Genomic DNA, 576,716 nt, shown 5'->3' on the forward strand with positions numbered 1-576,716 from the left:
TATTTTCATGTCAGTCTTAGTATCTGAAGTAACTACAGAAGAGTCAAGTTTTAAATAGGAAAAATATTGATCTTTGGTCATTTTTGAGTGTGATGCTATATGGTCTAATCAGAATCTAATATATTATGCTAAGATATGCTAAAAGTGCTAGTGCCAGACCCGGAGATCGGCTGAATGGATTCCAAAACTGTAAAAATAACATGTTTAACTTTAGGGGAGCTGGAAAATAAGCATATTTGCAAAAAAAGTGGAGTGTACCTTTAAACTGACAATGTTCATGTTCAGTGAGGGCAATGAAAGCGCATTTAGATAAAACACAAAAAGCTTAGAAAGTCTGAACAGTTTTTCATGTTTTGCCACTCCAGCACAGGGAAAAGTGTTATTTAATCAATGACTCTCTCAGTGGATCATAGAAGTTATTAAGTTGGCTTATTCTGGCCAGCTATTACCAGAAGGCTGGTGAGCTCATTTTACTGGAGAAATTACCTTTATTCAGGTGTATCTCTGTTGAGGATGTTCATCTACATCAAAGAGTATAGAAGTACAAGAAAGGAAACTCAATAGAACGTTTCATTGCAACACCAGCGCCCAGCAGCAGCCCCACGAATCCACCATTTTGGAATGAAAGCGAATCGGGAGTCAACTAGAAGTAATGGCAATATCAGCTACTTTGTACATTAAAAGATCAAATTCAAACTGAATGATTATTACACAGAATAACATACAATCAGACCAGTGATCACTAATCCCTTTTTACAGCTTGTTTTTATATAGGCAAATTTTACATAGATACATACCGACATAAACTCATCCACACATAATATTTTGGCTCCATATACATACACATATACACACATATACATCTGAATTGCTCGAAATGGATTAAGTAAAAAAAAAACACAGCCACTGTCCCAAAGTGGCAATTATACTGTAGGATAACAGACAGAACAATGCATCATGTTCTATAAGATTATAATGTTTGTAGCGGGATCCAGGGGATTAATATGTACAAAATATATTTCATACCTAGTGGAGTTGGTAACTAATAATAGTAGTAAATGTGTAAAGTAGCATAAAATAGATTTACATAATAAAGCAAGTAAATGTGTGTCTATTTAATGATTGGATTCCACAACTGATAACAACAACAAATCAACACATACATACAAGACAATACAGCGTTTGCAAGTGAACAAAATTTTAATTTAAGAAACGCACTATTGCGCTTCTGATTTGGCTGTGAGATTGGCTGAGAATGAATTGAGAATGAATTGGCTGTGAGATTTTTCATTCCAAAATGGCGGCCGTGCTACTGAAGCGCCACCTAGTGACTGTTGCCAAAAACGAATGAGAGTTTCCCCTCTTGTAATTCTATACTCTTTGTCTACATTTTTAAGATTTTAAAAAATTTCTCCAAACTACTGTAGTACACACAATGCAAGAATGTCTCTTGGAACCAAAGGATTCAAGGTGTCATGAATATTGGCTTATTTCAAGTGAATAAAAAGTTGAGTGCTACTCAACTGCCATAGTAAGAGGTCAAGCAGGTGAACCGAAAGAGAAATGTAGGTTACAGCTGTAATACCGGTTCTCTGAAGTAGATCAGAGAGAAATCTTGCCAGAGGGCCTACTGTTCTTCTGCTTTGAAGAGCCCATTATGAATTTAAAACATTAACACATATAGAGTTTCAATGCATGCAAGCAGGTGCATCTATATATGCAGATACACTGATGTTATGATGTATTTGTTTGACATGTATTGCATTGATAGGTCTAACATGGGAAAAAACTGATTTGGATAAATTAACATGGTAATAAAAGCTCTGTGATTGCCCAGAGCGTGCATGAACCTCAAGGGAATGTACTAGAGCTCTACGCTTTGTGAAGAAAGTAATGGCACACAGGCGTGAAATGCAATCTACCGTTTACACATTAACTGTTGCTAAGTCAGTGATTACTGAGGCCAGATGTGGCTTGAAAATATATCTGAGGAATTCACATGCTCTGGAAATATTTCACGCTCTGTGCCTCTCTGACTATATCACTTCTAGATCAGGTGCTTTGAGATTAAAGCCCATCTATTAATAAGAAAAAAGACATGGTCAACTCCCTGAAGCTTTGTAAATTTGTATAATTTCTCTATGATGCGACACAAAACGTGCAAAATAAAACACCTCTGATACATTGCAATACTTAGAAATTAAATGCATTAATATAAAAGTCAACATGAAACATGGTTTGCAACACATTTTCTCTGTAATACGACATATAAATGGATAAAACTAAATTTCTAAAGACAAAAATGTGGCGCTCGACTTGTAAAAGTGCCAATTGTATACAAGAAGGGTGCCAAGTGGTTGAAGATGATTGGTTGAAAATATGAATAATTAGTGACACAGCCAAAATGTAATATTGTAGAGCAGTGTTTCCCAACCAGGGGGCCGGGGCCTCGCAGATTTCAAGGGGGCCTCAAAATGACTTATAATGGTAAAAATTGGACAAAACAAGAATTAAAATAAGGTAAAACAAGCAAAAATCAATATGTTTCTTTTTTTGGCCATTTTAGTAGCGAATGTACATCTGTCTAGTCATTCCAAGCTCTAGTTAATTTTATTTGGAAAAAAATTGAGTGAGGGGCCTTCAAATATTGTTGTGGGCAACTAGGGGGACTTGAAGTGAAAAGGGTTGGGAAACCACTTTTGTAGAGCACTGTCTACTGCAGGGGTGGGCATTCCTGGTCCTGGAGGGCCACTGTCCTGCAAGGCTTCAGTATGACTTGGAAATGACATTCAGGTGTGTTTGATTAGGGTTGGATCTAAACTCTGCAGGACTATGGCCCCTTCAGGACCAGAATTGCCCACCCCTGGTCTACTGTATACGCCATAGTGAGACATCGAGCAGAACCAAAAAATAAACAAACAAATATAAACAAATTGCATATTTCGTATTTAACCCTGTAGAACCCATGGGTCAAATTTGGCCAATGTTAATTGATGCTAAGAGAAGGGTTCTTGGGTTCTCCAGGGTTAAATAAACGTTTCCAAACTAACATTTTGGTCCAGATTTGATTCCATCCTTAAATATTATTTTAATTATTTTAAAGTATAAGGGAAACAAGTGTTATCAATTTAGTCCTGGAAGTCAGTTTCCTATACAATATATGACCCTGTGTGTGAAATACAGGCTAATAAAGTCTCCTAAACTATAATCATTATGAGATAAAGAGCACAAAGTTTAATTTCAATCATTGATTTCACTTTAATTTCAATCTGTGACCTGGCCTTACTCGGTCAGTATTAAAAATATCAAGGTTATATTTTCACAGAATGGTTTATAGGAGTTTCTAGGATAGAAAGATGATTTTATGTAAAAAACAGAATCACAAAAAAGACTAGCTGGGTTTTCACATGCAGGGTCACAAATGCTCAGCTATTCTGAACCATGAAGAAAGTAGGTGATGTTTCAGCAGTACAGAGATTAATATGATTGTTTTTGTACAATTAAATATTAAATAAACATAAAACTACAATACAATGACACCTTCATACAATAACTTCCCCTAGAGTTGTGCAGAATTTGGAGGTTTAAAGGCCTGAGCAATGTGGTTACACACGTGTAACTTTTTAGTAATATTACTGAAGAAATTTAAAACCATGATCCCCCCAGACAGATTACACAGCTCAAAAAAAAAAGAATCTACCGTAATCCTACTCATTTATGTTTTAACTGAGTGGAAAATTCCTGAACTGAGTTTAGTTTTTTTTACACCAAGTATCGAGCACTGAGTAGGATTTAGGAGGCAGATATAGAAGCTCAATTTAGAAAGGATTATGAATGTGGCTGGGTCAGAAGAGTCCTTTTTGAAGGATTACTCTAATTTTGTGGGAAGGTAATATATTTGAGGAGTTGTGTAAGTACGCTGTAGTGGGTTGAAATCGTTTTAAGGTGTGCTCATGTACATCTGCAGAGCTGGAGTGAAGATGAGGATGGTCCCAAGCACAGAGACTGTAAGAAAGACCCATAAGAAGATCCGATCCAACACCTGAGCCACAAACTTCCAGTCCTGAACCACCTGAGAAACAAAAAGGAGACAAACACATGAAGAAAGCATAATGACATTGTCAATTATTTGCTTTTTTTACCCTAAAACAATAAAACATGGGTTAAATATGCTTTACATTTGTGACCCTGTCTGTGAAATTCAGGCTTAAAGGGACACTCCACTTTTTTGAAAATATGCTCATTTTCCAGCTTCCATAGAGTTAAACATTTGATTTTTACCATTTTTGAATCCATTCAGCCGATCTCCGAGTCTGACGCTACCACTTTTAGCATAGCTTAGCATAATCCATTGAATCTGATTAGACCATTAGCATGCGCTCAAAAATAAAAAGTTACATTGTGTACTAAGACCGACGGAAAATTTAAAGTTGTGATTTTCTAGGCAGATATGGCTAGGAACCATACTCTCATTCCGGCGTAATAATCAAGGACTTTGCTGCCGTACCATGTCTGCAGCAGGCACAGTGATATTAAGTATGCAGTGCCCGAAAATAGCCCCCCTGCTATTGAAAGTTACCAAGGGGACTACTTTCGGCATAGAAAAACGTAACTTTTAATTTTCCGTCTGTCTTTGTACAAAATGTAACTGCAGAAGAATCAAGTTTTAAATAGGAAAAATATTGAAATTCTTTGGTTATCTTTGAGCACGATGCTAATGGTCTAATCAGATTCAATGGATTGTGCTAAGCTATGCTAAAAGTGGTACCGCCAGACCCGGAGATCAGCTGAATGGATTCCAAAACAGTAAAAATCAAAAGTTTTACTCTGGGGGACCTGGAAAATAAACCTATTTTCAAAAAAAGTGAAGTGTCCATTTAAGTCTCTAAATTATTTATAAAGAGCATCAAAGTTTGATTTAAATAATTGATCTCACATTAATGTTGGACATTACCCTTACGCAGTGGATATCTAATTCATGTATTTTGTTTATAAAAAAACTGCAAATCACAAAAATGACTTCAGTTTTCACACGCTGGGTCACATTTAAATTTGATTTACAATTTTGTGAAACAAAAATGCCTCATCACCTCTCTGATAAAGTGTTCCTTTCTGATGTGTCTGGAAATGTAGTGGACTGAACGAGTGGCTTTCTCCAACAAAGCAATCCAGGCTTGGTTCTCATCTTCTTTTAACCCTCCTCTTCCTCCTCCAGCAGGCTTCTGTTGCCCCTTTTTCATCCCTCGTTTCAGCTCTGGGCTTCGCAGCTCTATGTCTGGATATCGATAGTGATCCGCGTGTCCCCTCATGCAAAGCAGTATGGGTAACCTCTCGAGGAAAAGGCTCTTTACCCACGGTGCCATGGGGTGGTAGGTGGCAGAGGATCGGTGATGGACATTGATGACGAAGACAGTGACGATGATGGAGAAAGTGACGAAGATCATGATAAAAAGAAGATACTCTCCTATCAAAGGGATGACTTTAGAAGAAGATGGGATGATCTCTTCAATAACAAGGAGAAACACGGTAAGAGACACAAGTACGGAGGTGGAAAGGGAAAGTTTTTCTCCTTCATCAGAGGGGAGGTAAAAGACCAACACAGTAAGGAACGACAATCCAAGACATGGGATAATAAGAAAAAGCGTGTAGAAAAGAGGAAGACGTTTCAATATGAATGAATATGTAACGTATGGATAGGAATAAATGCCGTCTCGCCGACTGCCCCTCTGTCCGGTGGCGTTGAGTATTTCCCATTCGCCGTTGTCAAAGAACTCTTTACGGTCTACATAGGGGTCTAACAGTGTCAGGTCCACCATAGTGCCATCATATGTCCAAGAGCCAAACTTCATGGAACAGTTTTGTCTGTCGAACGGAAAAAAGGTGACATCCATGGTACAGGAGGATTTATAGCTGGCCGGAGGAGTCCAAATGATGGTACCATTAAATCTTACAATGGCTTTGGTCATAAGAGAGCCTTCAAAGCGGCCATCGGCACTGATGATAGAGAGAGACACACAGAGAGAGAGATTATTTCAGCAACTACAATGTTCTGCATGGTTGTGAGGAGAGTGTTATGTAGATGCTAGGGTTTTTTTTATTTATGTGTGTGGTTACTAAGATATTCTGGTTGGGTTTTTTATGATGTCTTTCTATGAAAATTCTATCATCTGGTCTTTTCTTTAAAGGTCCAGTGTGTAATTTTTAGCAGCATCTAGCAGTGGATTGTGAATCGCCACCAATGTCCCAGTCTCAGAAATGCATAGAGAAGCTACGGTTGCCGCAACAGGTAAACTTAGTAAAAAGTTGGTTCGTTAAGGGCTTCTGTAGAAATATGGCAGCACAAAATGGCGACTTCCATGTAAGGGAATGTACTTGGTCTTGGTGTATGTAGATAAAAACATCTCATTCTAAGGTAATAAAAACATAACGGTTTATTATGAAAGGTCTTTATACACCCCTGATAATATAGTTTTGTATATTATATTGCATTTCTGTCAAGAGATCCTCTACAAGTTACACACTGCACCTTTAAGGCAGCATAGACGTATATTTATCTGAAAATATCCCAGAATACTGTGCACTTACTTCTCATACAGGACAATGTCTGGTAGCCAGATAGTTTCTGAGGGAACCCTGATAGATGTGATGCCACCATAATCTTCTGGGTTCCACCGAAGCTTATAGTCTGTCCACTCCTACAGGAATAAAACAAACAATCTGGAAGTTGAAACAGGTATTTCTGTTCACGCTTAAACTTCAAAGCATCAAGTGTTTTTTTATTTACCTGCCACAACCAGACATTAGTAGTCATCAGCTGATTCTTTTCATCCTGAAAATCCAGAACCGTAAATTGATTAATAATCATAGTTGGTTAAAATGATGCTTACATTACTTACTTTCAAATTAATTGTGTGTGATATTTCACCATATATTACAAAAACAAGTATTTTTATATAACTCTTAAAGTCTTTCACCATTAATCTACCTTCTTCATCCAGAATTCTCGTAATTGGTCTATTAATCTATGCAGCTTAAAAGATAGTATCTTATTCCCTTTGTTTTAAATAAATTGGAGTTCAGATCTTGAATAGGAACTGATATACTGGGACACATCTGTTAAAGCAGAATGTGTGAAAATCGGTTGTTCCCACAGTACCAGCCAGAAAATTCATACTGGCATATTATGCCAAAAAAGCTGCGCATTAACATGTAGTGCAACACTAGGTATGACCATAAGGTGGCTCTACAAGACAACAACATTCAGGACATGTTCTACCTTGCTCTCATTGTTAATTATTACACAGACAGCAATTGTTTTATTAATTTCCTTCTACAGTAACTGTGTGTAAACTGTCTAACGCAAATAAAACTATGAGAGCTTTAGACATCTTAATTTTTCCACTAACTTTTAAACCATACACAGAACATTTTTGGGCTACTGCTGCCTTCTTTGGAGTTCTCAACCTTTTATTAATAGCTTAAAAGCTTATAGACCCCTTTCATTAGGTCTTTATTGAAAAGTTTACATAAAATTACAAATCACCTGTTCACCTGTCATTCCAAACCCATACTAACACTAATAGTGTTAAAATACAGTGTATTAATTATTACATGGCTCGTTGGAATGCTTGATTGTGATTGGCCAGTCGCAACATTAGCAGTTAACAACCGCTCCCAGATAACAAACGCTAAAAACTAGTAACACACGGTAACCTGGATGCTGCAAATCATTTTGACAGGTACAGTTTAATATTATAAAAAAAATGAAATATAAATATGTCTTCTGTCAAGGGCTGCACAAGATGTTAAAATTTTTATAACATATATGACATTATATTAACAAATGATTAAACCAAATAGTGTGTTTGTGACATCTGAATGTCTTGTCTCATCTTAAAAATGAAAATAAACGGGTTTTCCATGCAGAAGGTCTGCATTCATTAAAAGGAGCAAATAAAATGTTTCAAATCAATATTCCACTTTCATAAAAAAATTCTGATAATTTACTCAACCTCATATCATCTCAGATGTTTGTCTTTCTTTGTTCAGTCGAGAAGAAATAACATTTTTTTGAGGAAAACTTTCCAGAATTTTTCTCCATATAGTGGACTTTATTAATAATAATAATAATAATTCCTTACATTTATATAGCGCTTTTCTCAGTACTCAAAGCGCTTTACATATGAACGGGGGAATCTCCTCAACCACCACCAATGTGCATCATCCACCTGGATGATGCGACGGCAGCCATATTGCGCCAGAACGCCCACCACACACCAGCTTATTAGTGGAGAGGAGACAGAGTGATATAGCTAATTAGTATGAGGGATGATTAGTAGGCCAACGGGCAAGTTTGGCCAGGATGCCAGGGCACACCCCTACTCTTTTTCGAAGGACATCCTGGGATTTTTAATGACCACGGCGAGTCAGGACCTCAGTTTAACGTCTCATCCGAAGGACGGTGCTTTTTGACAGTATAGTGTCCCCGTCACTATACTGGGGTGTTAGGACCCACACAGACCACAGGGTGAGCACCCCCTGCTGGTCTCACTAACACCACTACCAGCAGCAACCCATCCAAGTACTGACCAGGCTCAGCCCTGCTTAGCTTCAGTGGGCAAGCTGTCTTGGGCTACAGGGTGATATGGCTGCTGGATGGCTGCTATGATGTTATTGGACATCAACAGTTCACAGTTTCAATGCAGCAGGTTCTATGCGGCTTCAAATGGCTCTAAACAATCCCAAACAAGGCATAAGTGTTATACAAAATAAATAAAAAAGTACTTTTTAACCACAACTTCTCATCTTGCACTAGCCTGGTAATGCGCCAGCGTGACCTTACGTATTATGTAATCACGTTGAAAGATCATGCATGACGTATGCAAAACTACTGCTCCTGTGTTTACAAGTGAGGAGAAAGTTGTTGTATGTGGAATAATATGAATTAATGTCTTTGAGGCTGTTTACACTTGGCATTAACATGCGTTTTCATCGATCGGATCACAAGTGGACGACGTTAATGCCAGGTGTAAGCGGTGTTCAAAACGTTTTGAACGCGTCCACTTTCGACCACTTTCAACCACATTCAGAGGTACTGTAGGCGAAACCCCTTTCGATCGGATTGCTTTTGCTTGTGTAAACGCACATGTGGTTGAATGTGTTCGAACAGCCACAGGCGACCGCCTTCTCTCGGCCCATTTATCTAATCTGAGGTACTGAACACAAGTTTTACATATTTTCTGACTTCTGGCTTGAAGATACGGTGAAGAGCGCTATTTTTAGCCTTTCATTGATACTAATAAAGCGGCTGATCTCCGTAGTTTCGTTTTGAAAGCGTGTGAAAGTTGCACAATCTTATTTCATCAATTGCGCTGAAAATTCAGAGAAAGCTCTAACATATACATGTAAAAAACACTGTGCAGTATGTTTACTTGCTAGACATACACGTGGACTGCGACATAATATTAGTTTGCGTCCATATGAACTCATAATTACTCCCGCTCGCGTTGGAATGACAGCAGAGAGACTCGCCCACCGTCTCATGGACCGTCCCCTTACAGTATTCAGGACAGAAGCGGTCGAAAGTGGACAAAAGAGACGGATTTAAATACCAGGTGTAAACGTGATGTGTCTCTCTCCTCCACTTGTGATCCGATCGATGAAAACACATCTTTATACCAAGTGTAAACAGCCCAATGTTTCCTTTTATTGTTTAAAATGGTCCACAAGTGCGCGTTTCACATATATAATGTGTGACCTTTCGACGTGATTAGGTAATAGGTAAGGTCGTGCTGGCGCTTCACACGGCTAGTGCAAGACGAGAAGTTGTGGTTACAACTACAAGTACTCTTTTTTTTTTGCCAAAATTACGATTGTTTTGCTAGATGATGAGACCCTTCAGCCGCCTTTACACTGCATACGACAAATAACGGCCAATAATCCAGAAGTCATTTATTTCCTATGGAGAGACGCAAAGGGGCTGCGTGAGGTGCTGACCATCTGTGGATGCATACTTTTCTGATCCGTTTTGAGCGCTGGATCCGTAAAATACATTGAATTTGTGCAACAACACTGCACGCCCAAACTGTCTGGGCTTATTTCTGCGATAACAACCTGCTGCCTATACATAATTCCTTACATAATATAGGGAATAATGTGGGAGGAAATACTGAACCTTGGGTACTGTGTATTTAAGCAGCACATTTGAATGTAGATTAATGTGTTGTAAAACTAAACTGTTAGAAAATGTATTTAAAAGGTCCATAAGGTACAGATATGTACAGTATACATTTGGTATCAATATGTACCTCTGAGGTCTAACACAAACCCTAAACCTTTGACTGGTAGTGTACATTATCTCTGGTTTGGTGCAATAACTTTGAATAACAATGCAAGTGGACCTCTGGAAAATGAATGGCAAAGAATGAACCTTTAAAAATGGTGACAAAATGTAAATATAATGTGTCACCCCACTGTAGTAAATATTTTTCATATTAAACATTTATCAAAACAACTATACTGTAATGTGATAGATGTATAGAGCTATTAGTTGCATATCAATTTTGTATGTTATTAATACACTCAGATATTACTTTTATGGTGTTTTACAATAACGTTTTCTAACCATATAAAGTAACAGCAAGTGGCATGCAAATATGTCCATGCAGTCAGGAAATATTCCTCCTTTACAGTCTACATGCTTCCTGCATTATTGCATTATTCATGGATTGTTGCGGCTCTGACTCAGACGCCATGATTTGATTTGACTTGATTTGACATGTGCTTCTGTAGCTTCCGTAACTTCCATTTTAGTTTGTACAAAGCCATAACAAGATTACTTTCAGAGTGCAAAACATAAATAAACAATATGTATAGAATTTAACATTCTTTAAAAATAAAAAAATGAAGCATTTAACACATTTTATGAGCCTCTGCAGTGCTTTAAATATGTTGTACACACTTATGCATGCACACACATGCATGAGTGTGTTTCTATTCAAATCTGCATATTTTTCACACTCCATTTGCTAATCATAATGCATTATGCTTAGCTATATTAGTAAACGGTACTGTTATTGTGTCAATTAACTCTTTCCCCGCCAGCATTTTTTTTAAGTTGCCAGCGGTAGCATTTTTATGATTTTAACAACCTCTTAATTCCTTCCAGAAACATTTCTTCTTTAAAGGGGCAATAAGTAGGATTTTCCCCCATCTAGTGGTGGAATTGTATTTTGCATTCAAACGAACAGTGCTTTCTAGCACCTCCCCTTTCCAAATGTGTGTTGCAACTACGGTAGCCGTTATGTAATCACTGATCTCCTTGTCCGTTGCAGCTGGTTCACGTGTTCTGAATGAAAACGCGTTGTGGAAACGCATTGGTAGGCAAGTGCTTTTTGTCCCTCTCTGCTATTATAGTTTATCAATACGGCGGAACGACATGGAATCCTTCTTGGACTTACCCGTTCAATGTAAGTAAAGAGGAGAAATTCTAAGCTTACAAAGAAAAGTCAGATCACTGGCAGAGGTCATTTGACACCAACGACGACATATTTATGAATAAAGAGATTGAGTTTGATTAATAAAACACTTAAAATCCTACTTATTGCCCCTTTAAATATATATAAACATACAATATATCAAATGAAAGAACAGACCCTCTGTTTAAAAAAAACCCTCAGTTTTATCATATCTTTTTTAATAATTTTTATAAGGTAGGAAAGAGCGCCACCTAGTGAATTATTGCTGAAATATGGATTACCATTAAAAATGGTAAAAACTCGTCTTTGGCAGGGAAGCGTTTTCTCTTAATGACTAAATAACTTGTCAATGGCGGGAAAGACATAATCATTATTTTTGCCCAACTCCACTTATACCTCTGTTAGGACAAATGTGTTTATTTACGTCATCATTTTTGAAAGAGCACATCACCTACTAAACAATATACTATACAATATATACTATATAAAGGATTGGAGATTAATGGATTACATATAAGGGTATAATCAGGATACAGAAAACTAGTAACTGTAATCTGTTACAGTTACAGTTACGTAAAAAACCATAGTAATCAGAACTGGGAAAAATGGGAATATTTTAGGATTAAAATGGTTTCACTTTAAATAACTTTTTGGAATAATAGCACTTATTTTCAAGCACTGCTTGAATGTACCGTATTTTCTGTTTCTATTGTCAGTAATGACTCGTGAACTGGTGCATGCGCAAATTAACACACTACATTCTCTCCATTCTCTGGTCCATTTAGATTTAGAAAAAGCAAGTGTTTTTGGAAAAAAGACTTACAGTACTATCTGTTAAAATACCATGCATATATGTATCTTTAAATAACAGTGTATGCGCGTCTTTGTGCCTCACCACATCCACCAGCTGTGATATCTTCAGTCCAAAGCGAACAGTAATAGTGTCATTGGCATGCAGGATGGGTCTCACCCACTTCTGATAGCCTCGGAAAAGATTCCTCAACAACGTGTCTTCCATCTCAGCTAATGAGACAAACTCTTCAGGAGCTAGAGAGGGGGTAAATGCATAGGAGAGGATTTTTAGCAGAAACTAAGATTAAAAATTACAATCTGATGTGGCTTTTCGTATTCAGGTATAGAATAGTCTAAAGCAGCCACTGATTATGAAAATAACCATGTTGACATGTACACGTACAAACATAAGTGGGAAGCATGTCAATTTGATTGGCTATGTTGAAAAAACACAAATTAAATTCAGACACTCTCTCCCATAAGTGTTAGATGAGCACAGTCATGGAGCAACAGCTGTCCCAGGCTCCTCAGACTCAAGAGTTTCCCTTACTGACGCAACCAACCATGATTTGATAACCTTAAACAAGAACACTGCAGAGAATGGCAGGAGAATGAGACAAGCACAGAATCACACACAAACCCACATCATTAATGCTTATACACACACACACACACACACACACACGCACACACACACACACACACACATGTTTTGTGGGGACATTCCATAGATGTAATGCATTTTATACCATACAAACTGTATATTCTATTCCCCTTACCTACCCCATTCCCTAACCCCAACCATCACAAAAACCTTTCTGCTACTTCACATTTTCAAGAAACATCATCCTGTTTGATTTATAATCTTGTTTCCTCATAGGGACATCAAAATGTCCCCACAAGGTCACAAAAACACTGGTATTCCTATCTTTGTGGGGACAATTGGTCCCCACAACGTGATAATTACCAGGTACACACACACACACACACACACACACACACACACACACACACACACACACACACACACACACACACTGAGTACACTTTGTGGTCATTCGAATATTGTCTTGCCTCTAGTGCAGTCACGATTATGAAATTTTGCTGACGGTTAATTGTCTAATACATTGTGACAATTATGACAATGAATTGCCTGTTTTATTGCTTTGACATTTAATTCTCACATTTTTTAAATACATTTTTAAATTGTTGTGATTATTTAAATTAAATATTTTGTAATACACATAACAATAATTTAAAAGTAATTATTTAATGAATATATTTTTGAAAAATCTGAGAATTCTTTGTAAGAAATAAACACAATCAAGTGTCTGAAAAATAACTGACCAAATCAAAATAAACTGACTATACCTTAAACTACAGTCCTTAAACCTACTAAGGTCATATTAGTACTGGACGACATGTCTGCACTGCAGTGGCTGCAAAAAAAAATCAGTTCCTTATCGATCCTTAAGAATAGCACCCTTCACTTCCCTTGTTTTGGAAATTTATATTTTGCCTTGCAGTTCATACTACTTTTGTTTTGCGGCATTTCTTTAAATACTGTTTTTCCACTGTATTGAATGGCTAGCAGCTCCCCCTTGTGTTTTTTAAAGAGATGTGCAATCATTACTGTGATCTGAAATCATTGCGATGATGTCAAAAAATATATATGGCGGGCCCGCTGACGTATCTGTCATGGTTCTGCCATCTTATCCTGTGTTAATCTAGTCTTGTGGCAGAATCATGACATGCCATGTTCTGTGTGGGATCACGTGGTCTGAGTATTGGTTTTACTGGACCACGTGTTCCCGGTGTCTTGTCACTTTTACCTCGCTCCCTTGTCACCCTCATTGTTTAATTCATGTCACCTGTTGTCTTCATTAGTTCTCCCTTATTTAAGGTCCTTGTGTTTGTTAGTCTGTGCCTGTTCATTGTTGTTTCATGTATTGTTCCATGCCGTGTTCCATTGCCTTGTTATATCCGTGTGTATACTTTGTTAGTTTAGTTATTTCCCAGTTTATGTTATTTTGCCCCCTCGTGGGTTGTTTATTTTGTGTGTTTGTACTACAATAAATTCCCAGTTTTTGTACACCGTGTCTGCACTTGAGTTCTGTCTAGTTATCGTGACAGTATCGAAGGAGCAGACCAAAGCATCCAATACGCAATCTAGTTATTTCTTTAATGTCTATGATTTTCAAGCTTTGCCTTTGTTATTGTGTTATTGTGTAATAGTGACTTCTATTGGACTACATATGGTGCCTTTAATGTTTTTTAGCATCATCTAGCGGTGAGATTGTGAATTGCAACCAAGCTCAATTTAAAAATGCAAAGAGAAGCTATGGTAGCTGCCAAGTGACAAACATGTCGTAGTCTGAAACATAGGGACATAACGCGCTCTGTAGAATAGTTTGTCCATTTAGGGCTACTGTAGAAACATGACAGCGACTTGCATGTAAGGAAAACCACAGTGTATTTAGATAAAAATGGCACATCCCACATTGCACCTTTAATATTTCAGTGTATATGAAAATTAAATGTTAAAATAATATAAATAAACTGTATATAATATGTAAACTTTAAAGCAGCTTTACAAAGAGTAGAATAAACCTTATACAAACTTCAATAACTGATATGATTCTGAATATTATAAATAAAAAAGATGAGAATTTTAAATTATAGCTAAAATCAACAATATCATGCAATGCCACATCATAATACAGAAAAGATTAAGAACTGTTAGTACTTAAACTTAAACAAAACCTAATATATTACTAAATATATATAATAATATATTTTTGTATATGATTCCAACAGTATTTGTAATTGGTAGGCAGCAATTATACAACGATATGCTACATAAAGTGCTTGCACTTATAAATTGCTGCTTCATTATGGGCAAATACAGACTCTCATTGGACGCTATCCTTGTTAATAAATATGTTTATAAACCTACTTTCATTCTTCTCCATGTTAGTTGCTTTTCTCACATTACTCTCCATTTATTTCCTCTCTTTCTTTCAATCTGTCTTTACTTGCAATACTGTATTCCTCACTTCCCATAATAGTCATTAAAAGTTGAGAAAAGCAAAGAGAGAGATTTATTGTAAGTAAATAAAAAGTAAAGTGAAAGAGGTCCTTCATAAATGTCTAGTTCTCACCATTACTGGCAGAGCATTTGGTATTTTGCCAAGCCAGTAAAATTTTTACAGGATGCTAAGCCCATTGTTGCTGCATTATCTACTTGCTCATTCCTATTTTCTTTTTTTCTTTGGGAAATGTTCTGTCATATTGTCTAATATATATATATATATATATATATATATATATATATATATATATATATATATATATATATATATATATATATATATATATATATATATATATATATATATATATATATATATATATATATATTACGTATGCAAGTATTATAACAACTGACATAAAACCTGCTCTTCACCAGGCTGTTGGTCTCACAACAGCAAGTATATAAAATTACATAATAAATCAAGACTGTGTGCAGGCCATCTCTCCAGGTTTACGATCTAACCAATCAGAGGGAGAGGAAGGGGATGTGTAAATCAAAAGAAAGGGGAGGAGGGTGAGCAAGAGAGAGTGAGGAAAGCACATGCATCTGTGTATACATTAATGCAGGGATCTCCATCCTCCAACAAGGGAACTCTACCACAATGGATCTGGAGGGCTACTTGATATAGCCAACTCAAAACGTTCTTGTTTAACTTGTTGCATTTATGTTAACTTGCATTAATATAAGCACCTGTTCAACCTATTTATTTTGGAATAGGATTTAGTTTTAAGGGGCCTGCAATGAGGGGTATTGTTTGCTGTGGCTCTTTGTGTTAACTCCCTCTAACTATATGAAAGTGAGTAAATTATGCTCTTCATTTTTTGAGTGAACTATCCCTTTAAGTTACTATGATTGCAAATGTAAAGTAAAATCCACAGAGTTGTTTGCATATAAAGGTGGACAAGGTTCACAGAGATGCAATGACCTCATTAGTCATTGGCCACAAATGGGAACAGACAAAACCTTGCATGTCCTCCCCTACAGCAAAGCATGCGGTCAAAGCATGCTTTCAAGATAAAAAGGTACATTTGGGGGTGATGGTCGGGAACATTTTGAGTCAAAAGCTGGGAGATATAGCAAAACAGAAATTACACAACTCATCGAGACAGGACTTTGTGATGATGACAATAAGTTATAAGTGATGCTTTACTGAAATAAGAAATTAAAGTACACAGTAAACATTATCACAGATGTCTGTGATTATTAATAATCTCAACATGTGTCTACTACTACTGTATGTTGGTATGTAGTGGTCACCTAATTTTGTTGTCTAATGTGTTATTATGAGTACTTGAATACTCCTGCTAAAATAAACTATATCTTTTTTTAACAAACACATTACATATTTTTATGGCAAAGTAGAAGTAGGATAACTGGGACACAGCAAAATATGTTTGCTCTAGAGTGCTGAAAGGACATCCCATCCAATGACTCAATTTTCAGATTAGCTTTAATTTAGAATGATACAATTCTTCATCTCATTGCTTTCACACTCTGCCAAACCCAGATTTTTTCATCCACAAACAACACTCTGTGTTGAATTTTTGCTTATTTGTTTTCCAGTTTCAGACATATCGCAATAAAGCAGAAGGCTTTAGAAGCAACGTCAAAATGTATGGTTCAATAATTCATGTGACGCACAGGTCACGCGACATTTAGAGACAGGCGCTACATGTCAAGCAATAAGGATGATTTGAACGCTACAAATTTATTTTGTATCATTCTGGTTGAAACGGCAGAAGACGCTTAGATCCACAAGATACATCAATAGGCGAATTTATTTAAGTGAACCCATATTTATATGAATACAATAGCACGCGTGATTAATTTACTGCGTGAATGACTGATTAAAGAAATACAACGGTGCATCGTAGACAGCAGAGATGCAAACTCTGTAGCGAGATTGTACGGGAATGCATTAGTAGCGCAAAATGTCAGGGGTTCGACCCAGGTAGCACACATACTGATAAAAATGTATAGATTGTATGCAATGTTTGTCGCTTTGGATAAAGCTTCTGACAAATGCATACATGTAAAGCTCGCAGTATACTCACCCTCTATCGTTGCATTGGCTACTGCAATTACGAGCAAAAGACCGAAGATGTGTAACTTCATCCTGTCTTTCCAGATGTAATGAAATTATTTCATGCTGTTTGAATACTGAGTCCCTGTCATTGATAAAAATGGGTATACATAAATATAGTGTTCAATATGATTCCGAAATCAGACCGGTTTGCAAAAAAGAAAGCATCCTGATGTGTTATAAATTAATAATCAGCATTAAATGAGTTGTTACCCTGCTTCATCCGAGGCGATCACAGACACGCGATTGTCTCGCTCCCCCTCGCCGTTCACGTGTGGTGTTATGGAGAAAGATGCCATTCATTCGCCGAGCGGTGAACGGTGAACAGACCGGTGGAGAGCGCAAGGGGAGGGGATCGGATGAACAACAAGCGTTTCCATAACAGGAAGTGTGTACATTACAATACATACAGACTTTAAAGAACTCTAATTTAAAATCTTATAATTCTAGATTTTACAGAAATGATTAAGATCTTAAGCACGTGATAACGACTGTTAGGATCAAGTAAAACGGAGCATTTTTACATGATGGCACTAATTTGGTTCACTAACGCTGCTTCCTGATTGGCCACTATTTGTAAAGTGCAAAACAAAATAAAAAATAATAAAAAATCTGAAACACAATTAATGCCAAATCTAAAACCAAATTGAGAAAACACAAATAGCAATTCAGAAAGACATAACACAATGGAAAAATGTAGGTGTAGGGAATGTTAATGTACGTCACCGCAGTGTTGCATTATGGGACGTGGGCGCCATGTTAAGAGGCACCGCCAACCGCTATACCATTTAATTGTGGCTGTGTTAAGCTAAAACTAGGTAAAATTGAAGAAGAACGGAAGAAATCGAGAAGTTGAAAGAAAAAGAGAAGGGACCCTATCGAGAGAAACTAAATGCTACTGCCACAAAACTTTATTTGGACAAATAAACAACATAGATCCATATGATTCAGCAGTCCAAGACTGGATTACAGATCCAGACGCACTACCTCCGCTTACATCTGGTCAATTACCTTGTTTTTGCAGGACTTTATTTACACTTTGCAGGAGTTTAAGAGCTATAAATCCCTTCAAGCTTATAGTAGGATGACACTTCTTCTTTTGGAGTCTTATGACGGTTGGCAAACCAGCTGACAGTGACAGTGTGTTAATACCTACGTATCTTAATGATTCTATAAAAAAATGTATCCGTTGTATTCTGTGCGATGAATCAACACATGTTCATAAGATGGCACTTCTGTTTTGGCCAAGTTATTTAAACAAACAAAATGCTAAATATTTAGCTAACGTTATGTTATTTAAAGAGTCACAAGCAGTGGGTTTGAGCAGTTGCATTTAATAAAAATTATTTGTTACAATCGTCAAAATTGTCTAATTATTTATTTTTATAACTCACGTGGTTAGGGTGATCATAAATGAATGAATGAATCAATCAATAACTTACATTTACAAGTTAGTTTGACAGTGTTAGCATAAAACAAGACAATTTAAGTGGTTCTGCTTTTATTTATTCTCAATTTACTGAATGACTGAAAATGCAGCGAACACACTCTCGCTGGTGCAGGGATTTTTTTGAAAAGTACGTTGTTCTCCTGATTGCAGCAGGCAAACCACGCGATCCGGTGTCTTTTCGTCAGCTCCTGCACCGGCTTCCCTTGTTTTTTCCACGAATAAAAGCTGAAAAAACGTATTCCGTTGTTCCTCTCTGAACGATCATGTGACCTGCTTGATCGAGCAGTACTGACCAAACATATCGAAGTTTATTAAAATCGCGACAGAAAATACAAAAACAACCTCCAACACATGAACTCAAATACAGCGGGATAGGACGCGATCCTGCAAATATGGCAGATTACCCATAATGCAACACCATGTGACGTCAACTCCACATTCCCTATATTAACTCCTGTCAGCATGGCATTGAGAGCTAATCTTCAAAACATGGTAAGGAGCGTCACATTTCCGGCTGACGGCAGAGGTATTCAGGCCAGTCACGTACTGGTAAGCTGTCCAATCGGAGGACACTGCACATTTTAGAACGATGAGCTTTATACAATCCTTTATGGACCAACAATAATGTACAGTATACAGTATGTGGAAAATAATGTGTTTATGAACCATAAACCATCACATTGTATTATACCAAATACACAAAATAACATTATAGAAATAATAGGTGCTCTTTAAAACAACAAAATACATGTTTACTATAGTTAAACCAAGGTTATTATGAAATAAAACCAGGGTTATGGTAGTTAACTATGGTTTGCCAGTGAAAAATCAATACACCAAAACAAAAATGGTTACGACAAAAACATTGTTAATTCCAAAATGGGACAGAAAAAAGTCATCACACTTGGTGGCCCTATTTGCAACACCTTTGGGCAGCTATAAGTCCTATCTGTATGTGAATTGAGGAAGACCGATATCTTTCAGATTGCTTGCTCAGTTTACAATTAAACATTTGACCAACAATTAAACCTGATATAAAATTAACCAAATATTTAGTTATATGGGTTAAAATTGTGCTAAACACTTTTCTTTGTTGCTCCAGCTCCTCTGCACGCTACAGTACACTCCGTACAGAGGTCCTCCCTCCCCCATAAAATCATTAGTCAATAATGATTGGTTCTATTTACTATTAGTTGGGACTTCGGGTATTAGAGCAGCTATATTGAGCATTGCACTTTTCCAAATTCACACTAATAGAACTGTGCTGTGTTAGTAATATAGTCTTTGTGCAGAAGACACACAGCTTTGTATATTATTTAATTAGTTCAGTACATTTCTTTGTAATCCCCCATCTGGCCACCATATTAAAAATGAGGAGGGGCCACTGTGAAGGTGCCATCAAAACAAATACAGCCAAGATCTCAGTCTCTTCCCCAGACATCGATTTTCAATTAACTGTATCATCTCATGTTCACTTTTGGCAAAATACTTCCTACCGGCCGAGACTCAATGTTCCCAAAAAAATGTTCCCATTTCTGTGTAAAAATCGTGCAAAATTGTCTTTGATAACTTACCTGTACTGAAGATTTAAATAAAATTCTGGACTTTACTGTAGTGTAGTCGCACACAGCCTCTCTGTTAGGCTTTATGTATATTTTTTGCAACCGATTGCTACATTGTTCCTGTTGGTCTTTGGCAAAAATGTTGCTTTCTGACTAGTGATCAGTCTCCAAGAGTTCTTACATAATGCCTTTAGCCATGTTTCCTATTGATCATCATTAGAAACCATTAGTCAAATTTACAACCCTGTTACTTGATCTACTGTGTAGACAACAACCTCAGCAAACTTAGTGTCTGTGGTCGCCTGTTACCTGAGTGAATAAATAAGGTAAAATAATTAACTACATTTTCATAAATAATCTTTACTCAGTACTTTTTGCTCAGTCATTGTTCTCAAAAAACAAAACAAGAATAAAAGAGGCCAAACAGACACGTGGTGCTGTAAAATATGCATTAGTTAAATCTCCCATAGCTAATTAAGACTTTGCTAAACAGCTCAATAGAGACCAGCAGGGGTTCTGTTACGCACTTACACCTTTATGCATCATGCATGCATGTGTAAGAGTGAGCAGATTTGCATGGGTTTCTCCGCAGGGCCACGAGGGAGCCCCATGCTGATAGGCACTGGCAAACCAAAACACACAGACAAGTCAGCATCACTCAAAAGAGGACGTTCTGATTTCGATGTGTGAAATGTGTCTGTAATTAAGCACGAAAAGCTCATCAAACAGCGTGAGAATCCAGCACCTGATCTCTTCAACCCACTCTGCCAAGCTGTTCTTCATTTTCATAGACAGAACAATAGCAGCGGTACCGATGCTGGAAGCAATATCTACGTATATTTCATTGTTTAACCACAGGTATAATTTGTCCTATCAAAACTCGCTGAAGTGAAAGAAAATAAGAGAGTGTAAGAGTTTAATCTACAATATTCTGCTCCAGTCGAATCCATCACTTCAATTAATGGGCCCCGGGATAGAATTATAAGGGAGACCCCTAACCTCCATGCATCCAGTATTGTAAAGATGTGATTAGTGGGCGCTCCCTGTCACAGAGCCTAAAACAATGTTCCTGGTTCTCCGTCCGATTCATTAGTTGAAAATATTTATAGTGTGCTGGACAGCACCACAAACTGTTGCACACAGACAGACTGACCAGCGCTCCAGCTGAGACAGCAGTTCAGCATCTCTTCTGGAAAATGCTGACACACAGTTAAGAGAAGTGCAGCATGGTGAGGGAGAGAAAGATAATAGAGACACAAATGTGTAAGCTGCTAATAGTTCACGTTTTCTCTCACATTTCCTAGCATTCAGATTTGTAGCATCAGTATATAGAAGTTGATCAGCACAATGCTGTAATGAAAGCTCTTAGTAGAATATTTATATATTTATGACTTTTCAGGGATGTTTAGTTTGCAGACCTAAATGCAAAAAAGAATGAGTATTTTCATGGGCAATCTCTCTGGAGCAGGACTGTTTCTAACCATTTTGACGGCCTATAGGCAAAACCCCTATTGGCACCCCCAAAAACAAGATCATACAATTATACATGCAATATTACATACAAAAACACAAATCATGTAAAAATCATGTGATCATGTTATATAACACTCAAATCTTAAATGCAAATGATTTTTGGCATAATATATGAGTGTGTGCTGTGTGATTATTATGCATATATAAATACACACACATTCATGTATGTATTTAAGAAATATTTACATGTGTGTATATATATTTCTTTTTTAATATTCTATATGGATTTAATATTTTAAATATAATATTAATATATATTTAATATATATTTAATATATATATATATATATATATATATATATATATATATATATATAGCATAATCCATTGAATCTGATTAGACCAATTTTTTAATGATATTACGCAGTGCCCGAAAATAGTCCCCTGCTATTAAAAGTTACCAAAGGGACTCATTTTGTGCGCTGCGTAATATCATTGCACTTGTTGCAGCCATGGTACGGCAGCAAAGTCCGATTACTACGCCAGAATGAGAGCATAGTTCCTAGCCATATCGGCCTAGAAAATCCCAAGTTTTAATTTTCTGTCAATCTTAGTACACGATGTAACTACTAATGGTCTAATCGGATTCAATGGATTATGCTAAGCTATGCTAAAAGTGGTACCACAAGACCCGATGATCGGCTGAATGGATTCCAAAATGGTAAAAATCAGGTGTTTAAAAATGAGCCATTTTCAAAAAAAAGTGGAGTGTCCCTTTTACAAAAAGTGTAAAGCGTCATCGAAAATCCTAGAGGAAACAAGTTATCCGGCAAATTGATGTCATGATTAAACAACCCAGTTATTACATAATTATAAGTTTTTTTGCCTATGTTTCAAGCCTAATGATGCTTTCCAAAAAATGTAGTTAGTGCACAACTCGGCAAGTTGTTCTCTAAGCACATTATCTAATTTCTGCACGGCCAATTAAACATAATATTATCAAAGTTGGGTTTTTTATAATTTCGGTCTGCAGGGCAGCAGATGTTTGCTTTCAAGACAACCTTGTGTGAACTTGCACAACAAGATTAGAAGCGAGAAGAGACACCAAAACGAGAGTAGCAAGTAAAGCTTATGTTTGCATCCAAAATAGATGTTTATGCGACGTTTCAATGAAAACTCAACTGTTGGAGGCCGGTTGATGGAAAACGGAGGTCATGAGAATTGATGCGAGAAACCCTGTCATAATGCATTAGATATCCTAGAGTGAGCATGTGTGCATGCATCTGCTGCAGCAGCGTGATGCAGCAAGTGGACATAAACAGTCACACACACACACACACACACACACACACACACACACACACACATTCTGGTTTCCATGTTTTGTGGGGACATTCCATAGACGTAATGCATTTTATACCATACAAACTGTATATTCTATTCCCCTTACCTGCCCCATTCCCTAACCCCAACCATCACAAAAACCTTTCTTGTACCTTAGATTTTCAATAAACATCATCTTGTTAGATTTATAAGCTTGTTTCCTCATGGGGACATCAAAATGTCCCCACAAGGTCACAAAAACACTGGTATTCCTATCTTTGTGGGGACAATTGGTCCCCACAACGTGATAATTACCAGGTACACACACACACACACACACACACACACACACACACACACACACACACACACACACACACACACACACACACACACACACACACCCACACACAGTGGTTGTGTTGTGTATGAGCATGTTATGGCAGAATAATGATGGACCCCAAAGCCCTGAGTCAAAACACAAACTTTAAAAGATAAACATGCAATTTGGTTAAATCATTTGTAAATATAACCTCATATTAATTATGCATATTTATATTGAATTTCTTTGTAATAAACTGTACCTGTCAAGATGACTCGCATTACCTGGATGAGCATCAGTTTCAGGCAGTTGTTATCTGAAAATAAAAAACCTCTGAACCCCACCATGGCCAATCAGAATTAATATATTACTTTACACTGAATATTGATGCAATAGATCACATTCTTACTGCAGAAATGTACATTATAAAAAGGGACCAACATTAAAAGATTTAAGAAATGCATTTTTTTGTCGTGAAGAGAATACCTGGGTTTTAGCAGCATGCATGTGTGTTTATTTCTGTTTATGTGCAGCAGGTGTTTGGATGCTAAGCCAACTGTGTGTGTGTTTGTATGTGTGTTTATACAAAGGCCAGGTGGGATGGGGGGATATCAGTTTGTGAGTGTGTATTCTGACAAGATAAATATTATCTCTGGCTGGTGTCATGCTGGTGTTTCTAGATTCTGCTACACATATTATATATTCGTATATTTTTATAAGTGGCGGCTCGTGACTGCTTTTCCGAGTGGCTCAAATTCAAAATATGTGTTTGTTGCGTCATGTGAACCATGTGCATCACATGTTTTTTCAAAATAGGTGCCTGCTGCACACGCGTCAAAACTGTTTATGATAGAGTTTACTGTTAAGGGAGTGTCTTGCAGGTATTTTTGTGAACGTCATAAACTCTTTAGACGCGTCTGCAGCAGGCACTTATTTTGACAAGACACGTGATGCACATAGGATCAACGTGCCAAAAACATATTTAAAAATTACGAACCACACACATGACGAGCTACATACATGATGTGACGAACTTCACATTGTGTGCCCTCGAAAAAAGAAGTCACCGGCTGCCACTGATTTTTATTGATGTTCATGGAAACCTTAGTTATGTTTATTATGTTGCCACATATTTATTGCGAATGATTCATAAACACGTACTTTAAGCAAGGTCACATCTTTCAACAAATTTCAACTTTGATAGGGGTTTATGTAAGTATTTTAAATAAAACCTTTATGTAAGAGAAAAGTATCTGCTTTTTACTCTGTTCTCAAGGGAGGATGAGTAAGCAGTAAGCAAGCACACTAGCACCTATACCTTGTAGGATCAAAGACAAGTGTTGAGTGTGTGCATGTGTTTGTGTGAGATTTCTGGAAACATCTAACTGTTGGATGTGGAGTGAAACTGCTGTTTAAGTAAAAAACTGCAAAATCACAAATTAAAAGGGTTTAACAATGCCAACTAACAAAAAGCATTCTTAAAACACAGTATTTCACATTTTTGTTACTTAAAGGTGTTTAAGATGCCAAAAGAGTTAAGAGAAAATATGTGTATTGGGGGGAGGGTATGTAGTTTAATTTATTTGATTTTATTTTGGTGATTTGCTAATTTTAATTTAAAGTTACAAATTTAAAGAGAGGAAGTAAAGCAGGTACAACTGAATTCATGCCCTCACCCATCTGACCTGTTTTTTTGAGGATATTACAGTTTGGCACTGAAAACAACATTTCAATTATTAAACACATTCTGCTGGGTTATTTTGCTGGCCCAGCAATGCTGGGTAAATATTGGACTGAACACATCATACAAAAATTACTTTTTTTTTATTATTAAACTTTTTAATATTATACAATCAGCAAGACTAAAGTTGTCCTATAGGTTGTTTTTCAGCATACACGCATAAAAAGTGAAATAAAAATACAGACTGTTTGCTTACCATGTACAATCACAGTCTATGGAGAGTCTTATAATCTGTATTGTGTGATGAGGATGATTTTCTGCTCTAGTTGCTGGAAGGCACATAGCACAGCGGTTTGGTGTATTAATGAGACACCACACCACGAGTAGTGTCCTGTGTAGCGGACACTCACGTATGGCCTTTCACCAGGGTGCATAGACATAAAGGTGCTCTTACTCAGAGATTAAAACTGCGTTGGTGCAAGAACAGGCCAGTATTTAGAATAATAGTGTTTGCTGAATTTGTCTCATTGATGTGTTTTTTTGACAGGAAGCAGCTGTAGGCAAAATGCAGCCTCACAGTGCATCTATAATTGTTGCTTTATCCACTGAGGATATCTACTGATGTAACAAGTCAGACACTAAATATGTCTAGCAGAACACTATAGGATTATGTAAGTAATAGTTTGAGGTCACTGAATGAGTTTGAAGTATGTTACACTTTATAGTAATAAAATTTACTTAATCTGTATCTTTACAAAACTACAGATACTTCATTTAAACTTAGGTTTAGTATTTCAAAGCTCTGAAACTAATAAATTATTCATGATGAAATAAACGCATTACTTGCATTAGTATTTGCTATTCATTCAACTGGGGTAGTAAAGAAGACACAAAGCTAGATGTCAAGGCAATTCAAAGCAAAAACCAATTTTAAAGACATATAGAGAGAGAAAAAGTACAACTATGCATGAACTGATAAAAGGGGTACAAACGATTTCCAAGTGTATGGAAGTCCCAACGAGACAGTTGATGCAACTGTTGGAAATCGTTTGTGCAACCAAACAAACCCTGTCTGGAAGGTCATTCTTTAAACTATCAAATAAAAAATTTGAGAAACAAGATACTACAAACCTCAATGATTGTTTTAAAGGAGCTACATTTCGTAGCAGAGATCAGGGAACAGGTGCAGCAGTAAATCATATTAAATGCTCTGTATATGTCACTTTGGATCAAATTGTCTGCTAAATGATAAATGTAAATATAGGTTGTCACAAGAGAAGCCATAATTCTGAAAAAACCACACAACCGATCATCTGTTCTTTGGTCACAAGGTTTAATAATAACCTTGCAGTTGCACATTATGTTTCGTGCTTAGACAAAGGCTTGTTAAAGTTTTAATATAAGATGTTGTTTCAAATGTTCATCTACACTCTCAGAATTAAGGTACAAGAAGGTACAAAAGATGTCACTGGGGTGGTACCTTTTCAAAAAGTACACTTTTGTTCCTAAATGGTGCATGGATCCTTAAGGATACACACTGGTACCTCAAAGTTACATATCTGTTCCAAAATTTTGTACCTTTTTCTGATGTGCATATGTCTGAGAAAGCCATACGTGCAGCAAAGTGTGAAGGTTGAAGCATCATACTGTACTGAATTATTTTATCATCAGAGAGTCTATTAAAGTCTATTAACAAGCTGTCCAAGAGAAAAGGCAAATGTCCAACCATGACAAAGTCAATGCCCTGATCTCAATATAATTAAGTACTGAAGCATTATTAAATGCCTTATTGCCATTTATTGCCATAGCAATGATCAAGGGAGGAATTTAACTAATGATCTCAGTGAAGAGGAAAAATCACCTTTAAACTGCATTGGTGTGCAAAACTAGTACATATTTAAAAGACTGTCATTGATGTAAAATGATACTTCACAAAATATTACAGCAAAGACAACATACACTGTCAGGAAATAAATGTCAAAAATGGTCCCTAGCCATCACTGCGACAGTATCCTTTAAAAGCCCTTTAAAATGTTTTGCTGTAGTTACGCAGCTGTTTGCCAGTAACTTACTGAAGATTTAAATGTTTGTACTTACCTGAAACAATTTGTTCAAAGTTAAATGAACATTAAACATTAACAAGTCTTAATCTTTACAGAATAAAACCATAAAATAGCAGCCTCATGCAAAGCATTTTGAGAACCAGAAATCCCTTATCAACCTTTTAAAAACATTTTCCCCTTCAAATGTTGGTTCCCAGAATGCTTTGCGTGAGGCTGTTATTTTATATTTTTATTCTGTAAAGATTAAAGACTTGTTCATTTAACTTGAACCATTTGTTAATGTTTAATGGTCTAATCAGATGCAATGTATTGTGCTAAGCTATGCTAAAAATGCTACTGCCAGACCCGAAGATCGGCTGAATGAATTCCAAAACAGTAAGAATCAAATGTTTAGGAAGCTGGAAAATGAGAATATTTTCCAAAAAAGTGGAAAAAAGTTTGAAAAAAAACTTTACAGGTCAGGTCAGCCGCATCACTACAGTCATGTGACATCAGGCCATTTACAACAGAACCGGAAGAGAAGACAATGCTAAATAAAGATTTCAATGCTTCAACACAATTCTTTGCATCCAAAGGTATACGTTTTGAAAAGGTACCACCCATGTGACAGCTAGGGATGATTTTTTACCACAGGACCATTTTCTGACAGTGTAATTTCACAGTAGTAGTTTTCGACTACATCTTGTTTCAAGTGCTAATACTGAATAACAAATTTGAGTGACTTTCTTTCCCATGCAGAACAAAAGAGAATATTTTTGAGAAAGGCCTGAACTAATGATGCATTAAAACATCTTGTTTTCCACAGAAGGAAAAGGTTATATGAGTTTGGTAAGTCATAAAGGTAAATAATGACCAACATTTTAGCATAGAATTTGTAATTCATAAAAATAAGAATTGTAATAGTTTACTTTTGCCGTAACTTGTGCGTGCACACACACACACACACACACGCACGCACGCACGCACGCACGCACACACACACACACACACACACACACACACACACGCGCGCGCGCACGCACACGGTTTACAGGGACAATTCCATGCAATGCATTTTATACTGTACAAACTGTATATATTTTATTCCCCTAACCTACCCCAGTCCCCTACCCCAACATCACAAAACCTGTTGGTAGCCTTTAATGGAAAAAGTACCATTTTGTATGTTTTAAGCACTTCAGTTTACGGGACACTTCCTGTGTTCCCATAAACCATGTTTAAGTAAACATGACATTATACACTATTCATGTCTCCATAAACCACTTACAAACCAACACACACACAGCTGACGTGTAATGTGTGAGGTAAAGGGTTAGAAAGTTTTCATTACATGTGGGCAAGAAGGAAATCTGCATAACGTCTCTAAGGAGATTTGTGTATATGAGTATGTGAGGGGGAGCTGAGCTGAACTTCACTAAACGTCAATAATTCTTTGATTCAACCATCAATAGCAGTAGGACTGTTTAGTATATATAGACATGAGCTGTATGATTTGCAGGAACTCCTCAGACAATTTAACTCAGATCTTGTATGTGCCAACAAATAAATTATTTGTTTACATAATGAACTTAATCCCATTTGTTCATTTTGCCTTTATGTGTCTCTGTTAGAATAGAAATGCAAAGAATTCATTCTTTCACTTAGCATTAGCATACCGACCACAGCGTACCCAGTCCTGATTTTGTTTGACTGTTTGAGGGCACAGGTAAGACAGATAAATATGCTTACATTTGTTTTATTTCTTGGTATGTACAGTACGTCTAGAGCTCTTTGATACAAAGCTTCAGGCATTTACATTAAAGATCCACAAAATAAAGGCATGTTCATGTATCATTATCCATTGATGTTAGTTTATCTTCTTTTATACAGTGGTATACATTCTTGAATCTGGCTACTTAAATATCTCAATCATAAATATTATTTTTTTGCAGCACAAATTTTTCCACAATGTTTCACAACTCCCAAAGCTCCTTTCCAAGGTCAGTCATCAACCCATTCACGTTTTTGGGCATCCCTGTTTTGTCATCTAAATGTGCATGACAGCTTTAACATTAACGTCTCTCTGTTGTCTCTCTAATGTCTTTGGCATGCCAAAATTATGGCTCTATTACTCAGGCTTTTATGACACATTTAGTACAATACCAATCACACATACAACGGAACCATTAAACAGACTGACCTGCAGTACTGCAGTCATATAATAAAGCACTAGAGAAGCTCTTTCTCCAATCAAAGGTAATTTAGATGCATTCATATATGAACACATAGTAAGCAGTAACGTTAAGGCTGTATAATTATAAGAGCACCATACTGAGCCTCTGTAACTGCATAAGTGCCATTTAAAAAGCTGTTAGTTTGTCAGAGGGCACACAAGGTCGATGTGACTCATCGCTAGCGTGCTGTTAATGAACGAAACGCTCAATGGCCAGATAAAAGCACTCCGACTGTGGAGGAGCATTACACAGCTTACTGCCTGAGCAGAGCTAAACTGATTTAACAGTAGGCAGAGGATCAGATAAATACAGAAAGAATGATAGATGGCACATTTATAGACAAACATGATCTCATGCAAAGTCGTGTTAGATTCATGCAAAATTTGATTAATTTATTCTTGTCCATGGCACAAAATTTAGCTTTCTTCTTACGTGCCTTAAGCATGAATGCCTTTTCGTGACACTTGCACAAATTTCTATAAATAGTTTCTCGTGTCCGTGGCACAACTTTCTTTTTTTGTGTCATTTTATGTATTGTTTTCTCTTTTTTTTCCTATTTTTAAATCATTGTCGCTTGGGTTGGTGTTAGATTTGGGGTTTGGGTTAGGATGTACTTTTATGTATTGGTTTCTACATGTTTTTCTTCTGCTTTTAAAACTATTCTCACCTGGAGTTAGGGTTAGAGTTGGGGTTTAGGTTAGGATGTCTAAAAATTTAAAAGAAAGTGATTCTAACCCCAACCCCAAGCAACAATGGTAAGAAAATAGGAAAAAAACTATGAGAAAACAATACATAAAATGCCACGAAAAAGAAAGTCGTGCCACGGACATGAAAAACTATTCCTATAAATTTGGACACAAAAAAGTGACACAAAAAAGACATTCGTGCTCAAGGCACGGAAAAATGAATTTACATAACATAAACATAAACAAAAGTCATGAGATTGATTTTAACGTTCAATACTAATAAAATTTTTCATATAAAACTATTAGAGGAGGGCATTTTTGCACTTAATTTGACCTCATATGTGAGCATGTGATTTCGTGCCCCTGTGAACTCTGGCGAACTTTTTTAGCGAATGTATTAAGATAAATAAAAAATATACTAATATTATTACGTCGAGTCACATTTTAAACCATTCATTTTCTAAACAATGGAGGTTTACTGCATATTACTGTAAAATATATTTTATAAACTCAATGTTTTTTTATTTTATATATATATATATATATATATATATATATATATATATATAAAACATTGAGTTTAGATTTACACCTGATGCAGCACTCATTGATTCTAATGCACAAATTGAAAAATGAAAAGGCTGCTGATTATAATGACAGCATATCAAGTCACTGATGACATATCATTAATTCACAATTAAACAGGGCCTAAAATTAACACTCACCAAGTGCCAAAATAAAGTAAACATCAGCATTGGTGACATGGTGAGTATATAAAACTGTGTCCATCTCCATGTGGCCAGGGACATTTTTATTAATTAGGCATGTGTGTTCGACAGAGTATGACATTAAAGTATCCAGAACAGTGCTTATAAATCACTCTCACGGTACTTATGCCATAATCCGATTGGTTTACCTGAGCAGATACTGCATTCTTTCTGAAGAATAACTTTCCTTTCTCTATTTGTATAATCTCCAAATATTGCCTTTGGTAGGTGTGGCAAAAAAGTTAGTTTTGGGCCCTTCTATTTTAACGATCTAAGCACATGGTCTAAATCGCATGGCACAAGTGCACTTCGGGCGTGTCCAAATCCACTTTTGCTAATTTAATGACGGCACACTGTCTTATAGGGTTGTTCCTATTCTCGTAATGAGTAATAGGTGTGTTTTGGGCTTAACGTGCAATAAACCAATGAGAGTTTCATCTCTCATCCCCTTTAAAAGCCAGTTGCGCTCACGCCATACCGATTCCCTATTTAGATGTTGGAATTTGTAAACTGAAAACTAAGTGGAGGAAGAAGACCACTAGTTTAACGTTGATGTTTTTTATTTGTATAGAAATTATTATTTTTATATTAAAACCTTTAGTTTTCTTTTAATGTCGTTTTATTTCAGTCATGGAAGTAAAATTAGCAGGCCTTTTAATTGTTTTAAAGGTATGGATAGCCTACATGATCAGTGTAATCTCAAAAAATAATTTACAAATATGCAAGAAAAATACTTTATTTGTAACAAACATGAGATAAAGAATTTACAAACATGTGGAGAGCCAAAATGTTTCAGCACTCGGACAGCGCCGCGAGTATTTTGAAAAGAATAACTTAAAAAAGGTTCTCATCTTCCCATATCCAGAGGTACAAAGTCATCATATACACTAAATCAGTGGGTTAGCATTTAAAAAGTTTTTAAAAATAAATGCATTATTTGCATTTGTTTAAAGCAAAACATTTAATTTCTTACCTGGCTACAGGTGAAGCAGTTATTACACCTTCTAACGTCTCGTAATCAGTCCTCATTAATGTCCAAGAGACTCAATAATAATCTTTTACATTTTAATCCTTTAATATTTTATATTTAAAAGCGTTTGTGTGCTGTCGATGTGTGTAATAAGCAACTGCGCTGGGCTGAAACTAGCAAGATACATGTATGTCACGCATTGCGCCGGGTGTATGATAGAGCCCATATAGTTCTAGGTCAAGAGTGAGGTACTTAAATAAAAGATTTCATAAATATTGGGTTTCATTTACATGACCCTGTAGCTCAGCTGATCAAGCAGCACCACCAGTCATGGGTTTGAATCACGGAAAATACAATTACTGATTAAAAAATAATAATCTACACCCTCACTGTATTGTAAGTTGCCTTAGGATAAATGTGCAGATCAATACAGGGTGCAAATTAAAGGTGGTTTGGGGGGTCTTACCTCGTAAAGAAGGCTTGATCCCCCTCTGAAAAGTGTCAATACAAACTGTAAGGGTTCTTTTTTACATCAAGTAATCTTAGTGAAAAATACTTTGCATTGCCCTGTATCTGTATATATATATATATATATATATATATATATATATATATATATATATATATATATATATATATATATATATATATATATATATATATATATATATATATATATATATGAGCACCCCTAAAATAGGTCATAATATTGTCACTGCATGAGTCCGCCCTGGAGGCTAAATACACATTTGCGCACTACATCGGCTGATTGAGATAAAGAGGAAGACACTGTAAGTGTTTGCAGGAGACTTTGTCTTAACTTTTAATCTAAATTTAACTGTTTCCTATGCATACATTTTTCACACAGTACATCATAATGAAATGTTGAAAGTGAAATAATTATATACTGTCCTGGGGTGACTTGGGTGTAAATGAATCAAGCTGCTATAAAACTAATTATAATGTCAGGGAGTTGAAGAAGCCAGATTATATAAGTGAGGGAGAACAGAGATAAAATCCACGATGAACATTACCTACTGTATTTTAACACCTGAAATGAAAGCTGAATGAATAAAATAATGCATGCAAGTTTGGGCTAATTATTTATAATATTTCAAAGGAAAACACCACCATTTTTCAATATTTTCCTATGTTCTTACCTCAACTTAGACAAATTAATACATCCCGTTCTTTTATCAATGCGTGCACTTAATCTTTATACAGCGCATCGTGAATGTGTTAGCATTTAGCCTAGCCCCATTCATTCCTTAGGATCCAAACACGGATGAATTAAAAAAAAACAGGCACAAAATAAAACATGGCGATATTTTAAGTGGATAAAAATGAGAACTATATTGTATGGCGGAAGAGAACTTAGTTTACAGCACTTCGACTTCGGGCGCAGTAATATTGCCGTAAGTATGTGCCAGGGGGGTAGTAGTCAAGAGTGGTGATATTCCTGCTCATCGAAGTCGAAATGTTGCAAACTAAGTGCCCCTCGTTATACAATATAGTCCTCATTTTTATCCGCTTTAAAAAAATTGTTTCCCGCCACACACGTTCAGCTTTTCTGCATGTTCATTTCATGCGTTGTCCTGCTGTTGTGTTTCTTCAGGTGCTTTACGTCTGCCAGTGATCACCCTGACCTTTACTGGAGCTATAACATCAATAGCATCTTTAATAGCAATAGCAATTAAGTTTTAACTTGGTTCACTGAAGCACACATCTGCATGACATAAACTAGAAAATCTTGGTCAGCTAAAAATCTGATCCCCCTAGACAATTGGGGTGGGTCAATGTATAGTCAATGTATAGTTCGCACACTTCTAATATATGATAGCAAACTCAATGGAAAATGTTACCATCCAAAGTTAACATCTACAGCACCTTTCTGGTGCACAAAAGGTTCTTTGTAGTGAGGCTCTACAGACTGTAAAAAGGTAAGAAAGAAATAATTTTTTAATTAAGAACCTTTGACTTAAAAGTTTCTTTGTGGAACCAAAAATAGTTATTTTATGGCATAACTGTGAAAACCCTTTATTATTAAGAGTGTACTGTAAGTAACATAAAAGCTTCTGTGTGGCTCTGAGTCTCTGACAAGTACAGTCTAACCGAAGCTCTACACACTAGAATGAATTATTAAGTGAAAGCCTCTACGTTTTACTTCCAGTTGGCTTGACTGCCTTGACTATTGTGTGAGAATGTATACATAAGTTTGCATCATGTATATGTAAGATTGAAAATATAGGAATCTATTATTCCGTCACAACCCCCATTTCTATCCAGTACCATTTGTATTCCTGTGCTCATTGACTATTGGCAAAGTCGTTCATACAGTGGGGGTTAAAGGTGGTCTTCTGTTGGTCAGTTTGAATGTATCATCTTAGGTTTAGTCACATGGTCAAGAGGATAAAGGTCTTGGTTTTCATGAGCTCTGGGCTTTTTGCATTTTGCATTGGCCTTTTTCCCTTTGCTTTTCTTCTTCACCTGAGTTCTTGGGTTTAGGCCATTAGGCCGAGATTCCAGTTCTCAAGTGTGAATCTCTTTCTTCTAAACTTTCTTTCTTTCTTTCTCTGTTCTCTATACTATCAGGTAATATCTCACATACATTGGAAACAGTTAAGTGTACATGTACTATTTACCATTTTAATGCATTTATAGTGTAACTATTTCAATTGTTGCTTTACAGTAAGTCAGTACTGTTATTAAACATTTTCATTTACATATCTGTTGTTTAGTTTTGATTTAGTGTTAATACTTAAACGCGACATATTGCAATTCAATATATTCGTACTCTAGCAACACTCTCAGAGATATTGTGTCCGAAACCCGGAAACAATTGCAGTTTTGTTCTCCTTCCAAAACCTGAGATTCCTTACATATAGATCCTCTGTTTCTGACTGCAGCTATTTAATTTAGATATAAACATTTATTAAAAAAAATGTAATAATACACTTAATAAAATATTTATCTTGTCCACTGCTTCCCCAAATAGCCCTTACAGAGGGCATTTAGCTTAATGAGATTTGATTATACAGGTCACGTTCTTGCAGAGGTCTCAAGACAAGCTTTTGAAAATGTAACTTCCACTTGGCACGCCATCTTCAGCAAAACAAAATACATAAAAGATTGTAAATAAAAGACTGATAATTTTGACAAATTAATATCTATTCGTATTTTACTTGACAGCCCTAATTTTCTCTTAAACTGTTTGTCCATTAGAGCTTATAAACAGTTTCTTTCTAACCTAAACAGTGGGTGACGCGGCTTATTCAGTGGCGTAATGCATGACATATGTGACTGATATTTGTTTGTTTGTGTGTGCATGTGCGTGTGTGTGTGTGTGTGTGTGCTAGAGTGTGAAACCATTACACAGAGCAAACAAGAGGCTCCAACAGATGAAACCTCCCTCCAAAATCACACCTGGGTCCTTGTATATTGTTTCAACATCATATTCCTTTTTTGTGTTTTTAAAATATTATTTATATATATACAATATGCGATATATACCTTGCACTCTGCTTTCAGGATAAGCACTATTGATTTATCTGGAAAACATTCCCCTTCTGAGAAATCCATTAGACATTCAAAAGCTTACTACTCCTTCATTTTATTACAGCCATATGTGAATTTGGAAACAACAAACACTCATGCAGCTTTGGTTATTATGGCTTGTAGAAAATAGAAAAGAAACAACAGCAAAAGACAAAGTCAGTGCAAAAAGCTCCCTTGGGCAGTGAATAGGTGACATTCAAATGTTTGGGTTTTATGCATTCTTTATACTGGATGTGGACCAACACACACGCACGCACGCACGCGCGCGCACACACACACACACACACATTCTGGTTTCCATGTTTTGTGGGGACATTCCATAGACGTAATGCATTTTATACCATACAAACTGTATATTCTATTCCCCTTACCTGCCCCATTCCCTAACCCCAACCATCACAAAAACATTTCTTGTACCTTAGATTTTCAATAAACATCATCTTGTTTGATTTATAAGCTTGTTTCCTCATGGGGACATCAAAATGTCCCCACAAGGTCACAAAAACACTGGTATTCCTATCTTTGTGGGGACAATTGGTCCCCACAACGTGATAATTACCAGTTACACACACACACACACACACACACACACACACACACACACACACACACACACACACACACACACACACACACACACACACACACACACACACACACACACATTCTGGTTTCCATGTTTTGTGGGGACATTCCATAGACATAATGCATTTTATACCATACAAACTGTATATTCTATTCCCCTTACCTGCCCCATTACCTAACCCCAACCATCACAGAAAACTTTCTTGTATCTTAGATTTTCAATAAACATCATCTTGTTTGATTTATAAGCTTGTTTCCTCATGGGGACATCAAAATGTCCCCACAAGGTCACAAAAACACTGGTATTCCTATCTTTGTGGGGACAATTGGTCCCCACAACGTGATAATTACCAGGTACACACACACACACACACAAACACACACACAGAAATAGATCTGTGTACAGTGTTGTCAAGTTTGAAATGAAGTGATGTGCTTGAAAGTTCAGCTGTAGCAAGATAAAACCCAAGTCAGTCAGTAAAGCTTAGGAAACCGCATGCCGGATCAAAACAGGCAAAACAGTTTGTTGAAAACAGAATAAGAACTGAGAAGAAAATGCCTACCTGCTAATTTTAAACTCTTAAAATTTGCGAATTACCACATGTTATTGGAATACATCATATACGTCCAATTCGCAGTTCAGTTAAAATGCAATGTACATTTTTATTTAGCAAAAAAATTTTCAGCAATGCTTGCAAGCAACAGTATTACAAGTAATGTCAACCCACAGAGAACCAGACTTTATTTGATGTTATCATACCCTTGAGTTTGACATTAATAAAAAAGATTATGAATAGCCGGGATTACTCAACAAAAGTGTTTTGGTTTACTAGCTGCTGTCCTTGGTCCTGAATGCCTACCCAGACTTACATGACACATGTTTCAGTGTCAAAGCAAACAAAGTAAATCGTTTCTAAAACAACACTCACAAAGGCAATAAAACCCTAGTTCAATATGGGTCACATGTCAAGGACAAACTCAGAATGAACCCTGGAGCTTATCTAAACAAATTTTGTATCCTGGTAGCTGGTTGAGGTGTTACAGCTAAGCTTGTTTCCTTTTAAACCAGCGTCTGTGTTTTTGAAAACACTAGATAAAAAGCACAGAATACAGACTGGAGAAGGAGGCTTTAGTATTAAATTACAGGTTGCTCTTGGTGTGGCAAAAGCTTTAGATTCCACATACAGTGACATGGGGGCACCGTAGAGACCTCACCACACAGAAACAAAGAGCTTATAAACAATCACTACGATAATAAATTGGATAATATCAACAGCACAATATCACCCAACTAATACAGATATGATAAAGACTTGGTGCTCTGAGGTAACCATGACCAGTTTTAAATTTAAAATGTAAAAAGCAAAATAGGATGGCAATATAAAGACTATAGAAAGGATTGCAAGAAAGGTAAATGCATGTCTTTTGAAGCTGATTTTTATGCACAAATCTTACAGCACACACATTTCATTTGATAAACATGCAAACTGAAAAAAGAACAAAGCAGGAGTAATACAAATGCAAAAACATGCAAATGCACAAACAAATGTCAATTATAGATATGGAACAACATCCACACAATTCCCATCCACACATTTCAAAAGGATTTACAGGGTAAGGAAGAGATTGCAAATAAGCTCCAAGAAAATGAACCTCTTGTTCATCCAGTTGACTGAATATACACAAACCGAAAACTCATAGATAACAAAGATAATCCATGTTACCTTTCTAATGATAAAGCAATCTGAGTATTAAACAAATAAACATGCTGAGCATCTATAAAGTATATTCCACTTTTATGTGGTTTGTTTGTCAGCACTTCATTATATATGCCAGGTATGAGCATCATTCAGTTGGCATAGGATGTAAACAGTCCGCTTTAACGTGTAATCAAGGGAATATTCTGAGTGGTCCCATCTCATCCACAAGAGCTGACTTCCCCTCTATTTGTTCATCTTATGCACATCCATACGCTAATGCAAACACTTCCACAGTCATTTTCTTTATTTTATTTAGCTGATTATTTTTTTAAAAGGTAATTTCACTTTTTTAAGATGTCAAATACATTTTTTCTGTCCCCAGAGTGCGTATGTGAAGTTTTGGCTAAAACCATATACATAGATAATTTATTATAGCATGTTAAAATTGCCACTTTGTAGGTGAGCAATAATGTGCCGTGTTTGGGTATGTCCTTTAAAATGCAAATGAGCTGATCTCTGCACTAAATAGCAGTGCTGTGGTTGGATAGTGCAGACTAAGGGGCGGTATTATCCCCTTCTGACATCACAAGGGAAGCCATATTTCAATGACCTATTTTTTTAGGCTTGCAGAGAATGGTTTATCAAAACAAAGTTACTAGGTTTTACTTTTTCACATTTTCTAGGTTGATAGAAGCACTGGGCACCCAATTATAGCACTTAAACATGGAAAAAGTCAGACTTTCATGATATTTCCCCTTTAAATTGCCCTTTTTTGTAACTTTCATAAAAACTGATATCTTTAAAACCAGCCCAGTCTAACAAAATTTCGTTATATAGTCACATATTTTTTTATTCTTTTTTTCAAGATATTATCACAAATTTCCGCGTTTTTTTTTTTTGATCGTATAACAAATTCCTGTTTTCATGTGATTATCACGTACTGGTTACTCAACTGTTTTGTCCTATTTTCTTACCGATGTCGCTTCGGTTTAGGGTTAGATTTACATAAAGTGACATCCCTACCCAAACCCAACTCTAACTCTAACGCCAGGCGACATATAGACCCCTTCACGGTTCACGTCACAGGCGGTTCCCACTGCGCATGTCGGGGTCAGAAAAGTCATTACAGCAGATTGAGTTGCGTATTATTCGGTATCGTCAAAAATGCCTACTTACGTCGTGGGCTGTGAAAATCGCACCAGGTCTTCCGTTAAGTTTTCGCAATTCATGCAGAATCTCAAAAACAAAAAAATACAACATCTGCATCTGCAAGCAACTAACGTGCAAACTGGGACAATGCAAATATCAAAGAGGCTTGTGTTTGTAGTGCTCACTTCATTTCAGGTAAGTCATCATTTTTCAGCCCTGTTGGATTAAATTATAAAGCCTGGATGGTATGAACAGTTTGACCCCATGCTGCGCGTGCACCCGATAGTCATTCAATGTTTACAAACCTTGAAGGGGTCTATAAAAAAATTTATCAGAAAAAATTGTATAAAGTGACATTCTAATGCAAGCACCAAACCGAAGCGACAATGGTTTAAAAATAGGAAAAAGCAGTTGAGTAACCAATACGTGATAATCACACGAAAACAGGAATTTGTGAAAATTCAAAAGTGTAGGCAAACCCCTTTTTTTTCTATTTAAATGCATACATAGGAGCCACATTCAAATGAAAGTTCATATCAAAGATGCTACAACAATCTGTATTATTATAAGTAAGGCAATATCCAGAAAATAAATAACTTTATCTGCTCTGTCACAACCAATGTTTTGAAAGCTCAGAGCTTATCAGTTGGTTAACAGCTGTACTCGAGTTTAACTGTATTACACAATTTCCCTCTCCAGATTGACCTGCAATACATTACATGTGGCATTTACTGTCAAAAGTACTGGCATTCACATAAAAAGTGGCACACCATTCTGACTCTGTTGGAATTAAGTCACAAAACATTTACTTTTACATTTAGGAAATGATAATCAAAAGCTGTTACTAATACCACTAAAACCAAAGACGTTTTCAACCCCTGCTAGAAGAGTCAAGCCATGATAAGCACACAAGCACGACACATACACACCGAGTACTTGCCGAGTTAAACACACAGGCAGTAAGACAGAGAGATCAACAACAGAGAAACATTTTTATTTGAAGGACATCTGTTAAAAAACGTGTTACAAAAGGGCCTCAAGCTGACAAGTTGAAGTGGGAAAAAATTGAAATGGTGATATTACGGGAAATGGGATTATGTGTCTGATGGAGCCAGAGAAAGTGTGACAGAAAGTGAGTCATTTTAATAGCATGCACTAAAACTGTTAAGGATTTAGACTCAAATAATACATCTGCTTTAAAATAATAATTAAAATTGTAAAATATTCTCCATGTATATCAGGGGATGAAACTGATTGAAAAAACAGATGAATTAAACGCAAATTATTTGGCATATATGAAACCTGATTAGTCATCTTTGTCCTGGAACGTAGCCATGCTACAACTCAATGTTTTTATAGTTCACCCACAATCTAGACTATTTTTATTGCGATAATAACCAATAGCTGTTTATCCTCCACAAATTTGGTAAACAAGGTCCATACAATACATTTTTATCTTAAGCTTGATTTCCACTGGGGGAAAACACCATCAATAGTCCCTTTCACACATACAGTCTTTACTGGTAATTTACTGGTAAATTGCAGTTAACATGTTATGTGTGAACAGAACCTTTCCGGTAAATCAGTGCTCCCAATTTACCAGTAAGACAGGTTGTAAGATTACCAGTAATTTACCGGTAAGCGCCATGTGTGAATGAAAAATGTAGAATTACCGGCATTTAGAACGGACGACGTGAGACCGCTCTGACAAATCGGGCCAATCAAAACGTTTTTATACTGTTTACGGCCGTTTACACACACATGCTGCTTAAAAGTCGAGCACACCTGAAGTTAACATCCACATTCCTTCAAAGTTGTTTAAAACAGCTTACCATCTATTTGCCAAATTGCCGACATCCTTAGCACACCCTCTTTGAAGCCGTATGTGCAAACGCAGGTTCCGTTTGATGCCGCCTAACGCAATGTTGTTTGGTCACGAGCAACTTTGCGACCGTTTGCCACAGATGCGAAAACAACAAAATACGGACCGACGATATAGACCCCTTCAAGGTTTGTAAACATTGAATGACGATCGGGTGCGCGCGCAGCATGGGGTCAAACTGTTCATACCATTTAGGCGTTATAATTTAATCTAACACGGCTGAAAAATTATGACTTACCTCAAATGAAGTGAGCACTACAAACACAAGCCTCTTTGATATTTGCATTGTCCCAGTCTGCACGTTAATTGCTTGCAGACGCAGATATGTTGTATTTTTTTGTTTTTGAGATTGTGCATGAATCGCGAAAACTTAACGGAAGACCTGGTGCGATTTTCACAGCCCACAACGTAAGTAGGCATTTTTGACGATACCGAATAATACCCAACTCAATCTGCTGTAATGACTTTTCTGACCCCAACATGCGCAGTGGAAACTGCCTGTGACGTGAACCGTGAAGGGGTCTATTAAGTCATAACCCGCCATTGTTTACAAATACGACACGGAGCTCGCCGGCCGCGTCCCACAGGTAACTTCCGCTTTCTCTCCGAGTTTACCAGTATTTTGATACTGATGTGTGAATGATGTCTTACTGGTAAAAAGAAGCAACGTCATTGCGTGTGTGAAAAGCACATTTTTGTATTTACTGGTAAATTCATTCTGGTAAATTCATGGTAATTTACCAGAATTAATGTGTGAAAGAGGCTACTGTCTGACACAGACACAGAGTGCATGTTGTACCATTTTTTTGTGGTAAAATATGTTAAGTATCACACCATTATAATCAAACCAGAACACCAATCAGTCTGATTTGTCACTCAATAGACTATTGATGGAAATTGTGCTCTATACTGGATGGTGATTAGAAACTTCAAAGTCACTGCTTGTTAAGAAGCAGAGAGTGACTTCTCTTAGTCTCTATAGACGGTTTCATCAGGCGTCGTATACATTTATTTTACACACTAACAGTAGCGCAGTGTAGTTTTTGATAAGCTTTAGCTATGATTTGAACTAAGATATATACTTGTTATTTATTTAGCTTGTTATCAGAAATAAAATACTCTAAAAGGGCCGTTTGTTTATGTTGTTACTGCTGAAACCGTCTTTAATGGGTTATTTGGAAAGAGAACAGAACATCTGATTGGCATTTACACAAGGACACCGGTATACAGCATTTCCGTGATGACAGAACACACGTGATGTTAAATAAATATGACACAGTATGCCAGTGACTGTAAAAACAGATATTCAGTGCCTCTAATTGATTGCAGCTTAAGTTTCTGTGACAATTAAGAGAAAAAGCCAATGAGAGGTTGCAGGAAAAGACCCATGGTTCCCAGCACACACACCAGCACAAAGACCCAAAGGAAGATGCGGTCAATCACCATGGCAACATACTTCCAATCATCCTCCACCTAAGAGAGAAAGAGCACACAATAAACAGAAGAAAGAGGAGAGAGGAAAGGTTAATAAGTGATGAAAAGAAAGGTCAGATGTAACAAGAAAGAAAATAAGACATGAAATCAAGGTAAATGAAGGGGAAAATGACGAATACAGATGAACAATGAGTGACGTGAAAAGCAAAACTGCAGTCTTTCCAGAAAGCGTTGCGAAAGCGACGTTGGGAGAATCTAAATTAAGGCTGTGCTACAAAAAGTGGAGCTATACAAAACATTCTCTCCTCACATATTTGGATACATTACAATGCTAATGTGATTTGGTAGCAAGGCTCTGAGCCACACAGTAAAGATGAAAGATGAAATGGTGAGACTTTCCATATCAAAGTAGGATGCCTCCGCTGAGGGATCTGAAGCACTTATTGTCAGTGAAGCACTCAAACGCTTCCACTGAGTGAAGCTGAGTTCTTCCTGTAAGCTGCACAAGCTTGCAGTCTCTGATCAATGACCTGACTTGTGAGGACATAAGTCAACCATTAGCATGGCATGATGGTGGAATCTGAGAAGGTTTTTGAGGTTTTCAGCATTCTCATTTCAAAGGAAAACACCACGTTTTTTCATATTTTACTAGTTTTTACCTCAACTTAGACATATTAATACATACATATCTTTATTCAATGCGTGCACTTAAGCTTTGTACAGCACGTCGTGAATGTGTTAGCATTTAGTCTAGCACCATTCATTCCTTAGGATCCAAACAGGGATGAATTTAGAAGCCACCAAACACTTTCACGTTTTCTCTAATTAAAGAGTGTTATGTGAGTAGTTACGAGTAAGTATGGTGGCACAAAATAAAACATGGCGATTTTTTTAAGCGGATAAAAAATGAGAACTATATTGTATGGTGGAAGAGCACTTGACCCCGGGCGCAGTAATATCGACGGAAGTTTGAGCAAGAGGGGAAGTATTCAGGAATGACGATGTACTGCGCAGCAAGGTCAAAGTGCTGCAAACTAAGTGCTCTTCCATCATAAAATATAATTCTCATTTTTTTTTGCTTAAAAAATCGGCACATTTTATTTTGTGCCACCATACTTACTTGTGTAACTCATGCAACAGTCTCTAAATAGGGAAAACATGGAAGTGTTTGGTGATTTGTAATTTCATCCCTGTTTGGATTCTTAGGAATGATTGGGGCTAGGTTAAATGCTAACGCATTCACAACGCGCTGTACAAAGATTAAGTTCACGCATTGAAAAAAAGATAGGTATGTATTAATTCATCTAAGTTAAGGTAAGATCATACTAAAATATTAAAAAACAGTGGTGTTTTCCTTTAACTGTCCATTAATAAATAAGCACATAAACCCTATCAAACAGTGGCCATAAATGAGCCATTCAATGAGTTGTGTGTGTGCTCTTTCGAGCCGTTACACACCCCTGCTGTAAAATTGCTAAAACCTCTACAATCCAGTGAGAGAATCCATTTTACAGCCTCACAGGAGTTACAATTAGACCCTTTCAGGGTCCAAATGACCACCACCCTTTAATGAACAACTGGGTAAAGACGATAAATGAAACTATCAAATATTTCGATAATTTTTACGGTTAATTCTTTTTTTTTCAGTCATAGAAATATGAATTAACATAAATGTAACTATATGAATAGCAATGTGACTTAAGGTAATAAACAACCTTTTATGTTTTCTACAACCCCAAATCAGAAAAAGTTGGGACACTGTAGAAATTGTGAGTAAAAAAGGAATGGAATAATTTACTAATCTCATAAACTTATATTGTACTTACAATAGAATATAAATAACATATCAAATGTTGAAAGTAAGATATTTTGAAATGTCATGCCAAATATTGGCTCATTTTGGATTTCATGAGAGTTACACATTCGAAAAAAAGTTGGGACAGGTAGCAATAAGAGACCAGAAAATTTAAATGTACATATAAGGAACAGCGTATGGACTTATTTGCAACTTATTAGGTCAATTGGTAACATGATTGGGTATAAAAAAGCCTGTAAGAGTGGCAGTGTCTCTCAGAAGTCAAGATGGGCAGAGAATCACCAATTCCCCCAATGCTGCGGCGAAAAATAGTTTTCTGAGTTTCTCATAGAAAAATTGCAAAGAGTTTGAAGTTATCATCCTCTACAGTGCATAAAATCATCCAAAGATTCAGAGAATCTGGAACAATCTCTGTGCGAAAGGGTCAAGGCTGGAAAACCATACTTGATGCCTGTGATCTTCGGGCCCTTAGATGGCACTGCATCACATACAGGAATTCTACTGTAATGGAAATCATAACATGGGCTCTGGAATACTTCCAGAAAACATTGTCGGTGAACACAATCCACCGTGTCATTAGCCGTTGCCAGCTAAAACTCTATAGGTCAAAAAAGAAGCCATATCTAAACATGACCCAGAAGCGCAGGCGTTTTCTCCGGGCCAAGGCTCATTTAAAATGGACTTTGGCAAAGTGGAAAACTGTTCTGGGGTCAGACGAATCAAAATTTGAAGTTCTCTTTGGAAAACTGGGACGCCATTTCAACCGGACTAAAGAGGACAAGGATATCCCAAGTTGTTATTAGCACTCATTTCAGAAACCTGCATCTCTGATGGTTTGGGGTGGCATGAGTGCGTGTGGCATGGGCAGCTTACACATCTGGAAAGGCACCATCAATGCTGAAAGGTTTATCCAAGTTTTAGAGCAACATATGATCCCATTCAGACGTCGTCTCTTTCAGGGAAGACCTTGCATTTTCCAACATGACAATGCCAGACCACATACAGCATCAATTACAACATCATGGCTGCGTAGAAGAAGGATCTGAGTACTGAAATGGCCAGCCTACAGTCCAGATCTATCACCCACAGAAAACATTCGCCGCATCATAAAGAGGAAGATGCGACAAAGAAGATCTAAGACAGTTGAGCAACTAGAAGCCTGTTTTAGACAAGAATGGGACAACATTCCTATTCCTTAACATTGGTCCTCCTCCAGCTGTTCCTTATATGTACATTTAACTTTTCCGGCCTCTTATTGCTACCTATCCCAACTTTTTTTTGGAATGTGTAGCTCTCATGAAATCCAAAATAAGACAATATTTGGCATGACATTTCAAAATGTCTGACTTTCTACATTTAATATGTTATAGATATTCTATTGTGAATAAAATATTCGTTTTTGAGATTTGTAAATTATTCCATTCCTCTTTTACTCACAATTTCTGCAGTGTCCCAACTTTTTCTGATTTGGGGTTGTACATAAAATCTACATCGGAGTAGATTCAAGTAGGACTGGAAACAATAACGGAGAACAAATATCCACAGAAACCCCTTTAAACAGTGCCCATTGAGCAGCCATGCCATGAGCTAAATGTGCATACATCTCTCCTGTTATGATAGCTAGGAGCCTCCACAATCCAGATGGTGCTGACCCACAAGCCAGATCAAACAAACTGATGCTATTCTACACAAGGCCACAAAGTGTATCCAAAATAACCAGCTGTTAATCTGTAGTTCAACTGGCAGAGCATTGTGTTAGCACAGCAAAGGTTTTGGATTTGTAACCCAGAGAGCACACATACTGATTACATGTATAGCTTGACTGCATGTATGTTGTTCTGAATAAAAACGCCAGTCAGATGTATAAATGCAGTCAATGCACATTGAAGGGAAAGCACCACTGAATGCTTCCTGACACAAAGGATAAGTGTCCTTGATGGAACAGTGTTTGTGTTAATATGTTGGAATATGCAAAATGCCATATCCTCTGATGACAGTATTCAAATAAACACTTTTAAATTAATAACACTTCTCATAGAGAGGGCTTTGGCTCTCTCAACTGCAGAAACATCATTGCATAGCAATTACATTACAAGTGTCAGGACTCTGCCTTGAAGTCTTGTTATATTTGCATTTTGTCATGGTGGCAGAGTTCTGACAGTCCCTGGCCTTGTGTGGAGGTTCATGCCTTGTTTTTGTGTTTGGCATGTGCCTCCGGTGTCTTGTCTTGTGACCCCGCCCCCTCGTTCTCCTGCTTATTAGTAATCATTGGTTTTCTCCCATCACCTGTTCCCGCTCGTTATCTTGTTTGATTTCTTCTATTTTATGTCAGTGTATCTTTAGTTCTGTGCAGGATCATTTTGTATTGTGTTGTGTTCTGTTCCTCGTGTAGGCTCAAGTCTTGTTACCTAGTCAAAGTTTAGTGCAGGGATTCCCAAAGTGTGGTACGCGCACCCCCAGGGGTACGCGAGCTGCCACCAGGGGGTGCGCGAGAGGAAAAATTTAATGGCGGTCTGTTTCTTTAAGTGGGATTTTTCCATACAATAAATAAATAAAAAAATGAACAGTAAACATTTCCTTTGTAATCGCTTTTATTTTAAATAAAAAACTATAATTTATTAGTTTTTGATAGAAACGTAGAAGACAGCTGCTGTCTTTTTCTACGCACTGCTCTTCTGTTATGCACTGCAGCCGCTATATGCGTGCCAACTCGTTTCATTCATTCCATATATATTATAAATATGCTTAACTGGCTGAAATCAGAGAAACTGTCAAGTGTGGGACGTCTTATGATAAAGTTGTTAGTCACGAAGGAGGAGAGGGACCAAGAGAGAGAGACATTTTTTATGGCAAAAATAGAAATAACGAAATGTGACGAGACATGGGCACAGGATACGCGAGCAATGTGTTTTCATGCATGGTAAAGAGACCGCCAATGAATTATATAATAAAATACATAAATACTTACTGTAGAGAACTTATTAAAAGCTTTCATTTAATTTTGTTTGAAACTTGAGCTGTTATAATGAATCTGCAAACTATTATACACCTTTTGTGCGAACAGTAAAGGCTTTCGTCAATGTGTTTGATGGGTCTGCACGTGACGCACTGGTAAACATGAGGAAACCTCTCATATGTCATCTATTAGCTGACGGCAGTAAGTGTACGTTTTTTTACCATAGTAAACTCGAATGGCGTCTAAATATCACAGTGGTTAAACACATACACGGGGGCGCGCATCATCTCTGCTGAGCGTAGTTTCAGATGGTGCAATAGGCGTAAATATTTTTCACAATGTTGGACGTAGCTAAGCCCGACGTAGGACTATTACACCCAACTTCTTAACGTCCGGCTAGTGCAACTGGCCCTTGGTTATTTGCGCATGATTAAACATGAGTATTTATGGTGAGAAAATAAAGCTTTTTTGGATTTTTTTTTAAATGGGGATTGGGGGTGCGCCAACCCGTTTGGGACATAGAAGGGGGTGCGCAGGAAAAAAAGTTTGGGAACCCCTGGTTTAGTGTAATCTGTCAGAGTTTCATGTTTCATGTTTTGTACCCCCTTGTGGGTTTTTGTTTTTTGTAAAAATAAAGTGTTTTCTGTTTTCCCCCGACATCGTTTGCGTTTGGGTTCATCTGTTCCTGCTAATCCTCACAACAAGTGGATTCTGCAGCAGGTTGCTGCGGCATGTAAAATAAAAACTCTTCAGACCCTCTGAGAACTTGAGAGACATTAGCTGTGTTTACATGGAAAATTGTAATCAGTTTAAATGTTCAGTCCTCCATGTAAACACCTCAATCGGAATAAAAGAGCCAAACCGATTAAAATATAATCGGTTTACAGGGTGGTTTATACCTTTTGTTATCCGGATTGATAACTGAAACTGGGATGCTCTGTTCATGTGCATTCTTCTTTTTAATGGCGGTTGGCAAACCCACTTACAGGTGCATTTCCGCCACCTACTGGACTGGAGGGTGGAGCATATGCGCATGTGCGATGACATAGATTTGGCGTAAATTACGTATGCCGCAAAGAACGCAGGCTTGTGCTATTGTAGCAGATCACATGAAGTGATTGTCTTGTCATTCTTTAAGTTTCCTAATCTCCTTCCAATACTCTATAAAGTTATACGAGACAGCGTTGTCCGGTCAGTTCATGATTAATACTCTGACACGTGTGTTTGGACTCGCTCTCGCCGACGGTCTAGGCAGCACTGCATGAAGTCAAACAAGCTTTTTACGTACACGTGAATGGGTGTTTATGCTGCTGCTTAAAAAAATCAGCATGACACAAAGCTCTGTGTGCTTGTCATTTAATAATTATGACCTGAAATAGATGTACAATGATTTTAGGAGGATGGCATGTTATGTATATATTGAAACTGCAGGAAACTATTTGTGAAATGGGCGCATGTCAAATGATGAAATCTTATTTGAAGCTTGTGCCATAAAACACACACACACATCAATCCTATCACATTATTAAATGTTCATGTTAACTCTATGATAGGATTTATCACACAGAATGATTTCAAAAGGTTTTCATGTAAACGTAACTAGAGATATTAGTCACTCGTGGCCAATTCAATGACTTTTCACAAACGTCATTGTTTATTCTTTTCTATCATCTTCCAGCCGAAATTAAGCCCTTTATATCTATAAACTCATTCAAAATCGCAATTTACACATTTGTGACATATTGCCTGAATTATTGCAACTTATTGTATGCAGGGTTAGGACAGAATGCCGCCGCTAAACTTTTAACAGGGAAGTGCAAATATGAGCATGCTTCAGCCATTTTGTGCTCACTGCACTTGCTCCTTATCAAATATAGGATTGATTGAAGCACTTAATAGCCTAGCTTCCCGGTATTTGACTGAACTCTTGTTGCCATATACTCCCTCAAGAACCCGACGAGCTGGATGGCGCCTTGCATGGCTGACACCGCCGTCGGTGAATGAATGAGTGAGTGAATGGGTGAATGTGAGGCAAACTTTAAAGCACTTTGGATGGCCATGGGTCTATAAAAGCGCTATATAAATGCAGTCCATTTACCATTTACCATAAAATCTTGCATTACTTAGGGCGCGCTCACATTATCCCAACCAAACCGCGCCCGAGCACATTTGACCCCCAAAGCCTGGTTCGTTTGACTAGTGTGATCAGTCTGTACCGTTCCCGGTTTGGTTAGTCGAGCCCTGGCCAGCTTGCATAGGTGGAATCGGGCGCACTACACTTAAAAAAACAGAGACTTAACATTATGGTGGGCTTCAATGTTAAGAGAGTGCTTTACTTCCTGTTTTCTTCAAAACAATCACATCCTAAGGACGAAAGTTTGCCCGGGCTCGGATCGCTCAAAGTACAGTGTGAGTGCATGAATCTGGGGAAGTAGTGAGGGGGACAATCGCGCTTGGACATGGTTTGGTTGGGTAAAGGGCTCGTTGTAGGTGTGCGTAGGTCTTACGGCGTAGCCGTGATGGCGTAGGATCCGCGTCGGTTTTCATTTATACTTTTGCGTCGTCCTCCGCGTCGGCGTGCAAACACACGCGCAGACCGCTGGTAGGCAGTAACCACTCGTGTAACCACAGTAGCAGCGCGAACGCAAAGAAGAAGAAGCTTAGCAAGTTAACCCACAAACGAAGAAGAAACAGCAACTTGTTGTGTATAATTTGAGAAGACCAGCAATGATGGAAGTAAATAAACAACGACTTTTGTTGCAGTTTGAGTTAAATCACTCCTCAACTTGGCTCATCTTTGTTTTCACCGTCACAAACGGAAATACCTATGACGCAGTTTTTTTTACCTGACGGGAGGGATTCTGGTGGACCAATCACAGCGCTTGCGGTCTGCGTAGATCTGACGCGCTGTTAAAATGTTTGCGAGGTGCACGTCAGCCTACGCAGAGCTACAGCGTACAACCTACGCACGACTATAAATCGGGCTTTAGGTATAATATGAGTGCGCCCTTACAGTCCCCAGGTCTAGGTTCAAGTATCGTGGTGATCATGCCTTTGCCATTTTTGCCATCTATTTTCATTTTTTAAAACCAGACTTAAAGGTGCAGTATGTAAATTTTAGCGGCATCTACTGCTAAGGTTGCAAATTGCAACCAACAGCTCAGTCCACTGCTCACCCTTCACTTCTGAAAAGCATAGAGAAGCTATGGTAGCTGCCACCGGAAAAACATGTCATCGTCTGAGACAACTTAGTAAATAAATTTATCTGTAAAGTGCTTGAGTAGAAACATGGCGGCACAAAATGGCGACTTCCACGTAAGGGGACCCTCGGTGTATGTAGATAAAAACGTCTCATTCTAAGGTAATAAAAACATAACAGTTCATTATGAAAGGTCTTTATACACCCCTGATAATATAGTTTTGTATATAATTTTGCATTTCTGTCGAGAGATCCTTCTAAAAGTTACACACTGCACCTTTAAAACACACTGGCTTTTAATATTCCTTCTTTTTTTTTATCTCTGACTTTTTGCAGATTTCCTGTTAATGTGTTTTGTATACGGCTATTTTATAGGATGCATATATATATATTTATTTACCTCTTTGCATAAACCTAATCCTGTTCAAACAAGGCTCATGACATTCATTGTGTTGCTTTTGATCAGAACAAGATGATGTCTTACTGTAGAGCTGACATGAAAGACCACCAGCAATTCTAGATAATTGTTGTGGATTGCAGCCTGCACCTCAATTGCACAAAGCTCCCCATCCCAGTTATGACGTGTATGTCATCACCATTGACAAGAGAGAATCCTGCCCATCTTGACTCCCTATATGTGATGAATGAGATGCCGAGAGGCATTTTGAATTGACACCGTCAATCCCTGTGAGCTTGCCAGGGTATACACATACAGCTGGACAAAATCCAGCACTAAAAAGCACAGGAAGAAATAGAATTTTGGCAGCATGCTTACTGTATGTATAAATGCAAAAGTCCATGGGTTGTACTGACTGTACAGAAATTCTTTACCTCTTTTGCTTTGTTGCGGCTCCTCATGTTTTCAGCGATGTATTTCACACTCTCAATAGCCTGTTTGATCTCTGGTGAGACCACTGAAAAAGCCACAACTGTGTTAATGGCCTGCGGGCTCAACTGACGGCTCACTTTCCCACAATCCCCCTCGGGTGCCTCTTTCATTGGGTGACATGGACATCCTCCTTTCTTTCCCTCTATTGCAGCTTTGCCCTCTCCAAACTCCAAAGAGTTCATCGCTCCCTGTTGGGATCCACTATTTTTCCTCTTCTTTCCATCTCCTCCTTTTCCTGTTCCACTCCCAGTTGTGCCCCCACTTTCTAGTCCTCCTTTTCCAGAAAACTCTGACAGGTCAAGAGGCCGGCGCATAAACATTATACGTGGTAAAGCATGAAGGAAGACAGATCGGACCCAAACGGGCATGGTGTGAGTCATTGGGGTGCGATAGTGGACGTTTAGCACAAATACGGTGATGACGATAGAGAGAGTAACGAAAATCATGGTGAAGAGAAGGTACTCGCCAATCAGAGGGATCACAAGTGAGGTCGATGGAATGGTTTCCGTAATGACAAGGAGAAACACAGTAAGAGACAGCAGCACAGATATGCACAACGTCACTTTCTCGCCACAGTCTGATGGAAGGTAGAAGACGAGCACGGTCAGGAATGAGATGAGGAGGCAGGGGATGATAAGGTTAATGGTGTAGAATAGGGGCAATCTGCGAATGTAGAAGCTGTAGGTTATGTCTGGGTAGATCTCCTCGCAGCAGTTGTACTTGATGTCATGTTTATAACCGGGTGCATCTATGATCTCCCACTCCCCACTTTCCCAGAAGTCTTTCAGATTGACCTTTGAGCCAATGAGCACCAGGTCAATCTTGGCCTTGTCGTAAGTCCAGGAACCGAACTTCATAGAGCAGTTCTGATAGTCAAACGGGAAGTATGTGATATCCATAGGGCAGGATGATTTAAAGATTGCCGGAGGGACCCAAGTGATCGTTCCATCAAATTTCAAAAGGGCTTTTGTTTTGTCTTCCACTAAGAAATCTCCAACAGCGCTGTGTCAGGAAAAATGCATGCGTGGATGTTAAAACCTGTGATGCATTCATAAGTTCTATTTATATATTTTCATATCTTAAATTCACAGTTGAAGATTAAGTCTTGACTCACTTGTTGTAAAGTACAATGTCTGGCCTCCAGATTTTATTTGATGGGACTCTGATGAACTCAATTCCATCGAATTCCGGTGGTGACCACTTCAGCTTGTAGTCATTCCATATCTACAACAATTAAACCAACTCATATCATCATATACAATTTTAAATGATTTAAAAATAATTCAATGTCTATTTATAATGATTGCACTCTTAAATATCTTTGATCTAGAAGTTACTACACATGCTCCAGCAACCCCTTTTCTTTCTTTTTTCTTTCAAATCAGCAACTGATGTATTTATCAACGTTAATAAAAGTCATCCAAAAGGTTTGGCCTGACACAACAATAATACTAGGGGCAGGGCAAAAACTAAACCGGGGTAAGTTGTAACACGGACTGTTTACATTGTTGCACAAGGTTGACAATTTTGTTTTTCAGGTATTTTTTTCACGCTGCCAAAAGACGATCTCCCGCAAATTATTGGAAATGTATAATGATTTTCCTAAGAGTTATTGATAAACGAGTGTTTTGGTGGCATGTAAGTACATTTTTTCATTGTATGTTTTTTTGGTTTCTTAGTTGGGTGTGTAAGATACCAAATCCAATGCGTTGTCATATTAATCAGTGTCTTGTTGACTAAAACATAGAATCAGTTTTAAATATGTCTGCAGCTCTTAGCAAATATTTTGACCCAGCCGGGTTAATTGTAACGCTGTGTAAACCGCTAACGTTAGCATTATTATATATGCAATAATATATATTATTATATATTATTATATGCCGTTGTTTTAAATAGGCTACACATGAATGATTGCTGGCTGCCAACAAAATAAATGTGCCTGTCTTATCAAAAATCGTGTGTCAAATTTATTTTTTTGTTCATATCTTTAATATTGATTGAATAAGGTCACGTCAAAGATTGAAATCATTAGAAATGAATGGCTAAAATCAGACTTTGATGCTGATTATCTCAGAATTTGATATTGAAACTGTAGTATGGTTATTACAGACTGGGTCACATATTAAAAAACGTTTTGTCATAATTGTGCTGCTTTTTCTCACATATTTAGACATTTGTATCTACTAATTGAACTATTGTTAGAAAAGGGCTGAATGAATAAATACAGTGTGGATACCTGTCTATTATAGATATATCTTATCCACTTCAGGTACAGTATATAGACAAAATAGTATTGAAATGTTTGCCTGCAAACTTAATTTTTAACAAGCGTTACAACTATCCCCCTGCCTGTTACAATTAACCCCACCTATGGGGTAAGTTGTAACGTTTGCACTTCTGTCACGTTTGGTGTAATTGTCCAAGAATGGTAAGGACTAGAAACAAACTTCAAATGGTCATTTGTAGCAGAGATGTGTGTGTTGCTTGTGTAAAAATAGAATTAATCAAACTCAAATATTTTTTGAATGATTGAGCCAAAACCAAAAAGCGTTAGGTTGTGCCCCACTCTCCCCTATACACCAAAAACATGTACATCATACTAATATCAAATCCTAAACATTTTTCTAACAGCCTTTAAGATGAAAATATATAAATACACATCAGACTTGAGTGATATTCACTAGTATACTGACGCACTGAAAACATCTGCATGCATGAAATTTTGTGATTCGTCATCAGCTCTGTTTAAAAATATCTTAGTGTAATTATTCAGCTGGCTCCCACAACATTCTGCCTCCTTCAAGGAACGAAAAACATGTGTGTACATGTGGCACTGTGTTAAAGTGACTTATGATTTAAAGTGTGTATTGATTGTCATTTGTATCCCGTCAATCTTTACCCAGCCAGCATTAGTTGTCATTTCACTGTCTAGGTTAACTACAGGTCCGATATAATCCGGCTATGAGTAACCCACTTCTATCCAAAATGGATTTTTATGTCGTTTTTGTTTAAAATAACTTGCGGGATGTATTATATTTTATCATGTAAGCAAAGTCAACAGTAATTAAAAGAGTTTGGTTTCATTTATTTATTTATTTGCTTTTAAATTTTTACCGACAGTTTTAGGCTAGATGTCTGGGCTGTGTTTGGACAATTATTAGACATTGTTTTGTTTGTTTTTTTGTTTGCTGGGAACTGTTAAAAGTAAAAAGTAAAATATGCATATATTAGACTTGCTTGTTCACATTTAAATGACAAAAACAATAAACAAATAATATAAAGAAAATCTTAAATCTCTGTTCAGAAAAAAACTATTATCATATTCTGATTTTAACTGCAAATCAAAAAAGCTAATTGATACCAATCTCTTTCACATCTCTTTTCATTTTTTTCTTAAATAACTCTTGTGCTATCTTTTTGTTTTTATTTTACATAACATTTTTCTTCCATCATTTCCAGTTTCCACCTACTCCATTCTGCTGTATCAACTGTCCTGCTGTATGTATACACATTTTCTTGTTAGGATGAGATGTGTCAACTGTTCGACTGTTCACAAGTACTGTACACATGCACAAAGTCTCTGTGCTGCATACTCACATGTCTTAGCCATAAATTGGTCTCCATGATCTGATTGACTTCATCCTGTAGAGAGGAAGAGATTGGGATAATCACAGAAACAGAGAGAGAAAATCAGAAAGGAAGACAAACATCCTCTGTTAGTCTGAATGGAGCTCCAACAATAAAATCTATTCTGTTTTTGTCTGAAGACAAAGTGATGTTCGAATTGTGCCGTGAAGTTAAAAACATGGAGTGGATTAAAGTCCTATATCAAAAATGTAATCGGTTATCAGCTTGTTTCTAATTTATAGTATATTCAACTATATAAACAGAAAGAAAAGTGATCAATTGAGAGTGAGTATAATCTATTATCTTGGATTCTGTTCTTTCGAGTGATGTGTTATGGTTTGTTAATCTCTCAGGTGAAGAATGAATAAAGGTGCGGTGATAATAAAGCTTTCCCTTGGTAAAGTGGAAACTTAATCCGAGTTTTAAAAAGAGAAGTGCTGATTCGACTGACGCCCAGAAAAACATAGAGTCTGTTTGGCTTCCTGCAAAGGCTTTTAACTCTAATTGCTCTTTGTGACCACAATAAATGAATCAAAACCCCAAACAAACAACAACAGCATAGAATGGTCGGTAACACTTTCTATGAAGCCTGTTTTTAACATGTATTGTAAAGGCTTTCTTAATGCATTTTAAGGCAAACATTCACTTAAAGGCGCAAAAGAGGATTTTCTTTCGCCGACTGAGAATCCAAAAACGGTTACTGAGTTTTTTAAATGAGCACATGCGTAAGAACAGCCTCCCTCCTGCATAGCTCATTTCTAGGGAACGCCTTCCAAAACTCGTGCACGAATATTTGAACACGAGTTTACCACCGGCATATATGCTGTGTCGCGTCAGTGGATTCATTATGTGAAATTATTTGATAATAAACACATAAGGCGTTAAAACGTTAGATCAGTCGACGCTACTCCCATTTCAACTAGCATGTAGCAGACTGGTCACTGCCTTACAACTACAGTACAAGAACAACGTCAATATACCTGAATAACAGTACAACAATAATTATTCCACAAAGAAAGAATAATCACTGTCAGAGGCATCATGCCCATACAAACTGAGGGGGCACGTGCCCCCTCGGTTTTTTGAGCCAAATGGCTTTTGCATGCAACCTTAAAATCAAAGAAGCATCCATTAATCTGTTACTTATCTTTTAATCTGTTTAATATGCAAAATATTATTCATTCTGTGCTGCATCCTTGTCACTTTTCAGAGATTTTTGCCATTTTGATAGTGTTTTGATCGTGTTACATTACTTTATTCTGGCGGCAGGGCTGCAGTCAGCGCAGTCGCAGATGTTATCAGCGTCTGAGCGCGCTCACAATCTCTTTGCTGTTACATTTTGCTTTCTGAGGAATTCAAACGTGTAAGAAACGCTCACAAGTCATCATTTCCAGTACGGTAATGTGCAGTTAACCTCCTCTGTGTAGAAAATGTAGGGTTTAAAATGTGACCGTCTCGACATTATATTAGTAGAGATTTCTAGATTCATCTTGGTACAACGCAAAAGTTTGCCAGAGTTCACGGGGGCGCGGAATCACACATACTCACATATGAGGTAAAATTTTATGCAAAAATCCGTTCCTCTAATAATTTTATCTAAACATTTTTTTTAATCATTATGAACATTAAACTTAATCACGTGGCTATAGCTTATGTCATTTTTGTTGTTTATATACTTTATGGATTTAAAATGACATTAATTTTATAGGATGCAGTTGTTGTGCACAACAACACAATTAAACAAGTCATTAAACAAAACGTAAATAAACAAAACATGCCGTTTCAGATGTAAATATGATGCCAATATGTCATTATTCCGATTGAATAGTATTTGATATGAAAGTTAGTCAACACTTTTATTTTGGAGGTTTTTGCTTGAAGGCTGGGGCACTCAAATTGTTAGAAAATTTAAGTCAAATAGTGTAAGAAAAAGACAGCACTCACAGTTCAAATTGCAAAATAGCGTTTAATCGCCAACAACGAACGTTTCGGGCGTTTAGCAATGTTCCTTCATTGCTCTCCAGCGTTTAAATGTTTCTCCAATAACGACTCTGGTTACATTCTTCTGACAATTTTCTCCTATTCCCAGCGCCTTTAAACAAGTCTTTCTTTTGCGTCCTCCTTCAGGTTTTTTCTCTTCCATGGTGCAAATTCGAGGAGGAAAGCAGGATCGACAATGAAAACAAACCGAAACTTAAGATGGAGTTTTATGCGCTATGCGCATGCATCGCCTGTGTAAAGTTACTGGCAGTGATTGACAAGCCAGAGGGCCAATCGCTGATGCGATGACCGCATGAGCAATTGGCTGATTTTTTGATCTTGTGCACAGATGATGTATATTAATATTATTACTTTCAGTGCACCTAATAAATAGTCTTTTATCGTTAAGTAAAGACAGTTTCAAGTAATATTGCAAAAATGTATAAAACAAACATCCTCTTTTGCACCTTTAAGATATAACAGGTTAAATCTATACTTGTCAAAACAGATATATTTAAAACTGTTATTCTGTGTGTATATATATATATATATATATATATATATATATATATATATATATATATATATATATATATATATATATATATATATATATATCGTGGTTGCATTCTTGCGCATCTGTGTGCATTTTCGTCTTAATGCTCTTAATAACTTCTTTCGACCAAAATCAACATTTTAAAGGTCACGTTTAAACCCTAGTTAATGTGTAATATTGCTATAATAGCATAAATAATACCTGTAGAATGATAAAGCTCAAAGTTCACTGCCAGACGATATCTTTTCTTTAACAGAATTCGCCTTTCAAAGCCTACAGAGAACGGCCGGTTTGGACTACAGCCCTCTACTTCCTGCTTTAATGACGTCAGTAGAACAGTTTTTTGATTAACCTCCACCCACAGGAATACATCAGTCACCAGCTAAGCTAACGGCAAGCTAAGCTAACGGCAAGATAAGCTGCTATCGAATCACACACACTAAACAAACTACACAATCAGAACTCATTACATTATAAATATGGACTTCATAGAAAGTGTTGCAACATTTTTCTCATCAGACACATCCAGCAAAGCTATTTTTCTTTTTCCATTTTAACAAAATTTGACCGATACAAAGCTGTAAGCAATTTCAGAATGGATTATAATGCAGAAAATGTCCCCACGATATCAAAGTAACAAAGTAATCAGAACACTTTATGCCATTAATGCCAATAATTTTGTGTTCACGGTGCAACCCATATATATGAGTCAGGCAGCTAAAAAAGTTGAAGCAGATTAAATTAATTATATATTTACCTTTATATACAGTGGTCAATAAACAATTCTATAAACTATTAACAGTATAATGATATCTTTATAGGATGCAGGACTGTAAAATTCAGAAGCCTAGCAAGAATTGCTTGTATCAGTCACAGCCCTATAGCTATAATTGTTTGATATAGACATTCCAGCTGTGTTTGGAACTTTAGTCTATTATAAAATTACACAGTTTACAGAGTATCTTCTTTCGATAAACACTGATCTTAAATCAGAATGATAATCGTTTTAATAAGGGATTGCACCACTGTTTAAACACAATTTGTGGAAAAATCAGGTCATGTGTTTCTGAGGTATTGGTTTATCTTACCACTTTAACAAGCTGCGAGATGGAGACCTCAAACTCCACAGTGACAGGATCGGACACATTTTCCACCGGCCGAATGAACTGGTTATACCTTCTGAATAAGCGACGAAACAGCCTGTCTTCTCCCTTAGATGAGAAACAATCTACACAAACACACAAAAACAAAGACAGATGCACACACAAGAGTATAGATAGCATAGAAATCTATTTTGGTATGCACTGGGAGAGACCAATTATACAATGGATGCCCAAGTAAGAACTGTGCAGTGACAGAGGCACATACAAGCATATTACATAAAGTACATAGTGTAAAGGCTATGTGTCAGCGATCTGGCATTATTAACAAGTGTTATTATACTCTTTTAGCTAATAGTCTTCATTTTAATTATAATAAAGTAAAGTTATGTTTTAAAATAAATAAAGTTGTATTTTGAGTGTGTGTTTCTTTAAGAATGCGAGTGTACTCCATTGCTTTTAGCAAGTTCCTCAGGGTAAGTGCAAATGTCCTGCCAGGCACTGTAAGTGCACAAAGCATAGCTTTTAAGGTTAGAGGTCATTATCAACTATTACCAAGGAGACCAGATGTAGCCAAGTGTAAAATGGAGCCACTTTAAAATGATGCACTAAAGAACATTAAGGCAAGAAGTCAAGAACAGGTGCATGGCTACAAACTATTATAGAAGGCACATACTGAAATCTATATTTCTATGCATTCCTTTGAACATCATCTAATTGTCGTGTTCATGTAAGAAAATTTCAGAAATACCATTTCTTTTAAAATGCTATTTTTAAGTCTCATACTTTAGCTTTAAATTACATCTACATTCATGTATTAAGCAGATCATTTTATCCAAAGAAACCTACAAATGAGTGAGCAAAGACGTGTGCAGTTATGTCATATGTTATGTATTATATATTAAGTGTAACATACCAGAATTAAAAAAGTTGGAATCTTACACTGTATCACATTTATAGCTGTCTATGGCCTGGTTTCACAGACAAGACTTATGTAAAGCCTGGACTAGACCTTAGATGAATTAAGATCATTAAGCATATTTTATAAACACAGGCCTTAGATAAAAAGTTACTGGTGTATAGACGGTTTCAGCAGTAACAACATAAACAAGCGGCTGTGGTGGTCCGCACGTAACTTCCGGTAAACTCTGCTAAGAATAAATAACAACTAAGTTCTTTAAACGTAGCTTATTTATATAACAAGCAAAAAATCAACACATAGGTTACCTAGGAAACCAAAACATTTGTTATTTTCGACGAGGCATTTGTTCAAGAGATCAGTTTAGCAACTACCGGAAATATTGTGTATAGATCCACAAATGTGAAACATGTCTTAAAGGGATAGTTCGGCCAAAAATTATATTAAACCCATGATTTACTTACCCCCAAGCTGTCCGAGTTGCATATGTCCATCGGATATTTTATAAAATGTTTTAGATCTTTCAGTTGATTAAATGTAATGTTATGGGGTCCACGACCTTCAAGTCCAAAAAATGTGCGTCCATCCTTCACAAATTAAATCCAAACGGCTCCAGGATGATAAACAAAGGTCTTCTGAGGGTAATCCGTGTGGTGTTGTTGTAGAAATATCCATATTTAAAACTTTAATAACGAAAATAAATACCTTCCGGTAGCGCCGCCATCTTAGTCGCATCCGCATTCAGGATGAGAGCTTACGCAGCCTATGGAGGCTACTCTGCTGCTGCTCTGTGCCCCCGCCCTCTGAATTTGTCATACGTCACTAAGAAAAGTGCGTACACTACGCTAATACTCTCTCCTGAATGCGGACGTGAATAAGATGGCGGCGCTACCAGACGCTATTTATTTTCGTTAATAAAGTTTTAAATATGGATATTTCTACAACAACACCGCGCGGATTACCCTCAGAAGACCTTTGTTTATCATCCTGGAGCCGTTTGGATTTATTTTGTGAAGGATGGATGCACTTTTTTTGGACTTGAAGGTCGTGGACCCCGTAACATTACATTTAATCAACTGAAAGATCTAAAACATTTTATAAAATATCAGAAAATGTGTTTGTCCGAAAAACGATGGACATATGCAACTCGGACAGCTTGGGGGTGAGTAAATCATGGGTTTAATATCATTTTTGGCCGAACTATCCCTTTAAGGGGGTCGCACACTGGAAGCGCAGCTCAGCGCTCTACCATTCTTAAAGAATGGAACACATTGTTTTCTATGAATATACGCACACCAGCGCGGACAGGCGCTACCCAGCTACGACTCAGGAAGTTGCTCTAAACCCTGTCGTGCCACAGAGCGCCACTCCCATAGTTTAACATTAAATAACATCTTATATATCCCAAATCATTAACGATAAACATTGGCTGCTAACGTATATTTCGCATTTTGCGATAGATGCTATCTGACTAATCTTGTGCTATTTAATGTGCACCCCTGGTTTTCGATATCTCTGAGTTGTCCTAGACACAACGCGGCATTGCGCGGCGATGAGCTGCGCATGCCGTGTGCGACCCTCTTAACACTGTAAACAATTTGCAGCATTTTTGTCAAATTAACATATATTTCTATGTTACTCTAACTTAAAAATTAAGTTAAACAATTTCAACTTGATTTTATAAGTTATGTCAAATTTTTTAAGCCAAAATTTAAAATAGTAGGTTGAATTGACTTGCAAAACCATGTTATTTTAACTTCATGCTGCATATTTTTTACAGAGTAGCTTTCATATTAAAGTTTTGTTAACCTTTGCAGTGATCGCTATTGTAAAAGAGAACATAGCAAGCCTTACAATTAGTACGTTTAACTGCTGTAAACTGGAAACACTGGTGGTTTCAGTGTTTCATGTCCCATGTGTGCATGTCCATTGTTTTAATTTCCCTTACTAATTGCTTCAAGTAGTTAACTCTCCAATGGCCTCTCCTCTTAATAGGATTAGCCAAGGATAACAAGGCCCTACTTCCAGTAATTAAATGGACTTTAAATACAGATATAAAGCATAGTATTTAAGTTTAGTTACTTTTGAAACCCCATCAAGCTTAAGATAACCCTTTTAAATTAAATTGGCACACCGTTCACACGGACCATAAAACTTTTAGGCCATGGCCCTGATGAAAAAAATTATCTTCCACAACTAGAAAGGTTTTTTAACAAAGTCCAGCATCCTTGGTGATTTCTAATAATTCACAGATTGTATAATCAGACAATGTGATGAATATTTAAAATACAACTATATTTGCAAGTCTTTTTTCCTACATTCTTGCTAAATACGTATCAAGGTGAGTGCCATGTTCAATTAAAATACCAGTGGTTAGAGAATATTAAAAAAATCTCACCAAAGCATTACTTTTATAGTTCCACTCCTGAACCATTTGCATAATTGCAAGGGGAAACGTCAGCGGACACGATGACAACTGAGCCTGAAACTGAGGGTTTGATCAAAAATAGCTGCAGCTCTTAGGTTGAAATTACAGTTCATAATGGTTAAGCCCAACACATTTGACTTGCTCCAATGGATTCAGCACTGAAGCCCATTAAAATTGCAATTACATGCAAAAAAAATTGTGATGGAATTTATTCCCTCTTTACCAAAATTAGTTTCCTAGAAATAAAAACGTTGAGATTACGTGTGTACTTAATGCACACTTCATCATCTATTAGAGACTTTATACAGTGGGGGCCCATAAAATGCCCATAAAGCATGTTCAAAGAAAACAAATCAACCTCTACAAATCAGCTTTGAGGGTTTGGTTAAAAGCACCAGCACCGTGAAATGTTATTAAAAATATATTAACACTGCATGAAAATGAGACAAAATCCTATCCTGCCTCTTGCTAAACATTTCCAGAAAAGATGGTTGTAAGATCAATAAAATCCTCTGCAGTGAGGTAGCAATGATAATGAACACAGATCAATTCGATGGAATATGTTATTTTAAAGCCATATGATAGTCACTCTTGCTTTTAAGTACACATGCCCTTGTCTAAAACCAATAAGATTGAGAAAGTGTCAACTCCTCGTTGCTCTTGCTCAACGTGAGAGGGACACTAAGAGTGTTTCTCCGTCAGTGGAGGAAAAGCATTACAGATAGAATCAGACAGGTGAGCTGTTTCAGTTGCCCAGAGAATTCACCCTGCAGCAAGAGACACACACATCTGTTCCCCACAGCAGACTGTGTGTGTATGAGACATTTTCAGGACATGCGTCATCATGCATGTCGTGTGTATGTGTGTGTAGGTTCTATCTGGAACAAAGAGTACAGAGGACATGCGGGTATGCATCTTTGTGTGTGACCAATGTCACAAACGCCAGAAGCAGTAACATTCGGCCACCTGGAAGATGGCAAATTTCCAGCCTTGCCAACTGATTTGTAAGCAGTGCATTTTCTGATGGTCTCAAGGGACACTTGGGGCAATCATCTTGTATCATGATTTCATCATCTGCCAAATCCTCCTGCATATGAATTGGAGCATTACTTCATATCACACTGGAACATATCGAATTGAGCAACTGCTTGGGCTCGCAGACCCTTGACACACATAGTCAGCCTGAGGAAGGCATGAGAAATAGAGGTAGCATATACGGGATACGAAAGAAAAGAGGAAAAGAATAGGTAACACACTGAAGTGTATTTACACCCATGTTCAAGGTAAAGAAAGTTCAGTTTCTTTTTATTCTTCTTCTTGTCTTTTGGGGCAGAGAGGTTTACCTCCTACTTCTTTCTCTCTGCTGGAACTTCATTGATTTCTCTCCAAAACACAGATGTGAAGCAGTAAAAAGAGCACTTGAGCGGATACGAGTGCAATCCAATGTTTCTCTGCAGAGATCTGAGAATCTGCCCGATCTAACATCAGTGGTTATCCTTACACAAGGGATTTTTTTTGTTTCATGCATGTCACATTTCAATACGTGATATGGACAAAACATTCCAGCATCTTACAATTAATTTTACTGTTTTAAAAGTTTTTGTAAGTATTGTGTTGGTAGAAGAAAATTAAATGAAGAGATCCTGAAATGCAACATTTGTGACTCTAAAAATCTTGGCTAACGTTTCATAATCTAATTATGAGATTAAGAGCATCAAAGTTTGATTTCGCTCACTGATTTCAATCTTTGACATGGTCTTAAACAATATTAAAGTTATCAAGATTATATTTTCACAGAATGTTCTTTGCATAATGTAGGATGATTTTATGTAGAAAACAGCTAATCTTTAAAAAAAAAACTAGCTTTTCATAGACTAGATCACTTTTTTTTTTATAAAAAATAAGAGTTTAATACCTACACACTATGAAAGGATGTGTTAATTTTTAACACATTGTTTTGTGTTATCCTATTTAACACATTGTGTGTTATTTTGTGTTGATTCTGTGTTCAAATAAAAAAAGTTCACAAGTTACACATCTGTATACTGTACCATTAAAGGTTATAAATTAAGCAAAAGGCAATGTGTACACTATTAAAATGAATGTGTTAAAACAACACATTTTGGTTGTGTCCTTTAATGCAAATGAGCTAATCTCTGCATTAAATGGCAGTGCCATGGATGGATAGTGCAGGTTAAAGGGGTGTTATTATCCCCTTCTGACATCACAAAGGGAGCAAAATGTCAATGAGCTATTTTTAACATGCTTGCAGAAAATGGTTTACCAAAACAAAGTTACTGGGTTGTTCATTTTCACATTTTCTAGAAGCACTTGGGACCCAATTACTGTATAGCACTTAAACATGGAAAAAGTCTGATTTTCCTGATATGTACCCAATAAGTTGAAGATTGTGCTATTTAATAATTGGTGTTAACAAAGGTATTGTTCACTAAAAAACGTCTTAAAAGTGTCTCATCTGGATGGATACATGCATGTATCCATACCCTAAATTTATTCTCTTTAGTTCATACGCTAGGTTTATGATCAGTCAGCATTCGAAGCATGTTGCAGGCAATAATGGCATCCTGCTGAAATGGAACACAAGTTTGCTACGAGACAGCTTTTCTTTTCTAAAACTCTAATACTATGGGCTCATGATGGCAGAAAAGAATTAAAGTATAGGAAGAATCAACAGAAGAATACCCACTTGTGTCCTACTGTAAAAAAAAATAAGTCCCCATCTGTGTGTGACTCACTAGTGACTTGATTGAAATAGCATGTGAACCTTTTATTTATTATTTAAATGCATACACTCTAAAAAATGCTGGGTTATTTTCAACCCAGCGTTGGGTCAAATAGGGATGAGTCCAGCAGCTGGGTTGAAATTAACCCTCAAAATGTTTATATTTGACCCTACAATGGGTTAAAGAAAACAGTATTTTGGGTTGAAACAACCCAGCATGGGTTATATTATAACCCATATTCGTCCCTTTTTGACCAAATGAAAATAAAAAAATCCCAGCATTTTTTTTTAGAGTGTATGCATTTCAATTTACTGTATACATTTTAAAAGACACTTTTATCCAAAGTGACTTAAACTGGTATACATTTTATCAGTATGTGTGTTCTCTGGGAATAAACCCCTTGACCTGCGGTATGCTAATCTAATGCTCTACCAATTGAGGTATGGGAACACTAAATAGCAGGAACTCTTAAGTCTCAAAGTGCATATTTTGTCCTAAATAGAATTCAAAATTAAAATTAGTACAGTATGTCCCATGTTGAAATTATTTGTTTTAAAGTGGATGGTCTTGTTTTTTTTTTTTGTTTTTTTTTTAATTCTTTTTTTTTTTGTTTTTTTTATTGAAAATATCAAAATTTACAAACAAACATGGCTGCATGAGATTCGTTTCTTCAACATTTGTATACAAGTGGATGGTCTTGTGTACTATTTCCGGTCAAATTTTGTGGCGCAGACTCAAATAGCACAACTCGCTGAGAGAGGGAGGAGTTTAGTGACGCTACACTAAATTATATAATAAACAAACCTGAGAAATAATGAATAAAGAAAAGCTTGAATAAAATGAGTTGTAGTTGATCTAAAGTACATAGGCAAATTTTAGGGCAAATATTAATATGCGTATAGGACGCAGCACATGTTTATCAGAGATAAGCCAACAAGCTGCAAAGTTGGTAAACTTTGCGGTCTTGCTAAAATGAAGTGTTCATATAGGTCAAATGACTGCTGTAATATTTCAACAATATGACGCAAAAGCGTAATTTTGACGAACCCGCATTACGACAACGTACAGTGCTACAACTCACTTTCGGTCGATTAAAGTCCTTGTAGAACAATTAAACATCTTTCTGATGTTATTTTAAATAGTGTCTATATAGCAACACAGTGTACAAACGCCCGAAATTTCGCGTTCCATGTGCAAATATTAATTTAACCACGCAAAAATATGGGTGCATATATAACTATTAAAATAATGAGGGTATTAGAACTGGCAGTAACATACATTCATTGGATTTACAAAATAAAATAACTCCAGCTTACAAATCAAAACACTATTTAACGTTAAATGTACGAATACCCCACTTACAAGATTGCACAACCAAAACCACGAAGTCAAATGTATGCCTAAAAACTTTGACAGCTTTTTGTGAGTAAAAATGTATAAAATACATTTAATTTCGTACGGCACGAGAGACACAAGCAAGTAAATGAAATCCGAAGTTACTGCAATGACTGACCTACCTTGCGTTACTATGACAATAACAAAAAGATAGAAAGTGACTCTGCCAGCAGAATGCATCGAGCGTCGCAGGATCAGGAGTTCGTCTCCCCCGGAAAAGGTACAAATTCTTGAAAGAGTTGAGAAAAATCGGGAAGAGCTTGTTTGTGGATCCCGGTTGTGAGTTGTGCTTCAGCGAACGGAGAGGCGCGCGTGGTAGAGTTGACTTTGTCCCTCCCCCTGGGCTCGTGCATCTTTTCCCAACACGCGCGTCTTTAAGTGAGTGTCATAAACACACAATTACCAACCATATAGGTCGTTTTCGTTCATAATACTCTAATGTACTCTGCTATACACCAACCTTAGCACTTTACATAAGGCAACTATGTTAAACACATGTAAATAAATTAATAAAAATACAAAACACTAAGTATACTCTAATTTTTTTAAATTAACCATGTTTTATTTAAAAAAAAAAAAAAGTAGTAACCATGTTTTATGGTTAATGCATTGGTCCTCCATCACAAAATAATTATTTCAACATGTTACCAAATAACCTTTGAAACTACAGATAATGAAACATAATGAAAATGTAGCATCATTTGCATATTTACTTAATTTAATTTTGAACAAGTATATAACAAGTACATACATTTTAGTGTGGAGTTTTGAAAGCATAGAGTTTAGGTGAATTTTTAGATTAAATTTAGCCTCAATTATAAACTTGTCTGATGTCATTAAACAGTATTTATGAATGAGAATAGCAGAAATTAACATCACTTTTATATTAATGAAAGGACAAACAAATTTAAGAAAGCTGAAAAAGCAAGGTCTTTTTTATTTGTGTGAAATCCCATTCAAACATATGCACACATGTGCATGCCAGAGGGAGACAAGTGTTTCAGCAGCTGTTGTTGTGATAATGGGGACATTTTGATGTTTCACATGTATATGACCAAAGAGGCAAAAAACAGACAACTCATAATGTAATAACTGCACATAATGTAATAACTAATGTAATTATTACATTATTATTGTAATAAAATGTTCATAGTGTAATAATTTTCTCAAAGCGTAAAAAAACCTTGAGTAATAATTTTATTACATTATGAGAAATGTATTACATTATAACCTCACCGAAATATTGTCATCATCGTAAATGTAACAGGTTTTTTAAACATCGCATATTTATTAGTGGTGCTTGCATTTATGCACTATTATTACATCATAGAAACATGGGGGTGGGCTTGTTTCACTTAGCATAATCATTGATGGATGACAATTCTCTCCCTAGCAACCAAACAGAGTACCCCAGCAACCATTTAGCAAGACCGATATCTATGTTTTAGAACATCTTAAAGACCTGTAGATGTTCTTGTTTCCTTCGTTGTTTGAACTGTAATCATTGGTGCATACCAATTCACTCAGCCTAGTAACCACATAGCAACACCCTGTCAACAACCCCAGGTACCCTAGCAAATGCATAGCAATAGCCTAGCAACCACCCCATGTACCCTAGCAAAAAAATGTGAAAGCAGGAAACAAAAATTAATAACATTAAAAATAAACCTACAAAATGAAAGGGTGAGACTGTAAGGATTTGGGAAATTTTTTAAAAGTATTTTTTAAGTTTGTGGAAATTCGTAACTGGCAAAATAACGTCACGTATGGCTTTAAATGTATGGACTCTAATGGCATGAATCGAAAAACATGGTCACGGTGGAACATTCGTCTTTTTATATTGAAAAGTAATAATTATATTGTAAAGTTTGTTTAAAATTATTTTCTAAAATAATCTGTGTTTACATTATAAGTTGTAATTTATTAACAATTTTATTACATTATGAGCTTAAGATTTTATTAAGTTTTGAGAAAATGATTACATTATGAACATCTAATTATAATAATAATATAATACTTACTAGTTTTTACATTATGAGTTACACCTGGGTTTATTCAACCTGTCTGTATTTGCCTGCATGCATGTGTACACTAGGTGGAGCAGGTGCTGCAATTTGGAGACATTTGGAGTCAGACTTTATGCAACTTCTAGGGTTTGGTTACTTGGTAATTTCCACTAGGTAACTTTTAATGAATTCAATTTGTGTTAAGGAGTTCCTATTATGTCCTTATCTTGTCTTTATTTAGTTTTTCGGGGTGCACATAGAATACTCATTTCTTATATTCATCTGTCATGGTGAGGTGGAACAAAGGGGGTTTAGAACGGGTGGAAAAACAGTGTGTCCTTCGACATGGCAAAAGCGCAGTACTAAAGCAACTCTTCTTCATCTTCTCTAAGGCAACCCCACCAGGCCTCCCCCCTTTTGTGTATGCCTTTGGCAGGAATTATTTAAATGAGGGAAATGGTGACATCTGACTTCACAGAAGTAATAGTTTTAGAAGTGTTATCCGGTACAGAGAATATGAGGAGCTCAGATGCAAAAGCAGCTAAACGCAACCTCGGTCAAAGATAAGATAATGATATTACTGAATGCTCTCAGCACATATGTTTTATCAAATACTTTTGGTTCAGATCCACTTAATCCGGGCCTCAGGCCACTCAGAAATGGAAAAAAAATTCCAGAGATGGTTTTACATGTTTTGTCCTCAGAATGAAATTGTCTATTACAACTTATTTGAAAGGATCATGAATAATAATGTTGAGGTCCGCAGTGATTGGCTGTCTCTCAGAGTGGCATATTTCAGTAGCTTTGTGTGTGTGCAAACAGACCTTATGTTTGAGCCCGTATTAGATGAATATATAGATTTTGAGGAACAAATAACTATTCAGAGATTGGAAATTGACGTTTCTGAGTGGTAAGTTTGTGTTTTTCAGCATGGACCTGCAAACCACAACTGTAACGTCAATAGTACAACTTTAGCCTAAACGCTAGCATATAGCACTAACTAGCATACAGCCCTAATTCAGCAGTCACAACTTTGTTTTAGCAACATTTTACACATTATAACTAATTTAATGTGTAACTTAATTTTGGGGCGTATAACATCACAGACAGTGTTATGTTGAGATTTGCTGTTTTCCAGTGATCTTTTGCATGCACGAGGTCTACATAAGAAGAGGAAACTATGTGTTTGAGGCTCACGATACAGTATGTCATTACCATATAGAGAACTCTTATTATCCATGTATGCCTAGGTAAATAGTTTTACATTCTACGGCACCTTTAATAAAAGTGCCCTTATAATATAAATAGATACACTGTTAAAACGATAGCCTATTTGTCTGCAGCATATTTGGCAATATACCATATATAACATCATAGAAAGTCCCCAAAAGTCTCAAACGTCTTAACAGCAAAGGGTCTCTGACGCTGTCCATGGTTCTGAAACAGAATTTATGTGATCAGTATGTGTACCCATTCAGACCATTCAATATTTCTACAATATTTTGGGCTAAAAAAAGGTGTATCCATTCAGGCTAGTCAATATTGCTACAATATTTTGGGCTAAAAAAAGGAACTTTTTATGGCTGTGATACTGCCGCTGTCCATGGTGCTAAAGCATTACTTGATTTGTGCCCAACGTGTGGAATATGGTGCTTTCTCTGTTCTTGCTTTTTAATATTTATGCCCATGTTTAGATTTAAATGTAACTATTTGGCAGGTTTTATACAAAACCACTTACAGTGCATTCAAGGCAAACAATATCATCACATCAGTTTATGCTGTCCCTGGGATTCAAACCAGACATTTCAAATGCCATGCCCTAACAGTTATGGTACAGCTTTGTAAACACAAATTTGGTCTGTAAATGTGGCACCTATCGCTTTTATTAAACAGGTAAGTGGGTAACGTAAGTGAAGAAGTGTGTGCGTGTAGCAGCAGTTTTGCCATTTGAAATTTTGCACTACCACGTTTTGTCATGACTAAAAATATTTTTTTTTATGGATTCTTATTACAACAGATAACCGAAGGAATGCTCTTGAGGAACATGTCACATTGTGCTTTTTTATAGGTTTACACTGTAAAAAATGAAAGCTCCTCTACTTAAAAAACTATAAAAATGTAGTTTTATAAACTTACATTTTCAACTTTTAGGAAAAAATGACTTCAATTGTAACACCTAAAATAATTAAATGTTCTTAACTTAAATCTTTCACTTAAAGTGAGAAAAGTTAAGTTGAAAAAACTTAATCATCAAACTTGTTCTACTTTTTACAGTGTAGTTACAGTGTAGTTATTCTGTCCAATTAGCCTAATTGTACTATTCTAAAACGGCATGTGGCATATCAAAATAGGTCAGACCTTTAGTCTTAAACTGAGTTGTGGCTGAGCAGACCTTCCCAGAGGCCTTTTTTCACATATAAAAAATAGTATAAATGCAACACTTTGAAAATAAATGGTACTTGTGGTTTGCTATTAATGCATTAATAAATGAGGAAAACCTGGGTATTTAATGTTGATTTAAGACACTTTCTGGTTTCTCTGTTCAGTTCAAGATAAGACTTTAAGAAGCTGGTCACAAATCTCCATAAAAAAGCCAGTTGCTTGTGGCTGCAAGGGCCCTGCAGGCCACCTGTCTGCATAAGATAAATATAACTTTTCTTAATTAAACTGATCTGCCACAGTATTTTTAAGTCTTTTAATGCAGGTTCTGTAGGAGGCATGTAAAATATCTACAGCAGGGATGAATGGGACAATGTGTTTTCTTCTCATTTGAATGCACAAGCATTCACACATCATCAGTGTAACTTCATTTCCACACCTGCAAACCAGTAGATGAACTTTGTGAAATAACAAAGACAAAATAACAAAAACTCTCAGATCTGCATTACATGCAAAGTAAATTTAACATTTTCTTGGTTTAAGAGTAAAATGAAGGTAAAAGAACACACAGTCCATCTGCTCTGTTATGACGCAGGAAACGGAGTGAATAGGTCAAGGGAGATATGTCCGTCGTAAATCAGCATTGGAACGTTAATATTGCACTATGATTTCTCACTGTCCTCTTTTCCTCTCTTCTCTTCCATCTTTAATTCATGGGTGCCTAAAAGCAAGACGTAGTGACTCACAGATCCATTAATGTTTCACTCTTTTCTCTCTCTTTCTCAAATCTCAGTGTGTTCTGCTTTCGACTTCCACCATCCCATCTCCCAAACACTTCCTTAAAAGCTTTTCCTCTCTTTAAAACACGAATGCCATCTTTCTGTGCATATTAAAAATAGGAATAAAGGTTGCATCCCCAAATAGTACTTTTATGGCCTTGTTAATAATTTAAACCACATTTCTACTATACCTATTCATACCTGAGTGCTTTTATTCATCGGCTGGAAAATCTGGAAGCATGCTCGTCCATTATAAATATATGCCACAAGCCGTGTTGGGTAGAAAACCATAACACACAAGGCAAAGACCACCATAACAGATAAGCATCTTTGATCCAAAAATCCAAGTGGTAAAAATAATGATTTGTTTTGTGTGGCTCAAAACATGCACCAGGTACTGGCTGTTTCTGTTCTGTTTTATTTGGGTTTTAAAGTTATTGGTTCAAAGCATTTCCCTCCACAAAGAGACAATTTAGAAAATTGCCTCAAAAAATGTTTTCATGGTTTTCATGGTTTGGGTTTGCTCAAAGAACCCTTCAGAGGAGAGGGGTTGGGGGCTGGATGGTAAGAGTTAGCCCCTCAAATCCCATTAGTTTAAGATGCTTACAGGAACATGTAAAGTTTAGTCCCCTCACCACCTCAAGACCTAAAACCCAAACTATTTTTGAATAACAAATCACTTATGAAAGTAGTGCACTTACAGTAGTAGCAATAGTGGGTAACAACATTTATTGAGACACACAGAGAGAGCACACAATCTAGCAGACACATAATAAAAGGACTCAGAGTCTATGGCCTGAAGTCTCACCATCCCTTAACCTAACACGATGTGCACCAGGCAAGGAGAATGTTACTGGCAGTGACAGTAAGGAAATAAATGTTTACTTCCCTCTAGCCTACATCTATTTTTGCCAATAGCTATTGGAGAGAGCATATTTACCATAAAGATTTATGGGTGGTACAGAATATTTAAAGTAAAGCCTCTTCCTCCACACACTGACTGGGTTGCCTGGCTTTATCAACAGCTTTTCAAAAACATGCCCAGAATCCAATAATGGTTTATTTAGCAGAGATCAGCATATCTTCTTAGCAATCTGTTCCCTCATACCTCACATTTAGTGTTTTCATATAGCCTTGTACAATTTCTATAATGTTATACTCACATGACTCAAATTTTGATTACCAAGCTTTAATATTTCTTAAATTTGCAATATTCATTTTGTATCATTTTCTCTGGACGTGCCGAACCTAAAAGTGAACTGGTCAACTCAGGTCATGATGAATTCTCCTTCTTTTATCCTTACAAAGTGTCTACCCTTTCTATAAACCTCTGACCAGTGTGACTGCTCATCCAAGGGGGGCAAATTAAAAATTTGTGTTTGGTGTGTGTTGCTTGTGTGTGTTTGATGCGTCATGTGAACTATGTGCATCACGTGTTTTGTCAAAATAAGTGCCTGCTGCACAAGCGTCAAAACAGTTTATGATAAAAGATACGCTCACGTTCACAAAATACACGCAAGACACTCCCTTAACAGTAAACTCTGATTACGCATGAGCTTATGCGAGTATCTGGCAAACGCGAGCGTCTCTTTTATCATAAACCCTTTAGATGCATCTGCAGCAGGCACTTATTTTGAAAAGACACTTGATGCACACAGAATCTCTCGATGCACAGAACACATATTTTGAAACTACGAACCACACACATGACGGACTACATACATGTTGTGAATTCTAACCCCAACTGCAAACGACAATGGTTTAAAAATAGAAAAAACGTGGAGAAACGTCTCGGTTACGTATGTAACCCTCGTTCCCTGAAGGAAGGGAACGGAGACGTCACGTCGTGACCGACGAATTGGGAACCGCTCCGCGGGTGACCTATCTACTTCGAGAAACTATAAAAACGCCAATGAACTTGGCATGCAGGTATTTGCATAATGCCGGCGCCGCCCCGCCAGGTGCGTATATAAGCCGCAGGTGCACAATACCAAATTAGCTATATTATTGCTGAGAAGCCGAGCAACAGTGCCCGGCCTGAAAAACAGCAATGGAACAGCAAACTGTGGCGACGGGACGTGACGTCTCCGTTCCCTTCCTTCAGGGAACGAGGGTTACATACGTAACCGAGACGTTCCCTTTCAGTCGGTCACTACGACGTCACGTCGTGACCGACGAATTGGGAATCCCTACCAAAACGCCACTGCAGCTGAACCCTTCCAGTGTCTGTAAAAGCCCTCCGCCCTCCACATAGGGGGCGGAACCTAAGGCGAAATGCAGAAGGCCGGTCACTACCTGTTCCTTAACCCACGATAGTGAAGCAGCGAACTGGGGAAGCGTCTAAACTGAGCGGAGCTAGAACACTGCGGAAGCCATCCCCTAAGAAGGTTGAATGGATGACATAAAAATATGAAACAACCGATAGGTTGCTCATAAAAAGTCTCTGAACAAAACATAGTATGCAGAGAGATGCAGAGCAGGCTCTGCTAAGGAAAACGTGGAGGATTAGTACCCCACGGAGTATACACACAAATGAACCCCACGTAGGGGACAAATGTGGACGCCTAGCCTACACAGGTTTACAGAGAATACATCAGTGATAGGTTGACAGCGGATGCTCCGCAACACCAGCTATCAGGGCGGTGGAGGAGAGGCAAAAACAGTTTTTTTGACGTTTTTGCCCCATTGGCCTTCCATATTGGTGCAGATGTGCAGCACCAAAATAGAGGCTCCAAGCCGACACACGAGCCGACCCTCGGCATTCTTAACTAGTTAGTAGAAAGAACCCGAGTGGAAACCGGTTCGACACGAACACTATAGAATCTTGTGAACGTATTAGGTGTCGCCCAGCCTGCAGCTCTACAAATATCTGTTAGCGAGGAACCGCGAGCCAGTGCCCAAGATGATGCCACACTGCGTGTAGAGTGGGCACGTAAATTAAACGGACAAGGCACATTCTGCTTTTGATATGCAAGGGCTATAGTATCCACAATCCAATGGGACATCCTCTGCTTGGTGACAGCTTTTCCTTTCTGCTGACCACCGTAACAAACAAAGAGCTGATCTGAGGTCCTAAAGCTTTGCGTCCTGTCTATATACACACGTAGTGCACGAACAGGGCATAACAAAGCCGTGGCTGGGTCTGCCTCCTCCAAAGGCAGCGCTTGGAGGTTCACCACTTGATCTCTGAAAGGAGTGGTGGGAACTTTGGGCACAAAGCCGGGCCGGGGTCTCAGTGTTACGCTGGATGCAGCCGGCCCGAACTGAAGGCACGATTCGTCGACCGAAAATGCATGAATATCCCCTATCCTCTTAACAGAAGCCAAAGCAAGGAGAGTTAATGTTTTCATTGTAAGAAATTTAACACTCACACTATGCAGAGGCTCAAATGGGGCTTCCTGGAGTGATTTCAGCACCAAGGACAGGTCCCACGGAGGAATAGAGGGAGGACGCGAAGGATTCAGTCTTCGAGCGCCTCTGAGAAATCTAATGACCAGGTCGTGCTGACCCACTGTTCTACCGTTTACGGGTGAATGGTGAGCTGATATCGCAGCGATATCGACCTTAATAGTGGATGGTGACAGCCTATTCTCCAAACGACGCTGGAGATATAAAAGCACAACACTAATCGGGCATTCTCGGGGGTTTTCACTTTGGGAAGAACACCAGTCGACAAACAGGTTCCATTTAAGCGCGTAAGCCTGTCTCGTAGACGGCGCTCGCGCTGCAGCAATAGTGTTAGATACCTCTTGCGGTAAATCACTCAAATCCTCCGTGCCCCGTCCAGAGACCACACATGGAGGTTCCACAGGTCGGGGCGCGGGTGCCATAATGTGCCCTCTTGTTGAGAAAGAAGGTCCTTCCTCAGGGGAATCTTCCACGGAGGGGCTGTCGCGAGGAGAGAGAGTTCTGGAAACCAACTCCTGGTTGTCCAATACGGTGCCACCAACAGCACGCTCTCCTCGTCCTCCCGGATTTTGCATAGGGTTTGCGCAATGAGGCTCACCGGAGGGAACGCGTATTTGCGCATGTTTCGCGGCCAGCTGTGTGCCAATGCATCCACGCCGAGCGAGTCGTCGGCTAGTTAATAGAACAGGCGACAATGGGTCGTCTCTGGGGAAGCAAACAGATCTATCTGCGCTTTGCCGAAACGTCTCCAAATCTGCTGAACCGCAATGGGGTGGAGTCGCCATTCGCCGGGACGCGCAGCCCGAGAGAGCGCATCCGCCTCTACATTGAGCGCGCCCGGGATGTAAATGGCACGAAGAGACCTCAAATTCTTCTGACTCCAAGTGAGGAGATGACGGGCGAGATGCGACAGGTGACGCGAGCGTAAACCGCCTTGACGATTGATGTACGCCACGGTCGCAGTGTTGTCTGTGCGAACTAATACATCTTTGCCCTGTAACTCGTTGCTGAAACGGACGAGCGCAAGATATACAGCCCACATTTCTCGGCAATTTATGTGCCAATGCAGCTGGGGTGCCGTCCAGACCCCCGAAGCCGCAAGCCCATCGTACGTGGCCCCCCACCCCGTGTCCGAAGCATCTGTGCATACTATTGCATGCCTGGAGACCTGTCTCAGAGGCACACCGGCTCGGAGAAACGCACGGTCTGACCACGGAGTGAAAGTGCGACGACACGCAGGTGTAATGATAACACGGTGAATGCCGCGCAGCCACGCTCTCCTCGGGACTCGATCGTGAAGCCAATGCTGAAGCGGTCGCATATGAAGCAGTCCGAGCGGAGTTACAGCTGCGGCTGCTGCCATATGCCCCAGGAGCTTCTGAAATTGTTTCAGCGGGACCGCGCTCTTGCTCTTGAATGTATTCAGGCAAGTCAGAATCGACTGTACACGCGCTTCTGTTAGACGAGCTGTCAAATCGATCGAGTCCAGTTCCATCCCGAGAAAAGAGATTCTCTGCACGGGGCAAAGCTTGCTCTTTTCCCAGTTGACCCGAAGACCCAAACGAGCGAGGTGTTTTAGAGTTAAATCTCTGTGATCGCACAGCGTCTGACGTGTTTGAGCTATTATGAGCCAATCGTCTAAATACGCGAGAATGCGCACACCTTTCTCTCTCAGGGGTTTTAAAGCCCCCTCCACTACTTTGGTGAATACACGGGGAGACAGAGAGAGCCCGAATGGGAGGACTTTGTACTGGTATGCTCGCCCCTCGAACGCAAAGCGGAGAAACGGCCTGTGCCGGGGGAGAATCGATACGTGGAAGTACGCGTCCTTCAGGTCGATGGATGCGAACCAATCGTTTGGACGAATGCATGGAAATATGCGCTTGGGCGTCAGCATCTTGAACGGCATTCTGTGAAGTGCACGGTTCAGCGAACGCAGGTCCAGGATCGGTCGCAAGCCGCCGCTTTTCTTGGGTACAATAAAGTAAGGGCTGTAAAACCCCGACCTCATCTCGGCTGGAGGGACCGGCTCGATCGCGTCTTTCGCCAATAAGACAGCGATCTCCGCACGGAGGACGTGCGCATCGGCAGCTCTCACCGTAGTGAAACGAACGCCGGAGAATTTGGGGGGACGCCGGGCAAATTGGATCGCATAGCCGAGACGAATCGTGCGTAAAAGCCAACGCGACGGGCTGGGAAGCTGTTCCCACGCCCCCAGACACCGTGCGAGAGGGACTAAAGGCACGATCGGTGTACCCGCGGCGGGCGCAACGGAGGTGATCGCCGGTGTGTGCGTATTGGCCGCACCGACAGCAGTGTTGTGCATGATAACACTCACCTGAGTCCGCTGCTGGGTGGGTGAGTAAGGGAGGCTCTGCTGAAGACACCTCACGCCACTCGATGCACCCTCTGGCGAAGGGGGAGGAAGATGATGGGTTATGAGCCCATGATTGTCTTCTCTCCCCTGAGAAGACAGAGAGCGCGGAGGGGTTATGAGCCCGTGCGTTGCTCTCGTACTCCTCTGATGAGTCGGAGAACGAGGGGGGGTTATGAGCCCGCTCGTGTCTCCGGCGCTCATCTGAAGACCTAGAGATGGAAGTGGAATTCGCTCTTTTTGTGGAATTGTGGGTGCCGACTGAAAAGTCGGCGGAACAGAAAAATGAAACAAAAGATTCCCCAACCGGCCCTCCTCCGGTGGGGGGAGTGGTGCCTTCACCATCTCCCGAAGAGCGATCCCCTCCATCTCTAGGTCGCCCGTCTCAGGGCCGCTTCGAATTTCTTTTTCCACCCTTTGAAGCGGGCTGAGCGGGCTGCTGACGACCGGTTCCTCGCTTCTTAGAAGAGCCCCGGGGAGGAACGGAGGCGGCCGCCGCAGGACGCCCTCGGCGAGGAGCAGGCTGAGGTGCCGACGTGGACGGGGCAGGCGCAGGACGCTTCCGACGTGGCATGATCTGAGCGATGGCCTCAGTCTGCTTCTTGGCCGCGGAGAATTGCTGGGCAAACTCCTCGACCGTCTCGCCGAACAGGCCGGCCTGGGAAACCGGAGCATTCAGGAGCCGGGTTTTGTCAGCATCCTTCATGTCCGCCAGGCACAGCCAGAGATGGCGTTCCTGGACCACCAGGGTGGACATCGCACGACCGACGGCACGTGCGGTGACCTTGGTCGCACGAAGCGCCAGGTCAGTAGCCGCACGGAGCTCGGAGAACTCCGCCGAATCGTGACCCCCCGCGTGCAGGTCCCTCAGAGCCTTAGCCTGGTGAACCTGCAGCAATGCCATGGCATGCAGGGCTGAAGCTGCCTCCCCACAGGCTTTGTAAGCAGCGCCGGTTAGAGCGGACGAATGCTTACAGGCCCGTGAGGGGAGAGTAGGCTGGTCCCGCCAGGAGGAAGCGACACCGGCCGGACACAACTGGATCGCGACCGGCCGCTCCACTGACGGGATACCAGTGTACCCCCTGGCATCTCCACCCTCGAGGGAGGTGAGAGGTGAAGGCTGAAACGGCCGGTTCCGGGAGGAAAACGGGGTTTTCCACGACCGCGTCAGCTCTTCATGGACCTCGGGGAAGAAAGGCACCGGGGGCGAGGGCTGGGAAGCCCTGGCACCCCCGAAGTACCAATCGTCGAGGCGGGACGGTTCGGGTGGGGGAGGTTCAGTCCACTCCAAGCCGACCGCCGCCGCCGCCCGAGCGAGCATGGCTGCCATCTCGGGGTCGAACGCAGGGCCCGCAACCCTTCCCGAAGGAGGGAGTGGGTCTGGATCGGCGTCCGAGATTGACAGCCCCCCCTCCGATGCTACGGTGGACAAAGTCTCCGGTGGAGGCTCGACAGAGCGCGAGGACACCGTAGAACACGGGCCACTCGTCTCCATCGGGACCTCCGCTGGCAACGGATCAGGGCGCTGGGAGCCACTGGACGAACCAGCAGACCGACCCAGCACCGTTATACGGAGATCATCCTTCGCAAGCCTAGCAACTGCGCTCTTAGCAGTACCAGGCTTGGAAGGCGGGGGCCGTTCCCGGAGAAACGACACCCGTCTCCGCAAATCCGCCATAGTCATGCCCTCGCAGATGGAGCATGAACTATCACGCAACGCTGCCTCAGCGTGCTGGAGCCCCAGACACGAAACACAGCGCTCGTGGCCATCCCGGGGAGCGATGAACACACCGCATCCAGAAACGGAGCACGGGCGGAATGCCATCTTTAAAAAGACGCACCCAACCGTGACACGAATGAGTGGCTGTCTTTAAAAAGACACAAAGCTCAAACGTGCTGCTCTTTTAGGGAAATCACTCTTTTGTGCGAGCTGGTGAAACACACAGGGAGAGGCAAACGCACTCACTCGAACTCAAGTCCTAAATTAAAGAGACAGAGAGAGAGAGAAGGGTGGAGAAAACACTGCGAGCCTCCGCTGAGGTGTCTTTGCCCAACCAGCTTCAGCAAGCTGAGATTTTTCTTTTCCCTCTTTAGAGACAGGATCTACGAAGATCAGTTTAAACAGCTTCTCGAGAGCAGATGTCTGCCGGCTTCGAAGCAATAAAGCTAATTTGGTATTGTGCACCTGCGGCTTATATACGCACCTGGCGGGGCGGCGCCGGCATTATGCAAATACCTGCATGCCAAGTTCATTGGCGTTTTTATAGTTTCTCGAAGTAGATAGGTCACCCGCGGAGCGGTTCCCAATTCGTCGGTCACGACGTGACGTCGTAGTGACCGACTGAAAGGGAACCTACATATTAAATGACATCCTAAAGCATATCCCAAATCTAACCCCAAACCCAAGCGACAATGGTTTAAAAAACAGAAAAAAATTAGAAACCAATACATAAAATGAAACAAAAAGATGCGCTGTATTAATTGAAGAAGAAGGAATGGTGTATCATTATGCAACCAAAATTGGAATTTGGCGTATGTATTGCACAACTTTTTTACACTGCGTGCAATTCATACGCATTTCATAAGAATAGGTTAAATCAAATGTATACTGTACATTGAATGCACTAGCTTTGAAAGAGAAATAAAACAAACATTCTCAGAACATAAGGAACAGAAAGGATCTTATAGGATATAAAATGTAGATCGATCAGTGTTTACCTTGAATAAGGTTAAGGAATGTGCTGGGGAGAATTAATAGTGCATACCTTGATTCTGATACAAGCAATACACTGGTGATGAATAGTGAAAATGTAAATGAAGAGAGTACATGAATAGTGAAATAAACCATTTTACTGTTTCTTAAGTTAAGTGTCATTTTCATTCTGACTAACAATTTGTCCTCTAGTTTAAACGTGTGTGGACTTGGTTACTATGGAGACAACAGCGTCAGTGAAGAAAATGCTTGAGATTAAACTGAGATGTGATGTGTAAAGTGAAGAAATATTACAGAATTTTTCCATGTGCGTCACTCCCAAACAAGCTGTCACTTTGTTAAATTACATGTGTAAATATTTTGCATGCTTTAGTAAGCTTAAAAACTGTGTTTTCTACGGAACGCATTTGTTCTAGAATAAAATAAAAGTTTTGACATGAACTCAAATTTAGCAAAAAATTCAGAAATTATACTAAACCTGACATTATTTGACCTTTTGAATTTTAACTATAGAACAGACAGAGTTTGAGAGAGTGTGCTACATACATCTGGAATAAAATGACTGCTGTGTTTGGTTAGTGTTTGCAATAACTGTTATTTTAATCTTCAGTGGCAGCAAGAATGATCAAAGGCAAGCACAGCTAGCCTCTTCATAAGCCTTTGGGGACGTGCGACCTTAAGACAATATTTAATGAGCGATATCTGAGAGAGGTTCCCAAGCTAATGAAATTATGTGTGTGGCTTGTATTCAAACAACAGTTATTCTACCTCTGTGTAGCTATTGTATTTTCAGTTTTCTTTATTTGCATGTTCTCTGTTTTTTGTTCTCTCTCAGTTTAAGATAGAAGGTGTTCCAGCAAAACAACAGACAGAGGGCTGTGTGGTTATGTTGTAGAAGACTGGTTTGGTTGACTGAGGTGGAGTCCAAATCAAGTCTCAAGTCTTTTAGGGCCATGTCTAAGTCTCAAGCTATTCAATTACATGTATAAGTATCAAGTCTTTTGGGGCCAGGTTTAGGTCAAGTCACAAGGCTTTTGGGATCAGGTCTAAGTCACGTCTCAAGTCTTTTGGGGACAGGTCTAGGTCAAGTCTCAAATTTTTTAATGCCATGTCTAAGTCAAGTCTTAAGTCTTTCAGGGCCATGCCTAGGTAAAGTCTCACATTTTTTAATGCCATGTCTAAATCAAGTCTCAAATCTTTTAATGCCGTGTCTAATTCTCAAGTCTTTCAGAGCCATGTCTAAGTCAAGTCACAAGTCTTTTGGGATCAGGTCTAAGTCAAGTCACAAGTCTTTTGGGGCCATGTCTAAGTAACGTCTCAAATTTTTAATGCCACACTGCAAAAAATGATGTGTTCATTTTTTACACATTGTGTGTGTCATGCCATTTAAGGTGTTATTTCATGTTAAAATAAATGAAAGGGACAACACAAGTTAAAAACAATTTTGGAAGTAACGCGTTACAAAGTAATTCCATTACTGTAATTCCACTACTTTTAGTGGTAGTGAGCATGTAACAAATTTTTTTTTTAAATCAAGTAACACAGTTACAATTGCTGAAATTTAAATGAGTTTGTTGGTTTAAAAAAATACTTCGTTACATGCTCATTACCGCTAAAAGGGTAACACTTTATTTTACGACCCGCAAAGTACCGCGTAATTAAACCGAATTTACAGCGTACCTATTTGTAACAACAGAGTACCTCTACAGTACGTACTTGTAGTTATAAGGGAACAATATTTTAAGTTTGGGGTAATAAGGGGGTAAGAATATATGGAAAATTATTCTCTAAGTATTTCATAACTACAGGGTACCTATTGTAATATTACGTGGTATGTATGACTTACGTCTATGGGTAATATGGTCTATGTGTAATATTTTTTTTTTTTTTCATATTTGCTACTTACCTGATGAAGTGTTTTGTATAGCCTACAGTTGATGTCTACAAGCCACGTCGGCAAATAAAATATAACACACAATAAAAATAATAGCACCTTGTACCTCTTTGATCTGTATATGTATACAGGAGTTACCAGGTAACTCTTATATTTGCGGGCTGTAAATTGAAGTGGGGCTTATTCCCCGATTGTTCTGTGTATGTACCAGGTAACTCTCATATTTGCGGGCTGTAAACTAAAGTGGGGCTTATTCCCCGATTGTTCTGTGTATGTACCAGGTAACTCACATATTTGCGGGCTGTAAACTAAAGTGGTGCTTTGTTCACCTCTTGTTATAGGGTAAATACCATAAACATACAGAATATTGTTATCTTTATTTTAAAACAACATATTTCAAAACATCTTTAAAACACTATAATTAAGCCAACACTTAATGTTTATTATCACATAACTTGACAATTTTTCATTGTTTTTGCGGCTTGGCTTCCTCTGTTGGTGTTCTTGTCCACTCGGATGATGAGTTGATGTCGTCTCACAAATGCTGTTCTGCATTACATATAAAAAACATAAATGAAAGCCTTCAGTAAATGTTTCTTCACTGTGCCTTGACAGAAACAGAGTTTTCTGAGCCAGTTACGTAAATAACTTTAGGCTTACTTATGTGCTAGCTAACCTGCTACCGTTAGCTAGCAACTTTCTTGAAAAACATTGTTTGAAATGCAGGGGTCATGTATTAACAAAACCAGTCACCTTATCCAGCATGCGGATCCTGCTAACATCACTCGCAGCCGTACTCCACAGTGTAGAACGTTTTTAAAACCTCTTAAAGAAATTTCACCTCAGGATCGCGTTCCAGCAAACCTCCTGCAGACAGCCGCGCGCTCTACACCTGCCCAGTAGCCTACGCATGTAGTCCGTCTTTTGCTTTAGCGGGAGCTGATATCTGCTGTTGTTTCATTCTGGTTTGCCATTGCATAAATTATATTTGGCTAAAATACTTGTGTTTACAGTAAATAAATTGCAAAGCACCACTTCAAATATGTCCGCAAATGTAGGAGTTTCCTGGTAAATAGGGAATAAGTTGCTATTTGTATTGTACTTACCTTAAAAAAAGATAACCACATTAAATCAGCTGGACTTTTGTTATTAAAAGCAAGTAATATAGGCTACTAAAATAAAAGTGATGTGCTGTTATATTTATTTGCCGATGTGGCTCGTAGACATTGACTGTATACAACATTCAGTAGTCAATATGAAAAATTCACAATAAAAAATAAATAAAACATAATTTCCCCATAAACTTAAGTCATACATACCACGTAATATTACAATAGGTACCCTGTTGTTATAAAATACTTAAGAGTATAAATAATTTATAATTCTTCATATTCTTACCCCCTTATTACCCCAAACTTAAAATATTATTCCCTTATACCTACAGGTTACCTACCCTGTTGTTACAAATAGGTACGCTGTAAATTCGGTTTAATTACGCTGTACTTTGCGGGTCGTAAAATAAAGTGTTACCCACAACTTGTGTTGTCCTTTTCATTTATTTTAACATGAAATAACGCCTTAAATGGCATGACACACACAATGTGTAAAAAATTGACACATCATTTTTTACAGTGCATGTCTAAATCAACTATCAAATCTTTTAAGGCCATGTCTAAGTCAAGTCTTAAAGCAACACTACGTAGTTTTTTTTACCTTTAAATAATGTCTCTAAAATTATTTCAGTGATAGAACAACTTTTAACTGGACAAATTGTACTGTTGCTGCAACCTGAGCAGCCTCCTAGCTGCTACAAGCACACTCTGAAAGTGGGGGTGGAGGGTAGAGCACACAGCCCCGCCCCTCCCCCTGCCTGCAGAAGAGTGTCTGATACCAGGCACTGTTGTGCTTTTCAACCACATGGGGGAGCTGTAAGTAATTTTTACATGGAAACTACATAGTGTTGCTTTAATTCTTTCACGGCCATGTCTAACTCGAGTCTTCAGTCTACCAGGGCCATGGCTAAGTCTCAAGCTTTTCAATGGCATGTATAAGTATGAAGTCTTTGAGGCCATGTTAATGTCAAGTCTTTTGGGATCAGGTCTAGGTCAAGTCTTTTGGGGCCAGGTCTCAGTCAGGCCTCAAGTCTTTTGGGGCTAGGTCTAGGTCAGGTCTCAAGTCTTTTGGGGCAATGTATATGTCAACTCTCAAGTATTTTGGGGCCAGGTCTAGATCAAGTCACAAGTTTTTTTGGGGTCAGGTCTAAGTCTCCAGTCTTTCAAGGCAAGGTCTAGGTCAGGTCTGTAGTCTTTCAGGGGCCATGTCTAAGTCTCAAGCTTTTCAATTGCATGTATAGGTCTCAAGTCTTTGAAGCCATGTCTACGTCAAGTCTCAAATCTTTTGGGGCCAGGACTAAAGCCCGGGATACACTGCACGATTTTCATTGTCATTGTGAAACAATCTTTGCAATTTTTCCCGGTCTTGCGACCAAACCAAAGATAGCCTACGATAGTTTTCTGACAGTGACAATTCAGCATTTTTAAGGTCATGTCTAAGTCAAGTTTCTAGTCTTTTTTAAGGCTAGGTCTAAATTAAATCAGATTTTTATCAAAGCAATGTCTTAGCCTCAAGTCTTTTAAGGCCATGTCTAAGTCAAGTCTCAAGCCTTTTAATGCCAGGGTTTCTGCTTTATAGTTGTCACGGTTAGTCCGTGTCATGTTTTGTGTCTGTTCAAATTATTATCACCTAGACATTCATTAATTAATTACCTGATTCATCCCACCTGTTTGTTATCACTTAGTCTGTGTATTTATACCACTCACTGCCGGATCATTGTCATAACTTCCATGTCTGTTCCTGTGCAGGGACGGATTGGCAATCTGTGCGTTCTGGAAAAGTCCAGAACGGCCGTTTAACGGAGGGCCGTCGCCCGGCCGATGGCAAAAAAGTCTAATAAATATGAACAGCCAACAGCAGAGGCACTGATACACGCGGTAGCCGCGGCGCGGATGGCGCGGAAGCCACGGGGCGTTCCGCACGAATTGAGCGTTGCCGCGGGAAACGCGCGAGTTCAAAAATCTGAACTTTGGCGGAATTCCGCGCCGCGTTAACCAATCAGGAGCTTGCTGTAGTAGTGACGTGATTACAGGAAGCGAGCGGAGTGGTGTAGTCTCCGCGGAGTCGCAGAAGCCGCTCCCATGACGCGGATTTCCGCGTGAATTTCTCGAATGACTAGAATTTCACCTGCGGCTTTCACGCGAGAATGAAGTGAGTGAACTCAAATGTTCAAGCGTCCAACTACGCGCGAATAGCGCGTTTTTGCCGCCACTTCCGCGGCTGGTGTGAACCCACAGTTAGAGAAAGACGTGATGTGAGTGTGTGCGCACGCGCGTGTGTGTGTGTGAGAGAGAGAGGCGCGGGCGCGATTGAACAGTGGAAACATAAAAACAATACATACTCTGTCATTTTGTTCATATGGGACATAATTCAAACGGCAAAGTGTTTGCTTAAATTTGTATACAGTCGCAATAAAACAAAACATTTTGCTTTTGTCAAACTGTAAACTCTTGTCAAACTGTAATCTACTGTACAACCAACTGTCATCTAACCAAAATCACACACATCAAAGCAAAAAATATTTATCCAACCCGGTTTAAAAACAGTCTGTGGGTGGACATTAATCGTATTGCATTGGTTTTCATTTCTTTCATTGACTTTATTGTATATGAGAGGTTGTAGTGAGCTCACATTTTCTGCTACAATGAAGACTAAGGTATTGAATTAAATGGGTAAATATCAGGCATGCATTGCAACCACTCTAAACGTGCTAATAAGAAAGGGGGCTAAATAATTGACTAAATATTAGTTTAACAAAAAAATCCTAGCTTGCACTTTCTGTCTGTCTTCCATCAGAGTGCAGTTTTTCCTTGTCTTTCATATTTGTGTTTAGTATTGTGGAATTGGCAAAGACCTGGTGGTTGTTTGTGAAAGCTGTACAGACAAAATTAATAGGCCTAGCTATTTTCATTATTTCACAGCCTTATTATACATCAAAGTTTAATATGACATGGACAAAATATTAAATATCCTTGTCTAATAGTCTGACAGTATTGTGGCATAGTATCAGGACATCCTTGTCTGTTGTGCACGGCTAGGGGCGAATGGCCGGATGATGGGCCTATTTGGGAAAAAGTCCAGGGCTGTTTTTAGCCCCAGTCCGTCCCTGTTCCTGTGTTATTTACCTGCCCGTTGTTTGCTACTCGTGTTTTGTTTCTCATTTGTTACTAAATGTTATTTATTTCATCGTGAACTTGCACTTGTGTCCTTACTCCTGTTCCCAGTCTAACACAGTCTCACCCCATTTCGTCAATATTTGACGACACTTGACCATTCGTCATATGTTGACGTGAAGGGTATACCTTTCGCGTCATTTTTTGACGAACTGGGGACTTCAATACTATTACGTCCGTTGCATTCTCTTTCCTATTTTATTACCATTTGCGCGTCGGTTTAGGGTTAGATTACGCAAAATTAAACAGTGTACGCGAAATTAAACATTGTACGCGAAATTAAACAGTTGTCACCTGGCGTTGGGGTTAGAAACAGTTGTCACCTGGCGTTGGGGTTAGAGTTAGGTTTGGGTAGGGATGTCATTATGTAAATCTAACCCTAAACCGACGCGCAAATGGTAATAAAATAGGAAAGAGAATGCAACGGACGTAATAGTATTGAAGTATTGAAGGTATACCCTTCACGTCAACATATGACGAATGGTCAAGTGTCGTCAAATATTGACGAAATGGGGTCATGACAATAGTTTTATAAACTTGTCAAAGGAGAGATTAATCTACACAATGATCATATAACATCAGGAGTACATTTATTTTAAAAAGTGACATTTTTATTTTTATATGTAGGAATGTAATATTCTTAAAAAAATTATTAACTATTAATTTTAAGCATGTCATATTAAGTTTTTAAATCTAATTGTTTATATATAAAAAAAATACACATTCTCTTGACTTTCATTGTTGATAGCAAATTTACAGCAGGTCTTTACAGTTTTTTACAATCACTTTGCTACTATTTTCAGAACCTTGATGTCATTTTTCACAACTCTAGATACAAAACTCAAAACGGTAATCACTTGTAACACAGGCTGTCTAGTGTTCAAAACATTGCATTGTGCATTCACATCTTTAAAGACATCTTGCACTTGCACAATCATTGTTTCAAAACACAAATTTACTGTGAAATACCATGGAAACATAACTATAGATCACCCACACACAAGCAACTGATAGTTTCACTAAGTCATTGTTTGTACAATCATTAAGTATTGTAGAACAAAATTGGTGATACAGATTTCATTATGGTACATGTAGAGCAAATACATATCTGTAAAAGTTCTGCAGTAGTAGAGAGAATACGACAGACACATTGGAATCATTGAACAAAGTTTGTAATGTATTGATGAAAACACTACAGTACAATCACAACATAGGTCACATCATTTCACAATCTGCACTCAATCATCAGTAACAAGTTGGCAGAATTGGACAAGCAATTACAAGGGCCTGCATCTATACAGTACAGTGATAATTGGTTCATGCTCCATGCTTATTGGTTACAATGAACCTCATTATCTTGAAACTTTCATGATTTTCAGTAAACATGGAAGATTCTTTGTCTGTTTCCATACAACTATTACGAATAATGCAACAGTTACTTATCATTTTGGGCAGTTGTATTGATTGATAGTTAGATCATTGTAAGAAAATGAATAGACACTTATTTGAAATGTGATGTGTGAATAGCCTTTTGAAACAGTAGTACTTTGATGTTAAGTTGTGTCATATTGAACATGTGATTTTGGTTGAATGAACAAATGATCCAAGTTTTATGTGTATTGTATCCAAGCAATTGAGAAAAGAGTTAAGAGTTTTGAAAAATGTGCATTTTGATCTTTGGTTGTGAGTTTTGTGTCTAGAGTTGTGAAAAATGACATCAAGGTTCTGAAAATAGTAGCAAAGTGATTGTAAAAAACTGTAAGTCAATTGACTTCAGTTTACATCTTAATTTTGCATTGATGGTTAAACAAGTCACCTTCTGAAGAACTTGGACATTGACAAAACACAATTCATTGTTTTGTGCTGCAGAGGAAATATGAAAACCTGATACTTATGGTATAATTCATGTTTTTGTGCTAAATGTGGATAATGAAATAATAATTTGCAAACAAAGTGTTCAAGTTGTTGAGAATTATAAAACTGTAATTGAACAAAAGGATAAAGAGAATAAACGCTTTTTCCAAAGCTGAATCAAAACCCAAATTCTCTCCCCTTTACACACACAAAAAAAGTTTATCCCATGTTACCATCGAGATTTTCCATAAACAAGAAAAAGTGTATTCAAATGAATGATTATAAAAACAATTATATTATAAAAACATATAAAATTCATGTTAAATATTTAATCCAGGATGTGCACTAATATGAACAAACACATTCCCCCTTTCTCACAAATGTACACTGCAGCAGTGCGTATGTGAACAGTAAATATGAAAGATGTCGATATCTCCGTGTGCTATAAGCAATGGAGGGGCTTTTCTGCTGATCAGCAGCATTGCAGACAACAGCGACGGTCTTTGCTGATGCGATCAAGTTGCCATGTTAAATCTTCCACCCGACATCATCGCTATGGGCAGCTGGAAATATATGTGCAAATAAAAATAAATAAATAAAGATTGACACCTCAAAAAAAAAAATTCTCTTGACTTGTCATTCTTATGCATCCGCAAAAAAACACATTTCATTGATTTTCTCTGGTTCTTTTTAATTTATGACCACATTAATCTTATGTAGCTCTAATTACCTCCTGAACAACTTAAGTATTAAATATTTTAGCACTTCTAGAAGTTTTCCAGACAATATTTTGAATACTTGACAGTGATTTAAACAATACAGTGGTAATGTTTTACATCTGCATTGAAAAATGGTTATTACTTGTCATGACTGCATGAGTACAGATGAGTAGAGAGAAAGGACATTCCATTAGGCTTCATGTGTTTTATGTGTTCATGAAGCCACTCACAGAGAGATGAGCAATTAAACAAATGCAGAATCACAACAAAGTGTTAATGAATAGTGTGGTTATGTACAGACACACAAACATACACACATTGAAGGAGGGGAGAAGAGGGGAGATAACTTGAATAGAAAAAGATCAGTGTAACCATGGAAGCAGGACTCCAAAGAGAAGCTCAATCCAATTATAAACAACCAAAGTAATAAATGAATCCTGAATCATACATGCATTAGTCTTTGTCGTATTGGATCAAAACCCTGGTGCCAATTTTTACTCAGATGTGTAATTTGTCTAGCATACTGCCTTGTGGCAGAAATCCTCTGGCATTCAAGAAACCATTGGAAGCACTTGTGCATTTCCTAAGCTTAATGAGTTGTTTACCATAAAATTGCATAGCAAACCACTTTTTACAAAATGTAATTCTACACAGTCGAATCCTAAATGACCGTAATACAAAACCTTGATATAATTATTTTCACATTCTACATAAAATGTCCAATTTATATATACAAATAAATAACAAAGTATTATTGGGGAGAAATAGGCCTCTACATTCATCCTGTTGTTTAGCACTAGCAAGTGACTGAAGTATTTGCCTGCAATAATCGCATTAAAGGGACACTCCACTTTTTTTGAAAATATGCTTATTTTCCAGCTCCACTAGTTAAACATTTGATTTTTACTGTTTTGGAATCCATTTACCTGATCTCCGGGTATGGTGGTACCACTTTTAGCATAGCTTAGCATAATCCATTGAAATTGATTAGACCATTTAGAATTGCGGTCAAAGATAACCAAAGAGTTTTGATATTTTGTCATATTTTTTCAACGTATACCCGCCCCTGCCTTTGGCTGCCTATTCCTGTCTAAGTGGGAGAATCTTGGATAGGTGAAGCTACAAAAATCACAAGACCTTTTATACGCAGGACTACGTTTCATTAGTCTTACTAGCAGACAAAGTCATGCAGAGTTTCAGTTTGTGCCAAGTTATTTTTAATATCCGTTTACATAACACCAGTTAAAACACATTTACGCCTGTTGTCACAATATAGTAACATTAATATCTGTGCTGTATTGGTTTCCCTGGCTCCCACAGGCTTCTCTATTTTCCACTTAGTCACTGGCTCTATTTAGGCAAAAAAGACGCTCAAAAAACGTAACAGAAGTGAGACATAAAAACAAAGTAAAGTATATCAATCTCAAATAAAAAATACCACTAACTGTACAGCATCAAATGAAGAAAAACTTTACGCTTATAAATACAATGCCCATTTTAAAAACTGTATGTTATGAAGTGAAGTGTTTTTTATTCATTGCATGACACTTTTCTTATTAGGCAACCTAAAAAGAAAACAAGTGACAGACTTCTGCATGTACAGTAGAAATACATAAACTTACATAACAAACAATATTGATTAAACTACAGTTTGTGTGTCTGGGCAGTTTGGGTGAGGGCAAGCAGAAGAGCAAATCAAGCATTTTAGTCCTTGTACCAAGGTCTCCAAAAAACATCCTGCTCTTAAAACCCTGTAAACTGTCTTTGATAGTGCTAAATATGAAAAATTATAAAAGTGAACACTACGAACAACATATAGTTATATAACATTTTTTGCAAGGTTGTGTATTCAGTGACACATATAAAGTAGTGGATTTTAAAGGCTATTAGTTGAAAAAACCCATCTCTTTACAGTATAGCTTTGAAAGTGTACTGTAGAATCTGTCATGTGACACAGAGATTCATGTTTTGCTGATGAACATTGAAGTAGATAAAGTGTATTTGTGGTTCTGTTTATGTATGTCAGGGTTGGGCAAAAATTAAGAATTTCTATATTTGCTTCATTTCTGTTCATGAGCTTGAACTGAAATGCAATTTTCAACATGCCCCACAGGATGTTAAATTGGAATTTGAATTCTCTTGTTTTAGAAATAAGTGTAAACTAATTTGCCTGCTTTCCATGAAGGCAGTGCTTGATCTCTAGCTTGATCTGAGTTCTGATCTGAAGTACACAACTGGACAAAATAAGGTGAATTAGAATAGAGAAGTTGGGTTGGAGGTGGGATACCAAAAGAATCATCACTGGCGCTACAAAGGTTTCTGCTTATATGCTTAAAAATTGTTAGTTAGAGTCCTTCATTCTGTTTGGTCAATAGCTGTTTCATTTACGATTAAACACAGCTATGACCACAGCACACTACGATTCTGTATATTGTCTTTTAGGGAAGTAGTATCAGTCTGCCATATTTGCAACGCCTCTAAGGTCTTGTTAGAACATAACAAACAAGACCTGTCTATTCTGCACATGAGCAAAGTCCCTCTCCTAGAGCAGTAATTCTCAAAGTGTGGCAAAACCCCCCAGTGGTCTGCCAAAAGATGACCTAAACTAGGCAAGTGTTTATACAATCGTCACTTATTTAAGTAGATTTTTAATGCACTTGTGAAACTGTGATATCAGATCTTGCCATTCTGTTTTAATAACTTAAAAATGGATCGGTGGCTAAACCAAAGATGAGTCAAAAGAAAAGATCAAGCGTCAACTGAAAGCAGCTAAAATCCACAGATCTATTAGTTTTGTAATGTACTAGTTTTTGTTTCATGTGTAAAATCTCTGTAATTTCAGTGATTTTGGACATTAAGGGGAACATTTTTTTCAGCATTTTATTGTTACCATAGTTACAACCATAGACTTCATATACCCACCACCTCAGTTTTAAACTAATGGCTCTTTGGAATGACATTAAGTGGGACCTAGGCTGTTACAGTATGTTTAATTGCAGTCTTTTTTCATATGTGCAGTTTGTTGTTCACATTAAGCTGTAACTCATTTCACATTTACTTTTTCAAATGAAATAAAATTAATATAATTATTTCTGATCATTTGTGTTTAAAAAATTAGTTTTGACTTGAAACAGTTGCATATTAAACTTAAATTTAGCTTATCCTTCCTATTTTGTTGTTTTTTGGGGGCATGTTAGAGTGGGATTCTATTAGGTGGTCCCCAGAAAAAAATTGGAAGATAAAGTGGTCCTTGGGCTTAAAAAGTTTGAGAAACACTGCTCTAGAGGATTCCGATTGATGATTGGCTCTTTTTACTGGGAGTAGCAGCCATTCAGACCTATCTCCCACATTTATATCAACACCAGTGTTAATATTAAATATCTTTCGTATTCATGGGTACCAAAGACTTCACTTTTACCATGCACGCCGCCATATTTCTGTCCGTCTTGGCAGCGAATACAGCATATCTAATGCACTAAATGGTCACATTTATAAGTTTAAAGGGATAGTTCGGCCAAAAATGATATTAAACCCATGATTTACTTAACCCCAAGCTGTCTGAGTTGCATATGTCCATCGTTTTTCAGACAAACACATTTTCGGATATTTTATAAAATGTTTTAGATCTTTCAGTTGATTAAATGTAATGTTACCCGGGTCCACCCATAGTCCACGACCTTCAAGTCCAAAAAAAGTGCGTCCATCCTTCACAAATTAAATCCAAACGGCTCCAGGATGATAAACAAATGTCTTCTGAGGGTAATCCACGCAGTGTTGTTGTAGAAATATCCATATTTAAAACCTTATTAACGAAAATTAATACCTTCCGGTAGCGCCGCCATCTTAGTCGCGTCCGCATTCAGGATGAGAGCTTACGCAGCCTACGGAGGCTACTCTGCTGCTGCTCTGTGCCCCCGCCCTCCGAATTTGTCATACGTCACTAAGAAAAGTGCGTACACTACACTAATACTCTCTCCTGAATGCGGACGCGACTAAGATGGCAGTGCTACCGGAAGGTATTTATTTTCGTTTATTTAAGTTTAAATATGGATATTTCTACAACAACACCGCGCGGATTACCCTCAGAAGACCTTTGTTTATCATCCTGGAGCCGTTTGGATTTAATTTGTGAAGGATGGACCCACTTTTCTTGGACTTGAAGGTCGTGGACTATGGGTGGACCACGTAACATTACATTTAATCAACTGAAAGATCTAAAACATTTTATAAAATATCCGAAAATGTGTTTGTCTGAAAAACGATGGACATATGCAACTCGGACAGCTTGGGGGTGAGTAAATCATGGGTTTAATATCATTTTTGGCCGAACTATCCCTTTAATTGAGGCCTTACCAGAGACAAAATACTGATTGTACAATCTGGAGTCGGCTGCCAGTCAGTCCCTCCAGTTGTTCGCGATCGCGAAGGAGTGCAAAATCAACAAAATGACGCATTTTTGGGATCCTGCATTATTTGTCATATTCTGTATAAATATTTCCAGAAATTAAAAATGTCTCATAAAAATAAATACAATATAATGTCTTTCATTATTTATAGAGTAGACAACTTGGTGAATATTTTTGCCTTTAAAGGAACAGTATGTAAGAAATGTATATAAATTAATCATAAAATGGCCCTGATATGTCACTAGACATTAAGAAATCATTTTCATTTCAAATACTTATATCACTGACAACAGGGGTCTGGAATCACATCTTCTGAGTTCACATAAAACCATTATCTCTACTACATTTCTAAGTTTAATGGTAAGTTATAATGCATTACTTTCATGACGATACACACATGAAAAGTCCTTGTGAAACCTGCTTGACGCACCTGCTGTCTCATATGCAAGGATCTGGTGAAGCAATCATCATAATGTATAACAATTTATTGTTTTGTAGTCCTTAAAATAAGTTGCTGGGACACAAAGAAAGTCTGCTGTCCATAGCATCTCAGCAGGAACAAATGTGCACATGCAGAGCTGTGTTCTTTCAGGCTTTGACAGTCACATACGCTCATAATTAAGTCAATATGTTCATTGGCGTATATAAATGTGTATAAAAAGGTTATGTGTAAAGTGCAAAGTTTAGGATAAAAGTGGTTTAGGACTTGTGAATCCATTACTGTAAGCTTTTAAAGTGACAGCTGTATATGTTAAAGCTCACGTAACACACGCTGTTTCTGCATTTCTGATATTAATCTGGAGTACCTATAGAGTAGTATGACATCCTTTATATCTCTGAAGAGTCTTTAGTTTAATCAGATTTATAAAAGAAATATTAGCTTTACCGAATCTTTCCGATAACGTACGAAAAAATGCAGAAGGAGGAGTTATAACACGGGAGGAGCGAGTACGAGTCATACAACACTATACAACACTGTTTTAACTTATGATTCACTACATGTTCGTGTCATTTATATAATATACACGCGCCTATTTCCAACATAAGACAGAAGTCTTACTAACCACGTGTAACTCGTCATGACCCGGTTCTGAAAATCCACCGCATCAAACACACACGCAAAACTCCGCTGCTAATCCGGATAATAAACTATATCCATTGTTTCCATAAGGCTGGATGTCTTCTCCTTACATCCAAAAACACACTTCTTGTTGTGCCATTGTTGACTTTTGAAATTAAACAAGGCTGAGTGGCGTGATAAGCTGTTAGCAAGCTCTAGCGTCTCCCGCTGACTGACGGCTGGGCGGGGTTTTCCGGGGGAAGTTTTCCGGCGGAAGCCCATATAAAGAAGTGATACGTATCGAAAACCCCTGAAACGTCAGTTAGAACCGTAATCGAAAAAAATTAGCCGAAACTTGTACGAACCCTGGCGAAGTGCATTCGGCACAGAAATACTCTGAAACACGCCCAACTGCTGTTTTGACACTTTGCCTACGTTTAGCATGAGGAAACAACTCTATAACTGTGTTAATAAGTCAGAATGCTTGAAATACCATTAAACCCCCCCTTTAATCAAAAAACACAAAAATCTGCTACTTAATGCTATATTTATTTATTTAATAATAAATTACATTTGGTCTAAAAGCAAAGTGTTGCAGCTCCCCCATGTGGTTGAAAAGCGCAACAGTGCCTGGTATCAGACACTCTTCTGCAGGCAGGGGGAGGGGCGGGGTTGTGTTTCCTACCCTCCACCACCACTTTCAGAGTGTGCTTGTAGCAGCTAGGAGGCTGCTCAGGTTGCGGCAACAGTACAATTTGTCCAGTTAAAAGTTGTTCTATCACTGAAATTATTTTAGAGACATTATTTAAAGGTAAAAAAAACTACATAGTGTTGCTTTAAACTGGTGGTCTTTTTCCTCCGCTTAGTTTTTCAGTTTACAGATTCCGCCATCTAAATAGGGAATCGGCATGGTGCAAACGCAACTGGCTTTTAAAGGGGATGAGAGCTGAGATTCTCATTGGCTGATTGCACTTTAAGCCCAAAACACACCCATTACTCATTACGAGAATAGGAACAACCCTTTTAGACTCTGCGCTTGGGGCACAAACCATTTTTCCCATCATTGAAATGGCAAAAGTGGATTCGGACACGCCCATTTAGACTGTGCGCTATATGCGCTTTAGACAATGCGCTTAGATCGTTAAAATAGGGCCCCATGTATGTAAAACATTTCATGCGTCCAAAATCGCATAATGCAATTATAGTACGGTACTATATAGTATGAATATTGATAGTTTGAATGAATTTGGATGTACTACATCCAATACATCGCATGACACATCGTCATAACAACAAAGTTAGTCGTTAACTGGAATGCTGTTAAACAAGTGCAATTCAACCACATGGGACAGTTGTTTAATATATCTATTGGAATAGAGCAGTGTTACCGCTTTCTGACATTTTTTAATAAAAAAACTCTCCTTTTTCTTCGTTTAATAACTTCTCTCCCTTGGAGTCATGTGACAGCAAAAAGTGTCCATCAAATAAACACTCCAGGATCTTGCTGGAAGTAGTAGGTCATCCAAGTATTTTTCAAGTACTGTTTTTTCGAAAACTACTCGCATTGCCATACTGGTTTTCGCCTACTACTGTATATAGATAGAAGTCTGCAGTTTGGGACGCTGTTGCTGTTCATAGCAGTGATACTTAATCAGGGAGATTCTACCATTGAAATAATTGTAACAATCAACTTGGCTAGCGTGCAGTGCCTCAGCCAATTAATAATAATTAGTGTCTTCTGTTGCAGGGGTTCAGTGTTTCATCAGTCAGTTACAGTTTACATTTTTCATTTTTTTGCCAAAATTTAAGGTTTACATTTTAAGTTGTTCATTAAAAATGGCCCGCGTTCTCCTTCCATGTGTACAGCAGCGTTAAGCGTTTTAATGCTTAGCTTGCCGGCTTTCCTATAGGGGCTTCGTTCATAGTTTGTCAGGGTTTTTTTGTGGAAGCAAGGCTTTTCGTGATTTTAATTTATAAAACTTGTGTTGATACTTACTGTTTTGCTTTAACCCTTCAGAACCGGAAGTTTGTGTTGTTTTTTGACTGTCAAATCTAACTAAACATTTACTGTTTTTATTAAGAAATACTAAAAAATAATGATCAAAAGAATCTTACTTTAGCCAATTTAAGACTAACACTTTAGATTTAAAAAATATACTGTAGTACATGCATACAAGTAATTTGTTACTGATTTACACAGTTTTTATTTAGGAGGCTTTTTTACCACAGTTCTCATGACATTTCCGCATTCACTGAAATCTGTTGCAATGTAATCTAATGCTCTCTGTGATTTACTGTTCAAATCGACCATTCCACTCTGTTCTGCTAGCGCAAATGTTTAAAGAGTTACGGTAAAATTAATTGAGCTTGGTAAAATGTGCCGGTGACGGCACATCTGGTTTAATAAGGTTAAAATTTGTATTGTGATGTGGTTTTTACATGATACAGCACAGCCTTACAACACAGTAGCTTATTGGTTACTTTTGTGTTGATTGACAGACCAGAATGAACAGGTTCCTCCCACAATTAGTGTAAAACTGTAATTCTGTCAATATCATCCTATCATACATTCTATTTTAATTCAAATTACAATTCTGCATCCTGTTTTTGGCCTTAAATTATTTAATTGTAATGCTAAAGGCATTCTCAGTTCATTTATGAAAAGCACACAACCCTGATGTCTGTCAAAACTGATTAGACAGGTATGTGTCCGGGAATACCCAGTAGATATTTTAGAAATCCCCATTTCTGCAAAAGAGAAAAGACAGGAACAAGGACACAAGAGAAGAGAAAGGCAGGTAAGGAAAGACAGAAGTAAAGCGTCGGTACTTAGCGAAGTTGATCACAGACTTTCTTTTTCCCATTGAAGGTGAAGCTATTGTTACATGATGTGAATTCTCCAGAAGGCACTGACCTCCAAACACTCCTCTCTCATAAATAAAAGAGATGGGAAAAAGAGAGAAAGATGTGACTCACTCATCCTCGGCCGTGGAGGTGTTGTAGCTCTGAAAGAGTGGCTGCACAAAGAGTCCAAGAGTTCCAGTGACACAGACCAGAATAAAAATCCACAGGAAGAGCCGGTCGATCACCATGGCTACATATTTCCAATCCTCGATGATCTACTTGACAGATACGAGAATAAAACACATAAACATATGCAGTTTCATAGAGATGGCATACTGCAAAACCCAACCAGGGGTACTTAAAGATTTTGTCTTGTTAAGCTGAAATAACAGAGGTGTTAATTAAAATTAGTTTATTTTACATTTAAAATAAAAAATTGTAGAATATGTACAAGTGTAATACATTTATATGTAAGAAACCCTTAGCTGAATACTATTTGTACTTCTTGCTACTGTATGTCTGTTTCCCACCAAGCTTTCTTTTAAATGGACATATCATGAAAATCTAACTTTTCCATGTTTAAGTGCTATAATTGGGTCCCCAATGCTTCTATCAACCTAAAAATGTGAAAGAACAACCCAGTAACTTAGTTTTGGTAAATTATTATCTGCAAGCATGTGAAAAAAATAGGTCATTCAAATTTGGCTCCCCTCGTGATGTCAGAAGGGGATAATACTGCCTCTTAATCTGCACTATTCAACCACAAACACACCCTCTAAGTGTCTACAAAGTGGCAATTTTAACATGTTATAATAAATTATCTATATGGGATTGTGACCTAGAACTTCACACATGTACTCTGGGGACACCAAAGATTTACTTGACATCTTAAAGTCGCAATGAAATTGAAATGAAAAACTATATATGTATTTTTAATAGTGTGGTATTATTAACAAATGACTTATCTGTGAGCTTCATTATTTTTTAAAAATTCGTGTGTGCTCTTAATCAAAAATGCAAATCTCCTCCCCTCCTCAAAACGATCTCTCTTCACTTCCGGTCAAAAGTATGGCAGGTGGGCGGGGTCCGGGAGAAGATCGCAGTGATTAGCAATTAGCAACACGACCCAACTTCAAACGATCCAATCAGATCTCGATGGACAAATTCAAATCCAGCCCTGCCTTATTTCATCTCAAAAGCCGTTTCATTCGGATATACGTCACCACGGGGAAAATAAGGCAATCGCTACTTCCGTTTCATGGCGACTTTAAAAAAGTGACTAATATATATTTATGGGGTTTAGCATCTTTTAAGAAATCCAATTAGTCCATTAATCCAAGTGTTGCTTCTTACTAATAAAACTTTTAAAAACTGCACAGTAAATAAATCTTCTTGCACTTAAAATCAAAAAATGTTTTTGATTTGGAGTCATTTGAATCAAAGATTTTAAGTCATTTTAACTGTATTGATCAAATAAAGCTAAAGCAAATTCAACTTGATTTAATAAGTTACAGCAACTCATCACATCAAGATAGTTGACTTCTAAATCCTGGTTGATTAAACTTAAAGGGACCACGGCATGAAAATCTGACCTTTTCCATGTTTTAGTGCTATAATTGGGTCCCCAGTGCCTCTATCAACCCAAAATATTTGAATAAGAACAACCTAGTAACTTAGTTTTGGTAAACCATTCTCTACAAGCACGTGAAAAATTAGGTAATTGAAATTTGGCTCTCCTTGTGATGTCATAAGGAGCTCTTACTATAATAATACCGCCCCTTATCCAACCACAGCACTGCCATTTAGTGCAGAGAGAGAGAGAGAGAGAGAGAGAGAGAGAGAGAGAAAATAATTCACAGCACAACTAAGTTTCAATTGCAACAAACCACCATCATTGCGATCAGTGTTTGAATTTCATCAGCTCATTTGCATTTTAAAGGACACACCCAAAAGGCACATTTTTGCTCACAACTACAAAGTGCCAATTTTAACATGCTATAATAAATTATCTATATTGTATTTTGAACTTAAACTTCACATACATACTCTGGGGACACCAAAGATATATTTTACATCTTAAGTGCAAATAGATTTGTTTACAGTGTGCTTCAAATCAACAGTCAATAAATTAATAAAATAACTAAATATTTCTCACCCCTTCATCATCATCCTCAATCTTCATATGTTCAGCAATAAACCTCACGCCCTCTATAGCTTCATCCACATCTTGGTCATGTCTGACCCTCACTCTCTGTCTGAACTCTGACCCCTCAGGAAGATCACCGACCCTCCACGCCCCACACACACGCACGGGATCATCAAAGAATGGTCCTCCATCCGTCTTTACGTTCTTCCCATCTGAGGAGAATGATTTCTGCTGGTGCTTCTGTCGAAACCTTTCCCGCACGTTGGAGCTTCCTGGTCGTCGCATGAGAAGAAAAGTTGGAAGTTTATGCAAGAATACAAACCTGACCCACTCAGGCATACGGTGTGTCGACGGAGAACGATGATGAACGTTGAGCACACAAACACTTGTCACGATGGAAAACGTGACCAGAACCATCGTAAACATCAGATACTTTCCTATTAATGGAACGGCCAGAGATGTTGGAGGAACGATCTTGGAGATCAGGAGCAAAAACACAGTAAGAGCCAGAAGAACCGAAATGCAAAGTGTCATTTTTTCACCACAGTCTGAGGGGAGGTAGAACACCAAAATTGCTAGAGAGGTAATGAGAACACAGGGAATGATAAGGTTAATTGTGTAAAAAAGGGGTTTGCGCTTGATCACGAAATCATATGTGACGTCCAGGTACTTGATGTCATTGGGATCTTCGTTTTTCCGACCAGGAAGTGAGACAATATCCCATTCGCCGCTGGGAGTGTAGTCGTCGCGGCTAGCGAAATCAGAAGTCAAGACAAGATCGAGCTCAGTGCGATCATACGTCCAAGAACGAAATTTCAATGTGCAGTTCTGCTGATCGAAAGGGAAATTGCGAACTTCAATAGCACATGCGCTCTTGTAGATAGCAGGGGGGAGCCAAAATATGTCACCAGTGTTGGAGACGACTGCATTGCAGTAAAATGAGACTTCATACACCCCGTCTGCACTGTAAAGATGGGAAAAAATTATTTAAATTAATCCATGTGAGTAAACTGTATCGTCCCACAAAATAAGTTATAATGACAAAAGTATATTAACAGGCTGAGGAGTTGCCTTCTCATTACACAATGTGTGTGATTAAAGTGCATTTATTAAGAAATCTTTAATCCAGATTTGCTGTCTGTGCCCTTTTTTAAGAAAATTATTAGCGAACAGCTTATCAATTAAAATTAGCAGTTTGAAATACAATGCTCTTAGCAAAGAATTACATGCTCCAGTGTCTTTGTACACCATAAGAATTTGCCTCTTGAGCTAATTAAAGACTCATCTGGCCCAATTTAAGCAGCAAACATGTGCAAATGCAGATTATATAACAACGTCTGACAGATGATGCCAAAATACTGGCCCTCACAGATTGGCTGTACTGAAAACACACAGCTGGCACAGATCAAACTGTTGAAACATCTTTATTTGTCAGGTTTTAGAGCACAGAAGTGAACAACCTGAATAAATAGCAACAAGGGAGGCGGCTGCTTTCGCTTTTGGCAACTCTTTTGCATAATTAGTCAGTATCTTGGAACACTGACAGCTTGCTTGTTTTATTGAGTTTGTCGCTAAACACTTACTCGTGCTTTAAAGCTTCAAAAATCCCAAAAGTTTACAAGGCTCATGGCCTTAAAATGAACTGAAAAACAACTTCGACACTGGTTCAAGTAAGTAATTTTGAAGCTGATGCTTGGAGCTGTTACGAATAACACATTTTATCATCAGATGTCAGGCGACACATCACTATCTCGTGTAGTATCGATCAGAAAAATGATGTCAGCCAGATATCTCAATTTATTATGAGCCTGTCCTCCTGCCAAAAACAACCACTTTGTGACCGATAGTTAGGTTTTGAAGTTTATTACCCTTCAGGCTACAACAGTCAAAATGGGGGTTTATTTATATGTAATGTAAACCTTTTTTTTGTTTGGGTCTGTAATGCCTTAAAAGCTTCCTAAAAACCTCTCTCAGATAGCTCTATTAGGGTGGGGGATTTTAAACAAGTGGTTTTGCACCTATTTGGCTCCCCCTACTGGCTTAACTTGCAATCTCATTACTGATTGGCTGACTTTGCTGCCACTCAAAAAATGTAGCCAATTATTTTAAAGTGTAGGGACAGGGAGATGCCTGTGATGTCATAAGCATCAGTTTTTCAGATTGGGCTGTTTTCTGGCTGACATTTCTAAAAGAGGAATTTCTATGAGACTGAGATGTTTAGCATGTCTAGCACTTTTTGTATGTTTTTGAATGCGGGTAGACTACCATTATTCAACAAAGACAAGGTAAAAATGGTTTTTCATTCTCTGTCCCCTTTAATCGAGGAAGCTACTGCTTAAAGCGAGATGCTGTTCACCGAGTACTATTCTGAGATACTTCAAAAGAAAAACAGATTCTTTTCTCCTATCAGCCTATGCACACAACACCACGTGAGCTCAATTTATTGGGTTTGTTGCTGAATAAATGTGCACAAACCTGTTTCCACCGAATGTTCGTCAGTCTTTCATCTAAATCAAATTAAACTGTTAAACATAATCGCACACAGCAGTGCATTAAGTGCTACTTATGAGTTGCTATTCACTTGTTAGGTGCTGAAATGCCACTTTATAAAATGACTCGTAATTGTTGCACACGCTTGTTATTTGAAAGGTTTAGCCTAAGATGTGCACGTAATTATATTGCTATAATCTTGTTTGTCCGGATATTGGAGCCATTGGTGTAGCCATTACCAAACGAAAAGAACAAAAAGAAAATTGTGTATTTATTAACCTTTAAGTGCAAATTTACAGAGGCATTATGCAAATTATAATGGAACACATCAGAGTTTTAGGGTGGGTTGCACCAGCAAGGATTAAATTAAAGGGATAGTTCACTTTAAAATTTAAATTCTGTCGTCATTTACTCATCCTCATGTTGTTCTAAACCTGTATGAATTTCTTTGTTCTTTTTTTTTTTTGATTAACACAAAAGAAGATATTTTGAGAAATAATGGTAAACACACAGCAGATAGTGACCACTGACTTTCATAGTAGTAATAAAAAAATATGATAACATTACCATCAACTGTGTGATTACCATCATTTATCGAAATATTTTCTTCATTATTTATCACAATACTTCCAAAATATTTTTCCTACTATGGAAGTCAATGGTCACTATCTGCTGTATGTTTACCATAATTTCTCAATTATGGTATCTTCTTTTGTGTTTATCAGAAAAAAATAAATTCATACAGGTTTAGAACAACATGAGGATGAGAAAATGATGACAGAATTTTCATTTAAGGAGAACTATCCCTTTAAGCAAAAGTTTAGAGCTAATCTCGGGTTTGTTGATCACAGTTTAATTTTATTTTAATTCGAGTTGTATTTCACCACTTAAATTTAAAGACTAATTAACAAATCTTAGATTAAAACTTTACCCTGTATTTAAACCTTCATCTGTGATTTATTTTGTCCGCCATGATGAATGATATATTTAAACAACAACAATGCTTGCTGATGTTGTCGTCCAAAAAGAAAATTATAAATTTATTTTTTGAATCACTGCCTACATACATTGGGATCTAAAGGGCTGATTCAAAATAAAAACATTTAACAATCTATCAGATATTGTAATATAATGAAGAAGATGTGTCAACACATTTGTCATGGAGCACCGCAGTGTCTGTTCATTCACTGCCCCTCAGTCCCTGACCTAAGGAGAAGCGAAGTATACGAGCACCGGTAATCTTTTTTAATGATTGGCCTCTATCCTGTGTATTTAAAGAAAGATGTCTTTGTATGTACTGTAGGATAGGAAGGGTATCCCGGACTTGATACTTCAAAGCCAACAAAGCATGTTACTGAGCCACCAAACTCAACCTATTGAGAAGTTATAATAAACACATCTTTTAATAGCGCCACCACGCTTACGGTGTCTGTTTCTGATCATTTAGCAACACATTTAATTGCAGAATTTTTTATTTAAAACTCCTCAAATGCAATTTTAAAGAAAATCCCTGAGTTTTAAAACAGAGTTTAAAGGGATAGTTTACCCAAAAAGTAAAAATGCTTTCATTATTTAGTCGCCCTCATGTTGTTACAAACCTCTATACATTTCTTTGTTCTGATAAACACAAAGGATGATATTTCAAGAAATGTTTGTAACCAAAGCATTCGTGGACCCCATTTACTTTCATAGTATTCTTTTTTCCTACTATGGAAGTGAATGGGGTCCACTAACGGAACATTTATCAAAATATCTTCCTTCCTGTTCATCAGGGGCCGTATTCACAAAGAATTTTAAGGCTAAAAGTAGCTCCTAACTGGCGAATTTAGGAGCAACTCCTAAAAATACTGGGCGTGCCACTCCTAAATTTAGAACTCCTAATTTTTTTCACTAAGAGTAATTCACAAAGCATTTTAGCCCTAAAAGTAGCACCTAAGTCTGAGACAGCTTAAAAGAAGTCGAGAGGACTCCTAACTCACTAAGACCTATTCACAAAGGATCTTAAAATGTCTTAGGTGCTGATCCTCCTTAACATGGACAGTTTCACCAACTCAAAAGCATTGCACATACTGAAAAGCACACTTTAATGTAAGCATATTGTTTATAACATTTGTTTCATAATTCATTACATTCATGGCAAGCAGGAAGTTTTTTAGAATTACATGAAACAATAATGAAATTAAATATTTAATATTATAGGCATACCTGTTGCCATGCTAGTCTGTTTAAAGGCTGCAATCTCAACCCTCTACTGCAATTGTAATGCATACCACCGCCTCTCGCAGTCGTCCGGGGTCCGCGACACAAGCGGGAATGCTGCATTGATCTGCAACAAATCCTCTCCCAGTAATGCGCGGGTTGATCCGAAATGAGCGGATGTCTGAGGTCACCCGCCGATTTTTTGCGGTCCGACTTGCGGGCGGGTTAGTTGAAAACGTTGGTCGGGTGCCGGTTGTTTTGTACATTGACCCGCGTATCATTGTCTCGCATGTCTCACGCTTAGTTTTGCTTGATATCTCAGTGCCGAATTTCCCTTTTATTACGTTTCTTTTTTCCAGCACCAACTGGGACAGCAGCAGTAACTGATCCTGCATCCAGTTGGGCTTTCTTTTCCGTTTTGGCGAGTTCATAATCCACCGTCATTTATTTATTACATTAGGATTTTCAATATGGGCAACATTTCCTTGCTTTAAGTAGTCTATTTAGGCTAATAGGATGTACATTAATCAAGCAAGTGTTAATGCAATGTCGTTTTATTATTAGGCAATTGGCGGTTTTCATTTGTATTAGGCTTGATTTAATTTAATTTAATTCACGACTTTTCTTTTATATATGCATTTCGATGGGATTACTATTATTATTATTTTGTATAGGACACAGACATATTTCGATATTGTAATTCCATGATTTGGTGCGTCTGTGTTATGTTCCGCATGACAGCCCTGTCATCTAACAACCAATCACCGTGGTCATTGCGAGGCAGCTCGTGCATGAGAATTGACGTCATCCGTAGCAACGAAGACTCACTCTTAGTTTAGGAGTTATCATTTTTCCTTACTAAAAGTAGGTCTGAAAGGCGTTGTGAATAACTTTTAAGAGAAAACTCCTAGCTAAAATCTTTTAGTGCAATTTAGGAGTACTCTTAGTGGTAAGATAAAATGCTTTGTGAATACGGCCCCAGAACAAAGAAATTTATGCGGGTTTGTAACAACATGAGAGTGACTAAATGATTACAGATTTTTGTGTGAACTATCCCTTTAAAGTACTGAAGCAACAGGATTAAATATAATCTAGGTTGACTGTAAAATTTAAACCTGGATCAAAATGACAGTTTAAATGTAACTCTGTTTATTTTTAAACAGTATAGACTGTTTTAATAAACAGTCTATACTGTATGGGTTGGAGGATTTGTTCCAATGTATGGTCACATCTGTAACATACTTGTTGTAAAGCACTATATCCGGAAGCCAGATATGCTGTGATGGTATTCGTAGTTTTTTGATGCCCTCATACTCATTTGGGTCCCACATCAGTCTGTAGTCATTCCACTCCTACAGGAAAGTAAGAATTAGTTTAAAATAAGTGAAAGACAATCTTTATTAGTAAAGCATGTACCACCATATACCATATACTAAATTTTTGTATAGCTAAATTATTTTAATTCTGTAAAGATTTCTTAATCTGAAAAGATATCTCACCACACAACAGATATGACCTAAACCACAATATACTGGACTAGTGAACTTGAATCTGCTCAGTGCTTTGTTTGCATTGATGTGTGTGATTAGGGCATTTATCTGTTATATGTGATGAGTGGAAAGGTAAACCTTACCTGAGTCAGCCACACATTTGTTGTCATAATTTGCTCCCTCTCATTCTGTAAAGATAACAGAAGAACATTGCATATGTTTTTTTTTTCTTTCTTACTTTATTAGATATGACAGTGACAAGAACCATTAATTCTCAACATATTTAATGTGGTGTGGTGTGAAAAAGTGCTTGCCCCCTAAACCTAATAAGTGGTTGGGTTACCCTAAGCAGCAACAACTGCAAACAAATGTTTGTGATAACTTGCAATGAGTCTGTTATGGTGCATTCACACCAACCGCGGTAGAGGCGGCAAAAACGTATATTCACGCGTAGTTGAACGCTTGAACATTTGAGTTTACTCACTTCATTCGCGCGTGAAAGCCGCAACTCGTGCGTTTCCCACGGCAACGCTCAATTCGCGCCGAGCGTACCGCACCACAGGATGCCTAATTGCATCTATGCATTGACTTAACATGTAAATCACTCCCGCTTGCCGCCTCTACCGCGTCTGGTGTGAACCCTGCATTAAAGTGCTGTGAAGGGATATTGGCTCACTCATGTTTGCAGAATTATTGTAATTCAGCCACACTGGAGGGTTTTCGAGCATGAACCGCCTTTTAAAGGTCATGCCACAGGATTGAGGTCAGGTCTTTGACTAGGCCACTCCAAACTTTATTTTGTTTTTCTTCAGCCATTCAGAGATGAACTTGCTGGTGTGTTTTGGATCATTGCCCTGCTGCAAAAAAGTTTGCTTCAGCTTGAGGTCACGTACAGATAGCCGGATAGACACACACCTTCCAAAAAGTTCAAACTTTTGTCTTGTCAGTCCACAGAGTATTTCCCCAAATGTCTTGGGGATCATCAAAAGGTTTTCTGGCAAAACTAAGACAAGCCTTTATGTTCTTTTTGCTCAGCAGCAGTTTTCATCTTGGAACTCTCCCATGCAGACCATTTTTGCCCAGTCTCTTTCTTATGGTGGAGTCATGAACACTGACCTTAACTGAGGCAAGTTAGGCTGGACACACTTGAGAAGGTTGATCACTGTTCCATGTTTTTGCCATTTGTGGATAATGGCTCTCACTGTGGTTCGCTGAAGTCTTGAATTTTTCTAGATTAAGTTACTTTCTCGTTTGTTCCTGAATTTATTTGAATTTCAACATGTGTAGCATTTTAGGATCTTTTGGTCTACTTAACTTGTCGGACAGGTCCTATTTAAGTGATTTCTTGATTGCTAACAGGTGTGCCAGTAATCAGGCATGGCTGGTTTTCAAGCATTTTTTCACACAGGGTCATGTGTGTTTGGATTTTGTTATCCCTTTATTTAAAAACTGTTTCATGATCTGAAACATTAAAGTATTACAATCATGCAACTTGAAAAATCAGGAAGGGGCCAACACTTTTTCACATCACTGTATATAGCTATATGGATAATTTTGAACCACTGAGTTTTTCACTGAAAGCTAAAGATACACGTGACAAAATTAAAAGGCCAAATGTCGCTTCTCACTTTGTTGCATTGTGCCTGATTAGGTCACATGTAAAAGTAACTGTCGATGTGAATCTTCGCAACAAGGGCAGGCTGCTGCTGCTGTGCCATGAATATAATGCAATCATTTGTTTGTGACATTCACATGTATTGTGTGTGTGTGTGTAAGCTATATTATAAATGCAGTGATCGTTGTACAATTATTGGTATATAATAATTTACATTTGACCTTCAGCAGACACTCTTATTTAGAGCTTTAGCTTCACAAGTGTATTCACATATGTGTCTCACATCTGTTTGTTCATATTGTATCATGCTTATATTATTAAATATATGTTACATACTATAACACATGGTGGTTATATGCATATGAGTTAAACTCACCACACTTATGAGCTGTGCGAGAGAGACTTTGATGCCAATAGTGACCTGCTGACTCTTATTGACCGCAGGCCGGATAAGTTTATTGTAGCGTTCAGAACCCAGCAGAAAATCTACAAGCCTCTCCTCAGCATCACCGGTAAGTGACCCTACGGCACACACACAGATCTACATGAAGTTTGAGAGAACAGTTTAAAAGAAAGTTTTGAAATCATACTGTCATTCATAAATATACTGTTCCCTCCTTAGCCAAAAGATAGAAACCAAGCTGCCAAAACAGCTTATGTATGATGTCAGAAACCCAAATTAATTTACGCATGGCCGCCCACATTTACACATCAAAGACCCATAGTCTGCGTTTAGAAATTTGGCCTGCCTTGTCACAGTGAGTATAATAGATACTATTATTATTCCTGAACACCAAGTAATGATAAGAGTAAACACGCCCGCTCAAACATTCCTGGTATATATACAGCACATGCAATTCTGTTTACACTTTCAGTGATTTTTAGGATTATTTCACTCAAAAACGACAACAGTAGTCCCAGTATTTACTTACGGTCATGCCATCCCAAATGTATTTGACTGCTTTCAGCTGAACACATTTAGAGTTATATTAAATTATATCCTGCCTCTTCTTATCTTTGTAATGCCATTGAGGCCACATACAAACAAAGCCATAGCTTTCACTATCTGATCTTTTATTTTCCTAAAAAAAAAAACACAGTCCGTAAACACAGCATCCTCTCAAGAAATATCTGCGTACACAAGAAACCACTGAAAATCTGATTTAATCTTGTTGTTGTCCATACTGATTTGTTTCTCACCGTAGTAGCAAAGGCACAGAAGATTTTGCTTCGGTAAAGCTAATAGGCTTACTACCTTCTGCAGCATGAACACAAGTCAACATCTACTTGTGAAGTATTTATGGAAAATATATGTTATTAAAGGAGGTGCTCTAAGCGAATTCACGCGTTTTAGGCCATAAAATTTTTTTTGTTTTATACAGTAAACACCTCCTCACTATCTGCTAGCTGCCTGTCCCCTGAACACACTGTAAAAACGCAGTCTCTGTAGACAGCCCAGGCTCCACAAACTGTAACAAAAAAAGTGGTCAAACCTACCACCACGAAACATAACAAAGTGTTCCAGCCAATAAACAACAAGAAGGATTTGGTAGTGGGGGTTGGGCGCGTTCATGACTATTTCAGAAAGCACGAAAGGGAGGGGGAGGGGAGGAGTTAGCTACGCTCCGTTTTGTTTGACAACACTTCGAACGTCAACAAGAAATGACATCAAAGATTCGCTTAGAGCGCATTTAATTGTTTTTTGAATGCTATAAAATGTGGTTGACCGGACTGCATTTGGAAGGTCAATCCACCAAAAAGAAGTTTTCAGTAAAAATATCAAAAAATTCTTAATTCAAGATGTATTTTCTTGATGAGCAAAATGGCCTAAGAAAATAAGTCTAGTTTTTAGACAAAAATATACAATTTGTGCTTAAAACAAGCAAAATTATCTGCCAATGGGGTGAAAGATTTTTTTCTCACCCCATTGGCAGATATTTTTGCTTGTTTTAAGTTTAAATTTACTTGAATTGTATATTTTTTGTCTAAAAACTAGACTTATTTTGCTCATCAAGAAAATACATCTTGATTTTAAAAAAAAAAGATATTTCTACTGCAATAAAGACAAAAATACTAAGTAAGAAAGTCATTTTTTGCAGTGTAAAAAGCCAAACATGTTCTGGACCATTTCCCAATCTGTTCTAAAATGACAGGAACAAAAAAGAATGGAGAAGGCTTGAAACAACTCATGATCCAAAGCATACAACATCATCCATAGTGGAAGCAGTATGATGGCATAAACAAACATACATTCAGTGGTGTGTTAACCATTTTGGGGGCCCTAAGCAAAGTCCAAGGACCTGGGGCCCCCCATGCCCCAACATTGCATTAAGGTTGAATTGCACAACAGTAATATTGAGTATATATAATAAAGTTAGACTTATATAAACCAGATTTATTTTATTTTGAACTGCTTTACACAAAATTGTTAGTTTGTTATAAGAAAAAAATTTCCTGGTTTAAAAAATACAAATAGTGCCCATTGTCTTTAGTTTAAAAATGATACAGAATCATTCTATGAAAGAAAATTAAGGTTTTGGTTTTACCTTAAGCCAGTGGTTCACAAACTTTTACACTGGGCCTCCCTACAGAAAAATGTTTTCAAGCCCCTCTCAGATATATCCTTTGCTTACAAATTCCTTATAGAATGTCTTTAAAATAATGTAATTAATACAGTACTGTAACTTCAGTGTGTGATCTAACTAAAAAACTAAATAAGAAAAAAAGAAAAGCTTTATGCTTGAAGAACCCCTACAGTTTTTTACAGTCTTAAGGGTCTAAGCAAAAACATGAAAAGGCCAAACATGTCTTTTAAGCTGAATGTAATCTGCTTTCACTGCAAAGCAAAAAACACAAACATGTCAGAATAATTTTTCCCTGCATCTCATCCCATCATAACTCATAAGCCCACCAACCATGTGCAGAAACAATGCCAATGACATGGTAAAACAGACAGTAGCAAAATGCACATGTGTTTCCCCACCGCTACCCTCTGTGTGTGGAGTGAGATCTCTAGTGACTGTGCTCTGCATCTCCAACCAGAACACTGACCAACACACTGTCATGAATCCAACATTGTGTCAAATTCAATTGGTATGATCCGTTCCACACAGAAAGACACTCACACACCTTTGAGCTTTTGTGTCTATGCTGAGTCTTAGTCATATTGGATACCTTGTCCCCTTAAGCAAAGTAGGGTTCAGATTTACTTCATCTGAGTTTGTGTGTGTAACTAGAGTGCCATACAGAAACCCTATAGAAGCTCCATCTGTAAAGGGTGATAACTCTGGAAAGCCAATCAATGATCTTATCTGTGAATGTGTATGTGTGTCTGACCTCTTACCTCTTACATCAGATCCAGCAGCATCTAACTCAAAATGTAATCACCATTTTATCGATTCTATCTGCCACTCTCTCAATGTCTATATGAGTTGCAACGGATTAAAATACATAGTTGCCAAAACCCCTTATGGGTACTGCTGTGGGTACTTATATTAGTTCAGTGTGGTTGACCTTTTTAATTTAAAGGCAGGGTAACACATTTTGAAAAATGCTAACGGTAGCCGCCTAGCAATGAAATCCCGATCCCACCCTCAAGTCAAATCGCCATCTAAAGTCACGCCTCTTTCCAAACACATGAACACGCACAGATCAGACGGTCACATCTCATGTCTCATTCAGCAGTGAGAAAACTTTGCAGTACAAAGTGAATAACATTTCCAAAATAACCAAACAACTGGTTTACATCAGAATTAGTTTAGCACACGTTCGGTTGTGTAGACGTAGAAACTATATTGTTACGCTAATCCGTAAACGAACACAAATTTCATAAGCAACACAATGTTTCATCAAAGTAGAATATCTGAATCCATCTCAGTACAAACATATCGCGTACCTACCTTACCAAAATAAACAGTGCAACGACCCTTTCAGACCCTTTGCCTCCTGCAGCTGTTTCATCTCGTGGTAAAGCAGTAAAGTTACCGATGTTAATTTAGGTTTTTGCTCTTGCTGATCCAGGCAGTTTTTGCTGTTGTTGTTATAAAAGATGTCTTTCATTGTGTGCCTCCTGTGTTGGTTGTCAATTCAGCAGAAAAGTTTGCTGTTCTCATTGTTTACAGACACCAGGAGGTGAGCGCACGTGAACGCGCCGATGACGTATGCTGTCTGCATGGACTCGCTGCGCGGTGGGCATTCAAATTACGCTTACGTATGAGGGACAAAAATGGAAACGTCCGTTCGGACCGAAATCTATGATTTGTTGAACATTTTTTGGTCCTACGCCTTTCACAGATGACATAAATTTCTACAAATACATTAAAACAACTTAACACAGTGATTGCTATCAGGATGTGAGGAGACTTTTAACCAGCATAACAAAAAATTTTTCAGGATCAAATCTGTTACCCTGCCTTTAAATGAAAGATTTTTTTATGATTTATTTATTGTTTTATTTTTCTCAAACAGTGAATCGCATCCGTCCAAGATGCTGTCGTTAACAGAAACTAGGTATTATAGTTTATAAAGTTTAAAATATGGAAGTTTAACTCTGTGAAGGATGAATGGACTTTTTTAGCCTGACTACGTCAGACTTCGTACTTCTGCTAAATTTCATTACGCTACTGTACTCAGTCTGAGATACCTCCCATTCAAACCGTTTTCCTCCGACATCGAGACGGCCGTCAAATCAACAAACAGAGGGCGTGCTGAGAGCCGTGACGTAGACGCTAAACGCCGAATGTACGGTTGTAGTTTGTAGTGGACATGGAGGCACAGAAAGCTATTTGCTCTGTTGTGGAGAACCGGAACCGGAAAATGTTTTTTAAACATTTTGAATGGAGATTATGTTGTTGCCCTACTCCCGACAGGTTTTGGGAAAAGTTTAATTTATCAACTATTACCGATCGTCAGCGAGAAACTGTGTATAATTATTATTTATATATAAAAACACAAACAATCATGTATATATTTAAGAAAAAATGGTTATATTCATATATGAAGTATTTATATTTTTATATAATATAAATTATTTAAATGTATATACAGTATATAAATGCAAATATTTCTTATATATAGATATATATATATATACATTTTGTACATGTTAACGCAAACTTTTATTTGGGATGCAATTAATCACGATTAAAGTGCTCTAAGTGAATCTGTGTGACATCCTTTCCTGTTGATGTTCGAAGTGTTGTGAAACAAAACGGAGCTTAGCGAACTCCTCCCCTTGCCCTCCCTTCCGCGTTGTCTGAACGATTCATGAACGCGCCGAGCCCCCACTCCCAAATCCTTCTTGTTGTTTTTGGCTGGAACACTTTGTTATGTTTCGTGGTGGTAGGTTTGACCGCTCTGTTTTTGTTGCAGTTTGCGAAGCCTGGGAAGTCTGCAGAGAATGTGTTTTAAACAGTGTGTTCGGAGGACAGGCAGCTAGCAGATAGTGAGAAGATGTTTACTGTATGAAACAAAAAATGTTTTATGGCCTAAAACGCGTGAATTCGCTTAGAGCACCTTTAATATTTTGACAGCCCTAATTTAAACATTACACTGTAAGTGTTTTTGTAGTTCATTATTGCAAGTTCATCATTGGATATTAAATCTATGTGCATGCTATAACTGAATTGTGTGTGAATGTGTGATGTTGTGCAGTTCTGTTATGGTTGGCCTGGTGTTAATGGGTGTTAGTAGGGGTTAAGTGCTCCTATCCTCATGGATAATGCTCCTATCCACGTAATGGATATGCCCCACATTATAACAACAACATCACACAACCGTAACCATGGCACACAATGACATACTCTACAAATTACTGATATGTTCTTACCATGTCAGTCCTGAGGTGAAGTACTGAGAAGGTAAACATCTCCATGAAGACACACCACATACAACACAGAACTGATTTCATTGATTTCATGAATTGATTTTATCTGTCTGGACTGTATTTATACTGTACTCTATACTCTAAGCTTAATGGAAAGTCTTGGACGTTTTCTATATCCTTCTATCAATTTTGCATAATGTTGTTTACTACTGTCTTATGGTTTATGATTATGCATTATCCAAGCATTACTGAATGTACAACCTAATGATATGCACATGCAAGTACTGTAAATAAATTCTTTTCAGTGGCCATTACATAATTATCTGAATCATCTGTGTAGTTACATAAATATGTTGTATTCATCGGACGCCTGAGCCGAAGTGAACTTCCTGTCTGTATTTATTAATCAGTATGGCTAGTGGCTAAACTGATCTCTAAAATAAATACCGAAATACCGAAAATAAAATGTTTTGGTTTGCTAAAGAGAGGGGAGACAACAAGCATGGATAAACACTGTGCAGAGAGATTTGGCAGAATTCAAGGACCTGTAGCTAACATTGTATACATTCATTTTACACAGTAACGTTAGCTCAGTGTAATGGTTGAAAAGGTTAGATAGAATATAGGAACAAAGGTAATTTACTTGTCATTTTTTTTTCATGTTATCAGAAATATACTTCTATAAAAGTTGTTATTCTTTCTATGTGGAAGTCTACAGGAAGTTGCGTTTAGTCCACAAAAGCTGTTTGTTTATGTTGCTGCTGAAACCGTATTTAGTCTTTCTGGTTTTAAATACAAAAAATCACAAAGATTGTAAAATAAACACAATTAGGGATTATCACGCTTCAGGGTTTTGTGGGCGGTACTTGTCAACGTTGTGCATGTCCACTTCCGGCACAGTTTGGTTAGGTATCTAAAATCCTGTTTAGCAGTGGTGGAATGTAAGTTAATGAAGTACAAATACTTTATTACTGTATTTAAGTTAATTTTCCATGTATTTGTACTTTACTTAGGTAGAATCTAGTGCATAGTTTTGACTTTTACTTCATTACATTTTGCAACAAATGATCTGTACTTTTACTTTACTACATTTCTACAACCCCATCGTTCCTTTACGTATCTTTTTCAACAACTTTTCTGTTCAGTCTAGACCAGCAGAACTGCCATTACGATCCACCGGAGGACATGCACAAAGATCGCTGAAAACTGAAGTACTAACGTATCAGCGTGATAATCCTCTGTTGTATATATCAATGCCTCTACTTTTGGATGAAGATACACATTGCCATAGAACCACCATTTTTGTCTGTATGGTTCCATAAAGAACATTTAATATCCACTGAACCTTTCTACGGGGGAAAATCTTCTTTAGACTCTAAAAAGGTAAAAAAATGGTTGCTTTGAATAAATTGTCCTTGGCAGAACCAAAAACATCCATAAACCTTTATTTTTAAGATTGTATAGACTGTCTCAAAAATACTGTACAGTACCTGTTTACCTGTTTCCCTCTAAATAACCTAAGGTTAAAGTGGTTCACAATAGAGGTAGACTGATAAATCAGTTTTGCCGGAACCGAAGTTTGTCGTCAAGGCTGACAGGACGCTTATAGTAGTACCTTAATAACAGTTACACAAAAATACACGTGGATAATTCCAACCCAAATGTTTAATGTCAGTATTTCACAAAAGTATTCAAGCACTTCAGTACTTGTATATATAATTAATTATGTTTATATATACATTAATTTAATTTAGCAAATTTTCATGGTTCAGTACTGTTGCTTTATTTCTTTTCAGCACTGTTTCACTTTGATGTTTTTTATCCGGTATCCATTTTAAAAACTATCAGTCGATTAATCGGTTATTGGCAAGTATGTACAAACATCGTTATCGGTATCTGTAAAATCCACTATCTGTCGACCTCTAGTTCACAACTTTAGTGAGATTAGTGAAATCGCGATTAATCATTAGCAGAATAAAAGTTTTTGTTTACATCATATATGTGTGTGAACTGTGTATAATAACTTTGTATAAATAAATGTACACACACGCATGTATATGTTTTAGAAATGTTTACATGTGTAGATACATTTGTATATTTATGTATAATTTATATTATATATAAATATAAATACTTAATATATACTTTTTTTTCTTAAAATTATACATGAATGTGTTCATATTTATATATATACATATTTATTATACACAGTTTACACACATATGTGTCCCTAGAACATACAGTAGAAACATGAAACTGTACAGTTAACTGTAAAACAAACACACACATGATTCATGATGCCATGAATCATTAGAAGAAAAAAGAGAGATAACAATTTCAAACCTGGCTGCAAGGTGTGTCAAATGCTGCCATCATAAAAAAGGAATCTTTGAAACAAGACCACCACGACTAAAGTATAACATTATGCAGCATAAAATAGCATTTTCATTACATCATATATTGTACATATATTTATATGCTTGGGCAATGTAAAGTCTGTCTCTTCATCAGTTACATTTAGTTTTAATAATAATCTGAGAGAGAGAGAGAGAGAGAGAGAGAGAGAGAGAGAGAGAGAGAGAGAGAGAGAGAGAGAGTAGGGAAAATTAAGGTACAGTGGCAAGTCATTAAGCTGAAAAGAAAAGCGTCCTACTTAATCTAAATAAACCATCACTCAGCACATTGTCTGCTATAAAATAATTGTATTACATATTTTCCACTGTACGAAAGCAGTATAATAACCTACAAAACCAACTAGAACCCACAAACTCGTGTAATTTAAAAACAATTCTTACTTGCCACATACAGCAACAGGAGACAGAAACATAAGATCCAATTTGATGTCATCTCGGATCCCATCACTCTCTTCCTTCACTTTCTCGCTGTCCAAGGTGAAGGTTCACAGTGATTTTTAGTCCAGTCACACCTCGGTCCTTTGAAGGTCTGCGCGCGCCAGGTAAACGCTACGAGGATTTTCTCTGTGCTCTTCTTTTCTTAGTATTCAGCTGTCGTCTAGTAAACATCGACAGATGTTTTCCTCAGATGTCTTAGTTTTGTATGACAGGCAGTTGTTCGCCCAGGGACTTCAGCCAAATACGCGCGCTTAAGTTTAAGCAGACTCGAGCCATTCATACAGTCGGCACAAGTACGCATGCCTTAAAAATAATTACGCTGTTCCCCTTGCAAACATGTTCTCCTGTCTGCCGACACGGAGGAAATAAACAAACCAAAATACCGGCGCCGCGTAAACTTTTAGACGACGCCTGGTGCGCTTTAATACTCGGAACCGTTTAATCCACCCCAGACATCTGCTTTATTAAAAGCTCGCATAGTTAACAAGGTATTGTCAATGTTGTTGCACTTTTAAGAATTTTCCATGCAGAAAGGTCTTCGGATGCAATGTCTCGTGTGTGAGGAGCGGTGGATGCCCCCTATGGACGCAGCTCCGGCAAGAACCACGTGACGAACCGCATCTTTACGGGCTGGAGTTGAGCCCTGTTAAGTGCTGTGGCAAGAACTGAAGAGTGATTTAACGGCTTTAATCTAAGCACATATTTTGTTAAACTAGTTAAATACATTTTCCCACAGTTTCTTAATGTTTCTTACATTTTAGAACAGAACAAAGAATACAACAGTATAGTCTACAAACAGCACTTGAAATGTTTTATACAGCACATTTAACAATTATTAAAGGGGACATTTCATAAGACTTTAAATTAAAATAAAATTTAAAAATAAATCTTTGGTGTCAGTACATAATGTGAAGTTGTAGCTCAAACCTCATATTAAATTTATTATAGAAAGTTAAAATTCCCACTTTGTAGGTATGAGCAAAAATGTGCAATTTTGGGTGTGTCCTTTAAAATGCAAATGAACTGATATCTGTACTAAATGGCAGTGCTGTCGGATAGTGCAGATTTAGAGGCGGTATTATCCCCTTCTGACATCACAAGGGGAGACAAATTTCAATGATCTATTTTTTTCACATGCTTACAGAGAATGGTTTACCAAAGCTAAGTTACTGGGTTGTTCTTTTTCACATTTTCTAGGTTGATAGAAGCACTGGGGGCCCAATTATAGCACTTAAACATGGAAAAAGTCTGATTGTCATGATATGTCCCCTGTAATACATATTTATTTTAAACAGAACATCTGTTCAGATAGTTACAGACAAATAAACAGAGCACTATTTACTATAGTAAACTGTATTAGGTATTATATAACTATGCCTAGCCTATATTTTAACTATATTATACTACATAATATAATATAATAATAACTTCTTAAAACATTTTTATCCTAATAAAACTTTTATGATAGGGATAGGGATTTTAAAGGCCACACTGCAAAAAATGACTTTCTTACTTAGTATTTTTGTCTTGTTTACAGTAGAAATATCAAAAAATTCTTAAATCAAGATGTATTTTCTTGATGAGCAAATGACCTAAGAAAATTTGTCTAGTTTTTAGACAAAACATAACAAATGTAAGCGAATTTGTACTTAAAACAAGCCAAAAAAAATCAAAGACATTTAAGTAAATTCAAGAAAAAATTTCTTGTTCCATTGGCAGAATTTTTTGCTTGTTTCTTATGTCATTTGCTCATCAAGAAAATACGTCTAGATTTAAAAAAAATAAATAGATATTTCTACTGAAAAGAAGACAAAAATACTACGTAAGAAAGTATTTTTTTGCAGTGCAGGTTCTGTTTTCTACACAAGCAGGAGTTATTCCCATTGTTAAAAGCAAAATCTTGTTCACAGCATGTACAAAACCTGTTCATTTGAGATACTCTCTCCCTGTCATACACTCACATAAATAAATGCTCATTAGGTCTGAAGATGTGCCTTTGAACACCTGCCTTAAGACACCCATTTTAGCAGGAAACAATATTGCTGGTGCTATTGGGTATAGTGCTGGAAATGCACAGGGACTCAGAGGTTTAAGGTAGAACTAATCCACAAACATGCATAGATTAACAGGATTAAAAATGTATATCCTATGGAGAAAATTTTTCTCTGCACATATTTACATTAAATGTTTATGAACTTGACAGGCACTTTTATCCAAAACTAAATATTATGGAGTAAAAGCATCCGTCCATGCGTGCATTCAGTGGGAATAACCCATGATACAGTATGGCCATTGCTAGCGCCATGTACAATATACATATTTATACCACAGAGCTGTTGAATGCTTTATTCTGATTGGTTAAGAAATGTTCCACGGTTATGCATTATTTTTCGATCAAATGTCTTAAAATAACCACCAAAGCAATCTATTAGCAATGTCTGTGGTAACTGTGGTATAAGCGCAATAATTGAATCCGGTCCTTTGAATTATTTGTAAATGATGCACTCCCGCATTTCTGGTGCCTCAGGAGCACACAGATCAAATTGTTTCTAAGTGTGTTGTCCCAGAATCCATCCATCTCTGTGTTATTATTGAAACAACACATTTTGTGTTACTTTTAACACAACTTATTGTGTTATATTTGAACACAAAATCAACACAAAATGACACATAATGTGTTAAAACTAAAGCTTAATGCACAAAGATGTGTAAATCCTTTCTAAGAGTGTATAGAGCCTTTTGTCACTGCGTGTTCTCAGACATTGACATGATTGTCCTGTATAGCAGCTACTGTAGCTTCTCTGCGTTCGAAAAGGCAGGGGGTGAGCTGTGGACTGAGCCGCTGGTTGCAATTCACAATCTACGCAGTAGACCTGTATAGGTGGTTGGTTTACAGCAGAGATGAAATACTTTGAGGCATGAACTTAATGTGTTGGGTAAAACTATATCATTCTCCCTCTCTCTCTCTCTCTCTCTCTCTCTCTCTCTCTCTCTCTCTCTCTCTCTCTCTCTCTCTCTCTCTCTCTCTCTCTCTCTCTCTCTCTCTCTCTCTCTCTCTCTCTCTCTCTCTCTCTCTCTCTCTCTCTCTCAAACACACACACACACACACACTACCATTTACCGGATGATGGAGATTCCAATCTGTCATAATGTACTTGGATCACCTCTTCCCTGTGTGTGGCCTACAGTAAAAGAGATTGACGGGCAAGGTGTATGAGAGATAGATATCTGCAATATCTGGGGAATAGGTACAGCAGATGTCAAACAGGGTAAGACATGCTGTTTTTTATTCCTTTGACCTGAAAACAACACCTGTTGAATGAGGTAGAAGTCCTGATTTGAAACTTATCAAGCACCAATATTTGACAAAATTTTCAATGTCTTAGGTATATGTGCAGTGCATTCAAGATTAACTGAGGGGATTAAATGTAATGTGTTTTTCAAGGCATACCAAGATTTTATTTTAGCCCTGGCAATGTTTCACCTATATCATTTGAAATCAGGTTGGTATCGCATTTGACCCTGGGTTATAAAACATTACCTCTGGGTGTCTGTGATACTTAGGATTTATATGTTATGCAATTTTTTCAAGATAATGTAGTTACAAAAATGTGAAAACCCTATAAAGTCATTTATTTTGTGATTTACTGTTTTCTACATAAGATCATCCTACTTAATGTTAGGAACATTTATGTCAAAGATTGATATTAATGTGAAATCAATGACTGAAATGTATCTTGATGTTCCTAATCTCACAATTATGAGGTTTTAGACTGAATTTTCACACATTTTGTACATAAAAAGCAGATGGTAAAAATCACATGGCAGAGTTTTTTTTTTTAAAGTATGTAACTTATGCATGACTGCATCAATTATCTTCTGTCTAAACAGCTATTGAGAAGTGGAGTGTTTAAATAATAAAATACAAATAGCCACGATTTTTTTGTGAATATATTTATAGCCAAAGGGCAAGCCTTAACCCCTTCAGCCAAGACTGTATTGACAATACAGCACATGCTTTGAGTGTCTTAATAATACAAAATGAGGGCACACATACTTATGCCATCCTTCTGTTTGAGGATATAAATCCTGGCATGCAAACAACAATTTATCGCTTATAAAGTAGCTGCAGGATTGCATGATCACAGAGAGGGAAAAGCCTGTCAGTTTCAGTCTTGACCTCCACTCTACTAAAGGTCATTGGTCATTTTAGGGGCTTCGCAGAGCTGAGAAGAGGCTAACTGGGACTGTCTGACAACATCTGTCATACAGACACAAATATACACCCTTAGGTTTTTCAGTCATACACATTTAGATTTTTCAGTGCTTTGATCTAAAATTGACTAAATGTCACATTTGGTATGATGATGCCATGGGACTAGAAAAGTTCCTTCCTCTTGCCATCAGAGTCTCGCATTGTATGCAGGGTTGGATCGAGACTTACCAGACCCAGCCAGCTAACATCGTTTCACCCCAGCCAGAGCATTCAATGTCTCCAGAGCCTGTGCAAGTGGAGACTACATGTTTATCTGTAACAGAGCGTCATCACCGGCTGACCCATGGATTATGTCCATACTACGGTGTGCAGGGGCATGTCATAAATTACTCCCCCATTCATCCTCCTCATCCCTCTGTGAGTTGTATCATCTTCATGTACCATGTAATGACAAGAGTTTAAATTTCTCTCTCCAATACAACTATTAAAGTCTCTGCTCTCCTGGATTTTGGGTCAGCCGGCAACTTTATCTCTGGCAACCTCTGCAATAAAGTCCAAATTTCTATGGTCAGCATCGAAAACTATACCAAGCCAAGTCTGTAACTGGAAAGCCTTTTAACCATGTTCTCATAATACAAGGGTGTCCAATCCTGCTCCTGGAGGGCCGGTGTCTTTTATTCCCACCCTAATCAAACACACCTGATCCAGCTAATCAAGGTCTTATTATGCAGACTAGTGCTGCATCCAAAACCGCCTACTTCATATTATATAGTATGCGAAATGCAGTAGGCGAGGCGAGTAGTATGTCCGAATACATAGTATTCGAAAAACAGTATGCGAAAAGTACCCGGATGACCTACTACTTCCGGTAAGATTTTGCAGTGTGCATACGATGGACACTTCACTATCCCATGATGCCCTGGCAGAGGAGTTATCCAACGAAGAAGAAGATCATGCGGCTGTTTTCGCGCTGGAATGACATGACGTGATGACGACGCATGTCACGTGATGTAGCAACATGGCGGATGTAGTACGTCCGAATCTCATTCATACTACAAGGATTCATACTATACAGTACCTACTGTTTTAACGGCAAGTAAGTAGGTACTTCATCTAATTCAGTACCTACTATACAGTATGCGGTTTCGGACGCAGCCACGATACTTTGAGGCAGTTGTGTTGAAGGAAGTTTTAGCTAAACTCTGCAGGACACCAGCACTCCAGGACCGACTTTGGACACCCCTGTCATAATACATCAAGTTGGACCATTGCAGTTACAAGTGGGTTGTCTGCATTGAGAGACCATTAGTCTTCTGGTTCAACTCAACTGCTGACATTATATTAGGAGACAGTGGCTCATCCAACGCAATCCAGTACTCTCTTGGGAGTCTGGAGAAATCCTCATGTGGGGAGAACATTGTTTTAAGTCCTGTTTTCAAATGCTTTCATTGCAAAGACATTCCACTGTTCCTTTATGTTAGACCCCTATAGAAAGTCTTATAAATTAAACGACGGATATATCTCAATGTTGCTCTGAGTTTCAGGGTAACCACCTCATCAGCCATGGGACTGTGCCATTGACCTAATTTAGGGTGAACCAGTACCCAAAGAAAAGATCTATCCTCACCATCCCTAAACAAGAGGCCATGGAGGAGTATATATGGGAGTCTCTCTATGTTTTTGAAGCTTTGATTGTGTTTATAGTGGGCAATATAACATGTGTTCATGTATCACGTGTAAAAAAACTTGGTATTTTCTACACAATTTACTTATCTGTATAGCGCTGTTTTCACTGTCCTCAAAACCGGCTGATGTCTTCCTTTTTCTATGAAGGCCCTCCTTCAGAAATACGTAACGAGCTCTGATTGTGTAGTTTGTTTAGTAATTTGTGATTCGATAGCAGCTTTGCTTAGCAGAGCCGTTTGAGCCAAAGCTGCTGACTGACGTATTCCTGTGGGCGAAGGTTAGTCAAAATAACGTTTTACTGACGTCATTAAAGCAGGAAGTAGAGGGCTGTAGTCCAAACCGGCCGTTCACTGTAGGCTTTGAAAGGGGAATTCTATTAAAGAAAATATATCGCCTGGCAGTGAACTTTCAGCTTTATCACTCTACAGCAGGGGTGTCAAACTCATTTTAGGCTGAGGGCCGGATGGTAAATAACGCCATTAAGTGCGGGCCGGATAATTTTTTTAAACCTTAGTGTGCTGATAATTGTGTTAAAATTAACTAAACAAACCAATTAATTAGTTTGTTTAGCAAGAAAACCAGAGAAACACACAGCTCTGTGAAAACTACATTTCATAAGGTCACACTCATACTGTATATTATACACACAAATTTACATCTGAACAAAACCCACTGGCCTTATAGGTTGAAAAGCTTTAATTTAACTTCTTTTGCCTTAATGCCAAAATTATTTATAAACCATTCACTTTTCTTTGGAATATATTTGTAATGAGAACAGTCATTTAGAAAATGCTAGATGGGGCAGTGGCCCAAACCAAAAATGGCACTATGGGTGGTGGTACTATTATTATGGTTTTAATAAAGTATTATTAATATTATGTGTTATATTACTAGCATTAGACAAGTGATTATAATGGGAAATATAGTAAGAATTAAAGTGTGACAATCTGCTTTATATTCAATATGATTTACCTGCTGGCTTGATGGAGCTTTGAATCCATGTTTGCAATGTTGAACTGCTGCTAAAAGCCTCTCTTTCCGTTCTCTGTCGTTATTTTGTGAAGGCATTGGTGTTTTTTCTATTTTTTGTCTACAAAGTGTGCCAACAACAAATTTAGTGTTTATATTAACTTAGATCTGATCGGGAACATTAAATCGATTAGACAAGCATTGTAACGTTAATAAGAATGTGGATATTTTGTTGTTTGCTTGCTAAGTTGTTAGCACTTTTAGAACACTGACAGCAAATCATTAGCGGAAGAAATACATAAACATACTTACAAATTACTAATTCTGCGGTTTAACAACTGATATAATGTAATGAATCTACCTGTTAATGCAACGAACCTCGGAAACTGTCGTCTTCGCTCTCCAGGCAGAGAGTGGACACAGAGATGCTGCGGAGCGGGCGAGAAAACACGAAGTGGATTACCAGAATCGGTGGATCTTTAACCATAAAACGGCAAGATTTTTGGGCACCGTGTTTACTCTATGTTCCGCGTTTTGCTGCTTTCCGCAAGTCTCTCATATTAAAAACGAACTAGACACCCGCCTAAAAGGGTTTTTAAAATATGTATTTAATATTTAATAAAACTGTATAAATCATCAATACCTGCTCTACAGGTATTATTTATGCTATTATAGCAACATTACACACTAACTTGGGTTTAAAAAATGGGACCAGGAAGAACGTGACCTTTAACCAGACTTATCTCAGACCTTCTATGTCCCTGCTGCATCCAATTTATTCTTTGTCACAAAGAAAGGGGGAGGTTTGAGACCATGTATTGATTATTGTGCTCTTAACAATATCACTGTCAAGTTCTGTTATCCCCCTTCTTCTCGTCCCAATAGCTTTAGAACATCTGCACCGAGCTGTCTACTTCACCAAGTCGGACCTCCGCAGCACATACGACCTCATCTGAATATGTGAGGGGGATGAATGGAAAACCTCCTTGATCACCCCTACCAGCCATTTTGAATATTTGGTCATGCCTTATGGTCTCGCTAACGCCCCATTCCATATTCCATGTTTTTTTCACGAGGTGCACTGGGAGTTTCTCCACCACTTTGTGCTTTTGTATATTGATGACATCTTGAGCTTCCTTGGATTTGCCGAATTTTATCACAGATTTAGCCAGAACTACAGTCTAGTTATCAGTCCTCCCTCCTTGCCCAAAAACCCAAACTCCATGGACACTTAAAGCCGACGCTGTCTTTAATGAGGACCTACAGCATCGCTGCTCTCCTGAACCACCCAGATCCCAGTCTCCCCTTCTTAGTTGAGGTGGTGGATGCATCCACCACCAGTGTTGGGAACGTTACTTTAAAAAAGTAATTAGTTATAGTTACTAATTACTTCTCACAAATAGTAACTGAGTTAGTAACTCCGTTACATTATTATAAAAGTAATTAATTACCAGGAAAAGTAATTACTGCGTTACTTAAAAAAAAATAATATTTCAAATAACTTGAATGCCCCTTACAAAATTAAATATGTTAAATTAATAAAATGGATACTAAAGAGAAATCACTAATTTTGTGGCAGCATGTGACGATGTGAGGTGCTTTATTAGATCATTAGACATGGAGAGACTTTTTCTTCATGGGCATAAGTTGCACATTACACAAACATTCCTGCCTTTCACCTCAACAATGGAAAAGTAGTGCTTTATACTTCGTGTTTGCGACCGCTACCTTTGAGCTTGTTGTACTTGCCATCGCCCTGTCGCCGGTGTTTTCGGAGTGATTGATGCGCGATGACCGGGCTGCATGTCTGTGCTTTGAGATGGGACACAGTCAGCAGCAGCACCGCTGCTCGTTGAGAAGACAAAACGACGCGTATTTTCATGTCAGTCAACAAAAGTCTCCAACCACGCCAGAAAAGATAGCTAGATTTGTCCTATAAAGTCGCTAAAGTGATAGAAAGTTGCTAAATCTAGCGACAAAGTGACCAAGTTGCTCAGACTTTTTAACACTGCTGCTCGCTCCCCCGACTGCGCGTGTGGGCGGGCCTTTTTGTGAACTCTGCCTCTGGTTGGCTACCGATGGAAATTAAGCCAATCATCGTCCGTTATGTTTCTCACAACACACACAAGAGAAAAACAATGTTTGGCTGAGAGAGTGAGCATACGCGGCTGAAAATCACTACAGTAAGATCAATTTTAGTAACGCGCCGCATTTTAATGTCAGTAACGATAACGGCGTTATAACGGGGGAACCAGTAATTTATTTGATTACTCGTTATTGAAAAAAATAACGCAGTTACTAACGCCAATTACTTATAACGCCGTTATTCCCATCACTGTCCACCACTGGGGTAGAAGCTGTGTTTTCACAGAAGCAGAGGTTGCCTCCCAAGCTTCATATATGTACCTTCTTCTCCCGTAAGTTTATCCCGGTGGAGAAAAACTACAACATTGACGACAGGGCATCGCTATTAAGCTGGCCCTCGAAGAATGATGCCACTGGCTGGAAGAAGCTTGTCACTCATTTCTGGTATACACTGACTATAAAAATCTCTGTTTTCTTCTTTTGTTTCAATTTTAAACTCTTCTATCGGCCAGGTGAAAGAAATGTAAAGGCCAACCACTGGTTCCGGGAAAATGAGAGGGTCTGGGACTCAGCTTACATCATCTTTAAGGGGCCATTCAAAGGTACAAACAGCAAGCAGATGTTCGCCGTGTTATCCTCACTTTATTATTTTTACCCTGTGTTCCATGTCTCCCTCCTAAAACCATGCTATTTACCTGTCTCTTCTTCCTCCCTAGACGAAGAAGAGAACACCCTTACATCCTGTGTCCTGGACCCAAGATTTAGTCCCACTTGGATTATCACTCTGAGGCTTCTCCGTTGATCTTTTTCTGGTTTGTCCAATGTATCACCTGCTCATCTACAGTATTCCATTAGTCCATTGTGTGCAATAAACCCACATCTACAAGTTCTATTTGTTGCAGTCTGTGTGTCCCTGAAACTTTCAGGAAGTTTGGAATTCAGGCAAACTTAAAAGATCAGCCAGACTGGAATTAACCAACATAAACACACTGGACCAACAATCTAATAACATGTTTAGGTAACTGTAATGGCCATGGAAGAAAAAATATCAGATAATAAATGCATTTATTTAATATCTATTATTATAATAAGTTTGTACTATATACACTTACTATACAGATTTAGCAAGTTCATGTTGCTATATATAAGACATGATAACTGCATCCCATCCAGCTGAGCTGTAGATTATTGAGCTCCTTTTAGAGGAACCAGTAGCCAGAGGATTACAAGAGAGCAGTTAAAAAAACAGTAATGCTTTCAAATAAAATCCAATGCTAACGGTTAAATTGTGAATTTTATGTCCTTATCCCTAAAAACACAATGGTAAAAGCATTTTAGTTTTTTTTATCCAAATCACTCATTATTTATTAGTTTATTTCTGCATTATACTAAGCCATGTGTTCCATTTTCTACTAATTAAAAACAGAACTACCAGAAACACAGATCATGTACAACCATGTTCCTCCAGTGTCATTTCATAGTAACATTGATTCCATTCTGCCTCATTGGCTCGCCGCTGGGCCTCCATCCTAAATTTGTTGTCTCCTCTTGCCCAGCAAGGATAAATGCAATATGGCAAATGTAAATGCTGTCACGAAGATAAGATAAGTGAAACATCGAGCTCAGCAGCACTGCCACATGCGATTTGAGTTCACAGCATCTGTACACACTCAGCGGATAATGTGATTTTGCTAGCAACAGTGGGCACTGTGGGGAACAGAGAGATAGAAGTCACACAAAACCATAAAGGATTTTATACTGAAGAGGCTACAACACTGGGGAAGTTGGTTTAAAATACTCAATAACACTTTGAAATTTTGTCAGTGCTAAACTTAAGGAAGAGTACTACAATAACAATTCAAAACATAAGATGTAAAATATCATGCGATTTAAAACAAATATATATATAGATTTTTTTTTTTTTAAATGATTGCCAATGCTACTTTTAAGAAATTATTTCTTGCCAATAGGGTAAGACAAACACAATTTAAAGGTACATTAATAGCCTTTAAAATATACAAAAATACGGTTGGAGAAAAATATTTTTTGCAATAGTTTTTGAAGGTTTTCTATGTAAACACCTGTTTTATATTTTAAAGTGATAAACAGTTAACATGAGACAAAAAGTGTCTAATCTAATTTATCCACCATAAAACACCCTAGTTAATTATTATTCATGAGACACTCAACACAAAAATTATTTTAATTAATTAATTTGGTTTAGAAGCTGATACAGGATAGAACATTAAATGTCTCAAATATAGCCCACTTGATCTTCAATTTAAAGGGGACATATCATGAAAATCAAACGTTTTCCATATTTAATAATTGGATCCCCATGGCTTTTATCAAGCTAGAAAATGTGAAAAAGATCAACACAGTAACTTAGTTTTGGTTAAACAATTCTTTGCAAGCATGTGAAAAATAGGTCATTAAAATTTGTCTCACCTTGTGATGTCAGAAGGTGATAATACCACCCCTAATCTGCACTATCAAACCACTGCACTGCTCATTTGCATTTAAAAGGACACACCCAAAAACGGCACATTTTTGCTCACACCTATACAAAGTGGCAATTTTAACAGGCTATAATAAATTATCTTTATGATAATAAAGAGTTAGAACTTCACATACAGTATGCACTCTGGGGACAACAAAGATTTATTTAACATCTTAAAAATGTCTTGTGAAATGTTTCCTTTAAGTTTATGAAAAAGGTTGCACAAACATCTTTAGGTAAATTAAACATTCAGTATTCTTTTTATTGATATATGACAAATGCCATACACTTCATATATGAAAATACAAATATTATAAAAAAATATAAAGAAAGGAAAATGAAGATTAAGTAAAATGGCAGTCCAGTTGTGATGCGTAATCTAGTTCTTTTATGAGATATTGAAAATTGCAATTTATACAGTAAGTGCTTCACTTACTGACACTTAGCATTTTTTTTTCTTAAATAGTGTCAACAATTACCCTTTAGAAATTCAGAAATGCTTAAAGAATGTGGTAAATGAAGAGAGAGAGAGAGAGAGAGAGAGAGAGAGAGAGATGGGGGGAATCAATAAGGCAAGTATTGACTGGTGTAGGTCCCTGCACACATTACAAATGGCTATAAGAGGGAAGTGTGCTGTTGCGAGCTTCATTTGATAAGTTTGCTGCAGCTATTGTATTGACCTGATCTTGACAGAGTTGAGCCCACTGTCAACTAAAACAGACAAGTACATTTCTTATTTTTTTATACTATATAATAACATCTCTCACCTTCAGTTCATGCCTTCAACCAACTCACAAGTTTGACATTACTTAATATGCTTGGCTTTAGTTGCTTAAATGTGTATGCCGAAAAAGCCCTATACAAAGTCCACTGGGATTAGTCTAGTATGTATGGATCCTGCTTGTACAGAGATCAGCCAAAGAGAGAAAAAACAGTGCATTGTCATATAATAAAATTGGTTGAATCTCTATTCGTGGCAAACACATGACCACATTTTTTAAGCCCAGGGGTGAAGTTAGATTTAATTAATAACTTTTCAGCCCTCTCTCTAGAGTCACACTGCTTATATGGACACAGTCAACGCCTGCAGACAGAGAGTGTGATGACTGGCTGTGTCTCAATTTTTCTGGACTGTAAACCATACCAGAGTCATTTTCAGCCTAAAGAGATAAACCTATATCTCTATTATCTGTTTAGTTTACCTTAAAATAGCATTGGCCACCAAAGTCTTTGATCACTGAGAACTTTTTCTATCTGAGCATCCTACACACCTCCATTTACAGGCTCTTGTCAGAATGATGACATGAATTTGGTGACACATTAATACTAAGCAATATAGTTTATGAGCATTTATTCATCTTTGTTATTAATGTTAGTCAATACAATTGTTCATTTTAGTTCATTGTGCACCTAATGTTAATGGTTACAACTTTTGATTTAAAGATTAATAAATGTGTTGTTGGTTCATGTTAGTTGATGTTGTGCATTAGCTAAGTCACTCTGGAAAAAAGCGCCTGCCAAATTCATGAATGTAAATGTCAAAAAAGTCTCAATCTGTTCTCAAAGCATCTAGAAGTATCTTTGCAGTACTTGTTATTGTCATATGTCTATCTTTTTGGTCTATTACAGTATGTCTCATTTGAAGGTCACTTTGAATCGCCTCTAATATTATAAATAACCAAAGTGTTTTCTCAATGTTGAATTTATGAACACAAAATGGAAGCCGTGGTTGGCACACAAAACACTTAATTTTTCACTTTTTTAGCTTTATAACAAATATTTGTATTATGCGCACTTCAGTTTCACTACAGTATTAGACAGTAGCATTGTGCTTTTCGTACTCTAAGTCCTGTCAAAATCCAAAGCACATCTTGTCGGGTATTATGCTTTCAGATCTTTGAATTTAAATGAACAAATTCTTTTGTCAGGAGCCTAAGCTCATTTTCGTTGACGTCACTTCACTGTGTCTGGTTCTGTTTCATGTCTGCCTGATTTTAGATGACAGATTGCATTACTAGACATATATGCATGATGCACCATCCAGGCTCTTAGTGAAACAGCAGTTCAGTTGAGCAAGTCATCTGCTAGCCTCCAGACTATATACACTGCTATTATAATTTACCCAGATAACAGACACACACCCCTGCAGCTCTTCCTCACCACCATACCCACTGTCTTCTCATGGCCAAGAGAGAGAAACAGTGAGAAAGAGATATCTGAGATCACTTCAGGAGAATCTTTTTTTAGAATAATGTAACAGAAAGGTCATTCTTTACAGCTGAGAGACCAAATGTAATGATTTCATGAATCACATGTTGTCTTCATGACAACAAAAACCTGATTTCAAAATGTTTTAAGAGAGCTGAGCTTTACACATAAAAAACTGTTTGTACACAATGCTTTCCCAAAAAAGGATCTGAATTAGGGTATAGAAATCATTTCTATCATAAATTCGTTTTAAAATACAGTGCCACCTTATGTTTAAAATGAGAAAAATCAACAAAAAACGAATTAATCATTTGTGCTACAATGTCTCCCTCTAGTGACAATTCAACAAAAGAAACTACAGTGTTTACGTTGTAGCATTTGATGAATTCATAAAAGGTTTAGTTAAAATCACTTGCATATCTAGCCTGTAAATTACTTAGATCTAAATATAACCAAAAAAAGTTAGGGTTAGATTTGTATAAGGGGCATTAAAAATATTGTTACTCTGCTAGTCTTATGGATTTGGGATGGCAATGTGTAAATTATAAGATTGGTTTAATTATTCCTTTCAAAATGTTTTATAAAAAATGGCAAAAAATAAAACACTGCATTATAATAAAACAGGTTACTATAGGCCTACTGCATCGCTGTACTGTGAAATCTCTATGATAGTTACCAAAATATCTTACCTGCAGTTCACCCAACCAGGTGAAACTGTAAAATATAGAACAAATGTAAATATCCAAAACACCACGGTAAAACAATTTAGACATTTTTAGACAACCAAGACCAGCATATTTATTGCATATTGAATGCATATGTTACCATTTTAATATAATATGTTGTGTTATGGTTTTGTGAATAAAACCAACATCTAAATGTTCATCTAACCAGTAATAAGACACAGCCTTTTAACGTTGAGACATCATATTTATTTGTACATTAATTGACGTATTTGTTGACAAGTCAATATCACGTGTAGTGTTATAATTCTGTGACTAAAATCGACATCTAAATATCCACCTAGGAGCCAGAAACAAGACACAGTCTTTGAAGTTGAAATAGAATAATGTATGTTTTAAAACTAAATGTGTTAATTTAATTGAATCATTTGTGTTTTGATTTACATATATGATTAAAAGATGCCAGGAAATGTTGTTCTATGAATCAACCATTGAAGCTGACATGTCAAACTGTGTGCATTTATTATGAATTTATTTTAAAGCTGCACTGTTCCTCTAGGTGGCGTTAAACTGCACAATCTTTTCAAGGCTTTGAAATATTTTTCTTTGTTGTTTCATGTGTTTTGTCTAATTTTAATAACTTTTAATGTGCTCTAGTTTTTTTAAATACAACCGATGTCAAACTGTTTTTCTAGTAACAAGACACACCTATTAGATTTGAAATATGTTTTATATACATTTAAAGAGTAATGTAGTTCCAAAGAATTATTGTGTTTTGTACTTTGCAGACGGTCCCTATCCTGCATTATAACATTGTAAACTCCATCAGTTACTTCAACTCAAGGCTAGATAAAAACATTGTATTTTCTACATTTTTAAACAATTAAATCACAGTACGTTTCTTGTCATTGTGCTGAATCGTTAATAAACTATTAAAGATTTACAATATCAGACAAATGTCAAATATCGAAACAACTTTATCCCAGTGAGAGATGATAAGTTGCAGACAGCTTCTGTGAGAAGGTAGAATGTGGAGAGAACCACAATGTTATGAACGTTATAGGAAAACATTATTAGAACATTAATATAATGGCGAATGGGACGTTTTAAAGGGGTAGTTCACCCAAAAATGACAATTCTGTCATTAATTACTTTGGTTATAAAAACATTGTTTAAATAGATTTTTCCGAATGTATGAACGTTATTGTTTGGTTATAGACGGTTTCAGCAGTAACAACATAAACAAGCGGCTTTCGTGGTCAACACGTAACTTCCGGTAAACTCTGCTAAGAATAAATAACAACAAGGTCCTTTTAAAGTAGTTTATTTATATAACAAGTAAAATAAACAACACGTAGATTACCTAGGAAAGCAAAACATTTGTTATTTTCGACAAGGTATTTGTTTAAGAGTTCAGTTTCACCAACTAGTCAGACCTTTAAACAAACAGAAACCGGAAGTAAAGTTCGGACCCGTAAAGTTCGGACGCGTAATCACGCCACTATTTTTTGAGAATGTGAAATATCAGAAAGGTTTCTGTGATGGTTGGGGTTAGGGTTTGGGTTAGGGGAAGGGAATACAATGACAATGTCTTCTATGATCTTTGACTTCTATGATCCCAGTACCCAAAAAAGGGTGCCCGGTCGAGGATAATGACTACAGACCGGTGACACTTACCTCAAATGTATTTAAAGCATTTGAGAGGATTATGTTGGAAAAGCTACATACAGAGGTAGAGCCAATGTTGGACAGATATCAGTTTGCTTATACAAAAAAATCTCAGCACAAGTGATGCTATCGTAACAATAACACATTTTATGTTGAAGCATCTTGAATGTCCAACTGCATATGCTAGATTACTTTTTATGGATTTCAGTTGAGCTTTTAACTTAGGAGCATGTGTGGCTGTATTAAGTAAACTGAGCATAGCAAGGGTAAATCCATTTTTAATAAAATGTTATTACTCTTTTCTGCTTAAAAGGCCACAACAGGTAAGATTTAACTCTGCTTTATCTGACATAGCAGTATGTAGTACTGGTGCCCCTCAGGGATGTGTATCTTCACTTTTCTTGTTTACATTCTATACAAATGACTGTGTTAGTATAGAGCCAAATCAATATATTGTGAAATTTTCTGATGATACCCTCCTACTTAGTCTTCAAATAAAAGGATCTAATCTGAACACCTATTGTGCGGCGGTGGAAAGTCTGGTGGCTTGGTGTGATGCAAATGAACTGCAGATTAATACAAATAAGACTGTGGAGATGCTGGTGGATCCTAGTTCAGTGGTTAATTATGAACCTGTGGCCATTCATGGCCATGAGATCAAGCAGGTGAGCTCCTTTAAAAATCTTGGGGTTCACATTGATAGAGATTTGAGTTGGCATACACAGGTGACAAGTGTCTGCACCAGAATTCACCAGCGTCTTAATTTTTTCTGAAACTGAGACTTTTTTGTGTTTGTAAAAGTATTATGATTGTATCTTGAGGTATGGTATATGTAGTTGGTTTGCAAATGTTACAGTCAAATCAAAAGCACAGATTTCCAGCTTGGTTAAAACGGCAGGGAAAATTATGGGTACCCACCCCCTTACACCACAGGAGCTGTTTGACCAAGCCATAAATAGACAAGCAAAAAGTATTATATCGGACACTACACATGTGCTTTACCCTGAATATAGTTTGATGAATTCAGGAAGGAGATTTAGGGTTCCTTTGTGTAGGTACAACAAGTACAAATTCTCTTTTATCCCATTGTCAGTTAAATATTTAAACAATAAAAAGTGAATGTATTTTTTGTGGGTGGATGGGTGTGTGTGGGTGGTGGGTGGATCGAGGGGGGATTTGTATTTGTATAGGTTTGTCTGTATCTTATACTGCACCTTTCATTGTTCTACACATATGTAAATGTCTTTTTAGTATGTCCTGTGTAGACTCTCTGTCCAAGACAAATTTCTCCCAAGGGAGACAAATAAAAAAACTAAACTAAACTAAAAATAGAATATACAGTTTGTACAGTATAAAATGCATTACGTCTATGGAATGTCCCCACAAAACATGGAATACCAGAATGTGAGTGTGTGTGTGTGTGTGTGTGTGTGTGTGTGTGTGTGTGTGTGTGTGTGTGTGTGCGTGCGTGCGTGCGTGCGTGCGTGTTCAATCAAATTAATGATTTTATTGGTTGTAATGGGAACTATATTGTATGATACTATAATGGTGCCTACTACTTTGTGATGGATTCTAATGGAACTAAATCTAAAACACACTACAAAAAAGGATTTGGTAATAGTCTTTATAGAAAAATCTAATTCTAATTCACATATTTATAGTTTTTTTATGGTATTTGCCAAAAACCACAATATCTTTAAATTTACCATTTTCTCTTTATAGTAACCAAAAATCTGTAGGTTTCTTCAGAGGCAGAAGGTAAGTGACATAAAACAATGCACTGACATTATGAACATTAAAACACTGACATTAAAAGCACATTGAATCTATCTTTACAATTTTTACTTGTAGTGGAGTAATGTTTGACCAGTAGTTTCTGTCCTGCATCAAGTAAGGAAGTTGAGTACTTCATCTGCATCTGCCTATTTCCTCTCAGCAGGGGCGATTCCAGGATTTTATAAATGGGGGGGCACAGGGGGGACCAAGAACCAGTTAGGGGGGGCCAATCAGAAAATTCAAATGAAAATAAATACTGGTTTAGAAAATATTAAGCAAGGTTCCCAAAATCTTGTGCAATGCCACGTGCTCTAATATAGATGGTATTAATTTTTTGTATTTTGCATGGATTAGACAACACAGTTCTGTTCCAGAATAGTTCACTTTAAATAAATTGTCATAATTTACTCGTCCTAAAGTTATTTCAAACATGTATGAGTTTTTCTTCTGCTGAACACAAAATAAAATATTTTGAAGAATCTTAGTAGCCATAAAGTTGATGAACCCCATTGACTTCCATGTTATTTTGTTCCTACATATGAAGTCAATGGGATCCATCAACTGATTTTGGTTACCAACATTCTTAATTTCTTCTTTTTTGTGTTCAGCAGAAGAAAGAAACTCATACAGGTTTGAAACAAGTTTAGGTATATGACCATTTAAATTAAGTGAACTATTCCTTTAAGTAGGTGTCGTGGAATTTTAGCCGCATCAAATAATACTCACTAGTGAAAGTCAAGGATCACACAGACACACTGTCGACAGAATTTTCTTTGTCTGAATTTAATATATTCTGCAGAATAGGCTCTCACCCCAGTGGTGCTAGAAGTTTAAAAACCTAAGAGCCCCGTTTACAAGGTTGAGCACATATTCATAGTAAGATACTGAAAAACACAGTCATCCCATCTCTACCCATGATCCATCCAAAGATTTCATCATAGTTCCAGCGTCACTTAGAAAATAAACCTTCAATTTATCAATGACTAAGAAACCTATCAGTTGAAGCACATCTGGTCAAATAGAAGAAATTATTTTGTTCTCAGTGAAACTCTACCGTTTACTGAGTTTCTCCACTTGTTCATCATTTGTTACTTATGTCATTCACTAGCCCCCCTTTATCTTATCTGGTAGGACTTTGCATAATGTTCTAGTCTTTGGACATTTTACTACTGAACAGATGGAAAGAACAGAAATCTTTCACTAGAACAGAAGAACAGGATTTTCCATTTAACAATTTAAGTTCATAGACTATAATTAAAATAAAAATCAAAAATCTTCCACTACATAGGTTATCTAAATTACACAGAGTTGCGTGTAGCTGGTATAGTTAACGTTCTGACATATCAGGATTTTGGGAAAATATTAGCCCTACTTAAAAATGTGTTTTTCTACTCTGTCTGATTTGACTTTTATTGTTTATTATTTTTATTTTAACACAACTGAATGCTATTTTTACATATTATCTGTTGTCAGACATAAAGAAAGAGTTTAAAATAGCGACTAAACACGACCCAATAACACCTCGTGTTTAATCCAACCAGCTGTTACTTTATACTGCTAAAATCCTGATTTAAATGCGACATTGTCTGATACAATTTACATTGAAGAGCTGATACGAGGTGATTTCGGATTACCTGTGCGTCTCATGCAGGGTTGCTCTTCTCATCTGATTGTGTTTATGAGCGCTTTTAATTTTAAATTAAAATAGCTTTTTAGTTTAATTGTAGATCGCGTATAGCGCAGACAATTCAGCGCAAATTCAAAAATATCAGAGAATACTGTTACGCGTGCGCGCGCAAACCGCACCATAGGGAGAGAGAGAGCTCGTGCACAGAGAACTGGTGTGTGTCTGTGTGGGAAAACACTACTAACCTTTAAGTCGTGATACTCGATCAACAGTCTTTTCTGTCAGTAACATCTGTTGACTGTTAACTTTTACGTGAAAAGACAAGTACACGGAGGAACCCAGGTGGAAAACACCGCCAACTTTTAACTCCTTCACTCAGTGTCATGTAAGAGAGGCACTGTCGAGGTTCCGCACGCAGCAGTGAGAAAGCGTGCACGCGAGCGAGAGAGAGAGAGGCGCTGCTGAGCGCTTGCAAAAGCGAACGAAGCCGTTTTAAATAGTAAAATAAAATGTAAATGGTTATCATGAGAAATCTATTTGATTTGTGTTGATTTGTGCCTGTGTTGAGTCTGTGGCGGGTTGCCCGCTCCTTCTTCGCGTGCGCACGAGTCTCAAATCAAACAGTGATTGACAACTGGTCCAAAGGTGCGGTGGGTGTCTTGGTGTCTCTTTCCTCCTGTTTAAAAACGCGCAACTACTGTGCTCGCTTCGCGTTCGCGGGAGTCTCAAATCAAAAAGTGATTGACAGCTCTCTGGTCCAATGGTGCGGTGGACATTTTCAGGTTGACAGTAAATCTAGCTGGCCCAATGAGATTGGAGGGGGGGCACCAGGGGGGGCCAATCATATTCCAAGGGGGGGCGGTGCCACCCAATGCCCCCCCTCTAGACACGCCCTGACAAGGGATGGCTACAGTATTTACTTTTTGCCAGACTCATAAACTGTTGTATGCTATCCACACATGAAGCAGCAAACAGGGCCAGACTTGACAGCTGTTTTAACTACGCTTGTGACTGCATGCAATCCTTGCTGAACTGTCAATAGGAAAACTACTTACACAAAATTAAATAAACTCTCAACACAAGCTCAACCTGTATACGTTTTCAAAGGGTAGGGGTCCATACAGTTAACTACTCAGTGGGGCACCCACTAGACATTTTAATGGGCATGCTTGTTGCCTTGACTATCTGATGATTTGGTTTTGAAGGGATTTATCACTGTGATCTTAGTGAACTTGTAAGACATCCTGCATTGTAATGACTTGTCATGATGCTGCTAAAGGTACATGTCCCAGCGGTCTCTTAGCACTGAAGGTTCCAAGTACAGTGGTCTTGTCTTGAAACTGTCACTGAAAAAAACACTGGTTTCATATGATTGAATTAAGTTTTCTTAAAATGGATCTACGTAATTCAATTATGTACACCAGTTCAACATGATAACATTAATTAATGTTCATTTCATTAAAAAAAAAATTAATTCCATCATGTGCAACCAGTGTTTTTTTTCTCCCCTGTTCTCATCCTCCCACCCCATATCTGCCTTGGTCCACAGCACCTCCGTGTCCTATAGTTTTATTGGTATTGCCCTGCACTTTCATGTTTCCTCTGTATGTTCTTCCTCCTCCATGGTCCAGGGCCACACGATCCCTCCTGATAACTTATTTATGGGTGTCAGGAGCTGCACTTTTAATGGGAGAAGTTTTGTCATACGTCTCTTTTTTGGCATTTTCTTACATATTATTTCTGTTGTAGTTCTGACCATGTAACCCTGGCCTACTTTTTCTATCCATCTAACCTCAAAATATTTCGATAGTTAATTGATCTATGGCAGTGGTTCTCAACTCCAGTCCTCGGGCCCCCCCCCCAGAACATTTTAGATGTCTCCATATATACAACACCTGATTCAGTTCATCAGCTTGTGTGTTAAGGAAACGTTTCTCAATATGCATTCTTGTCTGTACTTGCGTTCTTGTGAAACATCATCAGTCGCGGCCCAAGTACTGTTCCAATTCAAAGTTCGCATCAAGCCCAAGTTCACATAAAATCCCCGGATGTGATCTTGATCCGCCCATTTTATCGAGGATGCAACAGAGGAGACTTGTGTGGACTTATGACAGCGAAGTTTCCCAGAATGCATTTCGCATCAGAAGTTCGTTCTTCCGAGTCTGAACTTGCAAGTTCGAACTACAATCGGACACAAGTCTGAGTTTGGCGTACTTGGTATTGAGAAACGGCTATACATTCTGGAAGGAGCCTAATGAGTGGAATCAGGTGTTTCATATAAGGAGACATCTAAAACATTCCGGGGGGGGGGGCCGAGGACTGGAGTTGAGAACCACTGATCTATGGTATGTACAAATGTCTCCAGTTATTTAGAAGCAATAGAATTCAAAGTTTGAAATAAATTTTGTCTTGATGTCTGAAAGTTTTTGCCAAATAGCTTTGCGTAAATAATGACCCACATTTAGATAAAATATTCATTTGATATTGCTACAAGCATTTATTCATTTTGGTTTAATTTAAAACATTTTTGTTTAGAAATAAAAATGTGGCCCTAACCAAATGTTTCAATCATGTTAATACATTTTGTCCCATCAACAAACTTTAATTTTTTCAATGAAACTTTAAAAGTTTGCATTAACATGAAATCGATAGGGAATGAGAAAACTTATTTGGCGTGCCGCCCGAGCTCTGAATTTTAGCCTGAACCCAGAGTACCCCCCTTTCTAATTGGGATAGATGCACTAGCAGAGAGTGAGGTAATGGAGGGATGCTGCCAAAAACTGTCACTGGACAGAGGTGTGGGACAGCTATTTATAGTAGGCACCTCATTGAGCTGACTGGTTGAATCACATGACCATGCTCCTGCTAACCTCATTAAAAGAAAAAGCCTTCAAGTTTTTTCATGGGGTGTTGCAAAACAAGGATAATTGTTAAATCCTGTATTAAAGAAAGCATGTACAGTATCAGTTATTGTATATATTGTCAACGTCCTGGATGCATGATCTAGTATCCCCTGACAAAAAGCAGTTTTTACTGTCAGCATTTTTAACACAGCACACCCAATATAACAATACACAGGGTAACGGATTATCATTTTTATTTTGCACCCGCTAACACATTCAAGCCAATGAGCTCACAAAACAGTTTTGCTCAATATTGCCCCAGCCCAAAATTCACAGAAAGAAATGTACTGTAAATGAGGTACAGTACATTAACAAAATCATTAACACTGATGTTTACATACAGCTTAGGAATTGTAGTCAGAGCAATAAACAGAAATTCACAGTCAAACATGCAGGCAGTTTGTGTAGCATGTATCAAGAGGCGGCACAAGCCTTCTGTGCTATGGATAGTAAGTATTGAGAAATCGAAGGGTTTTCCAGAATTGCTCACGGTTCGGCCTTGTGATCTGGCTCCTTTTCAGGCTTTGCAAAGAGCCACAGCAGAGAAACGCACCTCGTCTTTCTCCCGCTCCATAAACTCACGACACACCCTTGCCGCATCCTGCAAAGATGTTAAGTCACGTATTCAGTTACAGGAAAACATTTTTTTTTTACAAAAATGCTAAATGCATAAAGAAAACGCTAATCAGGTAGTAAAATACTGAAACTACTAAAGCCTATGCAAAGACTAAATATGCTTACCAAAACAAAGCTTTCTGGCTTTGTAGCTCCGTGTTTCACAGGTCCATCCACTCTGCCATCTGAGGAGAAAGACATGTTTTATGGTCATTAGCACTAAAACTGATACTTTGTCATGCTGACACATAAAACATTGTCCATTTACACTCACCCAGCTCATAAAGTTGACCATTTACATTGACAAATGTAATAAAATGGAAGTTGACTTTGTCTGCCTCTGGCTTTAGGATACAAGACAGCGAGAGAAGAGATTAATTTGAATCACATTAACAATCCATTACTCTAAGGCGTGGTTTCCCAGACAGAGATTATCTTAAACCAGGACAAGGCCTTAGTTTAATTAGGAAATAACTAGTTTTAACAAACATGCCTTACTAAAAACATCTCTTGTGTGCATTTTGAGGCAAAACAGAGTACTGATGTATTTAAAGATATGTCAGTGCAAGTTGTTCTCAGTTTGGACAACTCTTAAATTTATTTTAGTTTAGTACTAGTCTAATCCCTGTCCGGGAAACCGCCCCAAAGTGTTTGTGTTTATCAGTCACGTCATACCCGACACTCTCCCTCATCAGCAACCCCATCATGAGTTTCGTGGATGACCTAAAAGAGAACAAAATAACACCTTTGATTTTAAAGACCCTAAATTGCTTACCAGTATACTATAAAATAGTTTAATAGTTTTTAAATCCTTAAATAATTGATTGTTTACATGACATTTCTGTATTTGGCTCAAGTGTTGTAGTGGGTACGAAGATCCGATGGGACACACTTAGCAAATGTAAAAATATAATTCCGAATAGTGGCAGCAATTTGCACCAAAACGTATATATTTCTTTAAATAAAACAAATAATCACTCTAAAATAACATTTGCTGAACTTAAAGATTATCTACACTCATGTGAAACTTTCAGAAGCAAAATTCTTTGCACTTGTAAAAACTCAATTTTGTGCATGCAGCTTTATTTAAACACAATTAAGGTTTCTAATTACGTAAGCAGTTGCAGATATTTTACAAAATACATGCTGGCACCAATGAAATGTGCAACGCACTTACTACCAACATAATGGGTAAATCCATTTATTAACTTCCGATTAAAAGTTTCTGCAACATCTCGTGAGGTTTGGGCAAAAGTCTCATGATTTACATCCAGAACATATTACATGATTGGGCCTTGAATACATATTCGAAGCGGTATTCGAGATAGTGTGGGTTTAGTGGACATTAAGGGCACTGCACTTTGCCAGTTTTAAGACATGGAATGGTCTTGCACACTTCATCTCACTTGCACGCACTCTCAAGTGGCCAAGACCGCAAGTATGGGTATTAAGACGCAGCCTAGGTCAAGACTTGAGCCCAATCCCATTTCTCGGTCTTACCCCTTACCCCTAAGTTTTGCACGTTCACGAGAGCGAAAGGGCAATCCCAATTGGTCCTTACACTCACGTGAACGTGCAAAACTAAGGGGTAGGGGTAAGGGGTAAGAGAGAAATGGGATTGGGCCTTAAGACTAGAGGCGATCGTGCATTTGCACTAGTTGGACCACAGCTATGGAATAACCTCACTTTAACTGTAGCCATGTTTTTATTACCATGATTTTGTGTGCATTTTAAAGTATTGCATTAAATCAAGTGATGGAAACGGCAAATTTCAAATAAAAATCCCTTAATTCGCAAAAAATTTACAGAACACAGAGATAAAGTAAACACGGTCCGCAGGGCTTGAGGTCAACAAAAGCAGGTTGATTTTAGTGGTGGCAGAAAAGACATCTACTCCTTCTAGCCACTTTGGCGGATTGAATATAATTTTGTAGTTGTGGTTTTCTCTTAAAAGCCATGTGAAGTAATAAACAATGCAAACTGCATATAAAGAGCATACAGTATCTGAGAGCGCACATCCAGTTTTGTGCAAAAGGCAAATGAAACAGTCAAGGGGAGAGAGGTTCTGCTTTTGTGCAACAATAATGCCCTCGACAGTTGTCAGTACTTCAAATATGGTCTTAAAACACAAAAACCATGATCATGTATGTGTATAATGTGACTCAGACACACTTATACCTTATTTTTCTCAAGTTCTTTGGCTCTTTCTGCAGCAGACATTTTTGAGGTGGCTTCTAGAAAATTCTTCAGTGCAGAGTTGTTGTCTAAAAAAAAGTGCAAATAAGTTTCTATTTTAAAACCGGAATTTGCATCTCTGACCTACTGTCTGACCTATATTAAAATTAGCATTTAGATTTTTTTCACAAGTTTGGTTTGACATAGTTGGTAAGCCTGAATATCGTTGCTTTACCTTTTGATTTAGCTGAAAATGACAAAATGCCAGGACTTGGACAACAGGCCAACCTTTAGCTTAGCCCACCCTTAGGCGGTGTCTCCATCCGCTCCGTTATTCAGTACTCCGGGCAATGATCAGGGAGTGGGCCATTTTAAAGGCTGTCTCAATCGCAAAAACCTTAAAGTGTTCGTTCCATAAAAATTCCCACAATGCAGCGCAAATTGAATTATCACAATGTGCACAGGAAAATAAGTGAACAGTGTCCCAATGTGAAATGAGCTAGGGCCTTACTAGTGCCTGAACCTCCATACACGATATACTGGTTCACGACCTCAAGACCTATGGAGCGGATTAAGACACAGCCTTTAAAGTCTCCTGACAGATCTAATGTTGTAGAGCAAAGTCAGGCTAGCACAATACCAACTGTCTCTTAAACAAATCAATACAAATATCCTCCCATTCTTCCTGTCCTGGATTGGTAGGCATGTGTATCATGTTAATGTCTCCACTGACCAAAATCAATAGTGTCCTGGTTGTTCGCCACAGCATGTATCAAACCCACAGTTCCACAGGAGTTGACCACGGTTTGTTTCAGAAAATATACGCCTTTACCGTCGACAACTGACTGTTTGGAACGAAACTCCTCATGCTAGGAGACAGACAAAAAAAGGTGGGGGTTAAAAGGTTATATGGCCATTTACTAATATGGTACATCCTGCAACTCCTACTTCGAAACCCAACCTAGTAGACTACACTTAATGTTGGCTCCTCTAACAAAAAGATAAGTGCGCTCTCGCACTTGAAAGTCACTTTGGATGAAAGTGTAATGTAATCCTTTCACTATAAAATAGCAAATAATGTATATTTAATATCCAGCACAAAATAACCAAACACATCGCGGGCTACTTTTCTCATACTGTATTTAAGGACAACTTTGAGTGTCTCTTAACATTTCCCACACAACAAGTCTAAACCTCGTGCGGGCCACGCCCGTGTGTGTGTGTACCTGTTGCGTTAATGGAAAGAGCAGCATCAAGGCACAACAGGGTGAAGGCACCCCGGACAAAGACTCCTCTTCTAGACCCAAAACATCCACAAAACGCCAACTCGAGCCCACACCCAATTTACTCAATACCTGCATAAACAGAACATAATTATCTTTAACGAATGCGTCATTAAAAATATTATTAATGCTCACACACACGCGATTGTACCTTGATTTAATCGTTATACTTTAAATCTAAAATAATATTGTATATTAAAATTAAATTGGATAGCTTAAAATGTACAATATTATTGCTTATATATCTAACAAGAGTTTCGCGTTTCGGTTAAAAACTGTAACTCACAAGTTACTCTTAAGAAATGTATTCCAAATTAATAAATCAGTGCCAGCATAAGGTTTCTGTAACATTGATGCTTATCAGTGAAAGTGGATTTGTCCACGCCCTTTCGATGTACAGTCTGGTCCAGTTCAAGACACCATAAACCTGTCCAGCAGATTAGTCTCACCATCATCATCACCATTTCATCGTATGACTCAGCGAACGTACCTTGTTCAGCATCTGAAAGCGACAAAGACACAAATATGTCGGTCAAGAGCAGACCAGAAAAGCGAAAGCATACACAAGTGTGATAGCGAAGCTTAAACGTGAAGTAATGATCAACCTCCGGGTTTATCTCCATCGGTTTCCACTCCATGCTTGCAGATGTCAGCGAGTTTCACTCTTCTGTTATCGAGTTTAGCGGCGACGCCCGAGAAAACACGAACCCGACAAAGCGCGCACGAGGTTATATTTATATCCGACCGTCATATTCCATTTCCACAGACAGTAGGGGGGTCCGCTCAGACACACGAGCTTTTCAGGTGCAGGCAGGAAAGATGTCCACAATGTAGTGCAACTTTTGTCATGTATTTGCAGTGTGGAAAAGGGACATGGTAACACGGATGAGAGAAAAATGGGATAAAGTTATTTAAGATTTTTCTGAAATAGATCGTTCCGCCATCGGGCGATTCTGGAAGCTACCACCAGTATTATTCAGCTGAATCACTTGATTTAAAAAAACAGTCACTCTAATTTTTACTCTAGAATATGTTAATGTATGTTTTAGTGTAGATCTGCTTAATATATAGAAATAAAATAACAAACCGATATCAGAATGTGGGTATATTGTTAAAATGACAAGATGCAAAAACATAAATTTATACAGTGTTGTTTTTATCAAAAACAAAATATTATCTCTAATTTTTATGCTTAAAAATATGTTCTAAACCTATATGAATTTCTTTTTGTGATAAACACAAAAGAAGATATTTTCATAAATAATGGTAAGCACATAGCTGATTGTAACCATTGACTTCCAAAGTAGGAAAAACAAATATGATGGAATTCAATGGGTACTGTCAACTGTGTGCTTAACCATAATTTATAAAAAAAATCTTCTTTTGTGGTCATCAAAAAAAAAAAACTCACAATACAATTCTAGAAACAACGAGTAAATGTTGACAGATTTTTCATTTTTGGGTGAACTGTCCCTTTAAGCTGTATTGTTAAAGAATCTTTTATTAACATGTAATCAATAAATTACAATAAAGCATATTTTGTGTGCTGTCCAGGAGGGCTCTGAGCTCAGAATATTAGCCTGAACCCATATTCCCGCCTCTTTAACTTGGATAGATATACCAGCAGTGAGTGAGGTGATGGGGTTGATGCTGCAAAAAAACTGTCACTCATGGGATAAAGGAGAGGTGACCCACGGCAATAGAGACCTCTTCGCGCTGATCAGACCCACCTAAAAGGACCCAAATGTGAACCGTACTCAGACCATGTCCGGGTTCGCTTTTGGATTCTTTTGTGGTTCGAATTCTTTTTGATACGTGAAAGCAATGAGGTCCCGATCCGCTTCGCGTGTCGTTTTTGACGTGTATCAAAATCAACTGCTGCACAGAAAGCTGGGGTCTCGGTTCTCATGAAGTTGTGATGTGAACAAGAAAGGGTCTATTTCAGTTCTGAAGAGGACCAAAAAAGGAACTGGGTCCTCCTTTGAGTCAACTATATGTCCCATTCGGCTAGTTCCTTTTCTAGTTCACTTTAGGTCGGCTGTTCTCAGCTCTGTTCCTTGAGGCACATTTTACACATCTCCCTCATCTGACACAATCAGTTCAGTTCATAGAGATCTCTACTAATGACTGAATCAGATGTTTTAAGGTCCGCGGTTCGAGCCCCGGCTAGGGCAAGTGGGCTTTTTGTGTGGAGTTTGTATGTTCTCCCTGTATCAGTGTGGGTTTACTGCGGGTACTCCGGTTTCCTCCCACAGGCCAAAAACATGCAAGTTAGGCAACTTGGATATGCCAAATTGTCCCTCCCCAAACCTTTGTATGGATCAACTTGCCTGAAAAAAAATTTGTGTATGGATTAACTGGTTCTCGCCATGAATATAGCTGTAGATGTTGGATTGGCATAAAGAAATAAAGGAAGAAGAATCAGGGGTGTTAAATAAGGGAGACATACAAAATGTGCAGAGCAGTGGGCCTCCAGGAATAACCCTGAGAACCACTGCTTTAAGTGGACTGGGTTTGTTTCTTTCAAAACGAACTTGAAAACACCCTTAGTTAAATAAACTTAATTTAATGTCCCCAGAACATATCTATTGCTTTAAATGTTATTTGTTGTAGTGGGAAATGTTTTGTGTTCCCACACACAACAAGATTTCTGATCTTAAATATTTAACATGTTCAATATGTTCGATTTGCAATTGGAGCACCCCGACTTGCTTTCGATTAAATTCAGATGCTCTTAACACACTATGCACCACAAGAAAATCTGATAAGATAATCGGTTCAACCAAGAAGAAGATCAGGAGGATTGTTGTAGGGGGGAAATCGGCCCGATTATCCTGTGGTGTGTACCCGCTTTGTAGAATATTTGTATTTAAGAGTGTTTTTGAAACTATTAAGGTTGTGTGTATATTACAAATGTGCTTTCTTTTTGCTAAAATTATTTTGATACATTTTAACTGTGTTTATGAAACAACACCTCTTGTGTGGTGTGTTCATGTTTTTGTTACTCAGACAATGTTTAAGAGACAATGTCTAGTAGACCGCACGCACACACATACACAGTGTCAAGGTGAAGAGTCTGACATTTTCAGGGCCTTCTGAGTGAAGAATCCTATCATCATCTTGATTGTGATGATTGATTGTGATGAGGAGCAACACAGACAGAGCTACTTTTTTTTCAGACACAGCTGCATATGTGTTGTCCCACCCCAGCAAGTCGACCCTAAGTTGTAGCGTTGGTAACCGTTATTAAAATGACTGCAAATAAAACCAAAAACAAACATGTTTACTAAAGTTAAATCACAGTTACCACAAATCATAGTTGTGCTACAGCAGAGATCACCAACCCTTTTCTTGGAAATCTACTTTACTGCAGAATTCACCTGAACCTGCTAATCAAGCTTGGCTACCAAAAAATTTGAGGCAAGGTAAGGTTGTATCTAAAGTACGAAGCGGGGTAGATCTCGAAGAACAAGGTTAGATCTCCAGGAACATGGTTGTTGACTATGCTGCAGTAATCATAGTTTAATAGTTTTTGTGGTAAAACCATGGTTTTACAAATAGTAATCAATACACCAAATACCATGATTACTTGGCTGTTACTATTATAAAGTCATTGTTATTTTTTGTAAGGGAGATAATGGGAAATGTAGAATAGTTTCCAAACGACAGAAGGTAAAGTGTTTGGGACAGTGAGTGCAGACACAAGTGTCCATGCTTGATATATAATATGTTGGATCCTTGCGTGGTAACTGCAAGAACAGGACAAAACTCTGACATGCACGCATTATACAAATACAAACACACTTACACACTACCAGAGGTCCTAGGTAGAAAAAAAGTAAAGTTACATAACATGTAACATTTCCGCAGTCTTTTCCATTGGACCCAAACACCACATATAAATATGAGGAGGGGGCACAGTGTACAGTTGTTGAAAATGTGTTTATTTATACTGTCTTGTTCTTTGATGTTCTTTCACATTGTGCCTTCTGTTAAGCTTCAAAGAATGGAAATTTGACATAATCAGCATTTTACAAGCATCCATGAGGGACGGATTAGCCTACTATCACAGTAAAATGTTATGTGATACCCAACCCTTTATATTAGTAGTAATGTGTTGCCTGGCAAAAAAATGTGTCTGTTTGTCTTATAATATAGACAACGATAATAGCTATTGTGTGGACCAAGAGGGTGGGGGACCGCATCAGATTTCACAGTCCTGAACTTTTAAATAGCAAAGTTTTATGTTTGCAAACTTATTTGTGAGTTGCTGAGATTTTGTGCTTTGCTTTGTGTACTTCACTCGTATGCCCTTAGAAATGTGATTCATCTGTGGCATGTTACTATTTGCATTAAACGCAAAAGAAAGTAAAAACGACATTTCCCATAATTCATCGCGTTTTGGGTCGCCTGCCAGGGTGTGGTTCAACCAGTAAAACATGTTCAGCGCTGTGATCGTAGTTTATTCCTCCTCATAGCGTACTTTCCTCATTCCTGCTGTTGCTTTGGTCTCTACTGCAGTCATCTGCGCTTACACAAATACTCTTCTCTCGGTGAGTGCAATAATAAGTTCCTCTTTTTTAACACTTTCTTGCCTTATATTCTATTGTACACAGGTATTAGTTACCTTTAACAGTTACAAAGTTTATGTGCATAAGATTTTATATTTTTTTCTATTATACACGTTTCCTAAACTACATAAAAACAACTGTGTTTAAAACCAAAACCACGTAATTTCTATATAAACTGTACTTCGTTAACTGTACATTTGTTTACGTTTATTTTCAGCATCCACTTCTTTGAAGCAGTAAATCAAGTCAGAGATGGTAAGTTATCTTTTTTGGCAGGTCCTTCACTGTTAGTCTACAATCACTTGTAGCATTTAATACGTTTTTACACGCGGTTATTCACTGAAATGTCGATGTGTAATTTATGGGGAATAATGCTATCCTAAAGTTTGTGTAGTCGACGCCCTTGCTTTCACAGCTGATCAAATAATCCGTGAATAAAGAGGCTATAATCTGCCTTTAGGAAGTCAGACGTTAACTCGTCATTGTATTAGCAGTGTTTTTATTGCTGTACTGCATATTTATTGATCATAAACTGTTTTAGAAGTTAAAAATGAACTTCACAAAGTTTAGAAAGAAAGTTATAGTAACACACTAGTGTAGATGAGTGGATGAGTCATTGGTGTGGGCTGAGGGCGTTCCTGCCTTTTGCTCCCCTCTTCAATTCTGTGACTGTCATTAAGAGCGTTCGACTTCATGCACCGCTGAGCAGACCGTTTGACATTAAATTACCGCGAGAGCGATTCGAAAGCTCTGATTTGGGTCGCTCTCGCGGTATGTTGATGTCACAAACCGGCCGGTATTCGCAGCGACGCGTTAAGTCGAACACAGCTTGTTTATGCCTTTATTTCAAGTAAACTGATGCATTGTTTCCGCTAACGTGACACAGAATTGCAAATGAAATTATAGCCTATAATGTAGCTGTTTCTTTTGACTTCAAACGTCATATTTTGGAAGTTTACTGTCAACAGAAATGTAGCCAAGAGTTGGTTTGTGTTTGGTTTTGAAGTTGATGCATTATAAATGTATAGTCTTTCATAATTTTATGTGCAAAATTTTTGAAAATAATATAAATGACTTTTTTGCACATTCAATTAGAAAAGAAGATAGCTAGCCCATCAGAGTTGATAAAAATGAGCATATAAAGGCCAGTATTTAGTTTTTACTTTTAGAAGTAGGTCAAATTGCAATCATGCACTCAGGCACTTGCCATTTTAGGAAAGACCATACCTTTAATTTCCATCTATTTGGATATGTATGTTTACTCTATTATACAGGCAGGCTGAGTAACCTGACTCCACTTATACAAACTGACTACTATTGTTTGCATATGTATGACTGTGTTTGTGCTCTCAGCTCTTTCAGTGTTTTACAAATATCACCTGTTTTGGACAGATCAAATCTAGAGCACATGATGTTACACAGGAGCCAAATATAATCTGTTGTATGGAGTTAGATTCTGAATGGCTGACATCAGATTATTAGATTTTAGGCCTGCGTTTGCTGAACACATTACTGTGTCTGAGACATTATTTTAGACTGGAGGCAATGTATTTTGTCCCTCTGCAAAACAACAAAAATGTCATTCATTTATATAATATAAAATGTGTGAATAGTAATTGGCAACCCACAAAGAACCACAGTATGCAAGCTGCTCACACTCTTAATTTTGTGATGCCAATTAGAGTGATTTGAGATGCCACACATTAGACCAGGGGTTCTCAAAGTCCGGACTCCGGTCCGGATCCGGACCCGACGGGAACTTGATCCGGACCCGCGTCCACTTCATATTACAAGTGCATTCATTTCTATGTGATTGATTAAATGTGTGCATTTGCTACTTTACAAATGCACATTAAACTTGTAAACCATTTGTTTAGTTTTCTTTTCTTTTTAGATGTAAGAGTATTCCTGGTCCGAAAATAAAACGAGTTATTAAAAAATTTCCTGTGTCACGCTGTAGCCATCACACCCAGATATTATGCACAGCTACTTCATGTACTACGGCTTTTGATCATTAAGTCCTTATCAATCTGAAATCACTGTTGGTTTGAGTCGTTTATAACATGCATTTGAAAAAGCAACACTCGTCAAACATAATCTTTATACATATTCTTTATTATCATGAAAATACCTGAAAAGGTTTGAAGAACAGCAAAATTAATATATCCTTAAGACATTTCCTGGAGCTGCGCATGTCTAGTTCTTCGCCTGCAGCGCATATTAAGTTTCTGCCCGAGAGCGCCCCCTGGCTTTTGGATGTAGCGGTATTTCACCGTAATTCATTGAGAAGCATAGCAAGCATCATCAGCCAATTTATAGGTGCACCCCTAATTTTGGTCAGTGTCTCTGCCTACCAACCACACTTTTTTTACCATGGTTTATGCATCTGATGGAAAACAAACAGTGCCATTTCTCTCATTAGGTTGTTCTGTATCTTGCACCTGGTTACTTTTGGCATATTTCTTGTGTTTATGTTTAAAAAAAATTTTTACTTTAAATGCAAAATACACTTGTTATGTTTTTCCCAAACCATTTGTGTTGATTTGTTATATAAACAAATGATTTACATAAAGTTATTACTATGCTTGACAATTTTTGTAATAACCATTTTTTCCGGACCTATGAAAATGATGAGAATTCAGATTTGGACCTTTGAATGTAAACTTTGAGAACCCCTGCATTAGACCCTACCAAAAAACAATGGGCTGCATACAAATACCCACATTTGTGGTCTTCTTGGGCACTCAAAATGTATGCTATGCTACAGTTAGAAAGTGACTGTCCCATGTCTTAAAACTGGAAAAGTGCAGTGCCTTTTGCACACTAAACCCAGTCCGCTTCAGTCTGCTAAGCATATTAAATTTTGCATCATGTTGGGGATGTAAATCGTGAAACTTTTGCCCAAACCTTGAGAGATGTCATGGAAACTTTTAATTGTATGTTAATAAAGGGATATAACATATTTTAGTAGTGATGCACCGATGTATCGGCCACCGATATTTATCGGCCGATTTTTGATGAATTTGAAACCATCGGCATATCGGCAATAGCAAGAGAAAGGCCGATACCGATTGTTTATTAATTAACTGCATAAAGAAATCCATTATATGTAAAAAATGAGTTAATGTTGTTAATAAAATAAATGCTGAATAGCAAAAACCACCTTTTAAGGTTGTCATGCTGTCTTATTATATTTGTTTTAGCTTAATTTGTGCCTCTCTTATTATGTTGGTCAGTTGAATGTTAATTAGATCCAATCCATGTTCAGTAAAAATAATTTGATGCAGAAATAAACTAGTTTATAGACCGGCTGTATAGTATTGTATACAAGTGTTTAATATCGGTATCGGCCAGAAGTTGTCTGTTTAAATCGGTATCGGCCCAAAAAAATCCTATCGGTGCATCCCTATATTTTAGTAGTAAAACGGAAAGTGTTGCACATTTCATTGGTGCAAACATTGTTATGTATTTTGTAAAACATCTTATTACATAATTAAAAACTGCTTTAATTGTGTCATTTATTCAGGGACTACTAAATAAACAATAAACTTTATTAAAGCTGCATGTACAAAATGAAGAGTTTTTACAGGTGCAAAAAATTCTGCATCTGAAAGTTTCAGATGGGCGTAGATAATAATCTTTAAGTTCAGCAAATGTTCATTTCAGAGTGTTTGTGTTTTCATTTTATTTTAAAAATATTTATTTTAAGTAGCCTAACAAAAAAAGAATATTTTTTTGTGCAAATCTTGATTGACTTTTTTACACTTGCTTAGTGTGTCCCATCGGGTGAATAATTCTACATGCATGCATAGGATATTCCAACCTAATCTTACGGAAATTTGTGTTATAGTCACGAAAAATATGATTCATGTTTTCATGTTAATGACACGATTTTCTGCTGTTTTACGTGCCTCTGCAGCACGAATGTCTTTTTCGTGTCATCCAGCACAATTTTCTATAAATGTTTTTTCGCGTCTGTGCCACGACTTTCTTTATCGTGTCATTTTATATTTAGTTTTCTCATCGTTTTTTTCTATTTTTTTACCATTGTTATTGGGGTTTGGGTTAGAATCACTTTCTGTGACTTCCTAACCCTAACCCCAACTCCAGGCTGTAATAGTTTTTAAAAGCAGACGAAAAAACACGTAGAAACCAATGCATAAAATTGCAACCTAACACAAACCCCGAATCTAACCCTAACTCCAAGCGACAATGATTTAAAAATAGGAAAAAACTATGAGAAAAAAGGATCTTCACATCCACTACAACACTTGGGCCAAATGCAGGAAATACGTCATGTGAACATCAGTCAAGTGCAAAAACCACAAGTGTGGTGATATTTGAACTCAGCTTTGTTCACCTTTCTTTTTGAAGGTTTTCTGCAGACTTAGAAACCATTTCTGACTTTTTAAGTATGGTAACATAGGTTAAATCAAATTTTTGCCATTATAACCTTTTAGTCTGTTCTTGTGTAAAAAAATATGACTTAATAGAGAGGCTTTGATGTTGTTGTGTGAAAAAATCTGAATGACAACATTTTAGGTGGTCTCAGTATTTATAGGTAGAGCTCAACTCTTTATGCAGGAAATGTCATACTTCCTTTTTTGTAAACTCATGCATTTCTAAAGATAATGGACATTGTAATGCTTTCTTGTAATTTGCTGACCTAGGTATGCACTTGCTGTTTTGTAAGAACATGGGATCTCTGCTAGACTGAACAATGTCAAAGCCTCTCTTACAGTAAACAATCATCAAAAAACATTTATAAATACTTTTGAGCAAAATACAAATACAATTTCCCTTACAATGTATTTGTGTGTCAGTGCATGAGTCATTAGTGTAGTTGTCACCCAAGGGTCTAAACTGAGCATCCTTGTGATTTTATCTCTCCTGTGACTATTTGAATCTGCTAACATACACCAAGATGTCAACACAAATAATTGAGTCTTTTCTGCATTTCAAGTTTATTTTGTGATGTGAAAGTTTTTTTCCCCTCTGAATTAGATTTCCTTTAAAAAAGTAAGATCACACCCTTATGAATCAGCATGGTCTTTCTGAGCATAACTTCATGATCTTTAGGGGACAGTTTTAGGTCAGAAGTGTGATGCAAATGATAAACGAATCTGCTTAAATGAAATATGATTTCTGTAATAAATGTGTTGCAAAATTAAATAATAAATTTGACTTTTGTGAATTGTATGAATAACACATGTCCACATCTGGGACTCTGGTATCATTCCCCAGCCTCCCTCCCTCCCACACACACAGACATACACACATTACTTATTCAAATTTTCCATGTGGAAAACTACTGGATAGAGACACGTTTCTTAAAGAGACAGCATTGGGAGCAAAACCAGTGTTAAGGTTCCATAAAATGATTTTCAATTACGAAATGTATCATTTTTCTAAGGGGAAGAAATATGGGTGTACTCATAGTGTTCTGTAATATAAATGCTACAAATTGAACACAAAACAGGAACTACATTATGTAATTCTGTTACTTTTTTTAGGCTGGCAGAGGAACAGTGAAGCCCCACGCTGGATTCAATGCTAATAATGATGCTGAGGTTCTTTACAAGGCCATGAAAGGACTTGGTGAGTTTGACTTGACGCATTTTTAATATCAACATATCTAGAAAATACCACCAAATTATAACACCTCATGGACAAAGACACGGTTTCATTTTATTTACAAAGTGCAAAGTCATATCATAACTATATATTTTCATATGTATTTGTATAATGCTTTCCACAATACTTTCTACATTACAATTTAGAATGATGTATACTAATGAATTCACCTGTTACCAGGTTATTGCGCCAAAGTAATGTCCATATTCTAGAAATGTGTCATTTAAGCCAATAATATGTTTATGAATTGTTTTTTACACAGGCACTGATGAGGCTGCTATTCTGCAGCTGTTGACAGCGCGTAGCAATGCACAGCGGCAACAGATCAAAGCTGCATATAAAACCCTGCATGGAAAGGTGACATAATTTGCATTCAACAACATATTTTTAGATATACTAAAAGCTCACATATGGATTGTGTTCTTTTTCCGGTTATTTTTCTTGAGTTTGCCTTTTTTGTATCTCCTTTTTGTAATAATCTCTGTATAGGATTTGGTGGGTGACTTGAAATCAGAGTTGGGTGGGAAGTTTGAGACTCTAATTGTAGCCCTGATGACTCCTCCCATCTTGTATGATGTCACATGCCTGCGTGACGCCATTAAGGTAAACCGTGTATATTTCTCTCTCTGTCTATTTATATCAATACAGTATATGTAGTAAGCCTTTAACTTTGCATTTATTGTCTTAGGGGGCAGGGACAGACGAGAAAGTGTTGATTGAGATTCTGGCATCTAGATCAGCTAATGAGGTCAATGAAATCAAAAGTTTATACAAGCAAGGTAACTGTGCATGTGTGTTTTGAATTAACTGTACTTGTACATATGCAATATGTGATTAAATGCTTACATGTTTATTTTTTGTGACACATCTGTAACGTTGTCATAATAATGATTGCATATGTTTGTGTGTGTGTGCAGAGCATAAAAAAGATCTGGAGGAAGCTGTGACTGGTGATACTGGAGGTCACTTCCAGAGGATGCTGGTCGTTTTGCTGCAAGTAAGCAATCTAATAGCAGTCTATAAATAACTAATATGAGTTTATTTAAGTGTTACAAATATACATTTAAACAGAAAAATAATAAACTGTATATTTGAACAAGAATTCAAACAAAGTGAGGTTTTACAAATTCAACATGTCTAACACCTTTTCATGTTTATTTGATTTAAAGGAATAGTTCAGGTAAATAATAAACTTCAACAGATTATGTTAGAGGTTATTAGAGAATACTACATAATCTTCTTCCTCAGTTTGTTACAAAGAAAGTCATATACTGTATATTGGATGAATGGAGTCCCAGCAGGCATGTGGGCAGATCTGTGACTTGCACTCTTCTTAGCATGTGACAGGTGTGACAAAATCACATGCCACTGAGCAAAGTTACATACAGGGGCGTTTTCCCGGACAGGGATTAGACTAGTACTAGACTAAAATAAATATAAGAGCTTTCCAAAGTAAACTGAAAACAGCTTGCACTGTAATGTGTTAAAATACATCAGTGCCCTTTGTTTTGCTTCAAAATGCACACAAGTAATGTTTTTAGTAAGGCATGTCTGTTAAAATTAGTTATATTTCCTAATTAAACTGAGACCTATTCCTGGTTTAAGCTAATCTCTGTACGGGAAACCACCCCTCAGTCTTGAACTCTCACACACAAACAATTTGACTGTGGTAACTAAAATTTCCATTTTGTGCAAAACCACAACGGGCAGGCAAAATATTAAGCCATATAGGTGTAGGATTGTAAATGTAAAATGTTTCAAAATGTTTGATATAATAATAATAATAATAATTATTATTATTATTATTATTATTATTAATTTTATAGAATTATAAGAATTATTTAGTTATTTTTTTATTATTTATCCATAGGCTAGCAGACAGCAAGGTATACAAGAGAACCTGATTCAAAGTGATGCACAGGTAAGTGTGTGTTTTGTGAGGTTACTTTACATTAAAGGATTAGTCCATTTTCTTTCAAAAAAATCCAGATAATTTACTCGCCACCATGTCATCCAAAATGTTGATGTCTTTCTTTGTTCAGTCGAGAAGAAATTACGTTTTTTGAGGAAGCATTCCAAGATTTTTCTCATTTTAATGGACTTTAATGGACCCCAACACGTAACAGTTTTAATGCAGTTTAAAATTGCAGTTTCAACAGAGTTTCAAAGGACTCTAAATGATCCCAAACGAGGCATAAGGGTCTTATCTAGCAAAACTATTGTCATTTTTGACAAGAAAAAATAAAACAATGCACTTTTAAACCACAACTTCTATCTCCGGTCCTGCGAAACTACGCCCCAGTACAAGTGTGGAGAAAGAGGACAGTTCCGATGTTGTTGTATGTGGAATGATACTAATTAATGTCTTTGCGTCAGTTTATTGTTTAAAATCGTCCGCAAATGTCCTTAAAAAGGTCGCGCTGGCGTGTCACAGGACCGGAGATGGACGAGTTTTAAAAAGTGCATATTTTTTATTTTTCTTATCAAAAATGACAATCGTTTTGTTAGATAAGACCCTTATGCCTCGTTTGAGATCGTTTAGAGTCTTTGAAACTCCTTAAAATTGCATTTAATCTGTTATGTCTTGGGGTCCATTAAAATGAGAAAAATCCTGGAATTTTTCCTCAAAAAACATAATTTCTTCTCGACTAAACAAAGAAAGACATCAACATTTTGGATGACATGGTGGTAAGTAAATTATCTGGATTTTTTTCAAGAAAATGGATTAATCCTTTAAGTACGCTACCTCTACTCATTCTGTACTGCTAATTCTAAAATTATGGCATTTCTTGTGCCAGAAGCAACATAAACAAATCACAGCCCACATTTACATGTCAACAGATGCAAAAACAAATTTGGTTGTGGTGAGGTAGTACAGATAAAGTAGAAAACAAACTGTTATTGCTAAACATCAAATAATTTAAACATGTGGCTAAAGTTTATTAATACACTTTCCCTTATCTTTTAAAATCTGATTTTATAAAGGTTATTACAAATTTTAGAGTGGATTGTTTCATGAACCTCTATCAGTGAAATTTTAGCTTTTACAAAAGTTGGTTGTTAACACTTTTCCCACCAGCATTTTTCATGATTTTCACAAAAGTTTAATGCCTCCCAGAAAATGCTCTTCTTTATATATATATATATAAATATACAATATATTAAATGAAAGAACAGACCATCTGCTTTCAAACAAAAAAATATTTTTTTATTAAATATGGGTAAGTTTCTTCAAAAACACACAATTTTGAGCAAAAAGCTGAGATTATTTCAATTTTTGTAGAGGACTTTTGATAGAGATCAGATGCAAAGTAATCCTTAAAACTTAGACAGACATACAGCTGTTTGCCCTAGGGCGAAACTTCCGGTTTTAAAAGTTGCGCCACCTGGTGGATAATAGCAGTACTGCGGATTGACGAGAAAACTTGGTGGATGAAGCAGCTCAGATGTTTATGAAGACAACAGCAAACTCACAGCTCATAAGACAACATGCTGTTATTCACAAACCCAAAGAGGGCGTTACAAAGAAGCCACAGCAGCATAAAACATGCTTTTAAATATTAAGCTTCAGATAATGGGTGTAAACTGGTCATATACTGTAAAACCAAAAACATAACTGAAATCATATGTGGACCACAGAAAATATAAATGTATTTATGAAGGAAATGTAAATATGACATAAATAATATTCCCGTGTGGTGTGTAGGCACTGTTTGCAGCAGGAGAAAAGAAGTATGGCACTGATGAGAGTCAGTTCATCACTATACTGGGAAACCGAAGTGCTGCGCACCTTAAGAGAGGTTAGCTGAACACACATACTGATGGTATCATTAAACAACACTGTTACCATCTTCTTTGTATTTTCATTCATGCTGATTCTTTTAATGGCTGCCTTCTCCTGTATGTCTACAGTGTTTGATGAGTATAGAAAGCTGTCAGGGTTTGAGATAGAGGAGAGCATCCAGAGAGAGACTTCTGGAACCCTCCAAGAAATCCTGCTGGCTGTAGGTAAGATAAGATACCTTGTTTAGTGTTCAATAGCTTACAATGTATTGCAATTAGCAAATGTAACCAATTTCTTGAATTTTCTGTTCATTTTGAATGCGTTAAATAGAAGTTTACAGAACCTGTTTGCTATGGAATTGCATGAGTCATTTCACTGATTGGGCTTTCCAAGAGTAGTAGCTCTTGACCACGCATGAGTCATACTGTGGGTTAATGACTCAGACATGTTTCTCAGACAATACCATTAAACCAAATGTAGTTCAATTTATAACTCTACTATTTAAAAATGTGGTTATATTTATGTGTTACAGCCCTTTTATTTTAATAGCTTTAGGTAGTCATAACTGAGACTTTTTTATACCGCTTTTCATCCACAAGCGTGGCAAGTTAGGATAAGTACTGGATAAAAATAATAGTCAAATTCAAAAATCTAGGATGACTTTAAAATCACAACAAAAGCTAAAGATACATAAAGTTAAAATAAAATATTTATAAAAAATAAGACATTTAAATTAATGTAATGAATTGAATATAATACATACTTTTCTATTTTTCAGTGAAGTGTGCCCGCAGTGTTTCAGCTTATTTTGCTGAGTGTCTTCACAATGCCCTGAAGGTGAGAGTTGATGCTTGATTAAAAACCTGATTGTTCAAAATGTTGTTGGTTTGTAATAAAATAATTTTGGAGCGTTTAATTTTACATTAAAATTCACAGAAACATTTTTGTTTTTATTGTCCTGCACCTGAGCCCTACTCAGATTTTGGAAGTACACACTTATTTCACATTTAATTATAAATATTTGAGTTTTGTACACCAGTTTTGTAAAGTATAGAGTTTCTTGTGATCGAGCAAGTTTCAGACGTTTATTTAGTTAATTTTTTTTAGATTAGATAAAAAAACTCACTGTTTAGTGTTTTTTATTTATTTATTTCGAACTGAGAAAAATTAAATTACAACACACACACATACACGAAAAAATATAATTTACAAAAGCTCACCTCATTCAGAAAGCGATAGGTAGAAGCCCTAGGCACCTATACCCAGACATCACAGTACCTAAAGCTCACATCAAACAATTTAAAATAAAAGCACAGCTTTCAAAATAATCACAAAAAATAATCAAAAAAGAAAAAAAAATTAAAATCAGGCAGTAGCAGTTTTCCAACTCACCCCTCTCTTATACTCTATTTTTTTTAACACTGTAATATCAGGAGGGGATATTATGATCCTAAAGTTAGTTTTGGATATCAGTTAACAGGGTGTAGAACAGGATTACCAAGTTTCATAGATATCAGTAGCACTGATCATTAGCGCCATCTGTGTTACTACTTGTGAACACATACCACACTGAACCATTAATATCTTAATCTAACTAGATTTGGCAACATCTTCACAGATTACTGTTTTATATTTGGTCCTTAATGATGTATTAATGTAAAATAATCAGACGTTTGTAAATGGAGGTGTAATTCTTATACTGTCCATTAGGGGGCAGGTACCGATGACCAAACCCTTATCAGGGTCATGGTTACTCGCAGTGAAGTAGACATGCTGGATGTACGTGCTGATTTCCGCAGGATGTTTGCCACTTCTCTGCATAAAATGATTCAGGTAAGCTTCTCCATACAACTGTCTTTTTAAAAATGAATTTAGAAATGTAGCAAAATGATCACTTATCGTCTTATCTTTCTGCAGGGCGACACCTCGGGTGACTACCGTAAAACCCTGCTTCTGCTGTGTGGTGGTGATGATGCCTAAGCCCCACCATTTATGCTTGGGTCATGATCCCATGACTCATGCATGGTCAGAAGCCGGTGGCTTTCGAAACCAAAACCCAAAACAATTTGTACTTTTTTAAATCAGTTGAAGGATGCCATGTTTATATGTGGACGTGCAGTGCATAGCATTGTGTTAAGAAGCAATAAGTGAATTTTGACATTCCAGTTTTATGAGATGTGTAGTAGTATGACCAAAGTCACCAAAAGTCTGATCTCTGTTCAGAGAGAGTGAGGTAGCCACAGAAAAAATCCTACTCTTATATAAATCAAAATACAAATCTCATACAATTTCTCATTAAATACTTGATAATGTAATCTACAAAGAAGGCCAAATATTTTACTCTGTGAAGCAATATTTTATATAGCTTATATTCTGCAATTTTTCACTTATTTATTGTTTGTACGCTCACTAACCACCATAACATTTCAGTCTATTGTTATAACCACTCAAAATTGGAATTATTAGTAAATCTGTGTCTATATATTACCATGTAAGCTTTTTGTATCTGTGTATGTATCTAAATTTGTGGCACTTAAATGAGAGGTTTGCTTTAATTGGGGCAAAAAGGTTTTTGGATTTAAATGAAGCCTTTTATTAACATTTCCATAAGCTCCAGTAACTATGAATAAAGAGAAATAAAATTAATCCGTCAACCTCTCTTTTAAGTTGATTTTGAGTTTAAGGTTTACTAATATCAGGAAAAGCTAAAACAGGTGCTACTAAAATGTTTCACATTCCATTGCCGCAATGTTCACAATAAATGCTTAATGAAGTAAAAACTAAAAAGCTGTCAATACTTTGTGTTTATCATGTGTGCATGTAATAACATAGTTTTGTTAAAGAGAACATCTCATGAAAATCTGACTTTTGTCATTTTTAAGTGCAATAATTTGGTCCTCAGTGCTTGTATCAACCTAGAAAATGTGAGAAAAAAAACAGTCCAGTAACTTAATTTGGTAAACCATTCTCTGCAAGCATGTGAATAAATAGGTCATTGAAATTTGTCTCCCCTTGTGATGTCAGAAGGGGATAATACCGCCCCTAAATCTGCATTATCCAACCACAGCACTGCCATTTAAAACAGAGATCAGCTCATTTGCATTAAAAAAGGACACACCCAAAACAGCACATTTTTGCTCACACCTACAAAGTCTCAATTTTGACATTCTACAATAAATTATCTATATACTATTTTGAGTTAGAACTTCACATACGTGCTTTAAGGACACCAAAGATTTATTTGTTGAAGATTTATCTTTAAAAAGTCGTGTGAAATGTCCCCTTTAAAAGCTGCACATTATAATCTACTGATAAATGTGTTTCTTCTGAAGACATAGAGTGCATTTTAAACTAGAATGTAAACGTAATCTGCAGCACAGTAAAATTTATTATACATGATATGTCCACATTGAGGCGCCATAGTCAATAAAAAGGCCAACATACTTTCACAATTCTAGATCAGTGTCATTTTACATTAATATTGACCTTTAAAATATTGTTATACATTATACACGAAACTGCTGCATGTTCATGCTGGTAATGGAAGCAGACAAATGTTATGTTTTTGCCCTCAGGCGAGCAAAGACACATTGTCACTGAACTATTCAGTGGATATTTGGCATGTAATTTTTAATTTTCTAAAAGAGACTTCCTGCAAGTATAGACAAGCAAATAAATTAAACTGACATATGAAGACATTTCTTAATATTTGATGTGAACATGAGTCATGTTCTGCTTTCAATCTATTCTTGTCACAAGGTTGCAAGAATCAGGTGATAGAAAAAAATAATTAGCATGGCTTAAAAACAGACGTAATAAACTCATGTATGTTTCGAGTTCATACAGAAATGAACATGTCCATACAATGTACAGTACAAAAGTCTTACATATGCAAATTGTGGTGACTAATCGCAAATCCCAACTGCCCAATGCCATTCAAACCACTTAATAAACATAAAACACCTCAGGGTTTATGTAAAGGTTATGTTTAAGTTGTGTGTGAAAAACATACTGTATATACAAGTTAGGCTAACAGTTTATACAGGTTGTATATTATCAGGAGTTCTTAGTATGTAAATATGTACTTCTGTATGACTGTGATAGTACTGTAAGTTTTTATTAAACTCCCTCAGTCAAAAGGGCAAATGTTGGTTACCAGTATGTGAGAATATGAGGCAGGAAATCTGGCCAATGGGATTGCCTGAATTCAGGGGTGTAACTGTCAGGCCACCTCGAACCACACAAAGGAACAATGAATGTTAAACTCGAAACCCACAAAACAATACACATCTATCGTCTGTGTACATGTGTGTGAATGAGTGAGTGAATGAATGAGAGAAAAAGTTCACGATAAGCTTGCTTGCCATTACAATTTATGCTTTTAAAGATGTGTGACGACAGTTGTGTGTTACTATAAGGGTTTGTGGCATAATGATTTTGATATTTTTCTATTCCTATATGTATGTGTAAAGCAAATCCCCTCCCTTTTGCGGGAATTTTGCGACTTTGATCTTCTTGTCCTTCCGGCGGCCCAGGTGCTCAACATTCATGTAAGAACATGATTTTTCAATGGAAAATCTACAGGTGAACATATCTCCAAAACATATGTGTGCAGAGTGCGAAATCCCTGTCTTTTACACTAGATGTTCAGGTCCGTTTAAGCTTTAACTTGAAAAGACTTGAAACTCCCACCCACACACACTGATGACTCTATTTGATATGGGTGGTGCACTGTTCCCATCTACAGTATCTGTCTTTTGGTTTGAAATGGTATCTTTATTGTAAAAGAGGTACATGCACATACAAAATTCAGATTAAATTCAGATTAATTTGATTTCAACCCAAGCTATGTGTTTGCAGGCTGTATATGTAACATTTTTATGAGGAAATTGAACCAATTCAGTGCAATATCAATACCTTTTTCTTGTAAAGAAAAGAAAACTTGAAGTTTGACTTTGTCTTCTTTGTGATAAAATTAAAGATACAGTATATGCAAAGTTTTTATGAATTATACTTATGCATTTGGCAAACTTTTAAAGTGGAGAGAGCATTCACAAATAAATTTTTAAAATGTGTATTGATTTGGATTTGAACAGATGCTGTTGTAAGCAAAATGCATTATTTGGGGTACAGGAAAGCTGTAAATTTGATGTTCAAATTTGTATTTATTAATTCAACATTTGCCAAAATACAAAACTATGCAATAATTTTTTTTGCAACCATTTTTATCACATTAATCAGCTTTGCTGAATGTGAGCAATTGTGAAGTCCAAGCTTATGTGTCATTATCCAATTATGAGATTTTGAGCATCAAAGTTTGATTTTATATTAATTTCAATCTTCTACATGATCTTAGTCAATATTTAAGATAATCACGTTTATATTTACAGAATGTTCTTTGCATTATGTAGAATGAGTTTTTAAAATAGTAAATTACAAAAGATGACTGTTTTCACAGACTGGGTCACAAATGCATCATATTATATAGGATATTAATACAATGCTTGTTTTTTTCACATATTTTATATTTTCATTTCATTTGTTCATTTATAAAGCACTACTAAAACAACAGAGCGTAAACAGCACAAAAAGGTGTAATAAATTAATAAAAAGCTAAAAAACAGACGTCACCATACAGACACATAAAACAAACCACAAAACAAACAACTCAACACACTATCGGCTGAAAGGCAAGATGTAAAAAATGAGCCTTGAATCGACTTTTAAAAATTGTTAGCGTACGAGACACTCCAATATGAGAATGCAGACTGTTCCACCTCTTTGGGGCTGCAACTGTTTTTCATGCATGTAAAACAGAATAATGTATGTCTAATATTAAGCGTTTAATGATTTTTTTAAACCACAACCTTGCGTAAGTCTATTTGGTGTAAAAAATGTGCTAAATATTGTTTTGGAAGTTGGTAACTGATACTGATGTTGGTCATTTCTTTGGTTACTGGTGTTTAATGTAATTTAATCCATATCACTCTATCAAAACAAAAAAATTTAAAATACTTACATTGTCACGTGTATATTACAGCATCTTCTCCCTCATTATATATGTAATATAAGGTTAAATGAAATTATGGGCTGGAAATGGATGTAAAAAAAGACATTCTTACTTAGAATTTTTGTCTTGTTTTCAGTAAAAAAATAACAAAAAATTCTTAAATCAACATGTATTTTCTTGATGAGCAAAATGAACTAAGAAAATAAGTCTAGTTTTAGACAAAAATTTAAGTGAATTTGTGCTTAAAACAAGCAAAAATCTGCCGATAGGGTGATAAAAATTAGCTTGAATTAAGTGTTTAAGAAAAAAGAAATCTTATTTCAAGATTTTTTTCTCACCCCAGATATTGGCAGATATTTTTGCTTGTTTTTAGTAGAAATATATAATAATTCTTAAATTAAGATGCTTTTTCTTGATGCACCAGTGTAGAACCATATAGTGCTATTTAGAACCATATGTGGTGCTATAGTGGTTCTATATGGCCTCTTTATGGTTCTACACAGACCTATATGGTTCTACACTGGTGCTTCACCGGTGCTATATGGCACTAAAAATGGTTCTTCTATGATTACGAGCAAAAAACCACTTTTGGTGCTATATAGCACCGTTTGTTTTTAGAGTGTAAGAAAATCATTATTTTGCAGTGTATCTGTACATAGGCCTACATGTATAAGATTGTGTAGGTTTTCCACCGACACGCTTCCAGTTCTATAGGCTTTTTACTAAAAGTGTATACTTAATTCTTGCCTTTATACCATCCAGGACCATGTAGTAATGTTAGATTTGAATGTATATATTATAACTTAAATAATAATAAATTAGTAATAATAAATAATAAATAGTTGTCTTACAAATGCAGAAGAACAGTACTACAGTATTACAGAAGATACTACAGTATCGATGTATACACCTACACTGTCTGCCATGACATTTTACACACCCATTGCCTATACACATAAAGGGCAGACAGACCACCCATATTTGAGGATTTATCACAGAATGGGCATGCATGTTAATCAACGTCAGTTTTTGTGCGTATCTGTGTATATAACTTGTCTTAGCATAACACCAATTGAGTGAGTGCCCATGGGAAACTAATATGAAAGAAGATGTTTTGTTCTTGCAGGAAATGTCATGGAGAGTCATGTGACTGAAGAGAGTGAGTTTCATTGTAGGTTTACTGGAATAATGGGAAGAGTATTCTACTTCAGGAGGAGTGGAACATTTGATCTTTTGTAGGAAAGGACAGGTGTGTGCGCGCGCGAGTGCATGGAAACCAGAATGTGTGTGTGTGTGTGTGTGTGTGTGTGTGTGTGTGTGTGTGTGAGAGAGAGAGAGAGAGAGAGAGAGAGAGAGAGAGAGAGAGAGAGAGAGAGAGAGAGAGAGAGAGAGAGAGAGAGAGAGAGAGAGAGAGAGAGAGAGAGAGAGAGAGAGAGAGAGAGAGAGAGAGAGAGAGAGAGAGAGAGAGAGAGAGAGAGAGAGAGAGAGAGAGAGAGAGAGAGAGAGAGAGAGAGAGAGATAGTGTAATATAAGCTGGAAACTGTGGTACTTCACCTTCACAACAGCATTCTTGGCAGTAAAATGTGTCTCTGTGTGGACTGATTTGGCTTTACTTGGAAGGGCAACATTTAAAAAAATGCCCTCACAAAAAAAATTTGTTGACAACAGCTTCACAGATGGTTGTCTCTATTTGAAATGCTCAAAATTCACAATGTTTTTCAATAAACAATTCTATAAACAGATAAGATAAGGAAACTTTATCAACTAATAGCTGACTTAAACAATGTAGGTTTCTATCTATTAGTGTTTTAGGTTTTCCATCTGCATTTCCAGATTTAAAATAATCAAATACAATGACCCATCGCACTGTCCACACCTGAACCCCTGACACATGTCGAGTTTGTTGGAGACATATATGTTGTATTTTCACCGTTTTTAGGGTATAATACAGAGGGTTAACCATTGGTATCTTCTGGATTTGGAGGACAACTATTTTATTATTTTATATAAATTATAAACATTCAAATCTAACGTGACTGCATGGTCCTGCATGGTATAAATGCAAGAATTAGCACACTTTTATAGGGATACACTGTTGCTTCCTTGTATGGTTAATGATTTATTTTTAGTGTTTCTTAAAAGTTTAAGATACCAGTTTTACCTTTTTTGTAGTCATTTTTCTATATTCAATCAAGAGACAAAAATTTACACATATACTTCATAATCTTCGATTTTCGCATAATTCATCTAAAAAAATATTGTCATCATAGGACCTATCTAAGCTGCATTCTAAATTAGTGGTTGGAAAATGTAAAATAAATTATTTATGTTGAAAATGATCCCACAAATGTTTACATTTTGTGCTTTAAATAAGATAACACTATAGAAAAATGGCTTTAGTTTAAAACATTTGATTACATGAGGAAAAACCTTTAGGAATTCTGTCCACCCAAATCAATAGCCAATCCCTTTAAACACATATATCACATTTTCAAGGACTTGATAAGGAGAGCATGTCTTTAAATAAATGTATTTATGTTGGGGAAAAAGACTGTGTGTAAAAAAGACTGGCAATCTGGATGTGAAGGGAACAACACATAAATATGTGAGGCGAATTAGATTGATACATTTTTACCCAGCCTACACTGTTTTAAATTTTAAAGTTTTAAAGTTTGTTAAATGGATTTTGGAATGAGAGATAAGAGATCAAAGACAATGATAACATCTAATGACATCCTTTACAACATACAAATACAGGAATTTAGGGTTATGGTTAGGTTATAGGCCTACATATCATCTGTTGGTGTCTGCCACCCAGTGGTCGGGTTTTCACTATTATTTTGATCAGGATAGAATAGATTGATGACTTTAAATAATTACTTACAGTTGCCACGCCCAATGTTCATATATGGGACAACATAAGTCTAATTATTTTACCGAATTCATTTATTTTTAATGTATAAAATTGAAACCATGAAAATTATGTTTTCTTAGAAAAAAATAAACGAAAGAGAGAAAATTAAATTGCTCTGTAAGAGCACAATATGTTTAAAACTTTGCGCATAACATGCTTAGAAAATTTTATAGAGCCTATCTGGCAATTGAATGTTGATTCACTCATATCTAAAAAACTCAAAAACATATTTTTGTACATTTTAGAAAATGTTTAGGTGCAGTTTGGTAAGGCATTTTTGTTGACAAAATATTATTTTCTTTTATTTATCTTTAGCCTATTTGCTAAATCTTTGACAAACTACTGACTCGATATGAATGACACTTTCTGTCACAAGAGAAATACAATCGACAGATAAGTAAATAATAAATATATAAATCCTACAGGAATGAGTAAATTGTACTTAACAGTAGCCTGCCTAATAATTATTACAGTTCACTTTTCTATGATAGGTTATGAAAAACGTTAATTTACAGCAAATTCTCAGTACACGGACTGTAAAATAATAGCATTTTTCAAATCAACATATATTTTTATGTTACTTTAAGTTAAACAATTATAATTATATAAGTTATGTCAACTTTTAACAAGCCAAATCTTTAAATAGAAGGTAAATATACACAATAAAAATAAAACATTTGAAAATATGTTGTTTATTTAAACATCCATTTAATAGAAAAATCGCAGAAAAACAAAAGAAAAACTTAGCAAACGACGAAAAATCCTGTAAAATACTTTATCTGACGTAACACACAGTCAATAAACACTTAACAGTCTCCGTTCTGGATTAAAGTAAAAACGAACGTGCATAGACTCGCCCAGGAATCTCCGCACTTCTCTTTGGCGATCTTGCTGTGATCGGTGTGCGGCGTGCACTTGCGCGTGCTGTCCGGCGTCGTTGCAGTTGTTTTAACCTCTTTATTTTTTATCGGTTTCTTGGGTGACTTCGCGTGTTCCGTTTGGGATAGTCTGAAATGCGCATCAATTGGCGCGCTCTTACACATGCCAGCTCTCAGCATCGAGCGTGGATCGACGCAAAGTTTCTTCTGTTTCTTAAGCGACCTGCTTATCTGTTTCCAATAGTTCTCGGGGTTAGACGCATATGCAGGACACGACGCGGGTTTGCCAGTGTAATTACAAGTCAAACCGTCCCGTTTTCCAGGCTTGCACGTAACGGTTAAGGTGGACGTGTCCTCCCCGCGCGCCACCCACGAGCATTGCACCTTGTCACTGGTTTTAAACTTTCCTTTGAAGACGGGAAGATTGCCATCACCTCGTCTCTCTTGCTTCCCTTTTCTTTCAGGACCCTTCACGCTCTCAGCAGTGAAGATCAGCTGCGAGAGGCAAGTGAGGAACAGCAGGAGCGCGAGATTTTTAAGGAAGGACATTTCACGGAACAACCTATGAAATACTAAAAAATGAAGAAATATTTATTATGCGGTTAATTAAAAAATGTACAATATTCTAACACCCCAAAGATATTTTTATTTAAAAAATTATAATAAGAAGAAAGCCCTCCGATGGGGTAAGAGAGTAGCCTAATCTAATTTAAAAACATTTTTTTTCTTATAACACAGATGCTTTTGCTTCTCAAGTGCCTAGGTCCTCCTATTAAGAATGCTTAATAATTGTGTTGGAAACTGTTGAAATCTTAAATTACACACAAAAATTTTAGCAAAAAGTGCAATTATTGAACTTACCAATAGCAGTTAAGAAGACAAGTGGGTGCTAATGGGTTTCCCGAGTGTTTTACGTCAGAATGAACCCACGCGTGATGTATTTATGCATAGTGACACACCCACCGTCTACGCGCCGATCAGACTGACTCGCGTGATATCCCCTTCAATGAGCTCTAGACCTGTATGAATTTACTGGGTGTGTCATTCATTCATTTGCATCTTTAGAGGGGGCTGAACTAGATACTGCTTATGTCATAACCTGGGGCATGAGTTTTATAACATACATAAACTTATGCACACATTTTTTCATGCTGAAAAATGTTGATTTCTTTAAACATAGGTTGGGTCATATATGGACAAACCCAATAAATATTTCTTAAGTTCAACCATGAGTTAAAACAACCCAGCGTTTTTTAGGTGTGAATTCCATAGCAAATCATGCATGTACTTGTTATGGTTATACATACGATAGGATTAATTCTGTTCTAGGATGTAAACATGTAGTAGTAGGTCATTTGGGGGTAGGGTAAAATGGGTCAAACATATTGTATTTGTGTTGTTTTGGCACAACTTTGCAACTGAACCTCAAATCTCTATATCTGCCTCAATATGAACTATTCACTTATATAAGTTAGCTTTTTTTGATACTGTAGATATATTTCTGAAATGATTTATATATCTGTGTACCGTAAAATGTTGAGTAAAACACCAAGCAAAGACTTTCCATAATCCTGATGTGAGTATCAGTAGGAGCTTCTAGAATGTTCAGAGCAGAACAAATGGAGGCCGCCTTTAAAAATGGGGTGAGGCACATGAGATGAATTAACAAAAAGAAAACAGGACCAAGAGAGTTAAAGAATATCTTAAAAAATATTTGTCTCATTCAGCCTTAGCAATTTAAGGGTTGTACATTGTCTATACATTCACATTTTTGCATGTATTGATATGCGCAGGAGCATTTAGTTTTAGTTTATGAACATTAAATAAATATTTTTTTATTTACACGCAGTCTACTGAACGTCTGGTGCATCTTCCATATTTGTCATGGGATGAAGAGGTTAAATGCATTTATAAAAGAGTATTTTTGTGTTGCAAGTCTTTGTCGTTTATCAATATGTAGCTGTTCAGATTAGTCTTGATATATACATTTGATTCATTATTTTACTTTGCATATAGCTAAGCATTAATAAAGTCCACTAAGGGGCTCAAGCACTCAGCTTTAGGACATCAGCAACATTTTCTCATGTCTGTTGACAAATAACCTCATCTGTATGATTCCAAAACTGTAACAGGACCGACTGTATTTAAAAAAGCACCTCTTTAAAGTTAAATCAGTAGGCCATAGTCTATCCGAATATTCCTGTACTTTTATAATATTGAGTTTTCGGACATAGTGCATGTACACAATGGTCTTTGTAAGTAGGCTTCACTGATTTGAAGGAATAGCACTTAGTTTTAAAAATGTATTTTTGATAAGGTATTAGAATTAACGCATCGCAATTACTTTTCATTTTCTTTTAAATATATTTAATGAATTGGGTATCTCTGACCATTCTAAAAACCTTAAATTATTATTTTTTTTATTTGTTTTATCACCCATAGTATATTTATATGTTTTAGTGACTTTTATATACAGGATTACAGATAATAAGTAATCCAATAACATGAGCTAATATTAATGAATTTCTGGCATGAGTCTATTAAGAGGTATTTGAACATTATTAATGTGGCTGTGGGTGCTTTACAAACTTATATAGTTTGTTAAACACCAACCAAGCTAGATTCGTGTTTTTGTTTTCTGCTTCAACATATTTAAAACTTAACACTTTGACTGGTAACAAATTTAACCTCTTTGTGATGTTAGATTCATTCTTTATTTCGGTTTAAGTTAGTTTATAAAATTTACTAAAGGAAAATTCTGTCACAGTGGTTTGTCTGCATAATCTTTACATGACATACATTTTGAAACCAGTTAACTTTTGAAAATGGGTAACACTGCCACCCAGTGACGTTGACGCGTTCTTACATGTGCCCTTATAAAATGAGGGAAAAAACTTTAAAACATTTTCTATAGTAGGGTCAATGACGTGACTTTAATATTTTGTGTCTGTATGGATAAATTAAATGTAAAAGGGTACAAATTTAAAAAAAAATAGCATATTACTTGCAATTAATTAAATTATCTTTTTGAGGACCAAGTCTAAAATTTCTAGTTTTATTTCATTTTGAAAGAATATCTGGGGGATAATTGCAAAAATGTCAATGTGGTGTAACCGGTGGTGTCAATTGGTGTAAATAGTAATTTTTTTAATTAACCTTGGAGAAACCAAGAACCCTTTTCTTCTTCAGCAATTAACAGCAGCCAAATTAAACCTTTGGTTAGCTGAACTTGTGATTGGTCATGAAACTCCAAGCTTTAAGATGGTTACTGAAATTCCATTCATGTACTCAAGTACCCAGCATCAAGAATTTTGAGTTTAAGTCAAACCTGCACTGCATCTTTCAAACTATGCAGTATGTGAAGAGAGAGTGGTATGTTCGAAACCCCAGAATGCAAAAATAGCATCTAAGAAATTGTGCATCCCAAAATGCACTTTTTTTTACATCATTTTGACATCGTTTAGTTTAAATTAAGTGGTGCTTTCATATTGAAAACTCCAAAAAGGAGTGCTCGAATTATGCACATTATCAGTTTTTTGCACATAAAACCATGTGATCTTAGCGCAAACGGTTTGCATTTTAATATTTTTATTCAACTTTATTGCCTTGATATCCATGTTCCTAATACTTGACGGTTACACCACCAATTTACATATTGTACTTTGATGGTGACACATCATATAGGTACTATAGGTGCAGAAAATCTTACCATATGTATGAAATGTGCCAAGCAATTAAGACATTATGTAAATAAAAGAGCTTTTTAAGACATAAATAGCTGAGGTACTTTTTGTCATTTAATATGGCAACAGGTGGAACGTAACTTAAAAAAACACTAATAACACAGGATATGCCATTCACACATATTTACATTGTTTTATGTCATGTCATGGTTTAAGCCAGGGCATCACAACGCTAGGGCACATGTTAGTTACAGTACAGCATACAGTCAATATCTTGTCAAAAAATGACACATCCTCATCTGGACATGGGAGCACCATGCTCACTGGTAAAGTTCTGCTTAGTATTGAGCTTTTTGCGTGTATAGTTCCAATAATCTTCTCCACGTGGTCCTTGATGTAAGCTGAATGGTGTATCCCCTCCACATATTTTACATCCAGCTGGTTGTTTTCTGCTGTCACTGCAGGGGATTTCACTTCCGCACACATCAATCCGGCACTGTCCTTGATGTCAAATCCACGACCTGCCAAAACCAAGTCCCCAGGTAACAACTGGTTCAAAAGGCCACTATTCTCAGTCACATGCTTGTCGCTGACACGACCAGCCCATCCTTGGGAAACAAAAGCGATTGCTCCCATTGGCGTAAAGCCAATGAGATACTTCAGGGTGTCCTTGTGTCTACAGCGGGAAAATGTATGCGATCCAGCTTTGAAACTTAATGCTCCTTCAATGTTCATTTCAAAGCAGTCCACAATAATGAATACACGTTCGCCAAAAGCCTCTACGAACTGATGTGGCAAAGTGGCTAGCGAGACATATCTCTTGGGCCAGTGCAACAGAGGTTTAAGATGTATAAACATTACATCTATGGTCTCTCTGAATGTGGTGGTCACTGTCTTTCGATCCACAGAGAAGAGGAATGCAATGTGCTGGTCCGGCAGATTCAGCTTCAGCTGCATCAGAGTTGAGAGGAGCATCTGAAAAGGTGAAAGGTCTTGGCTGGCCTGTGGCAGGTAGGGATCAAGATGTGCCAGCACACCCATCAGAACCGGAAACGATGGAAGACCTGTGTAGTATTCGACCTTCTTGTCATCATCTTTAAAAAAATCCTCATCCATATTCTGTTGAGAAAGCTCTTTCTTTAACATTCTGTTCTCCTCCAACAAGCGGTTAAGTTCAGCATTGCTGCAGCTACAAAAATCACATTCCTGTGACACGACAGTGTTCACGCCAGCTTCATCCATCTGTAAAGCATCATTTTGTGGTACAGCTTCAACCTTATCTGATGTTTGGTCTCCTAGATCAAGAGGTGCAGGTGCTCCGTTGTTCCCTGTGAGAGCTTTCTTTCTCTTTTTCCTTTGATTTAACTTCTTAGAGTCTTCTTCTGTGTGGCCCATACGTAATGTTGGCACCCAGTCAGGATCACACTCCAGCATTTCATAGGCTGGTTTCCCTAAAAACAAAAGGCAGAATGCATTTGATTAACGTTAGTTGTGTAGCTATGCAGCCAGGCACTAGTGCAAAGTTAAGCTGTACATTTAACTCTGCACAATGTTTGCATTGTTACCAGTAAAAACTTTTAGTGATTATGATTATAACAACGAGAATGTTATTATCTACATAGCAAATTAATTTAGTATTAGTTAAAGTATGTAAAATCGTTTAAATTATGTAAAACGTGGGACACATCGCGTCACGTACCGATTTGATATGGGACACACCACGGGACGGGTGGCAATCCAGATGTTTTCTGATTTGTAACTTACCGTAGTGAAAATGCCGTGAACAAACAAACATGTGTCGGGAAATGGAGTCGAATGTGATGCTTTCCCGTCCTACTGCTTCTACCCATGCCATGCGACGCCGCTTTGTTAGCTCGGAGACCTTGGGTCCATGGTGTTGTTTCCATGTGGGAAAACTAAAATACCGCACTCCATCATAGATGCGTTTTCCACGCCGGTCGAAGGTGCGGCTGTGGCAGTTTATTACACAACAAGAGTTGACCATTTTAGCGGTAAAATGCAAACTTCAACGTCTCGTCCGACAACATAGCTTTCCCACAGTTTCCGTATCCTAAAGTCCCAACATGCAAAGCGTTGTTGACGTCATCTTCCCGTTCCGTTCGCGCGGGCATCTTCGAGAGAGCGTTTATGCTGTACTATTAAGCGCTCTTGCCCGGACCAATATGGTGGACGCGTTAACGTATCGCAGCAACATCACGCGACATAAGGAGCCACTTAATATATTTTTGCCGCGCTCATTTTCCTCACTCATTTATGCTAAGCAGCAGTCAAATGAAAAAAATCTACGGCAGGTTAGCCCAATCTATTGTATTCTGTTTGTATTGCATACAACGAATCATTTTGCAACAAAATGCAAAGATATTAAAAAACATATTCAAAACAATAGTTTGCTCCCCTTTGTCCTACTACAGCCTGTCTCTTTACCGTCTATATAACATTCATTCTCGCCAGACAACTTTCTATTTTGCTTAGTGTGGCACATAGAAGGCTTGTTCGACTTTATGCAGCGCACGCAGCAAGAACTGAGAACCGGATGACGTCAAAGTACCGCGAGATCGAGTAGAAATAAGCCTTCTCTCTAAGATTTCGCAAATCGCTCTCGCGGTACTATGACGTTCACCGTTTTAACAGGCTTAAGTGAGTGATTACAAGAATGGAGACATGTGACACTAACTCATGTTTGGTTTGAAATATCACTAATCTTAATGATTTATTTTTCGATTAATTGATATATACCTGGAATACACATACAGCAAAAAACTAAATTTCTCTGGCCAAAAATATATTTTAAATATATATAAAAATATGCTAAATACATTTCGTAGAAAGTAATGCTCAATTGAATATATTTTTGAAATTGGAAATATATTTTGTTTTAACCTCAACATATATTTCAAATGTATTTCAAAGGGAAGCAAATACATTTCTAATTTTACATCCCATACGGCAAAAATTTATTTTATGCCTAAATATATTTTAAATATATGCTAATTACAAGTTAATTTTATAAAGTATATTTTGGAAGTTGAAAATATAGTGAATTTAAAATTTTTTAAAACCGTTATGTTCATCTTTTCTTCCAATACGATATGAATATATATTTCCTTGGATTAAATATGGGTTAAATATATTTTTAAAATGCATTACAATTTATTTACTTTGAAAATATATTTCAAAATATACACAAAAAGGCCAAAAAATATATCTGTGAAATATAGGGTTTAGTTTTTGGACATAAAGTGCGATTGGAAATTCCTGAATGGAATTTATAAATCAAAACACATTTTTGTTCTAGAAGCATACTGCTTTCAAGTTTGGAATGAAACAATGAATATCTCAAATAATATACTATAATACAAATAATATAATTTCTCTATAGTTTTAAAGACATAGCTAACTGATGTGTTTTATTTCTTTGTAATAAAATGATGTCTGTTGTTAAAGTTTTAATATAAGTTTTACATTTAGTTTCGTCAATTATTATATAACCAGAAGATGTCATGTTAAAGAAATGAAACGTGAAAAGTAATCAAAATGAATTAGTAATTCACTACACCAAATGAAATACAAAAACTTTTTTTTATTTTCAATGGTCAAACCTGCAAAACATCTAGAAAAATATACAACAAAATGCTGAACCTTACCACATCAACAAACATAAAAAAGAATATTCACATTTTCCCCAACAGAGATAAAAGCACATTCTTTTGTTTTCCTCAAATTTTCAAAAGCACCACTTTCGCTCGGTTTCCTCACATATCTCCACAGTAGCCTGAATCATTGGAAAGCTGGGAGTTGGAGCTACGGTTTGAAGAGGAGTTCCATATGGCCAAATTCATGTGAGGTCCAAAGGGATTGAAGCTGGAGTACTGTTTGCCTTGGCAGGCACCGCCGGGCTCACGGTTGAAGGGCGCGACAGGTGACACTGGTGAGTGGGGTGAGACAGGTGCTGAACGTTCTTGGTGAAAGTGACTCTGGTAAGGTTCACTTTGTGGTGTCCAAATAGAGCCGAATAGACTGGACATGGGTGAGAGACTTCTTGTTCCTGAAAAATATGGCTGAAAAAGAAATAAGCAAAAAACAGTGAACATTAAATCATCTTTTCTGCTAAAGAAGTCATGAAAAACTACAGTATGTACACTTGACAAATAATTTTTAGAAAGCCAAAGAAAATCTCTAATGTAATTCTTACCTTGCTGCCCACACAACTGCCAGTGTCCCAAGTAGAGTTCACATCCTGGGCTACATTATCACCCCAGATTGGCTGATGGCTCTGGGTCATAGTTTGGCTTTCATGGCATGGGAATGCATTTTGGTAGTTGCCGTTACCTATATAGAGCCAAAATAAAATGTTCACGCATCTTTCAATAACTATGAATTGTAGAGATAGATTTTATCTAGTAGCTAAAACCTCCTCACCTGGCGGCATGTAGTTTGTCTGATCACTATAGGGATACTGACTGGAGCACTGGCTCATGTTTATGTTGTTCCAAGGGAAGCTTGAGAATAACATAAAAAGCATTTCAATTTCACAATGTATTCAAATACATAAAGACTTAAAAAGTTTAAAAGTATACTACCAACAAATTGTTAGGCTAACTACGGGTGATATGTACTGTCAGACAACACCGAAACATACCCATTATATCCAGATGGGGCACTCTGAGGGACAAACGGGAGGGATTCGGTCATGTTGTATCTAAATTCATTGGTTAGAGGAACTGAGGGGGCCGACCATGTCTCCTCCATCACATTAGACCTAACAATGTCTGCAGAGACAAAAATGCATTTTTGCCTTAATAGAGGAAAATTAAATGACTAAATCTGGTGTAACTAGACATGCAAATCTCCCTTACCATAGTTCTTGTCCACACCTGCGGCTACATCAGCAAAGCTTTGAGTGAGTGGAGGGGCAGGACAGACATCTGGGCTTTGGTATGGTTCTCTGACATATAGATTGTTCATGCTGTAGACAAAAAACAAAATCATGATTGGCCTTTAACAATCACTTAACTGTATTATGCTTTAAAGGTGCCAAAGAATGCATTGATACAATGTGTTACATAGAAGATATATGGCTTTATCAAGTGCAAAGAGACTGAGACTGTTTAAGTCCATTTACAATTCTAGGACTGGTCCCCAGAATAAAATGGTCTATTATTACCTTATATGAAAGGGTCAAGAATAATAATGTTAAGCTCTGCTCTGATTGGATGTTTCTCAGAGCGGCTCATTTGAGTAGCATTGTGCGTGTGCAAACAGACCTTATGTTTGGGCCTGTATCAGACAAAGATAGAGGGCCCTATCTTGCACCCAGCGCAATTGACTTTGTCAGTCTCGCATTTATCATTCGTATTTTGCACCGGCGCACAGCGGGTTTTTCCCTCCACAGACGCACGTCGGCAAACTTGTGAATGAACTTGCGCTCCCTGGGCGGTTCAGCCCAAAAAAAGGAGGCGTGTTCCGGCGCAAACCATCCCTGATGCTATTTTGCAGTTTCAAAAAACAATTGCGTCACTGACCAGAAAAAACTAGTTTAAAGTCAGTGGCGCGTTGTTTATTATGCTATTTTAAGGGCGCATGCTTGACCATAATGTATAGCGTGCACAACGTGCACACACTTTGCTTATCTAATCTACACAGATGCAACAGTTATTTTTGCAAATCATAAATTGTTACAATAAAAAATATTAACACATGAGTAAGGGGAATCATAGTGGTGAGCATTGTGGTGATAGTTTTTATTTATTGTGTGGCTGCTTTAAAAAAATTCTCAAGCAAATAACAATTAAAATATTTTCATAAGTTTGTTGTGTGGCTGTATTACGTTTATTTTATGTAAATAATAATTAAAATGTTTTCATAAGAAACCTTAATGTATGTGAACTGGATTTGTAAGTGAACTTTGGGGTTGGACTGCTTGCGTTTCTTGGGTCCGATTTCAAAGCCCTCAAACCCTTTCAGCGGTGAGGGTGGATGCAGCGATGTCCTCTGCTGGCGTCAGGTCCTGAGGCAGATCCACCTCCCGTTACACGGCGTGCCCGATTTATGCTGGCAAGCTTGGGATTCCCCGTCTCCTGACATCATTGAAGCGCTTGCGCGTAACGTCCTGGTGATGCCAGCTGATGAGACTGTGGCTATTTCCTCTCACGCCTGTTTAACCAACGCTGATTTGGGCGGGTTTCTCCTATCCCCATACAAAACAACTTCTCTGTCTTTGACTGCTCTTACAAGAACGTCGGTCTCCTCGGCTGTGAACCGCTCCTGGCGTGCGCCTGGTAAATCCGTCATAATAATAGCAACCCGCCATGGAACTTGCGCACTTGCGTTTAAAGGGAATGTTGGATGACGTTCTGATTGGTTTATTTGACGTTACGCCCAAACCACACCTATGAATAATGAACCTACTTCAGACCAACCCCTTATTGATTTGCGCCCGGCGCAAGAGTTATTTCTCACGCCGGGAAAATAGCAACAGCGCCCAAGATCCGCCCACAAACTCACTTGCGCTTTGCGCTTCGTACTTGCGTTTCAGATCGTTAAAATAGGGCCCAGAGAGTTTGAGAAATAATACATTTTTCGGAGATTGGAAATGGACATTTCTGAGTGGTGAGTTTGTGTTGTTTCGGTATGGACCAGCAAAACGTAACGTTAATAGAAGAACTTCAGCTCAAATGCTAGAAAATAGCATTATCTAGCATATAGAGCTAACTCTTGTTTTAGCATTGTAATAACATTGTACTTAATTTAATGTGTAATTTAACATTGGGGCGTACTGTAACGTCACAGTCAGTGTTATTTTGAGATTTCCCTGTTTTTCATTTGGCGGTCTTTTGGATGCACAAGGTTTACATAAGGAAGAGACAATCGTGTTTACGGCTCACAATATGTTCAGAGCTCTTATTTTTCATATATGCCTAGGTAAATACAGTTCTATGGCACCTTTAAAGATCAAAACAATACAATGGATCTTTGTGAGCTTTAGTCATTTTACCTTTGTGTTTTGCAGGTATAATTCATGTTCTCTGTTGGGTATGAGTTGTATTGGATGCTCTCTCCTAATGGAACAACACAAAAAATGAGTTAAAATAGCTTTTTATGATCAACCTTTTCTTGCATTGAAGTAATGATTCTGCCATAAAGTTGTTAAAAATGAGGAGTCTCGTACTCTTTCTGGCAGCATGTCGGTTCAGATCCTTCTCTCCTTCTATGCTGCTTGCGCTGCTCCAGCTGCCCCAGGACCCTCGGCTGGCTCTTACACTGCCTGATGAACTGCTTGAATCAGAGCCAGACTCCCACTGCAGACGTCGCTCTGGACACTTACGCCTGGCTCTGCCAGAACACATGCCTGTAAAACAATATTGCTAATTATTCGATTATATTATTAACAACTGATATTATCAGCTTCATTTAATCAGCTTGTAACATTTTGATGTTAAATGTAAAACATATATTACACGGTTACTGCGAGTAATGGAAGTCTCAGTGCCATCCATTTTTTCAAAGAAACACGAAACCCTATTTACTTCATAAATGTGCCTGGTCTAATTTAAAACAAACTGACAGATCAGATAGTAATAGCAAATGACAGATATAATTTCACACACACAACTGTTTTATATCACTTCCTTACCACTGTATTTGGGAGGGCTTTCTGGGTTGGGTCCGATTTTGGGTTGTTCAGGTTTTGTAATACGATTTCTAGCTACATTGCGTGGAGGTTCTCTCTCACTCTCCGTAACCATGCTGATGCTGTTTTCAGGAAGCCTGTTGGAATACAAAAATGTAAAAAAATATTAGAAAGACCACTACCAATTGTAAGTCTCTTTGGATAAAAGCATCAGCTAAATAAATAAATAAATAATCAAAACATGAATCACATTATTACAAATCTTGTGAATAGTCTCTATGTAAATTACAATGTTTCCTAAACTGGACCCACATTTTGAAGGAGCTTCGTAGTGATATTACACAATGCCGAAAATAGTCCTCAGCTATTGAAAGTTACCAAGGGGATTATTTTCAGGCAGTGCATAATATCCAGGGGGGCAGGGTTTCATATTTTATTGAAGCAGCCCTGGGCACCGCCATTAGCTAGCGGACCCCCACCTGCTCTAGCATTCCATTGACTCCCATTCATTTTGGCGTCACTTTGACAATGAATAACTTTACATCTGAGGCGTTTAAAGACTCAATTTGTGCATCAATTATTTCTAAAGAAACACGAAAATGTATAAAAGGCTCCATTACCTTGTATCTTACGTTATGGCCCAGTAGAAGCAGTTTTAGTAAAACTATGCTAACGATTGCGTCATAACCACGCGACTCTCTGTCGCACAGTAGAGAAATTACCATATGGACAGGAGGAGAAGCGCATGTAGAATATGGCGTACTGGCGTTAAACTCTAAAATAAATAAATACTATGCAAAATGACAAAGTAATTAATCAGAATACTAAATATACTTAATACAAAATGTACTCCTGTTCACGCTCGCCGTTTCTGCAAGATTCGGTGGGTGATTCAGATTTCTCTTGGCACAGCTATTCGAAGACTTACAATTGTCCGGCAGGTTGCTCACGTCACAAAGCTCAGTTTGAGTCTGCGCAGTACGCTCGAGCTTCTAATTGGCTTCACTTGTCTCCGTTGAATCCAACGGGGTCGCTGTGTCCATTTCTTTTACTGTCTATGGTAATATCACTACGCCTGCTGCAGCCATGTTACAGCAGCAAAGTCCATGATTATTACGCCAAAATGAGAGTATAGTTCCTAGCCATATCTGCCTAGAAAATCACAACTTTTGATTTTCCGTCGGTCTTAGTACACGGTGTAACTACAGAACAGTCAAGTTTTAAATAGGAAAAATATCTAAATTATTTGGTTATTTTGAGTGTGATGCTAATGGTCTAATCAGATTCAATGGATTATGCTAAGCTATGCTAAAAGTCGAACCACCAGACACGGAGATCAGCTGAATGGATTCCAAAACTGTAAAAATCTAAAGTTTAACTCTATGGAAGCTGGAAAAGGAGCATATTTTTGGAAAAAATGGAGTATCCCTTTAAAACAGGCATGCTTAAAGGGGAATTCTGCACTTTTCATCATTTATTCAGAGATAAGTTACTCACTCAGGAACGTGTTCGGCAGGCTTCTTGCGGCTCCTGCCTGTGTTTTTCTTCCCTTTGTTGTTGCCGGCAGAAACTCCAAGTTCTGCATCTTTTTCTGGCCTTTTTTTCTGACTGCTGCATCTTTCTATCTTCTAAACACAGATAGGTCATTTACATTAGTGAGGTTTTGAAAAAACAATGTGAAAAGCTTCACTTAATATTAAAAGGTACCCCGACTATGAACACATGTATGGCTTAAAAGATAAACACTGGGATTGGCTATATGAATGTGAAATTTGAAACAAATCTTTTTTTTACATCACAACACATGATGGTTGCAAATCGAACATGAAAAACAAGTCTTTGATTGTAAAATGATGTGAAACAGAAGTATGTGGTCTTAACACCTGCATGCCATGAATATACAAGAACAACAACGACTTCTGTTCAGCCCTTTCAATGTGAACCAGAGAGCAACGCAATTGATGAACAATACAGAAAACATATAAATAAAAGATGATCAAATTAAGACGATCTTTATACTATACAGTAGGGATGGGCATTTGATTAAATTTTTTTAGTCGATTGTCGGGAGAATTAACGATCGACTATCGATTAATCATTAATATTTTTATAATAAAAAATTAATATTTAACTTTGATAATTCAAAAATGTTGAATACAAAAATACAGCGTGTTTTCCTCAATGAGACCTTTATTACAAATCAACTTGTGGCAAACAGTTAAACTACATTTCCACAAACGGAACATATATGCGCTTGAATATGCGGTGCTCTAAAGCAGCGGAACCTGCAGCTGCGAGTCGCATTCTTAAACAGAGACCTCATTTGTTCCAAAAAATCATGACCTTTTCATGATTATTTTTTTGAAATAAAAATGGAAGGTCACAGATAACGGAGTATGGTGTCAAATATTGCACCCTGGTGGTAAAATGTTGAATTGCTGCCACACAGTGAAATTCATTTAATTGCTTCAAGACACACGCTACGCAACGCAACCTGCATTAGATAAAAAAAAGTATTTGATTAATCAATAACAAATTAACGTCATCTACTAAATTCTTAACGATCAATTATCGATCATCGATTAATCATGCCCATCCCTACTATACAGTAGTAGATGCCATCGTTTTTATTATAGTAAACGACCCAGAATGCACTACACGTTGAACATAATGGCAGCCTCCACAGCTTTTACCATTACATGTTAAGTAATGAAAATATTTGATGTTTCTATCAATTGATTTTAGCATTAGAAGGCAAATAAAGTATTAAAGCATACAAGTCCACACAGTCGAGGTACCATTTAACACAGAGATGGCTGTTACCTCTTCTTCTGCCTTATCCCTTTTTTCTACATAGATTTTTCTTTTGCACACATCATTCTCCGTCATTTCACCGGCTGGATGAGGGACTTTATCCGCTGCAACATTTTCATGTAATTGAAGTGTTTCCATAGGAAACATATCAGCTGACAATGTGTCCTCCTCCCTGGGTTCTCTAAAGTGCTCTTTCTTATCACGAGGAAGCAGGGTTTCATCTAACATGTCGTTGTTATTATTGTTGTTATTGCAAACCTCCGGATCCAACTCAAAGGTATGATCTCTCTCTTCATCGGCAGCAGGGGCACTGGGGGCAGCTGAAGGGCTGTTTTTGTATCTACTGTAGAGCACTGACACTTTTGTTTGCCTTTTCTGAGGCTGAGACGATCCCCCAGAACTTTTCTTGGATGATGACTGGGGCCGAATCGCTCCATTGGCCACTGCTGGAGAGCCCCGCCCCTTGCCTTTGTCAGATGTGTGGCAGGTATCTGTATAGGTCTTACAACTGCCTTTTCCCCTGCTAAAGAAGAAACAGACTTTAAGAACTTAAGTTCATAAATAACAACGACAGTAGCTTGTAAATTATCATGCATAAATAGGTTACTAATAGAGTTTGAGAACTAAAAGGGTGTTGTTGGGCACAACCTCTCGTACCTTATTGCTTACATATGCATTTACAAAACTAAAAATCTACTAGGTCTACTAGTCATCATCAGGACATCTCACCTGACCCCATTTGAGGTGCTGTGGTTGACGCTGCTATTTTCACGAGGTACAGAGTTGTGATTGCTACGTGGAGTGGCTGTGAAGAAATCGCTCAAAATGTGCTGAGCTTGATGAAAAGCCATCAGACACACACCGGCTAAAGAGAAACTACAAAACACAAAAGGTTTTGTTAATTCATTTCTTGATCCATTTCAGGTTTTGGGCACCACAAGGTAGCACTTTTTGTTTAAATGTTGCTAACCAGGTAAAGACCAGTGTGATGACCCAAAAGGACTCTTCCCAGCTGGGACCTGGTACCACCTGTGCACACAGGGGCAGCATGTGGTGAGGCAGAGTCACATTGAGTGTGAAGTGGAAGGAGGAGCCACGTTCTGTAATCAGAGTCAGATCTCTGATCACCCATGAAGATGTGAAGTCTGGAGTAAATCTAAAAAGAGGGAGAGAATGGTTAAGAACATTTAAATGCAATGCAAAGTAGAATAGAATTAGATGCATTATGGGTAATGTAACAGGCATAGAAGCACATTATAGCAGTTGACTTTATCCAAAGCGACTTGTAAATGAGAGACCATACTATGCATAATCCACTTTCATAAAGGTTTTTTTGGACATAAATGTGTTGGTAGTATGTGAACACAACCACCATACATTTACATAAAAACATCCCTCACCCTCATTAGATTTTCTTGTTAAAGTGACATCACACTGATAAAGCCCCGCCCATGGCCACTGACTGATTAATTTTACCCAAAAGCTTTTCAAAATTTGTTTGTTAGCACATTATAACACAAATGTGGCTAAAAATACCATTGTCCCAGACTATATTCACAGGAATCAGATCTATTTTAAAAAAATCTCTCACTGTCTGTTGGTAAGGTAGAGAGGAGCAGTAGCATTTAAAAGGCACACGTGTGAAAACAGCATTTTTTTGCTCACACCCAAATATAAAAACCGCTATGACAAATTATCCTGAGCTGAAACTTCACAGACACATTCTAGGCACACCTGAAACTTATATTACTTATTATTAGGGGTCAAGCCCAGAATGGGCGAAGACCCCTATTGTATCTGTTAGTTTTCTTTTTTTTCTTTTTCTTCCTCCGCCATTGCGGTCTATGACAGCCTATAGAACCGTACGTAGGAAAGTTATGAAATTTGGCACACTGATAGAGGACTGTCCAAAAAGTCTCCACAGCAAATTTGAAGCCTGTACCTCTAACCCGCTAGCGCCACCAACAGTCCAAAATTGATTCCTCTGATTCCTTGGCTCAAGACGATTCGATTGGACCCTATGACGTCATTTTCCGTCATGAAAAATTTTCCGCCATTTTGATTTATTCATTAAACCTACTTTTGCAAACTTGTCCTAGAGCTTTTGCCCAATTGCCACGAAAAATGGTATGTAGCATCTAGAGACACTCAGGGCAAAAATTTATTAAAAGAATTTTGATAAACCATTCCGTTTTCGTTTAGCGCGTCAACAAATTTTACGTAGAGCGCAAAAAAACAGGTTTTAGTGTGTATCTTCGCCAATCTTATGTCTATTGATGCCACTCTTGGTAGATGTGATGCCAGTGAGGATCTGAGGGGGCATGCAGAGTTTCGTCACAGCGCCACCTAGTGGTCATACGAATGCTGTACATGCTTATAACTTTGGCTGTGATCAACGTATTTTCACAGGACTTGATTTTTTGGAGTCCTGAATAGTTGCCAAGTCCAATGATACCAAACATGTCAGGATTCGCCTTACGGTTAGCCCTGTGCATCAAAATAGCACTTAAAAAACAAACGCGAATATCTCCTCGAGCGTTATTCCGATCGACTCAAAAACACCATAGGAAGAACATTGCATTACCTTCTGAACAAAAAGATCTATTGGGTTAATATTAAAATGTTCATCAGAAATGGCCGAAAATTGCAAAAAACAAAAAATTACCTTTACATTTTGTGTTTTATACACATAAATGGTTATAACTTCGTAAAGCAAAGAGATTTTTTCACCATATTTGATACGCAGATGTACGACCACAGTCTGAGGCTACACAAAAAAAAAATTGTATGCTTGCAGCACTAGTTGGCCTTATAATTGAACAAAACCTTTGAAATCAAGCCACCCTATGGTCATACAACTGTTTCTTCACTAAACTAAAGTGTATAGTCATGAAACTAGCTAGATGTAACGCAGTCATGACCTGAGGTTGCATGCACAATTTTTTATTGCGCCACCTAGTGGTTTTGAGATAGAAATATGGTATTTTTGCCTAAAACTACTCCAACATTACATCTAAAATCTTGGGTCATCATGTATTATTCCTGTCATGGCTTAGAGATCATTGGTGCATGCCTATTAACTCCTTAGCAACCAATTAGGATACCTTATCAACCCTTTTTACAAGAGCTATATCTCTGCATCAGAACATCGTAGAGACATGGGGGTGGTCTCTTTTGACTCATTAACACCACTGTAACATTTTGTGAGCTGAGAATTGCCACTGCAAGCACCACTCACATTTTCTTCAGTGTTCTAGTTGTCAATGCTCCTCGAGAAGAGAGGGAGAGATTACACTGAATGAAAACACAGCTTTTTTGCTGATAACTGTTATATTATTTAGTCTGAAATCAAGAGATTTTCCTAGGTTCTTTAAACTGCTCATCCGAAGTCAACTTTACTTTCTTCTGTGCCCTTTTTGTCTTGACCCCGGCATTGCTGCTTGCAGCTATATTTATTATTATATCTTGTAAAAATGGGCATAATATGTGCCCCTTAAGAGTCAAGAATAAACATAGTGCAACAACATGTGCAAAGCTACATTTAAAAGTAGTAATAAAATTTAAGCTAGAAGTTAAAGGGACACTCCACTTTTTTTGAAAATAAGCTCATTTTCCAACTACCCTAGAGTTAAACATTTGATTTTTACCATTTTGGAATCCATTCAGCCGATCTCAGAGTCTGGTGTTACCACTTTTAGCATAGCTAAGCATAATCCATTGAATCCGATTAGACCATTAGCATCGCGCTCAAAAATAATCAAAACGTTTCGATATTTTTCCAATTAAAAACTTGACTCTTCTGTAGTTACATCGTGCACTAGGACCGACTGAACCTTAACAGTTGCGATTTTCTAGCAGAATATGGCTAGGAACTATACTCTCAGTCTGGCGTAATATCATTGCGCCTCCTGAAACCATGGTACGGCATCAAAGTCCTTGATTATTATGCCAGAATGAGAGTATAGTTTCTAGCCATATCGGCTTAGAAAATTACAACTTTTGATTTTCCGTCGGTCTTAGTACACGGTGTAACTACAGAAGAGTCGAGTATAAAATAGGAAAAATATCGAAACTCTTTGGTTATTTTTTGAGTGCGATGCTAATGGTCTAATCAGATTCAATGGATTATGCTAAGCCAGGGATTCCCAAAGTGTGGTACGCGCACCCCCAGGGGTACGCGAGCTGCCACCAGGGGGTGCGCGAGAGGACAAATGTAATGGCGGTCTGTTTCTTTAAGTGGGATTTTTCCATACAATAAATAAATAAAAAAATGAACAGTAAACATTTCCTTTGTAATCGCTTTTATTTTAAATAAAAAACTATAATTTATTAATTTTTGATAGAAACGTAGAAGACAGCTGCTGTCTTTTTCTACGCACTGCTCTTCTGTTATGCACTGCAGCCGCTATATGCGTGCCAACTCGTTTCATTTATTCCATATATATTATAAATATGCTTAACTGACTGAAATCAGGGAAACTGTCATGTGGGACGTCTTATGATAAAGTTGTTAGTCACGAAGGAGGAGAGGGACCAAGAGAGAGAGACTTTTTTATGGCAAAAATAGAAATAATGAAATGTGACGAGACATGGGCACAGGATACGCGAGCAATGTGTTTTCATGCATGGTAAAGAGACCGCCAATGAATTATATAATAAAATACATAAATACTTACTGTAGAGAACTTATTAAAAGCTTTCATTTAATTTTGTTTGAAACTTGAGCTGTTATAATGAATCTGCAAACTATTATACACCTTTTGTGCGAACAGTAAAGGCTTTCGTTAATGTGTTTGATGGGTCTGCACGTGACGCACTGGTAAACATGAGGAAACTCTCATATGTCATCTATTAGCTGACGGCAGTAAGTGTACGTTTTTTACCATAGTAAACTCGAATGGCATCTAAATATCACAGTGGTTAAACGCATACACGGGGGCGCGCATCATCTACGCCGAGCGTAGTTTCAGATGGTGCAATAAGCGTAAATATTTTTCACAATGTTGGACCTAGCTAAGCCCGACGTAGGACTATTACACCCAACTTCTTAACGTCCGGCTAGTGCAACCGGCCCTTGGTTATTTGCGCATGATCTAACATGAGTATTTATGGTGAGAAAAGCTTTTTTGGATTTTTTTTAAAATGGGGATTGGGGGTGCGCCAACCCGGTTGGGACATAGAAGGGGGTGCGCAGGAAAAAAAGTTTGGGAACCCCTGTGCTAAGCTATGCTAAAAGTGGTACAGCCAGACCCGGAGATCAGCTGAATGGATTCCAAAACATTAAAAAAGTGTGTAACTATAAGAGAGCTGGAAAATTAGAATATGTTCAAAAAAGTGGAGGGTCCCTTTTACGGCATACAGTTTTTGAAATAATGATAATAAATTGTTAGCAGTGTTAAACAATGAAAAGACAAGACTAAATATTACAAATGAAAACGACAACAAAAATAACCTGTTTAGATGCTGTTACTTTTTGTTAGTGAATCATGCTTAAATGGCTTAGATGACAGAAATTAGGTAGGAAGAATAATATCGAAAACAAAAGTACAAGAACTTAATATGGACTGGGCATAATGTCCCAGACATGGTCTTTAATTGGTCGTACGTTAAGTATATTAAAAATATTAAATAAACATTTAAATGTGAAAAAATCACCTCAACTCCCCTAAAATGTATTAAAAGGATAGATTTTATCATCATGTTCATGACAATCTGTTTATTTCACTGGCATGCAAAGAATGCACAGCATAAAAAATACAAGGCATCAGGCGCGCAATGTCATAGCAGCAGCATAACTTACGTAATAGTGATTTCTGAGGAAGAGTTGTAGTCCAGCCTGAAGGATCTGCAGTGCTGCACCTCAAAGCCGTAACCCTGACACTTATAACCATTAACGTTCATGGATATGACAGTCAGCGGCAACTCGCCTGCATTCTCCACTTTAAAACTTTTCTGGATGGCAAACATGGGCCTACTCGATCGTAAACCTGTGACAAAAATGCTTTTAGACTGGCTTTTCTCTTTGTATTCTTTAATTATTTTGCTGCATTTTTAACAAATGATACTCATTTTTGTTATTAACCATTAATTAACTACTACTTACAACAGCCATGTTTAGTTTATTTTTAATGTACTGTTATCTACAAACACAATCCACTTGTTAAAGGAATAGTCCATTTTCTTAAAAGAAAAATCCAGATAATTTACTCACCACCATGTAATCCAAAATGTTGATGTCTTTCTTTGTTCAGTCCAGAAGAAATTATGTTTTTTGAGGAAAACATTGCAGGATTTTTCTAATTTTAATGGACTTTAATAGACACCAACAATTAACACTTAACTCAACACGTAACAGTTTTTTTTAACGGAGTTTCAAAGGACTCTAAACGATCCCAAACGAGGCATAAGGGTCTTATCTAGCAAAATGATTGTCATTTTTGACAATAAAAATAACAAATATACACTTTTAAAGCACAACTTCTCATCCAGATCCGGTCGTGATGCGTCAGCGTGACCTCACACAATACGTCATGACGTCAAGAGGTCACAGAGGACGAACGCGAAACTCCGCCCCAGTGTTTACAAGTGTTGAGAAAGAGGACCGTTCCTACGTTGTTGTATGTCAACTGACACTAATTAATGTCTTTGTGTCAGTTTATTGTTTACAAGGGTCTGCAAATGTGCGTTTTATATATGTAACACGTGACCTCCCTACGTCACTACACATTTTTGTTAGGTTGCGCTGGACCGGATCTAGACGAGAAGTTGTGCTTCAAAAGTGTATATTTGTTATTTTTATTGTCAAAAATGACAATCGTTTTGCTAGATAAGACCCTTATGCCTCGTTTGGGATCGTTTAGAGTCCTTTGAAACTCAGTTGAAAAAAACTGTTACGTGTTGAGTTAAGTGTTAATTGTTGGTGTCTATTAAAGTCCATTAAAATGAGAAAAATCCTGCAATGTTTTCCTCAAAAAACATAATTTCTTCTCGACTGAACAAAGAAAGACATCAACATTTTGGATTACATGGTGGTGAGTAAATTATCTGGATTTTTCTTTTAAGAAAATTGAATATTCCTTTAAGTCTAACATCACACGGCACCGCTTCCGGGTCCAAGCGCTCTATCAGATGCTTAAAGCTCCCGTTATTTCTGTGTTTTTGAAGATTTGATTGTGTTTATAGTGGGCAATATAACATGTGTTCATGTTTCACGTGTAAAAAAACGCAGTATTTTTCACAGAAATTACTTATCTGTATAGCGCTGTTTTCACTGTCCTCAAAACAGGCTGATGTCTGATGTATGAAGTCCCTCCTTCAGAAATACGTATCGAGTTCTGATTGTGTAATTTGTTTAGTGTGTTGTGATTCGATAGCAGCTTAGCTTAGCAGAGCCGTTTGAGCTTAGCTGGTGACGTACGTATTACTGTGAGCGGAGTTCAGTCAAAAAACCGTTTTACTGACGTCGTTAAAGCAGGAAATAGAGGACAGTAGTCCAAAACGCCCGTTCGCTGTAGGTTTTGAAAGGCAAATTCTATTAAAGAAAATATATCGCCTGGCAGTGAACTTTCAGCTTTAACATTTTACAGGTATTATTTATGCTATTATAGCAACATTACACACTAACTAGAGTTTAAAAAATTGGTTAAGGAAGAACGTGACCTTTAAGCAAACAACAAAAATACTAATATTCACTCACAGCGGTTCGTCTTTTATGAATTGGTAAATTATTGAAGTCTGAAATGCTGTGAGCATGCAGTATACTCCGTACGTTTATAAAAGCTTAGCTTAAATGCATGAAACGAGTAAACAATGTTCATAAATGGCTGTTGAGATTGTAGTCTCACTTGAAATGAGCAGAGGCTTGGACCCGAAAACGGTACTCCTTACATCATGACTTAACAAGCAGATAAAATAGCGGTTGACTTTGGAGATTACAGACTTACCATCCCTGCACTCCATGAGGGTGGACTGGGGCACATTGAAACGCAGTGAGGCGGTAGGCCCGGGGAGTTTTCCTCCCACCCTCAAAAGCTCCTTGGCCCCAAACCCTTTAACCAGGACCATGTCGAACACTGTGAGGTTGTTCCTGTTGAAGAACACATGCACTCATCACAATTACTTTTAAGAACGAGCACATGATAAAATTTGAATAGATTATGCAAAAAGTAATATCAACCTCATGCTAACTGAAGAACTAACTTTATAAGCTAACTTATAAATGAAGTAGCATTTACCATTTAAGATAAACAGATTAATTTGACTGAAATACCTAATGAGGAGTAGTGAGGTAACAGGCTTGTGTTCTGTGGGTTGAAAAGCCACAAAAACGGTTCTCGACTCCCATGGTTGAAGGAGGAACCTCAGCACGCTGCCTCCCTCGCTCTCCTGTTTTATACAGAGTACAATTACACCCTAACCAGAGTAACTACACCACACCACATTTACAACATACTACACAACACCCGAGTAGTTATGCGGCACTTACTACAGGCCAACTCATAATTAGCACTCCACACTTCATGACCTCACCTTATGGTTAGCAGCTAACAGGGAAAATTCGGTTGTAGTGATATTGACAGCCAGTGGGCTAATATTAAACCTGGAACAGATATGTTTAACATAAATACATGAGCCTTTTTTGCATGTACTGTAGAAGCCTATAGTTATTTATCAGAGGTGTACATATTGCATTAGGTATTATATTCAATACTGTATAAGGCTATTGCAATTCGAATTTACAGCTGAACAAAAGAGAATGTGAATGTGTGTGTATGAGACTTAATGAAAGTTAATCTACCATTTGGTCAACAAGTCGAGGGCTTCAAGTGGAACTGGGTATGAAGCGAGAGTTCTGATCTCCACAGAGACAACTGAACCCGTTGGGTTTTTCAGAGTGAAATTTTTAACCTGCGGACAGCAATATCGTGATAAAATAAAAGTCTTAAAACAATTAATTTTGATGTAGAGGCACAAGAAGAGCTTGACATGAGACAAGTAACAGATAAAGGGGCAGTTTCCTGGACAGGGCTTAAGTCTAGCCCAAGACTAAAATGCTTGTTTGAGCGGTCTTAACTGAAAACAGCTTCCACTAAAATATCTTAAACTAGTCAACATTTGAAGTGAATCAAACTCTTTATACCAATACCCAATACCCGCTCTTGTCTCAGGACAACTTTAATGAACTTTTTTGATCCACTTAAAATGTTGACTAGTGTATAACAGAGCCATTGTTTATCTCAAAATGTATACCATTTTACAAATTAGTTGCCATGAAACAGAAGTAGCGTTTGTCTTGTATATCCAAGTGAAATGGCTTCTGAAATGAAAAAAAGGTAGGACTGGACTTGAATTCGTCCATCGTGAACTAATTGGATCATTTGAAGTTGGGTCATGTTGCTATTTGCTAATCAAAGCGATCTTTCCTGGACCCCGCCCACCTGCCATACATATGACCGGAAGTAAAGAGAGATCGTTTCGAGGAGGGGAAGAGATTTTTTGATGAAAGTTTATGAGGGTGAATTATTTTTTTTAAATAATGAAGCACACAGACAATAGGCTTTATGCCCAGCTGCACTACTTCCTGAACTTCAGCCAGCTCCTTGTTTCCTGTCTGCCATTATTGGACAAAATGATTAATACAGGTGTGCCTGACCTCAGTAGTCACAAACAAACTGATTAGTCTAGGTGTGCCTGACCTCAGTAGTCACAACTAAAATAATGAGACACACCTGTATTAATCAGTTTGTCCAATCATGACAGACAGGAAACAAGGAGCTGGCTGAAGTTCAGGAAGTAGTGCAGCTGGGCATAAAGCCTATTAATTCGAAAAAAAAATACCACAATATTCCAATTAAAATATCAGTTTATCATTTCAATTTCATTGCATCTTTAAATGTCCTAATATAAATGAGGCCTAGTCTTGAATAAACCTACATCCTGTCTGGAAAACTCCCCAAACTGCCCAAAAAATACAGGGGAGAAAAAAAAAAGTGTACCATTGTTGGGGGTAACGCATTACAAGTAATGTGCATTACGTAATAATATTCCTTTTCTAAATTAAAGAGTAAAGTAACGCATTACTTTATAAATGTACACATTAATATTTGAGTAATTAAAAAAAAAAAAGTAATGTAGTTACTTTTCAGTTTAATTAGATTATTTTTTATAATGTACTGAATTAAACTGAACGTTGTCATGTAGAATTACGCACTCTATACGTGCGCGCCTGAGCTGGAACAGTTTAAGTCAGAAACGGAGATGGCAGGCCATTTTTGCATTGGAAATATGCAATTTCTGAATGCAGAACTTCGAACTCAGTCATAAAAAACACCTGCAAGGCCTGAAAGAGATCAAGCCTCAGCCAAGTAAGAAAAAGTAACACAAAAGTAACTTAAAAGTAACGTAAGTATTACTTTCCATGAAATGTAACTAAGTAACGCAATAAGTTACTTTTTTGGGGAGTAACTTAATATTGTAATGCATTACTTTTAAAAGTAACTTTCCCCAACACTGGTACCGGTTATATTTGATATTTCTTGTTATTTTGCAAATGCCCTCATATAAGCTACATTTATTGAGATCTTTTGTCTTTTTTGGAAAGTGCCAGACATCAGTTGTATGGAAAAGCTATGTAAATATTTATTTATCCTTTTGGGTGAACTATTCCTTTTAACTCGTTAGAAAAAATATCATCATCTGCAATCGACATACCTTACTGTCATTGACAGGTGTGGCATCAAAGTCTAGATGTGAAGAGTGGTCTGCAGGAAGTCTGGGCCACCTGAACAAAACACAAACAGATGTGTAAGTTGTATAATGTAAGTTGATTTGTATGTACATACCAGAGATGGGGACTCGAGTTTGAGACTCGGACTCGAGTGCGACTTAAGTCGCACACACAGTGACTTCAGACTCGACTTAAGACTCGACCCTCAAAGACTTCAGACTCGACTCGGACTCGAGCCGCGCGACTCGTGAACAATGTTTATTTTTAGAAAATGTCTGATGAGCTCGCTGTCATACCCCTCCCTCCATTACCTACAACCTGCCCACGACGTCACACGTGACGTATCTGCTCCGCGCACGCGGCCGCGAACATACATGTCGACTGCACCGGCTGCTGCTGTGACATTCATCTGAAGCTTTGGGTAGTGCTGTGACGGATCCGCGTTTCGGCTCGCATGCGATTCGTGGATTAATATGCAATTTAAATAGGGTAAGATTATCATTAACGTGTTTCTAAGGCTTGCAATTGTTTAAATGGTTAAACAATTTAACGGCAAAAAGGTGCTCAAGTGAGCAGATTTCTGTACGCACATGCGTTTAAATGTGTCCGGTCCAGCTCCAGTCAGGTCCAGAGTTGCGCTACTTTGTGTCATACTGTAGTGTAGTCCATTAACATACATTTGCTGAATAGACCAATGAAAAACAATGTAAAATTTTTATGTGAAGCGACTGCTGTATCTTCTTCCTGAAGCGCTGTTTGGAATTCACACTCTGCCTGTGTTTGAGCACGCGTTTAAGTGCCCTCAGTAGTGCACATACAGAGAGAAGTGTTTCAAAAGTTAAGCCAAAATAAAATCTTTCTTTTCTTGACAGGGCACATACACACAAAATGATCTCACAGTATTCTTTTCTAATAAAATTTTTTTTGTTTATGTCTTAAGAAATCAGTCAGAAACCAGTCAAATAAGGGCTTATTTGTTCTTAATAAAGAGACCTCAATTAACCTACTTAAGTCTGTGTCATTTATGTTAATCAAACAACCCAAGACAAACAGAAAATCCCTTCTATTGCTCAAAAATAATAATAATAGTATTTCATTTGTACAATAACGACAGTGTTATTATCCATTTAATTTAATTTCTGTACCTAATGCTAATTTTAGACCTTACTTAATGTGCAACTTTGTTCTTTTTATAAATGTTTATAATTTCTTTATTTGTTATTAGAGTTTTACTTGTTACAACGAGACTTGAGACTTGACTTGGACTCGAGCCCAGAGACTTCAGACTTGACTCGGACTCGAGCTCAGAGACTTCAGACTTGACTCGGACTCGAGCTCAGAGACTTGTGAGCATCTCTGGTACATACAAGTTTAACAGAATATCCCTGGTCTGTAGACTGTATCCATCCATGTTTTAATATAAGATACAGTCCTTCCAGAAAAACGCAGTTTTGTGATTGTTGCGGGCAAAAATCCTTGCGGCACGTTTTCTTAAAAAAATGCAATAGAATATGTGGGATATTTATGCAATTTTATGCAATGAAATTGCGGGAACTTGCAAAAACTGCAGGAACTTGTCAAAACTGTTTGCAGCTTTTCAATGATGTTCACGTCACATAATCACGTCACTTCATGTTTCCATGGCAACAGGAGACATGGCTGCGCTTGTGTGAAGTAAATGGAAAATTTTAATTTATTTTAATTTAAGATAATTTATGCTGCGAAAGTGCGGCGTATTTGAAAAAATGCGGCCACGCATAAATATGAAGACTATGGCTGATTATGCGTGGAATCATGCGATCACATAATCACGTTTTTCTGGAGGGACTGAGGATACGAGGGATGCACTAACACCAAATTTCTGTGCGACTTACAATATAATTTAAAGGAACAGTATGTAGGATTGTGGCCAAAACTGGTATTGCAATCACAAAACGTGTGGCTAAAACTGGTACTGCAATCGCACAGCTGGTGGCCAATATACCAAACGACAACATAAACATCAGTTGAGGGCTGCAACTCCACTTTTTAAATGACAATATCCTGGCTGGAACGCTGTTGTCAGTGATATAAGTATTTGAAATGAAAATGATTTCTTAATGTCTAGTGACATATCAGGACCATTTAATGATTAATTGATATAAATTTCTTACATACTGTTCCTTTAACACTTGTTGATGAGCTAACAGAAATTTTCTGCACTTTTCCATATTCGATTATTTAGAATGACATCGACCAATACCATTCTGCTTTTTACAGCTTGTTTCAAACTGTTATGGCATGCAATCGTGTTGCATCCAATTCAAAATGATCATACAAGGTCTGACACGCCCTTCCACCCCTTATGACTGCCAGGATATAATCGGTCCTGATCATCGGGTGCTTTCAAACAATGGGCCATTGTCAGATAGTAGTTTTTAATCTCCCGATATAATTATGTGCCGATACATCGGTGCATACCTAGTTTGTAGGGCTGCATCTACAGTGCATACGCTTGTGCATGTAGCATGTTTACCTGCATGAGAGCTCTTTGCTACAATGCCATCGGCTACACAGAGCAGAGGCCAGGCTGCTGTCCACCCGCCAGAGAGAAGAAAAGGACTCTGGTAGAAGAGATTGCTGCCACTCTGCGCGTCCTATAAAGGTGGAGATCAGATAACTATTATTGTAAGCAAACTTATTAAAAATGTTAGCAGAATGACTACAGCGTAGAATAAAGCTTCAATTTGATTGTTCGGCTGGATGTCACACCTGCTCTGGACATATGTAGAGGACAGATCTGTTCACATTCCTGGGTTGATTCAAACATAACATCTCCCTGATGAGGAAAAAAAATAATTAGTCCCAGGTAAAATTTTCCTGTAGCTCAAACGGTGAGGGCATTGCATTAGGGTGCATTTGATCCCCAGGGTTTAATGTTACTTGAATACATTTTTGAAGTTGTATTCTATTTTGCAAGACTTACTGTTTACAATTTAGTCAAGTGTAAACATGATAGTACACAAACTGCCAGTTGACAGAAAAAGTAGTTGCAGGGTTCCCACACCTTAGTTAACTTCAAATTTAAGGACCTTTCAATGACTTTCCAGGTCAAATACCCTCGAATTCAAGGAATAATTTCAATTGAGAGCAAGGTTACATTGTGTTACCTTGTAAGATACATTGTTATAGTTTCGCATGTTTGTCAACGCGGTGACGCCTCAGGGGGAAGTGCGGCCGAATGGTTATATCAAATTTAACCAATGGTGAGGCTTAACGACAAAGACAGGGTAACGCGGGAGCCAGGATGTTTATCGCTATCTGAAATATTGCCAAAAACGGCATTACAGGGACGCACAAAATATGGCAAGGGAGACGCAGCGTCTTGTTCCACCGTTACATAAGTAACCAGAGACGTTTTCATGCATCAACACATAAAAGACGGTTTACCTCTGAAACAGTAGGAAATGTCTGGAGGTGAAGCTCTAGTGGAAGCCCCACACTTGTTGTCAGGGTAATTGTGGTCTTGAGGTTGATGGGTAAAGATTTGTTGATTAACTGAAGAGACAGAATCTTCCAGCAACCAGATTTCACATCCAGGGAGTTTGTCAAATTACCAATCTAAAAGATATATTTTAATAATAAATACTTATTTATAAAACTTAAAACAACCACAGTGCTGCAAGAAAACGATAGGTAATTTTCAAACGAATGACAATTTTTTTATCCATTTATTTAAATATTTAATTTACTACGAGGTATTGCCTTTGTAAGTTAATTGCAAATCACATGAGTATAGTGGTACTTGTAAATATTGTGCACAGTGACAAAATCTGCATCCCAGTGCTCCTAAGGTAAACATCATTGGGTTTGTATGATAACCGGTAATGGCCAAAATACTGGGTGAATCGAGTGAAAGTAAAAGTAAAATGGACTTGGGTTAACCAAGAATGTTGCAAGAGAACTGAATTTAGAGTGTTCATTTCAAGATGTATTTATACAAGCCAAAATTTTCACAAACCTCTATGAAACACTGAGTCACCCAAAGGCTAAGAGTAACTATAAGTAATACCTTGTTCGCACTGTCAGTCCAAATCCGATTTTGGTGCATATCCAATTGGAATAAAATCACATCGAGAACGTGTGAACGGCCGAAAACCGCATGAAATCCATTTTTTTAAATCCGTTTCAGGCTACATCCAGGGTTTTGAAATCCATTTCTGGAAATCCAGTTCAGTCTGACCGCTCTGACCACATTTGTTTAGCTTTTTGGTTATGTCATGCTGTCACGTCATTTACTGTAAACGCAACCCCAGCGCCAACTTTGGAACAGTCCATTTCTAACGAAATGAAAGGGGTGTTTGGGAAAGTAAGTGCATTGGGGTATATAGACCATTTTGCAAGATTTAAACAACAATGGTCCAGAAGCACTTCCTGTTTCAGTTTTTTAATACTACATAAACGTTGGGATAAAATAGAACCAACATAACATATAGAACTGAATCAAAGCGTTAAACTTCTTCAAGATGTTTCCTTTATATGTGAAATAAATAAAAAAATTCCGGTCCAGAAACAGGAAGTGTTTCTGGACCAGTGTTGTTTACATCTTGCAAAATGGTTTATATAGTTTCTATAACGTCAGATGTTGAGGCAGATTGTCGTGCCAGCATGACGTCATTGCCATAGAAACAGTGCAGATAATCCGGAACACAGCAGAAGGCTACAGGACGCACAGATCGGATCTGAATAGTTGTGATATACAATATGGACAGTGAGTCTATCAAATCAGGATATGGACGGACAGTGTGAACGAGCATGGCATTTCCTGGTAGACTAGCTAAGTAATTAAAATGAGAAGTGGTTCTCAATTGTCTATAGAAATGCATTTTCTTTTTAAACTGAATCTCTATGCTGCTAAACAGAGCCAACTTAAAACCTGACGTTCCTAATTTTATCAGCAAGCATTCTGCTACCTGTACAGACATGTGGGCACTGTTTCAGGATTGAATGTCAGGTGAGAATTACCTTGAAGAGTTTGTGCTTGTGTTGGGACAGGGAGATGTTAGTGATTGTGAAGGTGATGGGAAGAGGGTTGGACAGCCAGAGCTCCACATGTTCTGAGCCTCTTTGTTTTTGTCTCAATTGAACCAAAAAACTCAGCTCAGAGTCCAACCACCTGAAACCCAGGAGGAAAACAACATAAAAAACTTCACTCACTGGCAAATATTTTATCAAGTAGTTACACTACCCACAACCTTGTCTTTGTAAGCACTACACTTACCTGGCTGAACTAGGACAATGTTTAACTATATATAACAGGGGTCACCAAACTTTTTTGGGGGCCACATTATCGTTCCTGACTGTGATGGGGGGCCGGGTCAGCTATATAACACAGAATTGTATGACCCAGACCAAAATGACCACCAGCAGGCCTCATTGTGTAGTAGAGACTACTAGCCTGGCATAGCCAAAGTCCCCATCAGAAAACGGCTTTCCATGGGTAGCTAGTAGGTGAGTTACCTTATAGCTAGCTCGGACAGCAGCCTGGTTTACCCGAGTTTGGCAAAGGAATACATTCTTTTGTGCAGCCAGTACGCCTTTCATCCTTTAAATCCTGTATTCTCATGCTTGCCCTCACTAGCTAGCATACTCTTTGTGGTGGGTTTCGTGATGACGACACAGATTATATTGTTTGAAAACTGCAACACTTTCTTCAATGAGGCCTGCTGGTGGTCATTTTGGTCTGGGTCATAAAATTCTATGTTATATAGCTGACCCAGCCCCCCCATCACAGTCAGGAACGATAATGTGGCCCCCAGAGAAAAAAGTTTGGCGACCCCTGACCTACATTGTAAAACGTTGGATCTACTTAAAAAGTATTTTAATTGGTAACACTTTAAGGGGACACATTATGAAAATCTGATTTTTCTATGTTAAAGTGCTATAATTGGGTCCCCAGTGCTTCTATCAACCTAGAAAATGTGAAAAAGATCAACCCACCAACTTAGTTTTGGTAAACCATTCTCTGCAAGCATGTGAAAAAAAGGTCACTGAAATTTGGCTCCCCTTGTGATGTCAGAAGTGATAATATGCCCCCCTCTAATCTGCACTATCCAACCACAGCACTGCCATTTAGTGCAGATACCAACTCATTATCATTTTAAAGGACACCCAAAAAGACAAATTTTTGCTCACACCAACAAAGTGGCAATTTTAACATGCTATAATAAATTATCTATATAATATTTTGGGCTAAAACTTCACATATGTACTCTGGGGACACCAAAGATTAATTTCAAATCTTAATAAAGTCTTGTGAAATGTCCCCTTTAAAAAAAATTACATTTTATAAACTTAAATTTCCTTACTTTAAGGTTTTTTGTTTTTAGGCATTTTTTAAGTTCCACTTTATACAGTGTTAATTCTATTCAAGAACCAAAAAATGGTCTAATATGACATTTCTGCAATGAACATTTTCAAAACCTTTTTTTTCAAGAGTGTATATAAAGATAATTATAAAAGTATGTAAACATACAACCCCAAAACAGAAAAAGTTGGGACACTGTAGAAATTGTGAGTAAAAAAGGAATGGAATAATTTACAAATCTCATAAGCTTATATTTTATTCACAGTAGAATATAGATAACATATCAAATGTTGAAAGTAAGATATTTTGAAATGTCATGCCAAATATTGGCACATTTTGGATCTCATGAGAGCTACACATTCCAAAAAAAGTTGGGACAGGTAGCAATAAGAGGCCAGAAAATTTTAATGTACATATAAGGAACAGTTGAAAGACCAATTTGCAACTTATTAGGTCAATTGGCAACATGATTGGGTATAAAAAGAGCCTCTCAGAGTTGCAGTGTCTCTCAGAAGTCAAGATGGGCAGAGAATCACCAATTCCCCCAATGCTGCAGCGAAAAATAGTTTTCTGAGCTTCTCAGAGAAAAAATGCAATGAGATTGAAGTTATCATCATCTACAGTGCATAATATCATTCAAAGATTCAGAGAATCTGGAACAATCTCTGTGCGTAAGGGTCAAGACCGGAAAACCATACCGGATGCCTGTGATCTTCGGGCTCTTAGATGGCACTGCATCACATACAGGAATGCTACTGTAATGGAAATCACAACATGGGCTCTGGAATACTTCCAGAAAACATTGTCGGTGAACACAATCCACCGTGTCATTCGCTGTTGCCAGCTAAAACTCTGTAGGTCAAAAAAGAAGCCATATCTAAGCATGACCCAGAAGCGCAGGTGTTTTCCCTGGGCAAGGCTCATTTAAAATGGACTTTGGCAAAGTGGAAAACTGTTCTGTGGTCCAACGAATCAAAATTTGAAGTTCTTTTTGAAAAACTGGGATGCCATTTCATCCGGACTAAAGAGGACAATGACAACCCAAGTTGTTATTAGCGCTCTTTTCAGAAGCCTGCATCTCTGATGGTTTGGGGTTGCATGAGTGCGTGTGGCATGGTCAGCTTACACATCTGGAAAGGCACCATCAATGCTGAAAGGTTTATCCAAGTTCTAGATACATATGATCCCATTCAGACGTCGTCTCTTTCAGGGAAGACCTTGCATTTTCCAACCTGACAATGCCAGACCACATAGTGCATCAATTACAACATCAAGACTGCATAGAAGAAGGATCTGAGTACTGAAATGGCCAACCTGCAGTCCAGATCTTTCACCCAAAGAAAAGATTTGGTGCATCATAAAGCGAAAGATGCGACAAAGAAGACCTAAGACAGTTGAGCAACTAGAAGTCTGTATTAGACAAGAATAGGACAACATTCCCATTCCTAAACATTGGTCTTCCTCCAGCTGTTCCTTTATATGCACATTTAACTTTTCTGGCCTCTTATTGCTACCTGTCCCAACTTTTTTTGGAATGTGTAGCTCTCATGAAATCCAAAATGAGCCAATATTTGGCATGACATTTCAAAATATCTTACTTTCAACATTTGATGTGTTATCTATATTCTACTGTGAATAAAATATAAGTTTATGAGATTTGTAAATTATTCCATTCCTTTTTTACTCACAATTTCTACAGTGTCCCAACTTTTTCTGTTTTGGGGTTGTATTAAAACGAAAACTTAATCTATGAATGTAATACTTTGTCATTTAAAGGTGCAATGTGAGACTTTTAGCGGCATCTAGTGGTGAGACTGTGATTGCAACCAACGGCTTAGTCCAGAGTTCAAACCTCCCTTTCGAAACGCATAGTAAAGCAATGGTAGCTGCCAAAGGACAAACACATCATAATTTAAGACAACGTAGTAACAAAACACAATATATAGAACAGTCTTTTTAGGGATACTGTAAAAACATGACAGCGACTTCCATGTAAGGTGACTCGTGGTGTATGTAGATACAAACAGCTCATTCTAAGGTCATAAAACAATACAGTTCATTATGCATGGTCTTTATACACCACCAATAATATAGTTATGTATATTACAGTTTTTAAAGATGCTAGGACACATTTCTCAATATTTGGGTCACTTTTGCAAAACTCTTCACACAGTTCTCCTAACCAACTTTCAGTTTGGCAAAGCAGTTCGTTTCACATTCAAAATGCACTACAACTAACAAAACACTTTATTCAGGTTTCAAATCAACACATTCTTCCAGAACACTAGCAAAGGTTGACAGCCAACAAACACACTTTGTCACCCACAAAACAATGACCTAAAAAACACTAACAACATGTAGCATTATACAATGTTTTCTTGTGTAAAACAAGGCCACATCTCTGTTTATAATTCGCCGCAATGTATGTTACTGCAATGAATCAGACATGATGCAGAATTCTTCAATATTTGAAGTAGTTTATTTTAATTTTTTGGCACAGAGTAATTCCAAAATACAAGAATTTGTACACACACCATCCACTGATACAATAGTAATGCTAATCTACTCAGTCTTCTCCATTTAGCCAATTGTTTTATAGCATTTAATTTTAAGATTTAAAATAAATCTTATAAAAAATTAAATTAGAAATTTAGCAAATTGCTGTCTTATTCAGTTTTGTATTGTGTTATTATTTTGAACATAAGTTTAACAGTTTTGAAAACCGTATGTAAGCATGTGCAAATTGGCATGTATGTATAAAGAGTTTTGGCAATTGTTGTGTCTGAGTGAAAAGAAAAGAATTCATGAAATTTTAAAGATTTAGTCATTGAATGCATTTTGTGCCAAAGCAATGATAAATGATCCTCAGTCTAGCCCACATAGACTTCTGTTGTGCTCACTGTGTGAAGAGTTTTGCAAAAGTGACCTAAGTATTGAGAAATGTGTCCTAGCGTCTGTAAAAAACTGTTTATTGCTTTTCTGTCAGGAGATTTTTCTAAAAGTCCCACATTGCACTTTTAATATTGTTCTTGGTTTAACTGGTCTTGGTTATGAGTAAAGCAATAACACCAATTTAGTAATGCTGATACTGAAATCTTTACCTTTGTGTGGCATCCAACAGTGGATACACATTCAACGATCTGTTTCCTAATATCTGCAGGCTGAATTGACTGGAGCATTTTTTATTTTTAGACGACAAAGACCCTAAAACACAATGAGATTTAATGAAAAGAAAGCTCGACATGTGAAATACAAATCAGAATGTTAAGCTGACAATAAAGCACTCACTTCTGCAGAAGAGCGAGGCTACTTGTGTGAAGTTAGCAGCCGAAGGCGTGAGCAGCACCTCATTTAGTGCTACACTGCTGTCTGTTCTTGACAAGAGCTGAAATTCCTAAAAAACAATAACAACAACCACAACACAAGACATGATGTTATACCACAAGATTAATGTGCTTAAAAAAAACTATTACATGCAGAAATAAACACAAAAGAACCATGTTTCACATACCTTAACAAAGAGCTTTTTAACCCCTGAGTTCAACATGTACACTCTTATTCTGGGATCTGCTGTAGATAACAAAAAATGTGCATCCTTTAGAAATAGGACTAGATTTTACGACAATACAAACACACAATTGGAAAATAAAAATATACAGTATTTAGCCACATGGTGGCGTGGCAATGCCAGTAAAATCATTATTTGACTGGGCGGTGGTGGTGGTGACTGAGGAAAGGGTTAAGTTTCAAATCCAGGTAAATTGGGAAGTGGCACTTCCCCTCTATAGTATCAGCCTGAGCAAAAGACTCAACCAGTCATCATTTATAAGTTCAAAAGAAAAACAATATTTGCCCAGTCTTTAATACAAACACAACATAGATTTGCCTTAATCTTATTAAGTGTCAAGTATTGTATGCAGCTTTGCTACATTTCATGCTAGAGCTTTGTGTGTTTGTCTGAAACTGCAGTGCTGTAAAGTACCTTCACATGTTTATATATTCTTATGTACACACCAACACAAAAGACTAAAATTAAATAACTGTAATTGGGCATCTGAATAAAAAAAAAGGAATGAAGTGATTTTCTATTTGTTTGCCTTTCCTGCAAAGCAGTAAATTAAAAAATGTGTGGTAACATTATATTTTAAGATTAGAAATACTACTGTGGCAAAAGAGATTACACATACTGGTGGATAAACCAATACAGAAACATGAAAATTATTCTCTATGTCACAAACCTTACATGGTGGTCTTATTCATTTGTTAAGCACTTTGCATACATACATGATCATATGTTCATATGAACTTTTTGCAATGCATCAGATATTTAAAACATTGAAATTCACATACAGACAGCATCTTCTGGCGGTGGGAGGACAAGCAGCACCATAAAATTCTCCAGCACGTACGGCTTGAGCTTATCTAGGTGGGTCGTCTTTTCCCCTCTTTCAGATAAACTGATCTGAAGTACAATTCTGCCCTCCTCAGATACTAAACACCAACCCTGTGAGAGTAAAAGAGAGAAAGAGAGAGAGAGAGGTGAAGAATAAGCAAAAAATGCCATCAGCATGCAACACACCCATCAATACAAATCAAAGGAATGCAAAACCTTTGACTAACAAGACCTGCCCTGTCTCAAAGTTAAATCCCTAGCTAACTTGTGAACCTGTGACTAATTACCAGAACACACAGATCACAGATAAACAAAAACAAGTTAATCTGTAACATGTTTATAATTAAAAATGTTATACCTGGAGCTGATTGTAAAACATTTTTGGTAAACTGCAGTCAAGCAGCAGACCTAAAATGGTTATATTAGAGGCATCTTCCTGCAACGGCAAAAGAAAAACAACAGCTCTGAAAACATAAATGTATGACATTTACATTTATTTAAAATATGATTTTATTCAAACTGACTTACAACTAAGCAATACTAAAACACAAGCCATTTAAAAATAACTGCATGGCAGAAGTACAACATTTATAGAAGCCAGTTTTAGATAATAGAAAGTGTGTAATTGTCAATGAGGCATTTATGGCATCTTCAGGGGTACAGGACAGCATTTTGATTCATTCTTTATGAGTTCTCCATCAGGGATTTTAACTTTCACTTCCAGCTTTTTCAGGCAACATGAATGATTCAATACATTCAAAAAGGTCTTCAAGTCAACGAGACTCAAAAAAGAGAGGAACCTATGCCGAAGGAAGCAAAAGCTAGCGACCACTAACTGATTTTCCCAACAATTTTCAGTCTTAAGCCACATTTACGTTTGTAAAGATAGAAATGTATGCAACCATGTCTTTAAATGTTAGCTTGAATCTACTAAGTTTAATGCCCAATAAATCAAAGGTTTGAAATTGTGGTAATCCTGATAACCAGACGAATAAAAAGTTCAAGTTGGAATGGGTCAGGATGGTGGACCTGGACATCTTTATGTAAAATAGTATGTTAAAGGAATATTCCATTTTCTTAAAAGAATAATCCAGATAATTTACTCACCACTATGTCATCCAAAATGTTGATGTCTTTCTTTGTTCAGTCGAGAAGAAATTATGTTTTTTGAGGAAAACATTGCACGTAACAGTTTTTTTCAACGGAGTTTCAATTTGTTATTTTTGACAATAAAAATAACAAATATACACTTTTAAAGCACAAATTCTCGTCAAGATCCGGTCGTGATCCGTCAGCGTGACCCCAAGCAATACGTCATGACGTCAAGAGGTCACATAGGACGAACGCGAAACTCCGCCCCAGTGTTTACAAGTGTGTTGAAAGAGGACCATTCCTACTTGTTGTATGTCAACTGATACAAATTAATGTCTTTGTGTCAGTTTATTGTTTACAATGGTCTGCAAATGTGCGTTTTATATATGTAACACGTGACCTCCCTACGTCACTACGCATTTACGTTAGGTCGCGCTGGACCGGATCTTGACGAGAAGTTGTGCTTTAAAAGTGTATATTTGTTATTTTTATTGTCAAAAATGACAATCGTTTTGCTAGATAAGGCCTTTATGCCTCGTTTGGGATCGTTTATAGTCCTTTAAAACTCCGTTGAAAAAAACTATTACGTGTTGAGTTAAGTGTTAATTGTTGGTGTCTATTAAAGTCCATTAAAATGAGAAAAATCCTGCAATGTTTTCCTCAAAAAACATAATTTCTTCTGGACTGAACAAAGAAAGACATCAACATTTTGGATGACATGGTGGTGAGTAAATTATCTGGATTTTTCTTTTAAGAAAATGGAATATTCCTTTAATGTTTATCTAGATGTTTTTTTTTTTGATTTTTTACTTTTGTTTTGGACTGCCAAAACACACTTGTAGCCAATCCGCAGTAAGGTGTGTGTCTACTAACCAAGATCATTGCCTGGGTTGCGCATGTGTGGGGCGGGTCTATCAAATGAAGGTCCAGATTCTATTGGGGTAGGGGCGTGTTCGTTTAGGTGATTTCAAATGTCAACATTGGCTTTCAGAGATCATTAGGGGTGTAACGATTAATCGTTCAAATGCGCATTTTCTCAATGAATGAATTTGAATGAATTACGGTGAAATCCAGGCACATCCAAACGCCAGGGGGCGATCCCGTGCAGAAACTCCCTTTGTGCCACAGAAGAAGTAGCTTTATGAATGCTATTCCAGGAAATGTCTACAGGAATATTCATATCACTGTTCTTCAAACTGTTTCAGATATTTTCATGATAATAAAGAATATTTTAAATGATTTGGTTTAACGAGTGTTGCTTTTTTAAATGCACGTTATAAACAACTCAAACTCGTTGTGATTTTAGATTGATAAGGACTTCCTACTGACCAAATGCCGTAGTACACGCACAAGCTGTGCATTAAACAAAGAATCGCAGCCTTGCGATTCAGAATCGATTTCAGACAGGCATTTTTAATGGGACACACGGTTGAATCGTTATATCCCTAGAGATCATGGACCCTGCCTTTAAATGTCATCATGTTATCTTATATGGAGTCAACATCATGAAACTCTATAGCAAACACATCCATCATTAAAGTAATCCAGTTGACTCAAGTGGGTCATATATGTCTTTTGAAGCAAAACAATCCATTTGATAAAGAAAACAAATCATATTTTGAGCTTATTTACCAATTTATATGTTTGTGTATATCCAAATAAACAAACATATCATTTAAGTTTAAATATTGTGGCACAGCAATAACATAAAATCTGATTTGTTCTTGCGTGTCTTGTTACAAAACACACATCATTATTCTGCCATACAACAGCAAAGACCTTAACTCGCTATATCACATAAGTGTGACAGTGTATGTGACAAGACATGCAAGAAAAAATAAGATTCAACGTCATTCCATTTGAGAAATTGAGATTACTTAACACTATTTTCTAATAACAGATGTATATGCTTTTTGAAGCATCACCACACTGCCATACAAGATAACATAACAGCATTTTAACATAAAATTGATGGTATTACTTAATTTGCATGATGTTTATATGTGAGATGGTAAAATTATGTATATACAGGACAGATTGTTAAAGCAGAAAGGCGTGTTTATTTATAATGTGCTTTTTTGCTCATTTCTGGAGCGTTGAATGAATTGTGGATATGTTTGTAATGCGTATGTAATAGGGTTGTGCCGATAACCGATAGTTTTGTGTATCGACGATTGTCAAACATATCGCCAAAAGCAAGCTTTCATGGCGATAGATGGTAATGGTTATTATTATCATCATCATAGTTTCATATAAACCTGCACATTGCGTGCTTTTTTCCTCGCATGAGAGGGGTTGTGGGCTTTACTTTGCACGAGAGAGTTTGTAACACATGCAAATTTCTTCTCGCACGCATTCTTCCCTGGACTTAATGTGCACGTCTTGGACTCTTGCTTGGACCTGAATGCGCGTGGCATGGACTCCTTCTAGCACTTGAACATGTAATGCGCATGATCCAGACTCTTCCTTGCACATGAGCTTGTAATACGCACAGCTCTGACATTTCCTTGCACTAGAGAAGTTGTTAGCGCGCAGAAGGTTAAAACCAGAGAGTGTGTTGTTCCCGACACCTGGTTTCCCGCAGGAAATTTTAGAGCGCATGGGTTTTAATGATGCACTTGGATTAATGGAATCAGTTTTAAGAAGGTTGCGGTCATGACAGTGTTGCCCTTAGAATAAATCAGCTTCATTTTTGTCCACCAATTTAGTGACATGTTATAAATGAGTAAAAAATTAACAAATAAATAAATGAGTTAACTACTGCCCTGTCCCCCCGATTCTATTGTGTATCGTCGATCTCACAGGCTGACGATGGGACGATCTCAAAATGGGGCATATCACCAAACACTAGTATGTAACCTTGTATCTATTTGCTGATATAGTATAACAATTACGGTAATGAGCCTACTAAATGGATGCAGGTGTTTGCATGGAAACATGGCACTGATGAAGGGTTGATCCCGAAAATGTTTTGCACTCTTTGCGACTTCTGGACAATACATTCTTTTGAGCTTTTTGGCCCAATTTTCGTGTGCGGATCTCATTTGTTTTGTTTTTTTGTTATCATTCCATCTACGCACCACCAGAAGTTGTGTATAACAACATTTGTTTGAATTTTGGTCTGGGGCTACGCTTCAGGTATATAATGAAATAATTTTTTAGATTTGGGTTAACTATTCCTTTAAAGCACCGCAACTACAGCTTAAAGGTGACATAGAATGATTGAACGGAGTATTTATCCTTGTTCTGTGATGTGACATGTAGACAAAGATTTTTTTGTTTGGGTCTGTAATGCCTTAGAAGCTTCCTAAAAACCTCTCTCAGATAGCTCTATTAGGGTGGGGGATTTTAAACAAGTGGTTTTGCACCTATTTGGCTCCCCCTACTGGCTTTACTTGCAATCTCATTACTGATTGGCTGACTTTGGTGCCACTCAAAAAATGTTGCCAATTATTTTAAAGTGGAAGGGCAGTTAGATGCCTGTGATGTCATAAGCATCAGTTTTTCAGATTGGGCCGTTTTCTGGCTGACATTTCTAAAAGAGGAATTTCTATGAGACTGAGATGTTTAGCATGTTTAGCACTTTTTGTATGTTTGTGAATGCGGGTAGACTACCATTATTCAACAAAGACAAGGTAAAATTGGTTTTTCATTCTCTGTCCCCTTTAAGATGCTTTTGATGACTACACAGGATTTCACACTGTAAGCAGGTACATCTTTATAATTGTTTTTCTATTGACTGAGCATCAAGGAGAGTGTGATGGTCCAGTCAGCTGAACTTCATCAAAAACAGGCACTGACTGATGCTCAAAGACAGCGTGATACAGACACACCCGTAAGTTCCTCTGCAGTGGCTTCATCCAAACAGTTCTGAGCTCAATTTGAATGTCACCGCTAAAACCGGGAAGCGTCTATATTAAGACTTGTTTATGAAAGACAAGTCCCAACAGAACATCAATATGAGATAAAACAGACTACATCACCTACAAAATGTCTGTGAGGGGCCTTGTTCCCTCTATCCCAGGAAAAGAAACATACAATGGTGCTGACTTTGTTCGTTTGCTGCCTATAAATTTACACTTACACTGAACAGTCTATGATCTTAAATCTGTATTTCAGCTAATATTTTTGTTATCTCTTAAATTTGCGCACAAAAGTTATAGTTTATTATACATGCTGAGCAGTGCTTTCCGCACAGACTATAACTATAACACGAGAGTGTGAGTTTGTTTCTGCATGCCTGTCATTTGGGTATTCATTGTATGCAAACCTCTCCATGTGTATATCTGTGCAAATGTGTACGATAACTTGAGTGTATATGTGTGCGTCTGTGTGTGTTAATAGCTATGGCAGTAACAGAAGACTGAATCACTCAGCTGTTCCTGGATCTCGTGACATATAGCACAACGGACATACCGCACAACTACCAAGAATACATTAAAACCTTTTCTTAATAATAAAAATATACAATTAAGCAAATACTATAGTAAATCATGAGGCATACCTGAGTTTGTGTTAACTTAATGCTTTGTATGTGGGGAAATATTAAAATGCTGTCTTTTTTGTGGACTTCTTTGACAGATCCATCATGGATGCCAACCCCAAAAACCTGCGAGAAAAAACACAACCACACATTTCACCACTAAAACATGATACTGTATCACACATACATAGACTTCAGTAAGATTATTAGTGTAATACTTATTCTTCAAAGTAGTTTTGGTCATTTTTTATGTCATGAATATTCTTTGAGGGGCACGAAGGGATGCACCATACACAAGGTACAGAGCACAGCGGGATTTATTGCAACTTTTATGAGGTCTTCAAGGACTTATTATCAGTAAGTAACTGATTATCAGTATGGAAGACATCATGTGACCTGCTTGCTTGACCTGAATGCTAATATGCATAGATTTTTCAGCTGGTGATTTTACTATGGTGAATCCGTTTGAAAAAGCAGTATCACATTATTATGGCACGACGATCAAACTGTCATTCTGGCCATACCAGAACATTCAAAAGTTCTGTCCACACAGATAAGCTTTATGCTCACCATTGTGTTAATGTACTGTAATCTTCACAATTGGTTTATATTTCATGATGGCACAAAGTGACAGGTGTTTGATTCTGTTAAATTTGATAATCTAAAAATTTGTAGATAGGGTTTTGACAAATATGTGTGAAGTTGCCAACTGTGAGATGCCAACTAATATGTATAAGTATAATAATTATGCACAAAACTGTTAATTGAATCATTTGAAAATTAAATTGCATACTAAATGCACACAAGGACCCATCGTCCTTGTTGTTCACATCTTTGCTTCTCACTTTTCTTTTATTCTGCTCACAATCTGTTCCTCTAAGGTTTGGGTCATGAATATTAATTTGTATTATGTGACATTCACCCTTACTACAGACAGACTGTGTAAAGGTCATAATAAAATGCCTTGGCAACAAGCACTAGCCATCGGAAAGCTGTACTATGACCATTTTATGAATGAAAGCGTCATGTAATCTTAGCGTGGCAGCTTCAAGGACGCATCTTAAATGTTAAACAAAACCATTTTTATTGGGATAGTGATATATCTGGAGTCTTTATCTCATTGTACATGAGTAGTTTAAATTAAAATTATTTTACAGTGATTGAAAAAGTGGGCGCACTGTTAAAACCTGTAAAAGGCCAAGTGTGTAATTTCTCCTTTAGAAGCACAAAATTGCAAACAAAACAAAATGAAACAATCATTCCCCCTCCAAGGTTCTCAATGTCCTCTCGATAAGTATAACAATTCATTGGGTAACAAATATTTAAGGCCAATCATATCAGCAGACGGACTGCCTTTCTCACGGCATACTCCCTCCATCTGCAATTGTTCAGGTAAACAAATAGTCTACCACCAAACTTGTGCCATTAGTTTTTTCAAAAGACTGACATGACACCTTCATAATCATGACATGACACGTGCCATGAACACGAAGGAGATTTTATGCACATTTATGATAACTGTCATTAAGTGTTATTTGTTCATTTGGTCATTTTTTATGCAAAGATGACTTTGAATTGTTTGAGATGTCTTTGTAATGACAACTTGGCATAAACCAATACATTATAACTTGTCATAAATGTGTCATAAATATGACATAGCAGAATAATTATCAAACCTAAGAAACTACCTAGCTTTATGGGTTAACATTACATTAAACTGTCATTGAAATGTCATTAAGTGTTAATACAATGTAAAATAATTTTAAATACCTTAACAAAATGCAACAGATGCATCAAAAGATTATACTTAACTTTATGTATGTGCACAATAAATAAAAAACTAACTACTAACAGAACCTGTTCTTCCTCACACAGAGGGTTCTGAAATTTTCTGAAGAAAAAACAAACAAAACATTTAATAAATTTAATTTAATATAATTAACTTTGCAGTGATATGGACCCAACACTGCATGGCTTTACCCATTATTGTACTGTTTTCATTTAATTTGAGGTGAATTGGTCTCCAAATGCAATAAAATATAATTGTATCAATTTTAATTATTATTATTATTATTATTGAATGATTTATTTTATTTGTTAAACGCATGGAAGAAACATTATGAACTAAATAATATGTGATGTTGTTATAAAACTATTTGACAGAGAATTAACACTTATATTATATTTGTACCACTGTAGTTGAGGTCAAGAAAAATATTCATGACGCTGTTATAAAACTATATGACAGAGTATTAACACTTAATGACATTGTAATGACAAATTATATTTGTATCACTGGTAAAAAGTGGTCAGTTATGTTGTCTTGGTAATGTCAAGTTGTCATAACAAGTTGTGATGTATTGGTTAATGTCAAGTGCTCATAACAAAGACATCTCAAACAATGTCATCTTTGCATTAAAAATGACATAATTGAATGAATGACACTTAATGAATGTTGTCATAAATGTGCATAAAATCTCCTTCATGTTCATAGCATGTGTCATGTCATGATTATAAATTTGTCATGTCAGTCTTATGAACATCCCTTCAAGTAAACTGTTACCGTTTATTCAATGTTTTGTATCTGTGTTTAGTGTTGTTAGTGCCACAGAACTTACACGCTTCACCTTTAAGCATCTCTATAAAACTTACCTGGTATGATATAACCCCATGGGTTGATGTGTTAATAAATAATGAGATTTCTTCATTGCCCTCCACTGTGGGAAGGAAAATGATTTTTAAAGATGTTCTTCCTCTGGGTGGAATCACCTGTAATAAAAAACACAATGCACTCATACTCTATACAAGACACAGTCGAGTCTGTGTTACATTTATCGGCATGACAAAAAAGTATACCGAATGTTAAATGAGGCATGCACATACCCTTCTGTGGAAGGCAGGCATGTGAAAATGTCTGCTGGATGTAAACACAGAGAGCAGAGAGACAGGGAGCTCCTGGCTGGGATTGTGGATATATACTGTTTCAGCTCTTGGCAGCCCCACCGGCCTGCAGAAAGACAGATTCGCAGATAGAAATGAAAAACAACAGCATCCTAGACTTAAAAATCACATTCATTTAATTGTTTTTTTGTCTGTAGCACATAACAATGAACTCTATCATTGTATGCCAAACAGAAACACTGATCTAAATGACGAATATCTTGTGGAATGCTATGCTTATAGAAACAATTCTGCCTTGAAGCACAAAGCAGATAATTTATTTATGTCTCTCTAGACACTAACAGCAAACTATAAGACTATCTATCGATCTATCTTTTAAAGTGCTTCTTTAAAGCAATGCAATGCCAGCAGTGCACAAAGCAAAACAACACTTGTGCAAGATGAAAGTAAATGTCATTCAAAGTCGCAGAGAGCTGTAGCACATTTGTCTATTAAAAGACTTCAGTTGACCTTTCAAAGCCGATTCTAACCACAGAAGCTTAGCAGCTCGCCTCTTTATACTGCAATGTTCATGTGGCCGGTGAAAAGAAATGTGTGAATTTTTTCAGGGTGCCCAATAAAAATAACTGCAGATACTTTAAACTAATTTCGACTTGCAACTTCCGGACATAAAAGACACTGTCAATAGAGAACTGCTGTATAAACAGCTCATAAATGTTTAAAACATTGAGGTTTAGTAAGTTTTTAATTAACCTTAGTTGCAAGGCCTGGTTTATATTAAGTGAATAGATAAACAAACCAACTCAAACAAAAAAACAGGCTCTAAAACAAGTAGAAAGACCATCTCAAAAATGCAAACGGATAAAACTCCTAAATCATGTAACAATGCTTGAGCAAAAAGGTACTTCTATGGGGTTTTCCATTTTCACTTTATCTAGTGTCTTTTCGCGTCACGTGTTGTTGATGCCACTTGTAAGTGTGGTTTAAGCAACATTTCACACTTGCGTATCTGCAGGTTACAGGATGAATTACAGTACACAGAGTACACCGTAGCATGAAACACGGTGATGCTAGAATGTTACCGGGAACAGACCAATCATCAACAAAACGATGCTCATATTATATATTTGCAAATACTTTGCAGAAAAGTTTATATGTTGCGTTTAATCTAAGCATCTGAGAGCACAGGGTCATGAATCTTAGGTACTTAAAGCCTTCATAGAGTGACAAAACTGCAACAGATATTGCATGGCATAGCAACATGTACATTTCAGATTAAAAAAAACACATAAGAAAGGATGATTTATGACACCTTAAAAAGGACTGAAAATGTCAAACACATGAGGTCAAATGCAATAAACTGAGTGAAGAGGACTATTTGTTTTTACTTCTCTCCATCGACTTAAAACTTAAAATTTACGATGTCACATTACACAGACGTATTAGCAGTTAAAACAGAGTCGCTTGTCTGTCACAAACTGTATTCGTCCAATCAATATTGACCTCATAAATATGCAAATTAGTGTGTCAGCAAACTACATAACTCTACAGCATGAATAAGATAAAAGGCTAGATTTAATCTTAGTTATGTGTGAAAGCATGCATGTTCATGTACTGCTAAAAGCAGTACAGTATCATGGGTGTGTTTGTGTGTCTAAAGCAGTATGGATGGTGAAGCATGTATTGATAAAATTAGCAGCCAAAAGAAACAAAAACCTCTTTGTGTGTTTTTTCTCTATATACTGCAGAAAAATGTGTGCTAAATGGTATAGCAGGAACATTAAACAGAAAAAAATAGGTGCAGACTATTACAAGCACTTTTACATGTGAAAAAATCCTGTACAATATATCACTGTACTACGGAAGCCAAGAGAGGTCATGCACTATATTTATTTTTGCTTGCTTGTTTTCTCGTCGTGATCACAACTTAATTTCTCGTTATCTCAAGATAACAAAAGTTGTTTTCTCGTGATCTCGACATAACAAAAGTTGTATCTTGTGATGTGATAAAAGCTTACGTGTACTCAATAGAACATGTGGTTTTATTTGTAAACAGCAAAAGCATATTTTGATAAATAAACATGGATGAACAAATGAGAATTTACTTGGATCAGGAATTCGCTCAAGCTAAAATAGATTTGTCAATAATTGACAACTTGATTGTGGTGCATTTAGGGACCGTATCTAAAGTAACTCCATAATATACACATTTTTTCTTTTAACAGCATTTAAATGGAATGACTTAAGAGTCAACAAACAGTCACAAAACCAACTTGTTGATGTGGTTGTCAATTATAATGCACACTTTTTTAGATTTTTGATATTTATTTAATACTATTGTTGATAGAAATGTGAACATTATTACTTTAAAGATGGTCCCTAAATTTACAAACATCAAACGTCTAATTTTATTTATTTATTAAGTTTATCGGCAATTAGCTACACGTGTGGTAACGGCGAAGACCCCAACTTATATGCATCAGCAGTCCATTCAAAATACTCAAAATATTATGGACAGGAAATTACACTATGACATTTGGACTATCATGTCGTGATCACGAGAAAACAACTTTTGTTACCTCGAGATCAAGAGAAATTAAGTCAAGCAAAGAAAACAAGCAAGCAAAAATAAAAATATATGGATGCCATCTCTCTGCTTCTGTACTGTACAGCTGGAGACATTTAAAGTTGAATCTAGTTTATATTGCTTTTCTCTCTTTCATACATGCATACATACATTTCAAAGTAATGGTTTCATTGTATTACACTTTTAAAAAGCAATGTACTGTGAATAGGGATTTGCTGTCAAATTCAAGAGTCTCGGCAAACGCCTAAGATGCAGCTAAAAACCCACATTACACCTTTAAACACCACTTTTATAACTAGGGGTGTGAAAGATGATATTGTTTGCGACAATACTGTAGTTTTAACGATATGCAAAATCATATTATAAGATACATCACTCATTTCTAAAAAACAAAACAAAAAAAAAACGCATTCGATGCCCACAAATTCACAGTGCACATGGGCATTAACTCTTTCACTGCCAGCGTTTTTTAAAAAAGTTGCCAGCCAGCGCCAGCGTTTTTCATGATTTTCACCAAAGTTTAATGCCTTCCAGAAAATGTTCTTCTTTAAATATATAAACATACAATATACCAAATGAAAGAACAGACCCTCTGCTTTCAAACAAAAAAAAAAACCGTTTCATCCTACCTTTAGTTGTTCTTTTAGAATCAGCTTTTGAATATGGGTAGGTTTTTGCAAAAACACCATATTTTGAGCAAAAAGCAAAAATAATTCCATTTTTGTGACGGAATTTTCATAGAGATCCCATCCAGAGCGATCTTTAAAACAGACACGGACATGCAGCAGCTTGCCATAGGGCAATACTTCCGGTTTTAAAAAGTTGCGTAAAGGGCGCCACCTGGTGGATAATAGCGGTATTGCGGAAAGACGGAAAATCTCGTCATTGGCGGGGAAGCGTTTTCTCTTAATTGACGAGATATCTCGTCAATGGCGGGGAAAGAGTTAAGAGCGTGATTTTGTAGCACATTTGATTTTGGTGTGTATGACCTGTAAAAATTTCATATTAATTATTAATACTTTAGCCATTCGTGCACTGTCACCTCTGGACAGTGACAGGTATAGAGAAGTTACTTGAGAAAGTACACTGGGTTGTTTTTAACCCAGGGATGGGTCACTATTGAACAGAACACACTGCCGGGTTAAAATGACCCAACTGATGGGTTGTTTTAACCAAATTGCTGGGTTATTGTCAATCAACCATGTTGAAACAACCCAGCAGTTGGGTTAAAATAACACAGCAGTTGGGTCACTTTAACCCGGCAGTGTGTTCTGTCCAATAGTGACCCAGCACTGGGTTAAAAACAACCCAGTGTATTTAGTGTTTTTCTAAACTAATATAGTCCGTTCGTAAAAATGGTTTCAATTGGATCATTAATACAGTATGTCCTGTTAACAATAAACTATTATAAACATGACCGCGTGAAATGGCTGTTAGAGGAACTCGCTATATTTAAAGCTGTGAGTGCTTTACTTCTTGTGCTGTGTTTGACAGAAATTTGCATTTGCTGACTTGTATAACAATGTCTTATTTTGCATCTTGAATGCTGCATGGTTTACTGTTTAGTAAAACAGTGTTTTGTAATGTTTTTACATCTTTTGTTTCCATTAATAACATCAACAATAACCCATTTACATTATTTTTATGTAGTAAGAGGAAGCTAGAACAATATCTTTAAAGTCTTTTACAAATACATTTCCGAAAGATGCAAAATATGGTCTGTTATAGTATCAGCAAATCACAGATATTACCTACATCAAGTCATTTTGTAATTATCACAAACCCATAATTCTACCTATCTGTATGAAAGAAGCGCAGTAATCTTCACTATCTTTCAATCAGAAAAAAACACAGCCATATATAGTCATCCTGTCTGCAGAGGAAGTGACCTTTAGCTTAAAATCATAGTTAACACTCTGAAACCAGACGATGGGGTTCTTTTGTAAGAGGAATGTATACTATAACGCTAAACATGTTGTTGATGTTGATTAGCAAACAAATTCGGCCATAAATTCATAAAAAAAATACAATAAATCATATTTACATCAATGCACTTACAATGAAAGCCTAGCAGACAAGCACAAATAAATTCATCACATGATTTTAAAAACCCACTTTGTGGGTAATACCTTGTGCATAATACTGACCACATTTCAAGAAATTCATAAGCAGCTACACGAAGAAAAACTTTTGGTTAAAAAAATACTCAGATGTTTGTGAGATAGTCATCCTATTGCAAGTGCATTATTGTACACTTTATTATAGGAAATAGCTTTCAAATAGCAACTTCCAACGATCCAATCAGTTTTCGAAGGACAAAATCAAGTTCCACTCCACATTTTTGTTTTTAAGTCAAATATAAATTAAACTTTTGTTCAAGGCTAGTGCTGTTAAGTTTAATTTATATTTTTGTTAAAAGTCTTGAATATGTACTTTAACTCAATATTGCATTAACGGCTCTGCAGAGAGCTTGACAGCAGTCCTTCAACTTGTCCTTCACATGGTTGTTTGAAGCATTCAAATCATTGCAATTTATGCAAAAACTCATTTTGCCCTAATCAATATCTTTATATATATAATAACTTTACTTTAGATCGATGGAATGATCACATTTGCTGATTCTCATCTTAATTTAAATGCAGTTGTCACTTAAGTTGTGCAGTGTGTACATGGTCCATGATGGTGTTGATACAGTTTAGCTGATAAATGAAAAATTCTTACTGTGGTCCAAATTCCAGCGCTGGCGGCCGAAACAGGAGCTGTCTCCCACTCTCCTGCATGTAAAACGAGGAGCTAAGGAAAAAAGAGAAAGAAAATGATGATGTGAATATCAGGTCGATTGGTGACTTTTCACATGAAAACAAACATTTTAGCGCGCACACACACACACACGTGCGCGTGCACACAAACACCCACACGGCAGATCTCATGATGCAAAACTCACTTTGTTTATCTTTGACTTCAGATGAACATTTTACATTTTGCTGATTCAAAGAGCCGATAAGGCATCACATCGGCTATCACGCAAGTCACAGCAATGTTGCATATGCGAAAAATACCGCAAGATGTGTTAGCAGCATCTGGTCTGTCAAATTAACCTATACGACACAAGACCAATGCACAAAGACTATTCATAGTAAAATTTGAAATGTACCACAATTGGTTAGCATTTCCATCCTTAGATTTACTCTTAGATCAAAGACTTTTCCGTTTGTGTGTCTTTTAGCAAGATACTTAACAAAATATAACACTGTACACCAGTGGTTCTCAAACTTTTCTGAGTGCGCCCCCCCCCCCTTGTATACACTTTCTTTGCGGCCCCCCCAAAGAAAATTTATGATAAAAACAGTTCTAAAATGTAACATTTGAATTAAACAAAACATATTAAATTAAGCAAAGTAGAGATGTTGGTTAGTAGGCTTATTTTTTTTGTTAAATTACACAAAATTTATGATAAATTAATGTATTTTATAAAATGTCCGAAAACTGGGGCCCCCTGGCACAGTCTTGCGGCCCCCCTGGGGGCCCCGGACCCCAGTTTGAGAACCACTGCTAGCTGTACACCATACAGTAAGTGTGAGAGGAAGCCAAAAAGTGCAGCAGGTCAAAGCGGAGTCAAATATCAAAACCCTTATGTTTATACTTTTTTAATACTTCTTTAATACTTCCAATAACTCCAATAGTTTGTTTTTCTGAAAACATCTACAGTAGCAGCTGTTTAGTGCAAACAAAAAAAAGCTGAGTTTGTTTACAAAGTTTGTTGTTAATAAGCCTTAAAATCAATAGCGTAGTATAATAAAATATGGAAATATATGTTCATATCTGCTATACATGGTGGTGTTTGTACACAGGTCCTCTGTGTATATTTCATTATTTTTGTATTGTTTTAGGGTGCTTGTGACGTTTGTGAGCCTATACACCAGAGCTCTCCAATGTGGTGCCCGCAGTAGCTCACAAAGAGTCTGTGAGGTGCCCGCCAAAGCACATTTTATTAATAGTCTCAACCGTTTCATCTATTTATTGCATATTTTTTATATTATCTTGGTTTGGTTTACAAATGTAAACATTTTAAAAAATATTTAAACATATCAACAAGTAAAATAAAATAAAATCAAGTTTACTAGAGTACACTATATCAAAATGTAGCCCTCAAGATTGTTTTATCCTGTGGTAGCCCTTGCCCACAAAAAGGTTGGAGACCCCTGTTGTACGTCATGTGGTCACCAACCATGTTTCTGGAGATCTACCCTCCAGCAAACTTTAGTTCCAACCCTGCCTCTAATTATTTAGGTAACTATGAAAAGCTTGATTAGCAGGTTCAGGTGTGTTTAATTGAGGTTGGAGCTGAACTCTGCAGGGTTGGTGACCACTTCTCTAGTCTAAGGCGTAGGCTATGTGTCAGTTTTCATTTATCCTTCTGCATTGTTGTTGGCATCGACAGGCAATTACACATGCAGATCGCTAGTAGGTCCATGGGCATTACAGTATCAAGGTGAAAGCTGAAGAAGCAGCAGTTTGTTGTGAACGTTGTTAGGGAAGTATAAGTGATGAAGGTAAATAGACGGTGACTTTTGTTGCAGCTTGAGTTGTTAAGTATCGCTGTTGTTAAGAGACTTAGATTGCTCTGCTTATTTGGACATACAGATATGATTTATAGACATTTCAACAGTAACAACATAAACAAGCGGGTTTCGTGGTCAACACGTAACTTCCGGTAAACTTTATTTATATAACAAGCTAAATAAACAACACGTAGATTACCAAGGAATCCATGGCTCCACATAGCAAACTGCTCCCAATAAGTGACAAAATAACGAGAACATTTTCCTATTTATATGTTGTGATTTGTATAGTCACACCGTGTACAAATAACAAGGTCATATGAGACACAGCCATCTTTTAACCGTATACATACTGGGAACTATATTCTCAGAAGACGAAGCACTGCTACATCGGTGGAGTGATTTGCACAACTCTGACCGAACTCTCTGTTCCTCACCAGGGGCTTCTCGGGTGCTGCGAGCAAATCACTTTGCCCAAGTAGCAGTGCTTCTCCTTCTGAGAATATAGTTCCCAGTATGTACTGTTAAAAGATGTATGGGTCTCATATGACCTTGTTATTTGTACACAGTGTGACTATACAAATCACAACACATAAATAGGAAAATGTTGGCATTATTTTGTCACTTATTGGGAGCAGTTTGCTAGCTGGAGCCATTCACTTCTAGTCTTTGTGCTAAGCTAAGTTACAGCACGCACGGAGATGAGAAAGGTATGTATGGACTTATCTAACTCTGGGGGATACAGTGAATAAGCTAAATTCCCAAAACGTGGGCATGTTCCTTTAAGAGTTCAGTTTCAGCAACTAGTCAGACCATTAAACAAACAGAAACCGGAAGTAAAGTTCGGACCAGACACGTAATCGCGTCACCGTACGTGCGTCCGATGAAACGATCTATACATCAAGTGTCTAGTTTTTTTTTGTGTCCACTCCCAATAATAATAAAATGTTGTGCTTTTCGCAAAATACAAAACTTTAAACTTTTTTGTATATATTTGTAACTGTAAATTCAGTATTCATACTTACTAGTTAACATTAAATTACTTCACACATGTCTGCCGATGTTTGGCCGAGAGTAGAGCAAAGTATAAATATAACACTAAACACTAACTTTTTTTTTTCTCAATAGGTATTGTTTCGAAACAGTGAAAACTTGTATCTTAGTACAAGCGCCTTTTGTACCATTGCCTCCCTATGACACATCGCTTTTATTGTTTCCTAATCTTTGTAAGTCGCTTTGGATAAAAGCGTCTGCTTAATGCCTAAAAGTAAATGTAAATCCTGCAAAGTGTACATTTAAATGAAAAAAAAATCAGAGTATTGATTGGGGAAATAAAAAACCTAAAAACAAATACTAACACACAAAATACAACAATCCTTAACTGTGATACGTGGGATGACACATAATTCTCTATGTGTGGGAAAGAAACAGAGATTGTAGACTGAAGATCCAATAAATCAACACTATGAAAGCCAACGCCTTGAGAAAACTTCTAGTTATGTACTTTAACCAGCTAAGCTTTTATTCTGCAATTAGTAATTTATTAAGGAAACGCCAAACCCCGTTTTCTCATAATAATAAATATCATAAAGTGCAGGTTTACAAAATTTCAATGAACAAAACAGACCATCTGTTAAGTTATGGAAAATCCTTCCATTCTGCATATTGTCATTGGCTTATCCAAGCTTTCAACAGCTGGTATTCTTGACAGCATTATGCATAAAAGTCTCTATTATTGACAACAAACAGTAAAAAGAGGAGGTTGAACTTCTGTACTGCACTGTAAAAAAGTTGGTTGAACTTAATGATTTTTTTCAGTTAATTCAACAAAATGAGTTGACACAATTTTTGAGTCAACTAATATTTTTAATTTAAATGAAATCAAAATGTTAAGGCACCAAGGTAACTTACTATTGCACCAAAAAATATATTTTACAGTGTAGGAAATAAGATGACACCTACATGACATGAAACTAACACTACATACACTTGGTATTAACTAAAGCTTTTGACAACATGTTTATAGCTTAAGACCAATTTTAATGTTCTCCATAAATAAATCACTGAATTCCAAGTAAACCTGGAGCAACAAACATGGATCGACTTCAAACACCGGTCACAGGTTGATGGCCACGGTAAGCCCCATCTGCCATTATCACACTGGTAAAACAGCCCTATAGACACGCACATGCACATTCACATCATAAACAACCTTCAAGGCAGTCACCACAATCTAAACTCTGGACTACACAGAATTCAAGTGCCTCAACTATCGCTGGGTGAGGGTATAAAAAGGCACAGGGTAGATCCGATGCCTGGTCAAGCAGAGTTCAACAGCCACATGCGTTATCAAATGGCAGCTGGCGGGTGGTGAGAGATGCTAAAGGAGACATCAAGATGTTCAATGACCCTGTCAAGCAATGAAACACCAACTCTAAGAAGGAATCAATATTGATTTTTTTAATGAACCATTCATTCATTCATTCAGTAAACTTTCAGTGAGTGCCTCTAATCTGCAGAGAGTTTTTGACTTCTATTGCAGTGGTCTTGGGGAAAAAGGTTAAAAACGAATGCTCTACTACTTTAGTTTTCTGTTTTGTGACAGCTCTAAATTCAGTGACATCCCTTATTTAGGCATCCCTCAGTTGTGAGCTATTGGGTAACTTTTATTTTATTTATTTATTTATTTTATTTTTATTTATGTCACTTGTGTGCCCTATAACTCCCCATCTAAATTTTGCTGCATCCATTGTCCAACAGAAAAGCATCACCTTAGCTCAGTGTTTCTCAAACTTTTTCAGCCCAAGGACCACTTTATCTTCCAATTTTTTTTCTGAGGACCACCTAACAGAATCCCACTCTAACACGCCCCCAAAAAACAACAAAATAGGAAGGATAAGCTAAATTTAAGTTTAATATGCAACTGTTTCAAGTCAAAAACTAATTTTTTAAACACAAATGCAATGCTATGTTCAGAAATTATTATATGAATTTTAGTTCATTTGAAAAAGTAAATGTGAAATGAGTTAGGGGCTGGACACACCAAAACTTTTAAACGCGGCTGAAAACGCCTTGAGGACGCCGAATGCCAGCTGTTTTTCAGCTGAGTGCCAGCTTTCTTCAGCTGAGCGCTTTGGTAGCTGTGATACTTCAGCTGCGAGCCGGTTGGTTGCTGTGGTAATGTCCCGTGTGAGAACTGACATTGACGAGCGGAGCTTTTCTCCCAAAGTTGAATCTCTTTCAACTCTCGACGCTTAGCGCCGAGCGCGGAAAAAACGCAGAGCGCCGGTTTTCAGCGCGGAAAAAACCCGCTAGCTGCTGGCTTATTTGAAAAACGCAGAGCTTCCATTGGAAACAATTGAAAACATGCGCCGGCCGCGGGCGTAAAAGTTTTGGTGTACACAACCCCTTACAGCTTAATATGAACAACAAACTGCAATTAAACATAGTATAACAGCCTAGGTCCGAGTTAATGTAATTCCAAAGAGCCATTAGTTTAAAACTGAGGTGGTGGGTATATAAAGTCTATGGTTGTAACTATGGTAACAATAAAATGCTGAAAAAAAAAATGTTCCCCTTAAATGTCCAAAATCACTGAAATTACAGGGATTTTACACATGAAACAAAAACTAGTACATTATAAAACTAATAGATCTGTGGATTTTAGCTGCTTTCAGTTGACGCTTGATCTTTTCTTTTGACTCCTCTTTGGTTTAGCCACCAATCCATTTTTACGTTATTAAAACAGAATGGCAAGAACTGATATAAGTTTTGCAAGTGCATTAAAAATCTACTTAAATAAGTGACGATTGTATAAACACTTCATCTTTTGGCGGACCACTGGGGGGTTTGGCGGACCACTAGTGGTCCGCAAACCACACTTTGAGAATCACTGCCTTAGCTAAATGTGCTGGAGGGATGGACGTAATAGTAATAACACTATTTTAACCATCTATATTCGACCCGTCGGTGTGATTTAAAATCAGTGTGGTTAGTTTTACCTTTCCACTGTACATGACCAATGGCGGCCAATAAACCGGAAGGAGAGACGAAAAAGAGCTACATGGGGTACCAACCATCTGCGGGTGCGTAATTATCAGATCCGATATGAGCTTTGGATGCATAAAAAAAACTTGTGCAACTACACCACATGTGACACGCTGACCGGAAGTGATGTATTTCAGTGAGTTCCAATCAAAACACTGTGTGCAATATAAAAATTTATAATCCTTTTTTGTTTAACTTTATCAGTAACACTTGAATCCTTTAAAAACTATTGATTACTGATATTACATTACAGCATCCCGTTACCGTTCGCATGTCACGTCTTAAAACACGTGTTAAATGCCGGTCAATGCGCTTCTTCCTTCAGAGCGCATGGCGTCTTTCGCAGCTAAGCAACCATGAGTCGTGCATTCCGGAAAACGTAAAGCTTGATTGGATTTTAATCGCTCATCTGTGCCTTGCGTCAAATCATATTATTGTTATTATGCAATCAATGAATCTGGTGTTCGCCCAGAGAAGAGCTAGGCGAATACGAGGAGGAGGTTCGGGGTTAGTTCGCGTCAATTCACAGCTTCCAATGGTGACACCATAAAGGGAAGGAGAACAGGAGATGTAATGCAACACAAAATCAACTACGGATAAGAAAAACGAGGTTCACGTGTTAAAAAAGGGGGAAAGAAACGTGCAATTGATAAAAGTATGTACACAATAAAAATATGGGTAAAAGTTGGCCCGCATTATATTTCCAATTTTTAAATCTGGCCCTCGAAAATGAGTAGTTGAAGACCTGCTTTAGGGTATCACTAAGTAATTCACTTGTCCCTATTGGGCTCTCATGGAGTGCTGCATCATATCCAAGCTATCTCAGGCCAAGGCAGGAAAAACTTGCTTTGGGCTCCTAATAACAGTGTACATTGGAAGTGGATTGTCTCTTAATGTTTTTAAACAAAATTACTTTGAAGACATGATAAATACACACTCCACTTAAAGTGTGTCAATCATACACCTACATTAGGTAAACACTTACTGTGTTATTTTTGGATACTTGGCCAGCAACAGATTTTTGAACAGATATGCTGTCATTTCCTCCTCTGTGGCACTGCATTACTAGCTTATATATTTGTTCATTGGCCGCTGTGTTACAGTCACAATGCATGTTAGAAATGGCCCATTATGTAACAACTGAAACAGGCCTGTTGATGTCGTACTTGGTAGGGTCACAAATGAATTGATCCTGAATCAAATCAAAACAGAAACTAGACTGTGAAATTGTAAATGAACCCATCCCTATAACAAAGAGTTGGCCTGTAGCTGGTACTGTAGTTTTAGCCATGTTGTTGTCGGTTACACAGCATTACTACAGTTTGTTATATTGACTTCCTGTTCGTCATGGGTTAATCTCAGTTTGCACCTTGAACATACTGTATATTATTCTAGCTGATGGCAAAACAGTGTTGATGCAACACTGTGCACGAGTTCCAAAAGTGAGTAAACATTTAAAGAACAGCTTGACAGCTGTCCTTCGACTTGTCCTTCGCATGGCTCTCTGGAGCATTTAAATTAACTCATTTGCATAAAGTATCAAATAATCAAATTATTACCAATGTTACCAAGACCTGTAAAATATATGCATTTCCTGTGAGTGCTGCATCAGGAACCATACAGTTTTAAAGCTATTCTTCTGTCGCATCAAATCCATTTTGTAGTTTATACTGGTCAAGTACCACACACTTAGACAGGAAGCTATGAGGTCACAGAGATCCCCCCAGTATTAAAATCCTCTTTAGACGTAGTGTTTAGTGTATTAGCAACAGTTGTGACACTTTGGGAAATGTATAAAGTGAGAACTAGGTGCATGGTTCTTGTTTAGTATCTTGTAAAGTTCATGTTCATATAATATTGCTTATTAAAATTATTACAATAATAAGCATTGTTGCATAAAAAAGAAATAAATAATCCACCATTTAAGTCAACAGTGAAGTATTAACAAATGTTAATCTAATAAATGGGGGCTAATATAAAAATGTCTATCCCCAAATCAGACAATGTGTGTATCCAGGTGTAAAATGACACAAAGGTTCATACAAAATACATTAGATCCCAGGTAAAAAGAAATTACACATGAATAGTATAGTTCTACTTCAGTAGTACTTCAGTGCTCCTGAAAAAGTATACTAAATACCAGTAATACCCAAATAGATTTTAAGTAGATTTCTCAAGAACATCTACGTGTACAAAATCGTGTTATTTTAAAGGTGACATAGGATGATTGAACGGGGTATTGATCCTTGTTCTGTGATGTGACATGTAGACAAAAATTTTTTAGTTTGGGTCTGTAATGCCTTAGAAGCTTCCTAAAAACCTCTCTCAGATAGCTCTATTAGGGTGGGGGATTTTAAACAAGTGGTTTTGCACCTATTTGGCTCCCCCTACTGGCTTAACTTGCAATCTCATTACTGATTGGCTGACTTTGCTGCCACTCAAAAAATATAGCCAATTATTTTAAAGTGGAGGGGCAGTTAGATGCCTGTGATGTCATAAGCATCAGTTTTTCAGATTGGGCCGTTTTCTGGCTGACATTTCTAAAAGAGGAATTTCTATGAGACTGAGATGTTTAGCATGTCTAGCACTTTTTGTATGTTTGTGAATGCGGGTAGACTACCATTATTCAACAAAGACAAGGTAAAAATGTTTTTTTCATTCTCTGTCCCCTTTAAGTTTATCTTAAGAAGTACTTAAACAAATTTTTGGTATATTAACTTCAAAATTAGTTCACGAAATAAGTTCATTTACTAAGTGTAATAGTGTATTTTAGTGCACTTTTTCATACAGGAAAGCATTTATTATCTCATCATGCAGGGCTTGACATTAACACCTGCCAACCCGCCAAATGCGGGTAGATTTCCGCTGTAAGACAGCCAATCCCACTTTGGCCAGTTGAATATAATTTTTTTTGTAGTTTTCTTAAAAGTTATGCGAAATGATAAACAGTGCGTAATGTGACACTGGGAAACTACCACTCCAATGAGCACTCCCTGCACCCAGCGCAACATACAGTAGGGGTTATTTACCATAGAAAGCTCGAGCGATTTAAAGTGTGGGCAAGAGCGGAGAGAAATTCATAGCGGATATGTGAATGCACACGTCCCAGTTCTGTCCAGGGTCAAGGGAAACCTGCGAGCAGAGAGGTTCGCACATCATATTAATGTAGGCTACTTTGGGCAACAATAATGCCCTCTTAACATTTGTCAGTAAAAGAGCGCCTTAAATTCTTAAATCAATTTTAACAGAAATCATGATTAAGCTTAAAAAATACAATCTGCATAAACAAGTAAAATGCATGTACATGACAGTATTTACTGCTGTTGTTAATAAATATTTAAAGTGTTTATCTAGGGTTTATGCGTTTATCTTTTCAGTTAATCTTCTAAACCCCTGCACCACTTTTAATATATTCATTAGAAGTTAATCTATTTATGCCTCACTAGCATGTTTTTCATGTACCTAAATATATAATATGATCTATACTGATATACCTGGTATATACCAGCTAATAAATGTAGTCAATCTGCATTTGAAAGTCAATCTGCATATAATCTAGCTAAATCAAGTAAAATTACTCAAAGTCATTTTAGGATGCCAAAGTCACATTAAATCATATAACATGTATTTTACCAACAACAAAATTGTGGCTAGTTACTTTGGAAAACAACTAGCCACTTTGGCTAGTGAGCAAAAAAGTTAATGTCAAGGCCTGTCAACACGACACCCTGGACCTCACTAACCTTGGCGATGACTGCCATGTGTGATCTAATCAGTTTATTATGTTTTTAGATTTATGATCCACACAAACCAAAAACAGATAACAGACCTAAGTTAAATTTTATATGTATTATTTGTGGTTCAAGCTGTATTAAGTTTATTAGGTTTGGGGTTTTACAACAAAACCATAACCAGAATAATATTTATGCTGTCCTGCAAATGCTATAAATGTGACCCTGCCTGTGACATCCAGATTAAAGTCTTATAATCTAACCATGAGATTAGGAGCATTAAAGTTAGAATTTAGTTATTGATTTACCACTGACTTCAGTCTTGAAATGGTCTTTTTCAGTCTATATTAAAGATCTTAAGGGTATATTTGTACAAAAAGTTATTTAAAGTATGTAGGATGGTTTAATGTAAAAGCAATAAATAACAAAAAATGAGCTGGATTTTAACAGACAGTGTCAACTATTTTACAGGGAAGGGTTAAGTATGCTTGCAGAAAGGCACGTTTACAATCGGTTTCTTTACATGACATATTTCACCAAACAAACCCAGAAGCTTCCTGGCAGCAGCGTCATTTCCCCATTATAAAAAATTCAAAAAGAGAAAAAAAATGATGTTTCAAATCATGCGCACTTCTCATTTCCTCTCTGTTCTAAAACAGGAAGTTGTAGGTAATTTAAATAATGCATGGGACAGAGTGTAGAAATTACGCTTACTAACTGATCGGAGTTCAGGTTTACATGTCAATTTTTAAAAACGTCATAACCAAAAAGTGTAAACAATGTTACTTCAGTATAGACCGCAGATCTTTTATCGCAATAGGACATACAGTACTGTGCAAAAGTCTTATGCCAGTGGTTCTCAACTCCATTCCTGGAGGCCCACAGCTCTGCACATTTTGTATGTCTCTATTTTCTGCCAGCCTCAGTTCAGTTCAGGGAGCTCTCTGCTAATGAGCTGATGATTTGAATCAGGTGTGTTAAATAAGGGAGACATACAAAATGTGCAGAGCAGTGGGCCTCCAGGAATAACATTGAGAACCACTGTATTATGACACTACCACCAGACTTGTTGTTTTAGAATTTTTAATGTCCATCCTTATTTAATTTTTCAATCTATTTTATTAAGATACAAACAGAAAAAACAAGAAATATGTAAAATAAAAATTTCAGGATTAAATGTCTTCTTTAGACATCGTAAGTGTTTAGTGTGACCTCTCTTGGCACTAAACACATCTTGAGCGGTTTTGAGCAGAATGAAGTAAAAAGACAAATTTCTTTAAAATTATAAATTAGGATAAAATTTTATTTAGGTTTAAGAGATCCTGCAGTTTCCTGCTATTGTTCGAGTGGAAGGGGAGTTTACCCTAAAAACTTGACACATCAGTTTACATTTTTACCATGTTTTTAATACTATATACACATTTCCTGTATTTTCTGGATGTATTCTATTAAAGAGACTGAGAAACAATTATATATGATCACTATAACCTGCAAAAAGAACAAATCTAATTCTGGCATGGAGGCCTAAGACTTTTGCACAGTACTGTACATTTTGCTATATTATGCTGCCCTGAATTTACCATAATTGTCTCTTGTGGTTTCACAAGCAAATTTAAAACCTCTGCATAAGATAATACTTTTTCAACTACTTAAAATATTAAAAATAACTTTTTACGGCCTTTAATACTTTTTTTGGCTTATTAGCAAATAAGAACAGAACAGTTTTATAAGCAGGGTGTATGGGCCAACTTCAGCTGGAGCTTGTTTTAAAAGTTTTGCAAGTAAAATGTAGTTTCACTTGGATTTAAATGAGCAGGTAACTCGATTTTCTCTTCGAAGCCTCCCGATGCGTCAGCAGTGTGTTTTTGCTCGTTCATTGTCCTGTTGAACTAAAAAGGCACAGACGTGATCTGCATATACATATAACTATTCAAAAAGTATGTGTGGTTTTCAACTTTTTATATCTTTTTTTTATTCAAATAATACCACCTTAATTCGAATCGGAACATTAAAGTGCCACAGCAAAATATTCTCTTCAATCTTTCAGCATTGAGAATCTTTTAAGAAAATCTCAGAACCTGTCTTTACGGCATGCTCAAAGAGGTATTAATATTATTATTCCTGTAGTTGAAATAAATCAGGGTGCTTATTTACTTTATTTTAATGTACTTTTATACAAAACGGCCTTCAATGAATAACAAGGTATACATTTTATCAGTATGTGTGTTCTATGTGGACTGAACCAATGACCTTGGTTGTTGCTAACACATGCTTCATCAAATGAGTTGCAACTCATTAGTTGCTTCGACAGGTATTTTGCACATTTTTGAAAAGGCTAGTGATGGATGACCACAGTTACCACAGATGTTAGAAGCAATAAACACTCAAGCAATGATTGTAACCACTAATTGATTCCATTTTGACATATCGTTTGAAAAACAAACATGGAAACACAATCTACCATCTGAAATTCAAACAAGGTAAAATATACAATAGTTTACAGCTGTTAAATGGATAGTCCATTTAAGTTGTTGACCCTCGAAGCTGAGATGTTTTTTTTTTATAAATGTTCATACTTTCATAACATGAGCACGTAGCTTTAGCTATCAGCGTTTATGATCGAGAGGAGAAACAGGTTTTGTGAAATGTTTTGTGTTAATGGAATGCTGTTGATGCCAGAGCCGAAGCTATTTGTGGTATTGGCAGAGGGCAGAGAAAGAGATGAGAGGGTGTAACACAGCAGGAGGTGTGAAAATTAGCACTAGTAACCACTGAGAGTGAGATGTGAGGTCCGGGGTCTACTTACAAACTAAAGCTGGTATTAAAAGGCGCACTCACACTATCCAAACCAAACCGTGCCCAGGCGCGTTTGACCCCCAAAGCCTGGTTCGTTTGACTATTATGATCGCTCTGTACAGTGAAGTTCAAAATGAGAGACGCCAATTGCGGGACCACTCCCATTCATCTTCCTTTGTAAAAACCTTCGGATGCGCACGGCAGGGGATCACAAATGTCTGAGTTGCAGACGTGACAGATCAACTAAGCAACATGATACATGTGAGAGGCAACGACTCAGAATAAAAAAAACACAGACTTAACATTATGATGGACTCTAGTGTTAAGAGAGCGCTTTACTTCCTTCAAAACAATCGCATATTCATGACGAAAGCGTATCTGGGCATGGATTATAGTGTAAGTGCGTGCTTCTAGGGGAGTAGGGAGGAGGGACAATTGCGCTGGGACACGGTTTGGTTGAGTTACCCCTAGGGTGAGTGTGCCCTAAGATGCTTTTTGGGGTGTGTTCACATTATCCCAACCAAACTAGAGTAACTAGTGTAATCGCGCTGTACTGTGCCTGGGCATGGTTTGGGTTAAGGGGTAGGGCTGAACGATACATCGAATTTTCATCGTCATCGCGATATGAACTCACGTGATGAACACATCGCAACAGACAGCCTTGACGCGATGAATGAAGGGAAAACGGTAAGCGCATGTAATAAACGTTTGACCTATCACGTTTAGTCCTGAAGACATGCCCTGCGTCCCAAACCGCATACGTCCATACTATAGTAGGCGAAAAGCACTTCTTCTCAAACTCTTTGCATACTATATAGTATGGAAGTAGGAAGTTTGGGACGCGCGGATGGTTTGCACGTTCATGCTATTAGGCCAATCAGGGGAACCCCCAAGTCAGCTACGCTCAGATTGATTTGTGAGGTGTCAGTTGCAACGCTGTGCCTGTTAGCAAAAACGATGGCGGAGAAAGGAGAGAAGAGTGAGGAAAATGTTCTTTCAGACAAAGACCTTGTGGTGAAAAGGAACAGCACTTCAGCTATATCATGGAATTATTTTGGATTTAGGACAGATGACGCCGCCAACACAGGTACTGTGGAAGCGGTGATTCACATATTGCGTCTATTGCGCGCTCAAGTTCATTATTTCAAATGTAGGCGCGCAGTATGTGCACTCTGGAAGCGCAGCGGTCGCGACTTGCACGCTTTTCAACGCTTTCCAGGCTTTTCAAAAACATTTTAACTATTCAGAATGACACAAGCGCAGCGTGCAGGTCATGTGACAATAACCTACGTGTCTAGCGTTTTCCACGCGTTTTTAGGCGCAACATGTGAATGGCCCCTAAAACATGAAAAAATATAAAATATTTATCGCAACTCACATCGTCATCGCAACATTAAACAATGTCATCGCACATAGCAACTTTTCCTCACATCGTGCAGCCCTATTAAGGGGGACATTTCACAAGACTTTAAGATGTCAAATAAATTGTTGGTTTCCCCAGAGTACATATAAGAAGAGTAGGGCCAAAATATGCTGTTTTTGGGTGTGTCCTATTAATTGCAAATGAGCTGATCTCTGCATTAAATTGCAGTGCCGTAGTTGGATAGTGCAGATTAAGGGGCGGCATTATACCCTTCTGACATCACAAGGGGAACCAAGTTTCAATGGCCTATTTTTCACATGTTTGCAGAGAATGAATTACCAAAACTAAGTTACTGGGGTTGGTATTTTTCACATTTTACAGATTTATAGAAGTATTTGGTATAACACAACGTGTTAAAAAACACATTATTTTCCACATACCATATATTTTTGTAGCTCCAGATATACTGCAATCATCAAACGCTCTTATTTTCTACAAAGCTCATCGATCTTAAAAGCACTGTGTCCCTGATTGGTCAGCTAATCTGTACATTGTGATTGGCCTGAATACCTCTGACGTCAGCGGGAAATGTGACGCTCCTTAACATGTTAGAACTCACAATGCAATGCTAACAGAAGTTCACTTACAGGCTGTGAGTCAAAGCTGGAGGAATTATCATAATGTCGGTCTTGTCTACGTAAACAGGCCCAGGAAGTACACTGTTGCCTACAATCCATGTGTTTGTTGTAGTCCAAAAAAAAAAGAGATTTACTCGCGTTATTGTTTACTTTGCGGTATGTACCTTTTGCATATCATTAACATGTACCAACACACACTTACACACCAAAGGAAATGTAAACGCGTGAATCGGACCATAGCTCTTGCTCTTGAAGCACAACTGTACTGCAAGTATTGAAAATCCCTGCACAGCAGAATTACGACTTCACTCGCTAATAATCAAAATTTAAAAAAGATAAACATTTAAAACAAAGAATAAGCAACAGGTCAACAAAGATTAATGCCTTTCATTCTCAAACAGAGAATATAAATTGGCTGAATACAATGACATTTATTCAAAATAACTTCAATGTGCATTTCCATTTATCTGCACATGGATTCCCTTGATGTCCTTGACCACAAAGAATATAAAAACAAAGACAGACATGGCTACCAGAAGATGACACGCTGTACACCCTCTGCACGCAAACTGAAATGGAAACAGAACTGCATATTTTTACCAACATGCACCAGTTATAAACCCCAATAAGGTCAACCCTGGCTTTAAGGTTTATGTCAAGTCTTGCCACAATGCATATTAGCAGATAACTAGCTAGCAGAACAGCACAACAACTATATAACAAGTGAAACATTGTGCAATATGCATAAAATAGCAAACATGTCAAGTGCCTGGATCGCACACTACACTGTGCTTACCTTGATTTAAATATCAGCACATTAAGAGGCTTTGGTCTATTGGTGAATATACTATAGAGAGATATAAAAGACCTTTCTGTGTTATTAAAAGTACATTTCCCCATAGAGAAATTCTAGTCACAATTTGGTTGTAAAATTTTCTATGGTCTTGTTATGTATGTGAGGTTTGAGGTGTTCCCTGTCAGATATCTCAAGGGCTTTTTTAATCTACAAGCCTTAATGCACACATATAATATTTTGACAACCTAGTATGTTGTCACGCCTGTTTACATTTTTTAGATATGACAAACTGTGTTTACTTAACAGCCTTACATAATGCACTGGGCTGTCAGTCAGAACGATCAGCCCTTAAGTACTGAACATGAATTTATGCTTACACATCTTTTTGCTGTATAATATCTTCGGAAATTAACACATTCCATTAAATTGGATATCTTCCCAATATCTTCCCTGATTCACAAGTAAGAATTCTTATGAAATCATTAAACTATAAACCAGACTTGCTACATTTGCAGTTATGCATTGAGCTCGGAGTATAGTCGGTTTTTTACATGTGTGCTCCCTGAGGGTTAAACCTGATCTTGGTGTTGCTAACATCATTCTGTACCAGTAGAGCTAAAGAATCATGTCTGCATTTGCCATCATAGGAAAGCAATACATTTTTTATATCAATGCCAGAAAGTTTTTATCAACATCTTTCTGTCTTTAACTGAATTTAAATACAATACAACAATCACACAATGTGATATGAATAAAACAAGTGATACTGAGCATTTCAGGTGACAATTTTGTCCCTTTAAATTGTAAAGCACATAGGCCCCACTAGTTCACTCAGGTTCTATTGAGAAATGATAAGCACAATTTAATTGCAAGGTCTTGGACATTTCCTGTTTGTCACTTCTCTTCAAATTTTAAGCAACAAAGATCTCGTGTTTTCACATGAGTTTAACTTGTGTAACAGGTTGCAGCACATCATAAAAACTATTTAAAGGGAAGCCACTGCAGGAAATGTTACATTTTCCTAAGATTTGAAATAGTGGACAAAGAAAGTGAAACAAACAGGAAGAATCTGCAATTAGACAAAACTCTGTTCGTTTGCATTACATGATAAACCTCACTATCATTGTCCATACTTTAATGTGAAAGTGAATCTAAAATACTGTGAATCGTGGTAGAACTGTTGACCAAAAAACACATTTCTACATTTCGTAATCCCCAATGGTTTGAAGATGACCTGCAGAACATCACTTCATGGCCTGAAATGCTCAAAATGAAACTTGTGTGACAAAACTGGAACCATTTTTCTATTAGTCTGCAAATCCATTTTACTGAAATCCATTACTGGTAAAAGTGAGAAATTTCTGCACTTCACAAGCTGTTTAAGTGATTTTTTCCTGGAAATATTTGTGCAAAAATGAACTCAAAACGTAGCGCTTTTCTAAGCGGATTTAAAAGAGGAACTATATTGTATGGCGGAATAGCACTTTTGGGAGTACTTCAACTCGGGTTTTCAGGCGAGTCGAAGTACTCCCAAAAGTGCTATTCCGCCATTCAATATAGTTCCTCTTTTAAATCCGCTTAGAAAAGCGCTACGTTTTATTTTGTGCCACCATACTTGCTCGTATTACTACTATTGATCTTAAACAGGAAAAACGTTGATGTGTTTGGTCACTTCTAACTTTATCTCTGTTTAGTACCATTGAATGAATGGGGCTAAGCTAAATGCTATCGAAGTGTCACAGCGCGCCACAGCGCTTACGTGCACGCACTAAGATGATAGAGGTATGTATCAACTCTTCTTAGTTAAGGTAATAACATAGTTTAATATGGAAAAAGGATAGTCTATTCCTTTAACTGTCATATTTACTTCATTCAGGCTAGGACTTTAAATCAGTATCACCTATTTCCTGCATTTATGTTTGGATAATGACAGAAGATTTGGAGAAGTTTTGTGCAGTTCAGCTAACAGCAGTTGAAACATTGGCACCCTTTACTGTACACCTGACATTAATATGCGTTTTCAGGTCACAATGATTACATTTACGCATTTGGCAGAAAACGTTTATTCAAAGCTACTTACACTGCATTACATTTTATTAGCATGTGGTTTACTAAGGAATTAAATGTAAGGTATTAACATTATTAGGCCTGGTATCACAGACCAAAAAATAAAAATATTTTAGGATTTTAAGACACCTTAAGCATGCATTTTAGTCAAGGACTAGGCTTAAATTTTGTCTGAGAAACCGGGCCATAAAGTCATGCTCTATCAGATCAGCTAAAGTAAACCATCGGTTGGTTCACCATTTAAATATAGGTGTAAATGCACCAAAAAACACAATGGCTATGTTTACATGCACAAAATTTTGTCAATCCGATTAAATTTAATCCGATTGGAGGTTACGAAGATACAGTTTACATGCATCCTCAACATTGCAATCTGAATAAAATGTTTGTTTACATGTACATTCTATAGAATCCGAACCGAACGTCTGCACAAGCGCACTGCCAGGGTTGCCAGATTCGCGTATCAGAACCATCCCAAATGGACATTCAAAACTAGCCCAAAAGCATCCCAAAGACTATTCACAGCCCAATACCAATAACTTATTAACGAAATACTTTCATCTTTAACCCGCAGAAGAAAAACAACTGGTGGGAACAGTTCAAACAGTAGCTCAAATCTAAACTCGAAAAAAAGCAGAGGACTTGGCAACGCTTCGCTGCGGACAGCATCTCTCGTCGAGTTCAGGCTTTATCTCTGGATAAAAGTCAAAGCGGAGTTGGAGAAAGTTGGTCTTAAGAAGTTTTCAGATATAGGTGATGAAAACACACTTTTCAAAAAGGCACAACGCTATTTTATTGCTTCATGTAGCCTAATGTCATAAAAGTACACATAAACGTGGCAGAATGTACATCGCGTGACACCAGTAATTCCTTGATAATGCGTGATGCCACTGCCTTGCTATTTCGTGTTTCTGTGACGAGAATCATGTAATGAGCAAAAATGTTCTGCACATGTGCACAATGTATTTTTGCATCCGATTGAGAAAATACTATGATTCACACGTTTACATGCATACTTTTCTCCTGCTGATCGGATCACAGATCGGGGTACACCACCCCCTTCAATACAATCCAAATTTGCATCTGATCGTCCTCAATCATATTGATTAAGGTGTTTACATGAAGGCTTTTCTATACGATATTGAGCCATCAATGAGATTACAAACGGATTATTTGGTTGCATGTAAATGTACCCACTGTAATTAGATTCAGTGTAATTGAAAAAGATGGTCAGGGATGAAACCTGTCCACAGTTTTTCATTATCCATGTAACAGGCAATAATAAATTACTTTGAAAGACTGGGCTGAACTTCTCATTATGCTTATCTATATCTTTGAAGTTCCTTTTCTATCCACTCATACTATCTAAAAACAAAAGGCAACAGATTCTGCTGTCATAATACTTCATCACGTTTTACAGAACAACATCCCATGAAATTCATTTGGAAAGTGAAATTCTCACAAAGGTGCTTTAAAACTACATTTCTTATTCACTTCATTCCTATTTCTTCCTCTCTAATCTTTATTAGCACCTATTGGCACCATTTACTGAATTGATCTAAAAATATAAGAAAATTTAGATACAGTCCAAATAGTAACTGCATCTTTGTAAAGTGATGCACTGTTGCACATCATTCTAAAAACACTATCACTGCCTTTAATATTCAGTTTTTCTGAATAAATTAAATATGTTAAAAACCAAACAAGCATTTTTTTGTTAATTCAAATAAGGCTACATGTAATTGCTAACAGTATGTGACATTAGCTTCTATACTCATTCAACAGCACATACTGTACATCGTCTTTCTATAGGTATACTGGCATAGCGAGGTCATACTGAACACGCATAATGATAAAATGTACCTTGAATGCACTGTAAGTCACTTTGAATAAAAGCGTCTCCCCCTAACACATAAATGTAAATCTAATTCTCAATCTGAAAAACGTTTTCAAGTTTGCTATTCAAATTCATGCGTTCTCTTCAGACCCCGGACAACTGCACAGAACATTTTCTTTATCTTTGCACTGCATGATACATGATAAGCTAGTCAATAAACTCCAATATACCACATTAGATGCCATTACAGCCACCCTGCCAAATGGACTCACACACACCACAGGGCCGAAGTTCAAAGAACAAACTCAGAATATCACCAGAGGTATTAAAAGAAGTATTATACACTCCACTGCACAATCCAATAGTGGACCACACACACAAAATAAAATGCGACTAAATCATAAATATAGTTTGTTTGCAATTGCATGCGATAAAAGAATTTACAATATTTGTGCAATGCATTTGTATTAACATTTCAGGATTCCACTAAATCTTCCTGTTTTTTGGTTTTAAGTTAGTCCTAACTATAGTTATGCAACACATAAAAGGTATCCTTTAGGTCTAGTGCTATGACAGGTTAAATGTCTATTGAGCTCATTTACACAGAGTCATGAGTCATAGATTGCAATACTGCAGAATCCACCCGTGAACTCTGTGTTTAGCATGCAGACTTTTTATGTACATGTACACATACGTACCAATGTAAAAGATTTTACAATTACGGTAGATCCAAAACAGCCTTGGGTAATTTTTCTAAATGCAGAAAATCTGACATGTTTCTAAAACACACAATGTACAGCAGGGTGGTCAAATAATCCCATGTTTCATTTCTCTGTTTGGGAGCCAAGATGACACCACTTCTGCTTGCGTGACTGACACAATGCTCCCATGAATTCACCACCATGCTTGTATGTGTTATACCATTCTGCTGCACTCTAGGTAATTCACTGACGCATTCACTAACATTTACACATTCCTTGGGTCTCATGCATTTGTTTATTAGATATTCGGACCAATCTGCTAATGCTATCTGCTTCCAATAAAGTCTAGTTGTCCAAGTTACCTCTAATTCTGAAACCTTATATTTTCTCCAACAACTGTCTTGAAGTGTTATATATCATTGAGGCTAAGATAAGAACAAGTTTATGTCTTGTAACATGTTCATGAAGTATAAACTGTATATGCACAAAGCTTTTTAAAAGAATGACGGTGCTAGTGTTTTGTATTACATGCTTGTGACCAAAAAATATACACTTATGTCATGAACAGTTTGCATTGTGCTAATTAGACCCTACTACGGAGTAGGAGCTAATTTAGTCCTAGAAATAGGCAATACATGTACAAAAATGCCAGTTCCTGTGGTGCGAACATGCCACAAAGCGAGTAGACCCACAAATAGTAAACGAAAAAGTTCATGCAGTGCGAAAGGCCCTATTGTTACCTCAACATTGCATATCTGTATCTAAATGGTACATATTTGGACTTTTTAACGGTATCTTCCCAGTGACAGCTATTGTCCATTTTTTCTGAATGCACTTTCCTGTTGTTACAGGAAAAGAGCGTTGTTGACGCCATTTTAAATGTGGTCATTGTGCTTCTTGGTGATAGACCCTGATTAGAACTTAACCACAGAGCATGCTGCTACCTACAGTCATGTCAAAAAACAATGAAATGACAATGTGAACTATGAACCATCTGTTTTAGGCAGATAGGACAGTTGGGGTGGCTGACACGAGAGGATGTGGCAAAGACACAATGAAGAGAAAGTAAAATAGTGCTTTGGTTACTTTAAGTGTTAACAAAACTTGCATGCACAGTGACTATGAAAGGTGTCAGCCACAGACGCTTCCAGTCTACGAGCACCATCAGGCAAAAACTCATGTCGATTTATTACTTTAAAAAGTCCCTTAAAGTAAAGCACTTACTTGAGTCCACAATTCACAATTGTGATTTTTTTTTTAATAATGAATGGAGGTTTTACGTCAACATTTTCACCTGCAGCCTTAAAACATCAATTCAAGTAGATAATATATTAATCAGCTTAATTGATTTCAATGATGCTTGAAATCGAAAACAAGTGAGCTGACACCAATAGGAAATGTGAAAATTTTTATGATGAAACTGTCATCTCATGTTCTCAGTATTTACATAATGCTCGGCAGCCACTCTAACCACCATAAACTTACCACCAATCTCTCAATACTCATTGGGTGTCACATTTAAACCATATATAAAACGAATTAACAACAACGCTGTGAACAAAGAAACTCATCGAAAATTACTCAACAAACCTCCACCACATCTGTAAGCTCTGAGCTTGAGAAATGTATAGTAACGTTTTTCCTATCCAGTTTACAGTCATTATCTTTCATCTACACCTACTCTGTTTTCTACCACCATCTGTAAAAACACACCTGTAAACCGTGCATCATGCAGGCCTGTGTTAACAATGGTATCTTTCCATGGAACTCACATGTACTTGTTAGGTTAATATTGTTTTCTTCTTTCTGCAATGTGGTTAAAAAAACACTGTGTGTTGATTCTAGATCATACACCAGTCACATGGATGCAAATGGGCAAATAATAAAACTGCTCTCCTTAGAAAGCCTGGAGAGATACAACAGCCTACAGCCTTATATTATTATATTGATTAACACACTTCAACAGTCAAACGTGGGGACGTTTGCTCAGTGGTTGGGTAGCTTTGCTCATCTACCCAACGTGGTGGCGGCCGACCCGCGAAACATCTCAGACCACTGTGTGACAAAAAATTCCACTGCTTAAATGCAAAGATGTATGCTTGCTAGACAAACAAAATATAAAAAACAACAACAAAAAGTCTGCTTGTTCAGTGCCACTGTTCTATTCGGGTCTATAGTTAAATTTTTATGAATTTTGTCTTTTGTGTAAATGCTCCAAAAACATCTCAGGAGGTGCTTTTCCTGTCGTTCACTTGATGTGGTTTGCTTATAACATGCATTGTGAATGCAGTAGTATTGCAAATACTTCGGGTTTATATATACTGGGTTAAAAAAACAGTATAGACTGCCATATTGAACATTAAAGGGATAGTTCACTTTAAAATGAAAATTCTGTCATCATTTACTCATCCTCATGTTGTTCTAAACCTTTATGAATTTTTTTCTGATGAACACAAAAAAAACTATGACTTCCATAGTAGGAAAAAATATTTTGGAAGTATTGTGATAAATGATGAAGAAAATATTTTGATAAATGATGGTAAGCATGCAGTTGACAGTAGCCATTTTTTTATTCCTACTATGGAAGTCCATGGACACTATCTGCTGTGTGTTCACCATTATTTCTCAAACTATCTTCTTTTGTGTTCATCAGAATAAAGAAATTCATACAGGTTTAGAACAACATGAAGACAAGTGAAGGATGACAGAATTTTCATTTTAAAGTGAACTATTCATTTAACTAAGAACTATGTCTAAATGTGTCTGCCAATATTCTGCATTGAACGTCCATTGTTTAAGGAGAGAAAAAGCCCTTTAGCATCGCTATTAAATATTAAATCCTTATTATATACATCTTATGGGTTATTTAAAAACAATGTATTGTATTTATAAGTGTACCAACCATGTATGAAGTAACAAAATAAATAAAGACTGCACTTCTCTTGTGAAATATGCCAGTAAATTCTCAAAGGGATTGTGGTTTGATAGAAAACTCTCACCTTTCCTCTCGAGGAACATTTTCTTTACCATGCTGCTCCTCTGCCTGAAGAAAGTAAAAAAAGGATATTTTTATTCAGCAGGTCAGCACGCATTACACAGATACAGTGTAGTTATGACATAACAGTGAAAGAAATACTTTAAACTTGGGTCATATGTTTGTGGTTTAAGGTTAAAAAAAAACACATTTTGTCCACATACTGAACATTATTGTTGCTTCTCTATGTTTGGCCTTTCTAAACGCATCGATTTTTACAAAGCTCATTGTTCTGAAAAAGCAAGTTGGCTGATAGAAATGGTATGCCCTTTACCAAATCTGAAATATCAGCTCCCAAAGCATATCTTCTCCACAATATGGCAGTGGCAAACAATACAACAGTGAGAATTAAAGATACGCCTTCTTTCTTTGTGTATACATTTGGGTAGTGTTATGCAAATCTTCCCACACAGTGAAATAGATATGTGGGGGCGTGTTTATATGAGGCATTTTAGGAAGGCATGGATGAGCCTTCACGTTTAGAAAGAATATCTATCTTTTATATGCACAAACAGTGACAAAGGAAAACATGTAATCGCAACCTAAGACCCCTATAAGTAAAGAACATGTGAAATTAGTAAATGTAAAATGAAAATAAATAAATAAATAAATGCAATGCATGTAAACAAAGACATACAATTGAAAACACAATACTATTAATTAAAATGTATATAATTTATTTATTTAGAGATTTATTAATGTACTGTTAACTATGAAGCTGACCTTGCTTTGAATGTTTACTCTTTTTTTATTATATATAACCATATTAATATAGCAATAAAGTATTATTATCGTATTTCAAAAATGCCTTTAGCACCACAAACCTATCTAGTATTAAAGTAAAAAAAATGCTCTCATCATTTTCTCATCCTCATGTTGTTTTAAACCTGTATGAATTTATTTTGTCTGATGAACACAAAAGAAGATATTTTGATAAATTATGGTAAACACACAGCAGATTGTAACCACTGACTTCCATAGAAGGAAAAATAAATACGATGGAAATCAATGGGTACCGTCAACTGCGTGCTTATCATCATTCATCAAAATATCTTCATCATCATTTATCCCAATACTTCTATTATTATTCGTTTTCCTTCTATGGAAGTCAATGGTTACAATCAGCTGTGTGCTTACCATCATTTATCAAAATACACTAGTCAACTTTTGAAGTGGATCAAACCTTTCATTAATGTGTTCTCAAACCAATACCCAATACCCGTTCTTGTCCTAGGACAACTTTGATGAATGTTTTTGATCCACTTCAAATGTTGACTAGTATATATACATACAGGTTTAGAACAACATGAGGGTGAGTAAATGATGACAGAATTTTCATTTTTGGGTGAACTATCCCTTTAAAGCCATGTTAACCTGATAAGTGTTTATGTGCTTTGTTAAACCAGGTTTCCATAGAAACTTACTATAGCCCTCCAGCCAAACAATAAATGCATATAAAGGACACCTGGTTGCCTGGCATCAGGTGACTGTTTGGTACACATCTTACGGTGATTGGATGACTGTGAAGATGCAAAACCTGACGATGGGTTTCAATTATAAACTGCCTCTTACTTATAAGGCTAAGTTGTGATCTACTGGTTTCCAGTGTAGTATTTACAATTGCTATTAGAGTGCATTCATCATATGAGGGAGGTTCTCTTTAAATGGAATGCTGCAGGTCCACTCAATCACTCTTGACATCTATGTTGACTTCAAATGAATCAAAGTCTATTTATGGGTTTGCCTTCAGCACAGTGTGGATGTTTTGAAGCTGATAATGTCTAGAAAGCGAGCTGCTTGTGCATTTGACTTACATTTCAAATGCATTTTTCAAATTCACTTATTTTGTTTAACTAGGTTCAGAGACCAAAGCACAGGTTGCTCTTGAATAAGATTTGAAGGCGTATCTAAATAATTTAACAGTATAACAATTAGGTTATACTGGAACCCCCACCTGCATCAAAAATATGGAGGTTAAAAATATAAATCTAAATAATTTGAATAAAGTGCCATATTTACTCAAATTACAAAACCTGACAACATTTAAAAAAAGCTTATGTTCAAATGGGCTTAATCTGATTTCAACCATTTAGAGAGCCTAAAAGACCTCTTGAACTTTAACATGATTCAGTTACACAGTGTAAAAGGGAATAATGCAATTTCATTGATTATCCCTTTAACTGTAGTTATGTAATAAACCACAGCACTGCTAGCCATTCAACAGCAAGGTCATTTAAGTATTACATTGATTCTGACAACATCCATCAATATATAGTCAACATCATGTATTTCCCAAAAATTCATTAATATAGCCAATGCCAATGTTACACTTTTTAAATGAGCCACTGGTTACATTTCAGTAAGTTATAGCCATGTTGCATACAACTATTGGGCCAATTAGGGCTGGGCGGTATGACGGTATATTCCGTTACCGTGAAATAAAATGTCAGATGCAGCAGGCGCAATGATATTACGTAGCTTCTGAAAATAGTCCCCTGCTATTGAAAGTAACCAAGGGGACTATTTTCGGGCAATGCGTATTATCACTACGCCTGCTGCAGCCATGTTACAGCAGCAAAGTCCTTGACTATTACACCAGAATGAGAGTATAGTTCCTAGCCATATCAGCCTGGAAAATCACAACTTTTAATTTTGCATCAGTCTTAGTACACAATGTAACTACAGAAGAGTCAAGTTTTAAATAGGAAAAATATTGAATATCTTTGGTTATTTTTTATCATGATGCTAATGGTCTAATCAGTTTCAATGGATTATGCTAAGCTATGCTAAAAGTGGAAACACCAGACCAAGAGATCGGCCGAATGGATTCCAAAACGGTAAAGATGAAATGTTTAACACTAGGGGAGCTGGAAAATGAGCAATTTTTAAGAAAAGTGAAGTGCCCCTTTAAGCAAGCAAACTTGCGTTTATATCAGTGACACGTGCGCTGCTGGAGCGATGTGCCATTTGCTAATAGTATAAACATCTTTGATATAAAAGACGAGAGAGAGACACAGTTAAGGTCTAATAGAAAGTAAAGGGCGTCAAGATCTTAAAACAGACTTCCTGGTCATCACATCATAGCACCTGTCATATTTATAATATCTATATCTAGAGCTCCGTCTCTTATATACAGGTATTTACAGTATCCTGCCTGTAGGTTTGTGCATATTCATTTTACATATTGCCTATTTTTAAAGTACTGTATGCATAAATACAAAATACAATGAATGCATACTATAGCTTCAATAGTCGATAAAATTAATAACTTAATTAAAAACAAGATTCTGTCTACCAAGACTTAATCTGTTGTTATCTTCTTGGCATTTTTACATTAACAATATCTTTAACTTTCTCATATTTTAAAACTATGGTGAGCATTAAGTTAAAAGCTATAGTGAGTGGCAAATGTCTGCAAATTTTTATATTCCAAAAACAACATAAACTGAAAAACTAGTATAACGTGAAATAAAATGACTCATTCCGTGAAATGGATTTTTGGTCATACCGCCCGCCCACCCCTAGGCCCAATATAAACAAATATTAAACACTGACCCTAATACTAACACAATTTCACTACTGCCACTGTTGTCAACCCAGCAGACTAAAACTAAAATGAATGCTGAACTATAAATAGAACTTTCCGTCCCCTTTGATTGCAGCCATTCTCAAGCCATAACACAAATACCCCACCAAAAACAGGTTGCTTACGTAATTGTCAACCACTAAAGTGGTAAATTCTCTGTCATCCTCTGTAAGAGCAACAGTATGCTTATTTCTCTGCATGTTCTGAATAAAACATATGCCGTATACAGAAATAAGCATTACAAACATCCACCACAACCACAAGTTGCACATCTTTGGTCAGGTGATGGGTGAATGTGCCAATAACAACATTTTGTTTCAATCGCCCTATACTTTTTGTAATGGTGTTCAATGTGAAGGGTATTAATACACTGTGCTCAACTGTATGTTATCATTTACAACCAGGACTGGAAACAAGGGGGACTCGGGGGACAGAGTCCAGGAAGTGAATTTCAAGGGGGGATGGAGTTCAAGTTCAAGATGTAGAGGATTTCCATCTTTTATCCATAAAGTAATCTCCAAATGCTATGCACATTCTATAAACATAAATGGGATTTTCTGCACAAATATGTGCTCAACTAGAATTCACCCAATGAAACTTGTCCCTTTCAAACCCTGTGTACTAACTATACTAGCATCCTTACAGCAAACCTCACCAAATCAAACTTCACATAAGACTCGTGAACATGAGGTTAAACAAGGGTGATAAAACGCCGTATCACCAGATTAATAAATAAATATTACATCAGATATTACCTCAAATCGCTTATCAAATTATTAAAAATAACATCTCTCTGAAAGGGGCGATGACGTCAGAGCACACAGAAGATGCGCGCACTGTCCCTTTAAAACACATGTCTACTATAAAAACACATTTTAGCAGAGGGAGGTCATACTTGAAAACATATAATTAAGTTACATGTTTGTCTGAAATAGTGATAAACCGTATGAAACTGAAAGTATTCATTAGACCCATTCAGAAATCCCAGTCCCCATGGGAACATTCCTCATTCTTCCCGCCGCAAAAGATAACCCATTTCAGCTTCCTAAATAAATTATCACCCTGAATAAAACAATACATACGGAACCATATATAGACAAACCAAACCAGAGGTCTTGTTTTGATTATCGCCATCTGCTGCAAATGCAACAGTTTAACAAATGCAACAACAGCATGCTTTGCAGCACGACTCGCACGTGCTCTCGGCTCACAATGAGGTGAACTTACAGTGTAATAAAACGTGTTGTAAATGACGTCATGTTTAGCAGTTTACATACCTGCGATGGCATGAAGAAGTCTGCGTCCTCTGCCTGCCAAACTTCAACCACGCTGGACCTCTGAGTCAGAACTAAGAGAGAAAACGCAAAAGCATAAACACAAAGTCATGCGTGCAGACCAACAACAAATGCCAACCCGACACAGCGCGTCTGTAAACAGATATGCGAAAAATGCAGTCGTTCCCCTAAAATAACGATAGCGTGCGTGTAGTATGTTGCGTGCGTTAAATAATATGTTTGCAATAGTTTAACAGTGAGCACTAACGGGGATTGCTCGGATGACAAAGGCGTGAAATGAAACAGACACAAGCTATTTTAGTCGCGAGCTCACACCATGTCAACAATCCAAATGGATGCAGCTGGAAATACATCCTAATATATGCATTAATGCTGCTTTTGTCTCATGTTTTCTGTTGCGATCCGTCTTGTGGTTTTGTGTAGTTTCCATAAGCTGCACTGAATAACAGCTATATGCACTGAGCTTTGTAGCATATTGCATAGACACAGGAAATAGAGCAAAACCCATAACTGCTCAAAAAAGGTCGCGATGTCGTTCTTCACACTGTAATCGAAAGATAGATCGCAATAATGCAGATAGACGCATTTAACCCCCGCATCAAAACTATCAGAGATGAGGTAAATGTATTGTATATTATCCTCCTATAGCACAACGACTGCACTTGAATACTTGTCAAATCAGCCCTCGACAGTTCCTCCGACATTTTCAGGCTCCGCTTGCCTTCGTGAACGATACAAATACGACAATTCTGCTTTCCAGACCTTGAAACTGAGCTCCTCCATGTTGAATATATGGCAATAAAAGCTGTAGGAGTCGCAGAAGGACATTAATCCATGTTTTTCTGTGCGTGAAGTCCCTTTGGCTCGCCATGCTGGCTGTGTTGAGCTCTCTGGCTTCACTTCTTTCTTTCTCACACCCTCCCTCCTCTCCTCTCTCGTCAGTGACTGTGTGAGTTTGCGCCCACTAGAGCCAGAAACACACCATGTACACAATACACAATACGAGCTATACTGCACGCGTTCAACGCGACGCAACAGTACAGAATGAACGCTGTACTTCCAAACGCCTGTTCGTCACGTAGCGTCAAGTCGCTTGCGATTTTCTTTTAAAATAAATCATTCACACATACAGAACGCTGTTAGATCAGAAAACTATGCCATTTTCGCTTAAGATTAACGGATAAACAATTATTTGAAAGTATACATAATGAAACACATATACATAATTTCAGTATGGGCTTTATATTATGAAAATAACTATGGAAGGTTTTTTTGGTGTACAACACCAAAAATATAATTAATACAAAATATTAAAAGCCTGTGAACAATATAAAGTCGTCAACTTCCTCAGAAAAATAAAAACAAACTGTGTTCTTTCTCCACTTGTTCTATTCAAGCCAATCAGATTTTTTATTCAAGTTCAGCCACGCCCACTGCTGGTGTGGCAAAGCTACGCCCTTTGAGTACCCAAGCTATGTTTAATCCTTCTAGAAAGTGCTTGATTAACTTAGATATTTATAAGTATTGTAATTATTTAGGAATTATAAAAATGACGCAACAGATTGTAACATTAAATAACTCATTAATGCTTAAATAATATAATGTACTCAGTTTTTAGAGCTGAAAATAAAAGTCCTCTCAGGTTGAGTGTACATTTGTACAGTTCCTGCCTGCAAAAAGGGAGAGCTGAGACATTGCTTTGAGAACTAAACAGGTTGATGCATGTCAACAAGAGGTGTCGCAATAAGCACGAGCATTATATTTGTCTTCAACAAACCCCTAAGAACTAATAGCATCTTTACATGTAAAAAATTAAACACGTGTTTCTAAAAATATAAACTAGTTAGTGTTGTTTCATTATATTATTGTGCAGATTTTTTTTTACAAAAACAAAAGACTTGTATAATTATAATATAATGTACATTTATATAATGTATTGTATAATAATGTATATTTTAAAAATCAGAGTACACAAAGCAAACGAAAACAGTTTTATTTATTTACAAGATATACAAAATATGAACATTGTGAAAATAAGGAGAGAACAAAGACAACACTGATAACAACCCAACAATGGAAAATGTATATGTATAAACAGTTAGCTTTTTTCATCAGTTAATGTAGTCAAAGTCCTCTGGTATTCCGAAAGCTTTGTTTAAACTGCTGTCCTCAAAGCCAAACTTCCTCTTTGCCCAGGATTTGATTGCAAAAACATTATCTGCAAAAGAAAAAAAAAAGAAGAAAAATAAGACACATTAAGGATGCCAAAAAGTGAAATCCCTTTGTCAGTTACAGTATGAAAACTTGCCAACTTAGTAGTTACTGTGACTGTGCAATTACTCAGAAATTCCTTTTAGAGATTACGTAGATAGCTACACAAAACTCTGAAAAACAGATACATTGCAATAAAACTTGATGTTATGCAACACATTGAGCAACTTTAAAACATGTGTTGACTTTTATTTTGTATAGTTTTTAATTAAAGACATATTTTATTTAATTTTCAGTGCATTAAAATTTTTATACACGTGGTACACTAGAGAAAACTCCACCGATTTCGGCAGAAATCACATATTTTGCACAGTTTTATTATGCTTTCTGCAAACAATTAGTAAAATGTGTTAGTACTACACATTTTTAAATCCATTCCACAGAGTGTCCCACCAAAAAACAGCACGGAAAAATCTGGAATTACTTCTGGAACTGCATTTTATACAGCACAAAATTATAATATTATACTAAATACTAAATGCATGCCCCTTTAATTTGATACTAGTTTAACTGCAAAATGACATACTGTATGCATTAAAAAGCACTATCAACAGCATTAAAAACAACCAAATGAATGAACTGCATGACCCCTGTGCCTCCACAGATGTTGACCAGTTAGTCTCCTGAGAAAAGCCTGATCTCCAGGCAAATAATTGAACTAAAGTCTGAAATCTAAACTTAGACCATTTACTAAGGCATTACATATCACCAAAGTGTGCAAATGTGTGTGCACTCTCTCTTAATGCAGCATGTAAGCTGTGTTCAGCTCTGGGCTGAAATCTGATCTGCTGAGTGTAAACCGAAAATTGACTAAGCCCTCCAGCATAACTGCCGTGTTCCCAAATGTAACAGTACAAATGTTTTTATACACTGCTCATCCGGACGTTTTGTCGTCAAAAATGTGGAGGAATTTTCATCCTAAGAGTTAAGTGAAATGAAAGTCTGTGTTTGCTGCATTCTTGGAAAAGCATGCTTGAGAATAACTAAGGGTTTTTATTGCACTCTTAGGTCAGGATTTGCAAAATGTGCAAAAGGAAAATTTTACTTTGAGCTTTTTTAAAGAAAAAGACAAAAACAATATCTTAACTTTTAGGCTGTAGTGCCAAAGTCAACAAATCAGCAAAACAGCAAGAAGGTCTAACGGCAATCACGCCTACAAGAATTTCCCCGACAATTTTATATAATGGAGCTATAAAACGTGTACATGCAGCAGTATTTAACAATTAACAGGCAGATTAGATTGGATTCCAGCTAAAATTAAGTATTAGTGGATGCAAAACTGGATTGTCAGGATTGCCTATGGCCTACATTTCAATACCTTCTCTAGATACACCACATGACTTACATAAGCAAAAAGAATTATTGGTTTAAAATGTATTGAATTGTGGTGCAAATGACTTACCGGTCCACCTGGAAACGGCCTCCTTTGCTGCAATGTTGGAATTACCTAGAAAGAGCATGAATATGTTAGCAAGGTCAGACGTTTCAGGTTAACAATGCGCTTTTTATTCAAAATGCATTTAATGGATACTGTACATCGTTTCAGTTTGTTTCATGGTCGAACATGACTGCTAGTGCTTGCTAGTGTCAAGCAGTAACAAAACCAGCTGAGCTACAGGAACGTATTTTAAGTCCTATAGCTTGTCAATACGTGCCTACTTGCTGAATGCAGCTGGTGCTTTGCTAAAGCTCGACTTTGCAGATCCTACATACAGTATGATTTGTAAAACTGAAAAACCTAAAGCTCTGCAGATGGTTATAAATCATTATAAGTTCTTCTTCCATAAAGTCCATAGATTTACTTCTTAAACGGACCCAATGATATACAGTCTATCATTCTGAATGTGCTGGCCAGACCACTTCAATTCCAGAGCTAGATTAACAAACCCTCAAACGTCATTTCAAGGCTTTGGATTGCATCCAATCTTGAATCAGGCACATCAATCTGCAGTCGCAGTGAAAGTCAGTGCCATGTGTCCTCTCTGAGCCTACAAACAGCCTAATACCAGCAGATGCATGCAACCCAAAGCACTGCACACTTGATGGACATTGCAGAGACAATGGAGTAGTTCAGGTAAAGGAAGTTATTCTGGGTGGTCCCCATAAACAAATAGAGGGATTCTTAAAAATTTACAACAACATTAGGTTTTCTATAGACAAGAACATCGTGGTTTAATTCAATCACATTCACAAAGTGTGACGACACCACTGTTATGTTCAGCACCCCAGAAGCAATCATGGTCATGTATCTTACTCATTATGTTGTGCTTTCATGACCACATTGCGGCACTCCACACACTATAGGAACAAATCTGTTAAATTGTCGATTTGTCGTCATCACGTTTGTGGTCTCTTACATTTTGATAATCTGATAGTGTGGCCCTAGCTTAAATAATCAAACTTTGGGCAGTTTTAGTGTTTTATAATGTAAAGTATATATTGTGTATTATTGTTTCTTAAAGGACAAGTTCGGTATTTATTATATCAATATATACTTTTCCTTAAAATGATACAAACATGTGTGTCATGAATTCGGTCTCATTGGCCGCTTTGTCTTTGTTTCACCATGTGTTGTGTTGTGTTTATGTTTTGACAGCTCCACACGTGCGCGCCTTCCACCTGGTGACCTCATTATCTCTGACTCTTCTCACCGGCGTCCCACACCTGATCCATATTTATTGCCCATCCGGTTTGATTTAAATTCCCCTCGTTTCCTCTGTTCCTTGCAAGTTCGTCTTTGTATGTTCATGCCCGCTAGCCTGGCTAGTTCTAGTCCTGTCGAGTAAACTGTGTGTAGTTTTGTTTGGATTATTTACCGTGCTCTCTGCTGCCTTATCCCTTCAGATTCCCCGCCCCACTGTCAGTCTCTCCCGAGTGGTGTGTTCCCCGCCTAGCCTCCACTTACACTCTGTCTGCGGATTCTCTGAGCGCCGACTACATCTAGCGCTGTCCAGCTGCAGTGCGCTCTGCGCGTAATCCTGCGTAAGACTCGGACGCCAGCTGTGCGCTGTCCAGCACTTCTCTCTGCTGAAGACTCAGTCCGCCTCTCTCTCTCTCTCCTGCTGTGCCCCGCCTGGAACTCTCTCTGCCCTGTGACGGATTGTTACGAGTGTGAACGGAGGGTGGATGTCCTACAGCCCTGCTGGGTTTCCCACCGCGAGTGCCTGCCTGTTCCTGACGTCACAGAGTGTTTTGCCTTTCACATTTACATTTTCATGAAGACATAGAGTGTTATCTCCTATACATACCTGACATTGTGTTTTCTCATTAAAACCTCTGCATTGGGATTCCTGACTTTTGTGGTTCCTGACAGGACGAACTTGCCAAGATGGATCCCGCGGAGGTTGATGCTCTCCGGTCAGCGCTCGCCCAGCAGGGTTCATGGTTAGGACAACACTCGGCTCGCCTCACCACCACTTCTCAAGAGGTTGAGGGTTTATCAACCCGTCTGAATGACCTTTCCTCTCGGCTTGACCAGGTCAGTCATGATGCCACTCAGCCCAGTCAGTCGTTGCAGACGGAACCTCACGTCACAGCTCCACCTCCATATAACGGCGATCCCGCCTCCTGCCGGGCTTTCCTCTCACAATGCTCTCTGGTTTTTGCCCTCCAGCCCCGCCGCTATGCCTCTGAACGCACCCGGGTTGCGTATGTAATCACCCTTCTGGTTGGCAAGGCGCGCGAGTGGGCTACGGCCGTGTGGGATGCCAGCGACCCTTGCTGTCGGTCTTTTGATGAGTTTAGGGAAGAGATGGAGAAACTCTTTGACCGATCGGTGCGCGGGGACGCCGCTGCAGCTCGCTTGGCTCATCTTGTTCAGGGCAGACTCACAGTTACTGATTATGCTATTGAGTTTAAGACTTTAGCGGCTGCCTGCCACTGGAATGAAGCGGCTCTCCGAGCCCAGTTTGTAGAGGGGTTGTCCGACGATCTGCAGGACGAGATCGCTCTTCATGACCTTCCTCCGTCACTTGATGCCATTATTGATCTCGCTCTCCGGATCGAGGCTCGGAGACTGCTTCGTAATCAGCGACGCTCCATCCGTCAGCGAGTGTTTTCTGAGGAGACCACCACTTCCCCTTCTTCACCTTTACCATCAGCCGAGCCTGAACCCATGCAGCTGGGTCGTTTGCGCCTGTCACAGAGAGAGAGAGAGAGGCGCATACAGAAGGCCCTGTGTTTGTATTGCGGGAAGCCCGGGCATTTTGCAAGGGTCTGCCCGTTAAAAGCCGCTGCCCATCAGTGAGTACGGGAGTCCTGGTGGGCACTTCTTCAAAACTCTCCCCTGTTTCCAGTACCCAACTCCCCGTCATTTTGTCCTTCGCTGGACGTGATCATCCGTCCACTGCCCTTCTCGATTCTGGTGCGGAGGGCAACTTCATTGATGAAGCGCTGGCGCGCGCTTGGGGTGTTCCGGTTGTTCCTCTCCAGTCCCCCTTGGATGTCTGGTCCCTCAAGGGGCAGCAGATGGCGCGGATTACACATTGCACTTCTCCTGTGAGTCTCTCTGTGTCTGGTAATCATCGTGAGGAGATTGTGTTGCACGTCCTTCATGCGTCTCTATCCCCTATTATTTTAGGGCATGGATGGTTAGCGCAACACAATCCTCACGTTGATTGGCAGCATAGTATTATCTTGTCTTGGTCCCAGTCTTGTCATGTGTCATGTCTTGGTTCTGCTGTCTCTGGTTCTGTTCTTTCTCTTCCTCAGGTTCCGGCGGTCGATTTGACCGGAGTCCCGGCGGAGTATGCGGATATCGCTCAGGTGTTTAGTAAAGCCCGGGCCACCTCCCTGCCTCCTCACCGGCCATATGATTGCGCTATTGATCTCCTCCCCGGCACTTCTCCGCCTAAGGGTAGACTTTATTCGTTATCGGGTCCTGAGAGAGAGGCTATGGACCAGTATATTAATGATGCCCTGCGTGCCGGTCTCATTCGTCCCTCCACCTCGCCCGCAGGGGCGGGGTTTTTCTTTGTTGGCAAGAAGGACGGCTCCCTGCGCCCTTGTATTGATTATAGGGGCTTAAATGACATTACGGTTAAGAATAGGTACCCCCTTCCCTTAATGTCTACTGCGTTTGAGCTCCTGCAGGGGGCGCGTTTCTTTACTAAGCTAGATTTACGCAACGCCTATCATCTGGTGCGAATAAGAGAGGGAGATGAATGGAAGACAGCCTTTAACACCCCTACCGGACACTTTGAGTACTGCGTTCTGCCGTTCGGCCTTTGTAACGCCCCCTCTGTCTTCCAGACTCTGGTCAATGATGTGCTGAGAGACATGGTTAACAAGTTTGTCTTTGTGTATATAGATGATATTCTCATCTTTTCTCCCTCTATGCAGGAACACACTCAGCATGTTCGCCGAGTCTTACGCCGGCTGTTAGAAAATAAGTTGTATGTCAAAGCGGAGAAGTGCGAATTCCATCGTAAGTCAGTTTCGTTCCTGGGTTTTGTTGTTGCCCCCGGTGAGATCCGTCCCGACCCTGCCAAGATCAAAGCGGTGGCCGAATGGCCAGTCCCCGACTCCCGTAAGGATTTATTAAGATTTCTGGGTTTCGCCAATTTTTACCGGCGATTTATCAGAAATTATGGTCAGATTGCTCAACCTCTTACTGCTCTCACTTCCACTAAGGAGAGGTTTGTCTGGAATTCCAGTGCTCAGGAGGCCTTTGATATTTTAAAGTCCCGGTTTATCTCTGCTCCTGTTCTCTCTATTCCAGATCCGGCTGCTCAATTTATTGTGGAGGTGGATGCTTCGGATGTCGGGGTAGGCGCCGTTTTATCTCAGCGGTCTGCTAAGGATGGCAAGGTGCATCCCTGTGCCTTTTTCTCCCATCGGTTAAACCCAGCAGAGCGAAATTATGACATAGGCAATCGGGAGCTGCTGGCGGTCAAACTGGCTTTGGGTGAGTGGCGTCACTGGTTAGAGGGGACCTCGGAGCCCTTCCTGGTCTGGACGGATCATAAGAACCTCGAATACATCCGTTCAGCCAGGAGGTTATCTTCTCGGCAGGCTCGTTGGGCGCTCTTCTTTGACAGATTTAACTTCACCCTCTCGTACCGGCCCGGCTCCAAGAATACTAAGCCCGATGCTCTCTCTCGTTTGTTCGAAAGCCCCGGTTCCGCTGGGGACGAAACCATCCTCCCGGAGGGGCGGGTGGTGGGTGCCTTACGCTGGGGAATAGAACAGCGAGTGAGACGGGCCGGCCGGGAGGGGGAAGTGCCAGAAGGGTGTCCAGCGGGTCGATTGTGGGTTCCGAATGCGCTTCGCTCCGAGGTCATCCGGTGGGGTCACGAGTCCAAGTTTGTTTGCCATCCGGGAGTTCGGAGAACGTTGGCGACCGTTCGTCAGCGTTTTTGGTGGCCCTCTATGGGTTCCGATGTCAGACAGTTTGTGTTAGCCTGTCAGGTTTGTGCCCGTAATAAGGCCTCTCATCAAGCCCCTATTGGTCTGCTTAAACCATTACCCATTCCCTCTCGTCCTTGGTCACATATCGCCATCGATTTTGTAACCAATTTGCCTAGTTCTAGGGGAAACACTGTAGTGTTGACCATTGTCGACCGCTTCTCCAAGGCGGCTCACTTTGTCCCTTTGCCCAAATTGCCCACTGCCAAGGAAACCGCCCAGGTTATGATCGAACACGTCTTTCGCTTACATGGTCTGCCCACAGACGTTGTTTCAGATAGGGGTCCTCAGTTTATTTCTCGTTTCTGGCAAGAATTTTGTAGACAAATAGGCTCCACGGCTAGCTTGTCTTCAGGGTATCATCCTCAGACCAACGGGCAATGTGAACGGGCTAACCAAGATTTAGGTAGAGCTCTCCGCTGTCTGACATCACAATATCCGAGCTCCTGGTGCCAACAGTTACCCTGGGTTGAATACGCCCATAATTCTCTCCCTGTTTCTTCCCTTAACATGTCCCCTTTTGAGGCGTCCATGGGGTTTCAGCCCCCTTTATTCCCATCACAGGAACCCGATGCGGTGGTTCCGTCTGCGCTGGCTTTTGTCCGTCGTTGCAAACGCACCTGGAGGAAAGCTAGATTTACATTACGTCAGATTTCCAGACGAACCAAAGCCGCGGCCGACCGTCACCGCAGAACTGCGCCCCGTTTTATCTGTGGGCAGAAGGTATGGCTTTCGTCCAAGGATTTACCTCTCCGTGAGCCTTCTCGCAAGTTGGCTCCACGATTCCTTGGGCCATACAGCATTGTTAAGGTCATTAATCCCGTGACGGTCAGGCTCAGATTGCCCCCAGCTCTCGGTCGGGTCCATCCAGTTTTTCATGTGTCTAAACTGAAGCCTGTGTATTTTTCCCACATTAACCCTGTTCCCTCTGCCCCCACCCCTCCCACCCCTCAGCTTATAGATGGTGCCCCTGTGTATTCGGTTAAGTCGTTACTGGATATGCGTCGCCGGGGTAGGGGATTTCAATATCTCGTTGACTGGGAAGGATATGGTCCGGAGGAGAGGTGTTGGGTACCGGCCCGGGACATCCTGGACCCTGGGCTGATAGAGGATCTCCGCCGGCGACGGGGTGAGCCTCCTCATGGACCGCCCAGTGGCGGTCGTGGGGGGGGAGTCCTGTCATGAATTCGGTCTCATTGGCCGCTTTGTCTTTGTTTCACCATGTGTTGTGTTGTGTTTATGTTTTGACAGCTCCACACGTGCGCGCCTTCCACCTGGTGACCTCATTATCTCTGACTCTTCTCACCGGCGTCCCACACCTGATCCATATTTATTGCCCATCCGGTTTGATTTAAATTCCCCTCGTTTCCTCTGTTCCTTGCAAGTTCGTCTTTGTATGTTCATGCCCGCTAGCCTGGCTAGTTCTAGTCCTGTCGAGTAAACTGTGTGTAGTTTTGTTTGGATTATTTACCGTGCTCTCTGCTGCCTTATCCCTTCAGATTCCCCGCCCCACTGTCAGTCTCTCCCGAGTGGTGTGTTCCCCGCCTAGCCTCCACTTACACTCTGTCTGCGGATTCTCTGAGCGCCGACTACATCTAGCGCTGTCCAGCTGCAGTGCGCTCTGCGCGTAATCCTGCGTAAGACTCGGACGCCAGCTGTGCGCTGTCCAGCACTTCTCTCTGCTGAAGACTCAGTCCGCCTCTCTCTCTCTCTCCTGCTGTGCCCCGCCTGGAACTCTCTCTGCCCTGTGACGGATTGTTACGAGTGTGAACGGAGGGTGGATGTCCTACAGCCCTGCTGGGTTTCCCACCGCGAGTGCCTGCCTGTTCCTGACGTCACAGAGTGTTTTGCCTTTCACATTTACATTTTCATGAAGACATAGAGTGTTATCTCCTATACATACCTGACATTGTGTTTTCTCATTAAAACCTCTGCATTGGGATTCCTGACTTTTGTGGTTCCTGACAATGTGTTTGTATTTATATGTACATAATATTTGTTGATGTACTGTGTATAATAATTATTATGTTAACAAAAACTTTTATTCTGCAAACGAATAGTTGTGACTAATCATTAGGCAGTCCTATTTGTATGACCAAAATTAGCGGAGCATTTAATATCGCAGCTGGGTGTGCAATTAAAAAAAGATGTGCACACCAACCTGCGAAATGGGGTTTTGCGCAATGAAATATGCACGACTGTCTTCTCAGCAATGTAGTCATTTTCGGCACATGCACCAATGTGCTAACCCGGAGATCTATAGTATAAACAAGGCATTAGAGACTCTTCTGATTTGGGAATAGCGGACATGCATCCTAGACTTATTAGAAACTTTTTTGTTGGTGATATTTAATGTGCAAGATAACGTTCATATTGCAATAATAACATAATAATCTATTAGGGATGCTTAACGATTAATCACGATTAATCGTTAGCAGAATAAAAGTTTTTGTTTACATCATATATGTGTGTGAACTGTGTATAATAACTTTGTATAAATAAATGTACACACATGCATGTATATGTTTTAGAAATGTTTACATGTGTATATACATTTGTATATTTATGTATAATTTATATTATATATAAATATAAATACTTAATATATACATTTTTTTTCTTAAAATTATACATGAATGTGTTCATATTTATATATATACATATTTATTATACACAGTTTACACACATATGTGATGTAAACAAAAACTTTTATTTTGCTAACGATTAATCGCGATTAATTGTTTAGCATCCCTATAATCTATAATTTTATTTTTACAGTAATTAAAGTGGAACCGATTTTGGAGAACGGAGGCGCGCTCACTCAACTGCCTTTGCTCTAGTGCAGGCTTGCTGCATTTTTCCTGTATCTCAACAATTTTCAAGTTAATCATCAAGTGTTTATGTTTCTTTATTTTCTCAAATTAGGCTTATACAGTATGTGCTTAGAACAAGTAAAAACACTTTGTCATTGACTAAAAAAATTAACATAACACTTTAAGCAGAAAACAAAAACATAAAAAATTATTTGCATTTCATTTTGTAGCTCCCTGGGCAAATATTAAAATTTTATGGCCCCTGCAGTTTCATGTATTATAGAGTCAGACCTCTCCCTATTAGTTGAGATGTCAGTTCAGACCCAGCTCATAAAAGGGAGAGGATGAATGAAAAGGGAGACACGAAGCTGTTTTGTTTGAATTGGCTAGTGCTGAGACTTGATTCCAAAAACAAACGATTCAATAGGTTACAACTCACTTGAAGTGAACAAGCAAACTACTGTAGGGACTCCAAACGCATATGGTGAGACAACACAATGATGTTTCACAGCACCTGAAAATAGTCTCCTTGGTAACTTTCGATTGCAGGGGACTATTTTTGGGCGTAATATCATTGCCCCCCTGCAGCCATGGTACGGCAGCAAAGTCCTTGATTATTACACGGGAATGAGAGTATAGTTCCTAGCCATATCGGCCTAGAATATCACAACTTTTAATTTTCTGTTGGTCTTAGTACATGATGTAACTACAGAAGAGTCTTAAATAGGAAAAATAGCAAAATGCTTGTTGTTATTTTTAGCCTGATGCTAATGGTCTAATCAGATTCAATAGATTATGCTAAGCTATGCTAAACGTGGTACCGCCAGACCCAGAGATCGGCTGAATGGATTCCAAAATGGTAAAAACAAATGTTTAACTCTAGGGGAGCTGTAAAATTAGCATATTTTCCAAAAAAGTGGAGTGTCCCTTTAAATACAACAAAATGGTTAAGACACAAAGTGGTCAAATATTAAAATCCAGCGACCGCATTCATAACAAAACACCAACATCCCCCAGGTGCTGACTAGGACTCGTACTAGCAACCTTGTATTTAGTGGTATAAGTCCTGAGTCACTAAAGTGGAAAAATCAAGACAAACTAGGTTGCCTTGGAGATGTAAACTTCTGCTGAATGCACAGTGATAATAAAGAGCTGTGACATCTCCAAACAAATCTCTCTTATCCAGTTCACTGGTAGAGAACAGCTCCACCCTCCAGGGTGTTACGAGACACATCCTTGTTTGTTTTTTTCTCATTTCATCATCCCTAAGTATAATGATGTTATGAGCAGTTCTGCTTACAAGAGCACTGCCTTGAGCCTGTAGTACTGCAACAAACAGCAAGTTAAGACAAGGTATGACAGCATGCATTACATAACTTGCTATTTTCAAACAAATAGCAAGTTCAGAACTAGTGCATTAAAAATAATGTGGGTATGAAGTTTATTTACATTTTTTTTGAAAAAAATTTAAGCTTCCATTTCTGTTTTGATAACAGAACCTAGGCTGCATTAAAATAAGAGAGTTTTCTGTAAATACACAATAAATGCACAGAAACTTTAACAAATATAAATAAGACTTATAGTAATGAACTAGACTCAGATTAACCAAATAATGGGACAAATACATGGAAACGTATGCATTTAACAGAATAAGCGATGCTGTAATTGTGTCTATCTTTGTTATTGATAACCAATAGATAACAAACAGCAATAGTTGGGACCTTTTATAAGCTAACTTTGAACATGATAAAATTATAGACAAATCTTTAAAAACAGATAAAGCATGAAATGGTCTATTGACATTGTGATGGATTTTGAATTTGTTAAGAAGTTGTTCAAAAGACAGAATGAGGTTCATGGGGTGATGATTAAAGACTAATTATGTAAAGGGAGGTTACAAATGCTATTTTCTCTCAAGAGACATGAGTCATTATCTCTACTAGTGTATGTGTTAATATGATTATTCACAGGCTGGCTGATAAGAGGACTGACTAGCGAGAACGCTGAAAGTAGTTGGAAATTTGAAACAGACCAGGAAAGTTAGGCTGGATTTATACTGCAAATCTTGATGCCCAATTCCGATTTTTTTGATGACCCATTTATATTTTTCAATTGAGTGATATCAGCATTTACAGTAAACACTTGGCAAAACAATTCAAGGTAGACATAAAGGTTTTTCACACTGCATAGAATCCTGGGTTATCTTCATTTTAAACCCCACTTTTATCTCTAGGTTAAAGGATAATTCCGGTATTTAACACTTTGAGTCTCATTTCTGGTTTGTTTTGGATGAACTACAGTGATGGACACAGAAATTTTGACAATGGGTCGTGTCTTGACTTTTTGACTCGTTTAGAAGCGTCTCTTGACTGCTTCAGAATGGAAGTCAATGACCATGCACAAACATGTCATTAAAACAACACTTAACGTTCATTTTCAAAACTGTGCTACTCACCGAGTGGTTCGTGGTGTTCGTTGATGATTTAAAACAAATATATTGGCGCAATGTATGATTTCAATCTGTGTAATTTGCTATAGTGGAACTATTTTTTCAGATACGGTACCTCACAACCGTGTATATACTTCCGCTCTATATTTGAGTCTGAAGCGTTAGCACACTCCCGACCACTTGATGGCGACAACCATTTTGCCATACAAGTGGCAAAACATCCTGAAAGGACATTCAAAACTAGCCCAAAAGCATCCCAATGACTGTTCACAGCCCAAATACCAATAACTTATGAATGAAATACTTTCATATTTAACCTGCAGAAAAAAAAACCAACTGGTGGAAACAGTAGCTCAAATCTAAGCTCAAAAAAGCAGAGGACTTGGCAACGCCTCGCTGCGGACAGCATCTCTTGTAGAGTTCATGTTTTATCTCTGGATTTAGGTCAAAACGGAGTTGGAGAAAGTTGTTCTTAAGGAGTTTTCAGATATAGGCGATGAAAACACACTTTTCAAAAGGCACAACGGTATTTAATTGCTGTAAGTAGCCTAATGTTTTAAAAGTACACATAAACGCATCAGAAATTTACATCGCGTGACCCCAGTAACCTTACCTTAATAATGCGTGATGCCACTGCCTTGCTATTGCATGCTTCTGTGATGAGAATCATGTAATATAAGAGTTTAATATAGGACGTGAACTTGAGCACAAATGTTCTGCGCATGTGCACAATGTATTTTTGCATCCGATTGAGAAAATACTTTGATTCACGCATTTACATGCGTACTTTTCTCCTGCGGATCGGATCACAGATCTGAGTACACCACCCCCTTCACGATCCAAATTTGCATCCGATCCTCCTCAATCATATTGATTAAGGTGTTTACATGAAGGCTTTTCAATACAATTGAGCCATCAATACGATTACAAACAGATTATTTGGTTGCATGTAAACGTAACTACTGTTGCAAAGTTGCCAACATTTTGAGTCATGAGACAAGAACATAACATGAAATTTGAGGCGGATGAGAGTAAATCACTCTTTTGAAAGATGATGATCTTTTGAGAAATGATGAGTGTAATGAGGATCAGATTGCTAAAAGAATAAAAAAGTGAAATTACATTTTTGTTCAGAATTAAGTAACATTATTATTATTATCTTGTTTATTGTACATTGAATAAGCAGTCAGTGTTGTAACATTTGTGATTTTGCCATTCACTTATTAGCTTTTGGGGGAACTTGTAGAAAGACATAAAATCTCAGAGCTACAGTACTTAACTTGTGTTAATTCAAAGCAGTTTTACAAAGTTAGTGCCTTACTCTAAGCATTCTATTCTTCTTTCATATAATTTTTCTATATCTATGAATATATGTATAAACATGCATTCAGAATAAATACTATTTCTCTACAGAAATCAGATTATTAATGTGACAGCTATAGTGTGAAGTAGCTCTTCTCCTACCTTAGACACACACTTTACACCTGCAGCTCTTTGTCGAGTTTCTTCCTAAATGCATTACTGTATTATAAGAGAGCGGGTAATAAAGCAGTGCTCGCTTCATTGATTTTATGCACGCAGTAACTTTATTATGGATTGCTTATGAGACGACGTGCAGTCTTTTTGTGCAACGCTACTTTAACTTCATGACTTGCCCTTTGCAGCAGTTTAGGTTAAGATATCCACGCTAACTTCATGTCTCGCCCTGTGCAGCAGTTTTGGTTAAGATATTTGCACTTTCTGAACTCATTGAGAGAGGAAGAAAAAGAGTATGCGGCGCGCTTATGCAAGGTATGCAAATGCGTGCGCTTGCGAGATGGACACGGAAAGTCAAGTATACCCCGCTACCTCCTACTCAATGTACACTGCGGTGTCACATGCATAATTTTCATACAAATCAACCGCGACTCGTCATGCTACCTTCAAAAGTGCATTCGAATTAGGGATGCATAACGATTAATCACAATTAATCTTTAGCAGAATAAAAGTTTTTCTTTTCATATTATAAGTGTGTGAACTGTGTATAATAATTATGTATATATAAATATGCACACATGCATGTATAATTGTAAGAAAAACATATATACTTATATATTATTTATTAATTATACAAATGTATATACACATATACATAAAGATTTCTTAAATATATACATGCACGTGTGTGCATTTATCTATACAAAGTTATTATACACAGTTCACACTGTGAAAACTTTTATTCTGCTATAGATTAATTGTGATTAATCGTTATGCATCCCTAATCCGAATCAATACAGATGTACTGTATCAATGCGCGCATCATCAGGAGTTCATTACGATGTCTCGTCAAATCGATATTTTGAACACAGCACTACTTTATAAGGCAAAGTATTTCAGTATTCCAGTTGGAAATCTGGATGCAGATCTGTGTGGTTTACTCACGAATCTCCTTCACCACCTCCGGATCACATTCTTTGTACTTCTCCAAGTCAGCCTTCAGCTGATCCCTCTGATCTTTCAACGCCACAAGCTCCTTCAGTAGAGCCTCTCTTTCATCCTAAACAAGCACACAAATTAATCAGATAAGTATATAATACATATAAACAGCTATGGTGTTAAGCTCAAAGCACTTTAATACAAACATTATGTGGTATAAGTTTTATGAGACAGTAAGGTGAATACGTACGCTAATTTCACGTCCCACTTTGCCTTTGCCAACTGCTTGCTGAAGGGCTATTTTTCGCTGCTTCCCCTCCTCACACTACACAGAGATGGAAAATAAATCTTAATACAATAAACTTCTGCAAAAAAATGCATCTTACAGTTATTACAATTATCATGTAACATGCATTTTAAAACATACAAAATTCAACATCAATTGCACTACAGTACCATTTTGATTAAATAATACACCAACTTGGACAAATGCTGAAATTATGAAAAAAATAGACATGTCCTCACCTGTCTCTCCAGCTCCTCTAATTTACGTTTACGGGCGTGCAGGGCTTTACTGGGAAACGCCCAGTAATAGTTGGAGGTGCCGACTCTTTCTGTGTCCACCAAGTTATCATCCACTAGACTCTGCAGCACATCTTTTACTGACATGGGAGCTAAAAAATAAAGATGAAAGAAAATGTCCTGTAAGGATTCTATCACTGAACAAAAAAATTTGTTTTCTGGTAATAGAGCAGCACTGGATTTAGACTATGATGAGTACTATGATTTTTATTTGTACTTAGGCTTATTGTCATATCAGCTTTAATTGCTATTTTATGGCAAATACAGTTACTAATCATACATTCAATAATTCAGTTTAAAGAAAAGAAAAAAATTGAAAAGTCTGAATAAATAATTTATAAAATCTATAAACAAAATTTTCTATGGTCAATCTTACAACTACTCCAACTAAGGCTGGCCACACATGTGAAGGTTTTAAGCCGATTTGTCCCCTTGGCGATCAAAAGGGGGGCAGTTTGGGTGTTACTTTAAAAAAGTAATTAACTATTGGTTACTAATTACATCTTCAATCATGTAATAAGATTACTGTACAAGTGACTCTCTCCATAAAGTATTTAATTAAATTTAGTAAATGATACAAAGATAGGCTTATATAAATGAGAACGGCTTAAATAAATAATATAACGGTACATACATTTTCCTTTTTAAAGGGCACCTATGGTCCGATTCACGATTTTACATTAAAGACCGACATTATCATAGATCTCCCGCTTCGGACTCAGCCTGTAGGTTAACTCCTGTTAGCACTGCATTGTAACCGAATCTCAAACATGGTAAGGAGCGTCACATTTTCGGCTGACGTCAGAGGTATTCAGGCCACACACAATTGTTAGTCATTAAACTTACCATAAACAAAATGACTAACAATTGTGATTGGCCTGTTTAGAATGGCAATTTTCTCATCATTTACAAGTAATCAGCTGGACAAAATATGTAACACTGGCCTAGTGTTGTTTGGATATTTTACTCCAAATATCTTACAAATTGTACGTTTAATGCAATTAACCAACCAGTTAATAGTTAGAATCGGAAACTACACTTAAGTGTTACCATTATTCTTATTAACTCACCGTAGTATTAAAAGCGAGACGGATACATAAAAAAACGCATTTTAACATTAGACTTTACATTTTGACGTTAAATCCACTAGATATATTTTTTCTACAGTCCATACACAGTTTTACCTTAATTACATCAGAAACATAGACTGGGTTCATGTTTTCTCTTGTGAAGAACCAAATCATTACAGGTTAATTTGTACTTACTGATTCCTTTTGATTTTGGGGCGATTTTTTCAATGTCCTTCAGCTGAAACACATCTTTCTGGTAGAAAAAAATAAAATAAAATAACAAACAATTGTGATACGGCTGTACAATATTAAAGAAAATGTTGCTAAATTATACAATATAAGATATACTATACCAGGGTTCTTGCAGGTTTCAGCAAGTTAAATTTAAGACCTTTTTAAGACCTTTTAAGACCATTATGAGTAAAATTTAAGACCAACACGACACATTACTAGAAGCATTCAAATGATCTCAGAAATTCTTAAAACGTTCTATTTTTATTGATTCAGTTATATAAAAATATAAAATGAACGCAGTTTTAAAACAGATAATCAAAATACAGATAATCAAAATACATAAGCATACATTATGCTTAACTCTATTAGACCGCGAGTGTTGGCGACGACAAATTTTACCCATAGCCCTTTAAGAAGAGACTTCTGACAATGTCATAGTGAGCCATTGAAATACATTGAGTTAGAGGCAAAGGGCTGTGATTTTTCTTAATTAATAGTCAAGAAATGCACTGATTTACAATATTTATACATCACACTAATATGTGTAAGTAGTATTTTTATAAAATTCTATCAACAAAGTTTTTTGACAAATAAAATCCACTAATATTAGATCAGTTAGTATGGTCAGCTGCTGGTTTGTGCCTAGTTTTACACTGCCTCATACAACTTTAAAGCTTTAAAATGCATCACACTCTGTAGTAAGTAAGCTTATAGGGGAGGTTTCCCAGACAGGGATAAGACTAGTTTTAAGAGCTTTCCAAACTTGAAAACAATTTGCACTGACATATCTTAAAATACATCAAAATGCACACAAGTAATGGTTTTAGTAAGGCATGTTTATATGTTTATATGTCATAATTAAACTAAGGCCTAGTCCTGGTTTAAGCTAATCCCTGCCCGGGAAACCACCCCATAATGTTTAATGTACAACTGACTGTGTGCTGTGTATATATCTTGTGCCTGTTTATAAATATACAAAGAAAAAAAACATCACTTTCAATTATTATTAATCCCTAAAAGCATTAATATATGCATTTTATTAATACAAGTTATTAATAAATTAATGTATTGCATTTAATTGAATACAGAATCACAGAGCCAAAAAAACATTCCACCCATACGTTTTATGCATAAATATGCACTATATACCGCCATCAGGTTTAATAGCCTCTCTAATTACACAATAACGGATTAATCTGCATTAAGAAAATGAAATTTACCATTAAAAGGCTGTTTGATATGTGTTGCTAACGTTATTCACTAAGACCGTTTCTCAATCCGAAGGCTGTAGCCTCTGAAGGGTCGCATTTCTAAGATGTATACGTCATAAAGACTGTCTTATTTCAGAAAATTGATTATTATTCTTAGTTAATCATTAATTGTTGTAATATGCTTATGACTTGCGAATGTAATGCTCAGTTAACTTAAATAAACCAGGCGATGGTGTATGCAGCAGCCTGCCTATGCGAAAGGGCTCTGATTCTACCGCTGTTCATTTAACCGTAACTCCTGAAGCATTTGCGCAATCAAAAAGTTTGAATTGTTCCTAAAAGAAGACAATTGCACTTTTTTAAAATATATGGTTTATTACGGTACTTTCTTGCTTTCCGTCTGCGTCTGCCAATCGCTGCTGTTTGTGGAGAGCTGAAGGGAAAAGCGTTAGGTTCAAGTGCATCGCAGCAGAGAGCAATATTAAAGTCTAAAATATAAAACTGTGTAACACTAAAGTTGACACGCTGTTGGTGGCTCGTGACTCGACGGCCCGACTGTTTAAGTTGATTTTCAATAAAGCAGCATTGATTTTTGTTCGCTTCTGTGTTCTCTATGTTTTAGAACCTGGCAAATGCTCAGGTAAGCCACGGGCTTATAAATTACACCGAAAAATATTTTTGCTTATACAAAACTAAGTTTAAGGATTGTTTCTCGGCAAACCACACAGTATAAAGTCGGATCACAACACCTGAAATATAGCTTATGGCACGATTTGCGTGGATTATGACAAGGTGCGGAACGTTTCTTTTTAGATACCCACCATCATACACTTTCTGCCTCCGCCACTGATTAAGTTAGTTCTTTAGCATTTTAAATTATTTATTTTCTGCGGACAACGCTTTTTGGGAATGATAAGAGGTAAGAAATTTAAGACTTGGTCAAATTAAATTTAAGACCTTGGATAAAAATCTGGGTGTTTTTAAGACTTTTTAAGGCCTTAAATTTAACATTCTGAATTTTAGACTTTTTAAGACTTTTTAAGACCCCGCGGGAACCCTGTATACAATTATGCTTTAAGATTGTAAAATCTATTTGAATAATAATAAAAAACACCCAAAACTGAAAATTATGGGGAAAGTATAATTTTCTCTAATTTACCATCAACCTAAAACTTTAACTATACATAACATTTGGAATGGATTCCGATGGAGACTAAACCAATATTATAAGGGTTTTTACCCCAATGCACAGGGTTAATCAAATTCATATTCGGTTTATTTACAATTTATTCATTATATCTAATAAGTTGCGTATCAGTAGTAATTAATTATTTAAACAAGTTATCACAAATATATCATCATAAAGCAGTTAATGCAAATGCTGGTGTGTGAAAAAGCATACTTACCGTTTCAAAGAATATTTCCATCATACGACTTCTTTTTTCTTCCAAGCTAAGTCCTTTCTTTTTAGACTGTGGATTATAAAGGATAAAACCTTTTTATAATTAAGAGGCACTATCATTTACATTTCATGCATTACCGCAGTCATGATGTGGGACTTGCTACAAATACAGGGCTCAACATAAAGGACTGCCGGTGGACGGGGCAAGCGTGAGAAACGTTCGGGCCAGTAAAAAGTATTGTCACTTGCCCGATCGGGCCAGTGCTTCACCCTCAGTCACTAAAATATATTTTCATCAATGTATATTATTTAACATCTTGGAAGCAGACATTTACTTGGGTAAAACACGACGAAAGAAACAATGCAATATTTTGCACAATTTGCTGTCAGTTTACAGGTAAAGCAGAAAAGTTGGGAGCCTTTTTTCGTCGGAACATGTCTTTCGTATATGTAATCAATTATGTTTGACTTTTGAATTATTCTTTTTAAATATGTGACACTGACATTTTTTGACCACTATAAAAAATTATTTGCGTTGAGCCCTGCATCATATCATCACACTTTTTTATATTTTAAACAAAATATATGGAAGGGTACATTATTTAAATACTTAATGGGATTGCTGTTTATTTAGGTCCTTGTAAGTTATTGAGCTTCTCTTGAGAATAAAATTAATGTTATATAAATATTATCAGTAGGGATACATTGTATGTCTTTACGGCATTGTGTACCTCACCCATGTCATCTATGACGGGGCGGGGCTATTGCATTGTGGTGGTTTTGCCATCAATATCTTGTTTCCATCCAGAAACATGACAAATGTCTGTTTACAAACACTCTTCCCCCACAATGACATAGCAGGTTATGGCCTTCAACATCTATGACGCTTGTGTGCAACAAGAGAGATCAACAATTCACCTACTATAAAGCCCTTTCTCACAAAATGGGATGTATCACTAACTACACCTAATCTTGTGTTAAGTGCAGGTAGGTAAATTATACAGTTTGTGTGTGTTCACTTATTTATAAAAAACATAATCTATCTAACTTGTTAACCCCAAAGTTTACTAGCTGCATAGTGTCTACTGTTTACACTAAATAAACAACGTTCTACTCCAGTTGTCATACTCTAATTTAATTAATTCAACAAATTAAAAGTGCACACAGGTTCCGTTGACAGGCAAAATTCAACCACACCACAATCTAAAGTATTGACCGTATTAAAAAGCATTTTGACTAATGTAATGCCGTTAAACATGTACGCGACGTTTTCAACACAAAATGTAAAAGTTATAGCATAAAACAAACTGCAAAACTACATTTATCATATTCTTACCATCTTGGAGAATTCTTTCAGTCAGGCTTTGAGTTTGGCGCGAGCAGCGAAAATATTACACTGCGCATGCGTGCGTGATGCAACCTAATGATAGTGCGCATGCGCATCGGTTCATTTACCAGCTCTTTAAAAACATTCTCTATTAATGTTTTGCTTTGCACATTGTTTGTGCTATCTTCAATCTGCGTCACTAAAAGTTATAATTTGAAAATGACTGAGCTTTAATTTTGTACACTTATTATGAGACAATGGACATTTTCGGAGTAAGTCTAAAAAGTTCTCGTGCATAGCTATCTTGATATTATAGCGCCCTCTTATGATAAAATATAATATACCCAACAAGATTTTTGTTATTGCGGAGAATGGGCATTTACGAATGAATAATAATAATAAAGAACAAAGTTATTTGGCCTGTATTAACTAAAAGTTTATTTAGGGAGAGGCAACATGAAAGTGAGACAAATAAGAATTACCAAAATATTGAAACCAGTTAATTTTCTTTTTTATAATCAAATTTTTTTTACATTTCTTTAGAATCTTATAAGATTTCTAAGAAAATTTCTTTAGAATCTTATAAGATTCACAAAATTAACTTTCTGAATTCTCCCATGACATATTTATAGCATGCTTATCACATAGTCTATCTTAGACAAGTAAAGGACTTAAAAGCTTTTATCTTATAATGATAATTTTAAATGACCATATTTTCTTTGTAGGTCTGACATCATACATCTTCATAAAAAAGCAACAAAAATACTTTCATTGTGTACATACATAGTCAAATTTTATTTATCTGTATTTTTGTTTATAGGTGTGAATGTGGTTGTCCTGCAGTGACACACTGTGTTTATAAGTGTTTATAATCTCTTCCTTCTTCAACATGCTTGAAGTATTTGTGTTTAAAAGCCTCATCTGTTTACTCAGCTCTTTTTTACATTCCACTTTTTTCTGCCTTCTTTCCTCTGGTTTTTGGTTTGGTCACATACCATATATGCAGGAATGTGTTTTCCGAACCGACTAGAGAACAGGTTGGCTTGTGGTAACAAGCTCACTGCTGATTGCATCACATCCGAGGGAAAGAAGGAGAGGGTGGTGTTTTTATCGTAGGTAGGTGAATCAGGTCTGAAAGAGGAAGCAGGATGTCATGAAGGCGTGTTAGCCACCAGCCACCACTATTCAATGACTCTATGTCTGTGTCTACCCTTAGTGTAACCAGTGCTTCCACGGAGAACTCTGGGAAATGACTCTTGTACTACTCCTGATTTTGGCATTGACAGCTGGCTGGACTGGACTTGGTAGGTGCTCACGGTAGTAGTTTCTTTTTTGTATGTGGAAGCCTTGGTATCTTTCTTCTCTGCCTGTTTTCATCTCGCTCTCTCTCCAATTGTTTCAATTCTTTCTCCACCGTCCTCTCTGCTGTTTTGTGAAAACATTTGACACTATAATTGAACCCTAGGCAACACAACACTTGTGGATTCATGTGGAATTGATGTGTAGCTTCTGAAAATCATCCAGCGTCCAAGTATGAACGTATTAGAGCGCATTCAAATGATTTCTTTTATGTTTCCACCACAAAGATCAGTGATAAAGTGCTCTTTTACTATGTTTGTTTGTCTTGGTTTCATGCAAAACATGAAATAGATTCTCTTTGTTGAATGAACAAAGGAAACATTGATTCAGGACAACATACATGTATCTTCCCTTTGGTAATATCACCTTATTAACTGATTAGAAGTTTCCTCTTTTTCTTATTCCTCTTTCCTCAACTTCATGCATTATGAAAAAATTCACGAAGAAGGAAAAGCCGATGGATGTCTGTTTAATTTTCAACAATGTTTATAATTTCTGAGGTACAGTGCAAGGTTTGCTGCTTAGATAACATCTTAGAAATCGAACGGGCCTGAACAAATTCTCCGAATATTAAATGTATGGTTTTTAAAATTTAAACTTACTTGTTTTGACTAAAATTAATTTGTTACATATTTTGTGTCATTACAGTTAAATGTGAAGAGCCAGAAAATACAGAATGTGAGTATACCCTTTAAAATACTATACTATATATATATATATATATATAATATGTGATGTGAACTTACATGCTGTAGGCATTGTTACAGGCAGTTGATTCATCTCTTGAGATATGGGCATATTTATCTATTAACATTTATCTATTTATCTTTCTTTCTATCTGTTGCTCTATATCATAAATATTGGACAGAAAACATTGATGGGTTAAAAATTGCCCAATAATTGTTATTATCCAGCCATAGGTTGCAATATCCCAGCAATTTGGTTAAAGCTACCCACTATAGGGTTAAAACAACCCGGCATTGGGTAGTGTTTAAAAACAAGGCATCATTTTTTTAAGTGTTGAATATAACAATGTTACATTCTAGTATCTTTAAAGTTGCCACCATGCTCTGCATTTTATCAAGCTTCTTAAGGTCTCAAACTTTTTAAACAATATTGAAGGAATTTTTTTTATTATGTGTTCTTATTTGCAGCTTTTCGTCATTATTTGGTCCATGTAATTCATTTCAAAAATATTATTTAAGATCACAAGAACATTTGGTATATAGATCATCAGATAATTCTGCCATCATTGTATATAACTGTCTTAAATTGCACTTACCATCTAAATGTCATTTGTTCACATATTTACCAGTTTTGGAAGTAACAACTCCCGTTGCAGGAGACAAAGAAGACTTAGGTAAGACCCAATTAAATATGAACAGAAATCGATCTACAAACCTCCCTGACAGACATTTATAATTTATAATACAACATGTCATTATTCAGCCATTAGTACATTATTTTTAGTACAGTCATCACAACTGACTTGCCTGCACAGATGCTTGTTTAACTGTATATATGTGACTCAATTGCACTTTAAAGAGACTCATGAGGATGCAACAGGCTCTGGAGATGACACAAATCAAGGTACGAATTGTACTTTCCATTACCATTAATGCAGCCCATGTCTTTTCAAGTCTGTGTTCTCTGTCTTCTCTGTAACACAAGGAGTAATTTTAAATATTTACACTTCAATGGGGACAGAGTCTGTCACATGCTAATGTTTTTACTTGAACATCTCCATTTGGGTTACAGAGAAGAAGTAAAACTGAACTGTGTCATCAATATCACTGTGAAGGTGACTTTCCAGTTTAAGAAATCTTATCTGGTTATCTCTGCAGAAAACAAGGATTTAGACCACGGACCCAGGCTTAACACAAATGATGCAGAAAAAGATCCCACTGCTGAGACAACTGAAGAAACAGATGCAGAAGATCTCAACCTACTCATCATCATCATACCATTGGCCCTCGTACTCATCCTCATCTCTGTGATTGTGTGTGGAGTCATTGTCTACCGCAGACGGAGAACAAAAGCTGTTGGTATGTCATTCAAAATAATAGACTAACAGTCCTAAGAAACTTTCATCAGCTTTATTGAAGCTCAAATCAAGCAGTAAGAAGGTGCTTACATATTTCTTTGAATGACACAAATATTTATACATCCTGGGAATTCTCAGAGATAAATACAACTTAAGTTGTGTGTCTTTGCCAGGTATTTATTTGACAGCAGTTTATTAGGCTAAAACAAATGTGCAAAATAACCTGTAACCCCATTTGAAAACATTTCTAAACACTTTTTATCTTTAAACAATCTGGTTTTTATTTAATTTCTCCTTAAATTGTGCAATGGCATGGATTCCCAAATTCCTTGGAAGTTAGAATATGAGCAAATGACCTAATGATTTTTCTCATCTTTTTTTGAAGCCATTGAAGAAGATCATTATTTGGATGATGAAGACCACGAAAAAGTGCCAATGTATGTAAACCTTTACTGTTATAATCATAATGCAATATGCCATAAATGTGTTTGTTAAATGCATTCAGAGTGTTTAACCAAAAGTGAAATTGTGTATAATGAATAGACATGTTTAATATGCTATAAACATGGTTTACGGGGACACAGGAAGTACTAAATGGTACTTTTTCATAGATTAAAGACTGCCAGCAGGTTTTTGTGACAGTTGGGGTTAGGGACTGGGGTAGGTTAGGAGAATATAATATACAGTTTGTACAGTATAAAATGCATTGCGTCTATGAAATTGTACCCGTAAACCACATATGCCAATACGTGTGTGTGTGTGTGTGTGTGTGTGTGTGTGTGTGCTAGACACTGACTCAGTGACAACAAAACTGCTTTAACTGCTAAAGCTGAAACTTATAACCCTTTATAGCCTCTTTTCTTTTTTAGGTGATTATTAATTCAAGACTTTAAATTAAAATATTTAATTTAATTCATTTAAAATATTATTAAGTATATATTCTGAAACTTAAACTAATAATATAGATATAAAATAAGATAATATAGATGTACTTAGTCATATTAATTAGTCATGTAATGAAATGCAGATATGACCCATGTAAACTACTAATATCTTTTGACTGCTATTGCCTTTCAACAAAGTAATCCAAAGCATCTGTAGTGGCTCTAATAACTCTTATTTAATGTTGTGCTTTGAGAGAGTCAGACTGTTCATCTGAAATGCATTAAATAGATGTTAATTTACAGTTAGTTCCTCTTGAAAGATAAAATCTACCACAGCTTACATGAATAATGTGCACCTGATAAAGATAGCCTGCAAAGTCAGCCCTTGAAAATATACATAACCACTATTAACTCATTTCCTTTGCATCTGAAGAGGAAACCAACTCAACAAGAGCACCCTGTTTACAAGAAATGCATGTCTTTACTATACAAATAGTGGTAGAAATCTGCATTTTCAACTTCCACATTACCTACAGTATAATGCTTTTTCACTACTGGGGTCATGTGGATTGCTGGAGCTCATTCCAGCTAACTATAGTTACTATAGTTTTTTTTACATAAATGTACATTTTTATAAATATATACTTTAAAAAATGTATGTGCTTCATGGTGCCACAGAAGAACCTTTTTGTCTAAATGGTTGTATGAAGATGCATTTTTCAGATTATAAAAGGGGAAGAAAGAAATGGGTCTTTAAAGGGACACTTCACTTTTTTTTAAATATGCTCATTTTCCAGCTCCCCTATAGGTAAACATTAGATTTTTACTGTTTTGGAATCCATTCAGCTGATCTCCGGGTCTGGCACTAGCACTTTTAGCATAGCTTAGCATAATCCATTGAATCTGATTAGACCATTAGCATCGCACTCAAAAATAACCAAAGAGTTTCTATATTTTTAAAACTTGACTCTTCTGTAGTTACACTGTAAAAAAATTCCGTAGAAATTGCAGCTGAGTTGCCGGTAATTTACCGTAGATTTACATTTATGTTTTTTACTGGCAACATTTTGTTCAAAGTTAAATGAAAATTAAACATTTACAAGTCTTTATCTTTACAGAGTAAAACTAAAAAACAGCATCAAGCAAAACATTCTGGGAAACAAAATCTGGACCAAAAAACAGAAAAAGGTTGATGATGATTTTTTGGTTCCCAGAATGCTTTGCATGAGGCTGTTATTGTATGGTTTTATTCTGTAAAGATAAAGACTTGTTAATATTTGAAATTTATTTAACTTTGAACAAACTCTTGCCAGTAAATAACATAAATGTTAATCTACGGTAAATTACCGGCAACCCAGCTGCAATAACATTGAAATTTCTACGGATTTTTTTTACAGTGTACATCGTGTACTAGGACCGACGGAAAATTAAAAGTTGCAATATTCTATCTAGGCCGATATGGCTAGGTTCTATACTCTCATTCTGGCATAATAATCAAGGACTTTGCTGCAGTACCACGGCTGCAGGAGGCGCACTGACATTACGCTGTGGCCAAAAATAGTCCCCTGCTGAAAGTTACCAAGGGTAATACTCTAGGGGAGCTGGAAAATGAGCATATTTTCAAAAAAAAGTGGAGTGTCTCTTTAAAGAAACTTTGACTAACTTGTTAATCTGAAGAACCTTTCAAGCTCTTTTATTTTTAAGAGTGTAGAGTGCAGTAAATGCTGTGTTATTTTCAACCCAGTGTTGGATCAAAAAGGGCCAACTTAACTGAAAAAATGTTTATATTTGACCCAACAATGGGTTAAAATAACCCAGAATTTTGGGTTGAATCAACCCAGCACAGGTTAAATCACAACAGGTTGGGTTCATCCTTTTTTGACCCAATGCTGGGTTGAAAATAACGCAGCATTTTATAGAGTGGGAACATAAAAGTAAGTAAATTGCATTTATATTTATTTTTCCTGTTCCCAGGCCCATGTTTGAAGATGATATTCCATCGGTGATGGAGCTAGAAATGGAAGACCTAGAAAACTGGATGACAAAAGGTAATATATATATATATAACATGTGTAAGGAATAATTGACGACGGGCCATTGAATTATTCAAAAATAATGCACACCCAGGGTGGTAATATGGCATGAAGCGGAGTGGCTTTAAACCGTGGGTGTGCATTATTTTCAAATAATTCAAATGACCGGAGTCAATTATTCCTCTTATACCACGGTTACCACAAACATTGCTCTGGTGCCCATTTTTAAGACATTTAAAAAATTAGATGTGTGGTTTACAGAAAAATCATCAAAATTTCTCAGCCAATCAGAATAAAGCATTCAACAGGCCTGTGGTATAAATAAGATTATACAACAATTATTTTTGGTTCTCGAAGCTGATTGGCTAAGAGCACTTCCCAACCATGTGATATTTTACCAATATCAACAGGAACCGCTTCACCAGTTGTATCATTCTGCTACCTACTGCTTATTTTACAATTAGTGAGGGAGGCTTCTTTAAACACTTGAGCCATACGATCACATATCTACTGGAAAAAGCTGCCATCAGAGCAGATGGTCATACACAAACATCCACGGGTACAAACGCTGTTTTTAAACACTTTCCGTGTGTCTCAATAAGTTCCATAGCTCTTGAATCAGTCTGTGAATCCCAATCGGAAGTGAATCCTATGCCCTTCTTCGAAGATCAGAGCTCTTTGATGCAAACTATCAAGGGAGTAGCGCATAATGTCACATTGTGTGGACGATTAAAATACACTTGGCGAATAAAGCAATGAAAACAATCATTTTCTCTTTATATGGAGCATCTGTTTACACGTGTCCCCATCCCAAAGTGCCCTTAAAAGGATGCAAAAATGCTGTTTGGAACTTGTAATGTACCGTAAGGACACTGTATACATTAGGGCACTTGATGACTTATTTTCTGGTGACATGAACTATTAAAAGACTTTGTTAGATATCACCACTGATATTTCTAAGCAGCACGCAGAAATATCTCTTGGAATTATTTAAAAAAATAATGCCCTACTGAAAAATCCAGCTAAGACCAGCATAAGCTGGTAAAATGGTTTTAGCTGGTCTCCCAGCTTGGTTTTAGCTGGTGTAGCAAGCTGGTAGCTGTGTTTTGGTCACTTTTTAAGCTGGTCTAGCTGGACTTAGCTGGTCAGGCTGAAAGACCAGCTGATCAGATCCACCAGCTTGACCAGCTTTGCCAGGCTGGAAGGACCAGCTTAAACAAGCTACTGCCACCTTAAACCACTTACCAGCTTATGCTGGGCTTAGCTGGATCAGTAGGGGGTTACAATATAAAACACTTTTATTTTTATTTAATAAAAAAATGAATTATTCTGTTTTATGTAGTATTAAGAACAAAGTCTAGGAAAAAGCGAGTGCTTGTACCGTGTTAAGATTAAATGGAAAATCAATATATAAATATAGTTTTATTAACATTTACATCCGCCAAAACAATAACAACAAAAAAGACACTAAATGAATAAAATAAACAAGTAATAGATTCATGAGACCAAATTCTGCTGGTTTGATCAACACAAAACAAATAAAATCTCATTTTCACCATCAAACACGGATACATCAGAGCCAGCGGGAAATTATGAGTGACCGAGATGGCCGCGTCTGGATCTCATGTCCGAATCTTTCTAAGCAAATGTTTAAATAGACTATTTGACTGCAGATTTGAATATTATACATATATATTCTCGCCTGAACTAATCTTAAAACTACACTTTGTGACCAAGAAACAGTAATATTGAGAAATGGATATTCTGTCTGAGTTAATATGACATTCAAAACAAACGGCTAAAAGGATTACTTGTCATTCTGTGCCCGGTTGCACGAAACACCTTGAGTTTCCCCATGAGGGAGAAAAAAAATCCCTAAGGTAAGGGATTTCTTTAAGAGCACTGCAACAAAAGTCTTAACTATCACCCTTACCTAAGTGTTTATACTAAGTATTTTACCATAGTCTCTGCCAAAACACGGCAATGGAGAAGCGGTTGCTATACTTACAAAATCTCACACCGTAAACAAATCAACGCACGCAGCTCAACAGACGGCGTCGCAAATAACAGACTGTAAAGTACCGCATGTATAAAACCTCAAAGTAATTCTAAATTCTCCTAATAAATCCGCATCATTTTTCTCTGAGGGACTATTTAGATCGTTAGAAATGCGCATTGATATACTAACTTTTTTATATAACATACATCCACTTTAATGACTAATGTGCTGCTGACTCTGTGAGTCACTGTCTATGTGTGAGTTTCGGTGTGTCTCAGATAGTGATTAATCATCTTATAATATTTGCATATGATTTCCATGCTCTATTTGGAGTTATGAGGAAACCACAGGTGCTAAACACAATTTTGATTTGATATTTTACAAAATTAAAGCTTATTACAAACTGCTAAATTGAGCATATAGGGACTACAGCTGTACACGTTAAACCAGTTAAAAAATTACATCCGTGCGCTTTTAAGTGACACAATAAATATTATTAAATGTCTTGATGTCCACAATCTTTTTGTTCATATGCTACATCATAAAAGTTTTAAAAAACAACGTACTTCAGAGTTTTCTGTATTGTTAAAAAGTTATATTTGAGCTTTCACCAGCAGGGGGAGCTATTACATTAAAAACCATTGGCGTTCCAAGCAGGTACAGTTGCTAAATGTTTAAAACATCCCCAATACAAATACTCTTTTAAATTGACTATGAAGTTGTATCATGTTTGAGTGTGACAAACATGATACAACATTTTTCTTCAAAGAGCATCTTTGTGTTTTTACACCATTTGTTGCATACAGTGGCATGGCCGTGGGCACTGGCCAAATTTAATCACCAGCTATTTGGTAAATACAAATTACTTATTATTCCCTTATGCAGGTTGTGGTCCAAACCTGGTACATCTGCATAATTTACAGAACAAAGTGCAACCACATTCACAGTACTGTAATTGCGTGGACAGCTGTCTAGTGGTTGGTAACAGTACAGTCATTGTCCAAAGTTTCAAATATTTACATTTCAGGAAAGAACTGTGGCAGATGTTGTACATTGGGCATTTCTTATTTTTTATATTCATACTTTTTTTACATTAACACATTCATCCAAATAACTACAGTACATGACTACACTACACCTCAAACTAAGTAAAAAAAAAAGATCTGCAGTATGCACATGAAAACATCACTTTTATACATTGATCAATAGACTATACGTAACGAAAAAGCGAAAATAATATTATAATAACATCAAAAATGTGTTTAAACAAAACACACAGAGGAGCCACAAGGATCACAGTATTAAACATAAAGGGATTAACACAAAAATAAAACTCTTGGCTGTATAAGAATTTTATTTCCCTTTAGTATTATCCCTTTAGTTTGATTCTTTAGGGGGTTGACTCATTTGGACATGTTTTAGACTTCATGGGGGTCTGCTAAACTGTATATGGTAAAGCTGTGGAACAAGACGCTGTGTTACCCGCTATCAGTCGAGATACAAGACAAGGCATGTAGATGTGTGTACATCTGTGTCACACCTACTAGAGTAATGTGTGAAGTATCATTTCCTGTAACTGTGAAATGATATAAAGTCACCTCTTATTTTATAATGTTCCCTGTAAATAAATGATGGGATCATTAAATAGTTTTACCCTTGGAAAATTACTGTCAAGAAGTGCAATTACACACTTTTAATGTAGATCCATTCCAAACACAGACTGTCATTCCATCAACTTTATTTTTGTGACAATATAACAGAATAGCTGTGACTGGTGACTTCTGACCTATGGGTCCACAGTACCAGCAGAAACATCTGGAAGCCATTTCGAGCAGGCATGCATGGAAGTGTGGCTCAGACCAGGCTGAAGATGAGGAGGGCCTCTTTTTTATCCTTTTGCATGCTCAGTGCTCTCTCTCTCTCTCTCTCTCTCTCTCTCTCTCTCTCTCTCTCTCTCTCTCTCTCTCTCTCTCTCTCTCTCCTGGGAACACCAGAGGGTCAGAGTCCACATGCCAGGAATGTACACTTACGTCAGACAGAATGTTTTTTCCCAGGATTCTTTCGGTATCAAACACTATGGGGGACCAGGCTAGACAATGACTAGGTGTTGTCAGAAATAAGAAATTAATGTTTTTATAAAAATAAACAGAGAATGTATGATGTCATGCGTTCAAATCCCATTATCTCCAGCTCCTAAGTCATATCAACATAAATTATAAATATGAGTTAAATAATGTCACCTTTTTTTAAGTTATGTCAACTATATAATAGTTAAAAACTTAAAATAGTGAGTTCAATTGACTTGCAAAACCAATTTGATTAAATTTGCATTGCAACATTTTCCTGGTGTTAGCAACGCAATCGTGGGTTCGATGCCTAACACACATACTAATTAAAAAATTTATAGACTGTAGGTACCGTAAGTCGCTTTGGATAAAGGTTCTGCCAAATGCATAAATGTAAACTCTTTGCAGCTTGGTGCCTCTGATGCAAGCAAATATATTAAGAGTCCTTAATCAGTTGTGCATCCTTATTCATTTGTTCTGTTTTCTTCCTAATTTGTTTTACAGGTAACTGCTATGGACATGATGCTGTTCTCACAGTACCTTCCTGATGTTCCCCCATATTAGATGTTGCACAGTGTACATACAGTATTTAGGTACTATATATAGGTTAATGTAAATCAGTTACTGCTAAGAAAAACCTTAACAGTTTATGAGTTTTATAGTGCTATTATAAATTTAAAACACAACACTGGTGAAAATGAGCTAAAATGTGACCCTGCCTGTAAAACCCAGCTGAAATCTTTTTTTGGTGATTTACTGTTTTCTGCATTAAATCTAATGTAAAGAATAATATAACCTTGATATCTTTAATATTGACTGAGTAAGGCCATGTCAAAAAATGAAATTAAACTGAAATCGAACTTTAATTCTCCCAATCTCGTAATTAAATTGAAACTTTAGCTGGATTTCACAGACAGGGTCACACATATTAAACACTGCTGTTCATTGCACATTGCCCTTCTGGACAAAAAAAGAACATGAGAAAATTAATAGTCTGTTACACTGAAACAAGTACAAGAGTTCCTTTCTTGAATGTAAACTATGATTTTATATTTTGGCCACTTTTTAACTGAGTGTAACAAACCATGCTGTTTCTTTGTAATGTAATGATTCAAGTGCCATACGAATATACTACTCAGATACTGTAATTTAATCCTGTCAACCATCATTTCATCATTGCGTGTAAATATAAAGCCTTTATTAATAACTTTTTTTGTTTGTTTACATTTTCTTTAATTGACATTTTGAAGCATTCATGTGTATAAATATATTCATAGGAAAAGCCACTGCAACAAAACTTCCCTACTTTTTTATATTTTAAAGAGGAAGAACAGTCTTATTGTATGAATGCACGTGTATTCAATTCTTTGAAAGCATGTCATCATTTAAAAAAGGGGAAATAACTGTGGTGTTTTATTAAAAATATGGAGTGGATGCTGATATGGATGCTTGTCATTTAATACAGTAGAATACGGCAAAGAGATCCATTGATTCTGTGTTTCTAGCAATCAAACGTTTAAAGTCACTTGACTAAAATATTTCACAAAAATCATAACCATAAGTGACTATTGGCATGTACATGTGTTTAGGTCAGTGCCAAGTTTGGGACAGATTGGATATTGCATAATCAGTGTAATGTAAAAACATGTCACTTCCTGTTGCCAGCTGGTGGCGCTATGACTATAAGTGACTATTGAAATGTAGATGTGTTCAAAAATTTAAAGGTGAAAGTTTAAATATTTAAAATTACTTTTGTTGACAAAAATATACTTGTGCCAATCATATCTTTCATTAAAGAACTAAAATCGTATTTTATGTCAATGAGTAGACACATTGTTTTTGTGTCTTTCCACTGGGTTCAAATACTGTTGTTTATGTTTAGATTCTAACCGCATAATGTCGATGTCACTGTATAAGTCAGTGGTAGAGCGTTGTGTTAGCAGCACAAAAGGTCATGGGTTTAGAACACACATAAAATGTATACCTTGAAATGCACTGCAAGTGGCATTGGATAATAGCGTCTGCCAAATGTGTAAAAGTACATTTCTTTTAATTATTGTATCCAGCAATCTTCTGAGAAGGGCCAATATTAAGTAATATCCACATGGTGTTTTTCCAGTATGTGAATAAGTGTATGTAGTATGTGGCTGCAGAGCTAAAAAGTGTTTCAAGTGTCTCATAAATAAATAACCCAGAGAGTGACACATACAGTAAGCCAGCACAGGCTCACTCTAGCCTTTAACACCCCAAACCTATGCCAGATCTACAGCTGCATCTCTTCACTGCTGAAGATATGGTATCATTAAAAGGTGTGATTACCTGACTGGAATCAAGTCTGTAATGTTTCTTATAAACAAAAAGTACTACCCATACAGCAGACTTTATAGGGAATTTAACCGAACATTTGTTTGGCTTTCAGCTAGGCTAGCTTTTATGTAAACTTTGTGTTTAATTGAGAGAGTCTAGAATATGATAGGAGTATAAGAGAACATTGTTTACATTTGAGTGGTGCTTGGAACAAAACTTTAAGGAAAGGACGGTCCTGTGGTCCTGTTGACACGTGATGCAGTACAGTGTAACAGTGGTGGAAAACAACACCAGATGGAACTCATTAGATTTTCCCCCCTTCCAAGTCTTGTCTGGTCTGTTTGGCTTTAGAACCCTTGTGATTAAAAGAACATGTGCAGATGCATTTGAGCTCTTAAATGAGTTACTACTCATGTGTCAAAGATTACATATTAGAGTTTGCTTTGTAAGTTATTATCTTTATAAAATGTATTACTTACATTTGATGTGCTTGTAAATTATTTAGAACATAGCTTTTATCAACATTTTACAGACAAGCAGTATTAATGTTGAGCTATGTGGAGCATATTTTATCTCCCAAATGTTAAAAAGCTTCCCCCTTTCTTTTGCTAAAAGTGCTTTAGAGCTTTGGTTGGCACCACTGCATCATCAGTTCCTTGATTATACACTCTAAAAAACAAACGGTGCTATATAGCACCAAAACAGTTGCTTTGGATCGTAACGATAGAAGAACCATTTTTAGTGCCATATAGCACCAGTGAAGAACCAGTGAAGCACCAGTGAAGCACCAGTGAAGCACCTGTGTAGAACCATATAGTGCTATGTAGAACCATATGTGGTGCTATATGGCCCCTATATGGTTCTACACTGGTGCTTCACTGGTGCTTCACTGGTGCTTCACTGGTTCTTCACCGGTGCTATATGGCACTAAAATGGTTCTTCTATCGTTACGATCCAAAGCAACTGTTTTGGTGCTATATAGCACCGTTTGTTTTTTTAGAGTGTATAAAAAAACATGACTTGATACAAAGGCTGGTTTCTGGAAGTTTAAAACATATAACATTAAAACAACACTGCCAGATTAACAGAAGAATGAAATAATAATAATAATAATAATAAAACATTTAATAATAATAAAATATTTAATAATAATAATAATAATAGTAATAATATGACAATTATTTCAGTGAACGGTAAACCAGAATACTTGTACATAACATCAACAATGAGGGGAGAAAGTTAATATTGTTTATTTTTATAAACTGAGTTGCCTTACAACATTTTGTATATTGTAATGATGGATTTAATATTATATTATAATAAAATATAATAAACACCCACACCCAACATCTACCCTGATATTTAAACACCCTGTCAAGGCTCAATAAAAAGCCAGGATTTGTTATAAAAAATGACAAAATAATTAGCAATTACAGTTGGCATAATCTTCAATATAAATGACTACATAAATTACAGTCCGCAGGCAGGACAACATAGCTACGTCATATTTAAGCGACACTACATGGGGGCGCTGGTGACGTTCCAAGACGATACCCTTACGTCATTATCCGTGGACAGGGAGCCTTACAGGAGTCGGTTGGATAAAGGCGATCGCGCTTTAACAGGGAAGCATTGGAGTAACCATAGCGTTGTTCAGCTCGGTCTTATATGACTGTAGGGGTTCTGTTTTGTCAAAAAAAGAAGTTAATAACTACAGCAACCCCTGCTGCGTGGATTAGAGAGGTGCGTGTATCGTGCACACTTCGATCGGATAAAATTGTTTGATTGGTGCCTGTAAAACTTCAGCTCGTTTTCGGAGGACCCTTTCATCTTTCTTATACACACCGTAGAGGAGACACCGGTGACCGTAGTCTGGACTTTGGATAAGATATCTGGAGGAAGCATCAGTTCCTGTACCTTTACACACAGGAGCTTTATATCCCCTTGCCTTCCGACTGTTTACAAGGTAAATGCATGGATTATTTAATATTCAAATTCCTCGTTAACATGGTTTTGCCAAACTTGAGAGGATGATAGTGGAGTAAAGGGCCATGTGATCAGCTTCACTACTACACAACCTCATGGGGTTTTGGACCTGTGAAGCGAACTACATGGCTCTTTCTCCTATGTGTAATAATCCTATTTATCTACCACAGCTTATAGTTTGCAACCGGATATGTTTTCTCCTGCTTTCTCTGTGTTTGTTTTCATATCTAACGTTACCCGATGTGTGAAGTAAAGCTGGTTACATGGCATTTTTAAACTGCAGTACTTCATACAACAAATCGAACACAAACACTTAACGTTATAGGTAAACTACATTAACCTCTTGTGAAAATACTCAATACACAATGTAGGAGTCTAGTAACTACATAAACAAAATCTAGTGCAGGGAATGAGCAAATGATTTCAATCTGATTGCAGTTACATTTTCTTTCAGATGTGTTATATATTATTTTTACATGGTTTAATAATTTAACTAGCTTTTGTTATTTTCTCCTGAGTGATTAGAATGTAACTTAATAGCAGATAAAAGAAGTACAATTAGTTGCCCTCTAATTGCACTAAATGTTATACTAGTACGTATTTAATAACGTTTACATATGTGCAAGAATCGTTAGCGTTTTAGATGACCGTCATTAAATTCTTTAATATGTACATTTAGATTTGTTTATGGTTGTTTTGCTGTTCTTTCACCGGCTAGAGATTGGACGTTTAGCTTAGCAGGATAACATCATTAGCACGTCCACAGCATGGCGATCGAAATGAAAGCTCACTAATCATCATTTTTATAATTTTCTTAATTTACTGGCATTCAGTCCCTCTGTTTATTTTACCAAAGTGCCCTGTTTTAGCTGTATTGTCAATGGCAGCTCATAGCGGTTAGCCTAGCATGTTAGCTTAGCTCGCCAACAATCGACGTTCCTTCTTTACTGCTGCTCTACAGAAGGGCTTTAAATTCATATCAAGTGGCCGCCGGTGTGTGGAGGGATTTCGTATTTTAATAGGTTTTAATAAATAAACACTGTCAGGTTTGGCGCGTTGTGCGTGTGAAATTAATAATTTGTGCAGATTTATGTACAGCGCGTGCGTGGCTCAGAGAAGCACATGTTAGCTCCGAGTACAGCCAATGCAAGTTTGTCTGAAGAGTTTCTCCTCTCAAACTCTTTGTAAAGTTTGGTTCCTACTGTACCGAACACAACTGTTACAAAATAATAGTAGAGACGCACCGTTTCCTCAATCTCTGCATTGACAGAAGGACTAGTAAATAATAAAAAAAAAGCTATTCATAATCTAAATGTCCTTCAGCATAGAAAGGGAAATCCTTTGCTTTTATATTAGCAAATAACCGTAGAAGAGTGTTCCTAATGAAGTTCAGGCCCATGAACTCGTGTTTATAAAAGTTTGAGACTTAAGTATAACATTATGTAACTTGTTTTTAAAGGTTTGCCATCTATTGGCCAATGTGTTTATGTAATATCTGTTGTCACATAAGATTTTAAGGAAAAGAAGTTTCATTAGGCAACGGATAGGCAAGGTCAGTTTGTATCTCTGGCTTCTGGTTTAATATGATGTCATCTGTTGCAAAGTTAGAGCATCAGATAGCCATAGACTGACACTAATAGTATTTTAATGTTCTGTGTTCTTCTAGCCTTGGTTTATGATTTTGTGTGGGTCATCCTCGGACGCAGAATAAAGTGTCAAGAGAGAAGAGTTTTACAAAATTGAAGGGAAGTGAGGGTAAAGAAGGCAGGAAATACAGAGGATAGAGTGTGAGTACTTCAGTCCTTTCACAACCTTTCCACAATATTTTTCCACCTCACAGTTCCGGTCAGAGTCACCTGACTAGCCAGCATCTTTTTTTTGTCGTATCCATTCACTTATTTTGCTTGGCTAATATTTTAAATGGTGGCCGATCTGGCCATTCAAGTAAAATAAAAACTGTGTTTTCTAGAGAAGTTTAAGTCTAAAATCTCACTTGCATTCTGTTTTAATAGGATAAATGATGTTGATCATTTGAGCACTTAGTCTTAAAAGAAACTATGACCTTTCTAATAGTGCATGTCAATGAATCTCAGAATAAGTAAGCAATGTAAAGTGTTCAACCAAGTCGTACCCAGCGTAGATGTCATCTACTGATGACAAGACAGCCAAAACATCTTCAAAGTTGGTTTTACTGAATCCAGGTGGATTTTATGTGCGCAGACTTGATCATTATCATTAAGCATGTGGCTGATTTGTGGACTGAACTTCATGATGCATCAAGGATGCAAAATCTTTGTTTTGCTTTCAGTGCACTGATCCTTGTGCACACAATGCCCTATGAATTCTTGATGTGGTTACATCTTTTTACTTGCTACGCTTGGGAAAAGGCTTGGGGTCACATGACTCTCATCTCTTCTGCTTTAACGGAGGTGTGAGTTGCCATGGAGCGTTGCTGATTTTTCATGTGGTTTCACAGCAATCAGACAGAGAGGATGGCGATTCTTTCAGGAGCGAATACTACAGGGATGTGCATGTTTTTGATTGCTCGCTTTCGGTCAAACCCTGTATGGAGTTGCAAAAGCAATAATGAAAAACTCAACAACTTTAGATGTGAACATATCAGATATTTATTTTGTGTGAAGGGTTCAATTAAATTTAGTGGCGTGCATGGTTGTAGCGTCTAGACATTTTTGCACACTCATGCTTGGTTTGTGTCGTGGCTAAAGTGTTTGAATAAAATATTTACAGAATGAAATATTGATGTCAGTGTAATATAACAGAGAATGAATGTTCTTGAGTGTTATGTTCCTACAATGCTGCAATTACTATGGACTGTTTCAGCAGTAACAACATAAACAGCTTTCGTGGAACTTAAACTCCGCTAAGAATCAATAACAACAAAGTCTTTTTAGAGTAGATTATTTCTGATAACAAGTAGATTACCTTAGTTCATATTTCATAGTTAACGCATATAAAAAAACGACATTGAGCTAACTTTACTGTGTAAAATGTGTACTAAAATGTATACAATGTTAACTACAAACCGGATGCCAAACCATTACATAGTGGTGATCCATGATCGCCGTCTCCCCTCATTTTTTGGAAACCAAAACATTTGTTATAGCTCGCCAACAATCTTCATTCATCCTTTACTGCTGCCTTACAGAAGGGCAGCAAAACATATGTTATTTTCGATGAGGTATTTGTTCCAGAGTTCATTTTAGCCACTAGTCGGGTGCGTTTCCCAAAACCATATGACGCTTTCCCATTGCATAGTTCCCCACGGTTAAGTTTAGTTTGGGTCGGGTCAGCTCACCTCACCTCACTTTGGCGTGGTTAGCTTTTCCATCGAGTTTAGTATCACTTCGTAGTGGGAGGGATTATAGTCGTGTCGTTATATTTGCGCTGCCTACTGCTGTGACATCATACAAGTTAGAGCGTCGTTGTACATTCCCATACATTTATTTATTTCTCAGTCCGCCACAAAATAAAAATTGGCCATCACAAATAGATGTTTGCACATCGCATTTATCACTACCTCTGTCTCACATGACAGTTTCTGTTCAAACACCCGTGGTGTCAGTCGACCGCTCCGCTGAGCCTCATTTAAATTGTATTTAAGCATATATGTGGACGTGCGCGTCGCGAATGTTCCGCCACAAACTGCAAGTCTGGAAAAAACTGTTATGGTGTCCCTGATTCTCAACCTGTGGATGTTTTTCATCGCTAAAAGGGAGTTTGGGAACTTATAGTAGAGCACAGATGACAACATGTTTGCTCGAGACAGCGCAAGCTAGCACTGAGGTAAAGCTAATCTTTTACATTATAGCCGTGACGCTGGTAGTGACGATTCTCTCAGACCAATCAGTGATCTACAGTGTTTGCACGTCACGTTTGGTATCAGCTCGGGGTCGCTTGGAACCCCCACCGAGGTGGTACGAAAAAAGTATTGGGTACCACGTACTGCACCTAATGGAAAAGCTCCCAAAAGTAAGCTGACCCGACCCAAACTAAACCAAACCGTGGGGTACTATGCAATGGAAAAGCGCCAATAGTTGCTAACTCATTTAGCAACTTTGTTGGTTGCAATACAATTTCGCATTGCCAACCAAGTTGCTAACAGCAACTATGGTTTTGGGAAACACACCCCTGACCATTAAACAAACAGAAACCGGAAGTAAAGTTCCGACCAGACCCTTAACCGCAACAATGCACGTGCGTCCGATGAAACCGTCTATAGTAGGGATGCTTAACGATTAATCGCAATTAATCTATAGCAGAATAAAAGTTTTTGTTTACATCATATATGTGTGTAAACTGTGTATCATAAATATGTATATATAAATATGCACACATGCATGTATAATTTTAAGAGAAAAAAATATTTATATATTAAGTATCTATATTTATATATAATATAAATTATACATAAATATACAAATGTATATACACATGTAAACATTTCTAAAATATATACATGCATGTGTGTACATTTATTTATACAAAGTTATTATACACAGTTCACACACATACAGGATGTAAACAAAAACTTTTATTCTGCTAACGATTAATCGCGATTAATCGTTAAGCATCCCTAGTCTATAGCCATAACAGTGCCAAAGGTTAGCAGAAAAGCAAAACACTGCAAAATTATTTTCAAAAGGCTTTTCAACAAGCATTTTTGTGATGTTTGTGTAGATTATGAAACTTATCTATCTTGAATTTTACGAATTAAACTCTGACCTGTAATTATTTGCTGTATGGGTGGTGAATCTCGCAGTTTTGTGAATCCCGCATCCGAACACCAAGCTTTCCTGTCCTACTTCTGCTAAATTATGGAGTGTTTATTTGCTTTGGTCTCACAGCTTCTCCAATGTAACCATTGGGTCTTTGCAGACTAATTTACAGTCAGTCCTTTTCAGCTCCTATCCACACTTCTCTTTCAACCAAGAATTTGTTAGAAGGAGAAGCAGAATTTAGTTTGCCTGCCCTATGAGAGTAAATGTTCAGTGCAGGGTCTGTGAATTTCTCCCTCTCTTATGGTGCTGCTGTCTTGCAAAGCTAATACCTGATAATAAAGGACCCGATTTTTCTGCACATTGTTGCTCGTCTGGCTTTACTGAAAGCCCCCTGAGCACTGGCACTATTATTTACCTCCTGTTTGAAGATGTTTTTATCACACTTCTATGAAGATGAAAGGGTGGAGGGTGTTATTCTTTACTTTCGCTGTTCAGTTCTCATTCCTCTTTTCTGTATGTGCAGGTGTGTCACAGCAGGCTGCTCATGTGTCTAGAATCCCTTAATAGATTTGATAACCCTGGAGATAACAACATGGTTGAACATATGGTTCAGACTCCCAAAGCATCTGAATGTAGATTTCTGTGTAGGAATCTGTGTAGGCTCTCTAATAGCATAGCTTAACTTTAGAATCTAATACATCCTACATCCCTTACATACATCTTTTTTGTATCTTGCCCTATTTCTTGCTGTGACATGATACTAGCTTTGCTCTGACCAAGAGAAATTGAACATGCAGAGCTCCTGGACACCGCAAGAGCAGTGTCAATAATTCAGAACTCTGCCACACAGCCTTTGGCTTTGATTTGCATGAAAGGTTTTAAGAGATCATAGGCTGCTGGGTGAACATTACATGGACCACCACATCCAACATACGGTGCAGGAATATCACTCACTGCCAGCTCTACCCTATGAAGATCTCTGCTGGCACCTTTTTGCTTTCCACATCATCTGGAAAGCTTTGTCCTTATATATCCCCTTTGTTATCAACAGCATTCTAAGGTTTCAAGCTTGTGGCCTTTTAGGTGTCTTCAGTCTCCTGCAGGAGTACCCTGTGACCTCGACTGATCGTCTACATGTGTGCACACTTGTGATACACATTTTAAGTAGTAAGGGAGCGATGCATGTGGAAATGGGAGTCCTCAATAACGAAACACACTCGCTCTGTGCATGTTGCTGTAAACACACACTCTCAAAAATAATATAAAGGATTACCTTCACCAGGGCCTTTGCTTTAGCCCTCAATAGACCCTGTGAGTGGTTGTGAAAGGGTAGCCCTCTGCATTGTCTTGAGCTCTTTGTATCCCCTGGGTCTTTGTGGTTTCACCCTTGGACCCAACAGCTGCCCTGCCCCCCAACAACTCCCACAAAACATCAGCACGGGAAAAACTAGTGCTTCACTTGGCACTGCGTTCCGTGAGACCAAATGCTTTCACAATAGTATGGTCAACAAATGGGATTTATCAGTTTTACACTTCGGTTAGTTTCACATCACAGTTCAGGGCATGTTTAAAAAAAATGGGGCTGTAAATGGATAAAAACATTGTAGATAGCGTTACTGATGTGATTTTTATAAAGTGCTAGAAACCGAGAAAACTGTATACTGTAAACAGAAGTTATGCTTAAGATTGCTTTGGTTTAATATGTTTTCAGTAATAAGCGTGAATGTTGAGAATTGCAGAATTACGACTGCCGTTTATTTTTTTATGCATTTGTTAAACAATTTTTTTCCAAAGCAACTTAAAGTGCATTCAGGCTTTTTATGTATTTATTTATTTTTGTTCCGACTGTATGCGTGTTCACTGAACCTATGACTTTTGTGTTGTTATGGTGAAAATTGTGCTCCTGTAGCTCAATTGGCAGAGCATTGCGTTACGAGTGCAGAAAATCATGGGTTCGATTACAGGTAGCACAAACTGCTATAATGTATAGCATCTGTCAAATGCATAACATTTTTGCTCAATGTACTTCAGTGGTTGGAGAAGAAGGGCTCTTAGAGTGAGCTATTTCAGCTCTGTTATGCCAACATTACTGTCTTTTGATTCTCTGAGCAAGCCCCCACATCTCCTGCCCATACAAAATCCTTACACGCACACATACACAGACTAGTGTGATGCAGGACCATCTTTTCAGAAGAAGGGGCCCCCAGTGAAGGGCAGTTTCCATAGTAACACCTGGCTTTATGAATGGATCTTGGAGATTGTGGTCAGTGGCCTCCCAGCATCCTCCACGGGCACCGCAGGACGATTCGGGTTCAATCAAGCAAACCATCTGCAACACTTGCCTAGTAAGCTTTTTTGGGGCTTTAACTGAATCTCAAATCTGGATTTTTTTACGTGTCATTCTGAGAAGTTAGCAGGAAACATTTGCTTGAAATTCTCCTCTGAGTTAAATCTCTTGTTGTGCATTTTTAGGTAATAATCTTACCATGTGCCAGATCTTGCATAATTTCGAGTTCTTGAAAGAGCCTCTTGCCTTTAGCACAGTTCTCAGAGCTCATGTGAAACAACCTTTCACTGCTTTGGAGAAGCTTCATCTGTTTGATTCCAGATTTCTTTAAATAAAAACGTGCCCCCCTGGAGGTGTATCTCCCACCATCTGCCTTCAGACCTTAAAGTTTAGCATCTGCTTTTCTCTGGCCCAAATTCATTCCTTGCACTGTGTTTATACTGGGCACCAGAATTCAGGTGAAGTATGGGAAGTGATTTCATGCAATTCTTTTTAAATAAAAAGTCAGGCCTGTAAAACGCTTACTGTGACCAAGTTGGCTTCTGCTAAGACCAAATTATAATTTAGGTCATCCATCTACCACTACACTACGGTGCATGGGTACATTTTTGTGGATCTGTTCTGCATGGATCCTCAATTGTGTGCACATTATCTTGTGTAAGGAAGTGAATACACCTAGAGAATAACAGCACTCTAGGTGACACTTCCAACTTCCTGCAATCCTACAGGTGAGATTTGAGTATCAGTAAGCAGTGATGGTGTACACATAAACTTCACTATATTGTCAAAAGTCAATGTTTGCTTTTAAATTTTGTAAAGTAACAAACTAACAGTGGTAATATATTACATTATAAATTTAGTGAGACTTTTGTGCAAGCCTAACAGTTATATATTATGATCTTCAAAGGTTTAAACAATTAAGGCTTCAAAGCTTCAGGCGTTAAAAGGATAAACTGTTCTGGAAGTGTAGGATACAGCCCCTATAAATCACTGTCCATGTGTGAGGTCCATATGTCTGAGATGTTGTGTGAAAGGGCTGGCAGGCTGTACACAGAGTTATGGCATCTGGCTGCTTAGACTGATTTAGAGACTAATTGGGGCTGTTTACACCTGGTATTAAAGGGACACTACACTTTTTTTGACTATATGAGAAAAAAACTAGTGTTAAACGATTGAGGTGCAATGATAATACGCATGGCCTGCAAATAGTCCGCAGCTATTGAAAGTTACGAAGGGGATTATTTTCGGCTGCTGCGTAATATCATTGCACCTGCTGCACCCATGGTTCGACATCAAAATCCTTGATTATTATGCCAGAATGAGAGTTAAGTTCCTAGCCATATTTGTCTAGAAAATCGCAACTTTTAATTTTCTGTCGGTCTTAGTACACAATGTAACTACAGAAGAATAAAGTTTTAAGCGTTTCAAGTTTTACATTCATTTATTTTGTTTAATAATACTTTTTAATAATTTAATAATTACCTTATAGGATTATGCATTAGTTGTGCAGATTTGTTGATAGTGCCAGCTGCAAATTATTCAACATAACGAATATAAATATGACTTAAATGGACCCTGTGATTGGTAATCGATGATCTGGATCAGCCGATCACTGGAAGCAATATCGTCCGATACGGATAATCGATTACCGATATACTCCTATAAAGTAATTTTTAAATTAAAAATCCTGATCGGAGGACCCTTAACATTGGTCCCGACTTCTACAGTTTTCAGCACGGCCTTTAGGCTGTCATTGTTAAAACTAAAGGGCCTGCTTAACGCCTCATTCAGTTTTGTTTCATTTTGCAAACATAGGAAACTTGCGCAGGCTTATTTTATAAATTGCTCTGAAATATCTGAGAAAGCCCTTACATATATTTGTACAAAACATTGTGCAGCATGTTAACTAACAACACAAGCAGCGTAACTCTTACATAATATTTGTGCACAAATTTTTCTGGATTGAGTTTCAGCTACTAGTCCATCCCCTCGAAGTAATCAGGACAGAAGTTGTCGAAAGTGGACAACAGAGACTGATTAAAACGCCAGGTGTGAATGGACACGTGTTTCTCTTATCCACTTGTGATCCAATCGAGCAAAACACATCTTAATACCAGGTGTAAACAGAGCCTTAGTAAAGGTAATCCTTCAGCTACAGTGACCCAAGCCATACTGGATGATATAGGCTTTGTGGTGTCTAACTTGGGAATTTTTATAATAATCATATCCCATGTCCTGCACTTTCTTTACAGGATTTCCTTTACCTTTCTTTAACATTAACATTTATGCATTCAGCAGACGGTTTTATCCAAACCGACTCCCATTGCGTTCAAGCTATAAATTTCTTTATATCAGTATGTTTGTTCCCTGGGAGTCAAACTCTACCCACCGAGCCACGGGAGCAGGTTACTATATGTATATCTGTATATTCGGTAAGATGGGAATGTTCTGCCATCAGTCTATTTGAGTATGAATTCCCTAGAACCATGTTGCAGAAGATTCTTATTATTAAAATATATATGTATTATGTTCTCTTTCCCCAACAGCTGTAGGGAAAAACACTTTAAAGTAAATTTTGGCAGTAGTGTTTTTTTTTTTTAATCATGACCTGAAGTAATGTTTGTCTAGCTGGCGAGTTGGGATATGTACAACTGGCATCTTTGTGTTCCTGTACGCTCTGTGCACGTGTGTGCGCTTCAACGTCTGCCTGCATTTACTTAACACGCCGGCCCGTTTCCTCTTGCCTGTAGTCTGTGGCTCAGCACATCAAAGGCCGTCTCTCTGCAGAGCCCGAGATAACAGCGTTGAATAAACCCCATTGCTCCGTTAAGCTTTTCCAGAGTCTTTCCACTGGCCTCGGGCACACCCACTCCCTCTTTTGTCTTCCTGAATCCTCAGAAAGATGAGCGTGTGTGTGTGTGTGGTGATTGGCTGGCAATGCATCCTAGGTAGAGTTTGTGTAGTGTTGGCTAACATTTCTTTTGCTTTCTTCAGTGAAAGAGAGAGAGAAGTGTGTGTGCGGGCACGTGTTTGTTTGTTTGCTATCCTGCCAGTCCTCTGTTGCCCATCCGTCTGGGTAGCTGCTGCAATAGCCGGAGTGATTTGGTGTCTTGTGCTCTTGTATAAAATCTCAATCTAATTAACTGCATTACTGCATGCATTTTTTTGGGCCTCATAGGAATGTTTGACATTGTTTAAGCATGGAGTGGGAAAACACATAGATGTTTTAAAGTATTGTATCACATTACTCTATATTCTATGACACATGGATATTTTATCATTAGCAATACTTTATTTTAATAAAACTTATGCATAAACATGCCATCAATATAAAGCTGCAACCGTTAACGTTTTGATAAAAAATTGTGTTAATGGTTGAAAAATATGTTAAGTACATTAAAACTATTACATGTTTAAAACTGTCTCCTTATTTATCCCTATTCGCAGCAGTATGCTATATATTGATGAATAATTAAAAGCGTGTTTACACAACACAGTTTTAAAACAAAATACTTAAAAGTTTTGTGTTTTTGTTGTTCATTTACCCAAAAACAGCTATGGGGGCCTGAAAAAGCAACTTTTGAAAACAAGTTTCAAATGCAATTTTTAATACTGTTATTGTCTTTGCGTAAACTACAAAAACGTGGTTTGTGCAAGTGTTGCAATTTATGCATTGAGTGGCATTGCCGACTACTGGCCTGGCATGCCTTAAATAGCATTTTTCATAATTTTTTCAACGTTTTTAAAACACGATTGCTGTTTTTAGTAAATCACTGTCATATAATATTCTAAGCTATCAGATATGATGTTGTGGATGATGTTAGTTTGACTCTGCAATATTATGTTTTTTTTTAAACGGAGATGGCGATGGAGAGGTAAACATAACAGATTGCCGCTTCAACCAAACGTGTTCTAATAATGAATAAATACAAAAAACACCACAGTTGTTTGCATAATGCACAAAAGAGAGATCAATACCTTGAACAAAAACGATCATAATGTATATCATTACATCCCAGCCAGGGACCCTAAATCATTGTATTGCCACTTATCTGCTAACTACTACTTTCCTACTAGATTTGAGGCTAACTGACTTTTTAAACGGCCACAATTGTTTTCCTACACTTTAGGAGAGAAGACTAGTAATAGTGTGTTTTTTTGAAAGTGAGTCTTTGGCATGCTAATAGCGAGTGTCCCCCATACGCATCTTTGTTCCTGTAGACATTAGGGCTTTTCACAGTGCGGGAACCTTTTCATAGTACCCAAACTATTTGTGGGACTCACTGCCTGCTTGGTGGCGTGTTCGGACCACAGGAACTGGGACGATTTTAGTACTGGTACTGCTTTGAACTAAATTGGCTCCTACTAGTCTGGAGTAAGGTCTTACCAGCACAACACAAACTATTTGTGACATAAGTTTATGTTTATTGGCCAAAAGCATGTCATACAAAACACTAACATGGTCATTCTTTTAAAAAGCCCTTGTTTTATTACATACAGTTTGTACTTACTTCACGAAAATGTTACAAGATACAAACATACATAAACATGTTCTTAGCCTATATTTATATTTATTTAACACTTCAAGACAGTTGTTGTAGGAGATTAAAGCCTTCCTCTTTGTTCTTTAACTCGTGTATAATATGTCTGACACACCACAACACAGCTCTGATCGTGGCACTCACATATCTGATATCCATCCAAATGGAATTTAAAGTTAATATATCAACAATAATGCAGAGTTTAATTACATTTCTAATGGCACATTTCTGTATTATTAATCATTAATACATACGTGCTCATGCTGCTTTTTCATTACATGCATTTACAATAACATCCATGTGCATTTTTAGTCTAAACATTATGAAAGAAATATTGATATCCTTCATTATTTACTTTTTCACAAAAGTATGTGCAGCACAGTGGTATTTATGCGGTGGTATAGCCTATTTCATGCCTTTGCCATAGTAAATGATCCATTAGAGTCTTGCGGGTAAATTAGCTCATTGACTGATTATATTACGATAGTATGTATTTGCAAATGCGTATTATAGGGACAAAATATTATTGCTTGGGCCAGATTGCTGTCAGGATATTTTCTGTGTCGCCCATCATGCGTGATTCATGCTCCCGGATTTCAGATCAGCCATCAGTATGAATGCTATGTAACAGTAAGTCACTTCAGAATCTCGAATAGTGGTGCGAATGCAACCGGGGAAGTGGCACTGGGGAATATTTAGTTCTCGGGAAATCTCCGGGACTCGATCTGGTTAGTACCAGAACTAAGTGGTGCGAAAGGCCCTATTGTGCCAGCATCCCATCCTTCAGTTGTGATGTCATTTTGAGGGGTAACTTTGTGGAGTGCTGTAAGACTTATGACAGCCCCGCTTTTAACCGCAACACCTTAAAGTATGGTTTTACTTAGCATTAAGGTCAATCTAGTATGCAATTTTGCTTAGCTTTTAATGAATTTACTGTATGTAATGTATGCGCAGCAAAGGGGGCTGATTCTTTCTGCAGGTTGCTTACGTTTGGGTCTATTTATCTATCAGCCAAGTAACTACTATAAGGTGAATTGGAAATTGGCAATGTTAACTAATATTTCTCTGAAGGTGTTAAAGGAATAAACATCGGATGAGATGCTGTACATACTCTCTTTTTTTTGATCAGATAAAAGCATCTGACCACCTGTACGTACAACGCTGTTACCATGGCAATCGGGCCCAACACTCTTGATTTCCTGTGGGACTTCACAGCTTCACAATCGGCACGGGAATCTGTTAATCCTCTGTGGCTTCAGTGTGTTTCTCTTGTGTAATCAAATAATTTTCTCTGAGACAGATGTGAGAGATGCAGCATCATTGTTAAGATCACATCTGTCAGCCAAAGACATTTTCAGTGGTTTCTGGTTTGATGCTAGATGATCTGCGGTTAAAGTCTGTATTTTATTTGAATATTGAATTTTAAAATTTCAATTAATTGTAACACTTAAAGTTAGGTTTGTTTATGATCACATATGCAACCCTGTCTGTAAAATCCAAGTTAAAATCTTGTTATCTTACTTCAAATTTGATTTCAGCCATTGTTTTCACATTGATTTTAATCTTTCACATGGCCTTACTTAGTCAATATTAAAAAAAAATCAAGGTTATATTCACAGAATGTTTTTTGCATTATGTAGGATGGTTTGTCTTTGTAGAAACCGCTAAAGACTTCTGCTGGGTTTTCACAGACCAAGAGAAAGGCTAGAAGCGGTAGCTTATAATAGGTCATTGTGGAATAACAAAAGTGGTTGGTTATAAGATTATCTCTATCATTTAATCCTGTTGTAGATGTAATTGGTATTTGGTAGTCTATAAGTAATTGATAAAGGATGATCAGGCAGTGGTAGCTTTTAAAAGTTTACTGGTTGTGGATGCGGGCAGGAAAAAATATAAGTGGACTGCACGAGTGGTTCATGTTGCGGTCTTTATGTAAAACGGATCACGTTTCCGGGTACAGAATTAAAATAATGCAGCTGTTGGCTAACGGTCATGAGCCGCTTCCACTGCGAGTGTGTGTGGCTGTGATGGTATTTCTTGCACAACTGCAACAAAAGGACCGGCTCCTATTCGGAATGTCATGGGACTGACCGGCCGGTTACAGGTCCTGACCATCATGAGTAAAATATTGTAGTACATGTAATGTCATAGTACATGTTAGTGGCCACTTGTGGTTCTTTGTTGGTGCGTCATGACCAAAAAATAGCTTAAAGGTTTGTTTTGATAGGAGTCACAAACAGAAGCATTTTGTAGTGTAGCATTGAAGTTGGCATTTGTTATTGTGAAGGTGTCATCATGTTGAAAATAGTCATAATAGTCTACAGAAGCAGGTTTTGAGATCTTGGAAGGCCTTAAACAAAAGTAAGTTATGTTAAGAAGAATGTGATCCAAACTACATTATATAGGGATGCACTTTTTAAAATCAAGTTCAAATCAAGTTTAAGTCCTCCTCTGAAATGCAACCGGCTATCAAATGTAGTTGTTAATGTTCATCAGGTTTGTCAGTAACTGATGAAGTGCTACATTTTCAGTAACTCACGCTGGTTTGACTGACATGGTGCAGGTGCTGATGTCACCGAAACCCATTTTAAGCTCTTTGTAACGATAACTGAACCCTGTGCACCGCAGGTCTGCCACTGAAAAAAGTAATAATGTACAATTTGACAATGACATTAAATTAAAATTAAGGGACCGAGATTAAGGATGCACCGAAAGCAAAATTCTTGGCCGAAGCCAAATAAAATGAAACGCTGAATATTTTTTTTCATTTTCCAAATTGTTTTGCAGATTTTCTCAACATTGCACAAGTTACATTTTCAGAATGTTGTTTTTACTATATTCACATTATTTAAAAAAATGTTTAACATTCCAGCAGTCATTATAGGGCCGTACACCTGGGGCCTCATGTATAAAACTGTGCGTAGGATTCTTACTAAAAGACTAGGTACGCACAAAAGCCAAAAATGGCATACACCAAAAATAATGAAGACTTATAAAACAAAGCAATGTTCCCTTTATAAATCACAGATCACCTGCAAGTGTGCGTACATGAATCGTCCTAATATCCCACCCTGCAAGCCCATTCTCCCATCAAGTTTGTTTTTTTTATAAATCACAACCTTTGCGTGGGAACTGGCGTAAGCCCTTTTCCAGCCCTGTTTTGTGCGTACGCACGCTTTATAAATAAGGCCCCTGGTCTCTTCTCTTATATAGATATCTGATTTGTTAAAACCGTTCCATTTTACATTCGACCACATAAATGAGTTTTGGCTAAACTAATTATTAATCAGATTTTCTATTCCCGCACAAAATGCAAATAACTTACTCTTCCTTAAGAAACTTGCAACAATGCTTAAGCAGCAATGTATGTTGAGCAGCAGATGTGCGACGAGCACAGGGAGAGAGGGAGACGGCGGCAAGTTTGACAGGAGCATGACAGAGGGAAAAAACCACTCAACAAAGCCGTCTAACAAAAAGCTTTAGTTTATAAACATTTAATTTCTCATTTAATATAAGTGTGTTTGTCATTGTAGGACTTTACTGGTTCTAGGAAGTTTTTATTACATACTTTTTGTTGTTCCTCTTCTCATCTATTACATGAGTTGAAGAACTAAAGTCTCTCGTTCTCCGTGCTTGTGCATTCAGCAGACAAACATCCAGGATCGCCGCAGGCGTGTCTCTCTCATACACTGCATGGTATGGTGTTCAGCATGTCTTGATTTTAATTGACTTAGGAAAATGTTTTTAGCAACATTTTTGCTGCATTTGCGCACCTCTCACTCTGCGTTTTGACAGCATCATCAAAGACCCCATTATTCGGTAAAAATTATTCTGTCTTTTCACTTATTTGGCCGAAGACTGAAAATAAGAAATAATTTCGGTTGCCGAACATTCGGTGTATCCTTATCTGAGATTATGATCTATTTCCAATTTTTGTTTTTACTTTTTAAAAAGTTTGGTTTGTAGTTACCCTTTTATAGTTCTACTCAGATTCATTAAATTGCTGAAATTAAAATACAAATACAATTTTACAAAAAACTTTTTTTTTAAAGTAATTTTTATCAAGTTCATTTAGAATTTTTTGTTATTCGCTTTGTCCCATAATTTTAATTTCAAAACATATTTGATAACATTATATATGTTTACTTCCAGTAAAAACCAGAATAGGTTTTGTGTGTTACATTTAATTATTTGATATTCAAGAGAAATTGTAAAAGTAATAATAAAATTGTGCATTAATTCAGATAATAACTATTAGACTAACCTGCAATTTTGCAAATTTCTGGTTTATTTTCATATATTTCTGTTAATTCCCAAACATTGCAAGTAATTCTCAAGAAACGTTTTCTAATTCTTGGAATTCTGCAATCCTACTTGTGACACACTTAAATCGTTAGTTTATTTTCAGCTTTAATAACATCAGTGTGTTTTGTCGTTGCAGAGGAACAGTTTCTAGCCATTTCTGTGAACTGTAGGTCATCAGGGAATGATTCTCGCAGGCTTTTTGGGATCAATTAAAATGCTGCTCAATGCTGACCTCAATGTCAGATGCAGATAGTGCTTGTGCCGTCATTGCCAGTTGATAAAATCACCCAGCCCAGGTGGAGCACTGCTTCAATCCCATCAGGCCTTCCTAAAGCCAAGATAAGAGAGAGGATGTGAAGAGATTTGATTGGGCTTGACCACAAAATGAAAAAATTTGTCAAGAAAAATTCAGAGATGGTATTTGTCTGGGACTTTGTGTATTGCTGATCCATTTTTAACGAAATGCATATTTTGGTAGTTTTGAAAGTGAGAGATTTTTTTTTTACATTAAAAGCATAGATTTATAGTAGTGTGGGTTTAGGTCTACAACACACATTGTTGGCTGTGGGATGTTCATTTGTTCTGTTTCTGAGAAGTTGGACTTGGAGAAGTGCGTATTGAAGTAAAAATCTGGTTGTGGTTTACAGACAAATGCTTCCCTGGATCTGTCAGTGAGTATAGTGAGAATCTGTGCATGGAAAGAAGCACTCAGCATAGGGTTCAGCTAAGTAAATACGACTATAAGTTTGTTCATCATCAGACATCAGGTTAGTGTCTGGGCAGACCGCTGCAGACAGTGAGGTTTGCAGTGTCTATTCCCACAGTTCTCCTTTCCCGATTCGGACCGCCTTGGACAATGAGCACCAGTGTGTGTCCAGTGATCTGGGGAGGGTTCTCTAAAAGCATCTCGTCTGACCGTTCTACCTTTCCTCACAGCACTCAAAGAAACCCCTGTTCTCTTGTAAAGCGGGCGAGAGACACAGAAAGGTCCAAAGGAGCAGGCCCAGCCCAGGTTCTGTTGGTGTAGTAAGCAAAATTGTTTCCCCAACACAAAAATAAATAAATAAATAATAAATATTTAAAAATGTAATGTGTAAAAAGTGATTCTGAAAATGCAAATTTAAAAGCGAAACTTTAAAATGTAACTATAACATAAATAATGAAAAACATAAATGTTAAGTAAATCAATAACAACTAAGAAATAACAAACATGTTTCTTATTAAAATTATATTGAATATTAAATGTAAATTCTAACACACTGTAAGTCAATTGTGTTCAGCTATTTCAAAATAGTACATAAACACACATGTCTGACATGAATCGTCCTTAACTTGTTATTCTTACCTGTATTTACCTCTGTTTTTATGCTATCTGCCTTTTACACCTTATCATTTTCTACTTTCATTCATTTTAATACAAAATTGTTGCAATAATGAGTAGTGTTAGTGACAAAACACAGTCATACATAATTAAATAAATTATAATAATAATAATAATGTCAGGATGCAGACAGTATGTTAGTCCAAAATGACATGTTGTCAGCTGTTAAATTTGTCTGGCTGATGTCACATTTTTGTGTAACCATATATTATAATCTGTTCTAGGAAGTTTGCAAAATAGGCACCAATTCATGTTTCCACAGGTGGGTTCTCCAAACAACCCCCTCCCTCCACAGACATTTTATCAGTTAATGAAATCAAACATCCTCTTCCACCATACAAAATGACAGAAAAATGGGGAAAAAGATCCCCCGGTTCGAGCTAGGTCAGGTGGCCTTTCTGTGTGACATTCACATGTTCTCCGTTTGTCAGCGTGGGTTTATGCCGGATACTTCGGTTTCCTTCCATAGGCCAAAAACATGCCTGTTTGGTAAATTGAAGATGCCAAATTACCCCTCTCTCATCGTGTGTATGGATTAACCTGTGTATGGACAGGACCAGTGTCTGAGCGCTGGCTTTGTGGTCAGAGCTCTAGATGTGTAGCACAACAGTGTTCCACGAGGCCCAAGTTTGAGTCCCTGCGCATGGTCCTTTCCTAATTCTAACCTGTCCTTTTCTATGGCTTTCTGTCTGTCTCTACTGTCTACTCTTAAAGTCAACACCATACAACATTCTCTGAAATGTATTTAAATTTCACTTGTTTAAATCCCCAATGCATTGAATATCCACCTGTTTCTTCACGTAAATGCGGGCGGCACCATATTTGAATTTTCCGGGTTATGACTTCCAGTAAGCTGTTTTGACTGGCTGTTTAATGTTTATTATGAAATCCAAGAAGACCAACATCATTTGTGCCCATATTAGCTAATACAAACGCAGTAAATCTCTACAAAACATTTTTACAGTTTTAACCCAATGCACAAGAGCTGAATGTGTGGCGCACATGCACTCATGATCTGTATTTACAAATCCTTCCAGTCAAAGCTTTCATAGAAACTACCAGTAAACAATAAATACAATAATTGTTTTAAAACAACTAATATTATGCTGATAAAAATGCTGATTTATTTATTCTGCTACTATATATTATTACAAAAATGCAATTACAGTACAGAATTAATACGACATAATCTGCTTTGTTAATGTTAATAATAGTTCGTAATGTGTTTGGGTGTACTTTTGTTATGTTTTAAATCAAAAAGCAAATACTTTAATAAGTAAGCAAAGTTCATAAGCTAATGTCTCCACCTGCGTAAGAAGCGATGTAATAATATTTTCATAAAACGAAAACAATACTCAATACATGTAGTAGTTTAATATGTTTATAAGGGTTTGTTCAAATAACTTACAATGTGTTGAATGAGAAAGATACTGCTGACTGTGGTGGACCGTGTGAAGCTCGACGTGTCGCAATAAACAAGTCCATAAAAAATTGTCGTTTAAAAAAAACTCACACCAGAGGGACAGTTGTGACATTTTAAACTAGCCCCTGAAAAGTTAAAAACACAAAGTCTTGGTAAATTCCATGTACAAACACTCAACTGACTTTCCCATTGTAAAGATACTGGTATGTCTCTCTGCTTTTATATTTGCGCATTGAAGACCCGTCACCTCCGATCAACAACACCAAATGATTGAATACATCTTCATATATCAAGCCACTTCTTAATTTCATCCTCACACTGGTTCATACATGGCAGGTGTAAGTTAGTAAATATTAACTGTTAAAATCCATGTTTTATGCGTGCTCCCACTACGCCCCTCTACCGGCTGGCAATTTAAACCGAAGGATCGGACCGGAAAGGAAATGCGTCACGTCACTTACTTCCGCATTCAAGAAACAGATGGATAGATAGTAGAAGAGACCGTCACTGTTGGACCTTAAGTTGCATTTTGTGAGCAATGTTGTTGATATCATGCAAAATCCACAGGTTTATTTCTCTTTGTTGTGAAATTTACCCAGGGCAGTGTTTTATTTTTTTTTCCTTTGGGGACCGAGTTATTCGGCCTGTTTATAACGTGTGGAATATCTTAGTTCTTCTATTGAAGGACTGCACATATCTATTTTCCATGAGAAATGTCTTATTGTTTATACAGGCTTGATTACCAACTTAAACCACCCACAAAAACGTTTTCCTTGTATGATAATAAATAAATAAATGTTCCCGTTATTGACTTGAAGGCTTATTGACGCACATCATTTTCATGTATACTTGTAAACAAAAGCCTTGTTGCAAATGTGCCTTAGGGAAAAAGTTTGAACTGAAAATAATATTCTAATGTTCTGGTCAGGGGGAAGGAAAAAGTTGACCGTTTTCTCCGTGCAGTTTCAGGCACCATTAAAGTATTCTTTAAAAAGTGGTAAATATGACTCATCAGCTATAATTCCTATCTTCTGGAACTATATCAAGAAAGCCTGTGTTAGGATTGAACTATTCCTTTTAATGTTCACAAAAGTGATCTAGTGTCACTACTTATGAGCAAACTTTTGATAGAAATCTCTAGGGCTAAACGAATAATCGAAATCGAAACTCGCTCACAATGTGAAACGTTGCAAATTGCAAAAGGCCGCAATATGAGAAATATGCAGCAAGTCTAGAACAAAAGCATGACTGCCCTCTTTGTGACAGTCTAACCAATTAAGTGAGCGGCATCCTGGCACCTGTCTCATTGCGGCACGTTCGACCAGAAGCACTTATCCGGACGAGGGGTTTAAACTTGTGTCGCAATCACTTGTTTTCACTCACACCTGGCCATGCATGTTAAAACTAAAATTCTATTTAACTGGTCTAAAAAATCCCAATTGTATTTAATATTTTTAAGAAGTTAAGTAATCCAGTTCTTTATTTACACAAAAAAAACATGCATGCTAATTTTTCCTGTAAAATTCAGTCACCCATATACATTTTTTAACTTTTTGTTTAAGTTGCACCAATAATGAACCCACTTATTTAGATAACTTGTTAATCCAAGTTAAAGACTTAAGAGTTAAACCCATGTTTTACTCACCTTCAAGCCATCCGAGATGCATGTCCATAATATTTCTGGCAAACACATTTTCAGTTATTTTAGAAAATGTCCTAGATCTTTCAGTTTAAAAGATGCAACTGAAATTGCAAGGATATGGGGTCCACCTCCTACCGAAAGCAAGTTTTAAAATATGGATATTTTTAGGACAAAACCACACAGATTACCTTCAGAAGGCCTTTGTTTATCCCCCTTGAGCCTAGGGGTGTGAACTCTATAACCGCCAAAACCGTGTTATTAAAATATTTTTTAAAACATTTTTTATCATAAAGAATTTTTAAATACTAATTAAAAACAATTGTTAACAGTCTGTGTTATACGCCCCCTCACGTTCTCACGCAGTGAAAAATACAGAGCGGAGCAGACACTGACAACGCGCTGACATACAGGACAGCAGGTTACTTTTCGGTTACTTTTGAGATTTAACATATTAAACAAAGTCTCACCTTTCCAATCATCTCTTCCTTCTAGTTAATTTATAGCATCAAATAAACATGAATGGCCATGAGAAGGAATGTTGTTTTAACCGCGGAAAGGCGTCAGTACACTCCGCTTTTCAAGTTCAAATCCTCCCATGCTAATCTACTAACTCTCTTGAACGCACATTCACTGCTAGTTGTCTTGCTGTTAATTTTAAAGAGACGTAGAGCAAGTAGCTAATCAGTGTCTAGTTTATTCAAACGCCGGGTGAGCACTGTGCAGCGCGTCTGCGGAGAGCGTTTGCTGCGCGTGGCCATTGTGCTTTTACACCGGCTGCGTTTAATAACAATCTCAAGTTCATATTACTTTCTTTTACCTGCGCATTTATGAGCAAAACCTCTTCAATACGCTTTTAATCCACATTGTTTTCGTGCTGTTCTGGTCCGTGTAATGACAGCTATAGACACAATTACAGACATAAAAAGCCCAATGCACAAATCTGTTTATCTGAAGATTATTAAAATAGATGATAGATAGAGGATTAATTTATGCTGGGCAGAGAGTGACAGCGCAGTCTTCTGGCAACAGTGTGTTTTTTTTTTTTTGAATATTTCATTGCTTTCTGTTAAATTGTTAAAAGTTATTACTGTTTAAAACACACTTGGCATCACATTCATGATTTTATGGTAAAATGACACTTTCCCGTCAATCCACGAGCATTTAAACAAGCAAAACGCCCCCCACTGACGGTTATGTGACGAACCGTCACATTTGACTCACGTCATAACCGTCATCACCAATTCTGAAACCGGCACACCCCTACTTGAGCCGTTAAGATTACTTTTGTAAAAGATGAATGGACCCCATATCCTTGCATTTTATAAACTGAAAGAACCATGACATTTTCTAAAATAACTGAAAATGTGTTCAGCCTTTTGCACACTGCATCTGCTACAAAATTAATTAGCAAATCGAATCACAATTGGAGTATCTGTTAGAAAAATCGCAATTAGATATTTTCCCCATATTGCACAGCCCTCGTACTCACATCTTTCACTTTAAATTCACAATTACTGTACTATCCACACATCTTTCCAGTAAAACCTTTCATAGAAATTAAATTTCAAGTAAACAATAAATACAACAATTGTTCAAAACAACTAATTATGTTGATAAAAATATGCTGATTTAGCTGGTTTATTTCTTCTGCTGTTCCAAAAACGGGCTTACAGTACAGAATATATATGACATAAACTGCTTATTAGTTAATGTTTGTTTTATTAGTTCTTAATGTGTTTGCGCGTACTTTTGCTATGTTTTAAATGTGACCCGTCACGGAAACCAGTGACACAAGTCGGCAGCACAAGTTATCGAGATAATGAGAAACTTTTGATTTTTGTTTTATTGCAGAATCTGTTAGTTGAGAAGAAGCCTCTCAATGTTTGAGATAGCAGTTTTTGTATATTTAAAAGCGTACATTTTGCAGTTGAAATCGGATTGTTTTTTCAGAGATTCTAGCATGCAGTATATTTAAATACTGTGCGGCTTGTGTTTTCGCCTCCGCCTCCAAAGGGAACAGCGTGACTACTAAATAAGGATAGTTCGCCCTAAAATGAAAATAATGTCATTAATGAATTACCCTTATGTCGTTCTAAACTCGGAAGACCTCCGTTCATCTTCGGAACACAGTTTTAGATGTTTTAACGTTAGATTTAGTCCCGAGAGCTTTTGTCCCAACCATTGAAAATCTATGTACGGTTTCCTTGTCCAGAAAGGTAATAAAAACATCATCAAAGTAGTCGATGTGACATCAGTGGGTCAGTAAGAATGTGTTGAAGCATTGAAAATACTATTTGGTCCAAAAATAGCAAGAATTACGCCTTTATTCAGCATTGTCTTCTCTTCCGGCTCCAGCGTGAAGTCACGTGACTGTAGTGACGCGGCTATGTTTTTTTTTTTCAAACTTATAGCGTGCGTCTCCCCAGACTGCAGTGTTTCCTCTAGGATTTTTTTCAGCTGTGGCGGCAGGGGGCGCCCATGATGATTATAAATGTAAAAAAAAAAATTAATGTAGAATATAGGCTACAGTAAACTAACATGTATTTTTTTTTATAATTTTCACGCTGTCATTTACTTTTCCTTATATTTATAGCATATTGCTTTTCTATGTTTGATCTAAACTGTATTTTCTTAAAAAAACGTTACACAGCTACGTACGTAGTTCGGATATTTCATTGTAGTTTTAATGTAGTGTGCATTGCAAGTTCGTCCTCGTGTTTAGCGTACAGAGCTGTTACAAAGTCATGCAGTCCTGTTTGATAATCCGCACCGCTGTGATTGACAGAACAACCGACCAGTTATCCGACATCAGCAGCAATTTTATTTCACACCCGTACCATTTGACAAAGACTGTGACCCCGAGCCGGTCACACCGCAAATCGCGCAGTTAAATATAAACCTTTACCGGTCTTCAGACAGATCTTAAAATCAAATAAGCACGAGTCATTTAAAAACGAGTCGAATTTTGGTTTTGGATGTTAGACCCGCATTTAATCTTGTCTATTGAGTCCCGACCTGCATCTACAACACAAATGACACGCGAATAGCCTATTACACCCGTTAGATCAAATATTATGCGGTTCACCCGCGGGTACCCCGACCCTGCTGTTTCGTCTGAAAACAGATAAAACAGTCTCACCGTCTGCCTCAAGTTTCTATTACCAACGTTCTTCTCTTCCACGGGAATAATGTAAGTTTCCTTACAAACAGATTCGACTATTAATGTCTTGCAGTCGCATATAAGTAGTATTCAGTATTTAGCCTTTTGTTTTTGGACAAATATCTTATCATTTAATGTGAAACTTTGTGAGTGTCGATCTAAAGCACAGACGATTGACTGACAGCTGAGCGCTCAGCAGCGCGCTGCGCTTATAGCCTATACTGAATAACTAATGGCCAGATAAGTTGATAATATGAGTACAGTGATTCCAAATGAATGTCCAAAAAACTCGTAATATGTTAAATCAAAAGTTTAATAATGTCTTTTCTCGCAGCCCTACTGCGCTGTGTTGGTGTAGATATGCGCCGGTGAACATCATATGCGTGATGACCTTGCAGCTTAAATTACCCTAAATTTATAGTCATAAAGATAAAAGTAAAACAACATTCGCAACTTCAAATGATGTATTTTTATTTTTGTAAACTCACAATAAGGAGAAAACCTTGTGCTTATTTATAATCATTAAAAACATGACGTGCTTTCTGCTGGTTTGGTTTTAGAGCGCGTCACAAAAAAAGAACAGAAACTCAAATACTTTTTTATTCGTTTTGTCAATTTAATAATTATTTAAGTGAAACATATTTCGTATAGGCTTATTTATTTTATTTTTATTTCTCAAAACAGAAACGTAGCTTAATAATCCTCTGTTGATTTAAATCTATTTGTGCATGAAACTAAACCCATGGAGGAAATTATGATATTTTAGGAGATTTATTTATAAATGAGTGAACAACGCAAATCCAGAAAGGAATTTATTTCAAGACAGCCAGTCTCGCAGTAGCTTTTTTGCGAGCTCCCGCTGTGGGTTTTGTCTAGAAGGGATACAGCAAATGCCGAAAAGTTACGGATTAGATTTGGAGGTAGGATTATTAGGATGAAAACAGCGGTTCTGGCTAAATTAGATACAAATACATCCTACAATCGTGTGAAATTTTGTGTTTAGAGTTGGGTTTGGTTAAAGGATTAGGATAAAACAGTGCTCATCCAACGAGATTTCGTTTGCTGTATCCCTTCTATCAACAACCACAGGCGTGGCGGGGATGTTTTATGAGTGGCGGGCCGCCACGGTTGAATGTATATAGCGGAAACACTGGACTGTAAACGAAGCTTCAGCGCACAAAACAAATGAAAATAAAAGAAGCTGGGGCGGAACAAATAACAGTCAGCCGCGTCCTACGTCAAAATTCAAAAAACAAAGTACTGCAAAGGTAAAAAGTCATGTTTATTTTTGCATGTTGTCATTCGTACTTTTGTCATAAAATACTACATATGATTCCAGAACATCTGTATCTCAAAACGGCTTTACAGGGGGTATGGCTTAGTTAAATCAGATGTAAATGAGCCCTATTGGTCTCCCCCAGCTGTAAAGAAGAGTCCCTTTCGTCTCGATTTTTTCTGAGTTCCTAAATTCAAATGGCCACAACTTCTCCAAATCTTATCAGATTTCCATGTGTTACACATCGTTGGAAAGCTTAGAAACTGCACTTTCAGAATCTGTGAATAACTCAAAATGGCCCAGATCCGACTTGTGTCACTACTTTCCGTGACTGGTCACAAATGAAAAACTAAATATTTTTTTTAATTACCTGCCCATATCTTTCTGTAGTGCATAAGAAGCGATATAATAGTATTTTGCATAAAATGAAAACAAAACTGAAAAAATTTAATCGGTTTATATGTTTATTATAGATTGATACTGTTGCTGACTGTCAGAAGCGCCATGTTCACGTGATGAGCTTGATAAGCATGTCTCTGTAATTTAAGGCTATATCCACACGAAGCCGGTGCATTCCCTATCCGATCATTTTTTTTCCTTGCTCTAAAAAAATAATCCGTAAACACGAAACCACTGAAAGCGGTGTAGTATATATGCCGGACCAGTATGGGGCGTTGTAATTCTGCCACAGATATACACTATACACGGAGAAGAAGACTTTGAGCATGCGCATAGCCAACGTATGGTGTTGTCCATTATCGCTTGTTGGTCACCACAATTGCATAGAAGCAATAGATTTTGCTGTAATAAAGCTAGTAGGCTTTAGTAGCTTCTGTAGCACGAACACAATCACGTTATCCGCCGTTATTGTTGTTGCTGTTACGTGTGACCCTTCCGACACATGATGTGATGACGTTTTCGCTTCACAAAATATACGGATTGGCTGTACAGACGAAACCGCAAGGGTGTCGGTTTCAGATTTATCCACTTTAGGACCCGGTTTCAAAAAATAGCGGATTCAGTCTCCCAAAACGCCGGATCCGTGTGGATGATACGCCAATACGATAACAAATTTATGCGTATGCAGTGATACGCGTCTCCGTGTGGACAGCCCCTTATAGTTGGGCATCGAAGACCTGTCAACTTCAAACAACAACGGCAAATAATTGAATATATCTTCGTATGATGTATCACTTATTTTCATCCTCCCACTGGGTTATTCATGGTGGGTGTAGTAAATATTCATCCTAATAATTAATTTAATCATGTTTTGTGCGTGCACAAAAAAGGAAATACGTCATCACTTTCTTCCACATTCAAAAATAAGGTGCATAGGCTAATTCATTTTCATTCCCTTTTTACTTTTTTAATTTACATAAATTTACTTCATTTACATTGGAGCTTCATCATTTTAGGCACTAAAAATCACACATCCATCATAAAAGTTATGCAAACAACTCCTGTGGCTTAAATGTCGTTTGAAGTAAAACATTGGGTTTGTGTAAGAAAATGACCTTGCATTATTTAACAAAACTGAAACCAAACCAGGCACATCTGAATCCCTAAATTTAAATATGGCATCACGTCAACTTCTCATCTAATTTGTTATTGTGTGTCGTGACAAGTTATGATATTTTATCACGAGACACACAAGAATTAATGAGATTGGGACTTATTTATGCATGTAAAATTATGGATATTTTCATAAAATCATCTGGAATAGCATGAGACATTTTTGCATGAACTATTCCTTCGAGGTCTTTTAAATTTATAAGATGTTGTCTTAAATTTCAGCCACTAAAATTGCTCGCTTCACACTGGTGAGAAAGTAATAAAGCAGCGGCCCTTCTCTATTCACTCCCTTCTTTTCTGTTTACAGTTTTTGGGTTACTGATGAGTAGCTGTTGATAGATTTAATGACAATGGAAGCTTTCCGTTTTTGGAAATCGCTGTACAGGGGGATTGTGTCCAATGTCAAAGATGTTTAATGGATTACGGTCTTGGATGTTTTGAGTTCTTCATGGCTATAAATTTCAAAGCTTTTCAAGTCTTTTGTGTTTCTTTTTAAATGTACAGCCTCTAACATTTGTCAGAGACAATGGAGGGTTGGAGTGGTGTAGAGATTTAAAGGGATAAGTGGTCTATTGCAAGCAGTTTTCAAATTAAACAGGCTTGTATTCCATTAGCTTAATGAATGTGTGTGAAACAGGGTCGTAAGTGTCAAGGTGTATTGTATCTGTTAATAAGTGAAGGCGTTCAATGCTGTGTGTCTGTTTCTATGTGTTGTTTTGCAATAGTCTGCATGGGAAAGACAGAGTCTGTTTATCCATTTTCTCATTTAATGAAGACAAATGACTTTTTGAGACTGCTGGCCCATCTGCCTTATGCTCCTATCTAATCTTATCATCTCACTCCTCTGAGATCATCACAAGAAACGCTTTCTCAGCTGCAGTCATCTCTGACCCATCTTTCTGAGTACAACATCTGCGTCTGAACCATGGCAGGTTCTTTTAAAGGACACTTATTATGTCCATTTTACAAGATGTAATGCAAGTCTCATGTGATGTTTCAGCTCAAAAACCCCACAGATCACTTATTATAGTATGTCCAAAATGTGCCTATTAAGGTGTGAGCAAAAACGGGCTGTGTTCATGTCTGTATCTTTAAATGTGAATGAGCTACTGCTCCTCACTTGCTCACCAAAAGAGACAGTGAGTGCTTTCAGTTAAAATGGATCTGATTAACGTGAATGCTGTCTGAGACTATAGTATCTCACTATTGAGAGATGGCGGACAGCGGACCACTTGCTGAGGGCAGAAACTATGCTATGGCCGTTGGAGGAGCTTTATCAGTGTGACGTCACATTAACAAGATAATCAAAGCAGCATGTTTAATGAGACTGCTTTGTGTTAATAAGGATAAAAAAGAGTGGGTGGATTTTTTTTTTGTGCTAACGTTTATTAATGTCCAAACACCTTGTGAAAGTGGATTTTGCATAATATACACTCTAAAAAAACAAACGGTGCTATATAGCACCAAAACTGTTGCTTTGGATCGTAACCATAGAAGAACCGTTTTTAGTGCCATATAGCACCGGTGAATCACCAGTGAAGCACCTGTGTAGAACCATATAGTGCTTTGAAATCAGTTATACATTTGTTTTGCACAAAATTTAGTTATAAAATTGCTCTTTAGTCATGTAGGCCTATTTCTGTGCTCCTCTAAAGTCCACTAAAGGAAATATTCTGCACAACATTAAAGGATTTAAAAACGGCATATAAAGCAAAAAACAACAACAAAAACATGGAGTAAGAATTGCTCCATCTGACCAAAACTCAACTGCCGCATTCAAGTGGTAACGTGATGTTTTGACACCAACTCCTTATTTTCATTGGGTAAAATTTGTTTAATCTGAACTCTTTATATTTCCATTAACACTGTAATTTTAACTAAATTTGCTGTGTAGGTACCCTTTAAGATCAAGTTGTTCTAATGCAAAGTAGCCAGGAAATCAGCAGCAATATATAAAAAATATATGATAAAAATGTATTAAAATTAACCTTAAAATTTTGTTCAACACAAGCAAAAATGTTTCTTAACAAAATTAAAGGTTGATCTGCAGGGCTACTGGACTAATGGTGAGATAAATTTTTGGTTTTGAGGTCTGAGGCTGTTGGTTTGGAGCTCTTGTAGTTCATTTGTATGAATTAGTTTTTGTATGATCTGCTTTCGCCTCAGTGACAATGTGTTTAGGGGTTTGGCTTTATTATTTATTTTTTAGATGATCGATTCATATCATACAAATTCACACACATTTGCCACCTCAGAAAATAGTTAATAATAAAAAAAACACATTTCTATTTCATTTAAAGCATGACCAATTTTTCTAGAAGTAAGCAACATTTCCACTGCTAGCCACCATTGAAGTACTTTCTTAAGCTTTGTAAGGCTTTTTTCTTGAATGGGCTCTTTCTAGTCAGTCGTCAATCCAGGATTGAAATAAGAGTCAACCCAATGGGAATGGCTCGTGTTATCTGGTACTCTGGCTATTACTTAATGCACTTCTGTGGCCTGTTAACTCTCATCTCAAGGTTGATATTGTTGTGATAAACCTAAAAGGCTTTTCCAGTAAAAAGCAGTTATTGAAATTTGATTGTTTAAATGTTTATACTCCTTGAGCTTTGAGACTGGTTTTCTCTCATCTTTGTGAATACACTAGTGTTTTAGATGTTGTGGGTTTTCCCTTCAAAGGACATCTGGCTCGCATGATGTTACGATGAGATGGCATCCCTTCCCGCATCTTCAGAGAGGGCTTTGCTTTTGAAATGACTAATCTTGACTATGGTCAGGATTTAAGGCAGTGTCCCAATAGTCTCCCTGAAATAACCTGGGAGGATGTTTGTGTTGCTTGTCACACTAAAGACCTGGGTATAGTCAGTTTATTACACATACGTGCATGAATGCACGGCCTTGCAGAACAAATGAGTTCATTTGACTCATACACATGCACTGACATTCGTGACCTACACGTACATTGTACGCAATTTTAAAAATAAATGTCGGCCATAAATAAATATACAGATTCTGTTGCTTCAGTCAGGAAATCAATGTGAAACACGAGTGCTGTGTAAAATGTTTCTTTGATGGCAATAAAAAAGTTATTAGTCAGTAACTGAAATGCCTAATTTTCACAAATGTCACTTTAGTCATTTCATTATTATTTAACAAATTTGACTGTCTTTTGCTGCAAAACCTGAAAGTGCATTTAATGCAAGCAAAACCTCCACTTCTTTAGACAAGACATTAGTAAACCGTTGCAAAATCACTAAATATGCAACTAGAAACATGCACTGTAAAAAATACTTTGCTGCCTCAAATTTTTTTGTTAAATCAACTCAGATTTACAAGTCATGTCAACAGAGATGAGTTGTCACAACTTATAAATTTAAGTTGACTTTTCTCAACTATATTTTATAAGTTATAACAACTCACCTGTAGTTATAACAACTCATCTCTAGTCAAGATAAATATTAGTAAGTTGAAATGACTTGTAAATCCAAGTTGATTCAACAAAAAATTTAAGGCAGCAAAGTATTTTTTACAGTGTGTAAATAGTGAAAGTCAGAATGTAAAAATGATGTAACTGAACCGCAGATTACAGGGCTCTACGCTAACCTTTTTCCCAAGCAGTACATGTGCTCCTAAATGAAAAAATTTAGGAGCACACAAAGAAATATAGGAGCACAGTGAAAAAAGTTGATTAACTGCTCAATTCATACGGATATTATATTCCCACGCTATAATGTAGGTCGGAGTTCACGTCACCAAAAGCAGCAGATATAAGCTACATTTAGTTGATCATAAGCTCATTTTTGAAATAAGCGATAGGAGAGAGCAACAGCAGCACTGATAGCCTAATATCATTTCATTTCTTTACTATTGATAAATATGATTGTGTGTTAAGTGTCTACGACAGGGCTATTCAATTAGTTGGTCATGGGAGCATTCATGAAAAGCATCTCAAATGAGGGGCCAAAGATATATCAGTGATGATGAGTATATTTATATTTAAAACTACTCATGTTGTATTTTGAAACTGCATACAACAAAATTAGTGCATTGTAATATCTCCAAGTAGGCTTTTTCTACATCCAGACATGTTGGCACATAACTATTTTTAGGCGCATATGCGAGTGAAATACTCCCACTGTAGAGCCCTGCATTAGTGGGTGCTTTGATCTATTTGACTGCCACATTCAGGTTGTATTCAGGTCGAAGTACTCGCAGAGGACCCATGCTTGAATGTAAAACATAGTTGTTTTGCACGCTGTTGTTCAAACGATTTATTTTCCTTGCATGTAGAGGATTTTGCTGACAAATCAATGTGGAATGGATTCTGCTGTGTTTCTGAATGACCTGAGGTGGGGATTAATTGAATTTGATGCAACAGTATTTGATAAAAATTTTATACGTTCTGAGAGCATTCGGTTAATATCATAATCTCATTTTTGATGTGGCATTTAGCGCCATTTGCATCTGAGCTTTTCAATGGTCCCTTTGTGTATTTTGCATTGTTTGCGATTTTGTGGATTTATGTTTGCTGTGAAAAGCTTGTTCGTCAGCATGAAAAGAGCTTTATTGGTCACTTCCAAGGCTGTAGCAGTTGACCCGACCGACTGCCAGCTATTAATTATAAATCTGTCGAAAGTCGTCCTTGAGTCGGCAGGAGCATTAACTTGGAAGAAGGGTCAAGTCAGTGCCGTTGTAAGTATGAGTATGCGAAGAGTGTCCCTAGACAACTTAAATTGTAAATAAAGTTTACGGCTAGAAATCAGGTGACCTTAGTTTTCGTGATTCACACTTTACTCATCGAGATTTGGAGAGTGATTCATTGACGGAGCAAATCCGAAGATCATCTTGCTGCTGTTATTGCAGAGTGATGCTGTAAGATGCTGTGTATAGAACAATAAGAGATTATATTATTCGGAGTTGCTGCACAAAAGAGAATTATATCATCCTTTTGTTTTGAATTCCTCCCTCCCTCTTTTGTCTCCCTCACTTTGTTCCACTTTTTTTACCCTCTGTAACTGGAGTAGGTACTTGCCGGGCCAATCCGATGCAGTCGTCTCCCCGAACGGCTGAAACCCGAGACCGGCTGTGGATCTCTGTGGTGGGCCTCACTGTGGAGCTGCGCCATGGGCCACATTGCTCGACTTGATATTATTACACAGACTGTCATGTTTAGCCTACTCTTAATAAAAGCTCTCCTACTGTGCCGATCTCAGATCAGTTACCCCACCCTACCCCAACCCAACAGCATTATAAGAAAAACAGGTCTCGGTTGCCTCAAACCAAAGCACCAACACCTCTCTGAAGAGGAGTAGGACGGGAGGAGGAAATGAGAGTACATTCCTGCCATGATTTATGAATGCTGTTCTCTCTTTTCTCTTCTGATTGGCTTCCAGGTGCAGCTATGCAACTCTCGTTGTTTTCCTGATCCGAGGACAGTTTAGTCATGTACTTTGCAGTAGATCTGGTACATTGACACCCCGTCATAAAGACAGTGTTGAGTGTACATTGTGTTGCTTTTTAGGAATCTGTGGAGCAATAAGTTTTTCACATCTTTTGTTTGACTTTTTTAAAATGTAATTTTTTTATTTCGTACATGCAGAGTTTTTCTTTACACGAGACATTTTAATGTTTAATAATTAAATTAAACATTAATTAATTAAATTAAAAAATGACAATTGTTAACTTTTTATAAAACATTAATTGTATTAAAAACATCATAGTAGCAGAGTTCATTTACAGTTATCAATCAGTAAAGTTGTTAAAATGAAATGAAATATACTTTTTGTTAGGGCTACACAATATATTGTTCAGCATCACCATCGCAATGTGCACATCCGCAATAGTCACATCCCACTATATCCAGAGCATTTATTTAAAGCGTCATGAAACACTAACCTACACTTTTTTAAGATGTCACCAAAGTTAGTTGTGTTGCACATCATATAAGACAATTTTAACATTAGGAGAAAACTAGTTTTTTTGTGATATTTTTGTCTTCCGGGTTTAACTTCATATCGTGTAAACGTCACGGGCTGTGACGTGGCCAATTACTGTAGTATATGATGATAAACCGCAAAGGCTTTAACCGCTTTAAACCGCAGAGAGACTAATAAAACATGTCTCTGTGTAAAATATGTGAGGTCAACAAGAAATACTAGGCAGAAATTAACTCCTTTCAGACAAAGCTTTTCATGTAAACTGGTAAAGTCAACCAGTATTTCTCACATTGCCGGAAAACAAAACATTGGAATGTCAGATTCCCCCCACTATCATACAGCTCTACTTTTTGCAGCGTTTTGCAGTCTTTGGTGATAGCTGTATAAACATCATCTGTCACCTCTGTTATCCTTTCCTCCACTCTTGTCAAAGAAAATATTTTTCTGCTTTCATTGTTTAATATAATAAACAAAACCACAGCACTTTTCAGTTCGGGCGGCCCACCTAAGCTGGGATACCCTACCACCTTAACTAGGTCGTCCAAAAAAAAAATTCGCTGCACAAAGGCTGTCAAGTGCATCTCGGAGAATAGTGGACGCGCTTCACACCGCGAGCGGGCACGTGCCACATGGCTGAAATGAGAGAAAAGACATACGTCTGTCACTGTCTGGAGGATAACTAGCCTGTTGATAAAACATTTAATTAATTAATAATCTAGTATGTGTTTATTTTCTGTCATAGTTTCTTCAAAATTGAGTTTAATTTGTGTGTTTTAAATAAAAATATTTTCATCATGACGCCCCTTTGATTGCCATGCCCCCGGCCCGCCCACCGGCACAACCCTACCACCTTTACTAACACATTTTCTGCGGGAAACCCTGTTAAACAAGTTCTGTGACAACCCTAATTCTTTGCATAATCTAATAATAAACTAAATTTAATATGAAGCCCTTATATTTTAGTTTAGACTATCTGAATTAGGGCAGCTCTGGCTTCTATCATTGCTTCTATCGGAAGGCGTCACCTCATGCCAGTCATTTTGACTGGCTTTATAGATGATAAACTAACCAACTTGTAGCTGGTTATCAATTCTTCAATATTTTGCATTATTTGTGCTACGTCTTATAATAATGACTAATAAGGCTTATTAAATGCGGAGAAAAGCTCTTTCGAGTCCTCCGCTATCCGTTTTAAACACTGATCTCAGATTTATTCACTCACTAATAATCTTGGCTTTGTTTGATTCACTTACTGAGCTCTAATTGATTTGCTTGGTTACTGAAGCATTTTAACCATTAATTAAAACAAATCAGTTTATCATATAACTATCATTCATTTTTCAGTAATTACTGATCTTTTAGTGTATTGAATGCATGAACGCGATTGCGATGTTGAACCATTGAACAATTTAATGCAGGAAACAATACTGTATCAGCTTGTGTCTGTAGTGATTTACCTGCACAACATCCATTTGTTAAGCTTGGTCAGTCTGCCTCACTGGACTTACAAATGATAATCCAAAGGGCAAAGGTTGTTCGTGTTTTCAGTGAAGACTCAAGGCATCACAAAATTGGGTCGAGACTGCCGCCTCCAAAATCTCTATGAAGGAAAATCCTGGCTATATGTCATATTTTTTTCACTGTAATGGAGTTTTTATATGCCAGATAAATGTTATACCATTTTTTTGGTAAAGAAATTACATTGCCTGTAGCTTACCAACCTATTTTTTTAATGAAGTACACTACACATAATGCAGCATAAAATTTTGCAATTCAACCAACTTTTTTAAGCTTTTCCCTGTGATATGTTAGCATAGCTTTAAAAAGTTGAAATTGTTTAACTTAATTTGCTAAGTAACAAAATATATGTTGATTTGGCATGCATTTTTTTCAGTGTAGCTTTCCTAGGATGCCACTTGGCTATGTGAGCTAACACTGCTTGATACATACATATGGTTCAGTGTTTCCGCTATATACATTCTACCGTTGCAGCCCGCCACGCCTAAAACATCCTTGCCACGCCTGCGGTTGTGGATAGAAGGGATACAGCAAACGAAATCTCGCCGGATGAGCACTGTTTTATCCTAATCCTTCACGCAAACCCAACTCTAAACACATAATTTCACACGATTGTAGGATGTATTTGGATCTCATTAACGGGCCGAGTGTGGACTAAATTGCTGCTGATGTCGGATAACTGGTCGGGTGTTCTGTCAATCACAGCGGTGCGGACTATCAAACAGGACTGTACGTGACTTTGCAACAGCTATGTAACGCTCAACACGAGCATGAACTTGCACACTACATTAAAATTACAATGAAAGATCCGTACGAAGCTATAAAACATATTTTTTACGAAAATGCAGTTTAGATCAAACATAGAAAAGCAATATGCTATAAATATAAGGAAAAGTAAATGACAGCATGAATATTATAAAAAATACATGTTAGTTTACTGTAGCCTATATTCTACATTTAAAAAAATAATGTAAATTTGTAATCATCATGGGCGCCCCCTGCCGCCACAGCTAGAAAAAATAATAGAGGAAACACTGTGGTTTGTCCTTTGTAACCACACGATATAGGAGCATAAGAATTTTCCAAGTCCTGTGGACAACCTGGTGGAAACATGTCAGCTGTAGAAACCTAAAGCTATAGATTTCACACCCTTACATGAACTCTATCCTCTTCTTAAGTCTGACTTCATACGCCACTGCTTCCAGGTCCAAGCGCTCCATCAGATGCCATAAGCAAACAATACTGTTATACACACACTCACGATGTGCTATAAAACTACCCAAAACTCATGATTTTAACTCTTTATCTCCATACCATAAATAATCTTTTATAATTGTAAAAGTATTGCTGTCGTGGATGGCAAGAGTCTGGGGAATGTAGTGTACACAGTGTGTTCAAAAAAGTAAATCTTAAATGTGTAAAAAATAATAAATAATGCTTATGAGATTGTTGTCTCTTATGAAGCGAGTGGAGGCTTAGACCTGGAAATGTTCGCTCTTATTTCATGACTTAACAAGCGACTATAACAACAATCTCTCCTTCTCTCGCTCTAATGCACATTCACTACCTGTTTAGGGTTTGTTTAAGTGAATGAAGAATGTGGATTGAACTGGGTTGGGTATAGGAGTGTAAAAGTGATAGTGTAAGAGAGTGTTGTATGATATGCCCCATTGTGAGATTTTCCTGTCATCAGCCTGTGAGATCGCCGATGTGTAAGGAATAATTGATGATGGGCCGTTGAATCATTTGAAAATAATGCACAAGCAAGTTGTTAAGTGGCACGATGCAGGTGTGCATTCTTTTTCAAATAATCAAATGACCGGAGTCAGTTATTTTCACTTGCCACAGTTACAACAAACTTTGCTCTGGTGCCTATTTTTAAGACATTTAAAAAGCTCAGGTGCGAAAAGGAGTCCGTGCCGCACACATTACAAGCTCTCTCACGCAATAAGAAATTCAAAAGCCCTCTCATGTGAGGAAAAGCAAGAAATGTGCATGTTAAAAGGATGGTGGTGATGATGATGATGATGATAATAATAATTCAAAACTACAGGGTTCCCACGTGTCCTTGAAATCCTTGAAAGTTTGTGAATCTGGGGGGATTCCAAGCCCTGGGAAGTTTTTGAAAATATACATGGGTAGGTCATTGAAAGTGCTTGAATCTATTTTATGTAAAGTTTTCTGGAAAAAAATCCTTATTCCCTGTGTAGTCTATATTAATATCAAATTCTAGACTTTTTAAGTACACGTGATAAAATGTTCACTTTATAATGCTTATATCTTCTGTATGCGAATGTTGATTCACACCAAAATGCTTTTTTGCATACTGTAGTTGTGTTTGACACATGAAAACGTCTCGGGTTATGTATGTAATTGTTGTTCCCTGAGAAGGGAATGAGACGCTGCGTCACTCTTGCAATACTTCCTGCATCCCTTTAACGCTGTCTTTGGCAATATTTCACATAGTGATATACTTCCTGGCTACGCGTCACCCTGTCTTTAAGCCTCACCATTGGTTGAATTTGATATACACATTCAGACGCACTTACCCTTGGAGGCGTCCCCAAAGTGTCACCGCAGTGATGCAGCGTGAGTTCCCTCGAAAGGGAACTGTAACAATGTATCTTAAAAGGTAACACGATGTAACATTGCTCTCACTTGAAATGTGTCCCCACATTTAGTCCTTGATTTTGAGGGTATTGGACCTGGAAAGTCCTTGAAAGGTCCTTGAATTTGAAGTTAGCTAAGGTGTGGGAACCCTGAAACTATAATGGGCAAACATGCCAACTATTGTCATGAAGGCCTGTATTGGCCATATGTCTCATATCATCTATCGGCACAACCCTAGTGTGAGAGTTTGATTTTGTAAATACATAGAAACTTTGTTATTAAGATATTTCTGCTTTCCTATATATGGCTTTCCATGGAATCGACCTTGTGTTAACCAGTTTTCTAAGAACGTTTCTATATTTTTGTAGTCTTTGTTTGTGTAAGAGCGTAGAACTGATCCATATACGTGTGCATACTCCTGGCTCCTGCCCTCACACATCTGGATTTCCTGAGGTTTTTGGTTGAGAGAGGTGCAAACTCTCCTCTGGAGGGGAACAAAGTATCAGATGTTCTTGACCCAGACACAAGTACAGCTCCCTCATTGAGAACCCAGCCAAGGGTCCGAGGTTGTGATTGTTTTATGTTTGTATAACACTTATTGCTGCTCTTGACATCTAGAGGTCTGTGGTAAGCTCCAATCCAAGTAGACTAGCACTTTCAGCAAGCAATTTCATTCTTGAGTTACCCATTCCTTAAAAGGATTGCAACCGGGCTTGCTAAAGAATGCTAGTCATGCTCCGCCCATCCTGGTAGTATTAGATTTGGACTCCTAAAATTAGTTGAGGTCCAAAGGTTGCCATAATTATTAGACATTGTGAAACACAATACTGTAGCGGTTGCACTGAATAAATTGTGTTCGGCTGGATCAAAGTTGGAGGTTTGTTTACCTGTGATGATCTTTTTTACAGTTTCGACATTGGCATAAATCGACTGACTTCAGTGCAATGTTTACGTTTGCAAGCATAACCATGCTCAACAAAGCTGAGATGTACTGGTAATGAAGCACAAGCATGGTCCATCAGCTTGCCCAAATGTCCCTCACTCTTATGGGGAGCCATTAACAGGGCTGATCAATTGAGGATGGTTTGGTACAGTTTTATAAATTGAAAACCCCCGTTTGTAGCATTTTTGTACATGACACATATGCTGTTTTGACTTTTATCATTACTTTTGTCCAGTGCCGCTCTCTCAGTATCCCAGTTGGTCAGTTTCTTCAGGTTTTCATTGGAATTCGAGGCACGCGTGTGTGTCATCCAGGTTTTCCGTGCATCCGGTGCTTTCCTATTTTTTCTTTCCTTTTGTTCTGCTGCTTGTGTCGTGTAGCGGGAAGTTGTTTGTCCTCATGTTACCTCTCAAATCAGAGCAAAAGAAGTCGGAGCTAAGGTATGAAAACATTTCGTGTGGTGTGTGTTACAGTAAATGGTGTGTGTATAAGCTGTTTCCTGTCCGTGGCCTCTGTGCTCTTTGGTCACACCCACTGTGTGCGTTATTGAAAGCATCATGGGAGTGTGTTTCAGGTCATTCTTATATCCTGCGTGGTTTGGATATAGGGTGTGTGTTTTGACATGAACAGTGGGTCTGTCATAACATCTGCTCTGTAAAGCACAATGTGAAATGTAAACACTGTCAAAAAGTCGATTACCTTAAACTGGAAAGAAAGTGTATGAAAGTATTGCATGAGTATTAAAGGAAAACCATCTAGCATGAGCCTAGCCCCATTCATTCCTGTGCCTCCAAACAAAAGTTTATTTTGTGCCACCATACTTACTCGTGTAACTACTCGTGTAAATTGGGAAAACATGGAAGTATTTGGTGGCTTTTAAATTCTTCCCTGTTTGGAGCCATAGGAATGAATGGGGCTAGGCTAAATGCTAACACATTTATGATGTGCTGTACAAAGATTTAAAGTGCACACATTGAACAAATAATAGGTATGTATTAATTCGTCTAAGTTGAGGTAAGAACATAGTAAAATATACAAAAAAGGTGGTGTTTTCCTTTAACCAAAGCGGATTCGTTTGGGTAGTCTTTTAGCTTTTCATTTATATTTGAATGTGTCTTTTTAAATTAAATATTTTGTATATTTGTAAGTAGCTGTATACTCTGTAATCCATTTTGCTTATGTTTTTTCTCTATAAAAACTCCTTTCAAAACAGCTCATTGATCCCAGAAAGTCCTATAAAATTGCTAGTGTGCCTTTCTGTGTAAGTGCAAACATGTCCCACAATTGATTCTTAAATTGGATCTAGTAACATTTCCGTAAAGTGTCCCATGTGAACAAAAGGCAGAAACTGTGCCATAAGGGCTGTGTCGTGGTAAGGATTTGTGTGTGTCTCTTTCAGCTTTTTGACACAACATTAATGATAAAGAATGTCTGCAAACTGTAATAAAGCAGAAATCAGGGAACTACTCACTATTCGTGTTGAAGTTCAGATCAATCGGCAGCATAATAGTAGATCGCCACATGCTGTAACAAAAATGCATGTGTGTGGTTTCCAAGAGAAATTGCGGATAAAAAGCAAACTTAAAGGGATAGTTCGGCCAAAAATGATATTAAACCCATGACCTACCGGAAGGTTGTTATTTAAGTTAATAAAGTTTTAAATATGGATATTTCTACAACAACACCGCGCGGATTACCCTCAGAAGACCTTTGTTTATCATCCTGGAGCCGTTTGGATTTAATTTGTGAAGGATGGACGCACTTTTTTTGGACTTGAAGGTCGTGGACTATGTGTGGACCCCATAAAAATACATTTAATCAACTGAAAGATCTAAATTTTTTTCTAAAATATCCGAAAATGTGTTTGTCTGCAAATCGATGGACATATGCAACTCGGACAGCTTGGGGTTGAGTAAATCATGGGTTTAATATCATTTTTGGCCGAATTATCCCTTTAAGGTGCTGCTGAAGTGTCCATCAAGTACATGAATGCATCAAAACGCAATACACGTAACATCACATGTCTTTACGGGATCTTTACTGGAGGTGTGTGCATGCCAAGTGTGCCTCACAAGCCCTGAAAAGTGAAGCCAAAACATCTCGATTGCCCCCCCAATGACTTGTCCCAGTATAGGTCATAAACCCCGCCTCCCCCATGTTATTCAATGGGACTTGAGAACAAATTACACTTCAATTATCTTTTTTTCCCGAAGCTGGTTTCTGTCATTTACTTTAGTTTTTATCACGCTGATGTAAATTCAAATGTTTGTTTTAAAATAAGTTTGTTTTTAGTTAGTTATTTAATGCTATAAAAACAGTGGTGTGACGTCATGATTGACAGCTGTGATATGCACATTCTGCGAGAGTGAGGGTGGGGCCTTGATTTCGCGGTTTTACTTCCTGCTTACTACTGCGCAGGACTGGTCCCGAAATCGCTACTGCGCAGACTCAAGACCCAAGATGTCAGCGGCGTATCAGGACACCGGCGGCTTCAATTTTCACCAATGGAAGAGAGTGAACGGGCGTCGTCCATCTTTTTTTACAGTTCATGGTGCATGCACACATTTTCTGTGCATTTTCCCCAATCTGTGTGTGCTAAACTTTTATTTAATTCCTCGCCATTTGGTTATTCATATAAAATGTAGGGTAAATGTTAGGGGTTTACATGTGTCTTTCATAGGGAAAAGAAAAAATAAGATGATCTTAAACTCTTTTTCTCTATTCACAGAGGCCAGAAGTGGAGAAGCTCAGTTGAAGGACTCTTGGCTGTCACACGTCTGAATCGTAAGTAGCTCCTCTTTTCATTTTTGAACAAAACTCGTGATTTGAGGACTTTTTTAGGTTAGAGGTACACTGAGATAGAGGTGCCTAGACATAGACATGTGAATCATTTTATAGTATCAAATTACCTTAGATCTGTTCTCTGTGCTATTGTTGCGTTAATTGACAATTAAATGCTTCTCCTTGTTTGGCAGTGACATTTATCTTTGTGCGTGCGTGCGTGCGTGCTTGTGTGTGCGTTTGTGTGTGTGTTGAGCACATGCCGTTTATTGCACATGCTCCAAAGTCATTGAGATCAAGCGCAGCGTGTTCTGAGAACAACTACCACATTGTATATTTTACACACAATTTCTGTCTGTTGAATGTGATCTTGGCGCTTAGAGCAAGGCTTATAAATCTACAGTTATTTCACAGTGTGGTGCCAGCAATTGTTACACTCGGTATACTTTCTAAGCTGGCCTTTTTAGATGTCACACAGATGGAATACATTTCGTGAAGAAGGCAGACTAGAAAATATGTGTGGAAAATCTTGATTCAGATCTAATTGAATGGGCAGGGATTCAGTGTGGTCCATCCACATGTCATTTTGTTTTATAGAACCAAAGCTGTGTGAAAAATATGTAGGGCTGGTTAATTCATGAGACGTGGTAAAACCGATTTGATTCATAGTGGCCATGCATTGTTGCTGTTTTGCTGTAATAACTTTTTGTTTTCTAAAACAGTAATGTATTGTAACTGTAGTAGATAGCGCTAGATTACACACTATGCTTAGTACCAAAGTGGCAATTATTAAATATTTTACCTTGTTTTTACATTGGTTTACTTTATGTACTTGCTCAGTGACTGATTTTTATTCAAAACAATTATGGATTGCAACTTGAAGTATTTAATAATTTTTTACAAATGTTGTAATGAATTGCAGATGTTTCTAGAGGCAGGAGGTTTAGGTAAGAAAGGACTGAAATCTGTTTTTTGACCATACAATAATACAGGTAACTTGTACTGAACTGTGCATACAGACACACTTAAAAGAAGTCACTCAGGGCTGTTACCACCATTTGTCGACTTCTCCCGGATGTGATGGTCATGCCATTCACAGGATGAAAGACAAGAGGAAGAAAATTAAGGTACTAGAGAGACCCACCCAGTCAACCATTGTCCTGGGCGTTAAAGCAAGGAAGTAAACTTTTACACCCCCAATGTTTCGCTTAAGAATCACTGTGTGTGTGTTTGAAATCTGCCTGCCCCGATACATTGGAGAGAGACCATTTTTCATGCCTGTGTGCCCATGTTTGGGCCATCCTTGCATATGATTAATAATGTATATCTGTTGTCTTGCTGTTGTGAATTAAAGGTAAATAGATATGTCGAAGAAGGGGCTTCTTTTCATTGATAAATTTTTAAAGCGCTCGACCGCTAGATGACACTGGTCCGTTTATAATGTCTCGCTTTGAACAGATATGAGGAGCCGAGAGGGGGTGAAAATTAGAAGGCGTAAGAGGAATGGCGGAGTAAAATGAGGCTGACAGTCTCCTAATATGAAATGTTATATGCGTGATGAATAATGCATAAGCAATGCATGCAGTATATGCTACACAATGTAATGTTAATACGATTTTTGCTTTAATCTAAATGCAAGAAACATTTCACCTGCCAGAGTTTCATACCGTGCAACATGCAAGTGTAAAATTTTTGCCATGAAAATCAGTTTCTGCATTTTGCATCAGCCTGTTATAGGTTTTTAGGTTAGGTTATGTAGGTTATTTAGAGACTGTACAGTAGCAGTTCATATCGTGTTTGTGGTTGAAGAGATCAATAGCAAATACTTTATCAAAAGCAAATGGGGACTGAGAATGCAAACGTCAGAGTAGTTCAGATTTAAGCATCCAGCACTAAACCTCCAGTATTTCCCTTCATTCTTCTGTGCATTCTTTTCTTTTTTTAATAATTCAGGCTTTCCGTGTATGGGTCATTGAAGAGGCCATGGCTGTAGTCTGCATGACTCCAGTGGCACTGTCCAACTGTCCATTTTTATAACCTATCAAGTCGCTGGAAAAGACACTCATGTCTTTTCAAACCTTAGGATCACTGTGCAATTAGAAAAAGTCTAAAAAACCAAGCCTAGAGAGAATGAAGGGCTTTTTCTATTATATAAACTTTTGCTTAGTTATGAGAGAACAATGGTGGTGGCACCGATCCCAAATCTATCCATAGTACTGGATAGTTTTCCTGTAGCTCATTTAGAACATGTTGTGTTAGCAGTGGAAAGGTCATGGGTTCAATCCCGGGATCACACCTAGTGTAGCTTGAATGAACAGTAAATTGCTTTGGATAAAAGTGTCACAGAAAGTAACACAGCAGCCAAAGTTGGCACTGTGATACGGGAAAGCTGCTTAAAAGAATAGCCTATTCCTTGCGTCTGGGGGGAGAGAAGGTCAGCCCAAAATAATTTTGTTTAATGAATGTCCAATTAGGGTTGTGCCAATCGACAATCAGAGATCTGGCCGATAGTGGGCCTTCATGACAATAGTTTGCCCATAGTTAGATAGTTAGCATGTTTGCCAGTCATAGATTATTATTATTACTATTACTATAACTATTACAATTATAGTTTTATATTTACATGCACATTGCACGCATGAGAAAGCTTGTGGGCTTCACTTTACACGAGAGGGCTTGTTATACACGACACGTGGCACGGTCACCTTCTCGCACCTAAACTTGTAGGAGCGGTTTCCCAGACAGGGATTAGACTAGTCATAGACTAAAATTAATGTAAGAGCTGTCCAAACTAAAAACAGCTTGCACTGATATGTCTTAAAATACACCAGTGCCCTTTATTTGATATCAAAATGCACGCAAATAATGTTCTTATTAAGGCACGTTGTTAAAACGAGTTATATTTCTTAATTAAGCTTAGGCCTAGTCCTGGTTTAAGATAATCCCTGTGTGGGAAACCCCTAGTAATGCGAATGGCTCAAACTCTTCCTCGCACCTGAGCTTGTAATACGCGAAGCTCTGACATTTCCTTGCTTTAGAGAGGTTGTTAAGCATGCAGGGGTTTAAAATCAGTGTTCCCACTTCCTGGGATGCAGGAAATTTCAGAGCGCCTGGGCATCAATGACATGCTCAGATTAATGGCATCAGGTTTTAAAAGGTTACGGTCGTGACAGTGTTGCCAGCTGCCCTGAGAGTAAATCAGCTTCTGTTTTTTTGTCCACCAATCTAGTGGCATGTCATAAATGAATAAAAAATGAACAAATAAATAAATGAATTAACTATTGTCATGCCCCCCAATGCTATCTTGTAATAGGATGATCTTACTATGGGGCATATCGCGCAACGTAATGTCCAATGAATGTTTTCTGGTAAAGCATGTACTAATTAAAAAAATATTTGTTCTAAATTCACTGTAAATTCACATAACCTGCATGTTTTTGGCCCTTGGGAGGAAACCGGAATACCCGGAGTAAACCCATGCTGGCCACGCCACACAGAAAGGCCACCTAACCTTAGCTCCAACCGGGACCTTCTTGCTGTGAGACAACAGTGCTACCCACTTAGCCACTGGGCTTCCAACCATAAGCTAAAAAAATATCTTTGTTGAAACAAATTTTTTGCTATCTCACTGTCCTCTTTTACTAATTGTCCATGCAATTCACCTGGTGCAGTCTAGGGCGCCTTAGTAGTGTTCTGAGGACATCCCAAAATGCTCAGAAATGCAGAAATGTCTAGCTCAGTGCTTCCCAATCTTTGTCCTTGAGGACCCTCTGCCAAAAAGTTTTAGATGTCTCCTTATTTATCACACCTAATTTAACTTGTCAGCTTGTTAGGGAGACCTGTTGAACATTTTGGACGAGGCTGATAAGTTGAATAAATTTTTTTATTAAATAAGGAGACATCTAAAACTTTTTAGGAAGGGGTTCTCGAGGACCAGGATTGGGAAGCACTGGTCAAGCTCAATAGGTTTTGGACACGGCACTTGTATGTCCGTTTTCCTTTTCTGTCCATTGAAAAATGTCCATTCTTACTCTGGTCAGTATTCTCATTCATGTTTCGGAAGTACGGTTTAAAAACAGGAAATACATTCAGTGACCAGAAGTTAGCCCACCCTGCCCTGCTGTTGTGGTGAACAGGAAGCTATGATTTTACTCGTTGCCGTGGTTACACAGTGCTTGATACAGAGCACCACTAGATGGCAGTATCTGCAGATACATTGAGGAGCATGTTTTAAGTGTAGATAGAAAGTGCTCAGTGAAACTTTGTTTATTTAGACCAGTGTATTTGCTGTGTTAAAATCTATCCAGCTAATTTATTTTCACCCCTGTGCTTAAGAACTGTCTCCTGGCTCCTTTATAGCTCGTGGTAGTGCATTTTGTTAGCATTGCAAATGCATGAGGTTTGAACCCAGGAAACACATACTGATAAAAATGTATACCTTGTAATGCACATTGGATAAAAGCGTCTTGCAAATGCATCAACGTATAAGAAATTTGAAAGCTATTCTGATGACATTGACATTGTTGTTGGTTTACCACATTGAACTAGCATATGGGTTGCAGGATAAAGATGCTTTAAAGCCGACAGGTGTTGGACCTGATGACGAAAGAGAGAGCTTAGGTCACCGGAGTCCTTTATGAGCCACCAGGCTTGGCTTAAACTCCACCTGGTGTTACTCTCCTGGAGGATATTTACAACTTTATTAAAAGTGGGGTATTATGCTTTAAATTATGTGAAGAAATTATTATCAAAAAACATCTGCAGAAATAACAACCACATAAAATCATACATTGCAATGAAGCATATCATTTACTGTGGTATAGCAATATCATGTGATCATGTCATCTATTTTCTTGTTTACTTACTTGCTAATATCTAGATGAGACATTGCTGTCTGCAGAACTGAAACCGGTCGATAAGCTAATGACTATAAACCTTTTATCCTTGTTAATTCCGCCATATGCAGCCCTGGACAAATGTTGGACACTGTACCGAAATGCCTAGCTGTTACAGACTTATTAAGGAGCAAAGGGTATTAAACATGCTGCTTTGTAGTGAAATCAATGCAGTTAGTATTATAATCAGTATTATTGAACAGACCAAGTCTGAACATGGATTGAAAAAGCTGCCAAATGTGGAACTGCAATTTTGTCTATAATAACCCAAGGCTCTAAGACTGTTCGTCCGAATTTTTATGTGAATTATAAGCACTCCAAGCAAACTTTTTAAGGCATCCTATTTTTATATCCGGTATGCATGTTAGGGGCTGGGTTCACATAATGAGATCATGTGTGTATGAAGAGAACCTATTTTTTTGGTTCTGGGTTGTTCACATTTTCTGCACTTAAGTGTTCTGAGATTGCTTTTTTTAGGAGGATAAAATGTGTTAAAAACAGCCTTGAGCCCTTTATGTAATATTTCACATAAAAATTAGTTTATATTAATGGTTTTCCCTTTTAAAATGCACCTGCGTGTGGCATGTTGCGCTACAAGCACCGGGTCACAAATCTTCAAACAAGGGCGTACTTGTGCCCATGTGTGTGCATGTGTTCGGGTGACTCACATTTGCTGTATATTGGCACAGTCAGTCCAATAAATGGCAGGTAATGATCCCCTCATGCTCTTGGCTCGGTCTTGCACTTGACTCGCCGCAAACCACTGGGTTTTGATGTTGGCACCAGCAGGTGTCGTTTCATGCCAGCCGGAATACCATCCATTCATGATGGTCTCACTTGGCAATTAATCATGGGAAGGCATATCATAGAGGTTCAGAGGTTTTTGTTTGTAAGTATTTGTGGTTTTATCTATAGGCGCTATGCACTTTCTCTTTGCTTTCTAGTATTCATTTCACAGCAGACACTGGATCTATTAAAAAAAGCTTTACATTGTTTTAAAATCAAGGAGTGTCTGTCTGAAGTTGATCTTGCGTGTCTGTTTTTTAAACGACTTTCTCACACTGCTTAAAGGTCATTTGAAATGTCTGTTTGTAAAACTTGAAATCACTCTACAGAATATTTATTAGGTCAGTTTCCCTGCACACATGGAATGCTGCTTTTATTCTTGTGTGTGTCAATATAAGGACTTTCAAATTTCGTAATAATAGAAAGAATAGGTTTTGAGAGCCTAATTTGGGATTTTTTAAAGTTATATTTTTAGGGCCTTTAAACATATTGTAGTACAGACTTGACAGGAAAGTGTTGGGGGGGATAGGGGAGCAGGATCGGCGAAGGACCGTGCAGAGACGTGAATAGAACTTGGGTCGCTGTGAGCCCACTTGCGCTATATGTCGACGCACTAACCATGGGGTTATCGGGCCCAACCTAATTTGGGATTTTATCCTTATTTTGTGATGTTTGTTGCTATGTTGAATTTTTTGCCACCCTTTTGGTTGTTTTGCACTTTTGAAAACCTTAAATATTAAAATTAACTTATTATTATTATTATTATTATTATTATTATTATTATTATTGATAACTAGGGCTGGGCCAAAAATATCGTTTTTTTAAACTTGGTCAATTTAAAATCGATTCTCAAAGACCACAAATCGACTTTTTAAAAAAAATTTAATAACCTGATCCTCTTTGATCAAGGAATGCAACTGTTCTGACTTTTTTCAGCATACATTTTTCATCTTGCATCAAAATTGTATTGTTTTTAGCATAATTGTGTGCATTTGAAAATTAGAGATGGGTTCTGTTTTAATGTACCCAAGTGTACCTAAAATTAAAGAGTTTAATATTAAGGTTTGTGGCTCTTAATTTTTGTATTAATTACCCACTTGTAAACTTATGTTTACTGTTCTTTTTTATATATATAGCACTTGTATTAAATCTATATTCATTGAGAAATTGATATATTTGATATATATATCTATATTCATTTAAATTGAGAGTGGAGTATAAAAATCGTGCCGAAAATCGGTACCGAAAAGAGAATCGAAATTGAATCGATTTGATAGCTTGTGAATCGGAATCGAACCGATCTGTAACATCTGAATCCGATAAGTTTTTTTTCTTCTCACTCCTTTTCGAATAGGCAAAGAAAACTTAATATAGTTTTTAAAAATTTTTTTAATTATTGTTATTTTATGTTTTCTGTGATTTGTATACTTGAATTTATTTTCTTGTTTGATGTTCTTTTTGCATAAATTCGAAATGAAGATAATTAATAAAAAAATTATAATTAATTAATTAATACTCAGCCCTATTGATAACTAAATATTTTAGCGCTTAATGGTTTTGTACTATTTGTGTTACAGACAAGAATAGTTCCTGCATGTTGAAAAATTGTGTGCTATTACTTTCCTAAGAAATCAGATAAGATAGTTTAACCATTAAATAAAATTGAAAAAAATTAATAAAATTGTTCTTCCAACTCTAATAAGTGCATCCTAGGCCCCTAGTCGCTTTTGGAAGAGTTTTTTTTGTGGGTGGGGTAGGGTCACATTGAACCAACATCAGTGGTCAGTGAAGTAGCACACATACTGGCTGCATCTGGGTCCAAAGTTGCTCTGACGCCAAACGCATGGTGGCCAAGTGTGTTGGTTATGCCGAACAGCCAATCAGAATGATTCGACTCCCAGACGATTGCCACCATCGATTCAACGTGCTGAAACCCAAAAAAGCATCAGTACCTTTAGCTCAGAGGTAGGCAAAGACGGCCCTGGAGTGCCGATGTCCTGCAGATCTTAGCTCCAACCCTGATAAAACCTTGCCTATCTGTAGTTTTCAGGTGATTCTTTAGACCTTGATTAGCTGTTTCAGGTGTGCTTGATTAAAGCTGGAGCTAAACTCTGCAGGACATCGGCACTCCAGGACCGACGTTGCCTACCCTCACAGTTAGTGCTGCAGAAAAACGCTCAACAACCACCCGACTGCTGACCATCAGCTTGGTGTGTACCTTAATTTAGATGACCTATGGTTCTGTCCTATTAATATTTGGGCTCATTTTCACACCCTTTATTCTACTGTAAACTTTCATCTGTTTGCTTCCATCATTTCTCTGTATTATTATCCCACTTACCTTTAACTACCCTCCTTGATACTGTCACATTCTTTCCTGTCATCCATCCTCTCTCACTTGTTTATGGAGTAATCTTAAGCTCTCTCTCTTAGTGAAATCCACACTCTGAGATCACACTGGATCGATGTGAAAGCAGGGAGCTGACACAGTGAAAAGCAATATTCATAAATAATGTACATGGAACACCGCACAATCTTTAACCTCTTCTGTCCTTCCCTTTGCCGAACAACAATCGACCTCTCTCTAAACCTTTCATCTGGAACTTAAAGAGTTACTCATTTAAAGCTGCAATTTGATGATATTCATAAATACAGTTCTGTAATTAGATATCAATTATTTAGTTAGTGCTTGTTCTAGCAGCACACAGTTAAGAATCGACTGAATATATGTCTGTGTAAAGTGTCAAGTTAGCACTTACTTTAAATACGCCTTTAAACATTCTGCTTGCTTAGTGGATATGTGCTTGGTTTTTGCAAAATGTATGGGTTGTTTCAACCCATAGTTGGGTAAAATATGGACAAACCCAACATTGAGTTTAAATTACCGATGCTGGGTTATGTCAACCCATGGTGTTGGGTCAGATACAGACATTTTTACTCTAAGTGGTTGGACTACCAGTGTAGTAACCTAAACTGGTAATAAGTTTTGGAAGATTGGAGCTGGTTACTAGCAGTTACTAGGTCAGTAAAAAGTCCTTATTAATCTAAAATCATTATGCGTCTGAGTCGTTTGTAACAGGCATTTTAAAAAGCAACACTCGTTAAACAGAATCATTGAATATATTCTTTATTATCATGAAAGTACCTGAAACAATTTAAAGAACGGTGATATATATATGTCTATATATTCTTATAGACATTTCCTGGAAAAGTGTTTGTAATGCTACTACTTCTGTGACAGGATTTTCTGCACGAGAGCGACCTCCGGCTTTTGGATGTGCCGGGTTTTCACCGTTATTCATTAAAATGCATTCATTTAGAAAACGCGCGTTTGCACAATGAATTGTTATAGCATGCGGACCAGAAGTGATGCGTTTCAGTGTTTTCTAACCAAAATAATTTGATGTTTTTTATATAGAAACTAGAGATTGAAATATTGATACACTATTGTGGGGGGGATTTATCACGATAATTAGCTATATCGGTATTTTTGCACAGCCCTAACAATCATGTCCGAATGTCGTGTACAGTGGAACCAGTTTGAACCAGCTTAAAGCCATGTACCCAGTGTTCCACCGCTTGGACCTTATGTCAAGGTCTCACAAGACTTTTTGTTGCAATGACTCGGAGGCTGTTTACACTTGGCATTAACATGCGTTTTCGTCGATCGGATCACAAGTGGACGACGTTAATGCCAGGTGTAATTTGTGTTCAAAACTTTTTGAAGGTGTCCACTTTCAACCACATTCAGAGGTAGTCGAAACCCCTTTCGATCGGATTGCTTTTGTATTGTAAACGCACATGTGGTTGAATGTGTTCAAACAGCCACAAGAGGAGACCGCCTTCTCTCCGCCCATTTATCTAATCTGAGGTACTAAACACAAGTTTTACGTCTTTTCTGACTTCTGGCGTGAACAGACTGTGAACAGCGCTATTTTTAAACTTTCATTGATAAAACTACTGCGGGTGTTCTCCGTAGTTTTGTTTTGAAAGCATAAAAGTTGCGCGATCCTATTTCATCAATTGCGCTGAAAATTCAGAGAAAGCTCCAACATATAAACGTACAAAACACTGTGCAGCATGTATACTTGCTAAACAAGCAGCGGACGCTGACATAATGTTAGTTTGCGTCCATATAAACTCATAATTACTCGCGCTCGCGTTTGAATGACAGCAGAGAGACTCGCCCACCGTCTCACGGACCGTCCCCTCACAGTATTCAGGACAGAAGCGGGAAGCATCTTAATAAAGTGTAAACCGCCCTCTAACATATGCATGTGAATGTGGCACACTGAAAATGCAAGCTAACAAGAAATGCAAGTAAACTTCCGGTCTGTGTTTGTTTAATAGTCTGGCTATTGGGTAAAATAACCTCTGAGACAAATTCCTTGTAGAAAATAAAATGTTTGGTTTCCTGAAGATTATAGGAGACGGCAAGCACAAATCATTTACATTTAGGGTTTCAGCAGTTGCTTTTATCCAAAGGGACTTACAAAGATAAGGAAACAATCGAGCGATTTTTCGTAGGGAGGCAATAATACATGAAAGGTCTTATACCGAGTTTTTACAATTCCGAAACAATACCTGTTGAGAGAGAAATAAATTGTATTTTTTTATTTATTTATTTATTTTAAGATTCAAGAGGTGTGTCTGCAGTCACTGTCAAATATAATTTTTTTTTTTTTTGAAAAAATGACTTAAGTTGTTTTTTCAATGTAGCGAGATGTGGCTACATGGACTCATATAGGAAGATCATTCCACCAGCAGGGAGTAGTGAAGGAAATGAGCGGTAATGTGATTTTAGTGCCCCTTCACCGCTTTGTGAAGAGCGGTTTGGCAGCTGATGTGTAGTTAACATTGTGTATATATTCATTTTACACAGTAACATTAGCTCAGTTTAGTATTTGACACACTTTAGCTACGATTTGAACTAAGGTAATCTACTTGTTTTGATTATTTTGCTTATCATAAAAAATCTGCTCTAGAGAGACTCTGTTGTTATTGATTCTATGCGAAAGTTTGGGCCACAAAAACTGGTTGTTTATGTTGTTGCTTCTGAAACCATCTATACTTGATGATGTATCAATAAAAATTACACTTTAGGGCATGATATAATTTCCAGTTGCTGCTCATATACCCAAGGATCTTCATAAATAAATTCTCATGCTGAAGTCTAGTGTGACTGCATTGCGGCGTGAAGCTGGATTTTTCGAAATTGCACTTAAAGGGACAGTAAGTAGGGTTTTAAGTGTTTTATTAATCAAAATCAATGTCTTTATTCATAAATATGTCCTCATTGGTGTCAAATGACCTCTGCCAGTGATCTGACTTTTCTTTGTAAGCTTAATTTCTTCCCTTTACTTACATTGAACGGGTAAATCCAAGGAGGCTTCCATGTCGTTCTGCCGTATTGATAAACTATAATAGCAGAGAGGGACAAAAAGCACTAGCCTACCAATGCGTTTCCACAATGTGTTTTCATTCAGAACACGTGAACCAACTGAAACGGACAAGGAGATCAGCGATTACATAACGGCTACCGTAGTTGCAACACGCATTTGGAAAGGCGAGGCGCTAGAGAGCACTGTTCGTTTGAATGCAAAATACAATTTCCCACTAGATGGGGGTAAATCCTACTTATTGTCCCTTTAAAAGTGTTTGGGGCAAGTAAGTGCACCTAAACAAATAATAAATAATATGGCTGCAAACAAAAGTATAGCAACAAAAAATTAAATGTGTCTATCATTCAGTATGCAAAGTTGTCATGAATGTATAAACATATTAACCTGGTAACTTGGACAGTATGCACAAGAAATAAGAAAGGTGCATGGTATAAAGTAGAAGTACATTAATCTAAAATCTGATAGCTATAAAATGAAACTTTATTAGTTTAATAACACTTTGTTGAAATGAATATAAACACAAAATTACAAGCTGCTCCTAAACCCTTTGTGCTGCACTCTTAGTTGTTTTTGCAAACTATGGAGGGAGTCTGGTTTTTTTTTTCTTAGCTTGATTGCCTTTGATAGAGCAAAAGTGCTACAGAAGCTGGACCATTTGTTTACAAATTGCTTTTTGTCTGTGGGTTGTGACACTCTGTATCTGAGATTATTGCATTGTCTTAATGCACTGTAAAAAATGGTGCTTGTTGTTGCACGCCCTTTGATATCATTATGCTAGTCTGACGAAGCATCGCTACTGAGACGTTTTATTTTTGTTTTTTATCTCCTATTGTCACGGTTGGGAAAATAAAATGAGTTTCTGTCTGTGTTCCTGGGTTTTGTTGATTTTGGTCTATTTACTCTGACATCAGAGTTAAAGATTTCCCAGTGAATCCACAGAGTGTAATGAATCATAGTGTCAAGACTTCTTAAAGTGAATCCCCGTGTTTGAAGTTTGTGAGGAGCTTTACTCCAAAATCAACATTCTGTGTATCAGGTTTTTAAGTGTAGGGAAAAGGTGGAAGAAAAACCTTACACCAACATAAGAGTAATACAACCATGAACTTGAGGCGCACATTGCCATATTAATGCTAAAATTATATATGGTACAGTCCTATAGATTAGTTAAAAAAAGTTTGATAATATGATTTGTTAAATAAGAATAAAAAAACTTTCGATCTCTTTCTCAAATGCCCTCCTTTAACAGTTCCTTCCCCAACATTTATTTCAGTTGAAGTTGTTTTGCCCAACCTTAAGCTGATAACTGCAGTTCATTTTCAGCCTGATGTTGCAGCGAACCCCTATGCATGTCCTCCACACGCTCAACTAATCGCACCTGTCTTCCTGAATACTAAGCAGGAAAGTAGACTCTTGGAGCGACCATTTCTCATCACAGGAACAGGTGGTGTGGATTGAAAATTTGAATCGGGTTACAGCATGTTTTCTAGACCGAGGACCAGTCCAAACTTGTCTATAATGATGTAGTCAGTGTTCATAACATTGACTCCTAGGTCAGTTTGTATAATAAAGCTGCTGGTTTTGTTTGAATCTTTGGCATCTTAACATTTTGTATTCATGTAGCTTAACAAGTAGAACATAAGGGAATCAAGGGTTTGATTCCTAAGGGATGTTGTGACTGTAAAATGTTTACCTTCTCAGCCATGCTTTAAATCACTTTGGATAAAAGCATTTTCTATAAATTTGTAGTCACAGTATTTTTTTAATGACCAGTGGTCACTTGTAATGCCCTTGTGCTTCCATATGTGGGTGATTCCTTATGATTATTAAGCTTGTCTTTTTATGGTTTTCTGGTTAGTTTCCTGGAACTTCATCTTTTGCTCACCCCTGAGACACCACCGCACCCTTACAATATCTCCCTCCTCCAGTCCTATAGCCAATGATGCCATCCGTACGGTGGAGTATCTTTATCAGCTGTCATATTATTCGCTGATGAGTCAGGTGATTTGCATAACTCCCACACTGCCCAGGGGAGCCCAATTTCTTTGCTAATTAGGTTGGATGAGAGCGAGAGAGCGGGAAAGAGAGATTGAGGGAGAGGGAGTGACTGGGATAGATGCAGACTGTTGAAAGTATATGATGCGATCAGGCTGAAGATGGTTCTTCGGGAGGAATTGATCTTAAATTGCCTACATTTAGTTTTACTCTCAGCTTGTCACCACCTTTATCTGTGTTATTTCTTTTCCAGTCCTTGAAATCGACTGAGTAATCTTTTGTCTAGCCAAATGTTGCACACTTTGTGACCTTCCTGCTTCAGAATAATTAGTAGTTTCAAGTCTTTTTTGCTATGTTTGATGTATGCGCACTATAGAAGATTCAAACCCCTCATCTCCTAATCCCTTCATGATTTTAAACTGCTTAAATGTTACTCTACATCCTTGCCCCATTTAGTACGCCAGTGGTCGCCAACATGTCGATCTTTGAGACTTCCCCTCTTGATCCCGTAAATAAGAGAAAAAATGTAGGTTTAGGTCTGGACCATCGGGATGACCGGGACGATTCCCAGCAGCCTGGCGCTTTATTGCTTCTATGTACCAAAGTCATATTTTCAGAATTCGGCATGAATCAGTTTCCCTTTACTGCACGCACAAGCGGATTTTGCGTGGCGCAAGCACCGCATGTCTTCAGCACGTGTAGAGTGGATTGGGGAATGGATGAATCAAAATTTGACAGGATTCATTTTTTGTCACAACACCATGACGTGCTTGATCCCAAAATTTAAATGAAGAGTTTGGTTCCAAAACGCAATAAACGCCATTTTTGAAAAAAAAAAAAATGAGTTACTGCCAGAATCAGTATTATATCAGGTCAGTATTAAAAAGTAAATTCTTAATTTTACGCAAAATCCAATATCCGCCGTGTTATTCTGTCGTCTTTTCTCCCTTTTTTCCCCACAATGCAAAAAACGCCACTCCCCCTTTTGTACAGAATGCCATAAATCACATTTTTATAGATTATAGATTACAGCGCATCATTCCACGCAATGTAAACAAACAATGGCGGCACGTTGAGTACACAGAATCCTAGTTTTCCTCATCTACTATGTACTTCCGTGATCACCAAACAAACAAAAACAAAATAATACTTTAATAGCATTGATAAACCTGTGATGGTTTTCTGTGACAGGAAAGAAACGTAAGCTATCAACATCTAATAATTTACGCGAGAGGCACTCGGGAGACGGGTGCTTGTTTGCCCCGGCCGACAGCATCAAGTTTCTGTCATAACACATTGACCCCAGGGGATCTTATGAAAAACTTTCAACGAAAATCGAGCAGGACCAAAACATTTTACAGCTGATCGCTGTGAAAAACGTTAAGCGACGACGTCAAGTATAACTGCAGCAATGACAGTGTTCTTAATATCACAAAGTAAGTGTTTTGATTAATGCCATTAATGTTTATGTTTTTTATTAGTGTGTACAACTAGTCAACTAAATGAATATAACATGGCAAAGATGAATGCACATTTATATAGGCGATTAATTCAATAGATTCATAGCATTAAAAACTAGATTTTTACTCACATTTTGTGGAAAAAAATAATCAGTTTTTATAATAAATCTTTGAAAATCAAGTTATGGATTTGAATTTTTTATGTTTTTATAACCTAAAGATGCTATCTGAAAGTTTGTAACAGAAAATAGTGGTTTTCACCTTTCACTTTCTTGGTATAGAAAACACGTTTTTACAGAAATTTGTCAAAATGGATTTATTGCGTTTTGGAACCAAACTCTTCATATACACAAAATTTAAAAGAAACTGGCGTTGTGCACTGTTCGTAAATGTTTTTTCAACGACGTTGAATTTAAATATGTTATTACCTTATTTGGTTAAAACTTTTTTGTAAAGAGAAACTTCTTTATAATAATGCCTTATCTTATTAAAACAAGATATCGCTATAATAATATTTAAAAACTTTACAACTTTAATTCAACAGAGACAACATTGTATTTCCAACATCCCATGGATAAGTTCTGATAAAACAATTAGGCTACATATCTGATCTAATGTAAATGATTCAAGAAGTCTCTAATATAATAAAAACAATTGATTTTTCATTCCCATTGCGTTTACTACACCGCTTTTACCTGTGAATGACGCCAGCATGCAGTGTTCTGGCCACATTGTGCATGTTAAGATTTTAATTTTGAGGAAGATTTTTCATTATTATGAGAATGAGTATCTCACTGTTATAACATACCAATTTGTTTAAGAATGTTAAGAACTGTGTCAATAAATGGTGTTTTCCTCTAATTTTGCAAAACTGAAAGTGGAAACTTGAAATATTCAGAGTTTTCTTAACTTTTGACAATTAGATCAATTAATTTTATGTAATTCAAATTTAGTTGGCCTAAATAAAACGCCTCAAGTTGGAGGTTCAGGCTGGGCCCTTTGATGGGTAGATCTTGCCTTTCATCAAGTGAGCTGAGTAGGGATGCTAAACAATTAATCGCGATTAATCGTTAGCAGATTAAAAGTTTTTGTGTGTAAACTGTGTATAATAAATATGTATATATATAAATATGAACACATTCATGTATAATTTTAAGAAAAAAATGTATATATAAAAAATATAAATTATACATAAATATACAAATGTATATACACATGTAAACATTTCTAAAACATATACATGCATGTGTGTACATTTATTTATACAAAGTTATTATACACAGTTCACACACCTATATGATGTAAACAAAAACTTTTATTCTGCTAACGATTTATCACGACTAATCGCTAATCCCTAGAGCTGAGCTATTACTAAAACGTGACGTGAGAACACTGTAGATCACTGATTGTTCTGAGAGAATTGTCAGAATTATAGCAGCATCGCTATAATGCAAGATTAGCTTTACCTTTGTGCCTGCGCTGTCGAGCAAGCCTGTTGTCATCTGTGCTTTGTTGTAAGTTTCCCAAACTCCCTTTTAGCTGTGAAAAATATCCACAGGTTGACAATCAGGAACACCATACGAGTGTTTTCTAGGCTTGCGGTTTGCGGTGGCACATTCGTGACCCGCAGTTTGACTTAGGCTACGTTCATACTGCAGTCTGAAACGACCCAATTCCGATTTTTTTGCCCCTATGCGACCTGTATCTGATCTTTTCATGACAGTCTGAACGACACAGATCCGATCTTTTCAAATGTGACCCAGGCCACTTGGGTATGTGGTCCTGAATCCGATACGTATCCGATCTTTTGAAATGCGACCTTCGTCTGAACGGCCAGGCCACATGGATCCGACCCGTACGTCACTGATACGCTACAAACGTCATAATTCTGCATTGAAGTAGGCAAGAACGATAAGATAAACAACAACCATGGGCGACGTTGCTAACACTGCTCCACATCATTAAATTTTGGCCGTATGGGTGCACACGTTATATGATTTCACATATAACAGCGTTCTCCAAATATATTAATATATAGCATATTATTATAATGCTGCGAATAATATGTGAAGCAGCTTTCAATAAATATTTTTAAAATGCGTTTATAAATCCAACAACCCCTGTGACCGGTCGACACGTCCATAAGAGGTATGTTTATAAACCATTGCCTCTTTGTTTCTACATTTAAAAGACAAAGCTGGCAATTCTGGCTATACTTTCGTTCTTTTAATAATTTCTTCATTTTATTTATAAATCACTCTGGGTTATCTGATTTATCTATTTGGCTTGTGTTTTGTTTCCGTGCACTTGAGGCATTTTGCACATTTGTTCTGCACTTTGTTACTTCTAACCTTATTTTATAAAAAAAATTGTATTTATAATAAACGTAAATTCTGATCTAATTTAAGTCTGTAAATTTTGGATTGCTTTTCGTTGTATCGATGTTGCGCTATTGCGTGCTGGCCATGCTTGCGCATGCAATTTAGCCGAACGTGCTAGGTGCTCTTCGTCTCATATTTAGGAGTTCATCAAACTAAACATTAAAAAACGGATGTTTTTCGACGGGTATAAGTTTTTAAAATGTATTTAAAACAAACTGGTTATTTTGTCAAAAGTTAAACTACAAAACAGGTAAGCCGTTTCTTTAAATTTCGGTGCTGAAACGGAAAATATCTGCACCAAACCTATATTTATGCCTAACACGACTGTCTTCGTGTGTTCACTTTCAAATGATAGCAAAGAGATTCCTGAAATAAATAATATCATCAGGTCTTTCTGTATCTAAAGTGAATACAGAGATGATCAAAGTCAAAGCAAGGAAGCAGGTATTTCTATGCTAAATAATAACGCGAAGTGTCTATAAAATCATTAATTTCAGTGTTTTTCTTGTTATAAATTAACGTTTAATGAATTGTATATAAAGCTTAGTTTTTATCATTTACAGTAACAAACACAAATTATTTGTCATTTCTCATTTGTCGTTTTTTTTGTCATGACTGCTTTGACGCGCTAAATCTCCAAATTATATAAAAACACTGAATTGTAGCCGGAGTTTCCAAGGCAGGATCTCCTTTATTTTTTTTAGGTGTAGTTATCAAAATGTTTTTTGTGTGATGTTCTGTAGATCGTGGCTTTAAAATGATATGAGGAATAATTAAACAAATGTTACCTTACATTTTACATAAAAAAACAGAAGATTGTAATTGTGCTGGCTCCGTTGGGAAAATAACTTTAATATTGCAAAAAGAGCTCCACTGTTGACCACACCGTTGTTGACATCCATGTTTAACGTTAGCTTACAAGTGACGTCCTTGACCGTGGAGTACTCTTATGCGCATGCGGGTCACTTCTGGGTCATTTCACGTTCACACAGGAGATCACAAAAGGTCGCATTTTATTGGAAATGTGAACGGCCTTGCAAAAAAATCTCATTTTTTCAAAAAATCGGAATTGAGCATTAAGCCCTGCAGTATGAACGTAGCCTTAGACCATGGATGGTTGTACAAAAACTGATGTGATACAGAGGTAGTGATAAAAATGATGTGCAAACATCTATTTGTGGCGGTCAATTTTGATTTTGTGGCAGACTGAGAAATAAATAAATGTATGTGAACCTATAGCATTTCAACAACGCTCTCACATGTATGATGTCACAGCAGTAGGCAGTGCAAATATAACGACACACCTATAATCTCTCCCACTCTAAGGGGGCTTGCACACCAACGCTTTTGCGCCCGCGGCCGGCTCATGTTTTCAACTCACGCGGCCGTCCAATCACAGTAGAGAAAGGGCAGGACAAGTATCACAGCAACCAACCGTCTCACAGCTGACATATCAGAGCTAACAAAGCGCTTAGCTGAAGAAAGCTGGAACTTACTGTAGCTGAAAAACAGCTGGCATTCGGCGTTGTCCAGGCATTTCAGCCGCGTTTAAAAGTTTTGGTGTGCACAACTCCTAAAGTGTTACTAAATTTGATGGAAAAGCTAACCAAGCCAAAGTGAAGTGAAGTGAGCTGACATGACCTGACCCGTGGGGTATTATGCAATGGAAAAGCGCCATTTAGTTATCATTTCAGCGACGGGTCTATTCGGTATCCAAACATATTATCTATTCTATAACTCAAACTACTGATCCATGCATTTAACTGTGTTGATATGATTGGTTACATGTTTGTGACAATGGAACCTGTCTCTTAATTTATGGAGATAATAGCAGTGGTAATTGATGAATTTGCCTAGGGGTTGTCTTAAAACATATTAAAACACCACATATTCATATAAACAACAATAAAAAATAAAAAGTAAACAATAAAAAGTAAATATTATACCAGTGTTTCACATATATTCATTTATCTGTGGCGGGCCAACACTGAATCAACACTGGCCGCCACAAATAGATTTTTCATGATTCCCATTAACATTTTAATTTTACTATTTAGAACGGCTTAATTCATTGCAGCAAGCGCTCAGCGCGCCTCCATCCTCCCTCTCGTTGTGTGCAGCGCCAACAGCGCGCGCCTCCGCCCCCCTCCCCTCTCTTTGCTACGTGCCTGCGCCTCTCACACATAACAGTGAAAAGTATTTAACTCCGTGTTCCTCCGTGTTCTTTCTCTTTTTCGAGTAAACGTCAACAGTCACGGATGTTACGGCTGATCAAGTTCATCGTGAGAGTAACTTAACAAAAGGTTAGCAGTAGTTTTTCCCACACATACCCGTTCTGATGTGAGTCTGTGTCCGAGCTCTCTCCCTACCGCGGCATGCCCATGCACGTGTTCTGTAGTAACAGCAACCGTGTATTCTCTCATATTTCTGAATTTGCAACAAATTGTTTGTGCTATACGCGATATACAATAAAACTACCACTCGTATTTCAAATAAAAAAGCGCTCATAACACAACAACACTGATGAGAAGAGCAACATCAGTACAGCCTCAATGTAAATGTATGATGATTTTTTCAGACAATGTCGCGTTTTTAGCAGCAGTTAAAGAAAGAGCTGATTGGATTCAACAAAGAGTTACTGAGTCGTGGGTCGTTACTGGGTCCTGTTTAGTCACTATTTTATAGACAACAGAATAGAAACTATGTAAAAATAGCATTCAGTTGTGTTAAAATGCAATATAGTGTGACGGATCAAAGAGTAAAACATGACGCAATGACGTCACATATATGCTAATCAGCGTGTGACGTCATCACCGCCACAGTATCTCAAAATCCTGTGGGAAACACTGATTATACTAATGTAGAGCTGGGCAAAAAATCGCCCCCCCAGATCTATACAAATTTTTTTTTATTTTAGTGCACATGCCTAATTTTTAGTGGCTGCGTGCTTTACTGCATTTATCTGTGAAGTGATGGTTCACCCAAAACAGAAAAAAAATTACTCACCCTCATTTTGTTTGAATAGCTTTTTTTTCTTCAGAGCCCAAATGCAGATTATATTTAAAAATGATGCTTCTCTTTCCCACATTCCCTGTGCCTAACTTGTTGTTTAGGATATTTACTTTGAAATAAAGTGTAATAACAGTGATATTTACAACAAGAAAGTAGAGTAAATGTCTTGTGGACACTTAAAATAGTAGAATTATTTATTCAACACTTTTGGGTCATTTTGAAGATTAAACCACATGATGGTGAGAAAATAATGATAGTTTTAATTTACGGGTGAACTATCCTTTTAAACCACTAATACTCTGCAGAAGTACACATCCTGCATACTTGAAAAATAACGTATGAGTAGTATTTTAGTGTTTTAGACATACTCTAAACTATTACAGTGTTTCATGCATCCAAACCCAGATGCACAAGATGCTGGCTTGTGAGAAAGTGGAGGCAGTCCTGCTGCTGAGGAGAGGGAGGGGCTTCCAGAGTCTTCATCGCGATGCTCAGAAGAGCAGAGCATGTCAGAGCGAGGGAGGGGGTGGGAGAGAGACGGAAGAGATGCGACTTCATCACAAGCAGCTGAGGGAAGTGCAGGGAGGGTGAGTGTGGCCTGTACGAGCGAGACTTACTCTGACTGCCTTTGCTGAAGCCGGCTGAAGACCATCACCCACCTGCAGGAGCCACTGCATCTTCAGATTGCATTAAAACACAGACTTCAGAGATGTTTGCAGGAGCCATGCAGATGTCCAACGAAGGGCTGATGGGAAATAAATAGAATTTGTCTAAATGGTGTCCTCGGATGAACTTAAAGGTTTGTCTTCTCGGCTGCTCAGGAACTCTTTATGAAACTGAAGAGCGACTGCAGAACTTGCAAGTTGTGAATGTTGAATACCGACTTTCTTTGGCAAAACTTTGCATGCCAGTTTTCGCATCTGCGTGGCCGCATTTCGCTTTCATCTTTTCTCATGCACCTGCGACTCATACTCTCCTCATTTGAATTGACTGCTTATTTCATTAAAGTTGAAGGTTGCTTATCGCATCAAGAACCTTTGTACTTCAAGGGCTTGATTCATCAGTGTTTTTGGGTGTCTGATGAGCAAATCAATGTGCGGCTGTGGTTGCAGCATCATCTCGTCGCTGATGAAGAGGCTGGGCCGCTCTGCTTGCTGCTCGGACCTGCTGTCCTGCAGTCATACATCTGAGCACCTGCAGCGGCTGGCCACAGGCTGCCCACCTCGGCACAAGGTAACCAGCTGCTGAAACCAGAACTTGAGACGTAGTCCTGTGTTGCTGAAGTATCATGATTAGGTGCATGAGCCCAAAAACATTTGTTTTCATTAGGCTGAGGTTAGAATTAGCACACTTTGCTTTAAGAATCGTGTGCAGTTTATGCTAAAAGCATTCTGGGGAAAGGAGCCGTTAATAGACTTTGATAAAGAGTTCAGTCTGTCTGGATCAGCACAGCTGAGTTGACCTTGCAGTAGCGTCTCCATTGTTATATGGCCATTAGAGGGACCGGAGAGACCATGCGAATGCACTGCAGTAATTGATTTCAAAATGGAACCAGGTGATTGAATGGCTTTTTTGCTACCTTGACAACCGTAGGACTGTCTTTGAACCAGCATACATTCTTAATGGACGTCTCTTAAAGGCTGTCTGCTGCTGATTTTTCCTTTTCGGCTTGCAAAGAGAGTTTCACAGTAGAGGATTTGAGGTTACGGAGCCTCGTATGTGGCCTATAGTCAATACAGTCTGCTTTGAAACGCTCTAGCTGTTTACTGCCTGGCACAAGATTGATCTGGTGCATCTTGGGAAAATGTTTATGCTCAAGCAAATATGATAAAATATTATGAAGGGGAAAAAGCTTTTCCATACTCCTTAATATAAGCCCCAGCGTTTCGTGGATGGAAAATGGTGGCGTACTTTGTGAGATCAACTTATTTTGACAGTTATTTGGAGTTATTTGCTCCCATCTCCGCAATGGAAAAATGCAATATTATTACAACTTTCAGGGGGTGCAGTAAATATATTGATCCTGAAATTAACAAGCTTGTTTATTATTAAAGGAGTTGTGCTTTAATATTGCATGCTTTGATATGCGATCTAGTCTAGTGCCAAAATTGCACTGATTTAAATGCAGAAAGTCTTTTTCATACTACTTTTCTTCTTTCCATGTAGGCCGTTTAGTGGTCTGCATCACAGTAAACAATTTTTTCTCATGCTGGATAAGCCTCATCTTTAAAAGGTTAGGTTACCACTCTTCAAACTGGTCTGAATCCTTTCATAGCGCTTTTATCGATTAATACCTTCCTCATTGAAACATACACTCAAGGGCACAAAAAGACATTAGCATCGTATTTATAGAATGAACCGAGGGCTTGACTCCGCTGTTGCTTCCTGAGACTGATACAAAACTATAATTACATAGATTAGCATCGTCTTTAATATTGCACATTAACATAGTATGTCATGATAAAGCTAATTACTTTGCTTGCAGGACGTTTTATTTAGACACTGATCCCCGTGAGTTGTCAATGTGTCACAAGGCTAATTTAATAGCTAAGTTTGGTGCACTTTTATTGTCATGCCGCTGTCACACTGAAGTTAGAACCAGGGTTGTTTTTAAAGTATAAGAGGCTTTTGGATCAAAGTTGACAAGGACTGGGGAATGCCTCAGTTTCATGAAAAATTACACTAGCTTCATGGAAAAGATACTGTGTTTCCGTTCTATTGGGGGATGTTGGCAGTCAGTTTCATGTTTGATCTCTTGAGACGACAGCTCTTTTTGTCCCATTGTGTGGTTTCATACAACATACATTACATCTCCAGTAACCACCTGCACTGTAAAAAATCCTTGTTGCACTTACATTTTTAAGTTTAATCAACTTAATTTACAATTAATTTTGACTTTATTAACTAGTGATGAGTTGCTATAAGTTATAGAAATAAACATGAAAAAACATGCTTCAGGGCTTGCTGTATATTGTGAATTCTTCCTTCAATCTTCTTTCTTTGCTGTCCAATTTCCATTTAAGTTGTCTAATAGGTCTGTGGTCTTTAGTTTGACATAATCATTTGTGACAAATACAAGTCCTCTTTGTATATAACAATGCTGCAGTTCCTTTTCGCTGCTGTCTCCTTTTGTTGTAAATTAACAAAAAACTTTGCCTTAACTCGTCAAATCATGGTCTATTTGTTTAGCATAGATGAAAACAAATTGCCCTATTGTTTCTCAGTAGTTTTCTTTGAACAGCTTGAAATGTCTTGACAAGTTCGTTCTTGAGCTTATGCATTTCCTATTAGACATGACATTTTATTTCTTTCCAAGATTTAGTTTGATTTGCTACTTGATAAGGATAACTCGATAGCGACTTTAAATGTCAATAACACAATGAGGAATTATTGCATTTACTACCAAGACTTAGACATTTGTTTTTTGTAGGATTATGTTTCATAAACCCAGATTATGGAAATACACAGAAAATAAGTCAGGGACGTTTCTGGGGATTGTTTGATTTTGGTTTATTCGCACTGCCAAATCTGTATATTTGTATATCTGAATATTTTTCATCGTTTGTGACAACTGTCACAGCCTCATTGTATCACTGGCTTAGAGAATCAATGTCAGATCATTTTTAAATATCCATTTAAACTCCTATTTTATTATTTTTGATCCGTCATTAGGTACGTTTACATGCAACCAAGAAAACTGTTTTTAATCGTATTGATGGCTCAATCGTATTGAAAAGCCTTCATGTAAACACCTTAAAGTGATACTCCATCGTTTTGTCATATTAAACTTATCTAAGAAGAATTGACGCATACCTCTATCATCTTAGTGCATGCATACTATAATGTATGGCGGAATAGCACTTTTGGGAGTACTTCGACTCGGCGCAGTAAAAAGTCGAAGTACTCCCAAAAGTGCTATTCCGCCATACATTATAGTTACACTTTTTAACCCGCTTAGAAAAGTGCCAGGTTTTATTTTGTGCCACCATATTTGGTCGTGTAACTCCTCGTTTTAAATAGGGAAAACATTGTGTTTGGTAAGTGCTATCAAAGTGTGGCCGCGCACTTCAGTGCACACACTAAGATGATAGAGGTATGTGTCAACTCTTCTTAGTTAAGGTAATAACATAGTTTAATATGAAAAAACTATGGAGTATCCCTTTAATCAATCCCTTTAATCCCTCAATCGGATGCAAAATACATTGTGCACATGCGCAGAACATTTTTGTGCTCACATTCAGGTGTTATATAAAACTCTTATATCACATGATTCTCACATGATTCTCGAAACATGCAATAGCAAGGCAGTGGCATTGCGCCTTATTAAGGTAAGGTTACTTGGGTCACGCGATGTACATTCTGCCGCATTTATGTGTACTTTTAAAACATTAGGCTACTTAAAGCAATAAAATAGCGTTGTGACTTTTGAAAAGTGTGTTTTCATCACCTATATCTGGAAACTTCTTAAGAACAACTTTCTCCAACTCCGCTTTGACTTTAATCCAGAGATAAAGCCTGAACTCGATAAGAGATGCTGTTTGCAGTGAGGCGTTGCCAAGTCCTCTTTTTTTTCCGAGTTTAGATTTGAGCTACTGTTTAAATCTTTCCCCGCCATTGACGAGATATCTCGTCAATTAAGAGAAAACGCTTCCCCGCCAATGACGAGATTTTCCGTCTTTCCGCAATACCGCTATTATCCACCAGGTGGCCCTTCCGCAACTTTTTAAACCCGGAAGTATTGCCCTATGGCAAGCGGCTGCATGTCCGTGTCTGTTTTAAAGATCACTCAGAATGGGATCTCTATGAAAAGTCCGTCACAAAAATGGAATTTCTCTGCTTGTTGCTCAAAATGTGGTGTTTTTGCAGAAACCTACCCATATTCAAAAGCTGATTACAAAAGAACCACTAAAGGTAGGATGAAACGTTTTTTTTTTTTTTTGAAAGCAGAGGGTCTGTTCTTTCATTTGGTATATTGTATGTTTATATATTTGAAGAAGAACATTTTCTGGAAGGCATTGAACTTTGGTGAAAATCATGAAAAACGCTGGCGCTGGCTGGCAACTTTTTTAAAAATGCTGGCGGTGAAAGAGTTAAACTGTTTCCACCAGTTGTTTTTTTTTTCTGCGGGTTAAAGATGAAAGTATTTAGTTCATTAGTTATTGGTATTTGGGCTGTGAATAGTCTTTGAGATGCTTTTGAGCTATTTTTGAATGTCCATTTGGGATGGTTTTGATACTCGAATCTGGCAACCCTGGCTGTGCGCTTGCGCAGACGTTCGTTTTCGGATTTTATAGAATGTAAACAAATGTAAACAAACATTTTAATCAGATTGGGTGCATGTAAACTGTATCGTCATAACCTTCAATCGGATTAAATTAAATCGGATTGACAAAATTTTGTGCATGTAAACATAGCCATTGTCTCCGTTGCAATACAGAGCAGATCTACTAAAACCCTTGTGTATATATAGAAAGTTGGGCTGGGGCCAGCGTGTTCTGTGAAACACAAACTTCTGTCTGCTTGGCCGTCTGCCTGCCCTGTTCTGTTTGAGAGGTCTTCTGGATTGGCCCGTTTCAGTTCTCACAGAGTGGCTCTTCACTGTGCTTCACCCACACAGCTGTGTCTTTTGTCTATGTATGTCCAAGCCTGTGCTGCAGTCTGCCAAAATCATACAGACGCATTCACTACGGCACATGGTCCCGGCTGGACACGTATTGCTTAAATGGTATGAAAGCCTGGTGCTAGACACAGGCTCTTTGGCTAAGTGAATGGTGCAAGCATTTAGTCAATAGCATTTTCTTTTGCATGTGGAGAAATGTTGACGTAATTGCGGAGTCAGTCACTGAGGTACACATAGGCAAGATCAGAAAGCGTGGTTTGGACTTATGTTGCACTTCAGTGTACATTCAATTAAAAACACTTAGATTTATGAAGCTTTTCCTTTGCAAGAATTGTAAAATGCAGGCCCTAGAGTATATTATGGTCTTTTCTGTTGATGAGATATTCAATGTATTATACATTTCTAAATTCATCTGTTAACATTTTTTCTGAAAATATGATTAGATTTAACTTGTTCGTATAAAACAATGCTCTTTTAAAGAGAAATTGCGCATTGCATTAGAGGGCAAGGCTTAGCTGAATGTTGAATTGATATGATATGATAATAAACCGACCAAAAAGACTGTGGCTGCTAAAAATATTTATAGAATATTTGGAGATGAAAATTGGCAGTACAGGAATAAAAGTTCAGAAAGGACTAAACATTAGATAAGATCTGGTACAGATTGAAATATCTAGAAATAAACCTGTGGCTACTGCGTAATAGCAGTAACATTGCTCACAACAGGTGATTTGAAGTCTGGCAGTATAGTTATTCTTTTACTGTGAAGTTTAAATGAGTACAAGACAACTTCTCAGAGGGTTTTGCTGGTTTCCACGATCACAGTAGTACACAATATGTATAAATGCTGTCAGAAAAGCTCCTCTTTGATTATTAGTGAAGTGAACCAGTCAATTGGTGATTGGCCGATTGCCCTGTCAATCAAATAATGCCCCCAATTGTGTTTTTAACAGGTCCATGACAAACCTTGATCTTAACAGGTGCTCTTACAAATTTTCTTTTTGGCTTATATGAAACTCACTGGTAAAACAGAAGCTTGCTGTTCAGGATTTGCTAATTTATTTTGCAGGAACTAGCTGCTCAGTTTTGACACCTATGTGAGGCAGTATTGCAGATGAACATGATCTAGACTTTGTCTGTGGGAGACAAACAATTTTTTTTTACACTGAATTAATTCATGTATGGTTTTTGACGTAGCTGACTGTGAAAACATTACAGTCAGAACGACTTAAAATAACAACTGAATAGGAAGAAAATTAAAAACTTAAAAAATCATTTTGCATGACCAGGGGCCGGATTCACAAAAACATTCTTAAGACAAAAAATAAGAACAGTCTTAAGATAAATTATAAGAAATTCGTAAAAAAAATCTTAGAAAAATAGTGACACTTTCAGCATTTTTAGCAAATAGCTTTGTGAGAAGAGCTTTAATAGAAAAGTTGCGCAATTTCGCGCGTTAAAGGGACATTCCAAATTTTTTGGAAAATATCCTAATTTTTCAGCTCCCCTAGAGTTAAACATTTGATTCTTACCGTTTTGGAATCCATTCAGCTGATCTTCGTGTCTGGTGCTAACACTTTTAGCATAGCTTAGCACAATCCATTGAATCTGATTAGACCATTAGCATCGTGTTAAAAAATAACCATAGAGTTTTGATATTTTTCATATTTAAAACTTGACTCTTCTGTAGTTACATCGTGTACTAAGACCAACAGAAAATTAAAAGTTGCGATTTTCTAGGCCGATATGGCTAGGAACTATAATCTCATTCTGGCGTAATAATCAAGGACTTTGCTGACCGAATATGGCTGCAATAGCAGGGGGCTAATGGTCTAATCAGATTCAATGGATTGTGCTAAGCTATGCAAAAAATTGCTAGAGCTGAATGGATTCCACAACGAATCAAATGTTTTACTCTAGGGGAGCTGGAAAATGAGCATATTTTCAAAAAAAAGTGGAATGTCCTTTTAAAGAAAGTCGTACAGTAGAGGAAATGTTTTGATGCCTTAAAAGGCATCATATTGTTCCTCTTGGTTCTGTTTAACTGGACCATGCACCAGTTTTCTTTTTCTCTTGGCTGAGGAACAAAAGCAGTTCAGTTTGAATGAAAAACTTCGGAAGCCAGTTTTAGTACCTAATTTGATTTGGCTCATAACAAAAAGACATTTTCAGGTGGTAGCCTTATTTCTTTTCCTGTTCATTCATAATGTTTCCTGTAACTGAGGTGTCCAGGAGGAGATGACAGTCCGGCGGTTTTGTAGGCAATGACATCATAAACCAATACAACCGCCACTCTCTCCTCCTCCTCCTCCTAACGTTCTATCTTAGAGGATCTGCCAAAACCCATTTTGGCTTCACCTTCCTCTCAGCGCCGTTAGATGCAGATAAATGACCTGCCGCTGAAGTGTACACAGTGGTAATAACTGAAGAAATGATGCATCTCACACCCTTATCAGACTGCTCGACTATGCCAGCCCAGCCACATTCCCAGGGATCAAAGCCACTTGAAATCACTTAAAACAGTTCAGGATTATTAAACATGCATGTTTAATAATATGCAGTATATATGAAAAATCTGCATAACTATAATAACTTTGCTGTTGAACAAACTGTTGTATTATGCGGAAGTTGATGTGATATTTACATCACTACTGAGAATGAGTATAGGTGATTTACTTACGACGACAACCTAATTTTTAACCAAAGTGTATTGTTTGTTGTACAATATCAGTATTCTGCGATTTAACTTGCATATCAGTTTAGCACACAATGCAGAAACCTACAACAACAGTAGACAAACGGCATGCTGTGTGAAGTGTACTAAACTTAAATTACTGTTGGTAATGCCGGCTTCGCTTCCATACACTTTAACACAGACTGTCGCCCTTAATGCAAATGAAGCTTAATGTAATCATGTCTGTGTGTGTTTGTGTACTGCCAGTTATATTGCAGTACCTTCACTTACTTTAATTCACTTGTGCACAGTCTAACAGTATTAAATTTGCTCCAAGGCTAACAGAGTTGCACGGATGGACCATTTTGCACGACGTGAATACTTACATGCAGTTCACATTACCAGGCCACAGTCTCTGTTGGCATGCATTTAAATACAGTACTGTGCAGAAGTCTTACTGTAGGACTAGATTTGTTGTTTTTGCAATGTTATAGTGATCATATATATTTGTTTCTAAGTATCTTTAATAGAAAAAACAGGAAGTGTGTGTATATATATATGGTATATACACTCAAAAAAATAAAAAGTTGGATTTACTTAAAAAAACTTCGTCAAGTGGGTTCCACATAGCTTTGTTAAGTAATGTCAACAAATAAAATGTTAGTTGTATTTACTAAAAAAGTTTGTGTAAAATTGACAATTTTAATGTTACATGGACTAAAGAAATCCTAGTAAAGTCACTATTATGAAACATTTAATTGATGAAAAAAAAAATAATGATTTAATAACTCCATAACAACGAATCAATCAATCAGAGTGCAGCGGCTCAATACAACCTTTATTTAATTACAGTTTATCAAACATATCACAAACATATTTGAAATGCAATGTAACATCTCAAACCGTTTGTTGGTTTGTTTTGTTCTAAAATATATCAGAACAAGTTAATTAACTAATACTTGGCCACTTATTACTCAGGTACCTATCTAATCGTGCTACACTTTTGCAAGAGGGTACAACAATTCTGCCAGAACAACAATTTACCCATAATACACTGCAGCATCATCAGCCAATGAGATGTAAGTCTGTATTGGTTTTATTAATCTGTTACTTTTACGCAACAATGTTTTATTGGCTGAACAAATAATTTTGAAGTAAAGCTGACAAGACACAGTCTTTTGTTGAAATTACTAAGTTAAATTAATCATATGCCGTTACTTGTGTTTGTTAAGTAAAGTGAACAAGAAATTATTTAGTAAAACTGACTCCAACCAAGTTCATTTTTTTGAGTGATATATATATATAGTATTAAAAACTGATGCGTCAAGTTTTTGGGGTAAACTCCCCTTCCACTTGAGCAATAGCAGTGGATGGACATTAAAACATCTAAAACAAGAAGTCTGGTGGTGGTGGCCTAAGACTTTGCACAGTACTGTATTTGAAGTAAAGATTTTTTTAGCTGTTTTATACTTTTAGTTTGGTCTTCGTAGAGCAAACAGGGTTGATGCAGTGCTCCGCTTGAAAAAAGGAAGGGAAATTGAAACATCTGATTGAAGAGCGTCACCACATAATTATTTTCCAATCGGCTCTTGGGTGATTGTGCGTGTAGATCTTTCCTGTTATCTTGGAAAGGCTTCGGTAATCAAAAAGCTTATCTAATAAGTTGCTTTAAACACTTTGAAATTGCCTTGAGAGCTGCAGCTTCATATATCTACTGTGATAACACCCTAATCCAGCCCTCTGAGAGGAGAAAACCTATTGGATGGATGCATGCTAGAGATGGAAATCGGGAGATATCTGTCGATATGATATGTGGACGTTTGGGTGATGATATGATAATATTGTGACTCCCCCCCTTTTCCTCTATGGTGTATAGCTATTCTAAAGTGTGATTTATTGCTATCCATTCTCTTACATTGTGTGATTTATTTCTGAACCTATTCTTTCGTTTTTGGTCAAATAAAAAGTATGTTCACCTAATGTGTCTTTACTTTTTCACAGACCTGCTATGAATGGGGATGAATCTTATGTATATTCTTGATATAAGGATAGGAAGTTTCTCAATTGTACATTTTCTGCATAAGTGGATGTTCAATGAGTGGTAAATTAATGTTTGTGCTAGAAAGATCATTTGTGGTGACTATTTTTAAATTAATGCCATGATTTTGTCTATTAAGAAGTTTTTGGATTCTGGAAAGTGGCTAGTAATATTATGTGTTAATTTATTTTACCAGCTTGTGCAGCCATAGTTACTAGGGATGCTCCAATCAATCAAGGTTGGTATCGATCAGTCATCACATTGAATGACTCCATCTGTATTCGCCAAATTCCTAAACCGATCTTTCCATTTACTTTTGTCATCATAGGGCTCATGGATGCAGCCGCAATTTTTGAGACCATATTACGCAGTGTGAGCATCTTTACAACCCGTTGCTGATGTGCATCCTGCAAATTTGGATTTTGCTGCCTGTCTTTACAGAGATATGTGGTATAATGAAGTCGCGTAACTCCGCCGTCATATTTGCAATATCGGAAAACACATATATCGGTCGATCTCCAGTCAATGGGTACCATCAGCTGTGTGCTAGCATATTTAATAAAATGTAATATCTATCAATAAAGTCATAACCATGCTATCATCGGTTTCTGCTTGTAGAAACTATGGCAACACGAGTAAACAAATGCAGAAGTGGTCATTATACAGCATGGATCACGCAGCTGTTGTACCTTGCAGCTAATTCATTACAATGGCATAAAATAATATGACCAAACAAACAGGTTTCATAACCTTATTCGTTAACATGATAAGCAAATTCCATCTCTGGAATGATGGGAGATGATGTTTTCGCTATTCGGTCTCCTTCGTACGTCTTAATGCTTTGGCTTTGTTTTGAAAGTGTGACATCTAGTGGTCAATTCCTACATATTTTACTTTTTAAAGGGGAATTTTTACAAGACCTTTTTAAGATGTAAAATAAATATTTGGTGTCCCCAGAGTACGTATGTGAAGTTCTAGCTCAAAATACCATATAGATAATTTATGATAGCATGTTAACCTCTCGACGCGCACTAGCTCGGGGCGGGATGACGTCAGTTTTTTATGCTGCTAACAATATCTATATATACTGTCTACAAACATTAATAATATTAACATCGTTATAACATTACTATACATCGTTTAAAAGGTCTACGGGTTTAACATCAGTGTAAGGCTGTCACTTTTGAGAAAAATAAAATTCGAACGGATTTCGAATATCATGCAATGTATCCGAATATATTCGAATTTAATGCCCGTCATTGACAAGCACACATATCCCGGGCTTGAGCGTGTTTGTGAGAAGTAATTTCATTGACAACAAGCACACATATAGCCTATCCCGCGCGTTTGTGAGCCGTCATTGACAAGTACATTAACCCTGCGTGTGCTGTTTGATTGACCGTTTTTAATGATAGAGAGCACAAACCATTTGAGACTTGAGATGAAATTAAACTTACCACTGAGTTAAGCAGATCTCTTTTGAGTCTGTCGTCTATGTGAAGCGCAACAGTCAGCACATGATCATTTCAAATCCGTTTACAAGACAAATGCTGTTGTTGTTTAATATAAAGTTTACATCGCGTTGTAAAAATTATCTTCATACACGCTAATTTCATAATGCGAACGTATTAACACAAGCTTTTTATTCTGCTATAATATTTAACACTATAAACAATATGTCATTTTATATACAAACTATAATTCTATCTTGACATGCACATTAGGTTCATGTTGGTCCACTTTGATTTCTTCTCTTCCGCACGCACAGTTGCTGTCGTCGGTCTCACTCTCAGCCTCCTTCCTATTACTGAGGTGTTACTGTAAAAAATGCGCTGCACATGGCATTTTAAAAACCGGATGGTTTATTTATAGTTCGAATACGGATATTTCACGTCATGTTCGATTCGAATATCGAATAAAAAGTGACAGCCCTACATCAGTTTATGGTCTCTGTTTTCAGATACAGATGCTTTAGCATCATAAATGTAGTATTTTGTGACAGAAGTCCTGATGACAACATGCAAAAAAAAAAACGTGACTTCTTACCTTTGTGTTTATATAACGATCGCGAATCGAATCCAGTCTGTTTCAGGTGTGTGAATAACTCATGAAAACCGTCAAATAGAATACATCCAATGACCATTTTTGTCCACAAATGCGAATAATCTGTGAAATATAGATATATTGTCCATTGTTTACATCAGATTTCGCATTAACGTCTTGTTATAGAATATAATATACAATGTGAGGACTATTTATATCGTAACACTGTATATGAGATTACACCTGCGTTCAAACACACGTTCAAACTTTGTTTTAAAAAGTAGGAGGATAATACATAAAATCCAAACAGTGCTGTCAAAAACCGTGACGTCATTTGACTTTCTTATTCCACCAATGACTTTATGGAAAATATGGATAGACAGAACGTGTAGCCAATTAGATAACTTTGTGTGACGTTTTATTTCCTGGTGTGGAAACTGCATTTTATAGACTAACATACCATACTTTGCGGACTATAAACCGCACCAGAATATAAGCCGCATCATTAAAAAATGCGTCATTAAGATGAAATAACATATATATATATATGAGTCACAGTGGACTATGTCGCATTTATTTAAAAAAATTATTTCACAAAGTCCAAGCCGAAGAACAGACATTTAATCTGGAAAGGCAAGTTATTCAACTAAACAATATCAGACTGAATAGATGTCTGTACGTTAAAGTAATATTATCAGTTGTTTAAACGATAAACCATAGCACAGAACTTACCTGGAAGGTTGAATAGGTTAAATTAACCGAACAAGCCAACTAGCGGGAAGTTCGCATACTTGTCATTCCACATTACAGAATCCATTGAATTACATAATTACAGACGCAGCATAAGGCGGACTCTCACGGCTATAGACAGTAATGTTGTCTCTTGTCTCATAAATGTCAAAAATATTTCATACTGACTTACAAGGCGCTCCTGAGAATAAGAAGCTGCACCTGTCAGCTTATGAAAATAACCCACACCTTATAGACCAAAAAAATACGGTAAGGATAAATAATATAAGAACGAACGTTTATGCATGTAAACCAAGACTTTTATTTTGGTTTATTTGGCTGACTGGCACTTAGAAAAGGCACTAGTCTTACAAAAACCCTTGCAAGAGGGCCATTTTTGGGCCTATTGACCTCAAACATGAAACATAACTTCTTAAGACTTGTGGCTTTAGGATCAATGCATTTCTAGGTTTCACACACACATTTATAATTAAGATTTTTACAATTTTTTATTAAATGTTTTATTACAATTATTTCAGCCTCTCTAACTTTTTTATTTTTAACTTAAAATAATTTTGAAACCTGGGAAATGAAGCTCAAAGTGTCTCCATTCTAATTATACAATAGTTATTCTTATACTATAAATGGTTTAGTAAAAACAACCATTTTTGCGAAAGTAGGTCTTTTCATGGTTTGGGCTAGAGTGGGGGTGCTTTTCAAGACATGGAAAAGTCAGATTTTTATGATATGTCCCCTTTAAGGCCTAGTGTAACATCTTGCTTTACTTGTTTCATGGATATACAGTAGTCATGCATTGCAGTCTCTGCCCATCTTTGCAGGTTCATTATCTTAATCAGCTTTCTATCAGTCTCAAGTGTTCTTGCACTCCTTATGGGATTACACAGCTCATCCCTGCTTTCATTTTCACAGTTGTCGTCAGTTTTTACTGGCATCTCTTACATTTCTGAAAGTTAACACAGGGCTTAACCTGTTGTATTTGCACTGTTTTAGTCTTGCCCTTCCAACTTTTCCATTGGCTCGACAACAAGCATTTTTATTCATTTTAAAGGGGCGGTGAATTAGTCGATTTTATTGTTTTATACTGTTGCCTGATGTCTACTTCTGAAGTCCGCGTGGTTTTTACATTCAAAAACATCAAAAACAATAAGTAATAGGCTATTTTGTAACATAGATTAGTGGCTGTCTGGAGAAATGGTTCGTTTGAAGGGGCGGGCCGCATTGAAGACCTGGACGTAAACACCCACTGCTATGATTGGACGTCTTCGTTCCCCGTCATTACATGTGGGGAAATGTTTTAAAAACATTAATGTGATAAAAATAGCAGCCGAACACAAATATGTTTGAGCCACAAAAGATTCTGGGTGCTAAATATGATACGCATAAATGACAATACGTATATTAAAGTAGAAACAAAACTCGACGTGACTAAATTACCGTATACAACACAGTAAGCGCGCATCAGAATCTAAACTGCGGCTAATAAATCCTTATCAATAACTTTGTATAATTCGATTGTGCTTGTGAGGTTGCTTTTACATTCACGTAATGTTAAATACCACAGTTATATGATAAAAAATAAGCTTTGTTGAGTGTTTGACCTTTCAAACGTAACTCGCCTAAATTACCGTATACAACACAGTAAACGGGCATCAGAATCTAAACTGCGGCTGATAAATCCTTCTTTATAAATAACACTGTATATTTCTACCGTTAAATTACAGTCGTGTTGTTAAGTGGTGTATCTTTATTAATCGTTTAATGTTTTTAGTACATTAAAACGGTCAAACATACGTGTTTAGACACGGATGTTACAACAGACATATCAAGCGATCTCTTCTAACAAAGCAATAGTGAAACGCAGTAACTTAAATAAAGTAAAATGTCTTACTGTGTATAATGCTGTGTCATTGTTGTCAGATCCAATATAAGTGGTGCTTTTAATCACAGTCTCTCTGCAAATCCAGCATCGACTTCTTTCCAAATAAATCCGTGTACACAAAGTTAACAAACACTCCCCACACGAGCTGGAACTTCTTAAAAAGCAAACTTTTTCCAGGCATTTAATGTTATGTTCCAAGCCTCTGAATTAAAGTATTTAGCTTCTGTGTTGTTCCCACGCGGTTCTTCCACAACCGAAAATGCGTTTCCAGTCTTTCATAACAGATCACCGCGTCAAAATAAAAGTCTCTCAGAAAAAATGTATTTAAAAGTCATTTTGGTTACATTTGTCAATCTTTAAAGACATATTTACTTGTTGAGACACACGTGTGTCACGCGAAGCTGTGGGCGGGACTTCAAAAGTGGTCCTTGTATTTGGCTATGGGGCGGTGCTTCAATTCTACTTTGACGTCATAGATTTCCGAATTCCACACTGGCTTGTTTTACTGGCTTGGTGCCAAAAACGGTTATATTTCAGTAGCACGGACGTTTTCAGTTCTGAAACTTGCAGGATGTTCATTTAAGTATGATGTCCTCTTATATAACAAATTATCAAGTTAAAATTGAGTATTTGATTCACCGCTCCTTTAAATAACTTAAGAAACACACATAAACCCATGTTCATGTTAAGCGAACAAAGTCATTCCTTGCTGTTGAGCCCTGAAACAAGATATTATCTAACATGCTACATAAGTGTATTTTGACATGAAATTATTTTATTCATGTACAGTAGTTCAATTAATACAGCATTGTGATAGCAGCACAAATGGCTTGGATTAAAATTTCAAACACACAGGATAAAATGTAGAGCTTTAATGCACTGAAGTTGCTTTGGATAAAAGTGTTTGCCAAATGTAAATGTTGTTTGTAAAGCACACTTATCGGGCAATGATGCCCTCTGCTGGCTTTTTGTGGTAGTAAATGATTGTAATCTATCAGCTATATTCTTTTAACAGTCTCATTAAGGTTTCTTCAATCTAAATTATTTTTGAATACATTATATTAAATACCATTAATTAGGCATTGCTCCTTATGTTCCTCACACAGTGAGGTGCTGCATGAGACGTTTTGGCCACTTTCTATTCTGTCAAGTTGTGCCAGGTTACCCCAATAATAAAATTATCGCTTCTTTCCAAATTCTGCTTGCATAACTGCATGTTAAACATCAAATAGGCTGTGATTGCCTGTTATGTTTTTTGGGTTTGTTAAATTTCATCTGTAGAGAAGATTGAAAGTTATTGCTGGGAAGAGACTGCATTATAGGATTTGTAGTTGATTCTAAATAAATAACTTGCAACGGCAACTGTCTGTTTTGTGTGTGAATTAGTCTTTGTTTGCGGTTGTTTGATACTGTTACCACAGTTTCCAGGCTAAGCCTCGTGTTAGATTATCCGCTGCCAAGCAGGAGAGCTGCCTATTGTTTCAGTGGTGTTTGTATTGCATCTTGCCTAGCATATATGCAAATGTCTATTGTTTTATTTCACAGGCATGAATAAAAGATCATGACTCATTTTTCAGCACACTTCTGGTTTCAAATACATGCCTTTCATTTTCCTAATCCAACTTAAGTAAAAATCATTCTGCTGCCTCTTACACTTTTCTGGTCTTTGTTTCCTCAGAATGCCAAATCCTTGTCCTCCTCAGACAGCCTAGCAAAGGTGCAGGAGGTAGCAAGCTGGCTTTTGGAAATGAACCAGGATCTGCTGTCGGGGGGCAGCGGCAGCAGGGCGGCCCAGCAGCAGAGTCAAAGGCCGGGGGCAGCGGGGGCAGGTAACAGCACCTCCGGCGGCCACACACCCCAGCCCCAGGCGGAGCTTATGAACCAGGAGGAGCAGGAGGCACAGGAACCGAGGAGGGTGCCAGCCGGGGAGGAGGAGGAGGAGGGCGGAAGCGAGCAGCCGAGAGAGGAGGAGGAGCCGTGGCCGTCCGGAGGCGAGCCGGTTGTGGAGCGGCACAGGAGCGAGGTGAACGGAGGAGAGAAGGGAGCGCAGTGGATGTGGGAGCAGGAGCAGAGACGGCGGCGAAGACGGCATTGTGGGGAGGAGGACAACGAGGAGGAGGAGGAGAATAATAACAGTGGAAGGGAAGGGGCGGGACTTCGTTCTGAGGAAGATGACGACCGGCCGGAGGATGGGGAGGAGGAGGAAATGGACCAGGACAGTGATGAGTTTGAGCATTCAGATGATAGTGGGAGGGAAGAGGAGGAGGAGGAGGACCCTGAAGAGGAGGAGGAAGGTGAGGAAGGCCTCCACTCGCCCTCCCTCAGGACCAGTGTTTCGGACCTTAATGACAATACGGACCAGTCTTCTGGACGACAGCACCAAAGCAAAAGGGACACGGTAAGCATTTAAAATTAACCTTGTCGGCTGGCTCAAATGTAATGTTTTTTTTTTAAAGCTGAAATGTGATGATTCTTCTGAGAACATGTGTTAAACTTTTTCCCACATTAGGAACTTGTTTTTATGGTGTCTGTCTCCCTCTACTGGGCATTTTTGAACATGCAACAGATTTTCTTTCTTGGGTTCTGCAAGAAGTTTTTGATCCCGGTCGGGCAAGATTGGTCTTTGGTCTTCTTACCTAAACCATAGCATTTTCATGGAACACAATATATATATCTGAGGAATAGAAATGTATTAGTTGTATTCCTTATGCAACAACAGTTCTCTTTTCGTAGTACCCAAATAATATTTTCTATTTTTTGGGGTGAAAAACTATTTTATTATTAATAATCATTGATGCATAGCATTTTGTTATCCATCTTACTTTTATGGCAGCTTAATCATTGATTTGTGGTGACATGCAGCATTATTATCACCTCTTAAACCGTAGCAAAGTCTGCACATTGTTTAGGCCTGTGATGGGTGGTTGTAAGGCTCAGTGCTTTGCTGGGGAATTTGCATTAGTTGCCTCTGGCCACACATACATGTGTTTGTGTAATATATATTACATAATGAAAAGTGCTTTAAAACAATTTAATGATCTTGTTTATACTAGGAGAAGTTTAAGGGTCCGTATTGTACTGGTGAAGACTTAAAGAGCACCTATTTCATTGCTAAAAACAACGTTATTTTGTGTATTTGGTATACCGTACTTTCCGGACTATAAACCGCCCTGTAGTATAAGCCGCATCATGAAGACGAAATAACATCTGTAAGTTACAGTGGACTATACGTCGCGTTTATTTAGAAAATGATTTCACAAAATCCAAGCAGAAGAAAATGCATTTAATCTGGAAAGGCAAGTTATTCAATTAAACGGTAGCCGGACAGAACAGCAGGCTGCATAGATGTCTGTACTTTAAAAGTAATATTATCAGTTATTTATATGATAAACCATAGCATACAGAATAGTCTAAATCAATGATTCCCAACCGGGGGTACGCTTACCCAAGGGGGTACGTGAAGAGTTTCCAGGGGGTACGCGAAAAGATTTAGATTTTGCTTTGATCTCATTTACTTTTAATAAAAATGTGTTTATTTTGTCCAGTCATTGACATAAGATTGATTTTTGTGAGGAAAGCATTGTAAAAAGGACAACTTTAAATGTAATTTTAATCTTATCATTAATATTATTAGCCGTCGTGAGTAAATGCGCTGCATGCTCCAAAACGCATTAGCGATGTCCAACTCAAGAACAATTTGCGTGTGATTTACTACAAAAGCGCAAATGTGCCGTTTTTGGGTGTGTCTTTTAAAATGCAAATGAACTGATAAAATGCAAACACTGATCGCAATGATGGTGGTTTGTTGAAATAAACATGCTTCATCAGTCAGTGCCTTTTACTTTAATGTTTAAAATTAATTAATTAATTAATTAATATGACTAATTATTTGTCTTTAAAAACACAATTTTGGTTTAGTTTCGATGAAGGGGTACTTGAGCCTTACTGATAGGGCTGTGGGGGTACTTAGGGCTAAAAAGGTTGGGAACCACTGGTCTAAATTAACCGAACAAGCCAACTGGCGTGAAGTTCGCATACTCGTCAATCCACATTACAGAAGCCATTGAATTACATAATTACAGAAGCAGCATATGACGGACTCTCGCGGCTGTAGATGGTAATGTTGTCTCTTGCCTCATAAATGTCAAAATTATTTGTAAGATGCAGCACCAGCCAAGTTATGGAAAAAAACTCGCAATAAATACGGTATGAAAAATACGGTAATACAATGTGTTCACGTGGATTATGGTTAAAAACACATTATTTTCCACATACCGTCAATTTTTGTAGCTGAAATGCACAGATTTGAAAAGCTTTGCGTCCCTGATTGGCCAGCTAATGTGTACGTTGTGATTGGCCTGAATACCTCTGACGTCAGCGAAAACGTAACGGTCCTTACCATCTTTGAAAGATTCGGTTGCTAACAGGATTTAACTTACAGGTTGTAAGTCCGAAGCGGGAGGAATTATGATAATGTCGGTCTTGTCTACATCACCAATCCCAAGAAGGAAACTTTTAGCCCCGTGTGTTTGTTGTAGCCCAAGAAAAGAGATTTACGTTGGGGACTCACGTCATCGTTTACTTTGTGGTATTTACCTTTTGCATATTGTTAACTTGTACTAATTCATACCTACACACCAAAGAAAATAAAAAAAGTGATTCGGATAATAGGTGCTCTTTAACATTCTTGTGTACTACAGTATATAATGTATATTTACAATATTCTGAATACACTTTTATTATTATTCTCATATTGCCAGATTAATCTTATGTAAATGGGTTCATTGACTAATCAATGTTCAGAACATGTTAGCTACGTAAGCAATAAGGTACGAGAGGCTGTGCTGTATCGTGAATACCACTTCAGCCGTTGCTAAGGGAGCAGTGATAAACAGAACCGTTGGGTGAAGCTGGGTCATAGCCGAGTTTTATTGTGAATAAAGCACACCTATTGACCAATCAGAATCAAGGATTAGAACTAATCGTTTTATAAATTGATTTAACCCATTTGCGCCTGATGCTGCGCGCTGCGGCAGTAGATGTAATGTGGTTAATAGATTTCTCGCTTTCCTTTTGAGTAACTTTGATCCCAAAATAACACAACGGCACTTTTTTACCATCTTTAACCATTCCTTTGAATTAGTTGTTTTCTCTCATGTTGCTAAATACCAAAGAGCCTGTTTACGCCTGGTATTAGGATGTGTTTTGGTCGATCTGATAATAAGTGTACAAGAGAGACACAGGCCCATTCACACCTGGTGTTTTAATCCGTCTCTCTTTTTTTACACATTTGACCTACACCACAAAGGCAATCCGGTCTATAGCAAATTCGACTACCTCAAAAGTGGATGAACTCAGAATGTTTTACACTTGTATTTAGCATAATAGTGATCCGATAGACCAAAACTTATCTTAATAACGGTGTAAACAGGGCCTTCCAGATTTCATCTAAGACTGAGATTTGAAAGAGTAGGCGTTTTATTATACAGCAGACTGCCTTTTGTAACTCATCACTGACCTCTGGAGGAAAGTGTTAGTTTGAGCTTTTTAAGTGGACCAGTCAACTGTGCTATGCTGGAAATGTGAGAGGGTGTGAAGATGCTCACAAAGGCACTAGATGTACATGTGTGTGTGTGTGTATGTGCGTTTTGATTCTGATGTGAAAATTCTCTCATAATGTACTTGTCAGACCCTCATTCGAGTGTCAGAAAGTAAAGTGAGTATCAAAATGAGCATCCCTAAAACATACAAATCAGTTCTGTAAGTTCCAATGATACAAAAAAAAAAAGCCATAGACCATAGGCAGAAGAGTGAGAAAATAATGGGATCATTTAAATTTTTCTTGTGACTGTATACCTGACACTTCTACTTTATTGTCTCAAGTGATGGATACTATGTGTAAACCCATTGAGGAGACTGTCATTTAGATAAATAACAGTGACACACAGAAGCCCTGGCACTCCACCAATGTGTGCATGTTTTTTGCAAAGTCGTGTACTACACATGCGCAGTCACAAACTGTTTCATTCATGCATTGTTTTCATCATCAACTTAAATCAAAAGGCTGATTAGGTGTGTTTCTATGCAAAGACGCATGAAATGAGCTGAAGTAGAGAAGTGAAAGAGAGGGAATGCACGAGCTCAGACCCTCCTCATTCTTGTCGCTGTGCCTCACGAAGCACAGAGTCGACAAACCTGTCTTCGCACTAACAGCGAACGACCTAGAAATCCTTTCGCCGTTTCCCACCGTGACCGAACAGAGTCTCTCTGAGCTGCCATGGGGAATCGTAGTATAAAGAAGGTTGCGCTGTTACTGGTGAGTGAACTCCTACAAAGAACATCTTATCTGTGTTTCGTTTGCATTTTAGCTCTTTATGTGTGGATTTTGGATGAGATGACGTTGTTTTTGTCTTATCTTGGGAGTCACAGCGAGGCTGAAGCTCAGAGAACAGTGATGGGCATCTGAAGTGCTTGCCCTTTGAAAGGGACATACCTGTAACTATTTTTGTAACCTGTAATATATTGGCTTTGTCTTCAAATCTAGTAGAGATGTATTATTTTTACCTAATAGTAGTCAGTGACCCTTTATTCCTGTATGGTTAATGGCATTGTAAAACCCTCTGAAGTTTTATTCATAACTTGTAAAGGTACACTGATAAACTGGATGATGATATATTTTTTTTAAAGATTTTTATAAAAAATAGATCCAGCTGTATGCTGAATGGTCCCAATTGAATGCCTGCTAAGAAACGTGATCTGGCATGGGTCTTTTATTTCGGCTTTCTTAAAGGGATAGTTCACCCACAAATGAAAATTCTGTCATTTACTCACTCTAATATTGTTCCAAACCCGCGTACATTTCTTTGTTCTGATGAACACAAAAGGAGGATATTTTGAGAAATTTTTGTAACCAAACCGATCATGAGCCCCATTCACTTCTATAGTAGGAAAAAAGAATACTATGGAGGTAAATGGGGTCCACGAATGGTTTGGTTACAAACATTTCTCAAAATATCCTCCTTTTGTGTTTATCAGAACAAAGAAATTTAAACAGGTTTGTTACAACATGAGGGTGAGTAAATTATGACAGAATTTTCATTTTTGGGTGAACTATCCCTTCTCTACAAGACCTACAAGTCAATTAGCTATTCAGAAATTATTAGGAAACTGTTTCAAACATCCCTACAACTTAGATCAGCGTTTCCCAATCCTGGCTTTTGAGTACCCCCTCCCAGAATGTTTTACATGTCTCCTTATTAAACACACCTGATTTAACTCATCAGCACTTGAGGACCAGGATTGGGAAGAACTGACCTAAATGGTATTTTTAGGAATCTCACAACTCTGCTGTCCTGGGGCACACTTATATGACAACAATGTACTAAAATGGAAGCTTGGTGTTTTTCACATACCGATGACAGCATTGTCAAAACTATCTAAAAACATGGTATTATGCATGCCAGCCATGCTAGTAATTGGTGATGTCACACGTAATAGGCATGAGTATGAGATCACCATATTTACAAATTCACTTTTTTTGTACTTTTGATGTATTGGATTTGGTTTTTAACATTTTATTTTGAAACCTGTTTTTAGACCATCAGAACGGCGTTGTAGTGTAAATTAACTTTCAAAATGCATTAAAGTGCAAGTCAGGTCCAATTTCTAAGCTTTCTAAAATTGTTAAAGGAAAACACCACCATTTTTCAATATCTTACCATGTTCTTAACTCAACTTTGACGAATTAATACATACCTATCTATTTTCAATGCATGCACTTTTAATCTTTGTACAGCGCAAATGTGTAAGCATTTAGCCGAGCACCATTCATTCCTATGACTCCAAACAGGGATGAATTTAGAAGCCACCATGTTTTCCCTATTTAAAGACCCTATTTAGTTACAGGAGTAAGTATGGTGGCACAAAATAAAACTTTGCACGAAAGTGCATTATAAGTGACTTACTGAGAAGAAGACATTGGAGTTTGAAAACCGACATCATTATTCATCAATAATCCAAGTAATAAGAACAATGACAGACACTAACATTTTTACACTCATGTAAGCAAGTATGTCAGCTAACCGGGCCACAGCTAAATGGTAAACAGTAGTGTAACTGCAACCATAGATATGTACACTAGATGTCGCCTTGGCTACGGCAGTTCATTGGACCGAATGCGTCAACTAGAGCCGCCATCTTGAAACAGGGGAAGCCCCGCATCAGCGTCATTGTAGGCAATGGTGTAACGGAAATAAAATCACCATAAATCGTCATGAATGCCATTTTCTTGGTTTTCTTTTGGTTCGTTTCAACAGTCAGACATGTATTTAGCATTGAGTCAAGAAAAAAATGTTACGTTTTGATATTATGAAAATTTACTTTTTCTAACTATAATGCATAGTGCTAGTAGGTCTAACATCCATACGCAACACAAAAGTCCTGCATCGTCCATGAATTCGAAGTACAGGCAGAGAGCAGTGTTACCTAGCTACCTCCTATGACAAGACCCCTGTTGTAAGATTGCGGCGGTTTTGACGCATGCTTAGAACCCGAAGGCGACATCTAGTGTATATATCTATGAACTGCAACATGCGTTTGCCAATTGGTCAGGGTTTCCGTTTCTCGCGGGCAAGACTGTAGGCGGAGATTTAGCAAAGTTTTGCTTTATACGTATTTAGAAAACAGGTGGGAGATTTGAAAATAATTTGACTTATAAACGCGGTTCAGAGTCGACTCCCTACTTTAGAAGCTTATAACTTTATTTATCATGAACTTTGCACACCGCTATAATTTGCGATAATTATAGAAAAAAAAATGCAATAAAGATAATTTTCGATAGTAGATCTGACTGTTTTTTAAAGTTTAAGTTTCTGTTGTTGAAAACCATATCATGCTATGACTCAGAATGGCCTAAAAACAACACTAGCATTCATCACAATAATGCTTAACATCTTTATCATTGTTTTGAATCTAGTGGGACTTATAGAGTTGGTGGTGCATGATTTACCTTTGGCTGGTGTCCTATTCCCCTTGCTTTTAATCAAGATTTCATTAAGAAATTGAATAGGGAATGCAGACTGTTTGTAAATGAGGTCATTCTGAAATATTTTCCTTGAGCAAATGTTTTTCCAGGATATTTTATCCCCGGTCGAGATTTATGCATTCAGGGCTTTTTACAATATGCTAATGTTGGGCTCTTGAAATGGCCTTGATGAAAGTAACAATGAGTATTAATGCTGAATTTGTATTCAAAGGCAACATTCTGTATCTGATAGTGTTTTCTTTAAGCTCACCGATGATTGAATTTCCTCATTCAGTGTTAGACAACTGAATAAATAACCTAAACATGGATCTAATGTCAATCCCTGAAGTCTGTCTTGATCTCAAGATTGAATTTTGGATATGACTAAATAATTTAACATGGAAGTGGTTCTACATAAATTTAATAGCGGGGGTAACCTCTCAGCTTTCATGCTTAGATCTTCACTTCCTGTTTGGGGCCTGATTAGCAACATTTTTATGAATCCTAATAGCTTGTCCTTTAAAAAAATATGTCACATTTGTAAAGACTTGTTTACATGATCTATAATGTGAATTTGTAATTACGTGGAGAATGCCAATCTACTCAAGTCTGATGCCACACGCTATCAGATGCTTAAGCAACAAAATATGCTAATATTATCCCACACTGCTCTACAGAAAAAAATCACAATCCTAACCTTTATCTCCACACTGAAATCCCAGATGACCAGACAGTTTCGTCTTTTATGAGTCTGGGATGCCTGGAGAATTTAGTGTGCTCTGTGAGTTTAAAAAAAAGTATAGCTTAAATGTGTAAAATGAGTAAACGGTAGTCATAAACGGCTGTTGAGATTATAGTCAGGGTTCTAAATTAACTTTTTTGACCACCAGCCAAAGTGGCTGGTAACTTTCTAAAGTTACCAGCCAATCAGCATTTCCACTAGCCAAATTTTTTCCGGTGAAAATAAGAGAAATGATGAGTGCCACTGAATGCAACAATGATTCTTTTTTTCTTTTGCGTGCATGCAACAATCCTGACAAAACATGACAACATTTTTGTGATGAAACATAAGCTTTCTTCATTTCTCTGTCGATAGACATAAAGCTCTACTGGGGCACAGGCCCCCCATTTTTGCTGACTTTTTTTGAAAGCCTGCTGTGTGCAAGAAGTGTGCAAAACTTCTATACAATGTCCTTTGCTTAACCCACTATTCTACAGGGCAACAGTTACTGCGAAAGATAAATATGTATTTAAAAATATAAGTATAATCTTCATCATACCTAACATTATTAACATGTTTGAAGGCATACATGGCATAAAATGTTTGGTAATAATGACAGCAGAGAAATATTTTCTACATTATACAATGATAGCCATGATTAATAACTTATTTTTACAAGAATATTTTAAGAAACCAGACTTTTTATGACTGCTATACTAAATAATCTTAATCACAGTTACTGCTAACTGTTATGTAAGTTAGTGTCCTAGTTATTAGTAGGGATGCACCGATAGGATTTTTTTGGGCCGATACCGATACCGATTTAAACAGACAACTTCTGGCCGATACCGATGCCGATACCGATATTAAACACTTGTATACAATACTATACAGTTGGTCTATTAGCTAGTTTATTTCTGCATCAAATTATTTTTACCTGAACACGGATTGGATCTAATTAACATTCAACTGACCAACATAATAAGAGAGGCACAAATTAAGCTAAAACAAATATATTAAGACAACATGACAACCTTCAAAGGTGGTTTTTGCTATTCAGCATTTATTTTATTAAAAACATTAACTCATTTTTTACATATAATGGATTTCTTTATGCAGTTAATTAATAAACAATCTGTATCGGCCTTTCTCGTGCTATTGCCGATATGCCGATGGTTTCAAATTCATCAAAAATCGGCCGATAAATATCGGCGGCCGATACATCGGTGCATCACTAGTTATTAGTAAACTAAATATAAATTTCATCTGAAAATACAGAACAGTATAACATATACATCTGTTGATTTTCTCAGCAACAATGCAATCCTATAGACTTGACAAGAGGTTTTCCTGAGATTTATCCTCTAATGTTTGAGACCTGACAGGGTGAGGATGTAGTTTGTCTTACCTCCCTTAAACTTATCTCTCCTTTCTGCTTCCCTTTCCCTGCTTTGCACAAAACATTTCTGATGTCCATCTACAGAAGCCAATAATGATCGAGTCAAAATAAGATTATCATTATTATTTAGAAACTTACTTCTCGTCATGTTTTCATAATTACTCATTCGCGTGTCGTCCTCTTTTGGATGCAGTTGCGCGCGCGGAGGAACGCAAAGACGCGCGTGGACATGGATACATGCGTGCACGCGTCAGTGCAACTGCCTCGTCGCTTTGCAAGCGTAAATTGGGTAAATACATTGCATATAGATCTGTTTTTGCCGCTATTATCTTTGTTGAGGAATACACTAGTTAACTGCTACATTTTAAACTTGAGATTTACACCTGGGCACAAAAGATTTACACTGGATCACATGCCCCAGTAAAGGGGTGTGGCGACACCGCTGTCTTTTAGTCTATCCTCCCTGCTCTGCCCGTTCGTTCTCCTTCTTCCTTTAGTTTGCTGGTGGACGCGCTCCACTCGTTTCCATGGTTTCTCGCGCTGGTTTCGCTGAAACTGCGCGCAGCCAATTGGCGTACATCATCACGTAGCATTACGGCACAGTGTTCATGGGAAATGTAGGAAGTACTGCCAGAGGGATAAATGACCGAGAACAGAGCTTTATGTATCATGCATGCAATGCCTCATGCATCACCGGCCAAACTGGCTAGTAAGTTTTTATTAACACCCGCCAAAATGAATTTTAACCCGCATTTGGCGGGTTGGCGGGTGTTAATTTAGAACCCTGATTATAGTATCACTTTAAATATCGTCATTAAGATGTTACTGAATGTTGCAGATGTTGAATATGGTCACAATAAATGGTTTCATATTTGGAAATAGAAATAGACAAGCATTGATAAGTTGTCAAGTCTAGCCAAAAAACGTAACTTGACTTTTGAACCAGTGACTGCATTTTAAAGGTGCAGTGTGTAATTTTTAGAAGGATCTCTTGACAGAAATACTAAATAATATTCAAAACTATATGGTCAGGGGTGTATAAAGACCTTTCATAATGAACCGTTATGTGTTTATTAACTTAGAACGAGACCTTTTTATCTACATACACCGAGGGTCCCTTTACATGGAAGTTGGCATTTTGTGACACCATTTTTCTAAAGAAGCCCTTATCGGACCAATTTTTTTACTAAGTTGTCTTCGACGATGACATGTTGGTCCGGTGGTGGCTACTGTAGCTTTTCTATGTGTTTAAAAAGCGAGGGTTGAACAGTGGACTAAGCCGTTGGTTGCAATTCGCAACCTCACCACTTGAATGCCGCTAAAATTTACACACTGCACCTTTAAGTTGCTTAGCTTGTTAAAAGGAAATTGTTTTAGCACCTGTGTGGATCGAGCAGCCTTACTAAATGCTTTAGAATGGGGATGCCACTGGTTCAGTAATAGCTATCTTTTTAATGGTTTTGTGTCTTATAGCCCAAATGAAGAGACTTGTTCTCAAAAAATTCCTTGAGTTTGTCTTTGTCATAAATGCTTCATTTAAATCCAGAGGTGTAATTCAAGTCTGACTCTATATTGACAGGTTATTGTGAGACAGCACAAGATTGAGAGACGCATTAAGGTTTTCCATCAAAATAAGAAGTCATTCTCACAGAAATCATGAATTGAGGTGAAAACAGTCCCTTAGTTATGTGAACCATAAGCCTGAGCCTGTTAGATATCTGCCAAACAAAAGCCATGGTTTTATGGATTCAAAGAGAATCAGAATATGGGTAAACATTTTTAAAAATGATCAAACTGGAAAGATAATTCCCACAATACAAGCCATCCCTAAATTTATCTAAGCTTTTAATAAAACATGAAACATTACACACTATACACTGTTTATACTAAAACAGTTAAGTAATTTTTTTTTATTCATATTAGTTTATCAAATTTAATATTTGTTCACCTTTTCTGTCCTTCTGTTTCAAAAAGCCTTTGATAATTTGTAATTAGTGTTTTCCAGACTTTCAGCTGCTATCATTGAAAATTCATCAGAAGGAATTCTCAATGTGTGTCCCAGAGTAAATGTAAATTTGATTGTGGAGCATATGCAGAGCTGTTTGATTGGCCCAGAAAATATGATCAGAACAAGCCGCCTATAGCCATACTTTTCTTTCCAAATCATGGTTTCCTTCCCAAACAGCAAAATTATGACAAAACCAAAGAAGCTATTTATGACTTTCTGTGACATGTTTATTGACAATCTAGGGGTGTGCAAGAAACCCTTAAGGTAATAAAAACAATACAGTTCATTATGTAAGGTCTTTATACACCACTGATAATATAGTTATGTGTATTATTTTGCATTTTTGTCAAGAGCTCCTTCTAAAAGTTACACAATGCACCTTTAAACCATGGCTTTAAACGTTGTCAGCCGGACCAACCGGATCAGAGCATGTAATGATGTGAACAGTATGTGTGGGTGATTCTCACGAAAACTTGGTTTTAAAAATGTCAAGCATGAAAATGTAAAAATTGCTTAAATTTACTTTTTTTCCCACCAGACATTGAAAAACAAAGTCTGGAGTAAATGGGAACATTAATTTAAACACTTTTACTTGTCATTTAACACTTTTTGTAACATAATTTAAAAAATTAGTCCTAAAAAATCTCATTACCGCAACAGTCAGAAAACATCAACACTGACATATTTTCAAAATGACATGACAAACCTGAAAGAACATAATTTGGAGATACTGCACATGCATTTAAAATCAAAGTATTATGCGTCTATTAATTAAATTAACATTTAATAAGCATCGGTTGCGGTAATGATAATCAAAATGTCGTGTAAGCATTCTGACAAGACAATATTTCAAATTAACTGTAAAAAAATTATCTTACCTGGTAGCCATCTTGAAGTAACTGGTCCATGTGCTTGGTCACTCAAAATCAAACTTTATTAAATTTCTGTATGTGTGCTTAAACTGTTCTCAAAAAGTGTTGCGGAGGATGAGAACATCAGGCATGGACACATCATTTTCCTAATTTTTCTTCATTATTATTATACATGAATATTCAGTAAATATTTTTTCTGTCATCTAAAGTAGTCTAGCAAAACATCCATTTATTTTTTTTCTAAATATTTTTGTGTTAATTTGATTAAATTACAACATAACGCATGTTCAAACACAGCCGGACACATTGCGGTAATGAGAATTTCAGCAGAAAATGAGATAAAATTGACAAATTATAAATTCTTATGTTGAAATCACACATTGTGCAAGGTAGAACACAATATTGTGTTAATTCTGATGCTTTTTAATATTATAATATTACACATTTTATAGCTAAAATCATTAGTGCCGTGGTGTTTCAATGGTTTGTGAGAATCACCCATGTGTGAGTGGCATCAGAGAGGGAAAAGACATGTTGTTGAAAATGTTATGCCATTTTGCATATGCTATATAATGATCTTGTTAATTATTTCTTCACATTATGATTGCCAATCAAAATTCTTGTTCTCGAACTCTTCGTTTCATAGCAATGATAGACACTCTTGACTTGAGTAAGCACTCATTAATGTAGTTTCATTCAAATCAAGATGCCAGAAATGCTTTTACGTCTTTTAAGACTTTGTATACATAAATCTATTGATGTTACCATCTGCATAAAGGGTTGGCCAAAATGAAAAAAAAAAAAACCTTTTTGCTTACCATCATTTATCAGAATATCTTCTTTTGTGCTCAACAGAATTAAGAAACTCATACAGGTTTAGAACAACATGAGGGGGTGAGTAATGATAGGATTTTCATTTTTGGGTGAACTATCCCTTTATGCATGTATCAATTAAGATTTCACCATGTTTATATTCTATAATCAAACACAACGATCATATAAAAGGCAGAACAAATTGCAGCGTGTACATGTGTTTTAATACAGTACTGTTTTTTTTAAACCTTGTGTTCACATCAGAGGATCAGATTAAGACACACAACTATCATATAGCAGGTTAAACAGCCGGACTTGTTTAAGTCAGTCTGACTTCACGAATGGTCTTCAAAGAAGGGAAGATGAAATGGACATGATGTGTCTGTGATGTTTTTGGGTTCTCTTGTAACTGACACGATGTTCAGTCTCAGCTGTCGTCTCTGATATTTCTGATATTAGAAAGTGATTGCAGCATCAAATGATTCACTTCTTTGATCTGTTCTCAGATGTGTATTTACTGAGCTATGAAACACTTGCCGCCCTCTGACCTGTGTGAACTGTTCGGACTGTGTACTGTACTTGAAGTTTACTTTGGAGTTTACACAGGATAAATACTTTTCACTTCATGTATTTAAAGGTGCAATGTGGGACTTTTACAAGGATCTCTTGACATAAATGCAATATAATATACATAACTATAATATCAGTTGTGTATAAAGACCTTACAAAATGAATTGTATTGTTTTTATGACCTTAGAATGAGCCGTTTTTATCTACATACACCGTGGGTGCCCTTACATGAAAGCCACCATTTTGTGCTGTCATGTTTCTACAGTAGCCCTAAAAGAATTTGATATTCTTTTATGCTCTATAGATCGCGTTTTGTCACTGCGTCATCTCAGACAATGACTTGTTTGTCATGTGGCGGCTACCATAACTTCACTATGAAGAGCTGTGGTCTGCACTGTTGGTTGCAATTCACAGTCTCACCCCTAGATGCAGCTAAAAGTCCCACGTTGCACCTTTAAAGGAACAACATGCTGGGTGTTTGCGTCATTCTTTTTGCGCCTTGTATTGAAAGATAAATGTACAAGGAAAACACCATTGTTTTAATCTTTCTTTTCAGTGCGTCCACTTAATCTTTGAACAGCGCATTGTGAATGTGTTAGCATTTAGCCTAGCCCAATTCAGTCCTTAGGATCAAAACAGGGCTGAATTTAGAAGCCACCGAACACTTACATGTTTTTTCTGCAATCTAAGTGCTCTTCCGCCATACAATTTGTTGTAAAAAATGACCACGTTTTGTTTTGTGCCACCATATTTACTCTTGTAACTACTCATGTAACAGTTTTTAAATAGGAAAAACATGGAAGTGTTTGGTGGCTTCTTAATTCCTCCCTGTTTGGATCCTAAGGAATGAATGGGGCTAGGCTAAATGTTAACACATTCACGACGCGCTGTACAAAGATTAAGTGCATGCATTGAAAAAAAGATAGGTATGCAGTGTTTCCCACAGGATTTTGAGAGACTTGTGGCGGTGATGACGTCACATTCTAATTAGCATATATGTGACGTCATCACGTGTTTGCGTTTGATCGAGTGTTGGCACCTGAAATATGTTTCACTTCTACTCTTTGATCTGTCACGTTATTGGATTTTAACACAACTGATTGCTATTATTTACATATTATCAGTTCTGTTGTCAGACATAAAATGAGCAGACTATAGCCCTATTCGGATGGGATTAGTTTTACGATTGTAGATGGCGTAATGTAATTTTACCACAGGACGTCTGTAATATTGATGGTCAATTCGGACGGGATTAGAAATCTCAGTTAAACATTCAGAAATGGGAGGGGTAACTCGATTGCGCAGCAGGTCACCTCTCTCGTCGTCATGTGCACGTTGCTTCTTGATATCAACATGACACAGACGAGAAAAACTCGAAACACTGTGTTTAATTTCAGTTTGGAGAGAACGTCAGTTTCAGGAACAGTTCTGTGCCTCTGAGAAGTGAATTTGACTTTTTAAAGTTTGTGTCGTGTTATTCAGGAACTGACTTGCCACTGACTTGTTTTTTCGCCTAGAATACAAGTAAATGCTTAAGCGCCTTTATATTTGAAAGAAACCCGCAAAATATCAGGAAATTACGAAACGTACGTGTATGTATACAGCTGGTATATAAATCACCATACATTTACATTGAAGTCTTACTGCTGTTGCTCTTCTCATCAATGTCTTGTTCTGAGACCCTTTTATTTAAATGCGAGTTTTATTGTTGCGTATAGCGCAGACAATTGGGTGCAAATTCAGAAATATGAGAGAATACACAGTAACTGTTACACAAAGTTACTTCAAAACACGTGCGCAGGCATATCGCATTATAGAGAGGGAGAGAACAGGTGTGTGTGTGTGGGGGAAACACTAATGCTAACCTTTCGTCAAGTCATCGCCGTCTTCTCTGTCAGTAAAATCTGTGACTGTTGACGTTTACGCGAAAAAGGAGGAACGGACATTGGAACACCGCCACCTTTTCACGCTCATGTGAGAGAGAGAGAGGCGCGCGCTGCATGCAACATAGAAAGGGAGGGCGCGCTGAGTGCTTGCAACAATGAATTAACACGTTTTTAAACAGTAAAATATAAATGTAAATGGGGATCATGAAAAATCTATTTGTGGCGGCCAGCGCTGATTCTGTGGCGGTGCGCCACGAATAAATCAACGTATGGGAAACACTGGGTATGTATTAATTTGTCTAAGTTGAGGTAAGAACATGGTAAAATATAAAAAAAACGGTGGTGGTTACCTTTTAATGACACAAATTACAGCTTTGAGTTTGTTTATTGTAGAATAAATAAATCATGGGTGACAATAAAATAGGGCAATTCTGCAGTGGCATCAGTTACTGAAACTTTTCCATTTGTGAAATGCTACATCCATACCACTAGTTGTCAATATAAGTCCAAGAAAATTACTATACTGATCAGTGCAGCATAAACAAATATTACTAAGTGCACCTTTATGTAACATCATAGCCTTTTTTTGCATGTTTCAGTTAATCCCAATAGATGAAATTAAAAACCCTTATGCATCATTACATTTTCTAAAAGTTTATTTGCATATTAAACTCTTGACTTTCTTCCACTCCTGTGAATCAAAGACAGGTGTAATCCTGTGGTGTAGGGTGTAGTGTAGTCTGACAAGACTATAGTGTAGATTCTCAGTATGCCCAGAATCACAAACACTTTCCCAGCATCACCAGGTGAGAGCAGGAAGCACTGGCACTTCCCGCTCTGAGATCATCTGACTTGGCACCATCTGTCAGACTCATGTCTTGGAGCAGCTACATCAGGAAGAGTGTTGTAAATGTTTCATATCGGTGTCTCATTATGTATGCCCTTTCTGAGGCCACACTGCTACATAGACACAACGAACAGCGCTGTCTGCCTTACTGCTGTAATGTTTGAGTAGCATGAAACTTAGATTGTGAGATCAGGCCTACCAAGAGCTATGTGTTTGTGTTTCAATGAGACTCTTTCGGGCTGTTTACACTTGGTATTAAGATGTGTTTTCATCGATCGGATCACAAGTGGACAAGAGAGACACATTAGGTTTACACCTGGTATTTAAATCCGTCTCTTTTATCCACTTTCGACCGCTTCTGTCCTGAATACTGTGAGGGGGTGGTCTGTGAGACGGTGGGCGAGTCTCTCTGCTGTCATTCAAACGCGAGCGGGAGTAATTCAGTTCATATGGACGCAAACTAATATTATGTCGTAGTCCGCGTGTATGTCTAGCAAGTAAACATGCTGCACAGTGTTTTGTACGTTTAATAGTTGGAGCTTTCTCTGAATTTTCAGCGCAGTTGATGAAATAAGATCGCGCAACTTTCACACGCTTTCAAAACGAAACTACGGAGATCAGCCGCTTTATTAGTATCAATGATTGGCTAAAAATAGCACTGTTCACCGTATCTTCAAGCCAGAAGTCAGAAAAGACGTAAACTTGTGTTCAGTACCTCAGATTAGATAAATGGGCGGAGAGAAGGTAGTCGCGTATGGTTGTTCGAACACATTCAACCACATGTGCGTTTACAATACAAAAGTAATCCGATCGAAAGGGGTTTCGCCTACAGTACCTCTGAATGTGGTTGAAAGTGGTCGAAAGTGGACGCGTTCAAAAAGTTTTGAACACGGTTTACACTTGTCATTAACGTCGTCCACTTGTGATCCGATCGATGAAAACACATGTTATAGCCAGGTGTATATAGCCTCTTTGATCTGTGTCTGTACTATACTGCAGGGTTTCCCGCAGCACATTTCAGTTCAGGCGGCCCGCTTAAGCTTGGAAACCCTACCGCCTTAACTAGGTCGTCCAAAATAATAATTAAAATTTGCTGCACAAAAGGCCGTCAAGTGCATCTCGAAGAATAGCGCATACACGCTTTACACCGCGAGGAGGGACGCGCGCCACACGGCCAAAATGAGAGACGTGGTCCGTCATGTCTGGAGGAGTTGATAAAACGCGTGTCCGTGAGAACTGTAAGTGGACTTATGTTTTGGGGTTATTTAAGCCTGTTATTGTATTCATCAATAGTTCTTTCAAATTTAAAGTAAAGTTAGCTGGTGATTTTGTTGTTTGAGCAACCTGCTAGATAGATTTCATGTGACTGTTGATTAGGTACAATTTTTAGCGCTCTGCTCACGTTATTTATGTGCATTATTTACATGCTACAGTAGTTACACTCCTTTAAGATAATGTAATTAATAGTGTTAAATAATTAATCAGTTTTTTACATTTTTGCTCTATCTATCGTCGTTTGCCAGACGTTCTACAACATCTGCTTTAGTTTGTGTTTATTAACCCTTTAGTTTCACTACATCACGCAGCTAATCCCATTAAAGGTATATTTTAAAAACATGTAATTCATAAATAATCTAGTATGTGTTCATTTTCTGTCATAGTTTCTTCAAAATTAAGTTTTATTTGAGTGTTTTAAATAAAAATATTTCAATTTTCATCATGACGCATATGCCACGCCCCTTTGATTGCCACACCCCCGGTTCCGCCCACTCCCCATCCCTACCACCTTAACTAACACATTTTCTGCGGGAAACCATGTACTGTATGCAAAATCTGATACAGTGCATTATATGATCATATTTGAACCTAGATTCTTAATTCTGCTTATGGGGACCCACAACAGTGAATTTCTTTATTTAAAGGTAGTGTGTGTGATTTCTTGCGGCAGCTAGTGGTGAGATTGTGACATTGCAACCAACAGCTCATCCTTCAATTATATAATGCATATGGTACTGCCACAGAACAAACATGTTGTCATAGGGATGCTAAACAATTAATCGCGATTATTCGTTGGCAGAATAAAAGTTTTTGTTTACATCATATATGTGTGTAAACTGTGTATAATAAATTTGTATAAATAAATGTACACACATACATGTATATGTTTTAGAAATGTTTACATGTGTATATACATTTGTATATTTATGTATAATTTATATTATATATAAATATAAATACTTAATATATACATTTTTTTCTTAAAATTATACATGAATGTGTTCATATTTATATATATACATATTTATTATACACAGTTTACACACATATGTGATGTAAACAAAAACTTTTATTCTGCTAACGATTAATCACGATTAATTGTTTAGCATCCAATGTCATCTGAGACAAAGTAGGGATGAAAAGCGCCTTGTAGAAAAGTTTGTCTGTTTAGAGCTGTTTGCGACGTTCATGTAAGGGGACCCGCGGTGCATGGAGATAAAAACATTCATTCTTCTAAGGTAATAAAAACAATACAGTTTATTATGTAGGGTCTTTATACACCACTGATAATATAGTTATGTATATTATATTGCATTTCTGTCAAGAGATCCTGCTTAACGTTACACAGTGCACCTTTAATGCACCTGATTTAAACTGATTCATTTGCAGTCAGCTGAATGAACTTCCAGGCAGACATACTGTATTTGCACTGCTATGAGTCTCCAAGACACAGATGTGTTGGTTATTCAATGTTCTCAGTGTTTCTTGTGATGTTTTTTCACTGCATGCTTGTTCATTTAATCCATTCTTACACAGATGTGACACTTCGCCCTTGTCTCTTGTTCACTAAGAATCTTTATGCAAACCGAGCTGTTTCTTGTTTTTTGTTTGAGGGTGCTTAAAACTTGTGAAATTGTGAATCGAGGTATCATTTTGCGACCTTGTAATAAGTTTACACGTATCAGGGTCATTGTACTCTATAGGGTAAGATATTCTTGTGGGTGAAGCTTAGAATTATTCAAATCTTTGGTAGATGCGTTTTGGGGCTGATTCAAGTACTTAAACCTTTTTCTTTTTTGACAGCTTGAGTGTCTATACAACACAGAACTAAAAGAAACTAACAGCAGTCTCATGAGCCATAATCAACTGAGATTGTTCAGACATTTTAGTTTGAATAATTTTTGTTTTAGTGTCAGTATGGTAAAGACAAATTCTTGGTGTAATGTCTCTGGTTGGGAGGACAATGACTCTGCCTCATCTTTGTTTTTCTATGAGGTGGATTGGTGGAACTTACTTTTGGGAGCCTAACTGTTGCCTGGCAACTTCCATTATCAGACCGCCCATCTCTTCAAAGAGCCACTGGAGTGTAAAAGTGAGATGATGAACAGGTGAAGAGTGACTGGACGGTTTTGCGGTGAAGAGTTTGTGCTGAATAATTTTAGGATAACGAACCGATAAGAGGAAGATTGGCTGTCAGGGTTGATACAAGGATAGACTTGCTTATTTAACAAAATTATTTTAACGTGTATATATAAGAGCTTTAGAGAGAAAGTGACAGTTCGGAGAGCTGTTTTGTGTCAAAGCTGATTTATTTTGCATTATCCTGCAGTCCCACTCTTAGTCACAGGAGGCCACCAGAGACTCTGTTTTAATTGAATGCGCATTAACTTCTGATTACAGATCAGTTATTTTGAACACAGATTACCACAATGAGCTGTTCGACAGCTGGTCTGGGAGCATTTATACACCAACAGGAATCTCAGTTATTTCCATTTTGTGACAACAGTCAGGAACACATTCACACACCTGCCAAACAACACAAAACTGATGTAGGATCACTTTTGTATTTAATCAAAACGTGTAGAAATATAGAAATATGATGCTGTGCAAATTGAGCACAAACTTTTGTTAGTTTAAAAAGTTTGAGGGTTGAATCCTGAGCATCCAGGTGTTGAAATGTCCCTGCGTACTGTCCTCTAAGAATTGCCTTTTGTACTAAACACATATAATAAAACTTTGTTTTCCCCGATGAAATCTGTGAAGCAAGCGGCTTATGCACACATTAATGATTCATGAGCACTTGAAATTTTAATTTTAATGCTGTCGACTGAGTGAACTGCAGGCTTTTGTGCATTCATTATTTATTTGTACAATGACAAGTAGCTTTCCTGTATGTAGTGTCATTATGTGTCACATAGAAACACTCAGCTTTTCATTTTTATCATACATTATTATTCTTAATTTACCTAATAATAAATGTTGCAGTCTCTATACTTCATAGTTTTAGTGAACATATAATGGCATACATATTTGCAAACGATTTACAATCTTAGGCCACTACCAGCTTTGTTGTTTTAAAATGAGTTTTAATGACCATCCATAAATATTTTTGAGTCTTTTATTAAGATACCAACAGAAAATAAAAGCACAACATAAAAACTTGGTGGTCATATAGATTGAACCTAAATTGTTAAGTTCATCAAACTTGGAGTTTGTGTAGTGCAACGGTTCTTAAACTTTGGGCCTGGGGCCAGTTTTATAATATTTTATAAAATACATTAATTTATCATAAATTCTGTGTAATTAAACCTCAGAAAAATAAGGGACTAACCAACAGCAATACATTGTATACATAAAAATGTTTTGTTTAATTAAAATTTAAACTCAAGGGGGGCCACTCGCCGAAAAAGTTTGAGAACCGCTGGTATAGTGTACTTGAACATTTAAAGCTGCAATCAGGGAGTTTTAGTGCCATCTGACGGTGAGACTTTGAATTACAACCAGCGGCACAGTCCAAAGGTGACCCGTCCTTTTTGAAACGCATAGTAAAGCTACGGTAGCCGCCACTGGACAAACACGTCATTATCTGAGACAACGTAGTGACAAAACGTGATCTATAGTCTAACAATTTGTCAGTTTAGGGCTACTGTAAGAAACATGATGGCGATTTCCATGTAAGGGGACCTGCGCTGTGTGTAGATAAAAACAGCTCATTCTAAGGTAATAAAAACATATCAGTGTTTATTATGTAAGGTCTTTACACACCACTGAAAACATAGGTATGTATATTATATTCCATTTCTGTCAATAGATTCTCTTTAATTTTACACATTGCACCTTTAAGTTCACCTGGTGTTAAACGTGGTACGGTGCCTTCGCAGAAAGCTATAAGTTACAACAAAACAAATATCTTAACATAAGCCAGTGCCATTGTTTTGTCTCAAGATACACACCAGTATTGTTTTTTGTTTGTAAAAACTACTCATGTCCTATAAGACCAAGTTCTGGATTAATCTGAACCCTGTCTGGGAAAGCAACCCTAAGACATTGTTACCATGATTGTGGCTCGTATTCTTTGACCAATCTTAAATCCAAGATTTTCAGGTGCAAACTGTAAAAAATCCAAACATAATAAAGTATATTGAACAAAGAATTTAGTCAAAGTCGTCCATTCATTATTTTAAGTATACTGACTAGATTAGCACTCAACATGTTGATAACGAATATTCATTTGTTCACTGGACTTAAAGGGACAGTAAGTAGGGTTTTAAGTGTTTTATTAATCAAAATCAATGTCTTTATTCATAAATATGTCCTCATTGATGTCAAATGACCTCTGCCAGTGATCTGACTTTTCTATGTAAGCTTAGAATTTCTTCCCTTTACTTGCATTGAACGGATAAGTCCAAGAAGGATTCCATGTCGTTCCGCCGTATTGATAAACTATAATAGCAGAGAGGGACAAAAAGCACTAGCCTACCAACGCGTTTCCACAACGCGTTTTCATTCAGAACAGTGAGAACAGTTGCAAGGGACAAGGAGATCAGTGATTACATAACGGCTACCGTAGTTGCAACACGCATTTGGAAAGGCGAGGCGCTAGAGAGCACTGATCGTTTGAATGCAAAATACAAATTCACCACTAGATGGGGATAAATCCTACTTATTGCCCCTTTAAATACTTAAGTATTTGACCAAAATGTGTCAAAGTTTACCAAAAAGAGTTATCTGAACAAAAAATTAACAAAAAGTGTTCCTAGCATGCATTGCATCATGTTCAATTCTGTTGTTAAAATTTTTAAAGTTTTAGTGTTTGCTGGCATTATTTATGCTGTTGTTGATGTCTGTTTGCTATTTGTTGTATTTAGAGTTGTTTTATAGCAAATGATTTTTGTTGATTGTTACTGTGATTGAGGTTTGTGTTTAGTTCTTACTTGTTACAGTTACTCGACCAATGTTTTGGTCTCTTTTATGCTACGTACTTACCAAACGTGGGGCATCGCGTTACTCGCTCTAGATTACTTGCGGGATTTAACTTCGTGTTATGCGAATTCTTCGCTCGAGTTGAATGTTTTCAACTTGGGCGAAGACGCATTTGAGGCAAATAGCAGGTGTTTTCGTGGCAAACACGGCGCCCATATCGTGTCATTTGCATCGCCCCATATCGCGTCATTCGCATCACCCCACGCGAGGACGCGTCTGATCACGTCTTTGCGTTGACTTTGTATGTAAGTTAGGTTAAACTTTATTTGTCCTCAAAGGGAAGTCGCGCAAAGTGTTGAACTCGCATCTGGTGTGAACCCACAGTTAAGGACAATGTATATAATATAAAAAAAATATATATAAAAACTTAATCTTTTAAATAGGGTGGATTAAAGTCCCTAGTTGAGTAAACTCTGTTTTTGTTGATTGACTTGTTATTTTAAGTTGGCTCAACTATTTTTTGTATTTAATTAATTTGGGTAAAACAACTTTTGAGTATAAAGTTGAGTAAACAAGAAAATTGGGAAACTGATATCGATTGATCTGTAATTTCCCATTGCATTATGTACTAATATTTTTTTATTTTTAAGTAATTTTTAGTCATGATTCCTTGAGTTGTGAAAGGACAGATAACATTTGGGGCTACAGTGTGACCTCCCCTGGCACTAAGCACATTTTAAACTCCTGGCAAGACTGATATCCAGAGGTCATTAGGTTAGAATTAGAAATAAGGCTTCAATTTCATTAGGTTTAATACAACCTGCTTGCTCCTGCTAATGCTAAGGTTGTCTTGCATATCTGTTGTAATTAGAAATTTCTATGTATCAGTGTTTATGTCCTGTGGGAGAGAGTCATGGCAGTACTCTGTTGAATTTAATTATCTTATTAATTTAAAGCACTCTCATGCATTTGTAGATAAGTTGTCACACTGTAAGGAGACCTGCTGCATTTGGATCCGTGCAGCACAGGCATCATGTGATATGTTGTAATTTACTGCTGATAGTGTGTGGGTTAAGCTGAGGAAAACTGAGGCTCTGTGTGTGTTAACATAGGTTAAATGTGACAAAAACAACATGCTTGGCAACCAAACATATTTTAGGGCTAGGATAAGAGTTTATTATAGAGGTCTTCAATAGTGGATTTTACAGATATCGATAACTACATTTGTCCCTGCTTGCCGATCGTTGTTTAAATGGATACTGAATAAAAAACAAACATAACACTCAAAGTGAACAGTGCTGAAATGTATTACAAAGGTAATAAAGCAACAGTACTGAACTATGAAAATGGGTTAAATGAAGTAAATGGTTAAATAAAAATATATCAATTATATTAATAAGAAATGCAGATGACTGGTCTCTCCATACAAGAGGCGTTTAGAAGCTGTAATCATCAACAAAGGCATCTACAAAGTATTAAACAAATTATGTTCAATACTTATTCCCTGTTCCATTTCACTTTATTTATTATGACTCAACTTGTATACTTAAATGTTCGGATTTCTTTGTATGAATTCAATATTTGGCTTCAAATTTTGTTTCAAAAGCCCACTTAGAAATCCCCTTACTGATAAAAATGCTGGTGAGTCAAATACTTATTTTCCCCGCTGTAAATACTTTTGTGAAATACTCCCATGAGTACAATTCTAATTACATAAATGTATATTATATGTTTAGTCTTCTGATTCTTTAACATTTTAATGATTATCTAATCAAAATAACAAACTATATGTATTGCATGATGATAAAACAAGAACTGAAATTGGATTTTGATTTGTTGGATATGTTAACATAGCCGACAGCTGCATATAGTTTGCTTTCTCTCATTAATAACTTAAAATATGAATAAAATAATCAGCTGGAAATAAATGAATGCAAATCATTGTAGTAATCATTGTAGTAATTGATAGTAATCATCATGACATTAAACATTTGGGTTGGCTTTATCTGCATGTATTTTTGTGTAACCATTAGAAGTACTACTAATATTATTGTTATTATATTATTATTTATTATTATTTATATTATTGAGTTTAGGGTTTGTTGTACAGTGTAACACTGTACACTGCCCCAACATATCATATGTTTAATATAGGCTATCCTTGGGGTTAGGACTGTTTCTTTGACTTGAATGTTGTTTCATGACCAACAAAAAGATCCAATAACACTGTAGACTGTAGGCATTTTATTTTTGTTTGCAAGTGTGTGTAGAACTAGGTCAGTTCTCATGACCGTATAGTCATTTAGTGCAGTCAGCTTTGCAGTATGGCACCTGTGAGCTCGAGAATGTGTCTTGTCATCTCTTCAGGGGTCTGGAGTGAAAGTGTGCTTTAGGCTGTGTGTGTCACTCGCTCTTTCTCTCTAATAGTCTAAAAAAATTGTTAGATTTAACATTTAGCATATTTGGCCAAGGTGACATACTTCTGGCTAAGATAGATAAGGATTTGCTGAAATTGCAAATGCAATTTCATAAGCATCAAATATGTTGTATAGCTTTAGGTGTATAATTTCCAGCTAATTTGCAGGGTTTAAACCTCATTAATTTGTTGCAAATCATATTTTCAGTCGCAAGGAAAATTTAAAGGGAAAATATTGGCAGAGGAAGCGGTCCCTGATCACTATAGTATTGCTGTGTACTGTTGTAATATCTCTGAGACTTTCCTGTTGTTTTCCTGTAGATGAATGTTTGTAAATGTAGTTGCAATTTTTAATCTCTTAAATGAACATTGCTTTTCCATTATTCCAGACCCTAGTTTCCTCCCCCTATAACCCTAGAGGTGCTATATTTAAAAAGCAACAGGCATACAAAATAAAGTATTTCTTCTAACAGAAGGCTGTGCCTGACATTCTGCAGGAGCCGGGGTTAAATCCCTTGCATTTCTGGCATTCCCGGCAATTACCTTGTGCCAGTCATGCTAACAGGCCGAGGCTCAGCAGTGCACATACGGCACATAGTTGTGCTCCATGGGATTAGCAGAAGGCTCATGTGGGTCTGTATAAAGTGATAGGGCGGCAGCTTTTGGGTTTCCAGGGCAGGGCTAAAAATGAGTTTGGCCCTCTCGGGTCAATTAGACTCAAGTTGGTGTCATTGGACCACTTTATATTCCACAAATGAACATTTTTGCTTGAGAAATTGTTGATATTGAGACCCAGGATATGTATCGGTGTATCATTATCATGCAATTTACCATCTCAAACCAAACTCTAATTATCTTTTCTCCACTCAACTGAAACCTTATTCATTTAAATAAACTGTGCCTGGGTCCGAAGCATACTAGAAAATTAGGTTTGGATTACAAACTTGTGTGAAAATTTACAGTAAAGGAGAGAATGATAGTTTATATCGTTCATTTTATTGTGTGCATGCATTGTTATGCTTTGCAGCTTGACATTTAAATTGTATTTTGTCATGTACTGCTGTAAAAAAACTGCTTTTAATAGACATCAAATCAGTATCATCAAAAGTTGGCTATCATGGATAAGAATTTCTTAATTATCTAAGAATTTTTTTTATTTAGATTAGTAGTAGTATTTTTACAGTAGCTGTCATGGGGTTATGTTACAGTTTTTGTCAACTTTATTATTAATAATTAAAATGTATATGTTTATTTATAAGAAAATATCTATATCTATACACTATGGTGTAAATTATAGACGGTTTCAGCAGTAACAACATAAACAAACGGCTTTCTTGGAACATGCGAAACTTCCTGTAATCTTCGCTAAGAATCAATAACAACAAAGTCCTTTTAGAGTAGTTTATTTCTGATAACATGCAAAATAAACGACACTTAGATTACCTTAGTTTAAATAATAGCTAAAGGGTTTCAAAACTACACTTTGCTAATGTTACTGTGTAAAATATGTACTATATAATGTATGCAATCTAAACTACAGATCGGCTGCCAAACCTCCTATCAAATAGCAGTAATCCATGACCGCCGCCTTCCCTCGTCTTCAGGAAACCAAAACATTTGTTATTTTTGAAGAGGTATTTGTTTAAAGGTGCAATTTGTAAAATATTTGCAGTAAAATGTCCAAAAACCACTAGGCCAGTGTTATATATTTTGTCCAGCTGATTACTATCTATATCTGTAATGTTTTCAACTACTTGTAAATCGTGAGAAAATTGCCATTCAAAACATTGACATGGGGCAGTGCAGTCTCCTGTCAATGACGTTAATATCCATGTGACCCTTTGTCACCGCCTTTACTGACGTAAAAACCACATGACAACAGTGGTCGAGTTCAAAAAAATAAAATGGCTGCCAAGGAAGCGACTGGAGCACAAATTTAGTGTAAATAAATGTATATTTTCACATTTTACACATTTTAATTGCATTTCTAGCAAGAAATTAGTATTGTAGTTTTCATGCCTCCGAATCATTTCCTCATGAGGCAGCGAGGCAACAAATCACTGCCTTGGGTTTTCGGACGCAGCCAGTGTCGTGGACAAATGCGGAACTATGCTTCAGCGCCTGTCTGGCTACGCGCTTTCTTATGGACTTATTGATTACTTTTTACCGTCTGGCGCTGGTTGTGTCAGCGAAGACTGCTCCTGTAAGCGTACGGGCCAACCAAACGACCCAAGAAGAGTTTGGAACAAAACGAGAGAAAGAATGAGGATCAATTTGTTGTTGCATTATCTGGATGGAGAGAGCTTCGCGACAACATTTAACTAGACCGATATTCTGATCCTGCTTGTGTTTTACGCGATGGGTGAGTTGTTTTGATTCGTAACCCTTCAAAAAACGTATGCTATTATATTGATCACAACATTAGTGTGTAAACTGTTATCAGCGCGTCTTCCTGCGGACGATATGCACATCAAGAGGTATTGTACAGCAATATAAATGGTCATTTTAAGACACTTCACAATAAGATTTGTACTGTCAATACATTATGTGAAAAATCATTGTAGATTGTAAATTAGAAACTTAATTCTGTGCTGTGTTAACCATCGAATTTGGACTAATACTGTAATATCAATATGACTAACAATTTCGTTTTGAACATCACATATAAACTTACATATCGAAATAAACAATGTCATCAAACGCAACATTTATAAGACTTGATTACCTTACGTGATTTCTTGTTCGCGTCTGATTGATGGCCATCAGTGGTTGAGTTAAAGACTACAAATCCCATATTTCCACGCTGCTTCAGAGCGTCATTAAACAATGTCATTTGATGTTATTGTGTTTTGGCGCCATCTAGTGGTAAAAAATCTACATATTCGACCTTTAAGAGTTCAGTTTAGCAACTACTCACACCATTAAACAAACAGAGACCGGAAGTAAAGTTACATCCAGACACATCAAGTTATGTCCAGACGTTTAATCGTGTCATAGCATGTGCGTCTGATGAAATCGATTATAGGTTAAAAATGTTTGCGGGGCAAGTGTTATTATTGTACAGCCCTTGTATGAAGTAGACTCTAAAACTATTATTAGGGATGTCCCGATCCGATCACGTGGGCTGAAGGTTGAAGATCTGAAAACTGAAACTTATAAAATCTTACCAGAGGTCCAAAATGTTATTGAAACACACCAGTGGCTTTGCTATTATCAGGATTAAACATGTGACCCCTCGAACCGCTCCCCAACAGAGCACCCACAAAAAATCCCAATTTAAACCGTGTACATATGTATATGCTGGATATATTCTCATTATTTTTAACACATCTATAGTTATGCGCTGTCACAGACTTAAACCCTTTTGAGTCAACACAGAAACAGCAACGCGTGCGGCATGACATCACTTTTTTGCAGAGATGCTACAGAAGTGCTCTATTCACAGAGTTGTTGAATGTTAAAATAAGGTGAATTTAATAAAAAATAAAGAAAATCCTGGATTTTTTTTCGCTATTCTTTATTTATGTATTATAGAAGTATCGGATCGGGACTCTGTATCGGTAGATAATCAGAATCAAATGACTCTGACTCGAGGGCAATAAAACCTGATCGGGACATCCCTAACTATTATAGTAACATGGCTAATACGGTTAATCCACTGATAGATGCATTAAAATTAGGACATTTACGTCGTTAGCTTTGACCTTTTTTATCCTCCATTGTGGTGTTTTATTATTTATTTTTTTTGTTGTGATATATACTGATTTACAGCTAAAGCAATTCTGTATGTCACTTTTAAGGTTTTAACACACTTGTATGTGCTGCAAATATAAAAAAACAATATGGACTGCATGGACTGTTTTTATAATACATATTTGTTACCGTTCATGTTGTAAATCTCAGATACTCTTGCCACGCTGTTCTGTGGTGGGATATGGAAGCAGGATCCTGTGCTCGTGTCCCTGGGTGGGGGCAGTTCATTACAGGACAGCTGCCGGTGGACCGAACTGACTCTGATGACATCAGACTCGGATATTTTAAAAGGGGCCCGCAAGCCAGTGAAGCGACCTTAGTGTGGACTCTTACAGCTGAGCAAAATACTGTCTCTTCGAATGCCAAGAAACCCTCTTGTTTGCTTTTGGGTTATTCGGTGACTGACCAAAATCCCTTATTTTGCCTCTGGGATATGACCTACTAGCCCTTGGTTTGCAATGCTGCGGCATTGCCCTATTCCTCGGTTCTCAACAGCCAGCTCGAGGAGAAAAATGCCCAAGTCCTCGGGCAAGGAGAAGGCACCCCAGGCTCTGCCGGAGAGCCAGGCACTGGGGCTGGCTGATCCCAAGGAGGTGGCCAAGGAGCCTCTGCCTCCTCAGAAAGTCCTCAAGATCTTCAGCATCAACATCATAGCTCAAAGTCTGCCCTTCTGTCGCAGACGGGTGAGTGAGCCCAAAGAGTTGAAGAGTTTGCCCTACAGCATGTTTGTAATGGAAGCCTTTTTATGAGCGCAGATTTTTCTTATAGTTAATTCTGTTTTCTGTCTTTGGTGTGTTTGTTTGTATTTGTAAATGAGCAGATGATGTAGTCTTGGTCAGATATGTGTGGCTCTTTATCAGTCAACATAACATCCAATCATTGATGTTTGGAGGCAGGTCTTTATTGGTTGTTTTGTATACTATACTAGATTTGTTTAAAACCCTTACACATAGTTTTATATCAGTTTACTAGCAAATTGAAACCAAAGTATGTATTTGGATTTTGAATAGAATGTACTCTGGTGCTGTTTAAAATGCATTAGGATGTTTTAGGATTGTGAGTCATTGTTTAACCTTCAGCCTTGCTGTCGTTTTTTAAAACCAACAATAGCAGTAATTTCTCAGGCACAGACAGGAGACTCAATATAGCTTCACAGTCTATGAGCTAGACATATCGTGCTGCATTGCTGTCAGTTTAGTGCTACATTCGTAGAGCCTTAGTATATTATTCAGACAGCAATGTTTCTGATGAAACGTTGTTTCATGGTCAAATAACATTTGGGTATTCGTTTTTAATTGGATAATTTGAAACATAGATATGAAAATAGTATCTATGGTTTCCACACGTTTAACTCGACAGTCCATTTTACTATATTTACGATTGAAAGTGGTATATATGTTTGCGCAGTTCGTCACAACTTTTTTAAGAACGGGTGACCTTAAAAAGGCTTGTTGGGGAGTTCCTATTTTTAGCCCTGCCCAGGACATGAGAAAATGTATTGATTGGTTGAGAAAGCAGCTGCTCTGTGGTTTTCGGGATGATCCACCAATCTCAGACCGCAGCGGCACGTGTATCGCATAGTTAAAGCGGGAGTGGTTCGGAAAGAGACTTTACATGGCGACCCCTGTTCGATAAGGACTCACTGCAATGTTACACCTCAGCAACTGGTGTACGGTTAAACTCATGACCTTCCGGTTGTAGCCGTTTTGCTAAATAAAGCCATTAAGCTTATTGAGAAAATTATGGTGTTCATTGCGAACAGGGTATTCATCTTCTTTTGAGTCAGCTAAAAAAAATAATTTCCCTCATTATTAAATCAAACTTTTAGAGATATTTCTTTTTTTAGACATGACCATTTATGGCAACATCTATTGTAGTATGGATGGGTCTAATATCTTGTCTGGCTGGATGTCTCATCTTGAAGCAAGGATGCTTTTGTCACACAAATGTTTTAACGACTTTTACTCTCTATGTTATTAAGACAAATTTAAAGGCCATTAGCTGTGGGAATTATAGAAATGCAGACAAAAACAAATAGAAAACCAGTCTATAAAAAACACCTACTTTTTCTGGGCTGTTAGATAAACGCAACCCATTGAATGAACCAATAATTAGGTTTCTACATATTTTACCCAAATAGGTTTCTTCATATTTTACCCATATTTTATGTTGTTGGGATTTTTTTGAGGGGGTCGCACAGTATTTTAAGTAAATTTTCCAAGCATCTGTGCTTTATCCGAGTGTTTGTCTTGGGAAAAAATGTACTTTACAAACAAAATTTCACTACATTCTAAAGCACAGAATCATACTGTTTATTCCTTCTATATTGCATATTAAAATTGATTTAATACCCAATTACATAATTTGTATACTTTTGCTTTTCTTGAGTAAAAGTGCAAAAGTACTTTTTACTTAAGTAAAAGTAAAAAAACTCGATGTTTAAAGGTGCTCTCCGTAAGTTGAGAAATTTCTAACCGTTACTGACACCAGTGGCCGTTATAGAAACTGCAGCCAGTCTCATGCTCGTTCTCGGTGGGCACACTCGTACGAGCACGACCACAACAACCAGAGTTGCCGTAGCAACCACAGACAGCTCATTGAGATTCACCAGCATGTTTACAAATGTAAGAAAAGTTACAGTACTGTAAGGTTATTGTTTGACAGACCATATTTTAGCAAAATGTTGCAGTGCTACTTTATATTTTCAACAGAAGTCTACTTCTAAAAGTTTTGTAACACGACACTGTAAAACACACTCCCGACACTCACAATCTTAATGCACTCGTGCTCTGAATAAAGATAATTCATATAAGAAAGTAACTTTTGAAATGGTCCTGTGCTACATGCTATCGTCAGCATTACACCACAAAATAAATGCTATCGTTAGCATTACACCACAAAAACAATAACATAATATATTACAGATGCCCTGTAACTATGTCTTACCTTTGCAGTAAAAAGGAAACCTGCTCAAGGTCTGTTTTCATACCCAGCGCTGACTGGCGCTCCCTCCAAGAATCAAATGCCAATCCGATGTTTACTCTTGTCTTTTCCCCCACGCCGGTCACGCACTATTTTGGCCGCACTAGATAAGGATTTTTTTAAACTTACGAGGAGTTTCCGTGAGTGTCTGGATTGTGCTGGAAGTTGGAAGCTTCTTTCCGTCTACAGAGTCCATTTGAAACATGCTAGCGATTGCCGCTGTTTACTAATGACGGCCGTACGCGTCTATATGGAACGCCCAGGTAGACGAGCACGCGCATGACGTCACATTTTGAATTTCGCGCCAATTCGGACCCGACTCCTCCACACAGAAAAGAGCCTACAGGCTGATAGAGACAACCGTGGGGGACACTCAAGGTGTCATTCTTTCTATTACATTATGGTTGCCTCATAAATACACAAATGAAAACTCTATCTTAAAGATTTTTTTAAGTAATAACTTACATTCCGCCCCTTTATTGTACTTAAATATTAAATATAAACCAAAAACTTGAAATTATGAAATGGAGTAAAAACTATGATAATATGCTTTGGAATGTATGTTATCCAAAGAAAAACACTGATAAAATACTTTAAAATTGACTTTTATGTAGAAAGTAAAAATACTTAAAGGACAAGTTCGGTATTTTACACTTAAAGCCCTGTTTTCAGATTGTTTATGATGAAATAGAAAGATTTTGACTGAAATTTCCGACATATGCGGCTGCCCCGAGTATTTCCGGGTGTTTGTTGTTTCATCTCCCACCTCTATAATGGCTTTATAGGTGCACTGGAACAATCCTTCCTAAAATGCATTAAACTTTTGTTTACAAAGAAGTGAAACTCACCGAGTGGTCAGGGGTGTTCACTGATATTATTCTCACACAAAAATCGCTGCAAAATCCGCATTCCAACAGGTTTTATCGTAGTTTTTGCCAACTCCATTGACTTGAATTAGATGTGCTGTGAGGTATGGTATTACTCCGCGCCGGGAACTTTGTTTCTATTCTTGCAATTGGCAAAGGTGGATTATTGCCACCAACTGGGCTGGGGTGTCTATTTTTTAAGCTCTCAACGGAAGAATATACGGGTGTGAGGCATTTGGAAAAATAGGTCCACAAGTTTACAACGAATGCTAAAACACCTTTTGGAAAGCATCTTTTGCAGCGATTTTTGTGTGAGCATATCAGTGAAAACCCCTGACCACTCGGTGAGTTTCACGTCTTTGTAAACGAAAGTTTAAAGCATTTTAGGAAGGATTGTTCCAGTGCACCTATGCAGCCATTGTAGAGGTGGGAGGTGAAACAACAAACACACGAAAAAAACATATGTCGAAAATTCAGTCAAAACCATTCTATTTCATCAAAAACAATCTGAAAACAGGGCTTTAAGTGTAAAATACCGAACTTGTCCTTTAAGTAGTGTCCGACTCTGAGCGGCGCATCTAGGACAACTCTGAGGTATCGTACACCGGACGTACACATTAAATAGCGCAAGCTTAGTCAGATAGCCTCTACTTCAAATGCTAAATATCGTTAGCAGCCAATCTTAATTGTTGCTAACTATTTGAAATATGATGTTATTTAATGTTAAACTATGTGAGTGGTGCTCTGTGGCGCGACAGGGATTTGAGCAGCGCCCAGAGTCACAGCGTATACCCGCCGTCTGGCACCGCCGGTGTGCGTACATTCATAGAAAATAATGTTTTGTTTTTAGATTCATGGCATTACATGGTGCTTCTTGTTCGGTGTGCAACCCCCCTTTAGAATAAAGGTAGTTGATTGATTCCTGTTAGGGGTGGGCGATAAACCGGTAGACAAAATTAACCGGTAGAAATTTGTCAACCGGTAGAGATTTTGGACTATCGTTTCTATCGAGGTTACGTGCCCACGTCACGCTCCTGTGCGTGTGGTCGCGAAAACGTAACGTTTGTACACGTATTTAAGCACTGCAGTTTTAAAACAAGTTATTTTAAGCCATTGAAACACAGACAACAGATCTGTATGCGTGCGTTCTTTCTGTGTGTCAGGAGCGGACAAGTCGCGCAACCGCTGCTCTTTCTGTCTGTGAGGAGCGCGCAAGTCGCGCGACCTCTGCTTATTAAGCTCGTGAGCATTTTTCCCGCTTTATTGGCCTTAAATACACATATGCGTCAAAATTCCCGTCTTTGCAAGCATCATCATAAACACGACCAGTAAGGTCTTAAGAGAAAGTAAACAGCTAAAAGAGAAAGCGCATGTGTAACAGTGTATTGGATCCGGACTTTGGTCTTAAAGGGGAAGTTACCTAATTTTGCTCCTGTCTGTCACTCGTGTTAATCAAACAGCATTGAGAAAAAAATCTCTCACTGCTCCTGATTAAATCACTTTTCTACCTTAAATAAAAATATATATAGGCCTATACATACATGCATAATAATTTATTATCATTCTTATTGACTGTGTATCTTCAGAGAGCTTGAGTTTTGTTTGTTTTTATCTTCTTTCTATGCTTGTATATGTTTTTTGTGAGAATTATGAACATTTCTATGGTATTAAAGATTTAAACCTTATTAAAACATAAAAAACTCTACCGTGATACATATCGTTATCATGATATAAAATTAATCCTATCGTGATAGAAGATTTTGGTCATATCGCCCACCCCTAATTCCTGTAATATGCACTCTTAAAATGCTGGGGTATTTTCAACCCAGCGTTGGGTCAAAAAGGGACAAAGCCAGCCATTGGGTTAAATGAAACAATTTTTTTTTATTTTTGACCCAACAATAGGTTAAAACCGCCCAACATTTTGCATTTAAACAACTCAACATAGGTTAAATTACAACTAAGCAGGTTTGTTCCTTTTTGACCCAATGCTGGGTTGAAAGTAACTCAGAATTTTTTTTAGTCTGGTTTCAAAGAGTAATGTTTGTGTGACTGCTACACAGAAGAAACAATACTGAAGTGTACATGATTGTTGAGTTGAAACTGACTGATTCACAGCACATGTTTATGCTTCATCTCAAATGTAACTCCGGGTGTGCACACTGTTAATTAAGCCTACACCCTACATTTCCTGTTTTTTCCTAACAAGATAGACATGCATCACTTGAATTTGATAATTTGGGTGTAGCGCCCTAAAATTGTAACCTAGTGAAATTCAGCTTATAGAAAGCAAAGCAGTTTAGTGACGTTGCCAACTGAATGTTGCAGTGTAGCCTAATTCAGCCGAATTCAAGAGCTAATGAATTCACTTCTCAAGGTCAAACTATTAGATATCAATTACCCATGGGAATATAATCATTAGACAAACCTATCAGAGAATAAAGTGGAATGTATTTGAAGTCCTTCATTACAAAAGCGTCGTGAAAAATGAGGAACGGCTGCTATATTTGGCAATGCATCTTTTTGTGTGTAATTTCTTTTCATGAGAGATCAAGGATGTTGAGCCCTTCAAATGATAGCACATGCATTGGGAAAGCCAATTAAATGGTCTATGTAGCAAATGTGCATTCTCCTTATAGAAGATTAAATCGGAGGCAAAATGGGAATTTTCCTCCTGAGGTTTGTCTTTGTTCTTAATGGTGGTGTTCATTACTTCGTTTATCATCCCTTTTCTTAATTTCTTTCTGTTTAAAATCTGTCCTCTGCTGATGCTGCAGAGGATCCAAAGTGAACAGAAATAGACTTCTAAACTTTGCAATCACAAAACGCGCGTCCTGTTGCCTTACCAAATGAGCAGCTGGTTTAGATGCCACCTTGCAGAAGCGACTTGAGATCTACCAGCTGGTCCTAGTGAATGAAATAACTTGAATTTCTCATGTTCCCCATGGGCCAATATAGGATACCTAAAACTTCTCTTAGAAAGTTCTACCAAGTCTATGAAGCTTAAAGGAGAAGCTTGTTTAATGGGAATGGGAAGGAAGTGGCGAGCTTAAGATAAAAAGACTCTTGTGATCGCATTTTAAAGTTTAGTGTCTTTGTTTGTAATCAGCTCTTTCTGTAGTTTAACTCTTTCAGTCTTGTGCTTTCACTGGTATAAATAGCTGGCAGCAGATTTGGTTCTTCAATCCAGACATGCTGAGGAGACAAAACCCTCCATTTCCCAGGCCTGCTATAGATTCCAGCTGTTACTTTAAGGACCACCAGGAAATGAACACAAGCTGGAATGCCAGCACACTTTAATGCGTATTGCTTTTCTATCTTGATCTACTTTGCTATTTGATACAGTGATCCGGTCCTGCCCATCAATGCTATGCCACTTCCGTGGTCACCAACAAGAGCCATTTGCAACTTGAGCCTCTTGCCTCACTTAGTTTTCTTATAGCAGTGTTGTACTTTACCCAAAAAATAAGTTTAAAGTTATTAACTATCCAGCAGGATGTCTGTCATGAACTAGTCCACATGAACTTTAGATTTTAAGTCTTATTGAAACATTTAGAGACACGAGATTGAGTTCATGAGATGAGACTTTTACACTTTTTAAGAAATCCTCAATGATGAAATATCTAAACGGATAACTGAATGAAATCACATAATTTTGAAATGTTTGAACTAATCTTGGACTGTCCCTAACAATTATTTTGCTAATTAATAATGAAGTAGAGGAGAGCAGGGGCAAAAGTACCATTTTTCAGAAAAAAAAATATTTTGAAAGTTTTAAAATGCTTTAGACTGTTTGCTGTGGTCAATAACACACAAGTGTGGTCTAATAATACCAGGTGGAATTTTGAACAAATTTAAAATGACTTCAGTTTAATTTCAGTTTGAACATAAGTAGCGCATTGTAAACTACAGAACAAGATAGATTTTTGCATTAGACATGTTTTTAGTAAATATTCTTGACTATGACCTTGTTAATATGTAATTGCAAACATAATTTGTTGTTTATCTTTGCAAAAAATAATTAAATGATATTTATTTTAAAATTCCGTTTCATCAAACGTTTCAAAAGCAACCCGACAGTAAAAACTTGAGTTGTTGAGAATAAAACATTTACAACATTTACGTTTCAACACTAAAAAAATTAAATCAAATTAGAATAATATAAATATTCAAATGTTACTTTTGTCCCGACTAGGGATGCTTAACGATTAATCGCGATTAATCGTTAGCAGAATAAAAGTTTTTGTTTACTACATATATGTGTGTGAACTGTGTATAATAACTTTGTATAAATAAATGTACACACATGCATGTATATGTTTTAGAAATGTGTACATGTGTATATACATTTGTATATTTATGTATAATTTATATTATATATATGTTTATACATGTTTATTATACACAGTTTACACACATATGTGATGTAAACAAAACCTTTATTCTGCTAACGATTAATCGCGATTAATTGTTTAGCATCCCTAGTCCCGACAGGAACTTCTGACATTTAAACCCAATTTACTTTTATTTTGAAAAACTCTGAAAAAGTCAAACTTACAGCACTAAATAATCTGTAGATTGATCAGTACTCTAACGCACAAAACGAGAAACACAACACATTATAAGAAGGAAAATTTTCATCATGGTCAAACCAGTTTCCAGACCTACACACGCGCATAATGACGATGACAAAATAACACAATATTTGTCAGCTCTGTCAAAAGGGATTGCTGTTTAAGATGCTGTCATACAAGGTTCCCACGGGGTTCCCACAGGTCCTTGAAATCCTTGAAAGTTTGTGAATCTTGGGGAAAAAATCAAGGCCCTGGGAAGTTTTTGAAAATATACATACAGGTCATTGAAAGTGCTGGAGTCTATTTTATGCAAGAAGTTTTCTGGAAAAAAAATCCATATTATTCCCTGTGTAGTGTGGGATAATATCATAACATTTCTAGCCTTTTAAGCACATGTGCTTAACTGTTTGCTTTAAATGCTTATATCTTCTGTATGGGAATGTTGATTCATACCAAAATGCCTTTTTGCATAGTTGTGTTTGACACATGAATACGTCTCGGGTTACGTATGTAACTGTTGTTCCCTGAGAAGGGAACGAGGCGCTGCGTCTCCCTTGTCATACTTCCTGCGTCCCTGTAACGCCGTCTTTGGCAATATTTTAGATAACGACTGGCTCCCGCGTCACCCGATCTTTGTTGTTAAGCCTCACCATTGGTTGAATTTGATATACACACATTCAGACGCACTTACCCCTGGACGCGTCCCCAAAGTGTCTCCGCTTCCCTCCGCAAAAGGGAATTGTAACAATGTATCTTAAAAGGTAACACGATGTAACCTTGCTCTCACTTGAAATGTGTCCCAACATTTAGTCCTTGAATTTGAGGGTATTGGACCTAGAAAGTACTTGAAAGGTTCTTGAATTTTAAATTAGCTAAGGTGTGGGAACCCTGGTCATAGTTTGGAATGCTAATTTAGTCAGGTCTCTGAGAAAATCACTTTGTTACTTTCGTCCTGCGTTATATTTTCCCCTGTTTTTGATATTTTTTAGTAACAAATATAGACCTCAGTGAGCAGTAATTTTTAAAATTACTGATGATGATGATGCAATAATAATTGGTTTAAATAAAGTATCAAGACCAAGTAAACACATATTTTAATAAACAAAAAATATTTTAAATAAGTATGTAAAAACCAGCATTATAACAAATGCCTGCAGCAAGCAGCAGATCTGCAATGATTATTTTTTTTCTTTTGTCCAACAACTTTTAAATCTTTAATGTTTGTCCAATTCGTTACAATAGAAATGATGCAGCCTCTGTAATTCTTGAGCAAGAGCATGCAGACAATTAAATCATGTAAAGTGTGAGGGTTTTATCTGCTGAGATGCTTCACATGTGAATAATTAACAATCAAACACAACATGTCTCAGACTTTATATGCATTCCCAAACAAACATTATTAGAAACCCAAACACAAAAAAGTTAAAGAAAAAATATAATCCATGCGCTATAAAATGTTTTGCCACAAACTCAACCTTAGGCTGATATTACGAGACCGCGTTCACCTCCACAAGAAATTTCATTACATTTTAATTGCGCGACTTCACACCCCAAAAGCCATATAAATATTTTTCAAATAACTTTTTTGAAATGATGTTAACAATTTTTATTATCATTTATTCAGAATAAGTTTTCAATTATTTGCTAAATAATTGGCACTAGATTTTCCTAAATCTGTTGTGGATAACAAAACAAATTTAGTTTTTAGCATACTTTTTCAAAGAAACCATTATCTTTGGACATCTCTTTATTCCATAGCCAAAACTCTGTAATCACTCTCTTCAAAGTCAAAGAGTTGTCTGTACTTTCTGAAAAGTCTGAGGACTTAAAGGATTTCTTCTGGTTTTAAAAGTGATCCATGTGCTAACAATTTCACACACAAGAGCACACAAACAAATCAGTGTGGTAAATGTTACATTCTGTACATCACATGCTTATTTTAATCTCTGACTTGGTGTTGTCAGTACGCTTTGATTTGTTTTGTATTGTTCGTGTTTTTTATGTACTGCGGTTAGTTCGCTCCGTAGGGGCTTTATTTAAGACGAAGACGGGATGGTGCTTGTTTTGGTACAGTATATTGCTGAGGGGCAATGTGACACTCTCGCAGGTCTGATCATGACTCCTCTTGGAACAAGAGGCAGATTGCTGTATTTGTCACGCACCTCCTTAGCAATAACAGTCTCGGTTTACAACACCTTTCTTTTCACCAAGATGTTTTGATGGAATGGATCATAACATGATGCTCATATTGCTGTTTACCAAGGCATCTTTATTTAATTTCGGCAAAATATCTGATCTACTGCTACTTTACCGCCTAAAAACTATGTTATGCTCTTACATTGGGTAAAATATTGAAAATTTTTAGGTTAATTTAAACAAACCATATTTTTTTTTCTAAATAGCTTGTTATTATTCATGTTTAGCCATTTTTGCAAGTTCCAGCAATTTCTTCGTATACAGCTGCATAAATATCCCGCATATTCCATCCCATTTTTTAAGAAAATGTGCCGCAAGATCAAGGATTTTTGCCCGCAACAATCACAAAAAAAGTGTTTCTGGAAGGACTTTATTTTGTGCTAACTTAGCTGCCCACCTTTGTGGTGAAATACAGTCACATGTACAGCACAGCAGCTATGAAAAATCAACCCACCTGACTGCACATTTTTGTGAAAAGGGCACAGTGGTTGTCACATTTGTGAAACACTTGCTGTTGTATATTGCAACGTCTCAATGAAAAATGGTTTTATCCAGGTGACCTTTACTTGCCTTGTTGTGTATGAACACTGTAAATTCGATCAGCTGACGTGTCCTGCTCCGAATACTCATTTGCTCCTACAAAAGGATGGTGATGGGATTGCATTGCCCTTGAGCTCCAAATAACGCATAGTGAAGGCATCTGCCCAAAGCTATTCTGAGCAAGCGCATTCCAGCACAGGCAGACAGACAGAGTATTAGGCAAACAGTCTTGCATGTTGTCCATATGGGAAAGCGGAACCACCAGTAACAAACATGACTAGTTGTCAGCTAATCGGTCACGAGCATGTTGCGCTTGTAATGTAGGAATGAGAGATGCTAACATTTTATGCTTCAGGGTGTTTGCCATACTTCCAGCGTGGCCAGTCTGCAAACCTACCTACCTACCTGGCACACCCACCCAGGAACAAAAGCACAGAGATGTGCTGACATTGTTTACCAAGTTGCCCTTTTGAGGCTGTTTTTGGGCCAACCTCTATACGCCAAACTCAATCAGTATAAAAAACCCCACTGAACTCTGTCAGTGACATCTACCATGTTTCAAGACCTCCCACCTGCTGCAAGGCTGCCAAGAGGTACTGACATTTCTTGCAGAGCTGTCAGTGTGGGTGAGTGACTTTCTCCTGGCCCAGGAATGTGTCACAGACTCTCAGCATCTGCCCGTAGCCAGGGGCCGTAAATGAAGATGGGCTATAACGTTTATAGTGCAAATGTGCTTTAATATCTGGGATTAGAGGATGTTGATGCAAAAACTGCTTCGGCAGAAGATTGTTGCTGTTAACTTATTAGTTTGTAATGAGGCTCTGTTTATCGGATTTGCTTGCACAGCAATGCCATTGAGAGGTGGTCCAGCACTTAGGTTAGATTGGCAGCCTCTCATGTGAGGCTAGGAGCATCAAAGTATGATCTTAAAGAGCAACTGTCCTCCTGTTCACGATTTTACATTTCCTTTGGTGTGTAAGTGTGTATTAGTATATGTTAATGATATGCAAAAGGTACATACCCCAAAGTAAACAATGATGCGATATCGTTCCCAACATAAATCTCTTTTCTTTTACTACATTAAATTTAGGATTGTAGGCAACAATTTACTTCCTAGGATTGGTGATGTAGACAAGACCGACATTATCATAATTCCTCCCGCTTTGGACTTACAGTCTGTTAATTTTAACTTCTGTTAGCATTGCATTGTGTGTGAATCTTTCAAACATGGTAAGGAGCTTCACATTTCCGGCTGACGTCAGAGGTTTTCTTCTTCTTCTTCCTTTATTTCTTTACGCCATTCCAACATCTACGGTTATATTCATGGCGAGAACAAGTTAATCCATACACAAGTTTTATTCAGACAAGTTGATCCATACACAGGTTGGAGGAGGGACAATTTGGCATCTCCAATCTGCCTAACTTGCATGTTTTTGACCTGTGGGAGGAAACCGGAGTAAACCCACGCTAACACAGGGAGAACATGCGAACTCCACACAAAAAGCCCACCTGCCTTAGCTCGAACGGTGGACCTTCTTGCTGTGAGGCAACAGAGCTACCCACTGAGCCACCGTGCCACCCCAGAGAAATTCACAAAGTAATGTTGTTTGTAGCAATGAAATGGGTGCAATTTAATCATTGATTTGAATCTTTGATCTTGCCTCTTTTAGTCAATACTGTTTATTCAATATGTCAAGGTTATATTTTATGTAGAAAACAGTTTAGCTGGGTTTTTACAGACTGGGTCACAGAAAAGTTTCATGTTTTGTTTCAGTATTGTGATGGTTTTCTGGGATGTCGCCTTTTACCAACACACTCCCTATGGACCTATTAGTGCCAACAAGTATTTATCAAAGTCCCTGTTACCAAGTAACAACATTCGCCCTTGGGTCCCACCCCTCGATCCCTATAAAGTTGAACTCCATCCAGAAAGTCTGTTCAAAACAGAATCAGTCTTGCCCTTCGAACCCTGCTGTATGCATCTGATCTGTTTTGTTTGAAGTTACTGAACTTGTCTTTTAGCAGTACCTACTGTAGCAGACTGGGAGCTGAGCCCAGAATCTTGCTAAGCACCATGTCTGGTCTTCGTTTCTGTCCTGTGCGATCATTTCTCACCTTCCCTTCCCACCACTCCCTCAACCTGTCTTCATCAACCGATCTGTTTCACCCACATCAGCGGTATGGTTCAGTCTAGCAGCGAGTCGGGTGGCCTTGGTGGGACTAATGCAGCTGTCTTCATGGTTCGTTTAATCTGTGAATAAAACCGTGTGCCGCTGCTTGTGTGGTCCAGGCTACAGTTAGATAGAGATTGGCATTTCTTAGTCCAGCTCTCTGGATTGAATGAACGCTAAGAGAGATACAGGCATTTCTTTTCTCGTAATGCTTTGCATCTGCAGCGACAGGCTGACACAGATGTCAGAGATGCTGGGAGATCCATACAGTGCAACATTGCTAAACACATACATGCAATCCATAGGTATTGGATGTCCTTTCAAACCGAATATTGTTGCTGAGCTCAGAATTCAGTTCAATGTAAAAAATGTGCCAATCCCAGGCCGCTATTATAGTGTTTTGAACCAAATTTGGAAAAAATTTACAACACAATGGCACTTTAAGGTCATGAAAACCCAAACTTTTGAGAGTTATACCGTATGTGTAAACGGTGCACAACTCTGGCTGAACGCTACATAATACCAGGTACTACTACAAAATAAAAAGTGGTGCTCCAACCCGCTCTGCTCTTTTGAATGTTATGTATGCATCTCCCATCTATAAATGAAGTGGTTCTTACCCTAGAGATTTGTGTGGCCAGGTTTTATTTGTCTCAGAGGTTTGAAGTGTGTTATTCGGGGTGTGATGAGTGCAGTAACTGTAGGAACATCACAGTGCTGTCAAAATAAACATCTCTACTCGTTTGCCCCTTTAACTTTTTTGCTTTTTTCCCTTTGCAGGTGCATCTGTAATTTTAGTATGAAAACAATGGTTGCAATAGGGCTGTGCAGTATCAATATAAGATACAAACTGCGATCATTGAACATTTTTGAGTGTTTATGAAAACAAATAGTTGAAATGATAGTTTTGAAAGGATTCACTGATGTTTAACAGGCTCACAAATGCCGAATTTACGATTCTTATGCCATTTTTGCCACTGCATTGAAGATTTAGCAGACACAGTGTTTGTTGCTCAGCAGAGGAAACCTGACTCGGATTCCCAGATTGATCAGGACCACGTATCATGTGGGTGATGGAGTTCAGGCATTCTCTAGCCCTATTTATAAAGGCTACATAGAAGCCTGCTGCTCATCCAAAAACATGCACCCCTACCTGAAGGTTGAAGGTTTAGAGCTCGTTGGTACATGATGACTCGGTCACGTCCTATGATTCCAAACAGTGCCGTTAATGTATTTGTATTGTAATGTGCGTTAGTCAAACCAAAACGTAGCTCATTTAAAGTTTGTACGTTTCTTTTTGTACTTGTTCTGTTTGATGCCAGTCCTGGAATTAATGTTATTCCACTTGAGAGAAGTCGCTAAGTTGATGTTCAGTAAAATGTTTGTCCTTTTGCGCCACGCACGAATGTAACCCGGCGACGTGCCTGGTTATTAATAGGGTCCTAGCATTACCGTCAGGCTCACTGGAGCATTGCTCAAGTAATCGCTCCGTTTCAAGCCCATCATATGACCAATTATTATCCATCAAGGGTTTTGATTTAAAGCACCGAGTTGTTTTCGTACTGACTCATGCAGTATATAGCTCAGCATCATTTTTTCTTCTAGATGTTTTTAGGCAATAATTCTTAATCCAGCCATGTTGAGTTGAATTTATTCAAGTTATTCATAACTTTCTCATCCAGCACATTTATGAACTTTTACTGCTGACTTACTTAAAACCAGGTTTACTTTTAAGTTGAAAGTAAAACCTGGTTACAATAGGGGTGTAAGAAAATACCTATACATGTGAGTATCGTGATATTTTGTTTGCCAATATCAATATTTAAAAAATTAAGACTCATGGCAGTTGTTTTGTTTGGAGTTTACATCCCAACCACTAGATTCTTCCTATTTATGAACTTAAAACAGGGTTAGGAAGTACTAGCATAGGGGTGCGTCACAATTTTTTGCTAGGGTTTGCATATGGGTGATTCTCACGAAATCCACACTTAAACGATGTCTAGCATCAGATTTCTTAAAAAGCCCTTGAAGCCATTTTTTTTTTGCACATATAAGATTAAGGTCTGAACTTACTATAACCATTATTTTTTGAGGATTTAAAAAATATTTACTATAGAATTATTTAAATTTTTTTAGATTATCATTATCAAAAAATATCATTTCTGCAGCATGATATTACATTAAATACATGCATTTACAAACTCATGTTTCTGTAATGAGAACTAAAAAGTTGTCTAGGTACTATGACAAACAAAATTTCAACTTTTATATGTAAATGTTTATAGTATAACATTTTGCTTTTTATTTTTTAGATTTTTTTTATTATAAATATTTCTATGTCAAATAACCCAAATCCAGTCATGGACACGTTGCGGTAATGAAAATGTTCCCCTTAAATGTGGGGAAAAAAACTAAATTGGTTTGTATGATGTCATTTGAAATCATCTGCAAAATAGAACATGAAGAGATGTTTGTAACTGTATGCTCTTATTTTGCTACTCTTACTTTGCATTTACCTTTTTATCAAAATGTTTCATGACATCTCATAAGTCTAATTTCGCAAGAATCACCCAAATAGTGGTGTGTCCTCAAGGATTCCTTTCCTAAATGTATATCCTATTCATAAAATATGAAAAGCATATGTACATATAGATATATACAGAGGCTCGCATTACAGTATCACAATGTATTGCATCAAGACCCCACTGGGTCACGTCTCAAATGGATCCAAACTCTGTATATGATAATATTTATATACTTTATATATGATAATAAGACTTAGTGAACTTGTCCACCAAGCCTACTTTATTATACACTCAGTAGATGAGTTTTATGCCTCTATAGAGTGCCGAAGTCATGACGTCACTTTGTAGGCCAACCCGGAAGTTAGCGGCGCATGGGTTCCCTCGATCGAAAAGCCATTCATTTTTCCCATAGACTTTTGGAAAATCGCAAAAAATAAGATCTGTGTTCAACAAAGAGTTATGAACCTTACACGTTTTGTCTATCAAGATAATCTTTATAAGTTAAACGAAAATGTATACATTTTGAAGCCTAAATAAAGCCGTCAGATATAAAATGCTAACGGTATGCTATAAACGGACTACAGCGCACCGGTCGCGGATCAACGTCATCATCAAGCTTCCTCAAACTTTATTTAAAAAACATGATCTGCGCTGTTTATGGACACTTATCCACTTTTTCATGATAAATATTGCCCATTCGTTATTTCCAAAAATGTTAGAAATATTGTTTACACGTGCCTCTTTGAGATTTTTTGTTAATGTTTTATTTATTTATTAGTTTATTATTTCGTTAGTTTATATAAACCTTAATATTATTTTCTTTGTGATTAAGGTTATGATGCATGATCATTGTGCCCCAAATAAACTTTAAAGATTATCTTTCACTGTATTATGTTTGATTGTATGTTTGCATACCATTTGCTAATTCGCCAAAAAAAAAAACATATCTGAAGCCCGCCTAGCTATTGTCGTATCAATTTCCAATCTTATGTACTTTTTCTTACTTAGACGATAGAAAACCATAGATCGAGGAGAGAGAACCACTATAAATCTGGACATAACAGTGCAGCTTAGATGCTGGTTTACTTACCGGTATTGTAAGGGCCAGCATGAGGGACAAGGTTTATCAAGTCTCATTAAGTAAAACTATGGAGAGATAGAAGAGTTAAATAAAGTGTTCTATGTATTTATAAGATAACTATACAATCTCTGAACAAACAGAACACAGTTAAATTCCAAACATTTAATATAATAGTTATATATAATTATATATGTTGAATTTAAAGAGAATTGTCCAATAGCATCAATGCTTAAATACAATATATTATAATTAAACCATACATGTTCCCTAAATAAACCATATATACTAATTTTGTTCACATTTTCTATATATTTTTACCTGGTAATCCACAAGCCCCAATGTGAGAGCCTGTGTAGTAAATTTTATCTCACATTACTGTGAGCTGACTGGTGTATAGTTACAATAGGTAAACATTTAATTTTTGGTATTTGTTAGACAAGTGACTTACAGTGCATTCAAGCTTTAGATAGCAGCGTGTTCTCTGGGAATTAAACAAAAGTTAACAAAATGCTCCAATCACATATCCACAGAAACATTGCAGCAAGTTTTGTCTTTATTTTCATAAAATAAGTAAACTGAAAACAAACTATATACTATATAATTCACATGACAAGTCTCTACAGGGAAAGAAGGTATTTTTGCAACACAATGTGAATGCCCACATGGAAAGTGCAAGTGTGTATAGTTGTGGCGAATTTTAATCAAGGTCCTCAAGGATGATTTCTTTGGGTCTCCTCCATCCAGCAAAGTACGTAATGGAATCCTCAAAATGAGCAACATATTCAAACACAGCACTGAAAGTATCCCTATCTGGCAATCCTGTCTCCATTCGAATCACACTTTCACTCATCTGAAAGGCTGAATACCTGTCATGACAGTTACTCGTTTGCCTTTGGAGTTAGTCTTTGAGAAGCTGAATCTCTGTTATGGAATGTTCTAACTCAATCTCAAGCTGGATTCTTCTTCTTCGTCCAGACTGCAGCTCTTCTTTAGTTGTGCTTTTATTTGGTTGTTCCTCAGAATTGATAGTGAGGGTTTGATCAGCCGGAGATGGTTCATCATCTTTGTCAGCCATAAATTGTAGCCATTTCCTCCTCTTTATAAATGGGTGGTGGAACATTTTTAGGCACATCAGCCCTATCCTGTCTCAGGGAGTATGAATGATCTTCCAAAATTTGTCCAGTGGGAACATCATTTGTGGATATAAACAAAACGGGGACATTTTATCCCCTGCAGGAAAATGACAGCTGCAGATGCGAGAATGGACACTGGGCATGCGGTCAGCTCGTCTAAGGATAAATTCAAAATAAGCAGTGTTAGTTTTATGGAAGTTACACCTTTACAAATTAAAATTACAAAGATCATACTTTACTACTAAAATAACAAAGATTAATATCATTGCTATCTAATGCCTAACTAGTGCTGTTTACAAATAACTACAATCATTATTATTAGTGGGTAAAGCAAAGTTGAATAAAAGTCAATAAACCAGGTATTATTTTGAATATTTTAATTAAACACATTTCTCGAAGTAACGTTAGCCTTTAATAAAACTGCAGCGGATCTAATCTATTAAACAGCAAAGTAAACAAGCTTTAAGATATTTTAAGAGAAAGACACAGGTAAGTTATTTTAGCTGTTGATTTTGTAATGAAAAACGTTTATTCTTGCTAACTTAGCCTTTTTAATTCCATCTGACCGTCAAAGTATCATATCATTCGCGTGTTGAGCAATATGCACCATTAAAGTTTGGTCGTGCATGGCCACATTAAGGCAGTAAATACGGTGTTCACATGGAAATCATCGTTGTGTTAGCTTACCTTACTGCACAAACGCTGGGGAACATCGGACGGTAAACGAGCATCTTTCATCGACGACTTGTGGTTGCATCTCCGGACAAAACAAAACATGTCAAACTACAGTCTCTCCACAGTACAACAATATTTGGAAAAACTACAATTTGAAAAGACTAAATATATAACGTTATGTATATTAACTGAAAGGTAAACTTCTGAGAACGTGAGGCTGAAAGGCTAGTGACAGATTTCCTGTCATGATGACGTCTAAACTCCCCGCCAAGGATGTAGTCCCTATTAGCAACTTGTTAGCAACCACCGTTTTATAGGCACAATAAAGTTTAAAAAAATCACAAGCAGATTATAACTGGTGTATTTTATGTCATAGAACAAAACGTGAAAATATTTAGAGGTTTTGTTAACCACAGACCTTATTTCAGGCGATTTAGCAAAAACCCATTAAAAAAACCCATTGACTTCAGGGCGAGGGAACCCGTAGTGCTAAAATGCTAACTCACTTCCGCGTTTTAGCCTACAAAGTGACGCCATTACTTCGGCACTCTATATGTATTGAGCAGGTCATAGTTAAACCTTTGTTTTCTGTGTGTGCATGTGTGGGTGGTGCGTGCGTGTGTTGGGTGACATGGATCATGAATTTATGCATTTCTATAGAATTAAATGGCATTGAATTTTAATAAACCCAGTAACCAACCTCCCCCTGAACGTGATTCCAATTGAATTGGACCTTTAACAGACCCTTACTGCTATTGTATAGGGGGGCCTCCTCCCTCACACCTGATCAATAGATGTTATTATCACTCTGTTTGGGTCAATGGTTACAGCTGTGCCCACAGAGTTCTAAAATTCATGTTTGTGCGGGACACTAGATCATCTGACTGGTCTGAATGCAGCAAACAGGGCTATATGCTCTTTAATGTGCACTGTAAGAAAATTGCAGCTGGGTTGCCGGTAACTTACCGTAGATTTAAATTAATATTTTTTATTGGCAATATTTTGTTCAAAGTTAAATGAACATTAAACATTTACATGTCTTTGTCTTTACAGAGTAAAACTAAAAAACAGCATCAAGCAAAACATTCTGGGAAACAAAATCTGAAGCAAAAAACAGAAAAAGGTTGATGATGATTTCTGGTTCACAGAATGCTTTGCATTAGGCTGTTATTGTATAGTTTTACTCTGTAAAGATAAAGACTTGTTAATATTTAAAATTTATTTAACCTTGAACAAACTCTTGCCAGTAAATAACATAAATGTAAATTTACAGTAAATTACCGGCAACCCAGCTGCAATAACATTGTATTTTCTACGGAATTTTTACAGTACTGCAGTGTTTTTTTGTTTAAGCTTTATTAAGCTTTAGAGATCAAATACTGTATAAGCATTAGGGGCTAGCTTCCATTCAATTGTTTCTTAACTGTGTCATGATTGCAAACCTTTTGCATTTCTTCTCCCTAAATTACAATGTGGCAACCCTAAATTAACCGGTGGGAGGTGTCGTCCAAACAGCATTTTGTAATTTTCATATAAACGTAACTTCTCAAAGTATACGCTCTCTCTGATGATTTGTGCAACGTAAGATCATGGTGTCCTTAGATAAAAATATTTGTGGTTGCCATTGCAGATGAATATAAAGTAGGCTGAGAAAGTTGCATTTGCATATTCTTGGTACTGTATGTAATGTTTGATGATGGTTGGTTATGAGTCTCTCTTGGGTCAGTCTATGAAGATCAGTCATGAGGAAGGACTTCAACAATCTAGCAGTTCTTTTGATTCTTCAGTCTCCGGTTCCTGGTTTTCATCTGTAACCGTTTGCTTTGGGCTATCCAGCTTTTTTTTTTCTTGAAGAACAGATTAAAACAATCCCTTCCATTTAATTAGTGTTGGTTTGTTTAAAACATGTTTATGTTGTAGTAACTCTATGCATTTAGCTTGATAACTTAATTTTTCCAAGTTTCAGGTTCCCAGCATGCTTTGCATGGGACTTGATAATGAGCGTAAATGTAGAAATATGGTGTTTTTTATGAACTTTTAATCAAGGTGAAAACAGAAGATGACTTATTAATGTTAAATTTTAAGATTTTTTGTTATTTAGAGTTTCTGTTATGCTGTTGATTTTTAATAAGTTTCCATTGTGCTAAAGTTGAGAACAGACTCACGGAGTATTATCTTACATGCTGTTTCAATCAAAAGGCTGGTTGTCTTCTGTAACCTGACAAGGGTTGTTAAATGAAAAAGTTAGAATATTTTTTTATAATATATATATTTTAATTAATATATTTTTTAAAGAATATTTTGTGTAAATCAGTGTCCACAATTTAATTTTATATAAATATATCATAATTTAAATTTAAAATAATGTGGAAAAAACAAGTTGGATCAACTTAATTTTAAAAGTTGTTTGAACACAACTGTTACTTTTTTTTTAAGTCAAAGCAATATTTTTAGAGTGTATCCTAATGATTTTTGGCAAAAAAAGATAATTTTGACCCATACAATCAATGTACTTTGCTATTGCTACAAATATACAGTACCTGTGTGCCTTATGACATCGTTTTGTGGTCCAGTGTCCCAAATGGTTTGCTTCATGCTTAACACTCGACAGACACTCAAATTAAGTTACCAAGATTTAGTGTATTATGAATGCATTTACACAACAGGGGCCTGACACGAGCAGCGCAAAGATGCTTGAGCTTTGTTCCCTTCAGTCTGGACAGCAGAGGTCTGTTATTTCAGTCTCTGATCTTGCAGATTTCCTAAGGTCAAAGACGGATGACGTTGAGAGTGTTCTGGGATCTGGAGGCTTTGGCTGCTCTCTGTGTTTGGATAGATGTCAGGGGCACGGTACGACACTGCAGTGGTAGAAGTGAGATCAGGCCCAATAGCTGCTGTCTCAGCCCACTGTCTCTGTTGGAGGGCATTAGTTCACTCAGCTTCATCGTTCCCTTTATTTCTCTTTTTTTATAGAGCTTATCTTATTCTTTATGTCTTTTTGCTTTATAGTACTTTACAATTGTGCACATTTACATTGACATAAATGCGTAACTTAAGGTCTGTCTGTCAATCATGAACTGTTTAACAGGGAATAATGTTATTAAAAGCTGTTTTACATTTGACGCTTGTACCCTTGACCTGCTTCTGATTTATTTACATGATGGATGCTTTCAGAATCCAAAACAGAGAGCAGATAATTGACTTCACTACTTGGATTTTTTTAACCGAGAAATTGAAACAAATATTATTTCTAACGATGTCACAAGCCAACTGGGTATTCACCAAACTAAATTTTTACTCTCATGTGTTATTTGGCGTGTGCTGATTTTGGACTCTGAATGTTGTGCAAAATGCCTTGCTTTTTCGTTTGCAAAATGAACACCTCGGCTGGCTCGAATCCGCACCCAGAGAAGCTCTTACTGAGCATGTGCACGCCAAGCACACTTCACAGCCCCATCAGCATTCACAGACGTACCGGCCTGTTGTTTATCTCACACTAGCCTGTTGATTTACATCCCTCTTTGCCCTCAGTCATTGTGACGGAAGAGCCAAAGTGACTCAGCATGCTGATGCACTGATTCAGCTTTGCTCCATCTGTGCCATTGATTATTAAAGGCCATGCTAATAAAATGCTAGAGTCATTCACTCATTTAAGACCTACAAAATGGATATGAATCTGCAGAATATTAAAGAAACCGCATTTTATTTAGTACATTTATAATTGCTTGTTGTTGTTTAAAGTATGAAAATGGTTTAGAGAAACTTTTCATGAATATCCCTATAACCCATAAATATGAAGACTCAGACTGTGAGCTTAAAACTAAAAAACCTTCTTTTTCTTTTCTATGTCCACCCTCCTTTGATGTCCTGACTGGTTGGGCCCATGAAGGTAAGGCAAATCTTTTAATCACTCCTGCCGCTTTGTGATGTATTGCCTTATAAAAAGTCAATGCTTCCTTTTACAATTTCCTGTTCATTTTCCATTTCCTGCATTCTTCAAAACATCTGTGCAAGTCCAAATAGCATTTAAGGTGCTGTATTCGTTTATGAACAGCAGGTGGCAGTGTGGTTTAACAGCTGGTACCAGCTGACCAGCACAGCTTTTCTTAGCACTTCCATAAACTTCATTCTAACCACGGTTAAGCTAACTCAGCACAGTTTCTTGTTGTTGTTTATTAAATTGTTATGAACAAACTTTTATACTTGCATGTGAAGTAAACCACTTGATGCTAACTTGCTATGTTTGCGAAACTGTTACGTGCATGTTAGCTAAATGTAAATATTTATCAGCCGGTGCAATAAAAAAAACAGCAAAAATTGGCCGATATATACGTCGACAACTACTTTTGTTTACTTAGTCGCTCAGTCAAGTCAACCAGTTTTCTTGGTTGACCAGTGCACTTGTAATTTCTTTACAATCATTGCTTTAAACATCATTAGTCTCATGGTATTGTAAACTGATGTAGTCCAAATAAGTGCTTCTGTCAGTAAAGGTATCCCAGATACCGCAAATAGGTTCTTTGGGCATGAAGTGAAAGCACTTTAGCTCAGGCAGCGGGATGCCCATGCTTGGCTTTGGACAAGAGGGCTGTTGTTGGCATAGCACAATTGTTCTGCCTTGCACTGTGATGGTGGCTGGAGTGTTGTGTTAACCTTGGGCTGTGAGTCACTGATCCAGGGCCAGGCAGCAATCAGATAACTGAATTTCCTGCAGTGACAGCACAGTGGGGACACTGTGTTTTGGAACCCCCGCAGCATCCGCAATGGCGCAGTCTTTATTTCAGACTAAGCAAGCTGAGTGGCCGACACGTGTTGTTGGGGCAGAAGTCATTGCCAGCGGAGGGGTGGTTCAGATGAAGGGGCTTTGGAGGCATTGCATTAAAATGTAAAATGCATTGTTTCTTTTAGAAGATGGTGGCTAAAACACTTCTGCCATGACTTTATTTGTATTAAGATAATTTTTTCAAGCTACATCCTGTTAGTGAAGTGATTTAGTTGTAAATGGAGGTCTGTGACGCAGATAGCAGCCTGTGAAACGGCTTGTCAATCCACAATAGTAACCAGAATCTAACTCAGCAGACCATAAAAAGAAAGGAAGCCTAATGAATTAACATCAGAACTCGCCAAATTGAATGGGAAAGTTGAGCTTAAGAGCTGTAAAGCATTTTAATGCTCCTTTACTTATAAAAGCAGCGCCGCTCCATTTTATCTGCCTGAAACAGAGCCACTGAAGCCTATTTAAGCTAAGATCCAGAATGTGGTGAACACTTTCTCTTTATGTTTTTTTTTTACTCTTCAAATAAAAGTGTAGGCTCGCCTTGTAATGGGTTCAATTGCAAAATAGTGTATAGTAGTAAACTGTTATTTGTTTACCCTCAAAGTTCCAATCACACGGCAACCAACCCACAAAAAGCCAGTTTGGAGTGATGCTCATGATGTAATGCATGAATAGATCTTAGAATAGAAGGTGTTCGCATGTGTAATGCGGTTCTCTTAGTTTTTTTTAATCCAGACCAAAAAGAAAAAAGTGTGTTTTCCGGCGAACTGAACCTAAAGGCACTTATGACGTGTATCTTTCAACTAGGGATGCATAACGATTAATTGCGATTAATCGTTAGCAGAATAAAAGTTTTTGTTTACATCATGTATGTGTGTGAACTGTGTATAATAACTTATAGACTGTATAGATAAATGCACACACATGCATGTATATATTAAGGAAATGTTTACATGTGTATATACATTTGTATATTTTTTTTAGGGCTGGGCATAGATTAATCTGATGTAAACAAAAACTTTTATTCTGCTATATATTAATCGCGATTAATCGTTATGCATCCCTACTTTCAACAGATTTTGTACAGCAATGCTGTGTGCTTAGATAAACACGCTTATTGTTTGCGTGTACATGTGAAGGTATTTTTGCAAGTGGAAAACTCATAAATAGCTTATAAAATGTTTAAGAGTCAAAACAGGGTAAATGCTCCTACCATGTTAACTTGTGTGATGTTTGGGGGACACGTCGTTATCATTTCCGGTTTTTGTATGTCTTTGGTCTGTGTTGTGCTGACATTTCAGTCAAACCTTAATGGGAGTGCATTTTGAAGCAGAATGAGACCCTTTTCATCAACTAAGCAATCGCACCAGAGTTCGTCAAATTTACGTATTTTCTGGACTAAGTCGCTGCGGAGTGTAAGTCGCATCAGTCAAAAATGCGTTTTGAAGAAGAAAAAACATATATAAGTCACACTGGACTATACATCACGTTTATTTAGAAAATAATTATTTTACAAAATCCAAGCTGAAGAACAGACATTTAATCTGGAAAGGCAAGTTATTCAACTAAACAATAGCAAAGAACAGCAGGCTGAATAGGTGTCCGACCGTTAAAGTAAGATAAACAGTTTAGAGGCTGAATATGCTCAATTAAAACGACAAGCCAAATCAAGTTCAAAAAGTTCCCGAAGTCATTCCGCATCACTGAATCCATTGAATTACATAAATACAGGAGCAGCATAGAGCGGACTCTCGCGGCTGTAGACGGTTTCTCTTGGTTCTTATGAAATAATTTTAACGTATAAGTCGCACCTTACTCGAAGTTCCAGGAACCGCCAAACTATGACGATAGTGCGACTTATAGTCCGGAAAATACGGTAAACCAAATGTGCCAAGTGTGAACACAACCTTAGTCTGAATCACCATATTTAATTGGATGCAAATGAAAGCAAAAAGGCAATCTCCATATAATAAACTGGAATATAAATCAACAGAATGCATTCATCATTGGAGAGGCTGCGCATTGCAGTGGTATTGTTTTTTAGGCTTGACACTAATCACAGTTGCAAATGTATGGGTATAGTCATTTTACAGTTGTTTGAATAGCCAGCAATGGCTTTAATCTGCTATATGCATGTGTTATTATTTCAAGTGCTTCTTTTTCTTCTTTTTGGTGCTTAATTTCTTCCAATTCTGTGAGAAACCAGCCAAGGACGTTCTACATCAAAGTCAGCTGCTATTGGAGTCATGTTTCATGTTGATTTCCTTTGATCTGTTCTGATGTCAAACATTGTAGACTGCAAATGTCACAATTTGGCTTTTATACATTTCTTTGCCATGCAGTATACTGTGTATGTATATTTTTTGCGTGCGTGCATATCGCCCCCAAACAGAGTCTCTTTCAAGTATCCTTCAACGTCAATGCAACCACAAAGGCATACTTGACCTCAGCTGCCACCAGTTAAGGAGTTCATTGTCACATTCCCCCCATTTAGAGAAAGTCAACTAAACTATTGCCATTGCTCGGGATAGTCTAAAGTCAGCCAGTCATTACCCTTTCCTTCCCTTTCCTCAGAAGCTTAGACGTTCCGGTTGCACGCACATCACAGGAATCTCAATAAGAAACAGGTGGACTTCAAACGCTTGTCTCCTGCAAGTTTACCGCATTATAGCAGAGAATTTACACGCTTTAACGTGAACCTGCGAGCACAAAGATCCAAAGCACATCACGAGGAAAAAGACCAAAAGACTCTCAGGTTTCAAGAATGGGTGCGTTAATATATATCCGTCTCCTCTGAGAGCAAAGAACCTAATTTCTATCCATCAAAAGAGCCGTCTTCATTCAGGAATCATCACATCTCTTGTGAGACGTGCCATAAACCACCCACCATCACATTCCCATCTGCTCTTTGTTAAGCCTGTGGTTGTCTGTAACACGCCGCCCCTTTAATAAACATACATATAATGTTCGGCCAGATCCTGGTGTACAGCTGCTTTGAGGGTATTTCTGCTGTTTAACAATCGCTCTTTTCTCCTGCTGAGGCTTCTGAACTGATACTGCAGAATACCTGACAGTGTGTCTTTGTGGCTGTGAGGGATGTTTTATTGAATAATGAATGGAGCTTCAGAGCTGTTGTTTAGATAAGACTTGTTGGATAGTAACTCCTAAAGCAATGCTGTGTAAACACATTTTCCCTTGATGTAATATAAGCATTTTTTGTATTCTCCTCACAGGACCGTTACACTTAAACAACTTTGATGTGGTAACATGGTACAGTGGGGGTAGCAGATTAAAGTAATATAAAGTAAATGCTTTGTTAAATTAAATCTCAATCAATTTCCACAAGGTAATATGTCCTAAACTGTTCCTAGGGTATCTTGGGGAACATTTAGATCAGTATATCAGTGATAGTGTATTGCCTTTGTAAAGTCAGTACAGATACAGAGTACAGATTTGGACCATGACTTTCCGAAAATTAAAAATCTATCTAGTCCACATGCAATAAGATGAGGTTTGGATATTTGTTTTGTACTTAATTATGACATAAACACAAACATAAGGAGTGTCTGGACATATTTGCTCCGTTTTTTTAACATGTTTAGAGGATTGTTTTAGACCTCTGTGGTTTCAACTCGGCAAAATTGGATCTTTTGATTAGCCAAACTTTTGACTGAATGGGAAATGTTTTTGTCCACATTGCAGTTTATACTTAAACAGAAAGAGACATATAAACTAGTTAATTGCAGTTGGTCCCACCACAAACTATTGTGAAGAAAACAACAGCTAACTCTCAAAAGTTTAATAATTCGGCCAATCAGATGAGAGATTGCTGTCCACATGCATGCAGATTTGGGTGACGTTGGGTTTGCCATCTGATGAAACCTGCAAAACCGTAATGAATCAGATTATTTGATACATAAGGGACCTCCTTATCTTCATTTGATTACCTTGCTGTCTGAGCAGAACCTTGCTCCAAAATCAACCTCTGATGTAATTACAAAGCGCTCATTACCAACATCATTATCCTTCATGCTTGCTAAAGATATCCTTTGCAAAAAGCCTAAAAGATTAGGCTTACAAATGTTATACATTGGGCTGCTTGAAGTCTTCTTCACGGCTTTTCGTCATAGGTTTGCCAGCTGTGATTAAGCCATACATAATCGCTAATCCATCTATGCTTGCTTTATGTAGCTAGCAGGTGGTACAGCTCTACTACAGCTCTCTTTTAAAGGGATAGTTCACCCAAAAATGAAAATTCTTTCATCATTTACTCACTACATGTTGTTATAAACCTGTATAAATGAAGGAAAGAAGATATTTTTATGAATGAATCGTTCATGAGCCCCATTCACTTCCATAGTATATTTTTTATACTATAGAAGTGATTGGGACTCATGATAGGTTTGGTTACAAACATTCATCATAACATCTTCCTTTGTGTTCATCAGAACAAAGAAATGTATACAAGTTTGTAACAACATGAGAGTGAAGAAATGATGAAATTTTCATTTTTGGGTGAACTATCCCTTTAACAAATGCATCACATTCATTTTGCTTCTGTTCTCGGAGGATGTACGCAGGTCAGTTTGTATTGAATATCTGGCATGAGGTTAGGTATTGCCTGTCATTCCTGTTGTGTTTCTGTTGGACACAGACCTCTGTGAAGAAAGAGTTATCCTGAGGCTACCCAGAGTCCTTGTCTGTTGTCCAACCAGCTTTACAGATCATTTTTGCTTCATCACTGACTTAATGACTCTTGTGTGTTTATGACTAGTTTATCTAGATTTTTTTGTTTTTGTTTAATTATACTTAGGAGGTTTTCACACTGGCACTGTTTAGGTCAGCCCAAATAAGCTTTCGGTCCGAGTACGGTTCGTTTGGGTCGGTGTGAACAAAACAGCCGAACTCTGGTGCGCACTAAACAGCCGTTCCGAGACTGCTCAAACAGGTTGTCTCAGAGCTCAGGTGTGACCCATCTGGAAGTAGCCTACAGGAAGTTCTCCACATGTTTGAGCCACTGGGATTCCGTCATGCATGAGCCGGGTGTAATATTGTGGCTAAACAACAAACAGGGCAATTTTGGTCCGTTGAGAGATTCGTTGTTACCTGGAGGTATGAGCTGATGATTTCATGAATACACAGCTATCATCCACACACACAAAAAAGTGACATTCATGATATTTTTTGCAAACGGCTCCATGAAAAGGGCTTTAAGGTCACACTCACATTATCCAAACCAAACCAAACCAAGCCCCAGCGCGATTGTCACCCCTCCCTACTCCCCCAGATGCACGCACTCACACTGTACTTGTATCGATCCGAGTCCGGGCGCGCTTTCGTCATTAAGATGCGATTGTTTTGAAAAAAGAAGGAAGTAAAGCTCTCTCTTAACACTGGAACCCACCATATTGATAAGTCTGTGTTTTTTTTTCGGAGTCGTTTGGTGCGCGATTACAGACAGCCCTCTCACATGTCATCATATTGCTTAGTTCATCTGTCACGTGCGCAGCTCGGACATTCACGTAACCCCGCGGCGCGCATCAAAAGGTTTTTACGGAGGCAGATGAAGGTGAGTGGTCGCGCAACTGACGTCTTCACCTTTTGAATCGCGCTCAGGCGCGAATGCGCTCACACCACAGCCTTCCGTGCCTGAGCCCAAGTGAACCGCGCTCCGGCCCACCTCTGCAACCCGGCCGCGGCGCGAATAACCAATCCGAGCACGGTTTGGTTTGGATAGTGTGAGTGCGCCCTAATAGATCAGATGCAAAACTTTGCAAATACGTGCATCATTTATCTCCATATTTTGCTAGCTTCGCTCTTTGTGTCAGGCTGGTTGTCATGGAAACATGAGGGTGTGGTCAGAGCTGTCAGAGACCAATAACAGCGCTGACAGTTGTCACATGGTGTATGGTGCGGTGTTTCGAGTACGGTAAAAACAACATATGTGACCACGAACCGCAGATCTGAAAAATTATAAAATGTTATCTGGTGCGCTCCGAGGCGGCACCACGGTGCGCACCAACATATGTGAAAACACCCTTAAAGGCAGAGCTTTAAATAATATTATTTAAATAATTAACCAATTCATACCTATGATCCATAATTTTCCAGTTAAAATATACAGCTGTTTGACTTTATTCAATTTTATCCCATGTAAAAAAAATAACTACACTGTGTAGTTCAATTGGCAGAAATAAAATGTAAGCTTTATCAACTTAGATGTTTTCATTTAAAGTGAGAAAATTTAAGTTAAAAAAAAATAATTTTTTAGGTGTTACCAAGTGAAGTAATTTTTTAAGTTAATCCAACTTTGACTTTACAGTGTTGTAACTTGCAATTTTATGTTTCGAACAGAAATGATAATAGGGAGGAAAATGTAACTGATTGTAAAAAGTTTTCTTAAAGCTGCAATCTGTAACTTTTCCTCTTTATCGCCACCTCTGTTTGAGACATAAAATTGCAGGTGACTTTACTTGCTTGCTTACTGTGAATCACAAAATGGTTCACAAAATGTTTTCCAGGTTTTTTTATATATTAACATACAAATATATCAAATGAAAAAACAAACAAAACTGAAGAAAAAAACTTTTTATCCCTTTTTTTATAACCTCTTAAAAATTGGTATGTTTCTTAAAAAATACAAAATTTTGAGCAAAAAGCTGAAATAATTTAATTTTTGTAAAGGAAGATTTTGTTAGAGATTAGATTTAGAATGAAGATCAAAACATGCACAGAATTTAAAATGTTTATGAATTTGTTTTTGTTTCAGTTTTTCATAAATTGTGTCATTTCGGAATAATATCGGAATTACAGATTATCGCAAAAACTCGTCAGGGAAGCGTCATTAGCAGGGAAATGTTTTCTCTTAATTGACAAGATAACTTGTCAATGGCGTGGAAAGAGTTAACCAAAAATGTTACAGATTGCAATTTTAAGATGTATACTTCTTTTAGACAACCGTGATATGCCTATGACAGCAGCTTGCAGTGCTGATAAATATTGAATATATCTTTTTAATATTCAAAACAAATATGTCTTCCTGTTTCTAACCTATGAAAGCTCTGGATTCAGTATTCCCATCTCCCCACTCATCTTTACCATGCTAAAAAAAGCAATAGACTAGCATAGTCCGTTGCCATGGTGTCTTGGAAAATGACCTGTAGCATTTATTAGTGCACACTGTCTGTCATTTTCTGTTGGTACTTTCGGTTTTGTCTCCAAAACAAGCCCTGTAGCCTGATGCTTAACACCAAAGCCTATAATCCCGTTTGATGAATACATGCTAGCGTTCAGACCCGTCTCCCGGCTTCATTACCTGTGTGTTACTGAAAGTTCGGCATCTCCTGGGTCATTCACGCTGTCAGAACCTACTACGAAAAACTGTCTCAGATCCTTCACTCGGATATTAGCTCTGACAGAATAAACAGGAAGTACACACGCGCTCACACACACTTAGTCACACGCAAACAGGCTTGAATGTGTAAACAGACCTTGCGCTGCATAATCCTGAATTTGAATGCTTTATGAAGAATTTCCTTGAGATGATGGGTTTTAAATGTGCCACGCACTTATACGGATAAACAGTTGAGATCTGCCAACATCAAGTGCCATTCTATAGGACCTTTGTTTCAACCAACCATCTCACAGCAGTGTGGTTCAAAAAAGTCTATTTTTACATCACTGTTCATTCTAAAGCCATTAGACTCCAAACTCTGTATATAAACAGTCAGGGAAACGGGTAAACACAGTTGCACACCTCGTCTTTTGACCTGTCAGTCATTTCCCGACTGAAGCCATCGTTCATTTTGGAATGCGTTTAGACCGGTTTCAGAAATCTGCTAAGCAGAAGTTCGACTGTTTAGATGCAAGGTAGGAGGGGATATCCTTCTAGTTCATCAGTATTTTTTTTCAAGGACTGGATTTTTCAAAACGATTACATGCAAATTAAGTAAGAGCCCTTCATAACAAAGTGCTAATTGAAAATCTCTGAAAAGATGTCAAAATCTCTCTTTGTAAAGAAACTCAAGGTAAATGCATCCTCCTCACTTCCAGACATAAAAGCACTACAGGGCCAGTGTTTGAAATCTTATGGGAAGTGGACTTACAAATGGCTTATAGTTGTCTGCGCATTTCAAACTGGAATGGGGTAAAATGTACTTCAAAAAATCCATGCTTCACCTTTGAAAAAGATGAATTAATGACATGTCCTCTTGGAGAAGTTTGATGCTTCAAAAGCTTTAGCTGAGACTGTGAAAGCTTAAGATTCTTTCCTAATTAAAACTGCAGAGGAGAAGAGCTCTGGAGTCCAGATGAAAACCACAAAGTTGTTGCGAAAGACGAATATTTTTCCACAGCCTCTTAGAGCCTTAAGCTTTGTTTATACTCACCTCACTCCGGACCACGTGGCTCCGCTCACTGGAGGCGCTCAGATAAGGTTTTTACACTCGATGCACATGCTGTTGCGCTATTATTTGATACTTCGAGGCAATCAGAGTAATCGAGTCAAAAAAAAAACAACAGAGGATAGAAGTCGTTGTTCACAACCCTAGCGCTTTTACCATTGTAGCTAAACATTTAGATATAAAAAAACAATCTCTAAAAATATGTCTTAAGTAAACATATCATTTAATGTTTAACAACCAATACAGAAATCTTGATGTTTATATTTTATTGCTCATTAGGTCTGTCAAAAGATTAATCGCGATAAATCACATACAAAATAAAAGTTTGCGTTTGCATAATATTATTGTGTGTGTATTTATTATGTAAATATAAATACACACTTGTATACATTTAAGAAAATGTATTTATGTACATTTTTTATTTATATGTATGTAATATAAAATACATAAAAATCTAAAACAATAATAAATATTGATGTTTATTTTATTCCTCATTAGGTCTGTAAAAAGATTAATTGCGATAAATCACATACAAAATAAAAGTTTGTGTTTGCATAATATAATATTACACATACATGTATACTTTTAAGAAAATGTAAATATATATAATAAATATATATATATATATATATATATATATATATATATATATATATATATATATATATATATATATATATATATATATATATATATATATATATATATATATATATATATATATATATATATATATATATATTGCCTACTATATATAGATAGATAGATAGATAGATAGATAGATATAGATATAGATAGATATATAGAGATATATAGATATATATAGATATATATAGATATATAGATAAGTTTTATTAAATGCGTGCGTGCGTGCGTGTGTGTGTGTGTATTTATATATACAAAATAATTACAAACAGCGCACACACATATATAATGCAGAAACTAACTTTTATTTTGTATGCAATTAATTGCGATTAATCTTTTTACAGCCCTATTGCTTATCCAGTGCTAGATTCAAAACAAATATAAGCCATAATTCTGAATCCTATTTATATGAATTCTTGTTTAACTAGCAAACTTTCCATACTTTACTTTAAAAGTGTCAGATAGGGTCAGGAGTCTCCGCATTGTTTTGCATGGATTGATCAAAGAGATGAGTCACAGGCGTGCCTGCTCGGCCAGAATCACCTCGAGGTCGGTAATTTTCAAATGATGCCAGCAAAAAATTCTGTGCACATTGCCACGCGAAATGGGGTCTTGCCCACTCAACACGCACGACTGCCCACTCCGCAATTACGTCATTTTCATCAAGTATAAACAAGCCATTATTCATACTTGTAGTAATCACACAATACGAATTTAAATCAAAATTTTTTTCTAAAAAAGAAAATTTACATATTGTTCAGAATGCATTAAAGCAATTTGTATGCATTTAAGAGAGTCCACCTTAAGTTTTTCTGCATCTTATGTTGGTGAATTGTTTAGCCAATCTCCAGCTAATTCTGCAATCGTAAGGTTTAATGATCGAGAGACTGTGTTTTGAGTGACACCTTAACAGATAACAGTTGATTTTGCCTACTTTTACTTTCCAGCATTGCGTTGTCCCCTGGGATTATGGACATTCTATCTATAGGAATCGCTTGTGTTTTACAAAACTGCAGTTCAGTTACACACTTTTGAGCTCTGTTTAAACAAATGTTAGCTCAGTTCCTAATGTGAGCATGAGTCATTGATGTAGCACCATGCAATTGAATCTTTCTTTTATTTGCTTTTCCAAAAAAATAAGGATATTAAAATGCGTGTTATCTGGCAACATCATAATTTGGCCGGATGGCCGGAAACCATGTGGTTGCTTGTGTCCCTACATTACCAGAACAGTTATTAATGCACACAGTGAATCAGAGACAGATGGCCGGCCAATAAAAAGTCAAGCTGAGAGAAAGCGTAAACTTTTAAAGTGTGTACACGCTCTTCTTCAAAAATTAAACATAGTTCAGGGTTACCACAATAGTCAGGCACCAGAAATATAGAAGTCACATTAAAGTTGTTTATGCAACTTTATGGTCTTCTGTAAAAATATGATTGCTTTGGTTGATGAACGAATTGTAATTGAGTAAGTGATTTAAAGAACCTTCTCCTTCAAATGACTTTACTTATGTCATGTATGCTTATGGTTAGTGCCTTTAGATGCCAAATCACTGAGGCCATTGTCATTGAGAACATTGGTTCTCATGTGGTCATAGTTAAACGTGGCATGTCAGTTTGGATGTTCTGAATAGGGAATGACATTTGACAGCAGCAGTGATGGGGAAAGTCTCTATGAATAATGAAATTTGAATAAAGCCCTAGTTGACTACATAAGAAAAATTGTCTAAAACCTAAAAGTAATTGTTTAATACATTTTTGCTTAATCTTTTTTTACAACAATATTAGATAAAACTAACAATGATAGTTAATAATAATGATTAAAGGAAAACGCTGCAGTTTTTCAACATTTTACTAAGTTCTTACCTCAACTTAGACAAATTAATACATACCTATCTTTTTTCAATGCGTACACCTTTGTACAGCGTGTTGTGAATTTGTTACCAGTTAGCCTAGCCCCATTCATTCCTTATGATCCAAACAAGAATGAATTTAGAAGCCACCAAACACTTCCATGTTTTCTCTATTTTAAAGACTGTTACATGTGTAGCTACACGGGTAAGTATGGTGGCACAAAATAAAAATAATTTTTAATAAAAATAAATAGCGGATAAAAAATGAGAACTATATTGTATGGCGGAAGAGCATTTAGTTTGCAATACTTCGACCTTGAGCGCAGTAACATCATCACTCCTTACTACTCCCCCTCTCGCTCAAACTTCTGGCAAACTGCTGCAAACTGTGTACTCTTCTGCCATACAATATAGTTCTCATTTTTTATCCACCAGGTTTTATTTTGTGCCACCATACTTACTTGTGTAACTACTCATGTAACAGTCTTTAAATAGGGAAAACATGAAAGTGTTTAGTGACTTCTAAATTCATCCCTGTTTGGATTCTAAAGAATGAATGGGGCCAAATGCTAACACATTCACAACACGCTGTACAAAGATTAAGTGCACACATTGAAAAAAGATAGGTATGTATTAATTTGTCTTAGTTGAAGTAAGAACATAACAAACATGTAAAAACGGTGGTGTTTTCCTTTAAGTGTGGATTATGTTGATTGCAATTTTGAATTGCAAAAATCAAGTACTTTTCCTCCTCATCTGTACTGTAGTAAATATTAACAAAAGTCTTTCGTATCTACTCACAAGTGGCCAGAAGGAGAGCACTACAGCCTTTCAATTGGCCAGACCTCTCCGTGTTGCTTGGCAACCACGTACAGATAGAGGGATGTGGACAACGTCCCTCACGTTTCCGCCCACCGTCAGTGGCTTTAGTAAGCTCTCTCTCTCTCTCTCTCTCCCCCCTCTCTCTTCCTCTCTCTTTGTGTGCTCATCAGAGTTTTTCTAACACTGAGATACACTAGAGTCCAGTTGTTAAAGCATCACAACCTTAGTGGTATCTGCTGAAACGCTCCGTAAGATCTTCATTTAACACGTACAAGCAGATGAGGATCATCTAAATAGTACCAGGAGTGGGTGATAGCTTATGATTTCGATAGATTCTGCTTGTTCAGATTTGGATTTCTGAACAAATTTCCCTTCTTAAGGGGGCAGGTATCTATTATAGTATCATGCCCCAGGGCTGCAGATTTACAGTCTTGTTACGTTCCTTGTGCTGAGAGGGGGGAGAGAGAGGTAAGCAAGCAAGATGGAAAACAAGCTCACTAACAGAGGGCTTTCCATCCCTCAGACACAATGTCCTTTGAGGGAGAAAACTCGGTGTTTTCCAGCCGTCTCTTGTCTTTGGTTTGTAGCATTTAGATTGTTGTTTCTTTGGACTCCTTTTCAGTGGGCCGTCTGTATTAGAGGGCTTATTTGTATCCTGAATGACTAATCTGCCAAGTTCATGCCTGAAGCATTGCTGCTCAGAGAGCCGTTGTTGTGAGCGCCGCCACGGTGCGTCGTGTAATGGTGCGGCCCAAGCCCTCATTTACATACAGCTGTCCTGGTGGGCAGGTCTGAGTGCAGATATTTCAACGCAAGAATAAAGCTGCTAGCTTTTACTGTATATGTACACACAAAGGTAGTACAGTGTACACAAAAGCCTTGTTGGCTTGTTAAAGTTACAACCAATCAGAGGTTTGATTAGGAAAGCTGTTGTTCCAGTTTGGACCCAAGGGTTTGTGGGTAAACCCATACAGCGAAGCATCCATCTGTATAAATTAGCTGCAAATTAGGTGTTGAAAACATCTTCCAATCCGTCTTAATTTATTTGCAGAGCAATTTTAAATCGGCAATTCCCAGGATTGTTGATGCTGAAGTTTGTTAATGTAAATTGCGGTGTTTTCCATATTCGCAGTTTTTGTGATTGATGTAGCAGGGAATGGGCTATGAACAACACCATTTATTCAGTTCTTATCTACACTGTTAACCCAGAAATTGTCTTTACTCAAACAATCAAGGAAAAATCATTAATATTTTCTGTTTTGAAGCCAAAGCTTAAATTGATTTGTTGATTTAACTGTTAACCTTACAAAATCTATTAAACTAAAACATTCAAGTAAAATGAACTTAAAATTATTAGTTCATGTTGTGAGGAATACCCATAATCCTTTGCGCCTGAATATTTTGATTATTTTCTGCTTTTTCACAAATTAAAAACTGATAAGAACTTTCTGTACTCAAATATTTGTTAATAAAATGTCATATAGGTTCAAGCTCTTATATTATTGATGTTGTTTTGTTGTAAATTATAATTTTGTGAAGTCACCGTTCAGGTGATCAGTGTTTCCTTACATGAACCCTGTTCAGAACATTTTATTGTATGTCTCTCCACAGTACTGACAATGTATGTCAAAACACAATTTTTGTGTGTTTCTGTGGAGAATCACGTTTATTCAATGACTGACTTAAAGTCAGTCATTGATTTTTGTTATAAAACCATTTATAACATCAAATGTTATATAAAGTAATAAAAACTAAATTTATATGCAATGGGTTTCCTAACACATAATGTTATCGAATCTGGGTTAAGAGTGCAGGAATATTAGAAGAAATTAAAACATTAAGTACATTAAACTTAAAATTAATTGTTATTTCAACCAGGCAAAATTAACTTTTTTAGGGCAACGAGTTTCCATAAATGTTTTAGGTTCAATCAACCTGTATGGGCTTACAGTGTACACAGAGTCAGGACAGAGGTGTGGATCAGCGACTTTAAAGTGGAAGAATATGCAAATCGATGTGAAAAATAAAAAGTATCAATCTTACTCGATAGATTTATCTTATTTCCCTCAGGTGCTCATACCTTATAAACAGAACTCATCCAGTGATCACTGGGAAAGCTGTGTGGCTTTGGAAACCGAAATCAAGAAATCCACCTACGGAAAATCGACTCCCGTTACGGTATAAAAGCAAGATGTGCACTCGACAAAGGAAGGTCTTTTTTTGGAAAGGTGTTCTAACCTCTCCTGCTGGCTCTATAGATTTTGAGGTGCCTTATCCTCTAAGGATGAAGGCCAGCTGGCGTGTAAGATGCAGAAAAAGCTCTCTCTTTGGGCGAGAGACTTTGAAAAGAAGTCATGCTTGTATAGAGTCTATCTTTAGTAGGCTGTCTATATCTGTATGCTGCACCATTGCATGCTTGATTCTTCCATATAGAGTTTATTGACATCTTGCTTTGTGGGTCCCACACTCACTCCACGAGCAACTCTGCCACAGGCATCACAAATCCTTGGCTTGCCTTTGGCAACAGAGTAGGAGAAACCGCTCGTGCGGTTGGTGCATAGACTGCATCACTTACCCAGCATATCTCATCATGTAAAGCACCATGTTCAGTTTGCATTTCTCAGCATGTACTGTAGAGGGGTGCGGCCAACTCAACACAAACTCCTTAATCAGCATCTCTAATTCAGGACTACTGCAGGCAGCCAGCATCTGTGTGTCCTGTCTCATATACTTGACGTTTAGCAATTCTGCTGTTTTATACATCAGTTTTTGTGGAAGCTGATATTAAGTGTACTTTTTTATTAGATTTTATTACATTGTTCTGTTTGTAATAAGGCATAACTCCCACGTTCTTACGTTGTAAGAAATATGATTTTTTCCTCTTCTGAATGCATCTGATGATTGTGGAAAAGCTGTAAGAATGAGATATTCTTCTTCTTTTTCAAGAATTTAGTGTTTAGCTTCAAATGAAAGGTTCAATCTAAACTCCAATTGTCTTACAAATGTTGTAATGCGTTAATTCACAGAAATCACCATTGAGTCGTCTGAAATGTTTTTTGGCTGGTGTTGGAGTAAGCTCTAAGGAACGTGGCAGTATAGAGCCTTATAGGAAACATTTTGTAAGATTTTTTCTTAGAGAGGGGATACTTATAATTGAACACCTGTGGCTTAGCTTGTGCTTTTAATTCCTTTGTAAGAGATACTTTTCATGTTGAAAATAATAAAGGTTGAGATTAGATTAGGCCTCCATCTCTACAATTATATAGATCTTACCCAACAGTACACAAACATGTTAGTCTCTAAGCTGAGAAGAAGAATAAGCTTGTCCTGAGGCACAGAAGCCCTTTGCAACCAAAAGACGCTGGAGAACCTAGAGCTATTTAGGTTTAGTAAGAGGGCTTTTAATTTATTCTTGACTCCAAAACTCACTTTTGATATACTGTATATTATGTTACCCTGGACCACAAAACTAGTTGTAAGGGTCGAAAGCTAAATAAATAAACTTTACATTGATGTTTGGTTTGTTAGGATAGGACTGAGATTTTTGGCCCAGATAGTCCAAATTAATTCCTTTTTAACACGTATTAGTAATGAAAAGGTTTATTTTACCGCTCTATACTAGCTTACAAAAATAAAGTTTCGATGTATTTACAGTATTAAATAACAATTATCTTTACATAATATACTAATGAGTTGTAGCATAAAAAAAGATAATTTTGACCCATGCAATGTTTTTTGCTTTTTCTACCAAATGCACGCCTTACGGCTGGTTTTGTGTTCCTGGGTCACATACAATAATGTTTAGTTAAAGGGGTTGTTAAATGGTATTTCATGAATTCTGACTTATTAACATGGTTTAAGAGTTGTTTCCTCATGCTAAACGTAGGCAAAGTGTCAAAAAAGCAGTTGGATGTGTTACAGAGTATTTCTGTGCCGAATGCACTTCGCCATGGTTCGTACAAGTTTAGGAAAGTTTTCGATTACGGGTCCAGCTGACGTTTCAGGGGCTTCTTTTTATGGGCACTTCCCCCGGAAAACCCCGCTCACCCGTCAATCAACGGGAGACACTAGAACTTGCAAACATCATATCACGCGACACAGCTTTGTTTCATTTTAAAACTCAACAATGGCACAAAAGAAGAAGTGTGTTTTTGGATGTAAGGAGAAGAAAGCCAGACTTATGGATACAATGGATATAGTTTATTATCCTGGGTAGCAGCGGAGTTTTGCGTGTGTGTTTGATGCGCTGGATTTCATTGAAAAGTCCCAAACGGGTCATGAGTGCATGCGGTAAGTAAGACTTCTGTCTTATGTTGGAAATAGGCGTGTGCATATTATATAAACGACACGAACATGTAGTGAATCATAAGTTAAACAGTGTTGTTGCATGACTCATTCTCGCTCCTCCCGCGGTAGTAACTCTTCGTACGTTATCGGAAAGAATCTGTAAAGTTAATCTTTCTTTTATAAATCTGATTAAACTAAAGGCTCTTTGGAGATAAAAAGGATGTAATACTACTCTATAGGTACTCCAGATTAACATAAAAAATGCAGAAACCGCGTGTCTTATGTGAGCTTTAAACTTTACTGTTTTCTTATAGGGTTAGGTATTGGCACTGGTTCTTTCCCATGCTAATTACATCTATTTGTAATTCAAGTGGTTAACAGTTCATGAATTGCGAAAACTAAGGGAGATTTGGATGTAGCTTTTAAAATGAAATGTATATCTTCAGAATGCGTGACACCACTGAGAAAAAACACCTTTGCCAATGTAATTGTGTATTTATGGCATCTTATCAGCAGGAGATGACTGCAAAAGCAGACCAGTCGAACCTTGACCCTAATTCAGAGCGTGTTACTGGAAATGCATATTTTACAGGATTGAATGGTTGGTTCATTTTGGTTTTGGCTTGATTTTTTTCCCATTAAATTAAAGTAATCATCATGTCACAATATTTACTTCCCTGTCTCCTTGTTAAGACAGTACCTGCTGAGAAAATACATGTATTAGCACCTTCTAAGTGTTGCATCTTATTACCTAATAAGTAAACTAGGTGGCAGTCAGTCAAGATGAAATTAAATCATCTCTATGTTCAATACTGTAATAGATATCATAATATTGTTTTATAATGTGTCTGTTACATGTTTTCTATTAATTTAAAAACTGTCATTGGTGAGAGAGAGAAAGGAGACAGTTGCAATTGCATTCCGGTCACGATTTTTAAGACCTCACCAAAACCAACCCAAGACATTGAAAGTACTTCATTATACCCCAGCTCTCATTGAATTTCAAAATGGCCATTTGTCTTTATACTAGTTTTTCTTTTCCCAGCAGACTATAGAAAACTTGAGCTCATACCTACATTCATCAGTTGGGTTTTGAATAGCATCAGCACAAAAGAAAACAACAACTTCAAAAAAAACATCTAGACACAGCCAAAATCCAATTACTGGGAAAACAGAAACTTGCACCTTTAATGAACAATGTGTTCGCTTTTACATTCATAGTAAAACTCAAGTGCCGCTAAACACCACGGGCATTGTGCATGCGCTGTCTTCCAGCAAACTGTGTGGTCTATCTGGGCTTTAAATGTCACTGAGCTGTTCGATTCACCGAAGAGGTGCTTGAAGGGTTCGTTCAGGTGAAGTCATGCATGTTAACGGCAATACATAACCACGATTCTCTATGGGCGGCCGTTTAGAACACGAGGTGGCACGCAGTTTCTCTCCAACCTAAGACTCGTTAAGAATACATGAGTGTTTAACGTTGTGCCGCCAATGGTGGGCATCTATTATTGATGATGGGCAGATTGCCCCATTGAATAATATAAGGCTCTTTTGTTGTAGTTGTAGACTATACAGACTTGTTTTGGTGGTCTTAAAGCAGAGGGAATCATCTTGACCCGTTCAACCTTGTGGAGAGCTTTCGCACCCTTAGTGCTGATTATATGAAAGGCATAATTATTCAACAATGCAGGACGTGTAATTGAGTTTGAGTGGTGTTTTTACATCTGACTTTTTCCCATTAGAAGTAAAGAAATGTCTGTACTGGGTGGCTCAAGGGCTGTTTAGATGGATATCCCAACATTTCTAATTAGTATGTTTCCATGCCCGTGGTCCAGTTGTTTTCCTTTAGGATGACGTTCAGCAGAAATTATAATCAAGTATGAAAAACACCCTGAAGGAATGTGTGATGAAGCTTTTCCTGCTTGTTTTCCTTTTTCGTCTCACTGGCCCCTCTTTCCCCACCTTTTGTTACAGAATGAGATATATCTTTATTCTGACCTCATGCCATTATTTCTTATTTTCCTCTTGCTTTGTTTCCCAGAACCTCATTATGTCTTATTTATGGTTATATTCTCTTCTTCCAACATCTAAACCATGTGTCATGGCGTTAGGTTGGACGAACCTGCTCTCATCACAAACGGAAGATGACAACGAAATTGTTCCTCCGCTCGGGGCTCATTCAAACCTCTAGAGATGTAACTGAACCCTTCATATCATCCCTGTTAGCGGCTGCCACTTTGTCCGACAGGGCTTGACTCTAAGAGTAATTACTTCATCGGTCTCACACATCTCGACCCAGAGTCCCGGGTCTTTTTCTTTAATATCTCAGGGGACACCGTTTTGTTTTCGGTGCCTCAGGCGATTAGCCTTACCCCCCGAATCAGACCTCGGGTAATGCGTAATTAAGGAATTTGCGGCTTTTGTTTCTGAGGGTTTCCATGAGGATGCAGATTTTTAACAGCATGTGTTTACTCGCATCAGCTAGTTTGACTTCTCCTAAAAGCTCCTGTTTGTGATGGTGGAGCAAGTAGGAGCCCCGTTCAACCCCTTAAGGCCTGTCCCGAGGCGCTGACAGGAGCCTGCTTATGTTTATTCTCTGTTTGCTTGCGGTAAGCGTCTTAAAACCTTCGCCACAGGCACTGCTCCATAATTTAGCTAAATCTGATCCTCGCTGTTATTTTGGAGTCACGCCTACTCGATCGCTTTTTGGTGCGCTTGAATAAAGACCCTAATGGGTTTCATTTCTTGGTTAATGTTTTAGGCAATCAATTTAAATTCTGACAGCCATCACAGCTTGAATGAAATCGACTAGACAGGTGTCCAGTGATATGCCATTTTGCCAATACTTGTTAAACCGGCCAAGAATAGAAGAGACAAGAAGAGACAAGAAAAAACTTGACAATTTTATTCCACTACAAAAAATCATCATATTCAACCTAACAAGGTGGCTTTATCCGTGTTAACACTGTTTTTAAAGTTGCTATGAGCTTCATATAACAGCATGCCAATGTTGCCATTTATTACATCATCTGGCTGACTGACACATAAGATTCAAAACATAAGTAAAAACTGTCTGACTTTTCTTTGCCAAGTTTCTTATTTATATATATATATATATATATATATATATATATATATATATATATATATATATATATATATATATATATATATATATATATATATATATATATATATATATATATATATATATATATATATATATATATATGTATATATATATATATATATATGGCTAGCAACCAGTAGTACCTTAATTATGAATGATTGTCAGTTTTTAACATTCCCCATTGATAGTATTAATCATGTGGAAAAGTAGCTCCTGGCTGAAGTTTCATGACGCTCTTCTTGTGTCGAAGTATGACATCAAAAGACATGAAACTTGCATAAGAGTACAAAGGATATCAAGCGCTCCAAATTCAGTTTACCCAGAGGGTTTAGTTCCTCCCCAGCACCAAAAATAAGCTGAGTGCCTGGAACCAGAGTTCCTGTAAGAGGAAACACCTAAAGACATCCACAACAAGCCTGAACATGCCTCACACCATTAAACATGGTTAAATAGTCCCAAAAGAGTGGTCGTTTAGCTGTACTACATGAGTTATGTCCATCTCCAAATGCATATTTTCGGAAGTTTAATTTTTTCCGGTTACTTTCATCTCATGGTTATTTCTCTTATTTAAATTGGAAATAAATACCGAAGTGAGGCAGCTAAAGCTCAGGGCTGGTAATTGCTTATAGGATTCCCCTATAAATGTGTGCTAAATAGGTTAACACCTTCATATGCGTACAACATGGGCAAGTATTGCACACCTTCTGTCTTGCCAAGATGTTCCCACCTACATTCCTTTGGCTTGAGAACATCTCTCAGACTCACCTGAGCGGGTGATATATCACCGTAAAACGTGCAGCTTACAGCACATGCGTTTAGCTCTCGAATGCTGAGATTACTTTTCCTGAAGTTCTAGATTCTGCAGAGCTGTGCTCCCATCAATTTGTTGACTTTCACACATGTGCGAAATGCTTTGTTGCATCCTTTCACTTAAAATTTCTATGTGCTTTATCTCCCCCTGGATACTGTTAATCCATCAAAACAGTTTCCGCGGGGAAGACAAAGTACAACAGAAGTTGCAAGGAATGTGCTAATGACCTTTCGCCTCACCGCCTCATAAAGTTCATCTTTACCCTAGAGTTTTCCAGCTTTCTCAATGAGAGAGGTTCTAACTTGCATCCGCTATATGGGGAGTGTTTATGTTTTACCTCGGCTTTGCACATTTTGTTTTTGGTTTGCACTGAAATTTGAATGTCGCTGTATTGTCTAACCACACAGACTTAATGTCACCCTTTCTTAGTTTTGGAAAACATACAGCTTTGTTAGTGGAGCTCTGGGACTGTAATCTTTGACTATTTTTATCCATTATAATTTACATTTTCTGCAAATATTGTTTGTCAGCCTTCTATAAGTGACTGCTTTCTCATTAACATACTCATACATGTGTATGGGAGGCAGTGTGAAATATGGGTTCAAAACTCTGAAAACAGCCAATTCTCAAGAGTGTCACCATTAAACAAACAGCCACAAAAGGTCAGCTTTTAATGAGATGTTTTTAGTAAGAAAACTGGTGATGCATCTATATCTGGACTTATCTGCAGTATGACTTATAAAAAAAAAACAGGAGATGAACAAACATCTTTAGCTAGAATATTATTAATCTCAGTGGCAGAAGATAGCATCTGTTTACAAATCTATATGCACATGCCTTGAGCAGATCTCAGGCGACTGTCTTCAGACAGAGCATAATGTGAACTATTCATCATATGGGGTTTTCGGAGTCATGCATTGACATTTTTCACTAATAGCGTACTAGCGTAGGCTAATTGTTTTTGTCAATTGACAGATTTAACTCTGAATTGAGATTGGTGCTGCTGATCTAAATGATGTACATTGTTGGGGTCGTGTTAGAATGTGTCGTATAATAATTAAACGCACATTATTTTTTCTGTTGGCTTTTTTGTGGCTTGTAGAGAAAGTAGCAGGGAAGGAGAAAAGAAATGGGACCTCAAACTGGGATTTGAACTCAGGTCGCCTCTGACATTACAAATGATGTGTCAGAGTGTTGCCCACAAATTTATAGTTTTGACTTTTTCCATTTTAAAGAATTAGTCCATTTTCTTTAAAAAAAATCCAGATAATTTACTCACCACCATGTCATCCAAAATGTGTACGTCTTTCTTTTTTTAGTCGAGAAGAAATTATGTTTTTTGAGGAAAACATTCCAGGATTTTTCTCATTTTAATGGACTTTAATGGACCCCAATACTTAACAGTTTTAATGCAGTTTAAAATTGCAGTTTCAAATGACTCTTAATGATCTCAAACAAGGTTTAAGGGTCTTATCTAGCGAAACGATTGTCATATTTGGCAAAAAAAAATATAAAATATGCACTTTAAAACCACAACTTCTCATCTTCCTCTGGTCCTGTGACGCGCCAGGGCGACCTCACGTAATTGCCTAATGACGTAGAAAGGTCACGTGTTACATATATGAAACGCACATTTGCAGACTATTTTAAACAATAAACTGACATAAAGATATTAATTAGATTAATTCGTATCATTGGACATACAACAACGGCGAAACAGTCCTCTTTCTCCACACTTGTAAACACTGGGGCGTAGTTTCGCATACATCATCATACATCATACTCTTGACGTGATGACGTATTATGTGAGGTCGAGCTGGTGCGTCACAGGACCGGAGGAAGATGAGAATTTGTGCTTTAAAAGTGCATATTTTAATTGGTAAAAAAGACAATAGTTTCACTAGATAATACACTTATGCCTCATTCAAGATCGTTTAGAGTCTTTTGAAACTGCAATTTTAAACTTCATTAAAACTGTTAAGTGTTGGGGTCCATTAAAGTCCATTAAAATGAGAAAAATCCTGGAATGTTTTCTTCAAAAAACATAATTTCTTCTCGACTGAACAAAGAAAGACATCAACATTTTGAATGACATGGTGGTGAGTAAATTATCTGTATTTTTTTTAAGAAAATGGACTAATCCTTTAAATAGTGAAGTTAGACAACTATAGGCTTTCAAAGTGGATTTTTGTTGAAAATCGTTTTGTGTCTTACAAACTTTAGGGACCAAAAACATCATGACTGAAACCATTCAGGGAGGGCACAGAAGTTTTGTGGGAATCTGCTTTATGCTAAAGGTCATTTGACCTTTGAAGAATCCTGTCTTCACCGTAACACAGAGGGTCAAAAGTGAAGCTTTAAACGGTTTGTTCTTTCATGTTGTCCAGGACTGACTGCTGCCCTCCTGTCATAGTTCACTTTAGGATACCAGAGGGTACTTGAGGATAGTTTATCATATTCGCTCACTGGTGTGTAACATTGTGTGGTACTGTGGAATTTAAAACTTTCATAAAGGTGTAACGTTCACTGCCTTTTGTGTTCTAAAGAATGTCGAGGAACCAAGAATGCTGAGAAACCGGTCCGAGACCACAACAGCTACAGTAAAGTGTTATGAGTAAATCAAAGCATGGAGACCTTCTTAACTTCACCAACAGCTGAAAAAATAAAGCAGTAGCCACAATGCCCACTAATTACCCAACATTACCACTCCAGCAGGAGTACAATTACAGTTCCCATATAGATCAACAACACCTGGAGAGGTTTTTGTAGCTCTTTTTTCCTGCTGTTTAAAAGGATCGCCCACAAAATCCCCTCTGTTTTAAGTTACAAGCCAAAGAGGACAATTCTTTCGCTTAAATCCTAACAGTCTTGCTGTTAAAAAGAGATTTGGAAGATCTCTCTGGAGTTTAGTAGAAAATGCCTTGCAGGCCTGTAATAAAAGGGCCCTTCCCTTCTCTGTTACCGGCGGGCAAAATTCCTATTTAGATTTCACTGCATGATAAACATGATACAAGTAGAGTTCATATATTTGAGAATTTATGACATTTCAGGATCATATCAGTGTGCAAGGGTCAGTGAGCATGTATGCTTTAGGTCATGGTACATTTTGCATAAATTCATAACATTTTAAAATCAAGAATAAACTTTTCTGTATCGCTCTAGTAATTATTTTGTTTTTTTAAGGTCTACATGTCATTCTGAATGGTGTTTATGAATGAAAAAATATTTGCAAACTGTTTTGATTGCATTTAATATTTAATTTGATTTTTCCACACTAAATAGACATTTTTTTAATAGAAATTACGCTTTGTAAATTCTGTTTGGAGGATACATACAGTAATATCCAATGCATGGGTTAATTGATTTTTCCACAGAAGTAATTTCCTTCTGCCGTTGTGCACTTTGCTCACATCTGGTTTAATTTACTCAGCGTTGTTATTGTTTGTCCAACTCATAAATTGGACAAGTGACCCCTTTAACGTCTCCGTGTATAAATCCATCTCATCATTTACGTATCCATTTGTACATCAGTCCCACTGACCCAGTCTGATGTGATGGATCAGGGCCTTATTCAAGTTGGAGGCTAAATGCTCGGGTCGGGAGCAGATGGCATCATTGTGCTTGGTGGGACGTGGCGATCCACAGGCGAATTCATTAACCTAGATGTCATCTGGCTGATCGGAATGTGGGCTTGCTCGCTCCGCACCGGTTGCCCATTCATGAGGAGGACGATGTGTGTGCTGTGTTTTTTGGTGAAAGGGCAAACACACAATGTCTAAATGATGTTTACAAATGCTTTGTTGACACTTAAGCGATTTGTTCCCGCAATTTCAAACCACTATGTTGTGTATTTAGCTATTGTTTATTTACAATTCATTGTATATTTTGTGATTTAGTATCATCTTTTAAGGAATTGGCGTTCTTTTCTTAAAACCTGATTTCCTGCTCGACTCTCAAAATAATGCAACATTGTTGCAGGTCATTAAGCATGTATCCGACTACAGCCTACCTCTGTCATCTATGATATGAAGAGATAACAAACTAGCATCTCCAAGTCTTCTCAGAAAAGCACCTGTTTTCGCATGACATGGATATCCTCTCACCAGAGTCGGTTAATTCTCCGCTGTGAACAAGGGGAGGGTCAGAGGTGCTCAAAAGAAGCGGGCAGGACCGTCTCGCATGCCACGCATTCCTATCCGCTGTGTAAAGTTTAGGAGGGTTTTTGTGTGCAGCAGCGAAAGAAAGCGTTTAATACACTGATACTTCTAGTCCCTTCACCCCAAGCTCCAGTTTGTTTAGGGGCTGCCATGGTGATGTTCTAATAGCAGAGACATGGTAACATGGTCTGGGATGATGCCCTCATTACCACACTTGTGTGCAGCTTGATTTTTTGTTTTATAAAAGCCTAAGGATGTTTATAAAAGAGATTCACAAAGTTTCACAAAGACATTTCTTAAGTTTGCGACACAATTTTCCATAAACTTTTATATCCATAACGGTCATTTTTTAGAGAGCTTGTTGCCAAGGTTATAGTCGTTACAGCTCCTCATATAGCTGCTTGCTCTTCAGTTTCATTGGCTGTAGGATACAAATTCACTGCAACCTGTGTACGATGAAGGGTTTTTGTTGGCAATTCATCAACAAATTGCCTGGAAACTTTTGACAGGTGCAATTTCATTGCAAATGCTGGGTCACATAACCGTGTGGTTCTCTCCTTGCAGAATGAAATGCTTATTTTTTACCCCAAAAAGATTGGTTTAAAGTGCTTACCTTTTCTTTACAGCAATAATATTCCCCCTGCACAATATTAAAGCAATCGAGTACCGCAGGGATGACGTATTTTTGTAGGCCAACCCTGTAGTCAGGTGCGACTTGTAAGTAAGTATGGATTAATTTTGACATATGAACCAAGAGACGCCATTAGCGTCTACAGCCGCGAGAGGCAGCTATATGCTACTCCTGTATTTATGTAATTCAATGGATTCAGTGATGGGGAATGACAAGCCTGCGAACTTGATGCTTATTGGCCTGTTCTGTTCATTTAGCCTATTCAGCCTTCCAGGTATGTTCTGTTAATCCTATTTTGTATCGTGTAAAGAAATTATAATGTTATGTTAACATACGGACATCTATTCAGCCTGCTGTTGTGTTATTATTTAGTTGAATAACTTGCCTTTCAAGATTAAATGTCTGTTCTTCGACTTGGATTTTGTGAAATCATTTTCTAAATAAATGCGACCACTGCGTCCTCGTGACACATTTTTGATTGATGCTTAATATACTCCGGAACGACTTATTTTCCGGAAAATACGGTACACGTTTTGTCAAACAAGATAATCTGCACAGATGAACGCTACTTTTATAAACTTTGTAGTCTAATTTTTTTATTATTTCTAGTAAACATATTTTGACTTTAAAATTAATTAAAGTTGTGCTCATCTGTAAATATTAAATTGTTGGACAAAATGTCTCATAAACGATTGTTAAACGCTGTGCTTATTATTTGCAATAATCCAAAAGTCTATTGGAAAAATGAATAGGCTTTTTAGCAAGGGAACCAACGTCATGCTAACTTCCAGGGTTGGCCTTCAAAAATACGTCATCCTTGTGCCAATCTTTTGAATGTCTTGAACCCAAGACTGTAGTTTGAATATTATAATTTATAAAAATTGTATAATTTTTTAATTTAATTTGCCTACACTTTATTTTCAAAATGAGCAAATGGTGAAAGACTCTAAATTGATTTAAAAAAGGGTCACTGCGATTTAGAAGTATAGATCAAGACTATGGGAAATAATGGATAGCGTGATTTTTGTAGGCTGACATCAGTTCGCCCAGGTGTTGATTTGGAGCACCCAGCCCTTTGGTAGTCAATAAAATGTGCTGATTGATAAATCCTTTGTCTGTTTACTTTCTAATAAATGTCAAGCAAATGGGAGAGATCACATTTGCTAACGCTTACTTGACACATTCCCACATTTCATTTGTTTTCATTAGGTTTAATGAGCATTGGTAACACCAACCAGTCCTGTGAGATTTTAGTTTAGTTCCATCACATTTGCCGATTTAGCCTGAACCAGTTTTGTGGATTGGTAATCAAATGGTTGTACTCCAATTTGTTAGGGTTAAGCATGGCAACTTTGGTTGGGTTCAGCTTTAACTGTTCTGTGCCCCAGTGCCGATGTAGGATGGATCACATGGTCTGTTAACTGTGAACAAAAGCTGTGATGAAAAACTGTTTTAGCTTCAGTGACTTTGCATACTCTGTTTATTCTTTATGCAACAGATACACCTGTCATCTAAGGCGTTTTAGGTTAGTAGACTTACTGAAACCGCATTGTTTAAGAAAATGAGTTGTTAGAATTGGTTTACAAGAACAATCCAGGTGAACACAATGGTGAAATGGAAAGTTAAGTCTTAACTGCACTGTCATTTGACAGTAATTATAAAGCTGAAGAACACAATGCATTTTTTTATGACACTTCATGTCCTAAAACGGCCAGTCAGGGTGGTTCAGTGAGTGCCACTGAGGTGCATGCAAGACATGTCTCAGCATGTTCAATGAGTCACAGGAAGAAAGCAACAGTACAGACAATCTGCTTTCCTAATTGGCCTTGTTTATCCTTTGTCTGGTTTGTTCAAAATACTCGATAAATGTTACTCATGAATAAACATCAATGCAGCACAGCCAGTTGTTTGATTTTGTAGAAAGCCTCTTGTCATGCAAGAACGCAATGCATTATCTTTACTATTTTTTTATTGTTTTTGAAATAAATTTGTTGTTCTCCTAAGTTTGTTCTGGTTTTGGCTTTTACACGATAACACAAAAAACTGCACACAAATTACATGTAATTCTGTATTATATTCCAAAATATTATGTGAAACTCATTTAAATTCTAAAGTTTAAGTTTATGATTTTCGTTTTGCTCGGGTGATCTTTAATCATGCAGTACACACACAAAACCACCCCGAGTGCCAAATACCACCTGCTCAGTCTGGAGGAAATAACGCGAGGAGGTGCAGGCAGTCGTCTTCAGCGGCTGAGGGGGCGGGCTCACAAAATGCAACAAGTGGAAGGCATGCACCACCCAGTTTCGGTTGAATGTAATCTCTGGTTCTTCCACTTTCGTCCTCTGATTACATGCACACTCATTACCATGTTAACCGGGCTGCACTGTTCACTTCCTCATCAGCAGAAAATCTGTAATCTGATCCATCTGTGTAGCCGGCGTATCCTCCTGAGAGCCAGCAATTCATTTCTCTCTATGATTAATGTTATATTTTCTAGATAGTTTCCAAAAATAGACCCTAGGATTTTATTTTCCTAAAATGTAATCATGTAAAGTAATATAATACAATAAAGTAAAATAAAATGTTCATCCATCCAGTTGTTGAATCAATTGTTGGATGTACACTATACTGCTTATAACGTGGCTGCTTGCAATAAGTAAATAACTGGAAGCAAATTTATATTTTAAGATATTGTATGAGCTCATTTGTAACAATTTTAGACCTGTCATCTGAATACAGAGGAGTGATACATTACATTACACATAAAAGTTGTACAGGTCAATAAGATTTGCATGAGCGAAATGTTATCAGCATTTGTTATCAGATATAATATTAAGATTTCGCGACTGACCAATCATATTCAAGTATTCTAGTAAGCCGTGTAATAATTTATCTATAGTAATACAACAGTTTAATCATAACACTCCAGAAATACCCTAAAACTAATAAAAACTATAAAAGTGAATCCAAATGTCATGTATTATGTGTAGGATGTCAAGCAGAGGAGAGGGGAAGGTTTCTCGCTCGCGCGCTCTCTCTCACGCGCACACTCACACTCTCTCTCTCTCCCCTCCCTCCCATCTCGACTCTGTTGGCTCAGTCAGTCCGCTCAGAGGAGGCAGACGAAGCAGGTCGCTGGATTCCTCTCTTCGGCTTCAGCTCCATATGCATCCGTCCGTGGATGACTATGTCCCTGTCGGAACCGGGATTAACAGAGCCCGTATCGAGCAGATATATTTAAATCAATTCTCAATCGACTTTCAGTGAAACCGGATTATTATCATCATCTCATCATCATGGGTTTCTACGGCACTTTAAAGATGATCTTCTATAAAGTAAGTAAACGCCATCGTTCTCATTGGATGCATTGCGGCTTTTATATTTCATCCGCCTCTCGCCGGGGGATTTCTAGCTGAGCTGAGCTGAGCGGAGCGGCGAGCGACGCAACAAACCATAGCGCTCGCGTGATAAATCAAAGATGCTAGCTTGCACTGGGAGTGCGCGACGTGTGGCATTCAAACGCCATACGCGCGCGCGTGTAACCTCCACAGCTTGGTTTATTATAATGGTCGCGTAGCAATCTATCGCGTCGCGTTTTGCAGCGGTAGGTCGCCGTTAAGGGCGCGTCGCTATCGTTCGGTGAAATGCGCGACTGTTATTACGGCCACTGCGGAAAAATCTCCAGCTGACATAATCACCTTATGTGATATTCATTTACATCTTTTCTACTTAAAAGTCTGATTTATTTCTAGACAGAGGTTTCTTGATTATAAAGAGGGTCTATATCCATCATTATTTCTCCACCATCTGTCCATCCATCCTAACACACATACTGCACCTGTGCTCCCAATAGACTCTCATCACATTAACATCTTCACATCTAACCATCTCATACAGTATACATATCATTACGACCACATACTGTGCTTGTTTAACTGGGATATGCATCATATATGATGTCTAATGTACTTCTAACTGCTTTATGCTGTACTGTAATTCTGTAACCGTTCAAATGAGTATGATATTACAGTATCATTCTCACCCTGCAGTATTCGGAGTAAACCTGTTGGTAATATTAATTTGTGCTATGCAGTTGTGTAGGCTACTATGGAGCGGGATCTTGACTTTGACTGCTCCATTGCCATTAAGCTACAACCTACAGTTGCAAATATCCTCTTCTTTCTGTTAAATGGCTCAGTGTTGTGATATGTGAAACAGACTCGTCGTGAATGTATGTGTTAGAGTCGTGTCAGGCTGGTAAAGCTTTGGTTTATTCTGCGCTGCCTGTTGAAGGGTGTGTATCTTCCACCGGCTGGCGGCATCGACCACCGTACTGTGATTGAGTCACTGTGTCATTGCTTTTTAGACGGAGGAAACTAAGCCTCATCTGTCCCAGAGGTTATATATTCCTATTTGAAATCTGGGTGACGTGAGTGCACCGGTGTTTAACATGAAGAGCGCGTCACAACAGTGCGTAAGCCGCACTGACGTTGACGGATGCCCCCGGTGATGTTGTTAATTGTCCTTTTAATAAATGAAAACCTTTAGGATGTTTGATACTCATGGCCGTTTCTAGCCATTTTGTCACCCTAGTCGAATCCCCTATTGGCACCCCCAAACAAGATTACATACAAAAACGTGTAAAAGCATGTGATCTCAAATCTTAAATGCAATAAATTCAACAGCATTTAATATTTAAAAAATTAAGAAAAAGATTTGTGTGTGCTTTTTACTGAACCATTTTTTAAAATTGACCTTTGAACCCTTTTATCTAATGGTGGTGGTGTTGAGCATTGAAAATGCAAACTTTACATGTAATAAATGATCAGGCAGTAACTGATAGCTATCCAATGGCAGATAGGCATTAGGTTGACAGTACTCCAGCCTAATGGTGGAACTGTGGGGGCAGCAATCACATTTTTGGGTGCTTTACCCATATTGTGCCCTATAGACCCGTTGGACCAGGTGTATGGCAAATTATTTTGGCAAATCAGGTTTAGAAATAGATTTGAAGAATACACTCAAAAATTGCGGTACTACATTGATGTTTATCTTTAACCTGCTTTTAAGAACACAATGTCATATTTTGCTGCTTTTGTGCATAACGTATTTACAGTTCTAATGTAAACATCACAATCAAGGTAATATATATTCAGCATAGCAATACACAACTTTCTGATTTCATATCCTTTGTTAGCCACATTTACATCAGTCATCATAAGGAAAATTAACCATGGCTTTAGATTTGTAGTAATCATAATTTTAGCAGCTTAATTACTATTTGTATTACCAAAAAGCCATTTTTATTTTGGTGAGAACATAGTAAATTTCTGGTTTCTTATTACAAATAAAACTAAGTTGACTACAGTTTAATCATGCTTAATTTTCTTTAGGGCAATTGCTTGATAATTATTACAATTATCATGAAAAATACGTGTTAAAAGCAGAGGAAAGCAGGTTGTAGTCTTAAAAAAAAACTGCAATACTTTGGGCAAATCATACATGCTGTCAAATGCTGGCGAAATATTTTGCTGTCCATTCTGTGTTAAACATGCAATATTTAAAGTTTATATTTTATTTTGTTGCAGTGCTCATTTTTACTCCAGTGAAGTTAGGTCAGTGAAGCCCCAGTCAAAATGTACATGTGCTCTTTTTTTGTGCCCTAGGCGACCACCTAGTTTGCCTATACCTAGAATCTGCCCTGATGCTCTTGCAATGGACTATATGTCATTTTACCTTCGTTATATTGTTATTTTTCTGGCGTTCTAGTTAGATGTTGACCTCTTAAAAATGCTCAAGCTTGTGATGTCACATCATTTCCTCTGTATTTTCACTACCGTCAGTTTTTTTTTAACCACAAGTCCAGTTTTTTTGCTTTCATAAAATACCAGCACCTCAGCTAAATACACAGTCACGATCCATCTAGTTCCCAAAATGAAAAGTGATGTTATTCATTCAAAATAAATCACAAGTAGATTCTTCATTAAAGCAGGTTATATGCATAGACCATGCCATTTTCCCTGAATACATGCATTCCTGTTAACCACAGACCAAGGCTTTTTTTCTCTGTGGTGTGAGACATGGAGAAATGATTACACAGTGACTCATCTAAAATCAGATGTCTTTCACTGTGTACCCGAGCGAGGAGAAGCAGCCTAATCCATTCAGTCAAATGCTGAACAGTAAAATGCATGTAAAAACTTGAGCAAATCACCATAAATTTATATTTTCGCATTTTGCATTTTACAACTAATTTGTCTTGCCATACAACTATACATTTTCTAGATTTTTGGTAATCAAATCTGTGACCATGCCCTGATGTTAAGCTACAGAAAACCAAATGCTTACACGTTTTCTTACACTCTAGCTCATTCTCCTTTGTGTTGGGTATGTGCAAGTGCTCTTTGGTTTGTAACCAATGAGGCTCAACAGGTTTAGGTATTAATAGTGATTAACAAACATTCCTTACTTGTTGCATGTACCTATTCTCATAGCATAACCATTTAAGGATTCATTAAAACATGCTTCTAAGCAGTTACAAGCGTACACGTCATACAGGCATCTTCAAAGTGCCATGTTATCTTTGATTATCCGTTCATCTCCATTCACTTACACATACACACCCTGCTTTTCCTATTGTTTTGACTACTTTTGGTGTGAGATCACTAGCTTGAGAAATCGGCTGCGGGTGGGTCCAAACATATCCTAGCCAAGCCATCATATTAAACAAACATACTTTATTAGAACGGAGCCAGGACAGTGTTTGGAGAAGGACTAACAAATCCGCAATTTTAATTGAATTTCTGTCTTGACCGTGTCGACACTCTTTTACATTTGACCCCTTATTGGTCTAGGATTTGAAAGAGAGGACATATTTAATATTAAACGGTCCTGTAAACGCCCCTCATTGAGTCTGGCTTCTCCCACACATACTCTTTAAGTAGGCATAGGAAACGCTCGCAGCTCAGGCGTGAGACATTTCACGGACGTTTCTTCAGCGCTTGATGTGTTTTTCTTCGGCCCTCATTTATGCTGTGAATCTCTCAGCGAGGGGCCCTTTAGAAACCCAGACAGAGCTTCATTATCATACACACCCTTCAGTTTGGGGAAGCAATACGCAAATCAACCTCGCTCCAGTGTATTTATCATGTGACTTTTTTTGGATCAATTGTACCAAATGTGAATATGTATTGTAGAGACCAATCGAAGTCCAACATTTTAAAGGCACAAAGAGTTACTGCGTCTGTTTATGGTTAAATGCCTTTTTCACACAAAGTAGGTTAGCTATAAAGATAAGGTCTTAAAAATCGTTCAACATTTAAGAGAATTGCACACCACAAATATAAAGAGAACGGCAATGGGAAACTGTATTGATGGGATCAATTTCAGAGGATTTTATTTTCCAACTTAAGAAATGATAAAACATAGACGGCCAATCAGAAACCGTTTGAATTTAAAAGGCTGACACATTTAAATTGTGAAATGATCGTAGTGTAAACACCATCCACCATTGTTGTTTATACTAATGTAGTTATTGTTTTGGTGTGAACAACCCTTAATTCTTCAAAATTTGCTCTTGACTGTTATTTATGTGCATATCCTTGTTACTTATGAACAATACACAGTGATTCATTATAACCGCTCTGTTACGAACTCCTCCCACACGTTATTCACCAACTACACAAATTCTCTGGCAGCACTGTGCCATCCTAAAATAGTTTTATTCAAATCTGGTTTAGGACCTCATTGTGTTGAGGACACTAAACCCTTGTTTTTTCAGAGTAGATGTTCTGTAGCCAGGCACCGACTATGCAGCAAAACCAGGGCCATTTAAGCATGGATAAGGGTGGAGGGGGGGTGACAGAGACTGTGAAGGATAGTCCTGCTTTTTATCCCCTTTCTGCCCATATAAATTTAGACGGTTGTCGTGTCCTGCGAAAGCTCAGTGTCTGTCACGCCCCCACAGATGTGTGCGTTTGCATGCATGTTCCCCCCTTTTCTGCACATCTTTAAAGAATCGCATAGCAAGTGTTGGCATCGGCTGTCCGACTTTATCATTGCTTTGCGTTCGGTCACTATAAAATGGCCGTGACCTTCCTTCCACTGGCCTACATCTGGTTGAAATAAAACTAGCACAATTCCCAACGCACAGATTCTCAGTAACTGTTTAAGAGTCCGGTCCAGAGTCAAGTGATGACCTGTTGTGGTGTTTGTGTAGTTTTGAACAGGTTAAGGGATGTTCTGGAAATGCTCTTGAGACACCCACCCTCTCATTACTGTCAAATAGCTGCTTGGCAGGCCGTTTACGCTGTCATTATTGACTTTAAGTAATAAGCTGGCTATTTTTATGTGTTTGTGTCTTTTTGCCTGTTCTGTTGCTCTAAATGCCCAAACTTAACATCACGCCTCTGTCTCGTTGCAGATGAAGAGAAAGTTGGACCATGGGCCCGAGGTTCGACCTTTCCCTTCAGGAAAAAAACCATGTCCAAGGTAAAACTAGAGCAATGTTTAAACTTCTGCCTTATATTAAACACTGCCCTAATCTTTTACTGGCCACAACTACTTAAAAGACAGAACCATGTTGGGTTTATAATGTAAGAGATGTTCATCCAGCTTTTAGGTTGGACTAATTGTAAAAGTATTGTAAAATTGTAAAAGTCCACACCATAAACTTCTAGATGCAAACCCCAGCTCAGCAGGCAATGTCTGATTATTTATGCCTCATTGTAAAAACATAGGATTCCTGTTACAAGCATTCTCATGGTTCATACCATAGCACACGGCCAATGAAGCAGCATAGCGCTGTGGGTAATTGAAGTATTTGTATCCTCTTAGGCTCCAATTTAATTAAATATGAATCCATTATAAAACAGACCTTGGCACATGCTCGCCTGTGCTCCCTCTCTACCTTTATTTTTCACCCATACATCTCTTGCACTGGGGAAAGTATGTGTAGTATGTAAGACTGCTGAATTGCCTGAATCTGTAACATGGGCCCAAGAGAAATGCAGTAAGGATTGCTGACACGTGAAGACTTTCTAGTCAACTCGGTGTCCCTCCCCAACTACACTAGTCAACATTCGAAGTGGATCAAAACCATTCAAAAAATTAAACATAAAACCAATGCCTAATACCCATTCTTGTCTTAGGACAACTTTGATAAACTTTTTTGATCCACTTCAAATGTTGACTAGTATATTTGTACTGACTTTATTCAATTTAACCGCTATGTTTAAGCACCGACAGTGGTTTTACATTAACTTTATTAGAGAACAATTAGAAATTAAGCATCAAAGAATTTTCCATAAGCACTTTTGCATTGAATTATCTTTGGGCATGTGGTTTCTAAACTTCAGATTTGAGCGGTACCGCTCTTTCACAATATTTAGATTGATATATTGAGGTCTTGACGAGACTGCAGTAAACACAATTGTCTGATATTGGACCAGAACAGCAGATTGAGTGGACTGTTTTGGTCATTTGGCATGGGTTCAGTCCTTCAGATTTGGCTGTAACTCTCACACTGTTGTTTCTGAAATCAAGCCTTGGATTTGTTTAGTTTCTTTCATAGTCCCTTTGCACTGTAAACCATTTTGCTGAAAATGTATGTACCTTAAAAAGACTTTCCTATAGTCAGGATATGAACTCTTAAATTAACCTGATCAAACTTTCACTGTAAATTGAAAGTGACGTAATTAAGTATTTCCATTTCCATACTCGAAATATTTTTTTTTTGTCTACATGTCACATCACAGAACAAGGATAAATACCCCGTTCAATCATTCTATGTCACCTTTAAGGGCACCTCAGTTGCAACCTGTTGGCCAGAAGACTCGAACCAGTGACCTTCTAGTTACAAATCCTTACTGGTGGGGCAGTCACAGCCTAATAGTTAGGATTTGTAACTAGAAGGTCACCGGTTCGAGTCTTAGCCCTAAATGTTGCAATCTGAATATTTTTATTTGATATAAGGGTGGTTTCCCAGAGAGGGTTTAGATTTATCCAGGACAAGGCCTTAGTTATTTTAAGACATTAAAGTAGTTTATAAAAAACGAACCTTGCAAAAAAGCTTTATAAGCTTTATAATATAATAGCGCTGAAATATTTTAAGATATGTCAGTACAAGCTGTTTTTAAATTCAGGCAGCTCAAACATGCATTTTAGTCTAGGACTACAATAAGCCATGTGTGGGAAACTGCCACTTAGGCTATGTTGTGTTATATTGTGTTTCTTTCCCATCCGTTTAAAGTTTAATTCAATGTTCTCCACTTCACCCTCACTGAACAGCCCTACAGGACTGCCACACCCAGCCACGCCCACTACGTTTGGGGTCTTGCGAGCAGCCAATGGGCAGGGTCAACAGAGGCGGCGTATCACATCCATCCAGCCCCCCGCAGGTCTTCAGGAGTGGCTCCGCACCTTTCAGGTGAGTTTGTGCAAATTTGATGCGGTAACATTTTTTTTTTTCATAAAGATGTAATGTTATATTTATTCATGAGCAGCAGAAAGGTCTTAACTGTAGACTTTTTACTATTGCGAATTAACATGCAAGCAACTTGCCAAGCTATCGTTGCAAAAATATAAAATTCGATTGATTTGTGGTCACATGCATGTGGCTACTTTAAAACAACTTCAAACACAGTTCGTCCAATCAGAATTCAGATCTTGTTTTTTATAAAAAAGCATCATGGCACTTCTGTTGCTGCTGCTGCTATTGAAAACGTATAACTTAAGCCTGGTTTCGATGATTTAACAAAGCGCTGGATTCGAACCAGACATTAAAAGACATACACAGTTATTTATACGTTTCTCCGTTCCATTGCTTTAAAACATCAGCTCAAGCCCCTGCCGAAAGCAGAAGCTCCACCCCATCACTGTTTGCTCTGTTATGCAAATAATTACAGGTCTGATCGGTCCTCCGGCTTTAAGAAGCTGCTATGGCATGAAACTGCAGATACCGGATGTAGATGATTTCGTCTAATGCTGAAAGTTTAGCCAAAGACATGTTCTTGCTTTTTCCTAATTCCAATTTAGTCATTTTAGTTTTCCTTTTACTCCCTAAATCCAAACACATTTGTATAATCATGTCACCACATCTAAGGGTTCAGAGAGGATGTTACTTGTCTGTTCATTCTGTGCTTGATTACTTGTTTCCGTCTTAAGTTATGGTGGAGCTTGTTTTGCGGAGGTGCAAATTATACCCTGCATCTCTTCTGAGATCTCTATATATCTTAGCAACTGGTTTAGCATCACTTTCAAGATTTTACATTAAACATCTCATGATGATATCTCTGTATCTCAGTATATAGAGGTAACCGGAAGTAAAACCTTCAAGAAGTCAGTAAAATTGCAACCTTGGTATTGTTCGCATTTGAACCGAGCAATGCTAACACGTGACCGTGTTACTGTTTTAGTCTTTTGGTTTTACTGATGCCATATTTATTGTTAGTCCACTATCATTATAAACAACCTCTGAGCAATCTCACCCCCTCCCATTTGTTGTGCCACCAGAGCGGAATGACTTCTTTGATGCAACAATATAAGATCAGCGAAACGTTTTATTTAAGCGAATCATGCTAACCGCTGCTTAATATGGAGAAAGTAAACCCTGGGAAAGTTCCAACAGCCCCAAGACATAATGTCTGTTACAGCTGATTCGCAAAAAGCTTCATGCCAAAAATGAGACCTTTCTGCTGCATAGCCTGTGAAAACCATCCTTTCCAATCCTTATGGAGACTCCTAAATAAAGGCGTACCAAAATGTAAATACATAAGTGATTATGAATGAACACCCGCTTTATTCCTGGTTTTAATTCGCTGATGGTTGTTTTTGTTACAGAGCTGGAGTGGACCGGAGAAGCTGCTTGCGCTGGATGAGTTGATTGACAGCTGTGAGCCCACGCAGGTCAAACACATGATGCAGGTGATCGAACCACAGTTTCAGAGAGACTTCATCTCACTGCTGCCCAAAGAGGTAAACACAACCCTAAAATCACAAATACTCTTCATGTGCTACTGTTATTTATGTGTACAAAATATTGTAAGAAAAATTTCATTTCTACTCCCATTGAGATTTTCCCACTCTCTTTCCTATTAAAAGGAATCTCCCTCTTTCCGTATCTCTTAAATGCAGTCCATTCTCCCTTTCATCCTCTTTCTTCCTGTCACTGTTGTAACCTGCCCTTCTTATTCTCCCATCAGCTGTCATCTTGTCTTTCTCTTTTCTTCTCCTCCCTCCACCAGACTGTTTTCCTTCTACTTAAGTTCAGGGTGTGTTTGTCTGCCTGATATAACGAGTGTGTGTGTAAAAACAGCTCCTCCAGGCTGTATACAACGTATCCAACCAGAAACTGCATTATATATACCCCTGCTTCCAGTGCCAACAATTATGATAGATTGCAAAAGGAATCCTGGAACTGTTTGGACATGCTATGTCTTCACTAAGTCTTTGTAAAGTGACAGCATGCGTAATATAAAAGAACAGAACAAAACAGCCTGAGAACTTTCGGGCTGTGCTTCCTGTATATCAAGTACTATGAGTAGTACACCCCAGTCGTTTCATTAAGGTACAATAGAGAGATTTCCTTTTAGGATTAAGATTTTGTCTGGTCCCAATGTGTAGTATTAAGATTGAACAAAAAGCTTTTATTGAATATTAATTGTGCATAACAAAAAGTAACATTTCAGTTGGCCTAGTTTATCTTATCACTTTCATAAACGATTTTATAAACAACAGAAACTATTTTACAAATAATTCTCCATTGTGATTATAGCAGTGATTTCTGTTATAAATGAAGCCACCTCCATCAGAATTAGATAATGATATTGATTGAATGCTCTCGTATTATATGCACGTATTATATGATTATCAGATACTTTCCTCTAAGTCCTCTAAGTGCAAAGAAGAAAAATTTTAAGGATTTAGACTAGCTACATAAACCTGCATCATTTTAACAATTATTAAATGAATAAATGAAATTGTTCCTTCCTGTCTGCGATGAGTCATCAGGAAAGTGTGGGTAAAGACTGATGTTTAGAAAAGTGCTGCGGTAGTCATTTCATGTTTTTGGAGGATTAGTCAGAGCTATTTTTACTCCTTGGAAGTCATTTGCTTTGCTGTACAGTACAGTTGCTGTCTTCTTTCAGACCTCTTTGTCTTGCATAGTCATAAGTTTGACTGTGGCTGAAGGCCAAAAACCGCCATTTAGACAGGAAAGCAAATTTTGTTCATTTATGGCATTTATCAGAGATATATCATTTTCAACTTATATGAAGAAAATGGCATTGCACTACTAGAGCTTACTAAATTGTAAAAGGACCACCTAATTTTCGTCTCCTTATTCTGTACCGTCTCTTCTAGTTGGCCTTACACGTGTTATCGTTTCTGGAGCCAAAGGATTTGCTTCAGGCAGCTCAGACGTGCCGTAACTGGCGCATTCTAGCAGAAGACAACTTGCTCTGGCGGGAGAAGTGCAAGGAAGAAGGTGATTTCACAGCTCTCCACACCCTTCACAACTCAATTTCTAGTGCATTAGTGATGTTTTTAAAATGGGAAAAATCCACTTAATACTTACATATGCTGAAGAAGTGCAGCCAACCCCTACAAAAATGTTTTGTGGTATTAGATACAAATACCTTAATACATGATACTACTGTGATATATACCATATTATTAAAATTCATTCACTATAATGTTTATTTATAGGCAGGGTGCATGATTTTTGAAAAAAAAAACACTTTGGGAAAGATAGTTGGGCCGAGTACCAAAACACACTTGTAGCCAGTCAACAGTAAGGGGGATGTAAACTAACCGACAATGTTGCCTGGGTTGTGTATCAAAAAAGGTCCAGATTCTATTGGGGTAGGGGCGTGTTTGTTCAGGTGATTTCAAATATCAACATTGGTGTTCAGAGATCATGCACCCCACCTTTAATACTTTAAAGTAGTACTTCTAATAATATTGTGGTACACTGAAAAAAAATATTAATTTAATTTACTCAATTTTTTAAGGTAAGTAGTTGCAATCAATTTCTTTAAGCTACATTTAAACAAAAAAAGTAAAATAAAATAAAAAACTTTTGTTTAAATGTAGCTTAAATAAATTGATTGCAGCCACTTACCTTAAAAAAATTGAGTAAATTGAATGAATCATTTTTTTCAGTGTAGTTTCATTTTACCACAGTAGTAACAAGTGCCATAACTTTCTAAACCATTGGGTCTGTTTTTAGGTATCGATGAGCCTTTGCACATAAAGAGAAGAAAAGTTATCAAGCCAGGGTTCACACACAGTCCCTGGAAGAGTGCCTACATCAGACAACACAGAATAGACACCAACTGGCGAAGAGGGGACCTCAAATCACCCAAGGTAGCTATGTTGTTCCTTTCTTGTTTTCATTCCAACTCCATTATGTTTTAATCACCCCCTTGTACCCCAGCATCTGTTAGGCACAGATTGCAAATAGATTGATGTATACACAGTTTATTTTGCCTACATACATTTTTCTAGTTTACTAGTTAATGTGAGTTGTTCGACCTTAAATCCACTCAGCAAGATTAGCCCATTAAACAGATTTTTCGTCTTTTTCCTTTTTTTTTTTTTGTGCATCTGGTTTGGATTTCCATTTAGAGAGGACAGAAACTGATATTGTGTAGAAATGCTTGTGCACCTGCCTGTACCTACTGTGCACGGGGTATACATAAAGACATTTCGATTTCAAACATCCCCGGGTATTGTCACATAACCAGCTTTCTGGAATATACCCCCCATGTTTGATTTTGGCCTACAATGCACGACAACGCACCCTTTTTTGCCAAATAATTCCCTGTTTCTCTGTACTATAGATGTGAGGTGACAACCAAAAACATTAAATAAATGCATGTTCACTGTTTCCTCTGTAAAAGAAGCTGTTTTCTATGATAAACCGGTTGGTTTGTTACCATGGTGACCATGCACCTGGGTTCCTGCTCGTCTCACTGGCGTACTTCTCAAAAGCTGCTGTGTCATTTGCCACATCAGCAGTTTTGCGTCATTCTCACACACCCCGACTAGAGCTGTGCATCAAATATTAAAAATTTTCTTTCTCTCCTGTGGTTTTTCCTCTATTTGTAGGTGTTGAAAGGCCATGATGACCATGTCATCACCTGCCTGCAGTTCTGTGGAAACCGCATAGTGAGCGGCTCTGATGACAACACACTCAAAGTGTGGTCTGCGGTCACGGGCAAGGTGAGTGTCTTTTATTTCTGACATTGTCTGTATGAGAGTGTTCTTAAAGGTGCAGTGTGTCATTTTTAAAAGGATCTCTTGACAGAAATGCAAAATTATATACAAAACTATATTATCAGGGGTGTATAAAGACCTTTTTATAATGAACCGTTATGTTTTTATTACCTAAGAATGAGGCGTTTTTATCTACATACATTGAGGGTCCCCTTATGTGGAAGTCGCCATTTTGTGCCGCTTTGTTTCTACAGAAGCCCTTAAAGGACAAACTTTTTTAACAAGTTGTCTCCGTTGATGACATGTTTTTCCGGGAGCAGCTACTGTAGCTTCTCTATGCGTTTCAACAGCGAGGGGTGGGCAGTGGACTGAGCTGTTGGTTGCAATTCGCAACCTCACCACTAGATGCTGTTAAAATTTACACACTGCACCTTTAAATCACATATAATTGTCCTGTGCTGATGTAGATCCTAAACTACAACTTTTATTTAGATGCTCAAAGTATTTAATGGCTTTACTTGCTTTTTAAATGCTTTGAAATTAGGGATGCACAACGATTAATCGCGATTAATCTATAACAGAATAAAAGTTTTTGTTTATATCCTATGTGTGTGAACTGTGTATAATAACTTTGCATAGATATATGCACACACATGCATGTATATATTTAAGAAATGTTTAGATGTGTATATACATTTGTATATTTATGTATAATTTATATTATATACTTATATTTATAAGTAAATATAAATACTTAATAATGTCTTATTACAGGAACATTACAGAATAAGTTAATTGACAATATATTGATTCATGTTTAAATACTATTGTGAAGAAAAAGAGTGCCTACTGTACATATTGGAGGCAACATTGTTGGGGACAAAAATGTATATTCTAGAAGTCATTATACAAAATTTGACAATTTTAACCATTCAGAATCCAGTTTTCCTGATAGGCAAAGGGTATGGAATGGTGAAACAGTCTTCTGCTGCTTTTTATAATCTCCATCTTCTCACACTTTCTCTCTTGGGAGGTGTGTTTTCATCGAACATCATTGTACACCTCCCAGTGGCCGTGCAGAAGCACTTACTGCCATCTCTATTCACCCGGAAAACCTGCACATGACTATCTTCATAACTTATTCACAAGAGAACACGACAACAGTCATGTATATCTGACCGCAGGGATAATCACTGAACACTAGCTGCAAAAACCTCAGGCATCTCTCTCAATCCATTCTTTACAATGCCCTTTCCCTTTAAGAATTCATTGCGTAGGCTGATGCTGTGACATGGTCCTTGTGCTGAAGGTTTATGGCAGTTGTAAAATGGTTTCAATCATCATACTGCTCCTGACCGTCCATTTTAATCCAGGATCTGATGAAATTTCTTGTTCTTAGTGTAGAGTCTCCTATAACATATTTTTTCTCTTCCACCCTCAATGTGACTTATACTACTGTGCTCATCATAGAGGAAGACCGCAGATCATTCCCAAGGTTATCAGCCTTTGAGGTCTTATAATCAGATTTACTGTGCATTGATAGGACGACTGCCAATCACAGCAGAGACGTGATTCGTTGCAGGAGCAACATGCCGTCTGATCCGACTCCGAGGCATCGTCGTAGCAGATGGCAGATGCGCCATGTTTAGGGTCATCGCCGCATATATGGCAGACTGCCATTTTGTTCCCATCGTGCATTAGTTTTTGAAGAGCTTATGAAAAGATGCACCAGCTTGAAATGCTTGTAGAGCTTGGATCAGTTAACCAGAAATATATCCAAGTTCTTTTTGAAAAGGAAAAAAAGGATCTGTTTATGTTGTCTCTCTGGTCCAATCAGAGTGTGCAAACTATTTTACCATGTAAACATAGTTGTTATGCATACAGATGGCCTTTATTAAGAAAATAACTCTTGAGAGTCTGAGATCCCAATAGAAAGGGTAATTGTGCAATGACTGGCTAACTGTACATTAGCATCGTCCTTACACAACTGCTTGGCAAATATAACAACTAATAGTTTTAATTAATGGATTATGTGAGGAAACAGCACGGAGTGCTAAGAGAGACATGAAAGTAGCGCAATGTGGGCGACTGGTTGCCAGGGACAACAAGCCAATAAGCAGTTTAGCATTCATTACACAAAAAATTTAACCGCAGTTGACCAATAAGAATCAAGTATTCCAGAGAGCAGCGTAATAAGCACTAATAATTCAACACCTTTGAAATATATAAAGGTTGAGCTGGGTGAGTAATCTTAAGTCTGACGAAATTCTTCCGAAAGTCCCTCAGCTCTGACTGTGGCCAATTAAACAGGAAATGCCGTGTTCTTTGAAGCGCCTGTCAGGAAAAGCGAAACAGAGAGGAATGAGACAATGGGATTATTTAGTGTCCTCTGTACTTTTTTCCGTTCTTTACTTCCTTACTTTTTCGATTCAGCCATCTGTGACTTATATACTCTCCAAGCACATTAATAACACACCATATGCAGTCTTGACACGTTGTCGTGTCTTTTTAAACATTTGGTAACATAAAGATTTTAATTTTCTGCACCACAGAGCCACTTTTGATCACTGGTCCAGTTGTCATGGTCACAGCCTCCAAAGTTATTTTCGCCGTGTATGTCTCTCACCATCCACGGATGTGCCTCTCCTCCGGATCCATGTTTTGCTCTCTTTTTACTCGTTCTATCCTTGAATCTGTTTTCTTTATCCTCCTGCCACACTTCAGTTCACAATTTAAGTGCTGTAAATCCCCGGAGGTCGTGGAAGCTGCTCGCAGGCACATACTCGCCCTCTGAGACCAAAACGGTTGCTGGTTGAAATCGATAAGATATCTAGACAAATAGGCTCCTGTGGGTCATAGGTTCCGAATTTTTACATTACAACCCCATAGCCACACACACACATTCGAGCAAACTGTTTTTTTTTTTAGCTTGACCTTCATTTTGGCTGAGGAATGAAAGTGCATGCTTTCTTTTTGAGTGCCGGCTATAGGTCTCATTGTTCGAGTTTCGCTCCATTCTTTCTTTCTGCTTTGCTCTGGAATTGTTTCAAGATAAAGGCCACAGAAGAATGTCATCATGAAAAAATAGCTGGAATTCCTTTCTACACAAGCGCTTGGTTCTCATTACACCCTTTACTGTTTTCAGTCATTACTGGTGAACTGCATTTCTCATGAATTATAGGTTATGGATTACATTTACATCCTGTAATGTAAATGTAAATGTAAAAAAGAAAGTTGCTTTTGTTTTGTTTTTTTCCGTTATGGCTGCAGTCCATCTGTTGGAGGCAGCAGGTTTCTTTGTGTTGGTGCAAGTTGCTTTTCACTGAGACCTGGTTTATAGCTTCAGCCATAACCGATAACGTTTAGATGTTTTATTGGGTTTGTTCTTTTTTCATGTGAGTCATGTACAGCCTTGGTGTTTGTTGTGTGTGGGGGAAAAAACATTCTGGCCACTGATTGGTTGGTTTTTTAAACAACCCATATCAACCCACATCTTGAGATATGAAGTCTTGGTTATTCCTGAGTGCCGATAACTTGATAATTGTGGTCTGGATTTAATAATGATTCCGAGCAACATCTGATATGAAAATAGTATGATATGGCGAAGATCTGAGAGTTGTTTACAGACCGTATTCACCCAGACTGGGGAATGATGATGCCATTACTGGCCCCCCTCCTTAGTAAATGAATGGGCGTCATACTGTGTGTAATGTGAAAGTGATTTTAAGGGGAGATTAGGCTGTTACACAGCATCCTGCTCATTTGAATGTCTGCCACACTTGAGGATGTGTACAGCACTATAACAAGCATCTGATGGGGGATGCAATGTGGCAGAAACATAAACGAAAAGTTGATTTGGATTAAAATCAATCCTTATTTTCCAGTTTCATTTCAACTCCATCCATATCATGACCGACTTAACCACATATCAGGATATTGGGTAAATAAACAAGGCGTTTTAGAGATATCACCACCTCTTGGATTATGTGTAGCACTTTCTGTATACGGTCGCTCGCTTTGCTTTTCCGTCTCGCTGAGAGCTGTCAGACCCGTCCGGTTCTCATAAGGGATTCGTCCTCAAACTTCACAGAAAATCACTAGCACACTAAAGGAAAGGAGGTTTTCTGCCGGGTGGCAGTACGTGTAATGCTGTCATCTTCCAGCTATGAAATGCTTGTGGAATTTCCAAATATAGTGACACTAGGATCTCTCTATTTTTGTCCTGACTAGCCATGCGACTAAAATCTAATCTGGCTTTTCTGAGATGGGTTGACAGGATTTACCCATGACTCACGCGTTCACCTGTATGGGAATGAGCGGGGTTGTGGTTATGTGGAAAACTGAAAAGTATGAAAATAAAGGCTTTTTATACTGTTTACCACACTTAACAATGCTACACATTTGTTTCATTTGCTCATTTATAAACACATTCTTTTATCCAAATCAACGTAACAGGCTATACATTTTTATCAACGCCTTCCATGGGACTCAAGCGCTGACCTTTGAGTTGCTTTGCGAGCTACACGAACATGTCCATATGCACATCCACTCGTCTTTTCGCAAAGGGTTAACTTTGTTTTGTGGCTTCTACTTCGAATTGTGTTAACCTGGGTATGCAACGTAAAGCAATCCAGTTGCTTGAATGTTACAGCGAGATGTCTAGCACCAGACAAACAATTATAAAGTCCCTCAGTGCTTGCCTCATTAATAATTCATGCACTTTGTGGCGCAGAAACGCACTGTTTTGTTTTAGCATCTGAGGGGGACGGTTAAAAATGTTTAACAGCGCATTAACTTAAAGTAATGAAGACTTCATTAATTTTGAAGCATGTGTCAAAAGATTTAACACAAGCAGAGTTGATTTATGTGCAAACACTTTTATAGATGGACAAGAATGCATTATAGGAAAATTGAAATGGTTGCAATTCTTATTATTATGCCTGTGAGCAATATTACAGAAGCAACTGTACCGCTAAAGGTCACCTTTTGTGGAGACCCCTGTGTGATGGAAAGTGTGCCAGAGGTTAAAGTGGAGGTCACACACACACACACACACACACACACACACACACACACACTCTCTCTCTCTCTTCATTCTTCTGTTTGTTGTCACATCTTACCGTTTTTAGAATCACTCTAAAGCCAATACCTCTTTCACGCTCTCCCCCCCAATATTCACTGCTTTATTCATTGCCTGCATCTCTCTCTCCCCCCTCCCTTTCTTTAGCCATGACTCAGACTGCACCTTTGGCTGACCACCAACTTCTTAGCATGCAGACTGCAGCACTACTGCCTAAACCTTCCACCCACTCCCGCATCTGAAAAACAAACACGCCCAGCTGGAGATTACCTTCATACTGTATGCTGATCTAGCACACGTCAAACATTGTTTGTTATGGAAAATGAAAAAAATGTGACCGAGTCTGTGAAAACCCAGCTAAAGTTATTTACATTTTTCTACATAAAATCATCCTATATAATGTTAAGAACATTCTGTGAAAATATAACTTTGATATCTTTAATATTGTCTAAGTAAGACCCTGACAAAGATAAAAATCAAGGAGTAAGGTCAAACTTTAATTGAAATTAAAATCTGATTTCACAAACACGGTCATAAATTAAAACTGGTCTAGGATTATTATAAATACACCCAATCGCTGCTTGTTTGCAGCATAGCAGACTTAACCCAGACCCCTCACCACCTCCCAAAGACATGTAAATACGTTTTATTGTTAGGTCATTAGTTCTGTACTGTTTATATGCATCAAGGTATATATACTCTTTGTTTAACATTGATGACCTACAGTAAATGGCCCATATTTCCCAGAAAGCTTTGAACTATAATAGGGCGGTAACGGCCTTTGCTAATTTTTTATTTATTTAGTGAGTGTTTACACTTTTCTGTTTACCTACCTAGCCGTAAGGCCTAGTTTTCTGAGTAGGATACAAATTGGCTCAATGCCTGTTCCTTCTAGATAATTTGTGGTGTTGTACTGTTCGGTTATTTCAGGTCCATAGTTACACAATATCCTTACATATATTTATATATTTTTAATCCATTGATATTAAATTAAAAGACTATTCTAGTGGACTTCCCCCCCCACACAAAGAGCATTTTTGGCTGTGTACCCTACATTCATCTGAACTTGGAGTTTTCTCTATAAATTATTGTGTTAATGAACACAAGAAATATTTTAAAGTCATTCCTATGACACAGCACACTAATTTATTTTGTTTATCTCATATTCTCGTTTTACTTGATCGCAGATCTCAAGTTTGTTTCAGATCTCCAGCTTCTTTTCTAGTCTCCCTGTGCTGAACAGACAGATGTTCGCCGAAATGCAATTCCCACCAACCATTGTAGTATGTGGTTTGTTAATGAAAAGCTTCAACGACAGATGGTAGAGACCTTTTTTGTATGAATTTCGAAAGGTCGGGAACGAAAACAGCTGTTTCCGACATTCTGCTCACCATCTGAGATCTTCTGAGACTCAAATGTGTACTACTTACATGAACGTTTAAAGATCACCTTACAGAGAAGCAGAACTGAAGATGGCCTGCTTCGTCTTTATATGTTTGAGCATGATGGAACGGCTCATAAGCATTGGCACGTCATCACCCTAGCCACCATCTGCATTGTATCTTCCTCCTTAAGATTAGATGTGGACTGCAAACTGAACGGAATTTGCAGAGGGTCCTTCAAATGGATTTAAACCCCGATCCTTGGCTTCAAATGTTTCCTACCATCCGCTCAAAGGAAATGTTAAGCTTCATGCCCCGTGGGTGCCGCAGACTTGATCTTTTATGGTTATTCAACTGGCAGATAAACAGACACCTAAGCCACTTGGTTTCATAGGTCGTCTTCAAGACACAGTCTGAGTAGGCTGTAATCACCCGAGAACATGGTGCCGTTATTTAAACCACCTCAGAATTCCAATTCCTAACATACTCATTATGGAACTGAACACCTCATGAATATGAATGTGCTTCTTGCTGAATTATGCATGATTTAACCCCTCCCTATTCTCATTGGCATGTATGGATACTACAAATGTGACTGGTGTAGCTTTTTGATCACAGGATCATAAGAAATATGCTTTAAACGCATCTGTCAGAGATCCTTCACTATTCCCAAGTCGTCTATGAAGAGCACTTTTAACTCGTAGGTTTCATCGTCCAATTTACCCCAGTACACAGTACTGGTTTGAAATGATTGTTAATTGGACTGGTTTCCTCATTAGTTCCTCTTTTGTTCCATCTGTCCCTCAATACAGCGATGACACAAAGCAAATGCGCATTGAAACGCTCGACAGCACTCAGTTGTATTGAAGGTTGGCCACCACTTCTAAAGATTAATGATGCGTTTCGGTTGATCGTGATAGAGACGGGAGCAGCTGCGTTATGAATTACAAGGTCTCGAGATCTTTCTTTTTCGCATCTACTGGGGTTTATCACCCATGCGTTTATCGGCTATGGTTCAGAGGTTACGGCTTCTGCTATCCGCTTGGATCATAACACAATGAAATGGCCAAAGGCACCTTTGATTTCATATTTGCCTCTGAAATTAAATTGAATTCAGTTTAATTAGATTTAGAGCAAATGGCCCTTATCCTCTTGGATTAGTGCAAGGGATTTCTTCCATCACGCAATCGATATCTTATACATCATCAGAAATGAAGTGATTTCTTTTCCATTACCGCTGCTTCCTATAGGCTGTAAAGCCATGCATTTGTTTTTTATAGGCTTAAGTTATGCCTTAGTTAAAGGTTATAGTAATGGATCAAACGTTTTATTTTTTGTGCTAGGTCATTGTGTAAAAGCTTTTTGTTGGCTGTTCTTTCAGTGTTCCTGTTTAAAGACCTGGCGTTTGGTATATGTATTCTCATTCTTGTTTTATTTCCCACATTTATAGTTCTAAATCTCGCTCGCTCTTTTTTTTTACAACAGTGTTTGCGGACGTTAGTGGGCCACACGGGTGGCGTCTGGTCCTCTCAGATGAGAGATAACATCATCATCAGCGGCTCTACAGACCGAACGCTGAAGGTCTGGAACGCAGAGACGGGAGAATGTATTCACACGCTGTACGGTCATACCTCAACAGTGCGCTGTATGCACTTGCATGAGAAAAGGTAAGCTACCACTTCAATCGAAGCCTCACATACAGTTGTTGAGAAGCAAATGTTGGTTAGCATGAGCCATTTCGTGTTAATAAATGCATGTTGGCTTTTTTTTGTACATTAAAGGGACACTCCACTTTTGTAAAAATGTTGTTATTTTCCAGCTCCCCTAGAGTTAAACATTTGATTTTTATTGTTTTGGAATCCATTCAGAAGATCTCCAGGTCTGGCGCTCCCACTTTTAGCATAGTTTAGCACAATCCATTGAATCTAATTAGACCATTAGCATCACGCTAAAAAATAACCAAAGAGTTTTGATATTTTTTCTATTTAAAACTTGACTCTTCTGTAGTTACATTGTGTACTAAGATCGACAGAAAATTAAAAGTTGTGATTTTCTAGGCAGATATGGCTAGGAACTATACTTTCATTCTGTCGTAACAATCAAGGACTTTGCTGTCGTAACATGGCTGCAGGAAGCGCAATGATATTTATGCAGTACCCGAAAATAGTCCCCACTTTCAACAGTGCTATTGAAAGTTATTAATGGGACTATTTTCGGCTGCTGCGTAATATCATTGTGCCTCCTGCAGCCATGTTACGACAGCAAAGTCCTTGATTATAAGTGTCCCTTTAATGGCGTGGTGCTAGGTATGGATATCTGGATTTTGTAGTAAAAACAGTTGAGCCACAGATATGTTAATATAGTACTTCTTAAATCAATTTTCCATTCAATAGAAATGTACAATACGCTACACCATTTCCCATCTGAATTCAGCTTTAAATATTAATATATAAACCAGGAGGAGCTGTCCATAGAGTATATGTTATATAGGCAGCACAGTCCTAGGGGTTTCGCCTTTTTGAGGTTTATTGTGAAACAATACAAATACTCGCCTAACAATATTGTTAGTGTTTTCAGAAACTTGAGGGCCAATTTGTGTGCATATTTTCCTTTTGTGTTGCGCATGATTGCTTATTTGTGCCGTGACCTCAGGCTTTCAGGCTTCATTCAATGACAAGAACAGCAGTTTTGTTTCGTTTCTTTTCGTTTCACCAGCCGTGTTTAATGTTTGTTTAATTTTCCACAAAAGTCCCCAAGGGTCTGATTTTGTAGGCGAAACAATGCCTTACTCTTTCCTTTGATTTATGTTAAACTAAAAGAAAACACAACTTTTAAAGGTAAAAGCGATAGACTGCCACATACTAATTCTGTCAGTATAAGTTGAAAATCAAATTACTATGTTTAAGAGAACTAGTTTTTTTACTCGTACCATATTAAGTTTTTGTTTTTCCTATCTCTCTCAGGGTTGTGAGTGGTTCTAGGGACGCCACACTTCGGGTTTGGGACATTGAGACGGGTCAGTGTTTGCACGTTCTCATGGGTCACGTGGCGGCCGTGCGCTGCGTGCAGTATGACGGCCGCAGGGTTGTCAGTGGGGCCTATGACTTTATGGTGAAAGTTTGGGACCCTGAAACCGAGACCTGCTTGCACACACTCCAGGGTCACACCAATAGAGTCTACTCCCTACAGGTAAACCCATATTTTCCAACTCATGCTCCAATTAATTCATTTGACATCGACTGTAAGGACAGTTTAAGTTGAAAGTAAAGATAAAATAATGCACCTGCTTTTTAATATGAAGTGTCGTGCCATTGCTGGTTTTTAAGCAGTTTTAAGACAAGACCAGCTGTCACTTAATTGCCTAAAGATGCAAATAGATTAAATAAATATTTTTCCAAAACAAAAGCATTTATAATGAATCCCACTGTGTAGTTTACTCAAGCCGCATTATCTAAAACTGCATTATTTAATCATTAGGGCTTGAGAGATGTTCAAAGTTAGCACGTACGACGTTTCATGAGAGTTTATAACCGTGATATCCAACGTTTGACCTCATTTGTTCATTTAGTCTAGAGTTTTTCATTAAATAGAAATGTAGAATCAAATAGAGTGCATTTTATAATATAGAGGTACAGAGCGTATCTGAAATTAAGTTTGTCCCTCATCTTTGTAAAATAAATCAAATCTCTTTCATCCATCTTTTATTGAATTGTTCTTGGCTTTTACCGTAGGCAGAGAATAAGCCAAATGGCTATACTGGGTTTTTAGCCAGATTCACTTCATTACATAATATATTCTTGATTCATTACTGATCAGTGGCGTTTCTTATCCGTTCTTTCTATAGTTTGACGGCATCCACGTAGTGAGCGGTTCGTTGGACACATCGATTCGGGTATGGGATGTAGAGACGGGAAACTGCATTCACACGCTCACAGGGCATCAGTCTCTCACCAGCGGGATGGAGCTTAAAGATAACATCCTGGTCTCTGGAAATGCAGACTCCACGGTCAAGATCTGGGACATCAAGACCGGCCAGTGCCTACAGACACTGCAAGGTACTTAATTATAGGAATGGTTAATTAAAAAGAATGCAAATTAAAAAAGATTTTCACAAATTTCGATCTTACCTTACTCCGTCAGTATTAAAGATATCAAGGATATATATGAGGAGCTCAGATGCAAAAGGGGGTGGGGGTCTTGTTAGTGAAGCCCAGAGGGTGAGATTAAAGGGGATGGGCCATTTTTCAGTTTGTAGGTCATTTAATGAGGTCATTGAGCATTTCCTGTTTTCATTTATGCCTCTTGTTTGACATAATGTGCAAAAACACACATTTGACCCCAGACTAGATGATCCAAATGGAGGATGAGCTTTGAAGTGCGAGTGCTCATAAACAGAGAGTTACTCATTAAAGATAAAGGACTATTGTGTGTGCACATCAATAGAGAAGGGCCATCTCATTTACATTCAGACAGTTGACTTTCAAGCACCGCTAATGGGTATTCATGAATGAATTGATGCCTTTTGAAATGGATATTTTTAGTTTCATTCATTCATGAACTTCAGCGCATCCCTTTGTAGATATTTAAGAATGCCATTTGTTGCTTGTGGTGTTTGTATAACGCACATCGTGTATTAGAGGACCCCACCCCTTTGTCGTCCTCTGCAGTAATCAATGCAGTCATCTCTTCTTCGCATCTTTTGCCACTTTTCAGATATTTCTTGCTTAGGCCTTTTAGAATTCAATACCTCGAGGGCACAGAATCAAAGCCATTAATGCCACAGTATTCCCGTAACCATAGTTACACCTCCTCTCCTCGCTCTCACTGCCACAGCAAGTTCGATTTCCCGTTGCGGTCTATCGGTTCTTTCACCGTTTTGTGGCTCAAGATAAGCTGCTTCATCTAGAATGTCACAGTCTAACTTTTATTTCTCTTTTCTTATCCCCCAGGTCCCCACAAGCACCAGAGCGCAGTAACGTGCCTGCAATTCAACAAGAATTTTGTCATCACCAGCTCCGACGACGGTACGGTGAAGCTGTGGGACCTACGGACGGGCGAGTTCATCCGTAACCTGGTAACGCTGGAGAGCGGGGGCAGCGGAGGGGTGGTCTGGCGGATCCGCGCCTCCAACACCAAACTCGTCTGCGCGGTGGGCAGCCGCAACGGCACGGAGGAAACCAAGCTTCTGGTGCTGGACTTCGATGTGGACATGAAGTGAGCCAAGCGGCGGGGTTGAACTTAGGGGACTTGTTTGGAAACTGGGAGGGGGGAGAAGCAACCTGCCCTGGGCCTCTTCACCTGAGCTCCAGGCCAGGACCGTTTGTTCATGGCATCTCCACCTCCTTGATAAGTTGCCGCCAACAACATTCTCTCCCTGTCGTGCCATGATCTCGGCTCACTCCCGACGACTGCCGCCACAGTTCTGTTCACCTTCCGAAGGGGGTGGGGGGGCGGACGCTCAAGCAACGCAGCATTTTGGGAAAAGGGAGGAAACTAATGAGAAGGAAGACCTACTTCTTGGATTCTCACGTTTTCTACCGCTCAAGGCAACATTGCACAGAGACTTGTTCACTCAAGCCTGACTGAAATTCACACCCATATGTACAAACATGTTTTTTTTATCAAAGCAAGTCAACACTGTATACATGAGATCCTATTGCATCAACATGGACATGGAGTGAATAGTAGTGTATACAAGTACAGAAATTTTAAGAATTCAAAAGCTTTGTACTGTGGGGTGATTTAGAGAAAGTCAAAGGAAGCCAATTTTGTCATCAACCTCAGCATACGCCAAATACGTCTTTCCTCCTCATGCTTTTCTTATGTATTTTCTTTTATTTTGGGGGGTTTTGTTGTTTTGCTTAGTTCCCCACAACTTCGCCTTTTGGTTATCACATCAACAGCTGTGAATTACAGTTTTGTGCTTATCAAGTTCAGCGTTTTTTTTTTTCTTTTCACTTCTGTCGACTGTTACATACAACAGGTCTCAGTATTAAGCTAAACCCACTCTGCTGTTTCACGTGTTTTGGGGTTTGTAATTGTTTTCTCTGTTGTTGTTCAGTACTCCATAAGCAGTGCCTCTCTGGATCCCGAGTCGACCTGCTTTACGTTTTTCAACCAGTCTGGTCTCGCTAGTTCTTCAGTGCTGGTGCTCTGTGGCAAGTGGGAATTGTTTTTCCCATCAACTCCTGGGAATATGTCCCCCCACCTAATCCCAGTACTGTCCATCCCAGTGGCCAAACTGGATTTTATGCTGCTAGACACATGGATAATATGGTGGAACTTTAACTGGCTGTGACGTTTTAGTCCCAGACTAAATTCTAAAAAAAAATTACTTGTAGAGTTTGAACTTGTAAAAACGACCCGAACGAACATACCAACAAAAGCAAGATATTGACATAACAGCTTCTTTTTTTTGCCACTGAAACTTGAGCCAAATGTGCCTCTACGAGGCGTAGAGGAGAGAGAGAGATTGTCTTGCGAAGAGACGGGTTTGACTGCTAGACGAAACGGTGGACAAGTAGAAACTATTTTGCGCGTGTGTTTGAAGGGGTGTGCGTGCGGGTGTGTGTTTGAGCAAAGTGTTCGCACATTCCTTTGGGACAAAGCTCGGTCGGTCCGCTCTGTGTGGAAATGTATGCTTGGACAAAAAAACCGAATACCGTTCTTGTTTTTAATTAGTTAACGAGATTGTTGGAACCGTTGTAAAGTTACAGATGTAAAGAACATTGTCAAGTTCGTGCAGATTAAGGATGTTCTTAGTGTACAGAAACAGACATCCGATTAGGTTTTAAGTGCTAGAGCTCGCCATTGGTGATGCTCTATTGGTTTTTTTTGGAATGGTAAAACAGCTTCATCGATATACAGGACGTAACCGCATCCGTAGCCAAACAATTCGTCTCATCCTCCAAGTCCCACAAACTCAAGCTGAACTGTGAAAGTGGTTTAACACTGTATATTAAAAGATAAAACAATCTTGTTCTTTCTCCTGTTTTGTTTTCCTGTTTAATTTATAATCTGGTTTGAGAAATCAGATGTTGGCGCTGTTTTATTTTTTCAGTTGATGTAAACTGCCTGGCATAACAGACAGAAAAAAGAAACCTTAAAGGGATTGTGTATTTGTTTGATTCATTTAGAATTTTTATTTTCTTATAACTTAAGTGCAATAAAATGTGGGTTTTTCTTTTTCATTTCAAGATTTTTGGTTGTCTGTGTTCCTCACTGTGTGAAAGTCTCATGTTGTCCAATAAAGCTTCTACAGTTTATTCTGCTTAAAAACCTTTCCTAGCAATGGGGCTCTTTGCTTATCGTGATGATTTATTTACACCGATCAATGCTGGAGAGAATGAGCACTCGTCCAGCATTAGTTTTGCTGTAGCTCAATTGGTAGAGCATTGCGTTAGCAACCCAAAAAGGTCAAGCGTTCGAACCTCAAGGGACACACATACTGATTAAAAACTACTTTGTAGTGCACTGCCAAATGCGTAAATGTCTGCCAGATGCATTAATGTAAACGGTACATTTCTTCGCCCCTGATGCTTAAACTACAATGCGGTGTCAATCGACTATGGGTAAAAAATATGTAATGTTATAAATCATTACAAAAACCACAAAAAAGTACAAAACTGTACCTTCTCTTCACCTTTAAGGACCTAATTTGTACCAGTCAAATGTTAGGTGTACAGATAATTGAACTATATCTTGTTAATGTACAAAACGGAACCTTGGGGTACCACCCCATTGACCGAAAAAGTAGTCTTGTAACATTTAAATCACACTGGGCGAAAGCGTTAACGATTCTTATTTACTTTAAATAAGTGACATCATGCGTTGCCGAACTGAATTGTGGATCCGTCAACGTCGCGTCACTGACATTGCTTGCGGCAGATGTTGAACATTTCCTAACTTTTCAAGCACCAATACGTGTGTCAGCCAATAAGATCACCTTATGCAAATAACTTAGTGCAAGCCAGCCAATTACATTTATGCAAGACCGGAGCATGTGTTGCGGCCACTGTGATTGGCTGTTGGCCACGCCTCGGACAAGCCTTCTGTTAAGTGTTAACGCTTTCACCCCAAGTGAATGCTGATCCGTAAGGCAGATCAGTATTGTTTCTAAATCAATAAGTCAGGGTTCCCCAAATTTTACCCTGGAGGGCCGGAGCACTACAGAGTTTAGGTCCAACCCTATCAAACTTACGCACCTGTGATTTTCTAGTGATCATGAAGACCTTGATTAACTTGCTCAGGTGTGTTTGATCAGGGTTGGAGCTAAACTCTGTAGTGCTCTGGCCCTCTAGGGTAAGATTTGGGGAACCCTGCACTAGGTGTTTGTTCTTTTTTATAGTATCTCTCAAATACATACATCTCTAAACGCTTTGACAATTAAACCTTTAAAAGCACAAAAAGTCAGCGGAGGCTAATGCAAACAAATGTTTGTCTGCTGTGGAATGATGCGTTTCACCGTATCTACTTCAGAGTCATCCTGCCGAAAGCTTCAGGATGTTGGCTGCCTGTTGCCTAGCAATGGTTCTGATCTGCTGCTTAGCTACCACAGAGTTAGCATTCATGTTACTTGAACTCAAATATGAGCACTAGATTAAAAAGCAAACACTGGTATTTAATCTAAGTTATTCAGAAAGAAATGTGAAATTAATTTCAGTGATGATGCTTTGGCTTACAGTGGCAAGAAAAGTATGTTAACCTCTAGGAATAAACTGGTTTTCTACAGGGATTTGCCATATAATGTGATCTGATCCTCGTCTAGGTCACAACAATAGACAAACACAATGTGCATAAGCTGACAACACACAAATAATTCTAGTTTCTTGTGTCTTTTTTGAAAACATCCAGAACCCATAGACAAGTTACTTTAATGAAAGCTAATTTGTGTCAGAAGCTGGAAAAATGGGAGTCCAATTAATAAAATAAGTTTAAAGGTGTGGTTTAGTCCAACTTTGATTTAAGACAATCAAATATTTTAAGATTGCTGTCCTTAAGAAACATCAGCTCTTATGAACCATGCCTCTCTAAAGATATCCGATCAAGAGTTGTTGCACTCCATAAGGCTAAAAAGGGATACAAAACAATCTCTAAATGTTTAGACATCATCAGTCTACAGTATTGTCTATAAATGGATTAATACTGTAGCTAACCTTCCTAGAAGTGGGTGCACAGCCAAGATGACTCTTAAGGCACAGAGCAAAATACTCAATGAAATAAAGAAGAACCCACGAGTAACAGCAAAAGGCTTGAAGACATCATTGGAACTGGCACACATCTCTGTTCATGAGTCTACCATACGTAAGTCTTTGAACAGGCACAGTGTCTATGGTAAAACACCATGGAGGAAGCTGCTGCTCTTCCGAAAAACATTGTTGTGAGCTTGAAGTTTGCAAAAGAGCACCTTGGCAAACCCCAGTGCTACTGGGAAAATATTTTATGGACTGATGAAACAAAAGTTGAATTGTTCAGGAAAAATACTATGGCGCGAAAAGGTCAGCAGAACAATGACCTTAAGCATTGAAGTAAATCCAACACAGTCTGGCTTAAAAGCACACCATGGAACTTTTTGGCCACTAGGGGGTGGTAGACATGTATTTTTCACGTCTAGCACCCCTAGAGGCCACAAGCGCGCAGCACTATCGCAAAGGAAAAGAAGACAACTCTTTTTTTTTTAACGCCAAAAGATCGCATAGCTCACGTTTACAAGCCAGTTTTAACGGTGATCGCTTGATTAAAGTTTAGATTAAAAAAATGCCTTAAAGGGGAATCAAACCTGGGTCGCCCATGACACTACCACAGCACCACAGTCACATGATGGAAGTCACTCACACTACCCAGGCGCCAGACAGGACTTATATATGCGAGCAATATAACATTACTTACTAGTCCAAAAGCATGATGGCCAAGTCAGCGTCAGTCAGGAACCCCTCATCCTCCTTTAGTTCACCCCAGCTAGCGAACGCTGGCCCAATATTGATCCTCGTCCTTCCTTTAATTCTGTCACTCTCCCATTTTTTTCTTTCTGGTCTCCTCCGACAAAACCTTGAGTTTCTTTTTCTTAGTTGCTGCTTCAGCCATGACAAAAACATCAGGAAAATAAATCAGTGCGCTCGCACGTCTGAATTTGAGGAAGTGACGTATGCCGTAAAGCAGTCGAATTTTGTAGTTCTTTTTGTGCTCGGGTTACTTCCCGAAACCCCAAGTTTAAAAGTATGAGCGATACAGAGCCTGTCAGGCTATGGTAGACATGCCATTCAATCTATTGTAAGTCGATGGCCATCACAAGGGTCTTGAAAATATATCATAAAGGTTGAAAAACTACAAAGTTTCACTTTAAGAAAAACAAAATGTTTCATTTGGACTGGCCTTGTCAAAGCCCAGACCTTAACCTGTGACATGACCTCAAGAGAGTTGTTCACACCAGACATCCTACAAATGTGTCTGAGTTGAAGCGGTTTTGTAAAGGGATATGGACGAAATTTTTGTTCTGAATGATGTGCAGGTCTGATTAAAGCGCTTACTTGAAGTAATTGTTGCCAAAGGAGGTTCAACAAGTGATTAAATCCAAGGATTCACTTACATTTTCATCCAGCACTGTGAATGTTTAATAGGCGTTTTCAAAAAAGACACAAGAAATTTGAATTATTTGTTTGTTGTCAGCTTATGCACATTGTGTTTGTCTATTGTTGGGACCTAGATGAGGATCAGATCACTTTTTATGGCTTTTTAATTCCTGTTTATTCCTAGGGGTTCACATACTTTTTCTTGCCACTGTATGTTGGAAAACATTTAAAAAATATATATCTGAAGACGGCTATCCATTTCATGGTAGATATACTTGTTAAAATCTCTTTGTTTACCTGATAAAAACATAACATTATATAATAGATCACAGAGTATAAACTGTGAAGAGTATTAGGATGAAATTTAGTGGAACTCCGTTTGTCTCATGCAAATGTAAGCTTTATAGAGGCTTGAAGAAATAAAGTGTAGCAAAATGCACTAGTAAAAGACATCTTACATGAGGGTTCATAAATGTTGGTGTATTTGATGTCAAAGAACACCGCTAATATACAGAAGTTTGATAAACCGCTTGCTCTGCCAGAATGGATCTTTGCATATATATTATTATTATTATACAACAGCTATATTTATTCATAATGTTGTTTTTATGATAATAACCCAAAATGGGCCGCCAGAAGCATTGTGGATTATCTGTCAGCTCTGGTGATTTGGTTCTTTCATTTACTTCAGCCAAGACAAAATTAAGCCTTAAAGCGTGTTATATATGACTCTCTACCCTTTGAGATAGAAAAACTGTTTTATAACCATTCACTCTGGAATAGTTTAATAGTTTTGGCATCTTAGAGAGTATTAGGAAATACAATTTAAAGATTGATTCATTCAGCAGTGACTAATCAGTATGAACTTTCATGGGATTGAATGCCAGTTACAGTTATGGTTCACTTTTGACATACAGTCTCTACACTTTCCTCACCCAACTCTATTGCAATGTTATTTTTACCATAAGGGAATGTACATTTCTGCTCTTTTCTAAAATCTCACAACTACATCAAGCCAGTCATTTATTAAAGGTTTTTTTCGATTCTTTATCCATACAGTTTGTTGGCTTGAATAAATATATCATTCAGTGTAATTGAGTTTAATTCAGGTCACAGAGCGCTGGCTACATCGTTCCATCTAAGCTGCACGCTTCTGACGTCGCTCTTGCGCAGATGGGAAAAAATTCAACACAGAAGGCAGCCCAATAATCTGTGGGGAAAAAACTAGAGACGACTTGAATTAAAGTGCATTCAATGGACCACGTAAATGAACGGGTCCATCCATATGTTTGGTAATTTTTCAGCAGAACTGAGGTTGGGAGAAATCTTGTTTATGCATGATGCATTTACTGATGGTATAATTTGCCATCTCGTTTTTTTTTAATAGAAACAGCTTCTAAATAAAATACGAGTAGTCATAACAATATCAACTCATATTCTTTATTATTCATATACTACATTACCCAGTCTGTAAAAAAACTCAGCTCATTTTTTTCAAGTAATTTTTTTGTTAATTCTGTTTTCTATGAAAAGCATGTGAATATAACCTTATAGGGACACTCCGCTTTTTTGAAAATAGGCTAATTTTCCAGCTCCCCTAGACTGAAACATTAGATTTTTACCTTTTTGGAATCCATTCAGCTGATCTCCGGGTCTGGCCCAACCACTTTTAGCATAGTTTAGCATAATCCATTGAATCTGATTAGACCATTAGCATCACGCTTAAAATGACCAAAGACTTTAAATATTTTTCCTATTTAAAACCAGTGGCGAAGCTACGGCCGGGCCTGGCCGGGCCTGGGCCCGCCCAGTTTGAGTTGTGGCCCATCCAATCAGAAGGCCATTTTCCAGATGTGTAAATAATTTAACAAAAATAAATAATAGTACTACGAATAGACGTCTTATCACACTATAATTTCATATATGTAATACAACAATAAATATAATTAAAATATAAAATATAAGTGCAAGTTTGCATGTTCAGGCAGTTTCGCAGTTTTCTTTTACCCTATTGGTGCACACGCTTGTCAACATGAAACGTTGAATATGATTCGTCAGTCATTGTTAGTTCCGCCTACGCGCGATTGAACTGAATTTAAAAATAGCGCGAGTCGCAAATCATCAAGTTTAACAGCCTTTCCACGATGACATCTGCTGTTATCTGTTTAATTTTGGAGACAGAGACTATACATCACTCATGGAAATGTTGGATTACTGAGGACATCTTTTCAAACGTTAAAAAACGAAACAAGCACTTATTACTTTGATAATGACGTCATGCTGTGTTGAAAGACTGTTCTTCACCACATATTGTACAAAAACATATAACGTTACGCTCATCGATGATAAATGCTCGTCTGAGAAATTTATTTCTGCTTTTCTTTGCGCGAAGGGACATATTATGATCAAAGATATGGACTTTGTTATTATGATCGAGACTTTCTCCATCTTTAACCAGAAGCCCTGTATCAGACTACAGTAGGACATGTAAAGGTGAGTTCAGACATTTTCGTAATGTTTATAGTGGTGTCATTACTACAGTTTATAGTCAGGAGTATACTGTTGTTGGAATAAAATTTACACTTAAATGACAACACATGAAATTTGGATTGCGCCATTTTGTTTGATGGCCATTTTATCATTAAATAATCTCTCAAACGAGTTCTTTAGTAAAATCAAATCACTACCTGTTGAATCCGTCGTAGCCTATGACGCTTTCACGTCATGCATTTTGCTGACGAGGAATGACATATCATTGTTCGGAACTACGTTCACGTAACGTAAATAACGCAAAAACTAATTCCGTTACTAATTCTATTGAGTTGTGTTTTCAAGTGGATTAATAATTTGGTGGGGCACTGCCCAGACTGTATAAAACAGGCACAGCCCCACCTGCCCATATATACTGTAGACAAGCTGGTTGGTTATTTGTAAGTGGTTTTATAATTTTCCAATTGAAACATTGTGCTGCCAGCATGGCATCAAGGTAACTTTGCTTAGGTAGCGTGCACACCAACGCTTTTAAACGCGGCTGAAGACGCCGACTGCCAGCTGTTTTTTCAGCCCGTGGCTTTGGTTGCTGTGATACTTAAGCTGTGAGCCGGTTGGTTGTTGTGATATTTGTCCCGCCCTTCGTCCACCGTGATTGGACGGCCATGTGAGAACTTACATTGACGAGCTGAGCTTTTAACCCAAAGTTAAATATTTTTCGACCACAGCGCGGAAAAAAACGGACAGCTGCTGGCTGTTTTGAAAAACCCCACGCTTCCATTGGGAAAAAAAACATACGCCGGCCACAGGCATACAAACTTTGTTGTGCACGCCCCCAGTTTATGTACATTCTATGCTTTGCCCACCCTGTTTTTTAAAGGCCCACCCACATGAACATTTCTGGCTTCGCCACTGTTTAAAACGGAAAATTAAAAGTTGCAATTTTCTAGGCCGATATGGTTAGGAACTATACTCTCATTCTGGCGTAATAATCAAGGACTTTGCTGACGTAACATGGCTGCAGGAGGTGCAATGATATTACGCAGCGCCCAAAAATAATCCTTTTGGTTACTTTCAATAGCAGGGGACTATTTTCGGGCACTTCGTAATATTATTGCACCTGCAAATGGGCAATGCTAATGGTCTAATCAGATTCAATGGATTGTGCTAAGCTATGCTAAAAGTGGTACCGCCAGACCTGGAGATCAGATGAATGGATTCCAAAACGGTAAAAATCTAATGTTTAACTCTAATGCTGCGTTTACACCAACCGTGTCTACCATGCCTAGTTTGCCGCTTGAACAATTTGAATGCATTCGCGCGTCACGAGCAAAGTAGACACGTGGAAAAAGCAAGCATTTGACGCGTGTCAGAGGCAAAATCCGCTTCTTGTGGGAGGGGCAAGTGCTATGCGCTTGTCTGTTTGCAGAGTCACTCCGGATTTCCACCGACTGCGGAACGGCAGCAGAGTCAATCGGTTTCCCTTCAAGTCAATGTGTGTATTTCCACTGACTGCGAACAGTTATTTCCACTTTTCTGGAACAAATACGCAGAGCTTCTATTGTTGCCGGATGCCGGAAAGCTCCGCAGGGCGGAGCCATGACTATATCACGTGATCATACCTGATTTTGCGAGATCTCGTGTTGTGATCTGGGCTGGTCCAGCAAAACGTCATAATTTAACGTCATAATGGGCGTAGACAGAACTAGATACCGTGTGATCATCACATGAATTTGCGAGACCTCATAGGTCCTTGTCACTTCAGCATGCAGCCGCTCTGCAACAAATACGGAACTGGTGGGTAATTGCGGACGGCAGAGTGCGGAGCTGATCTGCAGCCGCTTCACAGTTGGTGGAAATCCGGGGTTAGCTGTTTGTATTTAGTCACCTTACTATAGGGGAAAATAAACAGCGCTGGTCGATAAACCTCCCGTGACTCAAAAGTGAAACGTCTATTTACAACTTACCAGGTTGCCCCATGTCCTGACTGACACTCTTCCAAGCGAGGTCCTTTTTATTCCTGTCTCTATAGAAATAAGAACTTGTGTCGTATAGCTCCAGGTGACTGCTCACTGACAACATCAAGCCTTCATGCTAAATGAGTGACTCCGGGCGGGGCTGCCGCCACAGCAGCAAGCAGGCTCCTGATTGGTTAACGCGGCACGAAAATTCGCCAAAGTTCAAATATTTTAACTCGAGCGTCAGACGCAAATTGATGAAGGAGGCGGAATTGCATCTACCGCGCCAAACGCCTCATCCGCGCCGCGAGACGTCCAGATGCGCGTCAACGCGTCTTCACATTGACTTAACATTGAAATCACTCGCGCTTGCCGCCTCTACCGCGGTTGGTGTAAACTCAGCATAAGGGAGCTGGAAAGTGAGCATATTTTCAAAAAAAGTGGAGTGTCCCTTTAATATTGACTAAAGATTATATGTCAAAAATTTACATCATACTTCGAAGCTTCTATTATCATAATTACATGATGATACTTTAGTCTGGCTTTTACAGGTAGGGTCATGTATCTGCTCAGGTGTCTGTAAGGTCTGCCTGTATTACAATTATGGTTTTATCACAATAAACAAAATAAGTAAGAATCTTGCCTGTCTATTATAGTAGCAGAATAGGAAAGCGAGAGAGAGGTTTGTGATAAGAAAGAAGTAAGAGAGTCCATTTTGAGGTGGTGGAATTTATAAAAGACTTGAAAAAGAGAAGATAAAGGATTAGGATCTTCCTGCACCCTGGTCTCTTTGTTCTTGTAATCCTGCCCTGCAGCTTCAGCAGAGCTCCATGGGAGAATCCTGTCTGTACAGTCAGATACTGCCAACACCACAAAAGATAACTGATCTACAATCACATTCACTACTGTGATAATCCAAGGAATGTGTGAAAACTAAACAATCCTACCCAGGAGTGGAACTCAATCTGATTTATGGATTTTTCTCAGTGGGAATTTTTTTTTGATTGGCAGCATCAAAATGCAGTTGCGTAAGAACCAAAAAGTTAAATATGAGTAGAAACTTAGAAGAATTGCGATACATACTAAGTTTATGCATACTAGTTTTTTTTAAGTGTATACTGTATATAAAGTATTACAGGATTTTTTCAGTCGCTTTGGAGCAATTCTTGAATTTGCTAAATAATAAATGCATTTCTCAGAACAATTCGAATGAATTAATGAATTAACTTATTATGTATGTAAAACATTGATTGCAAGAGACTTCACGTTTACACCTTTACTTTTTTCCTGTAAAAATTACACACATTTTTGCAGTATTGAATAAATTATATTTTGCAGTGCATATTCAAAATAAGAAAACTAGAAAGGTTAAAAAAATAAAATAAATGTCAACTCGACTAACGGACATCCTGATGTTCCTGGCTGTCAAGCAGAGTTAATGCACATCACAACAAATATATTTCATGGCAACGTAGCAAATAATCACTCAGAATGATTAATACTGTGATCTAACAATTCACACATTCATTCCCCTTAGCAATTTATCAATTCAGTTCACATTTACAAAAACAAAACACAGATTATGACAAAAAGCTCAGCTATTCTGCATGTCATGACTTGTGCAATTAACTAACTTCTTAATGTTTTGAGGTGTAAGACTTTTCAACATGTATTTTGATGAATATAATCAATTGACAATATAGCAGACAACTGTACGTAATCATCTGTATGATTGTATCAAGCATTTGCAATGTGTCCAAAACAATAAGAATTGCTTTTATGTTGTGCACAACCGACTTGATGATGTGAACAAAGTAATTTGTAAAAGTAATTTCTGATCTGTGAAATGCTCAAAAGCAACTAGGAAAAACTGTAAGTAGATTTGGATTATCCTGCTTTCCATTGTTTCTGTATAAACTATATTCCAGAGTTTAATGACGCTGTATTGCTGCTTTATGCCTCATTTGCTGTATTTGTTACTTGCTAAATTGCTGAACAGCTGAAGTATCAAAACAGCAGCAGTCATGCTTGGTTAAGAGTTTACTCTTTTTTTACAATGTGTTTCTAGTTTCCTACTGGAACCCCTGTTGTCCGCGAACAACAAACACATTTCGATCCAGTCAATGACATATTGATCGATTCTGTAGAATGTGATACTAAAAAATCTTATTGTTGGCTAATGTGCTCAAAATCCCCTACAAAGATTCACCTCTAAATTGTGCACTTTTGACTTCACACATTGTAAAAAGACCAAATACTGCGAAAAACTATGATGAAAGCTGGTGAAATGGCTTTACACTCGAAACCATTATTATCTGTTGATAATACAGTCATTATTTATTCATCCTCATGTCATTTCAGACTTGTAAACTCTCAGAAATAAGGTACAAAAGATGGATCAGTTTCATTACCTACCGTATGTACCTAAAGAATACATGTTAATACTTCAAAGGTACATATTGGTATTAAATGAAGAGCTGAGATACAAAACCCTCTAAGTGCTTCTGACATATTTTTATCTTAATGGATTCTGCCATCAAAGCTGTTTTCTGAATGACCTGAGGCCGGGATTAAGAGGATTTAAGTGTAAGTATTTAATGAACGTATTCGATTCTGAGAGAATTCGGTTAAAACATTATCTTATGTATAACCTACATACATGTACGTAAATGGTAAATATAAGGACCTTTGTAAACAGAAGTCCCCCGGTGACAGCTTTTGTACCATGTTTCTCAAGAGTGTATGGCTATGAAACTTTTTTCCATATAATGAAAGAGAATAGAGATCGATGCTGTCAGTCACTACCATAACATCTGTGTTCCATGGAGACCGTGATGCATGTTTGGGATAATATTAGGGTAAGTCAATGGTGGACACCTGTTTGAAAATAATGATTTTAATTTGTGACGCACAAAGTGCAAAAGCACACCTAACCTTCACCTTTAACTCATTCCCCGCCAGCCTTTTTTTTAAAAGTTGCCAGACAGCATTTCTTTTTGTAATTTAAAAAAAAAATCACAAAATGCCTTCCAAGAAAATTTTCAAATATATAAACACACAAAATAAACATACAACTATATCAAATGAAAAAAACAGACCTTCTGCTTTCAAACAAACCTAAACCCTACAAATATAACCTCTTAAATATAGGTACTGTAGGTTTCTTTAAAAATACAAAATTTTGAACAAAAATTTGAAATAATTGCTTTTTTGTAAAGGAATTTTGATAGAGATCAGATTCACCATATGGCAAAAAAATAAATGTTTCTGGCCAAAAATATATTTTAAATATATGCTAAATTCATTTTGTAGAAAGTAATGCTCAATTGAATATATTTTTTAAATAGGAAATATATTTAGTTTTAACCTTTATATATCAACATATATTTCAAAATGTATTTCAAGGGGAAGCAAATACGTACATTTCTAATTTTACCCTTATGGCAAAAATGTATTTTGTGCATAAATATATTTTAAAAATATGCTAAATAGAAGTTTCTTCCATTACGAAGTGAATATATATTTCCTTGGATTAAAATATATAGGCTACATATATTTTTTAAATGCTTTATAATTTATTTACTTTGAAAATATATTTCAAAATATACAAAAAAGGCCAAAAAGAAATATCTGTGAAAAATATATTTTTGTAAACATATTCCAAAATATATTTCAGCAAATATATTTTTTTTGTCATTTTTTTGTGTATTTTGAAATATATTTTAGAATATATTTTTTGGCTGTATGGGTCAGAACGAAGATCAAAACATACACTGTAAAAAATACTTTTGTGCCTTAAAAGTTTTTGTTAAATCAACTCAGATTTACAAGTCATGTCAACAGAGATGAGTTGTCACAACTTATACAATATAGTTGATAGTCAACAAAATTTTATAAGTTATAACAACTTACCTGTAGTTAAACAATCATCTCTTGTCAACATAAATAATAGTAAATTGAAATTACTTGTAAATCCGAGTTGATTCAACAAAATTTTATAAGTTATAACAACTCACCTGTAGTTAAACAATCATCTCTTGTCAACATAAATAATAGTAAATTGAAATTACTTGTAAAATCCAAGTTGATTCAACAAAATTTTTTAAGGCATAGTATTTTTACAGTGTACACAAAGTGATTAAATTAGTTTTTGCATCAGTTTTTGTTAAAATTGGGTGAGCCATCTAGTGGATAATAGCGTAGTTTTCAGATTACCATAAAAACTAGTCAGGAAAGTGTCATTGGCAGGGAAATGTTTTCTCTTAATTGACGAGATAAATCGTCAATGACAGGAAAGAGTTAAACTATACAGCATAATCTCATGTCCCTGACATTATATAGATGGTTTCATCGGATGTACGCGTGTTGTCACAGTTATGCACCTAATCCATAGCTTCCAGTCTTTATATATTTATTTATCAATCTGAGGTGCGTTTACTAAAATGGTTGCAGGTTTGAACCAATAGAGATCAATGGTAAAAACGACCATAGTTAGCTTAGCTAACACTGCTTTAGGGAAACGCAGCCCTGGCTAGTGACTTAACTGATTTCTGAAACAAATACCTTCTCAAAAATAAAATGTTTTGGTTTTGCTAAAGACGAGGGAAGCTGACGAGCATGGATCACAACTGTGCGGAGAGGTTTGGAAGCCAGGCAAGAATTCAAGGACCTTGTTGCTAACATTGTATACATTCATTTTACACAGTTTAACAATAGCTCATTGTAGTAGTTGATATGCATTAGATATGATATATAAATGAAGGTAATTTACTTGTAATAAACTACTGTATAAGCTCTCGGTTGTTATTGATTCTATGTGGAAGTCTACTGGAATTTGTGTTTAGTCCACAAAAGCTGTTTGTTTATGTTGTTGCTGCTGAAACCGTCTATATAATAAATTATGAAAAATATGTTGAAGTCAGTTTAATTTATGTTTTTCACTACATAAAGATTCTGAAATGGTTCTTTGCAGTGGTGCCACTGAATAACTATTTTTGGTTCTCAAAGGAACCTTTTGGCATCAAAGGTGCTTAAAAGAACCATTTCTTTCTTACCTTTTTATAGACTGTATGATATTTATCCACCACAAAGAACCTTTTGAGCAACATAGCGTGTCTGTGGATGTTAAAGGTCCATTCAACAATTTTGGATAATTCTTTTAGGCCTGTGACGATTCATCGCGTTCCCCATTAAAAAGACTTGCCTGAAATCGATTCTGAATCGCAAGGCTCTGATTCTGTGTTTTATGCACAGCTTGTGCATGTACTACGGCTCTGTGATCAGTAGGAAGTCCTTATCAATCTAAAATCATCATGAGTTTGAGTCGTTTATCATGTGAATTTAAAAAAACAACACTCCTCAAACACAATCATTCAAAATATTTTTATTATCAATATCATGAAAATACCTCAAAAAATTTGAAGAACAGCGATATAAAAATCCCTTTAGACATTTCCTGGAATAGCGTTTTTAATGCTACTTCTTCTGTGGCACAAATGGCGTTTCTACACGAGAGCGCCCCCTGGCTTTTGGATGTGGCGGCATTTCACCATAATTCATTCAAATTCATTCATTGAGAAAATGCACATTTGCACGATTAATCATCACAGCCCTATTTATTTTAAGAGTGATTGATTAGATCTGTTAATATGCTAGAGTTGTAAGATTAAAAATGATTAAAATGGCATTTTAGAAGCCGATTTGAACTTTTGACTTTATTTCCTGGGCCATGATTTGCAGCAATAAATGCATGACATTTGGACCACCTTTCAACTCTGAAGGGATGTAACATTTGGACACATTGGCGTCCTGGATCCCCATGACCCGTTTTAGAATAATCCTGTTAGCTCATTGCCAGCTGGGTCACTGTTGGTTATTGCTCTGCCAGTTTGGCTCCCAGGGAAGCGCTGATGCTCATCAAACCATGCCTGTTTTTCCCATATGTGGTACAGCAAGCCAGCAGTGCTTGTCCATTTGCAACAGCAAGAGCTTGATGATGCGGATGGAATACAGTCGTTCTTTTGTTTTACAGACCCGGTCGTCTCTGCACAGCTTGGTCTGCGGCCCTTTAACAACTGGATCACTAACTGCTGTGGTTTTAAACAATGCACAGTATTCAAAAGTCATTCATGCTCTAATTCTTAGCACTTCTTTTACATTATCCAAAGTAACTTACAGAGCATTAAAGGTATATATTTCAGTGTTGTGTCCAACTCAAGTACGAATCAAGACCAACCCCAGGGATTGAGTGTTGAGTATATTCTAGGTAAAGAGTGAGATGAATCACTCAGTAAAACGGAAAACTGAATGTGTTTTACCTGAAAGCTTTCATCTTGGTTGTGACATCTGTTAAAACCGAAATCCATGTCGTGAGCACCAAAAGGTCAACATTGCATTAAGCTTTTACCAATTTAGTTTTGTATAAGCACTCTTTTCTGCAGGCTGATCAGAGACCCTGCACGTATCTCATGCTGTCAAACCGATGCTGTTATAAGAGAAGGTTCATAGAAGAGGAGCCTGCAAATACAAGCAATTATCCCAAATAGCAGCAGGCCAGACTCCCAGTAATTACACCCTCCATCTACCAGATCTTCTGCATGTTGCTTACCATGACAGCTCTGTTATTACACTAGAATGGTCACCGTTCACCCAAGCGGGAGGGTAACACTCTTCACCACCTCCATCTTTTTACAGACCATGCAAATGATTATGGGCAGAGCCACTTCCAGTTATTGTGCTCATATACAATGCAGAAGCTCTCTCTGTTTATTCACCTATAAACTATTCTGGAGATATTGTGCTTCTTAGAATGAGATACCACAGAGAGTGTGCAGTGTGCATCATAGATAATGATTACACTCCTGTGTCTTTTATAGTTTTTAGGGACTTGCGTGTGAATTATATCATAATAGAGATCATTTACATATGCAAAACTTTACAACTAAGTTAACTTTTAAGGAGACAAAAGCAAAAACAACCTGTTTCATTCTACAGCTCTGTGCAAATGTCTTAGGCCACTATTGTATTTGTTGTTTTTGAAATGGCTCTTTATTAGACTATAACAAAACATTTTTGCGTTTTTATTCAGTATTAAAAGACAACAACAATAAAATTTTAAGCAAAAGCAGGAAACTGCTTCTCTTAAAGCGGACATATCATGAAAATCTGTTTTTTCCATTCTTCATGTGTTCAATACTTATTCCCTGTGTCATTTCACTTTATTTATTTATTATGACTCAACTTGTATACTTAAATGTTCTGAAAATTTGGCTTGGTGGCTACATCTGGTGAAAATTTTGGGTCAATAGCCCACTTAGAAATCTCCTTACTGATAAAAATGCTGTTGTGTATATATTTATGTATTTATATACACCATAGACTTAGACTCCCTGTGTTCTACCATCGGTCACAATTGTGACATGTGATTAAACAGATTTTTTCATGGTCTTTTCAAATATTTTTTTACATTATTGACATTGATTGTTTAATATACTTACAAATACAACACAAATTCAAATATTTCATCTTTGGGAAAAATTTGGGATGGGTTAAGTGCTATAATTTGGTCCACTGTGCTTCTATCAACCTAGAAAATGTGATAAAGATCAACCCAGTAACTTAGTTTTGATAAACCATTTTCTGCAAGCATGTGAATAAAAAGGGTCATTCAAATTTGGCTCCCCTTGTGATGTCAGAAGGGGATAATACCGCCCCTTAATCTGCACTATCCAACCAATGCACTGCCATTAAGTGCAGAGATCAGCCATTTGCATTTAAAAGGACACACCCAAAAATGGCACATTTCTGCTCACACCTACAAAGTAGCAATTTTAAAATGCTGTAATAAATTATTTATATGGTATTTTGAGCTAAAACTTTACATATGTACTCGATTATTGTACATCTTAAAAAAGACTTTTGAAATGTCCCCTTTAAACCCTAATGTAAAAAAACACCAATTTTTATTCTGGTCTTCAGGACAGCAGTCAGTCTCATCAAAACAGCTTACAATGTGCTTAGTGCCAAGGGAGGAAAAAGCCATTTCAATACATTTTGTGTACATATTTCCTGTAATTTCTGTTTTTTAATAGAGTGAAAAAAATATAAACAGTCATTGAAACTTGGATAAAACAACAAAGCTGGTAGTGGCCATTTATGTCTGTTCCTTACCAAACCCATTCAAATGCCTCTAGATCACCAGAAATACACAGTAATAAGAGTCACGTGGAGCCATTTAGTGGTGCTTTAGTGTCCTTCTGGAGCTTAGTAAGAGCCGGCCATAACCCATTCCTACTGCAAGGACACAACTAAGAGAGATGTCCTTCTTTAAAATATTTGTATAAAAGTTTTTTATGTAAGAGAAAAATCTGCCATTGTAGGGAAAAACGACCCATGAGAGAGCGAACAATTGTTATTTTCTAAATTCTCATCCCTGAATAAACTAAGTGAGCAGTATAAGTATTTACTAAGTATTGCCAGTTATGATTTGTCCTTGCTGGCTTTTTGGTTATTATTTTGATTATTTATCACATTTGGTTTTTATATATAGTTTGCAGTTTGGATATTGGGGGATTTGGTAGAGGCAACAGTGTTAGCTCCACCGGCAGAGCATGGAGCTTGCAACGGCAAGTCGTAGATTTGATTCCCATGTCGCTTTGCCATTAAATGTAAACCCGCAACAATTTCTGTTCTCAGTTCCCGCACTCCACAGATTGCTCATTCCGGGCTGTTTTACTGAACTGCACATGGTCTTCATTCCACCCGCCCTTTCTCACTGAAAACAAACTTTAGTGGGTAACCACAGCTCATGTTTAGTCTCACCTGCTAGATGCCATATGTGTTGAAGAAAGGGATTTGTATGGTATTAGCCAACACAGGTCAAGTTCATCAAGTCACTCAAATCAAAACCAAATGTGCTCCAACCAACTTAGTACAAATAGAAAACATGCTTGCTTATGCAGCTAGTGTTTAGTATTGAGCAATTCCATGCAAATGCCAACGTTACCATGAAAAAAGAAAGTTTTTACAAAAAGTTTTTAACCGCAACGAGATGTCAGTATTTGATGGCGTACTGTAAATACCAGTGTGAGGTCTCTGTTAATTTTTTTTTGGCAAAATATTTTCTATATTAACCCGTTTAATCCCAATTTTTTTCTTGGAATTTGAATACATGCAATTTACTCCTTAGACCTCCCTAACACACAAACTTTATGCCTTCTTTGATTTTATGTTGGTTAAGTTAGTGAAATATTAGGTTTTATACCCGGTCACAAAATTGACCGGTGGGAAACATCATAACCGGACTTCATTAAAATTCAATTAGACATATTTACATTAGAAAAAGTGTGTTATACTACCGGTCACAATTGTGACCGTTAAAAAAATTCTCAAAATATATCTGTAAGTGACCCCACCTACAAAATTGATAGTTCTATTTGTTAATTAAGATGTTTTAACTCTTTTTGTAGTAGTCTGAGGTAGACATCTTCTTCTAGATGTGCAAGCAGGAAGTAAACTGATCTGGTCATGTGACATTGATACATTTTAATCAAGACAATCTATTTTTTAATTTAAAAGTTAAATTTCTTGCCCAGAGCCAACATCAACACTTTTAGAGCTTTCAGAAAGAAGAAAAAAAAAACACGGTCACAAATGTGACCGGTGGGATTAAACGGGTTAATTGCAGCTTACAGCTTTGTCACATCCATGGCTCATCCATTACATTGTTTCTTCTCAGTAAATGCAGTTAAAATTTAAATAAAATTTTCTCTTGAAGAGCCGTTGGGTAATATTGCTTCTGGTTTGTGCATTTTTACTTCACAGAATTCCTACAAGTATGTTGTCTCCCAAAAACCCGTTTTCTTACGTGTCACATCCATAAGACACTTATTTCCCTTATCTAAAGTACACTGTAAAACCTAACAGTTGACTTAACTCAAACCATTTAAGTAAAGTTTTAAGATCAGCTGATCAACCTGTGTTTATCCTTGGGGACTTTAATACACTGTCTCTAGCAACATATCTTCCAATGTTACAACAATATGTTGACTGTCCAACTCGTTCTTCACGCATCCTTGACTTATGTTACGGCAATATTGAGGATGCATATAAGGCAATATGTAGACCTCCCATTGGTAAATCAGACCATAATGTCATTCATTTATTGCCGAAATACAGACAATGCGTGAAGAGGGAAAAGCCCATTGTTAAGACAATTAAAGTATGGGACAAAGAGAGTGAGGATAAGTTAAGGAGCTGTTTTGAAACCACAGACTGGGACATGTTCTTTGATTCATGTAGAGACCCACACGAACTGACAGATTGTATCACTTCGTATATACAATTTTCTGAAACATCCGTAATTCATACCAAGGAAATAAGATTATTTCCTAATAACAAGCCCTGGCTGACAAAAAATATGAAGAGGTGTCTTAATGACAAAAAGATGGCTTTTTTGAGGGGAGATACTGAAGGTGTTAAAAATAAAAGGAAGGAGCTCAGAGCTAAAATACAAAGAGCCAAAATAGACTATAAGAATAAGGTGGAGGACCAGTTTTGTACAGGGAACCCCAGACAAGCATGGAAGGGATTGAACACAATGATGGGAAGAGGTACCAAAGGAAGAGATGATGACGTCTTACTGGATACACCCTCCTTTGTGAATGACCTTAACCAGTTTTATGGAAGATTTGACATTGCAGATTTTAAAGAGAAGAGCAACGACATCTGTCTAGGCGTACAAAGAAATAATATCATTCAGCTTTCAGAACAGGAAGTTGGTATTTGTCTCTCACAGATTAAGCCCCACAAAGCACCAGGACCTGATGGTTTAGGTGGGTGTGCTCTGAAGGTGTGCGCCAGTCAGCTAAAGACAGTCTTAACTAGACTATTTCAGTTTTTATTAAACACCTGCACTGTACCAAAGACATGGAAACAATCTATCATAACACCAGTACCTAAAAAACCAAGGTCTAAGTCCCTGAATGACTTCCGCCCTGTGGCTTTAACCCCCACACTGTCTAAATGCATGGAGAGGGTTGTTAGTAAACATCTTACTTCAGGCATAAAAGAACAACTTGATCCATTACAATTTGCCTATAGGACAAATAGGGGAACCGAGGATGCTACTCTTACCAGGGTTAATATGGTCTCTGGTCATTTACAGCAGAATAACACGTATGCACGGATTTTATTCATAGACTTTAATTCTGCTTTTAATACAATGCAGATCCATATCCTGCTGCAACGGCTTGTGGACTTAGGTGTTAATGGGGGTCTGGTGCATTGGGTTAAGGATTTTTTAACTGACCGCCCACAAAGAGTTTGTGTCAGAGGAACAGTATCGGAGGAAATTGTCCTAAACACAGGAGCACCTCAGGGTTGTGTTTTATCACCTTTATTATTTTCTGTGTACACTAATGAGTTGACATTGCAAGATAATAATTTTAAATTATTTAAATATGCGGATGATATGGCCTTAGTTGGTCTTTTTAATAAGAATGATGCTGTGTCTGATTATTTTGCTCATGTCTCATGGCTGGAGCAATGGAGTAGGTCCAGTTTTCTGTCAATCAATGTTGTGAAAACAAAGGAACTGATTTTATATAATACTGAACCATCCCTGTCGCTTACCCTATGTGATCAAACAGTAGAGATAGTAAATAGTTTTAAATATCTAGGTACACACGTGGATGACAAATTGAGTTTCACAGAAAACACTGATTGCATTTGTAAAAAAGCCGGACAGAGAATGTTTTTAATTAGGAAACTGAAGGAGTTCGGTGTTAGCCAAAACATTTTAGAGAAAGTGTATGTCAGCCTAATAGAGAGTATGCTTGTGTTTAATATCTCAGTCTGGTTTGGTTACTTAACACTTACAAATAAAAATAAGTTAGGTAGGATAGTCAAAACAGCAGGAAAGATAATAGGCCGGCAACAAAAGTCACTCGATGTCCTTTATAGTACAGCCTTAAATAGAAAGGCCATGAGCATCATTGGTGACAATAAACACCCCCTCCACAATGAGTTCGAGCTCCTTCCTTCAGGACGACGTTACAGGGTGCCTTTGGCAAACAGGAACATATATAAGCGATCTTTTATACCCAGTGCAATTAATATAATGAATAAACCACATTAACTGGAATGTTTGTTACAGGAGAGGAACTATATTGTACACTGAGTGTAGGTATACAACTGCAGTAACGGGATAAGATGGGCGGAGAGATGTATGTATGGCACCGATGTGATTTGATGATGGTATGTTGTTATACTGTATGTTAATCTTTGTATCATGATGTTTTATAGGTCTGGTGAGACCAAAGACAATTTTCCAGCCTTGGCTGGACAATAAAGTTGTATTCTATTCTCTCTATTCTAAACCGGTTGCATTAGATCATTTAAGTTTTAAAACACATCAATTTAAGTACTGTGAACTTGAGTCATGTGCAATTATGCACTTATATTTAAGTAGTGTGAACTTAAATATAAGTGCATAACTGCATATGACTCAATTTGTTTAAGTTCACAGTACTCAAATGCATGTGTTTTAAAACTAATGCAACCGGTCTACTTAAATGGTTTAAGTTGAGTTAACTGTTAGGTTTTACAGTGTACAAAACATGAGTATATTTTTGTGAAGTCTGGAGTCTATCATCAGGGGTTTGGGAAGATATAAACAGATAATTCATTATATTGGTAAATACATTTTGTGAGAAATTATGTTGTAATTTTTGACTAAAAATGTCCCATTTATAACGCTGGAATTGCTCTATTATTGATTCATTGTGTCACTTAAAGAGACAGTTCACCAAAAAAAAAAAAATTCTTTCAATCAATTTAGTTTCAAAACATATGACTTTTCTCTCTGAAACACAAAAGAAGATCCTATGAATAATATTACATCTTTACAATCTGTGTTTTGTAAATGCAAGAAAGACAGATATGACATGGGAATAAAAACCCAGTCTCACGGAGTTGCGTATAAATAGCACAAAGTGTAAAAATCGTGCAATACATATACGCCAAATTCCACTTCCACTTAAACAGCGCATTTTTTTGGTCATTTTATTTATTGGTTTCAAACTTTTTTGCTTTTTTTACCATTTTCGTTTAGGTTTAGTGTTAGAACAACTTTTTGTTATATAAAAATGACATCCAAACCCCAATTCTAACCCCAACTCCAAGTGACCATGGGCTAAATATAGACAAAAACATGGAGAAACCTGTATATTAAATAACCTCCTTAAGGAAATCTCAAATCTAACCCTAAACACAAGCGAAAATGGTTTAAAAAACATGGACTGTCGTATCATATGCACGCCAAAGTGGAATTTGCCGTATGTATTGCACAATTCTTACATTTCTTGCTTTTATACGCATCTACATGAGACTGGGTAGGGGAATAAATAAAATATAAGAGAATTATTTGCATTTCTTATCTTTAATTGATGATTTATTAATAGTTTAGATATTGGTGCATTGTCTATTGCTTCAGGTTGTCAGGCTCCTGGCATTGAAAGGCCCCAGGGCATTGGCCTGGGCCATAATCCATGTAAATGATCCTTGTAAATGAAAATAATCACTTGAATTATGAAACCTTGACTAACATCATATGCTTGTAAATTCACCTGAATCTCATTCTTCACGACCAACTTTTGGGTTTCTGTCTGATGTTTTTATAATGGATAACAGACGATAAGAAGCCTGTAATGAAAACAAAACAGACCAAATGGAGCGATACACAAACAAAATCTGATGATCATGCGTCTAATCAGTGATGGAAATCAACTTGTTGATTATGCGTTGTCCACCTTAAGGACAAACACTTTGCAAAAAAGATTCTCTTAATTTGGGGGTCACTGTTTGAGGATGGTGGGTGGCTGGGTGCCATTGTTAAATCATCTGCTATTGTAATGATAGTTTATTTTAATTGTTCTTAAATGTGCAAGCATGAACTCAACTATGTACTATAGACCAACATTTTTATACATCAGAACAATCATGCGAGCAGTTAAGTCTGAGAAACTCATTTTAGTCTTTAAAAACATATACAGTGTAACTGCAAACGTTTCCATCAAAATAGTTTACTGCCCCACGTAATTAGGTGGGGTGTAGGAATGTGCTGTTACATGTAAGTGTTCTTTGCATGCGATGCTGTGGTTTCATGTTGTTATGAGTAATGTGAATCACTCGCTATGATTACTGTTATGGGTGGGTGTTCTTACACACAACTATCCTGTAAGGTATTTGCAGGTTTCTGCAATATATTCTGCATTTAAGGTATAGGTTTCATACACCTTTCTATAAAGCTTAGCAATTGTTTTTGTTGTTGCTGTTTTGGGATGTGCTTAAATTGGTACTGTGAGCCTAGAGATGTTTTGTGGTCATTATGTCTCTGAATGAAAAGGGTCTAACAGGAGGGGTCACAGTAAAGTCTGTGCCTCCTTAATCTAATTACCAACTTAAATGTTGTTTACTTTGTTTCAAGGGTAATTACTTTTTCACAGGGGCATGATGGGCAATTGGTGACTTTTTCTATTAGGTAAATGAAACCATAATATAAAATGCTATGCTTTTCTCAGATTGTCTAATACAATTTTTATTTAATAAATACAAAACCATTCAGGAAGAGAAATATATGATTAAAGAAGCTTCACAAGCCAAATACTTGTTTATCAGTGCTGTACATGATGTCTTTATGTGGTATAAACACAGCATTCCTGAGTCAAATATTGGAAATATGCCAATATGAAAAGATTTTAGCTGGCATACTCAACATGGTGCTATTATCATTGTACTCACTATTTCCGCTTCTTATTTGATTAATGGGATCATCAAAACTCATTTTAATTGACTTGTAGTTCAGTCCAAATGAGAACTTTTCAATCTGCTCTTCTTCACTTTCCTATTTAAAAAAATCATTACTTAACTTTCGCTTGAATAGTTTAATGACAAAGGCTCCGTCTTATGAATGATTCATGGCCTGTCTTTGGAGAGAGAGGGTATATTTATATTTTTATTGTGTTATTCAAGATTTTGCTGACGTGTTTTCAAACAAACACCAAAAATAAAGCATATGTAATAATTAATGCATTTTCCCTCTGATTTTTTGGTTACGCATCATGTATACCTGAATATGTGACCCTGTCTGGGAAATAAAGGCTAACGTCCATGTCTATGCTCAGTCAATATGAAAGATATCAAGGTTATATTTTCACAGAATGCTCATTTCATTATGTAGGATGATTTTTTGTACTGCAACTGTAAATCACAAAAAATTACTTTAGCAGACTGGGTCACACGTGTAACCTTGAGGAGCCCTTAACCATAAATTGCATAGCTAACTTTATACACTTACATACTTGAGTCAAAACTATAATGAAAACAGCTTAACTTTGCTATTTCATAATAGTAACAAAGTAGTTATGGTGAGAATATCCAAGATGTTTTACATCAGCAACTTAGCCATCTACATGTTTTATGATTGCAGACGGGGCGTAGCCAAAACGTTTTATTCAGGGGTGGCCATGGAAAGCCGCAGTAATTTTATTGCGGTGACACTTGAGACTAATTTGTGTACATTTTACAGAATTTGTAAATCACTTAGATAGCCCACAAATATACGCAAAGGAGATTTCCAATGTATTTCAAATGCTATACAAAACAATTGAAATAAATGCTGATAATTTCTGAATAAAACTGCTGGTAGCCTACACCATCTTTAACTTTTATTAAAGATAACTAGGTAAATAACACAGATTTTACTAACCTGATCACCAAATTCGCGCTAAACTTTTGCTGGTGAACACGTTTAAATTTGACTAGGTGACCCTAGCTACGCCCCTGATTGCAGATGTAAAATTCAATAACCACACAATCACTCTTTAGCATAGTGATGATGAAAAAAACATTCTGAGAAATGTCGGGAAAATAAACCTTAATATCTTAAATGTGAGTACATAAAACATAATCAATTCAGTGTTTCTGCATTGTCGACACTGTTCATCTGTTCATTTCTGTAGAAGCAACAAAGAATCAAAAGTTGGTTCAAGTAATTCAATCAGTATTCTTAGAACATGGACATCAGAAAGAAACACATTAATATAATTTTCATTCTCTGTATATGGATACAGTACATAAAAGCACCAAGGCTGTTGTTGATGATCTGTGATAATGTTATCGCCCCTGGCTGTGTGCAATTAAATGCATAATAATGTGTTTAGAGGAGATGATCAAAGCATTCCCAGAAGAAATGGTAAAGTGACATCTGAAAGAATTGGGGGCATATATACCATGGTTCTATAACCATTTGCCTCACACAGTGCAACACATCAGACCAACACATCAGACCACATGAGACCAATTGGCTATACTGCCAAATTCTCTTTGGAGATGGCTAATGGTGGACAAATGAACATTCAATTCACGGGCAACAGTTCTGGTGGTTATTCCTGCAGTCAGCATGCCAACTGCACGCTCTCCCAAAACTTGTTACATCTGTGGCATTGTGCTGTGTGATAAAACTGCACATTTTGGAGTAGCCTTTTATTGTGGCCAGCCTAAGGCACACCTGTGCATTAATCATGCTGTCTAATTAGCATCTTGATATGCCACACCGTCAGGTGGATGGATTATCTCAGGGGGCTTACAAACACAGATTTAGACAGTTTTGTTAACAATATTTGAGAGAAATAAGCCTTTTGTTTACACAGATAAAGTCTTTTACCACATGAAAAATGAGGGGGAAAAGCAAAAGTGTTGCGATTATATTTTGTTCAGTGTAGTGAAGTGAAGCGGTGAAATTGTAGTGGATGACTCTAATTTTCTACACAGGTCTCAGATCAATTTGGTGTTAACCTTTAAGATTTGCAGTTGTTAAAGGATGCTGACCCTGGATAAGAGTTAAAATAAAACTTTTTCTCAAGAGCGGATTTGATCGAACGCTGATACTTAAAAATAAAAACAGAAAAAATTTACTAAACGTGACAAAAACTTTTGAAAGCTATAGTTTAAGGAACACATTTCTCTTTGAATAACAGTCATAACTGGTTTTATACCTAATTGGTAAAAATGTGGAATCTGTTTTGCACACATACCCACAAAAATACACACCACAGCCCTTCACATAAATGTTTCATCATAATCAAATTTCATAACACCACTTCAAAAACTGTAGTCTCTTTACATTAATATTCAGACAAGACACAGCTCTCTTTAAAAAGCACTCTTTTATGGTGAGAAATCTTTTATATGATTTAGAGGTTCACTACAGGTAGCTAGTCTTTCAAAACATGAGCCTTTTATTGAGTTGAATTGTCTGATTAAATAACATTACAACAGTCAAATGCACTTCGACTAATAGGATTTTATTTTGGACTATTTCTTGAAAAAACAATTCGTTATGATTCAATCTGTGTATTTGAAGTGTTTGGGAAAAACAAACATTTCGCATTAGGTATAAGAAGACCCTCCTGTCTGGTGCTAAAACTTCATACAACCGGTATTATATTAAGGTGTACTGTACACTCTCACAATTGAAGGTACAAAGCTGTCACTGGTGCATTACTCTATCAAAAAATACACCTTTGTACCTAAAGAGTGCCTATTAGTACCTCAAAGGCAGGGCCGTACCACAATAGACATTCAGTGGGATATGCCCCCACCCAATAATCAGAAACGGCCAAATTGCCCCCCCCCAATATTTGACGTTTTAACGGGGCTTCATGTCTGCGCTTTCTGTGTGCAGCAGAAGCCTATCACATCATTTGTTGTGTTGATGTAATAAAAGGAGATGCAGAATGTAAAAGTTTCCTAAAGTGCCAAAATATAGACATTATGTTATATAGTAAAAACATTCCAAAATAGCCCCTATAAAGACTCAACTCATTATTTATGTAATCACAACACCTTACAACAAGTGTTCAAGTACACACCTTTCAATGTTTTTATATTTTGTTTTAGAAGTAGTTCTGTTAGTTAAAGGCGAGGTGCATGATCTCTGAAAGCCAATGTTGACATTTGAAACCACCTAAACAAACACGCCCCTACCCCAATAGAATCTGGACCTTCTTTTGATAGACCCGCCCCACACATACGCAACCCAGGCAACAATGTAAGTAGACACGCACCTTACTGCTGATTGGCTACAAGTGTAACCCAAGAGCTTGGATCAGCCCTTTTTGACCCAATTCGGAAAATAACTCAGCATTTACAGTATTTAAGTGTAGCATCAAATCTACAAAAGTAGCATCAAATCTATGTGCAAAGATGTGCACATTTTTATTTAGGGGATTTAGTAGCACGTTAACTTTTAATGAGCTGCTTTTAGTTCTAAAGATGTCTCTAAAATAGTCTGAAATAATATTTATTAGCCTACTTTTGGAAAAGTAGAAAGTCTGTTCATAGAGTCAATATACAGGGTTCCCACACTTTAGTTAACTTCAAATTCAAGGACCCTTCAGGGATTTTCCAGGTCCAATACCCTCAAATTCAAGGACTAAATGTGGTGACACATTTCAAGTGAGAGCAAGGGTACATCGTGTTATCTTTTAAGATACATTGTTACAGTTCCCTTTCGAGGGAACTCGTGCTGCGTCACTGCGGTGACTTTGGGGACGCCTCCAGGGGTAAGTGCGTCTGAATGTGTATATCAAATTCAACCAATGGTAAGACTGAACGACAAAGACAGGGGCTGCGTCTGAAACCGCATACTGTATAGTAGGTACTGAATTAGATGAAGTACCTACTTACTTGGCGTTAAAACAGTAGGTACTGTATAGTATGAATCCGGGTAGTATGAATGAGATTCGGACGTACTACATCCGCCATGTTGCTACATCACGTGACATACGTCGTCATGTCATTTCAGCGCGAAAACAGCCGCGTGCCTCTTCTTCTTCGTTGGATAACTCCTCGTCCGGGGCATCATGGGATAGTGAAGCGTCCATCGTATGCACACTGCAAAATCTAACCGGAAGTAGTAGGTCATCCGGGTACTTTTCGCCTACTGTTTTTCGAATACTATGTATTCGGACATACTACTCGCCTCGCCTACTGCTTTTCGCGTACTATATAGTATGTAGTAGGCGGTTTCGGACGCAGCAAGGGTGACATGGGAGCCAGGAAGTAAATCGCTATCTGAAATATTGCCGAAGACTGCGTTACAGGGACACAGGAAGTATGGCAAAGGAGACGCAGGGTCTCGTTCCCTTCTCACGGAACAACAGTTCCAAACGTAAACCGAGAGTTTTCATGTGTCAAACACAACTATGCAAAAAAGCATTTTGGTATGAATCAACATTCGCATACAGAAGATATAAGCATTTAAAGCGAACAGTTTAGCACGTGTGCTTAAAAAGTCTAGAATTTTTATGATATTATCCTACACTACACAGGGAATAATATGGATTTTTTTTCAGAAAACTTCTTGCATGAAATAGATTCAAGCACTTTCAATGACATGTGTCTGTGTATGTATATTTTCAAAAACTTCCCAGGGCCTTAATTTTTTCCCCCAGATTCACAAACTTTCAAGGATTTCAAGGACCCGTGGGAACCCTGTATATACATTTTATACTACTCATCTGGTGTTCTGTAAAGCCAATAATTCAGAAACACTTTCCCTAAATGCCATTTATAAACAACAACACAAAACATTGTTGGTTGCTTTACCTGTCATAAGGATAACACTTCCATTTATCCCAGGATTCTTCCATATCTTACCATTCTATCCCGCTATCATCCAACTTTAATATTCTCCCATGTTTTTAATTTTTCACTCACCAAAAAAACAAGAAGAAGAATAGTTGTCGAAGAAGAACAACATCTTGAGAATGGAGGATGCCGAGCCGTGCACAAAGTTACAAAAAAATGCATACCTGTCAACATTGAGATTTGAAAATAAAGAAATATTTCTGCACACTGCCCCGCATCCTCAGTGTGCATGTTGGTGTGCAAAAAAATTCCCTTATTTTCAAATCCCAGTGTTGACATGTATGGTATTTTCTGGTCTAAAAAGATATGGTTCTTGGTCAAAAAAGATGTGGGCCAAACATTTGCCATTTAGTCAAAAGTTGGTATACTTTAAATAAAACTTGATTTGCAACTTTTCAAAACATACACAACAAGCTTCAGCTTCTTCTTCATTTGTGGGTTAACTGGTCAAGCTGCTTCTTCTTTGGCAGTTGAGCGCTAATGTGGTTACATGCATGGATACTGCCTACCAGCAGTCTACATGTGTGTTTGCAGGTCAACGCGGACAACGACGCAGAAGTAAATGAAAACCAACGTGTAGCCTACACCGTCGCAGCAAGGCTGTCACAGCTATGCAGTAGGACGTACGTACAACTATAATGAGCATCTTATTTTTTAAAATCTAAATGGTTGATTGAAATGTTATCCCAGGGTCAACAAAATGTTGCTCGTTGCTCTGAGGACATCAACCACTTGGGAAAATCAGGAGAGCCTCATCACTCTGTGTGTTCCCTGGGAATAATGAAGCAATGACTTTTGCATTGCTATTGCAATGCAATACCAACTGAGCTACAGGAGGAATATATAAAAATGTGTTTTACTTGCTGAAACTATTTTGCTTCACATACACCCTGTAGCATTTTCAAACATGTGTAAATCTATTCTTTTATTAATAAACATTCATATCATAAATGATTGGGGGAATCAAATATAAATCCTGTCATTTTCCATTATTCAGTTTGCATGTCAAATGATGCCACCATGAGAGAAGTGTTACATAAGTCACTATTGACTGTGGCTGCTCAACTGAAACTAATGCCATCAATCAATCAACACATTCATCTCTACTTCCTCTAAATGAACTACACCCAGTTATCTACCATATTATCTACAGACAGTCTGCTGTTTGTTCTCATAGATACATAACTAACGCATGCCCCTCAATGTATATACGAAAGGGTGAGGTTGGATATATATTTCAAGACCCAGCTTGTTTGGGAATATGACTTAAGAACATGCCTAAACTGGACCAGATCATACCTGTTTTGTGGTCTTAATTTGTGTGCGGCAGGCACATCTTGTTTGTGTATTGAAACGTCTGCAGTCTATGGTCAACCCTGCAGGCAATAAATCTGATGGTGTCAGCAGACCTTTCGGACAATAGCTCTGACAGTGTTTTGTTTTGTGTGTGTGTGTGTGATCCATTGGAGGGTATGGAGATCCCCTGTGTTGGATAGGTAGACATCGATCAGGGTTGCAGGTCCCCTCTGTGCATATTTAAAAAAAGTAAAATGCACATTTGAAGAGAGAGAGAGAGAGAGAGAGAGAGAGAGAGAGAGAGAGAGAGAGAGAGAGAGAGAGAGAGAGAGAGAGAGAGAGAGAGAGAGAGAGAGAGAGAGAGAGAGAGAGAGAGAGATTAATGCATGAAAAACCAGTAGGACATCAATGTGCATAACACATCTGTAGTTCAGCTTCAGGTTGCCAGGAGAACAATTTTCACCTTTTCATTACAAGCTGATATTTAGCTGTAAAATATCAAAATGCCAAAAGGGAGAAGACCTGACAATAACAGCATTTTGTTAAATAGGAAGCTATGACCATCTGAACATTACTACATAACCTCAGCTGGAAATGAATGTGATTTTCGTGTGTTTCACAACCAAAATATCTCGTAAAAAATACATTTGGAATATTTAAGGTACTTACGTACACACCGGGAACAAGAGTTCACACTATGTGGTGTAACATCATGCATAGTAAACCAAAACAAAAAAATCACATACACTGAGCTTCTGTGAGTTCTACCTACAGTACCAGCACAGTATGCAATATTGATTATGCCATTAAATAATTCATGCGCCCAAACCATAAAAGAACAGATTCTACTGGTTGAAATGTTGTTATGTGAAAAGTAAGTCTGTCCTCTTTAACTGATGTGTCCTAAGACATCCTGTGATTAATGCTGAAGATCTCTTATACTAAGCCAGTGATTATGTGACCTTTTCTGAGTCAGTCAGATACAAGGCCACACTATACACTCAATTAAATAAATGACAATTAAAATGGATTCTGCTGTTTGCTGGTTAAAACCCTTGAGGGGCTCTGCCAAGCTCACAAGGTCAATAGAAACCAGATTTGTACCGACTGCTGTTTCTGTTTCATTTTTTTTTGTGTGTGTGTAAATATATTGGATTTATTCAGTTTGGTGATGTCTCCATAATAATGAATGTGCCAATAATTACATTTTTCTTATTTACTTATTACCATTACAGAAATGAATAGGGCTTTAATTGTACACATATAGATATATAGGAAGAAGACTACATCCACAGAAGTCTGATCAAATAAAAATTCCTAGCAATTTAACAAGGCGGCTAATTTGTATGAATTCATACAAATAGAAACATGCAGAAAATGTGCAATTGTTGGAAAAAGCAATGATGAGGCCACACCCCTAAATGCTAAAATGTACATTCAATAGTTCACCTGCGCATTCAGATCTTAATGAAAAATGGCAAACAAACTTGGCTTGGTGTCCTCGAAGGGAGCTCTGCAGTTGAGCTCTGAACCTTAAAAGAGGGTGAACCTGAGCCGGGACTCGAGCCCCAAGTTCAACCCCCCGCAACAGAACATCCCAGAGGAAGAAAGAGAGGAGTGCAGGAGGAGATGTGGAGGAGGAGGGATGATGGAAAAATTGCAGCTGGACCCGGAAGCCTGAAGGCTGCCTCATAGACGCCCATAAGGAAAATTGACAGGCCTGAATGTTTAGGCACCACTGGAACCTACGTTTAGAACTACAAAATGTGATTGTTTGGCTATGAATTACCATGAGATTGTGATTGTCATACCAAGTAACCAAAAAAATTCACTTTACAAGGAGTGGGCATGACCACCCAAATAATACGCATTTTAGATATTTTATCTTGGAAATCGTGATAGAATTGTAAACTAAAAAAATTATTGATTTTGCATGCTGTTGCATCCACACCCCTAGGTGTCAGTATAGGTAAGATAGCTGCCATACTGAGAGGGAGGTCTCTGCAGAACAAAAAGAGGCGTTTCAGAAAACTGAAATAGTTTTTCCACCTCTTTGTCTGATTGGTTCAAATTGAGTGGGCGATTCGCAAATGTATTTTTTTTTCGAGATGGAGGTTTCGCCAAGTACTGGGCTGCGTTCAGCCCCGACAAAATGTTGCACAACGTTTATTAAACAGAAACAGTGATGCGTTGAACACCCTGTTGTGATGACGCAAGAGTTGCAACTACGGTAGCTGAGAGGCCATTCTTTGTGTTCTTTTATAAATGTTTCTGAAGCCTGATGAAATCGTTATAAATGTGTGTTTAATACGGTAAAATACGCTCAATGTTACAGTCACTGACCTTGCCGTCCAGAATGAAAGACAACATTCCAACTTGACTCATTGAGAGAGCTGTCTCTTTACTACCACGTGGTTTTATACAGCTTGCCGCTGATTGGGCCGACATTTGTGACACACCCACCAAACAAGAGAAAACGCATCTAAAACCTGTTGCATACCGTTGCACACCGTTTCCAGGAAACATGACGTTCAACCCGGAAACCGTAGCAAAATGTTGCGCACCGGTGTGAGCTTGAACGTGCCCCAGGTCTCTGTGGAACAAAAAAGGGGGCGTTTCCCAATTTTGGGGTGTTTTCAGACTGGGATTAGGCATTTTTAGACTGGGATTAGGCGTTTTTAACCATCCAATCAAAAAGTACGGAAGCCATGAAAAGCCATACATAATTTTTTTTCTTTGCGTTTTATTTCTAAAAAAATAAAAATAAAAAAATAAAAAATAATGCAGAATTTTACTTTTTCTGAGTGCCTAAGTGCAGACGTATGGAAAAATGTTCTTACGAATACGCCTAAAGAAAACGTGTGACATAATTTTTAATCGCTTATAGGGAAGGCAACTACATAAAAAAATTACTAACATACCCTTGGCTATGTATATTGTGTTGGACTTGATGAAATTTGCCGAAATTACAAAAAAAGAAAGATAATTCGGTGTAATCTATTAAAAAACTATGAAGTAATCTTTAATCATTCATAAACCATGTTATACCATGCCATTACCGAGGGGCAACCTTCCAATATCTCTGATGTATCCAATTCGGAAGTGACTTAAACTGCAATTCATCGACTAGCCACTTGAGGCTGGCTCCAAAAGAGAGTCAATTCCCATAGACCACCATGTTAAAATGCCCAACTTTACAGTAGAAAATAATATGTTTACAGCCTGGTACAAAAAGTGTTTTTGGTCTGTATAGCTAATTTTGCCCTGCATGACAACTCTGAGGGGGGTGAATTTTTTTGTAACTCATCCGTTTAAATTATATTAAGCCTTAAATTTCTGCAGAATTAAGGGCGCGGCCACTTGAGTGAGGGGTGAACGGTCACTGCTGTCACTAGAATCGAGCTAGGCGGGCGTGGTTTCAGCAACCAGCCACCTCAGCTTCACCCATGTCCCGCCTCTGTACCCATTTTCGGTTTTCGCGAGTGACGCGCTGCCAAGATGGCGACGGCAGGCAGCGCCTACTTTATGCTTCAAAAACGATCTTCACAAACCAATGGGTGACGTCACAGGCACTAAGTCCATATTTTTTTACAGTCTATGGCCATATACATGTATGGCTTTTCAGGGCTTCCGTACTTTTTTGATTGGATGGCTAAAACGCCTAATCCGAGTTGGAAAACTCCCCAAAACACTACTTATCAAGTGTATCACTTTGTATTAAAATCATTGTCATATATTCTGCCAAACTACAGCCTACATAGTGCTAATACAAATGTCTTTTTTTAAAGCACACTTGTTACTTATATTTTTAAAATGCATTTTCTATATAGCAAAGTCATTAAATGACTTTGCTACTTTTTTTAAAACTACCCAAAGGTCTGGTTATAATTCTAAGTATTGACCTGGTGGGGGGGGGGGTGTAATAAGAGTGTCTACCATGTGAGATTGGCCCAGTATTATGTGTGACCTCTAAATGCTGATGGATGGTGTTTTATTCCCTCATGAGAACCCTGAGCTCCCTCTCAAGTACTTGGCGTACCAGCAGGACTCAATGAATCTTGCAGTGCATATCTGCCCCAATTTCCAGTCCCCAATTATCTCTGTTTCAATGATTTCTTCTTTCTTTCTCTCCTTTCCCCCTCTCATGTCACATCAGTTCCTTTCTTCAGCTTTTGTACCTGTCCAACTCTTTGACTGGCAGGTCATTATCTCATGCCCTATTTAAAAACGGAGACAGTGATCCACCGTAGGCGTTGCGTGACAGCTCTCTGAAGTTTTTTGTGTCACCTGTGGAAAGTTGCGATCTTCCCTCTGCGTCACGCACAGAGCAGCTGTACGAGATACAAGCTCCCGATTCTTATTACAGCATCTCAAAGCAATCACTCTCGTTCTCTGTCCTGCTGCAGAGAGAAACAGCAGTGGCCTTCATCAGGCAGGTGGGGGGTTGAAGACTTGTTATTGCTGACGGGAGGTCAGGTCAGTTGTGGTCTTGTCTATTGGTAGTTTGAGAAAATAATACTGGGAGAAGTTTGGAAAAATTGTGTGACTGGATACTCCCTGTCCCCAGTTACAGTATGTATTAAATGGACTGTTGAAAAATTATTTTAGAATTGTAAATGTGGACAAACTGTTGTTTGCTACAGATATAGTATAAGGGAGACCGGGACTAGTTGTCACATGGGGAATTTGTCTCAATTTTATTGTCTGACTTTATTGTCTCATTACATTTTAATTTAATGTACATGGTAATCACAAAACACCACACTGGCATACATTAGGGCAAAGGTCAACTATATAATGAAGAAATAGTACACCTTTGCACCTAAAGAGTTAATATTAGTACATTAGAGGTGTTTAATGGTACCAAATGTATACAATATCTGTAACTAAATGGTACATTTACCATCTATACATTTTTTAAGGGTATTACCCCAGTGACATGGACCATTTTTGACCATATTTCTGACAGTGTAAAGCCCACAATTTGTTATGTAATGGCACAGCCTCATAACAACCTACTCCATGGTATGATAACATGATTGACCTTCCTGCAGAAATATTCAATGAAGTACAAAGAGTGATAAATGGGCACCATTTAATTGCCCAGCACCTCCTGGCCAGCCTTGATTTAACCTGGTTTGTCTCCTGTGATCTAATATTTATTTGTGTACTCATGCTTGGTTGACATCAGGGTAAATAAACAGCCATTGTGCCGGGTAGGCCTGGCTTCCTGTGCTGTTGTGCGGCTAAGCAGGGGCTCCTGTACTTCTGTACAACAGAGTTCTTGTTCCATGTCCCCTCGTGACCGCACGGCCTCATTTGTCTCCGCCATCGCATTAACACATCACTAAAGCCCCCCACTGCTCACTGCCCATTACCGCTGTAAGTGCTCCCTGTTCTGCATTGCCTCCGCCTGCTCTTTCTTCAATCACACTGTTATGCTGTGTTTTATAGTGACCATATATTTAACGCAGCCAGTCTGCAAGGTAAAAGAAGTTCATTTAAGGTGCTCTAAGGCCGTCACCATCCGTTATCATAGACTGACAGATCATTTGGCCATCCACGCTTACATAACATCGAGCCAAGTTGGTTTTGTGTCCCACCCAGAGAGAAGTCTCTCATTTAAGGTTGTTCATAAATAAAGTAGGTTTGCACAGTGACGCAGTCAGACAGAAATATAACCCTGCGGTTTATTCCAGCGAAACGCTTGCCCACGCTCACCCTTACTGCACACCCACTGATACCTACTTGTGTGCGCCAGGCTTGCCAATTTGTAGACACAGGGCGTAGGCCATGTCTGATGTCTCATACTATTAGTAGTAATAGCTCTACTATATCTTTTTAAAGCAACAAACCAGTTTCCTCAATAAAATGTCAGTTTATTGGGCATTAAGTGGACAGAATGTGGAAACGTAATAGAGGACAGAGAAAATGAGGGCCTTTTTATTTCTATTCTTTGCTAACAACAGGTTGATAAAAGCATCTGCCCAGTGCATGTACATGTAATGAAAATGTACAGCAATAAAAAACTGGCAAAATCAGAAAATAATCTGAAAAGTAAATGAGATATGTTAAAAATGTAATAAAACCATTTAAAAGTAATACATAACATTTTCATAGACATACATCAGTAAACAAACCAGAAATGACAGTATGCTACTAGATTCAAAAAGGGATTGCTGTGCTCTCTGAGGATATAGACAGATTAACTTTCTATCTAGCAACATTTGCAGATTTTAGTTTAAAGGAAAACACCACCGTTTTTCAATATTTTACTATGTTCTTACCTCAGCTTAGACAAAGTAATCCCTATCTTTTTTCATTGCGTGCACTTAATCTTTGTAGAGCGTGTTGTGAATGTGTTAGCATTTAGCCTAGCCTCATTCATTCCTTAGGATCCAAACAGGAATGAATTTAGAAGCCACCAAACACTTCCATGTTTTCCCTATTTAAAGAGTAAGTATGGTGGCACAATATAAAATGTGGCGATTATAGGCGGATAAGAAATGAGGACTATATTGTATGGCAGAAGAGCACTTAGTTTGCAGTTCCGCCATACAATATAGTCCTAATTTTTTATACGCTTAAAAAATTGCCACGTTTTGTGTCACCATAATTACTTGTGTAAATACTCATGTAACAGTCTTTAAATAGGGAAAACATGGAAGTGTTTGGTGGCTTCTAAATTCATTACTGTTTGGATCCTAAGGAATGAATGGGGCTAGGCTAAATGCTAACACATTCACGATGCACTGTACAAAGATGAAGTGCACGCATTGAATAAAGATAGGTATGTACTAATTTGTCTAAGTTGAGGTAAGAACATAGTAAAATATTGAAAAACGGTGGTGTTTTCCTTTAAGACTGCCTTATTTGCCTCAGAAAGAATTATGTAACTTAGGTTGGTTAAAGTTGAATACGTAATGTAAAAATATCTTTAAGATGTTCAGCTGCTCAAAATCAAATACATGAATGAAAAATCTGACTGAAAGAAAGTTGTGTTTGAAGAGGAAAACCTCAGTCATGTACAAACTCTTGGTGACATAAATCACTTTGGTGATTATTTTAGTCAGTTAAAGTTTGAAGGTTGTGCTTTGAACTAAAGGTGTCTCACAGCAACAGACATCCCACAAGAGAAAATACTTTATCTCTCTCTCTCTCTCTCTCTCCCTTGTTTGCTTAAGGTCAGCGCTTTCCTTAACAGACATAAACAAACAGAGTTGTATTTTGTATTTGCTGGTTTTGTCACAATGACCTTTGGAACTTTAAAATGTATAATGTCAACATTGCTACTTATCTTACAATACACCAATAAGTAATACTTTTACTGATGTAAAACTTTATACCAACAAGATAAAGTCTTGTATCTGTAAGCCCTCCAGCAGCAGTAGGTTGTATCTATAGAATAGAATCAGTTTTTTAGTTCATTTAATTAGGCAAGGGGTGATTAGACACAAGCCACGCCCCAACTCATTCCCCGGCAAGCCTAATCAACAGCACAATAAAACACTCGCTTAATTAAAACTCATTAATCTGCCAAATTATGCATTAATGCTTCCAATTAATTATGCAGGAAACTGATGCAGTGTAAATAATGAATGGACGGATTGTCTGAAAATAGAGCAGCACAGATTTGCTTAAGGTCCCTGCTGTAACTGAAGGAACCTTTTTACAGTAGGTTTACTGCTTAAGATTTAGACTAAGACACTGACCTTCTATATGCAAAGGTCTGAGGTCAACATTTTTCATCTGGCACACAGAATTTAAAGCTACTTTAGCGCTTCACATGCATTAAATCCTAATGTATTTACAATATTAATAAACTGGTTACAGTTTCTAAACCCCAAACCCTAATTCGGCAAAGTTCAGCCTACACTGTTAAACACAGATAATCCATTTGGTATTTCTTTCAGGAACAGCAAATCTATCTTCTTATATATTGTACAAAAACACAGTTCAGATGATAATATCCTCAGTTTAGTAAACTAACCTAAGTTTGTAAAATTATGATTTTGCTAGTAAACTTTCAAATACATGAAATTTACACTGAATAGGTTGAGAAAACGTAAGGCATAGATGAAGCCGGATTTCTTTAACATGAATGGTCAGAAGCTGATGAAAAGATCCACATTTACTTTAATGATGCAAAATTTATGTCTTAAAGAAACTCTTAGCCTTAGCTAAAATAAAAGCAATGGGATTTACAGTTAATGCTTTAGGTTAATGCGTTTGATAGTGTAAAATAGTCTCACATCAGCAGCTGTAGGATACAGTCTAGTATCAGATCATGTGAAATACGCTTATTTTCTTTTCCCAGTAACCATATTTCTTAATTAAAGTAATAGGAATAATCACATTAATTTTTAGCTCAGTTTTTATATTCCTTATCGTGTCATTGAACTTAAATTTGTCACATAAGTTTTTATCACTTAACATTTTTACCCCAAACAAGCATTTTTATATTACAAATCCACCCCAGCTGTCTTCTTTGTTTTTCTTATAAAGCTATAAAAAGATAATTAGTCTCAGATTTTAAAGGAAAACACCACCGTTTTTCTAGCTGACATTGTCATACTCAAAATTCTAGTCAGAATTTGAGTCTGATACCGCTCCATTGGGCTGTGATATTGGGGCGTGTTTTACCAAACCAGGACAGAAAATGCATCTGCACTCAATTGGATAGACCTACTAACCAATCAGTTTGGAGTCATAGGGCCCTATTTTAACGATCTGAAACGCAAGTGTGAAGCGCAATGCGCAAGTGACTTTGTGGGCGGATCTTGGGCGCTGTTTTTTATTTTCCCGGCGGGAGAAATAACTCTTGCGCCAGGCGCAAATCAATAAGGGGTTGGTCTGAAGTAGGTTCATTATTCATAGGTGTGGTTTGGGCGTAACGTTAAATAAACCAATCAGAACGCTATCCAACATTCCCTTTAAACGCAATGGCGCAAGTTCCATGGCAGGTTGCTATTATTATGACGGATTTACCAGGCGCACGCCAGGTGCGGTTCACAGCCGAGGAGACCTACCTTCTTGTAAGAGCAGTCAAAGACATAGAAGTTGTTTTGTATGGGGATAGGAGAAACCCGCCCAAATCAGCGTAGGTTAAACAGGCGCGAGAGGAAATAGCCACAATTGTCTCATCAGCTGGCATCCCCTGGATGTTGCGCCAAGCGCTACAATGATGTCAGGAGACGGGGGAATCCCAAGCTTGCCAGCATAAATCAGGCACGCCGTGTAACTGGACGTGGATCTGCCTCAGGACCTGACGCCAGCAGAGGACATCGCTGCGTCCACCCTCACAGCTGAAAGGGTTTGGGGGCTTTGAAATCGGACCCAAGAAATGCAAGCAAGGTCCAACCACAAAGTACACTTACAAATCAAGTTCATATACATTAAGGTTTCTTTTGAAAATATTTTAATCGTTATTTGCATGATAACTTTTTTAACGCAGCCACACAATAAATCAAAACTATCACCGCAATGCTCACCACTATGATTCCCCTTATCTCATGTGTTAATATTTTTTATTGTAACAATTTATGATTTGCAAAAATAACTGTTGCATCTGTGTAGATTAGATATGCAAAGTGTGTGCGCGTTGTGCACGCTATACATTATGGTCAAGCATGCGCCCTTAAAATAGCATAATGAACCACGCGCAACGCGCCACTGACTTTAGCCTAGTTTTTTTGGTCAGTGGCGCAATTGTTTTTTGAAACTGCAAAATAGTATCAGGGAGGGTTTGCGCCGCAACACGCCTCCTTTTTTGCGCTGAACCGCCCAGGGAGCGCAAGTTCATTCCCTAATTTGCCGACGTGCGTCTGTGGAGGGAAAAACCCGCTGTGCGCCGGTGCAAAATACGAATGATACATGCGTTACTGACAAAGTCAATTGCGCTGGGTGCAAGATAGGGCCCATAGTATGAATGGGGCTAGGCTAAATGCTAACACATTCACATAGGGTGGCCATTCGTGACAGTTTCGCCAGACACGTCCCGAACATGTTTTCGGGTTCGTTCTCCGGAAGTCGTGTTGGTCGACCACATATGTCATCAAGATTTAATATTTCGGGTTTTATTTCAGAAAAGCAACCTTTACATTTCAAGGTAAGAATGAAACTACAATGATTGTATGTCTTAAAAGAAATAAATCTTAATTTTCTAATGTATTTTAACTGAAATGTGAGAACCTCGATGACGTATGCGGTCGAGCAACGCGTCTTCCGGAGAACGAACTCGAAAACATGTTCGGGACGTGTCCGGCGGAACTGACATGAATGGCCACCCTACAGTCACAAGGGGCTGTACAAAGATTAAAAGTGCTTGCATTGAAAAAGATAGGGATGTATTAATTTGTTGAGGTAAGAACATAGTAAAATATTGGGAAACAGTAGTTTTCCTTTTCCTGACCAAGATGTGAGTCTATTTTTTAAATGTATCTTAAAAAAATGTCATGACAGTGTTTTGTTCCAGTAATTTTGGTTGTAAAGTGTGAAGAGATGCACTGTAAATGTATATACACTTTCAAGATCAATGAAACCAGTCCCTATTTTTTAAACCATTTTCATACCTGCATGCTTTTATTGTCAAACTCTCTCTGTGTCAATTTCAGATTCAAAGCACAGGCTCAGAGGCAGCCATTGCAGAACAAATCATATTAACTTTCTATTCAGCTGTCATCCTTTGCCTCAGAAAGAAATAAAGTTAAAACAATTTAATTTAACTCGCAATGTTTTTCTACATTTGGGTCAACTGCTTTCTTGTCTTCATGTTCCTATCTTCACCTCACACTCTTTGTAGTATTGATAGTATTTTTCAGTTTTCATGGAGCAAAAGACCTTTCAGGATGTTGCAGTAGATATATCAAGTACATATGATGACGTCAATTATGACAGGGCAGAAGAATTAAATATTGCAACTAATTGCTGTGGGTTGAGTCTTTGAGCACTGTCTCATTCTACACTTACTCATATACTAATCTACTGAAGGCCATGGTATAATAGGGCTCTTTCATATCCAGCTTGCTTTATTGGAGGGATCAAAAAATGATCTTGGTGTATTCTTTTCTGCTGTGTTTGATTCACCCTTCACTGTTAAAAGTTTCGGATAGTTTGCATTTAGATTTTATTAATGGATGCCTACAGTAGACAAACAGTGCATCACTATTTTACTTTAAATACTCATATTCCCTTTTCATCCTTGTCCATTCTTACCAAAACTGTTTTTAGGTAAGCAAATCAACACAGTACAATGAACATGAAATAAAGCCTTGAATAAATGACATTACTTATATACACTGAACAAAATAATAAACCCAAGACTTTTGTTTTTGCCCCCAGTTTACATGAGCTGAACTAAAGCTCTAATACCTTTTCTATGTAGACAAAGAGCCTATTTCTCTCAAATATTGTTCACAATTCTGTCTAAATCTGTGTTAGTGAGCATTTCTCATTTGCCAAGATAATCTATCCACCTCACAGGTGTGGCAAATCAAGATGCTGATTTGACCGCATGATTATTGCACAGGCGTGCCTTAGGCTGGCCACAATAAAAGGCCACTCTAAAATGTGCAGTTTTACTGTATTGGGGGGGGTGCGGGTCTGGGGTGTCTGAAACAATTTGCCTCACGTACTGCAACACATCTCCTTCGCGTAGAGTTTATCAGGTTGTTGATTGTGGCCTATTGGTCAACTCCTCTTCAATGGCTGTGCGAAGTTGCTAGATATTGTCAGGATCTGGAACACGCTGTCATATATGCATATCCAGAGCATCCCAAACATGCTCAATGGGTGACATATTTGATGAATATGTTGGCCATGCAAGAACTGTGATGTTTTTAGCTTCCAGAAATTGTGTACAGATACTTATAATATGGAGCTGTGCATTATCATACGGCAACATGAGGTGATGCTTTCGGATAAATGGCACAAAAATGGGCCTCAGGATTTCACGGTATCTCAGACCATCTTGGAGGGGAGGATGCTGGATGAAGAGGTCCTGGGCTGGTGTGGTTAGGTTACGCCTCTGTATAAGAGGAAATAGAAAATATGACACGGACACGATGCAGCTTCAGTCACGTCCAATGTTGTAATGGACGAACGTCAGCCGCACGTAAGGGGAATCATAGTGGTGAATCAACAGTCCATCACAGAGGTTGAACGAGGCATTAGCAATCGATCACAAACTGGTGATTAAACTTACGGCAAAAGAAAATGTATATTGAAAACACTGTATTTTGTAGTTTAAAGTGCATTTCAACAAAGTGTTATTGAAGTAAATAAAACATAATTTTAACACAAATCTTCTTTTTATCGTATTCATCTCTTTAGCCTCTTTTACTCAAACAGCAATGTATTATTGACACACAGGCTGAACTAGGCATTAGCAATCGATCACATTCTGATAATTAAACTTACAACAGAAGGAAGTGAAACTTATGTAACCGGTCAAACAATGTATATTGTAATTTAAAGTGCATTTCCACAAAATGTTATGGAAGTAAATAAACAGCATTTTAAACACAGATTTACAAAAAAAACAATGCATTACTAATCTACATTTAAAGTATCTTTTGACTTAAATCAACCAGTTCAATTTATAACATCATTTATTATCATCCTTACATACTCCCCTTCAACACAGATGTCATCCTCGACATCCCAACCAACAAATGGGTAATGAGGAAGGCAATTAAATAGTACATATGATGTCACCAGATTACCTTTGTAACAGTTCTTATACAAGCACTCAGCTTATTCAAAAGTCCAGGAGTGTGTGTAGTGCACATGTTAGCTCTCGGCCTGTCCCTGGGTTTATGCTCAGATTGTTCAACAGTCCATCAATGAGTGTATAGTGTAGGTGTATGGTAAGTATGTTTCACACTCAGAACGTTCAACAGTCCATCAATGAGTGTATAGTGTAGATGTATGGTAAGTATGTTGCACACTCAGAACGTTCAACAGTCCATCAATGAGTGTATAGTGTAGATGTATGGTAAGTATGTTGCACACTCAGAACGTTCAACAGTCCATCAATGAGTGTATAGTGTAGATGTATGGTAAGTATGTTGCACACTCAGAACGTTCAACAGTCCATCAATGAGTGTATGGTGTAGGTGTATGGTAAGTATGTTGCACACTCAGAACGTTCAACAGTCCATCAATGAGTGTATAGTGTAGATGTATGGTAAGTATGTTGCACACTCAGAACGTTCAACAGTCCATCAATGAGTGTATAGTGTAGATGTATGGTAAGTATGTTTCACACTCAGAAAGTTCAACAGTCCATCAATGAGTGTATAGTGTAGGTGTATGGTAAGTATGTTGCACACTCAGAACGTTCAACAGTCCATCAATGAGTGTATAGTGTAGGTGTATGGTAAGTATGTTTCACACTCCGAACGTTCAACAGTCCATCAATGAGTGTGTAGTGTAGGTGTATGGTAAGTATGTTTTACAATCAGTACCCTGGTACCACAACAGGCTGGTAGCCAAAGTGCTGTCCTGGAGTTCATGTGCACAGTGGGTTTCACTTTGAACAGGTGACTGCACTATGGACGGTCTCTCCTACAAAGCAGTGTCCTCTTGAGCAATAGTCTCCAGTTGTTCTGACATGTCCCTCTCTGTCAATGCATCTCCAATATCCTGTTCCGACTGGCAAATGTCCTGTTGCTGAGGCTCAGCATCCTGTGAAAGTTGTTCAGCTTCCTTGTCAGCATCCTGACTGTCTGTGTCTACTTGGGACTGGCTCACAGGGAAAGGCTGATCTCTGGGCAAATAGTATCCATAGTCATCTTCATCACTATCCTCAATGTCTGCTTCTTGATGCTTTTGCTCCCTTTCTTTACGGGTCCTTGCTTTGATTTGTCTTTTTGCTTTGGCTGGTTTCAACTGTATTTCCAGTGGCAAATGGTCACATGGCAACAGCAGGTTACGATGCAATATTCTACGTCCTCTTGCTTTGGCTTGTTCTGATATTACTTCATATACAGGCATGTCTTTTCCCACTTGACGGATAACTTTGTGAATGCAATCCTCCCAATGATTTCAGAGCTTCCCTGATCCGCCCCTGGGTGTCAAATTCCTGACGAGAACCCGGTCACCCTCGTGCAACACAGAACTCTTCACTTTGCTGTCATAATTTCTTTGACTCTTTTCTGCACATTTTTTCGCATTTGCCGTTGTGATCTCATAAGCCTCTTGCATCTGTTCTTTCCACCTTCTCATATACTCCTGATGATCAGCAGTCCCAGTTTCTGGTGTCAAGCCAAACAATAAATCCACAGGTAATCTCGGTGATCTCCCAAACAGGAGGTAGAAGGGGGAGAAACCTGTGACTTCACATCGAGTGCTGTTGTATGCATAGATAAGCTTGGGCAACGACTCTCTCCAATCTGATTTTTGCCTTTCTGTGAGCGTTCTCAGCATCTGCAGTAGCGTTCTGTTCAGGCGCTCCACCTGTCCATTACCTTGTGGATGGTACGGCGTTGTTCTTGAGCCCATTACTCCACAGTTCCTCTTCAGCTGTGCAAATAACTGATTTTCAAATTCCCCTCCCTGATCATGATGAATCCTCAGGGGGAACCAAACTTCAGCGCATAATCATTAAATATCTTATCAGCTACAGTTTTTGCAGATTTCGATGTGGTGGGGTAAGCTTGTGCAAAGCGTGTGTAATGATCTACAATTAACAATATGTATTCATATCCACCTTTACACTTACACGTGAGTGGAGCTCTTGTTTCTCTACAGGGTTTTTTCTGTTTAAGGCAGGTACAGTTTTGAGTGACATTGTGTTCAATCTCTCTCTGCATGTGTGACAAGAAAAAGCGATCCCGAACCAGTGATGTTGTGAATTCCACACCTTGGTGTCCCATGTCATTGTGGAACTGTCTCATAACTGTTGACTTGTATATTTCAGGGAGAACAAGTTGTGTCTTGGTTGCAGTCTTTCTATGAAGTATTCCATCTCCGTCAAAGCTGAGTTTCTCCCAGTCACGGAGGAGACACCTGCTCTGTGCACTGAATGATTTTAACTGCTTTCCTACAGGTCTTTCATTTGACAGTTTACAGGCGATGATGGGGCCAATATCTTTATCATCTTTTTGAGCTTGACAGAGAGCTGCTCTTGAAAGGGGCGTAGGCATGTCTTCATCCGTTTCCGTACATCCAGTAGCCATAATGGACCAAACAGTGGGTGAAACATTCATTTCCACAGCTTGTACTGTTGTTTGCACAGAAGGGGAGGACATTTCCTCTGAGCATTCTTCAATTATTGTCTCTATGTCACAGGGCATTCTTGAAAGGCCATCAGCATCACAGTTCTCTCTGCCCGGCCGATATTTTATTGTTATGTCAAAGTCCGCTAATTCAGCAACCCACCTCTGTCCTGTTGCGTTCAGCTTGGCCGTTGATAGCACGTATGTGAGTGGGTTGTTGTCCGTATATACAGTGCAAGATGAACTGATCAAGTAGTCTCGAAAGCGCTCTGTAATGGCCCACTTCAAAGCCAGAAATTCAAGTTTCCCTGAATGTAGATGGTAGTTTTTTCTGCTTTCGTCAGTGTGCGAGATGCATAGGCTATTACACAAAGCTTCCCATCCTGCTCTTGATAAAGCACTGCACCCAGGCCTTGCTGTGAAGCGTCTGTGTGTAGAATGAATGATTTGTTGAAGTCTGGAAATCCAAGTATTGGTGGCTCAACCAGACAGTCAATCAATCTCTCCAATATGTGTAGATGTTTTTCAGTCCATGTTATTGGCTTCTGTGATGGTGTCCCTTTAAACTTTCCTTTCACTCTTTTTGTCCTGGCGTTCCCGTCCTTCTGCTTATCTGGACCAGGGTCTAATTCCATTAGGGCATAAAGAGGGTTGGCTATGCAGGAAACGTCCTTAATATATTGCCTGTAATAGCTCAGTAGCCCCATGATGGCTCTCAATTCTCCCACAGTCCGTGGCCTCTTTTCCTTTAAGGCCCTTACAGCCACAGTATCCGCCGGATCCATCTTACTGCCCTCAGCAGACACAATGCGCCCCAAGTAGCGGACCTCATGCTTAAACACTTCACACTTACTTGGTTTCAACTTTATCTCATGCTGTCGTAGCCATTGTAACACTGTTCTCACATTCTCAACGTGATCCTCGAAGGTTCTACTGAAGACCAGGGTGTCGTCTAAATATGGGATACAGATCTCATCCCTCAGCCCCTCCAAGCATTCTTCCATACAGCGCTGAAAGGCAGCTGGAGCATTCATTAGCCCAAAGGGGATCCTGATCCATTCATAAAGACCCCATGGTGTGACAAAAGCGGTTATGGGTCTGCTCTCCTTCGCCATAAAGCCCTGATGGTATGCTTTGCCTTGGTCCAAAAGGGAGAACCACGAATTTCTTCCTAGGCCATCCATTATGTCTTGTACTCTGGGGAGGGGCTGGCGGTCAGGGAGGGTCTTTCTGTTCACTTCACGAAAGTCTATACACAGTCGGAGACTCCCATCCTTTTTCCGAACACACACAACTGGTGATGCGTATGGCGAGTTAGACTTCTCCACCCAACCCTGAGCGATGAGGTCATTCAAGTAGTCCTTCATTTCCCGGTAAAGTGGCTTAGGCACTGAGAGGTATGCTTTTGCGACAGGTTCAGTGTCTTTCAGGGAGATGCTGAGTTGAAGTTTTTCTATACAACCAATATCATCCTCCGTTCTTGAAAAGGAAGCACATTCCTCTCGTAACATCTTACTCACTACCTCACGTTCTGACTCACTGAGGTGGTCCAGGTCCACAGGTGGATCCCAAACATTGCCTGTAGTCTGAGTGTTATCAGTTCTGATCTGATTTGTGGTAGCTGAAGGTGGAGGGCGGGGCCCCTCTAGTAAAGAGGCAGGGTAGGCTGCTTGGACCTGCTGGACAGTCCCCATTACGGTTTTCCCTGCTAACATCATGTCATGATCAGTAATATTCTGCACACTTAAAGTAATAGAGGGTTTTTTGCTGCCCTTATTTACTTTCACAAGCATGTCACATAGTTCGAGTCCCTCTGTCCAGCGGGGGTTTACATCTGGCTCGAAGAGAAGTATGTTGTCTTCATGTGGGGAATCCATATTTACATGACACTCAACTCTGACTGATGTGTGTTTTGGTATGTTAATCCTCTCCCTTTTTGTCTTGACTATATACTCATCCACTGGTGTGTTGCTAACCTGCTCTACAATGGCAGTTACCTGCTCTACAAAAGCCGCTGCTTGCTCAGGAAAGGCTGCCCTTACTGTTCTACTTAACCCTTCCCTGTCAGTAGTGTTTAACTGTTTCAGTTCACTGTCGATGATGATCTTGATCACATTAGATCCAATGATGGGTTGAACAAGCTTTCCACCCTTCAATACCAGTGTGGGAACAATAACTTCTGTGTTGGATGCAGCCCCTGAAGCTAATCTAAAAGTTACCTCGACCCAACCTGTGTATGGCATGCTCTCCCCATTTGCTGCCTGTATGTCAAAAGTCTGTGTTATATCCAGAATTTCTATTATGTCTCTTAGTCTTGCATCTGGCAGGTATGTTTCTTTCCATAGCTCATCAATTATGGTAACTTGGGAGCCTGAGTCCCACAAAGCCTGAACACGTTGGCCTTGGATAAAGTAATTAACCATGTGCTTTCCCCCAACCAACGGCACCCTTTTAGCCTTTCTTTCACTTTCTGGAGTGGTGTTTGTAGTCATACATGAGAGTGCTTGACATTCTCTTTTGTGTGCTGTCCCAGTATCAACTTGACATGGCGTAGAACAGTACAGCATTTTCTTACAGGATGCACCTTGCTTTAGAATTAGTTCTTCACCCCCATGTCTTGAATCCACGCATTGCTGGGACATAGCTGTATTACTGGTCACTCCCTGTCCCGTGCGAGTGACCTTCCCCCATTTAAAGGTTCATCTCCAAACTGTCTCCGTCCCCTTGCTCGACAACCCGCCAGAAAGTGCTCGCTACTGCCACACCTGTAACAGTGTGTGCAATAATCTTCGACTCCACTTTGTTGACAACTAAAACATTTTCTCCTTTGGCCACGATCTGATGAGGGGAAGCTGGGCTGTGGGACGAACATTTGCTGATACTGAGCAGTTCCCTCTCAACGTCTGGGGTCCGCAGTATACCAGTATCCCTGTGCCGGGCCCTGCACTTGCTGACCTGAAAATGGTCCTGATGCACCATCGGCCCCCCCTGCTGGCGATGGTTGTCTAGACATGTGCTGGGGCTGGTGCATGGATTCCCTAATGTGAGAGACTTCAGCTTTAAGATCTTTTAACAGAGCCATTTCAGCTTTAATTTCCTCAAGCTGGGAAAGAACAGACGGGGAAACTTTAGACTTTTGTTGGGTTGGTGGATTTTCATTCTTCTCAACCAGAGCATCGCTGGACTGGACTGAATGGATGGTAACAGGTTTTTGCTGTCCTGACAATTTTTTCTTGTTCTGCCTCTCGGTCTCATAAGCACATGCTGTATTCACTCGCTCAAGCAACAGTTCATCAGAGATGTCAGCTTGCTCCAAATAAGGCTGAAGATCCCGCCTGATGTTGTCATTCTGCAGGCCAGTCAACACTTTGGTTGGTTGGTTTTGCCTTCTAAATAGCTGCGGAGTTGTATGCCTGGGGATATCGCCCTTATCACTGCATCTACTATCTCCAGTTCTGGAAACCCTTTGCTTAAGCCATGTTCAATTTGACGTACTAAACTTGAAAAAGTCAGCTTATCTTTCTGACCGGGCTCACCGATTTGACCAGCTATCTTAAAGTCCTTTTGCCATGGGTGAGGTGCAGGACTATGGGCTACACTCTGTGGTAACTGTCTGGTTGGGGTAATGCTTTTAATTCCTTTTGTTTCTGGCTTAAGGTTTTCATTTTGTTTCTGTGTGCTTGCTAGTTGAAGCTGCAAGGCTTTAATTCCCTCCAATATTTTTTCCTCCTCCACATTCTGTTGCTCGCCTACTTGCTTTGGTGTTTAAGCTTTATCAGCTATCTGGAGCTCAGAAATTTTGTCTTGAAGATAGAGTAAGTCAACCATACCTTTATCCTCAAGCTCGTCTAGCTCTTCTCTCTGTATGTGGTTTGAAATTAGTGTGATGAGAGCAGTTCGGCTCTTGTTGGTAACATGTTCAAACTCTGCTCCGGCAATGATTAGATAGTCACACAGCTCCACCAAACTTTCTCGGGGTAACAGACACAGTGCCCTTATTACCTCAAGCTGTAACTCCTCTAACCCTGTCGACTCCATCTCTCCAGCTGAGTGTGTGTGTGTTAGCAATGAAGTGGTACCTTTCAATCTTTAGGTAGTAACAGCAGCTCTCTTGGTATGCAGAAATACCTCAGATTACATGCAAGCTGCCCAAGACGATCGGAATACCACTGTCGCTGATTCACCAGCTGCTTTCTGATGCTCTGGGTTGTTTAAAAGGGATGTGTGATGGCTGGGGACATCTGTTGGAGACGCCGAACCACGCTGCACACCAATCCCAGCGGTGCCTCCAAATGTTACGCCTCTGTATAAGAGGAAATAGAAAATATGACACGGACGCGATGCAGCTTCAGTCACGTCCAATGTTGTAATGTATTTACCATGAACAGTATAAAACAATTACTCAGCATCACACTTAAACATGTAATTTCCCTTTTGTGTGACAATGTCTCTATTACACAATTAGAAAAAATATCAGCTGGTAAGTTATAACTTCATATTACTAGAACACCTCTGTTAACCTTTAACATGAGTTACTAAAAATATATCAAAACGTGTTTACAGCACCTTTAAATCAGTATATCACAATGTGTAAATGGCATCATAAATCAGTCTATCAAAATGTGTTTACAGCACCTTTAAATCAGTATATCAAATAACCTTGTAAAAGTACATTTAATAAAACAGATTATTTAAACAAAAATAGATGTAACTTTCCTGTATAGTATTTAGAACAATAAACAGCAAAATAGATGTTCTGTAATTCTATATACTGCTGTTTTATAGTCATTATTAATTCAGAATACACATTTTACCCTCAGTAATAGCATTGTGCTTAAAAATAAAAACTATTTTGCCTCTTCACATGTAACACTCAATTGTCTTAAACTTCAACAATGACACTTTTACCATATCCCTATGATATAAAACATATAACGTTATAAACACAAAGAAAATGGTGGCTGCGATGTTCTATTAACACCAAACTTTAACATCAACATGCTCATCCATGTGCTCATCCATGTGCTACACAGATAGCACGCAGGCTACACTGACCCAAAACTTTACGTTTAGTCTGCTATACATAATGTGCTTACATAAATACAATCATTAGCATTTATTCCCAGCATGTTCCTTACAGTATTACACACATATATAACTTGTTCAAACATTATACAACCCTGGTTCTTACCTGTATAAGAGGAAATAGAAAATATGACACGGACACGATGCAGCTTCAGTCACGTCCAATGTTGTAATGGACGAACGTCAGCCGCACGCTCCGCACACAGGTTGAACGAGGCATTAGCAATCGATCACAAACTGGTGATTAAACTTACGGCAAAAGAAAATGTATATTGAAAACACTGTATATTGTAGTTTAAAGTGCATTTCAACAAAGTGTTATTGAAGTAAATAAAACATAATTTTAACACAAATCTTCTTTTTATCGTAGGCTATTCATCTCTTTAGCCTCTTTTACTCAAACAGCAATGTATTATTGACACACAGGCTGAACTAGGCATTAGCAATTGATCACATTCTGATAATTAAACTTACAACAGAAGGAATTGAAACTTATGTAACCGGTCAAACACTGTATATTGTAATTTAAAGAGCATTTCCACAAAATGTTATGGAAGTAAATAAACAGCATTTTAAACACAGATTTACAAAAAAAACCATGCATTACTAATCTACATTTAAAGTATCTTTTGACTTAAATCAACCAGTTCAATTTATAACATCATTTATTATCATCCTTACAGTTACACATGGTCTGCGGTTGTGAGGACGGTTGAATACACTGCCAAATTCTCTGAAACGGGCAACAGCTCTGGTGGACATTCCTGCAGTCAGCATCCCAATTGCACGCTCCCTCAAAACGTGCGACAACTGTGGCATTGTGCTTTCTGATAAAAATGCGCATTTTAGAGTGGCCTTTTATTGTGGCTAGCCTAAGGCACACCTGTGCAATAATAATGCTGTCTAATCAGCATCTTTATATGCCACACCTTTGAGGCGAATGGATTATCTCGGTAAATAAGAAATGCTCACTTACACAGATTTAGACAGATTTGTGAACAATATTTAAGAGAAATAGGCATTTTGTGTACAAAGTAAAACTCTTAGATCTTTTAGCTCATGAAAAATGGGGGCAAAAACAAAAGGGTTGCGTTTATAATTTTGTTCAGTGTATTTATATAATGGACTTTGTTCTTGTCTGTACTACATAAAGCAGAATAATTAAAGTGTTTTTCTTACGGTTCTTTAACCAGTTAAAATATTAGTGGTGACATTTTGTTTTAATAAGGACTTCAATGGAAAATAACTCCTCAAGTATCCCAATGTAAAGTGCACCAGTTTCTTTACGCGTGCCTGAGCGCCTGTACACGATATACTGATGCACGATCTAGGTAGCTAGAGAACTGATTGAGACACACGAATAAACAAGCCATTCAAGCCCAGTTTGCCCCAGGTATTAAAACTTCTGCTCTTCTTCTCTTGGTCTCCTTGGTTGTTTGGGGTGACTTTCCTTTTTACGCCGGGGTTAGTAACCCCAGCTAACTAAGTAGCCACATTATTATGTTCGATTATCCAGTCTAGATGTTGTTGTTTGTTGCGTTTGTAGTGACGGGTGTGTTCAATTAAGAGATGCAGATTCTAAGGATGTTTGGTTTCTGTCATTGGGCCAGGCGGATGGATATATATTTAATTTTTCCCAGATGCTGTGCAATAATGCTGTATTTAGTATATGTCAGGAATACGACATGAACCCAGGTGCAGACACTTTGACAGAAACTTTTATTTGATACAAAACAAGAAAACAAAACCCACGAGGGGGCGAAATACACTATGCAAACAAAACAGACTTGACTTAACACTAAACAGACTTGGCAAAACAATAAACTTGACAAAAGATACACTGGACTAGCAATAGCATAAACTCAAACAGGACTGGTACAAAACGAACGAGCACAGGACAGCAAACACAAGGGCATTAAATAAGGGAACAAATCAAGAGGGGAACAGGTGACATGATTCAAACAATGATGGGATAATTAATGAGGAAACAAGGGGGCGGGGTCAGGAGACGAGACAGAAAGCACATGGCAATGAAAAAACAAAGCCAGTGCTCTCACACAAAACATTGGGCTGCCATGATCCTGTCACTATGACTTAAACTGTGACCTGAAGACAGGACCATGACAGTATACACTCTAAAAACAAATGGTGCTAAATAGCACTTAAAGTGGTTTACTGGCTTGTAATCATAAGGGCACCATTTAAGTGCCATATAGAACCTGTGTAGTACCTGTGCAGCACCTGTGTAGAACCATATTTTGCTATATAGAACCATCTGGTACTATAGTGGTGCTATATCATCCCGGATGGTTCTTCATAGGGCCTTTATAGGTGCTATATAGCACTAAAATGGTTCCCCTATGATTACGAGCTTTAAGTGTTATTTAGCACAATTTTTTTTAAATGTGTACCTTGATGTCTTGAGAGTTTAGTATTTGTGTTAAAACTGTGCAGATTTGGCTTACATTAGCTTTACATAGAAATTCACGAGGGAACATGAATTACAAAAGGTGACCCACCAACTTAACGGGTGATTTGACAATGTTACCCATCACAGCTGATTTTTTCACACATTTGGTGGATGTTAACTTCAAACCCTGGATGCCATATACAAGCCATTTTTGGTTCCTCAAACAATTATTCAATCAAAGGTTCTTTAAAAAAACATTTCTTTTTCACTTTTTATAATCCAAAGAACCTTTTATCTTGACAACTCGCCTTTTGTGAAACAGAAAGATTCTTAAAGGATGTTAAAATTGCTTTATGGAATCACTGCAATTGTAAGCATCCTGAAGCATCCTTTAAGCACCTAAGTGTAGCACATAATTTAGTATTTGAAGAATTTGGCAACATATTCATATCATATTAAAAATCACCTAACTGTAGACTTTGGTATCTTGTCATTTCTGAGCATTGATCTGCGGTTTTTATTGTTTTCATTCAAGGTCAGAAAGAAAGAAAAAGTAGTATAAAAGTAGGAAAAACTATGTGTTTGAGATTAAATGAAGCAGAGGAAATGAAATGAGAGAAAAATAAAACCGAGGAAAGCGAGAGATACTGCTGTGAACTGATTTTCTGCAATTGTCTCCGTCATCACACTGACAGTTGGTGGTAAGTTAGTTTTTTCTTTAGATTCACACTGTGTATGTCACCCCCTCATGATCAGACCTTCTCAAACAAACATTTCTCAGTGTCACACCAACACTGCAATACTTCTCTTCAGGATGCTGGCACAGCAAGTATGTGAAACCCAAAGATTAGTGCTGAAGTTTCTACTTTGACCACAAAGTAAACAGCCTATTATAGACTTTTAACTACATTTAAACTGTGAAACAAATATAAAACACAAAACTAATCAGAATACATTTTTGTTATGGATATGAAAATTTTGGCCAAACCCAGCAAGCAAATTTGCATTGACATGTAGTATAAAACAACATTTAGACTGTCAGAGGAAATTTAATGGATGTCTAACCATATACCATAATCACTGTTGACTTTGCTTACCAGATGGAATATTATACATCTCTCAGGTTATTTTGGCAAACCAAATTCAAGTTAACTTGGCTAGAAGTGGATTACTTATAGCTGGACTACATAGTCAACTTAATGACAATAAGACACTCCCCAATAAAAACTTAACATTTATGACTATGCCTTATAGACCGTTTCAGCGGTCACAACATAAACAAGCCGCTGTCGCGGTCCGCACGTAACTTCCGGTAAACTCCGCTAAATAATAAATAACAACAAATTCTTTAAACATAGTTTATTTATATAACAAGCAAACAAAACAACACATAGATTACCTAGGAAACCAAAACATTTGTTATTTTCGACGAGGCATTTGTTCAAGAGATCAGTTTAGCAACTAGTCAGACCATTAAAAAAACGAAACCGGAAGTAAGGTTCGGATCCAGACGTGTATCACGTGCGTCCGATGAAACCATCTATAAAACAGTTCAACATTTTGATTTAAATTAGCTTATAAGAGTATATTTATCAAAATACATTATTATATTTATTATTATAGTACACAGTTATTAGAAATTACAGTAGAAATCACTTAATTCAGTAAAAATATGCATAAAACTAAGCTTAAAATCCTATCTTGTGCAGCATTGACAATTGAGGAATAGTTGTACAGCAGCAGCATGCTAGCAGTTAACATTAGCATTAATCATGCTTTAGCACACGCCTCTCCAATTTTTTTTTCACAGTGTGGTATCTATACAGTTTCAATGAAAAGATAAATATAACAAGTGTTGTTTTGAATCAGACAAACGCATAGGCAACTGCCAGCATCATTCTGAATGTTAAATAAATGCAATAATTAATTTCAGATTGCATAACTCCCTTGTGGTCTTGACTCTCAAATTAGATGCTTATAATTACACATCTGAGTCTTTTTAATAGCAAAATTATGTGAGCTTTAGATAACATGACTACTTCACATTCCCTTGACATTAATTTGTTTAGTGGTAATATCCTGTTTGAATGCTGTCTGTCAAACCTTTCAAAGATCTAATTAGGGGTGTAATTTTAAACAAATTTTTAAAATACATGGATAACGTGTCCAGGAATGGTTTGCGGAATCATTTGATTTTGGTTCATTCACACTGCCAGTCATTTTTTCTGGATATTTCATCATAATCTAGGTGTTCATTATTTTTTAAAGAAAAACTTTAATTACTTCATTAATAGTCTAAACAGTTTAGTTTTATTTTACTTGATATAAAAATGGTGCCTTTCTTATGTGTATAATTTAAATAAATAAAAAATGTATAAAGATAATTTAAATTTACCTTATAATTGTGGGATATTTGCAGCAATATCTCATGCATCCTTTGAATTTCCATGAAAAAAGGTTCCATTTGAAGGGTGCATTCAGAGTGTCCTACTTGTTTTTTTTTTTTAAATGAGTCCTTTCAAATGTGACCTCTGGAGGACCCAGCCTATTGAAATGAGACACAGCTATTAACGCATTTGTGAAAATGCGAAAATATCTTACTTCCCCTTTTAAGATAATGGAATTTGTCCTGTCCTGGGTTCTCTTCCATGGCTTCCACATGAATGAATGAATGAATAAAGGAATGTAAAAAACAGTTTAAAACACCTTAACTGGCAGGTTTTTACTTAAAATATAAAACTAAGATAATCTTGCCAAACTATACATCATTGGAAACAGATTTGCGAAAAGTATAACATAGTGAGAGTAATTTTGAAAAAGTCACAGGCCCACAAGTGGGCCCCAATTTGTTTTTACATATTTATAACACTTAATATCCCATCCATTCTTATTCCAGAAATAATCTTGACAAATTACATGGAAAGCTACAAGAATGTATACATTTTTCATATCTTTTCACCATTTTGACAAAGAAAGAGGTGAGTGCAATTTTCTAAAATGTCATGGTCCCACTGGTGGGCCTACATATTTACAGTATAACACTATCCTATTATAAATCTTCAACAATCTTGACAGTATATCAGATGAAAGCTCTAAGAAGCTAGTTTTCATATTTTTGCAGTAATAATAATGTAGTGACAGTAATTTATTAATTTGTGACAATAGTATGCAACAAACCAATGACACAAAAAGTATGTCAAAAATACTTTGTAAAGTATAAAGTAAAGTACTTAGTAAATTTGGATTACTAGTGGCTTTGTTTTTTTTATAAAACATATACCATTGCACTATTTTTATTTATTAAGACTTTTTTAATTGTTTAATATTTTTTATATACTATTAACAACTGCAGACACTTCAGTGAAAAACTTTAGACTTTCTCCTTTAAAAAGAGACCAACCTACCATTTCAGGGGGTTAAGACATTATTATATTGCCCTTTTAGCTACAATTGTTTTTAAATAAGATACTGTGCAAAAGTCTTAGGCCACCACTTCCAGACTTGTTGTTTTCGAAGTTTTAATGTCCATCCATATTTATTTTTCAATCTATGAGATTAAGATACAAACAGAAAATACAGGAAATATGTAAAAAAAAAATTTCAAGACTAAATGTCTTCTTTAGGCATCATGGGTGTTTAGTGTGACCTCTCTTGGCACTAAACACATCTTAAGTGTTTTTGAGCAGAATGAAGTGAAAAGACTAGCTGACTAACTAACTAGACTGACACATCAGTTTACATTTTTACAGTGTTTTAATACTATATACACATTTCCTGTATTTTCTGGATGTATTCTATTAAAGAGACTAAAAAAAAATTATATATGATCACCGTACCATTGCAAAAACAACAAATCTAATTCTGGCATGGTGGCCTAAGACTTTTGCACAGTACTGTATGTAAATGTGACTGACTAACATGATTTTCCTTATGCATTTAGTTTATCTACTCTGCAGACTGTTTAAATGTATGAGATTGAATCAAGGACAGATACCTCATTCTTCCTGAATAGGCTTTAGGCATCCATGTGCTTAAATGAGTGACAGATGATGTCAAGGAAAGGTCAACCTCCTTTTTGTATTTCTTATGAATCTACATAAAGAAACGAAGACGTCAGAAGGAACCACTCTGCTGTCCTTGAGTCTTAACTTTTAAGTCATATCTCTCAGATTCTCAGCTCTTACTGTGATATGCAATGCAGAAGGTCTGCAAAATGAATCCAATAGTGTAGCAGTTAATAGTTTATTCATAGAGTAAAGCTATAGTTGTCCTTCGTACTCACAGGGTTCTTCTGAAAAATTGTTGGCTTCAGGGAAGAGTTTTGTTTCAATGTGAAATTGGATAGGGGGGAAGGGAAACTCGATTGCAAATGAAACCTTGTGGATTCAGCGACTGATGGCTTGTGCTGTTTTGATTGTCAAGGCCTTTTCAGACTTTTATAAAAAAAAGAAAGTTACACTAAGCCCTGTTGGTTTATAGGCAGACCTTCTGTTTAATTTCAGTCAGCAGCTGCTGTCAAAAGTTCATAGGGGAGAACTGCATTAGGCACAATTTTTTTGCGTCTATAAGCAAAATATGTTATGTATAATAGCCTCTGTGGTCTAGCTGCGCCACAGGTTTTAAATCGCTGCGAACAAAACAACCAGGGTTAATCAATGAGCAAGGCAAACAAATGAAGGTGGAATAAGTGCGTTGCCTTCTGTGTTTACCAAGTAGCTTGTTAAATAACCTTCAAGAAGGGAAATGGCATCTGTGTGTGTGGTTAATTCGGTCCCTAAATGATGCCTCTGTCAGTACAGGCAGCTGTACAGCTGCTTACATGGAAATCAAGCCCCCGTGAATAACTCTGTGTCTGTGTATGTGTGTCTTTTGAGTGTGAATCTTGTCATACTTCTACCTGCAATCCATGAATTTTTCATGGTCCCCACACATTCATTTATCAGAATATATTGTTGCCGCCGGAGATGATCATGTTTATATCGCGATCGATCTTCAGCACAGTGTCAATGGTGGGTCTTGCAGGGATTGAGCTGGTAGAGCAATGAGCCAATTTGAGTTTTCCCAGAAATACAGACCGGTCCTCATTGCTGCTGTGCTGTTGCTATGGCAGGAACAAGAGCAAAAGAATAGGGTGTTCTGATTGGAGCTCTACCAGATTTCCTATTCAGCTAGAAGGATTTGGTCAACATTTGCATTGCTTGTCTGGGAAAAGTCTTTGCTTGTTTTTTACCCTTCTGGTGTACATTATTATTTTTTATTATTTTTCAAATTATAGTTAGTATAGAGAATGTCATAGCATGGTTGATGATTCACAACAGAATGAAATAGAATAAAGACAATTTATCATAGTGCTACTGATCCTAAGATTGCTCTAGACTGATGTGAATGTGCAATGATAAGTGGAGATTTGTGTGATTAATAGGGTCACTTATAAAAGAATTCATTTTGGAATCAAATTAATGTTTGGCTATCTGAAAAAGCAGCTGAAAGATTAACCATATGAGATGTTAAAGTAATTCCTTTCTTTATTAAAGCAGATATTGAGTACCTCATGAATGCAGTTCCACACTATGCAACTCAATCTTAAATGTAAACATTCACCCAATCAATCTGAATTTAAGATGTGAGTTAAATTGACTGTTTTGAACAATAAATCACTGTTTGATGTATGTTAAATGGGTAGATTCAGGAATAAGCACACTCTAAAAAATGCCCAACCTAACAGTTGGGTTTAGATTAAACTATGTTGGGTTGTTTTTATCCTATGTTTGGGTAAAATACAAACAAATGCAACCCCTGGTTAAATTAGCCTGCTAACCCAGCTTTGAGGCAAAAAAAGGTGAACCCAACCGGTTAAGATATATTTTATTCTATGTTGGGTTGTACACACCAAAAGATAATCAGGCTGATTTTGGGCCAATTTCCCCCTCTTTCGACAATCCTAGCTATGTCCTGATTATCTTGATGGTTCTACAGATTATCTTATCAAATTTTCCCTTGGTGTGCAGTGTGTTAAGAGTGTCCGAACCTGAACTGAAGAATGACAGAGCCGCCCGATCGTGAATCATAAATATTAAACATGTTTAATATTTACGATCAGAAATCCTGATGTGTGGGGGGAACCCCGAGGACAAACGTGCGCACGCTCTTGAGATTATCATATGAAACGAAACAATATCCAATTAGAAAGTGAGATGATGGAAGATGGAAGCAGTCATGGCACAGCACAAAGTGAAGTTAATGCAAAGTAAACTTGTACAGAGCATGTTCCCAATGTCTCCGCGACTTCACCTAAACCCTTTTATGTGAAACTCGTCCAAACATTGTCATGGATGTGGCTCGTCATAAATCTTCAAAATATGTGTTCCGTGCATGATGTAAACCTATGTGCATTACGCGTCATGTCAAGATACTCGCTTAATCTCATGAGTTTAGTGTTAAGTTAGTGTCTTGCTAAGCTTTTTTTTTATCATGAACCCTTTTGACGCATAATGCGCAGGCACATATTTTGAAATAAAGAGCCACACACATGACACTCAGGCCCAGCGCCACGAGGGGGCAAAAGGGGGCATTGCCCCCTCAGATCTGATTTGTGCCCCCTCTGTTTCATTTTTGTATTTATGGTTACAAATAAAATGTTCAACCTTTTGAGTTAAATAATTACTTAACCTTATCCCCATATGGTATTTAGAATGTTCAGTGACGTGACATTACTACCAAATTCAAACGTCTTTCGCGTTGGTTGATTTGCTGTCATATATCAACACTATGCAGTGTTTTCAACCTCATAATGTTTATTTTAGCTTTCAGACATTTAAATGCACATAAGCACTGGTAAAACAATAACCTACATTTAGTTTGTAAAATACACACTGATGTATGTGGAAGCAACAATAAAAATCTATTCAAATAAGATAATAATTTGCAAATAATAAATAAATATTATTTTTAAATAACAATAATATGCCGACGTGTGTTATTCATATCAGACAAACACAGTGGAAGTAACTATAAAGTTTACTCTATAAAGGTTATAATGATACCTGAAAGACAAGGATGCATACCTGTCAATCACAATCAGCTATTACATAACAGAGAGAGGCCAGAGACAAACGTGCTCTAAAACAGAAAACAATACTGTATTTGGAATAATTTGTGCATCTTTGAATAGCTGTAAGAATACATTTCCTTTAAATATATTTTTTTTCATATAAAGTTTTGAGAGATAAAAATGTTTTTTTCCACTTTTACTGCTTATTTAGAGTTGTTAGTGCGGTTAACAGTGTGTTTGGCGCATTTACCTCAGAGTTTATTTCAGTAATATTGCTGTTTTGCCGGTAATAATAATACAATTTTCATGTCAATCCTGCTGCCTTGTCTGTTTATTCATTTCATTATGCTGTTATGTTATATGTGGATATTTGTTGCCATATGAGACGTTCATTCCCGTTATATGAATAATATTCTAATATTAAAATCATATGCGGAATAATGTGTGCATCTTTGAATAACTGTAAGAATACAGTTCCTTTGAGAATAAGTTTTGTCAAAGTTTTGAGAAATAATAATGTTGTGAGGATATTTATTGCCATATGGGATGTTTATTGTCGTTGAATACTCTCGTCTAGAATATGGAAATCACATAGGAAATATATAATGTGGTGTACTGCAAAGTTACCCTGCTAATTTACATTTTTATGTGGAGATAAATAAACCTTTGCAAATCTGCTGATTTGATCCATTCATGTCTTGACCACCAGAATAGAGATTTTATACATCATTAATCCACACTTACTAGTCTATCAAATAATATCTCATGATCTATCATCATTACGCTGTTTAAATTTTGCTAGTCAGTTTGTGGTTACCTGTGCAGTTGCATATGGAGTGTTTTACACTGCAAAAAATGACTTTCTTACTTAGTATTTTTGTCTTGTTTTCAATAGAAATATCTAAAAATTCTTAAATTAAGATGTTTTTTCTTGATGAGCAAAACAACCTAAGTAAATAAGTCTAATTTTAAGACAAATAATATACAATTTAAGTGAAATTGTCCTTAAAACAAGCAAAATTATCTGCCAATGGGGTGAGAAAAAAATTGTGAAATAAGATTTCTTTTTTCTTAAACACTTAATTCAAGTAAAATTTTCTCACCCCATTGGCAGATATTTTTGCTTGTTTTAAGCATAAATTCACTTAAATTTTATATTTTTTGTCTAAAAACTAGTATTATTCTCTTAGGTCATTTTGCTTATCAAGAAAATACATCTTGATTTAAGAATTGTTAGATATTTCTACTGAAAACAAGACAAAAATACTAAGTAAGAAAGTCATTTTTTGCAGTGTATGGAGCGCTGCATTTAAAAATCTGTCATTCCAAAGCAAGATCTCAGTGTGTATTATTTATTGATGGTATAAAGTTAAACCCCCTCAACAATTTCACATGCCCCCCAGTCATTTTATCCTGCAGCCGGGCCTGATGACACCCCAAACACATATTTTGCTTGTAGCACTGTAAAATTACAACCCAATGGGTTGGGTTCATCCCATTTTGACCCTACACTGGGTTAAAAATAGCCCAGCTATTTTTCATACAAATGTATGGAACATCTCACTATAGGTTTATCTAAACCCATTCGGTTTGTCCATATTTTACATGTTCAAATAACCCAGCATTTCTTTAAGAGCACTCCTAGCATGAGACCAGCTTTGCTAATCTAGCTGTGAATCCCATGGTGGTTGCACAGAAGGTCAAAGTTTCTTGTGCTGATCCAAGTTCAGTGTTAGAGAGAAAATAAGTATTTTATTCAGTGCTATATGTCTGATTCCTCTAGCCTGCCCGATTACGACCCCTTTGCACTTTGTTGAATCTGTGATTTCCCTGGCGACCGTTGGCATAACGACAACCTCTCCACCATAAGAAATCCATGCAATCTGAGGCCATGCTGTGTACTGTGTCACTTTCAGCATAATGGATTCTGTTATATCAATTTATTCATCCCTATCTTACACTTTGTTGTCTCTCTATCTTCAATGTTTTACCCATCTGCCTAGGCTCAGTGTGCGTTGTACACTGGAATCAAGTTGGGCTCCTCCTCACAAAACCCAAGCACCAGCTACAATTGTTCATAATTGCCAGTGGATCTGATTTAAATTCAAGCTTGTGCTTGACATTTTTGAACATACATGGAAATTACTGAATAGATTACGAGAGCTGTAAGGTGTAATTTAATTTAACCTCTCCCTCACATGAATTAATATGTAAAATTGTTAATAGGATTAGTGGTCAAGCTACTTATGATAATCTATATTCATGTTAATATTAACGTAAAGGGGTTTTAGGAGAAATTTAATTTTCCATGCTAACTTAATCTAACTTGATTGACTAACACTTCAGGCCCAAACTTGCATTAACCAACCTTGAAATCCAAGCTGGTCTAAGCTGGTCTTTTAAGCAGTGCTGAAACCATCATGAGATGACCTTTGCTTTGCTTTGTGACAAGATGTGTTATCTGTGTCCTGTTCTAAGAGGACTGGAATGGAACCTGTTGTGGTCTTTTTCTGTAGTCCATTTATATCAAGGTTTGATGTGTGTTCAGAGATTGTGTTTGTATAGCACTATTGTACCGTGTAAACATTTCAGTCACCTTCCTGTCAGCTCGCATGGCGTTTCTGCCCATAGAACTGCCACTCACTACTGTAGATATTTTTATTTATTTGTTTTCACACCAGTTACTATACACTCTATACACTGCTGAGTGTACAAGTTTAATAGTTTTATACATAATCAGACTGTTGTTTCTGATGCAAATAATGACTCAGTTAAAGGAATAGTTCACCCATGATATTTAATAGAAGGTTTTAGCAGAAACTACATAAAAAAACGGCTTTTGTGGTCCAAACGTAATATCGGGTAGACTTCATCAATATCAAAAGAGTCCCTCTAGAGTAGATTATTTCTGATAACAAGCAAAATAAATAACCAGTAAATTACCTTAGTTCAAATAATAGCTAAAGCGTATCAAACACGTTACTGTTTAAAATTAATGTTTACAATGTTGGCTAGATCCTTAAAGACCACCAATTATCCGATTCAGGTTTTTAAATTTTCTTTGGTGTGTAAGTGTGTATAAGTACATGTTAACAATATGCAAAAGGTACACACCCCAAAGTAAACGATAACTTGAGTTGTTGTCTCCAACATAAATCTCTTTTCTTGGACTACAACAAACACATGGATTGTAGACAACAGTTTACTTCCTGGGATTGGTGACGTAGAGAAGACCGACATTATCATAATTCCTCCCACTTCAGACTCAGCCTGCATGTAAACTCCAGTTAGCATTGCATTGATTTTAGAAAACAGTAATCAAAAATCTTCAGCTGGGTTTTCAATGGCAGGGTCACAATTATCTAGTAGATATCATGTATGTTTAATCTTTGTTTAAGAATATTGCATTTTCTCAAAATATTTGATTACTGTACTGTATTTCTCTATTAAATTTATATTTGCACAATAAATCATCTTATAGCTACAGATATGGTAAAGCAGTGTTTAGTTTCTGACTAACTACTGATTATAGTGGTCAAAAACAATACCAAACGTTATAGGTATGTATTATTTAAGCAGTTAGTTCCTTGCAGCAGACAAGGATTTTAGATACTTGTATTTTTGGTGCAAAATGCGAGTGGTAGGGGGTCCAACCTCATATTGTATTATAGGGCCCAAAATTGCTAGTGGTGCCTTTGACCATATGTACAACTAGTTTTTGATGGATGGGTGTGCTTTTTTGGAGATTTTAAAATTGGGCACTATCCAGATGAAAAAGCTGAAAAGGGTCAGGATATTATTTAATATAATTCTGTGTTCTGGCTGAAAGAAGAAAGTCATATACACATACAGGATAGGATGACTTGAGGGTGAGTAAAAATGGGCTAATTTTCATTTTGGGTGAATTATTCCTTTAAAGTCACTTAGTAACTTCAAAATATCCAATATCTTTTTTATTGGTCATACAGTAGTACTATAAAAGCATTTTTTCTTTTGTCCAAAAACTTTCATTGAAACACGTCACATTTTTATTCCCCATGCAAACACTCTAAAAATGGCTGGGTTATTTTTGAACCCCATAATGGGTAAATATTGGACAGAACACATGCTGGGTTAAAATGGTTGGGTTGTTGTTATGCAACGATGGATTATAATCAGTGTTGGGGAAAGTTACTTTTAAAAGTAATGCATAACAATATTAAGGTACTCCCCAGAAAAGTAACTAACTTACTTACTTAGTTGTAATGCGTTACCCTCAACACTGATTATAATAACCCAGCTGTTGGGTTAAAACAACCCAGCAATGTGTCAATTTTAACCCAGCGGTGTGTTCTGTCCAATATTTACCCATTATGGGTCAAAAATAACCCAATCATTATTAGAGTGAAGGTGTTGAAAACGGACCGACTAAAATCATACCTAAATAACTACCTTCCGGTAGCGCTGCCATCTTAGTCACGTCCGCATTCAGGATTGGAGCTTACACAGCCTACGGAGGCTACTCTGCTAATGCTCTGTGCCCTCGCCCTCCGAATTTGTCATACGTCACTAAGAAAAGTGCGTACACTACGCTAATACTCTCTCCTGAATACAGAGGAGTCTAAGATGAAGGCGCTACCGGAAGGTAGTTATTTACGTTAATAAAGTTTTAAATATGGATATTTCTACAACAACACCGTGCGGATAACCGTCAGAAGACCTTTGTTTATCATCCTAGAGACGTTTGGATTTATTTTGTGAAGGATGGACGCACTTTTTTTGGACTTGAAGGTCGTGGACCCCGTAACATTACATTTAATCAACTGAAAGATCTAAAACATTTTCTAAAATATCCGAAAATGTGTTTGTCTGATAAACGATGGATATATGCAACTCGGACAGCTTGGGGGTAAGTAAATCATTGGTTTAATATAATTTTTGGCCGAAATATCACTTTAAATATCCTAATTTAACTAAGGCCTAGTCCTGGTTTAAGATAATCCCTGTCAGGGAAACCACCCCTAAATGTATTAATCGTTTAATCATGGCTTTGTATTCTGTTGACACATGGTTGGCTTATTAGATTTTGGCAACAAGATGGTAGGTAGGAGTGAAGAGCCACTTGATATACAATTGATATACAGTTAATATACGTGGCCACTTGATGTACAGTATAGATAGTGAAGCCCAAAAGACCACAATTGAAATTTTTGTATTTTATATTTAAATTCATTTACAGCTTTTAACAAATGTGAAAAATGTAAAAAAGAAAATTATGATGTAAGTAAAAAGAAACGTATGACTTATGAAAAAATATAGTATAATTTATTCATAATGCAAACATTTGTGTCAGTAACAAATGCAAACTAAAAATATATATAAAATTGACCAGACTGTATGTGACAAATAAATGACACTGCATGGCAACAAATTATGTCACTTTCATATTTTATAACAGTGCCTACTGACTGCATCACGTGACATTTTGTTATTCACTGGAATGAGAAAAAGTCAGATGATGGGATGACAAAAGTGTATCAGTCAAACAGTTTTGTACACCCACTTAAGATTCTCAGGATGTAAGCGCAATAGAGTCAATGCCTCAGGGGCAAAGAGTCTCTCTTCACACATGGGAAGAGTAGAACATGACTGGGATAAGAATATAACTAATAAGGTATTACAAACTGGCATGGTTAATCAGCAGAGATACAAAACAGCAAGCTGCAGTACTAGGCCTTTGCTGAAAAGAATGTAAAAATACATATAAACTCATCTGCAAAAAGGCACTTTTTAGCTAGTGGTTTATCCTATTTTTGCTGTTTTCTGAAGTTTCCTACATCATTTTAAAAATCTTGGCACAGGTTGTCCGTGTCCAGCCTAAATGAGCTCAGTATTAATTGACAAAATTCCCACTCATTATTCCCTGCACAGAGGATTGTAAGGTGCTCTCAGATGGTTTGTCTTTCTTTTTCCTTCTCTCCCTCTCTCTCTGTCTCTCTCTCTCTCTTCATCTCATTTCAAATATGCCTTAGAATGCAGCATACCATATACATATTGTCTATCTATGCTATAAAAAGACTGACCTTGAGTCAATGCTTGTCAGCAGATGAAATATGATCTGACATTCATATGAAAGCAGCTTTAAGGTCAAGCAGAGAGCTATTTTTTAGTGGTTCGGAGGATGAATTCTGCAGGAAAGAGTTAAATACACACACTGACAAAAGTCTTTTGAATCTTGCTTCAAGAGCGCAAAGCCCTCTCCATACAGAGACGGCGAGGAAAGCAGGACAGCAGGGACTCTAACAGTTACATGCAGGGGGTGGTGACATTTAAAGTCCAGTCTGCCTCGGGGTGTGATATGCGTCTCCATGAGACTATAGCTTCAGGTAGAAACTGACCTTTTGTGATAGTCTTGGACCAGATCTAAGAACTAGTTGTCAACACATTGACCGGTATGTTATAATATAGCTTGCTGTGTTGTTTACGTGTGGGTGTAAGCTGTAAAGAGGCGCACACAGGTTTTGACTCAAAGTGTGGATAAATGGAAATTATATTTTTGGTAATTCAGTCGTGTAATAACAGCGGGAAGGAATGCTCTTGCCAGCACAGAGATATGTGTATATAACCATTCACAGCGAAGAATACAAGTTGCAAAAGTAAACAAATTATTTTTTTCTGACATATGACATGGTTACGTGATTGGTTAACACTAAATGTTTGGTTATTTCAGTGAATTTATCTTTTGCTAGCGTGGCTCTTCAGTATGTGACCAGTGGCCGGTTGCATAAACCTCTAAGAGTAGTCTTAAAAGTAAGTCGTGATTTTTTTTCTTCAAGACTGATCATAACTGTTTTAAGTATGTTACATAGAAAAGTAGATTGGTCTAATTTAAATCCAAATAAAAAGACTGATTAGCCCTAACTAATTGCTAGTTAGTCAGACTCATTCTTAAGACGCAGTCTAAACGTCAAGGCTATGTTTATGCAACCGGCCACAGGTCTGTTAAAGACTCAAGTCATTTAGATTCAATTTAGATTTACTGCTTTCTAATCATCCTACACATAGGCATTCTGTGAAAATATGACCTTGATATCTTCCTATTAAGCAAAATCTACTTTTACAAGGTGTTTGGACATAAATGTGTGTTGGCAGAGTGTGAACACAACCACCATACAATGAAAAAATCCACCCACTACTTCTTTTTAATCCCATTAAATCAAAGCAGTCTCATTAGGCATGATTCTCTTACCAATGTCATTTAAAACCCACCCACAGCCACTGTCTGAGAGTCCTGCATTGCTATAGTTTCTGCCCTCATTGAGTTGTACGCCGTCCGCCATATCTTAGTAGTGAGATACTATTGTCTCACATTCTATTCACAGGAATCAGACATATTTTAAAAGTGCAAAAGAGGATGTTTGTTTTATACATTTTTGCAATATAACTTGAAACTGTCTTTACTAAATGATAAAAGACTATTTATTAGCTGCACTGAAAGTAATAATATTAATTTACGTCATCTGTGCACAAGATAGGGCCTTAAAAACATCAGCCAATTGCTCATGCGGTCATTGCATAAGCAATTGGCCCTCTGGCTTGTCAATCACTGCCATTACGATCCTTGTGAGAGACGTGCGCTCCAGTAACTAAACACAGGCGACGCATGCGCATAGCGCATGAAACTCCCTCTTAAGTTTCATTTTGTTTTCATTGTCGATCCTGCTTTCCTCCTCGAATTTGCACCACGGTAGAGAAGAAACTCGAAGGAGGACGCAAAAGAAAGACTTTTTTAAGCCGCTGGGAATAGGAGAAAATTGTCAGAAGAACGTAATGTAAACAGAGTCGTTATTGGAGAAACATTTCGACACTGGAGAGCAATGAAGGAACAGAGAGGTGTCGAGACAGACGCGCAGTTCGCAAAATTCTTCTCGACAGGTAACAGTGATTATTCTTTCTTTGTGGAATAATTATTGTTGTACTGTTATTCAAGTATATTGACGTTGTTCTTGTACTGTAGTTGTAAGGCAGTGACCAGTCTGCTACATGCTAGTTGAAATGGGAGTAGCGTCGACTGATCTAACGTTTTAACGTCTTATTTGTTTATTATCATCATTTCACATAATGAATCCACTGACGCGAGTCACGCGACACAGCATATGCCGGTTGTAAACAAACACTCGTGTTTAAATATTTGTGCACGAGTTTTGGAAGGCGTTCCCTAGAAATGAGCTGTGAAGGAGGGAGGCTGTTCTTACGCATGCGCTCATTTAAAAAACTCAGTAACCGTTTTTGGATTCTCAGTCGGCGAAAAACATCCTCTTTTGCGCCTTTAACTGAAAGCACTTACTGTCTCTTCTGATAAAGAAGTGAGGAGCAATAACTTATTTGCTATAGGGGTAGGCTATACACACAAAAAGCGCGCTTTTGCTCCCTCACAAATAGTGGCATTTTGGACATACTACAATAAATGATCTGTAGTAGGGAATTATGAGCTAAAAGTTCATTTACACATTCTAGGCATACCTGAGACTTATCTTGTAAAAATGCAACCCAATCTCAAGACAAGTCATAGTATAGTCATGAAATATTTGAATATTTATTCGTGTTCATATACACAATTTTCAGCTTTTTCGTGTTACTGAGCACAAATATATTTTAGTGTAACTTGGCACAAATTTCTTTAAATAGTTTTTTGTGTCTGTATCACAACTTTTTTTATGTGTCATTTTGGGATGGTTTCCCGGACAAGGATTAGCTTAAAGGAAAACGCCACCATTTTTCAAATTTTTACTATGTTTTTACCTCAACTTAATTAATACACACCTATCTTTTTCAATGTGTGCACTTAATCTTTGTACAGCGCATCGTAAATGTGTTAGCATTTAGCCTAGCCCCATTCATTCCTTTAGGAACCAAACAGGGATGAATTTTGAAGCCACCAAACACTTCCATGTTTTTTTTCCTATTTAAAGACTGTTACATGAGGAGTTACACAAGTAAGTATGTTGGCACAAAATAAAACGTAACAATAAAAAATGAGAACTATTTTGTATGGTGGAAGGGCACTTTGCAGCACTTTGCACTTGGTTTGCAACCCCAAGCGACAATGATTTGAAAAAAGGAAAATCAATACATAAAATGACAAGAAAAAGAAAGTCCTTCTAAGGACATAAAAAACTATTTATAGAAATGTGTGCTGAGTGACACAACAAAGACATTCATGCTCAATGACACGAAACAAGCAGAAAACCATGTCCAAGAACACAAATAAATAAATAAAATATTTCGTGACTATACCACAAAGGCCTTGATGTAGGGTTGAAAAATAGTGCCATTTAATATTGACTGAGTAATATCATGTTAAAGATTAAACTCAAATCAATGGGTGAAATCAAACTTTGATGCTTTAATCTCTTATTAGACATTAGCCTTGAATTTACAGAAAGGTACACATATGTTAACATTTAACCCCAATTTACTAGTTTGTAATTTTGTTAATGCTTCTCAGAAATAACTTGAGGTTAAGTGCCATGGATCAATCCATGCTTGCTGAACCTACAAACTTTAGATAACTATAGTTCCTTAACTGAACGGCTGTTGCACTATTAAGAAGAAGAATGGGGCCATTAAAAAGCCTCTTCCAATTTGCTAACATTTAATTGGTTTGGCAATGAGGTTAAACAAACATTTGGTAACCAGTTTATAAAATAAAGTAGGCCCTGTTTTCAGACTGTAGGTTAAAATAGCTGCTCTGTGTATTACTTACACATTGGGCCCTATTTTAACGATCTGAAACGCAAGTGCGAAGCGCAATGCGCAAGTGACTTTGTGGGCGGATCTTGGGAGCTGTTGCTTTTTTCCGGCGGGAGAAATAACTCTTGCGCCAGGCGCAAATCAATAAGGTGTTGGTCTGAAGTAGGTTCATTATTCATAGGTGTGGTTTGGGCGTAACGTCAAATAAACCAATCAGAACGCTATCCAACATTCCCTTTAAACGCAAGGGTGCAAGTTCCATGGCGGGTTGCTATTATTATGACGGATTTACCAGGCGCACGCCAGGAGCGGTTCACAGCCGAGGAGACAGACGTTCTAGTAAGAGCAGTCAAAGAAGGTGTTTTGTATGGGGATGGGAGAAACCCGCCCAAATCAGTGTAGGTTAAACAGGCGTGGGAGGAAATAGCCACAATTGTCTCATCAGCTGGCATTCCCATCGTTGCGCCAAGCGCTACAATGATGTCAGGAGACGGGGAATCCCAAGCTTGCCAGCATAAATCGGGCAAGCCGTGTAACGGGAGGTGGATCTGCCTCTACACAGACGCCAGCAGAGGACATCGCTGCATCCACCCTCACCGCTGAAAGGGTTTGGGGGCTTTGAAATTGGACCCAAGAAACACAAGCAAGGTCCAACCCCAAAGTACACTTACAAATCAAGTTTATATACATTAAGGTTTCTTATGAAAATATTTTAATCGTTATTTGCATGAGAATTTTTTAACGCAACCACACAATAAATAAAAACTATCACCACAATGCTTACAACAATGATTTCCCTTATCTCATGTGTTAATATTTTTTATTGTAACAATTTATGATTTGCAAAAATAACTGTTGCATCTGTGTAGATTAGAAGTGTGTGCGCGTTGTGCACGCTATACATTATGGTCAAGCATGCGCCCTTAAAATAGCATAATGAACCATGCGCAACGCGCCACTGACTTTAGACTAGTTTTTTTTGGTCAGTGGCGCAATTGTTTTTTGAAACTGCAAAATAGCATCAGGGATGGTTTGCGCCAGAATACGCCTCCTTTTTTGCGCTGAACCGCCCAGGGAGCGCAAGTTCATTCCCTAGTTTGCCGACGTGCGTCTGTGGAGGGAAAAACCCGCTGTGCGCCGGTGCAAAATACAAATGATACATGCGTCACTGACAAAGTCAATTGCGCTGGGTGCAAGATAGGGCCCCTTGTCTTGTTTTCCTATGAGCTGAACAGCGCAGCAGAGGACCAACCACTAGCAGGAAACAAAATGTAAAGATGTAAACGCAGAAGGATCATGAAGGCGATGTTAATCCTGTGTGTTTAGTGCTTAATTAATGTCGTACCATATGTCTGTCTTCACCACATACTGAGAGGAAAACCAGCAGCATCTCACCTGTCAATCCTTCTCTCTTCTCAATGAGCCCAATAAGTCAGATGAAACATGTTTCTTTCTTTTTTTTAACATTTGATGTTAAAGTCACTTTTTTTACTATTTAAGCCTGTTTTATTAATCCTCTGCTCAATACCCTCTGCTCAAAAAAGACATAAAATGTATCTGTTTCTGTTTCCATAATGACCTTTACAGTAATATTACAAATGCAAATTCCTGCATTTTAATATATTATTAATTAAAAACGGAATTCCTAAAGCGTGATTTTCACCTTGTGATATTTATTCTGAAAATAAATGTTTTCCCTGTATGCTGAATGTTACATCATAGCTCTGGTTAGTAGTGAAAGGTTTAAAATTGTGCTTGATCTTTTGGTATCATCCATCATGCAGTGGTGTCATGATATCACACTCGAGATCATTAGTCACATGACATTTAGTTTCAGTTGACGGTCTGACAACCTGACATCAGAACTGAGCGTCCATGGGCCGACCAATAGGACTCTTTTCAGAGGGTCCTGACGCCTGCGGAATTAATAACTCTAATAACTTTCTTGGCATATCTTATATTGTATTACACGCACATGAATGAAACTGAATAGAATCCAGTCTGTTCATTTTAAAGCCCAAATCACTTTCAACCACTGTACTTTTAATATAAAACTGTTTTTTAGTTTAACTGCAAATTGAAGTTTCTCCATCTCTCACAGTTTTAAAATGACTCCATCACCCATAGTGTATTTTATAAATCACGGTGAATCATTATAGATCAAGAAACCTCATATCTGTGATTATGCTGAACAACTTCAGTAAAATAAAATTTAAGAAAAATGCCTCTCCAAAAAAAATTTCAAGTATAACAAAAAATGGATGGTTGTATTGATGTATAAATGCATGTATAGATGTGTATAGGTTCTGTTCTTTAAATATGTCACATAACAGGACGTTGTAAAGAACAGGATGATTAAGACATCATTCTTTACTCAATATCGGCATAATTTAGCATTGAAAAGTAATTTTTTAGTTTAGTTTTTGGATTTTCATACACTACATCAGCTACATTAATAAATAAGTATAATTTAGGTAATTTGCTCTTTGAACATAAGATGCAAATGGCTCAGAGATCAGACATCAGAGATTGCAATTATTGTCTAACTTCAAAGTCAAATGCTGTCATACAGTCATCAATATAGCACCAGCTCTATTAGGAATTAAAAGAGATTGGCGCAATGTTGCAGAACTTCATTCCAGAAGCTTCTATGTAACATTTATCATTCACTTATGCCCCTTTATGAAAGCAACAAATATGTGACAAAATGGATTACATAAGAATTATTAACAGGTTGAGCAGTATTTCTAATTACTTTATCATCTTAATTGGTGCTGAGTGTGCCGGTTATTTTATGCCCTAAATTATTTTAATTTGTTTTCTGCAATGAATGTAACTGCACATGCTTTGTGCTTGGTAGAGTACAACACACATTTTTAGCAATGGTAACTCAAAACTATTGCACACAAAAAAAACAGATATTAACAAATTATCGCAACACATTTTATGATTAATGCGGTTTGTGCATCCTTCGGAGAGACTGAAAAGAGACTTTAAATGTCAATTTTCTTTTTTTGTGACATTTAGAAGGCAGTTAATCACCAATAGATGATATCACAATTTGATGTAAATGCCGTTCTCAGCGGATCATTATATTGCTGAGAAGCTACTTAGGCCATGTTTGTCATTAGTGTTTAATATGTATCAAACTATAATTTGCAAATGAACTCAAAAGGAGTTAAAAATAACCAGGAAACCCTATAAATAAAAGTTATCAACATGCAGTATTTACTGTACTTACTCCGATGAGCAGAACCCACTTACCGAAGTGCCTTTTAAGGGCACAAAAGCGCCATGGAATTCACTCAATCTGTGCTGCTAACAGAAAAGCTAGAACAGCATTCGCATAATATTGTGCGCATACGAGCAAAAAGATTTAAAGGTGATTGTAATAAGGCATCACTTTTTAAAATGATCTATATGAAGAGATGACGAGTTCAGATGCAAAAGTTCAGGTTGCCAGTAACTTACTGTAGATTTTACATGTATATTATTCTGGCAACATTTTGTTCAAAGTTAAATGAACATTAACACATTTTCAGTCTTTCTCTTCTACAGTAAGTTACTGGCAAGCAGCTGCATAATTACAGCAATTTTTTTACAGCGCACATCTGTCAAAAATTAGATAATGATTGTAATTGAATGCTCTCGATACATACGTTCATCAAATACTTTCACGTCAAATCTGCTTAATCCTGCCCTCAGGCCATTCCGAAATACCAGTTTATAGTCAGAATTCATTAAGAGTTGGATAAAAATGCTAATTAACAAAAAATCTTGCCAGACACACTTAGCGGGTTTTGCTTCAGAGCTCTTCAGATATAGATTCTTAGAGGAGATTGAATGTATAGCCTTTAAACTGGCCTTGCAGTCGTATACTCTCATCACAATTTCATCTTACTGAAACCCAGGAAAAAACATTGCCAGGGAGGTAGACAGGTGAAAAAGGCATGCCAAATTTATTTCTGTATACATTTTTTGCTACCGCCTCGAAATCTTCCTTTGTTTATCTCTTTAATTCTTTTAACTAAATCCTTAACAAGTTTTAGACCATTTTTCTGACCCAATATAATCTGTGGCAGGGCAGGGAATCATGTGGTTTGGGTCTGTTGAACTTCATCACGTCAATAGGAGAACAGAACTAAGCATACTCACAATAATACATACTAATCTATACATCAGGGGTCAGTGTTTTGCCAATACATTTTATATTTTATTATTTTACGTTGCAATGAGTTGCATTACATTACATGTTATATTCTGTACTGTGAACTCCCATAGAGAATTCAGTAATTTTATTTGCTACATAATACATTATAGCCTATATACACTCTGAAAATGGCTGGGTTATTTTTTACCCATAATGGGTAAATATTGGACAGAACACACCGCTGGGTTAAAATTGATCCAATGCTGGGTTGTTTTAACCCAACTGCTGGGATATTTTACCCCATTGTTGCATAACAACAACCCAACATTGGACAATTTTTAACCCAGCAAGTGTTCTGACCAATATTTACCTATTATGGGTCAAATATAACCCAGCCATTTTTAGAGTGTAAGAACAGTTTAGCTCTACAGTACAGTAGAGATCTATATTGTGTCTGCATGTACAATTATTAGCTTATAAAACTGTTGCTGATGCAATAACTGATTTTATTATTAGTATACTGACTTGAGCTTTTGAGCATTTTCAGAATAAATCAGTTTAACTTTGATAGGAACAGATTAATGGCTTTTTCAGCAAAATATACTAGTTGAAATTGGTTGTGTCTGGAACTTTGCTTGATGAGTTCATTCTTTCTTCTCTGGTTTCTATTAAAGTGATGTCATGACTCTGTACCGTTTTCTGTATTTTATTACGATGTTGATGATTTGTATTTAGAGATTATAAACTGGTTGTAGATTAGCAAATATTGATGTATTATTATCAGGGTTTGTAATAGATTTTGGATTGGCCAGAATCAGAGTGGGCCCAAGGCATTAAGCGAACTAAGTGGTTGCTCGGGGCCTCCAGGGGGGCCCCAAGAGCACATTAAAATACAACTTGTTTTATATTCGTCGGAGACTGACACAAATGACTGTCTAAAAGCCAAACTGTAATGCAACAATGCTCCTCAATGTCAAGTAAGTGAGGTGATGACCAATCCAAAGAAAGAAGGCGGGCGTTACTCTGTACAGAGCTGAGCGGTTACCAATCAAATCAAAGAAAATGTGAAGTTACTGTTAACAGCTTAAGCAGAACGCTTCAGTTTTAAAGTTGAAAAAGTGCAACAGACGATATAAGTGGCTGAACATTCAGTATTTGAGCAAAAGAAAAGTTAAACGGTCAACACTAGAATGTGATCTCATTAGAATATGTGTGTATTTTTACATAAATGTGGTTGTACCAGACGTACATTTACTTACATTTTAATACACACTGAAAGTATAATATCGACTAATATGTAACGGCTAATGATTGTTTCTCTTAATTGGGATGGTGGAGAATGTTCAAAATATTAATATAATTAATTATTAATTATCATAAGCCCCTCCTTTTTAAAATTGCTACAAATATGTTAATTACTTATGCATTAATTTTGCTTTATAGACGTACAAATTTGTACGTATTCCTATTTATAAATATTAAAATCGCAGGCATTGGAGTTTCTTACTCATATTAATGACATGTTTTCAGTTGATTTATCTATTTAAGACAGTTTATTCATTTACCTAATGAAATGTTCATGACTTTCAGAGAATTACACAATATTAAACAAGTCTACACTTTAAAACCTTAAAATGAATAACATTTCTGTAAACATTTTATCATTTTGTAATATTTAGTTGGTTTGCCATGAAATACAAAAGGCGTTTTCTCCTACAGTCTTCTATGCAATGATAATTACACCAAAATACAACATAAATTCACAAAAGATGTTTGAACACAGGGGTAATGTTTTTAATTTCTTAATTAAACATAATTAATAAAGGCCTACACAAAATTCCGTAGAAATTGTAGCTGGGTTGCCGGTAATTTACCGTAGATTTAAATTTATGTTTTTACTGGAAACATTTTGTTCAAAGTTAAATGAACATTAAACATTTACAAGTCTTTGTCTTTACAGAGTAAAACTAAAAAACAGCATCAAGCAAAACATTCTGGGAAACAAAATCTGAAGCAAAAAACAGAAAAAGGTTGATGAAGATTTCTGGTTCCCAGAATGATTTGCATGAGGCTGTTATTGTATAGTTTTATTCTGTAGATATAAAGACTTGTTAATATTTAACATTTATTTAACTTTGAACAAACCCTTGCCAGTAAATAACATAAATTTAAATCTACAGTAAATTACCGGCAACCCAGCTGCAATAACATTGTAATTTCCACTAAATGTTTTTACAGTGTAGTCCTGGTTTAAGATAATCCCTGTCCGGGACACCAACCTACCCTGGAGAGGAACATGTCATCCTCAGGACTTCAAAAGAGGAGAGTGAAATTTAATTGACATAACTCATGGCACAAAATAGTTCCCAATGATAAATAATGAAGAACCAAAATACAGTTTTAAAAGAGTGTGCTAAAAATGCAGAATGGATTTTCTGTGTCTAAAGCAGTGGTTTTCAATCTTTTCCCAGGGGACCCACTACTCTGCATTTTTTTTATATTCTTCCATAACTGACACACCCAGTACTGTTGGATCTCTCCCTTAATAAATTGATGATCTAAATCAGGTGTGTTAGATAAGGGAGACATGCAAAATGTGCAAGTTGCAAGCAGCGGGTCCCCTGGGAACAGTTTCGGTCTACAGCATGCTTCATAGGTAACCAAGCAAAAATTTTTTGACTACAATGTTTATTTCTTAGTAGAGAGAAATTTTGCTAAAAATGAACACAATAAATAAATAAATGTAATGCTCTATCACTGCATATACAAGACTTTGGGATATAGCGAAAGATAAAAAAGCTTTCAAAAAACAGGGATCTTAATGGACATGATGTTGAATAAACAGTGGATGTGGATATGCCTCGTTGCCATTTGCTATACACTGCCTGTGAGTGTCTGACACACAGTTTAGACCACAGAGCACACAATTAATGAGTATAATCCTATAATGCTGTGCTTTACAGTATATCCATTTATACTGAAATAGCACCATAGTTGCCTTTGAGCAAAATGATGGCCTTGGGATTAAAGTCCTAATCTTTCAGTGCCTATAGTGATGAGGAAAAGATTGTGGATATTGATGTGGTCCCTCTTTCACCATCTTATGTTTATTATTTTGACATTGACAGACTTTGGTAATGGGTGATGGGTATGAGGATCTATTAAATACTAGATAATAGTTTTTTGCTGGCAAGAACAGATTTATAATTGCTTCTTTAAAATGTATTTGCTATGGGTAACATAATTTAGATTGCAACTGCTATTTAAATAATCCTATTACAGAAAACAGATAAATATGTGTATACGTCCCTTACAGAGCCGATCCTGCTCTTCTGGGGGCCCTAAGCAACTTTGTGAGGGGGCCCTGTCATCGCATTCACTGTCTCTGCTTAAATGTAGCTATAAACAAAATGTTAACTAAAACACGTATTATCTTATAGCTGTACATTTTTGCCACATGTACTTACTGTGACACTCATCAGAATACTTCCTAATTATAACATTGACACATGTTATCTGAAAAGCCCTTAATCTGTTACATTAGTACTTAGAAAACAAGGTCTACTGCCAAATATATTATTTTTTAATAGATGTAGGTTATCAGGGAAACAAGTTTAAAATTATGAATAAAATAAAACCAAAATAGCTGTCATATAAACTATAACAAATAACTCAACAGATTTTCCAATTTGTTTAAAAACTTAGGCATGATTTCACAGATAAACACACTAAAATACATAAATCTTTCTTTAAATATAAAAACATTAGACCTAATGTGCATTGTTTTAAAATGTTAACAGGAGTCGCAGAACATCTTGCATGAATAAATGTGTTTATTTTTTTAACACCTATGAACGATTTTGATTATTAATGTGTACAAGCATTTCTAACAAAACACACTGGACTAAAACTAAATCTAGGGATTTGGACTGCAGTGTTTGTCATAAATCCATTGCATGGTTAGTCAAGACTAAATAGGAATTTTGTGTTCTTAATCTTTTAACTTCACCTTCATGACGCTTGTCTTTCCTGCTCCGGGCGGATAGCTTTAATATCCGAATGAAGACGCATGTTGATAAGCGCGTCAAACGCATGCGGAGCTGCATAGATGGACCGACAACTGGAATTAAAGTATTGTGAGAGACTTGTTATAATTTCAAATGTATCCCGCGGCACAATGATGTCACTCGCGAGCTGGTCTGTGCAGCGCTGCATGAAGTTAAGAACAAGGGGGCCCCCTAGTGGTGCAGGGCCCTACGCAGCTCGCGTAGCCTGCGTGTAAGGTGGATCGGCTCTGGCCCCTTATGAACATCACACAAACCCAGCATTACATTAATAGATATTTGCCCTAAAGTCACCACACCCTTAATGAAACATCTAGCACATTATCCGTGTACACTTGCCAATTCTTTAAAAATGTTTAACCTTGCTAACTTAAAATGCAATTCACTTCTCCCTTAGCTTAATTATTACTCTTTGTAATCTCATTTTACACTGTGTTTAAGCTTGGTTCTTAAGGCAAAATGTTAAATGCTCCTTCAATTCTAAGCTGCTTTGTATAAAAGCTTCTGCTAAATAATTAAATGTAAAGGTAAAGTAATAAACATTACTTATTTAACAATTCACAAGTCAAGTACTTTATGTGTCTGAAGTGCTCTGGATAAAAGTGATAACTTTCATTGTAAAGCACACAGTAATGCGTTTACAGTTACAGACATTTGCTTCTTTCTATATGAGATGTTATGTATCTGTTTACAACCACCTGTAGCTTACACATTGGCCACTGAGTGATAATTGGACTTCAATTTTCCTAACATTAATTCAGATTTATGATTTCTTTATCACTTTAAGTTGGGTGTTTAAAGACTCCACTATGAGAAAACAAATGTTTTGTTTGCGTTGGTTTTGGTTTCATATTAAAGCTATAATTGCATTATAAGTCACGCTATGTCAAACTCCTCCGGAAATTCCTCTGGGGTTCTAGCGTATGCCGCTTTTGTAACTTAATTAAGACCTCTCTTCGCCTCCCTTGACGATTTAATTACCCCAACCATTTTCTCATCATGATACGTATTGTATTTTTAGGATATGATAAATTACAAATGAAGAGTTTTGCCCTGCAGTTATGTAATCTATGAAAGATACTGTGATGAGAAAGGCTTGGTTTCAAAGCATGAAAGAAAATGATATGGGTAAATGAGCGTATTTTAATCCCTTTAATCTCAGACATTAATGATATTTGTGAAATGAGCCTGTCTTCCTTCAAAAAATAAAAAAAACGACCCCATAGGTTGTTTGTGTATGTAGCTTAGTTAACCATCATCTTTTTGGAAAAAAATGTTGTGTTGTGTTTGGCAATCAAAGTGTGGTTTTTATACACAATGTGTGTAACTACTATCATTTAATCAACCTCATGTTGTTCAAAACCTGTAGGAATTTCTTTATTCTGTTGAACACAAAAGAAGATGCTTTGATAAATGATGTGGTTACCACATAGTTGACCTGACCCATTAACTTTAATAGTATTTGTTTAATTTTCAACTACTGTAGGTGCCCCCAATTATTTACTTACCATAATTTATGAATCACTTCAAGTGAAGTTTTTTTTTCTGGGATTTGCACACTGCAGATCATAAACTAAGAAATATAAATGATGCTTGCAGCTATTCAAGCACTTTTTGTATGTGTTACGTCAAGTAATTGAAACCCCCTGTTTTCAATCTTATGTTATCTCTGCGGAGCCATTTGATTTTCCACTTGTATTCTTCTCAACAGGGATGTTTTGGATGTGACTGGTTGAGAAAATGCTGACGAATAAATGAAAAATGAATGGTCTCTCAATAGTCATTAGATGGGGAATGCAGCTATTTGTCACCACATCTTCTTTTCTATTTCCTCTGAGTGCATCTCTGTGGAAATATTTACAATCCAAATGCAATTGATTCTCGAAGGTGCGAGTGGTAATGCACTGTTTAAATCAAGCTTTAAACTGCATGTTTCTATTGTTCTATTAGTATTTACTGAGCACTGCATTGTGTTGTACTTAACCTGTCTGTAGCAGTGTGATCTATGTATGAAAAAAGTATAAACTTGTTTATTAAATGTTTTTGATTGATTTTAACACTTGCGTACCACCCTTACTTATGTTTAAGCCTTGAATATGTAATAATCATTATTATAAAAGTGCTGCTGGTCATTATTTTCTTTATTATCAACCCCAACACAGTAACACCAATATCAACTCTCAATATCAGTTCTTTGTTACACAATGACTTCCCATAGCAGGTGCAGTCCAATGAGCTGCTGCACTCTCTGTGAAGGTTACTATTTATAAAGGTGTCACACTGTAGGCTTCACCGGACAACATAAAGCAATATTACACCTTAACCAATAAATCTTTGAAGCTATATATTTCTCTACCATATATTGTGGTACTTTCAGCTGAAAGCACAGTTCCAATAGCATCTTGTCTTAGTAATGAAAATTATTCTTGTAAGATCAAGATGGACCATATAATATCAAGCATCAGATATTAATGGAATCGTTCATCAAAATATAAAAAATATTTCTTAATTTACTCACTCTGAAAGTAATTCAAATGACTCTAGTGGGTTTAACATATAGGGCTCTATTTTAACGATCTGAAACGCAAGTGCGAAGCGCAACGCGCAAGTGAGTTTGTGGGCGGATCTTGGGCGCTGTTGCTATTTTCCCGGCGTGAGAAATAACTCTTGCGCCGGGCGCAAATCAATAAGAGGTTGGTCTGAAGTAGGTTCATTATTCATAGGTGTGGTTTGGGCGTAACGTCAAATAAACCAATCAGAACGCTAGCCAACATTCCCTTTAAACGCAAGGGCCCAAGTTCCATGGCGGGTTGCTATTATTATGACGGATTTACCAGGCGCACGCCAGGAGCGGTTTACAGCCGAGGAGACCCACGTTCTTGTACGGGGGAATCCCACGCTTGCCAGCATAAATCGGGCACGCCGTGTAACGGGAGGTGGATCTGCCTCAGGACTTGACGCCAGCAGAGGACATCGCTGCGTCCACCCTCACCGCTGAAAGGGTTTGGGGGCTTTGAAATCGGACCCAAGAAACGCAAGCAAGGTCCAACCCCAAAGTACTCTTACAAATCAAGTTCATATACATTAAGGTTTCTTATGAAAACATTTTAACTATTATTTACATAAAATAAACGTAATACAGCCACACAACAAAGTTATGAAAATATTTTAATCGTTATTTGCATGAGAATAAATAAAAAGTATCACCACAATGCTCACCACTATGATTCCCCTTATCTCGTGTATTAATATTTTTAAGTGTAACAATTTATGATTTGCAAAAATAACTGTTGCATCTGTGTAGATTAGATAAGCAAAGTGTATGCGCGTTGTGCACGCTATACATTATGGTCAAGCATGCGCCCTTAAAATAGCATAATGAACCACGCGCAACGCGCCACTGACTTTAGACTAGTTTTTTTTGGTTAGTAGCGCAATTGTTTTTTGAAACTGCAAAATAGCATAAGAGATGGTTTGCGCCGCAACACGCCTCCTTTTTGCGCTGAACCGCCCAGGGAGCGCAAGTTCATTCCCTAGTTTGCTGACGTGCATCTGTGGAGGGAAAAACCCCGCTGTGCGCCGGCGCAAAATACGAATGATACATGCGTCCCTGACAAAGTCAATTGCGCTGGGTGCAAGATAGGGCCCCTAGTCTTCAAACCAATATGGTATGTTTGTGAGAGAAAATAGTTCGTATTTTAAACTTATTTAAAGATCAATTTGTCACATATATCCCATGGAAACACACAGATTAGTGTCTTGATTTCAAATATGGTGGCATACCTCATTGGTTCAACCAGTTACAAAAGAACCAGTGAGATTTATTCATTATTGAAATACCAAATGTACCACACTAATCTATATGTTGCCATGGATACATATCGATTGTTAAATCGCTGAAAATATTAATTGTTTTCTCACAAATATATTGTTTTATCAATACAGAAATGATTAGTCACTACACTCTAAAAATTGCTGGTTTATTTTTTAACCATAATGGGTAAATATTGGACAGAACACATACTGAGTTGAAAATAATTGTTGGGTTGTTGTTGGGTGGAAACCACCCAGCATTGGGTCAAATTTAACCCAGGAGTGTGTTCTGTCCAATTTTGGGGTCAAAAATAACCCAGCCATTTTATGAGTGTAGTGTTCCCCTCACACCATCTCAAACACTATTCAGTGATCACAGATGTCCTTGCTGTTGGCTCTGCAGGCAAACAGCTTTTAAATGTATATGAGAATTCACTTAACATTTAGGTTAGAAAATGAGCAAGATGAGGGTGTGTAAATGTCAATGCATTACTTATAATTTAGAGGAAAGGCCATAATGTTAGGTACCTGACAGTAAACTGTATAAAATTGATTTTATCGAAGGGGGTGGTAAAAGCAATAAATAGTTATCACTTTTCACAAAGAAAATGAGAGTGACTCATGTCTTTAATACATGTAAAATAAGCTTGAAATCCATTTAGTTTGCACAGTTGAGAAAGCAGGACAGTGGCATTAACTGTTGCTGTCACTGGTGTTGTATAATTATTAATTAAACATTTAATTATTGTGTTTTGCTTGAATAAATCTGAACCTGTACATTAGAGACTCTTAAGATTCTTAAGTCATTCTATTGGGATTCATGTTGCCATTTGCTAGAGTACCTTCTTTAAAAACAAATTATAATTTTGGTAGACACTTGGGAGATCTTGTCAAAAAGAAAAAAATGTAAGAAACAGGCCAGAAGAAATGGACAAATGAAGATAAAGTTTTTCTATTAGAACTGATGGTTAAATACATTTTTCTTTTTAAAAAACTTACCACAGCCCAGATAAACACTTTCAAAGCAACATTATTTATCATTTTAGTGATGGTCTGAGAATGATTTAATGATTTTTTTTGGAAACACTTAACAATCAGATTTATTTGTTAATATTAGTAATTGCATTAGCTAACATGAAGTAAGAATAAGCAATAGGTATTATTTTTGCTAATGTTAGTTAAAGGCGCAGTGCACAATGTTTGAAAGCCAATGTTAATATTTGAAATCACCTACACATACCCGCCCTACCCCAATAGAATCTGGACCTTCTTTTGATAGACCCGCCCCACACATACGCAACCCCGGCAAGGATGTTGGTTAGTAGACACGCCCCTTACTGCTGATTGGCTGCAAGTGTGTGTTGGTAGTCGTCCCGACTCCCTTTTCCAAAGCGTTTTTCAAACATTGTGCACTCCGCCTTTAATGCCAATACAGTTAATTATGTTAACAGATACAACTTTTGATTTTAAAAACGTGTTAGTTAATGCTGGAATAAACATTAATAAATGCTGTAGAAGTATTGTTAATTATTAGTTCATGTTAGCTTATGCATTTACTAATGTTAACAAATACAACCTTATTTTAAAATTATACAATTTTTATCTTTAATTAAATTTAAAGCACATGCTGTAATGGTTTTGTCTTGTCATGTTGATGTCTTTTGTTGGTTATTGTAATGTGTAGCTGCTGCATTTGTTTATCGTTTTGTCAGGTAATGCCACAAATTCATTTTTATACATTTTGTTTTATTTAAGTTATCTGCATTTAGATCCGTCTTCTCATGTCATGTTTGGAATACTTCAATGTAAAATGTATTTTCTGTAGAAATTACAGTATTACTGGGTATTAGTGGCAACTAGCTGCCAGTAACTTACTGTAGATTTTACATTTATGTTATTTACTGGCAACAGATTGTTCAAAGTTAAATGAACATGAAACATTTTCAGTCTTCATCTTCTACGGTAATTTACTGGAAACCAGCTGCATAATTACAGCTAATTTTTACAGTGTTGTTACAATATAACCAACCTACTATGAATCTAGCAGATGGACTACTGTATGTGTTATGCGCCAAGGTACACGTACTGCTCAAGACTTTACTGCCAGGTTTTGCATCCCAGACTGATTGCCATGTCTTAGGGCATGGTATTGGCTGGGACTCAACCACACATTATGGAAAATGGTCCCATTGGATTGTAACTGGATTGTAATTGTAATTGGATTTTGTGGGTGCAGCTTTTCATGCTGCCATACCTGTTGATGCCAAGTCTGTCAAGCCAGAGACTGATATTCCTGCTCACATCATGCCTGTTATACCAAAGCCTGCTCACGTCATGCCTGCTATGCCACAGCCTGCTCATGTCATGCCTGTAAAGGGGCTTTCCATTGCATAGTACCCCACGGTTTGGGTCAGCTTACATTTGGGGGCTTTTCCACTGGGTGCAGTACGTAGTACCCGATACTTTTTAGTACCACCTCGGTTGGGTTTCCATGCAATGGGGGTTGATATCAAAATGTGACACGAAAAAACACCGTAGATCACTGATTGGTCTGAGAGAATCGTCACTAACAGTAATGTAAAATATTAGCTTCACCTTTGTGCTAGCTTGCGCCGTCTTGAGTAAACCTGTGGTCATCTGTGCTTTGCTGAAAGTTCCCAAACTCCCTTTTAGCGATGAAAAACATCCACAGGTTGAGAATCAGGAACACCTGACACCATACACCGCAAATATAATGACACGCCTATAATCCCTCCCACTCCGAAGTGTTACTAAACTTGATGGAAAAGCTAACCAAGCCAAAGTGAATTGAGCTGACCAGACCTAAACCGTGGGGTACTATGCAATGGAAAGCGCCATAATACCACAGCCTACTCAAGTCAATCCTGCCATAACACAGCCTGCTGACGTCATGCCTGCCAAACCAGAGTCTGCTCACATCATGTCTACTCAAGTGAAGTCAGGTATCCCCAGAGACATCCGAGATCTATCCCATATCTTTTACGTCAAGTGAATCACAAATATTACGTATCTAAAACAGCGGTTTGTACTTTGCATCAATGAATAATAACACACTGTCATAAAAATGGTGCAAAAATGGTGCACAGTTTACTTTATTTGCTTAACTATTACACCTAGGGCCCTATTTTAACGATCTGAAACGCAAGTGCGAAGCGCAACGCGCAAGTGAGTTTGTGGGCGGATCTTGGGCGCTGTTGCTATTTTCCCGGCGTGAGAAATAACTCTTGCGCCGGGCGCAAATCAATAAGGGGTTGGTCTGAAGTAGGTTCATTATTCATAGGTGTGGTTTGGGCGTAACGTTAAATAAACCAATCAGAACGCTATCCAACATTCCCTTTAAACGCAAGGGCGCAAGTTCCATGGCGGGTTGCTATTATTATGACGGATTTACCAGGCGTATGCCAGGAGCGGTTCACAGCCGAGGAGACCCACGTTCTTGTAAGAGCAGTCAAAGACAGAGAAGTTGTTTTGTATGGGGATAGGAGAAACCCGTCCAAATCAGCGTAGGTTAAACAGGCGTGAGAGGAAATAGCACAGTCTCATCCGCTGCCATATCGTTGCGCCAAGCTCTACAATGATGTCAGGAGACGGGGGAATCCCAAGCTTGCCAGCATAAATCGGGCACGCCGTGTAACGGGAGGTGGATCTGCCTCAGGACCTCATGCCAGCAGAGGAAATCGCTGCGTCCACCCTCACCGCTGAAAGGGTTTGGGGGCTTTGAAATCGGACCCAAGAAACGCAAGCAAGGTCCAACCCCAAAGTACACTTACAAATCAAGTTCATATACATTAAGGTTTCTTGTGAAAACATTTTAATTATTATTTACATAAAATAAACGTAATACAGCCACAAAACAAACTTATTATTATTAACTCATGAAAATATTTTAATCGTTATTTGCATGACAATTTTTTAACGCAGCCACACAATAAATAAAAACTATCACCACAATGCTCACCACTATGATTCCCCTTATCTCGTGTATTAATATTTTTTAGTGTAACAATTTATGATTTGGAAAAATAACTGTTGCATCTGTGTAGATTAGATAAGCAAAGTGTATGCGCGTTGTGCACGCTATACATTATGGTCAAGCATGCGCCCTTAAAATAGCATAATGAACCACGCGCAACGCGCCACTGACTTTAAACTTTTTTTTCTGGTCAGTGGCGCAATTGTTTTTTGAAACTGCAAAATAGCATCAGGGATGGTTTGCGCCGGAACACGCCTCTTTTTTTGCGCTGAACCGCCCAGGGAGTGCAAGTTCATTCCCTAGTTTGCCGACGTGCGTTTGTGGAGGGAAAAACCCGCTGTGCGCCGGTGCAAAATACGAATGATACATGCGTCACTGACAAAGTCATTTGCGCTGGGTGCAAGATAGGGCCCTTAGTCTTACTTTGACAAAATGTTACATTTTAAGCTCCAGGTAGTGTATATTTAGTTTGTTGGCATGCCAGACACAGACCAGATGTGACCATTATGTTCAGGTCATGAGATACTTGGTGACCCAAGAAAATTTGTCTAATGAAAGGAATCACACAGTGCTTATTTAGTGCTTTAATCGTATAAAATTGTTGCTTATAAAAATCAGGTTGTTTGTGTTTGCATTTCTGAATGGAGTGCAGAAGGCAGAACAGTTGACATCAGCAGTCAGATTTTTTATAGGCTACTGTAATTGTGCCAAATAAATGTTTCATAGGCTTATTTGAAAGCTTTGTTCCTCACTGACAGAAAGATTTAAGGTGTTGTCATTTAAAACATTCAATGTTTTAGAAATATTAAATATGTATAATGACAGTAGTTGCAAATCTGTTGTTAATAAGATGCAAAAAAAAATTTCATCCAAACATATAAACTATTTGGTTTAAATGAAACCATAATAACTAGTTATTATTTAGTCTTCCAACAAGCATTTTGTAAAAACTGTAAGATCTATGTTAATAGCATTTTCTGTCATTAAGACTTGCATTGTCATTCAAAATTCAATTAGTTAACTAATGAACATATAAATGTAAAATTAAGCACTTGATGAGATTATCATGGAGAATTGAGTCACATGCTCTGAGAAGAATCTGTCTTTTCAAACTGATCCAAATCCAGCTTCCTCTAGCCAAAGCTCCATCTTCAACGATTAGAATTAAGAGAAATTCACCAAATGTGATGACATTGACATAAAGAGCACCATTTGTCAGAAAATAAATAAATAAAAAATTCTACAAGGCCGAAGGTTATATATCTCTGGATTGGAGTGGGTGGGTGTTTAGGAATGTATGATTTTTTTTGTCAGTAGCACACATTAAAGTTCATGGCCCACATTCTCAGACAGATTAGGAGAGGCACATATTTTGTGAACTGAATGCTTTGGATTCCACTGTCAGTGTGAGCCCCTCAACCTAGCTGAACAGCCGCGGGACAGCCCGAACTCAAGGCAGACCTTGTCTGCCACAATGATCGTTTATTTTCAAAAATAAATAAATACAAAGTGAGATAATTTACAGAGAGGAAAATGTATGTTTATGTGTGATCTGGTCAGTGAAAACCCAGCTAAAGTCATTTGTTTGTGATTTACTGTTTTCAAATCATCCAACATAAGGTAAAGAACATTCTGTAAAAATATAACCTTGGGTAAGACCATGTCAAACATTGAAATAAATGTGAAATCAATGACTGAAATCAAACTCTGATGCTCCTAAACAGACAGGGTCACATATGCATACTGTATATAGACATATATACATAGATGCATGTATGCATTTATGTATATGTATGTATCATCACTCACCTATAGGATTATTAGGAAAACCAGTTCAATTTCTCATTAATGCAATTATCTGAACAACCAATCATATGGCAGTTGCTTCAATGCATTTAGGGTTGTGGTCCTGGTCAAGTCAATCTCCTGAACTCCAAACTGAATGTCAGAATGGGAAAGAAAGGTGATTTAAGCAATTTTGAGCATGACATGGTTGTTGGTGCCAGAGGGGCGGGTCTGAGTTTTTCACAATCTGCTCAGTTACTGGGATTTTCAAGCACAACAATTTCTAGGGTTTACAAAGAATGGTGTGAAAAAGGAAAAACATCCAGTATGCAGCAGTCCTGTGGGTGAAAATGCCTTGTTGATGCTAGAGGTCAGAGGAGAATGGGCCGACTGATTCAAGCTGATAGAAGACAGAGGTATGCAGCAAAGCATTTGTGAAGCCACAACATGCACAACCCTGAGGCAGATGGGCTACAACAGCAGAAGACCCCACCGGGTACCACACATCTCCACTACAAATAGGAAAAAGAGGCTACAATTTGCACAAGCTCACCAAAATTGGACAGTTGAAAACTGGAAAAATGTTGCCTGGTCTGATGAGTCTCGATTTCTGTTGAGACGTTCAGATGGTAGAGTCAGAATTTGGCGTAAACAGAATGAGAACATGGATCCATCATGCCTTGTTACCACTGTGCAGGCTGGTGGTGGTGGTGTAATGGTGTGGGGGATGTTTTCTTGGCACACTTTAGGCCTCTTAGTGCCAATTGCGTATCGTTTAAATGCCACGGCCTACCTGAGCATTGTTTCTGACTATGTCCATCCCTTTATGACCACCATGTACCCATTCTCTGATGGCTACTTCCAGCAGGACAATGCACCGTCACAAAGCTCGAATCATTTCAAATTGGTTTCTTGAACATGTCAATGAGTTCACTGTACTAAAATGCCCCCACAGTCACCAGATCTCAACCCAATAGAGAATCTTTGGGATGTGGTGGAACGGGAGCTTCGTGCCCTGGATGTGCAGCCCACAAATCTCAATCAACTGCAAGATGCTATCCTATCAATATGGGCCAACATTTCTAAAGAATGCTTTCAGCACCTTGTTGAATCAATGCCAGGTAGAATTAAAGCAGTTCGGAAGGCGAAAGGGGGTCAAACAAAGTATTAGTATGGTGTTCCTAATAATCCTTTAGGTGAGTGTATATTAGTATGTATACAGTGTGTGACCATTTGTACATACTATTGAAGTACAATGCATGGTTGCTTTATATACAAGTTGTAACTAGCCAAAAGATGCAGGCAAGATAAAGGTTTGTGATGACCCTGTCAATACTTTGAGCTCAGATCTGTGAGAATACGATGACAGAGGCACAGAGAGGTGAAGGGTGTAAATATTTTTCAACTGTGAGTACAGCTGCACACCCCATAGCCATGCCTGAAGGTGTTAAATTCTGTCTAATTAGACCTGAGCTGCCACTTTCTGTCAGGCAGCCTTGAAGTGATGTCACACAATCAGCAAATGTACCTGAAGCTGTGGTTCTTCAACGGCTTATGTTACTCAAAGTGAAAGCTCTGCCAGCCCATGCACACTCAGCTACGATATCTTTGGCAAGCACACATACTGTGAGGGGCTGAGTGTCTAAGTCACGTATCAATATTACATTAACAAACACAATGTTTGGGTTTTCAAAGGGAAGCGCTTGTAGGGGGGTGTCAGGCGGAGATCTGCAGTGTCGTATAATATTACAGTGTTTCTAAAATATTTAATGCCTGCCTCTCTGTCAGATTCTCACAGTAGGTTTTTAAAGCTTGGTTGAAGGTGAAGAAAGTTAAATTCAAAAGTTTTTATTGATCAGATTGCACACTCTTTGTAATTGTCTAATGCCTATGAGAGGAAGAAACATGAAAATCTGATAAGTTTATCGGTTCAACCACGAAGACGACCAGGACTTTACCTAGGATTGTCGTAAGGGGGAAAATCGTCCCAAATTCAGGCCGATTATCTTGTGGTGGGTACCTGGCTTAAGGCTGACCATACACGTTTTAAGCCTGATTTCAATCGCAACGGACCGATTAGTGTTTTACAGTAGCCGTTTTTTGTGTAGTGTCATTGCGATTATTTTGCTGCTCCTGATTACGATGGAGCCTTCCCGAGCCCAAACCATAAAAATCAAACATTGCTGTCTCCAGCATGACAGCTGCAGTAGCCAATGAGAGCGTGCAAGCTTCAGCCAGAGGTTGCGAGCCTTTATAGTTGAAACAAGACACCAACAAACATGACATGAAAGAGGAGTATTAAGAAATAATATTGACAACTTTGGCAACAGTATAAGTGCCTTAATAATGTGCCATGCAAGAACTACCACACCATTTGTTTTTTTTTAAGTCATGTTTGATCTTGCATTTCTGTGAGATCTCGCATTGCTTTGAAATTGTTACTACAGTTATCACATGTGTGGTCTCACAGTCTGGTCTGGTCTCCCAAGTAGATGCAAAAATCTCCAGTTCTAAAAGATTCTCCAGTGACTCTTCACTGTCCTTTCTGAATATTGGCAAAAATGTTCCCAGTAGGCCTATATTTATTAGCCCTCCTTTAACCGTGTACAAAAATCCTGCACCTTGACGTATACGCACCATAGTTCATCCAATAATTCTTCCTTGCACTTAGAGGACTTTAAGGGGAAATGGTTTAACGTATTCTCCCAACAAATTGATATTTCTGAACGACCTGAGGATTAGGTGGATTTGAAGTAAAAGTATTTGATGAATGCATAATATGAGCCAAGAGCATTTTGTCAATATCATTATCATATTTTTTGTCAAGGGTGGTGTTTGGTGGTTTTTGTATCCGAGCTTTTCAAATAATGGTTACTGTTACATTACCAAGAGTATTGGCGAATGCTGTTAGTATATTGACCATCAAAAGTTTCTGAGCACCTAAAATACACTTAAAAATGTATTTGAATTACATTACACAATATCAAAACAAATCTCATTCATTTTAAATTAAATATTTTAAGTAACATTTTTATTCAAAATAAAGACTGTTCATGCAGTATTTGGAGGAAACTTTATGGTTGTCAAACTTTGTAGTACAGTAATACAAGTAATGCAAGTGTTATTCCAGTCAAACTAGACTATAAGCTTAAAGTCAGACTGCCATAAGCTCACTGCTCACCACTGCTGGGCAGGCAACCAAAACGATAAGTGATAAAGTGAACGTTGTGCTGTTTTTCACAGTCTGTATTAGAAGGTTCAATAAGTAGATCCTAGTTTTAGCACCTTGGTATCAACAATGCTTTTCTTGGCAATAAAGAATTTTTTTTGAAAAATATATAGTATTGTTTTATAGTATGATGAGCTCTTTTATGCCAGTAGATCAAGATAACCCATTAAACAGTAGCAAACAGCTTTTAATCATTCAAATTATATAGTACATATACATTCACCTAAAGGATTATTAGGAACGCCTGTTCAATTTCTCATTAATGCAATTATCTAATCAACCAATCACATGGCAGTTGCTTCAATGCATTTAGGGGTGTGGTCCTGGTCAAGACAATCTCCTGAACTCCAAACTGAATGTCAGAATGGGAAAGAAAGGTGATTTAAGCAATTTTGAGCATGGCATGGTTGTTGGTGGCAGAGGGGCGGCTCTGAGTTTTTCACAATCTGCTCAGTTACTGGGATTTTCAAGCACAACAATTTCTAGGAATGGACCGACTGATTAAAGCTGATAGAAGACCGAGGTATGCAGCATAGCATTTGTGAAGCCACAACACGCACAACCTTGAGGCAGATGGGCTATAACAGCAGAAGACCCCACCGGGTACCACTCATCTCCACTACAAATAGGAAAAGAAGCTACAATTTGCACAAGCTCACCAAAATTGGACAGTTGAAAACTGGAAAAATGTTGCCTGGTCTGATGAGTCTTGATTTCTGTTGAGACATTCAACAGGCACAATTTTGGGCATCGTTTAACCACGGCCTACCTGAGCATTGTTTCTGACCATATCCATCCCTTTATGACCACCATGTACCCATCCTCTGATGGCTACTTCCAGCAGGACAATGCACCGTCACAAAGCTCGAATAATTTCAAAATGGTTTCTTGAACATGACAATGAGTTCACTGTACTAAAATGCCCACAACGTCACCAGATCTCAACCCAATAGAGCATCTTTGGGATGTGGTGGAATGGGAGCCCTGGATGTGCATTCCACAAATCTCCATCAACTGCAAGATGCTATCCTATCAATATGGGCCAACATTTCTAAAGAATGCTTTCATAACCTTGTTGAATCAATGCCACGTAGAATTAAGGCAGTTGCAATTCTGAAGGTAAAAGGGTGTCAAACACAGTAATAGTATGGTGTTCCTAATAATTATTTAGGTGAGTGTACCTTAATAACTTTTAACCTAGTTATCAAGAAGGAAACCATAAAATAAGTATTTTCTTTTCAGTAACACACTGCTGTTTTATAGCAAAAAACTGACTGCTGCTTTTGCCAAAACTTTAAATTTTACAGTGGACTCCCATATAAACAAACAATAGTATGCCTTCTTTTCTTCTCTTTCCTGAATATTTGATTCCTCGCAGGTCTACTCTGGGTAACCGGCTTGAACCTCCACTCTGACAGGCACAGCAGCTAAATCTTGTCACATTTTACATTGCTGTTTGTTTTCTGATAAAGAGTGAACGGATAGATCCCAGGCATTAGAGAAATCTTCGTTTTGACTTGTGCTTAAATTTTAGATGAGCCAAATCCTCAGGAGAACATGTGCGGTGAAAGGAAACTTCCTTGAAACAGCACTGCAGTTTTTATAGCTAAGTAAAGGGATTATTTTGTTGAACAGTTTGAGGGAGGATCTTGAGAATGTAACATCCTTATGAGTTCAGCTATCGGGTACATTTGTTCCCAGGACATTTAACTGCTGCAGTTCATCCTCTGCAATATGTATTTCAGTTGCCATTAAAGAAATAAAGTCATTTTGATGGGTATACCATCAAAAAAAAAAAGGTTTGTCAATGCAACTGATCATGTACTTTTTAATTATAGCTAACCAATAACTGCAGTCGAAATGCAGACTCATGCAAAGCATGCTGGGAACTGGAAATCTTCCTCGACCAGTTGTGTTGATTTAACTTTAAACTGTAAAGTAAATTTGCAGTGCCAGACTCTTTCTTAGCTTAACTGCCAGATTGAATGCCATAAACATTGATTTAAGTTTGTAATTATTTGCAGTGTTTGGTTTAAATAAGGCCTCTTTTAAAATGACTTTTTGGAAGTTATAAATACAGTTTTTGATTTAAATAAGTTATTTTTATTTGAGTTTGTGAAACTTAAAGAGGTGAAATTGTTGAACACACATAAAACTTTTAAGTTGAATAAGCGTTTCACCGGTTTGTGTACAGTTCACTCATTTTAAATAAGTACATAGTACTGTTCGGGTTTACTGTGAACTCTTTTTCTGCTGCTTCTTTTCTATAGCATAAAAACCATTCTGTATGCAACACATGATTTAAAGGAGACATTCTGAAACAGTGTGAAGTAGAGAGTGGTTGCTATGGAAACCAACAGCAGCTCCCCTCTCCTATCTGACACTGACAGTGTTGAGTTAAATCTAAAATGAAATACTAAAACTTATTTTCATAAAATCAAACAGAAACCAGATCTTTTGAAACAACCTGCAGTCAGATGTCCATGTCATGCATTAGAATTTAAAATATGGAATGAAATAGCAGGAGACACATCCATTCTTTAAAATATACAGTAGCTGTAGTCACAGAATTGTTGATGACAGACTTTTTATTGTCTATCTGTGATGTCTTCTGTATGCACAAATACACACTTGGGCTGCTCTGTGTATTGTGTATGAGTGTGTGATAGAGAAACAAGAGAGGGCCTGGAGAATAGGAGAGACGTGAGGAGTCATAAGCAACCCAGATGAACAGGTACAAGAGAAAGAAGATTCTTCTTTCCTCTTCAACTTTTTCTATTTCTGTATTGCTGAATTTTCTAACATCTTTCTCAAATTAAGACAGCCCAAAAAAGTTACTTGACAAATTTAAAAACTTTGAGCCCTGAATTTGCATCTCTTACTGAAGCTACTTAAAGGACACAATTCTTATTTTAAAAATGACTTGCTTTACAGGTAATGTGTGTACAGTACTGTTGTAGTCAAGACCACCTAAACCGAGACCATGACCATGACAGGCCGAGACAAGACCAAGACTTTGAAGGGTTGAGACCAAGTCAAGACCAAGACAGGCCGACACCAAGTGAAGACCAAGACCAGTGCAATTCACTGCATTAAAACACTTATGATAAAATGTGAAATATGGATATGATTAGGCACTTCTCATGTGTGTGTGTGTGTGTGTGTGTGTGTGTGTGTGTGTGTGTGTGTGTGTACCTGGTAATTATCACGTTGTGGGGACCAATTGTCCCCACAAAGATAGGAATACCAGTGTTTTTGTGACCTTGTGGGGACATTTTGATGTCCCCATGAGGAAACAAGCTTATAAATCAAACAAGATGATGTTTATTGAAAATCTAAGGTACAAGAAAGGTTTTTGTGATGGTTGGGGTTAGGGAATGGGGCAGGTAAGGGGAATAGAATATACAGTTTGTACAGTATAAAATGCATTACGTCTATGGAATGTCCCCACAAAACATGGAAACCAGAATGTGTGTGTGTGTGTGTGTGTGTGTGTGTGTGTGTGTGTGTGTATGCCATGATAGAAGTTGATAAAATAATAAAAAATAAATAAATAAATTGGCCCCGTAAAAATCAGTACATTATAACAATTATAATAATTATTTAATAATTAATTATGAAAAATAATTTCATGATATGCCATCAGTAGTGGTCTTAACCGGTCTTGAAATAAAATTCCGAGTCCTCTTTGTCTGAGGATGAGACGGAGTGAAATGCGGTCGATTCCGAGACGAAACCAAGACCTTTAAAAAGTGGTCTCGAGACCGTTCTCTTAGTTTTCGACCGATCTCGAGTACTACAACAGTAGTGTACAGTATTAACTATCTTAAAATGCAGAGACAGTTATAAGTCAGCCATTTCTAGGTAAATTCCCAGAAAAAGTGTCAACGCTGTGTAATTTCTTGGTTTGTTTGAGCAGTCAGACTACCAACGTAGCAACATTGGCTCAGAAGGTACACGTTTACCTTCAAGTTTATTTTAGATATCTGAAAGTGACACAACCACTAAGATATGCCTGTCAATAACAGCAGGATTTATTGCATTTTATACAAGCCTGAATAAATACATATTTACAAATTCACAAAGGTGATTTCCGTCCCATTAAATTACACTACATATAAAATAAAATCATAACTTTCATATTTTGGATTTAAACCTTTTAACATAAGTGAAACAGCCTACAAGCAACACGCACACAGCCTCTAAACAGTCAAAATATTTCTCAGAAGGGCACTTCTATTGCGTACCAGATTAAATTCTCGCAATTGACCTTCATCCTGAAGTAATATTTACATCCCCCATAAGATAATTTAGTCCAAATGTAGGTCAGACAGCCTACTAAAACTTCTTTCCATTACACTGATGTGACTGCGGAGAGATGCTATCCAGACAGAAGCACCATCCACAGGGCATTGAACATAGACCTTCACCTCATCTTCTGGCTAGCGTCCACAATCTCTCTTCACAGTGCTGCACAGGGGCGTCCTTTGAATATCAATTACATTCACTCTGTTCAAAATTCCACAGAGAGTTAGTGAGATGAAAGCTAACTCACGGAGGTAATTTCATTTGCTTTAACTTTCTCTGTCTTCTACTTTTCATGTGACAATACAGCTTGCTGCAATGTTTTCACACTTTAATACAAGTGTTACACTAGATACTGCATTCAGAACATAAGATCAAACACATAAACACTACCCTGTGCTCAAATAAGTGTCTTAATAAGACATTAAGCAGGTTGTGGCTATCATAAACAGGGTGAATTGCTTATAGACTTTAAAAAATGATTTCACAATTGATGCATTATTGGGGGGAACAGAACAGAAATCCAATTTTCCAATCTGCCCGCAGTAAATGGCCTCTATGAAAATACTAATTTGATAAATCAATCAATACTTATGGCGGTCCATTGCAGAAGTTCAATAACACTGTGGAAAAATACAGATGCTCTTTGTATGATGAGTATACAGTAATACAATAGAGACAGTCCCTGAAGATTTATACCTGCTGCAAGGTAATATATCAGTGCGAGATAGATGGAAATTTTGGGGAACATGTGTTACACTGGATTTAATCTTGCTCAGAATTGCATGTATTTCTTTTGTTTGTTTTAAGGGGACATTGGGGATTGAGGTCTTTACACCATGACTGTAGCACCATGGACAACACATTTTTATTTGGTTCACACTCAGTTCTACTTCAGCACCACGGTCAGCTCCATTTCAACACAATATGTTGACTGATGCTCACCTGAAACCTAAGGTAAGACTTCACAAAATCTGTCATCGTTTACACACCAAAGCTGTGCTCCTAAATTGAATCCCAAAATTTGATTTTAAAGAAAGACATTCCTTGTTGCTTTTTACATGTAATGACCACCTACATGAGGCCATCAAGTTTTAAACATCCTAAAAAGCCGTGTTATAGTCACGAAAAATTCAATTAATTTATTTGTGTCCATGGCACGAAATTCAGCTGTTTTTGTGCCTTGAGCACAAATGTCTTGTTTGTGTCACCCACACAAATTTCTATAAATAGTTTTTCGTGTCCGTGCCACGACTTTCTTTTTCATGTCATATTATGTATTGTTTTCTCATTTTCCCCTATTTTAGATCATTGTCGCTTGGGGTTAGATCTGGGGTTTGGGTTAGGATGTACTTTCATGTATTGGTATCTACATGTTTTTCTTCTTTCTACTTTTAAAACTATTCTTGCCTGGAACTTGGGTTAGAGTTGGGGTTTGGGTTAAGGGGGTCGCACACCGGACGTGCAGCTCAGCTCAGGACCGCGGCGTTCTAAAAAAATCGAACACATTGTTTTCTATGATTATATGTCTGCGGCGCCCAGCTTTGACTCGTGAAGTTGCTCAAATCCTTGTCGCGCCACAGAGCGCCACTCACATAGTTTAACATTAAATAACATCCTATTTGCCCCAAATCGTTAGCGATTAACGTTGGCTGCTAACATATATTTTGCATTTTGAAGTAGACGCTATCTGACTAAGCTCGCACTATTTAATGTCCACTTCTGGTGTACGATACCTCCGAGTTGTCCTAGACGCAACTCGACACGGTGCTGTGCGGCGCTGAGCTGTGCGTCCAGTGTGCGACCCCCTTTAGGATGTCAAAAATTGGAACAGAAAATTTAAAAAAAAAAAACAATGAGAAAACAATACAATGAAACGAAAAAGAAAGTCGTGTAATGGACATGAAAAACAATTTATAGAAATTTGTGCAAATATCATGAAAAAGACATTTGTGGTCAAGGAATGAAAAAAATCTGGTTTTCATGCCATGGACACAAATAAATTAATTTTGCATGACTATAACACATCTTTCCGTGAGATCAGTCTATTCAAAAAGCAGATACAGTCTTGTTCAAAATAAAATAATAGCAGTACAATGTGACTAACCAGAATAATCAAGGTTTTTAGTATATTTTTTATTGCTACGTGGCAAACAAGTTACCAATAGGTTCAGTTGTTTCTTAGAAAACAAACAAGACCCAGCATTCATGAAAACTATTTTGTACAAACATTTTTTTTCTGGGATTTAGCAATCCTGTGAATCACTAAACTAATATTTAGTTTTATGACCACAGTTTTTTAAAACTGCTTGACATCTGTGTGGCATGGAGTCAACCAACTTGTGGCACCTCTCAGCTGTTATTCCACTCCATGATACTTTAACAACATTCCACAATTCATTCACATTTTTTGGTTTTGCTTCAGAAACAGCATTTTTGATATCACCCCACCAGTTCTCAATTGGATTAAGGTCTGGAGATTGGGCTGGCCACTCCATAACATTAATTTTGTTGGTTTGGAACCAAGACTTTGCCCGTTTACTAGTGTGTTTTGGGTCATTGTCTTGTTGAAACAACCATTTCAAGGGCATGTCCTCTTCAGCATAGGGCAACATGACCTCTTCAAGTATTTTAACATATGCAAACTGATCCATGATCCCTGGTATGCGATAAATAGGCCCAACACCATAGTAGGAGAAACATGCCCATATCATGCTCCATGCTTCACTGTCTTCACTGTGTACTGTGGCTTGAATTCAGAGTTTGGGGGTCGTCTCACAAACTGCCTGTGGCCCTTGGACCCAAAAAGAACAATTTTACTCTCATCAGTCCACAAAATGTTCCTCCATTTCTCTTTAGGCCAGTTGATGTGTTCTTTGGCAAATTGTAACCTCTTCTGCACATGCCTTTTTTTTAACAGAGGGACTTTGCGGGGGATTCTTGAAAATAGATTAGCTTCACACAGACGTCTTCTAACTGTCACAGTACTTACAGGTAACTCCAGACTGTCTTTGATCATCCTGGAGGTGATCATTGGCTGAGCCTTTGCCATTCTGGTTATTCTTCTATCCATTTTGATGGTTGTCTTCCGTTTTCTTCCAAGTCTCTCTGGTTTTGCTCTCCATTTTAAGGCATTGGAGATCATTTTAGCTGAACAGCCTATCATTTTTTTGCACCTCTTTATAGGTTTTCCCCTCTCCAATCAACTTTTTAATCAAAGTACGCTGTCATTTAAACAATGTCTTGAACGACCCATTTTCCTCAGCTTTCAAATGCATGTTCAACAAGTGTTGGCTTCATCCTTAAATAGGGGCCACCTGATTCACACCTGTTTCTTCACAAAATTGATGACCTCAGTGATTGAATGCCACACTGCTATTTTTTTTAACACACCCCTTTCAACTAATTCAACTAATTGCCCAATTGCGCAGCCTTAAGAGCGTGCATATCATGAATGCTGGGTCTCATTTGTTTTCTGAGAATCTACTGAACCTACTGGTAACTTGTTTGCCACGTAGCAATAAAAAAATATACTAAAAACCTTGATTATTCTGGTTAGTCACATTGTACTGCTATTATTTTGAACAAGACTGTATATCCAATACAAAAGTAATCCCAACGACTCCTGGTAACATATTGGCATCCTAAGCCAAACTGGTTTTTGCAAGAAATTATCATCAACATTTAAAGCAATAATGCAAAGCCTCTGTCAAAGATGACCACAATTATCTTCTTGTGGTGTTTGGGGGTGACCTCTCACTGCTACCTATAAAGTGGGAAGGTAAAGCGCACTTCTTATAGCTCATATAGGAAGGATGTACAGGAAAGTGTGGTTTGCCAACCGCCTCTGAATTAACGTTGCAAATGTTGTAAATAACATTACATTTCTTGCAAACACTGATAGATTGGCTTCACAAGATGTTTTTATGTCACCAATATATCATGAGGAGTAGTGAACTATCGCTTTAAAGGTGCCGTAGTATGTAAAACTGTATTTATCTACGAATAGATACCACTATACAGTATATAGACTCCAGTGCCCACATGAGTGCAAACTAAGTGCTAAAGGCTCAACGACAATTTAATTCTACCTTCATCTTGCTCTTCTCACACAGCAGGTGGCACCTCTGAGATCTAACATCTGAAATGTTGTTCAAAGTAAAGAGATTTCAGAAGCAGTTGAAATGGACCAGCACATTTGGCTGCCTGCCCTGAAGTTAACATCTTTCTCTCTTTCTTTCTCTCTCTCTATCTAGTTCTGCAGTGCTGTAAACTCTGTATCTTTAATATGGTTTGGATATTGTGTCATATCGATGGATATATGAACTAAGATTAAAATACTGCATGCCAATTTTGATTATTATCCCTTAACAAACGGTTATACTCATAATACCAGCACTGCGTTCATTTGTCATATTATACCTACATGAAAACTAGATGTTGATGTGTGACCAGTAGCAACTTTAATTTTATCTTCCATTTCATCATAAGTTGAGATTTTCTATGGTCTTTCAAACCTGATTTTTTCTCTTTGTGATATATTAATCAGTTTTCCCCAAGAAGATTAATCTCTGTTCTTTACAAGACCATTAAAATACATTACATAAATGTAGTCAGGGGCGGTTCTAGGATTTCATTCTTAGGGGGGCTTAGTGATGATGTGAAGTGAGCATTGTGATGCCTTTTTGCAAATTTATTGAGTATTATTAATAAATTAACGTAGGCTACATACATTACTCTTCTATATAGTTCCAAGCCCTTATGATTTTTGATTTAACCTAATAACAAAAAACCTGTACAGATATAAAGGTATAAAAGTTATTTATCACTATTATTTATTATTGTGTACCTGTTACGAACGACACAACTCAAGAATCCCAGAGCAGAGGGTTTTAATGAAGCACAGTTTATCAGTGGGTATGTATAGATAATAAACAGTCAATGTCTTCATGTGATGTATGTGTGAATGTATGTGAGAAAATGCAAACACTCTAAGTGGGAAACACAGAAGGACATCCACTTCAAAAGACACTCGATAAAATCCTCACAGGGCACGTAGAGAGAATCCTGGTGGGACAACGAGAGAGAGTTCCAGGCGGGGCACAGCGAGAGAGAGAGAGGCGGTCCGAGTCTTCAGCAGAGAATGTGCTGGACAGCGCACAGCAGGAGTCCGAGTCTTATGCAGGATTACGCGCAGAGCGCACTGCTGCTGGACAGCGCTTGATGTAGACGGGCGCTCAGAGAATCCACGGACAGAGTGTTAACAGAGGCTTGGCGGGGACACACCACTCGGGAGAGACTGACAGCGGGGCGGGGAATCTGAAGAGATAAGGCAGCAGAGAGCACGGTAAACTATCCAGACAAAACTACACACAGGAACTCGTCAAGACAGGACTAGAACTAGCCAGGCTAGCGGGCATGAACATACAAAGACGAACTTGCAAAGAACAAAGGGAACGAGGGGAATTTAAATCAAACCGGATTGGCCAATAATGAGAATCAGGTGCGGGTCGCAGGTGAGAAAAGTCAGAGGTAATGAGATCACCCGGTGGAAGACGCACACGTGTGGAGCTGTCAAAACAAAAACACAACACATAGTGAAACAAAGACAAAGCAGCCAATAAGACCGAAATCATAACAGGACTCCCCCCCCACGACCGCCACCGGGCGGTCCATGAGGAGGCTCACCCCGTCGCCGGTGGAGATCCTCTATCAGCCCAGGGTCCAGAATGTCCCGGGCCGGTACCCAACACCTCTCCTCCGGACCATATCCTTCCCAGTCTACAAGATATTGAAATCCCCTACCCCGGCGACGCACATCCAGTAAAGACTTAACTGAATACACAGGGGCACCATCTATAAGCTGAGGGGTGGGAGGGGTGGGGGCAGAGGGAACAGGATTAAGGTGGGAAAAATACACAGGCTTCAGTTTAGACACATGAAAAACTGGGTGAACCCGACCGAGTGCTGGGGGCAATCTGAGCCTGACCGTCACGGGATTAATGACCTTAACAATGCTGTATGGCCCAAGGAATCGTGGAGCCAGCTTGCGAGAAGGCTCACGGAGAGGTAAATCCTTGGACGAAAGCCATACTTTCTGCCCACAGATAAAGCGGGGCGCGGTTCTACGGTGACGATCGGCCGCGGCTTTGGTTCGTCTGGAAACCTGACGTAATGTAAATCTAGCCCTTCTCCAGGTGCGTTTGCAACGACGGACAAAAGCTAGTGCAGACGGAACCACCGCATCAGGTTCCTGTGACGGGAATAAAGGGGGCTGAAACCCCATGGACGCCTCAAAAGGGGACATGTTAAGGGAAGAAACAGGGAGAGAATTATGGGCGTATTCAACCCAGGGTAACTGTTGGCACCAGGAGCTCGGATATTGCGATGTCAGACAGCGGAGAGCTCTACCTAAATCTTGGTTAGCCCGTTCACATTGCCCGTTGGTCTGAGGATGATACCCTGAAGACAAGCTAGCTGTGGAGCCTATTTGTCTACAAAATTCCTGCCAGAAACGAGAAATAAACTGGGGACCCCTATCTGAAACCACGTCTGTGGGCAGACCATGTAAGCGAAAGACGTGTTCGATCATTACCTGGGCAGTTTCCTTGGCAGTGGGTAATTTGGGCAAAGGGACAAAATGAACCGCCTTGGAGAAGCGGTCCACAATGGTCAAAACAACAGTGTTTCCCTTAGAACTAGGCAAATTGGTTACAAAATCAATGGCGATATGTGACCAAGGACGAGAGGGGATGGGTAACGGTTTAAGCAGACCAATAGGGGCTTGATGAGAGGCCTTATTACGGGCACAAACCTGACAGGCTAACACAAACTGTCTGACATCGGGACCCATAGAGGGCCACCAGAAACGCTGACGTACGGTAGCCAACGTTCTCCGAACCCCCGGATGGCAAACAAACTTGGACTCGTGACCCCACCGGATGACCTCGGAGCGAAGCGCATTCGGCACCCACAATCGACCCGCTGGGCACCCCTCTGGCACTTCCCCCTCCCGGCCGGCCCGTCTCACCCGTTGTTCTATTCCCCAGCGCAGGGCACCCACCACCCGCCCCTCAGGGAGGATGGTTTCGTCCCCATCAGAACCGGGACTTTCGAACAAACGAGAGAGAGCGTCGGGCTTGGTATTCTTAGAACCGGGCCGGTACGAGAGGGTGAAGTTAAATCTGTCAAAGAAGAATGCCCAACGAGCCTGACAAGAAGATAACCTCCTGGCTGAACGGATGTATTCGAGATTCTTATGATCCGTCCAGACCAGGAAGGGCTCCGAGGTCCCCTCCAACCAGTGACGCCACTCACCCAAAGCTAGTCTGACCGCCAGCAGCTCCCGATTACCTATGTCATAATTTCGCTCTGCTGGGTTTAACCGATGGGAGAAAAAGGCACAAGGATGCACCTTGCCATCCTTAGCAGACCGCTGAGACAAAACGGCGCCTACCCCGACATCCGAAGCATCCACCTCCACAATAAATTGAGCAGCCGGATCTGGAATAGAGAGAACAGGAGCAGAGATAAACCGGGACTTTAAATTATCAAAGGCCTCCTGAGCACTAGAATTCCAGACAAACCTCTCCTTAGTGGAAGTGAGAGCAGTAAGAGGCTGAGCAACCTGACCGTAATTTCTGATAAATCGCCGGTAAAAATTGGCGAAACCCAGAAATCTTAATAAATCCTTACGGGACTCGGGGACTGGCCATTCGGCAACCGCTTTGATCTTGGCTGGGTCGGGACGGATCTCACCTGGGGCAACAACAAAACCCAAGAACGAAACTGACTTACGATGGAATTCGCACTTCTCCGCCTTTACATACAACTTATTCTCTAACAACCGGCGTAAGACTCGGCGGACATGCTGAGTGTGTTCCTGCATAGAGGGGGAAAAGATGAGAATATCATCAATGTACACAAAGACAAACTTGTTGATCATGTCTCTCAGCACATCATTAACCAGAGCTTGGAAGACTGAGGGAGCGTTACAAAGCCCGAAAGGCAAAACGCAGTACTCAAAGTGTCCAGTAGGGGTATTAAATGCTGTCTTTCACTCATCTCCCTCTCTTATACGTACCAGATGATAGGCATTGCGTAAATCTAGTTTAGTAAAGACCTGCGCTCCCTGCAAAAGCTCAAACGCAGTAGACATTAAAGGAAGGGGGTACCTATTCTTAACAGTAATGTCATTCAATCCCCTATAATCAATACAAGGACGCAGGGAGCCGTCTTTTTCTTCTCAACAAAGAAAAACCCCGCCCCTGCGGGCGAGGTGGAGGGACGGATGAGACCGGCACGCAGGGCATCATTAATATACTGGTCCATAGCCTCTCTCTCAGGACTCGACACAGAATAAAGTCTACCCTTAGGCGGAGAAGTGCCGGGGAGGAGATAAATAGCGCAATCATATGGCCGGTGAGGAGGAAGGGAGGTGGCCCGGGCTTTACTAAACACCTGAGCGATATCCGCATACTCCGCCGGGACCCCGGTCAAATCGACTGCCGGAACCTGAGGAAGAGAAAGAACAGAACCAGAACCAGCAGAACCAAGACATGACACATGACAAGACTGAGACCAAGACAAGATAATACTATGCTGCCAATCAACGTGAGGATTGTGTTGCACTAACCATGCATGCCCTAAAATGATAGGAGATAGAGAGGCATGAAGGATATGCAACACAATCTCCTCACGATGATTACCAGACACAGAGAGACTCACAGGAGAAGTGCAGTGTGTAATCCGCGCCATCTGCTGCCCTCTTAGGGACCAGACATCCAAAGGGGATTGGAGAGGGACAACCGGGATACCCCAGGCGCGAACCAGCGCTTCATCAATGAAGTTGCCCTCCGCGCCAGAGTCGAGGAGGGCAGTGGATGGATAGTCCTGCCCGGCGAAGGACAACATGACGGGGAGTTGGGTACTGGAAACTGGGGAGAGTTTTGAAGAAGTGGCGCCCACCAGGACTCCCGTATTCACTGATGGGCGGCGGCTTTTAACGGGCAAGTCTTGGCGAAATGTCCGGGCTTTCCACAATAGAGGCAGAGGGCATTCTGTAACCGCCTCTCTCTCTCTCTCAGTGACAGGCGCATGCGCCCCAGTTGCATGGGTTCCGACTCGGCTGGGGGTGACACAGGGGCCGAGGAAGAAATGGAAGCCTCATCCACAAACACACGTTGACGCAGAGAACGGCGCTGACTGCGAAGCACCCTCCGAGCCTCGATCCGAAGAGCAAGATCGATGATGGCATCCAGAGTGGGGGGGGAGATCGTGAACAGCGATCTCATCCTGAAGCCCGTCTGTCAACCCCTCGACAAACTGCGCTCGAAGAGCCGCTTCGTTCCAGTGGCAGGCAGCCGCTAAGGTCTTGAACTTGATGGCGTACTCGGTGACAGAGTGTTTTCCTTGGACCAAATGTGCCAACCGAGCCGCAGCGGCGTCCCCGCGAACGGAGCGATCAAATAGCTTCTCCATCTCCTCGCGAAATTCATCAAAGGATCGGCAGCAAGGATCGCCGGCATCCCACACAGCTGTAGCCCACTCACGAGCCTTGCCAGTCAGCAGGGTAATGACATATGCAACCCGGGTGCGCTCTGAAGCATAACGACGAGGCTGGAGGGCGAAGATCAAGGAACATTGTGATAAAAACGCTCGACAGGAGGCAGGATCGCCATCGTATGGTGGTGGGGCTGAGGCATGGGGCTCCGTCTCAAGCTGCTGACTAGTTTGCGAGGTGTTCTGCCGCACCTGGTCAAGGCGAGAGGAAAGGTCAGTCATGCGAGTGGATAAATCCTCAACCTCCTGTGTCGTGGTGGTGAGACGGGCCGAGTGTTGGCCCAACCATGAGCCCTGCTGGGCGAGTGCCGACCGGAGAGCATCAACCTCCGCGGGATCCATCCTGGCAAGTTCGTCCTGTTACGAACGACACAACTCAAGAATCCCAGAGCAGAGGGTTTTAATGAAGCACAGTTTATCAGTGGGTATGTATGGATAATAAACAGTCAATGTCTTCATGTGATGTATGTGTGAATGTATGTGAGAAAATGCAAACACTCTAAGTGGGAAACACAGAAGGACATCCACTTCAAAAGACACTCGATAAAATCCTCACAGGGCACGTAGAGAGAATCCTGGTGGGACAACGAGAGAGAGTTCCAGGCGGGGCACAGCGAGAGAGAGAGAGGCGGTCCGAGTCTTCAGCAGAGAATGTGCTGGACAGCGCACAGCAGGAGTCCGAGTCTTATGCAGGATTACGCGCAGAGCGCACTGCTGCTGGACAGCGCTTGATGTAGACGGGCGCTCAGAGAATCCACGGACAGAGTGTTAACAGAGGCTTGGCGGGGACACACCACTCGGGAGAGATGACAGCGGGGCGGGGAATCTGAAGAGATAAGGCAGCAGAGAGCACGGTAAACTATCCAGACAAAACTACACACAGGAACTCGTCAAGACAGGACTAGAACTAGCCAGGCTAGCGGGCATGAACATACAAAGACGAACTTGCAAAGAACAAAGGGAACGAGGGGAATTTAAATCAAACCGGATTGGCCAATAATGAGAATCAGGTGCGGGTCGCAGGTGAGAAAAGTCAGAGGTAATGAGATCACCCGGTGGAAGACGCGCACGTGTGGAGCTGTCAAAACAAAAACACAACACATAGTGAAACAAAGACAAAGCAGCCAATAAGACCGAAATCATAACAGTATCTTGAATTAAAGTTTATGTTTACTATAAGTATATTTAAAGTTTAATGAATACTAACAATTTATATGAGAATTTATATTTATACGAGTCAGACTGTACTTTTAGTTAGTTATACATTATACATCAGTTTTACTTTCCAGATGTTTTATGCATGCTTGTAGCATGCATAACCTGATTCATAAACTTACAACAACCTGCACTGATTCTAAATATGACTGTAATAAATCATACATGACCCCTTCAGTTCCTGATCAATAAATTAAAAGCTGTTATGTTTTAAAACATCATAAGGGTGAGAAAATAATGGAATGATGTTTAGTTTAGGGGCTAATAACCTTTATCATGACTATGAAACTGCTACAATCACTTTATTGATCATTTCTTACCTGTCTATGACCCCTTCAGTCTCTCTAACTCTTTCTCCACCTGTTTTCTCTCCTTTCCAGCATTTAAAAAACTTTATATATCCATCTATAAAAGCAAACAAGTCACATGTTGTTTATAGTCAATCTTATTTGTGCGTTTCATACAAAATGTGTGAGTGCACTTGTGTCACACGTCAGGTGTGTGTGTGTGTGTGTGTGTGTGTTTGTGTGTCCGTGCGTAGCTTATGTGTGATGGCGGTGTTTACAGAAATTTCGTGGGTTAAACACAAAATGATACATTTCTCAATTGCACATTCGAAAACTTAGCATCATATTATTCACAGCTAGTATTACTGTTAACTAGAAAAATGCAAAAATATAGGCCTTGTATTGCAAAATGTGTCATGACGGTAAACTTAAAACGTCACGGCTTCAGTTTGCAAAGCAATTTGAATTATCAACGGGTGATAACTAATATTAGCTCATTTAAGACGGCAAGTATTCCTATATATTTTGCAGACATGACTGCACTCATACAGGCGCTAGCAAACAAATTAAAACATTAGCGAAAATACCTTCAGAGCTCCTACGCTGGATATTTTATGAAACAATGATTTTAAGTTTGCCGCTGCCGTGTGACCTGTTAGTACAGGCGCTCGCTCGCGCCTCCACTCTGACGCCACTCGTGGTTACGACGCATGCACAGAACAGCAAAGCTAATCAAATGCCTCATGAACTCGTAATTCTTTTTCATCTAAATGTTCTGCATTTTGAATTATTTTAATTATTTTCTTCGAATAAATAGTTTTTACAAATAAATAAAACTTCTTAGAAATATTTTTGATAGTTTGGTAGACTAATTTTAAGATGGGGCTAAGATGACAGTAAGGGCGGCTGGAGCCCCCCTAAAAAGGAGCTAGAACCGCACCTTTTGACTTCATGCATACATAACACAAAACTGTATTTCAGATGTATGCTGTGAGTAGCCAGGACTTTGACTGGCATTTGGTTAGGCACATAGAAAATTGACATCATGGACCAAGACTAAAATGATGACATGACAGCTTGTTTGTGTTTGTGTCGGTCTATGTGCGTGTGTGCATTCTTCAGGGAAATCTCATTAAGGGTATCATTTTAGTAATGAGCACAGTCAAACAAAACAAATGATAAAGTAAGGAAGCCGTAATGACCTCTGACTGAAATCCACACATCATTATTTTCCCGTTCCTAAACTATAATTGTCTGACAAAAAAACTGCAATAAACAAAAAACGTATAGACTAAAAGGCAACTGTGATGTTGAAATAAACTTTTCTTCAATCCTGGGTTATCAGCAGATGAATGAGCAACTGGATATCTTTTAGTTTTATATCAGGTGTCAGCAGTAAACACTAAAGATGGCCATTTTCTATAATGACACCAGTTACCATTAGCCAACGAGCAATCGTACGGAAGAAAGGGTTGACGACGTCATTAGATGTAAAATTGTCATTGACTGATCCTGAATCAATTACCATTAACTGCCTGAGAAGAAAAGTCTTGTCAATTTTGTCTTAAAATGGAGGTAGGAAAAAGGATGAAAGGAAAATGTCATCTGAAGGGATAAATTACAATACTATACTGCATATAATTATCATTCCATTCACCAATCTCAGTGTATGAGTCAATCTTTGGTATTATTGGAGAGGGTTTGTCTGAAGGTTTTATCTTTTCAAACCTTTGCTTTTTTATTTCCCAAAAATGAGTATTTTCCATCTGCAAACCAATTAAGATTTGAAAAGATAAACTGACTATGCTTCAGGGACACAGAATCTGTCTCTGTTTACATTTACGCAGGAGAATTGTTTTCATTATGAAAGGTCATTCAATTAACACAACAGATGTATAGACAAGCCTGATAGATCATTTTCACTGTGGCTGAATCCATCCAGCATCCATTATGTGGCAAGATCAATAAATAAAACCGCACATGCAAATTGGGCTTGTAAAGGGTACACATTGGACAAGTCTCAGTTAGTGGTGCACGAAACACATTAGTATGTTATGAAATACGCAACTGTTTATGCTTGGATGTTGTGATCCCATCCACGATCCAAGCTCTCAAACATTTTTTTGGAAAACATGAGCAACATTATTATAACATGTTGGCCAATGCTTGCCTCAGAGTCTGTTTATCAGCTTCATGCACCCGAAGTGCGTACTCGCTCACTTTTTAGACCCCCCCCAAAAGGAAATGGTAGGAATTAAACCCCCACTTCTATAACATTAACAAAAAAAAAACATTATTAATCAAAAAAATTAGCCATGTAATGCTGGTGGCTTTATTGTTAACTGATTAAACACTTAAACTTTTTTCACATGGACATGTGCTAGTTTTTCAAAAAAAATAAAAAATAATAATAATAATAATCTGCCTGAAACATTATAAACATGATGATTATGTGCCGACTCGACTTTTTTCCTGTTTATTAACAGGCTTTTTCTTTGCTCCTTGCCAGCTTAAATATTTTTGTTCTGTTTTGTTCTTTACACATATTTCTACATAATTTCGACCAAGTGTCACAGGATATAATGTATATTAAGTTGTTATGGATAGCCTTATTCCAAGTTAGCCTTTAAGCTTGTTCCGAGATGATGACAAACTCTAAATGACAAAATTCCATTGACTCCCATAGCAGGAAGACAAATATTATGGAAGTATTGTGATAAATGATGAATAAGATATTTTGATAAATGATGTAAGCACACAGTTGATGGTAACCCTTGAATTCAATATTTGTTTTTTCTACTACAGTGGAAGTTAATGGTTACAATCAGCTGTGTGCTTACCATCATATATCAAAATATCTTCTTTGTGTTCATTAGAAAAAAAGAAATTCATACAGGTTTAGAACATGAGGATGAGAAAGTGATAACAGAATTTGAATTTTTGGGTGAAGTTAATAGACCTTTTGCAGTAGACGTCACAGTTACGTCACTGTCTTGTTGTGCTGCCGAGTGAATAGGAATGCCAAAAAGATGACCTTCATTTTTATAGTAGCTATACCGCCATCGAAGACACTTGAAGATAAACGTATGTGTTTTTGGTTGCAATAAGCCCTCAACCGGACAGACTGGAGTGATGAAATCATCTGAAAATCTTTTAATAATTAGAATAGAAAATAATTAGAGAAGAAGTTGTGTTCTGTCGAAGTCTGTTCCCTCTATGTGTTTCTTATAGCGTTTTAATCATGTTACGTTTATAATTTATTTAGAAGGATTAAAGATTTAAATGAGTTTATAATATCACCATTTATTAAATATTTTGTAATTTTTTCCGTTTTCTATTACTTCTTTTTACCTTATATCTTAGCCTATGTCTTCTTCCTGTTTGTTATAAAATTATGATATTTACATATTTAATAAATGTAGCACACACATGATGTAAAGTGTTATTAACATATAAACAGTCCTATACAAATTAATTTGTATGTAAACGTAATAGTTTTATAATAGTTTAAAACAAACAAGTAGGCCTAAATATAAGGAAGAAATAATAGAAAACCGTAGAATTATGAAATATTTAATAAATTATATTATATAAACACATGATATTATTGCTTTTATATGTACTGTCATGTACTGTCACACTGTAAAAATAATTGATTTACCAATAAAGATCAATACATATACATTACATACATGCACATATATCAGTAGCCAAGCCATTTAATCGTTAAAAAAAAAAACGTAATGTGGTGAAAACGCTATAAGAAACATTACACTAAAGAGGAACATAGGGGAAACAGACTTCGACAGAACACCGGATCCATAAAAATCACAGTTTAACACTAAAACACTTCACACCGCTACCGCAGAGCTGACACTTCCTGCCACCAGTTGGGCTCCGCCCACAAAAACATCATCTCTGTTTACAAACATGCAAAAGGGTTTATATAAAATAAAGGCTCTCTTTTCAGCAGTATTTAACAGGAAATAAATTTCGTTATATAGTCACATATTTTTTTGATTCTTTTTTCGTGCTATCATCACGAAATTTCGTGTTTTTTCGTGATCGTATAACGAATTCCTGTTGTCGTGTGATTATCACGTATTGGTTACTCAACTGTTTTGTCCTATTTTCTTACCATTGTCGCTTCGGTTTAGGGTTAGATTTACATAAAATGACATCCCTAACCAAACCCAACTCTAACCCCAACGCCAGGCGACATATAAAAAAATAAATCAGAAAAAATAGTATAAACCAATATATAAAGTGACATTCTAATGCAAGCACCAAATCTAACCCTAAACCGAAGCGACAATGGTTTAAAAATAGGAAAAAGCAGTTGAGTAACCAATACGTGATAATCACACGAAAACAGGAATTCGTTATACGGTCACGAAAAAACACGAAATTTCGTGATAATAGCACGAAAAAAGAATCAAAAAAATACGTGACTATATCACGAAACTTTGTGAGACTGGGTAGCAATGAACTACTAATCTCTACACTGGTTTACTTAAATAAAATCTTTAAAAACGAATAAAATCAGAACGTAATATTATAAAACATAGCAATATGAAACAACTATACTTATGGTCAAACATCCCCAAAATAGCCCTTTTAATCCTGTCTCAGACAATACTACAGCCAGTGGTAAGTCTTCAGCAGTATACCTTTCAATGTGTTAAATATTTTGTTGTAGATGTAGTTCTGTTTATTTCTATCTGGTATGTATTGTTATTATTATTGTGTTGTTGGTGGAACTGAAGACTCTTGTTTACAGCATATAGGCATAAGATCTGTAGTTGTAGTTGACTGGACAGCCTTCTGTTATGGTGTTTGTTGTAATTTGGAACTTGGCCCATTTCAAATGGGTTTTAGTTTTTCAGTCTGTTTCTCACTTTATAAAAAAGTGTGCCTCCTCGTGAAAACAAAACGCCCCTGTTCTGTATTTTCTGGTGATGGCCCCAAAACAAAGCTTTTAAGCAGTTGTTTAATTAAGGCACCAGAATACAAAAAAATAACATCTATTTGAGTCATTTTTGTGGGGGACCGACCCACATTTTTTTGTTTTGTTTGGCTTCCAATGCCTATGGTCTTACAAAACAATAACAAACATTAAGTCCCATTGTGGTGATGTTATCAAGCCTTTTGCCTCTTTCCCAATGTTGTGTTGAATTAGAATGAGATGAATCTCATCTGAATTTCAAATGCTTCATGTTTTCTGATCATGACATATTCTAGAATGTAATGTAATAAATATTAAAAAATATTCCAGACTAAAAAGAAACTATCTTTCATTACCCATGTGAAGTTTGTATCCTTGGACAAACTTTGGACAAATCCTTAACCAAGCAACCTAGACTGACCAGAGTGGAGAAAGACAGAAAAAAACAGAAAGAAAGAGAGATTGAGTGAAAGACTACAAGCGTGAATGCTCTAAGTGTCAGAGAATGTAATTATTACCTACACGGAGGGACTGGGATTTGATCAGCATGCTGCTCTGTTGATCATCTCTGCACAGCGGTCTAGGCAACGTGAGTAGAGTATCAATGCATGAGGGTATATGAGCCAACCCGTATTCACACATTTACCCGACATAATTCAATTACATTTTTTTTTCAACTTATCAGAGGATATATCATACTATAATTAGAAGGTGCTAGCTTGAGGACCAATAATAGATCAATCAAGTGGTTGGGGAAAGCGTTTATTACATTAAGTATCATAACGTATCTGGTGTATACTAAGCAGTGCCCATGTGATTTGCTGTCTGTCTCTGAAAAGCACTTCATTGAGGAACTGTTTTAATTTGTTAAATCGCTCAGTAAAATATGCATCTCAAGTAATATACTCCAATCCACATTAATGGCACATACATTTGCAATGCAAAGTTCCTCTTAATTCTGATCTACAATTAACTTTAACTATCTCAGTCCCAATCTTATTCATCATAACAAAAAAACACAACCTGGTCTGAGACCAGCAGTAAAGGACCAACTGCCCTACTGTTTACTGAGCCTATTAATTCAGGGTGTGAAATGGGATTTAAATGATCTCCTTACTATCGGCTATCAGCCAGTGTCAGCAGGAGTCTCCGACATTCATGACAGAGAATCTCATTAGTCTAACATAAACCTCTTGAATTCAATAAAGCAATAACCACACCTTCACTTTTAAAGAAATTATTGTTTATGGGAGAATCAACATATAACTTGGACCAGCGATTATGGTGTCATACTGTACCTATCTGTAAATTCACATTAAAGCCTGTGGTTCACCTCAGGTAATGAAAGAAGCCATGGCTATTGTTAACTGATAATTCCTGTTGCCTTCACAATAATCTTTGAGGTTTTGGATATATAAGATTGCTGCGCAGGATCCGTTGATATGAAAGGGGATAAGTAACAATAGTGTCATCTGACATAATGAGTAATATTTGTGTGATGTGTATGAATGACTTTTAGCAGGAATGTGAATATTATTTATTAGAGGCATGGTAAATATTTTTTCAGTCTAGTGGATTGTCATTCTTCAGCAAATATTTAGCTTTATTTGCACAATATATGATTTTGCGATGCAAATAATGCAATGTCACTTTTATTCAGTAGTTAGTATGTTGGGATTGTTAACAATGTACAAAAAACACATGGCAACATTTTGGAGATGTTGTATTAATGGATTTGACGGGGTTTATTTAAAAGGATAGCTCCCCCCCAAAATTGGGTTCTTGCTCATTTCAAGACCAAACAAGACATCTGCGTTTTCCACTATGGAAGTCAATTGGTACATCAATTGGGTGCTTACCATTTAGGAAAATATATTATTTTGTGTCATGCCAGTTGACGCAGTTCATAATTTTTTTGTTTAAAGTTCAAAGTTTCATGTGTTTTCATCCCTGTCGAATGTCAATTCCCCATTACAAAAGCCATGATGTTATTTCTGATCTTTCTATTGAAATGCAATTGGTTTCTCTAAAGATAATCTAAAGACGATCACCCAGTACAGTACCTCACTTAAGACCACACCTGTTTTCTCTGAGTAAAAGATTCCTTCAATACCGTATTGATTATAGTCTTAGTTCAATTACAGCCAAATTAACTTGCCTTTATCCTTGCCATAGTTCCTTCCACTTTATAAAAGATATTCAAGGTTGGGATTTTAGATCTGTGCCTGGTCCGTGATTTTAATTAGATTTTGTGACATTTCTGTTAAACACTTTAAAACATCTTGTGACATTGTATGGCTAGTACTGTATTCCTATTGGCCACAACTGTGAAGGAAATCTAGACTTTTATGGGATTTGACAACTAGGGGCCCTATTTTAACGATCTGAAACGCAAGTGCGAAGCGCAACGCGCAAGTGAGTTTGTGGGCGGATCTTGGGCGCTGTTGCTATTTTCCCGGCGTGAGAAATAACTCTTGCGCCGGGCGCAAATCAATAAGGGGTTGGTCTGAAGTAGGTTCATTATTCATAGGTGTGGTTTGGGCGTAACGTCAAATAAACCAATCAGAACGCTAGCCAACATTCCCTTTAAACGCAAGGGCGCAAGTTCCATGGCGGGTTGCTATTATTATGACGGATTTACCAGGCGCACGCCAGGAGCGGTTCACAGCCGAGGAGACCGACGTCCTTGTACGGGGGAATCCCACGCTTGCCAGCATAAATCGGGCACGCCGTGTAACGGGAGGTGGATCTGCCTCAGGACTTGACGCCAGCAGAGGACATCGCTGCGTCCACCGTCACCGCTGAAAGGGTTTGGGGGCTTTGAAATCGGACCCAAGAAACGCAAGCAAGGTCCAACCCCAAAGTACTCTTACAAATCAAGTTCATATACATTAAGGTTTCTTATGAAAACATTTTAATTATTATTTACATAAAATAAACGTAATACAGCCACACAACAAAGTTATGAAAATATTTTAATCGTTATTTGCATGAGAATAAATAAAAACTATCACCACAATGCTCACCACTATGATTCCCCTTATCTCGTGTATTAATATTTTTAAGTGTAACAATTTATGATTTGCAAAAATAACTGTTGCATCTGTGTAGATTAGATAAGCAAAGTGTATGCGCGTTGTGCACCCTATACATTATGGTCAAGCATGCGCCCTTAAAATAGCATAATGAACAACGCGCAACGCGCCACTGACTTTAAACTTTTTTTTCTGGTCAGTGGCGCAATTGTTTTTTGAAACTGCAAAATAGCATCAGGGATGGTTTGCGCCGGAACACGCCTCTTTTTTTTGCGCTGAACCACCCAGGGAGCGCAAGTTCATTCCCTAGTTTGCCGACGTGCTTCTGTGACGGGAAAAACCCGCTGTGCGCCGGGGCAAAATACGAATGATACATGCGTCACGGACAAAGTCAATTGCGCTGGGTGCAAGATAGAGCCCTAGATATAAGTTTAAAACAAAATTACAACATCTTTAGCCTGCCTGTTATAAGAGATATTGATATCTATTTAACATCTAGTTATCATCTAGTTGTAACGTAGAAGCCTAATTCTAGAGAAATTACAATGGTGTGAAAAAGTGTTGACCCTTTTTTGCATCTTTGTTGCATTTTAATGTTTCAGATAAAAATATAAAAAATAACACAAGTAAACACAACATGTTTTTTAAATAAAGGTTTTTATTATGAAGGGAAAACAATCCAAACCCACATGGCCAAAAAAGTCCTTATATTTGAAGAGTTTTGTTGCAAAACGAGATAATTCCGAAATCTTGTTTCTTTGTTTGTGCATTTCAATCAATTCAACTGCAGATGGTTTGTTTTGATGTAAACCTTCATAACTTAAAAATAAAGCTAAGTAGCACCATAAAATAATAACATGATAACATAAGAATAAACATGTTTTGACAAAAATTTAAAAAAACAGAGTTATCTTGTTTTGCAACGTTTTCCTTCAATTGTTTTCCTATTATGGAAGTCAAAATTGTCAATCAGCTGTGTGCTTACCAACATTTATTAAAATTGAAGAGTTTGGTTCCAAAACCAGATAACTTATTATTATTATGTTACAATGTTTTTATCTATATCATTGTTTTATTGTGCTACTTAGCTTTTTTGGTACACTCAAAAAAATGAACTTTCGCCTTTGCCAGTTTTACTTAATCCTTTCATATTGTGATTACTTTAACATTAATAATTTAACAACGTGAACTTAATTTAACTGAGTTTATTCAACAAAAAGGTGTGTCTTGTCAGCTTTACTTAAAAATTATTTGTTCAGCCAACATAACAGTGTTGTGTAAAATTAACAGATTAATAAAACCAATACAGACTGGCATCTCATTGGCTGATGATGTTGCAGTGTATTATGGGCAATTTTTGTTGTTCTGGCACCCTCTTGCAGAAGTGTAGCACCATTAGATACACTCTAAAAAAACAAACGGTGCTATATAGCACCAAAACAATTGCTTTGATCGTAACGATAGAAGAACCATTTTAGTGCCATATAGCACCGGTGAAGAACCAGTGAAGCACCAGTGAAGCACCAGTGAAGCACCAGTGTAGAACCATATAGGGGCCATATAGCACCACATATGGTTCTACATAGCACTATATGGTTCTACACAGGTGCTTCACTGGTGCTTCACTGGTTCTTCACCGGTGCTATATGGCCCTAAAAATGGTTCTTCTATCGTTACGATCCAAAGCAACTGTTTTGGTGCTATATAGCACCGTTTGTTTTTTAGAGTGTAGGTACCTGTGGCCAACTATGAGTGAGTTATCTTGTTCTGATATATTATTAGAACAAAAACAAACAAATTAATGGTTTGAAATGTAACATTTCATTTCAAATATATTTGTGATGTACTTGATAAGTTATAATTAAGAGGCTTATATGATTAGTTGTATAAAACAGCTGCACTATTATTGATTGATTGATTGATTGATTGATTGATTGATTGAT

General features: G+C 37.6%; 11 protein-coding genes across 15 annotated transcripts; 3 read left to right on the forward strand and 8 right to left on the reverse strand.

The window, feature by feature from the left end:
* Positions 1 to 3,521: 3,521 nt before the first annotated feature.
* chrnb3a (cholinergic receptor nicotinic beta 3 subunit a) lies at positions 3,522 to 17,806 on the reverse strand. The gene is made up of 7 exons (XM_065254680.2): positions 17,660 to 17,806; positions 17,418 to 17,531; positions 12,373 to 12,524; positions 6,785 to 6,829; positions 6,586 to 6,695; positions 5,091 to 5,994; positions 3,522 to 4,072 (listed from the first exon to the last, which is right to left on the reverse strand). Exons 2-7 carry the CDS (start codon positions 17,476 to 17,478, stop codon positions 3,941 to 3,943), a joined length of 1,404 nt encoding a protein of 467 aa, XP_065110752.1. The 5' UTR covers positions 17,479 to 17,531; positions 17,660 to 17,806; the 3' UTR covers positions 3,522 to 3,940.
* A 21,886-nt stretch (positions 17,807 to 39,692) lies between these two features.
* chrna6 (cholinergic receptor, nicotinic, alpha 6) lies at positions 39,693 to 66,164 on the reverse strand. Its single transcript, XM_065254682.1, has 6 exons — positions 65,993 to 66,164; positions 58,373 to 58,512; positions 54,719 to 54,763; positions 52,236 to 52,345; positions 51,064 to 52,123; positions 39,693 to 42,300 (listed from the first exon to the last, which is right to left on the reverse strand). The coding sequence occupies exons 1-6, from the start codon at positions 66,048 to 66,050 to the stop codon at positions 42,175 to 42,177; spliced, it is 1,539 nt and encodes a 512-aa protein (XP_065110754.1). The 5' UTR covers positions 66,051 to 66,164; the 3' UTR covers positions 39,693 to 42,174.
* Positions 66,165 to 87,914: 21,750 nt separating this feature from the next.
* On the reverse strand, positions 87,915 to 109,697 carry chrnb5a (cholinergic receptor, nicotinic, beta 5a). Its single transcript, XM_065254935.1, has 7 exons — positions 109,662 to 109,697; positions 106,909 to 107,073; positions 105,061 to 105,105; positions 104,670 to 104,779; positions 98,748 to 99,702; positions 96,725 to 96,867; positions 87,915 to 88,126 (listed from the first exon to the last, which is right to left on the reverse strand). The coding sequence occupies exons 1-7, from the start codon at positions 109,695 to 109,697 to the stop codon at positions 88,117 to 88,119; spliced, it is 1,464 nt and encodes a 487-aa protein (XP_065111007.1). The 3' UTR covers positions 87,915 to 88,116.
* Positions 109,698 to 137,706: 28,009 nt separating this feature from the next.
* Positions 137,707 to 142,350, reverse strand: uchl1 (ubiquitin carboxyl-terminal esterase L1 (ubiquitin thiolesterase)). The gene is made up of 9 exons (XM_065254683.1): positions 142,208 to 142,350; positions 142,093 to 142,104; positions 141,546 to 141,674; positions 141,053 to 141,188; positions 140,323 to 140,408; positions 138,820 to 138,867; positions 138,419 to 138,488; positions 138,271 to 138,329; positions 137,707 to 138,130 (listed from the first exon to the last, which is right to left on the reverse strand). The coding sequence occupies exons 1-9, from the start codon at positions 142,238 to 142,240 to the stop codon at positions 138,047 to 138,049; spliced, it is 657 nt and encodes a 218-aa protein (XP_065110755.1). The 5' UTR covers positions 142,241 to 142,350; the 3' UTR covers positions 137,707 to 138,046.
* A 3,682-nt stretch (positions 142,351 to 146,032) lies between these two features.
* On the forward strand, positions 146,033 to 158,378 carry anxa5b (annexin A5b). Its single transcript, XM_065254684.1, has 13 exons — positions 146,033 to 146,155; positions 146,391 to 146,428; positions 151,687 to 151,771; positions 152,070 to 152,164; positions 152,297 to 152,410; positions 152,496 to 152,586; positions 152,725 to 152,804; positions 153,678 to 153,728; positions 155,514 to 155,607; positions 155,720 to 155,815; positions 156,370 to 156,428; positions 157,302 to 157,424; positions 157,509 to 158,378. The coding sequence occupies exons 2-13, from the start codon at positions 146,426 to 146,428 to the stop codon at positions 157,569 to 157,571; spliced, it is 954 nt and encodes a 317-aa protein (XP_065110756.1). The 5' UTR covers positions 146,033 to 146,155; positions 146,391 to 146,425; the 3' UTR covers positions 157,572 to 158,378.
* Positions 158,379 to 165,191: 6,813 nt separating this feature from the next.
* Positions 165,192 to 166,742, reverse strand: fgfbp1b (fibroblast growth factor binding protein 1b). The gene is made up of 2 exons (XM_065253955.1): positions 166,255 to 166,742; positions 165,192 to 165,965 (listed from the first exon to the last, which is right to left on the reverse strand). Exon 2 carries the CDS (start codon positions 165,940 to 165,942, stop codon positions 165,322 to 165,324), a length of 621 nt encoding a protein of 206 aa, XP_065110027.1. The 5' UTR covers positions 165,943 to 165,965; positions 166,255 to 166,742; the 3' UTR covers positions 165,192 to 165,321.
* Positions 166,743 to 169,168: 2,426 nt separating this feature from the next.
* On the reverse strand, positions 169,169 to 171,645 carry LOC135735538 (uncharacterized). Its single transcript, XM_065253956.2, has 2 exons — positions 170,841 to 171,645; positions 169,169 to 170,527 (listed from the first exon to the last, which is right to left on the reverse strand). Exons 1-2 carry the CDS (start codon positions 171,079 to 171,081, stop codon positions 169,281 to 169,283), a joined length of 1,488 nt encoding a protein of 495 aa, XP_065110028.1. The 5' UTR covers positions 171,082 to 171,645; the 3' UTR covers positions 169,169 to 169,280.
* Positions 171,646 to 172,657: 1,012 nt separating this feature from the next.
* tmem131l (transmembrane 131 like) lies at positions 172,658 to 243,447 on the reverse strand. Its single transcript, XM_065254685.1, has 34 exons — positions 243,285 to 243,447; positions 242,505 to 242,575; positions 237,607 to 237,650; positions 214,791 to 214,862; positions 209,465 to 209,588; positions 209,234 to 209,350; positions 206,603 to 206,707; positions 201,365 to 201,442; positions 200,964 to 201,117; positions 200,125 to 200,183; positions 199,902 to 200,007; positions 199,715 to 199,817; positions 195,272 to 195,422; positions 193,697 to 193,867; positions 193,019 to 193,085; positions 192,783 to 192,903; positions 190,252 to 190,321; positions 188,339 to 188,448; positions 188,071 to 188,140; positions 187,811 to 187,926; positions 187,485 to 187,627; positions 185,342 to 185,528; positions 180,512 to 180,697; positions 180,271 to 180,417; positions 179,551 to 180,064; positions 178,225 to 178,355; positions 176,731 to 176,864; positions 176,266 to 176,445; positions 176,092 to 176,155; positions 173,954 to 174,063; positions 173,737 to 173,866; positions 173,517 to 173,596; positions 173,290 to 173,426; positions 172,658 to 173,155 (listed from the first exon to the last, which is right to left on the reverse strand). The coding sequence occupies exons 1-34, from the start codon at positions 243,391 to 243,393 to the stop codon at positions 172,850 to 172,852; spliced, it is 4,467 nt and encodes a 1,488-aa protein (XP_065110757.1). The 5' UTR covers positions 243,394 to 243,447; the 3' UTR covers positions 172,658 to 172,849.
* Positions 243,448 to 244,500: 1,053 nt separating this feature from the next.
* On the reverse strand, positions 244,501 to 264,800 carry mnd1 (meiotic nuclear divisions 1 homolog (S. cerevisiae)). The gene is made up of 8 exons (XM_065253957.1): positions 264,711 to 264,800; positions 263,379 to 263,444; positions 260,723 to 260,780; positions 259,401 to 259,549; positions 259,126 to 259,200; positions 258,882 to 258,996; positions 246,196 to 246,240; positions 244,501 to 244,740 (listed from the first exon to the last, which is right to left on the reverse strand). Exons 1-8 carry the CDS (start codon positions 264,711 to 264,713, stop codon positions 244,634 to 244,636), a joined length of 618 nt encoding a protein of 205 aa, XP_065110029.1. The 5' UTR covers positions 264,714 to 264,800; the 3' UTR covers positions 244,501 to 244,633.
* Positions 264,801 to 265,765: 965 nt separating this feature from the next.
* tmem154 (transmembrane protein 154) lies at positions 265,766 to 276,526 on the forward strand. 2 transcript variants are annotated; one of them, XM_065254687.2, is made up of 9 exons: positions 265,766 to 265,817; positions 265,918 to 266,005; positions 266,709 to 266,738; positions 267,376 to 267,420; positions 267,606 to 267,650; positions 267,905 to 268,105; positions 268,490 to 268,541; positions 270,963 to 271,036; positions 275,591 to 276,526. In XM_065254687.2, the coding sequence occupies exons 2-9, from the start codon at positions 265,951 to 265,953 to the stop codon at positions 275,632 to 275,634; spliced, it is 546 nt and encodes a 181-aa protein (XP_065110759.1). In that variant the 5' UTR covers positions 265,766 to 265,817; positions 265,918 to 265,950; the 3' UTR covers positions 275,635 to 276,526. The 2 variants fall into 2 exon arrangements, with proteins under 2 accessions (XP_065110759.1, XP_065110758.1); XM_065254686.1 differs by lacking the exon at positions 265,766 to 265,817 and having other exon boundaries at positions 265,827 to 266,005.
* A 2,434-nt stretch (positions 276,527 to 278,960) lies between these two features.
* fbxw7 (F-box and WD repeat domain containing 7) lies at positions 278,961 to 462,154 on the forward strand. 4 transcript variants are annotated; one of them, XM_065254688.1, is made up of 13 exons: positions 278,961 to 279,359; positions 319,441 to 319,496; positions 356,104 to 356,823; positions 441,617 to 441,684; positions 443,482 to 443,620; positions 445,033 to 445,167; positions 446,554 to 446,677; positions 447,422 to 447,558; positions 448,303 to 448,416; positions 456,358 to 456,539; positions 457,836 to 458,061; positions 458,717 to 458,927; positions 459,822 to 462,154. In XM_065254688.1, the coding sequence occupies exons 3-13, from the start codon at positions 356,173 to 356,175 to the stop codon at positions 460,088 to 460,090; spliced, it is 2,256 nt and encodes a 751-aa protein (XP_065110760.1). In that variant the 5' UTR covers positions 278,961 to 279,359; positions 319,441 to 319,496; positions 356,104 to 356,172; the 3' UTR covers positions 460,091 to 462,154. The 4 variants fall into 4 exon arrangements, with proteins under 4 accessions (XP_065110760.1, XP_065110761.1, XP_065110762.1 ...); XM_065254689.2 differs by lacking the exon at positions 278,961 to 279,359 and adding an exon at positions 281,083 to 281,166; XM_065254690.1 differs by lacking the exons at positions 278,961 to 279,359; positions 319,441 to 319,496; positions 356,104 to 356,823 and adding an exon at positions 385,238 to 385,616.
* Positions 462,155 to 576,716: the final 114,562 nt, after the last annotated feature.

Source organism: Paramisgurnus dabryanus, chromosome 4 (genome assembly GCF_030506205.2).
Source record: "Paramisgurnus dabryanus chromosome 4, PD_genome_1.1, whole genome shotgun sequence".
In the NCBI taxonomy this organism is placed as follows: Eukaryota; Metazoa; Chordata; class Actinopteri; order Cypriniformes; family Cobitidae; genus Paramisgurnus; species Paramisgurnus dabryanus.

Excerpts from the sequence above, each read along its gene's own strand:
- chrnb5a (XM_065254935.1), bottom strand. The coding sequence starts at position 109,697 with ATGACTAAGACTCAGCATAGACACAAAAGCTCAAAG. Across the intron at positions 104,780-105,060 it reads CAAATGTGTGGCTGACTCAG|GAGTGGAATGACTACAGACT; the intron begins GTAAGGTTTACC and ends ACTTTCCTGTAG. Across the intron at positions 96,868-98,747 it reads TTGAGGATGATGATGAAGGG|ATCATCGAGGATTGGAAATA; the intron begins GTGAGAAATATT and ends TCTGTCAAGTAG.
- anxa5b (XM_065254684.1), top strand. Across the intron at positions 151,772-152,069 it reads CAAGGCCATGAAAGGACTTG|GCACTGATGAGGCTGCTATT; the intron begins GTGAGTTTGACT and ends TTTTTTACACAG. Across the intron at positions 156,429-157,301 it reads GTCTTCACAATGCCCTGAAG|GGGGCAGGTACCGATGACCA; the intron begins GTGAGAGTTGAT and ends ACTGTCCATTAG.
- tmem131l (XM_065254685.1), bottom strand. The coding sequence starts at position 243,393 with ATGGCGAGCCAAAGGGACTTCACGCACAGAAAAACATGGATTAATGTC. Across the intron at positions 190,322-192,782 it reads AGCAAAGAGCTCTCATGCAG|GTGGCCCAGACTTCCTGCAG; the intron begins GTAAACATGCTA and ends TGTTTTGTTCAG. Across the intron at positions 187,628-187,810 it reads ACCTCACTACTCCTCATTAG|GAACAACCTCACAGTGTTCG; the intron begins GTATTTCAGTCA and ends GTTCTTCAACAG.
- fgfbp1b (XM_065253955.1), bottom strand. The coding sequence starts at position 165,942 with ATGTCCTTCCTTAAAAATCTCGCGCTCCTGCTGTTCCTCACTTGCCTC.
- mnd1 (XM_065253957.1), bottom strand. Across the intron at positions 246,241-258,881 it reads GGAGGTGGTGAAGGAGATTC|GTAATTCCAACATTGCAGCA; the intron begins GTGAGTAAACCA and ends TGCTCTTTCTAG. Across the intron at positions 244,741-246,195 it reads GGCCGTTTCCAGGTGGACCG|ATAATGTTTTTGCAATCAAA; the intron begins GTAAGTCATTTG and ends TTTCTTTTGCAG.
- LOC135735538 (XM_065253956.2), bottom strand. The coding sequence starts at position 171,081 with ATGGTCAACTCTTGTTGTGTAATAAACTGCCACAGCCGCACCTTCGAC. Across the intron at positions 170,528-170,840 it reads TTCACGGCATTTTCACTACG|GGAAACCAGCCTATGAAATG; the intron begins GTAAGTTACAAA and ends TTTTGTTTTTAG.
- uchl1 (XM_065254683.1), bottom strand. The coding sequence starts at position 142,240 with ATGGAGTGGAAACCGATGGAGATAAACCCGGAG. Across the intron at positions 140,409-141,052 it reads CCAGGACACTATTGATTTTG|ACAACAACTCTGCACTGAAG; the intron begins GTCAGTGGAGAC and ends ACTTTTTTTTAG. Across the intron at positions 138,330-138,418 it reads TGGTCAACTTTATGAGCTGG|ATGGCAGAGTGGATGGACCT; the intron begins GTGAGTGTAAAT and ends CTTTCTCCTCAG.
- tmem154 (XM_065254687.2), top strand. The coding sequence starts at position 265,951 with ATGACTCTTGTACTACTCCTGATTTTGGCATTGACAGCTGGCTGGACT. Across the intron at positions 267,651-267,904 it reads TGGAGATGACACAAATCAAG|AAAACAAGGATTTAGACCAC; the intron begins GTACGAATTGTA and ends TTATCTCTGCAG. Across the intron at positions 268,542-270,962 it reads GACCACGAAAAAGTGCCAAT|GCCCATGTTTGAAGATGATA; the intron begins GTATGTAAACCT and ends TCCTGTTCCCAG.
- chrnb3a (XM_065254680.2), bottom strand. The coding sequence starts at position 17,478 with ATGAAGTTACACATCTTCGGTCTTTTGCTCGTAATTGCAGTAGCCAAT. Across the intron at positions 12,525-17,417 it reads AGCCAATGCAACGATAGAGG|CTCCTGAAGAGTTTGTCTCA; the intron begins GTGAGTATACTG and ends CCCCCTCTCTAG. Across the intron at positions 6,696-6,784 it reads CTAATGTCTGGTTGTGGCAG|GAGTGGACAGACTATAAGCT; the intron begins GTAAATAAAAAA and ends TTATTCCTGTAG.
- chrna6 (XM_065254682.1), bottom strand. The coding sequence starts at position 66,050 with ATGCATTCTGCTGGCAGAGTCACTTTCTATCTTTTTGTTATTGTCATA. Across the intron at positions 58,513-65,992 it reads TATTGTCATAGTAACGCAAG|ATTGTTTCTCATCTAAGGGA; the intron begins GTAGGTCAGTCA and ends GTGTTTGTGTAG. Across the intron at positions 52,346-54,718 it reads CCAATTTATGGCTAAGACAT|ATATGGAATGACTACAAGCT; the intron begins GTGAGTATGCAG and ends TAATTGTTGTAG.
- fbxw7 (XM_065254688.1), top strand. The coding sequence starts at position 356,173 with ATGAACCAGGATCTGCTGTCGGGGGGCAGCGGCAGCAGGGCGGCCCAG. Across the intron at positions 446,678-447,421 it reads GGAGAAGTGCAAGGAAGAAG|GTATCGATGAGCCTTTGCAC; the intron begins GTGATTTCACAG and ends GTCTGTTTTTAG. Across the intron at positions 458,928-459,821 it reads GTGCCTACAGACACTGCAAG|GTCCCCACAAGCACCAGAGC; the intron begins GTACTTAATTAT and ends CTTATCCCCCAG.